The 517,425-nt window shown below is 42.7% G+C and overlaps 1 protein-coding gene across 2 annotated transcripts; it reads left to right on the forward strand.

Moving 5' to 3' along the window:
* The first annotated feature begins 1,430 nt into the window (after window positions 1-1,430).
* Window positions 1,431-426,449, forward strand: ARHGAP42 (Rho GTPase activating protein 42). 2 transcript variants are annotated; one of them, XM_030200225.1, is made up of 24 exons: window positions 1,431-1,749; window positions 131,493-131,588; window positions 191,870-191,931; window positions 249,084-249,155; window positions 286,257-286,358; window positions 297,414-297,524; window positions 323,487-323,591; window positions 331,000-331,129; window positions 349,405-349,505; window positions 352,351-352,460; window positions 360,405-360,483; window positions 363,943-363,982; window positions 379,040-379,102; window positions 385,546-385,620; window positions 387,731-387,815; window positions 391,106-391,164; window positions 394,928-395,033; window positions 397,617-397,776; window positions 401,388-401,532; window positions 409,513-409,893; window positions 412,192-412,348; window positions 420,052-420,114; window positions 425,622-425,701; window positions 425,886-426,449. In XM_030200225.1, the coding sequence occupies exons 1-24, from the start codon at window positions 1,596-1,598 to the stop codon at window positions 425,972-425,974; spliced, it is 2,625 nt and encodes an 874-aa protein (XP_030056085.1). In that variant the 5' UTR covers window positions 1,431-1,595; the 3' UTR covers window positions 425,975-426,449. The 2 variants fall into 2 exon arrangements, with proteins under 2 accessions (XP_030056085.1, XP_030056086.1); XM_030200226.1 differs by lacking the exons at window positions 1,431-1,749; window positions 131,493-131,588; window positions 191,870-191,931; window positions 249,084-249,155 and adding an exon at window positions 282,567-283,527.
* The last annotated feature ends 90,976 nt before the right edge of the window (window positions 426,450-517,425 follow it).

The raw sequence follows: 517,425 nt of genomic DNA on the forward strand, positions 1-517,425 counted from the left end.
TGAAATTAGCCCCCCTGGTATTTAGTGCCGGCGCCTGGACATAGCCTGTTGCTGAATATCGGGAGCTAATTTAGCTGGCGGAGATCAATGTTAAAAAAATGCTGACTGCTGAATAATAGGGGAAATATGTTTACTTTATCACCCCCTACCACACAAACATACAGAAGAAGCAAATTGTAGAATCGCTGTCGTACAATGGATCCCATGGCTAAGCTGCTCCACCACCTTCCTGTTCTGCTTGGATACACATCTATTTTACTACAGGTGAAAACCTGGACCCCCCCCCCCCCCCCTTGCTTATAGCTTCCAGGGCTGAAAAAAAGCAGATCACTGTTACTGCCAGCTCCTAGAGGTGAAAACCCAGATTAGTTTTGGTTCCTGCTGGTAGAGGTGAAACCACAGATCCCCCTTGCTCTCAGATCCCTCCTCAGTAAAACACTAATCTTCATGCCCTCCCCCCCCCCCCCCCCCCCATGCTATCCTCCTTGCCCATGTTATTTTTTTTTTTTAGTTGATGATAAGCCTAATCAGCACAGAATCCATCTTTTTGCCACTTTTTTATTGTGGGGTTTAATTTCATTTTATTATCATTCCAAAGCCTGAAACTTGTGGAAACTGTCACATTTAAGTCAGGATTCTTTCCTGCTTTTTATTAGTATTAGTCAAACAGGATATGTTGCGTCTTGGGTGAAGAATTGGAGACCATTTTTTGGCGTCATTAGAGATATTGTTTCTAAGCAGCATCCCCCTTCTCCCTGCTCCCTCCTGTACAGTGAAAAAGTAAAACAAGGATCTTCATTGCCCCTCCTCCCATGCTTCCCCCCACCGCTTCTCCAATATTATTCTGTTAGATGGTGATAAGCCCTTGCAGCAGCAGCAGCAGCACAAGCAGCACAAGCACAGAATCTACATTTTAGCCACCTTTTTACTTTATGGATTTGTTTAATTTTATGTTATTATCAATCCAAAGCCTGGAACTCCTGAAAAATGTCACATTTAACTCAGGAGGATAGTGATAAAAGGGAAAGTAAAACTAAAACGCGTCTGTCTCATGGTTTTATATTTCCTTTTGTTAGCTAAACCGGGCTACGCTGTAGAAGGGAGAGGGTTTTTTTTTTGTGTGTGTGGAATTCTGGTGATATTGTCTCTATTTTCATATTCCCTCTGCCAGCAAATTGATACAGCCTTAGCTTTGTCATTCACCCAGACAGACCGAGCAGCAAATTGTTGTTGCTCAGCTTTACCCGTGAGCAAACAGAAAGGTGCTCAGCGGTAAAGTCCTACATGGCCACAGATGTTTTGGTTTGTTTTCCCTGCCGGGTGCTGCAGTGCTGTGACTGAGAAGAAGCCAAGGGGGCGGGTGCAGGAAAAACTGCACAGAGGAAGTCAATGCCGGGACTCCATCGCAACGTAACGTGAGAGGGGGCGGATCCAGCCAGTGAAAGACAGAACACTTCATGGCTCCCAGCAGACCGAAAGCAGCAGCAGCCCCCAGTCAAAACATTAGAGTACTCCGGGTTTAAAGCAGGGCAGAGGAGATCTGGGTGATCCAGGAGGATCTGGGAATCTGTGTTCCATCAGGACCCGCTCCCGCCATGGGGCTGCCTACCCTGGAGTTCAGCGACTCGTTCCTGGACAGCCCCGATTTCCGAGAGCGGCTGAAGTGCCACGAGATCGAGCTGGACAGAACTAATAAATTCATTAAAGAGCTCATCAAAGACGGCAACATGCTGATCGGGGCACTGAGAAGTGAGTGACCAGGGAGGATCCTTTTGTTTGAAAGAGTTTGGGGAGGGGGGAATGGCTCCCCTGCTGAGCCTAAAAAGTTGATCAAAAGTTATTTACCTACACATCGATTCACGTGGGGGGGAGAGGGGGAGGCAGTTAGGCATTTAGCAGGATTGGGATCGAGAGAGTTTGATATTATTTGTGCTCGCTGCGCTTTGATTTGATATGAAGGTAGAAGCGATTCCGGTGTGTGTGTAGTAAGCAAATGTAATTCATAATAGGAAAAAAAGTGGATAGTTTTGCTTGCAGACCACGAAGTACTTGATATTTAAACCAGATGTATCTTTAGAGGTTCTGTGAGTAATCTGCCATCACTTCAGATTTAACTTTGATTTGTGAGTGAAGTTTTTGGATAGATACTATACTTCTGCACTATGAGATGTTTCCCTTAGTTCCTCCCTACCCCGTATAAACTCAGAACTTGATATCCCGAAAAAAGCCACAATTAATGATCAATGTGCTAGATGAATTTAAAATAAGAAAAATAACTTTAGTTTTAAAAAATTAAAAAGTGCCGATTCCTAAACTAATTTGCTCTGAGAGTGGAACCAGATGAACTTTGTTTTCCTTTTTGATGTAGTTTGCTGGTTTTTTTTAAAAATCTTTGTTTTATTAGATGGTAGGGGAAATCAGCTATAATCTTTTCTGTGATGCTCATAAATAAGAGAAATTAAATGCAAATTTTATTGACTTTAACTGGTTCTAATATTTACTTCATTGGGCCTTTTTTTGGAAGGTAACATTCTAGGTGCATAATCAGTGTAAAATATATGTACATTTTTAAAATTCAGTTTTCATTAATTTCTTGATTTGCCTGATTGCTAGTTGTTTGCATCTGCTCAAGGATGGGTGAGGAGTTAGAAGTTTGAGCTATGTTAGATTAGATGAGAGATTATATTAAAAAGGAGGGTGGCACACTGGCTGGGACCCAGCTCGGAAAGAGACCTACAGGTTAGATCAAAAGCTATCTGATCAGCTAAGTTGCATACTGAAGTCTGCCCCCACCCCGGTCCAGTGGAAAATATGTTTTGATGTATGTGATGTCATATATATTTCTGTGCTTTTTCATTTGATAAAATCTTCTGCCCCTTTGACCCGGTATGATAAACCTTGCATAGTTGCATTAGAACTGTGTGCTAAAGCTCAATGCACAGTTTTGTAATGCATGAATAGAGAAATATTTTGCACCCCAATGCAATAATTGAATAGTTTTACAATAAGTTGCGTGCAAAACACACCAGAAGCAACTACACACAGGTCTGCACCAAGCTTCAAATATGATTACTGAAACTGTACTTTAAATCTGCTTTTCCACTTAAAATTATTAAAAGGATTTTTTTTTAAATGTTGGATCTATGAGGATTCTGGTAACGAAATGAATTATTGAGCCCACCACCTGATGATCCAACTGGATTATAAGTGTTTTATGGTGAAAGTTTGAATGGTCAAGTCGTATTTACTTTTTCCCATTGAAATTGTAGTGTTTACCACATATGGAATGTTATTCGCATAAATATGCAATCGGGTGCTCTACTGTTCATAGCTGCAGCACCTCCCACTCAGCACTCATCCCCTACCCTCTTTTGTTTTTCCATCCATGCACTTCAACAAATTTAAAGAAACCTTGCAAGTCTTTCATGCTGTCCGTAGGAAGAAGAAACAGACATGAAATCCCCATTAATGCTAGCCAAAGTATGAGGTAACTTCTTATTCCTCCACAGACCTGGCTTTTAAAACCCCGGCATCAGAAAATCCTGCACTCAGCCTTTGGTTCCTTAGCAAACTTCTTTGCCTCTGGATTTAATAGCTAATATCTTCATTACCATGGGATTCAAATGAGCTGTGCGCTGGTGTTCGTACGCAGAACTCATTTTAGCATTGGGCAGTCATAGAAGTACAGAAAAATTCACAGAGAAGTTGTACTTTTTTATGTTGACCTCTCTCTGTACATATGCATTCATGGAAAGAGAAATTACCAAGCCCCCCCCCCCTTTCCTGGTGCACTTGAAGCCTCATTTTGCATAGTTTGTCTAGATCAGAATAGGGAGTGTGACAATGTCCAGCCCATTTTACAAAAAGCTCACTGAATGTGGAGCCTTCTATAAAAATATGTATAGTGTCATGCCCCTCGAAATTCAAAACCATTTAACCACCCAGGAATGGCACCTGGTCAGTTACATGGTACTTAGCCAGCTGTCTTGGCTGAATATTAGTGCTTACCCCCCCCCCCCCATTCTATATAGCGTGCCTAGAGACCCATGCCAAAATCGTTTGTGGATTCTACAACAACACGCGTAACTTAATCGGCTTAACACAATCAACGTTGATAACAGCTCTTAACAAGCAATAATGAGGCCTAATTGGCACTGATTAGAATTTACAACTCGCTAAGTGTATTCTGTAACGAAGTGCACTAAACTCGTAAAGCATGCAGGAAAGAAGGGGACTTAGTTATGGGCAGGGAAATGGGCATTTTGTGAGCATTCCGAAATTTACGCGTGTAGTTATAGAATATGGCCCACTGCGCCTAAATCTACATGCTGGGGTTTATGCCACATTTTCATTGGTGCAAAAGGATGCATGTAGCTTTAGGCACTGAGATATCATCAACTAATTATATAATACGCTTAGTTGGCACTGATTTCAGCTCTGATATTTTTTAGGCTCTATATATAGAATCTCCTCAGTGGCCAGCTGAATGACTGGTTATGTTGCGTGACATAGCCAGTCAGTGCCAATATTCAGGATCTGGCCGGCTATGTTTGCTGGCCAAACATGGCTGCGTCAGTAGGTGGAATATCTTTGTCCTGTTCCAACTTACCCGGCCAGCGCCGATTATTGACTTGGCTGGCCAAGTTCAAACCGACCAAAAATAAACCGGATATTCAATGCCAGTCAGTGGAAATGGCCTGGCACTGAAGAACTGGGCTCAGTGCCGACCGCAGGAGTTAGCAATCGACATGTGTAAGTACCAGCCATATTTTAGAAAACTAAGTGTAGCAGATGCCAATTAAGAAGTCAAGCTTCTAAAATCATATTCTTACATATTCATGTGGAAACCTTTTGAATGTCAGCAGACATGGCCTGTGTACTTGAATTTCTTCTCACCTGGGCATCAGCAAGTGAAAGAAGAGATTTGTTGGAATGGCAGTGAAGGTGGGGGTGTTTGTTTATATATTATATGATAAATCTATATAATAAATCTGGTTGACCTTCCAGCAAGAAACATGTCTGTATCCTCACGAAAGTACCTCAACCTGCACTACCCCAGCTGTAAAGGTCTCAAGTACAAAACTTATTATGGATCCAATTTCTCCTTCCTGGGCAGCTGTCTATGGAACTCTCTCCATAGACCTATCAGAGCAATCCATGACCACCTACCATTCAGAAAAGCACTAAAAACCCATCTATTCAAACAAGCCTACCCAAAAGACCCAGATTAATCTCATGATCTACCTTACATATACTGAAGAGAAAACGACATTGACCCAGAATCTATCTCCCACCTTACCCTCCTCTCATCACCTGTCTCTACCTACTTACCCATCCATCCTTCTATTATGTTATACTTAATTTCCTACTTTACATAACAAAATTCTGTGTTACCTATTACTATGTAAGCCGCATTGAGCCTGCTTTTAGTGGGAAAGTGCGGGATACAAATATAATAAATAAATATATATATTATGAAGGCTTAATCCTCCTTCCTGGGCCACTGTCATAATGTTTTATTCCCCTTCCAAGGGATGATTCCTCCTGTTACTCCTGATCTCAGTCTTTAATATATGCCTTGGGTCTTATGTTTGATTTTACTCAAAAAGGGCTGAAAAAGAGTTGATTGGATTCTAGACCTTCTCTGCCTTGTACATGCACTTTGAGCATCCAGAGCCTCCCTCCCCAACAGCTGCTTTACAGTATTTTCTTCCATGGCTTGGGGCTCTTTAGTTGCTCTCTTGCTAAAAACATTTTTCTAACTATTGGAATTCACTTTCTTTAAAGGAAGTAATCAGATGTCACTCCTGTTCATGTACTGCAATTATGACTACATATAATTACAGAAAACACTGTGAGCCTTACTTGTAGTAGCTTCCTATGTCAAGGTTGACTGAGCTGCAGTGCAGTTTGCTAATGTGCAAAGATAGATATAGATATATTTAATTCCTGTAGAGGCCAGTAGCAATATGTGGGGCTATATGGTAGGGATCATTTTAATGTGGAGTCATTGGGTTGACTAACTGAGGGGGAGTTCTCCCCTTGGATGTTGCAGATGACTTTAGGGAAGGTGAGGGTATTGCTATGATGGCTAGGCTAATGGAGTTGGAAGGGGATGGAAAAATATGGGGGGGGGGGGGGGGGGGTCAAATTCACCTTTAAAACCTTTCAGCTGTCCAAGCAACTTTTATTAAAGGCAAGTGTCTTCAATTATGAAACTAAAAATATTGTTGTCCTGGTCCGCTGCTAAATTTAATACAAGTATGGCTATAAAAATAAAATGCATTTACAGTACTTTAATTTCTTATATACCACATGCAAACCTGAAAGGTATTGAAGTGGTGCACATTCAGGTATAGTAGGTGTTTTTCTGTCCCTCCTCTACAGCGATGACGGGGGAACATCCCTTATGCATGAGTCACAAGTGCTCAGAGGCCTCAACATAACCATCTTCCTACTCTCAATTACATTCAGGCAAGCACTTGTACACTCAGACTCCAGCTACACATATGTGTACATCTTTCACCCCCTTAAACACACTGCACTTAAGTCACTCAGTCCACCTACCCATACAGTTTCGCATGCACACACCCAGTCCACTCACTTAGTAAATGGCACTTATCCACATGAGAACTCTGAGATACTCACGTGGGCTTACAAGTTGGAGGTGTAGACCTTCAGTTCCCTTACTCACAGCCTACTCTCAAACTGTTTCCTTATTCTTTCTTTTTGTGTTCTTAACACATCTTTATCCCGGACTCATCTCCTCCCCAAGATACACCTGTTCCTCCCCTTTCTCTCCACCGATGCTCACCCCCCCCCCTCATTTTCTCCTCTTCCCTCCATTTTTTTCTCCCCACCCTCTGCCGACACCACCATGGCTGTATTTTAGCTGGACCGGCAGCAGCAGTAAAATGGACACTTTGGCACAAGTCACTTCAGCAGCGGCCTCTGCCTCAGGCCACTGCTGCGTCTCATACCGTATGACTCATATTTCTGTTTTTGAGGGGCTGGGATGCAGCAAGTGAATTGATGACAAAGGCCTTGTTGTTAGTGCTGACACGTCTGTTTTTCTGCTGCTGTGAGCCTGGTGCAATAAAGCAGTTGCAGAATGGGGGGGGGGGGGGGGGGTAGGGGGACTCCCACATTCATTAGTTTACTGGCAGATGAAGTGCCACTCAATGGAAAAATATGCTACATGGGAATATTGAGAGAAGACAACCTTAGAACATTATGCAGTTATAGCAAGAATCTTTAAATTATACCGATAAATAGTAACATAGTAAATGACGGCAGAAAAAGACCTGCATGGTCCATCCAGTCTGCCCAACTAGACAAACTCATATGTGCTACTTTTTGTGTATACCCTACTTTGATTTGTACCTGTCCTCTTCATGGGGAAAATGACCCCCTACTGGGAAAAAGACTTGACGTGCTGCTATCCAAAGATTCTTCTGTATTATGATTTCTTGTGAGGGTTTCAAAATAGCTGCATAATGATATTAGTTTGTGTAAGGCGACAGAAGGAACATCGAGTTTGCTTTGCAGTTCTAGGCAGTGGTGAGAGGTAAATATGAAAATATCGTAAACGTTTTTGAGAAAGGCAGAGCTAAAAGATTTTGTTGACAGGCTGCCAAAGATCTAAAACTAAGTAATATAAAGATGAGAAGTGTAAGTATTGATCGTTGAACTATTTTGTGTCAGGATGAAAGAGATTCACCTGAGTTAGCGCTCTTGTTTTAAAGAAGGTAGAGCCTGACCAAACTCAGGATCGTCAGTTCCTGCCAAAACTGAATCTGCGACCGAAATTGGTTGCTTGGTTTTGGTATAAACCAAAACCATAAACAAAACTGCCCCCTCCCAGTGATGCCCTCTCTCCCCCCCTTGCAATCACTCTCCCACACCCAGTGAGTCCTCTGCCTGTGGTGGGTCCAGTCAGAAAACGACTGCTGAGACTTTCCGTGGTAGTCTTGGCAGCCATTTGGACTGGAGCAGCAAACGGGGCAGGAATGAACGGGGTCCATTCCTGTCCCCGAAGAGGCCACTAGACCACCAGGGCCACTTTGAAGGAGCAGCAGCACGGGGCAGGAATGATTTGGGTTCATTTCTGCCCCTGAAGAAACCACTAGACCACCAAGGCTTCACTAAAGTAGGCCGGCCTGGGGAGGGCCTACAGGTGTTCAATTGGGAAAGGGGTGGGGGAAGAGGTTCAGTTTCAACCAAAAATACACAGGCATTTTTGGCTGAAACCCCAAACCCAGATTTCAGGTCCATTTCGGTGCCGAAACTGAAATTTGGTTGGCCTCTAAAGGAAAGGGTGTGATTTATAAGTGATAGATCATTGTTGCTGCATTAAATCACTGAAAACACTATGGTGCTATGTCATCACTTATCAACTTTTCTATGGTCACGACCCATTATCGACCCCCAGAGGTGTGGGCCAATGTATCTTTGGATAGTCTACCTAGCTCCTGACCCCAAATGGCAGGTTTTGTAATCCCATTTTGGAAGCCCTGTGTTAATCTAAGTAAGAGGAGGTAAGAAAACAACATGGCTCACCAAATATGAAAATAGACTGTGTAAATGGACAGGTACTAAACTGTAACAAGAAATAGGAATTAAAAGTAATGCTCTTCAAAAAAGGAGACCTGATACATCTTGCCATTAAGACAAATTGATGATGCAAGACAAAAAGCAGTATTAAGAAAATGTTGGCAATTGATAGCTGCTAAGTGTTTGTTTTAGATGCGTAAGGCAAGTGAAACTGTTGAGAGACAGCTGAGAAGTGGCTGCTGTTAACGAATGGTAAAATTTGCTTTGAGAATACATCAGAAATACCTTGAAGAGACTGGGAATTATAGCAGCATTCTTCAATACATGGCCCAGGGACCGGTGACGGCCTCCATTGACCCTGTGTGGTTCCCTGTACCACGCATCTCTTGGTGAGTTATGTGCGGCCCAAGATACCACTCTGTTCTCACAAGACTGACAGCACCAAGCTGTTCAAACTGACTGCAAGATATGTGGTGCTGGAAGGAATCAGAAAAGCTGTTCAAAAAGTGACTCCACAAACAGCTGTACAGGGAAAGTATAGGGGAGATGAGAAAGGGAGAATCAGCTTGAAGGGGATGGGGGTAGAGACAGGATGGTGGAGATTGACACGGTTTTGCTGGTTTTTTTTTTTCCAGTGATGATCTTGCCTCTCACGCTGAACTTTATTTTTGACAAACTGGCCCCCTGCTTGAAAAATAGCAAAGATCTCCAATTATGGACTGAGTGCTGTGAACAAATCACAAGGCAAGCTTGACCTGAACCTTTAGAAATTCCAGGGCAGGGCTTGAATGATGCATGATTATAATGAGACACAGGATGCAAACAGGAGAACACAAGGGAAAGTCAGAAATGCCAGTACTGTGCAAGCTGGAATGACAAAGGAAATAGAATGGACAAACACACACACAAGAATGAGACTTTTTTACTCTGTTAAAAAAAAAAAAACAACCAAGGGTATGAGGAAAAGAAAAATACACAAAGGATACTCTGAATGTGGATGATCAAGTTCGTTTGAAGTATTAGGTTGAGAATATTAAAGAATTTTAACAACTAAAATTTAAACATAACTGGAATCTGGCACTGGAGACCCATAGACAGCAAGTAAGTAAGGGAACAAGGTGGGGGAGATAGAGGGGAGATCAGAAGGATGAATATATGAATGCAATAAATATGCAACCTGTGGGAGAAATTTGTGTTATTCAGAGAACACTAAGGACTCAATTCTTTAAATGGTGCCCAAATTTGGGTGCCGATGAACATTAGTGGTAAATGTTGTTCTATAAATGGCGCTCAGAGTTGGGCGCCATTTATAGAACAGTGTTTGGCATCAGGATCTGCACCCAATTTTGGGCATGAGGATATACACTAGCTGAAACCTGGTGTAAATTTTCATGCTTAAATTAGGGGCAGACCTCCCTTAACCTGTAACATTTCACAAATTCAAGGAATGCCCATGATCCTCCCATGGCCACACCCATAAAATTTAGGCACGAATCCCAGCACCTAAAGATGCACACACAAATTTAAATTAATGCCAATGAGCACTGATAATTATTAGCGCCTAAAGATCAGCTTGAAGTGGCTCATTTTGTTATTTAAATTGAGCGCACAAATTGGGTATATATTTTATTAATATTATTAATATTATTTGTATTTGGGATCTCATATATGCCCGTATAGACATTCTAATAGGAGGCAAAAATATCTCCAGGGAGGCTCAACTGAGAGATTTCAAGAGAGATCACAAAATGAAAAATTGTGAGTAGTCAAAAAGAACTTGAAAAGTTCTCGCTTTAATTGGGGTGTATTACCTTTCAAGACTATCTAAAAATAAGGAGAGAAACAGCAAAAATATCAGAAAATCAAATCATTTGTACGACTGTTTTTCATGCAGACATATGAAGGGTTTGCTAGTGGTAGCCCATGGACATATTTTAAACAGAGTGGAGAATAAAAGACCTCAAAGAATAAACTCAAATTCTCCATAAAGAGTGAGCAATGTATTATCATAGGCCAGAAAAAAAAAACACACTCAAAAGTACTTATGTAAATATTCATTTAATCCAAAAATGCTTTCACATTAACAAAGTCCTTCATACAAAACCAAAACAGTTCTAAAGCATTGCTGTGGATTTCAAACATTCAAAAGTACTTAACTCAGTTGCATCCACTCCCTGTTGTCCAGTTTTTCACCAAAGTGAAATTTGTACATCCACTACCCAGAGATTCAGCACACTATTTCCCGACAGGGATACCTTGTTCCACCATTCTTCTATGAGCTACAACTAATAAAATGGCTTCATAGTGAGTCTACAGTCCAAATATTACATAGACAATTGACCACAAAGCTTGAACTTTGGAGACGAACTAGGCAGGGAAGCCCTCTCTCACCATTGTTGTTAATGGATGAGTCAATCTAGAGGGAACTACTAAAATAGCTACTGATCTTTGTCGAAAAAGCTAATGGTATTTTTCTGTCCCTGGAGGGCTCACAATTTAAAAAAATAAATCAAAAAGAAGAACTGAAGTGGGATTTGAACCTGGGTCCCTTGGGTCTCAGGCTACGCCTCAATTCTCCATAGAAGCCTGTTGAGCAGTTAATTTAAAAAGATGTAGTACCATGAACATCTTTAATTGAAGTTGTCATGGAGCCCAGTATCTCTTGCTAGTTTCATATTTGGGGGAGGGAGGACGACAGCAACCACTGGGGGTTAAAAGTGGTGGCTTACCTTAATCATTCCATTGGAGAGCTGCTCAATCAGATCACCTTTCTATCACCTGGATGTGCTAAGTACTGGGTCTAAATAGCAATGTCTATCTTTTTGGACATAGACCTCAATTCCCCTTGTGAAGTCAGAGTTGGTCATCCGTATTTGGCCATTCTCTAGTCCCACCCAAAGCATGCCAAGACCGTGCCCCTTTGCTATAAGGATATACTGTACAGCACGGCTTATTCTGGCCTTGTAATATCAGGATTTGGACGTCCATACAATATGAATGTCTAAATGCTGTTTTTTCAGATATCCAAAACATGAATAGAGCTTGTAAAATAAGGGCCATAGGCTCCTATGTGCCTTTATAAAATAGACTAAAAGTAGGTGCTTAGATGACATTCATTCATAGGTGACCTGTTATAGAATCAGTTCTGCAATGCTTGTGTGTGTTGGGCCAATTTCTATAAGCAACTGCTTTAGCACATAAAGGGCCAGATTCTATACAAGGGGCCTGAAAAATCCACATGGAAAACATTTCTGCCTAAGCGTATTCTATAAGTGGTGCATAGATTTAGGCACAGTATATAGAATACACTTAGTTGGTATCCTAACGCCTAAAACTACACATTTCCATTTACACCAATGAAAACATGGCGTAAGTCCCGGCACAGAGGGCCAGATTCTATAACAGGGCATTTAAATTTTAGAATGTCTACGAAACACCCATTTCCCTGCCCATAATCATGCCCCTTTTTGTCTGCGCGTATTAAAATTTAGGCGGAGCGCATTACAGAATACGCCTAGTGAGTTATGCACGTAAATTCTTGCCAATTAGTGCTCATTATTGCTGGTTAAGTGCTATTAACAGTGCTGATCGGCTTATTAAGCCAATGAAGTTACATTTGCTGTTATAGAATATGCTTGGATATTGGCATGGAACACTAGACACGCTATATAGAATCTGGGGGAATGCTTTCCCTCAAGTTGCTTATGAAACTACTCTATAGCTTATTGTTTCTGGAGAATGTGGGGCACTAATAGACCAGAAATGAGGTGAGATCAAAAACATAATATAAAATTTTTGATCAGCAAGGATCACTGGTGCAATAGTGGAAGTGGCTGATGCATGAAGTAGCTTCTTTAAAGGTCATTTTAGGAAGGATTTCCAATGTGCTCTAGTGTACCAAGGGTGGAGACGGTCCACCCCGGGTGCAAGTAGTGAGGGGGTGCACGGAGCAGTCGTGCGGCTGTCGGCTCCACTGGTTCCCTGCCCCCTCTGACATTACTTCCTCTTCTGGGGCAGGTCACACAACTGCTCCGTGCACCCTCAGGTGGTGAGGATGAATCACTTCAGGGGGAAGTGGGTGATGTGCCGAGGGGGTGATGAGTCAGAGGGCAACCCGCCCCGGGTGGCTGCCAACATAGGTAAGTATGCCACTGCCCATGTGTAATCCTCTTTCACTTGTAGGAAAAAAGGCTTCTTAAAATTGTTTTTAGCTACATGCACTGACAATAATATGCCTACCTAAATGCATTCCTAGGGATAGAGTTGCAGTGTCCGCATGCATTCAAAAATGTGCATGTCCACACAATGAATACCTGCACACAGTCACACCTGCTGTGGAGTAGGTGTAAAGGTGAGCATTTGAGAGTGTTCTGGGTGCGCCTTTTTATAATTTGAAAGTGCCAAACAGCTCCGAGAGAAATTACATTGGCTTCCTGTCAAGGATCGAATCACCTTTAAAATCTGCTGCCTAGTTCACAAAATTCTATATGGTGAAGTCCCTGACTGCATGATTAATCTAATCATTCTACCTCCCAGGAATGCATTAAGACTATTCCGTTCATATCTAAACCTTCATTACCCAAACTGCAGCGGACTTAAGTACAAATCAACACATGCTTCATCCTTCTCCTTCATCAGCTCGCAAATATGGAATTCTTTACCAAAAACTATAAAAAACATCCACAACCATCTAAATTTCAGGAAATCACTTAAGACCATGTTATTTGGAAAAGCTTATCCCAAGGACTCAGCATGTGTCTCCTCTGCTTGATACACATCAATCTAGTGACAATTTTGGACACATCCACCCTTCCCTCCTCTCTACTGGTTTCCCTGCTCCTCCGTCCTTACCCCATCCTCCCCATTATTATGTAGGTTTTCTGTTGTATTAGTTTAATTTTGCTGCATTGGTGTCTGCCTCTGCGGTGCGCTGTAAGCCACATTGAGCCTGACGCTGTTGGGAAAATGTGGGGTACAAATGAGATAATAAATAAAGGCACATAGGCATCTGCTGTCATTTGAAAATAATTCTTACAACCAAAACCCTGTTTAATAGGATTATTTGGACCTCAGTGGTGTCTCTTCTTAAATAAACTTTTATCAGGGAAACATACACCCCACAATCCTCACTGGTGTCACAGTCCTACCGTGACTTCCTTTCTGTGTCATTCGAGTGCTCCGTCATTTCCCCCATGCTGGTGATGCCGCTCTTTAGGCACAAGCCTGTGCCCCAACCTTTACCTATCTGGACTGCAGTGGGAACCATGCAGGGCGCAGTGAAGTTGACATCACATCTCTGAGACTTTAACCATACCAGAGACCCATTCCAGTGCCTTGGCTTCTTCGGCACGATACTACTGTTGTTCCTGAGAGTGTCCCTGAGACAACACATCGCCTGTTTCTGAGAGTACCTATGAGATGCTACAGCTACTACCCTTGTTCCTAAGACTGTCCATGAGACAATACAGCACCTGTTCCCAAGAGTACCTCTGAGATGTTACAGCACCAGATCCTGGCATGTTACTTCTTCTGTTCCTGAGAGTGTCCCTGAGATGGTACAGTGCCTGTTCCCGAGAGAGTTCCTGAGACACTACATCGCCTGTGCCTGAGAGGATTCTTAAAACATTTCTGCTCCCATTCCTAGCATGCTACTTGCCCTTGTTACCTGTGCTAGGCAGTGACTTGTTATCCGCAGCTGGGCATCTCCACTGTGGTCCAAGGCTCACCTACGAGACATGACAACTGTCCCATTGATCTTCACTTCAAATCTTCAATTTTATTAAATTAAATTTTTTCCAATCTAGTGTTGCACTTAAACCCAGCGGGATAACTGAATTCAAAAGGAAGATTTAGTGTCGTTCCTTGTAATTTAGTATAGGTTGATAGTCCCCTTCCTCCCACCCTTCTAAAACTTGATCAGTCACTCTCCATCATAAATCTTGAATTTCATGATTGTTCTCCAACCAATGTTGTACTATAGGAGCTTGTAGATTTTCTGTAATTATATGAGATTTGTGTTCATTAAATCTAAGCTTCACTGGACAACTACTATGACCAATATAACGCATCTTGCAAGGGCAAATTATCAAGTAAAACCATATTTCTGCTATTATATGTTGCATTACGTTTCAATTTTATTTAGTTTAGTCCTCTCTGCTACCCACGAGCCACCCGATATTGTAAAAGAACACACTGACACCTTTCACATGGAGTATGTTGGAAATCTTCAGTTGTAATGTCTTTCTGAATGTATTGTTGGAAGTAGTTTTTCCTCTTCTATATGCTGTCATTGGAAAATCCGTAAAAATCAGACAAAGTAGGAGAATATGCCAATTCTCTCTTATAGAGCTTACAAAATGTGGGACTAGCAATGAAAACGGCAAAACACAGCTTACATTTTCTTCTATTGTCATTGGAGTTTCTTGTAATAATAAATTCCTCTGGGCAAACCTCGCTCTTAAATAAGCTTGTTTTATAGCCCCATGAGCGAAATCCGAACAGATTGTCTCTTAAACTCCATTAGATGAGTGTAAATTATCTGTAGAAAAATGTATTTAAAAAGCTTTGCGGTAATAAAATTGAAGTTTTGAAGTGAAAATCTATGGGGCTGGTGAGAATTATGGTGTAGAAATCTCCCTGATTCAAGTTTATTTAAGGAGTGACACTACTGAGGTTCAAATAATCCTTTTAAACAGGGTTTTGGATATAAGAATTATTGTTACTGTTCCCCTTGTATATTATATTTTGAAAGAAATGCATGTATTTAAGATCATTATAAAATAAGCATAAACTAGCTACAGGTTTCAAAAGTATTCTAGGTGCCCTGCTAGAAAATGCCCCTCTTTCTTCCAAAGAAAAGAGTTGGTGGGGTTGTTTACAATCAGCTGCAGTACCAGTCTGAGCAAAGGCACCCAGAGAATAAACAAGTACTACTGTTCAATGTCACATGAATGTTGCTGATAGTGAAGGTTTTAAGGGTGTCAACTGAATGGTACTTCAAAATCAGTTTATTATATGAGGAGAGAAGCCTTCTTTTAGGTTGTGTTGAGGGTTTTGTGACATAACTGCTTTTCTGATTCTTTTTCACTGATGTGATGGGAATTTATAATGAGTCTCTCTTCATATCAATAATAAAAAAAAAAATTAGATAAAGTTCTACCTTTTGACCCTCCAAGTGCCCTTTCACCCTATGTTGAAAAGCATTTAAAAGAGAGACACAGCTACGCAGCTGTCAAATGTTTGAACTGGTTCCAGGGCGTTTTGAGGTCTGTGCATGGCGAGGCAGGTGCCCTGGCAGGATCTTTTGCTTTTCCCTAATTTATTTACCAGAGGTGTATAGTCACTAATTGAGAAATCCAGTACTTAGAAGCAGTCACTGGGTAAGGAGGTTTCAAATCTTGTTCTGTCCACCTATAAATAAAATGAGTTGATTGGCACTGCAGGTTGAGTGAGGTAATTCTCAGCTGTGGATCTGTTTATGTTGGCTTTGGGAACTTTGGCCAGAAGTCTGATTTCTGAATACCATAATCTATAAACAGGATTACCTTTACAGTGATTACTGTAATTTTCTCTTCTATTTCAGATGTTCCTCTGTAATGGTTTTCACCATTATAACGAGACACCTTTTACTTGGTTAGAGTTGGGTTACTGTTAATTATCAATACTAAAATCTCGCTTTGTAGAGTCTTGCAGCCTCTTCTACCTGTGTGTTCTGTTCATATCATGTAAGCAGATGGGGATCTGAAGACAACATGGAAACTTCTTTTAAAAAGTTACCGTATATGCTAGTCTATAAATCAATGTTATGTGTAAGTTGAGAGCAGTTTTGGGATTAAAAATGGCCAAAAATGTTGTGACCCATGTATAAACACATACACACGTCTTCCCCCCCCCCCCCCCCCCCATGTACCTTCAAATCTCTCTCCCATAGAGCACTGGTAGTGCAGCAGTACACCTAGACCACCTGCGGTCTGCTCTGGAGTGCTCCTGCTGACCTGCCCCGCCCCGCCCATGAATAAGCAGTGCTCCAGAGCAGACCGCAAGTGGCCTGGGTGTACTTCTGCACTACCAGTGCTCTATGGGAGAGAGAGATTTGAAGGTATATAGCAGGAGGTGGAGGGGATTGAGATGCTGAACTGCATTTGGTGGAGGGAGGAGAGGGAGAGATTCCAGGTCATGCCGCTGACGGGGAGCAGCGGGGATTAATTTCTTAGCAACTCTGTTGTTTCTGATGCATTTTACAGCATAATTTTCTTGATTTATAGATGAGTATATATGGTAATTAGAAAGAGGGCCTTTCTGAATATCCCCAAGTGTTTTTGTTCCCTTTAGAGGAGCAAGGATGCACTCTTAATTTTATCTTTCAGTTTTGAAGAGGGGTAACTATAGGGAAGAACAGAAAACACTGTGCACTACAGAGGAAAGGATGTAAGATGCCTGAAAATGAGCACTGTGATAAACAACTTGAAATGAACACTGAACTACCAAACGAGACCCTAAGATGGGAAGATACTATAGTATGTTAGGGAATAATGGATTGTATAGGCCAAAATGTGTGTTAAATGGCAAAACTTTATGTTTATCCTTAATGTATGTTTTATTTAGCATAACACTTAGTAAATGAGATACAAATGCATATAAAAGAAGTAAAGAACTCATTACTGTGCACAGTGAATAACGTGGCTTATATTTTAACTTTCAGGCTGCGTTATTGATGGAGAGATAACAGCAGCTGTGAGCTGACATTGGTTGTCTAAAGCTGCTGTGAGCAGAAAGCATATGTGTCACTTGAGGCTCCCAGGGAACCCCTTTTTAAAAGGGCTGGCCACAGGCACAAATATCTTTCACAGCTTTAGCAAATCTCCCCCCCCCCCCCCCCCACCTCCCCTCCACTCCTATGGGGTATACTAGTGCTTTTCCTGATGGTTAGGGCAGGAACCAGTCCCAATTGGTTCCTTGGTTCAAAATGGTGCCATTTGAACCCCCAGTGGTAGTCTTGTGGTACAGCTATTAGGGTTGTGATTACCAAATATGTTGCTGCAACCTGGAACTTCACATGCTCTTAAAATGGCATCTATTCTGCAAGTTATGAACCTGCACAGTTTATTAGCTATTCCCAAGAAACTAATGCAGAATGATAGCCAGCCAGCGAAGGCTAAACACAGCTTTTGCTAGACTCTTATGAATTTTTCATGAGCAAGGTTACAGATTTTGTTAAAATGCAATTCCCATTTCAGCTGAAAGTTTACAACAGAATGAACCATCTATATGTTTTGCGGTCTTTCTGTTTTGGCTTCAAGCTAGGTCTTTTAATTGATGGATATGGTACTGTTTGTTAACTCTTTAGTGCCTGTGTATTCAGTGCTGCACAGATACTTATAACAGGCAGTCCCTGTTTTATGTAGTATACAGTCTGGTCAAAAAAGCAAGAGGTTCCAGGAAAAGTATTACAATAAACACTGTTAACATTTGGCAACAATGATTTCAGGAAGAGCCAGGATTTAAAGGTAGAAAATGTAAAAAAAAAAAAACCACTGTAGGTGTTTAGTCAGAAATTAGATATGTCTAAGTCAGAAATGGATATAACCAGGGGCGTAGCCAGACAACAAATTTTGGGTGGGCACCAAGTGTTCTCCCCCCTCCCAACCACCACCCAAAAAAAATATTTCAGCTGGCGGGAAAATGCTTCTTTCCACCTTGGCAGTATGCAGCAGGCATGCACTGAAAACGGAGCGTGTGCAGGTGCCAGTATTGTGGAGAGTAGCGTTTTTGTTACCATCAGGGGGAAGTCTTCAGCTAGCCGAGCTTGAGATCCCCACCAGCTATCACTAAATATATGCTACTGTTGGGTGGGCCTGAGCACTAAATGGGTGGGCCCCGGCCCACCCAGGCCCACCTGTGGCTACACCACTGGATATAACAGACCACCTTAAGGAGGCTGTTTTAGCCATGCAGTGATGCAAAGTGGAAAGCACTTTTAAGAGTTAGCAATAAGGAGAAGAACGCAGATGACAGCAGCTTATTTGACTAGCTGGACCTCACAGAGGGATTGTATGGGCCAAAATCTCTCCCTCACCCCCCCCCCCAAAAAAAAAAAAAAAAAATTCAACGGAGTCCATTTAGTGACATATTTGTTATGGCACTGCAGGAAGGGATGTTGCATTAGAATAAACTGTACTGAAGAGAGGTGGTTCAGTTGGACATATGTAAGAAATATTTGGGTTTATTTTACTTACGGTGGGTGATGTTTAAAAAAAAAAGAAATGCTGATTGCCATGTAATCAGTATGAGAGGAGTGGGGGTGGGGGGGATGTGCACAGAGAATGAGTGAGGAGTTGAAATCATCTATGAGTTTCAGGCTGAGGGGACCAGGGAGTTTCATGGAGATAAAAGGGAAATATGTAAAGTGAAAAAGATGACCCAGTATAGAACCCTGAGACGTACCAACTGGTAATGGAAAAGCACTGAAGAAGGATCTATGAGGGGACATGCTAAAAGTATGATGGGAGAACTTTAAGAAAGGAAGTCACGGAATTCAACTGAAACTAGAATGCTTTTTTTACTGCATAAGTTTATTATTTATTTATTATTACATTTGTACCCCGCGCTTTCCCACTCAGAGCAGGTTCAATGCGGCTTACATAGTAACAGAGATTACAGAGTATTGATGAAGAAAAAAATAAGTATATCAGAATAATAAAAGAAATAAGTAGGTAGAGATGGGCAAGAGTGAAGGGAGTAGGAGAGGTATGAGCAAGGGTAGGTGAGCATTTGAGGAGGGGTAGATGAGGTGGAAGGGGGATGGAACATGGGATAAGCATAGGGAAATTAGGTGGGAGAAGTGGTCTAGGTCGTCGTTGTCTCCTGGATATGTGACGGGTAAATGGGTTCATAGGATTAGTTGCGCATTGGCCCCTAATGCAGCTTGGTTAAAGGGCCCCTTCATTTTAGCATGTAAGAAAAAAAAAAGGCCTCCCAATCAGGAAAATGAAGTAGTGGGTGGGGAGTGGAGGTGTACACTCCTCAGTAAGTGGCGTGATAAAGTAGGTGGGATGCAAGACGGGGTCTAGGGAAGGGTTTTTGAGGAGTCTTATTTGAAGACAGTAGGAATGATGGCTGACGAAAGCAATGGATTGAGTATGTGATGGATGGAGATGACCACAGGGAAGATGAAAAACTATGTCTACCCAGCAACTCTGTTCTGAAGAGCAAGTGAATTCAGAAGAGAGAATATGGGCAGTGTTAATAATACATGCACTCCACTGGTCATGAAGGCTTTGTACAGTTTTTGAAAAATAAATGGGGTCCACAGGTACAGGGATTTTCACTTGATATGATACTAGAAAACATGTTTGCTGTACAATTTCGTATGTATGCACTGCACTAAAGAAGGCTGATACCGAGGCAGGATTCATCTTGTTGTTGCTGTTTTACTTTGGCTGAAATAATGTTTTGGTAAACATTCTTAAATAGGGCAGAGCATTTATGTTCTCCTAGGAGGCAGTGAGGCATGGTGTGGCATTAGCTGTGCGAGTCTGTTCTTTGTTTAGTACAATTGAGTGTATCATTAATCTGGGAGTAAATATTATGATGCAGATGTAGTTTTCTCTGCACCTACAAGTATCAGTCTAACTCGGTCACTGGTTTCACTAAACCTGCGGATGGCTAATTTTGATCCAGGACTTTGAACTAGAGACTTGCACGGGAACAGGGTTTGCGTGAATGTCGCGGAACCTGTGGGGACGGAAGCAGTTCCTGCGGGGTTCCCATGGGGACGGAAGCTGTTCCTGCGGGGTTCCCGTGGGGACAGAAGCTGTGCCTGTGGGGACAGAAGTCATTCTTGCGGGGTTCATGTAGGTAGTGTACGCTGCACTTGCGCCAGCCTCTCACTTGCCGAGTACCAAGTTCTATGAGAGGTGTTTCCTCCTTCTCCTTGCTTTAACAGCATAGATGCAGAAAATCTCCATTAAGGAGGTGGTAGAGACAGAAATGGTGACGGAATTGAAAAAGGCATATGAACACGGAAGGTCTCTAATTAGAAAATGGAACTTAAATGACTGCATGTGTGTGGATGTGCTGAGTGACGCTTAGATGGTTACTCCAGCTGTGATGGTCTGTGTCTCATATATGGCAGTCTGGTTTAGGATGGGCTGGAAAGGGCTTAGACGGCTACTTTAGTGGCTGGAACATGAGGACAGTGCTGGACAGCCTTTTACGGTCTATTTCCTGCAAATGAGAAGATAAATAGGCTGGAGTGGGCTTCGACGACAATTCAGCAGTTGGAACATAAGGATAGGGCCAGGCGAACTTCTATGCTCTATGTCCCAGAAATGCCAAAGAAAGACCAGAATCAAGGATATAATATCACATTCATTGTTGATTTAATTATGAATTAGTAATGAGCATGACTATTGGGCAGACTGGACCATTCAGGTTTTTATCTGCTGTCACTTACTATGTTACAAATAATCCTCTCTGCTCCCGGGCTGATGCACAGACCTCAGCTCTGACACAGGCACAAGCATCAGATGTCACCTGACCTACTGGCATGTGCATTTGGCAACCTCTCAACACGTTGCCTGTGAATCAGAGACAAGTCTTAAATGTGCGCACCAGAGGGTTCCAAGTTACAACTTTTGTTCCTTCCTTGCCTGCAGTGCTGCGGCTCGAACCCAGATAGAGACTGTGAGAGCCGACCGGAATTTTTTAAAATGTACCATTAAATTCTTGCGGGGACGGGTGGGGACAAGTTAAGTTCTTGCAGGGACGGGTGGGGATGGGTAAGATTCTAGCAGGGATGGGCGAGGATGAGTAAGATTTCTGTCCCCTTGCAACTCTCTACTCTGAACTGGCAGTGATCAGAATAATTAGCAAAGCAGGTAGCATTGTGATTCTTGTTCTCTTGAGATGTTTAGTCACCCAGCCATTACTTTTTATGCATACATTATTTGTTTCTTATAGACCGCTTGCAGGCTAAAAAGCTAGAGAAGTGGTGAGCAGTAGATATTTTTCTGTCCTTAGAGGGGGGGGGGGGGGGGGGGGGGGGCTCACAAACTGAATTGGGTATGCCCAGTTCTTGTTTTGCTAAACTGCTCCCAGCTCTAGTGTAGACATTAGCAGTATAAAAGAATTGTAATATAATTGGTACTTGAGGGTTATATGATCACAAGGAGCTGTCATAGGAATTGAACGGGGATCCCTAGTTCTCAGCCTACTGCTAATATCATTCTGTACTCCACAGTCTCAAGGTTATGTTTATTATGGGATCTTCATTTTTTTTGTGTGTTCATATTCAGAACAGATCATTTCTGCAAATACTTCCATTTGGGCTGGGTTCCTTAAGATGAAGAGGCTTGCAACTGTGCTATTATCTGCCATTATCCTGCTCTTTCTGGACATTTGCCCGTGGTTGGTTAGCTGTTAATGATCAGCAGTGTATATGCTTGTAGAAAATGACTGCTAATAATAGAAGCATTAGCATAGCCAAACCTCAATTTTTGGGTGGACTGGGAGAGCATGACCCACATATTTCCTCTCTGTCTACTCCCTCCATAAAAGATGCCTTGGCTGTTGGGGATCTCCAGCCGAAGAGTCTTCTGGAGTTCCTGGAGACTTGAGAAGTCTCACTCTCTGTCTACTCCCTCCATAAAAGATGCCTTGGCTGTTGGGGATCTCCAGGCCCCTCCAGCCGAAGAGTCTTCTGGAGTTCCTGGAGACTTGAGAAGTCTCATCTCAGCGCCAGTCACCATCGCGTATCCAGCTGCTGACAATGGCATTGCCTCCCCACCCCCATTCTCAGTTCACCCAGCATCTCCTTGCACATATACACGCTGGTGCCAACTGAACCGAGCATGCGCAAGAAGTGTGTGTGTGTGGGGGGGGGGGGGGGCAGTGTAAGTGGCTAGAAGCACACTGTTGCCTGCTACAGGGTTGAGACTACTCAGGGAACGCCAGGCAGAAAGGACTCTTCAGCTGGTGAGACCCAGGGATCTCTGCCAGCTGCATCAAAGGTGTGCATCGCCACTGGTTAGGCCCCTGCCCACTCATGGCCACACCACTGAAAAGAAGTGTTCATTTTATTTAAATATTTAGCTTACGCCTTTTCCAAGGTGACCCACGTTTAGGCACAGTAGGTAAAATTCCTGTCCCTAGAGGGTTCACAGTCTGTTTGTACCTGTGCCTTCAGAATGGAGCAAGGCATTGCATAGTTGATGTAGAAACTACAGGCCTTGTTCTAGAACCACTTTTTCCACCAGGAAATGCCTGCTGCATCTGCATTATTGAGGTTTCTATAATACCCCCCAACTCCTATTATTTTGTATATACCTTCTCAAGACCTTGTTACTAATAATATCAATGACAAAACAGGCATTTATTCTTTTATTTGTCTGTGTTTGTATGTATTTGACAGATGATATATTCATTTCATTGATCTGGATCATTTATGGTGCATACTAGTACTTTTAAATCTACCCTATCAAAAAAAGAAAGAAAGAAGAGGACACAGTATGAAATAAATAATTTCTATGTTATGATTATACCTGCTCAATTGTGATATTAATTTCTCAAATATTGACATCTCACAGAGCAGTATTACCAAAGAATCAGCCATATTAACATTGGGGCTGAATTGCTGTACCTACAAGGGCAGTGGTTCCCAAACCTGACCTGGGGAATCCCCAGCTAGTCAGGTTTTCAGGATATCCATAGTGAATATTCATGCAAGAGACTTGCCTGCAGCAGAGACAGCGCATGTAAATCTCATGAATATTTATTGTGGATATCCTGAAAACCTGACTGGCCGGGGAGCCCCAGGACAGTCTTGGGAACCACTGTACTAGGGACAAAAATGCTAGAAATACAAAAATTATCATTCTGTCACTTTCCCTGGCTTTGTGCAGCAGGATCCCTGGCTGTTTCCCCCTCCACCCCCGCTGTGTCTCATCAGGGTGCCCATGCTGCATGAGCTTCTGGTATGGCAATACAGGATTATGGAACAAGAAGGCAAAAAAGAAGGACACATCACCTCACAAAGAAAATCGAGAGCAACAAATGCAGTGAGGAGATGCAGTCACTTTCAGAACTAAACAGTCTTTATTCCAACCAGCATAAAAGAGCTTATGTGAGATGACCCGACATAGCTATGTTTTTATGAATTGCACCACGTTGCATTTCAGTGGATTTCCACAGCGCTTTTGGCATTAACAATTGCTACAGCCAGTTGACTGAGTATTTGCAACTGGTGGTTTTGCTTTCTCACACCAATAATCCACATTGTGAGAGTTTACTGTCCCCTGACGCAGGCATCAATTTTGACTGAAACACGGCTGTGTCGGGTCATCTCACATGAGCTATTTAATGAAGATTGGAATACAGGATTATGGATCATGATCAAAAATAGCTGCAAATTATTTTAGTTGCTCCAGTTTTTACCTTCTGGTTGATGCTTGGTTTCTGTCGTACCCATATAACTGTATTTCAGCTCTCATTTTGCTATTTATAGTTTTTTTTTTTCCAGTTCATTTCTCCTCTTTTTAGCCTTACTTTCTTGGTTGCAGAATAAAACAACCTCAAATCGAGAAAGTTACATGCAGGCATATTTTCAAAGCACTTAGTCCAGTGGTTCCCAAACCTGGTCCTGGAGGCACCCCAGCCAAGTCAGGTTTTCAGGATATTCATAATGAATATTCATGAGAGAGATTTGCATGCATTTTCTCCACTGCATGCAAATCTATCTCATGAATAGTCATTGTGGATAAACTGAAAACCTGACTGGCTGGGGTGCTTCCAGGACCAGGTTTGGGAACCACTTACTTTAGACTATGGAACTTTGTAAGTCTAAGTGCTTGAAAATGAGCCTCAAAGCCTACCAGGATGAAAGAAAAACAATACTAATGTCAGACTTGTGAGTTCTTGTATCAAGTAGAGCTCTACTGAGCCTGGTACTCAGACCAGGTTGTGCTTGGCGGCTGGACAATCCCGGGATTCACCTGCGCCGCCCGCCGTTCCCCAGAGGTTGAGCCCCTAGGTGCGGGCGGCCTGTAGGACTTACGGGACGGAGCTGGAAACGGGATGATGAATGTAACGGCCAGGCAGCAGGTCAAGAGAGTAATCCAGGTACAAGCGGCAGGCAGCAGGCATGAGAGTAGTCCAGGTACAGGCAAGTCAGTAGGCAGGTGGCAGGCAGAAGGGTAATCCAGGTACAGGCGAAAGTCAGTAGGCAGGCAGAAGGGTAATCCAGGTACAGACAAAGTCAGCAACGAGGGACCAGTAGATAAGAAGCAGACTACAGAGTTAGAAACACCTACCAAAGTAGAAGCCGAAGCAAGAGTCCAGGGAGAGCTCAGCTGATAAAGTGCTGGCGTCTGACATCAGCAGGGAGAAGGGGCACAGCCATAGGACAAGAGCAGGGGAAGGAGGAACCAGAAGACCAATAGGAGAGAAGCAAGGGAAGCCAGGCAGAGGAAGAGCAGACCCAGGTGGGTGGAAGCAAAGCAATCAAGGAGCCTGGAAGCCAGGCAGAGAGAGAGCAGAAGCAGGCGCATGGAAGCAGAGCAATTAAGGAGTCTACAACCATCGCTTTCTGAACAAACCCAGAGAGGACTACATACACATGGCTCAGGCAGTGCCAGTCAAGTGTGTGTGTTCATGGGACCCCGCACAGCTCGAGGACGCCACTTGCATTGAGGTAGGGGGACATGACTACTAAAAAGAACCATGGTGCTTTACAATGCCTCCTAAAATTCAAAATCCTTTATTTGCCTATTTCTTGGGTACTATGCATAATTTCCTAAAGAAACACAGAGAAGGTTGATTTGGTTCTGTATTGGTGGTGCTGGGGTGATGATGTTGGTTTAAACAGTAAACGCCACTTGGGCCTTGGAATTTCAATAGACTGCACAAAAACATGGGGTTTCCTGAAGGCTTTCTTTGTTCTCACAGCTGATTAAATTATTAGTTGTTTGAAGAAATAGCTGTAGTTTTACTTCCACTTTGAAGGTGCATTAACACAAAGTTGACTCAGTCTTTTCTTGAAATTGCTCCCTGCAGGCATAGCATGGTTAAAAATAAACCAGCTGCCAAAAATAGTGAAATCTTGGGTGACCTCAGAAGGCTAAACCGTGTTTTCAGTAAAAGGTTATCTTCTCTGTAGTTCAACACTTTTTGCAGCTGGCACTGATCTGGCCGTTCCATAATGCTCCCATTAAACCAGCCGTGGAGCCAAGGAAGATGCGCTTTGGTCTTTTTGTCAGGTTGAGTAAGGACAAAGTGGTCTAATGAAGGGCTTTCCGAGCCTGGTTTGAAGACATTACGGCCAGTCTGGGCTTTAGGGTAGTTCTAGTGAAGAAGCAAGAGATTAGTCAGAACACACTGAAGACCTAGTACATGCAAATATGGCTCATATGTATATACATTATGATAGGAGGTCCAACAAAGAGGTCAAAATGTACAGGTAATAGTGAAACAACAACCTGGTCTGGAGAAACCAGGAACATACACCAAAATACCAGTGCTGACCTGGGCTTTTGCTGTCATGTTAAGATTACAGGTCAAAGCTGCTAATGAATTATTGCAGTTTGAGATGATATAGTCCCCTGATGCAAGCATCTGCAAAAACGTGGCCACATCAGGACTGGACTGGTGGTTGATTCTTGTGCTATACTAATGGTGTTTTCTGTTACCCTCGTATTGGTGTGCTTTCCCGGTTTCTCTAGACTGAGTTGCTTGACTATTACCTCTTCATTGTAGATGTCCTAAAAGCCCCAGGTGTCTAGTGATTAGAAAAATATACTGATAACTGGATTTATAGACTTTGGATAAGCCACTTTATCTCTTTATTACCTCTTAGTCTTTAGGCTCTCTTAGAGGGGCTCATTGTTCTTGTGCAATTTGTGAAGTTTGTTGGCTTAATTAACATTTATATAGCAAGTGATATGGATCCAGAATGAGCTTCAGTGGAGTCTCTTTCTGATGTGCTTGCTTTCATTCTTTTTCCTATTTAATTTTATTCCTCTTTTGGGTTATATGAGGAAGCAGCAATTGTCAGTGGTTCATGAGCCAATAAATAGCATCTTTCAGCTAGATGGCTTTATTGGAAGGTCCATTGCACATGTTAGTATCTCCCAAGATGGGAGGAGGCCTCATGGTGTCGCCTAAGCCTGGAGACCTGATGCCCCTTAGGAAGACCGCAGTGAGAGGTTGCTGTGAGAGTTTCTGCGGAGATTTCAGATCTGCTGGTTGGTGCTTCTGTGCTGATGCTGCCTATGGAGATGAGGCAGCCCATGTGGTAGAGGAAACCTATGGAGGTGTGCCTCAGCCTGGATTCAGTAGGCAGATGTTACTACTGGGATTGCATCCTAACAGCACGTTTAATGGTTCATCAGAGTTTCATTGGGATCTACAGTTATTAAATCGACACTGGTGAAACCTATGTTTTTTTTAACTTTGAGATGATATGAGAAGGTCTACCTCCTGTCAACAGTTGCTTACTGCCCAGTTACATGCTGTTGGTTCCAGGTTGGATGAGACAGCTCAGAAGGTGATGGCTCAGGAACAGGAGATGGATTCCTCCAGGCCAGTGTTTCCCCAAGTTCAGTCCTGGAATACCCCTTGCCAGTCAGATTTTCAGGATATCCACAATGAATATGCATGAAAGAGATTTGCATATAATGGAAGCAGTGTATGCAAATCAAGTTCATGTATATTCATTGTGGATATCCTGAAAGCCTGACTGGCAAGGGGTGCTCCAGGACTGGACTTGGGAAACACTGCCTTCTGCAAAGGGTCTCACAGTGAGAAGATAAATATTTTGTGCTCATCAGGTTGAACCTCTTTACCCTTATCTTTGTTAATCATCCAGTGGTAATTCATATAATCTTTTGGAGCATTTGCTTTGGCAGAGAAATTTTTGTCTTCTGAAATTTCCCTACTGTTGCTGAAGAAATGTCTAAAACTAGGTTATATCAGTTCTGAAAATACCTGCTGAGTCTGCCCCACCACTTGCATGAGTTTTCTGTATCCCCTCAGCTAAGAAAAAAGTTTGAAGGGTAAGAGTGACCTTCTCATTTATCTTTTGACAGCTTGGATCTAACGCGACAGCTTGGATCTAACGCCCTTTTTAAGAAAGAACTGATACAGAGCCAGCTGGGACCACTACGATACACATCACTGTTGCATTTGAACCAGATTGTGACTAGTTAGCCCTAATAGAGATTTTGAACAGACACCACCTTTCATGAACTTCAGAATCAGACTGTTCCCAGATGTTTGACCATTCAAAAAGGAAGATGATTTTTGTTATTGAAATCTGGAGTTATGCAGTTGAAGGAAAAAATATTCCCCTCCCCCTTATTTCCTGTAAATATTTTAGGAGGGATTATGTACAATTTTCTTTCAGCCAAAACAGTTGACCTCTTTACTCATTGCCAAATCTGCTGTTCCATAGGGTGAAAACATTCCTGATCCTTTTGCTAGCCCACAGGCCTCTCAGGCCCACAGCTATCTCAGGGAAAAGTAGATTCTTTCATTTTTCTTTATATTAGTGTTGTACTATGATTTGAGTCTTGTCGCCCTATCATTACGGATTAATAAGATCATACCTAAACCTACACTACCCAAATTGCAAAGGACTGAAATACAAAACATAAGCACACAACTATGGAGTGGGCTCCCAAAAGCTGTGAAAACAATCCATGACCACTTGAACTTCAGGAAATCACTAAAAACCAACCTCTTCAAAAAGGCCTACCCCAACGACCCTACGTAAACCTCTTCACCCAAAACACAGCATGCCTAATGATCGTACTGGACAACACACAATCTTCATCCCTTCCGACCCTCCACATATACCTCATTCGATCACTATACATTTGTTATCAACCGACTGGGCAAACACCTTAACGGTACTATGTAAGCCACATTGAGCCTGCAAATAGGTGGGGAAATGTGGGATGCAAATGCAACCAATAAAATAAATACACTTTGCAGTATTTTAATTTTCCTGGTGGCCATCTTGTTTAGCTTGAGGTTTTTTTTTCCTGAAGCAAATGCCACTCCTTGTGTATTGAATTTAAAAAGTTGCATAAATATTATAACCAGCATTTTTGTTAATAAGCAAGCATTGAAGTGTCCATGTTGGCTTGGTTTTGAACATTGTATCCAGGAGGCAACATAAAAATGTTCTATTCTTTCAAAACGCCAGGCTGGTATAATCTGCAGTGAAACTGAAAACCCCATGGGTAAAGTTTCAGATTGATACCTGATTGTGATCATTGGAAGCCAAGCAATTGAAACGGAGTAGTTACTAATCCTGTCTGACCAAAAGATTTGAAAAGAATCCTGAGTGTTTCCAGTCAGCTTTTCATGGCAACCACACCAGCCATGGAAGTACTATATTTATTTTGAGTGCCTCCAGATTGTTTCCTTTCTTTCAGTGACTGAAATTAGAGCTCACCTTTATATCCAGAATTGCTCTAGAATTGGGCAAGTACAGTAATTGGAAGTTGCCGAGTGAAATTTGATTTTTGTGCCCTGATTAACTTAAGACTCATGACCCATGTCCTGCACTTGGAGATTGGAATTGCTTAGTGTGAAAACCCAGAAGGGGCTTAAAAGTAATAGTATTCTCCCTCCCCCTCCTTCTCAGTTCTTCTAAATTGCCAGCGCTTAGGGTTTGATTATCCACATTTGCAACAGAAGTTAGCATTAAAAACTGTAGAAAACTTTTTCCAAGATATGTAAGTGAACCCCATTTATTGAGGTATCATTATATTTTTGGTTTACAAGAGCAACAGTCAGGCAGTCAGTCTCCTGGTATAAAAAGGATCCGGCACTGAGTGGCAGAAAAGCCATAACTTGACTTTTCCACAAAGGTCATATGATTCTGCTGTTGATGAATAACCAGTGATGATTTATGTCATGCAGTTGGAACTGAAACTGAAAAGGCCCCAGTTCAATGACACATCTTGCATCTTTCAATGTAGGAAGCACCATCAATACTCCTTTGCTAGACTGCAGAGTCATTCTAGCGGTATACCGTTCAATTTTTTTTGTGAAAGTAGAGATCCCTGATCGATAATGCATGAAACATTATAGTTAAAAACTTAAAACAGGAAACTAGTGTATTTGCGCTAGTACTGGTTGGCAGAAGTCTGGAATAGGTTGTTTGAAATGTGGAATTTCAGTATTGTTGGCATTCATTTCATTTTCAATTTTAAAATTTGTGCTTATTTAGTGGTGATCTTTGTGGCTTCCTGCATAATGATTCTGTAATGCTTTGTCAGTTATAAATTCATGTTACATTTGTGAAACAGTGTGTAAAACACAAGTACTGATCTATACATTGGAATTTCAGTATGGCTCAGCAGCTATTCAGGTGTTTTGGCCTTTCACCTCTAGGCCTTCACTTTCTAGTGTGAAGGATTTAAGTTAATCATTGCCATCTGAAAGCTTCATGATGGCCTTTTGTGAATTAAGCTAGAGATATTTTCCATTTCCACTTTCCTATGTTTCTCAGTCAGTAGGTCACCGTTGCTAATACTGCTTTGTAATTAGCACTAATTGAAACCCTAGTTTGTCAGGTTAACAGGAACTCTAAAATTTGCACATAGCTATTAACTCTACTCTCACATGTGGGAGCGGTGCTTCCACAACAAAGATGTGGTACATTGGGTGAGGTGGAAATACTGGTACTGCTGCTGTCCCTGCCTTGAATGTGGCTAAACAGAAAAAAACCAGAGTTGTTAGTTCATCAGAGTTTGTATACAGTAAATCGGAAGTACTTTAAGAAAGACCATTGAAGAGCATCATTTTGCAGTGTTGGGCATGTCAAACACTGAAGGGTGAGACCCTGTTTCTCACATAGGAGCCCTAGGTGATGGAGATGAAAATGGTAACGGAATTCAAACATGCGTGGGATAAACATAAAGGAATCCTGTTCGGAAGGAATGGATCCTCAGAAGCTTAGCCGAGATTGGGTGGCAGAGCTGGTGGTTGGGAGGCGGGGCTAGTGCTGGGCAGACTTCTACGGTCTGTGCCCTGAAAATGGCAGATACAAATCAAGGAAAACAGAACCCAATGATCTGCAACTTTACTTTGGCAAAAAAAAACACCAATAAATGTGGAGAAAAACGGGCTATAAGGCATGAGCCCGGCGCAGCATCATATGGCCCCCGAAAAAAACTCCACACACATCAATGTCCAAAAATATCAAAATATACATATAACTATTCCAGATAGACAAGCAGCAGATCATTGCCTGTTTCCAAAGACGAGATACAGAGAATATCCGTCTCAAAAAAAAAAATATACTGCTTTACAGTATGTTGCTGTGCTGTGCTGAGTTACTGGTTACTTACCTTGACTGCCAACACAATGGTGTCTCTTGCTCAATCAGTAGCTCAATCAATAGGGGTTCAGATTGAGCTATTGATTGAGCTACTGATTGAGCAAGAGACACCATTGTAGATGTGCCCTGTGTGGGAAATTAGCATGTGGCCATTAAAGAAAAATATGGAAGTGCAGCATTTTATGGGAAACCCACGTGTTGACAACAGCGCCGGCCACTTTTAGTGTAGCATAGTAAAAGGGCCCCATACTGTCTTATTCAAGAAAATATCAAAGGTTGTTCATGCTTTTGTAATAAGTTATATTGCGTATTATAATGTGGCTTTATTAAAATAAATAAATAAATAAATAAATAACCAGCCGTCTAGATTGCAGCACATCTTATGGCGGCTAGAGTCTTATCAGGTTTTATCAGCTATGTTTTTTGACTGAGCTGGGTGTGCTACATTGACTCTCTGTGGTTTATGGTATACATTTTAAGGTGTTTCTAGAAGCTCCAATCACTTTTGAACTTGCTGTTGAGGAGGTATTGGCCCACACAGATGCTTTGGTCTTTCCAGAATTTTTTTCCCCTGCAAGTACTGCAAGGTGAGGTACTCAGATACCTAGGAGGCTTTTTCTTGTTTTACTCCAGAACTATATAGAATCCATTTCCTCTGGAGCTTTGTGTAGGGCTTAGTAGCTCTGTTTTTTGCAAGGCCTGTAAGATCTTGTTTTTCAGGAAGCATTTCAATATACAGTGGGGGAAATAAGTATTTGATCCCTTGCTGATTTTGTAAGTTTGCCCACTGACAAAGACATGAGCAGCCCATAATTGAAGGGTAGGTTATTGGTAACAGTGAGAGATAGCACATCACAAATTAAATCCGGAAAATCACATTGTGGAAAGTATATGAATTTATTTGCATTCTGCAGAGGGAAATAAGTATTTAATCCCTCTGGCAAACAAGACCTAATACTTGGTGGCAAAACCCTTGTTGGCAAGCACAGCGGTCAGACGTCTTCTGTAGTTGATGATGAGGTTTGCACACATGTCAGGAGGAATTTGGTCCACTCCTCTTTGCAGATCATCTCTAAATCATTAAGAGTTCTGGGCTGTCGCTTGGCAACTCGCAGCTTCAGCTCCCTCCATAAGTTTTCAATGGGATTAAGGTCTGGTGACTGGCTAGGCCACTCCATGACCCTAATGTGCTTCTTCCTGAGCCACTCCTTTGTTGCCTTGGCTGTATGTTTTGGGTCATTGTCGTGCTGGAAGACCCAGCCACGACCCATTTTTAAGGCCCTTGCGGAGGGAAGGAGGTTGTCACTCAGAATTGTACGGTACATGGCCCCATCCATTCTCCCATTGATGCGGTGAAGTAGTCCTGTGCCCTTAGCAGAGAAACACCCCCAAAACATAACATTTCCACCTCCATGCTTGACAGTGGGGACGGTGTTCTTTGGGTCATAGGCAGCATTTCTCTTCCTCCAAACACGGCGAGTTGAGTTCATGCCAAAGAGCTCAATTTTTGTCTCATCTGACCACAGCACCTTCTCCCAATCACTCTCGGCATCATCCAGGTGTTCACTGGCAAACTTCAGACGGGCCGTCACATGTGCCTTCCGGAGCAGGGGGACCTTGCGGGCACTGCAGGATTGCAATCCGTTATGTCGTAATGTGTTACCAATGGTTTTCGTGGTGACAGTGGTCCCAGCTGCCTTGAGATCATTGACAAGTTCCCCCCTTGTAGTTGTAGGCTGATTTCTAACCTTCCTCATGATCAAGGATACCCCACGAGGTGAGATTTTGCGTGGAGCCCCAGATCTTTGTCGATTGACAGTCATTTTGTACTTCTTCCATTTTCTTACTATGGCACCAACAGTTGTCTCCTTCTCGCCCAGCGTCTTACTGATGGTTTTGTGGCCCATTCCAGCCTTGTGCAGGTGTATGATCTTGTCCCTGACATCCTTAGACAGCTCCTTGCTCTTGGCCATTTTGTAGAGGTTAGTGTCTGACTGATTCACTGAGTCTGTGGACAGGTGTCTTTCATACAGGTGACCATTGCCGACAGCTGTCTGTCATGCAGGTAACGAGTTGATTTGGAGCATCTACCTGGTCTGTAGGGGCCAGATCTCTTACTGGTTGGTGGGGGATCAAATACTTATTTCCCTCTGCAGAATGCAAATAAATTCATATACTTTCCACAATGTGATTTTCCGGATTTAATTTGTGATGTGCTATCTCTCACTGTTACCAATAACCTACCCTTCAATTATGGGCTGCTCATGTCTTTGTCAGTGGGCAAACTTACAAAATCAGCAAGGGATCAAATACTTATTTCCCCCACTGTATGTATTGTGCTTTACTGTAGGCTGATTAGACTATAGGGGCTAATTTTCAAAGCACTTAGACTTACAAAGTTCCGTGGGTTATCATGCAACGTTGTAAGCCTGTTTTGAAAATATGCCTCATATGTACTTTTGTAAGTTGTTTGGAGCTTTTTTTGGACAAATGTCTCAAATGGATACTGAAAAAAAACCCTGTAAATAAAACCTAATAAATTGTATACTTTTGGGGGCTAAAATTACCCCAGTGATTATGCAGTACGTGCAGTGATAAGAACCATGTGAAGGCATGTTCTGGTGTGGGTCCTGGGTAAGGTTGCAGTGTATATGTGTAGTTTTGAAATATGCACACATGTTCATACTTTATATGAAAACGGTTATTGTCGCGTTTCTCGCGCCTGCCGCGCTCTCGAGGACCTTGGCATACTTTCAGGCTTCTTCCCCGGGAGCACGGGGTTTGTGAGTCCATAGGCCACTACCGTGGAGCGGCAGCGGCAGGCAAGATCACCTTCCAGGTGGAGATGAGACAAGACTGGACCGGAACCCCGGACTGGAGTTCTACACAGGAACACTCGGAACTGGAACGCACCGGAAGGGTGCGCACTGGAGTGGGGCCCGCTGGACTGGACACACTGGAGTGGCCCCACTGGACTGGAACATACAGGAGTGAAACCCGCTGGACTGGAACACACTGGAGAGGAACCCGCGGAACTGGAACACCCTGGACCTAGGCTTCACCTACACTTGACCGCCTTTCCCCGAGGGTTGAGCCCTCAGGTTCTGGCAGCCGGTAGGACAGGAAAACCCGGAACTGGCACTTGCAAGCAGGAACAGCAGGAATGAAGATCCAGGAGTGCCCCCTGGCACCTAGGTGAAGACAAGGCAGACAGGCAGGGACTGTCCGGGTTCCGGCAGTCGGCAGGTTTAACACAATGACTAGTAAACTGTACCCATGCTAATAGGAACGCTATACCCAGGCAAACCAGTCATATACAAGAAACATACACGGAGCAAACTCAGGAGACTTGTAAGGCTATACACCAGCTAACAACTAAGCTGTGCCCAAGCTAACAAGTCATGCACTGGAAACAAACACAGAACACTAACAAAGCTTTACACAGGCTACAAGCCACACGGTGCCTAAGCTGGCTAGTCAAGTATTAGGAACAAACACAGGGAACTAGCAAAGCTATACACAGGCTAACAAGCCACACGGTGCCTAAGCTGGCTAGTCTAATACTGGGAACAAACACAGAGAACTAGCAGAGCTATGCACAGGCTAACAAGCCACACGGTGCCTAAGCTGGCTAGTCTAACCCTAGGAACAAACACAGAGAACTAGCAGAGCTATGCACAGGCTAACAAGCCACACGGTGCCTAAGCTGGCTAGTCTAACCCTAGGAACAAACACAGAGAACTGGCAGAGCTATACACAGGCTAACAAGCCAGACGGTGCCTAAGCTAGCTAGTCTAAACAAACACAGAGCACTAGCAAAGCTATACACAGGCTACAAGCCAGACGGTGCCTAAGCTAGCTAGTCTAAACAAACACAGAGCACTAGCAAAGCTATACACAGGCTACAAGCCAGACGGTGCCTAAGCTAGCTAATCTAAACAAACCCAGAGCACTAGCAAAGCTATACACAGGCTACAAGCCAGACGGAGCCTAAGCTAGTCTAAACAAACATAGAAACTCACACAGAGCAAACACTGAAACCGTGTACAGAGCACTCTATACACCAGGACCTTTAGATGAGATGCAAAGGCCAGGACTGTAGTCTCCAAGTGATTAAAAAAGCCCTTCAACACCAGAGCCACAGCTGCAGCAATCACCTTGCAACCAAACAGAGGCTTGACACACAGAGCAGTCAGCCCATAGGAAGGAACAGCGGGAGCCATCTTGGATACTGGGAAAGAGGAGGAGGCGGCAGCCATCTTGGAAGAGGCATAGCCCACACAGGTGAGGTTCAGTAGGGCAATCAGCACACAGAGCCAGAGAGAACCTAAGACAGACACAGACACAGAGACAAGCAGAAGCCAGCACAGACACTGACTCCCAGAAACAGGGTAAGTCTGAGGGTTGTCACGGCCACGGATGTGACAGTTATGGTTGCTTCCAAGGAGGCATACGGGTTCATAGCTTCAGTCTAGCTGCAGTTTCTACTGGTTTTTCCTTCATATTTTATAAATAAATACTGGCTCCTATGTACCTTTTTATGAATTAGACTAAAGGAGGCACTTTTTCAACTGCCAACCCTAGGTGGCCTGTCATAAAGCTACTCTTTGTCTTCAAAAATGATATGACAAACTTGCTTCTCTTGTGCCTAGCCAACCTATCCTTATTCAAGGACAGTAGATGGTATAGATGGGCAGATTAGGCCATATGGCCTCTATCTGTCATTTGTTTTCTCTGTTTCTGTGTGTCTAGTTAGAAATGTGCACCCAGCCTCAGGGCCAGTCTTAGGAGTGGGCAAACAGGCCCCCAAACCTGCCTAAAGTTGAAAGAGGGACAATCTTCAAGCAAGCTGTGGGGCCCCCTCCCTAGTGTCTGTCCTGAGCGCCATCACGTCTAGTATGACCGGCCCTGCCTAACCTATCTATTTCATTTTTGGTACAGATCTCAGAATAGATGACTCTTTTTCCTACTGAGATGTGTTGATCAATAAATTAGGTAAGGCCTTGTGTATTTAGAAATGTGAGTGAGGTAAGACGTAGAATTATGCAAGTTAATGAGCCTGTGAGCGTCACTGGACTCGTACAAGACTTTAGATAAAGATGATGGGATGAGTGAACTTTTGTGACCACATGCTTCACTAGTGGTCTGTAAAGCCAGTATGCCTGCTAGAGCTCTTCATTTAAAATAATTAAATGAGATTTGACATTTGTTCCTCTCCTTAATGTAATAGAATGTGACACTGGTTTTCCAGTGTATACAGAAAACATTTATAGGAACAAACAGTGTCTTGTGGTGATAAAATATGAGCTTCAGCTTTGTGCTTGGACCTGTGTTGTGGGAGACAGTGACATCAAGTATATCACAAGTAATTTATATAGCAGACTGTTTCTGAGACAACATGTTTTTCATCATTCATTTAAATCTATAAACTGGTAAGAATATCTTATGTGAGTTAGACAGTCAAAAGGTTAAAATGTGTCTCATGTTGCATGCCAGATTGTAAAATGAAGTCTTTGTCTGACTGGTAGTGCTTTCACTGTTATTTTGACTTGCAGTTGCACACCGTCTTTCTCAGGATTTCTGTGCTCTCCTCTCTGCTTCAGTCGTCAAATCTTTTCAGGAGTAGCTCAAAAATTATAGTTAGCTAGAAGCAGGATTACCAACTCTGTGGTTTTCCCGCAGAGTTGGATGGGTTTTTTCTGCTGTGCCTGAGCACTTTCCGACACTCACAGGTTGCAACCTTTTTGAACCAGTTTGGGTTTTTTGGGGGGGCGGCTGCTGCTGGTTCCTCCAATAGGAAGGCGAGATGTGTGATGATGTCATCAGCTGATGATGACTTATAACGTTCTGGTCTGGAGGAGGAGGAGTGAGGGCAGAGCATAAAAACATAAGTGTTGCCGTATTGGGACAGACCAAAGGTCCCTCAAGCCCAGCTTCCTGTTTCCAATAGTGGCCAATCCAGGGTACAAGTACCTGGCAAGATCCCAGAACAGTACAATTAATTTTTTGCTGCTTATCCTAGAAATAAGAAGTTAATTTTCCTCGTCCATCTTAATGGCTTATGGACTTTTCTTTTAGGAAGATATCCAAATCTTTTTTAAACCCCGCTAAGCTAACTGCTTTATCGGTATTGCTATATGGGAATCGCTAGCGCGGTTTGGTAAAAGAAGCCTTTAGTATCCAGTGAACAATGAAGGCTGAATGGCTACATTCTTACTGCTGCCCAGTTGGGGGGAAAGGACGTTATATCAAATTATTTAATAAACTTGGTGTCCCATTTTTTTGGGAGGGGGGAGGGAAGCTAACTGTCCCTTTATTTTAGGGCCAGTTAGCATGCAGAAATATGAGACACAGAGCATCCTTGCCTTTAATTGTCATGCTTGCTTTAACATAAACCTTTGAGTATGCCTTCTCTGTAAATCATCACAAACTTTTTGTTTTGTTTATTTTTATTTAATTTCTTATATACCCTCTGCAAGCCTGAAAGCTATGAAAGCAATGTGCATTCAGCTACCATGCTGGGGAGGGGGGGGCAGTGTTATCTTGTGTTCGAATTTCTAGTTTTCTTTAGTGCCTAGGTCATATAGGTTTTTAAGAAGATACTTTAATATGAGTAAACCATGGCATATCTTAGGCTCACTGTCTGATATTGTCTGATATTGGACAGTGCTAGTATTTGATGAAACAGCTTGAAATATTTTTCTTGAAAAGCTGCCTCTACTATTTTTTAGGCTGTGGAGCTTTTTGACTCTTCAGTTTGTTAATTTTGGCATGACTGTAAAGTTCGCCCAAAACACACACAATCCTGTAGTCTTTTTGCACAAAGCGGTTTGTATGCTAAATTACAAAATTTTTGTTGCAGATTGTTGTGTCTGTACAATGAATGAAATTCTAGATTTGTAACTGTCACTACTTCAGTAGGAACTGGCAGTGGAGTTAACAGAAGATATGGCCAGGTATTGGAGAAGAACCACAGTGGGCTTGGGTAGATAAAGAAAAACAGAATGTCTCCAGATACCCCACAGCTGTTTTGACATGTTTACTCTGATATGCAAGTTCTGATTGGCTATTCATGTGCGGTGCGCTCGGTGGACTTGTGACTTTGTGAAGATGCGTAGAGCTAATGAAAGGCCTGTATTGGCCACTGTTGGAAACAGGATGCTGGGCTTGATGGACCTTTGGTCTGTCCCACTATGGCAATACTTATGTACTAGATCCTTAAAATAAAATGTGGAGTCAGAGTGTATGCTTTTATGTCTGTTTGAAGGTATTACCTTTTCCCTCATTACCTTGACTGTAGAAAAAGGATGTAAAAACCAGGTCATTTTAATTGCATTTATTCTTAGACGGGGTTTGTTTTATTTATTTTAACTTTTGCTGGATTTTATTATTTAATGTAATTCATCTCAATCATGGGTCTTAGGCATCATAACGTTACCCCCTCTTGGGGATCTAGTTTTTTGGAAAAAGGTTGACATAAGTGCAACAATGGCATAATTATGGCAAAACAGTTTGGAGCTTTCCCCATGCCAGATATTACGATGCCCTGTACATTTATGATGTCAAGGAGATTGGAAGTTATTCAATTGTAATGCTTTGATTTGGATCTTTGTTTTTCATTTGTGTGTTGGTATTTAAGCCATAGCTAAATGAAGAGCTGAAATGATCTCATCCTCGAAGTAGATGAACGCAATCACTTCTGTGCAGTTTTCTGTTTACATATTCCTGAGGTTCAGTCATTGTTGTTCTCCAGAGGGTCCTCATTTCCTGTTTGATTCTAATCATTATTTGTGTTTAATGATCTGAAAGACTTTTCTGTTACTAATGTTCTTATAGTATAATACTTGAATATCAGGAGAGGAGATGTAAAAATCAGGATGACCACTTATTCCTTGGGCTTCCTTCCACAGGTTTGGGAACCACTGCCTTAACTGATTAGTGTTGGGCACGCCTACTCTCCGCCCCCAAACACACCCCAGCACTTAAAAATATTTTCAATTTTTTAGCACACGGGTAGTGTGCGCCAAACACAAAACTACCACGGGATGCCTGAGCACACCCCGCAGTAGTGCATTTTAGTGCAGTGCATTCAGTAGTGGAGGAGTGGCCTAGTGGTTAGAGCACCGGTCTTGCAATCCAGAGGTGGCCGGTTCAAATCCTGCTGCTGCTCCTTGTGATCTTGGGCAAGTCACTTAACCCTCCATTGTCCTCAGGTACAAACTTAGATTGTGAGCCCTCCTGAGACAGAGAAATATCCAGAGTACCTGAATGTAACTCACCTTGAGCTACTACTAAAAAAGGTGTGAGCAAAATCCAAATAAATAAATGTGCAGTACACACATTAGTGCTTACTGCAGCGTAGTAAAAAGGACCCCTTAATGTGTGCCTTTATATTGCTTTATTGTCTGTTGATTGCTTATATGTGTTGATACCTACTAAGAACATGGTGGATTAAGCGGGATATAAATGCACTAAATGAATAAATCTACCCTGTGCTGTGTTTTTCCTACTGTGGTAGGAGAAGCTGGGGTCAAAGTTCCGAAGGACAAGTTAGATAGCTCCTAGGAAGCAAGTTTAAAATCCCTCATGTCTCACTTTCTCTTTGTAGTGTAGTGTTTCCAGCCATGGTTTGGAGATATTATGACTACTAACATTTATTTGGGACGGCTTTGATGAAATCCCAACTCCAAACACATGCCAAGTCATTCACACCAGAAGTGTATGTGGGTTGCTGAAGTAGAAAATTTGTAAAGCACACTATCTAGATACAATCTGCTATGCAAATCTATATTGGAATTGATTACAGCAGCAAAAGCAGCCCATTTCCCAACTCAGAAAGCACACCACACAAAACCTAAAGTTAGTGGGAAAGAACCCTATGTATAATCCAAACAGCAAACCGAAACGTAGGGGTGAACCAAGAAATCTTCACAGCCAGGGATCAGTAAAAACAACTTTTATTCGGCACCACACTAGTGGATGACCTGACTCAGAAAGAAATGTATTTGATAGCACACTTTTTTTTTTTTAACATAAAAGATTCCCAGATGGCCCCTGTGTTGGAAGAGCCTGCTTTTTCACTCTACAAAAACAACATTTCCAGCTAATGGCAATTCTGTTCTGATAACATTTAAGTTTTTCTGTTTGTACAAATTCCTCAAAGAATCAAAATGTACTAAGCATCTTCCCCAAAGACAAAGCATGTGAAAACCCCTCCTATTTGGCGCAAAGAATGTAAACTAAGTCCATTAACAGGCAAGATTCAGAATTCTTAATTATTGATTTATTTTGCAATGCTTGGTAAATGAATAAAAGTCAGAAGTTGAGAAGTGAATCAAGAAGGTAGTGAAGACAAGTACAGCCCAAAAGGAGAGGGATCCAGTTAAAGAATAAATGCCAGGCAGATCTTCAAAAACACTCAAGTCAGTGGCTTAGCCTACGGCAAATCATCACACAAGAGCTGGGAGTGAACAGGATTGGATTCAAGTTAAGGAATTAACTGGGGTTCTGTTTTTCACTTCAGTTGGTTTGATTTAAATAAAAATTGTTGCCTTAAAGAGTAGAATTTCAACCTTTAACAACTGCATAGAGGAACTTGAAGAGGCAGACTCTCTGCTTTGGGGTCCCCTGTGCCCCCTCCCATCTTCTCTGGAAACCCCCCAAATGATTTGAAACAGACTTTGGTTTTGCGATATATTAAACTAGCAACACAGTTCTACCAGAACAGATCAGACACTGAAATATGAACAATTTTTTTCAGTCCATGAATTCAAGTGATCAAAAAACAAACAAACCTCCACTTAGGTATAAAATATCAATGTGCTAAAGTGGCAGGTTTATTTGGTGTCTGATTGCCAATTTGTTATAAAATAATTTAATGTCCTTACTTTGAATTAACATTACATCTGGGGCATCAAGGCGGTCTTTTACTAAGCTGCGGTAGCGTTTTTAGCTCACGGTATAAATCAGCTGGCGGTAAACGCTGAGATGCCCATTATATTCCTAAGGGTGACTCAGCATTTACCGCCAAATTACTACTACTATTACTTGACATTTCTAAAGCGCTACTAGGGTTACGCAGCGCTGTACAATTTAACATAGAAGGATAGTCCCTGCTCAAGGAGCTTACAATCTAAAGGACAAATGTACAGTCAGTCAAATAGGGGCAGTCAAATTGGGGCAGTCTAGATTTCCTGAAAGGTATAAAGGTTAGGTGCCGAAAGCAACATTGAAGAGGTGGGCTTTGAGCAAAGATTTGAAGATGGGTAGGGAGGGGGCTTGGCGTGAGGGCTCAGGAAGTTTATTCCAAGCATAGGGTGAGGCGAGGCAGAATGAGCGGAGCCTGGAGTTGGCGGTGGTGGAGAAGGGTATTGAGAGGAGGGGATTTGTCCTGTGAGCGGAGGTTACGGGCGGGAACGTAAGGGGAAATGAGGGTAGAGAGGTAATGAGGGGCTGCAGACTGAGTGCATTTGTAGGTAAGAAGGAGAAGCTTGAACTGTATGCGGTATCTGATTGGAAGCCAGTGAAGTGACTTGAGGAGAGGGGTGATATGAGTATATCGGTTCAGGTGGAATATAAGACGTGCAGCAGAGTTCTGAACGGATTGAAGGGGGGATAGATGGCTAAGTGGGAGGCCAGTGAGGAGTAGGTTGCAGTAGTCAAGGCGAGAGGTAATGAGAGCGTGGACGAGAGTACGGGTGGTGTGCTCAGAGAGGAAAGGGTGAATTTTGCTGATGTTAAAGAGAAAGAAGCGACAGGTCTTGGCTATCTGCTGGATATGCGCAGAGAAGGAGAGGGAGGAGTCGAAGATGACTCCGAGGTTGCGGGCAGATGAGACGGGGAGGATGAGGGTGCCATCAACTGAGATAGAGAGTGGAGGAAGAGGAGACTTGCTACTGCGAGCTAAAAGTGCTACCATGACTTAGTAAAAGACCCCCCCAAAGTGAAGTAGTTAGGCCATACAAAGGTATAATTTTATACAAGTAGCGATGTTATCTTCTTTATGTGAATGCTTAGGGAATTTCCCAATGCTGCTCACAGTTCAAGTACCTGTCAAAGAGTAAATATTATAGTTCTGCTGAAAAAGGAAAAAAAATCTGTTGCCATGGCACTGTATAAACAGTTACTGTGTGGCCTCAGAAAGAAAACTCAGAGCTGGAAGATCATCTCCCCACAGCTTCGGAGAAAAGGATATTTAGTGAAGGACCATAGACTACTGCAACTATACTACTGTTAGCTCAGTGGGAGTTGTGGAAATTGCAATTAGTACAAAATATTGAGACAAGGGTGATCAGAGATGAAGTATAGGGACCATGTGCCTCCAGTGTTGGAGGTGTAGGCGCAATGCCAGCGATGGGTACTTATGCTGATTTTTAGGCACCTCTCTCTTCAAGATCATTTACCTACAGATGCTTGCAAGCTTTACCTTTTACTTGAAATGCAGAGAACATTTATTTATTTAAGATTTGCTCACACCTTTTTCAGTAGAATCTCAAGGTGAGTTACATTCAGGTACTCTGGATATTTCTCTGTCCCAGGAGTGCTCACAATCTAAGTTTGTACCTGAGGCAATGGAGGGTTAAGTGACTTGCCCAAGATCACAAGGAGCAGCAGCGGGATTTGAACCGGCCACCACTGGATTGCAAGACTGGTGCTCTAACCACTAGGCCACTGGCATCCAGGTTCTGAAACAATCTGTCATTTGGAAATAAAAGGCTATTGGATGTTTTTCTTCCACTCAGAAAATCTGGAAAAGCAGATTTGCAAGGTTTCTGATGGAAGTAAGAACAGTAGCTGTGGATTGGGTGGCATTTATCAGAGGCAGCCTGAGGCCTCAGGCGGCACTCTTCAGGGTGCAGCATCTCCCCACTCTTCAGGAAGTGGCATCTTCCCCTTGCTTCCTCCACACCGTTTGCGGCGTTTACCTGTTTCATCACATTCCAAATCCGGCAGCAGCAATGATTCCCATATGCTGCCCTGCTGCCGGCACCCACCTATTCCCTTTACTATGTCTACCTCTCTGATTCATCAGAAGCTCAGACAGCTGTAGTAAAGGGAAGAGACGGGTGCTGGCAGCAGGGCAGCATATGGGAATTGCTGCCGGGTTTGGAACATGATGAAACAGGAAAACACTGCAAATGGGCTGGAAATAGGAAGGAGGGGCAGGATCTTGGCATGGGGTGGGGAGCGGCATCTCGGCCTGGGGGGGGGGGGGGTGGCATCTTAGATCCACCTTAGGCGGCATCTTGCCTTGGGCCAGCAATGGCATTTATTAATTTTTGTGGTTTTAAGTTGCAATTGTACTTATTCTGCCCAATATTCAGCGCTATTTAACTGGCCAGAAATGGTTTCTGGCCGGTTAAATTGCCTTAAGCTGGCTAAGTGCTAATATTCTGTTTGAGATAGTCAGCTCCTCAGCTGAATATTAGGACTTAGCCTATGACTGGGCTAGCTGCTATGTTGCACAACATAGTTGGTTAACGCCAATATTCATTGGCTGACTGGCTAAGCTTAGTGGCCAGATAGACCCACATAAATAGTAGGTCTATCTTTGGCCATTATAACTTAGCTGATCAGCCTATGTGCCAAACCGAGTGGCCAATTTCGGTCACAGATTAAGTTTCAGCAGAAATGGGCTCTAGCTGTACGTTATGCCAAAACGAAAATAGCTTAATCAGTATAAGGAAAAATATTTGCTTGCATGATTGTTTGAAGTTATTCACAGCTAAACAAAAAAAAAGATTAAAGATGCCTCAACACTCTTAACTTACAAAATGTTGATTCTACAGTTTTCTTTTGCTGTTTCAAAGTGAGCCATCCATCTAGAACCACACCCAAACATCTATCTAACCTCCGGTTTCACTGAGATCTGCAGATATGGAGTATTCCTAGGAGAAATTAAGACTTCTGTTTTTCTTCTGATTTTTTGCTAATTCTCAAATAACCAAACAATCCTTGCCTCACAACACACAACAATTGATGTACTATTAATTCCTTTGCCGATACAAAATGGAATGCACAACATAAATGAATACAAATGATCATATAATGCCAAAAGACCTAAATGTCGTATTATGGCTGAAGACAAATCATCAACAGTAGGGCTGATAAACAGAAACCAAAGATGATTGCTTCACACAAACCCTCACTTGTTGTTTCCTGCCTGTAGAGAGATGAATGTCAAGGTGGTTAGAGCTTTGCTTCTTAAGTTTTTCTAATGTAGCAATTCATTGCTAGCATAGTTCATAACCTTTTTATTATTTTTTCTTATGACAGGAACAGATTTGGGGTATTTAATGAGTTAGTCATTGTCCCAACAAGGCTGCATTCTTCCTCTAATTTGAAATCAGCACAGGTTCTCAGTCCTTTCCCTGGAAACACATCTAATTGGTATGGTTTTCTGGCTATTCATAAGAAATATTGGGTCTTCATTGTGTATAAATCTATCTGGTTCATGTTCCTTGTGACTATCCTGAAAGCCAATCTGGTTAGGGCCTCTAGGACACGATTGACCACCACCACTGCCTTAAATGTGGGGGTATGTGTACAGGACTATATATGTAATCTGAATACTTTGTTAGATAATCACAGGAAAACTAAATCTTATCTTTATTTCATCTGTTGAGCCAAGGATAGCTTGCATTTTGCAAAACTTTACAAAGACCTGATTTCATTACAATTTAGAAGGAAAATATTTCATATTCTTCAAGAGTCTTAAATCTCCTCTGCTATTCCATAAACTCCTTCAGTTGGAAGGAGTATCGCTTTTCTAGTAGTGACATGGAAATCGATTGTGCTGAGTAACACATAGGAACAAGAAACTTGATATGCAGTTGTCTCCTATTGTTAGGTACCTATATTGTTGATCACTGAATGCTGTCAGCTATATTGTATATAGTTTGTCCTCATTTTTTTCTTTCCTTTGCAACCTGCACATCAGGTTATCAGACCTAAGTCAATATGGGGGTCTTTTACCAACGCTTAGCTCGAGTTATCTGCAGCAGAGCCCATAGGAATAGAATGGGCCCTGCTGCAGATAACTCAAGATGGCTTTAGTCAAAGACCCCTTATGTCTGTACACATTGAAGGCTGCTTCTCTCAGGTTACAATGAGGCCATCTTCAGTAGATGGAGCGTCATTACATAATGCAGCAGTTTGAGTTCCCCCAAAACCAGGTTGCTTTGCATAAAATTCAACCTAATTGGGTGGACTGGGGGTAGGGGAAAAATCAAATGATTTACCCAAATTTTCAGTGTATATTTGAAATCCTTACTTTTTTGGTTCCCAGTCTCTTGTTCTCACCACTAGGTCACCCTTGCTCTCTTGACAGCAGGGGCTTTCTTCTAGATGAATTGAGTGCCTGGAATTTGGGAGTGGGATGAATACAAAAGTGAAGTTTTTAGGAGCACACCAGGAGGAGATGGGAAGCTAAGATAATAAACAATTGACAAGACTGCAAAGCCAGAGATGAATTGCATCCCAGATTTCTCAAGGAAGCAGCGAGGGACATGAGGCAGTCTTCGGTAGAAGTTTTTGCATGGCTCATTTAAGGCAAGGGAAATACCAGAAGTTTAAAAGTTATATAACATAGTTCCTGTAGAGTCTGCTGAAGAACATGAAGGGTCAGTGCAAATCCTTGTGTTTACCTTTTGAAGGAGTAACCCAATTTTGATGCTGTAGAGGAAGTGAGTTGATGTATGAGAGAGCAAAGACTGAAATGGGAATACACATTTATTTATTTATTTATTTGTTACTTATATCCCACATTTTCCCACACATGCAGGCGCAATGTGGCTTACAGAGAATTACATAAGAGTACAAACTTAACAGCTTAGGCAAGCATAAAGAAGTAAACATGGGGGAAGAAACTAACAAAGTGAACTAAGTAGGGTAAGGGACAAGGGATGTTTTAATCAACATGGTAAATTGAGGGATAAGTCTTAGCAAAGAGGAATGTCTTTAACAACTTCTTAAAAAGGGCATGGTCCACTTGAGTTTTAAGGTGGCGAGGTAACGTGTTCCAGTATTTGGGACTCCAGTAACGGAAAGACGAGGCGAAGATTTTCTTATACTTGACTCCCTTACAATTCGGGAAATGGAGGTGAAGATAGGACCGAGCAGCAGGGTTGGCATTTCTAGGCGGAAGGTCAATCAAGGGGAACATGTATTCCGGGGCAACCCCATAGATGATTTTATGTGTTAGGGAGCAGATCTTAAAAGCAATGCGCTCCTGTACAGGTAGCCAATGAAGTTTAAAGCGTAGGGGGTCAGCGTGTGCAAAACGCCGCTCGTTTAGGATGAGCCTCGCCGCGGTGTTCTGAGCCGTTTGGAAAGTTTTCAGTAAGGAGGCCTGGCAACCCACATAGATACCACTACAATAGTCCAGGTGGGATAGGACAAGCCAGTGGACAAGGGTACGGAACAAGTCTCTGGGAAGGAGGTATCTGATACGTCGAAGCCTCCACATGGCCTGGAACATTTTTTTGGAGACCAAGTGTACATGATCAACCAGCTGGAGATGTGAATCCAGGTGCACTCCCAAAAGTCTCAGGCTGTTGTCAATCGGGAGGGCAGAGCCCAGAACTGGAAGCATTGTGTCTGTTACATGTGCGTGCTTGGACGAGAGGATGAGACAATGACATTCAAGAGTCTGAATAGAACTGTTTCCAGGTATTCAGAGTAATATCTAATTAGAATGCCACATTTTATGCATGTGCCTATATGGTTGTGGAAAAATAAAAATTTTCCCTAACAGCTTTTTTTTGTTTGTTTTGGATATCTCCTTCAAGGCACTTATAAATGTCAGCAAACAGCTATATCAGCCAGGTATTTGAGAAGGCGATTGTGTATAACTGTCTGACCATTAAAAGGAAGGAAACATGTAAAAATATGACTTTAAGAGCTTGGCTTCTTAACTCCATGCATAGCAGAGGCCAGTTATCTGAAATATGGTACTTGCATGAGTAGGTTGCTGAGTGATGTTCTTTATGTATTTTTATTAAAAAATGGTTGTTTCTGCTGTGTGTTTAGCGAACTACAAAAAGCTGATATGGATTTTTTTTAATGACATGTACTTCTGATTCTGCGTGAAAATACCTGTCTGTTTTTAATTGCCCCCTTTAAAATCTGCCCTATGATGATATCCACCTAATCTTATATCGACTGAAAACAGCCAAATACCGTTTAAAAAAAGTGTTTTTTAGTGTAAGACTGTGAACCTCAGGCGTGCCACTCTACGTATCCATTCAACGGCTGTCTTATGCACTCATATCATCATTGATTCAACCGCCTCCACCTTACTCATATATTAAATTTCTGTTGCTTGGTTTAAATTACCATATAAACTTTTATATATCATTTTATGATATAGAAAATGATATATAATATTTAAACAATACTCATCTGTTCCCTTCTCCACTACTGCCAACTCCAGACTTCGCGCCTTCTGTCTCGCTGCACCCTACGCCTGGAATAAACTTCCTGAGCCCCTACGTCTTGCCCCATCCTTGGCCACCTTTAAATCTAGACTGAAAGCCCACCTCTTTAACATTGCTTTTGACTTGTAACCACTTGTAACCACTCGCCTCCACCTACCCTCCTCTCTTCCTTCCCGTTCACATTAATTGATTTGATTTGCTTACTTTATTTATATTTTGTCTATTAGATTGTAAGCTCTTTGAGCAGGGACTGTCTTTCTTCTATGTTTGTGCAGCGCTGCGTATGCCTTGTAGCGCTATAGAAATGCTAAATAGTAGTAGTAGTAGTCATCTTAAATGAGACTTCATATATAGTCAGCAATAGGGACACAATGCTCCGACACAGCACGTGTTTTGCAAATGCTTTATCAAGCAGGTCCGTTAAAAAAGATAAGGGTAAAAGTATTAAACCAACCCCTTTTCATATTTTAACCAACTACAATTATCATCATATAACTTGACCTAACAGTCATCTTTTCCAACCTGCCGACATAATGCCCCACGGTCAGAATGGCGGCGGTGTCTTAATTCAAAGCTTCTTTATATACTCCTGACTCATTTGACCGTGGGGCATTATGTCGGCAGGTTGGAAAAAGATCATCTGGTAGGGGGACACAACCCGTTGATTTAGACTGGTCTGTTAGGACTCAAGGAAAGAAAATTAACAGATATGAATAAATGTCACCGCCTCTGCAGTGTCCCTAGTGTGCTCTTTTAGCATTAATTGATTTTCCTTTGATCAGTGTCTTTTACAGTTGGCTGCAGCTGATTCCTGAAAGTGAATTTTCATGCTTTTCTTTTTTCAACATCAGATCTGCAATCAATAATAATCTATTAAGTTTCTAGTGCATGCTGGTCTGCAATTATGGCTGATTCTTACACTGTAAGGGCATTGATTTGTTTATTTTAAAGGCCTACAGTTAAAATAATTGACGTTAACTTAGTTCTAGTCCTCCTTGTATTGTTTTTACAAAGTGAAAATAGTTTCTCCAGTATTTTAACAGTTGGCAGCAACGGTATCAAAAGAATCATTAATGGTTAAGGAATGCCACCTTTTTTTCCCCAACAGTTATCTTAAAAAAAAAATATATATATATATGGAAAATCTTCATTGAATCACAACCAAGAAAATAAAGCAACAAGACATTATCCAAGCATACAATTGATTTTGAAGGCTATAATTCAAACAGCATTAATAAGCACTTTATACTTCCATTAAGATAAACATTTTACCCCCCCCCCCCCAATATCACTATAGTAACAGATATTAAATGACAGCAGATAAAGACCTGTAAGGTCCATCCAGTCTGACCAATAAGATAAACTCATTTTACATGGTATGTGATACTTTATATGTATACCCGAGTTTGATTTGTCCTTGCCATTCTCAGGGCACAGACCGTAGAAGTCTGCCCAGCACTGTTCTTGTACTAAGTTCTGAAGCTAACGTTGAAGCTTCTTAAAATTTACACTCCAACACATCCATATCTATTCAGTCACGATCAGGGCGTAGACAGTAGAAGTCTGCCTAGCACCGCTTTTGCTTCCCAATCACCGGCGTCGCCACCTAATCTCTGCTAAGATTCCGTGGATCCATTCCTTCTAAACAGAATTCCTTTGTGTTTGTCCCATGCATGTTTGAATTTTGTTACTATTTTCATCTCCACCACCTCCCGCGGGAGGGCATTCCACATATCCACCACCCTCTCTGTGAAAAATACTTCCTGACATTACTCCTGAGTCTGCCCCCCTTCAACCTCAATTCATGTCCTCTAGTTCTACCACCTTCCCATCTCCGGAAAAGGTTTGTTTGTGGATTAATACGTTTCATCTGTATTATGTCACCCCTGTTTCTCCTTTCCTCCAAGTTATACATGTTCAAGTCAGCAAGTCTCTCGTACAGTTTGCAACGCAAATCCCAGCTTTTGTTTTGTATCGCTTCCAGTCTTCGTACATCTTTAGGAAGATACGGCCTCCAAAACTGAACACAGTACTCCAAGTGGGGCCTCACCAATGACTTGTAGAGGGGCATCAACGCCTCCTTTCTTCTGCTGGTTATACCCCTTTCTATGCAGCCTAGCATCCTTGTGGCCACGGCCGTCGCCTTGTTGCATTGTTTCTTCACCTTTAGATCCTCAGACACCAATGCCCTAAGGTCTCTCTCCTGAGTCGAGCTTACTAATCTCTCCCCTCCTATCCGGTATCTCTTTTGGGGTTCTGCACCCCAAGTGCATCACTCTACACTTCTTGGCATTAAATTTTAACTGCCAGACCCTCGACCATTCTTCTAATGTTCGGAGATCCCTTCTCATCGTTTCTACTCCCTCCGGGGTATCCATAGTATTGGCTATTTTCGTGTCATCTGCAAAGAGGCGAACCTTTCCTTCCAGCCCTTCAGCAATATTTCCCACAAATATATTGAACAGAATAGACCCCAGCACCGACCCCTGAGGAACTCCACTGCTCACCTTCTTTTCCTCCGAGAGGATTCCATTTAACACCACCCTCTGCCACCTGTCGGTCAACCAGTTTCCTATCCAGTTCACCACTTTCGGTCCTAAGTTCAACTCTTTGAACTTATTCACGAGTCTTCTGTGGGGGACCTTATCAAAGCCTTTGCTGAAATCCAAGTAGATTATATCTAGCGCACATCCTTCATCCAGTTCTTTGGCCACCCAGTCAAAGAAGTCAATAAGATTCGTTTGGCAGGATTTTCCTCTGGTAAAGCCATGTTGCCTCGGGTTCTGTAACCCGTCGGCTTCTAGAAAGTTAACTATCCTTTCTTTCAGCAGCGACTCCATTATTTTTTCCTACCACCGACGTGAGACTTACCGGTCTGTAGTTTACCACTTCTTCCCTGTCTCCACTTTTGTGAAGAGGGACCACATTTCCCTGTCTCCACTTTTGTGAAGAGGGACCACATCCGCTAATCTCCAATCTCACGGAACCTCTCCTGTCTCTAAAGATCTTTTAAATAAATCTTTAAGAGGTCCTGCACGCTAATACTGGAGACACCCATAGGAATGTATGGGTGTCTCTAGCATTAGTGCGCGCTAAAGATCCTAGTGCATTTTAGTAAATGGAGCCCTATATTTGTACTTGAAGAAATGGAGATTAAGTGACTTGCCCAGGATCACAAGGAGCAGCAGTGGGAATTGAACCATGCACCTTTAAGATGTCAAGACCGGTGCACTAACCACTTTGGCCACTCCTCCACTTCACTGTTATTGCCTGTTGCTTGTTACAGGGCCCATTTTGCCTAATAGGCTCTGCAGCTCATTGGACTAGATTCTGTATATGACACCTGAAACATCGGCACCAAAACAATTTCTACCTCGGTGTGCTCTATAAACCGTGTCTAGATTTAAGCGTGGCTTATAGAATACGCCTAGTGGCTATGCCTGCGCCTAACTCTAGGCGTGTCCATTTATGCCAAGTGAAACTTGGTGTAAATACTGGTGCCTACGTTAGGCGTGGAGCAGGTGTAGCGCTAATTGGCTTGTCACGTAATTAAGTTGTGCACACATCCAGAATACGACCGGATTTGTTTGTGCAATTTCGGTTGTGTTATATAGAGTCTGGGGGTTATACCTAATAAGTGGTAGCACACTCTGGGGCCCATGTAAAAAACTTCACAGTGGAGCCCACACTGTACTGTTAAATTATAGTGTGCAGTGCTTTTTTTTTAATGCTAATGAATGAGCATGATTACTGCCATAGCTCATTGCTAAATAGCAGCTTTTCTGTCAGTGCCTGGGTGATGATTTGCCTCAGGCACTGACACACAGACACACACACAGTATTTGCATTTCCACCCTCTTCCAACATGATGCCCTGACAAACCTCCCTTCAATCTGACACCTGTTCCCGCTCTCCCTCCCTCCCTCTAAGAAAAACCAGGTGTCTATAGAACCCCTTTCAGGACATGACCAATCCCCCTTCCCTGGTAGTCTAGTGGGAGGCTTTGTACCTTAAAAGAGGCAGAAGCTCTGTCCCCTGTAAACTGAGTGGGCATTGCTGCCTGTGGGGGGGGGGGGGGGAGGGAGGTGGGTTGGTGCTTCAATAGGAACAGGCAGGTTCTCTGGAGTCCTGCAGAACCTCTCTCTCTCTCTCTCTCTCTCTTCACACACACACACAATTGAAAATGTGATAGAGAAACAGCACCCCCCCCCCCCTCCCACTGGCAAGACTGTTGGTGGAGGACTCCTGCGTGCTTGTCTGACATTGCTGTCTGGATGTCTCAACGCCACCTGAAATTAAATATGACCAAAACCGAGCTTCTCATTTTCCCCCCCAAACCCACCTCCCCGCTCCCCCCGTTTTCTATTTCTGTTGATGGCTCTCTCATTCTCCCTGTCTCCTCAGCTCGAAACCTTGGGGTCATCTTTGACTCTTCTCTGCTCATATCCAGCAGATTGCCAAGACCTGTCGTTTCTTTCTTTACAACATCCGTAAAATCCGCCCCTTTCTTTCCGAGCACTTTACCAAAACCCTCATCCACACCCTTGTCACCTCTCGTTTAGACTACTGCAATCTGCTTCTTGCTGGCCTCCCACTTAGTCACCTCTCCCCTCTCCAGTCGGTTCAAAACTCTGCTGCCCGTCTCGTCTTCCGCCAGGGTCGCTTTACTCATACTACCCCTCTCCTCAAGACCCTTCACTGGCTCCCTATCTGTTTTCGCATCCTATTCAAACTTCTTCTACTAACCTATAAATGTACTCACTCTGCTGCTCCCCAGTATCTCTCCACACTCGTCCTTCCCTACACCCCTTCCCGTGCACTCTGCTCCATGGATAAATCCTTCTTATCTGTTCCCTTCTCCACTACTGCCAACTCCAGACTTCGCGCCTTCTGTCTCGCTGCACCCTACGCCTGGAATAAACTTCCTGAGCCCCTACGTCTTGCCCCATCCTTGGCCACCTTTAAATCTAGACTGAAAGCCCACCTCTTTAACATTGCTTTTGACTCGTAACCACTTGTAACCACTCGCCTCCACCTACCCTCCTCTCTTCCTTCCCGTTCACATTAATTGATTTGATTTGCTTACTTTTTTATTTTTTTTTTTGTCTATTAGATTGTAAGCTCTTTGAGCAGGGACTGTTTCTTCTATGTTTGTGCAGCGCTGCGTACGCCTTGTAGCGCTATAGAAATGCTAAATAGTAGTAGTAACAATAGACAGGAATGATGCCTGCTTGCTCCTTCCTCCAAAGATGTCATCTGGAAAATGACAGTGTCCTGTCCCAGGTGATAAATCCCTAAGATTTTTCCCTTATATAGCAATTCCACTTCACTTGGGGCAGGGCGCTGCAGATGACTGTGCTTTAAGCAGAAGCAAGTGGGCAGAGCTCCTGCCCTCTTTAAGGTAGGGTGCTAGGAGAGGGCCTAGGCAGCAGATCATGGGGTGAGTGAGTGGGGGCCTAGGCAGCAGATCATGGGGTGAGTGAGTGGGGAGGGAAGGGGGCTGCTAGAACCCCAGTTTTTTTATATATAGTGTAGGTAAGGGGGGGACTATTAGACTACCAGGGTAAGTTTAATAATGGAGGAAGGCGGGGTTAGGTCAGGAGGGTGGCCACTGTAGAAAGCATTCTGAGGCAAGATGGACTGGAGTGAGAGAGAAGGGGTGTCACTAGACACCTGCTTCTCTCAGCCAACCCTTTTGCCCTGCCCCGGACCTGGTGAAATGTTTTCTATACACAGTACATACACAGTGTGCGTCAGAAGCTTTTTTTTGTGTGTGTGTAATTGCATGACTGCGGAATACTTAATGACTTCATTAACATGCATTTTAACGCGATAGTGGTTTCTGTGCCAATTAACACCCATGCTGAAAACATTTCTGTCTTTTTCAATAAGTAAAACTCGCAGTAAAAACAGGTTGATCCTGCAGTTATGCTTTCTGCATGGGCCTCTCTGTTAGCAAATGGTCTCCAAAAAATGTCTGTGTATGCATATGTATTCATATGTCTTTCAACACATATGTGCATAAATAGTGGGCCTATCTAAATGGAGGACTTGGAGATGTAGTCAGCTGACATTTCTGGCAGGATCTTTCATTTTATTTTATTTTTTAATGATTACTTGAAGTGTGGTAAGTAAAAACACACCTAAGTGTCAGTCTGGATTTATACAATAAATGAGTGAAGCTGTGGGGTTGTTTTTTTTTTGTTTAATTTTTCCTCTAGCATGTATATCTATGATTATAACAGAAAAAGGAAAGCTGACATAGGAAGAAAACCCAGAACAGAGCCAAGAAACCATGCATATATAACCATGCTTAACACAGGTTCTTTAACCACACAATACGGATTTTCAAAAGATTTAGTTAGGACAAAAGAACCTAATATTCTAGATATTTGTACCAATTAATAGCACTACCTCCAGAAGAGTTTTCCACACACAACTGAACTTTTCCTGTCAGACTCTACACAAAGACGCACTATTATGTACTCTTCCAATGCAACTGAAAGACCTTATTATTCCCTTTTTGTTCTACATGTCTTCTTTCAGTTACAAAAAGAGCAAGAACTACTTCTGTAGTATCCCTACCAATGTGTCATCCAGTGCTCAAGTCCACTGTGCCTCCTTTCCACTTTCCCCAATCCAGGTAGAATTTTTATATCTTTTGGTGAGGCCACATCCCTTATTTTTAGCTTTCTACAGTTTGCCTTTGAGTTCCTTCTACTGTCAGTGGGATATCAGCGTGGAGCTCTGAAGGGTAACCCAACAACGGCCCTGATCTTCAATTCATTGTGGTGGCAGTGGTCAAACTGAAGGAAGTTGAAAGAATTTTTAACATCTCCTGCGGAACAAAGTGTAAATCAGATCAAAACCTGGTTACTTTTGTGGCTTTTTCTTATTTGAATGACCATGTGAAGTAAAGGTATTTATTGAACTTCTGAACTATATTCTTGGCCTCAAAGAGGTTGCCGAAAGTGAAGTGGTTTATATATACAGTAAGGAAACAATATTTGTTGAAAAGCTGGAGCTAGTACTGTTTTAAACACTCGTGAGAGATTTCTTATGCTCAGTGCACCTTTTGTTTTACAATTAATAGCAAAATTACCTCTGAAATTTATTGTAAATCTTACTCGGATATAAGACCTGAAAGTTCTAATCAGCACTATGTTTAAAATGCAGTTTCTCATTGTCACATCAGCTAATTACAGTGTTCCCTTGGGTAATGTTACTCTTTCTATTTTTGCTCTTTTTCCCCCAGGAGCATCTTTTATTCGGTAATTAGCGAACACTTGCATATTTAGTGTGTCATCTCATAAATCTTTTTATTAGATGGTGTGCATTTTGCGAGTTCTCCGTGTGTATACGGACTAACCAGTTCTCTCGGTTTTTAGCATCTTGTATGTGAGGCGTGAATCTTCCCCCAAGATTTGTGTGCCAAAGGGCAACTTTGGTAAAGATAGATATTCACAGATGTGTGGGTTGTTAGAGACACAGCCTTCCAAATATGTTTAACAAGATATTCAGGTTACAAAGCAGGTGCAGCCATTGTACATTTTCCACCCTTGAATTAGCCATACAAGAGTAAGTCAGCTCTCTTACAGTACATACCTTTTTTCTTATTTGCCTTCCAGATCCTTAGGTTTAGAAGTTTATAAAATCATAAATGTTGAAAAGGTTTAGAGGCCCACTATTCAAAGGATTTATATACCTGAGAGTTATACTCCCAAATTAGTTTCTTTGAAAATTTAATAGTGCTGAGTGCATAATTTTATACTCAAAATTTCACAACTGTTAAATTTAGATGTATAAAACGTAGGTGACAACAAGGGTGGATTTAGGTCAGGACTGATTTTTGATACTAGGCTTATAAATCTAGGCAGATGAATGACAGTCCTAGCATAACTTTTGAGCTTCTAAATTAAGATTACTTTCCCACTGAAAACTTAGGGGTTCTTTTACTAAGCCATGCTAATAAGTGGCCGGCGCTGCTGTCAATGCGTGGGTTTTCTCGCACGCTGTGGCCACTTTTAGCGTGTGGCCATTACCGCTAGGATAGGTGGTGGTAAGGGCTGCTACACTAATTGGATAGCGTGCAGTAATGTGCCCATGCTATCGATTAACGTAGTCACTCCTATTCTCCGGCCCCAGACACGCCTCACACACTCCTCACCTGGCTTGATTTCAATGTAGTAATTTCATTCATTCATTCATTGAACTTTTTATGCCACCTGTAGTGCCAATGCATATTTAAGCAGTGTACAATATAACAAACTAAAACACCAAGTTAAAAGAACTCCATTAATCCAGACATTGGTCTGGCAAACCCCTCCCCTTTCTTCCTCAACCCCCTTCCCCAAGTCCTTCATTTTATGTTTTCCAAAAGTTGTTGTTTATAGTGATTCCCATATGCTGCCCTGCTGTCGGCACCAGTTTCTTCTCTGTACTGTGGCCTGCCTCAGGGAAGAGATGCGGGCCGCAGTACAGAGAAGCTAGTGGCAGGGCAGCATATGGAAGCTTCTGCCACTGCTGACTTTTGGAAAACAAAAAAAGAAGGTAGACAGACGGGGGAGAAGCTGGACTGTGGTCAGTTATGGGGGCGGAAAGCCCGAGAGGAAGAAGAGACGCAAGAAGTTAGGCCAGCAGGCTGGCTGGCGGCAGTGGCAAGATGCCGCTCCATGAAGAGTTCCACTTAGGCCCCCACCTCAGTTGGCCTAATGGTAGGGCTGCCACTGAGTTACCCTCAGCTAGGGGCTACAGACTCCAGTTTTCTCTCTCTAGAACCCACTAATGTGGATCCTAAGTCTAGTTACTAGGAGTTCCTGTTCAACAATGGCTGATACTCCTTTTCTCAAAGGTCTATGAAAGTTGCCTCTGTAGGATCCCCAACCCTTGCTATCCTAGGGAGACGGAACTTAGCCTGGGAAAGAAACATATTTTCTGCATGGAAGGGTATGGCAGTGTCTCTGCTGCTGGACTACTAGGCCAGCCCCACATTATATTGCTAATTATGTTGTGTTGAGGCTGTCAGTCTTGTGTGAGAGGTAAAGAAAAAAACAAACGAGCAACTCCAAATTGGATGAGAAATGGTAGAGTCAGCTTGGCCATTCTGTTTCTGTGAGTCTGATGTCCTGCACATAGGAACGTGTAGGACGTCAGACTCACAAACAGAATCCTTGCACTGCAGATCAGCAACGCGGCAGTGTCGGAGAACGGCGCTGAAGAGGACTTCGGCTGGTGGGGGTTGGGGACCCCCGGCAGCAAAGGTACCCGATGGAGGCGGCAGCGGGGGCGGGAGGGGGGTCGAAAGGGGGGTCGAAAGGGTCGTTGGTGGGGGGAGGGGGGTCAAAGTTTGTGGTGGTGGCAGTAGCGGTGCCACCGGGGGGGGGGGGGGGGCTAAAATGTGCCCCCTCACCTTGGGCTCTGGACCCCCTCCTGCTGAAGTCGGGCTACGCCTCTGTAACAAAGTACTAGGGGAAGTGAAGGTTTTCTGCCATTAATCCTATTTTATTTTCTTGGATTTTTAAGGTGTAGATATAATAGTCCTACAGAAGCTTTCATAGGCACATAGTATACTCATGGCTATGGGTGGTTTGTTAACACTTCTGCTCAACTGCAGCTCTATTTTCAACATAGTCTTGTCAGACCTCATGAATACTATTATCCAGCTGCTCTCCAGAGAACTGCCACCCTATACTCCCAAATCTTTTTAGTTCTCGGTAGGTTCTCGTTCAACTTGTTTTATCACCATAGGAATGTTTGCAACCATAATTAGCTCTGGTTTGCCTGCTTCTTTTCCAAGAGTAAAATGTTCAGCTTGGGATAAGTTCATTAATTATGCTTCTTGGTTTCACATTGCAGGTATTATGGACTTGAATCTGAGTCATAGAACCTTACTTTTGACTGGCTATTGTGCGTCAGTTGTTGAAGAAATCTTTAGGGTAGTTGGGAATAACCTCTGAGCAGTCAACTGATAACTGTTCTGAAAATATGCTGTGCTTTCAGTAAAAGCTGCTTTTACCCTGTCACCTCCCTATCACCCTTGCCATTTGAAAGGCATGTACTTCCTGTAGTAAGCAAACAGAATATTCTTTGAAACCACATTTGTAATTTGCTACTTAGAATAAGGAGCATAATCTCGTTCCTAGATCTTTTTGTCAGGAAGTGTCTGGTAACTGAAATAAACATGTTGATGCAACTTAGTGGCTCTGCACAAATGTGTATGTTTAATGTTTCTTGATTAAAACATTCACATCTGTCAGTTCTCTCTCTATAATGCTACAAGCAGTTTTCAACCTTTTGGGTCCAGCAGTTCCTTTCTCTTTTGTGCTTGCTTCTCAGTTGAAACCAGTTTTGTGCTGAGGTTACAATGCTAAGAACCTTTATTTGCTCCTGTGATTGTTTTTCCCTCTTGTGAACCTTGGCTAAAGGTCACTGCTCTCTGCAGAATCTTTGAATGCACCCTGATTTTGGCCAATAGATATTGCTTTAGGCAGCTCTGAGGAGCTGTGAATATTTTATCTGCTGCATCTTTATCCCTGGGAGGCCTGAAGAACAGTCGGGCTCAGAAATTATATCCATGTCTCCTGCTGCTGGGCCGGACTGGAGCAGTCACTGTTCTATGAATCCTGTGGTGTGTTTGGTTAATTACATCATTCCCAAACTACCTATGTAACCTTAACTTTGGCATTCATACTACCAGTTCTGAAGTTACAATTCAGCAAACATAACAACTAGGTATGTGGCAGTAATCGGCTGCAGCTTTATTGACATTTTTTAACATACAAGAATCATATTCCTCATATTCTAGATGCTGGTTAGTTGGAAATCTGGCAGTATTATGTCCAGCACAAGCATAATGCTTGTTCAAAATTTGAAGTCCATATCTTTGTTTGCATGGAAGTTGTTGCGGTCTGAATATTGGTCCAAATATGTTCCGATGAGTCGCGACCAATTTTGATGCACACTTGAGTCAACTTGTTAAAATGTATTTCATTGGAATTAGCATCAAAAACTGTACAGGATTTGAATTTTTTAGCCATTCTTATAAATGTGTTTGGATTTTATTAGACCCCAAAAATGGCATTTTGGTAAATGTCGCACACTCATGGACTGACAACCTTTCAGAAAAGGGGGTCTAGATCTGCAACTATTGCAGTTATAGACCTCAAATTTTGGGAAACTTCATTTAACACCTGACTCGCGCAACAGATACAATTTGAACAAAATTGGAGATATGATAGTGGGAAGGTTTAGACCACTTGGCATGGAATGACCCATTTGTACATAGATAGGATAGGCTATAAGGTTTTTTCTTTGCTCTTAATTTCTCTGTTTATCTGTAAATGTTAATTTAATATGGTTGTGCATTGTAGTTCATGAAATAAAAGTTTTGCACTTTGAGGTTATAGCCCATATTTGCATCCTAAATACGTGTCTGCTCCTAAGGGTTGAGGTTGAGGGTTTTTCTCCCTCTATCTGATGTATTGGCTTTACATGTTCTTATCTCATTTCAGAGATGCAGGTGTTTTTGTAGCCTAATGGTTGATTGTTCATTATGAATAAAATTCTTATATAGCAATGAAAAAGCTCACACCATAGCTATGCTTCATAAAGGGGCTAAGAACGGACACTCTTTGTTTTGAGGAGGGTGGTTATATTAGAATTTGATTGTAAAATATTGTGTGCCGTTTTCTAGGGGGGGCTAAGACTGGTTGAGTGGTTGCAAAAGGTTCATTTTAAATAGGTGCAAGTGTGCATGATATGCCTTTGAAGTGGTGGCAGAATAGTTAGTATCTTGAGAGCAGAACCCCTAGTTTAGCCCCTACCATCTCTGGTGTCAAGGAGTTATTAGTAACTAGTAAGAAATGCCCGTTTCTGGCAAAAATGAAACGGGCGCTAGCAGGGTAATCCCCCCCCCCCATCCTCCCTCCCTCCCGAGTTGCAGACACCCCCTCCGTGCCTCCGTTCCGAGTTGCACACCTCTCCTCTTCGTCCCTTCGTCCCTCAGTGACGTGGTTGCGAGGGCCACCCCGCCCTCAACGTTATCGTGTTTTCACGCGAGGGCCGCCCCGCCCTCAACATCATCGCGTTTTGACGCGAGGGCGGAGCTACAGTGACTGGAGCCTGCAGGCCAAACCGGATATCTCGGGCGCCTCAAGTTTCCGGCTTGAGGCTTCAAAGTGCTTTTTATATATATAGATTATACAGCAGCAGTGGAAACTGCTGTAATGTCTCAAGCTTGAAATCTGGTGTGAGACTTGTCCTTTGATTATCTCCCTATGTAGGAGATAGGAGAGTTGAACTAGGGTGTTCAGAAAAATCGTGATGGTGGAGGAGATGGTTTTTCACTGTGTCGTACAAGTGTGTCAGAAAATTTGGAAGTAGTTTACTGCTCATGACTCAAAAGTAAATGTACAGTGCAATGATGATCCATGTATGGAGCATCTTGTTTTCCTAATAACAGTTAAACATGATGTAACTCGTTTTCTATTTTAAGATTGATTTTAAAATTGATTATAAACCATTCAGATGGCATTGTCGATGGGTGGTATATCAAGTTAGAAATAAATGTGAAATTATATCCTTGAACAGTTACTTTCATTCAAATGCGTTGCCTTTCAGTACAAATTGCTAGGAGTTTAGGTGAATTGCTTGTTCTTTTGAAGGAAAGTGGTGGTTATATAATGCTCTATATCTTATGCAGGTTGCACAACGTGAATAGATTAAAATACAAAAAGGATGCATGTTAAAATTCATAGCGTGTATGTTAAAATGATCAATAACTATGCATGCATGTAGTAAAAAGACTGATGTTATTTCTGGTGGGTTATATTAGTTTCCTTGGTAGCATTAGAATCAACATCCATCAGTGCATTAATATTTTATTGCAAAGTTCTTTCCTGTTACACAGTTCTGTGCAGTGCTCATTCATTTCTCTGAGCGAGATGCACCCTTCAGTGAATGTTAGTCAAATAAAATGTACACAAACAACCCAGTTCTAATCTTCAATTACTTATTCTTAATGCATATAATCCAGTATGTGGTAGATGGACAGAAGCCTCGGAGGCGACTCTTTTCGCACTAGGAACACAGCCTACTGCCCCGTTCAAATCATCATCAGCTTCTATATATGTCCAAGTGTCAAAACATACCAGTTTTTTTCAAATCATACTTGCACCTTCATAAAACAGCACTTATCTCTTAAACCAGATCATTAGGTAAACAGGACCCTCAACATGAGGGATGGGGGAAGGGAGGAAGTGAAAGAGGCCGGTGGCGGATTTGGCAGAGTGATGATTGAGAAGAGGGTGGAAATCAAGATAGGAAGGTGTTAAAAGAGGCATTCAGACTGGGTGAGGATAAGAAACAGGAGAAAGGATCTGGTGAAAGAGTGAGCCAGATTAAAATAGATAAGGGCTGGGGTGAGCATGAGCACAGAGGTGGGCATGTGATAATGGGTAAAAGCTGAAAGAAGATAAGAGGCTGATGAAGGAGTGAAACAGAAAATGGGAGTGCTAAGGAATTAGTAAGAATGGGAAAATTGTCTGGGAAAGAGATAAAAGAAGGAGATGGAAAGTTGATACGTAATTTAAAATGTAAAAGAGGGAGATTGAGGTACGGAGAGTGAGAGTGAATTTTGAGTGGATAGAGAAGCTGAAAAGTGAGACTGGAAGATAAAATTGAAAAGAATGATCACTCATGGCAAATAGCATACCCTAGAAAGAGAACTAGACATACTCAGACAGAAGAAAGAGATTGGACGAAAGCAATTGGGGAAAATTTACTGGAATCTGTGCATTTCTGAAGCAGCTTTGGAATATAAAGCAGCCGAAAGGGAAAAATGTACAGAGGCTGATGCTCTGGCCAGGGAGCTCCAGTGTATCCAGCATGAACACCTGCTGCTTCTTTCTGTAACCGAGGAAAAAAATGGACATGTTGCATTCTGTCACATCATCATCATGAGGTAAAAAATGGAAGTTCACCACCATTCCACTACCAAGTGAAAAGCTACAGGAAGAGTTCCCATTTTTCTGGATCCAACTGATGTCTGCTTTCTGAGTCTGCCTGAACATTGTCCATGCAGTATGCACAGCTGAGAGAACCAAAATATGATCTTTTACTGAAGCACAAAGCTCATCAATCTTCAAGGACTCTAGTGCACTCCTTGTTTTCCCTCCTCCATTTGTTCACATATGCTACTGCTGTGGTCTGATATAACTTGTACTGCTCTCCCCTCTAGCAGGGCAAGAGGGGAGAGTAATGCATTACCCCCCCCCCCCCCCCCCCCAAATTGCAGAGCTGGCTATAGCTGGGGGGGGGGAGGGGGGGCAATGCATTACTCTCTCCAGGAAAAAACTATTAAATGATCCCAGGTTCCAATCTAATTCATGTTTAATGTGGGATAAAATGCCATAAATAAGTAAATAAATATAAACTTTTAATGTTGAGCACCTGATTCTCAAGGTGAACATATTCCAAACACTATAATGAAAATAAAATGAGTTTTTTTCTACCTTTGTTGTCTGGTGACTGTTTTTCTGCTCATGCTGGCCCAGTGTCCGATTCTGCTGCTATCTGTCCTCTTAACTCCGTTTCCAGGGCTTCCTTTCCATTTATTTCTTTCCTCCTTTCTTCTTCATTTCTGGTCCTCAGCTTCTGCCTATTTTCTCCATCCATTTGCAGTTATTCTCCTCTCTTCCTTTTCCCTCTTCTCATCTTTCCCTCACTCTTCCCTTCCCTCCACCCATATCCAGCATTTCTTCTCTCTCCCTTCCCTCTCCTCCACCCATGTCCAGCAACCCTCCTCTCCCCTCCATCCACCAATGTCCAGCAACCCTCCTCTTCCCTGCCCTCCATCCACCCATGTCCAGCAACCCTCCTCTCCCCTCCATGCAACCATGTCTAGTAACCCTCCTCTCCCCTCCATCCACCAATGTCCAGCGACCCTCCTCTCCCCCTGCCCTCCATCCACCCATGCCCAGCAACCCTCCTCTCCCCTGCCCTCCATCCACCCATGTCCAGCATTTCTTCTCTCTCCCTTCCCTCTCCTCCACCCATGTCCAGCAACCCTCCTCTCCCCTGCCCTCCATGCACCCATGTCCAGCAACCCTCCTCTCCCCTCCATCCACCAATGTCCAGCGACCCTCCTCTCCCCTCCATGCACCCATGTCCAGCAACCCTCCTCTCCCCTCCATCCACCAATGTCCAGCGACCCTCCTCTCCCCCCTGCCCTCCATGCACACATGTCCAGCAACCCTCCTCTCCCCTCCATGCACCCATGTCCAGCAACCCTCCTCTCCCCTCCATGCAACCATGTCCAGCAACCCTCCTCTCCCCTCCATGCAACCATGTCCAGCAACTCTCCTCTCCCCTCCATCCACCAATGTCCAGCAACCCTCCTCTTCCCTGCCCTCCATCCACCCACCCATGTCCAGCAACCCTCCTCTCCCCTCCATGCAACCATGTCCAGCAACCCTCCTCTCCCCTCCATCCACCAATGTCCAGCGACCCTCCTCTCCCCCCTGCCCTCCATGCACCCATGTCCAGCAACCCTCCTCTCCCCTCCATGCACCCATGTCCAGCAACCCTCCTCTCCCCTCCATCCACCCATGTCCAGCGACCCTCCTCTCCCCCTGCCCTCCATGCACACATGTCCAGCAACCCTCCTCTCCCCTCCATGCACCCATGTCCAGCAACCCTCCTCTTCCCTGCCCTCCATCCACCCACCCACCCATATCCAGCAACCCTCCTCTCCCCTCCATGCAACCATGTCCAGTAACCCTCCTCTCCCCTCCATCCACCAATGTCCAGCAACCCTCCTCTTCCCTGCCCTCCATCCACCCACCCATGTCCAGCAATCCTCGTCTCCCCCCTGCCCTCCTCTCCGCCATCTTCCAGCCCTCTTTGCTCCCCTGGTCGTCCATCTTCCGTCTGCCCTCTGCTCCCCGATAGTAGCCCTGCTGGTTTCCTTTCTGCGCTGCCGCCGCCGTCCTGCCTTTAAAAAATTAATTTTCCCTCGAGGCGGCTAGCGTTGAAGCGAAGGCAGCAGGCTCAGCTCGTTCTCCAAAGACAAGCAGGCTGATATTCTCACAAGCGGGTGACGCCACGTCGGCCCCGGAGGATTTTAAAGCAAAATCTCTTTACGGCGTTCTGTCGCGCGAGCGATCGTACTGCGCATGTGCGCACACCTCTTCCCGCTTGCCGTGCGGACACGCCCCTCAGTTTTTCTTTTTCCGCGTCTGAGGAGACACGGAGTTCGTTAGGGCTTCGTGTTTTCTTCAGGTCTTCGGAGTTAAATCTCTTTTTTATTTTTTCATTTGTACTTTTTATGGCAGGCTCATTGTGGCTTATATATACAGGTATTTTTTTGTACCTGAGGCAAGAAAAAAATTTAAGTAATTGCCAGAGTCACAAGGGGCTGTGCCTGAACAAAGCATTTAAGCTTCTCTTTTCTTTTTTCTTGAAAGTGCTGGTATATTGTTATCTGTGGGCTCTCTCTAGCCAGCAAACTAAACAAGCCCACATTTTTATGATCCATTTATTAAAACTTTTCAAACGGCTCTCTAGAGCTGTGACAGCCTGCTCCAGCACACCACTGTATTTAAGCCCCACAAGTGATAAAAGGTATATGTCACAGGAAAAACCAGGAACCTAAGCAGGTGCATCCCTGGTCAGCCACTGAATGGGCAACCTGGTGACACAATATCAGTGGTGTAACCTTTGAAGTGAGTCTCCACCTGCCTCGGCGCCTCCTGCTCTGCAGGTCATTCGGGCGCGTCGGAGGATGTGTCTTGGGCCGGATCATCTCCCTGTGAAGCGCAAGTAGTGTCTCAAAGAAACGAGACGTATTCTACTCTGCCAGGGATGCCCAAAGGAGATCATTCTGGAGTCCGACAGAGACCGATGCACGCTGGGTATAGTTATGCATCGAATAAGTCTCCACCTGCCTCGGCGCCTCCTGCTTGGCAGGTCATTCGGGCGCATCGGCGGATGTGTCTTGGGCCGGATCATCTCCCTGTGAAGCGCAAGTAGTGTCTCAAAGTAACGAGACGTATTCTACTCTGCCAGGGATGCCCAAAGGAGATGCCCAGAGCTTTGCTCCCTCGGTTATGGAGGTATCCGGGCTTCAGACATCAGTCGGTGCCGAGAGCGTTGCTCCCTCTGTTATGCAGGTATCCTGGCATTGGACGTCGATGCACCGGTACGTCGGTACCAGGTATCATCGGTACCATGGGTCCCGTCGGCACCGGGTATCATCGGTACCATGGGTGCCGTCGATGCCGAGTGTCATCAGTGCCATGGGTGCTGTCGGTACCGGGTATCATCGGTGCCATGAGTGCCGTCGGTACCGAGTATCATCGGTGCCATGGGTACTGTCGGTACCGAATATCATCGCTACATTGGTACCATGGTCGGTGTCATGGGTCCCGTCGGTACCGGGTATCATCGGTACCATGGGTCCCGTCGGCACCGGGTATCATCGGTACCATGGGTGCCGTCGGCACCGGGTATCATCGGTACCATGGGTGCCGTCGATGCCGAGTGTCATCGGTGCCATGGGTGCTGTCGGTACCGGGTATCATCGGTGCCATGAGTGCCGTCGGTACCGAGTATCATCGGTGCCATGGGTACTGTCGGTACCGAATATCATCGGTGCGTCGGTACCGAGGAGTATCGATGCCAACTACATTGGTACCATGGTCGGTGTCATGGGTCCCGTCGGTACCGGGTATCATCGGTACCATGGGTCCCGTCGGCACCGGGTATCATCGGTACCATGGGTGCCGTTGATGCCGAGTGTCATCGGTGCCATGGGTGCTGTCGGTACCGGGAATCATGGGCACCATCGGCACCAGGTATCATGGGCACCATCGACTATCGGTACCAAGTATCATCGCCCATCGGTACCGAGTATCATGACTGCCATCGGTACCATACTATCAGGTATCGTCGGTACCGTGGATACATGGGTATCAGGTATCATGGATGCCGTCGGCACATGAGTACCATCGATACCAGATATCATGACCAGGTACCATCGGTGCCATGGGTGCTGCCTCTGGTATGGGTGTTCGCACCCTACTGGGGCAACTTCTCGACCCATAGTAGCCTCCATATCGGACGTGTTTGGATCTGAGCTGCTCTGTTTGAGTAGTTAGTTCAGTTCAATGATGGTCATTTGACATTACAGTGGAGATTGTGAATCCCAATGCCCAGACTGCACTCAGAACAGATAGGAGTTCTAAGAACTTACTTGGCGCCCCCAGGGCCAGAGCATACATCCTTAGCCTCTTTTGGAGAATGGCGTACCAGGCTGGCATGATCGCATCCCAAATCAAGTCTTGTCAGATCTTTACGAGCATTCCCACCGGAATAGGCTAGACCTTTTCACCAAGTGGTCAGGTAGCACACGGTGTGTCGCAGGTTCCTGTCCAAGGGCATTTTCGACACTTGTAATGTAACACCTAGATTTCTGCTCTAGGTACAGTGATGCGCAGACTCTCATGACTGTGTGCCTCTCTCCTGGAGGAGGAGACTCAGCAGAAAACTATAGATATGCTGTACATACACTTCCTCATCTTGGAAGTTCTTTAGAGAGAGGAGTAGTTTTCCTTGTGCCTTAAGGGGTCGTACCTATACTCCTACTTCTCGACAGCCGGTTCGGGCTATGCCTCAGCACGCTCGTTCTAGTCAGCGGCGTGCACCTAATCAGGCCTCTGCAACTATTCCCCAGGAAACAGAGGGGTTTTTGACTGGCTCCAATTCAGTATAGCCACTAAAAAAAAAAAAAAAAAAAAATGTCCGTACCGGCCATTCTGCCTGTCGGGGGGGGGGGGGAAGTTTACATTTTCTCCACCAAAGGTGACTTCTTTATCCTCCAACCGGTGGGGTTTTTCAACTAGTCCGGTTAGGATACATTCTCAATCTGGAATCAAACCTTCCACATTGTTCATTGGAAGCTTAAACCTTTAGCTTCCATCAAAAGTGAGTACTTGCAGAGGAACTCTCTGCTTTTCTCAGCGCCAATGCAGTCGAGCCCGTTCCACCAGGGCAAGAAGGGTTAAGATTCTATTCCAGGTCTTTCTTTGTGGGTTGCGTCCCATCATAGACATAAGGGGCCTAAACGGATTTGGTTCAGGATGCTTTCCCTGGGCATCCTTCTTCCCATACTTCAGGAAAACGATTGGTTATGCTCTCTGGATTTACAGGATACTTATACTCTCTTTGCATCCAGAGCATGTTTTTTTCCTAGTGCCTGGCTGTTGTTGCAGCGTATCTTCATGGACTGGGAGTGCATGTGTTCCCTTAACACGATGATTGCCCGTCTCAACAGATTACAGCACAGTACATATTGAGACTTCTAGACACATGGCTTCCGCAGTTCATGTAACTCCCATGGCACTTTTGCACATGACATCCGCTCAGTGCATCCTAGCTTCCCAGTGGTATCAAGTTTAGGGTATCTAGAGGATGTAACCCGACTGTTCGCCAGTCTTCGGTATTCCTCTCAGAGGTGGTTAATTCTCTCTATTTTGATTCTGAGGCATCTTACTCAGTCAAAAGCTGCTGACGAAGGTTGCATCCCTCCTGGCTATCCAACCAAATTATTTTAATTCAACCAAACAATCGGGTTGTGATGTACTCGATAACAAAGGAATACTGGATCTTGCCCTCTGAGTTAGGATGCCATGCAGATGTAGCGGTGGGCCCGCAATGCGGCAGTTTTTCTCCAAGCCACTTATCTAATTGGCGTAAACAGCAGTCTGGCCGACAGGCTGAGCAGGATAATGCTACAGTTGAGCATGCCTATAGTTCGAAAGACCCCTCAGTGGATCTTTTTGCTACTTAGTCCAATCGCAAAGTCCCTCAGTTCTGTTCCAGGCTGCACGTTCACGGCAGGCTACCATCGGATGCCTTTCTCCTTCTTTGAGAGACAGGTTTCCGTATGCGTATCCTCCCATACATCTGGTGGAAAAGACTTTGCTGTTTCTCAAGCAAAATTGTGGAGCCATGATTCTGATTGCTCTTTTCTAGCTGCGTCAGATAGGATTCCCTCTTCTTCTGGAGTTGGAATGTTTTCCAGCTCTCATTACGCAGAACGAGGGGGCACTTCTACATCCCAACCTCAAATCTCTGGCTCACACGGTCTGGATGTTGAGAGTGGGGTTTCGTTGAGTTTTCCAGAGTGTCTCCCGACTCTTGCTTGCTTTCAGAAAAGATTTCACAAAGAGGTGTTATTCTTTTTCATGGAAGAGGTTTGCCGTCTAGTGTGACAGCAAGGCCCTAGATCCTGCATCTTGTCTTATACAGACCTTGCTTGAGTTCTTTCTACTCCTGTCTGAGTCTGGTCTCAAGACCAACTCTATCAGTATTCATCTTTGTGCAATAGAGCTTATCATCAACGTGTGAAAGGTCAGCCTTTAGCTGTCCACTTCACGAGAGGTTTATCTCTCCCCCAATATTGAGAGAATTCCTTGTATGTGTCTAGGGGAGATTATTTCTGTTGGGCTTACCACCCACAATAATTTTGACAGTTGACTCTTATGCTTCGGTCAGAGTTCCTATCACTCCTTATCCAGTATCTTGGGGTCCCAATGTCGTTTTCATCCAGCTGCTGCAAGCTCAATTTGGGCCACTGGATTCCTGCCATCTGAAGTATTGGACCTGGAAGGTCGTTTTCCTTAGTGGCTGTTCCTTCAACTCGTAAGGTCGGTGAGCTTCGGTCTCTAGTAGCTCAAGCGCCTTACCTTACTTCTCATCTTAACAGAGTAGTTCTCTGCATGCAGACAAAGTTCTTACTGGCGCTGGTATCAGAGTACCAGCTGACCCAGTCAGTTGTCTTGCCAACATTCTTTCTCCCTCATCTTACAAGCCCTGGCGAAAGCAAGCTCCGCACTTTTTTGCGTGGAGCAGACGAGCTCCCTCGGACGGTCCGCCCAGTTGTTTATTTCTTTTAATGCCAGTTGCTGTCGGAAACTGCATAATTTCTTCTTGGATAGCAGAGTGCATCTCCTTCATTTTTGTCCAAGCTGGACTGACTCTAGAAGGCCATGTCACGGCTCACAAAATTAGAGCCATGGCTAAGTCGAGTGGCTCTTCTAAGATCAGTCACTATTGAAGAGATCTGCAAAGCTGCGGTGTGGTCATCAGTCCACACATTTTCATCTTACTACTGCCTTCAGCAATAGCCGACTCGTCAGTCGGTTTGGGCAGTCGGGGCTGCAGAACTTCTTTGGGGTTTAGAATCCAACTCCAACCCTCCTAAGCCCATTTTGTTCTGTTCCAGGCTACACTCATTTAGATATTTCTTCTTTTCAGGTCAATTTTATTCTGGCCTCGCCGTTGCGAGACTCAATTGACCACTGTTTGTTGTGTAAGCCTGGAAGCTAGGGATACCCCACTTGTGAGAATATCAGCCTGCTTGTCTTTGGAGAAAGAGTAGTTACTTACCTGTAACAGGTGTTCTCCGAAGACAGCAGGCTGCATATTCTCACAAACCCTCCCACCTTCCCCTTTTGGAGTTGTCTCCTCCATCTTTTGGATTTAACTGAGGGGCGTGTCCGCACGGCGAGCGGGAAGAGGTGTGCGCACATGCGCAGTACGATCGCTCGTGCGACGGAACGCCGTAAAGAGATTTTGAGATTTTGCTTTAAAATCCTCCGGGGCCGACGTGGCGTCACCCGCTTGTGAGAATATGCAGCCTGCTGTCTTCGGAGAACACCTGTTACAGGTAAGTAACTACTCTGTTCCTGCCTTTGTTCCGTTCCTTCGCATCATGGCGCCGCCCTTGCGCAAACAGGAAATACGTCAGGCAAGGGCGGAGCCATGATGCGAAGGAACGGAACGAAGGCAGGAACCGAGCTGAGCCTGCTGCCTTTGCTTCAACGCTGGCGCGCCTTGAGGGAAAATTAAATTTTTAAAGACAGGACGGCGGCGGCAGCGCAGAAAGGAAACCAGCAGGGCTACTATGGGGAGCAGAGGGCAGACGGAAGATGGATTTGCGGGGCGGGGGAGCGGAGGCGAGCTGGCTCGCACGGTTCAACAACTGGCTCGCAAGATGCCAGAAAATTTAACAAATGGCTCTTGCGAGCCGGTGCGAGCTGGCTCCAGCACACCACTGAGTACAGGGATTCCACAGGGATGCCCCTCAGTAGATAATGTGGAATACTCCACCAAGCTACCTGTGAACTGAGATAAGCCAAAAGTTGAAGACAAACTCCAAACTTCTTTTTTTTTTTAATAATCTTTTTATGGTAACAAGCAGAGCAAACAAAAAAGAAAAACACAACCAATATTCAAATTAACATTCTATCAAGAACAATGCATAAACAATCAGCATAACAGAATCGTGAATATCAGCATACCTTGAGCACCCAGCTTAGCTCTAAGCTGTCACTTGTATTTTCCTTTTCAGATCCCCCCTTCCCCCTACCCCTTACCCCTCCCTCCCTTTGTCCAGGACCTACACAAAAGAAGAGAGTCAGCAGCAGAAATACTGGCCATGAGTGTAGTAGGCAGGCACTCCAAACACCGCTTCCATAAGCTATTATATTCTCTAGAGGCTCTCCAAACCAAAACATCAGACCTCCGGCCCTCCAAATCTGCCATCTGACGCATGTTTCCATACCATTGCTCTATAGGCGGGGTAAGCTGACTCATCCAATGCTGCAAAATTACCTTCTTGGCCAAAAGCAGCGCTAGCAGGACATATTTGCACTGGTTACTACTGAGCCCCTGATCTTGCAACTCCCCATCAGAACCCTTCAGCATGATTCCATAGGACCATTCATAGGAACCTGCTAGAACCTTCTCTAGGATAGCCAAACCTTTGGGCCAATAATCCCTAAGCATAGTACATTCAAGGAAGTGATGAACTAAGGACCCTCTGCCTACATTGCATCTATCACAAACATCTGTCTCCCACAATCCCATTGACTTCCCCTTACTTTTAGTGATGTAAGCGTTATGCAATATTCTAAATTGGATCTCATGAAGCCCCACATTAGGTGTGACCCAAAAAGCTGACTCATAACACCGTGACAGCTCTTGCTCCAAAACTTCTCTCCCCAAATGTGCACTCCACTCCACCTGCTGCTCTGAAAAAAAGGGGAAGGCCTACGCTCTCGCTCCATTTTATACCAGAGGGAGAGCGAGTTCTGAGCAGCGGGCACCTGCAAGAAACAATTATCTAGTGCTGTGAAGGAGGCAAGGCCGCCACCCTTCCCCTTCAAGGAGGCCAAATAATGCCGAAGTTGTAAAAATGAGTAAAAGTGTCTTTGTGGGATATTCCATACAGCCTGACATTCAGAGAAAGTAAGGCAATTCCCCCACTCCAACTCCACCACTTGTCCAGCATATCTGCAGCCCCTTTCAACCATCCCCCAAAAGGAGATCCCGGTTGGCTAGCAGCAAAGTCAGGCTTTCACAAGATCTCAAAAAAAGGGGACACTCCCTGTGCTCCCCCTATCCTGGTTCTCCACCTTTCCCAAGCCTTCTTCAATGGGTGCGCAATTGGAGAGATCCTAGTCCTCCTACCTCTACAGTAAAAGGCATTAAACACAGATACGGCTGCATCCTTGCATTCCCATACCCCCTCAGGTGCAAATTTAAAGTGTCCCGAACTTCATTTATCCACCGCATGATCGCAGCCACATTATACAAACGAAGATCCGGCAGACCCCCCCCCCCCCCCCCCCGCTAGTTCCCTAACCAATTTGTTATAATCTATTCTCGTCCTGCGTCCCCCCATACAAAGGAAGAAATGATTCCCCTGTACTGTGATTCGTGCCTCTGCAGGACCCACAACGGCATCATATGCAATGGGTAAAGTATCTTTGGCAGAAGAACCATTTTTACCAATGCCACTCGGCCTAAGAAGGAAAGGGGGAGATCCCACCAGCGGTGACACAAACCCTTAATGCTTTCTAGCTTCTCTTGTACATTTTTCTTATACATTATATTCATGTCCAGGTGAAGGTAAATCCGCCAGACTTCTGAGAATAAGGGGACCACCTTGATAGTAAAGTGTATTGGAATGACCTCATGTGTGCCTTTGACCGCAGTGCTATGTCCACTATCATCACTATAGAACCCAGAAGCTAAAGATAATCTCAAACTCTTGGTATCTGCTCTGCAAGAAAGCACTTAATTAATCTAGAATCTTGTATAATCTCTTGACTGAAAAATACCACTCCTATTCAAGTGTCAGATGTCCCCCACCAAAGATACTTGGAAGGGAATTATATGACTGTTAACAAAGTTCACAACCCAACCAAGCTGTTGAAAAAAAAAAAGGACTTGACTGTGGCTATTTGTTAAGTGTTTTTGTGGTCTGTGCATTTTTTCTTTTTGGTCCCTTTTTGAAAAAAAAAAAGTATCCAAGTAAAAAATGCACAAAATCAAGCCATTGGGATGTGGGAGGAGTCAGCATTCTTAGTAGACTGGCCACACAGACATCTCAGGAGAGAAAAACGATTAAAAATCGTTTTTGAAAATACCGATTTGGACGTTTTTGTGAGAAAAACTTGCAAATCCAGATTTATGCCATTTTTTGGACATTTTTCTCTTTTGAAAATGAGCCCCTCAGTCCCCTCTCACCCTCCACAGTGTTAACCTCAGACTTCCTCCAAAAAATCGATTCTGGCTACACCACTGAAGTGAACCATATCAAATTGATAATGGATTTATTTATATTTTTTATAAAAGGAACCCTTATTTTGAAGATCTAACCCCAGAACAATTATTCGAAGGTATGTTTAGGTTAAACAACAGCAGACCCACAAAAAATATATATATCGTTTTCTTTATTGTGGGTCTGCCATAGTTTAGTTTAATACTAAATAATTGGCCGATTCAATTAGTGATTGGACTAGTCAGAATATATCTCAACAGTTAACTAAGCCAGTCCACAATACATATATATTTCTTTAAATATTGTTCACAGAATCTTCAGCAATCAATGTTATCTTATAATACTACTATATTTTTATAGAGTGCCTCAGTGATGTGTGTCGTCCACCACCCTTGCAGGCTTTATGTGGCGACCAATCTTAACATCAACCTCTTCATTAGCCCAATTTTTTCTGCTATAGGCTGCTTAAACTATAATTTATAATTTATATAGATACTTAAGCACTTATCTTATCTGTTGGACTCGGGGGTATCACTGCCCGACATGCATGTTTCGCTTGCACCGGCAAGCTGTCTCAAGGACCTACCCCCGGTAGTCTTCCTAGCGCCAGCTCCACCATAGTATTTCTTAGTAATTCCACTAAGTATTTACTAAGAAATACTATGGTGGAGCTGGCGCTAGGAAGACTACCGGGGGTAGGTCCTTGAGACAGCTTGCCGGTGCAAGCGAAACATGCATGTCGGGCAGTGATACCCCCGAGTCCGACAGATAAGATAAGTGCTAAAGTATCTATATAAATTATAAATTATAGTTTAAGCAGCCTATAACAGAAAAAATTGGGCTAATGAAGAGGTTGATGTTAAGATTGGTCGCCACATAAAGCCTGCAAGGGTGGTGGACGACACACATCACTGAAGCACTCTATAAAAATATAGTAGTATTATAAGATAACATTGATTGCTGAAGATTCTGTGAACAATATTTAAAGAAATATATATGTATTGTGGACTGACTTAGTTAACTGTTGAGATAGTTTAGTTTAAGCCATTAGTGCCCAAGGTAGCTTATTATGGGAACATTGGGCACTAATGGGTTAAATAGGCCTTCAAATAAATAACTGTTCTGGCTCTGTTTCAATATAGGTTTGGTACAGTATTTGACTCAACTTCAGTCTGGCTCCCTAGTTTTAAAGGTTCTCTGTTTTCCAGTAGCCAAGATTTTAAGACTAAATAGGAAAGGATGTTTGCTGGTATTCTAAATGCGGCCATTTTATGGAACACCAGTACAGTTAGATCATAACTTTATCACCAATGTTGTTTGCTGATTTGTGTGATTAAGGTCCAAATAGTAAAATTATGCATATTTTCACTAGCGATACTGTACTCGTGATTAAGATACTTGTTCTGCATTGACAGGGTAGAGTCAACTTTTTGTCTATGGTTGAATTTGTTTTTAAAATTAAAATAAGGCAGTTGATTAAATATATTTGGATGTAGGGCTGGTATCTGATTGGTAGTTATAATTACTTATAAATTACTTTAAGCATTTTGCTGTTGAATAATTGGAGGGATTATAGAAAGACTGGACTCCCTTCCTTTCTAGCATAACTGTGCTGCACCATATAAAACAATTCACTGCCTTTTGTACAGACATAGCTGTCTGATTAAAATAAGAGAATGAATCATTAGCAATGCTTAATATCCGATTTGTCTGTCTCTGAGAAGCTGTTTACAGTTTCCATGAGTGTTTATGATCCTGAGAGGTAAATTGACCTATTTGTAAATGGGATCATCTCCCCACCCTGGGTTTGGTTTAGTGAGTGGGTGGTTAGCTGTATCACATGGGAATCTACACAGTTGCAAGAGACAATGAGAAGCTTCATGACTGCTGAACTTGTGGCGTTTATTTTAAGGAAAACACGCAGAGTTTCAAATACTAGTGTACTAGAAACGTGCCCTTCCTAATTACTGTGGACCACATTTTTTTTCTAATAGGCACAGAATGCAAAGAGGGGTAGGATTTTTGATGTATTGCACTATCCAGCTTATTTTTGAAAGAGAAAGACACCCATATTTTGACCCAAATCGGGAGATGGGCGTCTTTCTCCCGTGGGCGCCCAAATCAGTATAATCGAAAGCCGATTTTGGGCGTCTTCAACTGCAATCTGTCGCGGAACGGACAAATTTGACGGGGGCGTGTCGGAGGCATGGTGAAGGCGGGACTGGGGCGTGTTTATTGGCCGAGGAGAGATGGGCGCCGTCGGCTGATAATCGAAAAAAGAAAGGCGTTTTTAGCGCGAATTTGGGTCGCTTTTTTGGACCCTTTTTTCACGAACAAGTCCCAAAAAAGTGCCCTAAATGACCAGATGACCACCGGAGGGAATTGGGGATGACCACCTCTGACTCCCCCAGTGGTCACTAACCCCCTCCCACCAAAAAAAAAAACAACTTTAACAACTTTTTTTTCCAGCCTGTATGCCAGCCTCAAATGCCATACCCAACTCCATCACAGCAGTATGCAGGTCCCTGGAGCAGTTGTTAGTGGGTGCTGTGGACGTCAGCCAGGTGGACCCAGGCCCATCCCCCCTACCCGTTACACTTGTGGTGGTGAATGGGAGCGCTGCAAACCGCCCCCAAAACCCACTGTACCCACATCTAGGTGCCCCCCCTTACTACTACTACTACTACTATTTAGCATTTCTATAGCGCTACAAGGCATACGCAGCGCTGCACAAACATAGAAGAAAGACAGTCCCTGCTCAAAGAGCTTACAATCTAATACAAAAAATAAATAAAGTAAGCAAATCAAATCAGTTAATGTGAACGGAAAGGAAGAGAGGAGGGTAGGTGGAGGCGAGTGGTTACAAGTGGTTATGAGTCAAAAGCAATGTTAAAGAGGTGGGCTTTCAGTCTAGATTTAAAAGTGGCCAAGGATGGGGCAAGACGTAGGGGCTCAGGAAGTTTATTCCAGGCGTAGGGTGCAGCGAGACAGAAGGCGCGAAGTCTGGAGTTGGCAGTAGTGGAGAAGGGAACAGATAAGAAGGATTTATCCATGGAGCGGAGTGCACGGGAAGGGGTGTAGGGAAGGATGAGTGTGGAGAGATACTGGGGAGCAGCAGAGTGAATACATTTATAGGTTAGTAGAAGAAGTTTGACCAGGATGCGAAAACGGATAGGGAGCCAGTGAAGGGTCTTGAGGAGAGGGGTAGTATGAGTAAAGCGACCCTGGCGGAAGACGAGACGGGCAGCAGAGTTTTGAACCGACTGGAGAGGGGAGAGGTGACTAAGTGGGAGGCCAGCAAGAAGCAGATTGCAGTAGTCTAAACGAGAGGTGACAAGGGTGTGGATGAGGGTTTTGGTAGAGTGCTCGGAAGGAAAGGGGCGGATTTTACGGATGTTGTAAAGAAAGAAACGACAGGTCTTGGCGGTCTGCTGGATATGAGCAGAGAAGGAGAGAGAAGAGTCAAAGATGACCCCAAGGTTTCGAGCTGAGGAGACAGGGAGAATGAGAGAGCCATCAACAGAAATAGAAAACGGGGGGAGCGGGGAGGTGGGTTTGGGGGGGAAAATGAGAAGCTCGGTTTTGGTCATATTTAATTTCAGGTGGCATTGAGACATCCAGGCAGCAATGTCAGACAAGCACGCTGAAACTTTGGTTTGGATGCAAGGTGAGATATCAGGGGTAGAAAGGTAGATTTGGGAGTCATCAGCATAGAGATGGTAGGAAAAGCCATGGGATGAGATTAATGAACCAAGGGAAGAAGTGTAGATAGAAAAGAGGAGGGGACCAAGAACAGAACCCTGAGGTACGCCGACAGGCAGAGGGATAGAAGTAGAAGAGGATCCACCAGAGTGAACACTAAAGGTGCGGAGGGAGAGGTAGGAAGAGAACCAGGAAAGGACAGAGCCCTGGAATCCAAGTGAGGACAGGGTATCGAGAAGTATGCTGTGATCGACAGTGTCAAAAGCAGCAGAAAGATCAAGAAGAATGAGGATGGACTATTGACCTCTGGATTTAGCCAGTAATAGGTCATTGGAGACTTTAGTAAGCGCAGTTTCGGTTGAGTGGAGAGGGCAAAAACCAGATTGTAATGGGTCAAGAATAGCATGTGTGGAGAGAAAATCAAGGCAGCGGCGGTGAACAGCACGCTCAAGTAATTTGGAGAGAAAAGGAAGGAGGGAGATGGGTCGGTAATTAGAGGGACAAGTAGGGTCAAGTCAAGGCTTCTTAAGGAGAGGTGTGACCACAGCATGTTTAAAGGCAGCACTTATGGCTGAAGCCCCCCTTCAGCCATAAGTGCTATGGTAATGGTGTAGAGTTGTGGGGAGTGGGTTTTGGGGGGGATTTGGGGGACTCAGTGCCCAAGGGAAGGGAGCGATGGACTTGGGAGGTATTTGACTTTTTAAAAAAAATTGTTACAAGTGCCCCCTAGGGTGCCCGGTTGCTGTCCTGGCATGTGAGGGGGATCAGTGCACTACGAATCCTGGCCCCTCCCATGACCAAATGCTGGGCGCCTTCGGTTTCCATTATCGCTGAAAAATGAAACCACCCAGCTCAAATCTGCACAAATCCGATGCATTTGCCCGGCACAAACCCTATTATCGAAAAAAAAGATGAATGCCCATTTTTTTCAAAAATACAGTCTGTCTCGCCCCTTCACGTACCCGTTCTCGGAGATAGACGCCCATAGAGATGGGCGTTCGTGTTCGATTATGCCCCTCCATGTATAGTAACATGCGTAATAAAGACTAATTAGCACATCTAGTTTTTTTTTCAGTTCTTTTTGTCTGTACAGGTATATCTCAGCTGTAGAAGCTTCACTGTTTGTAGAATATTCAAATCAGTATTTCTGTTCCCTTTTGGTTTTCTACTGCCCTGGGTGGATGAGCATACAAGCTTCTATGCTTAATCCATCACCCAGCAACATCGAGGTGCTAGTGATTTACAGCTATGGTCTGGGAACCAGGGAAATCAGAGTTCAAATCCTTTTTCTCTCACTGACACTACTTGTGACCTTGAGCAAGTCACTTTGGTGTCTGTACTGAAGTGCATTAAGTATTCATTTTGACATAGAAACAAAGAAAATTGATGGCAGATAAAGTCTATATGGTCCATCCAGTCTCCCCATCTGTACTGTCTACTATCTGTTCCTTTGCCTATGCTTTCTTGAATTCAGATACATTCTTCCTGTTGCTGACGCCTTAAAGAGAATTCTTGCTTTCTCTTACTATATTCCATTCCATAGTTATTCTGTGCCCGTTAAACCTTGAACAGGGCTTCTGCTATACACTCATCTTCACACTTTCTGAAGTCCAGGATACTGGTCATAGTATTATTTCAATATTAGCATCAAGCCAGAACCACAGTCTTGTTTATGATGATCATCAAACTCTAAATTTTCTGGTGACATGAATTCAGTGATGCGGTCTTCATTTTTTAGTAGATTAGCACCAAGCTTCCCTCTCCTCATGGTTCTTGCCTAGTTCTGCTCCCTTCAGGATGGTGTTCCCTGTAAGAATGATTTGCCCTTTTCTTGTACTATAGTATTTGATATGAAGGATCTCAAATTTAATCACTGCTCTTGGTGTCCTCAGTAGTTGCCTCTACACCAAAATATAGTGATGAATATGAGCTACAATATTCAGAGAAACTTTATTGAAGCTTCACTGTTGCGCCATCTGCATGCTACTCTGATGACTGAAGATGGGCATCTGTGGGGAAGCATCTGTGATCAGCTTTTCCCCCTGGCTTAAGGCTAAATATGTGCCCTTACTTGGTAAATTTCTGTGCTACAAGCAGTACTAAATTACATATTTCAGAGTGGTTCCTTGAACCCAGGTTAGTTCATCCCTTAGTCTAGCAACGTCCTTCAGTCCTCAGAGTTGTCTGCAGATGGAACAACAGTGAACGTTTCAGAAAGTTAGCTATGGTAGAGTATACTGAAAGTGATCCATCTACACCAGCCTCCTTATAGTATTTTAGAAATATTGTTTTGTTGGTCTGCTAACTGGGAGGCACAAACCCACACATCTGCACTGGTTTGGTTGGGTTAAAGGAAAGAAAATTAGCAGGTAAGCCCAAGTCTCACAATATGCCAAAAACATTATTTATTGTACATGAAAGTAAAAGATGTTAATTGCTGAATACATCCAACCATAGGGATGGAATTTAGTGGTTTCATATATTATAAATAATTTTGCAGTGTGTGACAATTTCATATTGTAGTTTAGCTTCTTTCACATTTTATGGCATTTCTTCATATCTAGTCTGTCAAAATAGAAAAGAATAAGTACTACATATTAGGCTGTTCAATTGAAATACAAGAGCTGGGGAGTTTAGTATATGATTGGTAGAATGGAATCCAAGGTATCTTCAGGAACTGCTTAGGCAAAAACAAATGTAGAGCAGTCTTAACATTTTGATAGCTTTATTTCCAAGTACTTGAAAACTTCTCATAAACTCTAGCCCATAGATTGTGTCTGATTGTAGAATTACAGGATGCCTTTGATTTAGGAGAAACATATGCTTACATTTATTTCTCTACTTGTTGTATGCATGCATCTATATTATGAGGAAGTGGTGATGTGTTGACTTTGTGAAAAGCACAGCACTGTGGAATTAACTTAAACTTTAAAACCAAGATGTCTTAAACTGTTTTGATCTTTCAGAAAGAAAGGTTTCCTGTCCCCCATCCGCAAACTTTCATCTTTTGCTTATGTGCAGTTTCTGGTCAGTAACCAAGGATGGCTTTGAAGGTTGTTTTTTTTTTTTTTCCCCCTTCCATAACCATGGAATTTCTGATGCTGAAGTGTGTGTTTATACTCCAGAAATGGACTTTGCTGCTCTACATTTATTCAGGGTGTGCAGGGTGACACTGAGGCTCTATATAATGCTGTTTACTAAATGTACTGTACACCATTTTATTAAAGATAGCACATATTCTGTAATGCAGTGATTCTGAAACCTATCCTGAGGGAACCGCAGCCCAGGTAGGTTTTCAGGAAATCTATTAATGCATATCATGAGATCAATTTGCATACACTGCCTCCTTGGTATGCAAATTTATCTCATGCATATTCATTTTGGATATCCTGAAAACCTGACTGCAGTGGCGTAGGAAGGGGGGGGGGCGGTAGGTTGGTCCGCCCGGGTGCATGCCGTGGGGGGGGGGGGGGGGGGGGTCGGCTCCGCTGGTTCACTGCTTTCTCTGCCCCGGAACAAGTTACTTCCTGTTCCGGAGCAGAGAGAGCAGGGAACCAGCGGAGCCGACGCAGCTCCCAGCGACGTGCACTCGGGGCGGAGCAGCCCTGTTGCCCACCCTTTTTGGTAAGAATGCGCTCTGGGGGGGTGTGCGCACGCGCCGAGGGGGGGTGTGCCGTGCTGCACCCGGGGGGGGGTGCGCAGCGGCGAACCGCCCCGGGTGTCAGCCGCCCTCACTACGGCACTGCCTGACTGGCTGGGGTTCTCCCATGTCAGGTTTGTGAATCACTGCTGTAAGGATATAGTTGGACAAATATTGTCAAAATTCAGATCAAAGTTCAAATTCAGGGTATTCAGACTTTGAAAGTATTAAATGGAATTAATATACTTCATTTTAACATATTAACAGATTTCTGGCTGGCCGGGAAGTTTAATACTTTGAAGACAGGGAGAGCAGGAACTGCTGTAATGTAATTTCCAGTCTGAAGTTCCTGGTGTTGGTTACACTTCAGAGGCAGTAGTACACATGTGTTATGTCTACTAGGATTCCATAAAAGAGGACTTAAGGAGCAAATTTCCCTTGTGATTTAAATCCTTCCTGTGCTCTTGACTGCAGAAATGCTTTTCACCCCCCCTTTTTTTCTAACAGTGTTTCTCAACATCAAGTCCCCCCTCTATCATACACATTTTAGCCGAGTTCCTCTGAGTTCCGATCAGCAGAGATTTTGAAATGAACTTTCCAAAAACTGACATATTCTAAGTGGAAATAAAAACAAAATTACTTTGAGGCTTATTTTCAAAGCACTTAGCCTTCCAAAGTTCCATAGAAACCTATGGAACTTTGGAAGGCTAAGTGCTTTGAAAATATGCCTCTTTGTCTACCTTTGTTTTCTGTTTTTTTTAAACATTTTTCTAATTATGTTGGTCCGAGCTCTGGATTCTGATTTCCTTCCATCTTCAAACATTTGCCATTTTTCTCTCTCCTCCTTTTCCTTTCAGCTTTTTTCAATTTATTTTTCTGCCTCTCTGTCCAGATTTAATTCATTCTTATTCTCCAGTCCTCAATTTTCCTCTTTTTACTGCATCTACCTACAGTTGTCTATCTCTTTCCCTCATCCCCGCTTTCCTAATCCCCTTCCTCTTATTCCTTAGACTTTCACTCTCTGTCTATCCTCTTCTCCCCCTTTATCTGGCTTCTCCCCTCTCTCTCCCCTCCTGGGTCACTGCTGCTGCTTTTCCAGATGAGCAGCAGCAAAACAACCTAAAGCAGTCCTCTCCTGCTTTGATGTCACCTTCCTGTTTCAGGGCAGGGGACTGGTAGAGCTGATAGCTCATGTATGAAGAATGCAGCCCTGGGACTGTTTTTCTGCCATCATTGCTGGTCTGGAGAAGCTTCTGCAGCTGGGGTGACAGCTGGAGGGAGGTGAGGAAAGTTCTCTCCAGAGGAAGGCAACAAGAATGATATGGGGCTTGTGCCAAAAGACATATGAGAAGAGACTAGAAGACCTGAATATGTATACCCTAGAGGAGAGGAGGGGAGATATGATATAGACGTTTAAATGCTTGAAAAATATTAATTTAGAAACAAATATTTTCTAGAGAAGGAAAACTGGTAAAACTAGAGGACATAAATTGAGGGTGCAGGGTGGCAGACTTAGGAGTAACATCAGAAAAGTCTTTTTCAAGGAGAGGGTGGTTGATGAGTGGAATACCCTCCCAAGGGAGGTGGTGAAGAAAAAAACTGTGGCGGAATTCAGCATGGGATGACCACAGAGGATCTCTAATTGGGAAATGAATGGTATTAAAAACATAAGGGTTGCATATGTGTTTGCATGTCAAATGGTGCGTAGATGGTAACTCTGGCTGTATCGACCAAGACCGGTATTGGGCTGGCTTGTATGGTCTGAGTCCTGCATATAGCAATCCGGTTGTAGGATGGGTTGGAGAGAGCTTCGATGGAAACTCCAGTAATTTGAAACGTGAGGACAGTACTGGGAAGACCTTACGTTCTATGTCCTTCAAATGACAAAATTGATTTGGATAGGCTGGAATGAGCTTTGATGACAACACCAGTAGTTGGAACATAAGAACGGAGCCGGGCATTTTTCTTCTGTCTAAGTCCCAGAAACACCAAAGACAGACCATGATCCAAGTATATAATATCACGTTCATTCTTAATTTAATCTTGAATTGATAATGAATGTGACTGTTGGGCAGACTGGATGGATCACTGCATCTCAGAAAAAATAGGAATTTTTATTTCTTGTTTTGCCTGGCCTATATGGAAAGTCTTGAACAAAATCCCAGTAAGGGCGATGGTCAAATTGATTACTTAAGTACCACAAGTCCTTCTTCTTCTTCTTTTTTTTTAAACAGTCTGGATATGTCCCTTGTACTTAAAGGATGCTTTACACCCAAACCCAGGAAGCATTCTATACAGCTGGGGTTCCTCCTGTTGAAACCTCACATCAAGCCATGCTGAGGTCCTAACTAATGAAAGCTCCCAGAGAGTTAAAGTACTTGACCTGAAAGATCATAATTTTTGTTGGCATTTGCTTCTGCAAGTAGAGTTTGTGAGCTCCAGCCTTGCTGAGTTTCTGCCCTGTTCAGAGTTTTCCATAAGATGATTTTGCAGATGCATCCGGACTTCTTGTTAAGGCAGTGCTGGAAGTCCATCTAAACCAGTCAGTTTTCTTTCCGCATTTTTCCTCGTTCCACATCCATAAAGGTGAACAAGTCTTACACATTTTGGGATTGCAAAACAGTTTTTGCCGATTACGTAAGTGGACCCAGAATATTAATGCCACTCAACTTAGTTTCTTTTGATCCCAGAAGACTTGACATTGGTGTCGCTAAGCATACAGAAGGTAATTTTCATGTGAAAAATGCTAATTTACTTGTGTAAATGGGTTTTTACAAAATACTGACTGGTGTAAAAGTATGTACCATGACGTGATGGCACATAGCTACTGGCGAAGTTATGTACAGGTGCAGAGTTTGGGTGGAGCATTGGCACAGAGTTTTCAAATATGCACATAGATGATAAAATATGCTGATCTGCATGTGCACTTACATAATCCTGTTCTCAAGCAGGTATTAGTGTCTGTGCCTGCAAGGTAGGTGCCATTTCTGGTGCCTGTGTCTTTATAAAATAGCACCCAGGTGTCCCATTATAAAATTATCCTCAAAGTGTCCAATGAATAACAGATTGCCCAGGCATAACACAAAGAGGTAAACTTGAAGATTGGAGGCATGTCGAGGCTGATAGATTCATTGAAACATCGTTATCCCATGTAAGTTCAGTCTTCATGGAAGAGGTCTGCAAGACTCCAATGTAGAGTTCTTCCACACATTCACAGTCAAAACTAATTTAGGGAGTCAAAACTGGGAGTCAAAACTAATTTAGGGAGTCAAAACTAGGGGTCAAAACTAATTTTACGGAGTCAAAACTAATTTAGGGATTCAAAACTAGGGGTCAAATCTAATTTGGGGAGTCAAAACTAATTTAGGGTGTCAATACTAGGGTCAAAACTAATTTAGGGAGTCAAAACAGGAGTCAAAAATAATTTAGGGAGTCAAAACTAGTAGTCAAAACTAACTTAGGGAGTCAAAACTAGGGGTCAAAACTAATTTAGGGAGTCAAAACTGGTAGTCAAAACTAATTTAGGTAGTCAGAACTAATTTAGGGAGTCAAAACTGGGAGTCAAAACTATTTTAGTGAGTAAAAACTAATTTAGGGAGTCAAAACTAATTTGAGGAGTCAAAACTAGGAATCAAAACTAATTTAGAGAGTCAAAACTAATTTAGGGAGTCAAAACTAGGGGTCAAAACTAATTTGGGGAGTCAAAACTAATTTAGGTAGTCAGAACTAATTTAGGGAGTCAAAATGGAATCAAAACTGGGAGCCAAAACTAATTTAGGGAGTCAAAACTAATTTGGGGAGTCAAAACTAATTTAGAGCGTCAAGACTGGGAGTCAAAACTAATTTAGGGAGTCAAAACTAGGGGTCAAAACTAATTTGGGGAGTCAGAACTAATTTAGGGAGTCAAAACTAATTTAGGGAGTCAAAACTGGGAATCTAAACTAATTTAGGGAGTCAAAACTGGGAGTCAAAACTAATTTAAGGAGTCAAAACTAGTAGTCAAAACTAACTTAGGGAGTCAAAACTGGGAGTCAAAACTAATTTAGGTAGTCAGAACTAATTTAGGGAGTCAAAACGGAGTCAAAACTGGGAGCCAAAACTAATTTAGGGAGTCAAAACTAATTTGGGGAGTCAAAACTAATTTAGAGCGTCAAGACTGGGAGTCAAAACTAATTTAGGGAGTCAAAACTAGGGGTCAAAACTAATTTGGGGAGTCAAAACTAATTTAGATAGAACTAATTTAGGGAGTCAAAACTGGGAGTCAAAACTAATTTAGGGAGTCAAAACCAAGAGTCAAAACTAATTTATGGAGTCACAACAGGGAGTCAAATCTAATTTAGGAATTCAAAACTAATTTAGGGAGTCAAAACTAGGAATCAAAACTAATTTAGGGTGTCAAAACTTTGGAGTCAAAACTAATTTAGGGTGTCAATACTAGGGGTCAAAACTAATTTTACAGAGTCAAAACTAATTTGAGGAGTCAAAACTAGTAGTCAAAACTAACTTAGGGAGTCAAAACTAGGGGTCAAAACTAATTTAGGGAGGCAAAACTGGGAGTCTAATTTAGGGAGTCAAAACTAATTTGAGGAGTCAAAACTAGTAGTCAAAACTAACTTAGGGAGTCAAAACTAGGGGTCAAAACTAATTTGGGGAGTCAAACCTAATTTAGGGAGTCAAAACTGGGAATCAAAACTAATTTAGGGAGTCAAATCTAATTTAGGGAGTCTAAACTGGGAGTCAAAACTAATTTGAGGAGTCAAAACTAGTAGTCAAATCTAATTTAGGGAGTCAAAAGTAGGGGTCAAAACTAATTTAGGTAGTCAAAACTAATTTAGGGAGTCAAAACGGAGTCAAATCTAATTTACAGAGTCAAAACTAGGAATCAAAACTAATTTAGGGAGTCAAAACTAGGGGTCAAAACTAATTTAGGGAGTCAAAACTGGGAGTCGAATCTAATTTAGGATTTCAAAACTAATTTAGGGAGTCAAAACTAATTTATGGAGTCACAACTGGGAGTCGAATCTAATTTAGGAATTCAAAACTAATTTAGGGAGTCAAAACTGGGAGTCAAAACTAATTTAGGGAATTAAATCTAATTTACGGAGTCAAAACTGGGAGTCAAAACTAATTTAGGGAGTCACAACTAGGAGTCAAATCTAATTTAGGGAGTCAAAACTAGGGGTCAAAACTAATTTGGGGAGTCAAAACTAATTTAGGTAGTCAGAACTAATTTAGGGAGTCAAAACTGGGAGTCAAAACTAATTTAGGGAGTCACAACTGGGAGTCAAATCTAATTTAGGAATTCAAAACTACCGTATTTTTCGGACTATAAGATGCACTTTTTCCCCCAAAATTATAGTCCGAAGGTAGCGAGTTTTGGATCGAGATTCTCGGCGGCCATTTTGAATCTTGCCGAGACCGTCAGGAAGCAGTTAGGAGCACAGAGAGCAGCGCGATGGGCAGGAAAGAGGGGGCTCTTTCCTGCCCCGACGTCACTAGACCACCAGGGAACATGGCATCGCGTAAGTAGGGGACGGCGATCCAAAACTCGGACAAGACGCACCGGAGCACCTAGGTTTTAGAGGAGGGAAAAAGGAAAATGTTTTTTTTCCTATTTCCCTCCTCTAAAACCTAGGTGTGTCTTATAGTCCGAAAAATACGGTAATTTAGGGAGTCAAAACTAGGAATCAAAACTAATTTAGGGAGTCAAAACTGGGAGTCAAAACTAATTTGAGGAGTCAAAACTAGGGGTCAAAACTAATTTTACGGAGTCAAAACTAGGGGTCAAAACTAATTTGGGGAGTCAAAACTAATTTAGGTAGTCAGAACTAATTTAGGGAGTCAAAACGGAGTCAAAACTAATTTAGGGAGTCAAAACTGGGAGTCAAAACTAATTTAGGGAGTCAAATCTAATTTAGGGAGTCAAAACGGAGTCAGAACTAATTTAGGGAGTCAAAACTAACTTAGGGAGTCAAAACTGGGAGTCAAAACTAATTTGGGGAGTCAAAACTAATTTAGGTAGTCAGAACTAATTTAAGGAGTCAAAACTGGGGTTTCAAAACTATTTTGGTGAGTAAAAACTAATTTAGAGAGTCAAAACTAGGGGTCAAAGCTAATTTGGGGAGTCAAAACTAATTTAGGTAGTCAGAACTAATTTAGGGAGTCAAAATGGAGTCAAAACTAATTTAGGGAGTCAAAGCTAGTAGTCAAAACTAACTTAGGGAGTCAAAACTGGGAGTCAAAACTCATTTAGGGAGTTAAAACTAATTTAGGGAGTCACAACTAGGGGTCAAACTAATTTAGGGAGTCAAAACTAATTTAGGTAGTCAGAACTAATTTAGGGAGTCAAAACTATTTTAGTGAGTAAAAACTAATTTAGGGAGTCAAAACTGGGAGTCAAATCTAATTTGAGGAGTCAAAACTAGTAGTCAAAACTAATTTAGGGAGTCAAAACTAGGGGTCAAAACTAATTTATGGAGTCACAACTGGGAGTCAAATCTAATTTAGGAATTCAAAACTAATTTAGGGAGTCAAAACTGGGAGTCAAAACTAATTTAGGGAGTCAAAACTAATTTACGGAGTCAAAACTGGGAGTCAAAACTAATTTATGGAGTCTAAACTAGTAGTCAAAACTAATTTAGGGAGTCAAAACTAGGAATCAAAACTAATTTAGGGAATTAAATCTAATTTACGGAGTCAAAACGGAGTCAAAACTAATTTATTGAGTCTAAACTAGTAGTCAAAACTAATTTAGGGAGTCAAAACTAGGGGTCAAAACTAATGTAGGGAGTCAAAACTAATTTAGGGAGTCACAACTGGGAGTCAAAACTAATTTAGGGAGTGAAAACTAATTTAGGGTGTCAATACTAGGGGTCAAAACTAATTTTACAGAGTCAAAACTAATTTTGGGAGTCAAAACTACTGTTTAGATATGGACTCCAAGGAGTCCCTGTTTGGCACTATTATACTTTCTCCTTTTTATTTATTTAAAGGCAACCTGTCATTAAGATATGCATACTGTGATAAACACAGTGGTTGCCCTACCCTGAGGAGGCTGCTAGATAGCGATCTCTTACTAGAAACATGAAAATGCCCTGATCTGGCCACTAGAGGGAGCCAAAGAGGATAGACCATTGTAGTGACCAGAAGGGACGGCTAGGGGGTGCTCGTGGTATAGGACCTGTCCTTCCCTGGAGAGGCCACCAGGAGGAACTCTCTGAGTAGAAGCTGGAAAGTCGGAGAGAGTTCTAGGTGCGGACCTTTCTGGAAGCAGGGGGAGAGGCCTGAAGAGATGGGGTGGATTATTGGTCACCCTATAAAAAGCACCCTCTAAGCCAAGAGAGGGGAGAAGATGGGGGAACCTAGAGAGCCTGAAGCCTGCTGGAGGAGAATGCCGGGAGGAGGAGATGTAGGGACCCGGACTGACTGAAGCCCGAGGACAGCAAAAATCTAGGAAGGTACTTACCAGGCCCTGTGGGGGATGGACTTGTGAACCAGGCCATGTGTTGATGAACTTATGACTTATTTAAAATGAAGTAACAGCCGTTGGGTGGAGGATAGGACTTTAAGGTCAATGCGAGTGAAGAAGTCCTATCCAGGGGTGGTGGCTGTTTTACACTGAGACCCTGGTCTCTCAAAGTCAAGGGGCTCAGTCAGTGTATTTGCGAGTGAAGGATACTTAGAAGGAAGTTGTGCCCCCACAAGACTGAATCCAAGTCCTAATAAAGTGAATTTGCATTTTGGACTGCCTCGTTTGCATATATGTGAAAGCTGGAGAATCCTAGTTGAAGTTCCAGGAAAGTGCAGTGGGTCACTGTCCATGAACCAGAGGAGTGACCAGGGCACGGTGGACATAACAGGGAAGGATATCCAGCAGGAGGAAGGCATGTCAGAGCAGTCACCCTGAGTAAGGCAGGAGTCCCAGATATAGAGGTGGGTGCTTGCGAGGGACTGGGAGAAGACCAGCCGGAGGCCTGCTCAGGAGCCCGGGGCCAGTGAGACCAGGTAGAAAGCAGGAAGGGCACGTGTCTTTACAGACTGTCCTGAAGCCAAGTGCCAGGAAGTCTCAAGAGGGCTTAGTTGAAGAATATCCTGAGGAGGGGAAGATAAAGGAAATCTCTTTTGTTTTGAACTGTTTGCTTCTGTGCTGTTTTGCTAGAATTACCATGGATCTACCACAAGTTGTTTTGAACTGCTTTGGTGGGAACTGCCTGTGGCTGAGCAGTTTGCCTGGTCAAGTGCAATACGTAGCTTGGCTTGGGAGCCAAGGGAACTCTGAGGAGACTGGCAAGTGAGACCCCAGCCAGCAGAGGGCTGCATCACAGAATCACCCAGTGGCCAGGAGCTTCACAATACGTAAGGACAGAATACACTGCTTAACTTTGGAGAAAGCAGTTCTGAGGCCACAAGGATATTTGTCCTCGTAGAACCCTCCCACCTCCACAAGGATTTGGCTTTTCCAATGTACACCAGCTTCATACTGATGTGATAGTGTGGTCTATCAAAATCCTCTAAATGTACATCTTAAATATTGAACTAGGGTGATTTGTGAAAAGATAGTGAGATGGGATGACCAACAAATGCTTAGCTGAGCAGGTTAGAAAGCTCTAGTAGCCTTTTAGTCACTTCTCAGAACAAGGTTCTGTTGAATGACATCTCATATAAGGACTGATACCTTTCTGTCCTTGAACACCTGTTACATAGGCAAATAACTTTGTTCTTGGTAGTGGGTGGGCCTGGGCTGGTTGTTTTTTTTTTTTTTTTTTTCAATATGAAAACAAACGACAGAAAAGCAGACAAATACAAACAAAATAAATCCCATTTTCTTTTCATTTCCAGGGGAAACAACAAAAGTGCATATTTACTAAAGGACGTTAAGCCCTTAACGTGCACTAACGGGTACAACATGAAGTTAAAGTCTTCTATGGTAATATACCTGTTAGCACATATATTAGGGAATTTTTCTGGGAGAAGGCATGACATGGGCATGGAAACATTATCATACTAGCTCACTTACTAACAGATTGAGTTAACGCTGGATCACTTAGCGCCTCTTATATAGGAGTTGCTAAGTGCTCTCAGCAGTTATCCTTATGCTGATGACTACATTGGCACAAGATTTGTTTAAGAAATATTGTCAAAATGAACAGCATTAGATTTGCAGTTAACAGCTCTAACTTCCATGTCAACTCCAAATCCTAACTCCCTTTAGTAAACATGCCCCTTATTTTGCTTGAAACAAATTCAATTCAAAATAGGTCTTATATACTGCTAAAATCCCCTTTTCAGGGCTCAGTTAGGTTTACAAAATTAGATCAGATTAGTTAGAACATATCATGAATGGAGCCAGGCAAAACAACATATGAAGATGTACTTCCATAATGAAAAGATGGATGTGGAAATACCAACGCAATATAGCAAAAACACTCAGAACTCCACAAAAGATGAAACTCCAGTATAACAATCTTATATAGCAAAGCTGGGAAGGAAAAGCCTCAAAGTAGCTTGAACCACAGTTTTACAGAGCTTTGGTGGTCAAAAAAAAGACCTTGGTTCATCATTGGCAAAAACCTTCCCACAAATAGAATAACTTCGTCCAAAAATGCAACTATACAACATATCAATGCTCGAAGAAAAATCACTTATCTCATGGCTGAAATAAAGTACTCAAAGCGCATCTGGTGGGGATTTAAAGATGCAGAAATGCCCCCGGGCCAACGTTGGGAGTACAGGCTTGGATGCTCTTTTGAATGCATTTTTGTGGATTTTTTTGCCTTCTGGGACCCTGACGCAGTTTTCACGAAACATTGGACAACGTTGGCCCAGGGGCATTTCTGCATCTTTAAATCCCCACCAGATGTGCTTTGAGTACTTCATTCCAGCCATGAGATAAGTGATTTTTCTTCGAGCATTGATATGTTGTGTAGTTTGCATTTTTGGATGAAGTTACTCTATTTGTGGGAAGGTTTTTGCCAATGATGAAGCAAGGTCTTTTTTTTCACTGCCATAGCTCTGTAAAGCTGTGGTTCAAGCTACTTTGAGGCTTTTCCTTCCCAGCTTTGCTACATAAGATTGTTATACTGGAGTTTCATCTTTTATGGAGTACTGAGGATTATTATTTTATTTACTTATTTATTTATTTATTAGTTTTTAACAAACATATTAATTTATGATTGATAACACACAAATTACACAATATTTCAAGAAGGAAACAAAAAAACAAGCTTAATTACACCACAACACTAAGGAACGGATCCAAGAAATAAGAAACTTTCTCTACTTACTATTAAGCATTTAAATCAAAAAAGCTGTATCATTCCCAAGTGGTTTACTCCAGCCTGTCATACAGTGTTACATAAGTGACTAAACTTGTACATTTACTTCTTCTCTACTTACTAAAAAATCCTCCAACTGTTTCGGGTCAAAGAATTGATATTGTTTAAGTTGAAATTTTATTCTGCAAATGCAGGGAAATTTCAGAAGAAAATCAGCCCCAATGGCTACCACCCTAGGCCGTAGCAATAAAAAGGCCTTACGTCTCCTCTGTGTTTCCCTGGATAAGTCAGGGAAAACTCTAATCTTTGAACCCAAAAACATGGTATCCAAGTGTCTTAGGGAAAGTCTGAGTACTGCGTCCCTATCCATTTCCAATGCAAAAGTTACAAGCAATGTAATTCTTTGTGTTATAACTTCAAGGGATGATTCTAGGAATGTAGTGAGATCCATTGCTCCCTGAGTTTGTAAATTTTCTGATTGTTTAGAATCAGGTTGAAGGTAAAAAGCTCGAGTTATGGGTGGCAATGAGTTCTCCGGCATTCCCAGGATCTCAACCAAATATTTCTTCGTCATTTGAATTGGGGAAACCAAAGGCGATCTAGGAAAATTTATGAAACGCAAAGTCAGTCTACTCGATTGATTTTCCAAGTATTCCAGACGTCTTGAAGTAAAATTCTTTTCCTTAACTAAAGTTTGTACCACAAGTTCCATTTTTTCAGTTTTTTCGGTCAGTCTTTTAACTTCAGATGCCTGGAATTCATTAATATGCATTTGTTACAATGTAGACTCAGATAAAACTTTAATTGTCTCCACATATTTACAAATTAAAGTTTGTAGAGCTGAGTGAATTGTAGAAGTTTGGTCCCAGAGTGACTCTAAAGTCACTACGGCTGGTTTCACCATTTTCCCCACTGAAAAAACCGGTAGAGGGGCCTTGATAGTTTTTTCCAGAATACTCACTGTTTGAGTAACAATGTGAGCAGATGAAATTTCTGGCGTTTCCAAGCCATCCGTGATGTTCCCCGTCGTATGCAGGCTCCCTCCCTGCTCGCACTGCTCTCCACTTCGGGCTGAGGCGTCAGGGCTTGCATAGAAACTACTGAGGATTATTGTACTTCCACCAACAGTTAAATACAGGGGAAAATGAGTTTGCAGTTTCTCTGTCTGCAAGTCTTGCTACGTATTATATCCTTAATTCCTAGGTCTCCTCATCTGGAGGCATGCTTCTTTCTCCAGTTTTCATTTTTGCTGTTTTTTTTAATTAACTTTCAGAAGTACTTTAGGTCTTTGAAGAATTGGCTATAAAAATGTTGCAAGTTGTTTAAGATATCTGCTTTTCTAGTAGGGTTTTGGACTTCTGTGTTGGATGGGGCCCTCTGCAGCTGGCCCAGTGTTTTGATTTGAGGAAAAAAAATGTGAAAACTCTGAAATCATAATTACTTCTGTCTTATGCTATTCAAAATGTCACTACTTGCATTACTATAAACATTAAGAAAATTGTAGTGTTTTATTGTATTGCATTGGAGAAAGCGTTGAGGTAGATAATGATTTGATGTAGTCTGAGTATTTTCTGACCCACATAAACATTTGATGACAAGTTTTATTTTCTCTGTTTGTTTTTTTGCAGGCTTTTGCATGCTGTTTGTTTCACATTTCCATAGTCTGACTTTTCTGTGTGCATGAGGAGAATTCTTTCTCAAATAAGTTTGACAGGAAGTGGAGTGAGCAACGCTTCTGTTTCCCATGACCCTTCCTCTTATGTTCTTCCAAGGGTTCACTACTTGGGAATGCCTTGATTAAATGCTTTAGTTTCTCATGTCAGTGACAGTGATTTGACCCATGTATCCAGCAGCGTTTTTATTAGGACTACAGTGTTTTATCAGACCTGCCATAATAAGTGGCTATAGACAAAGACAAGTTGTTGAGATCAAACTAAACGACTGACATATTTTTCCTTGCCTAAACGTTTTTGTTATTTTTGTAAAGGTACTGTTTGATTGAAACACACAAAATCAAGAGCTCACATGAATCACAATTGTTTGGGCTGCATTTGTGAGGGTGATCATCTTACAGTTGTTCTGCTACGCTACATCTTATGGACAGCACTGGGTTGCTTTGACTTATATTGATTTCACTAGCTTTTCTGTCTCATTGGAGTGCAGACTTATTGTACGCTGTGGCATGATATTAGGAATGAAATCATGCTTATTAACTTGAATCTACAAGGAATATTAGTTTGTGGCTGGCTGTATTCCCAGGCAGCTCAAGATGGATTCCAGTTACAATTGATCATTTGTAATATATAACATAAAATGTTATGGTCACAATCAATTTACAATTAATCTAATAAGACTAACGTGTGTTGGCAGTGAGCAAGGGTACAGGAAGAGAGCTGCAAGGGGGAAAGCTTTTGACTGTTGTCAGGAAAATATCATAATTGGATAATGTAATGCTAAGGTCCTCTTTGTAGCAAACAGATTAAATTCAACTAGTATTTGCAGTAGAGGCCTAATTAATGTAAATATTTGACTGCTGTGAAGGGGAATTTTCGATATGAAGTCCAAATGGTGAAAAACATTTATTGGAAAACATGCAAAAAAACGTCCATAATCGAAGAGGAAAATAAACGTTTTCCGATATTCAAAAATACTCTAAAAAAAAAGGTTTAATAAAAAGACTCACTGCAAATGTTATAGGCATTTTGAGATAAATGTTTCTGCCAATTGGAAATATACTACACAAACTGTGCAACGGTGGTATTGGGCCTTACGTCGAGAAAATGTCTGCAGCAACAGCAGGATGTTTCCTCCATGTGCAAAACGTGCATATATACCTTTTCATGTGGAAGAATATTCCTCAGTGTGCACAGCAATGTCTCTGCACAGGGAGCCAAACTTCTCTGTTCAGAGTCTGAGCTCCTGGTCCTCCTGTGCCTCAAGCACAGGAGAGAAATTTTCAAGCACCACCACCACCACCACCACCTACCACCATACAATGTCTCCATGATGGCATGGATATCCATAAGGAGCAGCCTGGAAATGTGAGTGTGAAGCAGTGCCTCCCCCATCCCTCAGGGTCACAGCACCATTCATATGCAATCATCATACACAGGCAGGGTGAGATACAGTGAGTTCCTTTTGTTGTTGCAATACATTTTATTCATTTTTAATTATAAAGAATAACAAAACATTGCTGAAATCAGAATGCCCAGAATATCCAATGACAAGCAATTATGGGGCATCCTCCACTAATCATTACATACTGAAATGAGGGGCTGCACATATCTGGACCCTGTAATTCTCTCCAGCCCCAGCATGCTGCCCCTCATCTACATACTAATAGGATTGTTGGGCAATGGCTCACAGAAGTACTTGCAGCCACCCATAGACACACCTTCTTTACCCCACTACCCATCTCTACCTCCCATCAGCTCACAAAGCACCCCCCACTCAAATCAGGCGGTAGCCGTCTGTCACAGGCTATGTGAGCAGCACAACATGTCATGAAAAGTTATATATGTGATGTCAAGAAGCCCCATCACCTGACCCTGTCTCCTCCAACTTATGCTTTGCAGACAGTTCGGCATTCACTGTTACCTTAAAGTGCTCAGGCGCTGGTACAGGTGGATACGCCAGGAAGACCCAGGCCTCATCCAGTATATGAGGGAGCGCCTAGGGCCTGACATAAGTAATTCTCCCCAGCCCCAGCATGCTGCCCCACATCTACATACTAATAGGACATTGCACCCCCTGTAACAGCTGTGTCCTGGATCAAGGCCTGATTATGCAGCTATTCTCATTACAGTGTGCCCACAACCCCCATATCTACTAGAATGTGTTGCAGCCAACACCAAACCTATGAGATGAAATGGAAAAAAAAGGGGCAGGGGGAAGGGATTTGGACAACACCTTCCTATAACCAATGGAAAAGTGGCCAGCATGTTACACGCACCTACCTAGCACATTGCAGCAGCTATGGCACAGTAAATAAAACAGTAACCAAAAACACCAACAGTGGGAATCAAACCCATATACTCTGCATTAAAGGACCACAGCCCTAACCTCTACACCACACATGTACCTAATAAAGGGCTGTTCAAGGAGGACGGTACATTGACCATAGAGAGCTGTGAGACACAAGTTGCCACCCAAATGGATGGCCTCTCCTGGCCCAGAGCCCACACTCATTGTATATACCATTGTGAGGTCCATCATTAGGTATGCTGCCCTGTAAAACATCCCTCAAGGCCAAAGCTGGTGGCCCTTGAAACCTCTACCTGACAGTGAGACAGAAACCCTTCCTTAGGGAAACTACCACCAATAATATTCCTCCCCCCCCCCCCCCCCCCCCCCCCACAACCAGGATCATCACCATGAGTCATGGGGTGATCTACAGCCAATGGCATCAGTGAGGGCCTCAAGCCAGCTAGCATTGCATCACAGAAAGATGCCCCCACACCTAAGATTCCCACCTTGCAATGTGTAAAGTGCCTTTATCATGTGGGTCCCAGCAGAGGTCAGAAGGATGGGAGGATCAAAGAGGGTCTCCTGCAATGTCCCAGTCAGCTGTAGGCCACATAGGCATGGGGACCCACATCCCTGACAAAAGCTGTAACAGTGGCCTTATCCATGCAACAGCACAGTGGCATGCAACCTCCCAGCCAGTGCCTGCTCACCCATGGCCCTCCAACAGGGCCAGGACTCATCTTGCATGGCCATAGAGAGACAACCCTGTTAGGGGACAAACAGCTATCATATCATTGGCTCCAGGGTTCCCTGTGGTGCCACAGTTCATAGATGTTCTCCAGGTAAAAACCAACAGTCCCCAGCTGTCCCTGTCCTTGCCTACCAATAGCCAGCTTCACCACTATGGAAGCCATGAAGAATGTGTTGATCTCATTTGTTATTGGCCCTGGTCAGTGGGAGGTGCCCCTCATCCCACAACAGGACTACACCCAGCATCATCTGGAAACAGAGGAAGAGCCCTGGAGGGACACTCCCCCCACTGGAGGGGGAAGAAGGGGCACAGGAAGAGCCCCCCAGGAGGCCCTGAAACAGCTTCCACACCTGCTGGTGAGCCCCCCCCCCCCCCCTCCCTGACAGCCACCCTAGTTCTGCTTCTGCTGCAAATCACAGGCATGCGCAGAGAAGTTTAGCAGGAGGTGGGAATCCTATGCCACATTCAGGAGCAAATAGTGATAGAGCTCAGGATGCTTCATGAGGAACAGAAGCAGCCAAAATGAAGGCAATGGACCAAAATGTTTGTAAATAAATAATTCCAAGTTTTATTTTTGTTACAAATACAATGTTTACAGATATAAACATACAAAAGGTCTGAGCCTTGACTCTCTAAAATATGTGTTGATTCCCTCGTATGCAAGGCTGACAACTGCTGGGGTTTAAACACTGCTAGACAAGCTCTGGGAAGGGGAGACTGTAAAACAAGGGGGGGGGGGGGGGGGTTAGAGTAGGCTCTCAGTTTTCATAATCAAAGCAGCTCCTCCTTAATGTCAAGGGCTCAACCAGAGGGCTTGCCTAATGGAGAGGGATCTTATGTGCTTTGCATCACAAGAATCCCCAATGGGACTCAAACCTGCCCCCCCCCCCCAAGAGCCCAGGCCACACCCCAAGCCATTATGCCATGCCTCCAGTAGCTAGTAAAGAGGTGACAGAGAATGTGTTATGGCCTACCACAGCCAGCATTGGCCTTTGAACCTAGGTTGCTCACTCCAGCACCTGACACAGGTGTAAGGTATGTGGAAGCTGCTGCCAGTTTTCACAGTTGGAGGGGGGGGCACACATGACTGCAGTATCCCTTTCCAGACGCTTCTGCCAGCTCATGGCTGTAGGACATACGTGAGTGAGGCCTTTTGTGGGACGAGACATTAGGACACACATTCCCTTGCCAGGTCCTGGGGTCACTGCGGCCCATCAGGTGGTGTGGAGATGTCCAAGGAATCTTTCTGAGAGAGTTGTGCAGGCAATCTGTTATGTTACAGCATTCTAATAATAAACAACGTTATATTAAAAGGGAAACATTCAAACCAATATAACAGGCTGTAAAAGCCATACTAACATAGTTACTAATCTAAAAATCAATTAAGTAATTTAAACACCGTTCAGATATGATAAAAACATAGTCAGTTAAATTGTTTTGAATCAAGGGAATAATCAAATACAGGCTAGAAGATCAAGTTCTTTGTTTAATCCCTCTGGTTCAACAGTCCTAAACTAAAAGATAATTTAAACCTTGGAGCTGGGACCCGTTCTACCAGGCATGTCCCCACATCCCCCCCCCCCCCCCCCCCCCCGTACGCTTTCACTCAATAACTCTCTGCACACAATTGTGGAATAACCATAGGCCGCAGCTTGATTTATTAACATTTAAACTTCCAATTAACATCTGTATAGGATAACCCCCACCCCCGAGCTACAGTTGTCATAACAAAAGCACCCACAGTTGCCCCCTCCGCCGCTCGCCATGATAGCAAAGCAGCAACTTCCACTTCCGGCTGGCACCGCAACTCTTCACCCTTTCGACTCCGCCTTCACAGCAAGAGGCCTGGCCCGTGTGGACCTCCACACATTATTCCGGGTCACCTGACCCATCTTAATGACCTGGCTCAGCCCCCCCATGAGCCATTGCTTCTGTAGCTCGGGTTTTTTGCTGCTGCGACAAACTCCGATGCCATTCCTGAAAAACAACATCTACAACACCACACAGATAAGCCTCCTCACATCCAGTACATGAGAGGGTGGGAGGGAGGGCAAAACTGCCTCCGAGGATCAGACGACGCCCTGAGCCCCGGAGGAAGCAGAGCCCCTATTCCCTTCCCACAGCCCCGCCCCCCAGCAACCTATCCTCCAATCAGCTGCCTGTGTTGCTTCTGTGCTTTCAGCTTCTGTTGATCTGACCAATCCCAGCTGCCCACGTGCTCACCAGCCGAACACGACCCCCCCCCCCCCATAACCACATGCTCTTCACCCCACTGCCCTCAGAGCCTTCTCGAACGGGCCCAGCCCTCGTTTAACTGGGCCCGTCGAGACAAGCTCTTGGGCCTTTCATTCTGTTCAGTTTTAATGAGTATGCTATCTGTATCACCACATCTCCAAGGTATTCTAGCAGAGTTGTCAAGTGGGCTGAACTTCTGAGCAGGAGATTTAGGGCCACTCATAACTCCACTCCACTTGTCTGATAGCTCTGCCCGTACCTCCGCCCCTGGCACAAACCAGTTCGCTACCAGGTGCACCAGAAGTAGCCGCCCTTTCCAGCGGCAGGAGGAGATGATGTTTTATGAAAGCTGCTGTCACTGAAAAGGGAGGCTGTTCAGTGAGAGATCCCATTTTCCTGGAGATGACCGCAAAAGCGGGAGTCTGATTCAAGGTTTAAATAGCACAAAAAAAATCTGTAATCCTCAACTTATTTAATTGATTTTTAGATCAGTAACTATTTTAGTATGGCTTTTACAACTTGTTATAATGGTTTGAATGTTGTAACATAACCTTCAATATGTTTTTATGCGCACTTTTAACATTTGCTTGTTTTGGGGCATGATGGTCATATTTGTACTTTAGAACCACATTTTAGATGCAATTTATCTGCTCATAGGAGATACTTCCTAGTTTTACTGATGTTTTTGAGCCCTCTGATTGACTTGAAGGCAGGCCAGGAAGTGATGTAAAGAACTCTCCCACGATGCTTCTTTTCTTTCTGTGGCTTTAGCTGGAAAACTTCACGTTGATGCAAGGGCCGCCGAGAGACTGAGCCCCGGGCCCAGTTCAGGGCTGCCGCCATTGCCCCCCCCCCCCCAACTGCCGCTAGTGCTCCCCTTGGACCGCCACGTAACCAGACTATTAAAATTGGGGGGGGGGCACATTTTGCCCCACCTCCCTGCCACCCGCCGCAACTCCACATAGCTCGGCAGGCGAGAGTCCTCAAGCCCCGCCAGAAAAAAGCCTTCCTCCAGCGCTGTTCTCTGCCGCATTGCCTGCCCTGTGGCTGCTTTTCCCTTGCATGACGTGAGGTGGTGCTAAGGGCTCCCGCGCTAACCCGGTGGTAACTGGGCTGCATGTGGCACTGCCCGATTACTGCCAGGTAAACCCCAGCACTACAAAAATAAAAAATATTTTTGTAGTGTCAGAAATTGCGCTTGCTGGGGGTGGGACATACTGCCGGGCTGCTGCGGTAGCCTGGCGGTACTTCTGGTTTAGCGAGCAGTAAGCCTGCGTTGGGCTTACCACCGCTTAGTAAAAGACCCCCTTACTTTTTACATTTTTTTTAAAGAAGGTGGCACTTAGTTGTGTCTTTTTATTAGAATTAAGTGTTCATTGATTTCCTTTAGGACTGCTGAACATTTTTATGACATTGGTGTCATTTTACTTATAGGCTTTTAACTGCTGTTTTAATTTTATGTTAAAAGTAAATGTTCCCTGGTTTTTTAGGACACCTTGGAGGTGTGAATTTTATTAACCTCCTAACTAGGCATGTAATTTGGACTAATTCAGGTTCTTATTATGTACTGGTTAGTGGTCTGTGGATATATACACTACAGATAATATGCACCCTTTACAGTTAGTTTTTTTACATGCTGTTTGAACACAGCTTACCACGTATGCCAGTGGCGTAGCCAGACAGGCAATTTAGGGCGGGCCTGAGAACAAAATGGGTGGGCCAAACATTTCATCATTGCCCCTCCCCCAACTAACGCAAAACCCTGAGGATCTCGAATTCTTGATTCGAATTTCGATTTTCCCAAATTCCCACATTTCAGGCCAGGGCAGGCAAAGGCTCGCACTAACCCTGCGTGCCGTGCAGCTATGCCCGCCCGTCAGACGCCAGTTGAGATACCACGAGCGAGCAGACGGAGCTGAGGCCGAGCGGAGTGAGAGCAAGGGTGAGCACGGCCACCGCCGCGCACAGCCACGTCCGTCCGCGTAGGATGGAAAACAATGACGCACTGATGATGCGACCTGCAGGCTGCAACTGGAGAGATGATAGATCAGCTGAGCGGCAGTTAGCGGGTGCCCGTGACGGCGCGATGTGTAGTACACTAGGCTGCTGCAGTCAGTGAGTGTGTGCGCTTGGGTGGTGGTGGTGGGCGGGCCTGAGAAATCGGGCTGGAAGGAACCTGGAGAGAGGAGAGCAGAGCGCGAGTGGGTGCCCGGTGTCGTGCGTCTCTGCCGTGGTACGCGCTGCTGCTGCTGCTGCAGTATGTGTGCGCTTGGGTGGGCGGGCCTGGGCCGAAATTGGGCGGGCCTGGGCCCACCCAGGCCCACCCGTAGCTACGCCCCTGATGTATGCACAGTGATACATTTTGGAATGGGTACAAGAATGTTGCACATTATTTATTTATTTATGGCATGCGTACCCCACATTATCCCAAACAAGTTTGGGTTCAATGTACCTTACATCAAACTTTTAAAGCAAATTACAATAAGAGAACTATAATGAAAATACAAAACAATAATAGGTAAAAACATCCAAGCAGTAAGTTGACTCATTTTGAAATAACTAAGGGCCCTGTTAACTAAGCTGCGCTAGAGGCATTCTAGTGTTTTTAGCGTGCTAACTGTATAGATGGCCATAATTTTCCTATGGGTGTCTACATGGTTAGCACGTGCAAAAAATGCTAGCATGCCTCTGCAAACAGGTCCCTAAAAGAATAACAATCACCAGCAATGTTACCCTTGCTCATACTTCTCATACTCCCCTCATCCCTTCATTTCTACATTCCTATTTCTTTTATTACTCCGATAATACTCAACTTATTTCTCTCCACCAATACTTTGTAATCCCAATTACTATGTAAGCCGCATTGAACCTGCTTTGAGTGGGAAAGCGCGGGGTACAAATGTAATAAATAAATAATTAAAATGTCGTGGAATTCACTAAATAAGAATGCTTTTGACAATTTACAAAATTTCAAGTAGTCAGTAACATATCTGAATGACTTTGGTAGGGAATTCCATTTCCTAGTAGCTTGGTATATGAAGCTTGCATCATGAATAGATCTGCAATGAAGATTTTTACAACACAGAAAATGGAGGAGATGATCATTATGTCGGATGAGCATTACATAAAGGTAATTTTAACAAGTATTGCATATAATCAGGTAAAAGACCAAATAAAATTTGATAATACACACAGTTTTTAACGGTAACTCTTGCATTTATTGAAAGCCAGTGCAGCTTGATTAAAAGAGGAGCTGACTTGGTGAATCGAGGGGCTTTATATGAGAGACGAGATGCAGTATTTTGAGCTGTTTTGATAAGAGAGACTTTTAGGCCTGAGTAAACAGCATTATGGTAATCAAATTTGCATAGCACTAAAGATTGAACTAAAGAGCAAAAAAGCAAGTTTATAGACTGGCTTTTCAATCTCCACAGAGAATAAAAGACACTAGAAATCGCCACAGAAACGTGAGGTTCAAAAGATAGGTATTGGTCAACAGCTATTCCCAAGATTTTCATGGTGGTAGAAAAAGGGTAGGACACAATGCCAATAGTGAAGTTTTTATTAGTCATTGGGTGGGGATTAGGAACTTGGTTTTATCCTTGTTCATTATACCACACAGATATGCCATTATAAGTTTTCTGATACATGTATGTATACACAAAAGTTTTACATTTATTTGTCTGTCCTTTGTAAGTACATATCATTTGATTACTGGATCCCTTACACTTTGTTTTTATGTATTGTTAGCTTTATAATTTTATTCACAAGTTTATTATTTGCATATTGTTTTAGCACTGGCCCTGAGGCAGCCCACGAGTGGGCAAAATATGGACCACGTCAGGTATTTCAATAAAAGACTATTTTTTTCTCAGGATCTTGTGTGTGATCATCTGTTTTTTGGGGAAATATTTTCCACACTCCACTTGGTTGGGATGAAGAAGTCTGTTTCGTATAGGAACATAACACATAGGTATCTTTATATGGAATATTATATTGAGGTAGAGCATGACTGAGGGCAAAGAATGTTAGATTAATAATTAGAAAATCTCTATCCTTTGGAGGGGTGGGGGAGGGGCCTAATAAAACAAAGGCAGTTTTGTCTCTATGGGAAAGGGATATATATCAATTGAATTCTATTATTGAAAGTCTGAGGGTTATAATCATCTCGGTGCTTAAAATGGATCAGCAAATCTGTTTATAAGTAAGAAAAATGTTTACAAACCTTTAATACCGAATTGTTTTCTTTGGGTGATGTGAGCATTTAATGTAAATAGTTGTACTTTGCAGCTTTTACTATTATAATGTAATATATCTAGGTTTCACTAACAAAGCTCAGGCTCATTTGCAGTTAATGCAAAGATAATTTAGGGGCCCTTTTACTGAGCTGTATTAGGCGCTAATGTGTGTCTTACACAGCTTAAAATGGTGTACCATAAGACACACTCAGGCGTCCTACAGTAAGTTCCATATGTGCGCACGCTAAAAAATTTTCAAAAGTGTCTTTTTTTTTGAGTGGGCATTTCTGCGCTAATTAGCACAGCTACATTTCCATGTTTTAACTAATTAGTACAGGAACAGCATATGTTCCCTTAGTGCCTACAAAATGGGTGGTGGTAAGTACATATATGCTAATATATTTTAATACTTGCGTGCTAATGGCAACCGTAGCACATGGCCATTAATGCAAGAAAAAGAAAAAGGCCATTTTTATGGCTGTGGTAAAAATGGCCTTATTGCACGGGAAAAACCTGTGTAAGGGTACACTAAAGCCTCTTTTTACCGCAGCTTAGTAAAAGAACCCTTAAGTGACTTTCCCACAGTCACAAAAAGCTGTAGTGGGCAGGGCTGCCGAGGGGGGGGCAGGGGGGACAAAATTCCGCGCAGTCCCACCCGCCCTCCGTCGTCGACTGTCACCGGGCCAGGCCCCCTGCAATGAAATCACAGCACCTCTGTGTGAAAGTGCTGCAGGCAGCAGGGCAGCAGATCGCCTCCTTTCGGGCCTCCTTCCCTCCCTGTGTCCCGCCCTCGTCTGACGTAACTTCCGCGAGGGCGGGACACAGGGAGGGAAGAAGGCCCAAAAGGAGGCGATCTGCTGTCCTGCTGCTTGCAGCACTTTCACACGGAGGTGAGAGGCGCTGTGATTTCATGGCAGGGGGCCCGGCCAGGTGGCGGATGGAGAGGGAAGTGGGGGCGGCCTTGCCCCGGGCCCAGCCCAGTCTCTTGGCAGCCCTTGTAGTGGGAATCAAACCTAATTCCCTAAATTCTCAGTCCACCTCACCAAACATTAGGCTCTTTCTCCACTCCTATGCCTGTAAGTTAAGCATTTCCTATTACTTCCAAACATCTCTTCTGCTCTCTTCCACTCCCATTCCCTGTCCTCAGCGTGATCCGGCATCTTTCCCCAACCCATGATTCACCCTCCCCCTGTGCTGGTCTACCTTAAAGATAGTCATCTGTTAGTCCTTGACAGCGGCAGCATTGCACATATGCTGCCTGTGGCCTGGTTTAAAGCTTTTCCTCTGACCTGTTCTGCTCATGCAGAAACAGGAAGTGATGTCAGAGGAGGTGGAATGGGCCACTGCCGTGGACCAACATAAGACCACCTTTAAGATAGATAGGGGTGGAGGACAAGGGATTAAAAGATGGGGGCAGAACTGGAGGGGCCACCGGTAGAAGCTATGGCTCAGGCGGTGAGCTCCAGAATCCACAAGAAGAGCTTGGTGGTGCTCACCACTGAATTTGTGTTGCTGCTCATAGGGATGGAGGGAAGAGAGGGAGGGGGAGGTGCTGGACAATGGGAAGGAGAGAGAGAAGAGAGAGAGAAATAATGGACCTGGCTGACGAGTATCCCCCCCCCCCCCCCCACACACACACACGTTCCAGTTTATCCACAGTAAATATGCATGAGAAAGATCTGCTTTATATGCAGTTCTCTCTCATGTATATTAATTGTGGATATCCCAAAAGTCTGACTGACTTGGAGATGCTCCAGGACCAGCATAAGAAAAATTGTTGTACACTGTAGTCTTACTCTAATATCTATATATGTGAAGTAAAAGTACAGCATAGCTTAGGAGAATTGTATATGTGTTGTTTTAATTTGTTCAAAGTTTGGTTGGTTGGTTGTTGCTTATTTTTTCTTTCCTCTCCGTTTTTTTTAAAAATTCTGCTGCACTTTTATAAAATGAGCATCCTGTAACTTACAGAAAGTAAATGTGATGCTTTTATGGGTTTCGTATACTCTTGGTTATAGGAAAACAACATGTATAAATGTTGTACCATTTTGTAAAACAATGAATACATTAAAAAAAACAACAACCCCTTCTTCCCAGTCTTAAGTCATTGTTGTCCCACTGATACCTATTTAGTTACAGTAAATAGTCAAATCTGCTTTTTGCATATACAAATGATAGTTTGAAGCAAAAAGAAAAATACAGTACAACACCGATTATCCGGCCTATCCTCTGCAGGGGGGGTGGTGGTCCGGATAATCATAAATCTGGATAATTGGAAAAAAACTTTGGAATATTAAAATTGCTCACCAGAAGAATACGGCACTATCTGGAGCTGAATAGAAAGGGGGGGGGGGGGGGGGGGGGGAAGGGAAATGGGACTTGATATACCGCCTTTCTGTGGTTTTTGCAACTATATTCAAATATTCAAAGCAGTTTATATAGTATACACAGGTACTTATTTGTACCTGGGGCAATGGGAGGGTTAAATGACTTGCCCAGAGTCACAAGGGCCTGCAGTGGGAATTGAACCCAGTTCCCCAGGATCAAAGTTCGCTGCACCAATCACTAGGCTACTCCTCGTGAAGCTGTGCTGAGTAGCGTGAGCCTCATATTGATGTGCATGCATGCATATATGATCACGCATGACACGCAGGCACTCGCAATACAGTGGAGCTTCACGGGGGCTTCTTTTTATCTACTTCCGGATGGTTCTGCATCCTTCTGGTGAGCAATTTTAATTTTTCAACTGTCTGTGGGAAATGGAGACCAGGGGTGATGCCGATCCGGATAACTGGACATATGGATGATTGGCGTTCTGATAATCGGCATCCTACTGTAGTGCACAAATTATGGTATAAGGGACTTTGTTCTTACGTTTCGAGTTCAAGATGTGCTTTAAGAGTGAAACTTTGTTACATTAATCTTATGAAGTACTTGGCAGAAAGCTCTTGGTTTCTACCTCTTCTTAAGTGTCTTGAGTGTGCCTGCTTGCTGATCTTTCACTGTATCTTTGTGCTAACCAGTTTTATAAATACTGGACCCCGACATAATAGTCCTGATAAAATAGCCCCGACAATAAAGCCCTGACAAAACAACCTTGTAACAAAATAGCCCCCTAGAAAAAAATGCAGGGCCATGTTCTGGGCAGCCTGATTAGGCCCTTTTGTCAGGGGGCTAATTTGTCAAGGGCTATATTTATTTATTTATGTATTGCATTTGTATCCCACATTTTTCCACCTATTTGCAGGCTGAATGTGGCTTACATAAACCTGTTATGGCATTGCCATTACAGGGTAACAGATCCATTTGGTGTTACAGAGATCAAGGATAACAAAGATACAATTGGTATTACAAAGGATCATGGATAACACAAAGAGTTAATCAGACAATTATATAAAGAAGACTTTCAGGGAAGGTTGGAGTGATGAGGTGTTATAGTTACGCTATGGATTTTCAGGGTAGGCTTTGTTGAAGAGGTATGTTTTCAGAGATTTGCGAAAGTTAGTTTTCTCCGAGGACAAGCAGGCTGCTTGTTCTCACTGATGGGTGACGTCCACGGCAGCCCCTCCAATCGGAAACTTCACTAGCAAAGGCCGTCTTCCTGCCCGAACCGGCTCGTGTTCGTCAGTCTTCTTTTGTCCGCGCTCAGTACGGTCGTGTTTCGTCGTTCGTGCCCCGGAAAGTTGACCTCGTGCGTCGTTTACGACTCGTTTTTTTGAAAAAATTTTAATACAGAGAAAGAGTGTTTCGGGAGGAGACCTTTTGGTTTTTTCCCTTCCCGTACTTCGAGTTTTTTGCCCCGGTAAGTTTTCTTTCGTCGTCGGGGTAGGCCCTAGTTAGGCCTCGGTCGAAGTTTTCTTCTCCCTAATTTTTGTGGTGCCATTTTCGCCATTTCGAGTTTTGATCTCGCCGGCGTGATTTTTCCGCCCATGACATCGAAGTCTCCCAGCGGCTTCAAGAAGTGCACCCAGTGCGCCCGGGTAATCTCGCTCACTGACAGGCACGCATCGTGTCTTCAGTGTCTGGGGGCTGGGCACCGCCCTCAGGCCTGTAGTCTGTGTTCCCTTTTACAAAGCGGACTCAGGTAGCGAGGTTAGCCCAGTGGAACATCTTGTTCTCGGGCTCTTCGTCGGCATCGGCACCGGGGGTATCGAGTGCATCGACGTCGTCAGCGCCCGGACCTTCATCTTCGCCCCCGATTACTTCGAGTGCATCGAGGCATCGGCCCTCTGCATCGGGGCGACATCGGAAGGCTGCGTCGGCGTCGGTGGTGTCGAGACCTCCTCGTCTGCTGATGTCGTCGGACGGTGGTGCTTCGTCTGGAGTGCAGGTGAGGGCTGTCCATTCCCCTGCTGGTGGCGGTGAGCCTTCGGGTGGGTCTCCCCCTACCCTGAGGGCTCCTGCGGTACAGCCCCCCCGAGACCGACCCTCTTCGGTCTTGGCCCCGAGGAAGAGATGGCTGGATTCTACTTCCTCCTCGTCGGTGCCGGGAAGCGCCGTGACGTGCTTCGCTCCAAAAAATCGAAGAAGCATCGACACCGGTCCCCTTCCCGTGTCGGCACCGAGAGCTCTGGGTCGCCGAGGGAGTCGGCACCCAGCAGGCATCGGCACCGAGAGGACCGCTCACCCTCTGTTCAAGAGGTGTCGATGCACTCCACTCTGGACAGCCCGGACCAGCCTCCACGCCCGGAACAGACTCTGACATCGACGCCTGCATCGACTCTATGCCTTTTTCTGCAGCCACTCTGAACGAGAGTCTCCGGGCCGTTCTCCCAGAGATCCTGGGGGAGCTGTTGCGCCCTACCCCTCCGGTACCGGGGGTGCTTGCGCCACCGGTACTGTTGAGTGAGGCGCCGGCTGGTCCATTGCCCGGGGTGAGGTCTCCGGCGTTGGTACCGCGTGCGGTACCGACTGCGGCCGCCTCCCAGGAAGGCTCCCCGACTACGTCGGCGGAGGGAGCTTCGCCGGTGCGGGCGAGGGAGTCTACCTCTCGACGCTCCCACCGTGGCCGTGGTTCTACGGAGTCGAGCCGGGCACGGTTACAGACACAGGTTCGTGAACTTGTGTCTGACACCGATGGTGAGGCCTCGTGGGAAGAAGAGGAAGACATCAGATATTTCTCTGACGAGGAGTCTGAGGGTCTTCCCTCTGATCCCACTCCCTCTCCTGAAAGGCAGCTTTCTCCCCCCGAGAGTCTGTCTTTCGCTTCCTTTGTCTGGGAGATGTCTACAGCCATCCCCTTCCCGGTGGTTGTGGAGGACGAGCCCAGGGCTGAAATGTTTGAGCTCCTGGACTATCCTTCTCCACCTAAGGAAGCGTCCACAGTACCCATGCATCATGTCCTAAAAAAGACATTGCTGGCGAACTGGACCAAGCCATTAACTAATCCCCACATTCCCAAGAAGATCGAGTCCCAGTACCGGATCCATGGGGACCCAGAGCTGATGCGCACCCAGTTGCCTCACGACTTTGGAGTTGTGGATTTGGCCCTAAAGAAGGCCAAGAGTTCTAGGGAGCATGCTTCGGCGCCCCCGGGCAAGGACTCTAGAACCTTGGACTCCTTTGGGAGGAAGGCCTACCATTCTTCTATGCTCGTGGCCAAGATTCAGTCATACCAGCTCTACACGAGCATACACATGCGGAACAATGTGCGGCAGTTGGCGGGCTTGGTGGACAAGCTCCCCCCTGAGCAAGCCAAGCCTTTTCAGGAGGTGGTCAGGCAGCTGAAGGCGTGCAGAAAATTCCTGGCCAGAGGGGTGTATGACACCTTTGATGTTGCGTCCAGGGCCGCTGCTCAAGGTGTGGTGATGCGCAGACTCTCATGGCTGCGTGCCTCCGACCTGGAGAATAGACTCCAGCAGCGGATTGCGGACTCGCCTTGCCGTGCGGACAACATTTTTGGAGAGAAAGTCGAACAGGTGGTAGAGCAGCTCCACCAGCGGGACACCGCATTCGACAAGTTCTCCCGCCGGCAGCCTTCAGCATCTACCTCTACAGGTAGAAGATTTTTCGGGGGAAGGAAGACTGTTCCCTACTCTTCTGGCAAGCGTAGGTACAATCCTCCTTCTCGACAGCCTGCGGCCCAGGCTAAGCCCCAGCGCGCGCGCTCTCGTCAGCAGCGTGCGCCTCAGCAAGGCCCATCGGCAAAAGCAAGGGACAAGCTTTTGACTGGCTCCAGCAGAGCATAGCCGACATCCAAGTGTCAGTGCCGGGCGACATACCAGTTGGGGGGAGGTTGAAAGCTTTTCACCAAAGGTGGCCTCTCATAACCTCTGATCAGTGGGTTCTCCAAATAGTCCGGCAAGGATACACCCTCAATTTGGCCTCAAAACCTCCAAATTGTCCACCGGGAGCTCAATCTTACAGCTTCCAGCACAAGCGGGTACTTGCAGAGGAACTCTCCGCCCTTCTCAGCGCCAATGCGTTCGAGCCCGTGCCATCCGGGCAAGAAGGGCTGGGATTCTATTCCAGGTACTTCCTTGTGGAAAAGAAAACAGGGGGGATGCGTCCCATCCTAGACCTAAGGGCCCTGAACAAATATTTGGTCAAAGAAAAGTTCAGGATGCTTTCCCTGGGCACCCTTCTCCCCATGATTCAGAAAAACGATTGGCTATGCTCTCTGGACTTGAAGGACGCCTACACGCACATCCCGATACTGCCAGCTCACAGACAGTATCTGCGATTTCAGCTGGGCACACGTCACTTCCAGTACTGTGTGCTACCCTTTGGGCTCGCCTCTGCGCCCAGAGTGTTCACGAAGTGCTTGACTGTAGTAGCGGCGGCACTTCGCAGACTGGGAGTACACGTGTTCCCATATCTCGACGATTGGCTGGTGAAGAACACATCCGAGGCAGGAGCCCTGCAGTCCATGCAGATGACTATTCGCCTCCTGGAGCTACTGGGGTTTGGGATAAATTACCCAAAGTCCCATCTTCTCCCAGTGCAGAAACTCGAATTCATAGGAGCTCTGCTGGATTCTCAGACGGCTCGCGCCTATCTCCCAGAAACGAGAGCCAACAAATTGTTGTCCCTCGTCTCGCGGGTGCGAGCGTCCCAGCAGATCACAGCTCGACAGATGTTGAGATTGCTGGGCCACATGGCCTCCACAGTTCATGTGACTCCCATGGCCCGCCTTCACATGAGATCTGCTCAATGGACCCTAGCTTCCCAGTGGTTTCAGGCTGCTGGGGATCTAGAAGATGTGATCCACCTGTCCACGAGTTTTCTCAAATCCCTGTATTGGTGGACGATTTGGTCCAATTTGACTCTGGGACGTCCTTTCCAAATTCCTCTGCCACAAAAAGTGCTGACCACGGATGCGTCTCTCCTGGGGTGGGGAGCTCATGTCGATGGGCTTCACACCCAAGGAAGCGGGTCCCTCCAGGAACGCGATCTGCAGATCAATCTTCTGGAGTTACGAGCGATCTGGAATGCTCTGAAGGCTTTCAGAGATTGGCTGTCCCACCAAATTATCCAAATTCAGACAGACAACCAGGTTGCCATGTATTACGTCAACAAGCAGGGGGGCACCGGATCTCGCCCCCTGTGTCAGGAAGCCGTCAGCATGTGGCTCTGGGCTCGCCGTCACGGCATGGTGCTCCAAGCCACATATCTGTCAGGCGTAAACAACAGTCTGGCCGACAGGTTGAGCAGGATTATGCAACCTCACGAGTGGTCGCTCAATTCCCGTGTAGTGCGCCAGATCTTCCAGGTGTGGGGCACCCCCTTGGTAGATCTCTTCGCATCTCGAGCCAACCACAAGGTCCCTCAGTTCTGTTCCAGGCTTCAGGCCCACGGCAGACTGGCATCGGATGCCTTCCTCCTGGACTGGGGGGAGGGTCTGCTGTATGCTTATCCTCCCATACCTCTGGTGGGGAAGACTTTGTTGAAACTCAAGCAAGACCGAGGCACCATGATTCTGATTGCTCCTTTTTGGCCGCGTCAGATCTGGTTCCCTCTTCTTCTGGAGTTGTCCTCCGAGGAATTGTGGAGATTGGAGTGTTTTCCGACCCTCATCACACAGGACGAAGGGGCGCTTCTGCATCCCAACCTCCGGTCCCTGGCTCTCACGGCCTGGATGTTGAGAGCGTAGACTTTGCCTCTTTGGGTCTGTCAGAGGGTGTCTCCCGCATCTTGCTTGCTTCCAGGAAAGATTCCACTAAGAGGAGTTACTTCTTTCTATGGAGGAGGTTTGCCGTCTGGTGTGACAGCAAGGCCCTAGATCCTCGCTCTTGTCCTACACAGACCCTGCTTGAATACCTTCTGCACCTGTCTGAGTCTGGTCTCAAGACCAACTCTGTAAGGGTTCACCTTAGTGCAATCAGTGCATACCATTACCGTGTGGAAGGTAAGCCGATCTCAGGTCAGCCTTTAGTTGTTCGCTTCATGAGAGGTTTGCTTTTGTCAAAGCCCCCTGTCAAGCCTCCTACAGTGTCATGGGATCTCAATGTCGTTCTCACCCAGCTGATGAAACCTCCTTTTGAGCCACTGAATTCCTGCCATCTGAAGTACTTGACCTGGAAGGTCATTTTCTTGGTGGCAGTTACTTCAGCTCGTAGAGTCAGTGAGCTTCAGGCCCTGGTAACCCAGGCCCCTTACACCAAATTTCATCATAACAGAGTAGTCCTCCGCACTCACCCTAAGTTCTTGCCAAAGGTTGTGTCGGAGTTCCATCTGAACCAGTCAATTGTCTTGCCAACATTCTTTCCCCGTCCTCATTCCTGCCCTGCTGAACGTCAGCTGCACACATTGGACTGCAAGAGAGCATTGGCCTTCTATCTGGAGCGGACACAGCCCAACAGACAGTCCGCCCAATTGTTTGTTTCTTTTGATCCCAACAGGAGGGGAGTGGCTGTAGGAAAACGCACCATATCCAATTGGCTAGCAGATTGCATTTCCTTCACTTACGCCCAGGCTGGGCTGGCTCTTGAGGGTCATGTCACGGCTCATAATGTTAGAGCCATGGCAGCGTCGGTAGCCCACTTGAAGTCAGCCACTATTGAAGAGATTTGCAAAGCTGCGACGTGGTCATCTGTCCACACATTCACATCTCATTACTGCCTGCAGCAGGATACCCGACGCGACAGTCGGTTCGGGCAGTCAGTGCTTCAGAATCTGTTCGGGGTTTAGAATTCAACTCCACCCCCCTAGGCCCATGTTTGTTCTGTTCCAGGCTGCACTCTTAGTTAGTTGGTAAATTTTTTAGGTCAATCTCAGTTATGTCCTCGCCGTTGCGAGGCCCAATTGACCATGGTTGTTGTTTTGAGTGAGCCTGGGGGCTAGGGATACCCCATCAGTGAGAACAAGCAGCCTACTTGTCCTCGGAGAAAGCGAATGCTACATACCTGTAGAAGGTATTCTCAGAGGACAGCAGGCTGATTGTTCTCACAAACCCGCCCGCCTCCCCTTTGGAGTTGTGTCTTCCCTTGCTTTGTCTTGCTACATATGGGACTGACGAACACGAGCCGGTTCGGGCGGGAAGACGGCCGCGCATGCGCGGTGCGCATGGGCGCGCGAGGACTAGCAAAGGCCTTTGCTAGTGAAGTTTCCGATTGGAGGGGCTGCCGTGGACGTCACCCATCAGTGAGAACAATCAGCCTGCTGTCCTCGGAGAATACCTTCTACAGGTATGTAGCATTCGCTATTTCGTTGATTGTGCTCAAGCTAGTTGGTAGTGGGAGGGGCCATTTTGTCAAGGGCTATTTTGTTAGAGGCTATTATGTTGGGAGCTTTTTTTGCTTTGAGCTTTTTTGTCGGGGCTATTTTGACCGGGTACCATAAAGACCAAGTCACGGACATTTTAGACCTACTTCTGCAAAAGTCCAATATTCAGCTTGTAGATCTACAGTTCTTCAGGATCCCCACACCCAGGCTTCCTTACCTGCACTGCTGCCTCTCTCTCATTGGTAGTATGATGTTATATGTAAAACTGTTTTCTGCTGTTGGGCACCACTGCTTTGGAATTCCCTCCCTATCAATATCCATACTGAACCATCGTACAAGAGGGCTCTTGCAGCAAGGTTAAGGTTGACCCAGTGGCATACCAAGGGGGGGCGGTGGGGGCGGTCCGCCCTGGGTGCACGCCACTGGGGGGTGCCGCGGTGCGCACCTGCTCCTCCGAGTTCGCTAAACTTTGTTCGTTCGCTGCAGCTCCCTCTGCACCGGAACAGGTTACTTCCTGTTCCGGGGCAGAGGGAGCTGCAGCGAACGAACAAAGTTTAGCAAACTCGGAGGAGCAGGCGCGCGCCGCGGCACCCCCCCCCCCCAGCGGCGTGCACCCGGGGGGATGTCATTTCGCTGGAGGGGGGAGGTGTCATCTAGCGGGGGGGGGGGGGGGCGCATCGGCGCTCCGCCCCGGGTGCCATCCAGGCCAGGAACACCACTGGGTTGACCCTTTTTCAGTAGCACTCTTTCTGTTATTTTCCTCCAGCCCTCCAGTATTTGACACTCTGTCCCTCTTTCTCCTTGTCCTGCTGTTTCCTACTTTTCCATGTTTCTCTTTTTATTCCTGAATTTGTGATTTATTTCCTATTTTCATGACCAATTTACACACACACACACACACACACACACACACACACACACACACACACACTTTTAAAATGCTTTAAAATTATTCTAATTATTTATTCATGTGTACAATATAACATGAAGTAATAAACTTTTGGTACTGAGTAATATTCAAGCATAATTTCCTGACCATAATGCCTGGCCCTTCTCCACCACATTGCTCTCACCTAGGCTTGATACCCTTTCCCAATCATCTCTTTCCCCAATTTAACTTGCACCCTTCCCCAGACTTCTCATCTCCCTAGCTTACTTTACTACCAATCCCTACCCCACCCTCCAGGCTCAGCGTCCCAGCACTTTGTCTCATCCCATCAGGAAGACATCTATCCTTTCTCCACTATGGCATATTACCAGTCCCCATCTCTTTCTCATTCCCTCTCTGCCAACAAAGGTCCACAGCTCTGTCTCCCCATCAACCTGCCTCCCTCCCCCAATTCAGTATAGTCCACAGCTCTGTTTCCTTCCCTGCCCCTCTATAAGTGCTTGTGCTATCTACTACAGGTCAAAATATTCAGCTTATCCTCTTTTCTTTAACATGATCTTGTTGCTTCTTTCTTGCCAATTCAACTGACATTACTCATGCTTCTCTTTAAGGGGTCTTTTTTACAAAGCCGCAGTAAAAAAGCAGCCTGCGGTAGTGTGGGCGCGTCTTTTAGACGTGAGCTGGACCATTTTTACCGTGGCTGGGAAAAAAAGGCTATTTTTTTAATGGGCCTTCGCTAATATTAAAACTATTTACAGCTTGAGCCCTTACCGCCACCCATTGACCTAGCGGTAAGGGCTCATTCGCTGCCCACATGGTAACCATGCAGCGCGCGCCAGCGTGGGTGTGCTGCCAGTTACCACTGGGAATGCCCCTTGATAGAAAATAGATTTTTTTTTTTTACCGCGGGATTTGGTGCGCACTAAATTTGGAATTACTGCCAGGTGCACGTGCTGTCCTGGCGGTAGTGCCAATCGGGCACATGCTACCCGCCTGTTAGCCCTCCCACGCCTTTGTAAAAGGGACCCTTAATTTGCTAAAGTTGGTTCTCCACTTGACTGCAAAAGAAGCATTTCTGCTGCATTTCTAGGGTGTTTAAACTGCTGCCATTTGTCTTGCTTCGGTCTTGTATGTCTTTTGCAGCTGTCCCTAGTTCCTGATCACCATGCTGAAATCCACGGGAGGAGGATTTTTCATGCATTCAGCATTGCATGGTTGTGCATAATTCCTCCAGGAGTAAATGATTAGAAGCTCTTAACAGAATTAAATGGAAAAGTAGCTAATATCATAGTTCAGTAATTTTTGTCCCTGCTTGGTGTTATTTTATTCCATTATATGTTTTTATTGTATCTCCCCCCCCCCCCCCTCTTTCTGTAAGCCTATGGACTATATGATTAGGATTTAGCAGGATATAAGAGTAGATTGGATTGGCATTTTTGGTAAAGGAGATTATTAAGTTAGCTGGTGTCATTTACACATTTGGAGCAAACAGAGCAGATCACCAAAGTCCATAAAATTGTTTATTCACTTCAATTATCGGATTAAAAAAACCTAAAAGCCTGACATGACCGTGCTTCACCCATGCAAGAGCTGCGTTAGGGGCTCATAAAAAACAAGTGGTATATTCAGGTTGCTCCGCCTACTTGGTAAAAGGCAGCTCTCTCTGAAGTAGCAGCACATATTTACAACATAAGTTTTTTTTTTATCTGAGAGTTGTGGTGAATACTTTTATGGACTTTCTGCGGTGATCTGCTCTTTGTTTTTTCCATATTGGATCTTGCAGATCATCTGCCTTCTTGTTTCTTGGGATTTACATGTAGGGAAAGAGTGAGTGTGGATCACTAGTGTCATGGCATAGAGCTTCCCCTTGACCTTGGAGGTGGAGGTCAGCCGACATTGAGGCACAAAGTGTTTACTTTCAGAGAGGAGAGGGCATTAATTATGAAGTCCCTTCTACAACTTGGGAGAGTAGGGAACAGTTTGTGCCTCAAGCCTTGTGTATGGGAGAGAAATCAGGAGCGAGACATCAACAACCATATCAACCTGCTGCTGATGCATTCAACAAATGTTAACTATCTCGTTTGAGATGTAATTAACCTTCCTGGCTTACCACAAATGGCAGAGGCTTAACTCAATTTGTGATGATCTCTTTTGATACTAACCAGCTGCTTTATGGCATGCAACTCATTAAAATATTTTCAGCGTAAACTTTTTTGCATTTGTAGCAATGCAAGCGCACCCATTACCATTAACACTTGTTGGCAATGTTTGTTTTAATGTTGGACCTTGAACGTGCCTTGAACATGTGCCAAATCATTATATATAATTTAGTAAATAGGCCCTTTGACACTGATATGGCTCACAAAATAAACAGTAGGGCCTGTCTACATGGGCATAAAAATTAGTGTGCCTATTTATACACAGAGTGGTGTTTAGCAGGTACTGGAGTCTTTGTCGGTTCTGTTATTTTCTACTACCCATGAAAATAAATAGTGTGGTACATGGATTTTCAGCACCATGTAAAGTTTGGAGCTCACCCAACAAACCCTGCAGGCTGATGCTGCCCCCCCCCCCCACACCCCAGGTGATACATTTTTGTCTTGGCAATTTGCCCATTAAAAAAACAATCCAGCCAGAAAAAGGCAAAGGTTTCACGTTGATCACCATTGGCTGGTTAAAGTTGTCAGGTAGCTTACAGTTAACTGAATAATCAGGATGAATAGCCTGATTAAATTAACTGGATAGAGTTGGCCAGTTAACTTTGCTGAGACACAGGTGGCTGACTATTGGCCTCATAGGGACCTTCATTAGATGAAGTATAACATGTGTTTTTGTGATTATGTATATTTGGTGTGTTTTTCTCAAACAGTGAAACTCAGATTGATTGCTCTGTTTACTTATCTTGTAAGTTAAATAGAGGAACATCTTTTTTACTGTTAAAATATTTATCTATAGCCTACAGAAACTCCATTATAAGTACTCTTGTTTCCACATTCCCCTCTTGCCCTAGCTTGCTTTTTGCCAAATTCTTTTAATGCCTTTATCATCCATTTTCTGAAATCCTTGAGTTTTTGCAGTAGGGGTTCGACCAAGGGCTGATGCTGAACTCTCTGAAGGGCCAGCTATCAGCTCTCTCCTGTTTTTGTGGCAAGATTCTTGGTCTGTCTCTCGTCGCTCATGGGGACATTGCCTGATTTTTGAAGGGGGTCGCTCATTTGTGCCCTCCTGTCGGTGCATATTTTCTCTCATCGGATTTAACATAGTAGATGACAGCAGATAAAGACCTGTACGGTCCATCCAGTCTACCCAACAAGATAAACTCATAGCATAAGGTATGATGCAATACTACATATGCATACTTGATCTTGATTTTTTTCTTGTCATTTTCAAGGCACAGACCTTGTTCTCCAACTACTGGTGGTGTCATCGAAGCCCCACTCCAGCCCATCCAAATCTGTAGAAGTCTTTCTGGTTCTGGCTTTGCTTTCCAATTACTGAAGTTGCCATATAAGCATCTCTGAGTTTTGTTCGGTTCCATTCTTTCCGTACAGGATTCCATTGAGTTTATCCAATGCATTTTTTAATTCTACTACTATTTTCATCCCCACTACCTCCTATGGGAGGGCACTCCAGCTGTCTACCACCCTCTCCATGAAAAAGTACTTCCTGACGTTATTCCTGAGTCAGCCCCACTGCTACCTAAATTCATGTCCTCTAGTTCCACCATCTTCTATGTATATGAATTATGATATACTCCATCTCTGAAAAAGATTTGTATGTATATTAATCTTTCAAGTATTTGAATGTCTGTATCATATCATATCCCTGTCTCTCCTTTCCTTCAGGGTATACATCTTCAGGTCATCAAGTTTCTCCTCATATGTCTTGTGGCTCAACCCCATTACCGTTTTTGTCACTTTTCTCTGGACTACTTCAAGTTTTTTTTTTTACATCCTTAGCAAGATACGGCTTCCAAAACTGAACACAACACTCCATATGGAGCCTCATGAACAACATGTACAGGGCATCAACACCTCCTTTTTTTCTTCTGGCTATACCCTTCTTTGTGCAGCCTAGCATCCTTCTGGCAGTGACCACCACCTTGTCACATTATTTTGTCACCTTGAGATCCTATATCACCCCAAGGTCTGTTTCCTGAACTGATAAGCATCAATCTCTCACCTATCTGCACTTCTTCACATTAATTGCCAGACCTTTGACCATTATTCTAATTTATGGAGATATATTCTCATGGTTTCTACTCCCTCTGGGGTATCCACTCTGTTGGCAATCTTTGTGTCATCCACAAAAAGGCAAATCTTTTCTAACCCTTGAGCAACGTCTCTCACAAATATATTAAACAGAGGGTGGTGGTAAATTGAATTATCTCAGAGGAATGGAAGGTGAGTAGTGGAGTGCCTCGGGGGTCAGTACTGGGACCAATTCTGTCACCTGTCAGTCAACCAGTTTCGAGTCCAGTTCATCATTTTGGGTCCTATGTTCAGCCCTCTCATCTTATTCTGTGAGGAACCATATCAAAATCTTTACTGAAATCCAAGTGAATTACATCTAGCACATGTCTTTTATCCAGTTCTTTGGCCACCCAGTCAAAGAAATCAGTCAAATTTATTTGGCTGGATTTTCCTTTGGTAAAACCATGTTGCCTTGGATCCTGAAACATGTTAGATTCTAGAAAGTTAACTATCTCTTCCTTCAGCAGTGACTCCATTATTTTTCCTAAACAATGACGTGAAGGCACAGGCAGCTCCCCGTGAATCTGGACAAGTCACTTAACCCTCCATTGCCCCAGGTACAAATAAGTACCTGTATATGTAAGCTGCATTGAGCCTGCCATGAGTGGGAAAGCGCGGGGTACAAATGTAACAACAACAAAAAGTTTACTGGCCTGTAGTTTCCCACTTTTTACCTGTCCCCGCTTTTCTGAAGAGGGACCACATCTGCTCATCTCCAATCCTGTGGAACCTTTCCTATCTGTAAAGATCTATTAAATAAATCTGTAAAAGGTCCTGCCAGGATTTCTCTGAGTTCCCTCAATATTCTGGGATATATCCCATCTGGCCCTGTAGCTATGTCACGTTCAGATTTTCAAGTTGTGTTTAAACGCTTTCTTTTGTGAATGGTGCAATATCCACTCCATTCCAAAATATACCCTCTGCAGCTGACTATGGTCCTTTCCCAGGATTTTGCTCCTTAACTACCGAGGAGAAGTATTTGTTTAGCACGTTTGCTTTATCCTCATGACTCTCTACATCTTTCATTTTTACAATTCCATTCCTAGCCTTTCTCCTTTCCTCAATATATCTGAAAAAGGACTTGTCACTTCTCTTTCCATCTTTGGCTATATTTTTCTTCTGCCTGTGCTATTGCTAGCCACATTTCCCTCTTCTCTTCTTTGAGTTTAGTCTGGTAATATTTTCTGTAATCCTCTTGTAGCGATCTTCTGTATTTCTTGAATTTAGCTTCTTTGGCCCTTATTTTTTCAGTCACTTGTTTGGAGAACCATATAGGTTTCCTGTTTCTCTTGGTTTTTGTTTATTTTCCTTGTATAAAGATCTGTTGTCATATTTATAGCAACTTTCAGCTTGGACCACTATGCCTACCCATGCCATCAGCTCCTTCAAGTATTCCCCCATTTTACCAAAATCAGCATGTCTGAAATCCATCACGTTGAGTTTTGTGTGTCTGCAGTCTGCTTTTGTTCTTATATCAAACTATATTGTGCAATGGTCATTTTTGCCTAGATGTACAACCACCCGGACATTGGAAGCACTTCTTCTATTTGTGAACACTAGATCTAGCATCACCCTTTCCTCCGTGGGTTCCCTCACCTGGAGCTAAACACTTTGACAGGCATCAACAATCTCTCTGCTTTTTTCTGATTCTGCCAATGGGACATTCCAGTCCACATTGGGCAAGTTGAAATCTCCTAGCAATAGCACCTCCCCTTTCATTCCAAGCTTATAGATATCTTTGAACAGATCCTTGGCCAGCTTCTCCATTTTGTGCCGGCAGTCTGTAGATGACAACCCTGTAGATACAGGTTCCATCTTCTCTTTCCAGGATAATCCATATCGCTTCTTCTTTTCTCCAGGTTCCCTGCATTTCAGCTGCTCTGATATTGTTTTTCACATATAGTGCCACTCCTCTACCTCTTTGGCCCTCCCTATCCTTCCTAAAAAGATTATAGCCTGATATTGTTGCATCCCATTCATGGGAATCTGATTTGAATTTGCAGCAAGACTGTTCTCTCTGTGCCACCCTTTGAACATCTGAAGTCTGCCTCAATTAAGGACCTCACTTTTATGGTTTTCCTAGTAGTGATGGCTTTGTACAGGATGCTGTTGGAACTTCAGGATCTCTCTTTTTGGGACCCCTTTCTCTCGGTGTCCATGTGCACTGTTCCCGCTTTTCTTCCCAAGGTGATCCCATCCTTCCATGTGAACCAGGTGGCGTGTCTGCCCTTCTTTGTGGATGGAAGGTTAGATGCTTTTGATCAGGAGCTTCACAAACTGGACATCCACAGAGTTTTGATCACGTATTTACTTGAGACGAATGAGTTTCACTTCTCGGATGAACTTTGTATTCTCTTCCATGGTCCTTGGAAGGACCAGTTGATGTCCAAGGCTTCCATTGCATGTCGGATCTAAGCAGTCATTGAGGCTACTTTCATCAAAAAAGGGAACTTGCTGGTTTAGCAGCAGCATACTGGAGATTTCCAGTGAGTACCAGCAGGGTATTCCAGTGATATCATCAGTTTCTCTACCTCCTATCTTCTGGCAGGAAGGGATAACACCTGCTTGTTAAGGGTGGTATGGCCTGACTAATGGAAATGAAATTAGCAGGTTTGACTAAATTTTCACTTTAGTTGGATTACGTTATGGCTATACCTTGCTCATGTTATTTATGGACTAGCCTCAAACCCTTGCCCCAGGAGTAGCTGATCAGCTTCCAGCCAGCCTGCTTGTGTTTGTTATAATCCTAGTTATTGTATTCTGATAGGCCCAGTGGGGACTAGGCCAAGTTTAGCTTGGGTATTTCTGACCCATCTGTGGGTATGTTCCTCACTGGGTCATTGTTCCTGCCTTGTGTACCCTGCCTTAAGTTCTCCAGATTTCTTGTTGTTTGTGTCTTACTTGTGTTCCTGCCTTGGTTTTGCTTCAAGATTCCTCAGTGTGTTCTTGTCCTTGTCTTGTTGATGATGCTCCTCTTTTGCATAGCTTCTTGATACCTCAGGGTTCTAGTACCTTATCCTGTTCCTTGGATCTTGTTCCCTGTTTGTTCACTTATGTTGGAATCGCTTAATGAAGGTAAGGTGTCACCAAAGTTACTTTGTACAGTTCCTGTTTTCTTGCCTAGACCTTGCTAATATTCAAGTCTTAGAAGTACTTACTTCAGTAGCTGCCTACTTCTTGACCAGGGACTTGGCATCAGCTCATTTTTGTTTTGTTTCCTAGGTATGTGGTATCTCTTGGCTAGCAGCAAGGTATATTCAAAAACAAATATTTATATATGAACTTTTCACTTTGCAACTAAAGATGTTTCAGAATAGGGGTACAGAGTTTAGAAATTTCCTCCAGATCCTGGGAGTGTGGCCTCCAGTAACCTAGAAATCACTGGGGATAATTTTAGAGTGGGAGACTCGCCCAGAGGCAGTTGTGACCTAGTCGGTGGGAGGAGGGTGCTAGTGTAGAGCACAAATAGCAGATGCAGGCTGACCTGAGCTGTGCTGGGGATAGACCCTCTAAGTGGCAGCAGGGTTAACCCAGGCGGGTGGCTAGACGTTTCATGACAGATATCATATAGGATTGCACAACCAAAGAGCCTGCCTTCATATTTTCACGCTGTTCCTTTATTCCCAAGGAGCCATATATATTAAATTTACCCTCTCTGACTCATTTTGAAACCATTTTTCACAGTAAAGTACAGTGGAGAGATGAACCTTCTTGTATCTTCCCTTTTCTTTAACACAGCAGTCTACATGAAACTGTCTTTTTTCAGACACAGTTGTACTTAAGGCCAAACAAACACTGAATCGTGTGGGCAGAAACCATGCTTAGATGAAACCGAGCTCTTAAATCAAAAGTAGCAATACTATATACAGCTGGGTAAAAAGCTTTAGAACTTGCTGGCATACTCTTACTATGCACCGGAGTTCAGTTTCTGCCCCATCACCTGAATATCTTTGATAAATGATACCTAGAGCCTAAGGTAGCCAGATTTCACTGTCTTTTTATATTTTACATTTTAAACTTTAATACTTTATAAAGCTTAATCACATTACCAGATGCTATATTCACAGTGTACTGGGTGGAAAACTTCCCACTGTGACATGTTCTACTTAGAATCAAATTGAGTGTAACAAATAGAGCAGCTGTTGAAGCTCAGCATTTCTCAGTGGGACACTATTGATCATGCAGCATGTTTTGGGCTTTGGATAATTTTGCTGCTTGTGATGCTTTTTTATGGAAAATAACAAAGAAAATATAATACTCAGCTTGCCTTCATTTAATAGGAGGCTATAACCATCTTAAAGATAAGAGCTTCCTTTCATTGAACTCTTAGGAAAAGTTGCAATATGTTCACAATTTTTCAACATGCATTTCAGATACTACCTGTTTAGTAAGGTGGATGAGATCAAGGAAAAGATGATGGGGGGGAATGCAGCTGCGATATGAAAATTGGAAAGAAGAGAAAAAGGTTACATTGGCAGGAACCTATCGAACAAAGGCCAAGAGGAAGACCACAAAAAAAGCCATGAATCATGGACTCAACTGTGCTTCTCTGGACCACATGATATAGGGCAGGAGTGGTCAACCATTGTCATCGAGGGCCACAACCCAGTCGGGCTTTCAAGATTTCTACAATGAATATGTATGAGATTGATTTCATGCATCTTTGATGAAACTCTGGAGTACTGAGGGGTCCTTTTACTACGGTGCGCTAATGGATTTAGTGCGTGCTAACATTTAGAGTGCGCTAAATGATATGATGCTTATTATAATCTTGTGGGCATCTTATCATTTAGCGTGTGGTACTCGTTAGTGTGCATTAAATCTATTAGTACACTATAATAAAAGGACCCTTAAATTTGCTGCAAGGTTAAATAGTTTATTTCTCATCATTCTCAGTTCTTTCATATCTTATTTTGCTCCCCACCTCCCAAAAGAGAGATCTGTTTTTTTGAAAGCTCCATAGAATTGTTACCAGTTTGTAAGAGGAATTGGCCATATGAGTGGCAATAGTATCAAAATAAGCAACAAGAATAAACCCAAATAATTCTTGGAGACCAAATAAATGAATTTTTATTTTGTAGAATTTTGTTTTGTTCAGAAAGGCTGTATATAAAATTTTAATGACTAAATTTACAAAACAAGTAAGATCAAAGCTTGTATTTGTATAGAAATTTAGACATTTGCATTCACTGGATATCTTAGGAGAAATCTGCAACCATGAAGTAAAATTTTGCTATTTATCTTTTGTAAGCATTTTTCTGGCTTTTGGTCAATGGCTTCCTGTAGATCAGTGCTTCTTAACCCTCTCCTGGAGACAAGCCTAGCTGGTGGGGTTTTCAGGATTACCATAAGGAATATGCATGAGATAGATTTACATATGATGGATCTTGACTATAAGCAACTGTATCTCACACATATACATTTTGTTGATCCTGAAAACCTGATTGGCAAAATGTGCCTCCAGGAGATGTTTCAGAAACACTGTGGTAGATCATTGGGGAGAAGAAGGTTGGTTATTGTGTGTCCAAGCACAGATCATATTGTGTGTATGCTTGGACAGAGTATCTATAACTTGCACCAAGGATTTGTTGTAGCTTTGCAAGGAGGTGTCTCAGTTTTGGTGTAACAAAAGAGTAACAAGAGCTTGGCCTTGTATTGGTGCACACGTACAGGAGCTCTAGACTAGGGCATCCAAACTGTGGGTTGCGATGGGGTTGTGACGTGAAGGCCCTCCAAAAGATGACATAATCCTGTACCACCAGTGACTCATGCTTTCTGTCACAGTTTGAGTGAAGTTGCAGTCACAGAAACTTTGATAAGCACTATTCTAGAGAGTTCTGAGCGGTTACAGCAAATATTTATTTTGCTCTTTTGCAGCAATCAGTCTTCCATTTTTGTCAACAAGTTGGCATGAGTTATTTTCAGCCTGTAGAACAGTGTCTAGGATCTTGTTCCATGATCTGAATTCAATGCATAGTTAAGCAGAACTAAACCAGCTGCCACAGAAGGCAATACCTCAACTGTGGCTTTAAATCACATGGTTTCATTTTCATGATATTTGTATACAGAAGTCAAATCATATGGAGGCAAGTAGGTATGTAGCTGTTTAAATTATATAGTACTTGGACAGTAATTACACGTACTATGACTTTAATTTATAGTTTCTTTTCATGGGCCAAAGGTTTCTGCATTGTTACTGTGGGTATTGTAGAGAAAATGAACTTTGATCTCTTTTGGAAAAGCACTTTTGCTATAGATGCAAAATGATTTGAGAGGAGAGAGAGAGAGATGCATATAATGGAGGTGACAGGCATACAGATCTGTCTTGTTCATATTCATTGATATCCTGAACACCAAACTGGCTTGTGGTCCCTCAGGACAGGTATGAGAAGCATTTATTTAGAGAGCCATATGCAGTTTCTCTGAAGGCACTGGTGACCTCCTCTGTCTCCCATGCACATAGAAACAGAGACAAATATAGGCACATAAAGACCATATGGCCTATCTAGTCTGTCTGTCCATCCATGCCATCTACTCTCCCTATCACTCCCTTAGAGATCCTATGTACTTGTCCAAAGTTCTGTTGAATTCAGATACTGTTTTCGTCTCTACCATTTCCACCAGGATGCCGTTCCATGAATTCACCACCCTTTCCATGAAGAAGTATTTTCTCAGGTTACTTCTGAGTTTATCCCCTTTCACCTTCATCCTTTGACTCGCCCCCTCGTTCCAGAGCTTCCTTTCAGTTGAAAGATACTCACCTCCTGTGCATTTATGCCACATAGGTTAAATGTCTCTATCATATCTCCCTTCTCCTGACTTTCTTCCAAAGTATACATTTTGAAATCTTTGTCTGTCCCCATATGCTTTATGACAAAGACCACTGACCGTTTTAGTAGCTGCCCTCTGGACCGACTCCATCCTGTTCATATCTTTTTCAAGGTGCATTCTTCAGAATTGTCTTATTGACGAGGTTACTAGGCCCTTTCTATGCTTCAGACTTTGGCAGTGGACCCTGTTGAGGGAGATCCACTGCTGGAGACACTTGCTGGGCATCCTAAGCATTTTCCTCTTCACAAGGCTCTTACCCCACTCCTCCATGAAGAACATTGGCTTCCTGTTTCATCATGCGTCAAATTCAAGATCCTTGTGTTGATATACAAATCAAGATTCCCGTCTGCTCCTGCCTACCTTAACAACCTCCTCATTTCCTACACTCCAAGTTTCCAAGTATATTAAGCGTTTAATATCCCGCACATCATAAGAAATATCTGAGCAGCTAACAAAACTAAAATGTAGAAGGAGAAGAGGAAATATAAATAGAGGAGGAAGGAAGGGGAAGGTAAGCAGTGCTCAGTTTGGCAAAGGAGTATATCAAGCAGAGCTTTTTTTTTGAGGGGGTACTTGGGGGTACTGAGTACCAGCACCTTTTCCATTGTCTGCTAAAATTAACCCACAGACCCCAAGTTTTAATGATAGAGCTCAGGCTCTACACACTAGATCTGTCTTGCAATAGATTCTGTGACTAATTGCAGGGGGCCTGGCTTTTATACAGTGGGTCCCTCGGTGATCACCCCACTCCTGAAGGGTGACCTAGCATTTGAGTATTGGCATCTTTTTTGCTAGAAAAAACACACTGATATCAAGTACCAATAAACTAAATCCCACATTCCAAATAGTTCAGTCAGCCAAACTAAGTTGCTCCTCTACTACCAAATATCATCTTTGAGTCCAAAAATGATTGACGATATTCCGGTGTGAAAAAATAACATATTTCGTACTCAAATATTGAATTATTCATTTGCATGGATAAGCTAACAAATAGGAGGCCCCCAGGGATCTAACTTCCTCTCTCAATAATAAAAATTGCTTACTTCTATCGTAAGTAGATTTTGTAACATCAGGAAACATCAATAATTTTTGACCACAATACAGAAGCTGTGAATTTCTAAAGATAAAGTTTCATTACTGCATTGAGATCTTGTTCAAATACAAATGGAACCAGTAGAGTAGCTCTTGTAGAAACTTCTGATAATGAGTCTTCTAGAATTGCTGACATATCCTGAAGAACATTCTCTCCTTCCAAATTTTGTAATTGGCCTTCTGGAGAGACCCCTAAATTCTTAGTAGGCTTCAGAGGAGGGCGGACACAGGAAGAAAAAGGAGAGATCGGAGGAGACAGAAGAGCTCAAGAGTAGCTGATCCATCCTGTGCAGCGCCTTCAAACATAGGTGAGAGGCGCTGCACCGGCCATTATGGTGGAGGGGGGGTCCGGTGGTGGTGGGGAGCGGCGGGGACGAAATCGGGGGGGGGCGGGGCACGGAGGTGGAGGAGGGCAGGAGGCGGAGCATTGCCGACTAAAGAAGAGAGGCACAGGAAGGGAGGGGGAGCCCAGCAACTGCAAAGGTTTCATTTTTAAAAGCTTTTATTTCACAAATGGAGCAGCGGGGAGCAGCGGGGACTTCGGGGGGGGGGGGGGAGGCAAGGACGCTGCTGATGAGCGCCTTTGCCCCCTCCCGATCCTTTAATGTTTGTGGAGACATGCAAGGGAAAGTGGGGAGCCACGTGTTTGTGTTTTCTTTTTTTTTCTTACGTTTCTGGCATGCGCAGAGCAGCCAGCATAACGCTTGGCTGCTTTGCGCATGCTTTACGAGCCGATTACCGACGGGGATTAGTGCATCGTTCTTTACAATACCGCACCAAACTTTTTGGGGCTGTGTTTTTGGAGCATGCTTCGTTATTTGAGATTCGGTAAAGGTTTTTACGTTTCTGATTTTTTTACGTTTGCTTGATACATCTACCCCTCATAACCAAAGCTTGTTGTACCATCCCAACCTAACTGGGCAAATAAAGTTGGTTCTTCTTTTATGAAGGTAGGCACTGGAAAGCCATAAGGGTTTATGGTTTTGAAACAGGGATTGCTTGCAGGCAGATTTCTGAGTGTAACAGAGGACATTACGGAGTGTGTGTTATGGCTTATTGTCGATTTGCCTCCTGCATGCCCTAAATAAGTTGCTTAGCTGTTTTGAAAATTGTTCTTGCCAGTCCGAGTAGCTCCCAGTGAACCCCTTTAATGAAAGTTGCTATTTGAGAAAAGCCATATATCTTGAGATATTGTATGTGTTTTTCAAAGCAATGAAGGATTTTACAGGACATCATTTGAGGTACTTTTCAGGTTGTATCATAGTTCTATTACATTGTGTTCACATTATGATGCTGATTTACTTCACAGGCAAATAGATTGACTAATCCATGGCATTTAAGGGAAACTGCTCTTATGGGAACAACTTACCAAATCAGATATTTGTAAACACTTTCCATGTCTGCCTTGTAAAGTTATTAATTGAACAGCTTTTATAGCATTCCAGTAGTGCTGTGTAGACACAGGATTTCCTTCATTATGTTTTGAAATGTTGCACTATTTCTTATTTCTGAGAAGTTATTCAGAGCTGTATCTGATTCACAATGGTCGTCATGCTCTTGATTGTTTTCTTAACCCAAAGCACCATGACGTTCTAATTAGGAACTGTGAAAAGAATTTTCTTGCAGTGAATGATTATATGTACTGTCCTATTTTATGTGGAGGCGTATTTTCAAAGCACTTAGACTTACAAAGTTACATAGAGGGGCATTTTTGATAGTGCGTCTAAGTCGGACTTTGGACGTTTTGCATTAAATGTACCAAATCCGAATAGGAAATATGCACGTCAATCTTTTTTTTCAAAAATACTGTTTTGAACAAGATTTTGTGCTTTATGCATTTATCTTTTTAAGACATTTTTGAAAAAAAAAATCCACATGTTGTTATGTGTAAATCATTTTTATTGGCAAAGAGAAAAACCAATACAATAAAAATTACATACAAACAATCCACTGCATCTGCCTCTTATATTTTCTAATATTAACTCCCCCCAATAACCCCCCACCCCTCAGCCACCCCTTCCAACATTGCACACCTATCATATCCATACTATCATACTGAGATATTAATCTAATATATAAAACAAACTAATGTTGAATATTTAGGCACTTGCACAACAAATTGGCATCCTCTCTCAATTAGAAAACTAGCAATTCCAAATAGGTAAGACAGTATGCAACATCAACCCAAAGAGAAAAAAAAACCAACCCCTTCCTCCACAACCCCTTAACCCCCCCCCCCCCCAAAGATCCCCTCCCCTAAAATCACACCCCTCCCTTTCCCCTGCACTGCTAGAAGTTTAAGATTCTACTGCTCGCCACTGCCGTCAAGGAATCCCAAAAGGGAGACCACATACGGCAAAATTCATCCTCCCTGAGAGAGGCCAAGTCACCCACCTCTCTACGTTCCAGAGAACAGAGGAAAATCATCCTAGATCGCCACTGGGAGAAAGCCGGGCAGTCAGAAGTTATTCATGAATGAAGAATGGTTTTCTTCCCTACTATGACTGCCTTCCTTAAAAAGAGCTTTAACCCCTTTGGCGGGGGCTGAGAAAATTGGAATTTATCAAACAACAAAATCAGCCTTCTGCACCAAGTAAGTCCCCAGAGGTTAGACACAAAACAACAGAGCTGCCTCCAAAATTCTATTACTCTTGGACAGCTCCAGAACATATGCCCCAGGTCTGCTAGTGCATGGCCGCATTTCAAGCATTTGTCATCTCCCCTCATGGCTGCTCTCCATGCTCTGTGTGGGGAAATGAATAGCCGTGTAAAAATCTTGTAGGCAGTTTCCCTCAACGTCACACTTTCCGATATTTTGGGAATGTTCAAGATGCATGCCTTCAGATGATCAGGCTGAAAGGACACTGCCAATTCCTTACTCCATTGTTGTGTCAATCTGCCATAATCATTTTCCCCAAGATGTTCTCTAAGTACCATATGAAAATGTTTCAGGGGGACTGCCAACTGAGCATCTAATGCCAAGATCAATAAAAGTCGCTCCCAGACTTCTACACTCAAGGAGGCGGGAGGAAGGGACCGCAAGTAATGACGTAATTGAAATAAGGCAAAGAAGTCCCCTCTAGTTACCCCATATTCTGATGCGAGGTCCTCAAAGGACATCAGCGTTCCTTCTTTGGAATATAACTGGTGCAAATACTGTACCCCATGAGAAGTCCAATTCACGAAAGTTGCAGAAGTCATGCCAGGGGGAAAGTGGGTGTTACCTCGTATAGGTAGTAATGGAGAGCTTTCCGCAGAGAGACCATAGTAACGGCATAACCACTGCCGAAGTCTTCTTCAATGATGTGAGAATCGGTGCAAAATCCAGGGGAGTACATAACTCTCGCGCTGATACATGTAGCCAAAAACTAAAATGGCAAGGAGATGTCAAGTTCACTTCCACCTCCGTACAAGTAAAATGATTCGTGGCTCTGAACCAGTCCAAGAGATAATGCATATTACTTGCCACCGACAAAAGTTTTAGATTCAGGAGACCTAGGCCACCCTGTGTCCTGGGTAAATAAAGTTTTGTTGCGGCCATCCTGGGTCATTTATCACACCAAACATAACGCGTAACCACTTGCGTCAACAACCTTTCATCTTTACGAGTAAGTAATATCGGTAACATCTGGAAAGCTTATATCCACTTGGGCACTAACACCATGTTATAAAGCGCTATTCGGCCCATGATAGACAACGGGTATGACCTCCACGCTCTCAAAAGCATTTTAGTGTGGATGACCAATGGGGACACATTCAAATCATATATAGAGTCCAAAGTAGCTGGTATCCACACCCCTCCTACATCCCAATGGCTTGATTTTGTGCATTTTTTACATGTGGATTTTTTTCTGCTGCCCTGGAGAGAGGAAAAAATCCACCTGTTAAAAATGCACAAAATCAAGCCATTGGGATGTAGGAGGGGCCTGCATTTTTAGCAGACTGGTCCACCAGACATCCCAGGAGAGCAATGGGGCACCCTAGGGGGCACTGATGTGGACTTCATAGAAATGCAGGTACACATCTCACTGCTGCTCCTTTATCTTGCCTGCTGAGCCCTCCAAAACTCACCTAAAACCCACTGTCCCCAACTGTACACCACTACAATTGCCCTTATGGGTGAAGGGGGCACCTCTATGTGATACAATGGGTTTCTGGTGAGTTTTGGAGGGCTCACAGTTTCCGCCACAAGTGTAACACATAGGAAGAGGTATGGGCCTGGGTCCAGCTGGCTACAGTGCACTGCACCCACCAATACTCCAGGGACCTGCATGCTGCTCTAATTGACCTGGCTGTAACATCTGAGGTTGTCATAGAGGCTGGTGAGTACTATTTTTATTCACATTTTTGGAGGGTGGGAAGGGGTCATTGACCACTGGGGAGTAAGGGGGGGGGGTCATTTCTGAATTCCTCCACTAGTCATCTGGTCATTTAGGGCACCTTTTTGTGTTTTATTTGTTAGAAAAACAGGTCTAGACTAAACATTGAAGTTTTTGTCGTAGACACTTTGGTTTTGTTCCATTATGGCTGTAAAATATTAGTTAGGCACGCCCTAATCCTGCCGTCAAAACAGCCCCAATATACCCCTTGTGATTTGGATGCACTGCAGATGAAATGCATAGATAGATGTTTAGAAAACAGGATTCAAAAATACCGATTTGGACAGTTTGAGAAGAAATCCATCCAAACGGTGCTTTACGACAGTTTTTTGACATTTTTCTCTTCGAAAATGAACTCCATAGTAACCTATGGAACATTGTAAGTCTAAGTGCTTTGAAAATGAGTTTCTATTATTTATTGGGATATATTAATCGCCTTTATGAAGAGATTCACCCAAGGTGGTGTACAGCAGGTGCAATTTAACATAAAACTTACAATTTTCTTAACAGCATAGCAATAGTAAAATGATCAAACATAAATAAAATAAATGAGGTATACTTTGAAACAGAAAATTGAAACCTAATAATTGGACTACCATGAAATAGTAGTGTGCTGGAGTTAATCCCATATGAATGGATGTAGCTAACTGCATTTTGCTATCTGCTATTGCTTTTGGGACAGCTGATATCCCATGGAGCAAGTGCCAAGGCTGTAAATCTCTCTGCTCTTGTTTGCTAATGGAGTCTGAACTAGAAGTTGGATGATGCATGAGAAGCATAGGATGGAAAGTTCATTCCATCTGAAAAGCACTATGATCTTTAGCTAGGAAATTAAATAACTTTTGTGCTGCATGTTGGATCTACAGCATTAATCATATGGTTTACTTCTCGTCACATGCCTTGAATTTAGAAGTTGTGGACGAACAAATTTCTATATTATAGTTCTCAAATGTGACTTTATTTAATGGCAATGTGGCTTTAAAGTAAAGACCAAATTTGATGTTTGAGGAACACAAATGTTGGTTGTATCTGTAATAATCTGTTACAGGTTGGAAACCCCTGTTAGGCCTGCCTCCTGAAGACATATAAAAACAGAGTTTGTGTTGTTCTGCTGCTTTCCTGCTGAATCTCTTGCTAAGCTTCCTCTACTTGTACTTGCTGATCAAGGCTGTGGGGTTAGGGATGGAGTTGCAGTCAGACTTGAAGGTTTGATGTACAGATTCCACATCCCTGTTGCTGATACCACAAACGATTTCAGAATTCATGGGTTGGTTCTACCTAGCTGTGTTGGTCTTGATGCATGAGATTAGCATAGCTAGGAACATAAGAATTGCCATAGTTGGTCAGACTGAAGGTCTATCTAGCCCAGTATCCTGCTTCCATTAGTGGCTAATCTAGGTCACAAGTATCTGGCAGAATCCCAAAGAGTAGCAAGATTCCATGCAACTGATCCCAGGGATAAGTAGTGGCTTTCTGTTTCCAGGAACACGTCCAAACATTTTAAAACCCAGATACACTAAATGATGTTACGACATCCTCTGGCAATGAGTTCAAGAGCTTAATTATTTGTTGAGTGAAAAAAATTAATTTAAAAAGTATTACCATGTAACTTTATAGAGTGCACCCTCATTTCTGTACGTTTTGAGAGTAAACAATCAATTCACATGTACCCGTTCTACTGCATTCATCATATCCCCCTCCCCCCATCACTCATCTGTTTTGCACGCTGAAGAGCCCTAACCACTTTAGTGTTTTCTCATATGAGAGGAGTTCTAGCCCTTTAATAGTTTTGGTTTTCCTTCTTTGAATGTTTTCTAATTCTGCTATAATATATATATATATATATATATATATATATATATATATATATATATATATATATACACTAGCCATTAAGCCCGTAAAAACGGGCGATTATTGCAGCCCTCCTCTCTCCCCTGGCCTCACCCCATCCACCGATCCTTCCCCCCATATCCAGCAACCCTCCTCTTTCCCTTGGCCTCCCCCACCCCCATGTCCAGCAACCCTGCTCTCTGCCCTGCTCTCACCCCATGTCCAGCAACGGTGCCCTCTCCCCCCTGCCCTCCCCTCATGTCCAGCTACCATGCCCTCTCCCCCTGCCCCTCCCCCCATGTCCAGCTACCCTCCTCGCCGCCGCTCCCTCCCCCCCTCCGTGCCGGGCCCCCTGCACTGACCTGACAGCGCCTCTCACCTCCGTGTGAAAGCGCTACAGGCAGCAGCAGCTCTGCTGCTGCCTGCAGCTCTTCCACACGGAGGTGAGAGGCGCTGTCAGGTCAGTGCAGGGGGGCCGATACGGAGGGGACGGGAGCGGCGGCGGGGATGGGGTAGAGGGTGGAGGTTGGTTCGCGCGATGTTCTTTTCCAGGCGGAAGCGTCAGCGTCCGAGAGTCCGACTCTGTTTCCTTCTCTGTTCCGCCCTCTGACGTCTTGATGCGAGGGCGGGACAGAGAAGGAAGTCTGCACTGTGCATTTGCAGGTGAGTCGGTGAGAGATGACCCCATTAAATAATTCATGCAAAACAGGTATAGAGTTTACTGTTGAATTTTTGTTGAATAATTAACTACCTTGGTGTGAAAAAGTATGTGAACCTTCATTCATTAACTGGTAGAACCTCCATGAACAGCTGTAATTTCAGCTAAACATTTCCTGTATTTGTTAAGCAGTCTATTATAACATCCTGAATGGACTTTGGCCCATTCTTCCATACAGAAGAGATCTGTTGAATAAATAATCAGAATTTTATTTTCTTTTTGTCTTGAGTTATTTACCCGGTGAGTTATCTTATCTGGATTTAGATTAAAATAATCAGGTTTTGAATATATATTGTGATAAAATAGGTCATCCTTTAGTGTTCACAGACTTTTTCTCAGCATGATAGCAATTCTTGCATGCTCCCGATTCTTAGGAGACCTTCCCCAGCCTTGAGTTACATAAGTTAAACCATTTACAAGACTTTGTATGTTACCTGAGGAGTAAATCTGAGACTTCCTGCTGTATAAGGAAGGTGACCTGCCTCCTTTTATATACCTGTTAGTGCCCCAAAGCTTACTAAGGTTCCATACTAGTTGATTGTTATCTTTCTTTTATGACTTCTGCTGATCTATACTCATCTTTTGTGCCCTTCCCTCTGATTGATCTGAAGACACCTAAGCTGCTACCGGCCATAACTAACTGAAGAATGCAGTCCACATTCTTTTTTCCCCCCCTCTTCCTTCCCTGTACTTTGTGATTTCGGGTAGTTGATGGTAAGAACTTGTTAAATAGCTTACGATCTAAATGAGTTAAGGCCCCTGTTGTTCAACATAAGATGGGCTAAAGTAGTTTGTGTTAGCTGTTCTTCCAATAATGCTATAACAAGTTCAGTGGCATTGTCTTTAACTTTAAAAAGATGAAGATACTTTGAATGTTGTCTGCTATGAATTTAGAGTTGCTGAATAAGCCTGCTTTAAAAGTTGCTGTGACACCATATTAGATGGGGTTGAATTCATGATTTTTTTTTGAGTGTGATTAGATAAGCCATTGCTTGTATACTATGGATATCCCACATTGTACTACACATCTGTACTGTAACTGTTGAAACATCTGTTCTTCTTCCAGATCTATCTATGGCAGTGCAGAAATTTTCACAGTCGCTTCAAGATTTTCAGTTTGAGTGCATTGGAGATGCCGAAACAGATGATGAAATTAACATTGGTAAGTGTTCTAATTTACAGTATTGTAACTGGGATTTCCAGTAGTTGTCCAGTATGCCTACTATTATGAATGCTGTCATGTATACGGCAGTGGGGTAGCCAAGGGTGGGCCTGGGTGGGCCTAGGCCTGCCCACTTTGGACTCAGGCCCACCCAGTAGTAGCACATCTATGATGTGGTGGGCAGGGATTCTGAAGCCCCACTAGCTGAAAGCTCCCAACAACTGTCCCTCCTGCATACCTTGTAAATAACAGATCTTCACCTGCAGCAAGCAGCGACTGATACATACTGCTCACACCAGCCCCATAGCCTTCCCCCTGACGTATTCCCGTCTATGTGGAAACAGGAAGTTGCAGCAGTGGGAAGGCTGTAGGGCCAACATGACCAGTGTGTATTAGTTGCTTCTCACTGCCAGTGGAAATCTGCTATTTAAAAGGTATGCGGGAGAGGGGGGATGTTTGAGACCATATGGCATGCAGGCAAGAGAAGGAGAGACCAAATCACCTGTAGGACTGGGTGGGGTTCTTCTGCCCACCCATCTTGGGCCCAGGCTCACCCAAAATTGGTTGTCTGGCTACTCCCCTGGTATACTGGCATTGCAGAAAGTGCAAAATTCTGCTGCCCGTTTGTTATATGGTTTATCAAAATTTGAGCATGTATCCCTCTTTGTTGCAGTGTCTGCGTTGGCTCCCAGTTGCTCAAAGGATTAAATTAAAACTGCTGTTAGTACATCTGGGATTGCATCAGGACTCTTATTATTTACGGAATGTATAGTGAAACCTCGGTTTTCGTTGACGTCGGTTTTTGTCGATTTCAGATTTCGTTGGTTTTTTCCACTAGAAATTTGTCTCGGTTTTCGTCGGTTGCCTCGGATTTCATCGAAAAAGAAGGACGTCCATCTCCTAATTTGTATTGGAAGATGGACATCCTTCTCCCGATTTTGGGCGTCCTCGTTAATTGCCTCGGTTTTCATCGGTTTTGGATTTTGCCGATTGTTTTCAGATGGATTATTGATGAAAACCGAGGTTTCACTGTATTACAACGATATATTAAGGGTGCTGAGATCAGCCAGTGCTTGTGTACTTTTTATACCGAATCTTAACCTGCTGCGCTTGAATATCACAAGAACCAGTACCTTTTCTGTAGCTGGTCCATTGGAGTGGAATAAGCTGCCTTTAGCACTGAAGTCATAGCATAGTCTTACATCTTTTAAAGTGATGCTGAAGAGTTATCTGTTGGGTTTAACCAGCAGCTTACAATGATTTGCCTTTCTTTCACTGACTTGACTACCCCACTGTATTTGTATTTGTTGGTTGTGTGTTGATTTGATTTGATTTGATTTTGAATTGTGTATGTTGTTTAGTTACTAGCCTTAGGTAAAGGTGGGCCATAAATATTGAAAACATAAATATTGCTCCTCTATAACAGCACTGCCCTAGATCAAGGCCTGAGTGTGCAGGTACCCTCATGACAGTGTGGCCACAACCCCCATATCCATTACAGTGCGTTGCAGCCAAACCAAAACCAGAAGGTGACATGGAAAGGAGGGGGAAGGGATGTTTGACAGCACCCTCCAGTGACCCAAACAAAAGTGGTCAGCATGTCACACACACGTCCTCAGCACGCAGGATAAATAAGACAGTGACCAGAAAGACCCACAGTGGGACTGAAACCCACATCCCTTGCATTGAAAGTACACACACACACACACACACACACACACACACAAACACAAGATTTGTGATAACGTTTGCATTTAAAATTTTTTTCACAAATAGTGTTCACAGTTGTTTACATACAAAGGTCTCTTCCTCCACTCTTAAAAATATGTGTACATTCCCTGATCTGCAAGGTTGACAACTGCTGTGGTTTAAACACTTCTAGGCAATCCCTGGGAAAGGGAGACTTTAGAATGAGGGAGACAGAGGTGTCCAAAGGACCCTCAGAGCAGCTTGTCCTTAATGTCAAGTGCTCTTCCAGAGAGGGCCAATTGAGAGGGACCCAATGTGCTCTGCATCATCAGAAGGCCCAGGGAGACTTGAACCTGTCACCCCCAGGATCCCACAGCACACCTCAAACCATAATACCATGCATCCAGTAAAAAGAGGTGACAGGGAATGTGTTATGGGCTGCCAAAGCCAGCAATAGCATTTGAACCTAGGTTGCCTGCTCTAGCATCTGCACAGGCGTAAGGTATATGGAAGCTGCTACCAGGTTCCATTGGGGGGGGGGGGGGGGGGGGGAAGCAAACATGACTGCATTCTCCCTTTCCATTCCCTTCTCCCAGCTCATGGCTATAGAGCATCTGTGAGTGGGGGCCTTTCCTGAGACGAGAACTTGGGCCAAATATTCCCTTGCCAGGTCCTGGGGGCACCCTAGCCCCTCAGGTGGTGAGGAGATTCCCAATGAATCTGTCTGATAGAGATGTGCAGGCAGTTTTGCCAGTGCCAGTTCAGAGAAACAGCATTGTGAGTCACAGGACAGGGCTGACTGCCCATCTACAAACTAAGGCCTTGTCTAGTACACTACTCCCCCCAGCAAGCGCATGACCTTCCCCCTGGAACCAGTGAGGCCTCCAGAGGCCACTGCCACCACAAATGACAGGTGTCAACCAAGCAGGTCCTATGTGGCCCCAAGAGCAGCTTCAGGAAATCATAAAGCTAGGACAGGGGGCCTGACCTGAGGTCTACTGAACATGATGGCTAGGACAGGAATGGAGGTACATGACACTGGACATTGTAAACCTGAATGCTGGGAATAGATGGTCATATGCCCCAAGTTTAGTGGAGTTTATTATACAAATGGAGTTGTTGAGGACTGGCCAAAAAAAAAAAAAAGAGGCAGCTGAAGAGGGATGTGAAGGTCAATGCCAGAGAGAATCCACCAGATGTGGCCTCTATGAATCTCAGTTCTGAGGAGCACATGGTGCACAGACCCATTCCCAGGGACTTCAGCCCCCACCCAGCTTCTCATGAAGGCAGGCACAAAAGGGTCTGTCCACTGGGGTACAATTTGCACATATCCCCCCAGTTACTTTGTTTCAGCATTAAAACGATAGTCCACCGATGTCCCATGTGTTGCTACTGACTAGTGCCTGTGCTGTATCTTGTCCAGCAGCAAGATCCTGCAAAAAGCAAGGAGTCCTTTGTTAGCAGAAGCATGGGTAGACCAGATCTCAGGTCATATCCCTACCAGAAGGGGAAGGCTAGGTTCAGAGGTCTCTATTTGTCTCAAGACAGTGGCAAATGGGGACTCCAGCTGGTTCATGGCTCCTATGCTGTGGGGACAGAACAGAGAGCATAAGACTCACAGGTGTTGAGGATATCTAGGCTGATGAATGGGACTTGATATACTGCCTTTTCTGTGGGCCACAAAGCACATCAGTCACAATTTAATTCATTTTCCCCATTCAGAGCCACTCTCACCTCACTCATCCATTCCAGTTCACCTGCACTCAAGCTTGGGAGTGAGTCTATGGTCCAGAATAGTGATCCAGGGGTTTGGGAGGCACTTGCACTCTGGTGCTAAGAGATACACTGTGGTCACAGTTTATGGAAACGCAAACAGTTTATTTCTTCTAAATCTGCAACAGGCAGTACTTCAAACCTTTATTAAGCAGTCCAAACAGCATATAAATTCCAACTTAGAGCCAATCCTTCTGGTGTTCCTCAGAGGAACTCCTATACCACTTCTCATCTCAGGCATATTTACAGGGATACCTCGTACATATGTGCATATATATAGTTCACCTGTCCATGCCTATTCTGTAGGGCAGTACTTCCTCCTCTCAGCACAAATCCAATCTCTGCGGGCTCAGACCCTCCTCTGGTCTGACCCAGTGACCCCCCCTCTAGATCTACCCTGGTCCTGGGACTGAGCTCTCCCTAGCTCCAATACCCTGCTCACGGCCTGGGTCTCTCCTCTACCCACCTGTAGCACACACAGTATCCTGGTTGCAACTTTCAGGAGCCCAAACCCTCCTTTACAGCCAGTGATCCCACTCCTCAGAATTCTCATTTCCTTCTCCTGGTCTCTTGGCAGCGGACCATCAGGCAACCAAATGTAACCCTATGGGTTAAATTTTAAAAGATTACCTGGCTCCTTCTAGATCTGGTGTAGAGATAGTGAGCAGTGCAGTGAAACTGAGTGGTCTGTGTGCATGCGCTGAGTGTTCCACATGCTGATGGAACTCTCAGGAGCGTGACAAACAGCTCAGGCTGGCAGTTGGAAGGGAGCTGTATTGGTGAGAACATGTTACTAGGAAAAGACTGGAAGAAAGTTGATGCTGGAGATCATCACCTGAAAGAAAAGGCGCCCACCATTCAAGAGAGCCAGAGAGAGAAAACAAAGAGAGCAGCTAAGTGACTGAAACTATTTTAAAAAAGTGCACATAAGAGAAAATAGTAAAGGAAACCTGAACAATAAGTGAGAGATAACTAAAAGAGGAAAAAAAGAGTAGAGGAAAACTTACAGGTTGAGATCCTTGAAGGTCTCTGGAAATCTGAAAGACAGGCGAAAAGAAAGTTTAAAGAATCTAGTGTTTTGTAAAATTGAATGTGCTTAAATGATTTATGTACCTAATATTTATACTTTATCTGAAAATGCTCCCAATGTTTCTAAACTGATTTTTGTTGCAAACCTGTAATTGAATTACATATGTTAAATTTGCAAGTTGGTAAAATTTCATTAACATTTAAATATAATTCAACTAATAAAAAAAATATTTTCTTTTTATTGTTAAACTCCCTGGTTGGTGTTGAGTCATTTTGGGGAAACACTGTGACATATTTGGTACCATCATTGTAATACCTTGCTCTGCCACCAGGGGGTTTACACAAAGACTACTCTATGGGTTTAATTCCAACCTTTATCCCCTTTGCAGCTCCTCACCCTTTGTCATTCTTTACAAGGGCAACTCTTTTCTCCTGCATTCTACTACTCCTATCCCTCCAGCCCTCTTCCCTCCACCCCTCCCCCCCCCCCCCCCCCCCCCCCCGGATTCTGGAGAAATCTTATCACTTTTAGTAGTGCCTATTCCCATGGGGTATCATATTATGTGTAGGTACTTTTTTTTGTATCTGGGGCAATGGAGGTTAAGTGAATTATCCAGAGTTACAGGGAGCTGCAGTGGGAATTGAACTCAGTTGTCCAAGTTCTTAGGCCACTGTTGCACTAACCACTAGGCTACTGCTTCACTGAATATAAGCCTCCTTCCCCCTGGCAACATTTAGGCAATGTTGAGGGTCGAGAATGGTGTCTAAATTGCCTGAGTCAGGTGTCATTCTCACCAAAACATTTTCATATGTGAATCTCTGATTTGTCAAGTCCTATAGTAGTTCCCAATTCAAGAACTGATTTAGTTTTCTTTCTTACTCAGCAAGCTGCAGTCATTTCAAAGGGAACAGTCTAAACAACCAGCAGCACTTCTTTCGAACTTTCTCCTTGTTTCCTCAATAACGCATACTGTTTCCCCCCCTCCCTAATCCCCTTTTGCTGAGAGTTTTTAACTGCAGCCTGGACGTCCTTCCTTCCTTCCTTGAGCTGATTTTGGAAAGTGGTTATTCTTTATCTCCTGTTGAACTCTTGGAGCACAGATGCCTCAGGGACACAGACTGCTGCGAAGAAAGTGAGAAAGATAGTTTCAGAGGTCTGGAAAAAGGTACAGGCAAAAACAGTATGAAAAATGTGCTTTATGTGAGTTAGGACAGCTTTAGATTCCATTTTTGTAATAGTTTTTAGTGTTCTAAGTGTAGTGATTGATTTTGGTCCTATGTTAGTGCTTTACATTCACTTTAACCCGTGGTTTTAATTTTTTTTTTATTATTATTTCATTTTTCGTTTTGAGGGGGGACTGTTGTGTACACTGTATTTTTTTTGTTTTTGCTTCTTTCAACTGTGCCTGGTTACCCTCAGGAATTGAAGAGGGCCTGTTTCTAATAAGTCTGAACCTCTTTCCAAACCTCCCCAGGCCCAAACATCCCTCATTTCTCCTAGAAGGAGCAGAGATGTTTAATTCCTGTAGTCCTACCCACAGGTTCGCTAAGAGACAAATCCAGGCCTGGAGCAAAAATGTTTAAGGAGCCCCCGCCTCTTTTCTTTTCCCCTTTCCCTTCCGCACTCTCCCCCTCCTGTGGTCCAGCACTTTTCACTCTAGCTCCAGCACCCCCCCCCCCCTGATTGCATTAGAAGGCAGGACCCAGCAGAGGGAATGCCCTGGAGCAGGCCTGTGGAGATTGTTGTCGGTGGCTCGGTACAGATACTGCAACAGGAGGGATGGGGGCGGTAGACACGGAGATGCCGGACCCGTGGGAGCATTAATTACATTTTTTAAAATGTTCCTGCGGGGCGGTAAAACAGTTTTCTCCCACACCCGCAGTAAATGTACCACATTTTTTTTTCTGTTACCACGGGTCCTGGTGCTGAGCCTCCCTTGGAGACCAGGCCAGGGGGAATCTTACCTCCCCGTACCCCACTCGGCGGTCCTGCTCATTCATACTAGGTAAATGATTCTGGATCAGTCCTATTTCACCAATTTACCCAAATGAAATCAAAATGTTAGCACCATTTGGACACTGTTTGACAAGATAGCAGGAAGCAATTACTTTGTTAACTACAGAGAAATGTGGAAGATCAAGGAGGTCTCAAACAGTTGGGTGGTCTTCCAGATGCTCTTGGTAATGACCTCATTTTTGCTGGCAATTTATTACCATTTATTACAACAAGAACAAGAATGGGAGAAAATCAGAGCACAAGGTTTGACTCAATTGTTTTTATAGGTAAATATCAAATACCCCCCCTCCCCACCCTATATTAACCAGATCACTATAGGATGGAAACAGACCTCAAAAATAAAAGTAAACACTCTGAGCTAGATTCGGTAAATGGCGCTCAAAACATTGGCACAAAAAAAATTGGCGCTCAATGCTAATCTATAATAGCCTGTCAAAAATGAGCACCAATTATAGAAAATCATTGCTGAAACCAGGTGTAATTCCAAGCACCCAATTTGGGCACACACCTCCAGTATTCTATATTTATTTATTTATTTATTTATTTTATTTTTGTGCATTTTTACCCCACATTTTCTCACAAGAGCAGGCACAATGTGGCTTACATTAATACAAGAGTAAACTATACAATGCATGGAGGACACAGTTACAGAGTGAGACAGGCAGGGAATGGAATAGGAGACTACACGGGATGAGAGAAAGGGCAAAGCAACCGACAGATAATCATATATAGGCAGCAAAGGTGAGGGGTTAAACAGAGGCGTTGCCTGTGGAATATGCTTTGGCGAATAAGAATGTTTTTAAAGACTTTTTGAACAGTTGGTGGTCAGCCAGTTCTTTCAGTCGTCTTGGCAGAACGTTCCAGAATTTTGGGCAGATGTAGGGGAAGGACGAAGCAAAAAGGGTCTTATAGCACTTCACACACAGTTTAGGAACTCCCCGATCTGCTTGTGCACCTCCCATGGCCATGCCCCCTTTTGGGTTGTGCACTATAGGATTTGGATGTGCGTGCAAATCCAAATTGGTGCCGATGCAGTAATTGGCTCATTAGCTGATTTAGTTGAGTGCACATCTTTGATTGGCGCCTAAATATCAGCACCCAGTTTTGGGGACCATGTATAGAATCAGGAGGTCTATGCATACTATGAGTTAATAAAACATTGTTGCTGATTCTTAAATGATAACATCTTTCTTTGAATCAATAGTTTACGTAAATGTACTAAAACTATGAACACACAAGCATCTGCACTAAATGGACAGATCTTTTTTTTTTAATCTTTATATTTATAAATTTTTGTGCCAGTGTACACAGCAATAATACATTAGTTTTGGTAGTCATATTATAGCCTGGTTAAAGATTTGCTTATCACAGGATTCATACAGTTTGTTTTGGGTAGGTCTTTTTTAACAGACTGTTTTCTTGGCAAGATACTATACAGCTTTTTCTATTTTGTATCAAGAAAAAGTAAGAAAAAAAACTTAGTGCACAGGCAGCCTTTGCTTTCTTTAAAGCGGTGGTCACTTCTTGAGAGCCAGAGCCAGTGCTGCATGAGACAGATGGTGCCCAGAGCCCTGGCTGATAGGTGGGTCTCTCTCTAATGATGTAGCTGTAGCCGCACAGAGACATTCAGAGCAATGTCTGTAAATACAAAAACAGTTTATTCTCCAGACTCTGTTTCTCAGTCCATTTCATCTTTCCCAACCCACATTTCTCTTAACTCACTCGGACTCCCCACAACATACACTCTCCTCCAACCCTACTTCAGTCATTCTCAACTCCCACCAACCTCTCCTCCCAGTCCTCTCCAAGTTGGGTCTTCCCCTAATTTGTTAATGCCTCTTGACCTTTCTCAGAACCTTGCGGTAGTCACCGTCTCTGGGACAGCTGTTCTGTTTTCTTCCAGCTCTCACTGAGCTTGATTCGTGTGGTGTCCAAACCTCACTGTTTGCAAGGTCTTGCAAGAATAATGTAGGAGTTTGAGTGCTGTATAAATCAAACTCCTTGAGAACCATACAGTCTTGAAGGAAAACAAAGCAGTTGTGTTGGAGGCAGTGCAAGCAGCAAACCTCTGGAGCGCCATGTAGTGAGAAGAGTTAGAGAGCCACACCTGAAGACATTGGGACCACCACTGCCCCTACCCCCCCCCCCCCCCATGCTTTGCAATGAAGAACACTGACATAGGTCTTGTAAACTCTTTCCATGGACTTAATGGGCTTCAGTATAATTTTCCAAAAAATCTTGCTTGTAAAGGCTATCAGCAACTTTTAAAAACAAAAACTTAGAAGGATTTTTTTTTCTCCTGAAGTCTTGGATGTGGATACATTTTGGGAGATATTCATACCCATTTTATAAGCCATTTTGTAGGTTATGTTCTATTCAGAAAGGCGTTGGGGTCCTTTTAGTAAGCTGCGGTAAAAAGTGGCCTTAGCTTGTCCTTATGCGAGTTTTTCCTGTGTGCTAAGGCTGTTCTTGCCACAACAGGAAAATGACCGATTTTCTATTTTACACATCAAAAGCCCTGCACTAATGTTAATCCAAAATATATATTTTTGCTAAACACAGTGGGAAATCTGCACAGGTGCCACTAAGCAACTGGGACAATCCTTCATGAGGAGTCCGTATCGTTGGTCTTCGAAAGCACTGAAAAAAGAGCAGGGCGGAAAAAACTCTAATAGAGAAAAACCAACTGCTCCAAAAAACAGTGCATCAAATACTATTCAAAAATATCTAGTACCAGCCACAATGTCTCACAATGCAACAATAAACTATGTGCCCTACAAATAAAGTGTGCACAGTAAGGGTAAAGTTACCATTAGCATGCAGCCATTACCAAAAATTAGCACATGAGCTCTTTCTGCTACCTGTTTTGTAGGTGGTAAGGGCTCACATGCCCCAGACACGTTCCCTTCGAGAAAAATGAAGAAAAATATTTTTAGCATGTGGTCTGCATGCACACATTGGGTTTTTACTGCAGGATGCCTCAGCATATTCTGTGGTAAGCTGTTTTAAGCTGCGGTAAGCACGTACTAGCACTTAACACAGCTTACTGTTGTCTTCTATGAGCTTTCTGAATTGCTGGACTGCAGATGTGGAACTTATCACTGGAGGAACTAGGCCGGGGAAAGGATTTTGTCATGTTAGGAAGAAGATGAAACAACAAACTTCTCATCATGAACAACAAAAGTCTATTGTCGTTCGTGATGAAAAGTGAATTTTAGAGCGCTAATATTTGAATTTCTTGACATATATTGGATCATGCCAGTATAAATATATGTGACAGTCGCATCTTTTTTTTTTAGCTTACACACACAACCTTTAGGAGACTCTTGATGCAGGCCAGAAAGGGCGAAACACGGCTGTGTGGAGTCTTTATTGTTGGACAGTAAATTGTTAGAACGGTTGAAGCATCGTCTATGTATCATTTGAGTCACCTTCGTTGTTTCTTGTGTGTCTTCACATATGCGAAGGATTTGGTTCTTCTGTGTTAGCATGGGAAGAAGATGAAAACATATTATTGTCAGTAGCATATGCTTGATTTTAATATCCGATTTTATTATTTTGTTTTGATTTTAATCTTAATATACCAATGAAACTCACATAGAAATGTAACAAATGAGACAAATGATTTTAATGAATGAATGAATGAATGAAGCAGCTGAGCCAGGTGGAATACTCAGGATGTGAGAAGCAGCATGGCTTGAGTTGGTATGGTGACATTTTCAGAATTCAAGGGTAGTGATGCTGTTGCTCTCTGGAGAAGGCATTACCATGTACCTATGGATTTCACTTTCTAGTTCAGTGTGCTTTTCTTTTGAAGCCAGAAAGGGGAAAAAGATGCAGATTTACTCTTGAAATGTATCAGTTGAGGCCACACTTTTTGCGGAGAGTTAAACAGCACAGTGACTTTCCAGAATGATACATCATTGTGAAAGCTTCAGGTTACGAGTGATAATTTTCCACTTGTTTGACAGCTTTTCATGAAAACTTTAGAAACAATCTGCCAGTGTCTTTTGCTTACTAATTGGCAACAAAGCCCCCCCCCCCCCCCCCCCCCACGGATCTTTTGAATTGTGCTTTTGTGAGAAAGTTCTGCAATTAGTATTATTAAGAAAGCTATAGACCTCAGTACTGGAGAAAGCCGCGCTTCTTACAGAACAGCAGGCTTTCAATTTCTTCTATGCATCATATAAGGCCAGATTCTGTAAATGGCATCTAAAATTTAGATGTGTCTGATTAAAGTGCCTAGCGCTATTCTATATAATGCGCCTAAAGTTAGCTATGGTATATAGAATAGTGCATAGGGCTGGGGAACGCGCCTACATTTAGGTGTGGCCATTTACGCCTCTGAAAACCTGGTGTAATTACCCATACCTAAATGTAGACTTATTCCCCCCGAATTCTTTAACAAAAATTTGAATAATGTCCCTAATACGCCCACACCTCCCATGGCCGTGACCCCTTTTCTGCTACATGTTTTAGAATTTACGCATGCCTGTTTTTAGAATATGCCTAAAAAGAACTGCACATAAATTCAATTTATTGCAAATTAGTGGTGATGATTGGTTATTAGCCAGTTATCACTGGCTTGCTACTCAATTGAGTAGCTCGCATAAATTGGTAGCACGCACAATTTAATATATGCTACTTGCCTCACCTTATATAGAATCCAGGGGATAGTGGTTGAAGTGTTTCAGGCATAAAAACCAAGTTTTATGTGAAAGCTTTACAAAACTTCTTAGAGAACCTTGTGTTCTCAGCTTATTGTTTTTGCTACTGTTGAACTGATCATGATCGAAAATGTGTTGACACACCATGGTTTTTGCACACATTCCCCAGGCTTCTATAAATCGCACCTAGCATTCCACACCAAAATCCAAGTGTATTTTATAACAATGCATGTAACTTAATTGGCTTAACAAGCCAATCAGCGTTTTTAACAGCACTTAATAAGCAATAATGAGCACTAATTGGCAATAACTCTCTAAGCATACTCTGTAACACACAATGCCTAAATTCTAATATGTGGAGACAAAAAGGGGCATGGTTATGGGTGGGGAAATAGGCGTTTCATGGGCGTTCCAAAATGTACACGCGTTATTATATAATATGCCCCTATGCACCTAAATCTACATGCCACTGGATTCTTTTGTGTAAATGGATGAACGTAGTTCTAGGCGCTGGGATATCAACTAAGCGTATTCTATATACAGAGCTTGCATTTACTTTTGAGCATCGGGGCCTAGGTGACACTCTTTTGACCTTAGGCAGGTCACCTTTCCTTCCTTTTCCTTACATTGAGGAAGGGAAATACCCACTGCACATGAATGTAACCTGCCTTGAGCTACAACTTTAAAAGGTGGGAGTTGAATATAAATAACTACAAATAACTTCAAGAGGTTTTTTTTTTTTTCTGGAATGCTTAAAAATTGCACTAAAATCAGCTGGGAATGTCTTTAAATCACCTGTTTTTCGAACATGTTACAGGAATGTGTAATAGCTGGGCAGAGCAAGACAAAGAAAGCAATGTATTTTTTCATGTAGTCTTCAATTCTGTATGAACTTTGTACAGTGTGAAGCTGAGTCACTTATTCATTGCAGTTGCATCATTTCAGGAAAATGCGTAGCTATTTCAAAATGCTACTAAAGTGAGGTACAATTTTGGCTGTTTACTGATTGTACAAACTCTAATTTTGCCAGAATGCAGTGCAGACTTCTCCATAACCACATAGAAAAAAAAATGAAAAGAAACTCATTAACTTTGGGTGATTTATTTGTCTCTGGTAAGTATTAAAAGTCAAGGAATCAACCGCATTTCCAGTAAACCTCAATTTCATGTGGTTGGTAAGGGAAACCTGCTTCTCTTCTGAATATTTCTTGGTCAGGTTGATTGAAACTGATAAAGATTTGCAGCTGGACAGAAGACTTTTATAAACTACCACACAGGACCATCAACAAAACCCTGTTGCTGCTCTGAAAAGCATAGGACATGGACAGAATCACATACTGTATTAGGCTTTCTCTCCCTTGCCATTCTTTCATGTGATATTTCTTCTGTGCCAGAATCAAGGAGTCTCCTGGGAGGTGTTGAGTTGGACTGGAGGTTTGCTTCAGCCTATTCTCACTTACAGATTGCAAAGCAGGGGGCGGTCCTTGAAACACAATGCATTGTACGGCCAGCGCTTCAGCTTGCCTTTGCTTTGAGTGGCAGTTGGGGCCTTGAAATTCTACATCACTTGCTCTGGTGCTGCTCTCACTTTAGACCACTGGTTGCTAAACTCCCCAGTGAAAGGAAAATGCTGAACTCTAGGGTCAGCCTCAAGGCAAGGGTGCTGCCAACTTCATCATCCTGGGCGGGTGGGGGGAGGGAGAACCTCTGCAAGCCATAGAGAGAGCCAGTTTCTGGTGTGCACAACCTGTGTAGTGTTACAGGGTGCTTCTGCTAGGAAGAGACACTGCCAACTGCAGCATTGAGAGGTGGGGGCTAAGCCATACAGTTTCTGGTGCTTTCGACCTATGTGATCGCCAAGGCACCACAACTTTGAATGGATACTGCCAACTGCATTACACTGGGATGGGGGGATCTCTGCAGCCATAGAAGGTACTGTTTCTGGCACCACTGCTTTGAAGGAATGTCAGCCGCAGTGCTATGGAGTGGGCAAAGATGCCTAGGCCTGGACTGTGCTTGCCTTGAAAGAGGATCTTTCTGGTTTTTGTACAGTGCACTAAAATTAGCCTTGTTCATCCCATTTTCTCCAGCCTGTCTTGCTCACTCCATCTGTCCTTAGCCCTGAGCTTCAATGGTCCACTTTTGGGCTCATTTTTGAAAGAGAAGGACATCCATCTTTCAACATAAATCGGAAGATGGACGTCTTTCTCCCAGGGACATCCAAATCGGTATAATCGAAACCCAATTTAGGACGTCTCCAACTGCACTCCGTCGCAAGAACGGCCAAAGTTCAGGGGGCGTGTCCAGGGGCTTCTCTCAGTACCCTTCTCCACCACTGCCAACTCCAGGCTCCGCTCATTCTGCCTTGCTTCACCCTATGCCTGGAACAATCTTCCTTTACCCATACGCCATGCCCCCTCCCTACCCATCTTCAAATCTCTGCTTAAAACTCACCTCTTCTATGCTGCCTTCGGCGCCTAACCGCTCTAGATAGACAGAATGCCCCTATCTATCCACTCTATCAGATTAACTGTTCACTCGTCCTCTAGATTGTTCACTTGTCTTTAGATTGTTCTCTTGTCTTTTAGATTGTAAGCTCTTTGAGCAGGGACCGTCCTTCTATGTCTAAATTGTACAGCGCTGCGTAACCCTAGTAGCGCTTTAGAAATGCTAGTTAGTAGTAGTAGTAGTGTAGCAAAGTGAGACTTGGGCGTGCCTAACACTCGGACGTCTTTGACCCATAATCGAAAAAAACAAGGACCTCCCTGATGAACACTTGACATATTCACCCGGACCTGTTTTTCTTACGACTAAGGCACAAAAAGGTGCCGAAATGACCAGATGACCACTGGAGAGAATCGGGGATGACCTCCCGTTACTCCCCCAGTGGTCACTAACCCCCTCCCATCCTCAAAAACATCTTTCAAAATATGTCGTGCCAGCCTCTATGCCAGCCTCAGATGTCATACTCATGTCCATGACAGCACATGCAGGTCCCTGGAGCAATTTTAGAGGGTATTGCAGTGCACTTCAGACAGGCGGACCCAGGCCCATACTCCCCCTACCTGTTACATTTGTGGAGGGAACAGCGAGCTCTCCAAACCCACCACAAGCCCACTGTACCCATATAAAGGTGCCCCCCTTCACCCGTAAGGGCTATGGTAGTGGTGTACAGTTGTGGGTAGTGGGTTTTGGGGAGCTCAGCACACAAGGTAAGGGAGCTATGTTCCTGGGAGTAATTTATGAAGTCCACTGCGGTGCCCCCTAGGGTGCACGGTTGGTGTCCTGGCATGTCAGAGGGACCAGTGCACTACAAATGCTGGCTCCTCCCATGACCAAATGTCTTGCATTTGGTTTCAAAAATTGCCGAAAGTCAGAAACGTCCATGTCTATGGATGTCCAAATCTAGGGAAGTCCAAATATAAGGATTTGGACGTCTCTGACGGTATTTTTGAAACAAAAGATGGATGTCCATCTTGTTTCGAAAATACGGATTTCCCCACCCCTGGATTTCGCCGTTTTCCAAGGACGTCCAAAGCGCAACTTGGATGTCCCTTTCGAAAATGCCCCTCCACGTCACTCCCTTGCCTGAGCCCCATTTAATCTTCTAACCTCACATGTATTTGCTGAGGTTCTGTCCAACTGCCACTGACTCTTGACTGGGTCTTAGGTGTTTTGAGCTGATATTCACATGAGTTTGGCCATATGCCTTTGGGTATTGTCTGGCCTGAAGTCTCTCAGAATCCACACTGCCATGAAACTACCCAGGGTCCTCTTAGCCAGAGCAGGGAAGAATCCAGGTTGGGGTCCTGACCGTGATCCGTAGTTAGGTTACTGCTTGAAGTGCTTTAGTTGGCCTAAATTTATGGTGAAAATTGGGTTTTACCTTTCCAAAAATCCTGGATTTTAAGGGTGACAATCTTTGTGTTTATAGGTTGCACTGATAATATCCAGGCATCCTACAACATACAACAATGTTTACATAAGTATAAATCTAAAGAAGACCTACAGCCCCTAATCTCCAGAGCAGTGGCGTAGCCAGACAGCCAATTTTGGGTGGGCACAAAATTTTCTCTGCCCCGCCCTACTCCCATCTGAAAACTTTCCCTGAAGGTGGCCAGAATTCCCTTTTACCAAGCTTGGCAGGCAGCAGCAATGTCCCTAAGCCACTGATGCCCGCAACTGCACACACTTTAGTTGTCAGTGGCTCAAGGATACTGTAATCGACTCAGAACTTGGGAGCAGTGAGTTCTTGGCCGTCTTTGGATGAATTCCACAGCCTGGGATGCTTGGGAATCCCCATCAGCTATACAGCAAGGGTTATGTACAGCGCTGCGTAACACTAGTAGTGCTCTATAAATGTCAAGTAGTAGTAGTAGTAGTAGGACCCACGTTAGCTGATCTGGAGCCCATGTCAGAAAATAAAGGAGGGCCCCCTTCTCTGAATCCCTCTCCTCTCTGCCTCCCCTCCAATTTTTGTTTAATTTTTAAAGACAACGAGGCATCACATATTGAATCTCCCATAGCACATAACTATTCTAGATCCAAAGCTCTCCAGTTATCTTTTGCATCCTGTGTCTTATTTTAGCTTTTACATAAAAATGCACTTCTGCAACAAACTTAAAAAAAAAAAAAAGACAAAACAGCGACCAGCTCACTTATCTGAAAATGCAGATTACAGAACTGTAGAGACTTGATCAACACACCAACAGACCCTTACCAAATACAGAACAAGAGATCACAAATTAGAAATAAAATTATTTAGACAAAAATTGAGCTGGGAACACCAAGAAGTTAAACTTAGCATGTACTGCAACACAGGAGAAAGGAAAAACAGCAATGCATTTCCTTCTCTACTGAACACAATAAAAAGATATTTACTATGCACATTTCCCAAAGCTAACATATTCCATTTAAAGCATTCAAAATAAAATTCTTTTTTTCTACCTTTGTAGTCTGGACATTTTATTTTTCCATCATGTTGGTTCTAGTTTCTCTTTTCTGCTTTCCTGTCTGTCGTCTTCTAATTCTCCTTCAAGTGGCTGCTGTCTATATGTCTTTTCTCCTCTCTCCTGTCTATTCTTGCACTACACCTCCTTTGATATATTGATCGTTCTTTTTAGCTCTTTTCTCTTTTTTTTTTTCTTTTCTGCTGTCAGCTCAGATTTCACCCTCTATCACCCTTCTCCTCCTTTTTACTTTTCAGCCACCTATCAAATTTCCATCTTCTCTCACACACTAGCTCTCCCATTACCCATCTCAAACCTTCCCCAGCCCTCCATTCTCTTTCATCTTCATTGTAACCCCCATTTCTACTCTCTGTAATCACTATCTTTTCATTCATTTACTTGCCATCCCATCCTGGCCTCTACCACATGGTTTCACCATCCCCTCCATCCTTCTAGCCCAACAGTTGCTCCCTCTTTCTCCCCTCTCGTAACCTGACATCTCCCTGTGCTTTCTCTCTTCCTTCCTGCTCGCTCCCCCATTTCTCCATCATTTCTCCCTCTCTTTTCTCTCACTTCCACTGTCCGGAATCTCTCCATCAATCCCTTCTGCTCCTCTTTCTCCCCTCTCCACCCCTTGTGTATCTCTCCCTCCCTTTCATCTACCCCATGTCCAAAATTTATTTTTATTTTTGTTACATTTGTACCCCGCGCTTTCCCACTCATGGTAGGCTCAATGCGGCTTACATATTGTATACAGGTACTTATTTGTACCTGGGGCAATGGAGGGTTAAGTGACTTGCCAAGAGTCACAAGGAGCTGCCTGTGCCTGAAGTGGGAATCGAACTCAGTTCCTCAGTTCCCCAGGACCAAAGTCCACCACCCTAACCACTAGGCCACTCCTCTCTCTTTCTCTCCTCTCTTTGTTCTCTCTCTCTCTCTCTTCTATTGTCCTCCATCTCTCTCTTTTCCTCCCTTGTGCCCCAAATCTCTTTTCCCCCTCCCCCATGCAGCATTTTCTCCCTTCCTCCTGTGCACTACCTTGTCCAACATTTCTCCCCGTGCACCATATCTCCCTCCCCTCCACCCTTATGTCCAACATTTCTTCATTTTACACCCCTCACCCTCCCCCTCCCCCTCCCCTCCACCCCTATGTCCAACATTTCTCCCTCTCTCACTTCTCTCATCCTCCATGCAGCATTTCCCCCTCCCCACCACTCTTATGTCCAACATTCCTCCCTCTTTCTCACCCTCCATGCAGCGTCTCATCCTCTCCTTCACTCTTATGTTCAATTGTTATCCCTCTCTTACACTCCATCCTTATGTCCAGCATTTCTCCTTCTCTCATCCCTCTCACGCTCTATGCAGCATCTCTCCCTCCGCACCACCCTTTTATCCTACAATTCTCCTCTCCCTCCCCATCCCTTCCCATGTCCAACAATTCTCCCTTTCTCATCCCTCTCATCCTCAATGCAGCATATCTTCCTCCCCTCTCACGCTTATGTCCAACATTTCTCCATCTCTCACATCCCTCTCACCATCCATGCAACATCTCTCCCTCTCCTCCACCCTTATGTCCAGCAATCAGTAATTCTCCCCTCGCATCCCACCCCATCCCATGTCCAACAATTTTCTCTTATCACCTCCATCCCATGCCCAACCATTCTCTATCACCCCCCCCCCCCCCCCCATGCAGCATCTCTCCTTCCCCACCTTACCTCACAATTCTCCTACTGTGAACTTGTCCCTGGCGGCAGCAGCAGCAGCGTGGAGGGGAGCAGGCTGGGATCTCGTAGTCCTGCATCTCTGTCCATTGCACTTGCTTGAACAGGTCCCTTTCAGTGGCAGCGATTCCCACATGCTGCCTGCTGCTAAGCCGGAAGCCTCCTTTCTTCTGCGTCGTGCCGGTCTAGTCAGAAACAGTAAGTTGCGACAGATGGAGGTGGGACGCGGCAGAAAGGAAGCTTCTGGCTTAGCAGGCAGCATGTGGGAATCGCTGGCACTACCGCTGCTGGGGAATCTGTTCATGCAAGAGCAATGCTTAAGGGAGGGAGACGCAGGACTGTAGGAGCCTAGCCTGTCTCCCTCCACTCCAGCGATGTTAAAGGTGCACCACTACTGGGTGATCCTGAGCCCAAACTGGGTGGGCCCATGTTGCACACAGTTAACTCATGTACAAAACGTCTAACACAGGGCATCAACAAAATTGTGCACAAAAGCTAAGCTAAGATATGCACAAAGCCTGGCACACTTTATTACGCTGGCCCTATGGCTTTCTAATCAATGAATAAAAAGGGCAGGTCAGTAGCGGACCTAGAGGACACGTGTTCTTCAAAGATCAGCACACAGCTCATTTAAATCCCGTGGTGATGAAGGCATTAGCTATTAAAGGCAAATGCAGAGAAGAGTACATAAGACCAAAATACCAAGTGCACGGTTTTCCAAAATTGAGACTTCTACCCCAAATCTAAGGGGGAATAAAAGTTAGCTTGTTCTTCTGTAGTCAGCTTTAGTGAGGATTTCATGTCTGTTACTTCTATTCACTGTGAGCATACAGGACCCACTACATTTTCTTTCTGCTTCCCTTCAAGGAGATGAGTCCAAAAAACCTTCCTCCCAAAACTGGCAGGCATGGAGATCTGAGAGAGAAATGTGCTGGAGCAGAGTAAAGTGTTGGAGCTTGAGAAATGTGCAGAAGAATAATGATGTGTATACATGAAACAGCAACAGCATGCCAGCAGATGCCAATGCCAATAATCTATTCACATGCAACTCTCTGTATGCTCATAATTAATGTTGGTACTGTAGAAACTGTATGCACAGAATTGCATTCCAGCACATGTATAGGTGTATGAGCATGCAGCTTTGAGTGCGCTTACAACTTTTATGTGTGCAAAATATAGCTGCTTCTAGTGCAGACTGGTGGTGTGTACATATCTGGTGAGTTCTTCCGTGTTAATGCATATGTTTTCACACAGATTATTCAACAAAGGGTAAGACAAATAGTCCCACAAAGTCAGCAAGACCAAAACTGAAGAGTAGTATTGACCAGGGTGATGAGACAGGAAATTCTGTTCAAATCTTTATTGCAGGCATCCACAAGCAATGACATAATCAGGACTTTAGACAACCATTCACTGTTGCAAGGACTCCACAGAATCCATGTTTCGGCTTGTGCCTTCATCAGGAGTCCAGGCAAACAACACAAGCCAGCAATTAGCAATAGCAACACAAGCCAGCATTTGACATACTGCGACTGGCTGGATTCGGCATCACTCGGCACTACTATTTTTAGATCCCGTGTTTGACTCACCTACTGCTAATTGCTGCTTGAGTAGTTTGCCTGGACTTTTAATAACTCCTGATGTGGCAGTTAAATGCTGCTTTATGCCATTTTTAAAATGTTTTTCTTTTTCGAAAATGAACCCCATAGAGGCATATTTTCAAAGCACTTTGGGAGGCTAAGTTCCATAGGTTTCTATGGAACTTTGGGAGGCTAAGTGCTTTGAAAATGAGCTTGATAGTAACCTATGGAACTTTGTAAGTCTAACGTGTTTGAAAATATGCCTCTTAGTGTAGCAGAAGATATGCATATAGCAGTGAGATGCATGTCCAACACAGTGAAGGTAACCAAAAAAAAAGGGGCAACTAGATGATGTCCAAAATAAAAGGAGTTTATTAAGGCATCCAAAGACTCGACATGAGTCGTGTTTCGGTCACACTGGTCTAACTCAGGAGTCTTCAGTAGGATGTCTCTAACAACGCGTTCTAACAGGATGTTTTAATAAACTCCTTTTATTTTGGGCATCATCTAGCTGTCCCTTTTTTTGTTACTTTTGCTGTGTTGGACCCATTTTGTGATTTTAATTTTTGTAAATTTTGTTTAAAGCTTTGTTTTGTGAAGGATGCTGTTCTGTGTGTTTGCAGTGAGATGTGTACCTGGGAGCTTTTATGTGAATTGTAGTCTAATGCAGTGCCCCCTAGGGTGCCCCACTGCTCTGCTGGGATGGCTGTGTAGCTAATGCTGACTCCTCCTACATCCTAATGGCTTGATTTTGTGCGTTTCTTACTTGAATGCTTTTTTGTTTCAAAAATGGACCAAAAAGATAAACTCACAGAGCACAAAAACATCTCAAGTGGCCATTTTCATGAAAAAAAGAATATAGATGTTTCGCTGTTTGAAAATGGCTATGGGGACCTTTTACTAAGCCGTGGTAAAAAATGGCCTGCGATAGTGTAGGCATCAGTTATGGGCGCGGGCAGAATTATTTTCCAGCGCGCCTGTAAAAAAAATACCTCTTTTTGTTTTTTTCCCCTGAAAATGGAGGTCCAGCATCCAGTTTGGGTCTGAGACCTTACCGCCAGCCATAGACCTAGCGGTAATGACCTATGCGCATCAGATGCCACTTGGAGTGCGTCCGCTACATGTGCCACAAAATTAAAAAATATTTTTCAGATGCGCGTAGCGGATGTGCACCAAAAAAGAAATTACCGCAAGAGCCACGTGGTAAAGTCGGGTGGTAAGTCCATTTATATGCTTACGTGTCTTAGTAAAAGGGGCCCTTTATTTGCCGCTTGGATTCTGGACGTTTTGAGCAAAACGTCCAAAATCAGACTTAGATATCATATCAAAATTGCATTGAAAATGCTCCTTTATATATCTTTGTAAGTCGAAGTGCTTTGAAAATGAGCCCCTAAGTTGCTTATCAACATGAGATGCAGTTTCTTATCTGAAATTATTCTTTGTATGTTGTTACATTTCATTGAAATAAAATAGTTAATGCATATTTAATTTAATAATTGACATATAAAAACATATTTGCGATTGACTGGAATGGTTTGGGCTGGTAAGGGGAAACTCCCTGCAGTTTTCCTTCTAGTTCATAAGGTGAAGAAACATTTGAGAACAATGGGTTACTGTTGTAGTGCCATATTAAGGGGAATAAATGGATAATCATGATGGGAAGTCATTTGCTGCTGAGTGAAGAACAGACACCTGTTTGTGGAAGCAGCTAAATAGAGAGTAAGATTTTTCTGAAAACCATCTTTAGAATAATAAACTCTGGTTTGTGTGGCTGCCAGTTTTTGGAAAATATTTTGAAAATTTGGGTGACAGCCAAGAAATTTAGGAACAAGGGTGATTTTTTTTTTTCATTTTAACCTTTCTTTCTTTCTTTCTGTCTTTCTTTCTTTTCTTTTTTTATTTTGTTTAATCAATACTTGTGTCTATTTTTGAGCTTTGCTTTTTTGCACTTCCTTGTTTTGTCTATTTCAATTTTGCTCACTTAGGGGCCCTTTTACTATGCTGAAGAAGTGGCCTGCACTAGTTTTTTTTGAAATTAGTATGCACTGTGCCATTGTTTACTGTGGCAAATAAAAAAAAAAGCCTTTTTTAATGTGGCGGTAAATTGCAGTGCGCTAATATTAAAAGTAGCACGTGGCTATTATTGCCTGAGCCCTTAACACAACCTATTTAATTGGAGGTAAGGGTTCATGTGCTACTCCTGTGGTAATCAGACCGCATATTAATGTGGCCGCACTGCCGATTACTACCAGGAACTCCCCCCGCGGTAGAACATTATTTTCTAGCATGGGAAACAGTGCATGCTAACTTGAAAACTACCGCAGGATGCCCGCACTACCCCAGTGCTATTGTCGATTTAGCGCACGCTAAGCTCATGTTAGCTCTACCGCAGCTTAGTAAAAGAGGCCCCTCAGTGTCTTGTTTTTCTTTTGCAAATGTTGTTAATAGTTTTTTGATGGGGGTACTTTTTTGTCTTGATTTTATTCCTGTTTTGTTTTCTCTTTGCTCTGTTGTATGCCTGGTTTCTAGCCTCTCTTATGAGTGGACAGGAAGCAGCACCAAGCTGTGACAGCTTCCTTCGGGTCTGCCATAACAATGGTGGCCCTGATGGATCAGGCCTGCTGCAGTGAAGGCAGCTTTTAAGGACTGGACCTACCTCAGTGGCAGTGATTCTTTTAGCCAGCTACCCTGAGACAGCTCTCTTTGGTTCATAAAAGTTAACAAAAAGCTAACTAAAAAGTTAATATATAATTTTAAAATGATGGATCAATGAAGATTTGTACATCGTTGCTTTTGAAGCTTTGGATAGCGACGTTAATGCTGTTAATTCTGGTGATCCTTATATTAACAATATGACCATGTTTGAAAATATTTTGAAAAAAACTTTTGAAACATTTATGAAAGTATTTGTAAGTGTTTGCAAATATTTTGAAAAATCCATGAATATATCTGAAAGTGTGTGGTAAAGATTGTCATGGTGTTTTGTTATCTTTGTCAAATTACATATGGCTATAGAGTTATGGCCAACATTTGTCAGTATGGTCTATTGATAGATTTGGAATTACAGAAGAAGGAACGAGCAATGCCGTTGGAGTGGGTTTTTTTTTAAACTCTTGTAACGTTTCAATTTTATTTACTCTTATTAAAAACTAGTAAAAAAAGGCCCGTTTCTGATGCAAATGAAACGGGCACTAGCAAGGTTTTTATCAGAGTGTGCACATTTGAGAGAGAGTGAATGTGGGAGTATGTGTGTGACAGAGAGTGAGAGTCTCCCCCTCCCCTCTGCCCTCTCTCCCCTCCCTCCCTCCCCCCTCCCAGTTTCGGAGAGCAGTGTTTGGTAATTATACAGGATTCCTGCTGTGTTTTCCTTCACTGTTTATATTTGTCAGGACTCAGGAGCTGTGTTACAGAGAAAGCGAGGGCGGGGCAGACACTCATGGGGAAACTGGATATCTACACTGCTTCACACTTCCGGCTGGAGGCTTCATTTAGAACATTGGTGGTGCCTTTTATATATAGAGATACTGTCCCCATTATCTTGTTTAAAATCTGTTTGCATTAAAAGCTCATTGATACATTGATGACAGCTACTTTGCATTGAAATTATATGCCACCATACATATTCTTTGTAGAAAGCAAGGGGAAATCAGTCTTATTCATGTCCACTAGGCAGGCTTGTCCCATAAAAGGCTAACACATTTTAAAATGAATAAAATGATTAGTTACATCGAGGCCTGAGAAGAGCTAAGAAAATAACAGAGCCAGTGTTTCAAACTTATTTTCGTTAATGGTTGTCATGCAATCCACCCACTGGTTGCCCTTTTCAGATGTACAAAAGCTGGATGCCATTGAGAATGAGGTAGTTGTGTGCCAAAACATCTTGCATTCAGTTGTAGAAGATTTATGGAGTACTGTGAGGGATCAAAAGCAAGGGGATAACTAATTTTGTAAGTTCAGTTACGTAGTAGATTTAAATGTATTATGTCATTCAGAATCTCAGTTGGCCTCCTGTATGAAATAATTTGAATCTGTAGCAATCCAGTGCTTGTCAAAAGATTGTTAATTTGGTTGAATGGGTCTTTTCACCCCAGTACTGGAAACATGGAGTGAGTGGCCCAATGGTTAGCGTGGTGGACTTTGGTCCTGGGGAACTGGGTTCGATTCCCACTTCAGGCACAGGCAGCTCCTTGTGACTCTGGCAAGTCACTTAACCCTCCATTCCATATCATCAAGCTGATCAATCCATAGACTGGTGGGTTGTGTCCATCTACCAGCAGGTGGAGATAGAGAGCAAACTTTTGCCTCCCTATATGTGGTCATGTGCTGCCGGAAACTCCTCAGTATGTTCTCTATCTCAGCAGGTGGTGGTCACACACAGCAGCAGCTCTGGCTAGGCCTCCAAGCCTAATTTTTAGGTTTTGTTGAGTGCCTGGGGTTGAGGGCTCTTTTGAGCAAGTGCAAACCTGGTGGTGCCAGGTCCCTCCTTTTCTCCCCCCTCCCGCTGGCTCCGTTAAAAAAAAAAAAAAAAAAAAAAAAAAAAAAAAAAAATTTTAAACGTCTTTAAAGGCGTTTATTTCGACGTTTATTTAAGCGTCTATTGCAGCTACTCACTGGGACACCAGGTCGTTACAACTCGGAGCGGACAGCAGGTAATTTTTACCTTTTTATAGCGGGCGGGGGTTCCCCGATTCTTCTCCTCGTGGCACATGGCGTCGGAGGGCGAGGGCGCAAAGGGTCGCTCCCCGGGTCGCTTGAGCGCTTCTAGAGGGGATGCGGGGGTCTTAAAGCCTGATTCGCCCTTGTTGGGTGACAGTTTCGTGACCGATGAATGTCCCGGTCCTTCCTCAGGCGTGGCGGTTTTTCCCGCCATAAACGCCCATCCCCCGCTCCTCGCCTCCGCCATCTTGGCCGGCCACGCGGCTCGGACGGCTTCTTCTTGGGCCGCCCTTGAGGTTGGAGACATTAATGCCATGAACGCCCTTAATTTGGGCGACGGCACAGAAGCGGCTAAAGTTAAGAGCCGTTCTTCCCGCGCGGCTCCTTCGCGGAGTTTCGCGCCGGACGCCATTTTGGATGCGCAGCATGTCTCTCCCCCGCTGTTGCGAGCGCCGGTTGAGAGCGCGCCTAGGGCTGTTGCCCAGGCTGCGGGAGTGCACAGTCTGGGGGGTTTCTCCCCCGAGTTTGTTTTGCTGCTGCATCAGGCCTTCCTCATGCACAACGCTGCCCCCGCTCCCTCGTCTGGTAAAGAGGTTGAGGTTCCCAGAGGTAAACGCCCTCGGGTTGATTCCCAGGCCTTGGAGGAATTAGTCTCCTCCGATGTAGATGAGGGCAGCGTGTCTGAGGTCTCCCAACGGTCCTTTGCGGATTCCTTGGAGGAGACGGATCCCCGCTCGGATGGAGCGGATGACCCCTCTGCAGCGCGGCTTTTTCGCCCAGAGGATTTGCCCAACCTGTTGTTACAGGCCATGGACACTTTGAAGATATCCTCTCCGGAGGACGTCTCTCCCTCAGCCCCTGTTGGCTCTGCCATTATGCTGGGGACGAAGCGCCCGCCTAGAACCTTCCACGTGCATGATGCCATGCACACCTTAATTTCGGCTCAATGGGATGTCCCAGAAGCGAGCCTTAAAGTGGCTAGGGCTATGTCCCGCCTCTATCCTTTGGCTGTGAGTGAACGTGAGGCCTATCTGTGGCCTACCGTGGATTCTTTAATCACTGCGGTGACTAAGAAAACGGCATTGCCGGTGGAAGGTGGCACGGCCCTAAAGGACGCCCAAGACAGGAGATTGGAGGCGGCCTTAAGGTCGTCCTTTGAGGCGGCTGCTTTAAGTTTGCAGGCCTCAGTTTGCGGCTCCTATGTGGCCAGGGCGTGCCTGACTATGGTGCAGCGGGCTTCCCCCTCGGATCATTCCTTGAGGGCTGATTGGCCAGCCCTGGAATCGGGCTTAGCCTATTTGGCAGACTTGCTGTATGATGTCTTGAGAGCCTCAGCTAAAGGCATGGCTCAGACAGTCTCTGCGCGGCGGTGGCTTTGGCTGAAACATTGGTCTGCTGACCACGCCTCTAAATCCCGCCTGGCTAGATTGCCTTTTAAAGGCAAGCTGCTCTTTGGGGTCGAGCTGGACAGAATCGTGACCGATCTCGGCACGTCTAAGGGCAAGAAGTTACCAGAGGTCAGGGCTCAGGCTAGTGCTCGTCCCGGTACCTCCAGAGGACGTTTTCAGGAAGCCCGTCGGTACCGCCCGGGCAGGTCGGGTTCTTCTGCCCCCTCTTCCTTTAAGAGGAATTTCTCCCCCAAGCAGCATTCCTTTCGCAGAGACCGCCGTCCCGGAGGTGCTCCCTCCGGTCCTCCCCCAGGGTCTCGTACCCAATGACGGGGTCTTGGTCCACGCCCCAGTGCAGATTGGAGGACGGCTGTCCTCGTTTCTGGGCGAGTGGACCACAATAACTTCAGACGCTTGGGTGCTGGAAGTCATCAGAGACGGCTACAAGCTAGAGTTCTGCCGACCCTTAAGAGACGGGTTTGTACTCTCTCCCTGCAAGTCTCCGGTCAAAGCTGTGGCAGTGCAGCAGACTTTGGACAATATGATCCGCCTGGGTGCGGTCGTTCCGGTGCCAGAAAGTCAGCTTGGCAAGGGGCGTTACTCCATTTACTTTGTGGTACCAAAGAAAGGAGGTTCTGTCTGGCCTATCCTCGACCTCAAAGGGGTCAATCGGGCCTTGAAAGTGCGGCACTTTCGCATGGAGACTCTCCGCTCTGTTATAGCGGCAGTGAAGGCAGGGGAGTACCTGGCATCCTTGGACATCAAGGAAGCGTACCTGCATATTCCCATCTGGCCTCCTCATCAACGCTTTCTGCGTTTTGCAGTCCTGGGCCGACACTTCCAGTTCAGAGCCCTCCCGTTCGGGTTGGCTACTGCTCCGCGGACCTTTTCCAAAGTAATGGTGGTCATAGCGGCCTTCCTGCGAAAGGAAGGAGTACAAGTCCATCCTTATCTGGACGACTGGTTGATCCGAGCCCCCTCTTATGCAGAGTGCGGCAAAGCTGTGGACCGGGTAGTTGCTCTTTTGAGCTCCCTGGGATGGATCATCAACTGGGAGAAGAGCCAGCTGCGCCCGACTCAGTCCCTGGAGTATCTGGGAGTTCGATTCGACACCCAAGTGGGCAGAGTGTTCCTGCCAGACAATCGGATTGTCAAACTTCAGGCTCAGGTGGACCAGTTCCTAGTAGCCTCTCCTCTTCGGGCTTGGGACTATGTGCAGCTGTTGGGCTCTATGACGGCCACGATGGAAGTAGTGCCCTGGGCCAGGGCTCATATGAGACCACTACAACACTCCCTGCTGCAGCGCTGGACTCCGATGTCGGAGGATTATGCTGTGCGCCTTCCCTTGGATCCAGCAGTGCGCAAGGCGCTGAGCTGGTGGATGCAGACAGACAAGTTGTCTGCGGGAATGCCTCTGGTGACCCCAGAGTGGATTGTCGTCACGACGGACGCCTCGTTGTCGGGCTGGGGAGCCCACTGCTTGGGAAGGACAGCGCAGGGGCTCTGGTCTCCTGCAGCAGCAAAGTGGTCTATCAACCTCCTGGAACTCAGAGCCATTCGGTTGGCGCTTTTGGAGTTCATCCCGGTACTGGTGTTGAAGCCTGTACGGGCCCTGTCGGACAATGCCACGGCTGTGGCCTATGTCAACCGCCAGGGAGGTACCAAGAGCGCCCCTCTAGCCAAGGAGGCTATGAATCTTTGCCAGTGGGCGGAAGCGAACCTGGAGCAGCTTTCAGCGGCCCACATTGCCGGAGTCATGAATGTCAAGGCGGACTTTCTCAGTCGCCATACCTTGGAGCCCGGAGAGTGGCAGCTATCTGCTCAGGCGTTCTTGGACATCACGAAGCGCTGGGGCCAGCCGAGCCTAGATCTGATGGCGTCATCGGCCAATTGCCAAGTGCCGCGCTTTTTCAGCAGAGGACGGGACCCTCGATCCCTGGGAGTAGATGCTCTCCTCCAACAGTGGCCGACGCAAGAGCTCCTCTATGTGTTCCCGCCCTGGCCCATGTTGGGCAGGGTGCTAGACCGGGTGGCAAGGCATCCCGGCAGAGTAATCCTGGTGGGTCCGGATTGGCCCAGACGTCCCTGGTATGCGGACTTGATCAGGCTCTCAATCGACGATCCTCTGCGGCTGACAGTGGAGCAGGGCCTGTTACATCAGGGTCCCGTGGTGATGGAGGATCCCTCCCCCTTTGGTCTTACGGCCTGGCTATTGAGCGGCAGCGTCTGAGGAAGAAGGGCTTCTCAGACAAGGTTATCGCCACTATGCTAAGAGCGAGGAAGCGCTCTACTTCTACTGCTTACGCCAGGGTTTGGCGTATCTTTGCAGCGTGGTGTGAAGCAGGCTCTCTTTCTCCCTTCACGGCTCCAATTTCTTCAGTGTTGGCGTTCCTGCAAGAAGGTCTGGAGAAAGGCCTGTCGCTCAGTTCCCTTAAAGTCCAGGTAGCGGCTCTGGCTTGCTTCAGGGGCCGCCTGAAGGGTGCTTCCCTGGCTTCGCAGCCAGATGTGGTGCGCTTTCTCAAGGGAGTTAATCACCTGCGCCCTCCTCTGCACTCAGTGGTGCCTGCGTGGAATCTCAACCTGGTGCTAAGAGCATTGCAGAAGCCGCCGTTTGAACCCTTGTCGAGGGCATCTCTGAAAGACCTGACGTTGAAAGCAGTCTTTTTGGTGGCTATCACTTCAGCCAGAAGAGTTTCCGAGCTCCAGGCGCTCTCATGTCGAGAGCCTTTTCTGCAGTTCACTGAGGCAGGAGTGACTATTCGCACAGTGCCTTCCTTTCTGCCCAAGATTGTTTCTCGCTTCCATGTGAATCAGCAGCTCTGTCTCCCTTCCTTTCGTAGGGAGGACTACCCAGAGGAGTACTCTGCTCTTAAATATCTGGATGTGAGACGAGTCATCATCAGATACTTGGAAGTGACCAATGATTTCCGGAAGTCGGATCATCTGTTTGTCCTGTTTGCAGGTCCTCGTAAGGGTCTGCAGGCTGCTAAGCCTACAGTGGCAAGATGGGTCAAGGAAGCCATTGCAGCGGCTTATGTGGCCGCGGGGAAGGTGCCGCCTATCCAGCTGAAGGCTCACTCCACAAGAGCTCAGGCGGCCTCGATGGCAGAGGCCGGTTCCGTCTCCTTGGAAGAGATATGCAAGGCGGCAACTTGGGCTTCGGCCCATACATTCTCCAAGCATTACCGCTTGACTGTGGCTGCTCGGGCGGAGGCCCGGTTTGGAGCTTCAGTGTTGCGGTCAGGGATTTCTAGGTCCCGCCCTGGGTGAGTACTGCTTCGGTACATCCCACCAGTCTATGGATTGATCAGCTTGATGATATGGAAGGTAAAATTATGTATAATCATACCTGATAATTTTCTTTCCATTAATCATAGCTGATCAATCCATAGCCCCTCCCAGATATCTGTACTGTTTTTATTCTGGTTGCATTTCAGGTTCAAGTTTAGTCTTCAGTTACTTCAGAAAGACTTCGTGTTCAAGTTTTTTCACTTGGATTCTTCAAGAGTTAAGACGAGTTTGTGTTACAGTGAGCTGCTGCATTCCTCTCCCCTCCGTTTACGGGGCTGGATTGAGACTTAAATTCTGCCGGCACTCCCTCCCGCTTCGTGCGGCTGTAGGGCAGCTTTGTACCCCTCCCGCTTCGGCGGTGTTAGGGTCAGTCAGCTCCTCCCGCGGTTGCGGTTGCAGGATAAGCCAGATCCCCCCGCATCGGCGGGTGTGGTGTCCCTCCCCCGCTCCGCGGGGATGAGCTGGACGGATTCCCCTCCCCCACTTGTGTGGGGATGAGCTGGGTTAATTCCCCTCCCCCGTTTCGGCGGTGGTGAGCTGGGCAGAGTGTCCCTTCGTGGGTGTAATTCTCTAAGTGCTGAGTCCTGCGGATGGAGCTTTGATATCGACATACTGAGGAGTTTCCGGCAGCACATGACCACATATAGGGAGGCAAAAGTTTGCTCTCTATCTCCACCTGCTGGTAGATGGACACAACCCACCAGTCTATGGATTGATCAGCTATGATTAATGGAAAGAAAATTATCAGGTATGATTATACATAATTTTACCTTGCCCCAGGTACAAATAAGTACCTGTATATGTAAGCCGCATTGAGCCTGCCATGAGTGGGAAAGCGCGGGGTACAAATGTAATAGAAATAAAATAAATACACACGTGGAGGCTCATTTTCAAAGCACATAGACTTACAAGCACCTTAGTACTTGAACATGGGTGATACCTAATTTAGTAGTAGCATACTTCAAAACCTAATTACAACATTATTTGTCAACTTTCCAGGTTGTATAAACCCATGATTTTAATTAAAAAAAAAAAAAGTCACAACCTTAATTGTTTGTTTACGTCTGCTAAACTGGCAGTTCTTTCACAGAATATTATTTTCTCAAATATTATGGAAATTGAAATAGTGCAAATAGTTGAATAATGGTAAAACTGTGCAAAATAACACAGGAACGAGCGCAAGACTCCAAAAAATAAGAGGTTAAGGGGTATTACAAATAGGTCAGGTATTTAGTAGGGATGAAATAAATGCTGTTTGCTGATAAAAGTGTGCACTATTTGCATACAGCATGCACTTTCCTTAAACAGTTTCCATATAGTGTGTGCATGTGTAATGGTTCATACATATGTGCACTATTGGGAAAGAGAGTTCACTAGGTGCATATTACACACATTGTGTAAGGAAAGTGCACGCTATTGGATAGATTCTATAAATGGTGCTCAGAAATGGGCTCTGGAAAAAATCGGTGCCAAGCACGATTCTATAAAGGGTGTACACCCTTTTATAGACTAGAGCTTAAGGCTGATTCCTGCGCCTTAACTCCAGACTTATGCCTGCTGAAATCTGGTGTAAATGCTGATGCCCATGGTGGGTGCACTGACCCGTTATTCTATAACTCTGCGCCCAACTTTTAGGAATGTCCCTGATCTGCCCATATAACCCTCCCATGTCATTGCCCCCTTTTGAGATGCGCCCTATGGGAGTTGGGCGCCCAGTATTATAGAATAGTGTGCAGCCAGATGAGCACACAAATTCTAATTGGTGTCAAATTCTAATTGGTGGAGGAGTGGCCTAGTGGTTAGAGCACCAGTCTTGCAATCCAGAGGTGGCCGGTTTAAATCCCGCTGCTGCTGCTGCTCCTGCTCCTTGTGATCTTGGGCAAGTCACTTAACCCTCCATTGCCTCAGGTACAAACTTAGATTGTGAGCCCTCCTGGGACAGAGAAATATCCACCATACCTGAATGTAACTCACCTTGAGCTACTACTGAAAAAGATGTGAGCAAAATCTAAATAAATAAAATTAGCATCAATAATTTGGTTGTTAGCATCCAATTATTAACATTGATTGGCTTGTTATCTAATTGAGTTGTGTGCGCCTCTCGAGAACACGTGCAACTTCAGGCGCCGTATATAGAATCTGGAGGTATATGCAAATATCATGCACTTGTTTATTTATTAGGATTTATTTACTGCCTTTTTGAAGGAATTCATTCAAGGCTGTGTACAGTAAAAATAGATCAAACATGAGCAATAGGCAATTAAGGCTGTAAAAATATTCAAATAACAATACAAAGTATGGCATGGTATACTATTTGCAATGACAACACAATACATAATAGAACATTATAATTGGTAGTGAAGGGTAAGGCAAAGATGTAACATATAGATGAGTAAGAAAGTAGGAAGAATTAGAAAGTAAGGTGACTGATTTAAAGAAAGTCGCACATTCGATTTGAAATGAAATAAAGATTAAAAAAAAACTAAAATATTCTGGCTGTCCAAACCTAGTTTTGCTGTTTCTTGGAAAGCTTTACACAACTCCTCATAGACACAGGAGAATAAACAACAGACTTTATTGACAGGAAGGAGCTATAGGAAACGTGAGTGTTCCTGTGAGATAGACACAAAGCAACATAGAAGCAACTCCATAGCACTGTAGGAAGATGAAGGGGGTGGGGCTACAAAAGCCTTTAATTAGTTGTTGCGAAAAATAGTGTGTTTTAAGCCTGTAAAATATATTGGATATTTTCCTGCCTAAATTAGGGGGTCTTTTACTAAGGCGCACTAGCGTTTTTAGCGTGCACTAAACACTCGAGACACCCATAGGAATACATTGGTGTCTGTAGCATTTAGCGCACACCAAAAATGCTAGCGCGCGTTAGTAAAAGACCCCCCTTAATTCTGAAGAGTATTTCTCTAGCATCCAGCAGATGGTGCATGTTTATGTTACAGAGGACTGACTTCTCTTACTTTTAGTTGGCACAGGGATAATAGGAAGTCCTGGTGATGTAATCAGTTTTTATTTGAAACTTCACTGTTCTGGGCTTTGATTGGCCTGCAGTTTGAAATTACCCAGCAGATGCTGGCTGTTGCTTCAGTTTCACCCCAGGAGGAGAGAGAGAGAGTGGCAGATCTCTTGCTGAGGCTCTGTGAACAGTTATATATCCTGACCTTCCCAGGTACTGTTTAGACAGTATATAGATGTTTAGTTAGTGTTATAATTGATCCATTTTTCAGTTACCTGTTATTGTTTGCCGATTGCACATTTTTTTTTGTTCATTGTTCCAGTGTGAAAATATTTGTTTGTTCATTCTGCCTGTCTGGACTGATAAGGAATCTGGTAGTTTGTGTGTTGGGTCTGTGAGTGCTTTCTGGGAATTGTGGGACCACTAGGATTGCAGTAGTCAATACCCTGGAGAGTAAATACCCATCTGGTGCGGTTATTTTCCTGTGCTCCCCCCCCCCCCCCCCCCAAGCACACACAGACTCAATAATATGGCGGTCTGCTGTATTTCATGTTTCCTGATTTTTTTTTTTCTTTCTTTCTTTTTAGTATTTTGACTAGTTCTGATCTCCTGTATTCCTGTGTTGCTTGGATTTTAATTTCTAAGTAAAATTAAAATTAAAAAAAAACCCCAAACAAACCTAAATCATACATGTTGGGTGCAGAAATTCAAAAGCCAAATATATATTTTAGAAGTGAAGAAATAGTCGCCAAAAGTTAAGCGACCTGGAATCAGCATCTCTGACCTTCAGATAACCAGTGACAGATGAGCAGGGAATGCTAATAGTGTGCTTGGGTCCATAAAGAGAGAGAGAGGTTACTAATGGACAGGTGAAAATAGCTCCTTTCTACAGGTCTGTGGTGATTCCCTGCCTTAAGAACTGTGTTTACCTCTGGAGACCACATCTGTCTACAAAAGGACCTTGAAAATCATAATGGTCTTCATTAAAAGCCATACGGCAACTGAAGAAGCTAAAGATGTGCTTTGTAAAGGATGGAAGGAAGTGAAACATGATACAGTACATTCAAATATCAAACAGGATTCAATATAGTATCATATGTTAAGATTTTTCATGGAACGAAAAATAGGTTCAGTTACAAGGAGCTGAGTGAAACTTAATGGAGGGAGGCCCTTAGTAGCAGCACAGCGGCAGATGTCCTCACTCAAGATTAGAAGATACCTAGAAGCATTTTCATGCGCTTCTCCAGCACTTTAGAACAGTGTTCCAAAGCAAAAAAATGTTTTGCCCCTAATCTATTTTTAGACAACTGTTGAAGTTGTGGCTTTTTACCTGGGGATTTGTCTGGAAGATGGTGTTGTTACAGGCTAGTTATCTAGAGAGATGTTGTATTTAGTTTTAAGGCAAGATATATATGTAAATACCTAGATAATTTTATATCCTATTATATAAATGAAGAGTGATTGACGTGCCACGTCACAAATCTGTTCCAACTTTGTTAGAGGAGACAGGAACAGATACGGGTGACCGGCGAGCACCGGGCGGGGATCATCCGACAGCAGCTCCGAGGCACACTCTGACAGGTCCGATGAGCTGCTGCCGCTGTGACCCGGGCGCTTTCCTCTGCCACCATCCCCTGGGGCGACTTTCCTGGGTGGGGGCTCGGCTGGACCCGCCGGGGCTCCGACTGCTTTCTTGCCCATTTTAATGGGCTCAACGGCTTGTATATTAATAATTCAGAGAGAAGGGAGGAAAATATGTGGTGTATTCATGGGAGCTTTTATGTAGTTAAGATGAATATATTCATTTGTGGGTCTGTGAAATGTTTACGTATGTAGATGTTACATACAGTGCTTGTAATTTTATACTGCATTTAGGGCCCCTTTTACCATGTTGCGGGTTTGGCACGTGCCAAGGCCTCTTTTTACTTCAGCGGTTAAAAAGTGTGTTCTCCTTTAAAAAGGGAAATGGCCGTGTGGTTAGTGAAACACTTCCCGTGTGGCATTTCCTGGGGGAGCCCTTACCGTCTCTTATTTAGAAGGTAATGAGGCTTCTGCGCTTACCCGGTAGTAACCGGGCAGTGCCCGGCACTGCCCAATTACCGCCAGGTAAGCCCCCGGCATTAAAACAAAAAAAAATCTGTGACATCCCGGAAGTGATGCACATTAGGGGCAGACACTACCACTGGGCTTCTGTGGTAGTGCCGGATTGACGCACGCCATCGCCATGGTAGCTCTAGCGCAGCATTGTAAAAGGGGGGCTCTTAATGATTTAATTGTAATCCGGAGATTTACAGTGAGATTTTATTTTTAACTTGATATGAGCTGCCACTGAAATAGTGAGAGAAGTACCTATTCTCATGTTTCAACCTGCAGTGGTGCCAGTGGCTATGCAGAGAAGAGAGCACAGCAGTAAGAACAAAACAGGCTGTTGGAGTTCTGAGCTTGTGAGGCAGGCTTTTGGTGCCTTTGATCTTTTGTGCCCTAAGCCAGTACCTCACTTGGCTCATGCATTGAGCTGGCTCTGTTGGAAACCCTATTTAATAACTTTTTGATGTTTAATGTCAGGCGTACTTTCCTGCATAACCTTTTTTGGAAAAAATATGCCACAAATAATCTTTTCTGTTACAGGATTCTGCGCAGTATGTTGGCTATGATATAACTTGTATTTAGCTCATGTCTTTTCAGTAGTAGCTGAAGGTGGGTTGTAATCAGATATAGTTGATATTTCCTGTCCCCAGAGAACTTACAATCTGTACCTGAGATCAGGGCCGCCGAGAGCCAGAGCCGGGCCAGGCATAAGGCCGCCCCCGGGCCCCACCCCACCACCCAAGGTCGTTGTCGCCACCGGGCCCCCCACCCGAGGTCGCCGGCCCCCCCCCCCACCGGGCCAGGCCCTGCACTAACCTTAAACGCCTCCTTTCAGCACATTTGCAGCAAGCAGCAGCAGGACAGACCTCTCTTTCCTTCCGTGCCCCGCCCTCGTGGACGTTACGTCAGGCAAGGGCGGGACACGGAAGGAAGGAAGGAGTGGCCTGCCCTGCTGCTGCTTGCTGCTAACGTGGTGAGAGGAGGCATTTAAGGTTAGTGCTGGGAGCGACGGAGGGAGGGCGGGGTCGGACTGCGGTGTCCCCCCTGTTCCTCCCTCTCGGTGGCCCTGCCTGAGATCATGAAGGGTTAAATAACTTTTACACAAGAACATGAGGAGTGTCAGTGGGATTTGAACCCTGTCTTCCTGATTTTCAGCCTGCTATAGGCGACTCCTCCACTCCAGTACTGATGCATTAATACTTTAGCTTGTTTTTTTGCTGTTTTCCTATTGTATTTCTATCTTTTGAAGTTTGAAAAGAGGCTTAACTGATGAGTTCCAGCTGCAGTTACATTTTTTTCTCCTTTTTTTGCCTTGACCATCCCATGCTTTGGCAGTCATAGAGGGGCATAATCGACCAGAAACGCCTATCTCCATGGGCGTTAATCTCCGAGAACGGGTCCGTGAAGGGGCGGAGTGAACCGTATTTTTTAAAAAAAATAGACGCCCATGCTTTATTCGCCAAGGTGTGAGCTGGGCGTTTTTGCTTTTCACCGATAATGGAAAATGAAATCGCCCAGCTCAAAAACGAATAAATGCAAGGCATTTGTTCGTGGGAGGGGCCAGGATTCATAGTGCACTGGTCCCCCTCACATGCCAGGACACCAACCGGGCACCCTAGGGGGCACTTTTACAAAAACAAAAAAAAAGGTAAAAGAGCTCCCAGGTGCATAGCACCCTTCCCTTGGGTGTTGAGCCCCCCAAATCCCCCTCAAAACCCACTGCCCACAAGTCTACACCAGTACTATAGCCCTAAGCGGTGAAGGGGGGCACCTACATGTGGGTACAGGGGGTTTGGGGGGGGGTTGGACGACTAGTAGCATTAAGCAGCACAATTGTAACAGGTAGGGGGGGGATGGGCCTGGGTCCACCTGCCTGACGTCCACTGCACCCCCTAACAACTGTTCCAGGGACCTGCATACTGCTGCTTGGGAGGAGGGTATGACATTTGAGGGTGAAAGTAAAAAGTTGTGAAACATCATTTGTTGTGGTGGGAGGGGGTTAGTGACCACTGGGGGAGTCAGGGGAGGTCATCCCCGACTCCCTCTGGGGGTCATCTGGTCATTTAGGGCACTTTTTGGGGCCTTATTCGTCAAAAAACAGGGTCCAGGAAAAGTGCCCTAAATTCTAGCTACAAACGCATCCATTATCGGCGAAGGGCGCCCATCTCTGTTCGGGTGATAACCACGCCCCAGTTCCGCCTTCACCACGCCTCCGACACTCCCCCGTCAACTTTGTCCGCATCCGCGACGGAGTGCAGTTGAAAGCGTCCAAAGTTCGGCTTTCGATTATGCCGCTTTATTTGTTTTTGTGAGAAGAACGCCCATCTCCCGATTTAGGTCGGAACTTGGGCGTTATTCTCGTTCGATTATAAGCAGGATATTGAGTCATCCACATGTGGAGCTTACACAGCTGTACAGACTGAAATGTCAGGTGCTTTCCTTCATTTTTCTCTTGTTTTCAAGCACTCAGTTTATGATCTGTCAGACTTTAAAAGTTAAATGCAGCCTAGCACATTTTTTTATTTTGCAGTGAAAAGGGTGACATTTCCTTTGTAGCTGACATTTCCCATTACGTAGACTGTATTCCAGTTTTCATGAACTTTCTTTAAGCAAATTTATGGAGATGATTTAAACCAGTGGTTCCCAACACTTTTAGGTGTGCAGCCCTCTTATTAACCTACAAATGGTTTGAGGCATGGGCGTAGTTTGACTGTTTCATTTGGAGGGGGGGGGGGGGGGGGCAAAAGGGTGGAACTTGGTGTATTAATTCATTCATTTGCATGCACACATCTTATACATATTCATTATGATTATTCCAAAGGGGGAAAAACAGGCTAAGACTGAATGTAAAGCCAGTATATGAATATGAAGGCAGCATATCAAATTAGTGAAGATTTCTTTTTAACTGAAATGAGCCAGCACCATGGGAAATTTCTCTCCTAAACTACCTCTTGCATTCACATGAATTAGCAAGGAGAGAGCACGCTTTCCCTCTCCCCTTTCCCTAGGCCTGACACCCTCCTCTTTTCTCATTTTCCAAAGCCCAACTCTTTCTCCCTTCCTCTCCCCCTCTTTATCTCCCTCCTTAGCCAGCACTTCCCCATTTCCCCATAGCATGCCATATGGATAGAAAAAGAGGCCTCCCCCCCCCCCTCCCCACTGCCACCTCTATAAGGAAGCACCTCATCCTATCTCCACCCCTAAAGGAATACTTTTTTCCCCAGCCCTCCTCCCCCAGAGGCAGCACTTACCCCCCAGGCATAACGTTTCCTCTTGGCAACTCTACTGACAACTGAAAGCATTTACCCCCAAGGAAGGCTCAAGGCAGTCTGCTTCCTGATTTGAGGGATGATGACACCCTGCTCCCAAGGCACCCAAAAGAGAAGGCCCCCTGAAAACTGGTTAGGAAGGAGGCTGAAGAGGTCCCCTTACTCTGAACACTAGTTAGGTAGTTGTCCCAAGGAAAAAATTAATGCAGTTTATATTCCCAAGCTTTACAAAATTGAAAAATAAATAAATAAACTTTGACAACAAAAATTGAGTTAAATTATGTTGCCTGGAACTATAATATAAAAAAAAATACAGACCCCTAGCTCTGCATTGTCAGTATTAAATGTAGACATATATTCTGCATCCACAGAAGTCTTTCTCGCATGCAATATGTGTAGAGCAGAACTAGGGCATGTTCCTATAGAATTCAGTATACAAATAAATAAATAAATCTGTTCCTAGTTTCATCTCAGTAGCAGCAACATAACCCCACTCCAGCAGCAGACCTATTATGAATGATTAAAAAACCCTACAAAAGTCAAATCTACTATTCCATATCAGCACCGAAAAAGACCTTCCTAGGAAAAGGCAGCATCATAAATACCACCGTCAGCTCTATTGAGAAAACTGGACAAGGTGGAATACTATATCAGAATAACTGACCTCCGTCACACAGGCAAAACAGAAATACTCTCTCCAAATATAGAATGTGATCACAAACTAAAAGTACAAATATGTAGATGAAATTAACCTGAAACATCAAAAAGCCAGATTCTGCATGCAGCACAACACCAGAGAACTAGAAAGAGATGCATTTGCTCCCATAATATGCAAAATATAAAGATAGCAGATGTCAATTCTCAAAACTGACACATTCCAATCAATAAATGGAAAATTAAAATTATTTTTTCTGCTTGTTTTTTGTCTGGTGATTTTATTTTTCTAATCACATTGGTCCTAGTTTCTGCTTCTTCTTTCTTCTTAGTGTGCTGTCCAGTGCCTCTTATCCATTTTATAAATCATATACCTGCTGGACTACTAAACAATTTATCTCACAGTCACCATAAACAGGTAAATATCTTAAATAAAGGAGACCTCAAAGCTTCCTAGTGAGACAATTCTACAATAAATATCTGCCCCCTTAATGGGTGCATCTCAACTATATTTGGAGCAGAGTACTATTATTGGTCTCTATAATCTATGAAGAGGGAAAAAAAATCAACAAACCCCAAAAACTCTTTTTGCAGAGAAAAACTATTTGTTCCTAAAAAAAAATCCTCCCCCTCTTTTCTCAATAATTAACAAAGTAAGGGCCTGTTTACTAAAGCGCATTAGCATTTTTAACTTGCCTACAATTAGCGTGCACTAACCATGTAGGCGCCTATAGGGATATTTTAGGCGCGTACATGATTAATGCACGTTAAAAATGCTAACACACCTATAATGCAGCTTAGTAAACAGGGCCCTTAGACTGTGAGAGAATGTGCCCAGTTACTCAAAAATATGCAATCTAGCAATCAAAAATAATCAGCAGATTTAGATAACCATATCCCCCCCCCCCCCCCCAAAGTGGTGCACCAATCAGTACTTATCCAGACAAAGGATATACAAATCCGAATCCCCTTCAACAACTTTGCCATGGTGTCACCATCCACTCACTGTTGCTGAATCAAAAGCCACAAGCAAACATTTGTCACTTCTTTTCAGTCTTCCTATCTTCTTCCATTTCCACATTGATTTTTCACACTCAGCTTTCTCCAGTTTATTTTCTTCCTCTCAAATTTCATGTCTGCTTTTCATCCTCTGGTCTTCCAAGCTCCCTCTTTTTACTGTTTCTGTCTAGCTCTCTATCTGTCCCCCACCCTTGTCAAACATTTCTCCTCTCTTCCTTTCTTCTCCATCCATATCAGTCATCTCTCCTGTTTTCCCTTCCCTTATATCCAGTTATCTTTCCCTGATCTTCCCTGCCACCTTCCTCTATGTTCAGTACGTCCTCATATCTCCATTTCTACTATGTCCAGCATGCCCCCATGATCTTCCTTTCTACCTTCCTTCCTGCCTAGCAAGACCCCTGATTTTCTATCTTCTTCCATTTCCAGCATGTCCCCCCTGATCTTGCCTCCCACCTTTCTCTATATCCAGTACATCCTCCCATCTACTTTTCCACCATGTCTAGTGTCTCCCCCTGATCCCTCCTTCCACCTGGCCTCCTCTCCTGTGTCTTCTCCTGATCTCTTATTTCACACAGCCTCCTCTCTGGCATCTTCCACCAATCTCTACTTCTACCCATCTCCTTCAGCATCTTCTGCCAATCTCTCCTTCCACCCGCCTCCTGTCTAGCACCCACCTTCCTTCTCTTGAGTGTATTTCCCCAATCTCTCCTTTCACATGCCCTCCTTTCCACAGTCTGTGGGAGCGGAGAGAGAAAGATCTCTTCACTGAGACCCTGTGAGCAGTTATATTCTGTAACCTGTGAATAGCTATATTTCCTGTACTCCCCAGACACTATCTAGGTAGTGTCTAAATATTTAGATAGTTTTAATATTGGTCCATATTCAGTTACCTGTTATGTGCTGTTTTTGTTCCATCTGTTTTTATGGTCCACTGTTCAATATTTTTATGACAATAAACCTTTTTTATGACGACTCTGCTTGTCTGGACTGACTAAGAATCCTGGTGGTTTCTGTGTTGGGTCTGTGAGTGCTTTCTAGGAACTGTGGGACCATTGGGAGTGTGGACCTAGTAACCTAGAAATCACTGGGGATAACTTGAGAGCGGGAGACTTGCCCAGAGGTGGTTGGGACCCAGTTGGTGGGGTGGAGGGTGCTAGTATAGATCACATGTGGCAGGTGCAGGCAGACCTGAGCTGTGTTGGTGGTAGACCCTCTGAATGGCTGCTGGGTTAGCCACAGGCGGGTGGCTAGGCGTTTCATGACAGGGCCCTTGATCTTTTGCTATTATAGTATGTATCTTTGAAATTTATAAACAGTCATATTGCCAAAGCTTCAACCCATCTTCCTGTCCATATAACCTTGCATAGTAAATGATTACTGAAACATATATTTCTTTTCCAGTCTCCCCAGCAATAATTTGGCTTTCCTTGGGTAGACAGACATAGACATACCTTTATGGAACTCAATACTCACTGTCACTGTCCTTTCCCACATCACTCATTCAGTCTTTCAGTGTGGTGCTTCTGCCATTTAGGGTTATAAGTTCCACTCCATGCAGGTTTACTCCGGTGCTGTTTTGTATATCTGTTGTTAGCATAGCATGGCTGTTTTGAGCAGTAACTGCTGCCTGTGTGAGTTATCCCAGTGCTTCATTTACATATTGTGGCCTCTAGGGGATATTCTTAGGTTGTTTTTTTTTAATAGTTCTTTGACTTGACCATCTGATTCTTTAGTCTACTTCATTGATGCTTCATATTATGACTCCTAGCTTTAGTTCTTGCTTGCTACCACAGAAGATTTGCTTCTTGTGCATTAATACCTTTCAAATAATGAATGTCTATCTACTCGCCCTTCCCCATTTCTCTTCTCCTATTATTTTTCATTCAGACCATTTTGTTGCCTTTTTCTGGCCTGTCTGCAGTCTCTGTCCTTTCTAAGATATGGCCTCTAGACCTGACGACAGTACTTTAGATTTTATCTCATGACGACTTGTTAATGCTTTGCCATTTTTATCACTTCCTTTTTTTTTCTGCTACTGATTATGCCTCTCTGCACCTTAGCATCCTTCTGGCTCTGACCAGTCTTACTGCGTTGTTTTCTTTCTTTGAGATCATCACTACTACTACTTTTCATTTCTATAGTGCTACCAGACGTACACAGCCATTGGGGCCGACTCTGTGGGTGCTTGAGCACCCCCAATATTGAGAAAATTCCTTGTATGTGTTTAGGGAGGGATCATTTCCATTGGGCTTAGCACCCCCAATAATTTTGAAAAGTTGACTCCTATGTACGCAGCGCTGTACACTTGAACATGACGAGACAGTCCCTGCTCGACAGAGCTTACAATCTAATTAGGACAGACAAATAGGACAGTCTAATTAGGACAGACAAACCCCATCTCTCATTCCAGGTCACTAGACATCAGCTCTTGATCACTTTTGGCAGCTGTTTCTGTAGCACTGGATCACTCCTTAAACTGGCTATTCTTTTAGGGGCATCTACTCTAAAGATCCTGAAGCCAACAAACAAGCTTTTCACTCTAGCACCTTTGCTGTGCCTCTTACAAAGATATTGAACAGAATATGTCAAGGAATGATCTGAGGCACTCTACTCCTCACCTTTGAGTGAATTCCATTTCCAGGTCTTCTCAGTTGTAGAAGAATGACATAGGGATGGGGACATGTGGGTAACTGCGGTAAACTCACGGTAATAGCAAATTGTTAAAAATAATTACCACAGTTGCAGAAATTAAAGTTATTACTGCCCCGTGGGAATGGTAAAAACCTTGTTCCCATGGTTAAAAAAAACCTTTATACCGTAGATTTTACTTTGATGACGCATTCCCTCTGGTTCTGCTGCTGGCCGTACCTTCTCCCAGTGCGACTCCAATGGACCGCATCTCTTCTTGACGCTGACCTATAACTGCTCCTGTTCCCCGCCTGCTGGCTGCACCTCCTCATGGTGCGACTCCATTGGACCACATCACCTCCCAGTGCTACTCCAATGGACCGCATCCCTTCTTGACACTGGCCTATGACTTCCCCTGCTCCCTGCCTTCCAAGAATGACATCATCTGGCTCACTGCCCGCCACTGTCGCCACACAGTTAACTAGCATACAGTGAAGATGCGCCATTTTGTGGTGGCAGTGGCAAGCAAGTAGTGTGCGTGTGCACTTTGTGGCAGAGTTGGTAGTGAGCGAGAAAATTGCCTTCCGACCGAGCTGGGAGCCGGAGGAACACAGATAGTGTGAATGAGACCCGTTCCGACAGACTACAGGAGGTGTCAGATAAGTTCTCCCCCAGCAAGGCTGCTTGCACTAACTTCCATCCCCTTCTCCCCAAGACAGCAGCACGTGCAACTATTAAAGTGCTTATTAAAGTACACCATGGTGAATCAACAGTATACTCGAGTCACCTTTTTTTTAAATATCATTGCTTTTGCATGCTTGTGAAATGGTTGTCCAGCAGACATTGGCATAGAGGCTCTTTCTAATTATTTTTAGTTTATTCCGTATAGGAGTTTGTAAAACCCAAAACAGTGAAAAACATGTGGTTTATCATGTATATTCACCTTACATGTCTAAAGATCTTTTTCTAAACAAGGTAGGAAAACTGCTTAACTAGCTGGAATAAGATGTTTTATTTGCTCATCTTCCCACCAGGATTTTTAAAATTGTCTGCTAAATGCTAGGGTGGAGGGAATTCAAATGTACAGAGCTGGGCTCTGTTCCCCAAGAGCTCTCTTCTGGGCCTACAAACTATTTGTATTTAATGTTTTATGAATTGGAAATAGAATAAGCATTATGATTAAAAAGTCATAACAGTGCTTCTTAAGGCATATTTCTCCTCTGTTAGGGCATAGAGAGCAGGTTGTATTTGTAGTCCTGGAAATTTTAACAGGATGGATTAGGATTTGTTGGGGTTGGAAGGGTAGAGAGTGGCAGGAGTTGTTATTTCAGCAGCTTGTTGTTGTTTTCTATTTGTGATTTATAAACAGTTGTACAGAATATTGTTCCTTGTTGTACTTTAATAAAAACATTTAAATATAATCATGTGTTCAAGGCTTGTGCAGACAGGGACAAACTTTGTCTTCATGTCATTCTCCAAACAGGTTGTCTGCCTTTCAACCTGTTTTTATCCAGTCCACTATCTTAGGACCTGTACTAGGATTTCTTACTTTATTAATTACCCTATTATTGAGGTCAGTATCAAGTGCAAGACGCATCCATTGCAATCAAAGAAATCACAGGTTTGTTCAAGATCATGTCAAACCCATGCTACCCTGGATACTGTTACCTTGGATACAGGTCAGTTTCTGCTCTTTCAGTAGGGCCTTCATAAGTTTGTCATAACTGAGGGTAAGGCTAATTGGATTTTAATTGCCAACTTTTTCTCTGTTACTGCCTTTATGAAGAGGGATCACATCCATCCTCATCTAGTCTTGTGAAACTATGCCTGTCTCGAAATATCTACCAAAAAAAACCTTCAGTGGACTTGCCAGAACCTTTTTCAGCTGCCATAGTATCCTGTGATGTATTCCATCCAGCTTCATGCAACATGCAGAACTTGCAAATTGCTCCAACTTAGTTTTAAGCAGTACTCTTTTTCTAGGAAAAAAGGTTCCAGTACTTGTGCAGAGCTAACCTTAGGGGGTGGCAGTATGGTGTACACGGCCATGTAACCCAGAATAGCTGTACGTGGACAGTGGCTTCCTCTGAATCTGAGGCTCACACGTTCGAGGCTGGCTGATGCACCAATGGGTGAAAAAAAGATGCAGGCTGGGAGATTTTGAGTGAGAAATGTAATGGGATGGGATATAGCATTTTTGGAGGGCAGGAAAAATGTGCCCGTAGTCTGTACTGGTGCATACTGGCAGGAAAAAAAAAACATTTTGTAAATTGTTAGCCTTCTACATAGTTCACTACTGTTTTTGGCAAGGGTATGAGCATTTTTCCTTAGACATCTCCTAGAAATGCCTGATATCAGTAACAGATACAAGGGAGCAAAAATATTTTATGATAGTAGTCCTGCCTATGCAGGAGATGTGTTGCCTCAACTGCTGAGTCTGTGTTTTGGACGTTAGGTGGTTTTTGCAAAGTTCAGTTAAATCCTTGAAGCCAGTTCATAATCTGAGCTCTTTCAAGCTATATAGTACTGAATTGCAGTGGCGTAGCCACAGGTGGGCTGGGGTGGGCCAGGGCCCACCTACATAGGGCTCAGGCCCACCCAACAGTAATACACATTTAGCAGTAGCTGGTGGGGATCTCAATCTCTGCTAGCTGAAGACTTCCCCCTGATGGTAATGAAAACGCTGCTCTCCATGATACCGGCACCTGCACATTCTCAGTTTTCAGCGCCTGCCTGCTGCAGACTGCCAAGGTGGAGAGAAGCACTTTTCCACCAGCTGAGATATTGTTTTGGTGGGGTGGAGAACACTTGGTGCCCACCCACTTCTTGCCTAGGCCCACCCAAAATCTGCTGTCTGGCTACGCCCCTGCGAATTGTTCAACTTGGCAATAGAAAGAACATTATTAGCAATTTTATTTCCCCCTGGCATTTTTGTTTTCAGGCATGCATGTATGCCTACTGTTACCTATGGGGTCCTTTTACTAAGCTGCAATAAAAGGGAGCCTGCGCTAGCGTCAGCGCGTTTTTGATGTGTGCTGAGGCCTCCTTTTACTGCAGCAGGTTTTTTTTTTCTGGGAAAGAAATGACTGTGTGTAAGTGAAATATGTATGAAAATATTTTTGCAGCCCTGGAAATGGCATGCGCTGGGGAGTGGGAACTACCGCCGGGCTCCTGTAGTAGCCTGGTGGTTGTTCCATATTGGTGTGCGGCAAGCTTGTTGCCGCGTGCCAACCCTTTAGTAAAAGGGGCCCCTCTGTGCAACGGTTGGTGACCTTATCTCTCTATATAAAAGGCAACCCCAACGTTCTAATGAAGCCTCCATGGAAGTTGAGGCGCCCGAGATATCCGGTGTGCCCCTGAGTGTCTGCACCGCCCTCGTGTCAAAACATGATGACGTCGAGGGCGGAGCAATGACACTCGAGGGCCGAAACGGCACAGGCACGGAGGCGCAGCAAAAAAAAAAAACCCTCCCCACACAGAGCGAACCACGAACAACGTCCGACGGTCACACGGAGGCAGGCAAGCAGCTTGGAGGGATGGAGGGAGGGGGACCCTACCATTATAGAACCTTGCTAGCACCCGTTTCATTGCGCTGAGAAACGGGCCTTTTTTCCTAGTTCTAAATATAAAACCTAGCAACCAAGTAGTCCTTAGTTTGGTCATGGCTTACTCAGAAAATTCTTTGGAGTAAACGAACTGTAGTTGTTTTGAGCATGTATTACTGAAGCAGTATAGTTTCTTGAAATGTGGTTGTGTGTTAGATTTTTCTGTCCTTGATCCATGATAATATAGAAAAGGAGCATATTGAAAAGGCTTCTTCCATCAAAATCTAATTGTTGGTTTATCAGAAGAGTGATTCCACATTTCTGAAAAGGGATAGTAAAGCTCATTCATGTTGTAATGACGCCTCTAATATATGATTCTGAGGCTAAAACACATTCTGTCCAGTTTGAAGAAGTTTTAGTTCTTTAAGCCAGTTCTTTAAAGATAGGGGATGACATTTTTATTCGTCAAAGTTGATGATTAATTTTCTGACATATCTGGGTGAAATGAGCCATGCGTGTTTAAAGTTTTGAAATATCTGGTATTTAGTAACCATAAATAAACTGGGAAGACTACCAAATAATTTAAAGTCAGACTTTCTCGCCAGTAACTTGCCAGCAAACAGTGGTCTTTAGCTTTATTACATCCCTTTTCTTTTATCAGGAAATGCACAATTGGGTTACTGAAAAAGCTTATCTAGCGCACAAGCCACAAACCAGTGGCAAAACTCTGAAGCAAAGTTGTGGCTCCAATAAAATGTAAAAAAAAAAGAAAGTTACCAAGCAGAGGTTTGTGGCTACATGTCAAATTATGAATTATGGGATTGCACATTCTTTTATATAAAAGAGCATGTGCAAAGACATTTGTTACTGAAAAAGCTGAAGATATAAATTCCTAGCTTTATATTTATTAGAATTTTTTTTTAAACATTTTGTCGGCTTGTAAGTTTGAAAACCATAACAATTACTTTTTACTGTTGCTTTTTGCTGAGCATCTCACATATGGATTTCATTGAAAACTGAGAAAAAAAACTTGCTTTTTCTAGAGACATAAGATAGTCTCAGGAGGTCAGGCCTGAACCTCTTCCTCCTGTGCAGACATACAACCATTTCAAATGTCTTCCTGTAAAAGTAGATCAGTTGGATGATGTGGCTGCTTGCGCTTAGAAATCGGGCCAATTTTTTTTTTTTTTTTTACTATTTTAAATATAATCCAGGAAGGACATAAAGAAGTAGGCTTGACAGGGTCTAGCTTTTAATGGCATGCAAGGAAAAACTACCATAGAAGAGAAAGCCAGGTTACTGACATTTAATCTGATGATATTCTCAAGGCACTTCCTTCTCTAAAATCCATATAAATAAATCGGGTGCTTTTGTCAAATGACAAAAAGCTTAAGGTATGTCAGAATGTAAATGGAAGAAACAGCAGGCATACACAATTGAAAGCAAAGGATGAATGCATACTGCATGTGTTTATATACTATTCAAATGATGGATATATTTATATGTGCAATTATCTGCTAACACATTTACATGTATTAACATGAAAGGGAAATTTACAATTAGACTAGCAATATACTAAAACCTATTTGCCTAGTCACATGTGATAAATTTTCAAAATATAACTGCCTAACTTGTGGCTAGATTTATTAATAACATATACCAACATTGTGGTATGCTTGTTGCATATAGTTTACTGTGGCTTCCATTATATGTAGTGGGTTCTCTTTAGCAGTAAAATATGCTAATACAGGGCGTCTGTAATGTTTAGCGTGTCGTTATTTTTAACACACACAAAAAACGCTAACGTGCCTTTGTAAAAAGACCTCAGAGTTAGCATGGTAGTAAATGTGGCACATAAGGGAGTTTGACTCAACCTCCTGATTTGCCCCTGTTGAATGGTAAAACATAAGCACCTTTTTGTCACTAAGCAGTCATATTTAGTTCAAAATGCAGGTGTTCCTGGGAAAATGGTTTAGTCAGGGTGGGCTGTGTAGTGTAAATTTTCAACACTAGACACCTAAGTTAAGCCAGTGATGGCTGATTTGTTGATTATGCAGTTTTAGACAACTCAGGAAAATTATTCTTGCTTCAGATTTAGGTTTTGCACCGACAACAAGGTGGATCTGTGTTTTTCAGTTTACTTATGAGTCCTTTTACTAAGCTGCGGTAAAAATAGGCTTTAGCATGCCATTATGGGGGAGATTCTATATATATATATAACACCTAAAAAATCAGCATGGAAATCAATGCTGACTAAGTGTATTTTATAAGCGGCATCTAGATTTAGGTGCAGTATATAGAATACTAGTAAAAAAGGCCCGTTTCTGACACAAATGAAACGGGCGCTAGCAAGGTTTTCGTCGGAGTGTGTATGTGAGAGTGACTGTTTGAGAGTCAGAGTGAAAGTGTGAGAGAGAGTGTGTGTGTGTGGGCGAGAGAGAGAGTGTGTGTGACACAGATTCTCTGTGAGAGTGAGTGTATGAGACCAAGCGAGTGTGTGAGTGACTGTGTGGCACATAGAGAGTGAATGTGATACAGTGTGAGACAGAGTGTGTGAGAGTGAGAGTCAGAAAGACATTGTATATGAGAGAGAGAGTGTGAGCCCTGCCCTCCCAATCCATGCCCCTCTGGCCCCTGCCCCCTCCATTCATCCTTTTCCAGCAATTCCCCTCTCTCCCTGAGCCCTGCCCTCCCAATCCATGCCCATCGATGCTCCTCTGTCACCTGTCCCCTCCATTCATCCCTATCCAGCAATTCCCCTCTCTCCCTGAGGCCTGCCCTGCAATCCATATCCATCCATGCCCATCTGTCCCCTCCATTCATCCCTATCCAGCAATTCCCCTCTCTCCCTGAGCCCTGCCCTCCGAATCCATGCCCATCCATGCTCCTCTGTCCCCTGCCCCCTCCATTCATCCCTTTCCAGCAATTCCCCTCTCTCCCTGAGCCCTGCCCTCCCAATCCATGCCCATCCATGTTCCTCTGTCACCTGCCCCCTCCATTCATCCCTATCCAGCAATTCCCCTCTCTCCCTGAGCCCTGCCCTGCAATCCATATCCATCCATGCCCATCTGTCCCCTCCATTCATCCCTATCCAGCAATTCCCCTCTCCCTGAGTCCTGCCCTTCCAATCCATGCCCATCCATGCTCCTCTGTCACCTGGCCCCTCCATTCATCCCTTTCCAGCAATTCCCCTCTCTCCCTGAGGCCTGCCCTGCAATCCATATCCATCCATGCCCATCTGTCCCCTCCATTCATCCCTATCCAGCAATTCCCCTCTCTCCCTGAGTCCTGCCCTCCCAATCCATGCCCATCCATGCACCTCTGTCCCCTGCCCCCTCCATTCATCCCTTTCCAGCAATTCCCCTCTCTCCCTTCCATGACCCCCCCCTCGCATCCATGCTCCTCTCTCTCCCATGTCCCAGCCTGGCCTGTCCTCTTCTCCCCCCCCTTCGCATCCATGCCCCCCCCTTCGCATCCATGCTGTCGTTTTTCCCCTGCCCTCCCGCTCCCATTGTTCTACTTTACTGGCCACCCTCTTCTCTCCCCCCAACATCCCTTTTTGTTTTTTTTATTCTTTTTAAATTTACCTCCGTGGCGGTTCCGGCAGCGAAGCGTCAGGGAAGGAGGCGGTGCTTCCGACGTCTAGCTTTCCCTTCGCTTTGTTCCGCCTTCTTTTGACGTCATCCTTGACGTCAGAAGAAGGCGGAACACAGCGAAGGGAAGGCTAGACGTCGGGAGCGCCGCCTCCTTCCCTGACGCTTCGCTGCCGGATTTGTTTGGGGTTTTTTTTCCGCCCTCGACGTCATGACGTTTGACGCGAGGGCGGGGCAGAGACGGCTGGCTGGCTTGAAGGCTTCACACCACGAATCCACGAACCCTTCAGCCTGGGAGTGACGTCAGATGGCTTCAGAACGTTGTCCTCAGAACGTTGAGGGTGCGTTTTATTATATTAGATGCTTAGTTGATATATCAGTGCCTTAAACTACGTGCCTTCATTTATACCAATGAAAACGTGGCATAAATCCCAGTGCATAGATTTAGGTGACTGGCCCATATTCTATAACTACGAGTGTAAATATTGGAATACCCACTAAACACCCATTTCCCCACGCATAACTACGTCCCTTTTTGGCTGCATTCGTTAGAACCTAGGCACACTGCATTACAGAATGCTCTAAGGGGTCCTTAGATGCGCTGAAAAATTGGCTGTGCTAATGTAGGTGCATGTTTTGGACGCACGTAGATCGATTTTCAGCGCGCCTATAAAAAAAAAAAGCCTTTTAGAAAATTTTGCCGAAAATGGACGTTCAGCAAAATCAAAAAGGTGCGTGTCCATTTTGGGTCTGAGACCTTACCGCCACCCATTCACTTAGTGGTAAGCTGTCACGTGTTAACCAGGTGGTAATGGTCAATGTGCATACAATTCCAATTACTGCCTGGTTTTCACCGCACGCTGGAAAATAAAATATATTTTCTGATGCACGTAGTGGACGTGCGTAAAAAATGAAATTACCACCCGGGCCACAGGGTAGCCGGGCAGTAACTCAGAATTGACGCGCGTTGGGTGTGTGTAGGTGCCTATGCAGCTTAGTGAAAGGGCCCCTTAGTGAGTTGTGTGCGTAAATTCTAATTATTTCCAATTAATGCTCATAATTGCTTGTTAAGTGTTATCAACGCTGATTAGCTTGTTAAGCCAATTAAGTTACATGCATTGTTATAGAATACTCTTCAATTTCAGTGCGGATCTCTAGGTGTGCTATCTAAAATCCGGGGGTATGTGGGTATTTCCTGTACACTAAGTCCATTTTTACCATGGCTGTAAAAACCCCATTTTTTTCTCCTTTTACATTAATGGCCATGCACTAATGTTACTATTAGCATGTACTCATTTTTAACTATGGGACCCATTTTGTATGGGCTCCTGAGATATTCATGCACTAACCAGTTAGTGCGCTGTAATGTAAATGCCCTAACTGCCTGATGGTCCCATCAGGAAAAGGAATTTATGCCCCAGAAAAGGTTGAGTAGGTTGCATTCAGTTTCTCTGGTATGTTTCTGACGTATCATTAAGGACTGTGTGTTGGATAAAATCATGAAGGATGTATTTACTGTCTACCTAAGATCAGTTCTACATGAGGCATCTGCCATAAATTATTTTGAGTAAAAACTGAAGATGTCTTTAAGTCACAAAGGGCCCTATTTACTAAGCAGCGCTAAGGGCACATTAGCATTTTTAGCACACGCTAATGATTAGCATGCACTAAATGCTAAGTCACCTATAGGAACATATGGGCGACTCTAGCGTTTAGCGTAAGCTAATTTTAGCATGTGCTAAAAACGCTAGCGCAGTTTAGTAAACTGTCAGACCCGTGAGTTCTTGTACCAAATAGAGTGCTGCCGAGCCCGGTACTCGGACCAGGTTTTGCTTGGCGGCCGGACAACCCTGGGTTTCACCTGCGCTGACCGCCATTCCCCAGAGGTTGAGTCCCTATGAGCGGGCGGCCTGCAGGGCTTATGAGATGGAGCAGGAAGCGGGGTGATGAACGTGACAGGCAGCAGGTAAGAGAGTGATCCAGGTACAGGCAGAGTCAGTAGGCAGGCAGCAGGTCAGGAGAGTAATCCAGGTACAGGCAGAGTCAGTAGGCAGGCAGCAGACATGAGAGTAATCCAGGTACAGGCAAGGTCAGTAGGCAGGCAGCAGACAAAAGAGTAATCTAGGTACAGGCAGAGTCAGTAGGCAGGTAGCAGACACGAGAGTAATCCAGGTACAGGCAGAGTCAGCAGGCAGGCAGCAGACACGAGAGTAATCCAGGTACAGGCAGAGTTAGCAATGAAGAACAAAGTAGAGGAGAAGCACACTACTGAGCAAGTAACACCTACCAAAGTAGAAGCTGAAGCAAGGAGTCTAGGTTGAGCTCAGCTGATAAAATGCTGGCATCTGACATCAGCTGGGAGAAGGGGCACAGCCATAGGACAAGAGCAGGGGAAGGAGGAACCGGAAGACAATAGGAGAAAAGCAAGGGAAGCCAGGCAGAGAAAGAGCAGACCCAGGTGGGTGGAAGCAAAGCAATCAAGGAGCCTGGAAGCCAGGCAGAGAGAGAGAGAGAGAGCAGAAACAGGTGCATGGAAGCAAAGCAATCAAGGAGCCTGCAGCCAGAGAAGAACTACACACACATGGCTCAGGGCTGTGCCAGTCGTGTGTGTGTGTCGATGGGACCCTGCGCAGCCCGAGGACGCCGCCGCTTGCGTTGCGGTAGGGGACATGACATAAACAGGGCCCAAACATTACTATTGGGCATCATTAACATTGGGTACTAGGATGTATGATAATCAAAATAAGTGTCTCTTTTACTCAGTAGAGTGTTTAGAATGATGGATAAACATTTTTAGTAATTCTAAAATCTGCGTAATATGTAGTTGTAATAGTATAGATGTTAAACTAGGTAGCAAAGCTAATACTTTGCAACAACACTAAGGGGCCCTTTTACAAACTAACTAACTACTAACTACTAACATTTCTAAAGCGCTACTAGGGTTACGCAGCGCTGTACAATTTAAACATAGAAGGACGGTCCCTGCTCAAAGAGCTTACAATCTGAAAGACAAGAGAACAATCTAAAGACAAGTGTACAATCTAGAGGATGAGTGAACAGTTAATCTGATAGGGTGGATAGATTGGGGCATTCTATATTTCTCAAGCGGTTAGGCGCCGAAGGCAGCATTGAAGAGGTGAGTTTTAAGCAGAGATTTGAAGATGGGTAGGGAGGGGGCATGGCGTATGGGTAAAGGAAGATTGTTCCAGGCATAGGGTGAGGCAAGGCAGAATGAGCGGAGCCTGGAGTTGGCAGTGGTGGAGAAGGGTACTGAGAGAAGGGCTTTGTCCTGTGAGCGGAGGTTACGGGCGGGAACATAGGGGGAGATGAGGGTGGAAAGGTAGCGAGGAGCCGCAGACTGAGTGCATTTGTAGGTAAGGAGGAGGAGCTTGAATTGTATGCGATATCTGATCGGAAGCCAATGAAGTGATTTGAGGAGAGGGGTGATATGAGTATATCGGTTGTGGCGGAATATAAGACATGCGGCAGCGTTCTGAAAGGATTGAAGGGGGGATAGATGGCTGAGTGGGAGGCCGGTGAAGAGTAAGTTGCAGTAATCAAGGCGAGAGGTAATAAGAGCGTGGACGAGAGTTCTGGTGGTGTGCTCAGAGAGGAAAGGGCGAATTTTGCTGATGTTGAAGAGGAAGAAGTGACAGGTCTTGGCAGTCTGTTGGATATGCGCAGAGAAGGAGAGGGAGGAGTCGAAGATGACTCAGAGGTTGCGGGTAGATGGGACGGGGAGGATGAGGGTGTTATCAACTGAGATAGAGAGTGGAGGAAGAGGAGAAGTGGGTTTAGGAGGAAAGACGAGGAGCTCGGTCTTGGACATGTTCAGTTTAAGGTGACGGTTGGACATCCATGCTGCAATGTCGGATAAACAGGCCGATACCTTGGCCTGGGTCTCCGCGGTGATGTCAGGTGTGGAGAGGTATAGCTGAGTGTCATCAGCATAAAGATGATACTGAAAACCATGAGACGAGATCAGCAAAGTGGCGGTAAGCTTACCGCTCGCAAAAAAGGAAGTACCGCTGGGCTACCGCAGCAGCCTGGCAATAATTCCCACTCCCAGAGTGCTGTCCTATCTGGTGCTAGAAAAATATTGTTATTTTTGTAGCGCTGGTATGTTCAGGCAGTGCCATGCGGAGGTCCCCTTTTGCCGCAGCTTGGTAAAAGATTTCCTAAGGCACGCTGTAGGTGTGCTAACTTTTTAGCGCTCGCTATGGGTGTCTCTAGCGTTAGTATGTGCTAATTTGTAGCGTGTGCTGAAAAGTTACTGTGCCTACAGTGAGGCTTAGTAAATAGGGCCCTTAACATTTAATTGAAAAGAACAGTGACGGTGTAGGATGCATGTAGTTTGACAAAGTGTGGTTTGAGAAAAAATGTGAGAGCTGCAAACCAAGAGGTAAAAAAAAAATTAAAATGAGAGAAAACGTTTGTATCATGGAGGTTCGTGAGTCATGAAGAGTGCCTCTTGTAAAGAATATTGAATTTCCAAATAGTATCTTACTGTAACAATTTGATGACATGGAAATAGTTCTTAACACATTATCTGGTGCAGAAGAATGATTTTCCAGAGCACTTTGGGTTCTTAAGTATGCCTCAGATATCCTGCAGAAAACTTGGAAGCCAGTAATATGCACCGATATTTCATAAAAATCTAAAACACATTTTACAGAACATCAGTCATATAAACTCAGTCATTATGGTACTCAGAATTGTGATGGATTTTTAGCTATGAGCCATAACTGCTGTGCATTACATGTGGAGAGGTGTTTTCGTAGTCCGACTTTGGACATTTTGCTCAAAACATCTAGAATCTGAATAGCAAATATAACCATTTTTGAAACAGCAAAACGTCTATTTTTTTATTCGAAAATGGCCACATGCTAGATGCTTTAGTGCTCTGTGCGTTCATCTTTTTGGTTCATTTTGGAAAAAAAAGTTCAAGTGCAATATGCACAAAATCAAGCCACTGCGATGTAGGAGGAGTCAGCATTCTTAGCAGACTGGCCATACAGACACCCAGGAGAGCAATGGGGCACCCTAGGAGGCACTGCTATGAACTTCATATAAAAGTTCCCAGGTACATATCTCACCATTGCTCCCTTCTTGTTTGCTGAGCCCTCCAAAAAGCACCCAAAGCTCGCCACCCCCAACTGTACACCATTACAATAGCACCTACGGGTGAAGGAGTCACCTATATGTGGCTACAGTAAGATTTTGGTGAGTTGTAGAGGGCTGACATGTTCCACCACAAGTGTAACAGAGTGGGATATGGGCCTAGGTCAGGCTACTTCAGAGACCTGCTTGCTGATCTAATAGGATTGGCTATAACATCTGAGGCTGTCATAGAGGCTGGTATGTACTGTTTCATTTACACCTTTGGGAGGTGGGAGGGGGTCAGTAACCACTGGGGAAGTAAAGGGTCATCTGGTCATTTAAGGCACTTTTTGTGACTTAGTTATTAAAACAGGTCTAGCTCAAAATATCTTAGTTTTATTCCTGGACGTTTTTGTTTTGTTCCATTGTGTCCGAAAAATGTCCAGTCTTAGAAATGCCTAAATCCTGCCCTTAACACACCTCCTTGAGATTTGGATGCACTGCAGATGAACAGCATAGAACAAGTCTGGAAAATGGGGTTTTGAAAATACTGATTTGAACGTTTTAGAGAGAAAAATGCCCAAATACAGCTTTATGCCACTTTTTATACATTTTTCTCTTTCGAAAATGAGCCCCAAGGTATTGCAGTTGAAACAAGAAGTCCTTAAGAGGACAACTTCAAAGGAATTTATCTGAATACTATACATAGACATTTAGAGTCAGTGTTTCTAGAGGTCTGATTGTCAGGGGAGGAAAATAACACGAGGGGGTTGTAAGTTTTTCTTTGAAAATGGATACAAAGAGAATGAGTACCTGCACTTTCTAGCAAACCATGAGTTTAAAAATTGCCTGTTAAATGTTGCCCATTCTTTCAGGATCCCTTCTATGGTGTGTGTGTATGTGTGTGTTTGGGGGGTGGGGGGAGAGTTAGTAATGTCAAAATGTCCAACATCAAAACAAAAACGAGTCCTCCATATACAGTATTACTAATATTACTAATGCCTGTTCCATTTCATGGACATTTTTTTCTTTGCTTCAAAGGCATGACAGCATAGCTTCATTCATAATACTAATAATAAATGTCATTTTTAAGCTTATCCTCTAGATTTTCCTATGTATTTGATTCAAAATATAACTGGTGAGTACATTCAGTTTTAATGTTAAAAAAATTAAAGGTAGATAAATATAAAATTTCAAACCTCCATTGCAGAAGTGTAGCCAGGTTGTCATGTCAGGGGGGAGCAGACCTTTTGTAAGGTTGAAGGGCCAATCTGCATTGGCACCATTTCATTCAAAATCTGTTTTGGGGAACAGCTGTTCCCCTTGCACCCCACTTAGCTACACCTCTGCTCCATTACCCAAGGTACAAAGATTTAGGTGCCCTTTTACAAAGTGGCAGTAGGGCTACTGTGTATTTAGCGCATGCCAAATCGACACTACAGCCCGGTTAGTATGTCCACCTGGCAGTAATTTCGAAGTTGGCATACGCCGTTTCCTGTGGGAGCGTTCCTGTTGGTAATCAGCAGCACGGCCACATTGGCGTGTGCTGCATGAGTACCGTGCGCATAGGAGCCAACTTTTCAAAATTATTGGGGGTGCTAAGCCCAATGGAAATTACCCCTCCCTGGACACATACAATGAATTTTCTCAAAATTGGGGGTGCTGAAGCACCCACAGCACCCATAGAGTCGGTTCCAATGCTGTGCGTATAGCACGTAAGCCTTTACCACTAAAAGAGAACACCACCTCCCAGTCAGAATCATCTTGGATATTTGAGAGAAACACTTCTGAGATCAACTCCCCACCCAGCAGTTTTGACTTCTAGGACACGGTAGTGGTGTACATCAGTAGGCATGGTGGGACCCGGAGTCAGATGGTGGTCCTGGAGGTGGTGAGCCTCTTCCACTGGTTGGAAGTGCATCTGCAAGATCTTTCAGTGGTCCACATTGCGGGCATGGACATTGTGCAAGCGGACTTTCTCAGACAATCCTTTCAGGATCAGGGACAGTGGGAACTGGGGCAGCAAGCCTTTCAGCTCATAGTGGACCACTGGCGGCCTCTTCAGTTCAACTTGATGGCTTCATGAGCCAATGTGAAGGCAGACATTTCTTCAGTCGATGGAGGGACAAGGCTTCTTAGGGGATAGATGCCCTGGTTCCATGTAATTTTTTTAAGTGTCTCCTGGTCTTTGTATTTTTCTGAAAGAGTGAAAAATCGTTTCACTGGTACCCATTCTACACTCCTCAGGATTTTATAGACCTCAATCATATCCCCCCTCAGCTGTCTGTTTTCCAAGTTGAAGATCCCTAACCTATTTAGCCTTTCCTCATATGAGAGGAGTTCCATCCCCTTTATTGTTTTGGTTGCTCTTCTTTGAAACTTTTCTAATTTTGCTACATCTTTTTTGAGATATGGTGACCAGAACTGAACACAATACTCAAGGTGAGGTTGTAGCATGGAGCGATAAAGAGGCATTAAAATATTCTTGGTCTTATTTTATATCCCTTTGCTAATAATTCCTAGCATCCTATTTGCTTTTTTTGCTGCTGCCGCACACTGGGCAGAAGATTTCAACTTATTGTCTACAATGACACCTAGATCTTTTTCTGTAACTTGTTATGTCTGGTACAGCTGATAAGGAGAATACTCAGAGGCTCAGCATGTGTTACTTCCTGGGAAACTAAATTAGGGAGATTTCTCCCTGTAACAAAACATGCAGCAGCTAGAGTGGAAAAAATATCTCTTTATAAATTACATAGCTAGAGGAGCAAAAATATGGAGTTTTTATATGTGGTTTAAAGAAACAATGCCTCAGCAATTAAATATACCTCAGAAGCATGATTCTTACCCCAAAAATTGCTTTCCAGCCTACATCATGTGTCCATTGAACTGCATATGGCAAAATACCTTCCGTGAGTACTGCCATGCATCTCTGTTCAGAGAACTGAAAATCACTCTGCCTGTCAATATATATCATGACTATGATAGAAATGGTAGCCGGATGGAAGACAGAGCTCTTTCATTATGACTAGGGATCCAAAGTACATGATACTATGATGGAACCCTTATGTGAAGCATGTGAGGCTTCATAGTTCATTATCCCTTGCCTTAGCATACACAGAAGATGTTAAAGAGATTGAGAGACTATGTCAGCAATTCAGGGTTTGGTTGAGGATGTGTGACTATCATCCTCTGAATGCTGTCCCTTCAGGCAGAAGGACATGTATAAAAAAAAGAGGGAGCATAAAATTTGTGTAGATGAGTGAAAGGATATTTTGAAAAATTGCCCTGTAGTTTGCTAATGACAAGTATTTAAGAAGAAATAAACATTTTTTGGTGAGAGAGTAAATACTGTTGATATGTAACCATTTTGTACCACTGTGGAAAGAAATCTCTTTGATTTCTAATTTTAATCAACGGACACCACTGAATAAGTACTTTCCCATAGCAGAGTATCAAAACCATATTTTACTGTTTGCTCTTTAGAATCTGTTTAGTGTGTTAGCCAATAGCATATGCATTTCTCAATGTGGCAAACTGTTTCTTGTTAGCCACAGTGGTTGCCCCCTATGGGATTTGACGCTTCATGTGTCTTTTGCAAGATTCTAATCGTGTGCAAAATTTTTGATGTTGGACCTCATTTACTTTTTGCTTCTGCTTTGACTGGAGGGTGGGGGAAGAGGTCTTTATTTATTTAGTTGGATTTATTATCCACTTTTATGAACAGGCTCACCCAAGGCGGTGTACAGTAGGTCCAGTTTAACATAAAACTTACAATTTTGTTAACATCTTAGCAATAGTAAAGTGACCAAATATAAGCATAAATGCAATAAATGAGGTAAACTTGGAAATAAGATGTCAGTACAATACAATCAATACTATAATATATATCCTGGAAGAATATTCAAATAACTTAGATATATTTAAATCTATTTTATTGATGACAAATAATACAACCATCGTCAGACAACAAATTACACAAATACAGAATACTAGCCAGGAAGCCATAGAGGGGCATAATTGAAAGGGGCACCCAATTTTTCCTGAGGGCGTCCTCGCAGGACATCCCCGTGAAGGGGCGGGAAAACCCGTATTATCGAAACAAGATGGGCGTCCATCTTTCGTTTTGATAATACGGTCAGGGATGCCCAAATCTCAACATTTAGTTCGACCTTAGAGATGGTCGACCTAAATGTTGAGATGGTCGACCTTAGAGATGGTCGTCCCCGGTTTTCGGTGATAATGGAAACTGAGGACGCCCATCTCAAAAATGATCAAATCCAACTTGGTCATGGAAGGAGCCAGCATTCGTAGTGCACTGATCCCCCTGACATGCCAGGACACCAACCAGGCACCCTAGGGGGGGATTGACCACTGTTAGGAACAGGATTCTGGACTTGATGGACCTTCAGTCTGTTCCAGTGTGGCAATGCTTATATTCTTATGTTCTTATCCTGGAAAAAAAAACAGCTCTTCCTAGGCTTTGGGGCCAGATGGATCCCAGCTTCACATTGAAGCTGAGCTGTTTTTATCTGTTCCAGCTATTTTGAGATCATTATGCTGTAAGACAGACGTTTCAAAATTTAGTTTGAGATCCACTTAAAAACATAGACTATCTAAGACAAATGTAACAGTATTAAAATCATATCTTCTATAAATAGTGGAAACAAATGTTTCAGATTTTAGGCAACTGCCACAAGAAGAGATGTTCGTTCTCTACATGTTATAAAGTTTTGGCCAACACTAGAACTTAAACAAGCAGAAAGATGGTTCAATTTGCAACTTTTGTTGCAGTTATATTACTTAGGCTGGGTAAGTACTATTTAAATCTTACTCACAAAGGCTAGCTCTTTCACTACGCTATGAGGAAGAGTGTTTAATGCTTCCTTTTATCTATGGTAAAATAATATATCAGTAGGGTTCTATTCCACTGTGTGAAGGAACAAGGGAGGGGAGTATTTATTTCTTCTACCCCTCCCCCCACCTCACCTGGGGGCCCTTTTACAAAGGCGCACCAAAATGTGGCCTGTGGTAGTGTGGGTTTGTGTATTGGACGCTCACTGGACCATTTCTCCACCGCATCTGATAAAAAGGGGGGTTGGGCTGGGAAATGGACGTACGACAAAATGAAAACCAGCACACGTCTATGGCCTGAGCCCATAAGGCCACACATTGACTTAGCGATTAAGGGCTCATGCGTTATCCACACGGTAACTGTCCAACGTGCGCCAACTGGCAATTACCACCAGGAATGCCCCTGTGGTAGAAAATAGAAAATTATTTTCGACCGCGTGTTTTTGGCACACGACAAATTTAGAATTACCGCTCAGGGCACGCTGTAGGCAGGCGGTAATGCCAATTTGGCCTTTATGCGCCTTGGTAAAAGGGCCCCCTGGATTCTGAAATCAGATTTTCTGCCTGGAAGTTCTACTACCAGATAAAGAACAACACAGGTAGTGTCACTGAACGGGAAGCCACGTTAGACTGATCCTTGTTTTAATCCATGCTTCTCCTCTGTTACCAAATGTGTATTGTCAATCTTCTGACGTTTTCTTGATTCCTTTCTATTCTCTGTATTGAATTTAATAGGGCTTTTGATTAACATTCTCTTAGTCTCCATCTTTCCTGATATTATACACAGTACTTCTTGTTTAGTTTTCAGGTCACTTAAATTGGTTCCCCTAGCTCTCCCAGCCCTTCCCTTTAGCTTGCTTTGTACCTGAGCTACCAATTTAAACTGTTTTCCTTTGCATTATCCATTTTTCAGTTCATCTCTCTCATGAATTGATATTCTCATTACAGCTCATACCCCATTCTTTTGTTCTGTCTTCACTCTGAACTTGTTCCTATCAGTTTCTTTTCACTGCTTGATGCCTATTTTCTGCTTTGCATTGTTTGTGTTTCAGCTAAACCTGCCCTTTATGTCCGTCTTCCCTCTCTAACTTTGTTCTTGCTCATTTTAATTTTTTTTCCTTGCTCTTTTGGTCTCTAGTCTTAGTGTCTCTTGCTTTTCCTGGCCATGCACGCTCTCTAATCATTTGACTTCTGACACTTCTTCCATTCTGATTGAATTTTATCGTTCTTCGTTTGTAGTCTTTGGTATTTTAGACAGGTATATTATTTAAGACATTAAGGGGGTCTTTTACTAAGCCACTAGTGTTTTTAGCTCATGGTAGAAACGCTGACATTAAACGCTGAGATGCCTGTAGGAATATAATGGGCATTTACTGCCAGCTGATTTCTACCGCAAGCTAAAAACTCAACTGCAGCTTGGTAAAAGCCCCCTAAGAGAAAAGACAGATGCTGTTTCTTGTATAACCCTGTCCAAAAATGTAGCAATGCCTTCTGCAATTCAGGAAAAGCTAAAATAAACATTTTTTTTCTAGGAACAGTATTTTGTGGTTTACTTAAGGCAATGATGTGCAACTTATTCCCAGAGAAAAGTATAAACATGAGCTTAAAGATCTTTTTCATATGCATTATTTTTCTTTATTCCTCCATGTGATGGTGATTTTTTTTTCTTCCTGTTTATGATGTACAGTGGTTATAAAATGGCATGCTAACACTGGTCCCCTAAATATCTAATATGCAAATATCTAATATGCTGGATAAAATTAAGGTTAAAAAAATCCTGAACCCAATTTTATTTTCTTTTAGCTCAGTCTCTAAAAGAGTTTGCTCGGCTCCTGATTGCTGTAGAGGAGGAAAGAAGACGGATGGTAAGTTATCTGTATGATGCTTCTTGGGTTTTTGGACCCTGAAAATATTTATTATTATTTGACTGTAATAATTGTTTTTTGAATATGCAGTCTGCTAAAACTTGGTTCATCAGATATGAGAAATGTTAACAGTTATTGGGGACAAAAGGACATCAGATAATTTCCATCAGTCACTGCAGGAAACCAGATTAGCAGGTAATATGCATGTGCAAGAATAGACCCTATTGGATAGAATAAGGTACACTTTAAATAACTCACAATAAGTTTACTGTACCTGTATGAACAAGCTTTTCTTTTGTTCTCTAAGGGGCCCAGCCGCGTAGGTGCCTGGGTGCACAGAACACGTGTCAATCTGGAACTACTGCCCAGCTACCACATGGCCCAGGCGATAATTCCAATTTTAACATGCATCCGCTGCGTGCAGCAGAAAATATTTTTTATTTTCAAATGTGTGGCACTAACAGGGCGGTAATCAGCAGTGTACGTGCATTGACAATTACTGCCTGGTTAATGCATGAGACCTTACCACTAAGTGAATGGGTAGCAGTAAGGTCTCAAGACACAAAATGGACGCGCACCAATTTTTATTTTGCCACGTGTCCATTTTCGGCTCCCCCCCCCCCCCCCCCAAAAAAAAGGCCTTTTTTATAGGTGTGCTGAAAAATGGATGTGCACGTGTCCAAAACACGCCATTTTTCAGTGCCCTAAGGCAGTGGTCCATGTGGGCCATCTGACTAGTCTCTTCCAGAATATTCACCATGAATATGCAGGTGAACAATTTTCATACAGTGGGGAGAGATCCATTATGAATATTTCAAAACTTAGACTGACCAGGGTGGTCCCAGAGGACTGGGGTAAGGAACACTGCCTTAAGATCTCTGAGCACTGAAAAGCCAAGCTTAAGTTGAAGTGAATGAATTCACTTTAAAAGGAAATATATATCAAACACTGAGCCTGAAGTCATGGTTTAGACGATTTTTCTGTACCAAAGAGGGTTTATACAAAGTGGAGGACGAGTTTATTCCCTCCAGGAGGATGAGTTCATTCCCTCCTTTTTTGAGTTCATGCCCTTGTTAAGGGGCCATCGTTCGCTGTGAGGAAAGTTCATGTTATTCCCACTGCGGTTTGCCATACTGCTTTGGAAGCTTCAAATACTGAAGAGGCAGTGGAACTAGCTGGCCATGAGGCACTGTGAAAAGTTGAGTGCTCTCTATCGCCCCCTGCTGGTTGATGGACATAACCCATACGTAATGGCTTCATCTGCTATGACTAAAGGAAAGAAAATTACCAAGGTAAGAACCTAATTTTCCCATAAACTGTTTATAACAATTTTATAAACTTTTATGTCTTTATAAAATGGGCAAGAAACATGTGCCTTCTTGCCCTATTAACCCAGACATCATGAAATAAAATGTCCCTCTAAATGTGAAATTGATTGTATTTTTGGTTCCAGTGTTGTATGAACTAACTACAGATGTTTCTTGGGAATATTTTTGATAAGCGATTTTAAGGCAACTCCTTGCCAGCAAATATCTTTCAAATACATTTGCAAAATATATTTGGCCATTTTTCATGGTTAGTAGATTGTCCTGCTTCACACGTAAAGGATGTGCACTTGGTTGCCAACATTTCCTTTGAGCTGCTTATCTGCAGCCCTAATTCAGCAAGGGATCTCAGCAAATGAATCTCAGACGAATTGAGCTGGAAAAAATGTTCCAGATCATATGTGATGTGCTGCTTTTAGCAAATATAAGGCCTCTTTTACTAAACTGCGCTAGTGATTCCCGTGCAGCAAATGCGACGCAGCCCATTCATGAATGGGCTGTGGTGCATTTGCCACAGCGGGAATCACTAGCATGGTTTAGTACAAGAGGCCCATAATACAGAGTTATTTGTTACTTTGGGGTCCTTTTACTAAGCTGCAGGGGAAAAGGGCCCTGCAGTAGTGGTGGGGACAGTTTTTCCTTACCGCAGTGGGTAAAAAAAAAAAACCTTTAAAAAGGGCCCTGCAGTAGTAGTGGGGACAGTTTTTCCTACTTATCAGGGCCCTTTTTACCGCAGTGGGTAAAAAAAAAAAAAACTTTTAAAAATGGCCATGCGGTAAGATAACTCTTACCTTGTGGCCGTGATGCAAGGAACACTTACAGCCACCCATTGAGGTGGTAGTAAGGGTTCCCATGGTAACCTGGCGGTAACCAGGCAGCGCACGGCGATGCCCGATTACCACCAGGCTAGCGCCATGCTACAAAAATGTTTTTTACAGCGTGCCAGAAATGGAGCGTGCTCAATCTAGAAACGTGTTAGGCCAGTTGTAGTTCCGGGATAGCATGCGGTAAGCCCTTCGTGGTCTTACTGACACTTTGTAAACGGGCCCCTATTTTTCTTGCAAGATATATGACATACAGCATTCTGTTTGTGTGAGCAATTGTTTGCTGGTTTAATTTGTGGAAGATGTGTTGCAGATGTAGGAAACGAGAGCTTTTGCAAACCATGCACATGGTTGCATAGATTCTCAAAGATTTTGCAAATTCCTTGGCAGTGCACGGTCTGGAACCTAATGAATTACAGATGCATGAAATTAGGCTGAAATTCAAAAACTGTCTTGACACTGAAGCTGTTTTATAAATATTAAACAATTTGATTTTTTAAAGAGAAAAATCTATATATAGGATGCATGGTATAACATGCAAAGGGATTGAACTTGCACACATTTGAAATATTTGATCAGCAGGGCCTAATCAAGGCTAGGGCTTAAATCTTGATGAACAGTAACTGCTGTTTAATAGATTTCAGACTTGCACAAATTGAGGGGCCCTTTTACTAAGGCGTGCCGAAAAATGGCCTGTGCTGGTGTAGGCGTGCCCTCCTGGCAGTAATTTCAGATTTGGCGTGCACTCATAATGCGTGGATGAATTATTTATTTTCTCCTATGTGATCCAGTTCCAGCGGTAATCATGCATGTGAGTATTTACCGCTAGATCAGTGGGTGGTGTTAAGGGCTCAGGCTGGTTTTGGGCACGCGCTGGTTTCATTTTTACCACTGGCCCTTTTCCCGTCCCATTAAAAAAAGCCCTTTTTTGTAGGTGCGCTAAAAAGTGGCCTTGCGAACGCTCAGCACACGTGCCTATACTACCACAGGGTACTTTTTTACCACTGCTTAGTAAAAGGGCCCCCAAAATATGGCAATAATTTGTATGGGGAAAGAGTAGCCACAGTTTTATTGAACAGAGGAAACAGAAAAGGGAGGGTGGATATGTATCAACCTACCATCTAAGCTAGTCTTGATTTTTCTGTGTATGCTGTGCCAACTACCATACCCATACAAGCTAAGTCAAAATTCTCAGAGACAGTCTGCCACACTATGCTAAGCTAGGCTCCTCAGTGTTCATCCTGTCATGCTGTTCATTCCTGTGGGTCAGCTTATGCTGTTTTTTTGGCCAAGTAAGCTGCTGCCTTTTGGGGAAAGAGTGCTGTACCGCAAGGTTCGGTTCTTGGGTTGGTTCTTTTTGTTGGATTATTTGTAGTAAATAATTAGCAGATTTTAGTACACACAGCTTCAGCTTTAGAAATGTTAATTTCTTTCTTCATCTCTCTCTCATTCACCCCTGAATAATTCACTGCTGAGTCACTTTAAAGTTGAAGTAACAAAACATCTGTTTACTCACAGTTTGTAGTTAGATTATAATCAGACAGGCTTATATATACATATTACTATACATTTGTATTATCAGCTCCTTCCATGTGCTTAGATGGTAATGGATGCTCACACCACCATAGATCCTCTCAGGTTAGGAGAGATCATGAGCTCCATGTGCTCCATGTGCTGCATCTGCTGCATCTAACCCCCACAGGAAGTTGCATAGCTATGTGACCTCTCTAAGTAATTCACATCAGAGGTCACAGAGTAATCACAGAGAAATAATAGGTGACAGGCAATGCATGTAAAATACAATACATTCCAACAAACCCCTTCTCATGCATAACTGTCATGCAATTATTTATTCATACAAAGTCCAAGCTTTATACGCAGATTCACAAAATGTTCTCTGGGTAACGGTTTGGTCATGATGTCAGCTGTCATCTCACTGGTGTGACAATAGTGTAGACTGATGACCCCTTCTTTCGCCAACTCTCGCACGTTGTGGTATTTCGTTGCGATGTGCTTGGTGCGTGACTGAACCTTGTCATTCTGTGACAGTCGGATGCAGCTCTGATTATCTTCCATTATCTGGATTGGTCTCTTTTCAGCTATTCCAAAATCCAGCAAAAGTTTTTCAATCCACATCAGTTCTCTGCACGCTTCCGATACGGCCACATATTCAGCTTCTGTAGAAGACAAACTCACAATACTTTGTTTATGACTGGCCCATGAAATTTGTACATTTCCATACATAAACACATATCCACTTGTGGACTTATAATCAGAATGATCCCCTGCCCAATCTGAATCACAGTAACATATTAGTTTTGGATTACTATTGGCTGAAATCTTTAATTTACAATCAATGGTACCCTTTAAATACCTTACCATCCTTTTAACTGCAGTCCAATCTGATTTGGTAGGTGAGCTGACCCTTCTGCTCAAAATTCCTACTGCATTTGCTATATCAGCCCTGTATGTGGTAGCTAGATATAAAAGCTTACCTATGGCTGATCTATATTGGATGTTATCTGGTAAAGGTTCTCTTACTGTTTCATCCTTCAGAAAATCAGTGATCATGGGAGTGCTTACAACTTGGGCATCTTGCATACCTAAACTTTCAATAAGCTCATTTATTTTCTGCTTCTGGCTTAGAAGATAAGAACCATCATTTTGTTTCTCAATTTCTATACCAAGATAGTATGACACATTTCCAAGTTCTTTTATCTCAACATTGAGGTTTAAATATTTTACAATGTCCTTGTACTCTTGCTCACTTTCGCTTGCAATGAGCAGATCATCAACAAAAGCTAAAATGTATGCATATTGTCCATTTGTGCACCTAGTGTACAAACATTTATCTGCTTCACCTTGCTTAAATCCTAAATTTGTCAATATTTCATGCAATTTTTCATTCCAACATTTTGCACTTTGCTTTAATCCATAAAGACCTTTGTTTAATTTACACACTAGCTGTCTTTGTTTTGTATTTATGAAACCTGTTGGTTGTTCCATGTACAAGTCTTCAGTTATATCTCCGTGAAGAAATGCTGTTTTCACATCAATGTGGTTGACTTGCATGCCTTTTGAGACTGCAATGCTCAGAAGTGTTCTGATTGTCGTGTGTTTCACTACAGGTGCAAACACTTCATCAAAATCTTCTCCATATTTTGAAGATATCCCTTTGCCACTAATCTGGCTTTATACCTTTCCACTTTTCCTTGTGCATTCCTTTTTAACTTGAATACCCATTTGCATCCTATAGCTTTCTTGCCAGGAGGTAATTTTGTAAGAATCCAAGTATTATTTTTATCCAATGCATCAATTTCTTCTTGTGCAGCTTTATGCCATTCAGCAGCTTCTTCTGCTGGCATTTTCTCAATCTCATCCCATGTTAAGGGCTCTTGAGCTTCTGCTGACTTTGTTAGGTAAGACAGTCTTGGGGGTGGAACACCTTTGTTTTCCCTGGATGAGCGTCTGACAACAGGTTGGTCTGACCTTTCCGCATCCTCTAAATCTGAGAGTTCTTCTCCAATTGATTCCCCTTCTCCAACTGTACTGTCTTCTTCAATGATCCTTTCTGTGTCTGCTTCCTCTGCCTGTTCCTCGTTAGATACAGGTGAGTTGCTTTCAGACATCTGCCTTGGTATGGCATTTATATACACTGGCATGTCTATTATGGTTCTAGTTTCATATTCTGGATGATCAGGCTCATCTGGGATAATCCAGCCTTTATCAACCCTTTTGTTTTCATCAAAATATGTAACATGTCTTATGCCAACAATGCCAGTTTTCAGATTCAAAATTCTATATCCTTTGTGTCCTGGAGCATAGCCAACTAAAATGCCCCTTTCTGTTGTGGAATCCAGCTTATGCCTTCTTTGCTTTGGTATATGAGCATATGCTGTACTTCCAAATGTTCTTATATGTGACAGGTTTGGCTTCCTACCATGCCATGTCTCATGTGGTGTGCGCTCAGCGCCTTTAGTTGGCATTCTGTTTTGTAGGTACACTGCTGTGAGAATGGCTTCCCCCCATAGTCTTTTAGGGAGATTGCTATCTGACAGCATACACCTGGTCATTTCCACAAGTGACCTAAATTTTCTCTCTGCAACAGAATTTTGCTCTGGTGTATAAGCTACTGTTGTGATATGCTGAATGCCTTCTTGTTCTAGAAATGTGCGCATGCTTTGTGAAGTGAACTCACCACCATTGTCGGTCTGAAGAACCTTTGGTTTTCTTTCAAATTTATTGCTCACCATGGCTACGTATTTCTTCAGCATGTCTGTGACTTGACTTTTTTCTTTCAGCAAATAGGCCGCACAATATCTAGAGAAATCATCCAAGAATATTAGCACAAATCTGTTATTTCCCAATGATGGGATATTAAACGGTCCACATAAGTCACTGTGTATTAAGTCCAGCACTTTATTACTCCTATTTCCTGTGTATGCAGGAAATGAGGGTCTCACACCTTTTTGAGTAACACAGTCTATGCATTTCTCCATATTACCAGCATCTGCACTTATCTGAATGCCGGTGGCCAGTTGCTTACTGTAAAGATCCTGGATCACCTTAGAATCACGATGTCCCAGGCGGCGGTGCCAGATTTCCAGACTACATTTACCATCATTCTTCCTTACTTGCGCCATATGTGAGGCTTCACCTGAAATGTTCAGCTTATAAACATCATTATGCATAAAAGCTTCAGCATACACTTCATCATTTTTAGAGATTGTGCACTTACTGTTTTCAAAATGAATCACAAATCCCTTCTTATCTAATGTAGATACACTAAGCATATTGCAAACTGCTTGGGGAATATACAAGACATCACTTACAGGAATTTCTTTAACTTCATTAGACACTTTGCATTTTAAGAATCCAATTCCTTTTGCTTGGATCTTAGCAGTCCCTGCGTTTGCAGTTTTAAGAATACCTTCCTCTGGACACATTTCCTGAAAGAAATTCTTACAATTGGTTAAATGGCATGTGCTCCCTGAATCCAAAATCCAAGTACTTTCATTTGAATTATTATTTACCATAGTCAAAGATTTTTCTGCCATTAGAAAGCCCTTGTGTTTATCTTTGTCCTTCATACATTTCCTGGTTTGAAAATTCTTTAGTTCCATTGGCTTAGGTGAGCTAGGGGGAGTGTTTTGTGTTTCCTTACACCATTTAGATACATGTCCCTCCTTTCCACATGAGTAGCAAATCAGCTTGCCCTTGGGTGGAGTTTTCCCATAGCTCCGCCTTCCTCTATTCTTTGCCAAGAAATTTGTTTCATTTCTCTCTGACTTGCTTTGAGAACACATCTCCTCAGAATCATTTATTATGCATTCCTGCCTTAGTTTTGATGTTGTCTGTTCAAAAGATTGCCCTTCAATGGCCTCATTTACAGACCTAAAAACATCAAACTTCTTTGATAGTGAGGTAAAAAGAAATGCTCTTTTCAATGCATCACACATGGGAATTCCTGAAAGTTCTAACTTTTGAAATGAAGACATAAGATACATAATGTGATCATTACATTTACTTTTATCCCTTAATTTGGTTTCATTCAACTCTGCCAACCAAATTGGTTGCTGCTTTGCATATGTAGTTGCATACATAGTTCTCAGTTTATATAAAATGTCCTTTGGTGTATCTTTTCCCTCCACTAATATGGCTTGTTTCTCTGAGAGAGCTTCCAAAAGCATGCACTTCACATAATAGTTTGCATTGTCCCATTCAGCCATATTTTCAGCTGTTCTGTCTTGGTCTAAGCATATATATAATCCTTTTGCTCGAAGGAGACATATGAATCTTAATTCCCATTGCTGATAATTAAACTCAGTTAATTTAGGCACCTTGAGAGAATAGAACAATGGTGAATTTCTTCCCTCAGCCATTTTCTTAGCCTTCTGTCTGCTGTGTGGGGGGAGAGAGAGACAGACTGAATCTTTCCTTTAAAACTTAAGAGAAAAATGTGGCCTTTTTTTTTTTTCTGCCTGGTAATATTTCTCTTCTTTTTCAATTCCTGGACCCTGGGCCCATAACCCTTTTGTTGGATTATTTGTAGTAAATAATTAGCAGATTTTAGTACACACAGCTTCAGCTTTAGAAATGTTAATTTCTTTCTTCATCTCTCTCTCATTCACCCCTGAATAATTCACTGCTGAGTCACTTTAAAGTTGAAGTAACAAAACATCTGTTTACTCACAGTTTGTAGTTAGATTATAATCAGACAGGCTTATATTTACATATTACTATACATTTGTATTATCAGCTCCTTCCATGTGCTTAGATGGTAATGGATGCTCACACCACCATAGATCCTCTCAGGTTAGGAGAGATCATGAGCTCCATGTGCTCCATGTGCTGCATGTGCTGCATCTAACCCCCACAGGAAGTTGCATAGCTGTGTGACCTCTCTAAGTAATTCACATCAGAGGTCACAGAGTAATCACAGAGAAATAATAGGTGACAGGCAATGCATGTAAAATACAATTACATTCCAACACTTTTAACAGTTTTGTAAGTGATATTGCTGAAGAGCTGTACTGTTCTAGGCAAGTATAGTGTAGCCTAAACCAGGGGCGTAGCCAGACACCCAATTTTGGGTGGGCCTGGGCCCAAGGGTGGGCAGAAGAACCCCACCCAGTCCTTCAGGTGATTTGGTCTCTCCTTCTCTTGCCTGCATGCCATATGATCTCAAACATCCCCCCTCTCCTGCATACCTTTTAAATAGCAGATTTTCACTGGCAGTAAGAAGCAACTAATACACACTGGTCATGTTGGCCCTAAAGCCTTCCCACTGCTGCAACTTCCTGTTTCCACATAGGTGGGAATACATCAGAGGGAAGGCTATGGGGCCGGTATGAGCAGTATGTATCAGTCGCTGCTGCTGCAGGTGAAGATCTGTTGTTTACAAGGTATGCAGGAGGGACAGTAGTTGGGAGCTTTCAGCTAGTGGGGCTTCAGAATCCCTGCCCACCACATCATAGATGTGCTACTACTGGGTGGGCCTGAGTCCAAAGTGGGTGGGCCTAGGCCCACCCAGGCCCACCCTTGGCTACGCCACTGGCCTAAACAGACACCATAAAGCATCCCCAAGTAGAAGCTTTACCAATAGGCTCTCAATTCTTAAGCAAATCTTCTTTATTGTAGTACTCAGAATAAACAAAGAAAATCCAATTTACTGTTTAGTTGCTTGTAAAAAAATGTCGGCCTTCTGCAATAGAGTCTGTATCTAGCCACCCCAGAGTCAGGGAGATGGCCAGAACCTCAGCCCTGCTGGGAGGTAAAGCTGTAACACTCAAAAGAAATAAGGGGGGGGGGGGGGGGAGTAACTCAGGGAACATGAAAGGGTAATGACTTGGGAGATGGTGAAAAATCTTGATAGAATTACAGTGAATTAAGGAGGGATCAGCCCCTAGAACAGCTGCTAATCACCAAAGCATGCAAGGAAGACTGGGTCACTCACACAGCCCACAGGGGCAGAGAGGGAGGTCTGGTCCTCGCTCAGAGCTAACAGCCAATAAAGAAAGCACACAAGGAGTCAATCACAGGAACTGCAAACCATAGGAAAAGAAGTCATAATACACAGTGCTAACTATACACAGACAATGCAGTTGAATACAATACTCATATTAAATATACATAATAATACACCCTGCCTCCATGAATATAGGGGCAGAATAAGGGCTATCCTTTAAAGTTTGCCTCTTTTTGGATGATACCAAAATTTGCAATAGGATAGACATTCCTGATTCTGTGGATAACATTAGGAAGGACCTAGCAGTTAGGTTCTTTGTGCTCGATATACATTTGGATATCAAGATGGTATGAGATGCAAGTTTTTTTAAAATTTATTGATAGGACTTGTTTGATGTATTTATTTGTTTATGATTATGTATATACTCTTTGCAACCCATTCTGGGCGTTATCGGTGGAGCAGGCTAAATACAAGAATAAATAAATCAATAATAAAATGTTGCAACAAAATAACCTTCTTGTGCCTCCAGACTCTTCTCAAACATTATTTCCAAGTTTTCAGGGTTGCAATATAATGCTTTCAGTGATCCTCCCAATTGTCCTTTAGGAGTTCATCAATCCATCTCATGTGAGACTCGTCTATTGCTCTCACAGGCCATTCATTTTGTTTTTTTATCACACAAATCAGTCCTTCTCTGTCCACAATCTTTACATTTTTTGGTCCAGCGATGCACTGTACTCACATCAGCACAGTCATTACCATACACAACCTGCATGCGTAGGTGAATTTCAATTGGAGGGATTCCTTCCACATTCAGAAATTCTGTCATGGCATGTTGCTTAAATCACACTGACAAGAATACTCACTGCATGCTTCCATTTCACAAGGCAAAAATATTGCCAACAGGATACAACAAGCAAAACCTCTGAAGGGAAAATTCAGCTATGTCCATGCAATACAGTCACACTGAGAAAAAATGTTCAAATGTGTCCAAACATTATGGGGTCCTTTTACTAAGGTGAGCTGAAAAATGGCCTGCGGTAGTGTAGGCGCGGGATTTGGGTGCGCGCAGAATCATTTTTCAGCGAACCTGCAAAAAAGGTCTTTTTACATTTTTTGCCGAAAACGGACATGCGGCAAAAATGAAAATTGCTGTACTTGCATTAGGGATCTCAGACCTTACCACCAGGCATTGACCTAGCGGTAAAGTCTCACGCGGTAACCGGGTGATAATGGTCTATGCACGTCAAATGCCATGCGCCAGAAAATAAAAAAAATATTCTTCAGACACGCAGAGCGGACAAGCCCCAAAATTGAAATTACTGAAAGGGCCACGTGGTAACCGGGTGGCAACTCCAATTTGGCGCGCATTGGGCATGCGTAGGCGCCTACTCGGCTTAGTAAAAGGGGCCCCTATGTGAAAAAAAACAGTTTTACGTTTTTAAATTTGTGCTCATATGTTCCAGCAAGACAGATATTCTGAAATTTCTGCATCAAATGTTTTAATAATCGCACATTTTTTTTAAACATTGTAAATCCAAAAAAATTCAATGTAAAATTCTGTTTAACTTATCTTTAACAATTGTCATGAGCCATGTTTCACATTCTGCTGCCTCAAGGTCCCCAATGTTATGAAGTTTTAAAGTGTTAAAATGGTTCCGTTAGAAGCAATGAGAGAGACCATCACAGAATATGTTCTGTGATGGTCTCTCTCATTGCTTCTAACGGAACCATTTTACAAGGAACAGCAAAACAGCCTCTTCACATAGACACTTCTCACCAACTGAGGTGAAGGAAGAGATTTCAGAGAACAAGCGAACATGTATCGCACATCAGTTATGCCATCTGTTGATGAATTATGGAGGTGGAAGCATTACTTTTCAGTTAACTACTACTACTTAACATTTCTAAAGCGCTACTAGGGTTACACAGCGCTGTACAGTTTAACAGATAAGGACATTCCCTGCTCAATGAGCTTACAATCTAAAGGACAAATGTACAGTCGGACAAATAGGGCAGTCAAATTGGGGCAGTCTAGATTACCTGAATAGAGGTATGAAGGTTAGGTGCCGAAGGCGACATTGAAGAGTTAACCCTCATATAAACTTTCTCCACTTATATAATAAATGAATGGGAAGAGGGGTGACACAAAGGTGACTCTGCCTGGCCTGCTACTATGTTAAGGACTACCTAGTGAGCATTCTGGCTCATGGCATCATCTTACTTTTAGATATTTTAAGTGCACATGTTTGAGAGACGCTATACAGCATTCCTGTATGAACAGTCACTAAGCAGAAACAGAGGTTCAAAAACGTCTTCTGAGACCTCCCATAGCATCTGGATTGTTTTAGTTTTCCCATTTCTATTCCATTACTGCTTCTTCATGCAACATAATAGTTAACAATCTTATTTTTCCACCACATGGTCACAAGTAGCAGGCCTGTGAAGATTACTCAGAAATGCTATCGTTTGTTATGTGTATATGGCAACACTGTTAATGAAAAATTACTCCATAGAAGCCAAGTAGCAATATATTTGTACTGAGTTAATTGGAAAGATTAATTTTTGTTGCAATTGATTAGCTTTGAGTATAACCAGTAGTTATGTTTTTCACATTGTTTAATTCGTGGACAATTCTCTTCCACTAATTATGTACATGTTTTACTTTATTTACTTCAATTTCTAATTAAGCATGTATTGAAGACAAATATCATACAAAATAGTCTGCGCTTAGAGGACTTTAATTTATTCAGAATTTTTTTCTCATTCTCTGCTTATAAGGCAGCCCACATTTTATATGACCCACTGCTAGTTGCGGGGCGTGCCAACCCTAAGACCTTTCTGACCTAGAGTAGAGTCTAGGTCAACATAGTCATCTTCAGAATGCTGTCTGGGCTTGTCTTGTGGCTTTTCAGTGGGTCACGGTCTGTGGACTGAGTTCCCAGCTATACACTGGTCATAGCAAATGATAGAATGTGGGATCCATAATTACAGGGTTCCAGCTGAGTACCGTTCACTGGTCTTGGGGGCCCTTTTACTAAGCCGCGTAAGCGTCTACGCATGCCCAACACAAGCCAAAATGAAGTTACCGCCCGAATACCATGTGGCTCTTGCGGTAATTTCATTTTTGGCACGCATCCAATATGCACAACCGAAAACTAATTTTTATTTTTGGACGCGCATATTGGACATGCACCAACTGGCATTTACTACTACTACTACTAATTTCTATAGCGCTACTAGACGTATGCAGCGCTGTACACTTGAACATGAAGAGACAGTCCCTGCTCGACAGAGCTTACAATCTAATTAGGACAGACAAGTAGGACAAACAAGAGATAAGGGAATATTAAAGTGAGGATGATAAAATAAGGGTTCTGAACATGGATAGGTCATTACCGCCTGGTTACTGCATGAGACTTTACCGCTAGGTCAATGGGTGGCGGTAAAATTGCAGACCCAAAATGGACATGTGGCAATTTTGATTTTACTGCACGTCCATTTTCGGCAAAAATTTAAGAAAAGGCCTTTTTTACAGGTTTGCTGAAAAATGGATCATCCTGCACCCAAAATCCACGCCTACACTACCGCAAGCCATTTTTTAGCGCATCTTTAGTAAAAGGACCCCTAAATGAGTTTGTTTGTCTGTATTTGTAAAGTAACACCATCTAACCCCACCCCACTCCACCATTATATAGAGCATAGTGCCACCTGTCTAGAGCTAATATTTTCAAATTTTCTGTGATTTATTGACGACAAATCACAGAAAATTTGTAGATATTAGCTCTCCACAGATGGCACAAAATATATAGGGCCCCTTTTACAACGCCGCGATAGAGCTACTGCAGAATTGGCACACATCAATCTGGCACTACGTCCAGGCTAAATACCATAAACTCATTTCAGCGATATCACTATGTAAGACTCTATAACAAGCTGAAGAACCACTATTGACAATCCCCCTGCAATAATTTATCAAATAATATTATTTTATCTTATTTTATTTTATTTTATTGCTGGGAGGAAAAGACCTCAAATGTCCTTAGCTGGCAGCAAGCAAGCAAGCAAGCAAGCTTAATGTCAGCTCATCTTGGACTGTGGTCATATCATTGGTCATATCCTCCTTTAATCCCCCTGCAGATTTTCTAATTTTCTCTTTTGTTGTTTCGTTTTGTGCTCTTTTTAATTTTTGAAGTTTTTATAGTAAATTTTTATTCAAATGTTTTACTCAAAATACCAGCACTTGACTCTATTTAGCTTAAGACTCTTGTCCCTAACAGGGGACTAAGTGCCTGTAACAAAATAGACTGATCAGCTTCTTTGCTGGTTTCAAACAAGAGTCTTAAACTAAATGCCATAATATAATTTAAGGAATAATGCACCAAATGTCTGATCTGAAATAGAGGCAAGTGCTGGTATTTTGAGTAAAACATTTGAGTAAAAATTTACTATAAAAACTTCAAAAATTAAAAAGAACACAAAAAGAAACAACAAAAGAGAAAATTAGAAAATCTGCAGGAGGATTGAAGGAGGTTATGACCAATGATATGACCACAGTCCAAGATGAGCTGACATTAAGCTTGCTTGATTGCCGCCAGCTAAGGATATTTGATGTCTTTTCCTCCCAGCAATAAAATAAAATAAGATAAAATAATATTATTTCACAGATTATTGCAGGGGGGTTGTCAATAGTGGTTCTTCAGCTTGCTATACAGATTACCTCCAGGCTACCACAGGAGCCCGGCGGTAGTGCCTGCCCCCCAGCACATGCCGTTTCCGATGCATCACTGATTTTTTTTTTAATGCTGGGGGCTTACCCAGCGGTAGTCAGACAGCATTGCCAGGTAAGTGTGGGAGCCCTTACCTTCCCTCCCCCCCCCCCCCCCCCCGGAAATGGCCATGTGGCAAGTATTTCACTTACCGCACGGCCATTTCTTTTTTTAAAGGAGAACATGCCTTTTACCCATTGTGGTAAAAGGGGGCCTCAGTACACGCCAAATCTGTGCAAGCCCTCTTTTAATGCAGCATGGTAAAAGGGGCTCATAGTGTGTTTGTGTGTGGGGGGGGGGGGGAGTGGTGTTAGGATATTCTTTTATCTCTACTACCTCTAGTATATTTGATTGATACACCACACTTTGAACGTAACAATGATCAAGGCAGTTTGCAGTATAAGCAAGTTGTACTTGTCATAAGAAAGGGAGTTTTATGGAGGTAGGGTAAAGGGAGCTTACCCTAGCAAAGAAGAGGAGGAAGAGACAGGGAGGAGAGAGAAAGCAGGAAAGCATGAGGAAAACATTACCTCTCTGCCCTGGTGTTTTTGTCAAGAGAGTTCAAACAACCAGGTTTTTAAGGCTGACTTCAGTTTCTAAAAGTGGGTTTCCCAAGGGACAGTCCTAGACAGGAAACACAAAATAAGGGGGAAAAAAAAATCCCTGGTAGTTGCAAATGAAGGTTCATGGCCCTTAATCCTAGTCCAATTTCTGATTGATCTGGAAGCAAAAAAAATGGAGCAGGAGGACTCTGCCAGTCTCAAAGACCACTCTTCAAATAGGCTGTTAGAGTAATCCAATGATACAGTGTATTTTTGTGTATAGAGGAACTTAAAAGTTTAAACGCAGATCCTGAGGAGCATAACCCAAATTCTTGCTATTCCTTTATTTAATAATATATGAATTGCTTCATATAGGGCTCCTTCACATTCAAGGTGCCACTAATGGTAGCACACCTTTTGTAGAAGGAGCCCATTGACATTTAACCGTTTGCCACACAAGTTTATGGCACATAGTTTTGTGCTAGAAAGAGGAGTGTGGTAGCCGTGTTAGTCCACTCTTAAGGTTATCAATAGAAATCAAACAAAATAAAACATGGAAAAGAAAATAAGATGATACCTTTTTTTATTGGACATAACTTAAGCTAATCAGAAGTAAACTTCCATCACAGACTGAAAAGGAACAGAAGGGCACACTTCCCTGTAATTTATCCAGTTGCAAACTATGCCAAGATATTTCACAGGACCCCAAAGTCATCCACAAAGGAAAGATATTCAACATAAAGGGATCTTTCACTTGCTCATCTTCCAATGTGGTATATATCATTCAGTGTAAAAAAATGTAACGAAGGATGCTATATTGGAGAAACAGGCCAGATGCTTAAGACAAGATTCAGTTTACATAGACATCACATGAACAATACTGGTGCCAGCAGGGTTCCCACGCCTGTTGGTCAACATTTTACAGGACCAGGACACTGTACCAGTGACTTCACAGTGAGAATCCTGAAAGGTAACTTTAAAACCATACAAGAACGTAAGACCTTTGAAGTCAGAATGATTGAATATTTTAACACCCAACAGAAAGGACTTAACAAGGATCTGGGGTTCCTAGCCCATTATAAACCATAAAGCTGTATTTCTCTCCACCCCTCACCTATCCACACCCATCCTGTTAGAATATCAATGATATGCTTTGATGTCCCCATGCATACCTCCTACCCACCCCCATCCTCCCACCCTGTCAGACTGTCATAGTAATGCTTGAATGTTTTCACTTATATACACTGTCAGCTAGCACATTTGCTTATTTCCGATCTGAGGAAGAAGGGCGACCTTCGAAAGTTAATCAAGAAATGTATTAAGTTATGTCCAATAAAAAAGGTATCATCTTATTTTCTTTTCCGTGCTAGAAAGAAAATGTGAGTTTCTATTGATTGGCTGACAGCTAGGTTAATGGGTTTTCTGAATTGACTGGGACAGGTAATAGTTTGGGGTGAACTGTTAGCTCTTAAAAGTAATCAAAAGAGACAAATTGCTGTTTGCAGGGAAAAAAAACCCTAAATTATGGGAATAGTACCTGGAAAGTACAATGTTTACTGCTCACAACTTTACAAATATCAACAATGAAATAAAAAAAAAATGTTTTTCTTGGATGTTTAGCAGAAGTGTTGCCTGATTGCTTTAGAATGTTACAGCTGAAAACATGATTGCTGCATAGTTCATTCATACATCAGAAAGAAGGTTTCTTTGTTGGTTTTGAAACTTCTAAAGGGATGCTGTTTGAACAGGCAGTGAATGTGCTGCTAACACATGTGAAAACAAATGACAGTTTTAAACCGTCCTGCATAGACATGGCCATGGTTATTAGACCTCCCAAAAGGTACAAATTAAAAAAGAAATAGCAGGTGCTTCACAGTAGGATTTTCTAAAAATAAAAAGTATTCTCATGAAAATGTTTTGGCTTTTTCTAACATGGTGTTAGATGAGGCACTGGATTATAGAGAATTCTCTGAAAAAAAGTAATCCATGCATATTTCACTTATCAGGGAAAAGGATGGGTCTACTAGAAATTGCCGTTCTTGTCTTAGTATATAAACATAAGCTGTAATTGTTCCAGTTTGCTGAAAATTTTTTACCTTGACTGTTCCAAATGCTGTTCCCATTTCCCTTTGAACATTCTGTATCTAATCTTGTGGCTCCCAAATCTGTCCTATAAAAACCCTACAGCTACTCATGTTTTCAGAATGTCTCCAATGAATATGCATGAAATAAATTTGCATGTGCCAGGTCTTTAATATAAATCAAAACAGGCACATCCTTCTTTATTCCAGCAATTACTTTATTGTGCAAATGAGAATATAAATCATTGTGAGAACCCTAATATATGGCCTCTCAGTGAAGTTTCTAATATATGCATTGCTATAATCAGATAAAGTTTCTAATATAATGCATTGCTATAATCAGATAAATCCCTCAGGTGGCCCATATGCAAAGTAAAATTCTCCAAATGTACTTAACAGTTTTGTTTATGTAAGTAATTAGTACTAATCTGTTAACCATGTGAAAAGTAGTGGAAACAGCTTGATACTGGGGAATTTTTCAGTTTATCTTTCTCTATCTTTCAACAGTCTTGGAGGTCAATGCTGGAGATTACAAAGACCCATCTTGCTGTTACCTTGTGTTTCTCAAGCACTCAGTCAGGCACTGGTTAGGGTTACTTGCCTTTGGTTGCAATGGTGTTGCCAGAAGGCAATTTTTGGGTGGGCCAATAGGTTGGATGGGTAAGCACTAGGGTTGTCAACTTTTTGAAAGAGAAAAAACCCACCAACTGATGCATTCATGCCCTGCCCTACCCTACCCTGTGCTCCACCCCTACCCCACTTCCAATAACTTCAATGAGCTTAGTAGTGCAGGCTTCAGTGGCTGCAGCCTGCACTAAGGCTAGGGGAACTCCAAGAGAGTAAACACTTCAGTCCCCATTGAGCCATGGGCCCCCCCAACACATATAAACTTCCCTTATATCAGTGATCATAAATTATTTTAGTGGGTACAACCCCATAATAGTGACCAAATAGAATTATGTGACCCCTGGAGGTACAGAATAATGGTGCACCTATAGAGGGCCCACTCAAGTTTTGACCCCAGATGTAGGTTTTGTGAAGCTCTGATGTATATGGTATAGAAATCAAATACATTCTGCATCAACAGAACCCCCAGCACTCCCCCAACAGTGGATGCAGAGCTAGAACATTTCCCCATAAAACTCACCATACAAATAAATATTTGTTTCTAGTGTAATCTCAATAACAGGCATGGTAATACCAGCCATTCAGAACCTAGATAAAATCTATTATGCCAGCACTAACTTCCAAAACAAGGGTCCTACCTATGATATTGTAGGGCCCTGAATATTGCAGTGAGGCCCTAAATATATCAATACATCTATTAGGAAAACTGAACAAGCCAAATTACTACTGAATGCTACATAGAAAATTCATACAAACAGAATGCTGAATACAAATCGGGACCAAAAATATAAACATAAATTAAACCAAAATTCCAAGAAGCCAGACCTTGCATGTAGTACAACACCAGAGAAATAAAAAGAGATACATTTCCTCCTATGCTGTGCAAAAAAAGAAAGATGGCATTCCCCAGGGATGCTGTTAGAGGAGTGCAACTAGGGCAACTGCCCTTGGCTCCCTTGCCAGAGAGAGACCCAAACTTGCTGGAAGCTGAGAAAGGCACAACCTGGTAGTGGGTTTTGGGATCCCTCCTAAATTTCTGCACTGGGCTCAAGCCATATCTTAGACCATAAGAATAGCCATGCTGGGTCAGACCAATGGTCCATCCAGCCCAGTGTCCTGTTTCCAACAGTTGCTAATCCAGGTCACAAGTACCTGGCAGAAACCCAGTTAGTAGCAACATTCCATGCTATCAATCCCAGGGCAAGCTATGGCTTCCCCATGACAATCTCAATAGCAGACTATGGACTTTTCCTTCAGGAACATGTCCAAACCTTTTTAAACATAGATACGCTGACCATTGTTACCACATCCTCTGCCAGTGAGTTCTAGAGCTTAACTATTTGTTGAATGAAAAATTATTTCCTCCTATTTGTTTTAAAACTATTTCCATGTAACTTCATTGAGTGTCCCCTGGTCTTTGTACTTTTTGAAAGAGTAAAAAATTGATTTCACTTTTACCCATTCTACACTGCTCAGGATTTTGTAGACTTCAATCATATCTTCCCTAAACCATCTCTTTTCTGAGCTGAAAAGCCGTAACCTCTTTGACCTTTCCTCATATGAGAGACGTCCATCCCCTTTATCATTTGGTCGCTCTTCTTTGAACCTTTTCTAATTGTGCTATATCTTTTTTGTGATAAGGCGACCAGAATTGAATGCAGTACTGAAGGTGAGGTTGCACCATGGAGCGATAAAGATGCATTATAATAATCTTGTTGGTCTTGTTTACCATCCCTTTCCTAATAATTCCTATCATCCTGTTTGCTTTTTTGGGCACCACCACATACTGGGCAGAATATTTACTACTACTACTACTACTATTTATCATTTCTATAGCGCTACAAGGCATACACAGTGCTGTACACCAGACACAAAAAGACAGTCCCTGCTCAAAGAGCTTACAATCTACAATCTTTGCCCTATCAAATGGGTTGAATCAAGAGGCTACTTGTTAACCCACTCATTTTATATCACAGCACTTACATTTAAATGCCACTTGCATGCTTAAATTTATAGAATGCTGGCACTTCCACGTGTGAATGTACACTTAGGTGCTTAATTGCTAGCAGAGTGCTCAGTGCCATTCTATAATTTTATCACATAAATTGTTTGATGCTTAAATGCAAAATGACATTCATAGGGGAGGGGAATGGGCGGTTTTAGTATTTACATGCACAACTTATAGAATACTGTAAGTTACATGCACCAGTGGTGCATTTAGGTGTGCCCACTTACATCATTCTTAGACCTGACAGAAGTGGGTGGCTTAAATGTAGGCGCATTGATATCAACTTGCGTATCCATAAGGGCTCTGATAGAATAGGGTCACATCCCAAAGAGTGGTGCCTAAATTGTGTAGCCAAGTTACAGAATTGCCCTCTAAACCCCAGATGCTAGGGTCCACCTTGGGGGTTAGCAACCAAGAAAAAAGATCTAGTTGTCATTGTAGATAATACGCTGAAATCCTCTGATCAATGTGTGGCAGCGGCCAAAAAAACAAACAGAATGCTAGGAATTATTAAGAAAGGGATGGTAAGTAAGACCGAGAATACTATAATGCCTCTGTATCACTACATGGTGTGATCTCACCTTGAGTACTGCGTTCAGTTCTCAAAAAAGGTATAGTGGAATTATAAAAGGTTCAAAGAAGAGCAAGCAAAATGATAAAGGGGATGGAATGCCTCTTGTATGAGGAAAGGCTAAAGAGGTTAGGGCTCTTCAGCTTTGAAAAGAGACGGATGAGGCAAGATATGTTTGAGGTTTACAAAATCCTGAGTGGTGTAGAACAAATTGAATTGATACTTTACTCATTCCAAAAGTACACTCAATGAAGTTACATGGAAATACTTTTAAAACAAATAGGAGGAAATATTTTTTCACTCAACGAATAGTTAAGTTCTGGAACTCTTTGCTGGAGGATGTAGTAACAGTAGTTAGCGTATCTGGGTTTTAAAAAGGTTTGGACATATTCCTTGAGGAAAAGTCTATGTTCTGCTATTGAGACAGACATGGGGAACCAACTGCATTCCCTGGGATTGGTAGCATCGAGTGTTGCCATGATTTGGTTTTCTGCCAGGTACTTGTAACCTGGATTGGCCACTGTTGGAAACAGGATACTGGGCTAGATGGAACCATTGGTCTGACTCAGTATCACTACTCTTATGTTGTTATGTAACCCAAAAGGGAACATGGCTATGGGAGGAGCGTAGGCGGGACAGGGGCATTCCAAACAGTTGGGCCTGGTGTTATAGAATAATGGGTCTCCACGCCATCTTACGTGCTGGGATTTACACCAGGTTTGGGCGCTAGAATCGGCACTAAGCACTGTTTTATAAAAGGCCACCTGGCGTGGTGTTCAGTGTCTTCTCATTCAATGCAGTAAGTAATTTAGTACGCCAGAGCAAACAACTGCACGCCAAGACTCAGCCAGGTTATTTCCAGGACTTCATGAACTAAATATTCCAAATGTGTTTGTATATATGATCTTCCATTTTTAATCTTGAGTATGATTTTTTTTTTTTAATTACATAAAAGATCCAAAATCTTTCAGACTTGTAGGGCTATGATGTATAAAAAAACATACAGGGGCATAATCGAAAGGGGTGCCCAAGTTTTCCTGAGGACGTCCTCGCAGGACGTCCTGGCGAAGGGGCAGGGAAACACGTATTATTGAAACAATATGGGTGCCCGTCTTTTGTTTCAATAATACGGTTGGGGACGCCCAAATCTCAACATTTAGGTCGATCTTAGAGATGGTCGTCCCCGATTTTCCGCCTTAATGGAAACCGAGGACGCCCATCTCAGAAACAACCAAATCCAAGCCATTTGGTCATGGGAGGAGCCAGCATTCGTAGTGCACTGGTCCCCCTGACATGCCAAGACACCAACCGAGGGGGCACTGCAGTGGACTTCAGAAATTGCTCCCAGGTGCATAGCTCCCTTACCTTGTGTGCTGAGCCCCCCAAAACCCACTCCCCACAACTGTACACCACTACCATAGCACTAAGGGGTGAAGGGGGCACCTACATGTGGGTACAGTGGGTTTCTGGTGGGTTTTGAAGAGCTCACATTTACCATCACCACCACAAGTGTAACAGGTAGGGGGGATGGCCCTGGGTCCGCCTGCCTGAAGTACACTGCAGTACCCACTAAAACTGCTCCAGGGACCTGCATACTGCTGTGATGGAGCTGGGTATGACATTTGAGGCTGGCAAAAATATTTAAAGTTTTTTTTAGGGTGGGAGGGGGTTGGTGACCACTGGGGGAGTAAGGGGAGGTCATCCCCGATTCCCTCCAGTGGTTATCTGGTCAGTTCAGGCACCTTTTTGAAGCTTGGTCGTAAAATAAAATGGACCAAGTAAAGTCAGCCAAGTGCTCATCAGGGACGCCCTTCTTTTTCCCATTATCAATCGAGGACACCCATGTGTTAAGCAAGCCCCAGTCCCGCCTTCGCTATGCTTCCGACCCCCCCCCCCCCCCCCCCCGTGAACTTTGGTCGTCCCTGGGATGGAAAGTAGTTGAGGACGCCCAAAATTGGCTTTTGATTATGCCGATTTGGGTTACCCTGTGAGAAGGACGCCCATCTCCCGATTTGTGTCGAAAGATGGCCCCCTTCTCTTTTGAAAATAAGTCTGATAGTATGACTATTATTAATCTAATGCACGATTGCCCTCTGTGTAAAAGATTTTATAGCATTTCATGATTTATTTTGTAGAGTTTTGCTGTTTTGATCTAATTTATTTGATACTAAGTTCTCATTTTTAACTTCAAAATAGGTATTACTGGCAGGATTTTATTTTCTAGTGTTACAGCTACTTAATAGTGCCTTACCTTCAGTTTACAAGGATTGAGTCTGCATGTTGTTACCTGACCTGCTTTTATCTCTTGATGCACAGTGCATAGTAGTAGTAGCTTAATGCTCTAATTTTTATTGAGATTCTTGAACAAGCATCACCCTGACCCAGATAAAATTATAGTACAGAAGCAGAACGGAATATTAGGACAAGTAGCTGTTTCAAGGGAATACTATAATTGAAAGTCATACTTTTAACAACAGAGTTCTCATGAATGAACATGTCCAGGCATCAAGCCAAAATCAGCTTAGCTGTTTGTAATGGTATTATACCCGGAAGCTTTTTAACTCTTAGATTCAAAGCCTGGAATATGTTCCATCTATTTTATGAGAAGCAAACATATAGCCTCGGAAATAAAACTGAGTGAAAGAATATGCAGGTAATCCAGGCAATTCTAATATGATATTGATATTGATTCAAACGTAATGGATACCTGACTGCGTCAAAGAAATGCTGAATGTGACACCTGCTCTTATGTTCTTGTTCAGCATGTGATCTAACAGGTGATACGCTTAAGATTCCTTCTAGGTCCAGCACAAACAATACAGAATAGTTAACATAAATTACACATTCAAATTTTGACAGATTCTACAGTATGATGGGGAGCTTATCTTAATTCTTTCTCTTATAAACCCCAGCTCTTTTTCCACCTCAGTACAATTTACTAAGCAGGACTACACATTTTATTATGTGTTTACGGACTATCATATAGAGATTTGGTTTACATGTATTTGTTATAAACCTGCCTCTACCATGAGAACTGCCAAGAATAATGAAAAGTACTGTAGCAGCAACAAACCAAACAGTAGTAGCTTAAAAAAAAAAAGCTACTAAGGTCTATGTAAGGAAATTTATTTTACTCAGGAAATGAAACAAAATGGCTTGAACTCTGCAAAAGACAAACAAAAAAGTTGTAAAACTACTTTTAGAGCTGCTTGACATACACAGTATTTTACAGTTAACACATAAGACAGTCTCTTCTCACTAGAGCTTAAAGCCTAATCGAAAGAAAGAACATCAAATATTGGAAATTCATTTTTCAAGCAGTGGTAAAAACATGTAGAGCATGGCACATGGAATTCTAACCAACCAAATAGTGGTTTATAGAATTGTATTCAACCCATTACTGGCTTAAGGAGCTGTAACCAATCTTTTAGTGTGTATATATATATTTGTACTGTGTCTGAATCACCAGCAGATAGCGGAAAAAAATGAAAATGGACATAAATGCGAAGTCCATCATGAGGATAAAAGGAGTAGAGATGGCTGGATGAGAGGAAGAAATCTTTGACGCTCAAGGAAAGTGGATAAGCCAGAACACAGAATGGTTAGTGAGGTGAGAAAATATAGGGGACCCTTTTACTAAGCCACATAGATGCCTATGTTCGTCCAACATGCATCAGTTCAGAGTTACCGCCCGGCTACATGCGCCAGAAAATCTGGTGGTAACTCCGACTTGACGTGCATAGGTGATTACTGCACAGTTAACGCAAGAGACCTTACCGCTAAGTCAATGGGTGGCAGTAAGGTCTCAGACCCAAAATGGACACACGCCATTTTTTATTTTTCTGCATGTCCATTTTTGGCAAAAATAAAAAAGGCCTTTTTTATAGGTGCGCTGAAAAATGGATCTGCGCGCGTCCATAACACGCGCTACAATACCGCAGTCAATTTTTCAGCACGCCTTTGTAAAAGGACCCCATAGAAACTTGGTACAGTGGACTTGATTTTGGTAGTGATTTGCCATAGAGAATTAGATTAGGAAGGATAAGCATCAGAAGAGAAGATCCAACTGAGTCACATAAATTAAAGATGGTAAAATCTACTAACCTGAAGTAAACCAAGGAGCATACCTCCTGATCACCTGGTGGAAGACTAGATCGTGGCCTCTGGAATGTACGACTAACCAGGCCCACCCAGAAATAGTGCAGAATGGCCATCCAGGATTTGGCTTCCCTAGCTGATTCACTCCCTTCTCTCCAATCCCATCCCTGTCCCATGGGTCCAGCACCTCTCTGTTTTTTCCCCTACCTTGCTTCTGCTGCAGTGCTTCCAACTTACAGTACTGGCACTACCCGGCAGCGATTCACACAGGTCGGATGTGGGGCCTTCCCTTTGCCATGTCCTACCCTCAACAAAAGTTGCAAAAGAGAGGGCAGGATGCAGCAAAGGGAAGGCCTTGGAGCCAGCCTGTGTGAATCACTGCTGGGCAGCGCCCAATACTGTAAGTTGGAAGCACTGTTACAGAAGCAACGGAAGGAAAAAGAAAGTGGTGCTGGACCCATTGGGGGTGGGGGCTTTGGAGGGAAGGGAGAGAGGTGCTGGATACACGGGGAGATGGAGGAAAGGGAGAGAGGTCCTGAATACATGGAGGGGCTGGAGGGAAAGGAGAGAGGTGCTAGACTCATTGGAGGGGAGCTAGAGGGAAAGGAGAGAGGTCAGGGACCCATGGGGGAGATGGAAGGAAGGGAGAAAGATGCTGGACCCATTGGAGGTTAACTGGAGGGAAGGCCGAGAGGTACAGGACCCGTAAGGGGGAGATTGGTTGGCTGATTGGGAGTGGTGTGTCATGGTGGGACTGGAGGGAAGAGAGAGAGGAGTGGGACCTGTGGGAGGGGAGGGGAGGGGAGGGAATGGAAAGAGATGCTGAACCAAGGGAATATAGGAACAGGGAGTCAAATACTTAATCCACAGTGGAAGTGAGAAAAGGAGGGAGGGCAGGCAAGCCCAGATGCTGGGGGGAGAGGGAAGAGAGAGGGAGAGAAGCTGGATGAGGTGGGTCAGAGAAAAGAGACACATTGGTGTGGGGGAGGAAGAGAGGGGAGAAGCTGGACACAGTGAGACAGAAAGAGAGGGGAGATTATAGGTAAATATCGGGACATAGATGATGAACATTGAGAAAGATAAGACACAGAGATGGAAGATGGATGGTGGTCATGGAGAGAGAAGACATTTCAAATGGACAGGAGAACCTAGTGACTGAGGGGAGGGCAGGGGAGAGGAAAATTGCTGGACATGGATGGAGGGGAGGGCAGGGGGATAGGGGGAGAGAAGAGATCACTGGACATGGATGGATGGAGGGGAGGGCAGGAGAGAGAGGAGAATTGCTGGCCATGGATGGATGGATGGAGGGGAGGGAAGGGGGGAGAGAGGAGACATGCTGGACATGGATGGAGGGGAGGGAAGAGAGAAAGGAGATGCACATGGATGGGAGGGCAGGGAAGAGAGGGGAAATGCTGGACATGGATGGAGGAGAGGAGAGAGGAGAAGTGCTGGACATGGATGGAGGGGAGGAAAAAAAAAAGAAGATGCACATGGATGGAGATGAGGGAAAGGGAAGAGAGGAGAAAAACTGCACATGGATGGAGAAAATAGGCAAAAGCTGGATCCACGTTATACCTCCTCCAGTCAGTTCCACGGAGGAGGACCAGCTTTTACTTATGAATGTATGGCAAGAAATGAAGAAGAAATGAGGAAAGTAAAGAAATAAATGGAAAGGAAGCCCTGGAAACAGAGTTAAGGAAACAGATAGAGAGCAGCAGAATCAGAGACTGGGACCAATATGGATAGAAAAACAAAGTCACCAGACAACAAAGGTAGAAAAAAATCATTTTATTTTCATTTAGTGTTTGAAATATGTCCAGTTTGAGAATTTACATCTGCTATCTTATTTTGCACTGGGTATACTGGAGCTGTAACCATAGGCGGTCGGTGGCCCAACTGTTTGGGGAGGCTAAAGGGGGTGGGGTTAGGGGTGGGACCAGGGGCGGGGATAGGGGCAGAACTGTGGGTGGGTTAGGGGCGGGGCTGGGTGGGGCTTACATCCATAATTGTCTGACAACACACAGAAAAAAATAAGTAAAAATAAAAGTTACAATTAACACCTTTTATTAAATGTAACATAACATAGTAACATAGTAGATGACGGCAGAGAAAGACCTGTACAGTCCATCCAGTATAGATATTACATATGTATCATATGTCAAAAAAAGTGGTTTCTCAAAGTCAAAGCATATACTAACCAATGTGTATACTATTCAAAAGTGTTATCAATTATTCAACACTGCTATTTCTATCAATGGAAAATCCCAAAATGAAATGGTCACATTAGTGAAGTAACATCCGGCGACTAGACTGGTGCTATGACAAACTAAAATTAAATTAAAGTGTTGATGTTTGTCACCTCAATAAGGCCAACAATCCCAACTGTAAAAACACTACACACTATGTACAAACTTGTATACTCAGAACCTCCATAAATATTACACTGGGCAGACCCTAATACACCAATATACCACCCAAACGGACAACATCACAGACCGTCAACAATATGAAACAAGGGATCATATCACAATTCTCATGTACAGCCACAAAACATCCTTTTAGGGTGGATAGTATTCACAATGAGCTCCTTTTATTAACAACCAGATAGAGATACAGTGGTGGAAATAAGTATTTGATCCCTTGCTGATTTTGTAAGTTTGCCCACTGACAAAGACATGAGCAGCCCATAATTGAAGGGTAGGTTATTGGTAACAGTGAGAGATAGCACATCACAAATTAAATCCGGAAAATCACATTGTGGAAAGTATATGAATTTATTTGCATTCTGCAGAGGGAAATAAGTATTTAATCCCTCTGGCAAACAAGACCTAATACTTGGTGGCAAAACCCTTGTTGGCAAGCACAGCGGTCAGACGTCTTCTGTAGTTGATGATGAGGTTTGCACACATGTCAGGAGGAATTTTGGTCCACTCCTCTTTGCAGATCATCTCTAAATCATTAAGAGTTCTGGGCTGTCGCTTGGCAACTCGCAGCTTCAGCTCCCTCCATAAGTTTTCAATGGGATTAAGGTCTGGTGACTGGCTAGGCCACTCCATGACCCTAATGTGCTTCTTCCTGAGCCACTCCTTTGTTGCCTTGGCTGTATGTTTTGGGTCATTGTCATGCTGGAAGACCCAGCCACGACCCATTTTTAAGGCCCTGGCGGAGGGAAGGAGGTTGTCACTCAGAATTGTACGGTACATGGCCCCATCCATTCTCCCATTGATGCGGTGAAGTAGTCCTGTGCCCTTAGCAGAGAAACACCCCCAAAACATAACATTTCCACCTCCATGCTTGACAGTGGGGACGGTGTTCTTTGGGTCATAGGCAGCATTTCTCTTCCTCCAAACACGGCGAGTTGAGTTCATGCCAAAGAGCTCAATTTTTGTCTCATCTGACCACAGCACCTTCTCCCAATCACTCTCGGCATCATCCAGGTGTTCACTGGCAAACTTCAGACGGGCCGTCACATGTGCCTTCCGGAGCAGGGGGACCTTGCGGGCACTGCAGGATTGCAATCCGTTATGTCGTAATGTGTTACCAATGGTTTTCGTGGTGACAGTGGTCCCAGCTGCCTTGAGATCATTGACAAGTTCCCCCCTTGTAGTTGTAGGCTGATTTCTAACCTTCCTCATGATCAAGGATACCCCACGAGGTGAGATTTTGCGTGGAGCCCCAGATCTTTGTCGATTGACAGTCATTTTGTACTTCTTCCATTTTCTTACTATGGCACCAACAGTTGTCTCCTTCTCGCCCAGCGTCTTACTGATGGTTTTGTAGCCCATTCCAGCCTTGTGCAGGTGTATGATCTTGTCCCTGACATCCTTAGACAGCTCCTTGCTCTTGGCCATTTTGTAGAGGTTAGAGTCTGACTGATTCACTGAGTCTGTGGACAGGTGTCTTTCATACAGGTGACCATTGCCGACAGCTGTCTGTCATGCAGGTAACGAGTTGATTTGGAGCATCTACCTGGTCTGTAGGGGCCAGATCTCTTACTGGTTGGTGGGGGATCAAATACTTATTTCCCTCTGCAGAATGCAAATAAATTCATATACTTTCCACAATGTGATTTTCCGGATTTAATTTGTGATGTGCTATCTCTCACTGTTACCAATAACCTACCCTTCAATTATGGGCTGCTCATGTCTTTGTCAGTGGGCAAACTTACAAAATCAGCAAGGGATCAAATACTTATTTCCACCACTGTAAGAGTTTTCAAATTTCAATTTTGGCACAGTATAAGTCATCTTTATGATGCACTCAAGCTTGCAAGTAATTAATTTGAAACTCCAAAGCCACAGTCTCACACTACTTGTGTATAAAACAGGATACAGGAACAAGTTATCATAATCACCCACAGTTAAATGTGAATCTTCTTTCAGCATATAGAGTGGAGAAAAAAGGGGGGTTCAGTAATACCACCCAGCCAGCCCAATATGATCGGACTATATAAGGCGTAGTAGGCCCGGCGCAACATCATCTAGCCCCCCCAAAAAGCTCCACACTATTAAATGGCCAAAATTAATATAAAAAATGGACTTGAAATGTCCTGAGGGTTAATAATGGACAACAGTGGCGTAGGAAGGGGGGGCGGTCCGCCCCAGGTGCACGCCGCTGGGGGGGTGTCGGCTCCGCTGGTTCCCTGCTCCCTCTGCCCCGGAACAGGTTACTTCTTGTTCCAGGGCAGAGAGAGCAGGGAACCAGCGGAGCCGATGCAGCCCGCCCCTTGCCGCTCCGCCACCTCCCTATGTAAGTACGCACTCCGGAGGGAGGAGGGTGCTCACCGAGGGGGGAAGATCACACATTACAGTCTAAGTCAAGTCATCATCACAAACAATATAGGAAACAGCATTTGGGGCTTATAGCCCATTTAGTTATGTTTAAACAAAAGAGATGGGCAAAAATACAGTGGATCCAGTGGGCGCCTATGAAGGTGAGATTCAGGAAGATCTAAACTAAAAGAGATGTGCATCATTGCATGAAACAAAGCATTTATTTTTATTTTGACTACTTGTTTTAAAACCCAGAGTCAGTCAACTCAGCACCTACCTCTGTCTCTTCTCTCCTGAAATCCAGCCTGTGCCTAGGTGCCAATTTTTTTCTGGCAGGAAGTGGGAGGGATCCGAGGGAACAATCCTCTCTTCTTGTTCTTCTTACCAGCCAGGCCAGCCTTGAGCCTGCAGTGCCTTTGCTACCTGAGGCGCCCCTCCCGCGCGTTCCGGGAGCGAGCAGCGAGGAGGCTGACTGACTGGCTGCCTGAGGGCGAGGGGGCGAGGCACAGGACCGCGGCGCGCCGGTGAGAGCCTGAGCAGGCAAAACTACTGCGATGATCAGCTGATCGCATTGTCGGTGAGCCCCCCGGGCGGGCTGAACTGGGTCGCGTGTTTAAGCATCGTCGCAGGGGGGCGTGCCGCGTAAAAGTAGTGATGTCATCAGGCTCCGCCTCCGATCGTTCGGCTGGGGGAGGCTTAGCCTCCCCAAGCCTCTTATACCGGGCGCCTATGGCTGTAACAGCTTACAGAAATTTATTTATAATGAAAAAAAAATTCACGTTATTTTTTCTACTATACTAGTATAATATTTTCATTGATGTCTGTTTATATGTGCTATGGCTGTTATAAGGGGTGTAGCTAATGTGGGTGTGGCTATCAAAGGGATGGGGCCATATGTGGTGACCCCGCCCATAATGAGCACCGGCACCTTTTTTTCTACAAAAAAAGCACTGAATATAGGGCTCCTTTTACTAAGCTGCAGTAGTGATTTGCAGCGCAGCAAATGTGATAAAGCCCATTCAAATCCTATGGGCTTAATTGCATTTGCCACATGGGAATCACTATGATGGCTTAGTAAAAGGAGCCCATAGTGAATGATGGTAATTGAAGACCAAAAGGGCCCATCTAATTTGCCCAGCAGCTAATTTATTCTCTTTGATAGATGTATATTAAAGCTCTTACATGCAACCCAACACTGACTCCCTAATCTCATGCGTTTTACCTGACCTCTTAACCCTTTTCTTATATTGCCCAGTGTTGCCAGCTGGAAAAAATTTGTCACGCCCAAAGCCAGCCCCAAACCGCACAAAGTCAATTTGCATGTGAATGACATCATTAATAAATGTTAATGAGGTCATTTGCATACAAATGACGTCATTAAGCCCGCCTCCGTGGGGCTTCTGGCCGCGGCCGTGGAAAAACTAGCCAACCCGTGGCCGATGGCCGTGGGAAAGAAACCGCAGCGGGCGAAAAAACTACCGGCGGGGCAACAAGAAGCCGCCCAAAATCCCGCAACCTGCACGCGGCATGAAAAAGCTGCAGCAGGTCGCGGAGAGGAGCCCAATTGGGCGGGAAAACCGCCCATCTGGCAACACTGCCCTCTATCTGACTCTAGCATGAAGAGATAGGGAGGGCAGTGCAGTTAGCCAAATGTAATATTTGTTTAGAGTTTTACAATTTAGGTGTCAGTTATTTCATTGTTTTTTCTATAAACCAGGCTAAAAGAAATGGTGTTCATTAGTTGGTGGTCAAGTAGAGCATTTGTTTTTTTCTTCCGTTGAGTGGACTTCAAGGGCTTGAGCGAAATTAGCAGAAAATGTAGAACAAAAATATGCGATTCGCTTATTTACACACCTCCTAACCCTCTACTCCTAAAGCACATCTGACTTCTAATATGTTTGTGGTGTATTTTCCCCTCCTTTCTAGCACCCTATGTTAAGCCCATCTAAATGATGAGTTTAACAGTTTGGAACTACAGAAGTTTATTTTGTTGAGTTTAAACTCAGCTTAAAGGTGAATAATTATCAACAACTGGTAATAGATGCACTATGATTAGTAAAGTGGGCCCAAGATTATACTTGAGGCTGTGTCAGATGAAGAGGTGAAATAACTAAGCTGTAATAAAATATCACATTTTACCACAGTGAAATTACCATGCAAATTACTAATGTGGTGCCTTGATACTGCAGGGTAGTGTTCATGTTGTAAATTTCATCACATATTCTGGCTACAATACAAAGATAGTGGACCTGAACTTGGGCCAGCTATCTTTTACAGGGGCTAATGACAGAATCAATTAACCCCCCCACCCCCCCACCTCCACCGGACAGCCCCTTTTCCCAGAAGCCCCCATGTTAGTCTGCACTCCCATAGACCTACTGGTGTCATGAGCAGGAGCAATCCCTAGTCACTCCTGCTGTGTTTGCTTTTGGGTTCAAAATGGTCCTAAATCCATCTAATGGAAATCTAGAGACATTACAGCTAGGACTCAAGCTGATTAAATAAGAGAGCACTCCTGTATTTGACAGCTGATCTCTAGCTTTGTACCATGAGATTATCACTCAGGGTATTCTAATGTTTCACTTCCATAATTCTAATATTGGGCTCCTTTTACAAAGTGACACTACTGATTAGCGTGCGCTGAATATGAAGAAGTTCATAGAAATTGAATGGTCTTCTTTGCATTCAGTGTACTGTTAATCAGTAGCGCCAATTTCTGAAAGGATCCCATTATCTTTTGCTCATTCTGACTTGGGGAAGATAGTTCTGGCTTTCGAAGGCTAGTCTAAAATGAACTTTTAGTCCAATAAATAAGGTGGTATCTTATTTGTAACTTTTTTTTTTTTTTTTAGTTTCTGTTAACTCAAAGCTGGCATTATCTTTCCATGAATAAAGCAGATTGCATGTTTTGTATCGTATTACTTGTATTGCGCTAAAGCCCATGCTTTAAGGGCAAAAACTCATGATACTGCAGTTGCAAAATAAATAAATAATTAAAATGCAATAGTGGGAGAAACCTGGTTACTCTAACCACTATTTTGCTTCTCCATTTCAAATCTGAAGACACAACTATAAAGTATAAATATGAAATTTTAATTCTAGGACATTTAAAAATCAACAAAAGGTATAAGCCATTTTCCGCATTCTTTTTTATTTTTTTTGTCACCATGAAACATTTTTGAGATTTCTACATGTTTTTTAAATCCTTAGAATAGCACTTGGCATTCGCTTTAGGTCATCTGTGGCATAAATATAAAGGACTTTAGCCCTTTAAAAAAAAACAAGGAGAGAAGAAAAAATAAAAAAAATAAAAAGCAATGGGAATGTTTTGCAGCTGTTATTCTTCAAATGACCTTTTTGCTCAGAATAGCTTCAGTTTGTGCTAAGCCAGTTTTAGACCTCTTTTGAGTTCCAGCCTTGAGCTCCCGTGCTACCCAGCTTGCCATCAACATATGATATAGTGACAGCTTTGGCAAATATCACTAGCTCCAGAAAGTATTTGAAAAAGGTAGTATTTACACATGAAAAATCATGTTTTAAATCAACTGCTGTGGTGAAACAGAGACAGCTGGCTACGTGTGCATAATGCAAGGGGTCCTTCCTTTCTGTGCTCAAATACTGCTTTATTCTGTTTTTTTTGTTGTTGTTGTTTTGATTTTTCATCTGTGGCCAATACAAGCTTCGGGATTTCTAGTTTCCTTGTTTCCTTCAGATACCAGACCTGACACACTGAACCATTAAGGGTTCATTGCTCTTTTGTGTAAACGTTTGTTGACATCTGTGCAGCATACAGAGCTGGCCTGGCCTGGAAAATGGACAATCCGACCCAAGTTTGGGAAGGAGCAGGCAACAGAGTAATAGCATATGGAACTTATTTTGAGCAGTTCTTAGTAAGGACTAAGCGCCAGCACTCAAATGCCTGGGAAAGTTCAGAACAAAGACCTTGGAAAATAAATCATATTTCTTGTTTGCTAAATTGCAGGATTTAGGAGGAATTGGATAATTATAGATTTTTAAGTTAGCTATTAAGTAAATCAGCATTAGTTTTTTTTTCTTCCCCTTTGTTGTCTTAATCTCCCTAGGGTGCAATTTTTTGCAAGTAGATTTTATATAAGATAATCAGTTTATAAGGTGGTGAAATGTTACTATAGAATTGCATGCATATAGTACCCTATTCTTACTGAAATAGGCACGGTGGGGTAGTTTAGAATACAGGTGCTGTGTTCATTAGACCAGTATTCCCATTAAGACGCTTCCTGTGTTTATGCAGTAGATGGAGTTCGCATAGTACTTTTTGTAAACAATCATGTAGTATACTTTTTTGCGTTTAACAGTCAGAATATTTGTGCCTCAGCTCTTTAGTGGGAACTTTCTTGACTCCTCCTTTATTCCCTTCTCAAGCCCTTTTAATCTGTTTTTGTTCCCATTCTAAGTGTTTGGATCTTAAAGGTTACATGTATCCATCGAGGACAAGCAAGATACAAATCCTTGCAACGTGGATGCTGTCATCTGACGGAGCCCAGCGTGGGAACTTTATTCCAGTACTGACAGAACTTTTGAGCTAGTTGAATCATGCATGTGCATCATTTGGATTGCTTATGTTTTTGACGCAGCTGTTAAGACCCATTTTTTTTTCTTTTGTGTTCTCTTCAATGCATTTCCTTCATTTTACTGAATTTTGGGTACAAAGGTCCTTCAAGTTGAGTATCCTGTTTCCAGCAGTGGCCAATCTAGGTCACATGTACTGACAGGATCGCAAAAGAGTAAATAGTTTCCATGCTGCTTATCTTAGGAATAAGCAATGGATTTCTCCCAAGTCTGCCTTAACTGTTTATGAACTTATCTTCCAGGAATTGTCCAAATTTTTTTTAAAACCCTACCACACTAGTGGCTTTTACCACATTCTCTGGCAACAAATTCCAGACCTTCTGTATATATTTGATCTAGAATGTACCTTGCGAGTTGTTTTGTATTTTCAGATGACAAATGTGCATAGACTATGGACTCTCACATTCCCCCAGGAAATGGGATACAATAGATACCTTTTAATGTGATGTCAGCAGAACAATCAGCTCACACAGCTCCTGGTTACAGATGGACTGTATTCATGGAAGTCTCTAACCTCCCATGCATGGGGAGGGGACAATGAAAGGTCTGGCCTGCAGAGACTTGTGGCTATATCTTCACAGTAACAGAGATGGACTATCAGAGCAAAAAGCCAAAGAAAAGAAAGAAAAAATCTCCTTTTACAAGTTCCCCTTAAAAAATACCAGTGCATAGTGCAGTTATACTCCTGCTCTGCCCGGCCCAGGGGGGCAGGACCTGACCTTGATGACTAATCAAATATGTACATGTGAACAGGGCCTGGCCAGGGAAATAATGATGTTTTTCTCCTTGATTTACCAACTGATAAGGGAGGGTGAAGGTCTGTGTCTGTGGCAGGGGGATTCAGAGCAGTGGCGTAGCCAGACTGCCAATTTTGGGTGGGCCTGAACCCAAAGTGGGTGGGCATAAAATTTTCTCTCTACCCCCCCCCCCCCCCCCCCCCCCCAGCAAAATGTAGTCACACTCAGATGCATTTGTCACACAGGGTAAAGTGCTGTTCAGTGCATCAGATTTCAGACAATTTATTTAATAGCCTAATCCTTTTCAGTGAGCTTTCAGAGGCCAAAACCTCCTGCCTCAGGTCAGTATAATGCTGTTACGGTATCCTCTCCTGACCTAAGGAAGGAAGTATTGGTCTCTGAAACTTTATTAACACCATATTACTTTATCCTAAATTAAAAATAAAATTATTTTCTTTACCTTTGTTGTATGGCCATTTACTTTTTCTCATTGTGTTGCTCCCAGTCTCTAGATTCTGCTTTCCTTCGTTTCGCTTAACTCTTCTGCCAGGGTTTCCTGGCCATTTGTCATTTTTCTCTCCTTTTTCTTTGCTTTCTTCAATATTTTTCTGCCTCTCTCTGTGTCCAGATTTAATTCATTCTTACTATCCATTCTTTAATTTCCTTCATCTACTTATGGCTTTTCATCTTTTTCTCACCCTTGTTCTCCCCATGCCCCTTCCTCTTATTCTCCAATCTTTCACTACTCCCCCTTTCCTTGCAGCCTCTCCTCTTTCTCTCCCCATCCTTCCAGTGTCTCCCCTCTCTCTCCCCATCCTTCCAATAGTCTCCCCTCTTTCTTTCTGCATCCTTCCATCCAGTGTCACCTCTTTCTCCCTACCCTTCCATCCAGCATCTTCCCTCTTTCTCTGCCATCCTCCCATCTGTTTTCCCTCTTTCTCTCCCCATCCTGCCATCTGTTTTCCCTCTTTCTCTCCCCATCCTTCCGTTTCCCCTCTTTCTCTGCCATCCTCCCATCTATTTTCCCTCTTTCTCTCGCCATCCTTCCATTTTCCCTCTTCTCCCCATCCTGCCATCTGTTTTTCCCTCTTTCTCTGCCATCATTCCATCTGTTTTTCCCTCTTTCCCCATCCTTCCATCCATTTTCCCTCTTTCCCCATCCTTCCATCTGTTTCCTTCTCTCTGCCATCCTTCCATCTGCTTTCCCTCTCTCTCCCCATCCTTCCATCCGTTTTCCCTCTTTCTCTGCCATCCTCCCATCTGTATTCCCTCTTTCTCTCCCCATCCTTCTGTTTTCCCTCTTTCTCTGCCATCCTCCCATCTGTTTTCCCTCTTTCTCTCCCCATCCTGCCATCTGTTTTCCCTCTTTCTCTCCCCATCCTTCCGTTTCCCCTCTTTCTCTGCCATCCTCCCATCTATTTTCCCTCTTTCTCTCGCCATGCTTCCATTTTCCCTCTTTCTCCCCATCCTGCCATCTGTTTTCCCTCTTTCTCTGCCATCATTCCATCTGTTTTCCCTCTTTCCCCATCCTTCCATCCATTTTCCCTCTTTCCCCATCCTTCCATCCATTTTCCCTCTTTCCCCATCCTTCCATCTGTTTTCCTTCTCTCTGCCATCCTTCCATCTGTTTTCCCTCTCTCTCCCCATCCTTCCATCCGTTTTCCCTCTTTCTCTGCCATCCTCCCATCTGTTTTCCCTCTTTCTCTCCCCATCCTTCCATTTTCCCTCTTTCTCCCCATCCTGCCATCCATTTTCCCTCTCCCATTCAGGCCCACCAGCCCCAGCTCCCATTGCCGGCCACTGCTGCTTTTCCTGATGAGCAGCAGGGCCGGCGCTAAAAAAGAAGAAGCGCTCAGCTGACTGAGCTGAGCGCCAACGCGTCGCTAACCCCCGACGAGAAAAAATGTTTTAAAAAAAACGCGGCACTGCAGGCAGCTTCGAAGCATTGGCTGCTGGCTCTGCAGGCTCCTTCCGTCTCTTACGTCACTGCCCCTGCTTCGCTACAGGGCAGTGATGTAAGAGACGGGAGGAGCCTGCACAGAGCCAGCAGCCAATGCTTCGAGGCTGCCTGCAGTGCCGCATTTTTTTAAAAACATTTTTTCCTCTTCCTTAGCGACGCGTTGGCGCTCAGCTCAGTCAGCTGAGCGCTTCTTCTTTTTGTAGCGCCGGCCACTGCTGCTCATCAGGAAAAGCAGCAGTGGCCGGCAATGGGAGCTGGCGCTGGGCGGGCCTGGACTGAAATTGGGTGGGCCTGGGCCCACCCAGGCCCACCCGTAGCTACGCCCTGATTCAGAGACAAAGCAGTATAAACATGGGTATGTCAGGTAAGAAAAACAGATGTGAGGCTGAAGGTAAGGCCTTGGATACCTAGGGGAGAGGCCTCTAAAAAGTCCAATTCACAGATATATGGGCCCGATTTCCACTGAAAAAGACAGGTTTGTACCATTCTGCATCATTTGAAAAGAAATATTTTCTTCAGTTTGTTTTATAGAAAAAGTGTTTTGTTATAAGTTTAACACCATTTATCAATTCAACATTGTAATAAGAACACAATCTAGTCAGAAATGGAATTTGTACTTCTACAGTTACCCAGGATTTCCCTATCCCCTCGTTGTCTAAACATTATTCTTCAATTTCTTTGTAATTCATAAAAGTTCTTTATGCACTTTATCCTGTTTAACATGGACATCCCTGCACCTTTTTATATGCCAAAAGTATTTAAAAGCACATTTTGAAGTCTCCTGGTTAATGAGCCTGAAAGTATGCATAAACCAATTTATTACCTCTTCCCTAGCTTGCAACGAAGACAAGTGTTCCATTTGCAATAAGACATACATTTTGTTTCCAGTTTTTTAAATATACTACTTAGTAACTTCATTGTGTGTCCCCTAGTCCTTGTACTTTTGTAATGAGTAAACAAGTGATTCTTGTGTACCGGTTCCATTCCACTCATTATTTATAGACCTCTCTCATATCTCCCCTCAGCTATCTCTTCTCCAACCTCTCTAGTTTTTCCTCATAGAGGAATCATTCCACTCCTTTATCGCCTTGGTTGCCCTTCTCTGTACATTTTTTTAAATTCAGCTATAATCTGTTTTGGGATACGATGACCAGATTTGTACAGAATAATTAAGGTGCATTATAGAGGCATTATAGTATTCTGTTTTATTCTCAGTTCCTATACTAATAATTCCTAATGTTCTTGGACACTAGAATCATAAAAAATATAATATCTGTCATCCCTCCTGTCCTAGTGGACAAAACATTTCAATCAGGCAAAAGAAACTATCTTTCAAATTCCACAAATCTATAATTTCCCAGACGCATCCAGCCTTGGCTGGGGAGATTATATAAGTGGGCTTCACACTTAGGGCTTGTGACCTGCTCAGAAACAACTTCATTGAATAAATTTCCTGTAGTGCTCTAAAACCTTTCAGAGGTTCGTTGATAACGAACTTATCCTAATTCAGAGAGACAATGACTGTAGCATTGTACTTCATTAATAAGCAGAGAGGAACAAGATCTTAACTCCTGTGTTAGGAGACTGTTAGAATGTGGAGCTAGGCCATTTCTTATAGAACAACTCTCAAAGCCACATATCTTGGCAGGCATAGACAACTATTTTTGGGCAACTTTATCAGCCCACTAGGACTTTATGGTCAGGTTACCTTCCATCTTTTCATCTTATCCAACTTGAAACTAGGAGGAAATTTATGTTTAGAATTATGGGACCCAAACTATGGAATGAATAGCCTGTGTCTTTCTGTCATATCACTTCTTTTTTGCAGTTCAAAAAAGAACTTAAAACATGGCTGTTTCAAGAGGCCTATAGTATTGAGACTCATTAGCTAGTGTATTTATTGTGACTATTATGCGATTTAAAAAAAACTGTTTTTGTTGTATGCTGTTGCATGTGATAGTTGTGTTAGTTATTATGTATGTCTTTTGTAACCCACCCAGAACTTTGGAGCAGGGTATAAAGTTGTTAAATAAATCTAGCAGACAGACTAAGTCAAATCCTGCTTCTCCATGAATGGCCACCTGCAAGATTTTTGAAAAGTGGACACCCTTTGATAGATTTTTTTGCCACTGCATTCTACACGAAGGTTCCTCAATTCAGTTCCAGGCTAGGGACGGACACATGGCAAAGTAGCCTCAGATACCTTTTTTCCTTCATTGAAGACAGTGTCTTCTGTATGCATATCCTTCAATACCTCTAATAGCAAAAATTCTTCTGATAACTTTGTTTGGTTGAAGCAAGTTTGGTTCCCTCTTTTGGAGTTTTTCTGGAATGAAACTGGAATATCTTCCAACCTTGATCACACAAGATCAAGGAACCATGTTGCATCAAAAGAGACCCTACCCTTCACAGTTTAGGTGTTAAAGGCTTAACATTGACTTTCTTGAGCTAACCTAATGGTGTTTCTCACGTGTTGACCTCTAGAAGGGACTCTACTGGAGGTTGTACAATTTTAATTGCAAGAGATTTGTTGTGTGGTCAGACAGGAAGTCCCTGTCCCACACAAACACTGCTTGAATACCTTCTACATCTGAGTCCAATCTCAAGACCAGCTTTATTTAGGTACACCATCATGGGCTTATCTCCATCATGTAGAAGGTAAACCCATCTCTGTTCAGCCATTATTTGTTTGCTTCATATGGAGCTTGCTTCTATTGAAACCACCTGCAGCATCATAGGATCTCAGTGTGGTATTAAGACAATGCAAACTCAATTTGAGCTACTTACTATGTTCCATCTGTAGTACCTTGTTTTCAGTGTTGATTGTTTCAGCTTGCAGTGTAAGTGAGCACCAGGATCTAGTAATGAATCCATTTTACATTAAATTTTTCAACAGTAGAGTGATTCTATATATCCATTCAAAGTTCCTTGCCAAGATAGTGTTGGAGTTCCATCTTAACCAGTCAGTAGCTCTTTCTCAGACCTCATGCCCACAAAGGTGAAAGTGCACTGTATATTTCAGACTGCAAGAGGGCATTGACATTCTGTTTTTTTAAAGCCCATAGGAAGTCTACCCAGCTTTGTTTCTTTTGACCCTAAGAAGATTGGAGCTGCCATCATCAAACACACACATTCGAATTCTCTAGCAGACTTTGCTTCCTTTCCTTATCCCCAGACAAGCGTATCCCTAGAGACTGGATTTGCAGGGCTGCAACATGAACCTTTCTGCATACTTTCATAATATACAGCATTTATTCATAAAAACTTGTATACCATTTTTATGAAAAGTAGTCATTCAAATTCAAATGAAACAATGAAATGAGCAAATAGTCTTCAAAACTTTTCTGAATAAAGTCAGAGACAAATACACCCTTAAACCAAAGGTAAATTATTCCAGAGATCTGGACCCATAACCCTGAACTTTTGTTTTCTCAATTTCTCATATTTTGGAATCTTATCGAGGACCAGTTGTAAATTTCTGATTTTAGAATATAGAGGTCTGCTAGGGCTATAGAGCATAATCAGTTCCTTCAGATATTGTGGACAAGAGTCAGGAGAAACTTTAAACTATAATGTTAACAATTTAAAGTGACAGCTCTTACAGGGAGCCAATGAAGCTAAAAGAATAAAAGATGGGCACTATTCCATTTATCCTTCCCAAAAAGAAGTCTAGCAGCCATATTTATTTTTACTCATAATAGCTGACATTCCGATACACAGCAAATTGCAGTAATCAAGTAGGCATACGAATAATGTTTTCGTTGATATTCTCAAAATGTTCTTATCCAAATATGACTGTAGTTGGTAAATAGCCTTCAATTAAGTTTTTGAGTTACAAAATTGAAATGTTCTTTGTTAGAAGACCTGTTTATACCTTATTAGGCATTACCTGAATACCCTCTTAATGCTATGCTTTATGAGAGGTGCTTGGGAATGAAATATGGCTTTTATTTACCTCAATGTAATAGTTACACAGATTAATTAACAATTTTAATTAAGTTCTGATTAAAGAAATATGTGGAAACTTACAATCACTGTATCTCAGTAAGATGTTAAGTTTAATATTTCCACACAGAGTCAATACCTCTTATTCACTCTAGCTTACCCCAAGATTGGTGAATGGTCTTAAACTTTGCTAGTTGCTGTCAGGCCAGTACTGTTCCAAAGAGAATCTGATTTAAAACAGAAATGTTACTGTAGCAACACTTAAGATGTTAACTCAGTTTGAATAGAGATTTCTCATTTCTGCCCAGGGCAGAGGCACATTTTTCCAGTTCCCCTGCTGGGCTGGAGTCCACCTTTTTTCACATACTCCAACTCATTCACTCTCCCATTCTTACTCTCACACTCCCCTTCTCTGATTCTATCAAATATCCAGGAAATCCAGTATTAAAGTATTTAGGATTTGTCTCCATAGCCATTAATGGTGTGTCCTGTCATTGGCTATCAACAGACTAACATGAAAGTAATTGAACTTTGCATTTTATGATTGGTCCACCTTAATGAGGATTATGTAATGATGGTTGGTCCTATGAATCAAAGGCCTAGTCAGCTTAAGCATATACAACCCATTTTCTGATAGGTCCATCAAAGGGGAATCTCTGCAGACCTACCCTCTGACCACCTTCATGGGTGGGCATAATTGGGCTTGGGTTGTCATGTCCTCAGGCCACCTAATGCATCACTGTTCTTCTGTCCCATGATCTCACCTACAGTATGCAATCCAACTCCTCCAGCTCCATGTTGCACTGCTCTTTGGTACACCAGCTTGGAATAATAATGCTGATGGCTTAATTCTCCTAAAAATACAGTTCATGCCTGGTCTGAACAGCTAGGAAGCAAAGCCTAATTTGACGTAACTTCCCTATAACCTACAAGCCCAAAGCCACCCCAGAACTAACCATAACATCTTGCCCTGCTCCACCTTTACCAAGCATCACCCTCAGACAGTGTATCACAGACACCATAGAATATCTATATGGTCAAATTTTGAAACCATAATCCATTCGGTATGCTGTATTCCTCCAATTCCCAGATAGGGAGTCTTTGAAAAGTTGCTAACTACTAAGCCTGATTCATCAAAACAATTCTTTAACTGAAGAAGAAAACAGTTAAGGGTAGTAACCTGCTGTATGCTATTATGAGTTATTGGAACCAAAAATCTGAATGTCATCTGCATACAAAAATGTGTGGAACCTGAATTCACAAACCAACTAAATTATAGGTTGCAAATAAATCTTAAAAAGTAACTGAGACAATGGGGACCACTGTAGGACCCCACATTCCCAGGCACACATCTGGAACCGTATGCTACTTATTTTGACTTGAAATTTACGACTCAAAAGAGGAGTGTAACTGTTTTAAAGACTTTATCTTTCAAACATAATAGAACATCTGGTAAGCCTAATCAAAGGTGGCGATAAGGTTCAAGGAAAGCAGAAGACGCTTAGGTTCTGTTATAGAATATGCTCCTCCTGCCTGCCCTAGGGGTGACTAAATGGAGGTGCCTAGTTATGGAATTGTTCCCAAATGTTTAAATACTTCTGTCAGGTTCTCAGGTTCAGAGCCCGCAGGGCAGGGCTCTGGAGCAAACGTGAGCCCTTGGGCTGCTGACGAGGAGCGACAGCAGCAGGCAAAACCCACCAACCAACGCTGGGCAAGCACACTGGCACTGGCAGGGACTGCAGGCACCGGCCAGCGAGCCGGAACACACAGACTGGAATCCCCCGCATTGGAGGACACAAGACTGGAACACTGGACTGCAATCCCCCGGACTGGAGGACACAGGACCGGAACACACACCGGACCGGAACACACTAGACTGGAGTGCACCAGACTGGAACACACACCGGACCGGAACACACTGGACTGGAGCACACTGGACTGGTCCGTACAGCTTCACCTGCGCTTGGCCACTACCCCCCCCCCCCAAGGGTTGAGCCCTTGGGTTTGAGTGGCCGGCAGGACTTACCGGATACCGGATGACACAGGGACCAGGACTGGAAACAGAAGTACTCCTAAACCTAAACTGACCTAAGTGCTCCCAAGCCCTAAACCAGCAGAAGTGTTCCTAACAGTAAACTGACAAAAGGACTTCCTAAACCCTATACTAAACAGGAGCTCCTAAGCCCTGCGTAACAAAGGGACTTCCTAAGCCCTAAACTAACAGAGCAGAGAACTAAACACAAAGCTAACACAGGTGCTACTAAGCACCAAGCTACAAGCAGTGCTCTACAACTCTAAACTAACTAAGGTGCTCCTCTGCACCAAACAACCAGAAGAGCTCCTAGCACTAAAAGGGAAGACAGGGGAGCCACAAGGAAAAAGCAGGGAAGCTAACACATAAGCCAAAAGTGCTTCCAAAGCACCAGACCCAACTGTGCTTCTAAAGCACCAAACACAAACAGCAAAGACTGCAATGCTCCCAATAGCACAAACACCAGAAGCATTTCTAACAGCAAAATCTGTAGTGTTCCTAACAAAGCCAAACCCTGAAGTACTTCTAACAGCAACAGAGCTTCCAAAGCCCTACACACAGCAATGCTTCCAAAACCAAGAGGGAAAAGCAGGGGAACCACAAGGGAAAAGCAGGAAAGCAAACACACAGTCACAAGTGCACACTGCACTCACACTAACCTGGACCTTTAGCAAAAGCAAGCAGGGAAACTAGACACAAAGTCAGAAGTGCACACTGCACCACCCTACCTAAAGCAAACGGAACCGTTGCAAAGGCACTGAAGGAAAGAACACCACTTCCTTATCAAGGCCCTCCCAGATGATGTCACACTCCCTAGACCCAGGCAATAGCACACTGACCCAGAGAGGCCCAACCCAAACCAATGCAGTCCCGTGAAGCACTTGAAGCCAGTACACCCAAAAAGGAAGCAGAGCAACTCAGGCAACACCCACAACTGCAGTAAAGTGAGACAGTTAGAGTCATGCTGCTGGAAGCTGCCAGCACAGAGAGAGAGAGAGCCAGCTCAGAAAGGACAGACAAAAGAAACAGAAGCCAGCTAAGCTGACCACCAGGAAAAAAGTAAGTTTGAGAGGGGTTATGACCACAATCATAACAACTTCACATGTATTCAGAACTGCTGCTTTTTTGCTGCCCTAACTTAAACCATGTAACTACACAGATACTGCTGCGGACAATGTTTTAGCAGAGCATCTTAAAGTTCTTCTCTTTGAACCAACCTGCTAACCCTTGCTTTTAGTAAATTCAAAGTGAGTTTAGTCCTATGGCAGCATCTGGTTTTTGAACGGGAGGGTCTAGTGCTCCCCTTTCATGTCCTTTTTACAAGCTCTTTATAATTTGAGATCACTGATCAGAACATTTTAAAGCCTTTTTTTTTCTTGTTGTAATGTTTTCACAAGTAGTACTTTCAATAAAATATTTGTATGTAATGGAATAAAATATATAAAATAATATTTTTCCAGAATGTACCACCAAATCATCATACTTGTTACAAAATACCACTTTGTGGTGTTGTTATTTTTTTGGCATAAATCTCGAAATAAACAATTATCACACTTTCTGCAATTCCTTGTTTATTTCTTTTATAAACCTCAGTATTTCATCTTAAGCATTAGACAGTTGGAGGACTGAACAAAATGTCATATTTTCCCATAAACCTAACTAGTGTACTGTCCTATGCCTTCCTAAATAGCTCTACTGTAGAATGGACTTTAATAATACCATAGTTTTACTTATACCTTATTTATACCTTAGCACTGTTATGGCTTGACACTTCTTGCAAGCTGTTCTATTGCCAACAAAGTGATAATCAGGTATATGCTTTCTGCCTCCAGGGCATTTAGTTACAAGTAACTGAACAAGTATGGTAACATACATGGGAGTTCTGAAACAACATAATATTTCAAATGCTAGTGGAAGAGAAGCATACAGATTTTATATTATAACTGGACTAGAAAAGCCACTGTGTATTAAAACTAGAATGAGATCATCCTATATAATAATTCTCACCACCCACGTTCTAATCAGGAACTGCCTGTGTCTGTGCCTCCTTCTTGAACTAGGCTCCGTAGCCAGGCTGACGTCACTAACAGGTGATTCCAAGTGGTAGGGAGCGGAGCATCAAACAACGACCCTCCTCTCTCTCTGCCCCCCCTGCAGCCACCCATGTCCAGTGACCCTCCTACCCCCTGCCCCCCCTCCAGCCACCCATGTCCAGTGACCCTGCTCTCTCACCTGCCCCTCCTTCATCCATCCATGTTGTGTAACGAATTCTTCGGGGCAGGCAGGAAAGATCCCTGGTCCTGCCTGCCCGCTGCTGGCGCTGATGCTCCCTCGCTGCTGGATCACTGTTCAAAATGGCCGCCGATACTTACAAGGGCGGCCTCCAAGACTTCAGCAGAAGTCTAGCGAGTCCGCCATTGGAAGTCTCGGCGGCCAGTTTGAATAGCAACCTGGCAGCGGGGGAGCACCAGCAGTGGGCAGGCAGGGGATCTTTCCTGCCTGCCCCGAAGATTTCGTTACACAACCTGGGTGGATGAAGGAGGGGCAGGTGAGAGAGCAGGGTCGGTGGACATGGGTGGCTGCAGGGGGCCAGGGTGAGAGGAGGGTTGCCGCTGGACATGGGTGGCTGCAAGGGGGGCAGGGGGAGAGGAGGGTCGCAGGACATGGGTGGATGCAAGGGGGGCAGGGGGAGAGGAAGGTCGGTGGACATGGGTGGCTGCAGGGGGCGAGGAAGTTCGCTGGACAGGGGTGGCTGGAGGGAGGGGGTGAGGGGGTCCTAAGACCAGAAGAAAGGTGGGGGTGGAAAGGGGACCTCAGAACATAAAGGGAGGGGAGGGGGGCGCACACTCACACTCACTCTCTGTCTATCACATACACTGTCTCTGACACACTCTTTGTCTATCACATACAATGTCTCTACACACTCTCTGTCTAACACCCTCTCCATCTTTCACACACACACTCTCTCTCTCTCAAACATACACTCCGAGGAAAACCTTGCTAGCGCCCGTTTCATTTCTGACAGAAAAGGGCCTTTTTTACTAGAATGAACATAGCTTGCAAGATTCATTCACAAACAAACCCATTTCAAGACCATGACTTGAGAATATAAAACCAAGAAGATGAACCAGATGTTTTCCCTGTAAATGTTTGAACCAGCAGTGACTATGCTACTTGCTTGTAAATTGAAATGAACAGTATTGAACATGGAAGAAGTTCTTAATTTCCTCCTTAAAATGGAATAAGGGATACCCTTTCGTAGGAGAGAATATCTGATCTGTACATCTTATGAGAGTTTTTGGAGTGTTGTTGTGCTGTTCCCCAATGAGAAAAAGCAGTACTGCAAGAGTGCAGCTGATGTTGTCTGTATAAATGGTGTGAAGACATAAAAAGATAATTCTGAGTCGTACCTTTGAGTAGTCTGTGCTTAAGGTGGGAAAAGAGAGGGTTGTTGAAAATGATGCATGTCTCAACTCAGCACACAGACAGTATAATGCTTATTTTTTAAAGCATTCTTTTTCGCTTGATCCTATAATGACTTCTCTAAGCTTGCTGCAGCCTTGTTTCAACTAGTAGTCATGGAGAACACAAGTTCCGACAGCATTTGATAGCTCTAGAATTAAAACTTAGTCCCTTTAAAGAAAATATAGCCTTCCTGTATTATAAAAACATTTCCATTGATGATTTATGAGCTCTCCCTTGTGGCAATTTATTTGAACTAGTTGAAATAGCAAAAGAACTAATGACAGGAAATATAATATTTTGCTGGCTTTTAAAAACAGATACAAACATGTCCTGGTGTGGTTTGTATATTAAAAAGTTTAACCCACAGTTAAAAATGTTAATTGAATAAACAAAGCATAAATCATATTGCTGTTTGTTTTCTGCTTGTGAAATTTTGTTTAACATATTGCAGATACCATTTAACTGTGTAAATAGAGAATGAATGTTTGACATTGCTAATTTTGCTTTAATTGCATTTTGACTTTCACATATGATAATATGTATTATTTGATAGAGTGTATTGTGAGAACTCTATATTACTACATTTAAGGAGCCCTTTTTCTAAAGCTTACTTAGACGATTAGCTGGACCAATATAAGCCTGTATTAATATGAAGCAATTCATGGAATTTTATGCAAAAAATTGCCCCATGTAGTCATACGCAAATGCTTTCAAGCCTCTTTCTTGATGGCAAAATATAAACAGACCAGAGGATGGGAAGGGTGGTGAATATTGCAACATTTTAGGCCCTGTTTACTAAGCTGCGCTGTAGGTGCGCTAACTTTTTAGCACGTGCTAAAATTAGAGACATCCATAGGAATATATGGGTGTCTAGCATTAGCATGCACTAAAAAGATAGCATGCCTACAGTGCGGTGTAGTAAACAGGGCTGTTTAAGATACATTCATTTTTGCAGTCAAGAAGAGTGGAGGAGAAGTGGCCCTGTTGAAATCATTCTGGCCTTGATTTGTCCTTTAAATTTAATTTTGAAGGAAAAAGGGGTTTGCTTTAAGCTGACCTCCCATGTAGGACTTTTGTCTTTAGTGCAAACCATCTGGTCCCATTACTCTGCATCACTTGAAGAAAAGACCACAGGAATCCTGAAAGCTTTCATTAGTAAACACTGTTTGACCCTACAAAGATATCATCTCTTCCCTACTACTTTGTTGGTTTTCTTTTAACTCCTTTTATTTCAAAGCACTTTTAAACATTTGCCTCACAAAGTTCCCGTTCAGCCCCAGGTGTTAACCATTGATGGCGGCCAATATTCTCTTCCTAAAATAGTTAAAAGGAGACCCTTTGAAAAATTCTAGAATGCAGTGCCCTAAGTCAGAGCATCAAATCTGCTGATGAAATCAGTAGCTAAAAATTGTGACGTGTTTTCCTACTCCTTTAACTGATATTGGAATGCTGCTTATGTGCTTTGATATAAGAAATGGTCTCATGTTTGTCTAGCTAAAAGAGTCTTTGATTCCAGGATTTCCTAGTTTATCTTGTATTGGCTTTTTGGTCTTGTATTTTTATTTTTTTTTTTTATTTTAGTGTTTGCAGAATGTCTAAATAAAATTATTTTTCAAGGCAATACCCTGTCTTGTTTACTGTAAAGTATGAGCGCTAGTGTCTGTTGTCCGGGCTTCAGCCATGGCTCCATACGCACTTCTTTCATAAACATTTATAATTTATCTTGCTACCATTCATGTGTCATACGTCTGTTACACCTGCACACATTTTCTGTGCTATTACAAAATAACAGGGTCCTTTTACCAAACGGTAGTAAAATGTGGCCCACAGTGGTGTGAGTGCACTTGATTGCCATGCGCGGAGACCATCTTTTACCACCTTGGGTAAAAGGTCATTTTCTTTAAAGTGCCAGTAAATAGCCATGCACTAACGAAACACATTTGGCATGCGACCATTTTCTGGGGGAGTCCTTACCGCCTCCTATTTAGGAGGCGGTGAGGGCTCTGGCAATAACGTGGCAGTAACTGGGCAGCACACAATGCTGTCCAATTACTGCCAGGCACACTGTCAGCACTAGAAAAACAAACAAAAAAACCCCTCCAATTTCTTAGCACTGGAAACAGCGTGTGCCAAAAGCTGGAACTACCAGTAGTAGATTCCCGAGCGAGCCCAGTAGTAGGGCCGATTTCCCATGCGCAAAATCGGCGTTAGCCCTACCACTGGGTAGTAGAAGGGCCCCAGCAGAATCCCAACTTTTTTTTTTGTAGAGTGGAGTGCAGATGAGAAGATGAGTCATAGAAGCACTTAGTCCCCTGAAGAAGCTCCATAGTGAGTGAAACGGAGAGCCCCGTTGGGCAGAGTGAAAGCTAAGTGACTTCAGAATTATTTGTCATGATATAGTCTTTGTAATTACTGAAGATTAAGATGAAGAAAACAAAAGAAAAATTACAAAAATTTTAATAATTCTAGAAAAAAAAGTTAAAAATTAAGCCAGTGAATTTGGATGAAAATATGTGGAAGTTTTTTGACCTATGATAATACCGGAGTCTGTTATGTGCTGGTACTAAGATATTACACTTGCTGCTGTGCCTAGACGTTTAAGGTCTCTTCCTCCATTAAATCATTAAACACTGGGTTGATCTTAAATATCACGGTGTGAATGATAAAGTATAGAGCCTAGATAGGCATTTTTTCAGCTTGGGATTCTGTTTGTGCAAGCATTTTTTGCTGAGATTTTTGTCCAGACATTTTTGAACATTAGTAAAAGGGCCCCAATATGTTATATTAAGCCAGTACAGGAGGCATGTAAATGTACTGGACAATAACATTTTTAAAATGTGGGTGTCTGCTGCAAGTACTGTAGTTAATTACTGCCAGACAAATTTCTGTTAAGTACTTTACAAGTGGTTATTAAAGAGATGTTAGTAAGATTGTCTTGTCTTTATTTACAGATGATACTAGGATCTGAAAAAAGGGTGACTACTCTGGTTGGGATAGACAAAATGAGGGCTGAGCTAAGAAATATTGGGGACTGGCCAAATAACTTGGTAGGCAAGTCACTTATGCCATTGCAATGGCAAGTATAAGGGAGCGTACCTGGATGTGTGCAAATAATGTTTGGTTTTGTTTGGGGTTTTTTTTGTGAAAATATCTTTATTAGTGAACTAAAGCTGTACACGTCAACAAGCATAAAAACAATGTGAACAATACCGAAATGAGGCGTAGGGTTCCAAATGGTATCCAGTAGAACATTAAATCCCCATTAAAGCAATTCAATAAGGAATAAGTTGGGGAGTGTCAGTAGGTGGAATACTTAGGGGACCTTTTACTAAGGCGTGCCTAAACGTGTAGGTGCTGCGCTGGTGTAGGCGTGTGTTTTGGATGCATGCTGGTCCATTTCCTCAGTGCACCTGGAAAAAAAGGCAAAATTAAAAACAACGCATGTCTATTTTCAGCCTGAGACCTTACCGCCACCCATTGACTTAGTAGTAAGGTCTCACGCGCTAACCGGGCAATAAGGGTTCAACGTGCGTAAACTGCCGATTACCGCCAGGTAAGCGCCACACGGTAGAAAATAGGAAATATTTTCTATCACGTGTTTGGGCGTGCACCAAAAATGCAATTACTGCCCGGGGCATGCAGTAGCTGGGTGGTAGTGCCAAGTTGACACATGTTGGATTCACGTAGGCACCCATGCGCCTTAATAAAAGGGCCCCTAAGACTTTTTTTTTTTGCAAATGCAACCTGGAACCATGTGTTTGGGATGCAGAAAACCAAGGCCTCCTTTTACTACAAGAAGTACTTCTGGGCTACCGCATCAGCCCGGCGGTACTTCCCACCCCTAGTGCGCTGTAATTTCCGGCACTGCAAAAATGTATTTTTGTAGCACCAGAGTGTACTTGGCAGTAGTCAGGCAGTGCCGCACGCTGCCCAGTTATTGCTGGGTTAACATGGGAGCCTTTACCACCATCTAAATGGGTGAAGGTAAGGACTCCACCCCCCAAATGGCCGCGCAGCAATTGCTTTACTTGCCGCCTGGCCATTTGCTGTAGGAAGACGAGACTTCCCTTTTACCAGCTACGGTAAAATGGGGCCTCAGCGCGTGTTAATCATACACCGATACCAGTGCTTGGCCCCCTTTTGCGGCAGCTTGGTAAAAGGGGGCCCCAAAGGAGCAATACACAGTGGTTATTTGCTAAGGTGGAGGGAAGTGATATGAGCCTTAAGGTTGGGAATCCAACAGTGTTCTTCTGGAGCATTCCATTGAAATGCTGTGTGATTCATTTTGCTACGCCAGCGTTTTGTAAGTTAGATGCCATGGATAAAAAGTTTAATAACTAAGCGGTGGGAAGAAGCTGAAAGTGGGTATCAATGGAACAATTTACAGATAATGGGACTAGCAGATTGCTTTAAAGGTGCAAACCCCTGAATTCTATAAAAGTCACTAAATATTGGCGCACAGATTTGGTCATGTGCCCAATTTTTGCATGCAATTTAATTTAATAAGGAGCCAATTAGTGCCAATAATTTAGAGCAATTATTGGTGCTAATTGGATTTAAATAAAATTTACACGTGGATCCAAAAAGGGAGCACAGCCATAAGAGGGTCATGAACGGATCAGTGTACCTTTAATTTAGGCACTTTGTTATAGAGTAAAGGGGATCCTTGCCTAATTTAGGCATGGGGATTTACACCAAAGTTTTATTCATGTAAATGGCCGAGCCTAAATGTGATGGTGATTCCCGGCACTTAGTGCAATTCTTTAAATGCTGCCTAACTTTAAGTGCCGTTTATAGAATAGCCCTAAGTGCTGTTTTTTATTTTTCGGTGCTATTTATAGAATTTAGTCCAAAGTATGTAGTTCATGCAAAACTGGGTTCTAAACTTGCAGGGCATAGACATTAAAAATATCTGTATTAAATTGGATGAGGCACGTCAAACCCTAGTACAAGAGCTGATAGGTCTTCTTTTCTTTATAGAGCTGAAAAAAAGCACACCAAAGCTTTGTCAGCATCCAGCAGCTATTGAAGGCATGATATAATAAAATATACTTCACTGTATGCAGCCAAGGTGCAAAATGGGCAGAGATGGGTAGTAACAAAGTACTTGTTCTTCATTACAATACTTAAGTACAATTTTCAGTACTTTTATTTGTAACGAGTTAAATATTTTCTTTTTGCAATACTTTTTACTTGTAACTCATTACAAATAAGCAGTACTTTAGTACTTAGTAACGAAGTACAAGGTACAAAAAGTATTTTTAAAAAAAGTATTTTCCCTGCCTCTGCTTGAACCCAGTTGGATACCACAGGAATGAGGACTGTGGTATCCAGTCAGGTTGAAGTAGAGGAAGGGACAATAAAAGGAAGGCTGTCTGCTGCGTGCACTCCCGGGCCTCAGTTTGCTCTTCTAGAACCTACCTTTTGTACCCTGGTGGTCTAGTGGCCTCTTCAGGGCAGGAAGGAAGCCCACTCTTTGCCTGCTACCGCAGCTCTCTGCGATACAGCCACATATTCAAAATGGCTGCGAAGACTTCAAGCGGCAGTCTCAGGCTAAGACTTTAAGTGGTGGCCTCACAAGACTGCTGCTTCAAGTCTCAGCAGCCATTTTGAATATGTGGTGGTAACAGAGGGGCATTATCGAACATCGTCGGCCAAATAGATCGCCGGCGATCTATGTTGGCGGTGGCGCTACAGCTGGTCGGAACCGTATTATCGAAAAAGATGGCCGGCCATCTCTTTTTTTCGATAATACGGTTTAGCCCGGCCAAATGCGGTGGAGTTCGCCGGGTTTGAGATGGCCGGGTTTGTATTTCAGTGATAATGGAAAGTTTTGTTGGCCATCTCAAACCCCGGCCAAATTCAAGGCATTTGGCCGTGGGAGGACCCAGCATTTTTAGTGCACTGGCCCCCCTGACATGCCAGGACACCAACCAGCCACCCTAGGGGTCACTGCGCTGGACTTCAGAAAAGCTCCCACGTGCATAGCTCCCTTACTTTGGGAGCTGAGCCCCCCAAACCCACTACCCACAAATGTACTGCACCCACTAAAATTGTTCCAGGGACATGCATACAGCCTCTAGGACTTATTGCTGCTGTATAACTTTGGCATACCAGTTCACACCTGAAGACTAATCTCTCTAAACAAGTCCTTTCTTGAAATAAGCACGTTTACTCAGTTAACTGCAGATCAGAGGTTGTGCCCCACTGGCAAAGAGTCTCCTGGTAGTAAGATTAGCAGTAGGTCAGAGCTGGCACAATGGAGTACAATGCCCTCTTTCAGCACCATGCAAGGTAAGAACTATGTTCTCTAACGTGGGTAACACAGGAAAGGGATCTAAAAGTGGCTTACAAAAATGGCCACTACCGCATGGACTACAACAGGAAACAAAACAGGGCACACTCTGACCCAGTTAGCAGGGGGGGAAAAGCACCATGGGAGTAGAGCCCAATACCCTACACCCACCACAATACATTGCTATTGTGACTCTGCAGGGCACCTAACAGAAAAGGTGTCACACTCACCCGAGAGCCACATCGCAACCAGGGAAAGGCTGTCGGAGGATACAACACATTCTGCTGTCATGGAGGTGGGTACGGCATTTGAGGCTGGCAAAAACGGTTTTTAGTTTTATTTTTTTAGTTTGGAAGGGGATTGGTGACCACTGGGGGAGTATGGGGAGGTCATCCCCCATTCCCTCCAGTGGTCATCTGGTCAGTTGGGGCACCTTTTTGAGGCTTGGTCGTGAAAATAAAAGGACCAAGTAAAGCCTGCGAAATACTGCTTTAACGCTGCTTTGTTTTTTCCATTATCGGCAAAAAACGTCCATCTGGTAGTCACGCCCATGCCCGCCCATGTCCCACCTTCGCTAATCTACCGACACGCCCCCTTGAACTTTCGCCGCCGAAGCAACGGGAAAGCGGCGATGCAGTCAAAAATGCCGCTTTCGATTATACCGATCTCGCCGCTTTTAAAAAATCGTCGGCCATCTCCCGATTTGTGTCGGAAGATGGCCCGCGATCACTTTCGATTATAAGCTGGATAGTAACATAGTAGATGACGGCAGAAAAAGACCTGCATGGTCCATCTAGTCTGCCCAACAAGATAAACTCATATGTGCTACTTCTTGTGTATATCTTACCTTGGTTGGTATCTGCCATTTTCAGGACACAGACCATAGAAGTCTTGCCCAGAACTAGCCCCACCACCCAAACACCAGCCCCGCCTCCCAATCTCGGCTAAGCTTCTGAGGATCCATTCCTTCTGCACAGGATTCCTTTATGTTTATCACATGCATGCTTGAATTCCGCTACCGTTTTCATCTCCACCACCTCCCGCGGGAGGGCATTCCATGTATCTACCACTCTCTATCGCGGAGAACAGCAGTAGTGGGCAGAAAGGAATGGGCTTCCTTCCTGCTCTGAAGAGGCAAGCCAGCTATGCAGAGCTGGTGAAGGGGGGCTATAAAAAAAAAAGGGGAGCCAACCAAGCCCAGCTGGTGAGGGGGGGGGGGTTGTAAAATAGGGGAGCCTGAGGCCAGCCAGCTAGCCAAGCCAGCCAAGTCCAGCCAGCCTGCCCAAGCCCAAGCCAGCCAAACTCATCTGGTTATTGGAGTGGGGTTGGGGTGAGGTGCGGGGGCTGTAGAAAAAAAGTGAGGCACAGGGACAGCCAGCCAAACTGCCCAGTGCGTGTGTGTGTGTGAAAAAACCCGGGTATTCTGTTAGCATCAAGTGTTTATGTAGGACTGATCTTTACTAATTTAGGGCTTCTTTTACCAGCGGCGATCCTAGCCGGCATGACACCCGGGGCGGATCACCGATACCCCCCCCCCCCCCGGTGAAATGACACCCCCCCCCCGGGTGCACGCCGCTGGGGGGGGGGGGGTGCCGCGGCGCGCGCCTGTCAGCTGAGTTCGCTAAGTTCGCTGCAGCTCCCTCTGCCCCGGCCAGAACAGGAAGTAACCTGTTCCGGGGCAGAGGGAGCTGCAGCGAAGTTAGCGAAGTCAGCGAACTCAGCTGACAGGCACGCGCCGTGGCACCCCCCCCAGCGGCGTGCACCCGGGGCGGACCACCCCCACCGCCCCCCCCTTGGTACGCCACTGTCTTTTACAAAGCAATGGTACAGATTTCTACTCAGCAAAAGTGGCAAAACCCATTCAGTTCCTATGGGATTTGTTGCATGTACCATGGTTTTGTAAAAGGAGCCCTCAGCTTGTTTTGTTTTCCATAGGTGTATTAATGTTCTTCAGCCCACTGCAATGTTCAGGGTGTTTTTTTTTTCCTAGGGAGGACCTAGTGTGACCTCTTGGAAGTTAGTTTGTAAACATACTAGATTCTGTGGCTCAACTTGTTAAGAATACTTTTTACTTTGTAGTAAAAACGTAGCTTTAAGAGCTGTACTTTTATTACTTTTACTTGTGTATTTTTTAGAAGACTTTATACTTTTATTTCACTACTTTGGAAGCCAGTACTTTTACTTTTTTACTTGAGTACTTTTAAAAAGTAAGAAACCCATCTCTGAAAATGGGTATGTTGAAGAATTGTGACTGCAACATTTTTTTTGGTCTGGAGATTGCCTGATGTGGAGGCAGCCAGACAGCACTGGGGATGATAGTGGTAAATGACTTGTTAATATGTGTGAGTGCATAGTAATTTATATTAGTATATTTAGCCCTGAGAGTTGTGTAGAATATGAAGCACTGATAGGGCTGCAAGCTAGGATGGCAGTTGAATGTTATTTAAGCATCACCAACAGTGCAGTTTTTCTAGCAAAAAAAGGTGCTGGTACTCAAATGCTAGGCCATCCTTCAGGGGCGAGGTAATCACTGAGGGACCCACCCCACAACAGCCAGAACCCTGCAACCAGTCACAGAATCTATGACAAGGCAGAATTGATGTGTAGAGCCTGGGGGTCCATGGGTCAATTTTAGCAATGGAAAAGGTGCTGGTACTCAGTACCCCCAGGTACCCCCTCAAAAAAAGCTCTGATCCCAAGGAGAATATACCCTTAACTCTGCTGGTCAATAATACTTGCATATTAGCCTGTACCTTTTTTTGGCCTTTATATATAACTAGTGGCCAAAGAGTTTGGGCTGTATAAGAACATAAATATTGCTATACTGGGCAGACCGAAGGTGTATCAAGCCTAGCATCCTGTTTCCAACAGTGGCCAATCCAGGTTACAAGTACCTGCCAAGATCCCAAAACAGTACAATACATTTTATTCTACTTATCCTAGAAGAAAGCAGTGGATTTTCCCCAAGTCCATTTTAATAATGGCTTATGGGCTTCTTTTTTTTTTTTTTTAGGGTGCTATCCAAACCTTTTTAAAACCACATTAAGCTAATTGCTTTTACTGCATTCTCTGGCAATGAATTCCAGAGTTTAATAACATGTTGAGTGAAGAAATAATTTCTCCAATTTGTTTTAAATTTACTACTTTGTAGCTTCATTGCTTGCCCCCTAGTTCTAATATTTTTGGAAAAAGTTAACAAGTGATTCACGTTTACCCGTTCCGCTCCGCTCCTTATTTCATGGACCTCTATCATATCTTCCCTCAGCCGTCTTTTCTCCTAGCTGAAGAGCCCTAGCCACTATACGAGGAGGGTGAAAGTCATTTGAAGAGTTGGAAGGGAATGTCAGATTAGAACCCCCGACAAAGCTCAAAGATTTGCTTTGTCACCAAGTCACAGTACCTAAAATCGATCACTCTTGTACGGTGATTTGTTGGACAGTGTATGCACCACATCAGTGGCACTCATCATGCTAAAATGGAATGAAGATTTACAATTAAAGCTCAAAGTGAACTTCAACGGGATATGTACAAGGCCCATAAGGTGTCAGTTTTCTGCAGCTATGTTGAGATGCTCATTAGGTTTCTGCATTGTATTACATTGACGTCTAATATTTTTCAGTAGGTCTAATCCTTTTCATCGTCTGTGTCAGTGGAACTGTGGGGCATGGAGTACACACATTAATATGTGGTAGCACTGTTGTGTGGTTTCCCGGTTGTGGGAAAGGATGGGGGGGGGGGGGGCAAAGATAGAAAATATCTTTAAAATTCTGGTTGCTTTTTCCTTACAGTTGTGCCTGTTTGAGAATATGTAATGGCAGTGCCTTCTCTAAGGGAACTGTTAAACTATTCAGTTGATAAATGTGGCATTGTTGACCTGTTGCTCAGTTTTGGAAAACTAAGCCATAGATTGAAACATGGAAACATTGTGTTAATGTCATTGCTAAGGTAGCAAAGGCTCAAACATGCATTGACATATAAAAAAACACACACCTATATTAAGATATTGGAACCATGCTGGGCATACTGTAATGCTTAATTATCTTGAGATTCAGCATTACAGTGATTTGTTGATTAGCAAGTCTTAGGTTAATAAATTTCTGAATAAATTGTAATGTGAGAATTGGAAAGTAATGAATTTGCTATGATGAACCTGGTGGTTGTCTTAATTAAAAAAAGTTTAAAAAAAATTACAGAATACTGAATATCAGAAGTCAAATGTAAAATTGCTTTGCTCTAGTATTTTGGTTAGGTGTACACTTTTTGTACCAGACTGGTACTACATTTCCAGTTCTTGATGTACAAGATCTTTATATTTGTAGATTTTCTGGTAGCCTGATACCTTTGCTCTAAAATTATCTCCTCCATTATTTGAACTAATGGGATTAAAAGTACAGATGCTCATTGCTGTTCTCTTAAACTGTGCATCATTGTCTTCACTTGGGTATTTGACATGAGCAGCTTTATCATCTTCATTTAAGTATAAATTCTTTAAATTTGGCCTAATATGGGTTGATATTTTTCAGTTAACATTAGGATATAAAGAACATATGAATGAAATAAAGAAAAAATATTGACTTAGAATACAGAGAGAGGACCCTGGGTGCTTAGGTTTATACCTTAAATAAAAGCTTTAATTTAATCTTTTCTTTTTGATAAATGGCAGTGTGGAACAGGAGTGGGCAACCTCAGTCCTCGAGGGCTACAATCCGGTCAGGTTTCCAGGATTTCCCCAATGAATATGCATGAGATCTATTTGCATACAATGGAGGCAATGCATGCAAATAGATCTCATGCATATTCATAGGGGAAATCCTGAAAACATGACTGGGTTGCGGCCCTCAAGGACCAAGATTTGACCACCCTTGGTGTAGAAATACAGATCCAAACTGAAAATGCATCGCAGCTTACCAGTGGTTCTTAGTAATCAAACAAAATTCAGTGGTATGCTTTTGTTTTATAGATGTGTACGCAAAGCAAAAAAAAAAAAAATGCACCCATTTCACGATATTCTGTTTTCTTTTTCAGATACAGAATGCGAATGATGTTCTAATAGCACCACTTGAGAAGTTTCGCAAAGAGCAAATAGGAGCTGCAAAAGTAAGCAATGCATTTTCATGAATAGTTTGTACTTTAATGGGCTCAGCAGTTTTCTTTTACTACTCTAGATATCATGCTCACTTGGGATTTGTTCTAGACGTTTCCATGTATAATACCTGCATGCATATTTTCAAAGCACTTAGCCTTCCAAAGTTCCATATAAACCTATGGAACTTTGGAAGGCTAAATGCTTTGAAAATATGCCTCCTGGGGTCCTAAGTCCCTTCAATTAAGCACATCTACTGTGGTGACAATGCTTTTGCGAGAGTCCACAGAATTGGGATCTGTACTCCTACCCTGAGTTTCAGTAATGTCCAGTTTCCTATACTATACATAAAAAATACCAATGATTTCTTAATGTATTCAATACTGTGTAACTGTTGCACAGTGGCTGGGACTAACCTTCCCCATGTGAACATAGCTATAGATACTGAAATCCTAGCCATGCAGCTTATTTTATTTGCATTTTTAAAATTTTTCAATCTTTATTAAGCATCTTAATTTATAAAAGAGATCAACAAGCAAACCGACATTATCCATTAATACTGTATAAACAAAACACCACCCATTCCCTCTCTCCCCACCCCCCTAAAAAAAAGCTGAATGCTCAACCCAAGAAGACACCCATCCAGGATTCTTCAGCGGGCCCCCACCATTCAAAAATAGAATAAAAGTCCCCTCCCCTCCCTCTCACCCCAACCCTCGAGATACTTCACCTCCCCAACAAGAACTTAAAGGGTGAAAAGCATAAAAAACAGCTGAGTCCATTCCTCCTGGTCAGAATAGAATCCACAGTGGCAACGATCTATTGATTGCTCCACGTCTCTGGCCGCACAAATAGGTGTGGCTCAAGTCACTGAAGTAGGACCGCTAGATTGTTTGCATTCAGCTGCAATATCCCACTTAGCTGCTACAAGACAAATACATTTGATGAGTGTCTGCCACCGCCGTCCTCGCCAATTATCCAAGCCTAGTAAGCAAAGCTTGGCTCCTACTACTACTACTATTTAGCATTTCTATAGCGCCACAAGGCGTACGCAGCGCTGCACAAACATAGAAGAAAGACAGTCCCTGCTCAAAGAGCTTACAATCTAATAGACAAAAAATAAATAAAGTAAGCAAATCAAATCAGTTAATGTGAACGGGAAGGAAGAGAGGAGGGTGGGTGGAGGCGAGTGGTTACAAGTGGTTATGAGTCAAAAGCAATGTTAAAGAGGTGGGCTTTCAGTCTAGATTTAAAGGTGGCCAAGGATGGGGCAAGACGTAGGGGCTCAGAAAGTTTATTCCAGGCGTAGGGTGCAGCAAGACAGAAGGCGCGAAGTCTGGAGTTGGCAGTAGTGGAGAAGGGAACAGATAAGAAGGATTTATCCATGGAGCGGAGTGCACGGGAAGGGGTGTAGGGAAGGACGAGTGTGGAGAGATACTGGGGAGCAGCAGAGTGAATACATTTATAGGTTAGTAGAAGAAGTTTGAACAGGATGTGAAAACGGATAGGGAGCCAGTGAAGGGTCTTGAGGAGAGGGGTAGTATGAGTAAAGCGACCCTGGCGGAAGACGAGATGGGCAGCAGAGTTTTGAACCGACTAGAGGGGGGAGAGGTGACTAAGTGGGAGGCCAGCAAGAAGCAGATTGCAGTAGTCTAAACGAGAGGTGACAAGGGTGTGGATGAGGGTTTTGGTAGAGTGCTCGGAAAGAAAGGGGTGGATTTTACAGATGTTGTAAAGAAAGAAACGACAGGTCTTGGCAATCTGCTGGATATGAGCAGAGAAGGAGAGAGAAGAGTCAAAGATGACCCCAAGGTTTCGAGCTGAGGAGACAGGGAGAATGAGAGAGCCATCAACAGAAATAGAAAACAGGGGGAGCGAGGAGGTGGGTTTGGGGGGAAAATGAGAAGCTCGGTTTTGGTCATATTTAATTTCAGGTGGCGTTGAGACATCCAGACAGCAATGTCAGACAAGCACGCTGAAACTTTGGTTTGGATGCAAGGTGAGATATCAGGGGTAGAAAGGTAGATTTGGGAGTCATCAGCATAGAGATGGTAGGAAAAGCCATGGGATGAGATTAATGAACCAAGGGAAGAAGTGTAGATAGAAAAGAGGAGGGGACCAAGAACAGAACCCTGAGGTACGCCGACAGGCAGAGGGATAGAAGTAGAAGAGGATCCACCAGAGTGAACACTAAAGGTGCGGAGGGAGAGGTAGGAAGAGAACCAGGAAAGGACAGAGCCCTGGAATCCAAGTGAGGACAGGGTATTGAGAAGTATGCTGTGATCAACAGTGTCAAAAGCAGCAGAAAGATCAAGAAGAATGAGGATGGAATATTGACCTCTGGATTTAACCAGTAATAGGTCATTGGAGACTTTAGTAAGCGCAGTTTCGGTTGAGTGGAGAGGGCGAAAACCAGATTGTAGTGGGTCAAGAATAGCACGTGAGGAGAGAAAATCAAGGCAGCGGCGGTGAACAGGACGCTCAAGTAATTTGGAGAGAAAAGGAAGGAGGGAGATGGGTCGGTAATTAGAGGGACAAGTAGGGTCGAGTGGACAAGTAGGGTCCATAAGGAAACACAGTTCCCAGCGCCTGAGAAATCAAGCTGGTGACCTCAGTCCAAAAATCAGACACACCAGAACAAGTCCACTAAATGTTTAAAAAAGCCCTGTGAGCAGACCCACAATTCTAGCAAAGATCAGAAGCTGTGGAGAGGTACATCTGAAATAGCCTCTTCATGGTATAATACCATCTTGTATCAACTTTATATGCGCTTTCTTTAAACAAAACACAAATAGAAGCTTTTTTGACTTCATTAAATACCCTTTTCCAAGTGCTCAATTCAAGTTCCACACCCAGATCTCGCTCCCAATCCAACATAAATTTATATTTTTTAAAACTTTTCCCAATCAAAAACCTATAGAAGATCGAAATAGGTCCCTTCAATTTACTCAGTGCCCAATTTTTCAGATGTTCCATATCCTCAGGATCTACTCACAACCAGTTCTGAGAGATCATAAAATGCTTAACATGCAAATAAGCAAAAAGGTCACAGGATGGCAAATGGTTTGATTCATGAAGATCCGGAAACTGGACAATTTCTCCCAAGTCCAACAGTTGTCGAAAGCACACTAATCCCACCCGCTCCCACCCAGAAAACGTGCAATTCCTCTGCCCCATCGCAAATATTGGCTCATACTACAGAGGAGCTAGGGAAGAAATCCTAACCCCTCCACCATACCGCCTATGCACCTTCCGCCTGATATCCAAGAGGTGCTTCATAAAGGGATTAGTCACAGGAGTGTTAATAAGTTGACTCCCATTAGAGACCCACAGCAAATGATGCAGGGGAAAATCCAGGAAAAAAGCTTGTTCCAGAAGTATTGCTGCTTTATATGTGCTAATATTCCATTTGAGCAATTGACCGCCCAATAATACAATAGCAAGTTAGGCGCAGCATGCCCCCGCCCCCAGCTCCACCTTCTGCTCAAGGCAGGTGGCTAGGTGTTTTGTGACACCAACGTTTTGTAAAGTGTTCCAAAGGAAGGGCCAACTATCCTAGTCAAAAGCTTTCTCTGCATCTATGGCCAAAAGCCACCCGAAAAAAACAGATATAAGACCTCAAAAGTAAACAAACCACTGAACGGAGCCCCCCCCCCCCCCCCCCCCAGGAAGAATAACATCTCAAGGAAAAGAGTTTAAAAATAGGTTTGTTACAAAATCAAACTTCAGTATACCAATCCAAAATAGATCCAAGAGGAATCACACAAGCCTCGATTAGGCAGAAAAAGAAAACAAATACCTAAGAGGCGTTTTCTGACATTTGTGTCCATATAATCTATTCTAACTATTCTGTTAATTTGTTTGCTACTATCCTCACCCTGGTACAGTTGCTTCTATAATGCTGTACTTAATTGACACACCAAATAGCTTAATTAAGCAGGTACATGTAAAGTGATGCTTATCCCTAGGGCCTTTTTCAGTAGCTACATTCCCTGGAGAGCAGGACAGAGTTTGTATTTATTATTAATTTGTTACATTTGTATCCTACATTTCCCCACCTATTTGCAGGCTCAATGTGGCTTACATAGCACCGGAGAGGCGTTTGCTGACTCCGGTGTGAACAAATACAATGTGATGTTGTGGTAAGATAAAGTTCGTGTGGCTCATTAGGGAATCGTACAGCGATAGAGTTGTATCAGGTTCATTACGTACTTTGGTTTGTTGTGTTGCCGAGATCAGGCATTTAAGTTGGATCGGTAGGGTATGCCTTTTTAAACAGGTTAGTGTTTAAGAGCTTTTCGGAAGTTTAGGTGGTCGTACATCGTTTTTAAGGTTTTTGGTAATGCATTCCACATGTGTGTGGTGATGTAGGAAAATCAAAATTGGCGCGTGTCCATTTTGGGTCTGAGACCTTACCGCCAGCCATTAACCTAGCGGTAAAGTCTCACATGGTAACCAGGTGGTAATGACCTTCACGCATCAAAGGCCACTTGGTGCACGCCGAATACGCATGTCCAAAAAAAAAAATAATTTTTGGGCGCGCGGATCAGATGCGCGCCAAAAATGAAATTACCGCAAAAGGCACATGGTAGCCGGGCGGTAACTCCATTTTGGCATACGTTGGGCATGCGTAGTCGCTTACACGGCTTAGTAAAAGGGCCCCTTAAAGAGGTACAGGAACAAAAGTTAAGAACCCCTTGTGTACAGGATACCTGAGCTCTCACATCTTTCCATTTTTTTATAAATTTGACTCCACATTGTCAGTGGTCTAATATGGTGCTTAAAGTTGAGAAACACAGCTGTTTCCACCAAAATCCACTTCCCTGTAAAACTGGGCTAGCAAGTCTTTCTGTCCTTCTCGAGTCCCTTGTCAGTAGTCATCAGAGCCTCAGTGACCCATCTGTTGCTGGCCACTATGAGCAACAGTACATTCGTGAAAATTGAAGGTCCCTGTAGTGTGCTCAGTATCCCTGGAATCTTATCTTGTACTGTTCTGTGGCCCCTTTTCTTAATGCATCAGGGAAACGTGGGGCATGGATGTTTTTCATTCAGTCAGCATGCAGGTGTGCTCTAAATGTGTTAATTATCTTGTGAGAAGTAAATGATGGGTAATTGACCTCTATATTTGAGTGAAATCTTAAATATTGTATTTTAACTTTTATACTGTTGGTACTTATTAGAGAAGCTTGCTTCGTATACTTTTCAATGAAGTTTGATTGTAGTCCACCAAGCACAGTGACTTTATTGCTCAAAACTGTTTTATGAACTCTGTATTTAGTATGTGGTATCTGACTGAAAAACATCATCTCTATTTCTTAATTTTAATTTCTTATGGAAATTGAGCTCTGTGACCTTTAGGGATCTTTATTAAATAAACTTTTCATTTTTCTTCTACTATTCCCAATGATCACTTCGAAAGTACATCTACAGTATATTTACTTAAATAATGCAGTGCGTTGGTCTTCATTTCAGGTTACAAATTAAAGGTCTAATTTATTATTTGCAAATAAGCTCTCTCTTAATGAAACTAAAATTTATCTTGCATGAGACGGGTCAAGTTCAAGGCAAACAATTATTTTCAACAACTTTATGTAGCATTAATTTGGAAAATATCACTAAATCTTGCCATTTGAATTTAGAATTTATGGAAGTTTAACTCAGATGAATTTTTATATTATACTAATGCTAATGTTTCATAACTAATGTAATTACATATTCAGTAATAAACTTTTGGCAGTGACACACTAACAATACAGCACTGAGGTAACTCTGTTCATTTTACTCTTTTCCTCGACTTTGGTGTTTTTAAGAGCCATTTTGTTCCTCTGATGTAGCTTTGGCTAATGAATGTTTTTGGAAAACCAGAAGATTAATGATTTCTGCTGATATCGATTTGTTTTTTTGGGGTCAGGCTTTGCCTCTGTCAATTTACAGTTAAAAACTCCAAATTTAAAACTGCATACAGACAGGGGACACAATCAAGACATACAACTAATAATCCTTAAGACAGGCCACTTAAATAAGGATGTTAAATCAATTAAAACACTTAGGACAGGAAACAATTAATAAAGCAAGAACAGCTTCCTTCTGTTGCTGCACCAGTGTATCTAAATCATCCAGAAACCACCTTGAAGAAGAAAAAAAAATGTTGCTCTTGTTTTGATTTCTTATAAGGTGTTCCAGTGAGAAGGAAGAGAGGACGCGAATTCCACAAGGATGGGGCTAAAAAGAAAGCTGAATACCTAGTGAATTCAAGTTGAGATCAGAATGTTGAAGGAATAACCAAACACAAGCAGAAAGCATGTCAGGGGTGTAGGTCAGTGATTTGTCCTTACTATTTTCAGGGCACAGACCATAGAAGTCTGCCCAGCACTGGGCTTGCTCTCCAACTTCTGAAGTTGTCATTGAAGCCCCACTCCAGCCCATCTAAATCTGTCCAATGACGATCAGGACAGAGACCGTAGAAATCTGTCTGGCAGTGGCCTATCTGTCCAGGCAGATCAGGGCACAGACTGTAGAAGTCTGTCCAGAACTGTCTTTGCTTCCCAATTACTGGTGTTGCCATCTAATCACCACCAATCTTGTTTAGTTCAATGTCTTCTATACAGGATTCTTTTGTGTTTATCCATGTGCTTTGAATTCCGTTACTGTATTCATCTCCACCACCTCCCACGGGAGGGCATTCCAGGTGTAGTCCTAGTATAATCCCCCATTATAACGGAGATTACTAAAGTTAGGTATGTGGAACTCTCCAGAGTCACTGGGGGGGGGGGGGGGGGAGAGTTTGTTATGAGAGGTGTGAGGAGCCAGCCCAGCGGGAGGTGGGTTTTGGGATAACTTGCAGAGGAAAAATGCTATTGAGTAATTATTGATAATTGAGTAGGAGTTAGTTAATAAAATGGATTACAATGGGGAATCCAAGGTCTTTGGTTGCCTACATCCTCGCTGGGTCCCTTGGTTGAGAGGGGGGTCCTGGAGTGGCGAAGTAAACTACGGCTGAATTCAAGAGTAGTTGCTGCCCTTAACCGTGGCAACAGTGAAGGAGTGTGGAGCTTTGGGTAGGTAAGGGGAACCCAGCCCAAGAGCAGGAACCAGAGCAGGGGAAGCCTGTTCAAAGCCAAGGTGCAGCTCAAGAAGTGCATCGCTGGAAGGAGGACAGCCAAGAGGGTCTTTGCCTGAAGGAGTTGGATTGTAATCAGGGGAATCAGGAGCAGCCTTGGATTATTATAAGTCCCCCCTCCCCCTAGGATGGGTAAAGGACAGATAGAACTGTATATATGTGAATACAGGAGAAATACAGTGTGAAACGAAATGAAGAGAGACAGATTGTAATTCACAATCTTAAAGGAACTGGAGAATTGGTCAGAGACAAGCTAAAAGTTCACTTAGATGGATTTGTTAATGGCTCAGTTGACTCTTGTGGATGGTTCATTAAAGTCAGTGTGGCCTTTGGTGTGAAAGCGAGGATGCTTGTTCACTGGACTGATAAAGTGCCACTGGAAAGGCCAACTTGAATTTCCCAATACCCAGGATATCTACTCCGAACCATTGATCCATTCCCAGGCTTGAAAAGTGGAAGCAGTGACTATGTGAGTTGGAGACTTAAGTGGAGAGAGAGAGGAAAACAAGGCAGAATGGCATTGTGACCTGGATCTCGAGAAGGGGTAAGTTCTATTCCTGACCCCAGGGAGTGAGCTACTGCTGGTGAGACCTGGGTTACACTAGCAAGGAAGATAAACAATGAGGCAAACCTCATTTCAGGTTCTCTTGGCACGTTGCTGCATTTCATATCCTGCAGTGATACTTACTGTTGGAAATTCATGTTTTGAAACTGTACTGCAGTTTGACAAACAACTAAATATAGACCTGCACAGGCATGATAAGGGAATACATATTTTAAACCAGCTCTGTGAGCACACCAATAATTACTTCAATATTTTCAGCTCTGTATATAGAATTTCATGAACTACTGTCTGCATAGACTCAGGAATGTACTTTATTAAAGAGAAACTATTCAAGATCTCCAGTTTTCATAATTTAACTTCCCCAGACATATGCCAGACTTGAAGTATGAATGTCTCATGTCACTGCATGAAATTTTCAGATGGATTACATTTTAAAAATCTAAAAATGTGTTGAATTTTTAAATTTTCAGCTGAGAAGAGTAGTTAGTAAGCTGTGGTAAAATTGACAAACCCTTATTTGGTGGCATGAACCCCAGTGGTAGTGCCACAAAGCTACCGTTAGGTGTCAGTAGAGGTCATTTTGAATTTAGAATCCTACAAAGCAGCAGTGACTAGGGATAACTCCTGCCCCCCCCCCCCCCAAGTAGATAGAGAAAATCCTAGTAGGTATTGGGGAGGGGCAGGAAAATGAAAGGGTGGGTGATTTTATTCAAGGGGATATCTTATAGGGCATGAATCTTGATGGGGATTTGTTTGGGGGAAAATCAGGGGATGGGCCTCCAGGAGCATTGGAGGAAAGATCATGCCAAAATTCAGCACAAGCTGCATTATTCAATATGCATAATAATGAGGTGATTTGCATTTCTTTATGTAGCTTGCATTGTGCTACCAGAATATGCATTATGAGCAAATAACTAGCAATTTTACCATTTAATCCATGTCATTTGGCAAAATTCATGTGTTATTCCCATAATATACATTAGCAACTACCGTTTAAGCTGGAAGGTTGCATCACATCATTTAAATTGAACTTTACTCATCCAGGAACCAGATTTTAGGCCTGTCTTGAATTTCTGCCACCCTAATGATTCAACATGGGACCTGGAACACTGATTTTAGTGGGTGGAAACAGGAACTATGAATCCAAAACTACTGTGTGATGTAATGTAATATGAGTCTTATAGCCCACCATCTCCCAAATAAAGGTTCCAAGTGGGTTACAGTATTCTAAAAAATAAAGAAAACTGAAAACATAATAACAGAACTAACTATAGGCTTTTTGGAAAAGATAGGTCTTCAAACGTTTACCTAAAGACCAATATGAAGGAATCTTTCAAAGAGAAACAAGAAAAGAACACCACAATTTAACTGCCTGATAAGGGAAAGATAATTATTTAGAGATTTCTTATATTTAACCCCACTAATGCTGGAAAATAGAGAAGACGAAATGTCCCTGCTCTAGAAGATGAGGACCGAGAGAATGAAAACAAATTTACCAAATATTCTGTACAAGAGCCATCAAATATTTTATAATTCAGGCATGCAAGTTTAAAAGAAATCCATGCAGACAATGGAAGCCAACACAATTTCATAAGATGTGGAGGGGCATTTTCAATAGTGCATCTAAGTTGGATTTTGGACGTTTTGCGCTAAACGTACCAAATCTGGATGGGAAATATATATACCCATTTTTGAAAATAGAAAAATGTCTATTTTTTTTTTAGAAGATACCATTTCGAACAAGGTTTTGTGCATTTATCTTTTTAGGCCATTTTTGAAAAAAAAAAAAAAAAAACAGCACAAGCTAAAAGTGCGCAAAGTCAAGCCATCGGGATGTAGGATGGGCCAGCATTTTTAGCACACTGGTCCCCCTGACAGCCCAGGAGAGCAGTGGGACACCCTAGGGAACACTGCTGTGGGCTTCATATAAATCCTTCTGGGTGCACATCTCACCATTTCTCCCTTATCTTGACTGCTGAGCCTTCCAAAGCCCACCCAAAATCTACTACCCCCCAACTATATACCACTGCAATAGCCCTTATGAGTGAAGGGGGGCACCTATATGTGAGTACAGTGGGGTTTTGGGGAGTTTGGAAGGGATCACAGTTTCCACCACAAGTGTAACAGATAGGGGGAGGTATGGACCTGGGTCCACCTGTCTATAGTCCACCACACCCACCACTAGACTAGTCTAGAAACCTGCATGCTGCTCTAATGGACATGGCTATAACATCTGAGGCTGCTATACAGGCTGGTGAGTACTATTTTTATTCACATTTTTTGGGGGTGGGAGGGGGTCATCCCTGAATCCCTCCAGTGGTCATCTAGTCATTTAGGGCACCTTTTTGTTTCTTATTCATTAGAAACACAGGTCTAGATCAAAAAGTTGAAGATTTCACCCTAGTCATTTTGGGTTTGTTCCATTATGGCTTTAAAACATCCAACTGTTAGGCACGCCCTAATCCTGCCTTCAAAATGCACAGATAGACATCCGCAAAACAGGTTTCGAAAATACTGATTTGGAGATTTTGCGAAGAAGTCTATCCAGATGGTGCTTTATGACACTTTTTGATGTTTTTCTCTTTTGAAAATGAGCCCTGTAGGGTAGCATGATAAGATCTTTAAAAAAAATTAGCAGCAGCAGCATTTCGTAGGACTTGTAGTCTGGACAAAGGAGTAGATGACAATAAATAATATTTATCAGTATATATATATATATATATATATATATATATATATATATATATTACAGTAGTCTAAATGAGACAGAGTTAATGACCAAACCAAAACTGCAAAATGTTTTTCAGATAAAAAAAAGCATGAACATTTCTCAGTTGTTGAAGCTTAAAAACGTGTAATCACAGAATTAATCTGAGGAGCAAGAATAATGAAGTATCCAAATATACTCCTAAAACTTTGGACACCCTGTCTAGCTCAAAAGTCAAACCATTTCCCACCAAAAGATTTGAAGAGAGAATGTACTACAACAATTTAACCGTAACAGTTTCATTTTTTTCCTTTATTGAGCTTGAAGCTCATGTGCGATACTTAGGGACAATTTTTCTCAATACATACTGTAACATTAGGTAAAACAGACCCAATATCCTTCTCAACTGGAAGTAGTAAAAACATATCAGCATAAGAAAAATAAACTTGGCATGAAAAGAAAGAAAACATGGCAAATGAGGGACATATAAACATTAAAACAGGGTCGGGGAGAGAGGAGAACCCTGTGGAACTCCATTGTTATCCATCCTGACTTTATAGTGTCATAGTACATAAGTACATAAGTAATGCCATACTTGGAAAAGACCAAAGGTCCATCAAGTCCAGCATCCTGTCCCCGACAGCGCCAATCCAGGTCAAGGGCACCTGGCAAGCTACCCAAACGTACAAACATTTTATACAAGCTATTCCCGAAATTGTGGATTTTTTCCAAGTCTATTTAGTAGCGGTCTATGGACTTGTCCTTTAGGAAACCGTCCAACCCCTTTTTAAACTCTGCCAAGTTAACTGCCTTGGGCCAAGAATTCCTTAAAGCAATCTAAAACCCTGCCTGTAATACCTAGCAGACTCAACTTATACAATATGATGTTGTGGTCCACCATGTAACAGTAAGATCAAATTGCAACAATTTTGCAGCTTTGACCTGGGCAAATAGTAATTTAACTTCTGATATATTTGCTAACAGGATGGCCTCAGTTGAATGAAATGGTCTAAAATCAAACTGCAGGGGATGTATTAATCATATTTAATCAGAAAATCTGAAAGTAATTCTGTGACATAGGCTTCCAGTAATTTTGCAAGGAGAGGAATACTGGCAACAGGTCAATAAATGGGTGGCTGGGTAGCATCCATCCAGGGCCGTGCCGATGCGGTAAGCGAGGTAAGCGCCGCAGGGGGGCGCCCACCTCTGGAGGGCGCCGCCGCGGTGCTTACTCTCGCCCCGGCGCCCCAGCCCAATCGTGGACTTCCCTGCTGCCCTCACAAGCGTAGCGCTTTTGCGAGGCAGCTCGGGCTCTCCCTCCTTCCTTCCTTGGTTCCCGCTCTGGCTCCCCGATCAGCAGCCCCCCCCCCCCCGCGTGTTTTAACCTTTACGCGATGTCAATCAATGAAGAACGCACAACAGACTCGTTTTCAGCTTCTCTCTTCACACAGTGTCCCGCCTTCAGCGTCAGCGATGATGCATTTCCTGTTCCCGCGAGGGCAGGACACTGTGTGAAGAGAGAAGCTGGAAGCGAGTCTGTTGTACGTTCTTCATTGATTACTCTCCGACGTGGCAGCGATGTCAAAGGTTAAAACACGCGGGGGGGGGGGGCTGCTGATCGGGGAGCCAGAGCGGGAACCAAGGAAGGAAGGAGGGAGAGGCAGAGCTGCCTCGCAAAAACGCTGCAGCCTGCCACATGTAGGGGGGAGGGCAGGGGAGAGGAGAATTGTTGGCCATGTATGGATGCAGGGCAGGGAGAGAGAAAAAATCACTGGACAGGAGGGGAGAGGGCAGAGCAGGGGAGAGAATTGCTGACATGGATGGAGGGGAGGGCAGGGAAGAGAGGAGAATTGCTGGGCATAGATCGAGGGGACAGGGGAGAGAGGAAATTATCTGGAGATAGATGGAGGAGAGGGCAGGGGAGAACGGAGAGTTCCTGGACATGGATGGATGGATGGAGGGGAGGGCAAGGGAGAGAGGAGAATTCTGGACATGGATGATGGGAGATGGGAAGATGGGATCCGGAGATGGGAAGGCGGTAGAACAAGAGGACATGAAATGAGATTGAAGGGGGGCAGACTCAAAAAAGATGTCAGGAAGTATTTTTTCACGGAGAGGGTGGTGGATGCTTGGAATGCCCTCCCGCGGGAGGTGGTGGAGATGAAAACGGTAACGGAATTCAAACATGCGTGGGATATGCATAAAGGAATCCTGTGCAGCAGGAATGGATCCTCAGAAGCTTAGCTGAAATTGGGTGGCGGAGCAGGTGGGGGGAAGAAGGGTTGGTGGTTGGGAGGATAGGGGAGGGCAGACTTATACGGTCTGTACCAGAGCCGGTGATGGGAGACGGGACTGGTGGTTGGGAGGCGGGAAATACTGCTGGGCAGACTTATACGGTCTGTGCCCTGAAAAAGACAGGTACAAATTCAAGATAAACTCATATCTTGGGCAGACTGGATGGACCATGCAGGTCTTTTTCTGCCGTCATCTACTATGTTACTATGGATGGATGAATGGGGACAGGGGAGAGAGGAAATTTTCTGGAGATGGATGGAGGAGAGGGCAGGGGAGAACGGAGAGTTCCTGGACATGGATGGATGGATGGAGGGGAGGGCAAGGGAGAGAGGAGAATTCTGGACATGGATGGATGAATGGGGACAGGGGAGAGAGAAAATTTGCAGGATATGGGTGGATGGATGGAGGAGAGGGAAGGGGAGAATGGAGAGTTGTTGGACATGGATGGATGGAGGGGAGGGACGTCAGGAAGGAGATGCACATGGATGGAGGGGAGGGAAGAGAGGAGAAATGCTGGACATGGATGGAGTGGAGGGCAGGGAAGAGAGGAGAAATGTTGGACAAGGATGGGGGGGAAGGAAAGATAAAGGAAGGAGATGCACACAGATGGAGTGGAAGGGAGAGAGGAGAAATGCTGGACATGGATGGAGGGGAGAGAAGACAAAGGTTGTAGATGCACATGGATGGAGGGGAGGGGAGTGAGGAGAAATGCTTTATATGGATGGAGGGGAAATTGCTGAATTTAAAGGCTGGATTGGAACACTTTGAGGGCAGATGTTGAAACTGGAGAAAGGATAGGGTGGTAGACAGGACGCATAAGGACACAGAAAGATGGTGGACATGGTGAGAGAAAAAAATATCAAATGGAAAGAAGACCAAAAGCTAATAGACCAAAGCTAATAGAAAAACTAAATGCTCTGACAGCAAAGGTAGAAAACATTTTTTATTCAAAATTTATTAATTGGAATATGTCAGCTTTTGGAAATGTACATCTGTAATATTTTGCATGTAAGTTTCAATGTTTCTAGTATTGCTGCATGCTGAGTCTGACTTCTTGTATTTTGCCTTCATATCTGTTAAGCCATGTGTTTTTCATGTGTGATCAAGATGCAGTATTCTGCTAGCGTGAAGTATTTGCAGCCCTTTTTGTTTTATTTTGGTTTCACTAGGTTGTGTACTGGTGTTTTAGAGCCCGGTGTAATTATAGTGCTGCCTTTCCACACATAAAGGTTGTAGCTCGTCGTGTCCTTGGAATTAGTGCTGTTATGGTTTGGTAAGGCTATGAGTGTGTTTTGCACAAGTTTGTATATAGTGTTTTGCAGTGGAGAGATTGTGTGTTGGCCTTACTGAGGTGGCACCAAAACACCAGAAAGGGTGTACAGCGTAAATCATGACACACTACCTCTTGAAGGATCTACATATGGTCGTTAATAAAAGGAGCTCATTGTGAACACTAGCCACCCTAAAAGGGTGTTTTTTGGCTCTACACGTATCATGATATTATGATCCCTTGTTTCATATTGTTGACGGTCTGCATGTTCCGTATGGTGGTATATTGGTGTATTAGGGTCTTCCCAGTGTAATATTTATGGTACAGTAAGGTTCTGAGTGTGTTTTTGCACAAAGTTGTGCATAGTGTTTTGCAGTTGAGCGATTGTGTTTAGTATATAGGCTTTGAGCAACCACTTTATTCTTTGACATATGATACATATCTAATATCTAAATTTAATAAAAGGTATTAACTGTGACTTTTATTTTTACTTATTTTTTTTCTGTGTGTTGTCAAACACTTATGGAGGTAAGCTCCGCCCCTGGCCCACCCCTAACCCCGCCCCCTTTAGCCTCCCCAAACAGTTGGGCCACCGACCGCCTATGGCAGGCATGGATGGGAGGGAAGAGAGACAGGCATGGATGGGAGGGCATGGATGGGAGGGCAGAGAGGCATGGATGGGAGGGCAGCAGCAGGGCCCAGGGAGAGGACAAATTGCTGGAAGGGGAGGGGAGAGAGGAGGATTGCTAGCTATGGATGCAGCAGGGAAGGGCAGAGAGAAACAAGGATGGACATGGGGGCCCAGGGAGAGTACAATTTGCTGGAAATGGAGAGGAGGGGAGAGAGGAGGATTGCTGGCTATGGATGCAGGAGGGAAGGGCAGAGAGGGACAAGGATGGACATGGGGGCCCAGGGAGAGGACAAATTGCTGGAAATGGAGAGGAGGGGACAGAGGAGGATTGCTGGCTATGGATGGAGGAGGGAAGGGCAGAGAGGGACAAGAATGGACATGGATGGGAGGGCAGAACCCAGGGAGAGAGAAGAAATTGCTGGAAATGGATATAGAGCAAGAAATGAAGAAGAAAGGAGGAAAGTAAAGAAATAAATGGAAAGGAAGCCCTGGAAATGGAGTTAAGAGGACAGATAGCAGCAGACTCAGATACTGGGCCAGCATGATCGGAAAAAGAAAGTCACCAGACAACAAAGGTAGAAAAAAATCATTTTATTTTCATTTTAGCGTTTGGAATATGTCCACTTTGAGAATTTACATCTGCTATCTTATTTTGCAATGTATAGCAATTTGTTTCTAAGAATATTGCTGACAATTCCTGTCAGTGTGGCAAGTGGTGAGCGATCATTTTCACCGGGGGGGGGGGCGCCAACTGATAGTCTGCAGGGGGGCGCCAGAGACCCTAGGCACGGCCCTGCATCCATCCTCAAATTTTTTAACATCGGAGTTAAAATCATGCCACCCAAGGCCAAAGGAAAAGACCTTTTACGTAAAAAAAAATCACCCAAATGGTTAGGCATATGTGACATAAGATAGGATGTAAGAAGGACTTTGGGGCATTTTTACTAAGCCACGTAGGCAAGTACGCACGTCCTACACACATCAGTTTTGAACTGCTGCCCGGTTACCAGGTGGCCGATGCGGTAATTTCATTTTCTACGCGCCCTGGGAAAATTTTGGCATGTGGCACTAACCGAGCAGTAATCAGCATGATTACCACCCGGTTAGTGCCGCACACCAAAAGTTTGGCGTCTACACCAGCGCAGGCCACTTTTCGGTGCACCTTAGTTTTTAAAAGGTCCCCTCAGAGCTGGAAAAACTGACCAAATGCTATCTCCTGAATAACTTACATCATCAGTAGAGAACAATTACTGTTCAAATTATTTCATCCTGGATCTTGGGTAACTTGGCAGCTCTGTTTATAGTAAGTGGCACATTGATTTAAGTTTATTGGTTAAATTCTGCAAAAAGTTCCAATTTGTATAAATTTATGACCAGATTTCAGAAAGGGAGATTCAAACAAAATATATTATCTGCCATCCCTGGAATGGAAATGGAGGTTGAAGATTAAAGATATTTTCTTTTCAAGTATGATAAAGTAAAAGCTGGAAAGAATGAAAATATGTGTGTCCTACTGCTTTTCAACAAGCAATATATTACTTCCATGGACAAGCTTTCCAAAATTGGTCTTTTTTATTGTTTGTGATGGAGGCACTTAAACTACATTTTATGTCTCTCTCCCTCCCCTGACCCCGCAAAAAAAATTTTTTTAAACAAACAAACAAGATGTGCTTAGGAGATTGGATCCAGTTTTGGAAAGAAAATTTGTGTCTTCCCATTTTTGTATGGATCTGAAATGAACTTTTAGACTGCCAGGGAAATTCCTTAGCTGCGTGCTAAGTTTTGGAATATTTTTATAAATAAATTCCATTACACTACAATGAAAGATGTGCTTATATTTCTAGTTCTTAGCAGGCAGGTTTGTTTCCTGTTCCTAGGTTGTGTGAGAGCACAGCATTCAAAAACTAATAGAATATATAGATATTTTTTTCTACTAAAAAACATTCCTCTTAAAGCTGAGTTTAGAAAGGGTATAATGCAACATACGAAAAAGAGAATTAGAAGCCCTTTTACTAAGCTGCATTGGGTGCTAACACGAGCGAACCACAAGACATACTGAGATGTCCTGCAGATTAATCTCATGAACCCATCTACCTTACATATACTGAAGAGAAAACGACATTGACCCAGAATCTATCTCCCACCTTACCCTCCTCTCTCTATCACCTGTCTCTGCCTACCTACCCATCCTATTATTACCCATCCATCCTTCTATTATGTTATACTTAATTTCCTACTTTACATAACAAAATTCTGTTACCTATTACTATGTAAGCTGCATTGAGCCTGCTTTTAGTGGGAAAGTGCAGGATACAAATATAATAAATAAATAAGTGCAACGTGTATGCTAACTGCTTGCTAACAATTTTTCCTCTTTTTTTGAGGGGGGGGGGGGGCGTGCTTGGGGGATGTAGAGTGGGTGTTCCTGCACTAAACAGCGCAGCTACATTACCGCACACTAACTGGTTAGCACAGGAATAGCACATGATCCCTTATCCCCGGATTCTATATAGCACACATAGAGATCCGTGCCAAAATCCAGGTGTATTCTATAACACGCGTAACTTAATTGGTTTAACAAGCTGATCAGCTTTGATATCAGCACTCAACAAGCAATAATAAGCACTAGTTGGTAATAATTAGAATTTGCAGGCACAACTCACTAAGCGTATTCTGTAATGAACTACATCTAAATTCTAATATGTGCAGTTGAAAAGGGGTGTGGCTAGGGGCAGGGACATGGGTGTTTTGTGGGCGTTCCAAAATTTACTTGCGTAGTTATAGAATATGGCCCTAGTGCTCGTAAATCTACGTGCGAGGATTTATGTCACGTTTTCATTGGTGTAAATGGAGGCGCGTAGTTTTAGCAGCTGGGAAATCAACTTAAGTGCATTCTGTATACTGCATCTAAATCTAGGCACTGCTTATAGAATACGCTTAGACAGGAAAGTTTACCACACGGATGATTTTAACGACAGGTTACAGGGCTGAACAACAGATCAGCAATTTGGCATTTGAATTATTTCAGAAGCCTGGTGTTTATGCCATTCGGTGCAGGTGATTTATCACTCTTTAATTTGTCAGTTTGGCTCGGTATGTCTTCCAGGCTCAACGAGATTTCTTTCAGTTCTTCCACATCATCATCATTCTTGAAAACCTTTTCCAGTACAGGAAGGTCTCTTACATCTTTTTTCCATAAAGACCAAAGCAAAGATTTCATTCAATCTTTTCTCTGTGGCCTTGTCCTCCCTGAGTTCCCCTTTTGTTCCTTCATGATCTAACATTCCTGCGGATTCCCCTATTGGCTTTCTGGTTCTAATGTAATTTCTGCACTAACTGCTTCACTTCTTTGGAGGAGCATAGGAAACACTCATGCCATTCTGCACTATCACATGCAAAAAAAACAGATACTGGTTCACAGCCCAAGCTACAGCAATGCATCTGTTTCTAAAGTGCTTTTCTTTTCCAGATAGTTTCAGAACTCAGGTCAGGGAAAACAGATATTTTCCAGTTATTGTATAGCACTGTCCATACTTTTCTGGCCTCTAGTATGACATACTGTTTCGCCTGGTGTTGCAACAACTTATTTCCTAGGGACCAGTCCAGAGCACATTATTCATAGTTTGGAACATGTTTCCTGATTTTCCTGGTTTTCTGCTTTCTCTCTTGAGTCATTGTACCTCCTCCCATAATTCATACATGATGGTTGAGTCCTTCATACGTGTCCTCCAGCACCTTGACCTACTCCTTTATCTTCAATAGTATCTACTTGAACACTCAGTTTCTCTTCAATACATTCCCTATAAATTATTTCAACCTTCAACTCCTGTATCTCTTGGAGAAGCTTTCTTCTATCTATTTCCACCACTTCCTTTCCTTTGGTAGCAGTCTCCACTGTTTGTGATGATCCAGCTGCAATCTTGGGACACTCTGCTATAGGAAATACATGCTTCATGATTGCTTTTGATGTGTAACGTTCTTTAATGGATTGTGGAGGAGTGGCCTAGTGGTTAGGGTGGTGGACTTTGGTCCTGGGGAACTGAGGAACTGAGTTCGATTCCTGGCACAGGCAGCTCCTTGTGACTCTGGACAAGTCACTTAACCCTCCATTGCCCGCCGCATTGAGCCTGCCATGAGTGGGAAAGCGTGGGGTACAAATGTAACAAAAATAAAAAAAAAAATAAAAAAATAATGGATCTTCCCCTTTCACACGGCAGCATTCCAGTAACAGAGCTCACGAGTTGTACACCTGCACACATATCCAACAAAACCAGAAACCCCTAACCTGATCCTTGACAATAACAAAGATTACCCCTAAGAACACCCCATCCCACCTCGTACCACCTCTAACATCAGGAGTAGCCACATGCCATAGCCCCAGTGTTTCAGATGCTGTGAGGTGGTTGTCCACTAAACAGCCATTTATGACATCATAGCCCTTGCACCTCTACCTAGAATGGGACTGTTACCTTTGAGGTAGTCCTCACCGCACCACCCCCTAGTTGTATTCTTTACTGCAACTACACACCTCATTGCGGTTGCTCGTTCCTTAACGTCATCACTATGCAAAGTATTAGGCTCAGGTTTCACTGCTGTGTTAAACGAGAATTGAGAAACATATGGAATTGGGAGGACAGAAGCAAATGTTTTGGTTGCTTAATGCATGAAGTATTACCATATTTTTGGGGTTATAAGTCACTGCTGAGTATTGGTCGCAGGAAGAGAAAATGAGAGCAAAACAGGTAAAATTAGTACATAAGTTGCGGCTGAATACAAGTTGCATGTGTGTCTGAAACCGAAATTGAATGCACCACCCCTCTGTCTCTTTCCCCCCACCATCCAGTATTAGCCCATCTCTCTCTGATCCTCACCACTACTATCATTTAACATTGACCCATATCTCCCCACTCCTCATATACTTTATTGACCCATCTGTCTCCCTTTCCACTCCATTTCCCACTCATTCACTGACTGACTTCTGCTCCTGCAGGTCTGCATGGAGACTGCAACAGCAATAGGAAGCAGAAGCCAGGCATGGGGACGTCCACTTGTGCATTCCGCTAGTAGCTCGTTCAGTCCAAGATATAGTGGAATTAGAAAAGATTCAAAGAAGAGCAACCAGAATGATAAAGGGGGTGGAGCTCCGCTTCTATGAGGAATAGCTAAAGAGGTTAGGGCTCTTCAGCTTGGAAAAGAGATGGATGAGGGGAGATATGATTGAGGTCTACAAAATCCTGAGTGGAGTAAAACGAGTAGAAGTAAATCAGTTTTTTGCTTGTTCCAAAAGTACAGTGATTAGGGGACACTCGAAGAAGTTACATGAAAATACTTTTAAAGCAAATAGGAGGAAATATTTGTTCGCTCAACGAATAGTTAAGCTCTGGAACTCTTTGCTGAAGGATGTAGTAACAAAACCTTAAGAAAGGTTTGGACAAATTCCTGGAGGAAAAGTCTATAGTCTGCTATTGAGACAGACATGGGATTTGTAGTATGGAGTGTTGCCACAATTTGGGTTTCTGCCAGGAACTTGTGACCTGGCATGGCCACTGTTTGCATAACAGAAAACTGGGCTAGATGGACCATTGGTCTGACTCAGTATGACTACTCTTATGTAAGTTTACAAACTCTGATGTAACTTCCTGTTTCGGACCGACTGGGCAAGTGGCGGTGTTCAAAAGGGAATGTCCCCATATCTGCCACCTTCTTGCTACTGCTGATGCCCACCCCTTCCCTTCTCTCCTTTCCCCCCACCTCCACCCTGAACCTCACCAGCCATGTCCTGGTTCCATAACTTTTAAATCAGGGGCATATAAAGTGCAGCCTGTGGGTCAAATATAGCCCACCTGACTTAAGCATCCCGCTTGAGATTTCTAGCAAAAAAAAAATTAACTACCTAGCACACATGACTTTGAAGAACTACTGAGCTCTTTGGTGGATATGAAGTCACAGTTTTAGAAGAGTTTAACAGATTTTGATTAGTGTGAAATGCTATAATTGTCTAAAATTCATGTGGCTTGTATACCTATAGATTTCCAGTCATTTGGCCTAGTATAAAAAGTTTTTGCAGCCTCTATAGATGGATTGTATTTATTTATTTATTTATTTGTTACATTTGTACCCCGCACTTCCCCACTCATAGCAGGTTCAATGCAGCTTACATAGTAGTAAGATTAAAAAGTATAATGGAGAGAATACAGTCTAAGCTTAACAGAGTAAAGGAGATGTGTAGATAGGTAACATTATAAGGGAGGCCATTTTGTAATATATGGGCCATTGTTGAAAAACCTAGATCACTCCCCCTCCCCAATTTTAAATAAAATATTGCCATGATAGGTCCTGCTACCCTCCCCTCACTTCCCTAGGAACACAAGATAGAAGAAAGAGGGGTTGTCAGATCCATATATGTAGACCAGGCTTCCCAGCCTCATAATTACTTTTGGAAGATTTATATCATTTTTATTTCACCTTGAAAGTATAGTGTATGTTGTGTAGATTATGCACTGAAGGAGTTCATTTCACTATTGAATACTTCTTTTAAAGACAACAGAATATAAAAAAATGTACACGGGTGAGCAAGAGTTTTATAAGGCACTGTACTTTAGAAGTGTACCACAGAAACGTATCTATAGCTTTCTTCTTACATTTTCTTTTGGATTGGTCAGGGCTTCCTAAATCTTCCCTGGTGATCACAGCCAGTGGGATTTTCAGGATATCCACAGTGAACATAAATGAGATAAATGTGTGCATATCATGTATATGCGGGAGGCGGGGCTGGTGGTTGGGAGGCAGGGATAGTGCTGGGCAGACTTATACGGTCTGTGCCAGAGCCGGTGGTTGGGAGGCGGGGCTGGTGGTTGGGAGGCAGGGATAGTGCTGGGCAGACTTATACGGTCTGTGCCGGAGCCGGTGGTGGGAGGCGGGGATAGTGCTGGGCAGACTTATACAGTCTGTGCCAGAGCCGGTGGTTGAGAGGCGGGGCTGGTGGTTGGGAGGCGGGGATAGTGCTGGGCAGACTTATACGGCCTGTGCCCTGAAGAGGACAGGTACAAATCAAAGTAGGGTATACTCAAAAAGTAGCACATATGAGTTGTCTTGTTGGGCAGACTGGATGGACCGTGCAGGTCTTTTTCTGCCGTCATCTACTATGTTACTATGAGGCATATTTTCAAAGCACTTTGGGAGGCTAAGTTCCATAGGTTTCTATGGAACTTTGGGAGGCTAAGTGCTTTGAAAATGAGCCTCTATGTATTCATTGTTGGATATCCTGAGACTCCCAATGGAATTCCTGAGGCAGACAATATTTTATTAGTAAGAACTTTTGTAGTATCTAATCTTTTTTTCTGCATCTTGAGCATTTGGTAGTAATATTACATTAAAACTGAATGCTCTCTTGTGACCATCCAAAATGGACCAGTATTGGGAATTACAGCTGCAAAGTTTAGAAAAATGACCCCTGCAAGAATTGTAAAAATACCAGGAAAAAGCTGCATGACCTAATTGAGCAAAGATTTAAAGCATGAATCAACTTGCCTTATTTGGTAAATATGGTTTTTCTTCTCCCCAGCTGGTAAGGTTGACAAGATCATTATGTGACGTATCCTGTGCTCTCATGTTACTCTTTATGCATTACAACTGTAGCAATAATTTCAAATGGTCATTGACCTGTACTATAGCCCAAATCAAATCATAGAAACCAGAAGAAAACTTTAATCATGTTGTATGGTTTTTTTTTTAATTCCTTTAAAAATACAGCATGCAAATCTTTGCCTTTAGTTTATATCTTGATTGTAGGAATTCAACTGACTTGGGAAACAAATCAGCATGTGCAGCTGAGTTGGTTCACAGCTGCTTACTCTTTCTGTAAAAGTGTCTTGCATTATTCTTGTAATATTATGTGATACTGCAAAAAAAAAGAAAAGAAAAAAAAAGAGGCCAAATGTAACAGTGGATAAGAACAAAGCAAGCAGGAGACTTCTATAATTATGTAGCTCCTTTATAAAAGGAATTTGTCTGTTCTTCATGGATTTCCTAAAGGAGGGGGGCAGCTTTGATCCTGGGAGGTCCTAAACCAATAACACTCAAACAATTCTACCTCTTACACAATAAGTTTGAGGGCACTCTGGCAGGCACACCATAAAAAAGTGGAGAAAAAAAGACTTCAGAACAATCGGTTCCACCTCGTTTTTAAAGGACACACCTTAGATATAACGAGGGAGCCATTTACAATCATGTGTCTTCACAAAAAAAAACTCCACATAAACTTTCAAAGGAGCACTGTCATGTGCCACCACAAACCTTGTAGGAGACTCAATTCACTTATCCAAGCTTGGAAAATGTACTTAGCTCAATATGCTGATGTCCTCGCCATTCATCATTCAATCCATTTGTGTGTTATTGATATTTTATTCCAGCTATTCCGGATAATTGCAGGTCCTAAACCAACCAAGTTTTCATAATAGCCCTTAATAACGTAATCCTGGAGTTCTTTTGGAAGCTCCATGTTTGGCATCTTTGAACATTTGCTTCAAATTCACTTCATACAACAGAAACAGCGTGATTCTTCATCCAGGAGTATTCAGATCACCTCAGTTACTGTGATTGGACATAGGTAGGCTCTGTTTCACTTTTATAGGTCTTGTTAAGGTTTTAGAAATAGAACTAAAGTGGTCAAGACTTGGTTTCTTGTGTTGTGTAGATCAGTAAAACAAACTCTTACTTCAATGCATTTTGAAAAGTATTTTTTTTTTAGACAGTAGAATGTGAAAAATATGCATAGATGTGATGACATTTGCAAGGCACTTCTACGTGCTCCATAATATTCCTTGGGATAGAGAGGCCATCTCATCTCATCTCTGGATCAAGCTGCTACCTTCGAATCAAATCTCATGTCTTCCAACTTGGTTTTGCAGATGCCTAATCCCTGAGGTTTCTTGTGGTATAGTGTAGGTTTGTCCAAGTTCAATTCTTGAGGGCTGCAAGCAGACCAGGTTTTCAGATTATCCCTAATGATTATGCACAAGAGAGATGTGCATACAATGGATGCATATTCATTAGTGATACCCTGAAAACCTGACCTGCTTGTAGCCCTCATGGACAAACTTTTAGAGCTGGGACTATTTACCCCACTCCCTTCACCCCTTTCCTCCTTCCATTCTTAATAACCTGTTCACATACAATATGTTCACAAGTCTGATTAGTTTAAGAATTGTTTATGGTAAAATTGTTACACTTAATAAACAAAACTGTGGCCTATATTTAATACCAAACTTTCACTTAAGCTACAATAATATAAACATTGACAACATATCTTAACCTTACCTTCCCGCCATGACAGCTGGAGCAATGTTAGTGGCATAGGTCTCCATGCCTTTCTTTACTGGATCACCTGACTCTCCAACCCACCAATTCATAGCCTCAAGTAAGCACTCATTACCCGATAAGCTGAAGCCCCGTAGCTCGGGTGTCTGCCCATTGCAACACACCAGCCACCTCAAACCCCCAGCAAACTCCCTGCACTCAACCCAGCCAAATTTTGGCCAACAGTTCGCCGGGAGCATGGATGGGTAAGCTGCCCCTGAGGAGCAGAAAGAAGACCTTGTGACCCAGAGATGGCTCCCTTAAGTAAACTTTTCTTGGGGTGCTCTCAAATCCGCAGCAGGGGCCTCAGCTGGAAAAGCTGCTTATATATACATTATATATACACTAGCCGTAAAACCCTTACCAGTGGGCTAGTTTTTTGTTTTCCTATGGCCTCTCCCCCCCCCGGTCCACCAACCCTGCTCTCTCCCCTGCCCTCCCTCCCAGCGTCTGTTTCCTTCAGTTCCGCCCCCTCCTTCCCTCCCTGCTCCCTCCTCCTCCGATTTCCACACCCATGTCCAAGCCCTCCTCCCTATTGGGCTGTACTGCTGGTGGAGGCGGGGCTTAGATTTCTACACTCTCAGCGTTCCGACTCTACTGCGCATTTGCAGGTGAGTCGGTCACTTGCCTTTTATATGTTTGATTAACCAATCCCTCGAGGCCCCTAACACATTCCCCCTTTTATTTTCCTTCCTCCCCCTCCCAAAACCATCCCTAAACTGTCCCTAAACCGTGTTTCCAGCTGTTCCAAGGGCTGCAGGGGAAATCCAGCCAAAAGTTAAACTTGCCCTGTGAGACGGGGCTCTTGGGCTTAGGTGAGCTTGGACAAGCCTGTTCTAGTGCATCTGTTACTGATTACATTTATGTTAGGTAGTTGGGGGGGGGAGGGGGAGGTACCATGTAAGGATGTTAAAAAAGAAATAATGTGGTAGATCAGCCGGCATGGAGTCTACCTAAGTTAAACGCTGGCTCCAGCATTTAACTGTGCATTTAAGAAGTGACCCTGAATTTCCAAAATACGAAACCCTTACGAGAGAAGCTGCACTGGCTCCCACTTAAGGAACGCATTACTTTTAAGGTATGCACATTAGTCCACAAAATTATTCACGGTGAAGCTCCAGCCTACATGTCCGACTTAATAGACCTACCACCCAGGAACGCTAAAAGATCATCTCAAACTTTTCTTAACCTCCTTGTATTTTATGCCTTTGCAATTGCAAAGGCATAAAATACAAGGCGCTGCATGCATCAACCTTTTCTTACATAAACACGCAATTCTGGAATATACTACCACGCAACTTGAAAACAATCCACGAACTAACCAACTTCCGCAAACTACTGAAGACTCATCTCTTCGATAAAATTTAATGTAAGGAGCAATACACATGAAGTCCATACTCACTATTCCAGAAATACACCAATACATTCTTTTTGAACTCTCATCCCCCGTAATCTCATCACACTTAAACCTTCACTCACAGAAAATGTTATACCGAATTGTTCTTTTGCTAAGGTTCTATCACCCTACCAATTTCCCGTTGTCTCTTTCCATTGTTCTTTTTCTTGTCCTATTCCCAACGATACCTTGACTTTGTCTCGCTTAACTTCTCACAATGTAATCCATAACTGATTATAACAAATTGTATTTCCATTATTTACAATGTATTGTAAGCCACACTGAGCCCGCAAATAGGTGGGAAAATGTGGGATACAAATGCAATAAAATAAATAAATAAATAAATACAGTAACTGCTTCAGCACTATCCATTTAGTTTAGGCTTTCTACTCACAAGGTCTGATTAGCTTGTTAAGACAATTAAATTATGCACATTGCTGTGGAAAACTAGGCGTAGGCGTTCTATATAGAATCCGGCAACATATGCAGGTACTTTCTCTGTCCATAGAGGGCTCACAATCTAAGGGGCCCTTTTACTAAGCTGTGGTAGGCTCTATGCGCGTGCAGCATGCGCCCAAATGAGACTATTGCCAGGCCAGTGCGCCTTTCCTGGCGGCAGTTTCAGATTTGGCGCATGCCCGTAATGAATGGATGAAATATTTATTTATTTCTTCCTATGCGCGATGGTTTAGATGGTAATCGGCACTTGGCATGCGCCAACTGGTCACCGCGCGTGTAGCACGTGAGCCTTTACTGCTAGATCAGTTGGGTGATGTTAGGGGCTCAGGCCAATTTTGGGCACGTGCTGGTTTCATTTTTACCACAGGTCCTTTTCCCATCTCATTAAAAAAAAAAAAACTTTTTGTAGATGCGGTAAAAAGTGGCCTGGCGCATGCCCAATATATGCACCTACACTACCACAGGCCAGTTTTTACTGCAGCTTAATAAAAGGGCCCCTAAGTTCTTGTTTCTGGGGCAATGAAGGGTTAAGGAGTCCTTTTACTAAATCGTGGTAAAAAGTGGCTTGTGGTAGTGTATGCACATGTTTTGGATGTGTGGCGGGCCAGTTTTGTACCGCGTCTGCAAAAAACAAAGAGCTTTTTTTAATGGAACGGGAAAAGGGCATATAGCAAAACAAACCAGTGTGCGCCTAAAACTGGTGTGAGCCCTTAACGCCACCCATTGATCTTGCAGTACGGGCTCACATGCTACACGTGCGGTAACCGGTTAGCACGCAACAAATACCGATAACTGCCGGAAACATTGCATGTGGGAGGAAATAAATAAATCATCCAGGCATTACAGGCACACATCAAATCTGAAATTACTACCAGGGGGCACGGTAGCCTGGCGGTAGTCTCATTTTGGCGCACGCTGCATGCACATAGAGTGTAGCATGCCTTTTTAAAATGCCCCTAATTGACTTCTTCAAGGTCACAAGAAGCTGCAGTTGGAATCAAACCCAGGTCACCAGAATCAAAGTCCACTGCACTAACCATTACTCCTCCTCCTCCTATGTCTGGTGTAACTATGGAGGTATATTAAATGTAAGGTGTACCAATACTTGGTTATGCTAGTATTCTATAATGGAATCTGGCTGTCCAGATGCATTACAGAATGGGCTTTCACTGTGCAGCATCATGGCAACTAAATGAAGATGCTCACTTATAGAATTGTCCCCATTGTGAATTTGCGTGTTAAATATTTTCCAGTTGTCAGGAAAAGTTCAGCAAACATTATTTCAGTAGTTGCATAGGAGTTTTCATTAAAATGCTTGAGTCATAACATTGTGATATGTTCGGCCTTGGAAATGTACTGATGCATCTAGCATATTTTGGGACAAGTGGCAATGTCATTTCTTTCACGTAAGAGGGGCAAGTGCCGAATAAGAAGGGGGCTTTTCTATTATGCAGCATTAAGCATCTCCTAGAGCAGTGATGGGCAACCTTTTGAGCTTGGTGTGTCAAAATTTGCCAAAAAACCGAGCATAACTCGGGTGGTGTGTCACTTCGAGAAAAAAAAACATAATTTCGCGATATTTATAGTTTAAATAACAAAAATGTATAATTGTAACATATAACTGTATTTAATAAACCAAAAACTAATTATTTAACTTACCTGCTTAGTGACTTCTTTGTTCATCTGTCAGTCGGTTTCTTTTGTTGGTCTTGATATTATTTAACTTGTGTGGGGTGCCGTGAACTAAGATAAGTGAGGGGGAGGGGGAATTCTTTAACTAATCTGCCTATTAGTGACTTTTTTGTTGTTGAATTTCATTGGCTAAATCTTCAATTGATATTTCTACTGAGTGGTAACTCAGATATTCTCTTAATAATTGCATCTTTATTCTGCATATCGTGAAATAGAACTGGTGCACATCTTAGGAGAGTTTCTTTAATAAATTCTCCCTCACTGAGTGCTTTTCCATGCTGAGCTATGGAGTGAGCAATGCTCAAACTTGCAGATGTTAAATTTGTAGAACCTTTTACAAATTTAAGGATGGAATTAGATTGGCTCTTATAAAAGTGTAGCTGCCTGGAAATGTATTCCTTCCTTTCATCCTCACTTTTTTTCAAGAGCTGGGAATGATTAGTTTCAAAATGTCTATTTATATTCCACGTTCTGCTTACTACCGTTTCAGTACATAGAACGCAAAATGATCTGCCATTTTTTTCTATAATGCCATACATCTCGGTCCATGTCTCTTGAAAGGGTCGGCTACTGCTACTACCACTTCCTTTACTTAACCTTGTTTTTTTATTTTTTGGGTTCTCCATCAGGGGGGCAGTGACAGAAGATAGAATTATAGATAGCCTGTTAGCCCTGCAGGCAATTAGGGGTTAACTAGCCTAACTGACCACCTTATGTAAATTAAGATGGCTGCCGCTATTTCTAATGGCGGGAAACAGCACCCATAGCACATGCCCTCGCCTCTCCCAGCCTCCCCCTCACCTATCTCAGTAATGATGATCAATTAGAAATCCACGACACCCCAGAACAGTAGATTGGATGATGGTTGCTGTGGTTATGTGGTAATGGCGATCACAGGGCCCCCAGAGATGCGTCCCCCACGGCATTCCACTGCTCTCTGCTCCGCCGGCCGGAAGTGAGGTCAAAGATCCCCTAACGGCCGTGCAGGAGCCGGGGCAGAGGGAGCAGCAGGGAGGGAACAAGTGGAGGACTCGGAGGGAGCCAATAGGCGCGCACACGGCAGCCCCCCCAGCGGGTAAACATGCACCGGGGGGGCTGATTTCGCCGGGGGGGGAGGTCGCGCTGCACCTGGGGGGGGGCTCATCGGCGATCCGCCCCGGGGAACGCCGCTGCTTCTCTGTATGCGGCCACATGCGGCCGCGTGTCACCGAAAATGGCTACGCGTGTCAGTACTGACACGCGTGTCATAGGTTCGCCATCAGGGTCCTAGAGTGTATTAAAGTATTATGGCTCTTTAATTTAGAAGATTGAAGGTTTCTTGTTTCAATCTTTTAAAACACAAATCAGCAAAAACGAAAACAAATGAAAACTACAGGAATCCTCTCAGTTAACCCCCAACGTAGAACAGTTCAATTCCCACCTATTAGCTTTCCTCTTACTAGTGAAGCTTCACAGTTCCTTCATGCCTTCTAAATAAACAAACTCAATTTATTACCTTCTAAAAATGTTTAGGAAAAATTCAGATGTTGTGACATGGTTAAAATACTTTAAGAGGCATCATAAATGAGTAACAAATTCCTCTGAGTCCACCTTTGAAAGTCCAATTATTACTATTCTGATACTCAAATGAATTGGGTTTAGTATTGCTATTTATATTATAAAATGTGCACATACATGTTGCACGTCTGTCTCCATTTTATCCAAGATATAGTAACATAGTAGATGATGGCAGATAAAGACCTGTACGGTCCATCCAGTCTGCCCAACAAGATAAACTCATTGTATGTATACCTGACCTTGATTTGTCCTTGCCATTTCCAGGGCACAGACTGTAGAAGTCTGCCCAGCTCGAGCTTTGCTTCCCAATTACCGGTGTTGCCACCCAATCTCTGCTAAACTTCTGTGGATCCATTCCTTCTGAGCAGGATTCCTTTGTGTTTATCCCACACATTTTTGAATTCCGTTACTGTTTTCATCTCCGGCATTCCAAGTATCCCCCCCCCCCCCCCCCCCGCCAAGATCCTTCTCCCTGTCTGCGCATAACATGCTTTCACTGCCTAACACATACATCTCCCATGGATTTCTACTCCCTTGCCTCCAGTTAGCTGGGAATGATGCCTCCTGTTCCCCTTGCCTCGAATGTTCTTGTGGCAGTTGCCCCCACTCCCAGCCTGACGGGCATCAGGCCTTGGCAACCGTGCCGTATGGGTATGCCGCATGCAGTCTTGTTGGTCCATGTACTTATATGCTCTTACATGGCTTTGCAAAAGCCCTTTCTCTCCCTCTAAATATATAATCTGTTCCTTTTTACATGATCCTTTTATTCATGCAGTATCTTGTTTAGTTCAGGAAACCACAATAAAGAAATGTAATCCTTGCAGAAAGTTAAGCTGCAGTGTTGACAGCTAAAAAATATGTGTGGGAATCTGTGTCCAATTTTTGATAGACATGTGAATTACAAGGTTAGCGGTGGATAAAGCAATGACATCTCTTCTGGGTGCCCATGAGAATCAGAAGCTTAATAACTGCATGGTATGAAAGGAATACATAAGAAATATTTGTAACATGTGGAGCCTAATTTTAGAAAGAATATGAAAAGGGGATTTAAGATATTCAGGTCAGGATGTCCACAGTGTTTTACACTCCTGTCAGCATTCATTCTTCCCACCTTCTGATACCCCTCCCCACTCCTCTCCATGGCTTCCCAGGAGATCCACCTCAAATCCTTATTGCATCCTCAGCTCTTAACCGGGGGGATCTGGCAGTCTAGTGCAGGAGTTCTCATCCCAGTCCTCAAGATATACACCCTCCCAGTCAGGTTTCCAGGACAGCCACAATACATATGCATGAAGGAGATTTGTATACAGTGACGGAAATGCATACGAACTTATCTCATACATATTCATTGGATATAACACTTATCATAACTATAAAATTTTCACAACTGTAACTAAAAATGTATTTATTTTTGTAGCGCCGGAGTGTACCCGGCAGTAATTGGGGAATGCTGCGTGCTGCCCAGTTAAAACTACCTCAGTGGGTGGCGGTAAAGGCTCCCTCCGAAATGGCTGTGCGGCAAGTGCTTTACTTGCCGCACAGCCGTTTCCTGTAGGAAAGTGAGACTTCCCTTTTACCAGCTGCGATAAAAGGAGGCTTTGGCGCAGGTGTAAAACACGCGCTGACACCAGCGCCAGCCCCCTTTTGCGGCAGCTTGGTAAAAGGGAGCCTTGTTCTTACAACCCGACATGGTCCATGTTTCGCTATGGCGTCTTCAGGGGTTGAGACTACTAATTAAAACACACTGTTTAGATATAGAGAACTAAATGTCCCAATAGTAATGCTCTGCAGCATGAAGTTGGCTACAAAAAATGCCAGTGCATGTATATAAAAGCGCCAGTATTTTCCAGTTCTCTTTTACTCCTGTGTCGGCATTTTTTGTAGCCAACTTCGGAACAGGAAGTAACAACAGAGGGAGCAGGGAACCAGCGGACCTGACAGCCATGCGGCTGCTCCCTGCATCCCTCCTGCAGTGTGCACCCAGGGTGGACCACCCCCACCGCCCCGCCCTTGGCACCCCACTGTTTATGCTTGCCATGTGGCAGATATAAATTCTGACATCTACTTATTTTTTTAATGTCACCATTCCCTCCTGTGAAGTGGAAGAACTATATTGATATTGTAGGCCCACCTAATCCTCTACCTCTCCATGACCTTACTGCTTCTCTTCGATTTCTAAATTTGCTTTTTCATGTGTATTGTGATTTGTTGTTAAGGCCCCTTATGTATCTTTTTGGGGTGGAGGGTGCTGTGGTGCTCAGCTAAGATTGCAGCATGAGATCTGTACTCCTTTTCTGATCACTGGAAATTTCCTGCCTGCTCCCATACCTTGGTGATTTTTGATTACAGTCATGACTCCAACAATTGGGCTACAATGTCTGCTAAGCTGAACAAAATTGAATCATCTCTTTCAACTTTGGCCACTAAATGACCTATACAGGTATACCTGACACTGTTAAAGATGATGCCAGTGGAATATGCAAAGGAGCTACTGACTCCAACAATGTTAAAGCTGCTCTATATAAACGTTACTTAAAAGTACAAGTGATGTGATGCAGGAGATTGAGAACTCCATTTTCAAGATGCAGTTCACAGATCTTGCAGATACACAACTGGACTGAAGGAAATGTATGAATTACCTAGATGTAGCAGATGGGAAGACTCATAAAGATTTTGCAGTGCTTTCACATGAGGTTGAGGATCTAATCAGCTCCATTTGGCAAAGAACAGTTGTGAATAAATTTCTAAATATTGAAAACTATTTCCAAACCTTACTGGTAAAAAAAAAATGTACTTATATAAGAGACTTTATGGATAGGGTGGCCAGTTTTTCAGAAAATCTTATAACCTTTGAGAATTAATAGATGGTAACCTTGCAATGACAAATATTTTTTTCAATACAGTTAATGCTTTTTTCCCAACAAATTTCAGGTGTGGCTTTGGGTGCCACAATGACACCATCAGTAATTAATTTATTTGTAGCTTTTTAATGAACAGAATACCATTATATCTTCAATGTTGTATCCTTCTATTAAATTGTGGATGACATTTATTGAATGACATTTTGTTCATATGGAATGGAGTGGAACACGAGTTACTCTTATTTTATGAATGGTTAAATCAGAGCCATCATAAATTTAAAATTTACACTTTCATCAGCAAGAAATATTATTATTTTTAGATGTCTTGGTCACCAAGGGGATAGAAGGTTTTCTAACTACAGTCTATTGAAAAGAGGCTGATAGAAACACTCAGCTTCAATATGATAGCTGTCACCCTAGCTCTTTGAAGGACTGTCTTCTAGTCTCATAATTTTTAACATATCGTAGAATATATTCGAGAGAGAATATAATAAGCAAGCCACAGTTTTGAAACAGTGATTAATGAATAGAGGATTTCCTGTGTCAATTGTCAATAAAGGCTATAAAAGACTTAGATTTAATAGTTGACATTTATTATTATAACCTGTATTAACACAATATAAGAATGACACATTGACTTGTGTTTTCAGATATACAGCAGCAGCAAATTCTATAAATAAAATTGTTCGGCACCATTGGAAAGTGGTGTTAGTGTTGCCTTGTTTTGCAGAAAGTTCAATTTAGGTTGTGTGTGGTAGAGGACATAACTTCAAAGAACTGCTATATGTCTATTTGATGTCTCTGGGAGACATTTTGATATATCTGACATTAAGCACAATATTCAAGGATATTTTGCATGTGGAGGTTGTTTAATCTGCAGTATTACACTGGAGATTGGTAACTTTGAAAATCCTTCTAATGGAAAGATATATTTGTCAAAATTTCACACAACCTGTATCACAGAATTTGTAATTTATTGTATAATGTGTCCCTGTCAGAAGCTGTATGTGAGACAAACCTCAGGGAAGTTCTGGATGAGAATGTTGGAACACAAAAGCACTGTCTTTACATAAAAAGACAATTCCCCTTTAGCTCAATACTGTTCGTCTAATAGTCGTGGTTTTTCATCTCTCCAATGTTTTGTACTAGATTGAATTTCCCCACTTAATTGGGAGGGGGGAGGGATAGACAGAAATTACTGCTATAATATGAACAATGGTGGATTTTCAATCTTGACATTATCAAGACAAAATGTTTGAATGATAAAATAGAACGGCAGCATTTTTTCTAATGTCCTGGTGATTGGTTTTTCAAAAATGAAAGTAGACGCTTGATTGGAAAATAAGTCTATTGGCATCCTTCTCCAATAGCCACCATATTTTTGTGAGCCATAGGACGTTGGTTGCTGCACCATTGAAGTTGTGAGTTATTGCAAGTCTAAATATTTCTTTGAGGGACTTTCATTTGGGCTGTGAGCTAATTTTATTTTTTGTTCTATAGTGGTCCATGGTTCCCTGAAACAGTAAAGTGAAACGCTGGCCACCGTTGGACATGGACAATCTATAATAATAAAAAAGCAAAGCTACCAAATGGATTTGGAGATAAGTGAACAATCTCTGTTTTAATTTTATGAGTAAGAATAAAAATTAGACTAGTTCTTGAAAACATTGTGATAAGCTAATAGGAGTTTTTGTATGCTCATAAGAAAACCAGAGCTAACATTGACAAATGCTGTCTAAGCTCGATGAGGCTTTTCCCTCCTAGAATGTGCTTTAACAGTAAGGTTTGGAAATAGTTCTAATATTTGGAAATTTATTCACAACTGTTCTTTGCTATGTGGAGCTGATTGTACTTATATATAATAGCATTATCTGTACTCCACATTGCTTCCAGTGTTTAGTGAAAAAATGAGATTGAGGATCCCAGAAACTGAGCAGCCATTTCATCTTCTTAGCTTCACTTAGATATTTTTATGACAGCTCGCTGGCTGAACAATCCCGCCCCCCCCCCCCCCAAAAAAAAAAAAAAAAAATTAGAGATACTGTTTGTCAGATTTGGACGCTTCCTTTACTGAAAGTGCTATTATCATCTGCTTACTCTATGTTCCAAATGGACACCCCTAAACCTCTCTTGGTGGAGCAGACTGGAAACAGTAAAAATGACTATAGCTTCCATGATCCTGTATGCTCTGAATACGCTTCCAGTTTTATTACCCCTCCCCATGCCCTTTCCCCCAAACCAATAATAAGAAAGTGGATTCCATTCTAATTTAACTTCTGTGGTGATATAAATGCCTTTGGATTGCTTTTCAGAAGCTTAGGCTTCCTATTGATAAGAGGGGTCATCTTTCAAGAGTTTGACAACTACCATTGTGCCTTCGTTCTGAGTCGGTAGCATTTGGCTAGTAGCTTCAAAGGACTTCATACTCCCACCTGAGCTGTAGGTAGAGCAGAGTTTGATGAGTCCATTGCCATTGGTATGTATTCCAGGGCTAATTTGCCACCTTTACCTATCATGGATTAGCTGTATTAGACAATGTTGCTCAGACTACAATGATCCCATTCTAAACCTCTTCCTCTATTATAACTCATGCTTTTGTATTGATAACAAATCTATTTACTAATCCAAGTGAGCCTGGGAAGAGATAACTAATCTGGAACATATTATCAGGGAGATAGTCTAATGACATTTCAAAAGACGTAAACACAATATTTAGCGTTTTTCACAGTTTTAAGTGGATCCAGTTAGCCACTGTATTATGTCGTAGATTAATACAATTAGTAAGCTTGATGGTGTATCTAACATTGAGCTTGTGCAAGTATGTACTTGTGTTTGATCACAAGTAGGATATATACATCATTGGCTGTGAGTCATCAAGGGAATTGTGTTACCTGCAAGGGATTTGTGAGCAGGAATTGAGGTTTTCATGCTTGGAGGTGGAATGAACAGTATTTTGCATACTATGGTTAGATGCTTACTGTCTTTGTCGATTACCCAATCTATACAAATATAAGATAGTCTTGTAACCCACATGTACAGCAAGGATCAATGACGATAACAGTATAGAAGAAGCTGAACAATCATTGGGAATTACAAAACATACTAGTAACAAACCAGAATGTATTTTTCTAGTTCACAGGTCCTTGTGAATGCCTAATACATTGCGTTAAATGAATTCTGTGAACTCTCAGCCATGCTGGTTTTGCAACAGGAGCCCTAGCACACTTGATTGTATTCTGTATTATTGTGATAAAATTTAATTGTTCTGGAGGTTATTTTGGGAGGTTATTGCTGTGATTGGAAACCTCCAACTCTGCTGTCCAATTGTTATTTGGAAGGTATTATGTTTAGAGAATGATCTGGCCAAAAATGAGCAGACTCATTGTTGATAGCCTGTTGTTGATAGCCTGTCAGAATATATTATTCTCTTGGAAAGACTGCTTATCTCTTAATGCCACCTTCTAGTGGCATTTGGTGTGTTCTGTAGTGAATTTTTAAACCACAGTAGCTGAGAACATGATTTACAATATGGAAAACAGTTATGAGCACTGCTACAAAGATACCGGAACACTTGTTTGAAACTTTACTGCGTCTAACTGTGATCCTCAGTCTTCTCCCTCTGTGTATGATTTGTAGGGTTGATGTTATTTTTTTTTCTGTTTCTCTGTGTTTGGTTATAATTTTGACTGTGGCTATTTCTCAACAATAGCTGATTGATACTTTAAACTTCAATAAATAGCTTGAATTCAAAAAATGTAACCAATTTTCAAAAAATAAAAAAATCCCAGCTCTTAAACTTATGCTCCAAAGTTAGCTCTTAAATTTATACCCTATCTTCAGCCAAAAATAAGAGCATGGAGGGGCATTTCTGATAAAACGTCTAAGTCCGATTTTGGATGTTTTGCTAGAAATGTCCATAAATTGAGTGGTGAACATAGCCATTTTCAAACCTGAAAATTTTCTATCTTTTGGGTTCGAAAATCACCTTTGCCCTAGATATTGTGTGCTCAGTGTGTTTTTCTTTTGGGACCATTTTGAAAAATAAAACATCCAAGAGAAAAACACCCAAAAACCAGCCATTGAGATGTCTGGGGGGGGGGGGGCCATCATTATTAGTAGATAGACTGGCTTTACAGACATCTCAACATAGTAGTAGGCACCCTGGGGGGCACTACAGCAGACTTCACATAAAAGGTCCCAGGTACACATCTTACCATAACCCCTTTATATTGTATGGTGAGCCCTCTAGGAGCAAAGAAACCCTACTGTACCTCACTGTACCCCACTACAATAGCTCTCAAGCTTACAGGTGTCACCTATATGTAGGCACAGTAGATATTTAGTGGCAGGGGGTTAATGACCACTGGGGATGTTATTCCTTTATTCCTGCAGTGGTCATCTGGTCATTTAGGGCACTTTTTGTAGCTTATTTGTTAATAAAACAGATCTACAGCAAAATGTTCAGTTTATAGTCCTGGATGTTTTTTGTTTTGCTTCATTATGACAGAAAAATGTCCAAGTGGAAATGCAGAGTATCACTATGGAATCGCCTCTGACATGATGCCCCCTTGTGATTTGAACGCACTTCTGATGGATTTCATTTAAAAAAAACGTCTAAAAATTGGTTTCGAAAATACCAATTTGGATGTTTGTGAGAAAAACATCCAAATGCAGAATTTATGCCATGTTTTGGACGTCTTTCTCTTTTGAAAATGAGCCCATAGTAATCTGTTGCACTTTGTAAGTCTATGTGCTTTGAAAATGAGCCTCACAAATTTTGTCTCTATAACAAGTTTTCTCTATCTGACCTTGATGAATATCTGTGTTTTCTCTACCTAACAGATATAAACATTCAAATTTGTTACATTGTTGCTTATTAATTCTTTGCTCTCTAGCATTTGTCTGAGAGTTTTCCTGGCTCTTGTAAATACATTGTTTCTATTAGTTATCAGGAAGGACAAGGCCAGCGTAGGGTACTCTTTGTTATTAAAGAAAAAAATGAAGTGTAAATGTTAATCTTAAGGACTTACGCTTTCCCTAAATTGCTTTTGCATGGATACATTTTTCAAAATATGCATGTTTCTTTTGACTTGCAAGGCTTTTTAGTTGTGCAGTGTTGGTTTGAGTAACTGCTTTATATTTAATAATAAGAGTCTGTTTCCCTGATATCTGCCATAATAATCCCTTTATTTTTCACTCTTCCAGGAAGGGAAGAAGAAGTTTGACAAAGAGAGTGAAAAATACTATTCAATTTTAGAAAAGCACTTAAACTTGTCATCAAAGAAAAAAGAGACTCACTTGCAAGAAGTAAGTGTTTTCTCCCTAATTTACAATTTTAAACTCTTACCTCCCTGGTTTGTGATAGCAGCTTTCGCTACGGTAATGCTGACACAGTCCATTCACCTTGAATGGGCTCTGTCGGCATTGCCATGTAGGTTTGTAAGCGGGGGGGGGGGGGGGGGGGGGGGGGTTAGGTTTTCTCCCTTTACTTTCTGTTTAGCTTCAATATCAAGTTTCTGATCAAATGATAGTTTTATTTATTTATTTGTTGCATTTGTATCCCACATTTTCCCACCAATTTGCAGGCTCAATGTGGCTTACATTATGCCATAATGGCGATCACCATTTCCGGATAGAGAATTACAAGTGGTATTGCATTAAGACAGATAAATGGTACAATAGAACACAAAGAGGTATTGCATTGAAGTTGCTGAATGATAGAGTGAATTATAAAATAAGTTAGATAATCAAATATAGAAAGTTCATTTTCCGGCATGAGAAATAAAGTTCATTTCGGCATGAGAGATAAAGTGGTAGTGTGTATTGTGCAACTTTCATTAGTGGCAGCGAAGGTTATCAATGTAATGTAAAGATTTAAAACCAAGTGGCTTGATTGGCTATGTCATTTACACATGAGTATGTCATTTACACAATGAGTATGACAGAATAAACCTAACCCCTGTAAAAATGGTAGACCCTGAAAACGGCTACAGTCTGAATTCTGTAGAAGACCGTTTTCACACAAGTTGACATTCTGATAGCACTATAATATTTCAGTGTTGTTTTTTTTTATTGTGACAGTTAAGTTGGTTACATATTTTAGATCAATCTTTTTCAAGCTGAAGTACCCTGTATTCTTTCTGAGTTTCAGGATATCCACCATGAATAGGCATGAAAAGATTTACATGCGCTGCCTTCAGTGCATGCAGATCTATCTCTTGCCTATTCATTGTATACATCCTAAAAGCCAGCCTGGCCAGAGGATACCTAATCATCAGTCATCCTTCAATTTCCCAACCCACCTGAGGCATTTAAATTATTTCAGTGATTTCTTTGCTGTCCTTATTGAAATCCACTGCAACACATAAAGGGGCCCTCTTACTAAGATGTGCCGAAAAATGGCCTTTGCATGATTAGGCGCATGTTTCAGATGCACGCAGGTCCATTTTTCAGCAGGCCTGCAAAAAAGGCCTTTTTATGTGGCCAAAAATGGACATTGTAACATAGTAGATAAGGTCCATCCAGTCTGCCCAACAAGATAAACTCATTTTACATGGTATGTGATACTTTATACCTGAGTTTGATTTGTCCTTACCATTCTCAGGGCACAGACCGTAGAAGTCTGCCCAGCACTGTTCCTGTACTAAGCTCTTAAAATTTACACTCCAGCCTATCCATATCTGTACATAAGTATTGCCATACTGGGAAAGACCAAAGGTCCATTGAGCCCAGCATCCTGTTTCCAACCGTGGACAATCCGGGTCACAAATCCCTGGCAAGATCCCAAAAATCCAGTCATGTTAAAACCAGTGCACATCCATTTTCGGCATGAGACCTTTACCGTCAACCATTGACTTGGCAGTAAGGTCTCACATGTTAACTGGGAGGTAATTGTCAGCCACGTGTACACTGTCGATTACCGCCGGTTAAGTGCCACACGGTAGAACATTTCTACCGATTATTTTGGATGCACGTCAAAAATGTAATTACCGCCCGGGGCATGTGGTAGCCGGGTGGTAGTTCCAACTTGACGTGCATTGTATGCGCGTAGACGCCTACGTGCCTTAGTAAAATGGCCCCAAAATGAGTTAAAATACACTGTGAACTCAAACATTATGGAATTGTGAGTTGTAGTTACACTGCAAGAATCAGTCAAATGTACAAAACATATTTAGTGGCTGTCTTCAGAAAAATGTCTTTTTCTCTCTTCTACTGCTTAGCTTTATAGTATTGTTCTTTTTGAACTTAGCTTTGTTTATTTCATTGTGTTGTAAAATGTTTGTTGTAGCTTTAAAATTTAATTAAAATATTTTTCAAAAATGTCTTTGCTGTTTGGCAAAGCATGCCAGAGTTGTCCACTCTGCCTATAGATTCTACACTACAGACAAGGAGCATGTGAGAAATTAATGTAGAAGAATGTGCATCCTAATGCACTTTGTCAAACCTAGCACGTTTGTTGATGACCTGCAATAACTGGGAATATTATATTCAAAGAAACAATGATCATTTTTAAATAGAAAACCTGCTTTTCTCCAGAAGTGATACAGTATACCAAAAATGACAAGAGCATTGAATAAAGTACAAACTTGGTTCTGGCGCTTACTGGAAGAAATTTGATCGTGTGAAAACTTTTCATTAAAATCATTGTGTCAGATCACGTACTAGGAGTTGTGTTCATTTAATTGCATGAAATTTTAATTATACAGAGGGACCATGCTGGTTTTTTTTTTACAGCCCTTTATGGTCATTAGGAGACCCCAATAGTGATATGATGTATTTTTGTACTCCCTGTCGTGAAAGGTATTTATCAGAGCTAGTAAAATACTGAAACTGAAATAACAAATAAACTGAGACAGTTAATATACTGAGGACTCTTTTTACTAGCTTTGATAAGTACTAGCTTGCTGTGGGACTCACTGAGGCATCCTGTGGTAAAAGCCCAACGTGTGCGTTCAAGCCATATGCTTGTTTGGAGGGTAGGGCTAAAGATACCCGTAGGAATATATGGGTGTCTCTAGCATTTAGTGTGCACTGAAAATGCTAGTGTGTCTTAGTAGACAGAGCTCTAAAAAAAACAGCTGTGACTAAAAGAAATCATTTTATTAAACATAATAATGGCAGGTGGTAATTATATTAGAGGCTTATTTCAAGTATGCAGTTGGACTTTGTCCCTCATTATTTATCAGCAATAATAAGGGTTTATGTTTCACAACGAGCGCTAAGATCTGAATAAGACCTGCGGGTGGAAATTCTTTCTGTCAAAAGTTATAAATTGTCATCCACTAGGAATCAAACATTGAAAAGATTAGTTGCTAAAATCTGGAATAGATTTCTGAAGAAAGAAATTATTTAAAAGTCTGCAAAATGATTAAAACCTGGCTATTTGAACAATGTTTACATCATGTTGGTTAATTTAAATATTAGACTTTTCTCCATTATTGTTTGCTAGGACTTTCCATTGCAAGAACTGTCCATCAGGTTGTTATTATTTAGTTAAGAGATAGTTGCATAAAGGAAGAAATGTATGTTGTGCGGTTAGTGGAAATTATTTTAGTTAGGAGATTTTTGTGTTGGGACCCTTTTACTAATCCACAGCAAAATGTTTCCTGCGGCAGTGTGAGCGTGTCTTTTGGATGTGCTCTGAGCCAGTTTTTACTGAGTCATGAAAAATGGACCTTTTTTAAAGGGGCTGGAAAATGTACGTGCAGCAAAATAAAAACCAGCACCCATCCATTTTTGGCTTGAGACCTTACTGCCACCCATTGACTTATTTATTTATTTAGGTTTTGCTCACACCTTTTTCAGTAGTAGCTCAAGGTGAGTTACACCTTTTTCAGTAGTAGCTCAAGGTGAGTTACATTCAGGTGCACTGGATATTTCTCTGTCCCAGGAGGACTCACAATCTAAGTTTGTACCTGAGGCAATGGGGGGTTAAGTGATCACAAGGAGCAGCAGCGGGATTTGAACCGGCCACCTCTGGATTGCAAGACCTGTGCTCTAACCACTAGGCCACACCTCCACTCCACTTAGCAGTGAGGTCTCATGAGCTACTTGAGCGGTAGGCATGCAACACACGCCCACTTCCATTTACTGCTGGGTAAGCAGCACGCAGTAGAAAATAGAAAATATTTTCTACCACGTGTTTTCACCACGTTCCAAATTCATAATTACTGCCCGGGGCACGCAATAGCCGGGCGGTAATGCTGATTTGACGTGTACTGGATGTGTGTGTAGGCCCTTACACGCTTTGGTAAAAGGGCCCCTTAGTGAGCTAATTTTTATGACACTCAATTTTATAACCTACCTCAAACCCCTTTGAAACAGAAAAAAGTGAAGTCAGATAAAAAGACCATATGGCCTATCCAGCCGACCCATCCATGCCATCTACTATCCCTTTCTCTCCTTTATTTATTTATTTATTTAGTTTATTTATTCAGAACATTTATACCCCGCTTTATACCACTGAAAGCAGCCTCAAAGCGGCTTACAAAGAACTGAAGAAACAATTACAATATCAGTAGAGAAAAAGGCACAGAGGGAGAAGGGAGGGGAAGAAACAGAAAAAATAGAGATAAAGATGGTCCGCAAATAAGATGACTGCAGGCGTTATGATGAAGCTCAGGAATAGGCTGAATCTCTGAGTCTGCCTGTACAAACTCCGACGATGAGAAGGCCACGACTCTTCGAGTGAGTGACGAGAGCTGTCGAGTCAAAGCAGCAGGCTGCAGAAGGAGAAGACAAAAGTTGCTCATCAATCAACCACACCAGCTCCCGAGACGTCGGACACAGCAACCAGGAGACGCAGGTCCAAAAGGCCCAACGGCCCAGCCGCAGCGATCAAAGATCGAAGAGCGGATCAATGGATCGCACTCAAAGAAGGCGGGGCCCAGGATGCCAACGGGCCCAGCAACAACACCGCCCATGTTGCCCGGAGCAGAGGCTGCCGTCTCCCCACAGCAACCGGAACCAGCAAGGCAAGCCGGGACAGCCCCGTTGAACAGGGATGCCGGTGATCCCCGGCTGAGTCGATGCGGAGAAGGTGCCTAACTTACCACCATCCCCACCATCTCCTTAAGGCACTTAGGGGCCCTTTTACTACGCCGAGGGAAAACGTGGCCTGCGCTAGTTTTGGCATGTGACATTGGTGTGCAATCGGTGGGTGGAGCAGTAAATAGCCATGTGCTAATATTAAAATTAGTGTGCGGCTATTTACTGCCTGAGCCCTTACCGCTTTAGAAGGCTGTAAGAGATCATTCGCTACTACTGCAGGAAACTTTGCACGCTAACTTCGGAACTATCGCCAAGCGCCCGGGCTACCCTGGTGGTAGGGTCAATTTGGCGTACATTATCTGTGCGGTAGCCCTACTGCGGCTTAGTAAAAGGGCCCCTTAAATTTAGGTGCTTGGAGCGATAATTATTTTTCATTTTTTCATCATGATCACATTCATTTTATTTTCCATCTTGATTATTTTCCATCTTGATTACGTCACTAGTAGATTCCCTACACACACATATAATCACTTTCATTTCAGCACTTCCTTCACTTAGCCAATCGTAATAATACATTTCATTGTCCTTAACACAAGCGTGATCATGTAAACTTCAGTTTCACTTCATTCTCTTAATTCAATCAGCTGTTTCTAATTGAAAATTATACGTTTACTTTTTCCCTCCAATTTTTGAAAAACGTCATTTCCTCCACTTTATCCACTTAAAGAGAAGCGGATACCACCGCCATTTTTCAATACATTTTACAATTGTAGACATCTCTTTGGAGAGGAGGTAAGCATCAAGATCTAGAACTGTTTCTGCGCTCCTTGGTATTAAACCATCACGCATGAGATTTTCCAATTTGGTTAACAGATCATTGTTATTTTAAAACTAGTAAAAAAAGGCCCGTTTCTGACTGAAATGAAACGGGCGCTAGCAAGGTTTTCCTCGGAGTGTTTATGTTTGGGAGAGTGTATGTGAGAGTGACAGAGTCAGAGTGAAAGTGTGAGTGTGTGAGAGAGAGAGTGAGTCTGGGTGTGAGTGTGTTTGTGAGAGAGAGTGTGTGTGTGAGAATAAGAGTGTGTGCAAGTGTGTATGTGAGACACAGTGTGAGAGAGAGTGTGTGTGTGTGGGCGAGAGAGAGAGTGTGTGTGAGACACAGATTCTCTGTGAGAGTGAGTGTATGAGACCAAGCGAGTGTGTGAGTGACTGTGTGGCACATAGAGAGTGAATGTGATACAGTGTGAGACAGAGTGTGTGAGAGTGAGAGTCAGAAAGAAATTGTATATGAGAGAGAGAGTGTGAGCCGTGGCCTCCCAATCCATGGCCATCTGTCCCCTGCCCCCTCCATTCATCCTTTTCCAGCAATTCCCCTCTCTCCCTGAGCCCTGCCCTCCCAATCCATGGCTATCCATGTTTCTCTGTCACCTGCCCCCTCCATTCATCCCTATCCAGCATTTCCCCTCTCTGCCTGAGGCCTGCCCTGCAATCCATATCCATCCATGCCCATCTGTCCCCTCCATTCATCCCTATCCAGCAATTCCCCTCTCCCTGAGTCCTGCCCTTCCAATCCATGCCCATCCATGCTCCTCTGTCACCTGGCCCCTCCATTTTTCCCTATCCAGCATTTTCCCTCTCTGCCTGAGGCCTGCCCTGCAATCCTTATCCATCCATGCCCATCTGTCCCCTCCATTCATCCCTATCCAGCAATTCCCCTCTCCCTGAGTCCTGCCCTCCCAATCCATGGCCATCCATGCTCCTCTGTCCCCTGCCCCCTCCATTCATCCCTTTCCAGCAATTCCCCTCTCTCCCTGAGCCCTGCCCTCCCAATGCATGCACATCCATGCTCTTCTGTCCCCTGCCCCCTCCATTTATCCTTTTCCAGCAAGTCCCCTCTCTCCCTTCCATGTAGGGTTACCATATGGCTGCAGAAAAAGGAGGACGGATTGAGCCAGCCGGGTTTTGCTTCCATTGCTTTCAATGGAAGTAAAACCCGGCTGGCTCAATCCGTCCTCCTTTTTCTGGAGCCATATGGTAACCCTACTTCCATGACCCCCCCTCGCATCCATGCTCCTCTCTCTCCCATGTTCCAGCCTGGGCCGCCCTCTTCCCCCCCCCCCCCCCCCCCTTCGCATCCATGCTATCGTTTCTCCCCTGCCCTTACTACTACTACTACTGGCCACCCTCTTCTCTCCCCCCAACATCCGTTTTTGTTTTTTTTCTTCATTTTAAATTTACCTCCGTGGCGGTTCCGGCAGCGAAGCGTCAGGGAAGGAGGCGGCGCTCCCGACGTCTAGCTTTCCCTTCGCTCTGTTCCGCCTTCTTTTGACGTCATCCTTGACGTCAGAAGAAGGCGGAACACAGCGAAAGGAAGGCTAGAGGTCGGGAGCGCCGCCTCCTTCCCTGACGCTTCGCTGCTGTTTTTTTTTTCCGCCCTCGACGTCATGACGTTTGACGCGAGGGCGGGGCAGCGAGTCTTCGTCAGTGGCTTCACCACCACGAACTTACGAACCGTTCTGAGAGAGAGTCTGAGTGACTTCAGAACGTTGTCCTCAGAACGTTGAGGGAGCGTTTTATTATATTAGATAAGTACAACCCCTTAAAGATTTAGAACTCATATATCCACATCGCAGCACTCATTAAACAAACGCTTTAAAATATTTCTACTGAAGATTATTTTGGTTCATAGACCCCCGATTTTTTCTTCATAGATTCCCGATAATTTGACATAGGCAACTTTGCATATATTTATTATATGCTTTAGATATTTATGGTTGTTAATATATAAAAATAACATAATAGCATTGACTTAGTTTATGTCACAATAGAGATCTCAGCGCCCTTAATATATACATAACATCAGCATAATCGAGTCTATAGACGTTAGAACAGAGATTTTCGTCCCTATCACATTATGTTTATTAACCAATTCATCAAATTAAGTCACTCTATTCATTTTATCATAAGCTTATGTCTTTTTCTCGCATTATAACCAGTTTTTGCTCCTTCACGTAGTATTATAGGTTCGTCTCATCTTTTTGTCTCTTTTGCAGTATTGCAAGTCCGTTCCGTTTTTAATATATATTTTATATATATCTGTTTGAAGAGAGGAGGTAAGTCACCCCAAGCCATTATATGTTTGATCAAATATAACAGTAGTAAGTTCATACACACAATTTCCTTTTCATATACAGAAATTCAATCGCATTTAGTTTTCAATAGAGTCTATAACTTTCATTGTCACCCATTTAATATCTCTTAATTCAGTGCTTAGCTCTTCCAGTTCAACACTTTGCTCTATATCCGTGTTGTTTCACATTTGTGCCTCTTCAGGAATATGTCATCACAATACACACTTCTTTTATTGTTACATTTGACATCATCTTATCTGTTTTAATTGTTTTTATACACATAGACCTGAGAGGATTGTGTTCCGTTATTCTCCTGGAGTACACATTCCATGTTACATCTTCTGAGGTACTTTATAATTCATTCATTTCATTTAAAATTTTGGTTAGGATTTACTCATTATATTCACGTTAGATTTTGATATGAAGATTAATATATGTTCATTATAAATTGATAATTTCTGCAAATACATATATCTACATACCATTTTATACAATTTTAATTTTATTATCAGTATATAATTACAATGTTTATTTGTACAACTTGATGCATTTAAATTGTTTATCCATGTGTTTAATATCTATAACATACTATTTCAGATCGATTTTCTTATTATTTGCATATAAACATAATGTCCTATTTTATAATTTGATGTATTAAAATTATTATTCACGTGTCTAAATACTCACAATGTATTATTCCATATAATTTTAATCATAAATTTCAGCATTCGCATATAAACACAATGATGTATTGTTCAAAGTATTATCCATGTGTTCTTAATAATTGTTTTAAAGCAATCTTTTATAATTCACAGTAATAACCTCCAATTATACAAAAAAATTTTTTTAAAACTTTACATATATGTTTTATTTTTATCATCTAATTGGAATATTATTCGAATGAGTTACTGATAATTTTCTGGTTGTTTGTTTATTTATGCTATATTTTCAGCCAATGTCTGTTGTTACATTTACCATATTTATGTTTATGATATATCTGTAACAATATTCTTTATTTGTTTCATTGTCTAACTTAGGTTACAAAGACCCCTGAGGCAGGCCATTGGGCCGAAACATGGCCGTGTCGGGTCATTTTTATGTACATTGTCATCTTTTAATTTTTTAATCTTTTATTTTACAAGTAAATAAATACATTATTGTTGGTATCCACTCTCCTCACTTTTTGTTTTATATCCCACGGTTTCGTGAGGGTTTTTACCTCCTTTTTTGTTTTTTGTTTTGTTTGGTGCTTGGAGCTGACCATTTAAAAAAATTTTTAATTATTACTAAGGTGTGCTATGGGCATCTTATCATTTAGCACATGCTAATCGTTAGCACGCACTAAGAGGCATATTTTCAAAGCACTTAGCCTCCAAAGTTCCATAGGTTTCTATGGAACTTTGGAAGGCTAAGTGCTTTGAAAATATGCTTTAAATCTATTAGTGCAACGAAGATGAAAATGATAATAAAAAGATAAAAAGTATATCAAAATAACAAATATGGAGTGGAGGAGTGGCCTAGTGGTTAGGGTGGTGGACTTTGGTCCTGGGGAACTGAGGAAGTGAGTTTGATTCCCACTTCAGGCACAGCTCCTTGTGACTCTGGCAAGTCACCTAACCCTCCATTGCCCCATGTAAGCCGCATTGAGCCTGCCATGAGTGGGAAAGCGCGGGGTACAAATGTAACAACAACAAAAAATATCAATGTACTCAAGCCCACTAAAATATAAGCAAGAGTATCGAGGCTCATATCCATTTCATTCAAGAAAATGGAGACAGGCTGATAATTAACCTCCCTGTTTACAAAGCCACGCTATCAGCTGCCGGTGTGGTAATGCTGACACAGCCCATTCACTTTCAATGGGCTGTGCTGGCATTGCCACGTGGCAGCCAAACAGGGGGTTAATAAAAGGTCAGATTTCTTCTTAAGGAACCCCATTCCTGGCAACCAAAGGAGGCAATGAAGCCTCTGCTATTATTGGACAGTTTGCAGACAAAAAAGATGAAAAGTGCGCTGCCTGCTTACCGCTGGATTACCTCAGGAGCTCTCCACCGCATGGCCACGTGGTAATAGTTATCTTACCGCATGACCATTTTATTTATGGGCTTTTTACCCGCTGCGGTAAAAAAGGACCCTAGCGCATGGGAAAACAGCCCCCACCGCTTCCTCAGGGCCCTTTTTCCTACAGCTTAGTAAAAGGAGCCCTAAGTTAGGCACCTCAACTTTTCGAAAATTGGGCTATATGTGTGTTAGTTTATATAAAGTTGATTTAATATCTGTAAAGGTTTAAATAAAGTAAGGAATATGTATGAGACTAAAGTTTAATTTTTGTTTTTTTCTGCTGTACCATGTCTTGAAAAGGAAAAAGTGTAAATGATAAATGATATCCTATATAATAAAACGCATCTCCAACATTCTGAAGCTGACTGCATGGCTGAGGCATTCCTGCTCTCTGTATCCATCTCCTGAATTGACATCACGTACTTCCGGGTTGGTCACAAGCAGAAGTGACTAACCACACGAGGTTTCTCGGCTTCAGAATGTTGGAGGTGCATTCTATTAAATAGGATTGGTCAGTTCCTTGAAGCACAGCCAGAGCTCAGCGTCCTGCACAGTAACGCTCAGACACCAGAGAGAGGGGGGCCTGACACCAGAGAGAGGGAGGGAGGGGGGTCCTGACACCAAGGAGGGGGGGAGGTATCTCTGTCACACACACACTCTCTCTCTCTCTCTCTCTCTCTCTCACACTCTCTCTCTCACACACTCTCTCTCACAGTCAATGTCTTTCTCTCTCACACACACTGTCTCACACTGTATCACATTCACTCTCTGTGTCACACAGTCACTCACACACTCTCTTGGTCTTATAAACTCAGTCTCACAGAGAGTCTGTGTCTCACACACACTCTCTCTCTTGCACACACTGTATCTGTGTGAAACACAATCTCTCTCTCTCTCTCTCTCTCACACTGTGTCTCACATACGCACTTGCACACACTCTTTCTCACGCACACACTCTCTCTCTCACAGACACACACACACACACACACACACACACTCACACATTCACTCTCTCTCTCACACACAGTCACTCTCACATACACTCTCTCAAACATATACACTCCGAGGAAAACCTTGCTAGCGCCCGTTTCATTTGTATCAGAAACGGGCCTTTTTTTTACTAGTATTAGATAAAATAGTCTTCTGCAGTAGTTTTCATAATATGCACTTTTTGTTTTAGGCGGATATCCAGATTGATAAAGAACACCAGAATTTCTATGATGCGTCTCTGGAATATGTTTTTAAAGTTCAAGTAGTACAAGAAAAAAAGAAGTTTGAATTTGTTGAGCCGGTAAGATTTTTCCCATTTGTTGCAAAGTTCAGCTACTTATTGCTTTTTATTTTATTGTGTGTATGGAAGGGGGAATGATCATTTTAAACTCAGGGGTCTTTTTACTAAATGGTAGTAGGGCTACTGTACGGGTAGCACGCGCCAAACTGCATCACCACAGGGTACACTGAGGTGTCCCATGGTATTGCTGTAATCAGCGTGCATCAATTTCTGTGGTAGCAAATAACTTGGGGGGGGGTTGAGAATAGGCATACCTAGCGCTAATCGGGAACTCTGGTTGCATTATTGCACACTACCTGATTAGCACAGGAGTAGCATGAAAGCCCTTACCACTTCCTTAATAAGTGATGGTAAGGGCTCCCAGCGGAAATGGCTATGTTCTAATCGGGAAATTAGCATGTAGACATTAAAAAACCCAAACATGTCCTTTTTCAGCCACACTAGAAAGTGGTCGGAGCACACAGCAAACCCACATGCAAATCGCAGCACCGGCCACTTTCTAGTGCAGCTTGGAGAAAGGACCCAATAGAGGGGCATTTTCAAACGGGGACGACCATCTCTGAGGGCGCTCAACTATAAGGACGGTGCCGCGAAAGGGCGGGGCAACGTGTATTATCGAAACAAGATGGACGTCCATCTTTTGTTTCATAATACGGTCGGGAACGCCCAAATCTTGACATGTAGGTAGACCTTAGAGATGGTCGTCCTCAGTTTTCGGCGATAATGGAAACCAAAGACGTCTATCTCAAAAACGTCCAAATCCAACCCCTTTGGTCGTGGGAGGAGCCAGCATTTGTAGTGCACTGGTCCCCCTCACACGCCAGGACACCAACCGGGCACCCTAGGGGGTACTGCAGTAGACTTCACAAATTGCTCCCAGGTGCATAGCTCCCTTACCTTGGGTGCTGAGCCCCCCAACCCCCAGGTCCGCCTGCCTGAAGTACACTGCACCCACTACAACTGCTCCAGGGACCAGTATACTGCTGCGATGGACCTGAGTATGGCATTTGAGGCTGGCAAAAATGTATTTTTAAACTTGTTTTTTATGGTGGGAGGGGGTTAGTGACCACTGGGGGAGTAAGGGGAGGTCATCCCCGATTCCCTCCGGTGGTCATCTGCTCAGTTGGGGCACTTTTTTGAGACTTGGTCCTAAAAATAAATGGACCAAGTGAAGCCAGCGAAATGCTCCTCAGAGCCGGCCTTCTTTTTTCCATTATCGGCTGAAGCCGGCCATCTCGTAACCACACCCCTGTCCCGCCTTCCATACCCTGCCGAAACGCCCCCTTGAACTTTGGCCGGCCCTGCGATGGAAAGCAGTTGAAGCCGGCGAAAATCAGCTTTCGATTATACCGATTTCACCGGCTTCAGGAGATGGCCGGCCATCTCCCGATTTGTGACGGAAGATGGCCGGCCTCGTTCGAAAATAAGCTTGATAGTAACATAGTAGATGACGGCAGAGAAAGACCTGTACAGCCATATGTATGTGTATACCTGTGTACCACAGCTGATACAGGAGCCGACGAGAGAAGGAAAAATTTTAGACCTAGTCCTAGTGGAGCGCATGATCTGGTGCAGGAGGTAATGGTGCTGGGGCCACTTGATAACAGTGATCATAATATGATTGGATTTGATATTAGCTTTGAAGTAAGTATATATAGGAAATCAAATACGTTAGCGTTTAACTTTAAAAAAGGAGACTATGATAAAATGAGAAGAACAGTGAAAAAAGAACCTTAGAGGAGCGACTGCAAGGGTCAGAATTTTACATCAGGCATGGATGCTGTTCAGAAACACCATCCTGGAAGCCCAGGCCAAATGTATTCCGCATATTAAAAAAGGAGGACAGAAGACCAAACGACAGCCGGCGTTTTTAAAAAGTGAGGTGAAGGAAGCTATTAGAGCTAAAAGAAAATCCTTCAGAAAATGGAAGAAGGAACCGACTGAAAATAAAAAATACAGCATAAGGAATATCAAGTCAAATGGAAAGCGCTGATAAGGAAGGCTAAGAGGGACTTCTAAAAAAAGATTGCGTTGGAGGCAAAAACACATAGTAAAAATTTTTTTTTTGGTATATTAAAAGCAGGAAGCCGGCAGAAGAATCGGTTGGACCGCTAGATGACCGAGGAGTAAAAGGGGTGATCAGGGAATGCAAAGCCATAGCGGAGAGATTAATTGAATTCTTTGCTTCGGTCTTCATCGAGGAAGAGTTGGGTGGGACACCGTTGCCGGAAATGGTATTCGATGCTGATGAGTCGGAGAAACTTAATGAATTCTCTAAACCTGGAGGGTGTAATGGGGCAGTTCTACAAACTGAAGAGTAGCAAATCTCCTGGACCGGATGGTATTCATCCCAGAGTACTGATAGAACTGAAAAATGAGCTTGCGGAGCTATTGTTAGAAATTTGTAATTTATCCTTAAAATCGAGCATGGTACCGGAAGATTGGACGGTGGCCAATGTAGCGCTGATTTTTTTAAAAAGGTTCCAAAGGAGATCCGGGAAATTATAGACCGGTGAGTCTGACATCGGTGCCGGGCAAAATGGTAGAGACTATTATTAAGAACAAAATTACAGAGCATATTCAAAAGCATGGATTAATGAGACAAAGTCAACATGGATTTATTGAAGGGAAATCTTGCCTCACCAATCTACTACATTTCTTTGAAGGGGTGAACAAAAATGTGGATAAAGGTGAGCCGGTTGATATTGTTTATCTAGATTTTCAGAAGGCGTTTGACAAAGTACCTCATGAAAGACTCCAGAGTAAATTGGAGAGTCATGGGATAGGAGGTAGTGTTCTGCTGTGGATTAAAAACTGGCTAAAAGATGGAAAACAGAGAGTAGGGTTAAATGGTCAGTATTCTCAATGGAGAAGGGTGGTTAGTGGGGTTCCCCAAGGGTCTGTGCTGGGATAGCTGCTTTTTAACATATTTATAAATGACCTAGAGATGGGAGTAACTAGTGAGGTAATTAAATTTGCTGATGACACAAAGTTATTCAAAGTCGTTAAATCGCGGGAGGATTGTGAAAAATTACAAGAGGACCTTACGAGACTGGGAGACCGGGCGTCTGAATGGCAGATGACGTTTAATGTGAGCAAGTGCAAAGTGATGCATGTGGGAAAGAGGAACCCGAATTATAGCTACGTCATGCAAGGTTCCACCTTAGGAGTCACGGACCAAGAAAGAGATCTAGGTGTCGTTGTTGATGATACATACGTTGAAACCTTCTGCTCAGTGTGCTGCTGCGGCTAAGAAAGCAAATAGAATGTTAAGTATTATTAGGAAAGGAATGGAAAACAAAAATGAGGATGTTATAATGCCTTTGTATCGCTCCATGGTGCGACCGCACCTTGAATATTGTGTTCAATTTTGGTCGCCGCATCTCAAAAAAGATATATTTGAATTAGAAAAAGTGCAGAGAAGGGCAACGAAAATGATAAAGGGGATGGGACGACTTCCCTATTCGGAAAGGCTAAAGCGGCTAGGGCTATTAAGCTTGGAGAAAAGGTGGCTAAGGGGAGATATGATAGAGGTCTATAATATAATGAGTGGAGTTGAACGGGTAGACGTGAAGCGTCTGTTTACGCTTTCCAAAAATACTAGGACTAGGGGGCATGCGATGAAGCTACAATGTAGTAAATTTAAAACGAATTGGAGAAAAATAATTTTCTTCACTCAAAGTGTAATTAAACTCTGGAATTCGTTGTTAGAGAATGTGGTAAAGGCGGTTAGCTTAGCAGAGTTTAAAAAAGGTTTGGACGGCTTCCTAAAGGAAAAGTCCATAGACTGTTATTGAATGGACTTGGGGGAAATCCACTATTTCTGGGATAAGCAGTATAAAATGTTTTGTACTTTTTTGGGATCTTGCCAGGTATATTGTGACCTGGATTGGCCACTGTTGGAAATAGGATGCTGGGCTTGATGGACCTTTGGTCTTTCCCAGTATGGCAATACTTATGTACTTACTGTATGTATCTTTCATTTTCAGGGCACAGACCATAGAAGTCTGCCTAGCCCTAGCCTCGCCTCCCACCACCGGCGCTGCCACCCAATCTCCGCTAAGCTTCTGAGGATCCATTCCTTCTGAACAGAATTCCTTTATGTTTATCCCACGCATTTTTGAATTCCGTTACCGTTTTCATCTCTTCCACCTCCCGTGTGAAGGATCTGAGTAAAGTGAACTTTCGGATGTAGTTTAGTCTCTAAAATGATTGGTTTCGTGGTACCCATTACTTTTTACTAATCATTAATGTGTCTCGTGCCACTAGCTATTGTGAGTTATTTTATATTCAATAATCCTATATCACCATGTTCCCTTGGAGTCTGTCTTATCTCTGTGGGAAGACAAGGTTTTTTCCCCAACCACAGATAAGTCTGAATAATTCTATACAAACTATAGGTATAATTAGGGAACTGGTTTCCTACTAATTCAATACATATAAATATAGAAATACAGTCACAAGTATGTAAGCATAAGAGTATCGTTTCTGGGGGAAAACGCCTCTAGAAGCACCTCTCCCGTATTTATAACAGGGTGAGGGCTAGGGCTTCATCATCATCGGCGGCTAAAAACCTCCTTATTTTTTAATTATTTTTCAGTTTCTAAATAAATGCATCGCACTGCTGTGCAGTCCTAGAAAATTACTTAACTTAGGCAAACGAACAGCCTTCTTCAAACAAGACTGTGATCAGACCGAGGCGTTTTCCTCCAGAAAGGATACTCTTATGCTTACATACTTGTGACTGTGTTTCTATATTTATAATTCTATACAAAGTCATTTCCTCTCTATGATGTAGGGACAGCAATTGAAAAATATACAGTCAATGAGGTGCTAAGATCATGTTAAATAGGTGAATCTGGCCCCTTAATGACAACGGATATGATCTCCAGAGATGCAATTTCACCCTAGTATCTTCCAACATAGGGTATACATTTTTGCAGTACAAAGTGGACAGATCCATGGATATACGCCTAAATACCTTAAAGTATCATCTGAAAGGAAAGTTCTTTTCCAGGAAGTGCACACAGAATGCAGAACTGGAAGAGCTTTGTATTACTCAGATTGAGAGAGAACCCGTAAAAGGTCCCAAATTCCTGCACCAACCACAATAGATGGGGTAAGGCCACCTAGGGATGAGTAAGAAACACCAGAAGTTCATCAGCATATGCTAATGCCTTCACAGAATGACCCAAAAAGGTTGAAACCGGTAACTGACGGCATATGGTTAATAAGTCACAAAATCAGTTCTAGAAAATGTTGCAAATAGTAAAGAGGATAATGCGCATCCCTGACTAGTGCCTCTCAAGATTGGAAAAGGGAGCAGTATGATCTCCATTAATCAAAAGTTGTGCCTGTGGGGAATGATATAATGCCTGAATGGCCCAACCACTAATGACTACTCAATCTAGCGCAGCAAACAGATGGATCCAATGCACTTTATCAAACATTTTTTGGCATCTAGACTGAGCACCAGTGCTGGCAGTTTCTCAGCTTGACTGTGAGACATGCTCAAGATAATCTTATGGACGTTCAAGACCGATTGACGAGACTTAACAAACCCAACGTGCTATTCATTCACCAGATTTGGGAAATGCACAGCCAATCCATTAGCAAGAAGTTTGGCCAAGATCTTAATATCTACATTTAATAAAGATATTGGGCTATAAGAATCTGCATCTTCTCTTGGTTTATTAGGTTTGGGAACCAGCTTGATCAGCACTATGTTATTAAGTAGAGGAAACATCCCATCTTCCACTACTGCCAAATGATAGGCTAAGAGAGATCCTATGATCTGGGGTTGTAAGATCTTAAAAAAACTCCCCCAAGAGCCCATCTGCCCCAGGGGCCGAATGCAGTTTCAGTGCCTTAATAGCTCCTTGCAATTCTGTTGCTTGGAGTGGTGCATTGCAAGAGCCTGTAAGGCCTTTGCGGATAGTGGAGGAAGTCAGGCCCTGTCTATTTTATTTATATTTAGATTTTGCTCACAACTTTTTCTGTAGTAGCTCAAGGCAGTGGCGTAGGTACGTGGGGCCTGAGGGGGCCCGGGCCCCCGTAGATATGGCCCTAGCCCCCTGCCCCATGATCCCCTTCAACCCCCCTCCCACCACCAACTCTCCCCCGCCGTTGCCGCCCGCCCTGTCGCCGCAAATGATACCTTTTTTGAAGAGAGACTTCTTTCCGCGCTCGAGTAGCGCCTTTCTTCAACGAAGTTCCGGCGATCAGCTGTTTCGACGCCGGCGACGCTGATCACCGGAACTTCGTTGAAGAAAGGTGCTACTCGAGCACGGAAGGAAGTCTCTCTTCAAAAAAGGTATCATTTGCGGCGACGGGGTGGGCGGCGACGGCGGGGGAGAGTTGGTGGCGGGAGGGGGGTTGAAGGGGATTGTGGGCAGGCCGGCAGGGGGGGTCCGATGCAGCGGCAGCTCGGGGGGGGGGGGGCGGGTAAACTGTGCCCCCCACCTCGGGCTCTGGCCCCCCCTCCTGGCGAGGTCTGGCTACGCCCCTGGCTCAAGGTGAGTTACATTCAGATACTCTGGATATTTCTCTGTCCCAGGAGGGCTCACAATCTAAGTTTGTACCTGAGGCAATGAAGGGTTAAGTGACTTGCCCACGATCACAAGGAGCAGCAGTGGGATTTGAACCGGCCATCTCTGGATTGCAAGACCAGTGCTCTAACCACTAGGCCACTCCTCCTCTAGAAATGTCTGTTTGAGTAGAAGATCTCCTGGAGCACCTGAAGCATATATTGTTTGAAAAGGCTGGAAGAAAAATGAGTGTCTCAATTATTTATACTTCCCGAGGGGGTCTCATAGTGATGGGATTACCTGAGAGCTCCCGTCCCCCTTGTCTTAATTACCCTAGCCAATAGTCGGCCAGGTTTGTTACCAAATTTACTAAATTTATATTTTCTTTAAATCAAGCTGTGAGTGGCACGCTCATGGAACAGGGTGTCACCTGGGTGGACAAATAAATATCCTTATGCTCTTGCGTTGGGGACCTTACATAGGCCTGGCAAGTCTCCCAAAACTTTAAGTGGGAATTCAGAATAGGGAAGCAGCTTTTTGAGAAGTGCAGGATAAAATGATTTGTCAAATGGAGTGGGACCATAGACCACCAATAACAGCAACTCTGTACCCAGACTTCTAACATTAAGTATCTGCCGCTATCATCCTTAAAACAGTTCTGTCACCTTATAACTCAGATGTTTATGAAAAATCGCTGCAACTCAGAAATCTAAATGTTTATATATCCCAAAGTGATAGGGAAGCTGACAGGAAGGGAAGGGGAGAGATTTTGGATTTAGCTCATGGCTTTTTTCAGTTTTAACTCAACAAAAGTTACATTCAGGTACAATAGGTAGCTTCCTGTCACTGGAGGACATACAATCTAAGTTTATACCTGAGGCAGTGAAGGATTAAGTGAGATGCTGCTGTAGGACTTGAACCAGGCTTCCCTGGTTCTCAGTCTGCTGCTCTAACCATTACCGTACTCCTAATAGGAATCTAGATAGAATAGACAAATTGGTCTTATCTGCTCTTATTTACTGTTATTGGGATTATCATTTTGGACAGCCTTAGGAGCCATTTTTCTCAAGAAGCTTGTAAGTCTGTGGTATGTTTGCTGAGAAAAGTTAACACAGATTCAAACAGAAATTCATCAGTTTGCTAGAATAAGATACAAAATCCTCATCCTCCCATCCCTCACGGATAAATTGAGCGACATAAATGACTGTCTACAGCTGCAAAATCTGTCCATCTCTAGTGCTCTGGAACCTCTCCTGACTCTAAAGAAGCATTGAAGAGGTCAGACAGCAGAGCCGCCAGGATTTCCATTGCTGTCATCAATACTCTATGATGTATCCGACCAGCAACAATGCTTTATCCACTTTTAGTTAAACAAGCTTCTTCTAAAAATATTTTCAGGTCTACCTCACTTCCAGTCCTATTTGGATCATAGTTCTGTGATCCTACTCTGGACCCTGCTCAATGAACACTGAAAGGAAATATTTATTAATCAATTCTTATATATCAACCACTACTTATCCCTCCCCCCCAAAAAACAGTTCCCTTCGTGAGTCTTACTACTTATTTACATGATTTATAGGCTTTTTTTTTCTCCTATCTTAAAAACAAAAAAAAAGCTTTGTCCTTTTTGGATTCTTCACCCTCCTGGCTACTTTCCCAAGTAGATCTATTATATTAAACTGCTCCATTGTGGTTATATTGTACTCATTTGCTTTTTTTTTTAATCACTTTTAGATTTTACATAAGTTTCTTGACAAAGTGGTTTAATGAACAATATCATGATACAAAGATAACTATTGCTGGTTGCATGATTCTCCACCGTACATTGGGTTTCGTGCAAATACACAACAAAACGTTTGCATTCCAGGCAGAGGGAGTGTTGTTTAAATAGTTTTCATTGTTCTGAGAGTATGGGAAATTGGATATTGACTTTATAAGAACATATACTGAAGGGCAATACTCAAAATGAACCAGAAGAGAGCTGCATCCACTTTTCTTGCTGTCGTGAGGTGGTTATAGGGTTCTGTATTTGTGGGATTGAATTTATAAGAAAATAGAGAATGTTGGAGGTTGTGAGTGTAATATTTTTCTGCTGACCTTGGGTCAGATAAAAGCATAAAACAAAATACAAGATAAGCCTTTCAAACAGCAGCTACAAATTTTAAGGAGGATTTTGTCCTGTTTAAATGGCTTTCGACAAAGGCATTTTAAAAATGATAGGGCAGTGCAATAGAAAGAAAATTCTACTAAAGTGAATTTCTTTTTAATGCTACCTACATAAAATGGATTCTGTCTTCAAATCCTGGATAATAGTAATATAAGATAAAGTAGCAAAACTGTTTCTAACTCATGTAGTTCAAATATTTCTTTTTCCTTGTTGCGTATTACAGAACTTTAGGTTGGATATTGTAGTATTTTACCATTTGTGGTACTCACCTTTTTGACACTTTATACAGAAAAAAATGAAACCAGTGAGGCATTGACTCAACAGACCAAAGAATAAGCTCCAACCCTTTCCAAAACCTGATTACTATTTCTTTCTATGAGAAATAAATGTCCAGGAGATCTCAAGGTCACCAACAGTATAGAAAATAAACAAAAATCCCATATCACTTTCTATTCAGTTTTGAGCTTCAGTCAAGCCCTTACATAATCAGAGGCCAATAAGTGTAAATCTCAACATATCGATCTGACATAAATGCCGAAAGTGATGTTATACTAGCAGAAAACAGGGTTGCTCAATATGGCTAGATATTTTTATTAGCATCCATATTCTGGAAATGTCAACTAAATATCATCCACCAACCTTTCTCCTCTCCTTTTGAGCATTCCCGTGGGGTCATAGAGTTCTCCGCATCTGCAGATTTCTGTTGGAACTAAATATCATCCACATGTTTGAACATCTTATCTGTAGAAACAGAATAGGTGGACAAAAGGGAGGAGAAGTGTTAAACAAAAATGCAGCTAGCAAAAAACTCTCTGTGGAACACATGATCAAATTTGCATCCATTCACAATTACATTGAAGCCCCTCCATTCTTAACTCTATCAACACTTGAAGGTTTGTATGACTGGAACCATCGTAGAATGACACCATGAAAACTTAGTACCTGCAAACAGTTCACAAGGCCCAAATGATCAATAATGTCAAATGTGGAAGAAGCGTCAAGAAGGATCAATATTTTGGATTTATGCCTATCCAGACTGCAGCTCAAACAATCTAACAGAGACACCATAATAGTTTCTGTATTAATGACTGTGGTGAAAATGGCTTTGACACTCATTCAGCAATCGATTGATCATTGATACAGTTCACATTTCTGAACACTTTTGCTTAATGTTGACAAATATAGGATGGCAGTTTATACAATTGGAGGTGTACACAGCCCTGATTTCTTCAGCAAAGTGCAAACCACAGCCTGTTTTAAATATTGAGGTAACATACCAGAAATCACTGAGGGACTTTATTACTAAGCTGCGTAAGTGTCTACCCATGCCTAACATGCGCCAAAATGGAGTCAGTGCCCGGCTACCGCATGGCTCTTGTGATAATTTCATTTTTGGTGCGCGGCTGAAAAATTTTTATTTTCAGATGTGCGCCAAGTGGCATTTGATACACGTAGTTCATTACCGTCTGGTTACTGTTTGAGACTTTATCGCTTGGTCAACGGCTGGCGATAAGGTCTCAGACCCAAAATGGATGCACGGCAATTTTCATTTTGCCGCACGTCCATTTTCAGCAAAAAATTAAAAAAGGCATTTCTTGCAGGTGCGCTGAAAATGATTCTGCGTGCACCCTAAACACACGCCTACACTACCACAGGCCATTTTTCAGCGCACCTTAGTAAAAGGACCCCTGAAATATTAACAATTCTAGATACCACAAGATGCAGTGAGTTCCTTCTGTTCTTATAGAAGCCAAAACAGACAAGGATCAAGTGGACTAACTTTCATATTTAAGCATAAATCACTACATTACATTGCATCATCATAATTATTTCCAAAATCTTGACAGCCTGGCAAAATGTTAGCATTTGCAGAATGCAGAAAGTGAAATTGTTTTGATAAGTTTATTCACTTGGATTATTTTGTCAGGTAAATCTGATATTAGGTCAAATCTTTCTTAGATCGGTTTCCCTAAACAAACCCTTGTGAAAGCAGATACAGTATACTGTATATTTTAATATCCTCAAGAGAAATTGCAGACAGAAACCATAGCATCTTGCTTGATAAAGGAAAAGGCCTCTAACACAAAATCAGAGAAAAGTGGAAGCCACTCAAAATGCATTCACTAGAGGAAAGAAGGACTGAGACAGATGATGGAGACTTTGAAATATTTGATGTGCATCAATAATGTAAGTTAGGTGAAATTGTACCTGGAAAAAGATATTCAGTGACAAGAGATGATGATATGAAGGAAGGAAGAACAGAAGGTAAAAGGTTGGAATAGATGACCAGAAGAAGAAAAAGAACCTACTAAGATCATGATAGTGGTATGTGCTTATGGGGGGAGGGGGGGCAGGTAAAATTCATAAAGAAGGGAGCTTGAGGTTTTAGAGAGACAAACAGGGGAAATAAGTCAGTTGGCAGATTAGGGGGCTATGGTAAGGGGCTCATTTTCAAAAAAGAAAACACGGCCAAAAAGTGTCATAAAGCACCATTTGGACGGATTTCTTCTCGATGTCCAAACTGATATTTTTTAAACCTGTTTTGCAGGCGTCTATCTGTGCTTTTCATCTGCAGTCCATCCAAATCACAAGGGGGTGTGTTGGAGGTGTTTCAAAGGTGGGATTAGGGCTTGCCTAACACTTGGACATTTTACAGCCATAATGAAACAAAACCAAGACATCTAGGGCCACAACTTCAACATTTTGGTTTAGACCTGTTTTTCTAACAGATAAGACACAAAATGTGCCGTAAATGATCAGATGACCATTACTCTCACAGTGGTCACTGACCCCCTCCCACCCCCAAAACATGTGAATAAAAGTAGTACTCACCAGCCTCTATGACAGCCTCAGACATTATAGCCAGGTCCATTAGAGCAGCATTGTCAGGTTCTCAGGTTCAGAGCCCGCGGGGCCGGGCTCTGGAGCAAACGTGATCCCTTGGGCTGCTGCCGAGGAGCGACAGCAGCAGGCAAAACCCACCAACCAACACTGGGTAAGCACACCAGCAGGGACTGCAGGCACTGCCCAGCGAACCGGAACACATGGACTGGAATCCCCCGGACTGGAGGACACAGGACTGGAACACACACCGGACCGGAACACACTGGACTGGAGCACACCAGACTGGAACACACACCGGACCGGAACACACTGGACTGGAGCACACTGGACTGGTCCGCACAGCTTCACCTGTGCTTAGCTACTAAGCCCCCCAGGAGTTGAGCTTCTGGGTTTGAGTAGCCGACAGGACTTACTGGATACCGGGTGACATAGGGACCAGGACTGGAAACAGAAGTGCTCCTAACCCTAAACTGATCTACGTGCTCCCAAGCCCTAAACCAGCAGGAGTGTTCCTAACAGTAAACTGACAAAAGGACTTCCTAAGCCCTATACTAAACAGGAGCTCCTAAGCCCTGCTCAAGAAAGGGACTTCCTAAGCCCTAAACTAACAGAGCAGGGAACTAAACACAAAGCTAACACAGGTGCTACTAAGCACCAAGCTACAAGCAGAGCTTTACACTAATAAGCTAAACATAGAACTAACCAGCTACCTAAGCACTGCTCTAGCAAGCTAGATACAACTAACAAGGTGCTTCCTAAGCACTACTCTGGCAAGCAACCAGAAGAGCTCCTAGCACTAAAAGGGAAGACAGGGGAGCCACCAGGAAAAAACAGGGAAGCTAACACATAAGCCAAAAGTGCTTCTAAAGCACCAAACACCAACAGCAAAGACTGCAATAGCACAAACACCAGAAGTACTTCTAACAGCAAACTCTGCAGTGTTCCTAACAACACCAAACCCTGAAGTACTTCTATCAGCAACAGAGCTTCCAAAGCCCTACACATTGCAATGCTTCCAAAACCAAGAGGGAACAGAAGGGAACCAAAAGGGAAAAGCAGGAAAGCTAAACACACAGTCACCAGTGCACACTGCACTAACACTAACCTGGCCCTTAGCAAAAGCAAGCAGGGAAACTAGACACAACGTCAGAAGTGCACACTGCACCACCCTACCTAAAGCAAACACCACTGTTGCAAAGGCCCTGAAGGAAAGAACCCACTTCCTTATCAAGGCCCTCCCTGATGATGTCACACTCCCTAGACCTAGGCAAAAGCACACTGACCCAGAGAGGCCCAACCCACACCAATGCAAAACCGTGAAACACTTGAAGCCAGTACACCCAAAGAGAGTTAGAGCAACTCAGACTACCCACACAGGTGCAGTATAGTGAAACAATTAGAGCCCTGCTGCTGGAAGCTGCCAGCACAGAGAGACAGAGCCAGCTCAGAAAGGACAGAGAAAGAAACAGAAGCCAGCTAAGAAGCTGACTCCCAGGAAAGAGGTAAGTTTGAGAGGGGTTCAGACCCCAATCATAACAGCACCTCCCCCTCAAGGCTCCCGTGTCCCCACGGGAGCCCCAGGTCTCAAAAGACAATTTAGGTCTCCATGGGTAGCTGTGATGAAATCTCCCAATGGGTTTCACAACATAAATCTGAGCGGCTGGGCAGGACGTGACAAGTACATCTGGAACTAGGAAACCAGAATGGCTTTGGCCGCCACGAGGCTCTTTAGAACGGCTGCTAGGCAGGATCAGAGTCTTGGATGCAACAAGCGGAGTTCTATTCAACAGGAACCATCTCCTGAAGGAGTCCACAACTTCCTTGACTTCTTGGCACTCCACTGTAGCAGCCAGAACTGGGCTAGAGCCAACACCCATCCTGGAATCTGAAGCCAGACAGGAACTCGAACTGGACTTCAGACTAGACCTTGCCCCTTGGCTGGAGCTGGAACTCAGAAGGAGTTCAACATCTTGGCTGAAATGGGAACTCGGAGTAGACTCAGCATCTTGCCTGAGACTGCAACCTGGTCCGGCCTCAGCATCTTGGCCGGAACTGCCACTCAACTCGGATTCAGCATCTTGGCTGGACTTGGTACTCAGCATAGACTCAGCATCTCGGCTGGCACTGGAACTCGCTCCGGACTCAGCATCTTGGCCGGAACTGCAACTTGACCCGGACTCAGCCTCTTGACCGGGACTGCAACTTGACCCAGACTCAGCATCTTGCCTGGGACTGGAACTCCAACTTGACCCGGATTCAGCATCTTGCCTGGGACTGGAACTCCAACTTGACCCAGACTCAGCATCTTGGCTGGGACTGCAACTTGACCCAGACTCAGCATCTTGCCTGGGACTGGAACTCCAACTTGACCCGGACTCAGCATCTTGCCTGGGACTGGAACTCCAACTTGACCCAGACTCAGCATCTTGGCTGGGACTGCAACTTGACCCGGACTCAGCATCTTGCCTGGAACTGGAACTCCAACTCTCACCGGACTCGGCATCTTGGCCGGGAATGCAACTTGACCCAGACTCAGCATCTTGCCTGGGACTGGAACTCCAACTTGACCCGGACTCAGCGTCTTGGCCGGGACAGCAACTCTCACTGGACTCTGCATCTTGCCCGGGACTGTAACTCAATTCTGATTCGGCATCTCGGCTAAACTCTGCACTCGGTGCAGACTCAGCACTCATTGTGGACTCATTGTCTCGGCTGGACTCTGTACTCGGTGCAGACTCAGCACTCATCGTGGACTCATTGTCTCGGCTGGACTCTGTACTCAGTGCAGACCCAGCATCTTGACTGGAACTGCAACTCGATCCAGACTCAGCATCTTGACTGGAACTACAACTCGATCCAGACTCAGCTTGGCTGGACGTGCTGCTCGGACTGGATTCAGAGGCTTGTCTGGGCGCGCTGCTTGAACGGGACTGGACCCCTGCTGGGCCCAGAGCGTGGAATTCCCAAGACGTCTCCTCTCAGCGACAGCTTCAGGAGAATCCCACAAAGCTGGATTCAAGACCAGGCTGCGGCGATATTCAGCGAGCGTGATAAAAGGGTCCATATCTGAAACTGGGTTTTCAGCGATTCCAAGCCACCGGACACGTTTTCTCTCAGCTGCCGCTTCAGGGGTCTTCTTCAAAACAGGATGAGACAAATGTTTCCCACGATACTGACGAAGAGTCATAGAAGGATCAAGAACAACGATGGAGCTGGACCCCAGCTGGGTCAGCTGGGCGGGGGTTCTTGCCGGGCTCATGGCCTTTGCAATCTGTCAGGTTCTCAGGTTCAGAGCCCGCGGGGCCGGGCTCTGGAGCAAACGTGAGCCCTTGAGCTGCTGCCGAGGAGCGACAGCAGCAGGCAAAACCCACCAACCAACACTGGGTAAGCACACCAGCAGGGACTGCAGGCACTGCCCAGCGAACCGGAACACATGGACTGGAATCCCCCGGACTGGAGGACACAGGACTGGAACACACACCGGACCGGAACACACTGGACTGGAGCACACCAGACTGGAACACACACCGGACCGGAACACACTGGACTGGTCCGCACAGCTTCACCTGTGCTTAGCTACTAAGCCCCCCAGGAGTTGAGCTTCTGGGTTCGAGTAGCCGATAGGACTTACTGGATACCGGGTGACATAGGGACCAGGACTGGAAACAGAAGTGCTCCTAACCCTAAACTGATCTACGTGCTCCCAAGCCCTAAACCAGCAGGAGTGTTCCTAACAGTAAACTGACAAAAGGACTTCCTAAGCCCTATACTAAACAGGAGCTCCTAAGCCCTGCTCAAGAAAGGGACTTCCTAAGCCCTAAACTAACAGAGCAGGGAACTAAACACAAAGCTAACACAGGTGCTACTAAGCACCAAGCTACAAGCAGAGCTTTACACTAATAAGCTAAACACAGAACTAACCAGCTACCTAAGCACTGCTCTAGCAAGCTAGATACAACTAACAAGGTGCTTCCTAAGCACTACTCTGGCAAGCAACCAGAAGAGCTCCTAGCACTAAAAGGGAAGACAGGGGAGCCACCAGGAAAAAACAGGGAAGCTAACACATAAGCCAAAAGTGCTTCTAAAGCACCAAACACCAACAGCAAAGACTGCAATAGCACAAACACCAGAAGTACTTCTAACAGCAAACTCTGCAGTGTTCCTAACAACACCAAACCCTGAAGTACTTCTATCAGCAACAGAGCTTCCAAAGCCCTACACATTGCAATGCTTCCAAAACCAAGAGGGAACAGAAGGGAACCAAAAGGGGAAAGCAGGAAAGCTAAACACACAGTCACCAGTGCACACTGCACTAACACTAACCTGGCCCTTAGCAAAAGCAAGCAGGGAAACTAGACACAACGTCAGAAGTGCACACTGCATCACCCTACCTAAAGCAAACACCACTGTTGCAAAGGCCCTGAAGGAAAGAACCCACTTCCTTATCAAGGCCCTCCCTGATGATGTCACACTCCCTAGACCTAGACAAAAGCACACTGACCCAGAGAGGCCCAACCCACACCAATGCAAAACCGTGAAACACTTGAAGCCAGTACACCCAAAGAGAGTTAGAGCAACTCAGACTACCCACACAGGTGCAGTATAGTGAAACAATTAGAGCCCTGCTGCTGGAAGCTGCCAGCACAGAGAGACAGAGCCAGCTCAGAAAGGACAGAGAAAGAAACAGAAGCCAGCTAAGAAGCTGACTCCCAGGAAAGAGGTAAGTTTGAGAGGGGTTCAGACCCCAATCATAACAAGCATGCAGGTCCCTGGAGTAGTCTAATGGTGGGTTCAGTGCACTGTAGATAGGTTGACCCTGGCCCATACCTCCTCCTACCAGTTACACTTGTGGTGGAAACAGTGAGCCCTTCAAAACTCATCAGAAACCCACTGTACCCACATATAGGTGACCCCATTCATCTAAAAAGGCTATAGTAGTGGTGTACAGTTGGGAATGGTTGGTTTTGGAGGGATCGGTAGACAAGTTAAGAGAGCAATGTTGAGATATGTACCTGGGAGCATTTATAAGACATCCATAGCCGTGCCTCATTGTTCTCTTGGGATGTCTGGTGGACCAGTCTACTAAAAATGCTGGCCCTTCCTACATAGGTCAATAAGAGGAGTTTGAACTGTATGCGGAAATGGATAGGAAGCCAGTGAAGTGACTTGAAGAGAGGGCTAATATGAGCATAATGACACTGGCGAAATATTAGTTGTGCAGCAGAATTTTGAACAGATTGAAGAGGAGGGAGATGGCTAAGTGGGAGACCTGTAAGAAGCAAGTTGCAATAGTCAAAGCGAGAGGTGATAAGAGTGTGGATGAGGGTTCTGGTAGTGTGCTGAGAAAGGAAAGGGCGAATTTTGGTGATATTATAGAGAAAGAAACGACAGGTTTTAGCAGTCTGCTGAATATGTGCAGAGAAGGAGAGGGAAGAGTCGAAGATGACCCCAAGGTTACGAGCTGATGAGACAGGAAGAATGGGAGTGTTATCCACAGAAATAGAGAATGGGGGAGGAGGAGAGATTGGTTTAGGGGGGAGGAGGAGGGGTTGGTTTAGGGGGAAAGATGAGAAGCTCAGTCTTGGTCATGTTTAGTTTCAGATGGCGCTGAGACATCCAGGCAGCAATGTCTGACAGGCAGGCTGATACTCTGGCCTGGATTCCTGCTGAGATTTCTGGTGTGGAGAGGTAGATCTGGGAGTCATCAGCGTAAAGATGATACTGAAAACCATGGGATGAGATCAGAGTACCAAGGGAAGAAGTATAGATGGAGAAAAGAAGAGGTCCCAGGACAGATTCCTGAGGTACACCAACTGACAGTGGGGTAGAAGTAGAGGAGGATCCACTAGAGTATACACTAAAGGTACACTGGGAGAGATAAGATAAGATAACCTAACTTCATACCTCTTTCAGAATTCACAGGGCCCTCGCTGCCCCCATCCTTTAAGGTTTATGTGGGCTAATACTGCTGATACTGCTTATGTCCTCATAGAAGGATGTGGAGTGTGGCTTTTTTGAGAGGCTGCTGGTTCTCATAATATGGATCATCCTAGCTGGATGCACAGAAGCCAAACTGCTTATACCAACCTGTACCTGTCTTTTCAGAGATCATGCATGTGGTTTTGAAGATTGATATTAGCCTCCAACTATTTTGCATTTGAAACATCGAACATCTTATTTTCCTACCAAAGAGGGTGTAATTTGAATGACTTGTTTAGCTCTAATGCTGTATGGACTTGTAAGAACCTGGATGGGACCAATGGTTACCACAGACAATGTGGCCATTGTTCAGTGTGCCACATCATGTTAGAAGCCAATTGTTATATGAAGAATGGGAAAAAGTGTATATTGAAAATGCAAACTGACTGTGAATCATCGGGGGTGATATATCTGATTCAGTGCCACTGTGCTTATGCTTATATCGAGCAAACAACGAGACCCTTGAAAAACAGATTGATGGAGCAGCACTCGTGTTTGAAAACTCAGAAGATGGAAGCCCCAATGGTAACCCACTGTGACCAACTTGGACATGGCTTTGATAATTTGAGATGCATTGTGCTGTACAAACTGGAGCAGTCACAGAGGCGGGGGGACTTCAAGCAGTTGTTGAGACAATTGGAGCAAAAATGGATATTCTTTTATAATACAGTCAAACCAGAGGGATTAAATGTCTGGGTGGAATGGTCCGCCTTCTTTTGAAGGCGTGGGTCCCTGATGTCATTGCTATGCTATTCAGCGATGATTGGCTATTTTCAACCAGTGGCTTAAGCCAGTTAGATATTTAATAAGGTCTGTTTTTGGTGTTCGGTTACCCATTGATAGTTTTTGAGTGGCCATGACACAGGTTTGGGATTCCTAGCGCTACCCCTGACGCAGCTCTTAACATAACAGGGGCTCCCTGTTGGGCACCTGGGAGTGTTATATACGGCAGAGGGCTTTTTGGAAGAACACGAAGGTTTGAAACATTACCGCTGAGCGTTTGACTTTACTGCCCTGACCGCCTTCTGACTTTCCTGTGAGTTCAAGTGGGCTTCGTTGACATTGGGACAAGCACTTAGAACATTCCTACACTATGGTAAGTGGAGTTTTTTCCTATGATGGTAAGCCGTGCCCATACCTTAAAAGTGTTGCAGGTTGGGTGGCTTTACTGAGGTTTTTTTCTCCACTGAAAGGTGTGTGGTGAACTGTTGTGGCACCCCGGTGCCTTGAAACTCAATAATATATTTTGTGAATACTTGAGATTTTCTTGCATTTAAGTTTTGTGCTTGAGTGTTTTGTTGTCATTATCAAGATAGTGCCAGGGCAGAATGTGGGCATTCCATCTAGTTACGCGGAGAGGCATAAATGTTGAGTCTGCACTCCTGATAACTTTAGGACAGCAAAACAGTTATCCTAAAGTAATCCAGATAAGAATCTGGATAGTAGACTGAATATCTCTGCCATCCGGATAGCAGCAGCTGATGCCGCTCTGTGCGTATACTCAGCGCCACCTGCTGTCCAGATTGTGGCACTGCATATATATGCATAATTTAAGAGCCGAGGCTAAGGCCCTCAGATGTTTATTTTCCAGCTATTTAAGGGTTCTTTGAGAGTACAAGAAATTGGTTTTAGGTGCCATTGCTGGCTACTTCTTCTAGTTTAAACAAACATTTGTGCAGCTGAGGAGTCTTCTGAGTGGAAAAGACACAAATACCATGGAGAATCCAAGGCAATACTAGGAGAAGTAGGTTTTTTTGCACCAGGAGTGTTTATCAGTTAAAATCTAAAAGCCCTAGTTACAGGGGCGTAGCCAGATAGCAGATTTTGGGTGGGCTTAGGCAAGAAGTGGATGGGCACCAAGTGTCCCCCCCCCCCCCCCCCCCCCACACCTAGAAAAGTATCTCAGCTGGCGGGCAAACGCTTCTTTCCACCTTGGCAGTCTGCAGCAGGCATGCACTGAAAACTGAGAATGCTCAGTTGCCGGTATTGTGGAGAGTAATGTTTTCATTACTATCAGGGGGAAGTCTTCAGCTGGCGGAACTTGGGATCCCCACCAGTTACTACTAAATGTGTGCTACTGTTGGGTGGGCCTGAGCCCCAGGCCCACCTGTAGCTGCGCCACTGCCTAGTTATAATAAATTTGTCCATTTAGCTCATGCATAAACCTATCAGATAACATCAATCATAAAAAAAGTTGCAAATTTAACCAAAAGTGGACACATGAAGAAGAATCAAATCTGAATCCTCATGTTTCTACATTTAACTACTAGATATTAAGGTTTTGCTTCTGAACCCTTTTAATGCTTGCCTTTCTTATACATAAACCATGTTAGTATAATGAACACCCAAAATGAAATGAATTATAAGAGGACATCATGTAGTATATGAGCATGACTCAGACGTTTGCTGGTAGCTAAAGTGACACAAGTCTGATTCGTTTTTGTATTTCTAATGCTTGAAAACCCTTGCAATATTATATGCTCTCCTTTGCTGCCATCTAGTGCTGCTTTTATTTCTGTTCAACTTCGTCTTAATGTGAGTGCGTACCAAAATGTGTTTATGAAATGTATTAATCAAAATAAGCTCACCTGTTCAGCCATTTTATGAAAGCATTGATCAGAGAGCTATGCATTAAAACACACCGACTCAAATATCGAATTAAAATGTGTAGCTAGCACTGTAGGTGAGCATACCCATTCAATATGTTTTTCTTAAGAGAGATCTGGGGACTCGGAGCACAGCTGAAAAGTCAGCATCTGCAAGAAAAGTTTGTTAAAAAGTAGAGGGAGGAAGGAAGGAGAGAAGAGTTATCTTCTGCTGGACTATAAGTTAAATATAAAGATTTCATCTAATTTGATTTTTCCGGTCTCCTTGCCCCTGCACACCTTTCTCATCTTCCCCCATTTTCTTCTTAATTTGATTGTAAACATCAATGTTGCACATTGGTGCTAATGGTGGTATATTAAATATATGTGATAAATAAATAAGGTATTGCTTTAGGTAATAAAAGCCAGATTTTGCAAGCAATTTCTACCATTTTGTGCTGGGGAAAAATCTCAAGTATAAAGTCCTGGATCACGAGTAAGGTTTGTGCAAGCTCCTTCATAAGAACATAAGAATAGCCATACTGGGTCAGATCAATGGTCCATCTAGCCCAGTATCCTGCATCCAACAGTGGCCAATCCAGGTCACAAGTACCTGGCAGAAACCCAATTAGTAGCAATATTCCAGGCTACCAATCCCAGGGTAAGCAGTGGTTTCCTCCATGTCCATCTCAATAACAGATTATGGACTTTTCCTCCAGAAACTTGTCCAAACCTTTTTTAAACCTAGATATGCTGAGCGCTGGTACCACATCCTCTGCAAGTGAATTCCAGAGTTAACTAGTCTTTGAGTGAAAAAAATATTTCCTCATATTTGTTTTAAAAGTATTTCCAATGCAATTTTATTGAGTGTCCCCTGGTCTTTGTACTTTTTGAAAAAGTGAAAAATCGATTCACTTTTACTTGTTCTACACCTCTCAGGATTTTACAGACCTCAATCATATCCTCCCTTAGCCTCCTTAGACTTTCATCATATTCCATCTCCTTTTTTGTTTTGGTTGCTCTTCTCTGAACCTTTTTCTAATTCCGCTATATCTTTTTTGAGATATGGTGACCAGAATTGAACGCAATACTCAAGGTGAGGTCACACCATGGAGCAATACAGAGGAATTATAATATTCAAGGTCTTATTTTGCATCCTTTTCCTAATAATTACTAGCATCCTGTTTGCTTTTTTGGCCACCGCCACACACTGGGCAGAAGATTTCAGCGTATTTTCTACAATGACACCTAGATCTTTTTCTTGAGTGTTGACTCCTAAGGTAGACCCAATGTGTATTTTTTTTATACTCTGCGCTTTTTCCACTCTTGGCAGGCTCAATGCGGCTTAGGTACTTATTTGTACCTGGGGCAAGGGAGGGTTAAGTGACTTGCCCAGAGTCACAAGGAGCTGCCTGTGCCTGCAGTGGGAATCGAACCCAGTTCCCCGGGACCAAAGTCCACCACTCTATCACTGCATTTGTCCACATTTAATTTAATCTGCCATTTGGATGCCCAGTCTTCCCAGTTTCCTAAGGTCTTCCTGCAATTTTTCACAATCCGCATGTGTTCACAACTTTGAATAGTGTTGTGTCATCTGCAAATTTAATCACCACAATCGCTGTTCTGATTTCCAGGTCATTTATAAATATGTTAAATAGCACTGGTCCAAGTATAGATCCCTGCGGCATTATACTATTTACCCTCCTATATTGAGAAAATTTTTAACAGGCTCTTTCTCCGGACGTAGACTGCTCTGCAGTTGGAAGGGCCAGGGGTGGCCGGGGGGGAGGGAGAAACACTTGCCTCTCTCTCCTCCCTCCCTTCATGCGGGCACGCTAGGCATACCTTTGGTGGCAGCCAATAAATGGACTGCCACCACTCCCAACGTCTTGCTTTGAGCAGCATGCTGGAACTTCTCTCACATGCTTGAGAAGTCCCAGCCTGCTGCCCAGAGCTAGAAACATGGAGCGGGGAGCAGCAGTAGTCTATTTACTTGGCTGGCAGGGCTCAGCATCCCCACCAGCAAAGTAAAAGATAATTCAGCAGGGGGCCCAAGCACACATTTTGGGAGCCAGTTGTTAAGTAGCCATGGAGTGCCCTACTTTAACAGCCGGCTCCCAAAATTCTTAAAAACTTAACCGGCTCTTGCGATCCTGTGAGAGCCTGCTCCAGCACACCACTGCCCTACTCTCTGTTTTCTGTCCTATAACCAATCCACAACTTTGGATGTTGCAAAGGACATCGTGTATTTGATTTTTAAAAATCTGTTCTAGTTCTGTTAGACATGTGTCAGGCTTCTGGTCCCTAGGTCAGCCAAGGCTGGGGATTGGATTGAGTTTGAATTTTAGGCTTGATTTATTTGCCTTGTCAAAATTTCAGTTATATATAAGGTAATGCAGATAGTGTTCATTATCTCCGGGGTTGCAGGGACAGTGTTGACCATTGCCCAACAGCAACACCTGTTGACCATACGTAGAGGCCCTTTTACTAAGCCGTGTAGGCGCATATGCGCATTCTACACGTGTCAATTTTGAACTACCGCGAGGCCCGGGTGGTAATTTCATTTTGTGCACGCGTCCGCTAGATGCACTGGAAAATTTCCAGTGTGCGGCGCTAACCAGGTAGTAATTGGCATTGTATGCGCATAGACCATTACCGCCCAGTTAATGCGTGAGACTTTACCGCTAGGTCAATGGGTGGTGGTAAGGTCTCAGGCCCAAAATGGACGCGTGCCAATTTTTATTTTGCCGCACACCCATTTTTGGCCCCCCCAAAAAGGCCTTTTTTGCAGGCGCGCTGAAAAATGGACCTGCGCGCGTCCAATACACGCGTCTACACCAGTGCAGGCCATTGTTCAGTTCACCTTACTAAAAAGGACCCCTTAAGGTTTCCAACATGAATTGTGGTCTGACTCCTGCCAAGTGCTCTTGTGATGATTGGACAGAGGGAAATAGAACATGGGAGAAGGTGAGGTGAGGGAACTAGTAAAATCCACCTACTCATTTGTTTGAGTGATTTAATAGAGCTGTTACAATTTTAGTGGACATAGTTTCGTGTAGTTTGAGAATACACCATCTGTTTCTCAAAAAAGATTGCTATGTAAATATTTAGTTTTGATTTAGCAATTTCCTAACTCATCCCAGTGAAAGTTTTCCCTATTGAAGACTTTGTCCCACATGTCAATGTTGTCTAGTGTGATTATAACAGACTATACCTTAGATAATTATTGTAAACTGCAGATGGTATGTGGTGAAAATCTATACGAAAAGCATGCCTAGATTTGTGTTTGCTATTGTAATCATTCTAAACACATCTGTTAGATGCTTGTTGTGCATATTTCAGAATGTGTGGCTGAGCATGCAAAGTAATTATAATAGGACAGTTTGAAGATTATATTGGACGTTTTTCTGGAATTGGAGTTAATCATCAGTTTGCTACAGTGGGTTAATACCTGTGCTTCGCTGAGCAGTGAAAAGGTCATTTAAACAGTGGTTCTCAAACCTGTCCTTGGGGACCACTAGCCAGTTGGGTTTTCAGGGTATGTATGAGAGAGATTTGCATATGATGGAGGTGACAGGTCTTCAAATCTGACTCCTGCACATTTATTAGGGATATCCTGAAAACCTGACTGGCTGGTGGTCTCCCAGGACGGGTTTGAGAACCACTAATTTAAACAAGGCTCACCATTCAAACATTGGATGACAGAGCAAATGGACCAGGATTTACCATGCAAGCTTAAAAAGGGATCCGTGTTCTAACAGCACATTAACAGTAATGCATTATGATGTCTGGAAACGCGATTGTTAATGTACTGCTTACAAATGCTGTGGTTCAAAATAAAATTGATGCTGTTTCACACAGATGCAGGCGCTTTAAATTTGAACATGCCTGCATGTGCCAAATGTGTGCTTTGCATGATAATGACCTCATTAGTCATTAGTCCACTATCAGGCTCATTTTCGAAAGAGAAGGACGCCCATCTTTCGTCACAAATCGGAAGATGGGCGTCCTTCTCACAGAGTCGTCCAAATCAGTGTAATCGAGAGACGATTTTGGACGTCCCCAACTGCTTTCCGTCACAGGGATGGCCAAAGTTCAAGGGGGCGTATGGGAGGCATAGTGAAGGCGGGACTTGGGCGTGCCTAACACATGGACGTCCTCAACCCATAATGGAAAAAAAGGGTGTCCCTGACAAGCACTTAGACGACTTTACGTGGTCCTGTTTTTCTTACGACCAAGGCACAAAAAGTTGGCTGAAATGACTAGATGACCACAGGAGAGAATTGGGGATGACCTCCCCTTATTTATTTATTTTTATTTATGTTACATTTGTACCCTGCGCTTTCCCACTCATAGCAGATTCAATGTGGCTTCCATATTATATACAGGTACTTATTTCTACCTGGGGCAATGGAGGGTTAAGTGACTTGCCCAGAGTCACAAGGAGCTGCCTGTGCCTGCAGTGGGAATTGAACCCAGTTCCCCAGGACCAAAGTCCACACGCTAACCACTAGGCCACCCCTCCACTCCATGCCTTACTCCTCCAGTGGTCACGAACCCACTCCCACCCTCAAAAAACAGCTTTAAAAATATTTTTTGCCAGCCTCAGATGTCATACTCAGGTCCATGTTAACAAAATGGCATATATAATTAAGAATAAAGAAGGGAGCTTTTAGTCAATATCTTCAAACGTTGCTCTTCTTCAAATCATTCAAGATAAAATACCATACAGAGTTTTATAGGCTTATCTTTATATATATGGGGTCATCAGATTAGCATGTGTGCTTCCGTTTTGGCTAACTGAGCCATGCAGATTTCAAGGGGCACCACCACAATCCTCATCGAACCTCATATCTTTTTTCTTTTTTTATCAAATTCAATTTCACTTTTAGATTCTTAATTTCATTTCACATGCTCAATATTGAGATAATTCTTTACAAAAGTACTTAGCTTTCCAGGTCCATGACAGCAGTATGCAGGTCCCTGGAGCAGTTTTAGTGGATGCAGTGCACTTCAGGCAGGCGGACCCAGACCCATCCCCCTCCCTACCTATTACGTTTGTGGAGGAAACAGCAAGCCCTCCAAAACCCACGAGAAACCCACTGTACCCACATCTAGGTACCCCCTTTCACCCATAAGGGCTATGATAGTGGTGTACAGTTGTGGGTTTTAGGGGGGGGGGGGTTGGGGGGCTCAGCACAGGTCACTGGGTGGCGGTAAAGTCTCAGGCCCAAAATGAACGTGTGCCAATTTTTATTTTGCCGCATGTCCATTTTCAGCCCCCCCAAAAAGGCCTGTTTGCAGGTGCGCTGAAAAATGGACCTGCATGCGTCCATTATATGCGTCTACACCAGTGCAGGCCATTTTTTGGCACACCTTAGTAAAAGGACCCCTAAGTGAGTAATCCAGGGTCACAGATAGAGCTAGTGGAAGATGAGAATTTTGAGACTGTGTCCCAAGACTTCTGTTGTCTCGTAGTTCATCATCTCTCCCTTTAAAGACAAGAAAAAAAAAGTAAAATATTTTTATTAAGATAAAAACATTCCTTTTTGTGTTGTCAGAGAAGAGCTATGAGAATTCATAGGTGAACCAACAGCAAGGTTTCATGAACACATGCCAGTAATATTATGGGCCTCGGTAACTTACAATGTCTTTATTTGTATAATCTTTCTTATTACCAATCACAGAGGCTTTGCAAATAAATGAAGTATAATATTTAACAGAACTCTTGGCTTTTCCATTGCTGCCTTTATCCGTTGCAGATGGTTAACACCTGAAGTTTGATTCAGTCCCTGTGTATATTGATGTTTATACAATGAAGTATTTAATACTAAATTTCCTTTTTATTCCAAATTCACAGCTTTTGGCGTTTCTTCAGGGGCTGTTTACCTTTTACCATGAAGGCTATGAACTGGCACAAGAATTTACTCCGTACAAGCAGCAGCTTCAGTTCAATTTACAAAATGTAAGCTTAAACAGAATTACTTCAGTTACTTAACCTTGTGATTTAACTTCCGAAGCATATACCTGAAAAGCTTATTGCACCTTTCAGTTGTAAAATCCTTAGAGACAAATGTATCAGTTAATAAGGAATAAGGACTCACAGCACTCTTTCCCATCATCAAAACTCAATGTTGAAATTGTTTATATAACCTGTTTTTTTTTTCTTTTTTTGAACTGCAGGTAAGTTGTTTTTTTTTTTTTTTTTCTGAGTAGCTTTTGCCTCAGTACATATATTCATTTATAAAATTCCACAAGCCTCCGTATTTCATTCTACAAAATAAACATGCTAAGAACATATAAAATGACTTTGATTGTAGCTGAATTGGTAGACTCTTCCCTTTGAGTGTTTGCTTAAAGCCATTTGTAAATATTAAACAGTACTAGCTGTTTTTAAATTAGTTTAACATTGGTACAATATAGTGTTCACTGGGTAGAACTGGTAATTTTAGTGAACACACCAGGCTAATATTATAAAATCCATATTTTTATTTATTTAAAGATATATATAAACCTTTTTTTTACGAGCCTTCTAGAGCACGGGTCCCCAAACTACATCCCATATGCCAAAACTGGCCCACATATCTGTTTTCTATCTGTCTGTGTGATGGCCCCCATGCTGGACTGCTTCCATCCTGCACCACCCCTGGCTCTCTCCTCAGTCCCCCCACCTCACCAAAATGTAGTACAACTACTCAACTTGCCTTTATCGCCAGAGGTCACAGCAACAATATACAAACCACCTCTCGCCAGCCCCAGAACCTTCCTTCTGCCACGTTCCATACCAGTCAGAAACAGGAACTCAAGTGGAGGAGGATAAGGCAAGTTGCATTATGATGGGAGAGAAGAAGGGAGAGGTGCTGGACTGTGGTGGAGGGGGGCTGGGGAAACAGCGTTGATGCAGGACCATGGGGGATGGAGGGGAGTGAAAAAGAGATGCTGAACCTATAGAAAGGAGAAGGGGGAAAGAGAGAGGGAGAGATGCTAGACCACAGGGGGAGGGGGAGAGAGAAGAGAGGGAAGATTCAGGATGGGGGTAGGAGGAAAGAGAAAGGAAGAGATGCTACACCATCTGGGTGGGGGGCAGATGCAAAACTATTGCCATCTATCCCAAACTATTGCCTCAGCAATATGGGGCTGTAGCGCAGGAGATGAAGGAGAAGGTTTTTTTTGGGGGGGGGGACACCCTATTCATTCACTCACATCCTTCAGCCCAAATTTTTGGGGTTCCCTTGCTCTAGGGAAAAAAAGAAAAATCTACTCAAAGGGTTTCACTGGACTTCTTTAGATGTAGCATGAAAAATGTAATCAGCAGGGTTCAACAATGTTTTCTGATTATGTTTCCATGACTTTGGATAATTTCCTAAAATAAAAGCCCATAAGCCATTAGCACTTGGGGAAAATCCGCTGCTTATTCCTAATATACGCAGCATAAAATCTGGATTGGCCACTGTTGGAAATAGGATACTAGACTTGATGGACCTATGGTCTGTCCCAGTATGGCAATACTTATGAACACACTGCAGGCTAATATTATAAAATCCATATTTTTATTTATTTAAATATATATAACCTTTTTTTACAATGAGCTTTCTAGAGCACGGGTCCCCAAACTACAGCCCATGTAGTATTAATTTCCCAATAACTTTGCTAACAATTAGTTGCGCTATATAAAACTGGTGATGTCAGTTCACACATATTTATTTATATAGGCATAATTTACTATGGTCTTGTTAGACGTGATGGGTCTTCAGAGTGGTGAAACCAGTCTAGTTTGTTTGTTGATAAATCATTGATCACTTTTATCAGTCTACAATCATTTTTAGGAAGTTCTAAACTTCCCAAAGCTGTAACTTCTGTTGATGTATATGAGAGAGTCAGAATTAGCATTACAGGTGAATCCTTATTAAGTGAAAAATTCCACAGTAGGACTTTTGAGTTTAGTTCTCGTGTAACAGATTACTGTAGAGCTCTACAACAGGGTGTCCAGAAGGAGTGCAGTAAGAGTCAATTTAGTAAACGAATGTAGGTGCGTACTTTCCTTTACTAAATAATAATTTAACCAAATATTAATGTGCCTAACATTGAGTATAAGTGTGAACACCTAAATGCATCCCTTGTATGGTAGTTAGATACCAGGTAGGGCATCTCCATTTTGATGACGCACCCATCAATAGGAGGGAGTAGGGCTCCTTCCCTCCTCCTCCTTCAAAGTAGGCCACAGTCTTCGGGACAAGACAGGGTGAGGCAGAGGTTCCTGGTCAGTGGATGCACTGGACCACCAGGGTTTTACTTTTTCAAGGGGGGGGTCTAGGGTCCACCGGACCACCTGGGCTGAAAACCTTGGGGGGAGGGTCTGGGGTCCACCAGACCACCAGGGCTGAAAGCCTTTGAGGGTGGTGGGTCTGGGGTCCACTGGCTGCTACACAAAACCTAATGCCAGCTCTGAGCTGGCATTGGGTTTGCAATGGGAGGAGCCACCCTTCTTTGGCGCACTACCCACTCAGCATTGGAGAGGAATAGCAAATGAGCTCATCAGCATGAATTTGCATGCTCATTGTGTTACAAGAAATGATTTATTTTGAGGGAAAGAGCTCTAGAGCACTCGCTACTGTTTATAATTTAAGAGCAGGCGCTGTATTTATAAGTTTTAGGATATTAATTTCTCCACCAATCACCAAAGGTGATAATTGCAATATTGCAATAAATTAAGTATATCTCTATTGAAATGCAGTATTCTGTACTGCAAGATTTGAAAGCATGTACTCAGAGCATGGCACTAAGTTTAAAGGTGTCCATGCACTATCAGTATAACTTTAAAAGATACCATATACTCAGAACACAAAGAGACCGTATTTTTAGCTTCAAAAAGGTTGATTTAATATACAAATCATGTAAATAATATTGCAAACCAAACGAGAGGTAGGTCTTACAGATCTTTACAGATAATCTGTGCCTAAGTAAAGTAGCAGGTCTAGATCAAAAGTTATGTTACTTACAAGTCCTTGTTACATAGTATGAACAGCATGAGGTAAGCACATGTTTGCAGAAGAGGTCCTCATAGCAGGCAGGTGGGCTACAGGTCCCAGGAAGAGAAGAATCTGTGTTGCAGTTGAAGGGAAGCATCTGCTTGTCTGGAACAGCTTCTATCTTTTATACTCTTGCAAGCTGCAGGAAGACATGCCATGTGAATCTTTGTCTTGGTTTTCTGGTTTGCACACGACCCTTGGGCATTTGCAAAGCATTGTGGTATCTTGGTCTCATTTCTTATGACATCACAAGGCTTGCTGTCTGGATTTTGCTGACAAATGGTTTATTGTAGTGCAAGGTTTTCCCTGCTTGAATTTCTGTGATAGATATTCTGATAAGATTTGTCTGGGGCGGCCAGCAGGTGTCCTTTGTTTTTAGTAGCTGTATTTCACACCTTTCCCACCTGCTTGTCTCCTTGCCTCTACTGGTTACCTTTGATGTTTGTTGTGTTGATCAGGCAGGCTTTTTTGATCAGAGGAATAGAGTCAATTTAGCCTTGAGGCAGTCTCTTACTTGAGAAGTCTTTTGTTAAAGGGGGAGGTGAGGTCCTTGCAGTAGTACCTTTCTTTTAAATGTTCCCAAAGGGAGGGGGAAGAGGGCTTTGGAATGAAAGCCAGTTGCATCTTCAAATATATATATTTTTACAGCTGTATTTTGTATTGCTATATATGTATTTGTATCTAATTCAGCACAATCTGCTCAATAATTCTGACACCATGTTACAATTGCGCTATTCCTTCCCATTCTCTGGGCCTCTCTACATCCTGCGCTGGTAAACGCAGGGGCTAGTCTGACACTAATGGCCTCTAGAACCCGCGTTTACTTTTGAGCATCAAGGCATGAGTTGTCATGTTTGAACATTACGAACATCTTAAAATTGTGACCGTCTCTGAGAAACATGACTAAAGTCACAAAAAACAAAATATGAGGTTGTAATGAATTCTAGTAGAACAATCTGTAATACAACAGTTCTCTTATATACATCAACAGAAATTACAGCTTTGGGAAGCTACAAAGTAGTAAATTTAAAACAAATCAGAGGAAATGTTTCTTCACTCAACATGTAATTAAACTCTGGAATTCGTTGCTAGAGAATGTAGTAAAAGCAGTTAGCTTAGCAGGGTTTTAAAAAGGTGTGGATGGCTTCCCAAAGGAAAAGTCCATAGACCACTGTTAGAAACAGGATGCTGGGCTTGATGGACCATCAGTCTGTCCCAGTATGGCAATACTTATGTACTAAAACCTCATCCTTTTATGTGAAGAAATACTCTGTAGAAATTTAAAACTTGTGATTGCTTAAATAATAATTTTTGACAAACTGAGCATTAAAATTTCAGAATGGATCCACAACTTTAGTCATATTTTCCCAGAGACAGTGAAGATTGTTCTTAATTTCTGACCAGATTCACCCAAGTCTCATAAGGGGTCTTTTACAAAGGCGCTCTAGAATTTTTAGTGCACGGTAATGATTAGCACGTGCTAAACGCTAGAGATGCCCATAGAGTCTCTAGAGTTTAGCGCATGCTTATTTTTAGCGTGTGCTAAAAAATGCTAGTGTGCCTTTGTAAAATGACCATATACTGGGGGAAGCAAGATTGTCTGCTCCCACTTGGAGCACAAACAACAACACGTGGATAAAAGTGAGCTGGTTGATATCATGTATCTGGATTTTCAAAAGACATGTGACAAAGTACCTCATGAAAGACTCCAGAGGAAATTGGAAAGTCAAGGGATAGAAGGTAATGTTCTATTGTGGATTAAAAACAGGTTAAAAGATAGAAAATAGAGAGTAGGGTTAAATGGTCAGTATTCTCAATGGAGAAGGGTTGATAGTGGGGTTCTGCAGGGGTCTGTGCTGGGACCACTGCTTTTTAACATGTTTATAAATGATATAGATATGGGAATAACTAGTGAGGTAATTTGCTGATGGCACAACGTTATTCAAAGTTGTTAAATGGCAAAAGGAATGTGAAAAATTGCAAGAGGACCTTACAAAACTGGGCATTCAAATGGCAGATGACATTTAATGTATGTGAGCAAGTGCAAAGTGATGCATTTGGGAAAGAGGAACCCAAACTATAGCTATGTGATATAAGGTTCCACATTAGGAGTCACCAACCAGGAAAAGGATCTAGGTGTCGTCATTGTCACCCTCTGTTCTGTGTGCAGTGGTAGCGAAGAAAGCAAATAGAATGTTAGGTATTATTAGGAAATGAATGGAAAATAAAAACAAGGATGTTATAATGCCTTTGTATCGGTCTGTGGTGCGTCCACACCTTGAATGCTGTGTGCAATTCTGGTCACCGCATCTCAAAAAAGGTACAGTGGAATTCGAAAATGGACAGAGAAGGATGACGAAAATGATAAAGGGGATGGGATGACTTCCCTATGAGGAAAGGCTGAAGCAGCTAGGGCTCTTCATCTTGGAGAAAAGATGGCTGAGGGGAGATATGATAGAGGTCTATAAAATAATGAGTGGAGTGGAACCAGGTAGATGTGAATCGCTTGTTTACTTTTTCCAAAAATACTAGGTCTAGGGGGCATACAATGAAGCTACAAAGTAGTAAATTTAAAACAAATTGGAGGAAATATTTCTTCACTAAACATGTAAATAAACTCTGGAATTTGTTGCCAAAGAATGTGGTAAAAGCAGTTAGCTTAGCGGGATTTAAAAAGGTTTGGACATGTTCCTAAAAGAAAAGTCCATAAGCTATTATTAAAATGGACTTGGGGAAAATCCACTGCTTATTCCTAGGTTAAGCAGCATAGAATGTAATGTGCTGTTTTGGAATCTTGCCAGGTACTTGTGACCTGGATTGGCCACTGTTGGAAACAGGGTACTGGGCTTGATGGACCTTTGGTCTGTCCCAGTATGGCAACACTGTCCCAGTATGTTCTTAATGGCATAATTAAACTATGAATGCTGAAGTGGTCTGCTTTTAAATTTTTATTGGTGCTTTTATTCCTATTTATACCTGGTTGTGCTGTTTTTGTGGGGGTAATAATATTTTTCATGCTAGACACTGAAAAAAAACATGTAAATTATGTTATTTATTTATAACCTGCCTTCTCCCAGTAAAATCCAAAGCAACGTCACAAATCAAGAATCTAGTGAAGATATACTATTACAATTTTGAGATTATTTATGAACAATATATGTCTTCAATTGACTTTGAAACAGATAATAAGAAGGTATTAACTGGATAATAGGAAGAAGCGAGTTCCAAATTTTAGCAGACTAAAAACAGAATGACTTTTCTAAAAATCATTTTATTATTAGACCGGAGTGGAGGAGTGGCCTGGTGGTTAGAGTGGTGGACTTTGGTCCTGGGGAACTGAGGAACTGAGTTCGATTCCCACTTCAGGCACAGGCAGCTCCTTGTGACTCTGGGCAAGTCACTTAACCCTCCATTGCCCCATGTAAGCCACATTGAGCCTGCCATGAGTGGTAAAGCACAGGGTACAAATGTAACAAAAATAAAATAGATACTATTGGAGATTCTACATGGAATGTTGCTATTCCACTAGCAACATTCCATGTAGAAGGCTGCGCAGGACGTCAGACTCACAGAAGCAGAAGCCTGCGCGGCCACATTGGTGATCTGCAAGGGCCGACTTCTACATGGAATGTTGCTAGTGGAATAGCAACATTCCATGTAGAATCTCAAATAGTAGCAACAGTGGAGGAGTGGCCTAGTGGTTAGGGTGGTGGACTTTGGTCCTGGGGAACTGAGGAACTGAGTTCGATGCCAACTTCAGGCACAGGCAGCTCCTTGTGACTCTGGGCAAGTCACTTAACCCTCCATTGCCCCATGTAAGCTGCATTGAGCCTGCCATGAGTGGGAAAGCGCGGGGTACAAATGTAACAAATAAACTGATGGAAGATAGAGAAGATCTTGATTCATTGTGTGGCTTGCTCGATCTACTGGAAAAATCCCTAAAGCAATAATAGAACTTTTAAAAGTCTGCCCAGATAGTATTTTATAAACTAAGCAAGATATTTTAAAAATGATTTTGGACCTCCACAGTTAACTAATGAAGCTGGATTAATAAAGGGGATGCATGATCACATTTTTTCATTTTAAAATTAATCGAGCTGCAGTATTCTGTAACAACTGAAATCGCTCTCAGGTTTTTTGTGAGATTCCTACATAAAGAGAGTTGCAGTAGTCCATCTGGGTCAAAATTAGTGATTGTATCACTAAGGCAAAAAGATTCCTGTAAAAAGAGTGAATTCATCTAAGTTGTCTAAGTTTATCTAAACTCTCTTTGCTATGGTGAAATTATTCTGCAAGTGATGTGTGTTTTTTCTTCTTCTTCGCCCCCCTCCCCCCATCCCTTAGACAAGAAATAATTTTGAAAGTACTAGACAAGAGGTAGAACGATTGATGCAGAGGATGAAAGCTGCAGGCCAAGACTACAGGCCACCAAGTCAGTGGACAATGGAAGGATATCTCTATGTTCAAGAGAAAAGTAAGTATAGAAAGCAAAAGTCACACCGTGGAATAACTGGAATGCTTAGTGTCTAATGTTTACAAGAAGAAAAAACTAAAGGCTCCTTTTACATAGGAACTGAATGGACTTCGTTGCATTTGCCATGCGGGAATCAGTAGACGGCATCCAAGAGGGGGGGGGTACTTGTACCAAGGTGTGCTAAAAATGGCCTGCGGAAGTGTAGGCACGGGTTTTGGGTGCGCAGAATCATTTTTCAGCGCACCTGTAACAGGCCTTTTTTAAAATTTTTGCCGAAAATGGATGTGCGGCAAAATCAAAATTGCCACGCGCCCATGTGGGATCTGAGACCTTACCGCCAGCCATTGACCTAGCAGTAAAGTCTCATGCGGTCACCAGGCGGTAATGACCTACACATGCCAAATGCCACTTGGCACACGTCCGATACTTGTGGCAGAAAATAAAAATTATTTTTTGACCGCGTATCGGATGCGCACCAAAAATGAAATTAGTGCAAGAGCCACGTGGTAGCTGTGGTAACTCCATTTTGGCGCACTTTGGGTGTGCGTAGAAGCTTAGTAAAAGGGCCCCTAGGTTGGCTAAGAATAAAATAATGTTTATTCTGCACTAGAAACTAATACTTATCTTTAGGGAAGAAGATGTTTCTCTTTAGCCAAAACAATCATTATTTAAAAAGTATATATCTAGGGTTACCAAAGAACCAAGGGTAGGAATACACATGTCTTATCTTTAGAGACATTTGTGGTTTGGACCATGAGCATTAAACCTGGCCAAGCACACAGGTATTTTGGGGATTAATTTTGTTTGCTGATTGCTTGTTGCTGGGAGGGGAAGGTGGAAGGGATTGGAGGGTATCATCAACTGGCTGGCTTTGGCACAAGAGGAGTTGGAATTTGGGATTATGTACAAAATGGGGAGGGATTTTGTCTGTATGATGGATTTTTTTTCTGAAGGGAATGGTGTGGAGGGCTTCGGACCATTATCCCCCCTCCCCTCCTGGGGGGGTATGGATATGGCGCAAAGGGTGGGAAGGTTGTTGAGGATAAGGTTACAGCTTAACGCGAATGAAGCGGATATGGAATCACTGGGCGTTTTGGTTATGTCATGAAATTGAATTTTGGATCCTTGAGGGTGTCACCACTTTGAGGGAAAGGAGTTTTTGGGGCTCGGCATCACTACAGGCCCCTGGGGGTACTGGGAACTTTCACAGCTAGTTTGATACCGTCTAGCTGAATGGGAAACTAAAAAGTTACTATTTTGTTTTTTTTAATTTGTGCCTTTTGGGGTATTTGCAGAATTGAAGAAAGCAACAGAGTAAGCAAATCCATAAAATCCAAACCGGTGCTGCAAAGAGCAGATCACAATACATGAATAAAACGTTTGAAAGAATCTTCTCTGTTGTGATCTGCTCATTGTACACCGATTTGCAGAGTTTGCCATTATATATATATATTGTTATGAAACTGTTTTTTCAATAAAACTGTGGCCAATGTTTTACCATTTTAACTGTGACATATGGTAATAAAAGAGGTGGATACTTTGCCAGAGTTTAAGTTATATTCTACTATCTCCTATTCTAATAGAGCATAAAAATATATTTTACTAATACCCTTTAAATACAATAGAGAATTTTTGCTGAAGGTATCAAGTCGAGCCGGTTATTCCTGCTAATAGCACATAACTGTTCAGTATGTTTTGAGACCTCTGAGGAACAGTACCACCTGGAAATCCTGAGCGTTTGCTATATTCAGTTTTTTTATTTTATTTCCTATATACCACCTGCAAGACCAAAATCTGACCAAATGATATACATTCAGGTACAGTAGGTATTTTTCTGTCTTTAGAAGGCTCACAGTCTGAGTTTGTAGCTGAGGCAATAGAGGGTTAAGGGGATCTTTTACTAAGACGCAGTAGTGTTTTTAGCTCGCGATAGAAATCAGCTGGAGGTAAACATCGAGATGCCCTCATCTCTCCCTGCATTCCTCCCCAGGAACTCCGTTCACTGGGTAAATCTCTCTTATCTGCACCCTTCTCCTCCAGTGCTAACTCCAGACTCTGTTCCTTTTATCTTTCTGCACCATATGCCTGGAATAGACTTCCTGAGCCGGTACATCAAGCTCCATCTCTGGCCGTCTTCAAATCTAAGCTAAAAGCCCAACTTTTTGATGCTGCTTTTAACTCCTAACCCTTATTCACTTGTTCAGAACCCTTATTTTATCATCCTCACTTTAATATTCCCTTATCTCTTGTTTGTTCTGTCTGTCTGTCCTAATTAGATTGTAAGCTCTGTCGAGCAGGGACTGTCTCTTCATCTTCAAGTGTACAGTGCTGCGTGCGTCTAGTAGCGCTTTAGAAATTATAAGTAGTAGTAATGCCCATAGGAATATAATGAGCATTTCTTTGTTTACCATCAGCTCATTTCTACCAGGAGCTAAAAACACTACTGCAGCTTAGTAAAAGACCCCCTAACTGACTTGCCCAAGATCACAAAGTGCTGCAGCGATATTTGAACTGGGCTCCCCTGGTTCTCCGCCTGCTGTTTTAACCATTAGTCTACTCCTCCACTCCACTCTAAATTATGTATTTATTTATTTGTTGCATTTGTATCCCCCATTTTCCCACCTATTTCCAGGCTCAATGTGGCTTACAATATGCCGTAATGGCGATAATTATGTTAGTATTTAGAATAGAAAGAGGTCAGCAGTGGGCCTTTTTTATCTTTATTATTAATTTTTCAACAAGGTTTTATATCTCATCTTATAGAGTCATCCAAAAACAATAAACATAATATCTAATATGTATTTATTCATGACATAACCTACTTACCAATGTCAGATTATTATCTTATCATAACCTTTGTGCTGGGACTTTAACCGATTCTAGAAATCATTCCACTCAGTTGTTCTGTTTAAAACACATTGAGGCTTAAAGGGTGAATTTTAAAACTTTCCAAAAATTTAACAGAATGGGATATCATAGTTCGCGTACCTTGGCTTAAGTGTGACATTCATTACTGTCATGATAATGCACTAAACAAACCTTTTTGGAGACACTGCCCTGAGAGGAAAATTGGGTTGATATTTTTTGGTAAAATACTAGCATATCAATTTTTTCAGATCCAATGAAAAATATCTTTAGAATGCTCTATAGATTTGTATCTATAGTTTAAATAAACTATCTATCTTAAAGAAATCTCAGTGCCACAGCAGCAGGACGTGAGATAGCAGTATTCTGGGAAAATATGTGTTTGCCTTCTTTGAGCTGAGAATCTGAAATATTTATTTAGGGCTTCTTTTAGAAAGCCACGCTACCGATTCTCGGTGCGGCAAATGAGAGAAAGCCCATTCAGTTCCTATGGGCTTCCTCTCATTTGCCGTGTGGGAATCGCTAGCTCGGCTTAGTTCAATATATTAACAGCTATTTCATTATTGAGATACTCTCCACCTGATGTAGGCCCATAAATCATAAATATATATGAACAATGTTTTTGATTGGTATACTACTATATAGCAAATGTTCTATGCATAAAACACCTCCTTAGGCACTCAGTATGAATGTACTAGGATACAGAGGGAGTAATTTCATAACAAGACTCCTATGTGAAATATCCTGAAAAGCTCCTATTTTATGAAGGCAACATAAGTGTCTGTGTGTTGAAGCTGTCCCTAAAAACGCACACTTTTCCTTTCATAGAGTTATGCGTGCTCCTGTTTAAATGTGTACTCATACTCCGAGGGCATAAAGGACTAGATTCTATATATCACGCCTAAAAAAAATCAGTGCTGGAAAAAATACGACTAGGCGTATTCTATAAAGTATGCCTAAATTTAGGCTCGATTTGTAGAATTTGCCTAGCGCCCATCTGCGCAACTAAATTTAGCCATGGGCAGTTATGCCAAGTAAAGTTTGGTTTAATGTTGACACCTAAATTAGGCATGGACAGGGTATATTCTATAACACTGCGCATAGTTTATATAAACGTCCATGACCCGCATGTTCCACGCCCATGGCCATGCCTATTTCCAACTTTGTGCCTTAGAATTTATGTGAATTACTTTAGAGAATACACTTACCCCCCCTTTTACAAAGCTACGCTAGCAGCTACTGGTGCGGTAATGCCGACACAGACCATTCAAAGTGAATAGGCTGTGTAGACATTACCATGCGGCAGCCGCTAGTGCAGCTTTATTTAAAAAAAGGGGGGTTAGACAGTTGTGCATGTAAATTCTAATTAATGCCAATTAGTGTCAATTGCTTGTTAAGTGGCAATTATTGGAACCGATTGACGCGTTATCTAATTAAGTTGTGTGCGTAAATCCAGAATACGACTGGATTTACATGCACAATTAAAGTCACACTAAATAGAATCCAGGAGATAATAGGTGTCTTATCACTTAGTGCACAGTAATCAATAGAGCGTGTTAAATCCATTAGTGCAACTTAGTAAAAGGACCCCTGTGTATGCTATTTTGTCAGCTGCCTAGAATTGCTAAGAATGGGTTATAAATGGTAAAAATAACATAATTAAGGGCTCCTTTAACTAAGCGGCAGTATTCTCAATGAGTGTCAGATTTGTGAGTTCTTGTACCAAGTAGAGCACTACTGAGCCCGGTACTCGGACCTGGTTCTGCTTGGTGACTGGACAACCCCGGGATTCACCTTCACTGATCACTGTTCCCCAGAGGTTGAGCACCTAGGTGTGGGCGGCCTGCAGGATTTACGGGACGGAGCTGGAAACAGGGTGATAAATGAATCGGCCGGGCAGGCAGCAGGTCAAGAGAGTAATCCAGGTACAAGCGGCAGTCAGTAGGCAGGCAAGAGAGTAATCCAGGTACAGGCAAGTCAGTAGGCAGGCGGCAGTCAGAAGGTTAATCCAGGTACAGGCAAAAGTCAATAGGCTGGTGGCAGGCAAGAGAGTAATCCAGGTACAGACGAAGGTCAGCAGGCAGGTGGCAAGCAAGAGAGTAATGCAGATGCAGGCAAGTCAGTAGGCAGGCAGAAGGGTAATCCAGGTACAGGCAAAGTCAGCAACGAGGGACCAGTAGATAAAAAGCAGACTACAAAGTTAGAAACACCTACCAAAGCAGAAGCCGAAGCATGGAGTTCAGGGAGAGCTCAGCTGATAAAGTGCTGGCATCTGACATCAGCAGGGAGAAGGGGCACAGCCATAGGACAAAAGCAGGGGAAGGAGGAACCGGAAGACCAATAGGAGAGAAGCAAGGGAAGCCAGGCAGAGGAAGAGCACCCAGGTGGGTGGAAGCAAAGCAATCAAGGAGCGTGGTAGCCAGGCAGAGAGAGAGAGAGCAGAAACAGGTGCATGAAAGCAAAGCAATTAAGGAGCCTACACCACCACAGAGGACTACACACACATGGCTCAGGCAGTGCCAGTCAAGTGTGCATGTCGATGGGACCCCGTGCAGCCCGAGGGACATGACAATGAGGGCTTACTACTTACTATACAGGAAGTACCGCCCGGCTACCGCAGCAGCCAGGCAGCACTTAACACTCCTAGCGCACCGTCATTTCCAGTGCTACAAAAATGTATTTATTTTTGTAGCGCCGGAGTGTACCGGTGGTAATCTGACAGTGCTGTGGGCTACCGGGTTAACACGGAAGCACTTACCCACCACCTCAGTAGCCATGCAGCAAGTGTTTTACTTCCCGTAGGAAAGCGAGACTTCCCTTTTACCAGCTGTGGTAAAAAGGGGCCTTGGCGTGCGTGTAAAACAAGCGCCAACAGACGTGCCAGCCCCCTTTTTCCGCAGCTTGGTAAAAGGGGCCCTAAATACTCTGATAAGGGAACATTCACTTGTGTTGCGTGTAGCAGTCGCAGTCATTTTGAAAAGTTGACTCTTGTGATAACCTGGACCTGTCTCCTTGGAGGCTGCACAGCTGTAGGAAGATAAAGGGTCATGCCTGAGGACCCTGGAGAACTGAGAATAGATTGAGAGCATTTTACTACTGGCCCCTGAGAAAAAACAAAATTTGTTTTTTTTTGCTTTTGGGTCCTTTATAGATAGCACGCTAATTAGAAACATATGTAGTTCTTTGACCATCAGCACTGATTTACTAAGACACAGCGAAGCCTTAGTGAAACAGGTCCATGCTGCTCCCAAAACCCTGGTGCCTTACTCCTGTGTAAAAAAAAAAAGCCCCCAGCATAAATGGCCATGCGGTAATAGAACTCTTACCACATGTCCATGCAACAGGGAGCCCTTACCACCACCCATTGAGGTGGCTATAAGGGGTCTCACAGTAACCAGATGGTAACTGGGCAGTGCGCAACGATGCCCGATTACCGCCAGGTTACCACTGTGCAAGCCATTTCCAGGGGGTTTTCTTTTTCCCCCAGAAATGGCATACTCTCGGGGCAGGACTACCACCAGCGGCTGCGTTAGGCCAACAGCAGTCCCGAAAGCGAGTGGTAAACCCACTTTGGGCTACCGGTGCTCTGTAAAAGGAAATTGGTTATTTAGCTAATCAACGCTGTTAATTGGATGTTAACAAGCAATTATCAGTACTAATTGGCATTAAGAGTTATGTGCTCAACTAGCTACCCCTGGATTCTATATAGCATGCCTAGAGATCCAAGATGAAATTAGCGTGGATTCTATAACAATGTTTGTACCTTAACAAGCTAATGAGCGCTGATAACAGCACTTAACAAGCAATAATGAACACAAATTGGCACTAATTAGAATTTAGGTGCATAAGTCACTAAGCATATTCTGTAATGATGTATGCTGAACTTCTGACGCATGAAGGCAAAAGGGGGTGTGGTTATGGGCAGGGAAATGGGCATTTCATGGGCGTTCTGAAATGTACACACCTAGTTATAGAATATGGCCCAGTGTGCCTAAATCACATGCTGAGATTTACGCCACATTTTCGTTGGTGTAAATGGATGCGCGGAAATTTAGGTGCTGAAATATCAACTAAGCAAATTCTATAATTGGTACCCAAATCTAGGCACTGATTATGGAATACGCTTAGTCGGCACTGATTTCAGCGCCAAAGTTTTAGGCACCATATATAGAATCTCCCCCTAAATGTTTTTCTGTAACGTGGTGCACTTAAATTGTAAGTTGCATAGTTGAAAAGGGCGTGACCAAATCTATACACTTTGTTATGGAATACACCCGCTCCGTGCCTAATTTAGGCATCAGGATTTACGCCAAGTAAAACATAGCGTAAATGGCTGTGACTAAATTCAGTCACATGGAGAGGCACTTGGCGTATTCTATATACTACGCAGAAATCTAAGCCTATTCTATATAATATAGGTATGCTTTAGAGAATACGCCTAGGCGTATTATTTTTCCACATGGAATTTCAGGTACCATATATAGAATGTAGCCCTATATGTATTACTCAGTGGTTCCCAAACCCGGTCCTGGAGGCACCCCAGCCGGCTTTTGGGATATCCACAATGAATATTTATAAGAGAGATTTGCGTGCAGTGGAAGCAGTGCATGCAAATATCTCTCATGAATATTCATTGTGGATATCACAAAAACCTGCCTGGCTGGGGTGCCTCCAGGACCAGGTTTGTGAACCACTGGTATAACTAATCAAAAGGACATTCTGAAAAACATCCAGTTGCATCTGTCCAAGAACAGTTTGTTCATGAGGGTTCTTAGTACAGATTTCAGAGATAAGCCAAGGAATTACATCTAGCATATAAATGAAATGGTACATTAGAGAAACAAGCAGATGTTCCATAAACTCATGACTGTTTTTGTAGAACCATTTTTTAACATCACTGAGGTCTTCTACCTGGCAAAACCTTACAAAAAAAAATGGCTTGATTTTCCTTTTGTAAAACTCTAATCTCAGACTGATATTCAGTTGATATAGAATGCTCAAACATAACAAGTACTACAGTAGCACACAGGAAGCTTTGTTGTGTTCATCATTTCTTGAAGAAAAATGTGGAAGCTCTGAAAATGTAAATGTAACTTCAGCTTCTCATTTCACACCCTAAATTTACACAGCTAGCCTCCCAGTCTTAAGGACAGGGTGATGTATTTTTTTAAATTTTCTTCTTCTATATGCAGAAAATGTATGATGATGTTGATGTAGTTATCACTGAGGAAGGAGGTGCAGTTAGTCTATAAACCTTTTTGATTTCCATGAGCTCTGTAGATATTCTTATAATATGTGTGTGTGTGTGTGTGTGTGTGAGAGAGAGAGAGAGAGAGAGAGAGAGAGGTGTGTGTGTTTGTTTGTTTGTTTTTACTTTAGGTGATATTTAACTTGTTTGATTTTATTCTTATGTAAGCTTTTGATTTTTAAAGTCAGGGCACAAACACAGATGGATGTTTCTAAGGGAGAGTTCCTTTTATTTTTCATCTGGATTCCTAGCCTGCATCATTCTGCAAAAACAAAAATAGAGAGGTAGAAGGGGGATGCAGCTAAAGGTAGAGTGTTTCCGAACTGTATTGCTCCTAGGCGCCCAAAGCCCTTGGAGATGTAATAGGAGATAAAATAAAATCTGATGACTAACTTAAAAGTTAGGTCTTCAGATCAACCGTAAAGTGAGCACATGGAGGTCCCCTTTTACAAAGCTGCGGTAGGCCCAACGCGGGCTTACCGCTTGCTAAGAGGGAAGTAAACCCCAGCACGCCATCATACCCGGTGGTAATCGGGCAGTGCCGCATGCTGCCCAGTTACAGCTGGCTTAGCTCAGGAGCCCTTGCTGCCACCTCAATGGGTGGTGATAAGGACTCCCCCCAAAATGGCCATGCAGCAATTGCTTTGCTTGCTGCATGGCCATTTCTTATAAAAAAAAAAGAAAGACCTACCTTCTACCCACTGTGGTAAAAGGGGGCCTCGGCGCGTGTCAAAAACAGGCGCTAATGCCAGTGCAGGCCCCCTTTTGCCGCAGCTTAGTAAAAGTGGCCCAGAGTTTCTTATCTTAGATCATAAGGCAGTTTGTTCCAGAGGATCAGGGCTGTGTTCCAAAAAGCAGTACAGTGAGAAATTTTCAATCTAAATTGTAGTATGATGTGGTGTAACTGGAAAGTTATCCTGAGTTGACTTAATAATTGATCATTAAACTAAATTTAAAAACCAGAAAGGCCACAAGAAAATGCAGTGCGTTATTAATAAGGGAATTAGATGCTTGAACTCTTTGCCATGATGGTAGATCCAACTTGACTGCAGTGTTTTGTATTATTTGGAGGCACTGAATTAGGGCAACATGACTTTTGTAGTAAGGCATTAAAATAATGTAATTTGTTAATGACTAGCAAGAGAATGAGTGTGTACAATTTGTTTCAACCGATAAGTGTGGATATATCTGAATAAATTTACCCCCAAATTCTATAAAAGTTGCTAGAAATTGTGATCACAAATTTGGGCGCACTCCCAATTTGTGCACACAATTTAATTAGGTAGTGAGTCAATTTGCGCCGATGACTTCTCTGTAAGCAATTATTGATGCTAATTGGATTTAATTAAAGTTTGCACATGTAAATTTTGGTGCGTGATCCACGTATACATTTTACGTGCAGGTCCGAAAAGAGGGCATGGCCATGGGAAGGTCAATGGCGGATCAGGAGTATTGTAGAATAATGGGAATCTGCACTTAATTTAGATGCAGGGATTCACACCAAGGTTGTGTTGTTGTAAATGGCCATGCCTGAATGTAGTCATGATTCCCAGCACTAAGCTCTATTCTATAAATGGCGCCTGACTTTAAGCACCATTCATACAATAGCGCTAAGCAGTGTTTTTTGGCACCGATTTTTTAGGCATCATTTATAGAATTTAGTCCTTAATATGTAGAAATATTTATTTTCACAAGAGCAAAAATCTGCTGAATGTGTGTAAAAATGGTTACAAAATGATGGAAGTGGGCTATTATGGAGATGTGGATCAATTGGTCCCATTAGGATATGGCCTACCAAGATAAACTGTTTACATTACATTACATTTGTTACATTTGTACCCCGCGCTTTCCCACTCATGGCAGGCTCAATGCGACTTACATGGGGCAATGGAGGGTTAAGTGACTTGCCCAGAGTCACAAGGAGCTGCCTGTGCCTGAAGTGGGAATCGAACTCAGTTCCTCAGTTCCCCAGTTCCCCAGGACCAAAGTCCACCACCCTAACCACTAGGCCACTCCTCCACTAAGAGAGATAGTTATAGCAAGAACACATTAAGAGCATCTTTTTGACTAAATAATAAAATAACTGAAAAGCAGGGGGCATGGGGAAAGTGGAAGTGCTGTAGGCAGTTTTGGAAAGAGGAGATAGCACGTCCATCCACACTGGTATAGTCTACAGACCTCCAGTTCATATGAAAAAGCTGAGTTTATACACAAGTTCCCTAAATAGCAAAAGGATAGAAACAAGTGTTGAGTGCTACACCTTAAGACAGCAGTGACATTTCTTTATATACTTCATAAGTACATAAGTGTTGTCATACTGGAACAGACCGAAGGTCCATCAAGCCCAGTATCTCGTTTACAACAGTGGCCAATTCAGGTCACAAGTACCTGACAAGATCCCAAAACAGTATAAGTTGGCGTGGGAAGGATAACCTACATGGAATGGCAATTCCAGCCCTAACCACCTTACTGGACAGGTATTTTGGTCTTTATCTGCCATTTGTTATATTTGACAGTGGATGGATTGTGACCAAAAGATTCAAAAGTGGTTTTATCCCCTGTCTAGATGTATAAGCATCAGTCTTTCATAGGCCCTGCTCTAAACAAGCTGTTCATGCTATCAATCCCTCAGAAGGGCCTGAGTTGAAACAGTCTGTACGGAAGAATGGGCCAAAATTTCTCCAGGGCTATATGAAAGACTGGTTGACAGTCGCAAGAAATAATAAATTGAAGTTATTGTTCAGGGAGGTGCCACTTTTTTTCTGAATAAAGAATTCACATACTTTCTCACACAAGAATACTTATGGTTGAATATTCCTGTTGAATTATTGATCAAAATATAACTGAAGACAAAACAAAAAGATGTTTATCCATTGGGGGTATTCTTCTGTTTCATATGAGAATCTAATCATTTTGAATATAAATCGTGTTAAAATACAATCTTTCCTAAGGGGTTCATAAACTTTCTTAGCACTCTATCTATATAAATAATTCTCACCTCAAACATTCTGAAGCTCACTCTGTGGTAGGGAAACACTGAAGCTCTGCACTGTTGGTAGGCTAGGCTGTCAGCACCACTCACTGTCACTCATGCACCACTCACTGTCACTCATAGACCCTCCCTCAGCCACGCCCCTTCCGCACATAATTCACAACCCCAACGTTCTAATGAAGCTGCAACTTCCGAGGTGGCATAGATCGGAATTTTTCCCCATGAGTGTCTGCCCCGCCCTCGCGTCACAACGTGATGACGTCGAGGGCGGGGCTATGACACTCAGTGAATCGCACTGCCGCACCCACTACTCAACCCTCCAGCACACATCACTGCCACTCCCCCCTCCCTCCATCCGACGTCAGCTGTTTTGTTTTTCAACAAACATGGGGAGGGGTTGTTTTCCTTCCTCTGGCGGACGGCCGTTAAACGGAAACTGCAACTATTTGCAGGACCAGATGAGATTGGGTGCTGTGAGAACTCACGCTCCCCCACCCCCCTTTCTATTTTTCTTTTGCTTGCGTTTGGGGCTCATACAGCAACAAAAAGGCCGACAACATCTGAGCCCTATGATGTCGCCGACACACCGAGCCAGCCCGTAGCGAGGACTCATCCCTCAGTCAAAGGGCACAAATTCTCTAGCCTGCCCTGAACATTACCTGCCAGGACCAGCGCCGAAAACCTTGCTAGTGCCCGTTTCATTTCTGTCTGAAACGGGCCTTTTGTACTAGTATAAATATATTTGCATAATGGTATCCAAACACACATTGGTTTTCTTATGAATTTAGTGTTTGTAAAGTATAATCTACTGGCTCATTGGAAACCCAAGTTTTTCATTTATTCACAGGACAAATAAAGCATGCGCAACAGTAGGGAATTGGATAGTGAAGACATTTGTGAAATTTGCCATTTTGACACCTGCCACACACGAAACCTTGCACAATGAGGAGAGAAGGAATAATGTAATAGCTATGATTCTCCAATTGTAGTTCAGTAAACTGTAACGTAATATAAAAAGCATTATTTTCCCAGGGGTGCACACACAGCCAATGGCAAAAACTATTTGAACTAGCTTCCAAGGGTTCTTTATATTGTATGTCAATGCTTTCTTTAACCAGTAGAGCTGGTTTCCTCCCAATATCCATTCTCCAAAACAAATGCGGATAAAGGCATGAAATTCAACAAAGTCTTGAATTTTTTTTAATGGATTTTGTATAATGGAGTGGAGGAGTGGCCTAGTGGTTAGGGTGGTGGACTTTGGTCCTGAGGAACTGAGTTTGATTCCCACTTCAGGCACAGGCAGCTCCTTGTGACTCTGGGCAAGTCACTTAACCCTCCATTGCCCCATGTAAGCCGCATTGAGCCTGCCATGAATGGGAAAGCGCGGGGTACAAATGTAACAAAAAACAAAAAATATTAGGCCAGTTTTTAGGGGTGTGAGAAGCCTAAGTCCGGATCTTATACTGGCCACTGTGAAAGTTGACTGACTGCCTATATTTAGGATTTCAGCTTCACCAGACTCTTAAATTTAGGAGGCTAAGACATGGGTAATTATGGGTGGTAGATTTAGGGAAGAGAAACATTTTGGGGCTGAGCACAGATGTTTAGCACTGGACTGCTAAGGAAAGATCCAACATCTACACAATTGCATAGAATGTATATGTTTAGGCTCATTGCTTGGGCTGAAAATAGGTGCCTAAGCTTACCCCTCTTTTACTAAAACGCACTCCTGCACTTTCTTGGAGGTAATTTGGAAGCATGCGGCGCTGGCTGATTACCACCGAGTAAACCCCTGTGAAAATATTTATCCAATATTTCCGCTAGCACCAGAAATGCCATGTGCTGGGCTGGAACTACCACCAGCGCAGTGTCGTAGCCAGAAGGCAGTTTTTGGGTGAGCCAACAGGTTGGATGGGTGGGCACTAGAACTTGTTTGAAAGAGAAAAAACAGCAACCTGATGCACCCATGCTCTGTCCCTACCGTGCTACCCATAACTTCAATGAGGGTAGCAGTGAAGGCTTCAGTGGCTGCAGGCCAATTCAGAGCTAAGGGCAGAGACTGCACGTCAGCCCCATTGAGCCATGGTCCTCCAACACACATATGGTATTGAAGCCAAACACATTCTGTATCCAGAGAACCTTCTGGCCCTCCACCAACAATGGATACAGAGCACAGCAAGGACATTTCCCCATAAAACTCATCATACAAAGAAATTTTGGTTTCTAGTGTAATCTCAATCACAGACATATTATAAATTAATTTTTAAAAATCTATAAAACAAAAGTCACTCAGAACCCACAGCAAATCTACAATGCCAACACTAACTTCCAAAAACAAGGATCCTACCTATGAAAAGGAAGTGCCTTAAATATTATTGTGGGGCCCTAAAATACAAATACCTTTATCAGGAAAGCTGAACAAGCCAAATTACTACAGAATGCTACATAGTAACTTCATGCTAACAGAATACCTCACTCACACACAGAGAACACAAATGTCAAATACAGAATAAGTGACCACAAACTTTAGAAATATAAATTAAACCGAAACCTCAAGAAACCAGACCTTGCATGTAATACAACACCACAGAAACATGAAAGAAAGGCATTTCTTCCTGTGCAAAATATAAAGACAGCACGTGTCAGGAATGGTGTTAGGGGTTGCAACTAGGGCAATTGTGCCTGGTTCCCTGGCCAGAGAAAGCCCGCCTGCTGAAAGCTGAAGGCCCAGCCTGGTAATGGACTTCGGGGTCCTTTCCTAGATTTCTTCTGTCCTGGACCCCAGCTATGTTTAAAATCAACTCTGGCAAGATGTACATTCCAAGTCCAACATATTATATTCACAACATTAAAAATAAAATAATTTTTTGTACCTTTTTGTTGTCTGGTAATTTTATTTTTCAGATCATATTGATCCCAGTCTCTGGTTTCTGCTTCCCTCTGTCTTCTCTTAACTCTTAATAGGGTCTCCTGTCTATTTAACATTTCTTCTTTATCCATGTCCATCATCCATCTCTGTTTTCCTATATTTCCTTGTCCAGTATCTTCCCTGTGTTCATATCCCCTAATCTTATCATCATTCCTCTGTGCACCTATGCACCCCATGCCCAGCATATCCCTTCTGTGTTCCTATTCTCTCCCTTGTCTGGTATCTCTCCCCCCTCTCTTTGTCCATATACCCACCTCTCTAGTTTCCAGCATTGTATTCTATTCCATATCCCCCCCTTGTCAGGCATTGCCCCTCTGTGCCCATATGCCATTGCCATCCCCATACAGCATCTCACATTTGTGTGCCTGTCCCCATGCTCCCACCAAATGCCCATCATGTCCCTCTCCATCTGTACACCTCCCTATGTCCCCTTTATCCCTCCTCCACAACAATGTGTCCCTCTCCTCTCTGATCCCACACCAACCATCTTCTCTTCCTCTCTCTCTTTCCTTCCCCTTATGCATCTGGCTCTTTCTCCCACTGTAGGTTCAGCATTTGACTCCCTCTTCCTTTATCCCCTTGTCCAGCATCTCTCTCCCTTCCCTATAACCCCTCCCATAGGACTAGCACCTTTCTCTCTTTGCTCCAGCCCTCCTTGCAGGTCCACATCTCTCTCCTTTCCCTTCAGCCATCCCCTGCATATCCAGCACCTCTCCTCCAGCCCCCCCCTACATGTCCAGCACCTCTCTCCCTTTCATCCTGTCTCCTCCTGCACCTCACAGACTCTGTCTCCCACCCCCGTGGCAGCGCTTGCAATTTGCTACCAGTGCTGCCTGACATCAACTGACAGACGCGGCGCCGACGACCTGCTCTGGGACCTTCCCTCTGCCGTGTGCGCTCCGCCGTGCGTCAACAGGAAGTTGAATCAGCGCGGCAGAGGGAAGGCCCCAGAGCAGGATGTCGTGCCGCATTTGTCAGCTGTCAGGCAGCGCCAGTAGCAAATTACAAGCGCTGCCGCAGGGGTGGGAGATGGAGACTGTGAGGTACAGGGGGAGGCAACGCCGATAGCATTAAATGCAGGTGCTACGGTGGGGGTGGGAGAGGGCGAGGAGACACGGTGACGTAGGTGTGGGACTCTTCAATCTGGATGGGCCTGAGACAAAACTGGGCGTGCCTGTGCCCATCCAGGCCCTCCCATAGCTACGCCCCTGTGACCAGCGCCTGCATTGGCCAGCAGTAGTTCCGGGTTGCCATGTGGCAACCCTTTAGTAAAACAGCCCCATAATGAATAACTTATAATATAAATCCACAATTGGTTCAGTACAGGTGCCATTTTAGCAAAATATAGGGGAAAGAGAATGAGACTTGAGATACCACCTTTTTGTGGATTTTTGCAGCTACATTCAAAGCAGTTTACATAATATATACAGGTACTTATTTGTACCTGGGTCATTGGAGGGTTAAGTGACTTGCCCAGAGTAGCAAGGAGCTGCAGTGGGAATCAAACCCAGTTCCCCAGGATCAAAGTCCACTTTCACTAACCACTAGGAAAATCATAGCTAGAAGAAAACACTCTAGGGTGAAATAATAGAGAAACCGATATTAAAACAAAAGCGAAACTGCCCGTCTCGTCTTCCGCCAGGGTCGCTTTACTCATACTACCCCTCTCCTCAAGACCCTTCACTGGCTCCCTATCCGTTTTTGCATCCTGTTCAAACTTCTTCTACTAACCTATAAATGTACTCACTCTGCTGCTCCCCAGTATCTCTCCACACTCGTCCTTCCCTACACCCCTTCCAGTGCACTCCGCTCCATGGATAAATCCTTCTTATCTGTTCCCTTCTCCACTACTGCCAACTCCAGACTTCGCGCCTTCTGTCTCGCTGCACCCTACGCCTGGAATAAACTTCCTGAGCCCGTACATCTTGCCCCATCCTTGGCCACCTTTAAATCTAGACTGAAAGCCCACCTCTTTAACATTGCTTTTGACTCGTAACACTCGCCTCCACCTACCCTCCTCTCTTCCTTCCCGTTCACATTAATTGATTTGCTTACTTTATTTATTTTTTGTCTATTAGATTGTAAGCTCTTTGAGCAGGGACTGTCTTTCTTCTATGTTTGTGCAGCGCTGCGTACGCCTTGTAGCGCTATAGAAATGCTAAATAGTAGTAGTAGTAGTAGTAGTACTAAACTCTAAAATTTTGGAAACTAACACCCCTGTTTACTAAGCTGAGGTTACGGCTGCCGAGCGTTAATGCCAACACAGAGACTTCCCTTTTACTCACTGCGGTAAAAGGGGGTCTTGGCGTGCGTGAGAACACACACAGCAACACCAGCGCAGGCCCTCTTTTGCTGCAGCTTGGTAAAAGGGGCTCTAAGTTTGGATAAAAATAAGTGAAAATAAGTGACAAATTTAGGAGCTGAGCTTTTTTTTTTAATATCAGGCCTATAAGCATAATGCATATAAAACATCTTTTTAATCCTAATCTTTCATTTCCATTCCATTCAGTTCCTCGCCATTGCTAAGCTTGGTTTAGGCTGCTACTTATGAACTCTCAGACATTTCTTAATTTGGGGACCCTTTTACTAAGCCCCCCTGCGCTAGCGATGGGGGCTGTTTTTGCTACACGCTGAGGCCCTTTTCACCGTAGTGGGTAAAAAGTCTGAAAAAAGACCATGGACTTTCGGGAAGATTGCTCTTACCATGTGTTCACGCAGGGGTGAGCACTTACCGCTGCCCAATTACTGCCAGATAACCCCCTGTGGAATATTTCCGCTAGCGCCAGAATGTTGTGTGCTGGGCGTGGAACTACAGCCGGCACCTGTGTTGGGCCAGCGGTAGCTCCAGATTGGTACGTGGCAAGCCCACAGTGAGGCTACCGCCGCTTAGTAAAGGTCCCCTTAGTGAATGAAAGCAAAGTCAGACAGATCATGCAATATATTTCTAGTGCTATCTCTCAAAAAAGAATACTTTAGGTCTGAAGTGACAGTAAGTAAAACTGATTAGGCATGCCACAGATGAAAGGATAACCTGAAGGAGGTTTATTGAGAAGCTATAATTGAAACTTACCAAATCATAGCCCCGTTCTATGATCTGATAAGAAAGAATGGACATAAGTCTTATAGGGGCACTTTTACTAAGCTGCATAAGCATCTATGCGCACTCAACGCACACCAAAATGGAGTTACCGCCCGGCTACCGCATGGCTCTTGTGATAATTTCATTTTTGACGCACGTCCGAAAAATACCAGACGTGCGTATCGGACACTCGCAGGTCATTACCACCCGGTTACCACGTGAGACTTTACCGCTAGGTCGATGGCTGGCAGTAAAGTCTCAGACCCAAAATGGACGCGCGGCAATTTTCATTTTGTCGCACGTCCATTTTTGGCAAAAAAAGGCATTTTGTTTTACAGGTGCACTGCAAAATGATCCTGCACATTCCCAAAATACGAGTCTGCACTACTGCAGGCCATTTTTCAGCGCTTCTTTGTAAAAGGGCCCCATAATTTTTTCCTTGGTGGAGGAATATTCTACAGCAGGAGTTCTCAACACCTACCCAGTCAGGTTTTCAGGATAATCACGCTGAATATGCATGAGATACATTTGCGTGCAGGACCTCTGTTGTGGGTATCTTGAAAACCTGACTGGCCAGGTGTGTCCCAAGGATGGGGTTAAGAACAACTGATCCGGAGCAGTGCTTCTCAATGCCCATCTGGAGGCACAGCTTGTCAAATTGCCAGGATTACCACAACGAATATGTATGCAAGAGATATGCATCTATTGGAGACCTGTTATATGGAAATCTACAAGCTTGCCTAACGTTTAGAAGGCGGGCTCAGAATCAGTAAAGTTAGGGTTCAAATCCCACTTCGCCCATGGATTCTTCTTGTGATTTTGGACAAGTTACTTCACTTTCCATTGCCTCAGATACAAATTGAGACCATAAGCCCTCTGGCACAAAGGGAAATGCCCACTGTTTCTGAGCAGTTTAATTTAAAAGCCAGACGTCTGCCTTCAGATGCTAACAGTTTGTTCTTGAAATCTAATTACAGTTCTTTTTTGTTGTAATATTTTTTTTTGAAGCAGCAAAAACAGTGTTACAGTGCATGAGTTTTTGGTGCTTCTATTAAACTTCTACTGGAGGAGCAGAAATGTCTAGAGTTGCACTGTGTTTTTGGAAATGATAAACTGGATATTTTCTGTCTATAGTATGGTATAACAGTACCTGTTTTTCTAGGACCCCTGGGATTCACATGGATAAGACATTACTGTACTTACGATAAAGGAAATAAAACGTTCACAATGAGTGTTTCTGAAACAAAATCAGGTGGGAAAGTGGTGAGTATCAGTGATCCTTATTTTTTACAGGTTAGTTTACCTAGTGCGATTGTGTGCATAATATTAAGTATGAGAAACAGAGCATAGTGCTGACCACAGTGATTCGCAAATTTGTTCTGGGGGAACCCCAGTCACTTAGGTTTTCAAATATCTACAGTGAATATGCATGGGATCGATTTGCATTCACTTCCTTCTTGGTATGCAAATGAATCTCATGCATATTCATTGCAAATATTCTGAAAACCTCACTGGCTGGGGTTCCCTCAGGACAGATTAGAGAATCCCCAAATTCTCATTGCCTAATCACTGCACAGAATATAACGTTCCATTACAGAGTTCTGTGCAGTCATTTTGAGTTTTGAATGAATCAGCAGCTGGGTTGGGAAAACAGTATTGCATTTAAATGGTTAAGTATGGAAAAATGCCACATAGATGAAGATGAGTGTCTTCAATCTGAAAACCTTTTATTACTGTAAGAGTATGTGGAGTACAAATTAACATTGGAAAACTGACCAGGAGAATGAGTCTCCTGAAAACATTGTTTTAACTCCCCATGTTCAGTAATATATTAATGGGAACTTTGGAGCAGTGTTAACATATTATTTTTGATTGCATATTAGCATTTTGTGTCCAAGCAGTTCATTGTCATTTCAAAGTAAAGAGAACTTGGCAAAAGCCTAGCATGATAACAATGGGCAAGTCAATATTTAAACTCTGCAGCTGGCAATTTTAACTGCTTGCCGTGGTGTTTAAATATATTCCCAATTATTCAGCGCCGGCTGATAACCAGGTAGCATTTCTGAGTATTCGGGTATGCCTCAGACCACCACAGTACAACTTTCTTTTAACACAGGGCAACATTTTTTCTATAGGTTATCAGGATAGCAGAACTAAATATTACTATTGTGGTGGTCTGTAATGATTTTCAGGGACATTATCCAGATAATGTCACTGAAAATAGATGGATGGCCCCAGTTCATGGCATTCGTGCAGGTGGCAGGTACTACTTGACTGGATAATTGCTTTTGAATATTAGGTGGAGGGTATCTTTATTGATCAGTAATCAGTGACGATGCAGTCCATAATTACTTAACCCGCTGGTTTCCAAATGTGGTCCTGGAGGTATCCCAGCCAATAAGATTTTCGAGATGTCTACAATGAGAGATTGTTGCATGCATTACCTCCACCGCATTCAAATCTCTCTCATGCATATTTATTGTGGATATCCTGAAAACATAACTGGCTGGGTTGCCTCCTGGACCAGGTTTGGGAACCACTGACTTAACCTTTGTGGAATAATCAGTTTCTTAGCCCCTCTAGGTCTAATTCGTGCCCGTACACTTAGATAGCAGATGTAAGCTGCCACCTGCCAGTAATGGGACCTTATGTTATTTGCAGGTCTTCGTACCTGAATATCTTCCATCCCAAAGTGAACAGTACCAGTTTTTACTCAGCTAGTGTCAAAATATTTTTGTCTTGTCTATACAGAAAGGGAATAATGTTGATACAGTTACTGCTGAGGAAGGAGAAGCAATAGCCTGAGTAGAATTGTTTGATTTCATTGAGATCTTGTAGTTATTTCTTATAGCACAGTACACTCGATGGGTTTTTCTGATGGACATTTGGGCTCATTTTCGAAAGAGAAGGACGTCCATCTTTCGACGTAAATCGCAAGATGGACATCCTTCTCCCAGGGACGTCCAAATCTGTATAATCGAAACCTGATTTTGGATGTCTCCAACTGCAGTCCGTCGCAAGGACATCCAAAGTTCAAGGGGGCGTGTCGGAGGCATAGCAAAGGCGGGACTTGGGCGTACCTAACACATGGACGTCTTTAACCCATAATCGAAAAAAACAAGGATGTCCCTGATGAACACTTGGACTTTTTCACCCGAAACGTGTTTTTATTACGAATAAGGCACAAAAAGGTGCCCAAAATGACCACCGGAGAGAATCGGGGATGACCTCCCATTACTCCCCCAGTGGTCACTATCCCTCCTTCCACCCTCAAAAAACATCTTTAAAAATATGTCGTGCCAGCCTCTGTGCTAGCCTCAGATATCATACTAAGGTCCATTGAACAGCATGCAGGTCCCAGGAGCAATTTGAGTGGGTACTGCAGTGCACTTCAGACAGGCGGACCCAGGCCCATACCCCCCCTACCCGTTACATTTGTGGAGGAAATAGCGAGCTCTCACAAATCCACCATATGCCCACTGTACTCAAATATAGGTGCCCCCCTTCACCGGTAAGGGCTATGGTAGTGGTGTACAGTTGTGGGTAGTGGGTTTTTGGGGGGCTCAGCACACAAGGTAAGGGAGCTACGTTCCTGGGAGCATTTTTTGAAGTTCACTGCAGTGCCCCCTAGGGTGCCCGGTAGGTGTCCTGGCATGTCAGGGGGACCAGTGCACTAGAAATGCTGGCTCCTCCCACACCCAAATGGCTTGCATTTGGACGTTTTTGACATGGAAGTCTTTTGATTCGAAAATCGCCGAAAGTCAGAAACGTCCATGTCTAGGGACTTCCAAATTTAAGGATTTGGACGTCTCTGTTGGTATTTTCGAAATGAAAGATGGACGTCCATCTTGTTTTGAAAATACAGGTTTCCCCGCCCCTGCATTTCGCCATTTTGCAAGGACGTCCAAATCTCAATTTGGACGTTTCTTTCAAAAATGCCCCTCATTGTAATTTATGTTATATTCTGTACATTATTGTGTTTTATTCACTTTATTGTTTGTTTGTAAGCCACATTGAACTTGAGTGTATTGCGGGCTAATGTGGGGTATAAATGTAATGAATGAATAAATGAACACATAAATAAAGCTCTCTTTCATTTTCTTAATAGAATGGTTTGGTCACAAGCCCACCTGAGATGTTCAAGTTAAAAACCTGTATCCGGAGGAAAACGGACTCGATCGACAAACGCTTCTGTTTTGATATAGAAGTGCTTGAAAGGTTTGATGTCTTTGTTTCTTTTTCTATGTTAAACGCATTGAGTCAGAATTGAGATCCAGGGTAAACACCAAGCAAAAATATGAAATTCAGAAAGAGCGCATAATTATCCCAAGGGTTTAATTCCCTGCAACTACTGTATAGGAAAATGACATCCTAGACAACAAATTATATCAGAAGACTCATATAGAAACACCATGGAATGTGTGCTCGACTCTTAAATTTAGCGTCTTTGGGCAAGGATCCCACAGTGCATTTTGTAGCTATTTTTGTTGGCTTAACTTTGCTGTGGGATTAATACAAAGTTTTGCAGTAAGACATGGAGGAGGGAGGGTTACATACATATGGTATTGAAGTGAACTAACCAGGAGGATGACAAAAAAACGGAATAGGAGTGGCCTAGTGGTTAGGGTGGTGGACTTTGGTCCTGGGGAACTGAGGAACTGAGATTGATTCCCACTTCAGGCACAGGCAGCTCCTTGTGACTCTGGGCAAGTCACTTAACCCTCCATTGCCCCATGTAAGCTGCATTGAGCCTGCCATGAGTGGGAAAGTGCGGGGTACAAATGTAACAAAAAAAATGATATCCTATAAACAGGTAGGTTCTATGGCAGGCAGGTAAAGTGGAAGAACTGGGCAGACTGGATAGGCTATGTGGTCATTTGCTATCACTTGTTGACTCATCCTACGTACTCTGAATGGTATACAAAGTTTTGAATCAATATTTAAAATTGTAAGAACACTAGACCCAGAGTATTTGCATAGTTGCCAGATTACCATATTTTCCCCCATATTTTATTTTTGTTACATTTGTACCCCGCGCTTTCCCACTCATGGCAGGCTCAATGCGGCTTACATGGGGCAATGGAAAGTTAAGTGACTTGCCCAGAGTCACAAGGAGATGCCTGTGCCTGAAGTGGGAATCGAACTCAGTTCCTCAGTTCCCCAGGACCAAAGCCAACCACCCTGACCACTAGGCCACTCCTCCACTGCAATGAGTCAATAACTTAGGCTTAAAGCTTCTACCACCTTTTCAAAATAAAATTAACTAGCTTGAGGAACTGGATACTATTTTACATTTGTCATCTCATTGGGACCATATGCGGATTTTCAATAGCATCATCTGGATAATGCCACTGAAAATCTTCTCTGACTACCCTGGCACTTTTCGTATAATAGCTGTCGGTACCTGGTCAAATTAGCCCCTACAAAAAAGGCTCAAACACAAAATAGCCCCGACAAAAAAAACAAAACAAACAATAAAACCCCAGTCAAAAAAAAACCCTGGCACATCAGCCCCTGACAAAAGGGCTTGCCCACAATTTGGCTCCTGACAAAAGAGCCCGTCCTTGAGTATTTTACCTGCTCCTGCTGCTGCAACTGTGCGTCTTTCCGAGTCCTGTTGCTGTTTTGAGCTGAGGCAGGTCTCCCCTTTGCCCCAGGAGTGTTCTGCCTCATCTGATGCAACTTTCTATGTCCATGTAGGCAGGACAGAAAGGGGGCCAGCCAAAGCAGCTTGTTGACACTTCCAGTGGACTACAAGAATGTTGGAGGATTGTCAGGGAACAAAGATACCTGACCATGGAGGGGAGGCAGGAGGAAGTGGGAGACATAATGTTGGACTATGGGAGGTGTGGATAGAGGGGAAGAAGATATGCAGGACCCTCAGAGGGAGGGAGGGAGGCAGATACTTCTTATTTTTGTGAAGGGCTATGGGCTATTTTGTTACAAGGGCTATTTTGTGAAGAGAATATTATGAGCCATTTTGTCAAGGGCTATTTTGTTACAGGGCTATTTTGTCCAGGTTATTATGTCAGGGTGCCATAGCTGTCCTATCGTGCCAAGATGTTTATCCAAGGACCCGCTTTGGATATCTGCAGTACCTGGATAATTTCCACCAGTCAGTCAATACCCAGATATTCAGCAATGAATGCCACTATTTACATGTGTATATATGCTAAAATGACTAAATCTGCTATGTTTATTTCTTTAGTATTCTTTCCAACCCAATTTAGACATTCTCAATCCATTTTGTATAATTCTTTCTGTTGTGTCTGGGGGTACTAGGAAGTTTCTCAATAAAACATATAGCGTGCCTAGAGATCTGCGCCGAAACCCAGATGTATTCTATAACAACGCGCGTAACTTAATTGGCTTAACAAGCTAATTAGTGTTGATAACAGTACTTAACAAGTAATAACCACTAATTGATAATAATTAAAATTTAAGTACACAACTTACTAAGCATATTCTGTAATGAACTGTGCCTAAATTCTAATGCTCACAGTTGAAAAGGGGCGTGGCAATGGGTGGGCAAATGTCCGCTTCATGTGCATTACAAAATTTACTTGCATAGGGATTTACGCCATGTTTTCATTGGTGGAAATAGAGGTGCATAGTTTTAGGTGCTGGGATATCAACTAAGCATATTCTATATACCGCATCTAAATCTAGGCAGAGCTTATGGAATACATTTAGGTGGAAATGATTTTCGTGCGGAATTTGTAGGTGCCATATATAGCATCTGGCCCATAATGTTCCAAATGATTACATGGTAGGTTTCTTGTCTCAAAAATGTTCTTCTGTAGACACAGAATAGAACAAACCCTTGTCAAAATAAGAATTTCTCAAGCTTGCGGCTAATGGTCTTAACTACTGTTTGAGCAGCATGGCAGAAGGCTCAGCTCATATGTACTGGTTTTGTCCAGTGTTTCCTAAATTCTGATTAGAGAAGATCACATCTAGGATTCTAGTATTTACAGCAGAGGTTTGTCTTTTAGGCTTACCATTGAAAAGTATATATCTTCTTAAGATAAACTAATTGCCCATAGGTTATTGACTGTAAAAATAGCAATACCTGTTAAACAGAGAGGAGCATTGATACTTAATTTGAATGACTGGTTTATTAGTATTTGAGACTTTTTTTTCCATGGAGAAATTTACCTTAGAAAACTACAAAATTGAATGTACATACAGAACTCTGAATGCCAGTCTTGAATTTCTTGGAAGAGAGTATGAGGTACTTACAAGTTATACCAGACTAGTTGCCTCTTGGGCTATCAAAACCTATTAAAGTAACCCTGATAAGGTTCTTTGCTATAGAAAGGTGTTGTACTGAAGTGGCATGTCACAGTATAAGGTACCCTGGCCTTCGGCTGGATGGATAAGAGTATATTATATCAGAAATAAACATGCTGCCAAAAGGCATGCACTGTCATCAGATATATGCAGCTGACATTATTAAAAACTCATTACAAATTTTCAACACTATGGCCATAGATCCGTTCAGCAATAAAACTAAGCATTAACACAACAGGAGCAGGCCACCTGCGCATATTTTTCCTAATAGAAAATATCTGATTTTATTAGAGGTTTTATGTTAAATTGTAACAGCTCCTGTACCTTATTGAAACAAGTGACCTTTGATAACATTGTGTTTTTAGTCACTCAGCTTAAAATTTTAGAGTACAGCTCAAGTCGTTCTATTTTAAACAGATTTAGGAATGCAAATAGAATTGTAACCGAACCCTTCCAGGAATTAGTTGCATTAAAGGCAATAAGAACATGTACTGGAAATCCAGAGAATATTCCATTTTATAATCTGTACAGTTGTACAGTTGACCTGACCTGTGATGTCAGGGCTCTCTGGAATTGTCTGGCTCATGTGTCTTGCAAAGTTGCACTATAGTTTGTAATTTGATTGTTTTTATTCACAGCACTTTGCACAAGTATCCGGAGGGAACGGCTTATACATTTTATAAATAAAATAAATTGCAACTACAGGTTCTCTTCTCTTTAATGGCTCAAAATTTTAACTCTTCCTCTATACGATTCCCTAATATGTCTGTTCCACATGATCCTCTACCACAACATCACTGTGTAACTGTTTATACCGGAATTGGCGAACGCCTTTACGGTACTATGTAAGCCACATTGAGCCTGCAAATAGGTGGGAAAATGTGGGATACAAATGTAACAAATAAATATATACAGACACAGTGCAATCTGCGTAAGTGTAAGGGTCTGGGACCAAAGAAATGCATGCAGTTAACCGGAGCGTGCACTTAACCGTTGTGACCCAAAGAAGCTTGACATCTGATAAACATATATACGGTACTGTTTATTATTATACATACAGTATACAGTCTCCGTTAACTGATGTTAGGCTTACTTGAAATAATCAGTTATAGTCCTCTGTACACTATTGGGTCTGTGAGTTCCATAGACTATGTCTGCCAGATGGTGAAAACTGTCATAGCACTGACATCCAGTGGCCTCCAGATAGGCCCGCACGGTGTTGAGACTCTCCAGCGCTCTTGCAAAAGTGACAGGAGGAGGTTGTTGAATTTTGTCAGCATGTGCCTCGCTGCTCATTTCATCCTCTGTTTCATCATCAGCCATTGTTGCCTGCGTGTAGGTGCAAATTTCGACATCAGTGCTGTCGTCAGCTGTTTGTAGATCGTAATCAACAGCTACGTAGTGATAAAACTCCTCTTCAGTAACACCGGCTGGGATGTCAATAGCCTGTTCATCTGACGCGTTTGCAACAGCTGCATCTGTTTTGTCCTTCTCCACATCCCTAACAAAGCTTGCCCACTTGTAGCAGTTCACAATGGTTGCCTGTGTAACATGATTCCAGGCTTTTTTCTGCATATGTAGGAAATCCAACAGTGATAGATTATGAGCCAGTTCAACAGCACGTTTATCCTTGCCAGTCTGGTCATCCATAACGCTCATCAGACGACGTAGCACAAGAGCTCGATAATGTTGTTTGAAATTGGCTATTATGCCCTGATCCATAGGTTGGATCAGAGAGGTAGTGTTTGGTGGCAGGAAGACCACCTTGACGTTAGACAGCCTGACATCATCCCTGTGTGCAGCACAATTATCACAAAGCAACAAAATCTGACGCTTTTGTGCCCACATTCTAGTGTCTAACTTCTTTAGCCACTGCTTCCAAATTTCTCCGGTCATCCATGAATTTGTGTTAGCCTCATATGACACAGGAAGTCGCTTAACTTTCTTGAAGTAACGGGGCTGTTTGCTCTTTCCAATGTGAAGGGGTTCCAACTTCTCACTCCCATCCATATTGCAGCAAAGGAGGATTGTTAGTCGGTCCTTCGACGTTTTACCTCCAGTAGTTTCAGCATGTTTGAATGCAAGTGTTCCATCAGGAATCGCTCGCCAGTAGAGACCGTTTTCATCTCTGATTGGCTTGTTGAGCCAATTAAGATACACGCCTAGTTTTAGAATGCACCTGGATTTCAGCATGCAAATCTAGGCACCGTATATAGAGTCTCTCCTCCCCCCCCCCCCCCCCCCCCCTCCAAATGCTTAAGGAGCAGCTTATTCCTTTCTCAAAGGCTTCAGTGGCTTAAAAGTTATTTTGTAATAGTTTGGTTGAGTAATATTGCTGCATATAAATGTATTTCATTTCATACAGCCTTTATGGGAAATGTAAATCTACAACTGTATGTGGCAGTGCTATTTCTGGTAAAGACAAAATAAAGGTCATTTGTTAGATGCTTCTGCTAATAGTCTCAGGTAATTAAAACATAAAGCTTGTATCCCACATTCAAGGGGAGGGAATGTATATGGCAGATTTACATCTACTTCTTACAAATGCAGGGTTTTTTTTAGTAATACCCTTCGGGGATTGAGTTCCTTGACTAGATGTGATTTTTAAAGCCGGTGAATACACATTTTCCAGTTTATGCAGGCATTTTCTTTTTTCTTTTATGCTTATCCATTAGATTATCTAACCTCTTCTAGTGAATGAAGACTGCTCCTAAATAGACTTTCTGTGACTTTGTGCTTGTAGGTATTCTTATATAAATAAGGGAAAAGACAGTCCATCCTGATGTGTACCACATGCATCTGAAAATTATTTTCTTCACTGTTACACGTATCCATAGGTCTGTTTCACCATTGTCAAGCTCATTCTTGGTTGTACTTATGTAGTAAGCAGCCTTATTTATTTATTTACAGGCATATCTACTAAGCTATGTTAAAATAGACAAATGGAGGTTTATTTTATAACAGAACACACAGGTGTATTTGATGCATCAGTAATAAAGACAGTCATCCTGATATTTAGCGCTCTTTAACTGGCCAGAAACTTCTTATTCACTTAACCTGCTATCTGTGAATATTTAGCGGGAAATAACCAGTTATCTCCCACTGAATATTCTTGGTCAGCTCTTACCCCTGGATTCTATAATTATTTATTAGGGTTTATTTACCGCCTTTATGAAGGAATTCACTCAAGGCGTTGTACTGTAAGAATAAATCAAACATGAGCAATCGGCAATTACAGCAGTAAAAATATTCAAATAACAATACAAAGTATGGTGAGGAGGGACATTTTCGAAAGGTCGTCCAAGTATGAATTAGTGCGTCCTTGCGAAGTCGGCCAAAATGAGGTGGGTATAATCGAAAAATAGTATGGACGTCCTTAGACATTCCATTATCGCAGTGCGAAACACCCAAAGTATAGTAAAAAGGATGCCCATCTTCCAGAACCACGAAAGGACATCCCTAAAACATTCACTGTACTTGCAAATTTGTCATATCAACGTTCTTCGCCGGTTCTACGAGAAAGACGTCCTTATTACTATACTTTGGGCTTCTGTGATGTACCTGGTTGTTCCGCAAGTACAGTAGTGCATGTAGTTGCGGACATCCAGGTACGGGAAATATAAGGAGCATTCGTAAGTGTAAAGTACAGTAACAAGGACGTGTTTTGCGCAGAACTGTCAAATGACGTCCATCTTACTAGGCCCACCGAAGGACGACGGGCCTGTAAGAGGGACATTCTTCGGCAGTTCTGTGAGAAACACATTGTTGTTACTGTACTTTACACTTATGAATGTTCCTTATATTTCCCGTACCTGGATGTCCGCAACTACATGCACTGTACTTGCGGAACATGCAGCTATGGGAAATATAAGGAACATACATATTTTATTGTGTATATATGAAGAGATTCGCACACTTGATAATGATCTATATAAGGAAGGTTCAGCACATATGAACACGTACTCATCCAAATAAGGCCCCGCACGCGTGATGACGGTCCATGCGTCATGGTCGTCCACATGCCGACCCATCATATATGGGGCAGGACGTCCACGTGCTGACTCGTCCATATATGGGATGGTCATCCATATATGGAACTGTGCACGTAAGGACATCCATCACGCATATGCGTCCATATAAGGTGATGCACACTTTCCCACGATTATTCCTTGACAAACATGTCTTTATGGCGAGAGCCCAATTTCAGCGATGCTGAAAACTTGTACCTGGTGTACAATTGCCTCAAACACCGGCAAATTCTTTTTATGTACCACCGCCACCTTCCCCCCAGGACTGTCTCCGTCCAAGCCTGGAGTCAAATAAGGGACAGGTTGGAAAGGTAAGGGTCCGCCTGCCTGAAGTGCACTGCACCCACTAAAACTGCTCCAGGGACCTGCATACTGCTGTCATGGAGCTGGGTATGAAAAAATGGACCAAGTAAAGTCGCCCAAGTGCTCGTCAGGGTTGCCCTTCTTTTTTCCATTATCGGTCGAGGACGCCCATGTGTTAGGCACGCCCCAGTCCTGCCTTCGCTATGCTTCCGACTTTGGTCGTCCCCGTGACGGAAAGCAGTTGAGGACGCCCAAAATCAGCTTTCGATTATGCTGATTTGGGCGACCCTGGCAGAAGGGCGCCTATCTCCCGATTTGTGTCGAAAGATGGGCGCCCTTCTCTTTCAAAAATAAGCCTGATAGTCTAGAAAAAGATTTAGGTAATATTTTCTACATTACACTTTATCAAATAGACTAATCTTAAAAATCATATCTGCTTTCTTTATTATAGCTGGGTATGCAAAGCTTTCAGAAACTAAAGACAGGTTGGTTGAAAGTATAAAAAAACATTTTAATTATATATTATTTCTTTTATAAGACAGGGGATCATTACACTGCAGGCTTTGTCTGATGCAAACAGGAAACTTTGGCTGGAAGCCATGGACGGAAAAGAACCGGTACGGAAATTTAAGTGTATATTTTATCTTTCTTGCATTTTAATGTAAATGTTATATTATTTAAAGAGATATTTTAAAATGTGTGTATTTTAAAGAAATGATACGTTAATAGTTCACTAACGAACAGCCTAGTGGGCTAAAAGCGCTAGTAATCATTGGCCAAAAAAACTCCACCAATCTATTCAAAACCTTGCTTGTGTGTATAAACCATTAGAAGTACAAATAAGATCCCCAAAAGTTTCAACTCCCAACGTTTTATTTACACGAGCAATGTGTTTTGTTTTGAACATATCTCTCTTATCTGTCCTCTTCTCCTCTACTGCTAATTCCAGACTCCGTTCCTTTTATCTTGCTGCACCTCACGCATGGAATAGACTACCCAAGCCTGTATGTCTAGCCCCATCTTTGGCCGTTTTCAAGTCCAAACTTAAAGCCCACCTCTTTACCACTGCTTTTGACTCCTAACCACTACTCACTTGCCCTGTCCTTTTATCCTCACCTCTTTATTCCCTTACCCTTATTGTTCTGTCTGTTTACCTGTCTTATCTAGATTGTAAGATCTTTGAGCAGGGACTGTCTTTTTGTGTATGGTGTACAGCGCTGCGTATGCCTTGTAGCGCTATAGAAATGATGAATAGTAATAGTAACATATATTGATTGAGTTTTTTGGCCAATGATTATGATTTTGATGCCAGTTTTTGAAAGAGTGCTGAAGTCTGGTACTACAAGTGCATATAAGGTCATTTTCTCCTCTGTTTCTTTATAATTCAAACAACAAAGTTAATGAGATAAATCTGTTATTCACAGCAGTGGTATTTATTTGTTTGGTGATGTGTTTGTTGCTGTTTTCACATATAGATTTTATTTAATCCAATATTTATAGGAAAAATATTTCATCAGGACATGCTAGGTAGGTTAAAATTCTAGATGTTATAAATGAGTGTTTCATGGTGTCTCTGGTTCTGGAAACAATAAGAAAAGAAGCTACTTTAGATCTAGTCTTTGCTGGAATGCAGGACCTTGTTCAAGATATAACTGTTGGATCCACTTGGCGATAGTCATGATAGTTTTATCAAGTTTGTCGTAATCAGTGGATGGAAAACACTAAGGTCCCTGTTTACTAACCACACTAGAGTCACATTATCATTTTTAGTAAGCGCTAAGCATTACCATGTGCTAACTGTGTAGATGCTTATAATATTCCTAATGGCGTCTACACAGTTAGCGCGTGCTAATTTTTAGCATGCACTAAGTTCCCTATTTACTAAGCTGTGCTAGAGGAGCGTTAGGATTTTTAGCGCTTGCTAACCATTAGCGTGTGCTAACTGCGTAGGTTCCCACAATATGCCTATGGGTGCTTACACAGTTAGCATGCGCCAATTTTGTGCACGTGCTAAAAATGCATAGCGCACCTTAGTAAACAGGACCCTAAAAACGCTAGCACACCTTACTAAACAGGGCCCTAAGGTAAAAATCTGCTACAACATTTAATTTTAAAAAGGTAGACTTTGATAAAATGAGGAAATTAAGGAAAATAAAACCTAAAAGGTTACCAGGGTCAAAAATATGCATGAGGCTTGAATACCCAGATGAAATTTAATATGGACAAGCGTAAAATGAGGCACTTAAGGGAAAATAGTCCCAACTTTAAGTACGTAATTCTGGGTTCTAAGTTAGAAGTCGCCAGCCAAGAAAAAGACATTGGAGTCATTGGGAAAAATAAGTTGACATGTTTAGCCCACTGTGCCACGGCTGCTATAAAAGCAAATAGAATGTTAGGGATTATTCGAAAGATGATGAAGAATAAAGCGGAGAAAATCATTGTGCTTTTGTATATGTCCCTAGTGCAAGCACACCTTGAACATTGTGTGCATTTCTGGTTGCCCCATCTGAGAAAGGATATAACAGAACTTAAAAAGGTACATAGAAGGGTAATAAAAATTATAGAGGAGATAGAATACGTCCCTTAAGAAAGGCTAAGCAGGTCAGGGCTTCTCAGCTTGGAGAAAATATGACAGTGAATATGATAGAAATTTATAAAATGATGAGTTGAGTGCATGGCTACACAGAAGAACGGTTGTTTAACTTTTCAAACATTGCAAAAACAAGCGCACACTCCTTGAAACTAATGACCACCCTTGCTCTTTGTAGGGGTGTAAGAAGGAATATTTTTGTTACTTAATATTCCTATTTTTATTTTCTATATTTGATTCATATATATGTGATTGTATTTAATTACTTCATATGTTGTTACTTTCCGATTTTCCTGAACAAGTGCAGACTTGTATATTGTACTTTTTTTTGGAATTTTTGAAAATTAAATGATAAAAAAAATAAATTAGAAAGGCATATGTTAAAACCATATACAATGAAACCATAAAAGCTGTGAACAATGATAATAATAAAACAAATAATAAAAAGCTAGTAATATAATAAACAATAGAATAAATAATACAAACCTTGATTATAGAGTATGGTGTGAAATCTTGTATAAGATCATCTAGAAATGTGTATATATAACATATATGTATAAAAATTATGTTTATTAAAAGACTTGATATACTGCCGTCTCAAAAAAAGGTTGCAACTGTTTACAAAATAATATTTAAAAACATAAAATAGGAAAAGAACTCCAATATAAGAGAAGCAAACATATCACAGCATAAACAAAGCAGACTCAGAAACAATCAAACAGTATAATATAGTCAAAACACAACGAGTACTACTATCTGCAGTAGTAACGAGTTGACCTGTGCTGAGGCCCAGCAAATGATGCTAGCCAAAAATGTTCCAGAATAAGTCAGGTTGAACCAAAAGCTAATTCAAAAAAATAGGTCTTAAGGAGCATCTTAAACTTTGGGACTAGTTCTGATTTTGATGCAAGCTTTCAGAGAAGGAGGAAACTGTTTACTGTAGCTCTTGATTCATCCAATTATGTAATTACAATTTCCAGTGTAAATACTACAAGATACGTTGATCCATATCAGCTGAAAATGCATGATCACTATGGGGTCCTTTTACTAAAGTGCGCTGAAAAATGGTTTGCGGTAGTGTAGATGTGGGTTATGGGCATGCGCCGATCCATTTTTCAGCGCACCTGTAAAAAGGGCCTTTGTTTTTGCTGAAAATGGACGTGCAGCAAAATCAAAACTGCCACGCGTCCATTTTGGGTCTGCGACCTTACCGTCAGCCATTGACCTAGCGGTAAAGTCTCACACAGTAACCGGGTGGTAATGACCTACGTGCGCCAAATGCCACTTGGCATGCGTCCGATACGTGCGCCAGAAAATAAAAATTATTTTTCAGCCGCATGCCAAAAATGAAATTACTGCAGTAGCCAGGCAGTAACTCTATTTTGGCGCGCATAGAGCCTTACGCGGCTTAGTAAAAGGACCCCTAAATGAGAGTTCCTGATCACTTGAGGCTATAAGCTAACCCAAGTAATTCTTTTCTTTTCAGATTTATACACTGCCAGCGATAATCAGCAAGAAAGAAGAAAGTAAGATATTTTAATACATTGTGCAGAATTATGTGGGTTTTGGAAGGGGGGGATCTAAAGTGTTATTACTAAAAGTAATCACTATTTTTCCAAACTTTGACACCATGCTTTTACTATTGGTGGTTTATTTATCAAAAGTTTGGTGAATCTGACAGTTCTTTTTCTTCCTAGTGTTTTCTCTTATACTGAGAACCAAAGAGTTTTTTAGCACACAGTTTTGATACAAAAATCAGTTTTTGCTAGATCATCATTCTTCTCTATGACTGATACCATGAAGATTTCTTTCTGTGCATGATTTTTGTACACCTTTGAATTTTGCTGTCTTGTTTATTTATTTATTTGTAGCATTTGTCTCCCACATTTTCCCAACAATTTGCAGGCTCAATGTGGCCTACATTTGCTGTAATGGCGGTTGCCATTTCAAGGTAACAGAATTACAAATGGTAATGTGTTAAGTTGCATACTTACATGTAACATAACATACGTGAACAGATCATGGAATAGATATATATCATGTGCATATATATGTTAAGGAAGAATAAATTATGGTAATACATGAAAGTTCCTGAGTAAGAAATTGGAAAAATAAATTATACTAATACTTGAACGTTCCTGAGTACGAAATAGGGTTGTATCATTCTTTAGGTCATCGACTATGGAGAGACCATATTCGACATAGATATTGAAGTGGTTATGCTTATTCATAATAATGCTGATATGTAGGTACACAAATAGAAATCAATGCTTAGGGGCTTTCTATTTTGTACCAGACTTTTAAGTGTTAGAGATGCTTAAATTACCCAATAGTATTGAATGGTTCCATCTTCCAAAACAGAAAGGACATCATTTAAAATGCAAAATATGTTCACATTGAGTGGCATAATCAAACGCGGACGCCCATCTCCATGGGCGACTCTCTCCGAGGACGGGTCCGCGAAGAGGCGGGACAGACCGTATTTTCGAAAAAGATGGGCGCCCATCTTTTGTTTCGATAATACGGTTGGTGCCGGGCAAATGCATCGGATTTGGGCAGATTTGAGATGGGCGGTATCGATTTTCAGCGAAAATGGAAACTGAAGCTGCCCAGCTCAAAAACGAACAACTCCAAGGCATTTAGTCGTGGGAGGGGCCAGGATTCGTAGTGCACTGGTCCCCCTCACATGCCAGGACACCAACCGGGCACCCTAGGGGGCACTTGTAAAAGGTAAAAAAAAAAATTAAAATACCTCCCAAGTCCATAGCTCCCTTACCTTGGGTGCTGAGCCCCCCCAAATCCCCCCCAAAACCCACTCCCCACAACTCTACACCAATACCATAGCACTTATGGGTGAAGGGGGGCACCTAGATGTGGGTACAGTGGGTTTTGGGGGCAGTTTGAGGGCTCCCATTTACCAGCACAAGTGTAACATGTAGGGGGGGGATGGGCCTGGGTTCACCTGCCTGAAGTCCACTGCACCCACTAACAACTGCTCCTGCCTGAAGTCCACCACCGCCAACTCCAGGCTCCGCTCATTCTGCCTCGCCTCACCCTATGCTTGGAATAAACTTCCTGAGCCCTTACGCCAAGCCCCTCCCTACCCATCTTCAAATCTTTGCTCAAAGCCCACCTCTTCAATGTTGCTTTCGGCACCTAACCTTTATACCTTTCAGGAAATCTAGACTGCCCCAATTTGACTGACTGTACATTTGTCCTTTAGATTGTAAGCTCCTTTGAGCAGGGACTGTCCTTCTATGTTAAATTGTACAGTGCTGCGTAACCCTAGTAGCACTTTAGAAATGTCAAGTAGTAGTAGTCCAGGGACCTGCATACTGCTGTCATGGAGCTGGGTATGACATTTGAGGCTGGCATACAGGCTGGCAAAAAAAAAAAAAATTAAGTTCTTTTTTTTTGGTGGGAGGGGGTTAGTGACCACTGGGGGAGTCAGGGGAGGTCATCCCCAATTCCCTCCGGTGGTCATCTGGGCAGTTGGGGCACTTTTGGGGGACTTGTTCGTGAAAAAAAGGGTCCAAAAAAAGCGGCCCAAATTCTCGCTACTGCCACCCTTCTTTTTTCCATTATCGGCCGAGGGCGCTCATCTCTCCTCGGCCGATAAACACGCCCCAGTCCCGCCTTCACCATGCCTCCGACACGCCCCCGTCAACTTTGTTCGTTCCTGCGACAGACTGCATTTGGAGGCACCCAAAATCGGCTTTCGATTATACCGATTTGGGCGCCCATGAGAGAAGGGTGCCCATCTCCTGATTTGGGTCGAAATATGGGCGTCTTTCTCTTTCGAAAATAAGCCTGATAGTGTTTTTACCAAATTTTTGAGCAGAAACAAAATCTCAAGGCAGGGGTAACAAAAGAACTATAACACAACCCAATGCCCAAATCAAGTACTCCTTAAGCTATGACTCCTCAGCAGGCAACTCATGAACCTCAACTCATGGCTCACCAAGCCTCCTCATTTGGTTAAAATAATATTTTTGATTTAACTGCTAATAACATACTATTCTTATATAGCATTTTAATGAAAAATCAAAAAGCACTTAGTGACCGACATTGGCCATGTTTCACTAATGCATCAGGGGCGGTCTAACAAACGTGTTCACACCAATTGAAATCTTCACAAAGCATGCAAATAAGTTGCCTGCTGAGGAGTCTTAGGGGCCCTTTACTAAGCCTTGGCAAAAAGTGACCTGCGGCAGTGTGTGTGCATCTTTTGTGCGCACGCTGGGCCATTTTTTGGCCACATCCTTGAAAAAGGGCCTTTTTTAAGGGGCCAGAAAATGGACGTGCGGCAAAATAAAAACCAGTGCACATCCATTTTCAGCCTGAGACCTTACAGCCACCCATTCACAGCAATAAGGTCTCATGTGCTACCTGGGCAGTAGGCATGCAGCGTGCGCACACTGCTAGTTACCGCTGTGTAAGCACCACGTGCGCCAAATTCAGAATTATCACCAGGGGCATGCAGTAGCCGAGCGGTAATGCTGATTTGGCGCATGCTGGACACAGGCCCTTATGCGCCTTTGTAAATGAGCCCCATAGCTTTTGGGGTACATGATTTGGGCGTTGAGTTGTGTTATAGTCAAATTGTGTTTTTGACATAGGCTGAAAATAGTGGGACAAGACTTAGAGCAACATTTATTGTAAGAAGATAGAAAAAGAGGCACTTTCACCTGCATGTATTTTAAAATTCATTATTAGATGTAATTTTATATTGGCTGGTGTTTTACATTCTAAAATTGTTTCTAGTACTTATTATACTGCACTAATGTTAGGAGACATTCCAAATACAGAAATTATTAAGCAGCCAGAAATTAGTTTGCAATAGACTGACCCTCTGAAGCTTTTTTTTTTTTTTTTGTGAATCAGGCTTTCATCTCAAACAGGCACTAGGTAACTAATTTAGAGTGAATTTCAGCTTAATCATAAATCTTCCAGAGACACAGCCTGGAGAAGGAATACACAGCAGAGAACATAATTTTCACTGTACTCTGACCCCATTGTTTCATCACAACATATTCATCAGCTTTTGATTTATTTTCTTGGTGCTTGTACAGCAAGCGGCTCTTTTGACTTCAGTGGAGCTGGAGCAGATTGCTACAGCAACTCCATGGAGTGATTGAAGATTACCAGCAGTTTTACACCGACAGCACTTTATATATCTTTTAATCAAACATCTGTTATATACAGTATAGATTAAGGCAGAAAACAATGCCCAGAGCCAAGCACAGCAAACCAGCACAACCAAAATAGGAGATGAGGGAGATGAAGGGATAACTCTAAGAAAGTGTTCAGTGAAATGTGGCAGAGCGAAAATTGACTAGTAGTTGATTTAGAGAAATGCTTGGTGTTCAAATTTTAATGATGTGACAACAAATAGAAGAGAGAAAGTAGCAAACTGGTGAGTTTTAAGAGTGAAGAGCATGGATTGGGCATAGGGAAAGATTAAAGAATCCTTTTACAAGAGCGCGCTGAAAAATGGCCTGCACTAGTGTAGGCGCGTGTTTTGGTTGCGCGCAGATTCATTAAAATTGGCATGCATCCATTTTGAGTCTGAGACCTTACTGCCACCCAGGTGCAAAGCTCCCTTCCCTTGGGTGCTGAGCCCCCCAAAACCCACTCCCCACAGCTCTAGACCACTACCATAGCCCTAAGAGGTGAAGGGGGCACCTACATGTGGGTATAGTGGGTTTTGGGGGGGGGGGGGGTTGGAGGGCTCCCATTTACCACCACAAGTGTAACAGGTAGGGGGGGATGGGCCTGGGTCCACCTGCCTGAAGTGCACTGCACCCACAAAAAACTGCTCCAGGTACCTGCATACTGCTGTCAGGGAGCTGAGCATGACATTTGAGGCTGGCAAATTTTTTATTTTGTGGGTGGGAGGGGGTTGGTGACCACTGGGGGAGTAAGGGGAGTTTATCCCCGATTCCCTCTGGTGGTCAGTTGGGGCATCTTTTTAAAGTTCGGTCCTGAAAAAAAGTGACCAAGTGAAGCCAGCGAAATGCTCATCAGAGCCAGCCATATTTTTTCCATTATCGGGTGAAGCCGGCCATCTCGCAACCACGCTCCCGTCCCACCTTCTGTACCCTGCCGAAACACCCCCTTGAAGTTTCGCCAGCTCCGCAACGGAAAGCAGTTGGCACCAGCCAAAATCGGCTTTTGATTATACCGATTTGGCCGGGTTCAGGTGATGGCCGACCATCTCCCGATTTGTGTCGGAAGATGGCTGGTGATCTCTTTCGAAAATAAGCTGGATAGGCGCCTATGTGGCTTAGTAAAAGGGCCCCTAAATGCTGAGACAGCTGTAAAGGACTGTGAAACTCAGGAGCAATAGCGAAGTCCAAAAACAATAGAGAATGAGGTATGAATATATACTGTAGGTGAGTAAAGTAACTGGTAACTAAGCATCTGAAAAGTTAAATTGAGTGCTTTAATGGCGAATGCTGAAGAGTGAAATTTTAAAAGTATGTTGATTTAGTGGACATTAAATATATGTTTGCCTGTTTTATTATAACTTTATATAATTTATTATAATTTTTATATAAAAAAATGTTGAGAGAAGAAAACAGGAAAAGACAAAGCCCTTCAATAGCAAAGGGAAAGGATAGAAGTGAAACAGAAAGCATACCAGGCACCAAAAGCAGTATCAGTCAAGGTCAAAGGCCAAGAGAAGAAATAGGTCTTCAAGCCAGCTTTTTAGATTATACTACTGAGTTTTCTATTCTGAGATATTGCAGTAATGAATTCCATAGGAGGGAGCTAAAATGTAAAAGACTGTAGTCTCAAGATGGGCCTTGCTGTGTGGGGGGGAGAGCAATAAATAGTTGGTTGTTGGCTTGAGATTGTATAGTGATGGTAAGACTATATGAAATTAAGGTGTAGAAAGTCATTGGTTAAAAGGAAAGCAGAGTGAAAGGATTGCTAGGAATGAATCAGGACAAGGAAGTAAAAATCACAAATTTATTTATTTTATTTAAGGGGATTTATTAACTGCCTTTATGAACAGATTCACCAAAGGTAGTGTACAGCAGGTACAGTTTAACATATAAAACTTACAATTTTGTTAACAGCATAACAATAATAAAATAACCAAGAATAAACTAAATGCAATAAATGAGGTAAACGTGAAAACAGTAAATTGAAACCTAATAATAGAACTACCGTGAAATAAAAAATATACACATTTAACAGCACTGGAATTCAAATACCAGAGATATAATAAAATGTTAGCATAATACTAATGATACACCTAATAAGCATGCATTAGAACATTCAACTATGATGCTAAAGATTTTCTACAATATGGCTTACCATATAACTGTGAGACCTAGAGCAGATATAAGATGGGAAACAAGATGCGTGGTATCAGAGTGAGTGATGATGAGTCTAGCAGTATCCCAAGATTCCTGACCTGTAATTTTAGGGGGAGTTCATACTTCCCAAAAGGTATTTTGAAGTCTGGCATTTCTCCACTTGTGTTTAGTATCCAAAGAATCCCTGTTTTATTTGGGTTCAGGCAAATTTTAAGTTATAGGGCCTGAGTTCAAGATCCATAAAAGCATAGATTTATGTTCAGGCAGGAAAGGAATAATTAAAAGTATGAAGTTGCAAAATTGGAACAAACAGTCCTAGAGAGCAGTGGCTGGGAACCTGCCTTGGATTCACCAGAGATCCATATCCAAAGAACACCAAGGTTACATAGCCTTGGTAGCCAGGGAGTGAGAATGCCTTTGGAATGCCTCAGTAACCCAGCAAGGAATATGGCCTAATTGGAAACACCATATTAAAAGAGCAGTGAAGACACACCAGTTCTTGAACAGCAGAAATCTGGGGTACATCCACTGGAAATCTCAGTTCATCTGGCCTTCCTGCTGTTCATTGGTCCATGCTCTATACCCAACTCTCCAAACTAGCTCCTTGGCTCCAGTTCCATGCCAGTCCATAGGTATTCTTTCTCTATCAGAGTAGTGACGATAGAAGAAGGAAAAACATAAAAATAAGACGAAGAGTGAAGAGAAGAGGAAAGAACAACTCAATTTTGTTCAAATTTAGATGGTCGATGATTGAGTAAGTGTGAGGAAGTACTCATTGGAACAAGAATAATAAAGACGTGAGTGATATTCACAGGAAATGAAGAACTCAACCAAGATCATGAAAGCCAAATGGTATATATACAGAGTTAAGCATAAACAAACAAGCACTAAATTTTGAGTTTTTTGAGAATTTAAGTAACATCAATTTTTATTCAGAAGAATTTGGTTTTGTGACAGTAGCAGTGGGGTTTTTGAACTAACCATAATACAGAGGGGGGTTTACTGGATATATTAAATAATTTATAACTGCAAGGAGAAAGGGATTGTGACCTGTCATTGGTTACCCTAGATTTCTCTTCACTTTTGATATTACAGTAGATCGTGGTATATTGGGCAGACTGAAGGACGCTGGTATTAATTTGAAAGTCCATTAGCGATTTACATCATTTTAGACTAGGAGGACTATACAGTGGAATAGAAATTATAACTGGGGTACTTCAAGGATTGATTTTGTCATTCCTCTTTTTTAATATTTATATTGTATTGTTGGTGGTATGGTCAGTAGTTGTAGAATTTGTCACCTGTTTGTCAATAATGTTCAGTTGTATTCAGGTTCACATGAGGGTTATAAGGAATCTATCCAGAAGTTTGTTTGGAAAGGATGAGTGCCTGCTTATGTGAACATGATTTCTTGCTAAATCTCAGAAAAACATTTACTGTGGATTTCAAGGAAGAAGTGGGGATTACTGTGAGAGAGTAGGTGATACATGGCTAGTTTCCCATAGGATCATTCCCTCAATGGGACTGAGAGTGAGCCACCTTAGGGCAGTTGGAGTTATACCTGCTGTGTCAGAGGGGCAGGGCTCAGGCAGGGAGGTGGTAGAATGGATTAGAAAGGCCCAGCGTCAAGAAGCTTTCAAGGGGGAGTCCCCAAGGCAAGAGGTCCCCAAGGGGATGGCATATGAGGCTACAGTACCCAAGAGAAGTGCGAGGGAAAAGAAATAACCAAGGCCTAGTAGTCACCCTGGGGTGGATTCTCAGCTACAAAAAAAATGAGAGCAATGTAGTATGTCCTTTCAAAATGTTGAAAAAAATGCTGCTGTGACAGAGAGGCTCTGAGCCTTGGCAGTGTTTTTTCAACATTTTGAAAGGACAAGCTAGATTGCTGTCACTTTTTTTCTGTGATGGTATTGCCTGTTGACACAGAAAGAACAGAGGACACTACCTAGACTGTGTTACCGAGATTCATGTCCCCTGATGCAGGTGTTCCACCAAAACATGGCCTATGTCCGGACCCTCAATAAAATTTGGCTATAAACCCACTCTTGGAAGTCCATTGTGTTTTTGTTGTTTGAAATAGCATATTATGCCATACTATGTACTGTTTTTTAATATTTTTACTGCTGTTGTCTATTGCCTATATCCAGTTTGTTCTTGTTATACGCTGCCTTGTATGAATTTCTTCAAAAATGCAGTAAATAAAGCAAAATAAATAGCTCTCTTGGACCTATCCCCAATTTTCCTGAATAACTAAAAGCTGACACAGCAGTGGCAGCTAGCCTGAAGGAGAGCAAAGCTTTAGCTGTCAGACCGCTGCCCCCTTACACTATGACCTTCCTAAAGAACAAAAGGAGTGAACAACGGACAAATGTTGGTAAGCCAAAAGAGTAAATTTATTAGAGTGAGCCCAACATGAAACATGTTTTGGCACTGCCTGCATTAGGAGTCTGTCACATCTATAAACAAATAGTAACATTTAAACACATTTTAAATTGACTAAAGTCAAAATATCACGTTAAATCACTTACATATTGGAACAAATAAAACAAAGAAAAATAAAATGTAGAAATATATTCAATCTGCAGCAGCAGCCAAAAAAGCAAACAGAATGCTAGGAATTATTAGGAAAGGGATAGAAAATAAGATAAAGAATACTATAATGTCTCTTTATCACTCAATGGTGCGACCCTACCACGAGTACTGTATGCAAATCTGGTCGCCATATCTCAAAAATAATATAGCAGAATTAGAAAAGGTTCAAAGAAGGGCAACCAAGATGATTAAGGGAATGCGATTCCTCTCATATGAGGAAAGGCTTGAGAGGTTAGGGTTCTTCAGCATAGAAAACAGATGATGGGGGGAGGGGGAGTATGATAGAGGTCTACAGAATCCTCAGTGGTGAAGAATGGGCAATGTGAATCGATTTGTTTATATTTCAAAAAGTACTAAGACTAGGGAACACTCAGTCAAGTTACATGGTAATACTTTTAAAACAAATAGGAGGAAGTATTTTTTCACTCAACGAATAGTTAAGCTTTGGAACTTTTTACCAGAGGATGTGGTAACAACAGTTAGCGTATTTGGGTTTAAAAAAGAAGTTTGAACAAGGTCCTGGAGGTAAAATCCATAGTCTACTATTGAGATAAAAATGGGGAAAGCCACTGCTGTCCCTTGGATTGGTAGCATGGAGTCTTGCTACCATTTGGGATTATGACCTGGATTGGCCACTGCTGGATTTAGGATATTGGGCTAGACTGACCATCAGACTGCCCCATATGGCTATTCTTATTTTCTTATGTTTTAGTGAGTCATAAAATACAGATATAATGTATATCATAAAATCATCTTTTGGTCCCTCAGCTATGTGGTAAGCCATATTGTAGAAACTATTTAGCATCATATCTAAGTTAGCTGAATGCTCTAATGCATGTTTATTAGATGTATCGTTAGTATTATGGTTGTATTATATCTTGGTATTTGAATTCCACTGCTGTTAAATGTGTATATTGTTTATGCTTTTTCATGGTAATTCTATTATTAGGTTTCAGTTTACTGTTTTCAAGTTTACCTGTGGAGGAGAGTAGCCTAGTGGTTAGTGCAGCGGACTTTGATCCTGGGGAACTGGGTTCAATTCCCACTGCAGCTCCTTGTGACTCTGGGCAAATCACTTAATCCTCCATTACCCCAGGTACAAATAAGTACTTGTATATACTATGTAAACCGCTTTGAATGTAATTGCAAAAAAAAAAAGATCCACAGAAAGGCAGTATATCAAGTCCCATTCCCCTTCCTCTTTCCCTATCTTATTAATTGTAGTTATGTTTATTCTTGGTTATTTTACTATTGCTATACTGTTAACAAAATTGTAAGTTTTATGTTAAACTGTACCTGCTGTACACACCTTGGGCAAATCTCTTCATAAAGGTGGTTAATAAATCCCAATAAATAAAATCAAAACCAAAGAAATATTATATAAATATCTTTTAAACATATTTCAGAGCTATGGGTCAAAACTTTGTCATCATATTTCCCAGTATGTAGTAGGTGCAATACACAGGACAATCAAGAGAGGCAAACTCTGTAACCTTGTTTTAAAAAAATAAGCTGAAGCACTATAAAAACATAAAAGCATTAGAGCAATATTTACTATATCTTGAGAAAATTATTTTGATCTCAAAGCAATCAAGAAAGGTGCAGACTAACCTTTTTTGAAGTTGAAGCACCTATAAAACAATAAAAGTATTAAGGCAATATCTATATGTTGGGCACATTATTCTTGATGGCATTAATGAAGCTATAAGTCTAGTAACACATTCGTTTTTGAAAAAGTCAAAATAAAATGTAACTTTATCAAATGGAGATGTAACCTTATCAAATGGAAATATATTTTATAGATGTTGTATAGTAAGAGACTCTCACTATACAACATCTATAAAATATATCTACAAAATTATGGGTCCCTTTTACTAAGCCGCGTAGGCGCCTATGCACCCCCAACACGCGCCAATTCGGAACTACCGCCCAGTTACCACGTGGCCTGGGTGGTAATTTCATTTTTTATGTTAGTCCAGCACGCTGCCGGAAAATTTCTGGCGCGCGGCAATGACTGGGCGGTAATCGGCAATGTACGTGTGCTGACGATTGCTGCCCGGTTAACGCGTGAAACCTTAACGCTAACTCAGTGGGTGGCAGTAAGGTCTCAGGCCTAAAATGGATGTGTGGCAATTTTTATTTTGGTGCACGTCCATTTTCGCCCCCCTCCCCCAAGAAAAGGCCTTTTACGCAGGTTTGCTGAAAAATGGACCTTCGCGCGTCCAATACACCTGTCTATACCAGCGCAGGCCATTTTTCAGCACACCTTAGTAAAAGGGCCCTTATGTAAAAGAGATTGGCAGTACTGATCGCATAGCAACCAGCAACAAAGACTTGTTCACACTGTTCTCTCTAAGCTGGGTGAGAGTTCTCCAACTGCGTTGTTGCCAGTGTGGGGTGGTGCTTCTATATTGTGTTTTCAATTGCTAGAGACAGGCAGGTTCCCTGGAGCCCTGCAGAACTTGCCATTTTTCTCGCTATCGAAAATGTGATCATGAAGCAGTGCCCCACTCTGGTAGCACTGTATGTGGAGGACTTCTGGTCAGCTTAGAGGGAATAGTGCTTATTCATGACACTTGCTAAACATGCAATTAATAGATACTGCTGGGAGTATTTTTAATCCCAAAAATATAAAATTATAAAAGGAACTGTCTTTCAAAAATATATTATTTCTAGTGAGCCCGGTCCAGAAAAATGAATCAGGCATAATAGTCAGAAGCTGGCTTCAAGCATGGTAACAGGCTTGAAAACAAGAAGATACCATCCTTGTAATAATCACCCGTCTTATATCCCATTAAATGAAGCTAAAGGAAAATAAACAACAAAAACTAGAATGCATCAAAAATTTAATTTAGTAGATCAAGGGACTCATTTTCAAACGAGAAAAATGTCCAAAAAAGGTCATAAGACATAAGCATCGCCACACTGGGACAGACCAAAGGTCCATCTAGCCCAGCACCCTGTCTCCGACAGTGGTCATTCCAAGTCACAATCACCCGACAAGATCCATGGAACAAAGCATTTTTGTACTGCTTGTCCCAGGAATAATGCATTTTTCCCTACGTCCATTTAATAACATTCTATGGCCTTTTCCTTCAGGAGGCCATCCAAACCTTTCTTAAACTCTGCTAAGCTAACCGCCTTAACAATATTCTCCTGCAACGAATTCCAGAGTCGAATTACGCGCTGAGTAAAGAAAAATGTTCTCTTATTTGTTTTAAACTTACTGCACTCCAGCTTCATTGCATGCCCCCTTGTTATAAAGTGGCAGAAGGATTTTTTTCCTCTCAAAATGTCCAGATTGCAATTTTTGACACCCCGATTTTAGACATTTTGCTCCACAGTTCATCCAAATTTCAAGAGAGAGTATTGGGGGTGGGGGTTGGGAGGCACCAAAAGATTGATGATTTTCTGCAATAATGAAACAAAATGAAAATGTCTAGGACCAAAATGAAGACGTTTTTGGCAATCACTACTAAGAGATTCAAAGGTGCCCTAAATGATCAAGTCACTGACCCCCTCCCGCCCCCCAAAGTTGTAAAAGAAACAGTACATACCAGCCTCTATGACAGCATCAGATGTTGTGGCCAGTCCTATTAGAGGAACAGGGAGTTCCTTGGAGTGTGATACCGATGCCCTGAAGCAGCCATGCGAAACGCTGGCCATTGTCGGCTCGGCACATTAAAGACTGAAAGAGGAACGCAGCACGCTACGCTGTTCGAGATAAACACCCACCATAAAGATAAGTGGGGATTCCATTGATTTAAAGTAAAATCTGCTAAGATCCTATGAAGTTGTAGATACTTTTTTTCATCAGCAGATTTATCTAGTAGCAGGTGTTTTTGAGGCCAATGATGAAAGTAGGGTCTAAGGACCCGTTATAGCTTCGACAGATCAATTCAGGACCTGGAAGCTCTTTGAGGCCATTTTTTCCTGTTTGATGATATACAGGTTGAACTGGAGGTATACTAAATATTGATCAATACAGTTTGATCTGTAGGTAAATTACATGTCATTTACTGACAACAGATCTTTTTGTTTGTGTATTTATTTATATTGTCGATCTGGAACTGAACACATTTTGTTACAGGTTAGTTGTTCCTTGGAGTAGCCTAGTGGTCGGTGCAGTACACTGTAGAGAAGGGGACCCAGGCCCATATCTCACTCTTAACTGGTACACTTGTGGTGGAATATATGAGCCCCCAAAAACCTACTGTACCTATATATAGGTAACACCTGCAGGCGTTACCTATATTTAGGTACAGTAGGTATAAGGGCTACTGTGGTGGGGTACATTTAGGTACAATAGGTTTTTTGTGAGTTTTGGAGGACTCACTGTACAATATAAGGGGGTAACAGTGAGAAGTGTACATGGGACCTTTTGTGTGAGGTCTACAGCAGAACTCTCAAATAAAAGCAATGTACTGCTGGTTGCTATGACGACAAACTACATTGACTTCTGTCAGTCATTCGACAACATCTTCTGTAATTTTGACTGAGAAATTTCACTAAACTGGAAAGCTGCATTCAACCCTTTTAGAAGTTAAACTGCTTGTGTTGCTGAGTTGCCCATGTGCTGGACTTGAATGAATTATTGCCAAGAGAATTTTCAGAGGCAGGGCTCTATTAGCTCTCAGTGCCAATACACCAGTTTAAGGTCCCTGTTTACTAAGTCACGTTATAGGGTCGTTAGCGTTTTTAATGCACATTAACCATGTACACATGTTAACTGTGTACGTGCTTACAATATCCCTTTAGGTGCCTACACAGCACACACATTAATTGTAGGTGTGTTAAAAACGCTAACGCGCCTTAGTAAACAGAGCCCTAAGTCAGTTGGTTCCATCTGGATACCAGGTCGCTCATTTACTTTTGTGCACACCAACTAATTTAGGGGCCCTTTTACTACGCTGTGGTAAAAGGGATCCTGCTGTGTCCTCAGCTCATGGATTTGTTGCACGCGAAGGTCCCTTTTACAGCAGTATACACTTGCTGTGCGGCCATTTCCCCTCGGAAAAAAATGACGCATGGTGGGGGCGGCAGTTGGTGAGCCAGCGGTAGTGCCGGATTGGTGCACAACAAAGCGGTGGCAGCTCTACTGCCAATTTGTAAAAGGGCCCCTTAAAAGGTTGATTTTTTTTCAAAGGAATTTGCTTACCTTAAGTTTAAACATCAGGAAGATTTTTATTTCCATCCTAAGGTGCATACACCTTATAACTGTTATTACTGAAGTAAATGCATTATTTGCAAAGGCTATGTTTCATTACCATGTGCCCTATGTAACATAGTATTTTGCTTTTTGTAATACCCTTTCTATTTTATGTATCATTCACCTTGTTATTTATGGCATTTTAAAGTAGCAACTGTTTAGTAAAGTTTCAGTTTGTTGGTGAAGTGTCTGCAGGGATGTGGTTATGGCACTTGATTGGGAGGATGGAAAGGTGAGGCATTCTGTGGTTAGATGGGGTGGGGGAGGGAGGGAGGAGATAGAACCTAGGCTAGGAAGAAAGCCATGGGCACTATAGCTTCCTTCTGTTACCAGAAATAATTTAAATGTTCTTAATATCCATTAAAAATGTTACAAAATTGTCACAGTCCTAATATGATATTTAAGAACAAAGAGCAGGGGAATATTTTAAGAGCACTCGCTAAAATTTCTCCACCACTTACCCACAAGGTAAGAACGATTCAAGAAATAAAAGGAATTAAGTGTACTTATTGGATTGCATTAACCAGCATTACCAGGTCTAAAGGACAAGAACACTATATATTTAGATTCAAAAGGTTTATTATTTTACAATATGATTAATGCAATCATATAAATAAGGTTACAAACGAGAGATAGCTTTTAAAAGGATCTTAGAACAGAGAATTTGTGCATAAAATAGAACAAAGTAACAGGTAGGTTAACTTACAGTCCTTGTTACAAGCATGCTGTGGTCCAGCTGATTGATGAGCACGTGGTCAGGAGCAAGGCATCAGCAGACCCCAAAGAGAGTAGCAGGTCCCAAGAGGAGGCAGGTCCCAAGAGAGAGAGCTGGGCTGTTTCCAGGCCTTTTATAATGTTCTCTGAGTCCTGGGTATTGTAGTTTGCAGGGGATCTTGGGTATCGTAGTTTGCAGGGAAGCATGGTCACATGTTTCCTGGATATCTGCTGGCAAATGGCTTTTCTGTAGCTTGAGGGTTTCAGTCTGCTGTGATAGGTGGAGTTTCTTTTGTCATTTGAGTCATAGGAGTCTCTCTCTCTGCTTCAGTTTTTTGTTCTCTAGAGATGTCTTGGTGACCCTCCCAGCCAGCTTTTGTCTCTGTTAAGTGTTTGTAATTGACTAGCCCTGCTATCAAAAGTCCCCAAGAAAAAGGGAGGGGGAGAGAAGGGCTTGAAATGAAACTATTTTCTCTGCTGTAGTTTAAAACTGTATTTTTAAAGCTGTATGTTTGTATTGCTATATATGATCCAGCAAAATATCATGCTACATATTTCAATAATAAACAGATACCATTACACTTCCAGTACCCACAGGACTCAGATATGGATGGAGGTTACTTCATATGTAAATTTGATTCTCTTATGGTAGTTTTACAGAGATTTTAGCAATGTTCTTTTTTCCAAAAATGTCAATCAGCATCGAGTAATGTAGTGTAATATTGTCTTTTTTTTTACAGTGTTCTTAAATGAAGCAGGTTTTAACTTTGTGCGGAAGTGCATTCATGCTGTAGAAACCAGAGGTATGTGTGCAGTTTCTTATATTATTGTATGTTATATGTGTGTATTGAGGCTAATCCAATAAAAAAAGTTATCTTTTGTGGGTAATTTTTTTGAGGTTGTGTCCGGAAGTGACTTACTATAATAAAGATTTTCACTACTGTTACTCTAATGTGCTCAAGGTAATAATGCCATTGTTTTTAACTGGAAAAGCCGCTACAGGTCAATGAACCTTTAGTACAATAGGGAATCTGATTTCTTAGGAATGACTCAAAAACCCCAAAAAGGATTTACAGGCTAAATAGGACTAAATCACCAGTACCAGATGGTATTCACCCCAGAGTTCTGAAAGGTAGCCTTAATTTTATCCGGATAGCTATCTGGTTAGCAGTCTCAATATTACTACTAATCAGATAGCACTAATGGCAGCACTAATTTTGGATTTTCAACACTGCTTGATATTGGAATACCAGCACTGAATATCTGGACTTTTTTCTGTCCGTGGCAGCTGGCATTAACGTTTTTTTTTTTAAAGCCGACAAACATGGGCTGAATATTGCTACTTCATAGGATAAAAGGTAAAAGTCCTATTGTGGATTCTTAAAAAAAAAAAAGGAGAAAAAGTAGGTCTAAATCAGAGGCCTTCACTTCCTTCTGAATGATAGCCACTTGGTTTCAGTGGGCATAGAGTAAAACTGAGAAAATCTTTTTGCACGGGGCTGCAGGCCATTGACACCTTGTCTCTACCATTTGCTAGCTCTCTCATGGTCAGATGATCAGAAGCACTAGAGGCTATTGGCACCATACTAGCACCTACGTTTGCTACCGCCCCATGATCAGAGCACCCGAGCGCGTGAAACAATGCGCTCGCAGGCTCTGAATGCAACTAGCATGTAAATGCATGTTAAACTGGTCTCCGTATCTCAAAAAAGATATAGTAGAATTGGAAAAGGTACAGCGAAGGGCGACGAAAATGATAGTGGGGATGGGACAACTTTCCTATGAAGAGAGGCTGAGAAGGCTAGGGCTTTTCAGCTTGGAGAAGAGACGGCTGAGGGGAGATATGATAGAAGTGTATAAAATAATGAGTGGAATGGATCGGGTGGATGTGAAGCGACTGTTCACGCTATCCAAAAATACTAGGACTAGAGGGCATGAGTTGAAGCTACAGTGTGGTAAATTTAAAACGAATCGGAGAAAATTTTTCTTCACCCAACGTGTAATTAGACTCTGGAATTCATTGCCGGAGAACGTGGTACGGGCGGTTAGCTTGACGGAGTTTAAAAAGGGGTTAGATAGATTCCTAAAGGACAAGTCCATAGACCGCTATTAAATGGACTGGAAAAATTCCTCATTTTTAGGTATAACTTGTCTGGAATGTTTTTACGTTTGGGGAGCGTGCCAGGTGCCCTTGACCTGGATTGGCCACTGTCGGTGACAGGATGCTGGGCTAGATGGACCTTTGGTCTTTCCCAGTATGGCACTACTTATGTACTTATGTACTTATGTACTTATCTAGTGCAAGTAGTATGCAAATACATGCTAAGCACATTCCTCCCCAATGATCAGCGAGCAGCGCACCAAATCCTATGCCAGCTCAGATTTGGCATGAGGGTTTGCAGACTTTTGGGGAGGAATGGTGAGCCCTGTCCAGCATTCATTTGCATGCTAGAAGGCCCCCCTTTTCCCCAATATAACTTCACCTGCAGAAGCAGAACTCCGACACCCAGCCAGCGACACGGGGGCTGGAGATCCAGCGGACCTCAGGTCCCCCTGACCCCCCCCCCCTCGACACAAGTTTGGGGGGCTGGAGATCCGGTGGGTCTTCAGCCCCTCTAGCCCCCCCTCACATCCCCCCAAAAAAGCCCTGGTGGCCCAGTGGGCTGCAAATCAAACCCTCCCAAACCTGGTGGTCCAGTGGCCCTCTTTTTCACCTCTTCCAGAAATGCTGCCCTGAAAATGGTCCCTTATATGGTATGGAGCTTCACCCAGTGCATCCCAGGATGCATTGGGCTGGCTGGGCACCACCATTTTCAAGGCAGCGCTGCTGGAAGAGGGGGAGGTGTACCTCCCTCCTCCAACAAAGCTATGAGGGGGTGGGAAATAGGGCTGCTAGACCACCAGGTTGGGGGGGCTGATTTGCAGCCCACTGGGCCACCAGGGCATTGTTGGGGGGATGCAAGGGAGGGTTTGGGGGGCTGGAGACCCTCCGGATCTCCAGCCCCTGTGTCGCTGGCTGGGGTGGGGGTTCGGTGGGTGCACAGGGTTATGCTGTTTGGGATCTCGTGTTTAACAGGTCTGGGCTTTTGACAGCCCAGACTTGTCAAATAAGTGCAGTCAGGCACAGTCCTCTCGCACTTTACCCTATGTTCAGAGATAATAAAGTCACATAAATTTGCATGCTATTATCTCTGATCATAGAGGCAGTAAAGCCCCTCCCTGTTCCAGCACTATTATTAGAGAGCTGTTTGGAACAGCGCGGGGCTTTCGATCATCTGGGCATCAGTCCCCCTAACCTGTCCTACTATTCGTTCTGAACTTCATCCCCCTACACACCTCCCACAGTTGATTTAAAACTTGCCAATCCTATACAATACCAAAGATCCTCATATTTTGAAGTGACCAGGGAGGGGGCAGGAAGGAAGATTGAGAGTTCATAGCTCTCTCTCTCCTCAAAGAAGGTGCCAATGACTATACACTCTCTCAAGTTCCCATTCCTACAAGTCTCTTTGTAATTTTGAAGCCTGTTTTTGTTGTTGTCGTTGTTCATTTAATAAGTACCACAAGGTAATTTTCATATACTGCCACCAGATCTTAAAAGCACACGATTGCACTTAGCACAAATGTATTCACATTATTGCACATAAACACCACAGGAGTGAGCTACCCTATGAATGAGGTAAAATATTCCACCCGTTAGTGGTCTAAGTAGACTATCACGTGGGTATACAGTTTTCTGAGGGTGCTCCTCTTTTAGGATTTAATATAGATTGTAGCAGGTATATTGTCCTGGTTTTTACTAGTGGTGAGTCACACTGACACCAACTGGTATGGTGTCAAAAGTTCGTCCCAGCAAATCTCTGAGGCCCAGGCAGGCTGGTGACGGAACCTCAAACAAGCAACTCCGCAGCTACAAGTTCAAGATCAATGGACTGTTCTATTTGGATCTGCCAGGTACTTCTGCATTACTTGGACTGGCTGATATTGGATACAGGATGCTGAGCTTAATCAACACTTGCTTGACACAGCAAAGCATGTTTGAAGCTATTTAAATTGACAATAGGTTTGTTTTATATTCCATTTAAGTACTTGAAACTGAGCAGAGAAATTATTTGGGTTATATCTAAAAATGATAAATAATACAAACAGTTTTAAAAATTGCTAGCATGAAAGGGAACAGAGTTGGTTAGGATTTAATTAATCTCTCCCCAGTTATTGAAATTGCATTTAAAATGCAGCTATGTTCTTGTTTTCCTGTGCACTCTGTGGAGTTAAATATCTGTTGTGATAAATTGTTTTCTTGTGTATGGCTGTTCTGTGACTTAGATCTACTCAGTCTACTGATTAAAATCCATACCCCATTATTGCTTAGTCAGATTGGGTTATGAAATGCAGTGAAGGTAAATGCTAGCAGACAAATAACATTGGACAACAGAAGTTAATATTATCTGATAGAATGGATTCTTTCTGTAGGGTAATATCAGTCTGTTGTGTCTTGTTTGCTTTTGACATTATGTGCATGTACAACAGTTCAAAACATTGAGTCAAATTTGCAGAGCCGCACACAGGCAATCCAAAGACCATATTTTTGAATGGCAATTATTATTACCAGAGTTATACTTCAATAGACTCATAGGTCCAATTGTGAATCTTCTCTGATAATCCCAAAGGCACCTTGGGGCCCTTTTTCTAAGCCACGTAATCGTGTACTTGCGCCCAACACGTTCCAAAATGGAGTTACCACACGACTACTGCGTGGCTTTTGCGGTAATTTCATTTTTGGCACGCGTCTGATACGCACGTCTGAAAAATATTTTTTATTTTCGGACGTTTGGAATAGATGCGCGCCAAGTGGCATTTGGCACACATAGGTCATTATCACCCGGTTACCGCATGAGTCTTTACCACTAGGTCAATGGCTGGCAGTAAGGTCTCAGACCCAAAATGGACGTGCGGCAATTTTCATTTTGCTGCACGTCCATTTTCGGCAAAAATTTTAAAACGGCCTTTTATACAGACGCGCTGAAAAATGGATTGGCACACGCCCAAAACCTGCGCCTACACTACCACAAGACATTTTTCAGTGCGCCTTTGTAAAAGGATACCATTGTTAATTAACTGTTCTGTTCCTACACTTGAAGTTTTCACTATAAGATGAATCTTGTGTTTTATATCAGTACACTGTGATGCAAATAGACAACCAGCCTGCAAGAGTTTTTACTCAAGATGAAGAGTTTTTGGTAAAGGCTAAAATAGCCCTAGTGTTATTACATAAAACTCAAACAAATATGAATGACTCCAAATTACCTGTATCATTGCAAAGCAGCATGTGAATACAAACGTTATTGTAAACAATTACATTTATTTTTTATGTGAATGTCAGAAGTCTAAAAATAATATTGGGGAATTGGAATGTATGGCTCTAAAAGAACGTATAGATATAAACGGGTAACAAATTGGACCGTGTGATACCACGGTACAAGTTGTTTTGACATGATTAGAGTCCATCAAATTGATGCAGGGCTGGCTCTGTATGATAGTGATGACAAAGTCAAGGAACATGAAAGTCCTGCAAAACACACTGCTCTGTGGAATCTGTTATATTTGTGCATTACTATTTTTAGACATGATCCAACCCAAATCAATTCACAATAGTCTAAAAAAAAAACATTATGAGAGAATGAATGATGCTAAATCATTTGATTTAAATGGAATGGCGCTGACAGATATGCCTTATATATGAATGTATTCTGAACAACTGAACATACTAGATTTTCCGTTGATAGCTGTGCATCTCAATTCCATGCATGATAAGGAAGAGTATCATAGTAAGTGTATTTTACCATCCACTTGGCCAGGGTGAAATACTAGCAACTTGTATAAACTTGGCAACACAACAATAAGAAATTTCAAATGCCTCGTGTGACTGCTTCATTGACAAGTGTGGCTCTGTATTGATGATAAAAGGAGGGAGGGGCTCCTATAGATCTAATCCAAAGGAGAGCGCAGGATCTGGTGCTAGGGCTTTATCTGTGAGGATGGGATAGTACGTGAAGCACTGGTATTGGCTCTCTCTGGACTTTCCAGGGCCAGATAATCTGACAGTTAAGATAGGGGTAGGGCTCTCAGCAGGCCAGTGGTGTTTTTGGACAGAGGTATTGGGGGGGGGGGGGGGGGGGGAGACAATTCAAATTGACATTTCTGTACATCATGCCCACCACCACCTTGCAATCCCTCCCTCACTTTTAAATTAGGTGTAAAAGTTAGCACAAGAAAATGTCCAAATGGTCTTTGTGCATTAAGAAAAAAAAAGTCATTATCAGCCATCCAGTAAAACTACCATTATAATTGACAGCATCATTCAACTAACATGGATAATTACACATAAGTTACTACTACTACTACTATTTAGCATTTCTATAGCGCTACAAGGCATACGCAGCGCTGCACAAACAAGTTGTAAAATTTATGACCAAATTAAAAGTCAAAATTCCAGGATACTACCTATGTGCAAATCTTTCTGCAAGTCCAGCATTTCCCTTCCCTACCCATCCACACTGGGTCCAACATCTCCATCCTCTCCCTAATCTCCCCTCCCCCCACCAGTGTCCATTGTCTTATCTTCCATGCCCACACCTGGTCCTACGGCCAGCCTCTTCTGCCCATGCCTATCCCCATGTGGTCACCAACTTTCTGTCTTCTTCCTCCACTCCAAAAGTGGGACCTTCCTATACAGGCCTGCACTCAAGTGTACTGCCACACCTTGCCCTCTGTCCAATAGAAAATGCATCACGGAAACTCTGGAAAGAGGGCATGCTCCTTTGGGTGCTCCCATGATGCATTTCCTCTCAGGGAGCATGTGGGACATGGCAGAATGCTTGAGCACAGGCCTGTGCAGGAAGGCCCTGTACCGTACACACCACCTTTGGAGCACTAAAAAACGATATGAGGGGGCAGCAGCCATATGAGGAAGAAAAGGGGAAACGATGCTGGCTGAGGGACCAGGAGATGAGACTGGACCCTATGTAGTTCTGTAACACATACACTCTATTTTCCTCAGCAATAGCTAAAAAAAAATATGTAAAAAGTAAGACATCTGAATCATTTGTTCTGCAGTCAAGTCACTGCACATGTTTCTATGTATATGATTAACTTTGCCTTTGAACTGTTGAGTGAGCTCATTTTACCCTTGGTATGCTTTGTCTTGCACTAGTTTATTTTGACTTGTTTTGTCTTCTTTTATTAGGTATCACCATCTTGGGTCTGTACAGAATAGGAGGAGTAAACTCCAAAGTGCAGAAGTTCATGAATACTATATTTTGTAAGTTCATAAACGCATGGAGAGTGAAATGATGTTTATACTCAGTCCCCAAGATTCTATATATGGTGCCTTAATTTCCACGTGGAAATCAAAGCGTATTCTATAACAATGTACGTAACTTAATTGTTTAACTAGCTAATCAGCACGTTTAAGTGGATGCCAACAAGCAATTATCAGCACTAATTGGCAGTAATTAAACTTTACACGCACAACTCGCTAAGCATGATGCACGTAAATTCTAAGTCACATAGTTGAAAAGTGGGCATGGTTGCGGGAGTGGAATGAGAGAGTTGTGGGCATTTCTAAGATCTATGTGCATTATTACAGGATACACCCGCTCCACGCCTAATTTATGCATCAGGATTTACACCAGGTTTTAGTTGGCATAATTGACCATGACTACATTTAGTCACGTGGAGCAGCATTCGGCATACTTTATAGAATGCGCTTTGATTTCCATGAGGAAATCAAGGCGCAATATATAGAATCTATCCCAGTTTATTTGAGGTTCAAGTTCTTGTGTTAAAGAAGTTTCTAAATGCATTTTCTCTGCATACTGAATTCAGTTATATTTTTTTTTATTTAGTATTAAAGCTCCCTCAATTCTTGGTTTGTTGCTCTTCTTTGGATGGCACCCAAGGAATCAAAAGAAAGCTTAGAGCTAAAAATTAAATCATTGGAAACTTATATTACTGATATGACGCTACAGTATGCCTCACTAAGCATTAAATCAATGGACAGAGTCACCATATTTTGTTAATATACAATTGAAATTATGACAGGTTTACTGCTGTTCCTTGGACAGATCCTCTTACCTTTACACTTCTCAGGATTTAGATGTATACCCTAAACCTATGGACAAAGCATTTCTGAGAAGCACTACTCTATATTTTTATGTATGTATTTTTGTCGTTTATATGATACCATAAACCAAAGTGCACTAGAACAAATTGTATACAACTACAATGAATTCCTCTCCAAAGGATCTGAGATTGTTATGGGAACAGGAGTTAGTGACTTGGGGTCCTGTTTGCTAAGCGTAGGCGTCTCTCTATCGTTAGCGTGCACTAAAATGTTTGCGCGCCCACAGTAAGGGTTAGTAAACAGGGCCCTTAGTGTTTCTTCTACTTGAACTGTTGTCTGCTGGTTTTTCTAACAACTAGGCTTTCCCCTCTCCCAGGTATAATTATGTAAGTAGTTAGTAGTTCAGCTATGTAAGTGCTAGCATCTGCCATACTTCACAGGAAAAGTTAATGTTGGGGGGGGGGGGGGCAGTAACACTCTCTGAAGGCTGCAGTTCTACAGAAAACAGAGACACCTGCAAGCTCATTTTCAAAAGGAAATGCCAACCAGCATGCACCCAGTGGGTACAACATATGCTCCAAAGAATACACAAAATGAAATAATTCAGGGCGATTAGCAATAAAATAAAAGCAAGAAAGCTAAGGGGGTCTTTTACTAAACCGCGGTAGTGTTTTTAGCTTACGATAGAAATCAGCTGGTGGTAAATGCCGAGACGCCCATTATATTCCTGTGGGCATTTCGGTGTTTACTACCAGCTGATACCTACCATGAGCTAAAAATGGTACCGTGCCTTTGAAAAAGACCCCCTAAAATGATAATAATAATAATCATAATACATTAATAGAAGAAAAGAGCAAGAGAATAAAAATGTGAAAAACTATTCAGATTTATCAGGACCGTATTTTACCCACCAAACATAATTAAATCTACTCCTGTACAGACCAGGAGTAGTATTTCCAAGGGTTTAGGCAAGCTTTTAAAAGCTTTCTAAAACATTTTCCTCAGTATACCGAGTTACAGTAATGTGGGCAGTATGGAAAATTGCCCTATAGCTATAAACAGCATTGTTTGTTTATTTGGATTTTGCTCACACCTTTTTCAGTAGTAGCTCAAGGTGAGTTACATTCAGGTACACTGGGTATTTGTACAGGTTTAACTGTGGTTCAGTTTAGTGGAATCTTGGATAGGCTGTGTTGATGTTTGTCTTTAACTAGGTAGGTATCTCAGGTTTGCCTGGTGAATAAAGTCAGTTTTTTCTGTTCAGCCTTAAATTCCATTTTTTTTAAAGTGATTGCTTTGTTTACAGCTCCCAAGTCTCCACCTGATATGGATATCGATATGGAACTATGGGACAATAAAACTATAACAAGTGGATTAAAAAACTACCTCAGGTGTGTATTGTGAAGTATTAAAGATCCAGACATGCATATAATCTAGACTGTGGGCTCCTTTTACAAAGCTTGGGAATTGAATAGGCTTCATCGCATTCAGTGCACCATTATTTATTTATTTATTGCATTTGTATCCCACATTAACCGGTAGTGCTGCTTTGTGAAAAGAGCCTTATATGTATCAGGCTGAACTGAAATCTTTTTGATCTGGGTTGCTCTGTTTCTGTAATCCATTCTGAAAAAGTGTCCAGTCCCAGTTAATCGATTCCATGTGTAACAACAAACAGGAAATAGTCTGCATTGTGTGACCGGAAACTGGGCAGATGAAATAAAAATTTGAGCCATAAATAAATGGCTACATCTCCCACATTTAGGGGTCCTTTTACAAAGCCGCGGTAAAAAGTGGCCTGTGGTAGTGTGGGGAGCGCGTCTTTTTGGCATGCACTGGGCCACTTTTTACCAGGTCTGGGAAAAGGCTATTTTTTTTAATGTGATGGAAATGGGTGTGTGCAAAACTTAAAAATAGTGTGTGCCTATTTATGGCCTGAGCCCTTTCCTCCAGCCGTTGACCTAGCAGTAAGGGCTCACACACTACCCTCACAGTAATGATGCAGCTTGTGCCAACATGGCCGGGCTGACAATAACCACCCGGGAACACCCTCTGTGGGAGAAAATAGAAAAATATTTTCTACTTTGGGATTTGGTGCGTGCCAAACTCGGGAATACCGCCGGGCACACACACTTCCCTGGCAGTAGTGCCAAATTGGCACACACTACCCGCTTGTTAGCCCTCCTGTGGCTTTGTAAAAGGGCCCTTTAATAGTTACAGTGGGGGAAATAAGTATTTGATCCCTTGCTGATTTTGTAAGTTTGCCCACTGACAAAGACATGAGCAGCCCATAATTGAAGGGTAGGTTATTGGTAACAGTGAGAGATAGCACATCACAAATTAAATCCGGAAAATCACATTGTGGAAAGTATATGAATTTATTTGCATTCTGCAGAGGGAAATAAGTATTTCAAGATTTGGGCTTCCCCGACCATATTATCAAAACAAAAGATGGACGCTCATCTTGTTTTGATAATATGGGTTTCCCCGCCCCTTCGCCGGGACGTCCTGCAAGGACGCCCTCAGGAAAACATGGGCGCCCTTTTCGATTATGCCCCTCTTGGTCTACACCATATATGTGTGAATTGTTTAAAATCTTGATTAAACTATTAAATAATACTGTCTCTTGATTTCAATTTACAATTAAACTTTAGATTTAAAACCCTTTATGCGGTTAGTTTTACAAATCTTGGACTATGCACATTTTTCTTGTACTATGGATCAGTTTTCTTAACGGAGATGCATTTTCAAAGCCCACTGAAGTAGGTTTGAAAGCTTGGGAATTTTAGTCATTTATCCTGTGCCAGATTTTCAGTTACAGCTAACTGGCCAGGTTTGAGACTGAAAATGTGCCTAAATTTAGACAAACAAAATGCATTAATCTAGATTTAGCCCTGAAAATGTATGCTCATTGGCTAAGTTGTAAACTCACTCCAAGGGCCCCTCTGATCTTGCCCCTTTTTTGGCAGACGGAATTTATGCATGTTCTGATTTTGTGCACGTGGATTTAACCAATGAGAGGATGGGAATTTGATCCAGTGAAATTTATTCAACAAATATTCAAAGTTAGCCATAAACACTTAAAATGTGTCTACCCCTTATTCTGGAAGCAGTGTTTTGACTTCAGTGTATCTGTAGCAGTATTATCATCAGTATGCAGTAAAATTTAAATATTGGTAGCGCTATAGAAATGATTTGTAGTAGTAGTAGAAGTCATTATGAGAACTATTCTGTAAAGGGAAACCTATTTGGAGCCTTTTCTATAAAGGAAGTAGGCACCTACTTTCCAATATAGAATGCTAGTGTAACCACGTATGTGTTTAGGTGTGGAGGAATAGCCTAATGGTTAGCTAAGAACCATGGGAACCAAGTTCAATTCCAACTGCAGCTCCTTGTGACCCTGGCCAAGTCACTTAGGGGCCCTTTTACTAAGCTGTTCTACGCACGCCAAAATGGAGTTGCTGCCCGACTACCGTGTGGCTCTTGCGGTAATTTCATTTTTGGTGCGCGTCCGATACACGCATCTGAAAAATATTTTTTTATCTTTGGGTGCACGTAACAGATGCAAGCCAAGTGGCATTTGTTGCACATAGGTCATTACTGCCCAGTTACTGCGTGAGTCTTTACCACTAGGTCAATGGCTGGTGGTAAGGTCTGAGACCAAAAATGGACGCGTGGCAATTTTCATCTTGGCAAAAAAAAGCATTTTTTACAGGCGCACTAAAAAATGGATTGGCACGCGCCCAAAACCCATGCGTACATTACTGCAAGCCATTTTTCAGCGTGCCTTTGTAAAAGGACCTCTTAACTCTCCATTGCCCCAGGTACAAAATAAGTACCTGTATATAATATGTAAACCACTTTGATTGTAACCATAGAAAAGCAGTATATCAAATCCCATCTCCTTTCCCTTTGATGGCAGCCTTAGCTAAAGTTACCTATCCGTAAAAGTTATACGTATAGCTTATAGTATTCTATATTATGTGCATTAGTACACCTGCCCATGCTTTACCCATACTCAGCCCATGTGACTGTCCGCATCTAAAGTAAGCACTATGGGAGATATGTGGGTATCTCCCATATTGCTTACTTTAGAGGTAAGTCAGATTATCATTTACACATATATGTGTACACATGTGCTGCCTAAATCTACATGGCTCCTTATAGAATCTCCCCAATATGACTAAAAATCATTCAAACAGTTTGCTTTCAAGAAAATCTTGTTTAGCTAATGTCAATGAAATTTATTGTAATGCCAGAGAGGACCTCCAAGTCCTGAAACTGGGTTTCGACTTCTGACATATCTTCTCTATGGGGTGGCCTGGCAGTTGTATATATGTCTTTTTGTTTGTGCAGCGCTGCGTATGCCTTGTAGCACTATAGAAATGCTAAATAGTAGTAGTAGTAAAACCTGGGATCTGGTGTCATGATTATTTTTGGACTTGAAAGAATGTTATCATTGTATGTCATGATTTTTTTTATAATCAAAAAGATATCCATCCAATTATCTTATATTGTGGTATATTGTGATATTCCATTAGCTCTGAGTTGGTGTTTAGATTTACTATGATTTTTTTATAGCCAGTAAAACCTGCCTTTTTAGTAGAAAAAGCAGCAGTGAGAGGGCTAAATAACTGACAAGGTCATCTTAACTTTTCTTGCTTTTGTTCGTTACGAGCAGATGTCTTTCAGAACCACTGACGACATTCAAGTTGCACAAAGATTTCATCCTTGCAGTTAGTAAGTAAGAAATTAGGAAATGTTTTATGTCCATCAACTTGTAATACAAAAAAAGAGAAATATATATTTTTGATTATTAAGGATACTTATCCATGGGGGAAAAAGTGTCATGTTCTCATGTTAATGTACAAATAATTCTACCTTACATTGCATTCTGAATGGTTAAATAATACTAGCCAGTTTTGCTTAGCTTTTAAAATGCAAAACAAACCATTCCCTCTTCTGCATACACATGTGTGTTCAAGGGACAACCTATAAATAATCAAAGCTCAGATTTGTCTATTCCCTCACCCTTCCTGCTTGAGAAAAAAAAAAACTTTGGAATGTTATTCTAATCAAAAGACCAGACAAGTAAGTAGAAATGGCAGTGCTTGAGAGTTGTACTTCTTACATTAAAACTTGCCCTTTATATCAGTAACCAGAAAGCGATGAGCATAGAAGTCTGAATGCTAAGACTTAGAAATTTCTAGATGACTTCTTGATGGTACAAAGCCCACCTGAAATGCATAGGAGCCAGCTCTGTGGGCGCTGTGGGTGTTTGAGCACACCCAATATTGAACAAATTCCTTGACTGTGTCCAGGAAGCGGTAATTTCCATTAGCACCCCCAATAATTTTGAAAAGATAGATCCTTTTCCCGAGTGCATTAGTAGTTCCACACTAATGAAGTAAACTGTCTCATTGAAGCTTCTTTGTGCCTTTCTCTAATTATTCAGTGCAAGTATACAGAGTATGGTGAGAATTGTAGACAGTCACAGAAGAGAGGGAAAACAGCATACAAATACAACCAGGCAAACAAAAAAAGCAAACACTGGGCCTTCAGGATGAGAAAAATGTAGTCCTTTAATATGACAAAGACCCGACACGGGCCATGTTTTGGCGTACAACCGCCTGCATCAGGGGTCTGACATAAAGACACAAAAAAATAAACATCAATTAAAAACAATAAATTGTTAAATTAGTAAAACAATATCAATAGAACATAATTTCAGTCATATGTACATGATTATCACAACTTAAAACCATTATACATATACACATATATACATACACTAAAATACATATACACCATGCACAGATATATATATATAAACGTATATTTGTAGATGGTACCTATATATGCCCACCAATACATACATCTGTAAGCACACATATCCACATACACACACACACATATATATATATATATATATATATATATATATATATATATATATATATATATATATATATATATATTCGTAAATAAACCCTTACGTATACATACATATAAATTCACACACACAGTCATACCGTATTCCAAATATCTTTAACACATATTTCTAAATAAAACATAACCAAAGCATACTAAACACTATAAAATACTAAACACTATAAAATCACAAATGTTGGATGACCATGTCTTACCAATAAACTCCTATTGGTCAACTTGCGGACTATTGCACAAGAGGTAAGTAAAACAATCAGGGTAGAACTCCTAATGTAAGAGAGCAAAGATAGGGTGTTCATAATCAATCACCTAATGATGGCCACATAATAAACAATAAATACTTCAAGTAATGAAGATGACACCCCTTATTTCATAAAAGAACCCCCTTATTTCATAAACAATATATTAGCTAAAATTCATTATAGTAAGGCCATATTCAGCATCTCTATATTAAAAAAACAAACGAATGAAAGAAAATCATTACCAGAGCCCTGAAAGCTTTCAAAATACAAATGCTTATATGCAGCCGCTGATTAAACGATATTCTCTATATTGAACCCCAGTAGAGACTGCTTTACCTCCCCTCGAAGCCATTTAATGCATGTGACTACAAAGGACATGCACCAAAATCATATAACTGACTCCCGTAGATAGAATTATAAACAAAACTCCAAGATTCGTCTTTAGAAACCAAAAGGTCCTAATGACAAAATGTTACATAAGGAAAACTTCTTCCATCTCAGTACAGCCCACAATTTGAAAAAAGGGGGGGTCCAAACTTTATAAAGTGAGCCTCATTCCCAAACAATATGATTAGTGAAGAGAAACGTTGCTTACCCGTTGTGTTAACAGCTCGTCTGTATTCAGAAAGACGCCTCCAATAATGAAAACCGCCAAGAGTAGGAGCATGCACACAAAAGTGTTTAAACTTATACTTCCTACAGTGACGTAACGGGGCGGATCCCGACATTTAAGGTGGTACTTAGAGAAACTCCGCAATAGCCTACTATAGGCTCTAAGCCAAGACTCCCAAGACTAGGGGCGTGCGCACAGGATTGTTTTAGCCTATATTCTCTACAGTGACATCATAGGACAGATCCCAGCATTTAAGGTGATTCTAAGAGAAACCCCGCAATAGCCTACTATAGGCTCCAAGGCAGGACTCGCTCCCAGATCGTTGGAGCAAAGTACTCCATTCATATCCATTCATCCAGTTGTACATTCTTTAAAATAAAATCATCATAGACCTCCAACGGGTGAATATAAAACAAAGAAGCCTCCAAAATAATGAAAGTATATACATACATTCATATTCATAGGGTCACACAACGGTCATGAGGTAATAAAAAGGAACATCACTATTCCATATCTCAATGTATGTTTACAATTATAACATTCAAAACCCAATTCGTCCATCTTATCATATGTATTGTTTATAAACGGGACATCATATAAATATAATGTCAATAAAAATGAAAAAGATAATTAAAATAAAAATAGAATTGAAATAATCACACTTTAATCTAGTATGTTGTTTTTTTATTTTAAATATTAACAATATAAATGTATGTGTGAATTGGCAGTATTTTGTTTTATACTGTTATTTCAATTCTATTTTTATTTTCATTATCTTTTTCATTTTTATTGACATTATATTTATATGACGTCCCGTTTATAAACAATACATATGATAAGATGGACGTATTGTGTTTTGAATGTTATAATTGTAAACATACATTGAGATATGGATTAGTGATATGTTCCTTTTTATTACATCATGACCGTTGTGTGACCCTATGAATATGAATGTATGTATATACTTTCATTATTTTGGAGGCTTCTTTGTTTTATATTCACCCGTTGGAGGTGTATGATGTTTTTATTTTAAAGAATGTACAACTGGATGAATGGATATGAATGGAGTACTTTGCTCCAACGATCTGGGAGCGAGTCCTGGCTTGGAGCCTATAGTAGGCTATTGCGGGGTTTCCAAAATCGGGTTTCCATTATACCGATTTGGACGTCTGTGTGAGATGGACGGCTAAGTGCCGATTTATGTCACTTTTTGGACGTCCGTCTCTTTCGAAAATGAGCCTGTTGGTCATGGAGGAAGCAAGTTCTTAGGAGATCAGAATTCTACAGCTAGGGGCTCCTCTATTTGCTTAAATTTTCCTTGCAAATGTATTATAAAGTGCTGTAGCAAGATGTATAATTTTTTTTTATCCTACCCAGCTTATGTACTGTGGTTGCCCAGAAGTCACAGGCACTGTAAACCCCAAGAAGTGCTAGTCCCACCAACATCAACATTTGCTAGTAAGAGAGAGGACAGGACAGTTAAGTGTGGAATTAGGTGTGATCTAATAAAGGTTTCTTTGAACAGAGGTTTGATTTATTCTTCGGTTCTTTGTAATTTTTTGCTTTTTGAATGTACAATTTGCTGTTTTCTTCTTGGAATAATTTTAAAACATTGAATAAATATATAAAGAGAATAAAATCTTCAATCTCTGTAAAGCTTAACTCTACAGTTTTGACATGTTTTGTTGTTGTGTTGCAGAGTCTGATGACCAAAACTACAGGGTTCAGGCAGTCCATGCACTGGTTCACAAGTTACCAGAGAAGAACAGAGAGATGCTGGACATCTTAATCAAGCATTTGGTCAAGTAATTTCTCCATTGCTGGATTTTGTTTTTGTTCTTCGATCCATTTGGGGCAATTGCTAGAACCTCAACCGAAAAATATTATATCTTGTTAATATTACTACTTTTATTACTGCTCTTTGTTTGGTAGATTGTTGTATGAGGCTTCCATTTTTCTAAATGTTTGATGTATGTTTTATCCGTTAAAAACAAAGTTTCTTTCCTCTGTATGTATCCACAATAAACTAGAATACAACCATATGAAATGCCACTAAAGGAGAACACGTCTGTCCCAGCAAGCCATACATGTAAAAAAGTAGGCTATTTAAAGCCTCACAAAGGGGCCCTTTTACGAAGTGGCAGTAAGCCCAATAGGCCCGCTCATTCCCTTCTGCACCCAATTCCTCCTATGTTCAATTTACTTATCCATTAACTCCATTAATATTCGTTTACCACAAATTGTGTATTCTTCTTATGACTTTGTAATTCTCTATATTGTTACTATGTAAGCCGCATTGAGCCTGCCATGTGCTTGGAAAGCGCAGGGTACAAATGTAATAAATAAATAAAAGAAAAGTACTGCCAGGCTACTGCAGCAGCCCAGCAGGTATTCCCACCTCCCAGTGCATGCCATTCTGGCGCTGCAAAAATATTTCAGTTTTTGTAGCGCCGGGTGTGTACCTGGCAGTAATTGGGCAGTATAGCATATAAAACTGCACTCTGAGATTCATGAAAAGTATACCACTTTTAGTTTATTAATGCGTAAACATATATCAATATCATATAGTACTATACAATACAATACAATGCAGCTCTTTGGGATGCCAGATACCCCTCCCCTTTACCTTTCACAAACGCTCCAGCAAGCACTCATACACACCCTTCTAGTACGTCTGTAAACCCATAATACATAAATATAACATAAACACACATAGCAACTAGTTCCACTTAGTGGAATCTAAAAAATAGTCCACCTTTTGTTGTCAATCCACCATGAGGATATGTCTTCACAGCAACCAACCACGCTGCGACGTGTGCACAGTGTAAATATCGTTAACAACTTATCATACTGTTCAAGTCGTGCTGAAAATTTGCATAGGGTTACAAACACCACAATCCCTTGTTAGTTCAATCTTTAACCATGCTGGGCTCTGTGCCAAGATTATAGCCTGTTCTTTAAATACTAGACTATGGAGCTCATTTCCAAAGCACTTAGACATAACCTATGGGACTTTGTGTGTCAAATTGCTTTGAAAATGAGCCCCTTGGTCACTGGCTTTGCTTTTGGCATGTACTGAGTTGTATGAGTTTAATAATCTCGCCGTATTACTTTATGGAGCCAAGGACTGTTTTGTGTGCACTTTTGCTCACAGTGGGAACCTGAAAAAGAACATACTAATTGAAGAAGGATAATACTACTACTACTTACTACTACTTAACATTTCTAAAGCGCTACTAGGATTACGCAGCGCTGTACAATTCAACATGGAAGGACAGTCCCTGCTCAAGGAGCTTACAATCTAAAAGACAGGTGTACAATCTAAAGACAAGTGTACAATCTAAAAGACAGGTGTACAATCTAGAGACAAGTGTACAATCTAAAAGACAAGTGTAGAGTCAATCTGATAGGGCATACTATATTTCTCGAAAGGTTAGGTGCCGAAAGCAGCATTGAAGAGGTGAGTTTTAAGCAGAGATTTGAAGATGGGTAGGGAGGGGGCTTGGCGTAGGGGTTGAGGAAGATTGTTCCAGGCATAGGGTGAGGCAAGGCAGAATGATTGGAGCCTGGAGTTGGTAGTGGTGGAGAAGGGTACTGAAAGGAGGGATTTGTCCTGTGAGCGGAGGTTAGGGGCGGGAACATAGGGGGAGATGAGGGTAGAGAGGTAGTGAGGAGCTGCAGACCAGGTGCATTTGTAGGTAAGGAGTGGAAGCTTGAATTGTATGCGGTATCTGATTGGAAGCCAGTGAAGTAAATTGAGGAGAGGGGTGATATGAGTATATCAGTTCTGGCAGAATATAAGATGTGCGGCAGCGTTCTGAACGGATTGAAGGGGGGATAGATGGCTAAGTGGGAGGCCGGTGAGGAGTAAGTTGCAGTAGTCAAGGCGAGAGGTAATGAGAGCGTGGACGAGAGTTCGTGTGGTGTGCTCAGAGAGGAAAGGGCGAATTTTGCTGATGTTGAAGAGGAAGAAACGACAGGTCTTGGCAGTCTGTTGGATATGCGCCGAGAAGAAGAGGGAGGAGTCGAAGATGACTCCGAGGTTGCGGGCAGATGGGACGGGGAGGATGAGGGTGTTATCAACTGAGATAGAGAGTGGAGGAAGAGGAGAAGTGGGTTTAGGTGGAAAGACGAGTCCTTTCACCTGCTGGAGAAAATTCCAAAACTGTGACCCCAAAATGGCAGCATTTCACTTTTGCTTTCTTGGGATTCTCTGAGACTATAGTAATTTAATTGAAAGTAAACTCACAGAGCTTTGCACAGCATTAACTGTAATTTGAGCAAGAACAAGGGCTTAAACTTCAATAATATATACACCATTTATTATAGTTTTAAATCTAATGTTTACTTTAATGATCAGATTCCTTTCTTTTGTGTTTACTGTGCAGGGTGTCATTACACAGTCAGCAGAATCTAATGACTGTCTCCAATCTTGGCGTGATCTTTGGACCAACTCTTATGAGAGCACAGGAAGAAACCGTGGCCGCCATGATGAATATTAAGTTTCAGAATATTGTAGTTGAAATTCTGATAGAACATTATGAAAAGGTATAAGTAATTTGATCAGCTCTATGTGTTTTGAGGTAAAGTGACTTCAGGCTGGGCCTGTTCTTATTTTCATCTCTTTTCTCAGATTCATCTAATATTGAATAATATTGTTAAATATCAAACCTTTGCAGCTAATGTTTAGACAAAACTTGATTTTTAAGGAGTAATATTAGGCAAGTTCACCAGGGAAATATTCATTTTGTAGTAATGAGTTTTGATCATTTCCCGTTTCTTCCTCTAGGCATTGTATTCAACTGGTGTACAATGAGGAAATGTTTAATACACTTTGTCTTCAGCAAGTGCCTCAAAAGTACTCTGAAAGATTATGCCAGTGTATTGTATATGGTGATTTTTTTTTCTAAATATGAAATACATCCCTTCAAGAGGTTACCTCCACATTTTTACTATAGTTCTTTGTAAGAAGTATAAGTCAAATATCCATTTTTTCCTTTTAATTTTTATGCCATATTCTCTGCTAAAATATGAGTGGGTCAGCGTTAATACACCTTGCCGGTTCAAGTGTTGGAGATGTGCTTCATCTACTTGTTTTTTGGCAGGAGTCACAAGAGTAGCATCAACCGTCTTCCTTTTTTCCATGGGCTTGGGCATGTGACCTATAGAAAAAAGCATATATAACGAATAAAATTAGAATAACTCACTGAAATGACTTTCTAGGTTTCATATTTATTGCATTAAAAGTAGTGACAATAGGTGACATCCATTGCATTCTTATAGAAAAAATGGTATGAAGGAGTGTATAAGAGGCCCTCAGTCTTCCTTAAATACGTTCTCCCTGTGGGCTTCCTTAAGGAGTTGGAGAAACAGCCTAGCCAGGAGGGCGGGGTTCCAACCAGGAAGTATGAGAAATCTGGTGTTAGGGAAAGTCAGGGAGGCCCAGAGGGAATAGGAGGAAGTGTCCAGGATGGACCCCAGGATTACTAAGGCCTTCCAAAAGAAGTTTGAAGCTTCTTAGCTGACAGGCCTCTTTATAGGGTACCAGAGACTACTTAGAGAACCTTTTTAAGACTGACATGTTGATCTGTTAAGGAAGCAGACCTCTTTTGTGTTTACACTGAGTAATCTTTGTTGAACCAGAATTAACAGGCTGAGAAGGAAGACAGGCTTATTTCTCTTTTTGAACCCAAACTGTACTAAGAAGGAATTATGTTGCTTATCTACAGGCTCTGGGCTCAAATGCTCAGCCCCGTACCACATATGGTGGAAACAGTGAAGTCAGTGTCTCCCTACTAAAGACAATGGACTCACTATTGCTGCAAGAGCTCTGGGCCTCACTATAATAGGGAACACAATTATAGGGCTAAAGGGAATAGGCCTACCCCTTCAGAGAGGGACCAGAAGAAGTGTAGTTAGAATCAAACAGGCAAGATTGTTTTTCTTTTTTTTCCCCCTAATAATGCTGCAGTGCTGCGGGTGTAACCCAGGCACCAAGTAGATCCTGTTCAACAGTACATAAGTGATTTGGCAAAATACTCAAAAGGATCTTAGGTGTGAACATAGTAAATTATGTTGTTTGGCTTCAATACAGGCAAAAAAGGAAGCCAGAGAGGCTTCTATGTAACACCGTAGGCAAACCTTCAGCCATGTGCCCTTCCTCACCTCTGTGGGTGGCTCAAGGCGATACACAACCTCCCCCACCCCAGTGTCCAGTATAGTCTCTTCCCCTCCCAACCTTCTCCCTAATTACTCACACTGGCTTGAGCATCTTCCCTTCCTTTTGCTATCTCTGCTGGATCTAGCATCTCATCTCCCACTCCTTCCCTACCCATCCTATGTCCATCTTCTTTTTTTCTTCCTTTCCCCAGGCTGCTGCTGTCGACCTACCTCTTCCAGGGCTACTCTAAAATGACTCTGCACAGGTGTGGGGTCTTCCAGTAGAGCTTCACATTGAAGTGCTATGTTCCAACCTTCCCTGATGCATTTCCTGTCAGGGGAGGGCATGATGCAGCAGTGCTTGAACATGGACCTCTACTGGAAAGCCCCACATCAGTGCAGAGCACTTTTAGAGCAGCTCCAGAAGAGGAAGATTGATAGCAGCAGCATGGGGAAGAGAAAGAGGAGAAGATGCTGACCATAGGACTGGGGGAAGGAACAGGAGAGAAGATGCTCTCCTGCTATGCCACCCCCTCCCTTAATGCTGCCACCCTAGGCAAATGCCTAATCTACGCAGAGACAGCGACAGGTTCAGTACAACTAGTCCGCAGTCACGGGGTCCTCTGATTAGAAAACAGTGTGCGGATCCCATTGCCATTATCTGATTGGCAGACCCTATGTGAAGAGGTGATCTATCTTTGGACATAGAAGAGGAAATGTGAATTGCCACAACCTCAGCTAGTAGAGTTGGGAAGGTTTGGTCCAGAACAGCCATTTGAACCTGAAGCCATTATATAACCTGATGAAAGACCAGATATTGGACATTTAGCAGGCCAGAAGAACAATAAACACCAAGGTGTAAAGGTGGATCCAGGCCTTTGTCAAGGGGCAGAAGGAACTGCACAGAATCTGGTTAGAAGGGCAACAACAGTTGTAGAACACTGCGAGTCGCAGCATCAAACAAAAATCTTCAGAAGCAGACGGATTAGGATCAACTTAGTAAAGGTAAAACAAAGGCAGATAAGTACATAAGTACTACCATACTGGGACAGACCGAAGGTCTATCAAGCCCAGCATCCTGTTTCTAACAGTGGCCAATCCAGGTCACAATCAAGATCGCATCTCAAAACAGTACAATACATTTTATGCTGCTTATCCTAAAAATAAGAAGTGGATTTTCCCCCAAGTCCATTTTAGTAATGCTCTATGGACTTTTCCTTTAGGAAGCCATCCAAACCTTTTTTTTTAAACCCCGCTAAGCTAACTGCTTTTACTACATTCTCTGGCAACGAATTCCAGAGTTTAATTACACGTTGAGTGAAGAAATATTTTCTCTGATTCCTTTTAATTTTACTACTTTCTAGCTTCATTGTGTGCCCCCTAGTCATAGTATTTTTGGACTAAATCAACTAAAATCCACAAAGCCTACAAATTTTGGCTTTTAAAAATTGAAATCCTAAGTCATCTGATACCCAACCCACATAGACTGGCTTTGGCATAGTCTCTCTATGGACTTAGACAGCTGAAAGCTTGGCTGTTGTCTATCAGTAGATGCTTCTGTTTAGATTATGATCGTAGTAGAGTGGGATTGTTTTTATGGGTGGGGGTTATTTGTATATTTTGATAAATGTTTAACTTAAGTTTGTAAAAGAATTGCTGAAATGAAAGGATAGGTTCCACTTTATTTTCTCTGTTCCTCCACATTATCATTTCACTTATTCGTTACCCGATATTTCCCTCATTTTGAATTTGTTTCTTTACTTTTGCGAATGTCTGTCTCAACCACAGCTTCTCTTTCTCTCAGTGCTGCCTCTTCTGTTTTAACCAGTACTCCTGGCTTGCTCTCACCTCCTGGCTTCACAGTCTTGCTGCTCAGCTTCTGGCTTTCTGCACCTTCTCCCCACACCCATCTTCCCTCTAAGGTGCTTAACAGATTTTTTTTTGTTTCCGTTTCAATGAAGATATAAGTTATTTATTTGGACTGTTTTACTCTCACTCAGATATTCCACACTGCACCAGATCCAAATGTTCCACTTCCTCAGGCCCAGACCCGTTCAATTTCTAGAAGAACAAGAGCCATTTGCCTATCAACAGGATCAAGGAAACCCAAAGGACGATACACCCCGTGTTTGGCAGATCCAGACAGTAAGTATTATTCCTGTTGTGCCTATTTTTAATCATTTACTACCCTTTATAATCACATTCCCATACTACTTTACCGAGAAATTGATGGATGTCTGGAATACTCAACAAGCAGGGTTGGTAGTAACCAAAACCATTAAAAAATTCAGGCATGTTTTGGACAGATATGCAAGGCAGTGCTAAAAACTAAAGAGGGGGAAGATGCCAAGGTAAAAGATGTAACATCCTGGGTGGTGGTACCAGTATGGAAGTCATATGACTTATCTATCCAGAATGGTATCGCCTGGGGGTTCTCAATCTGTCCTCGAGACATACAAAGCCAGTCAGGTTGTCATGATATCCACAATGAATATGCAAGAGAGAAATTTGCATGCACTGCCTCCATTGGATGCAAGTTCTATCACATCTAGATTCATTGTGGGAATCCTGAAAACTTGACTGGCTGGGTGTGACCTCAGCACTGTGAGGACCCCTGGTATAGCCTAAAGGAGGGAGAAGCCAAGGCTTGCTTGTCCAGAGTGCTTGTGTGTGGGCATCCTAGCGTGAGGTAGCAAATGTGAGTCTTCACAGAAAAGATATCTCTTCAAGTACAATTGGGACGGAATGGCCAGGTTGCCTGTTATGTCAGAGAGCCAAACTGGAAATATGAACTCGGCCATACTAGTTATTTGTTGCTTGTACTGCTGTTAATTTGTCCTTGCTAGATATTTGTATGAATAAATTAGATCTCATCCACTTTGGCTTAAAGGGGTTTATACACCTTTATAAAAATGTTCCTTCATCTCTGACTAGTTCTCTGTCTCTGTAGGATGAATACTACTTTTAGCTCTTTTCTCAGCCAGCAGAAAAGGTGGGGGGTTTTCTTTCATCTTTATAAAGAGAGCATTATTTTTTACATTAAGGGCCCTGTTTACTAAGGTGCGGTAGTATTTTTAGTGCGTTCTAACCTTGTAGATGTCCATAGGAATATTATGGGCATCTACATGGTTAGCGCGCACTAATGCTTAGCTCGTGCTAAGAACACTAGTGTGGCTTAGTAAACAGGGCCCTAAATATTGATTTTGAAAGTACCCACAGTTTGGATATTTTTTTCAACTACATATTTTGTAACTCCTTTTCCTGGTATTGTGTTAATGGTCACTCCATTACCATAGACATATTATTATTTATTTATTTTCAGTATTTACATACCTCTTAGGTCTAAGTGGTTTACAATTTTCTTTTTTTAGGTACTGGTACTGTCCCTTATTTATTTATCACATTTGTACCCCACATTTCCCCACCTATTTGCAGGCTCAATGTGGCTTACATAGTACCGTAAAGGCGGTCGCCAGTCTGGTAGATATACAAATACAAAATAGTGTAGCGGTCAAATGAGGATCATGTGTTTCAAGCACAAAGGGGTTAGAGGTAGGGAGGGTAAAAGTGTCCAATAAGGTCCTTGGTTTTGCTGTGTTGCAGAATGTAGGCACTTAAGTTGGATCCATGGGGTATGCCCTTCCGAATAAGTTGGTTTTTAGTGATTTCCTGAAGCTGAGATGATTGTCGATTGTTTTCACAGCTTTTGGCAGTTCATTCCATAGTTCTGTATGCTACCTCACCAACCCACACAATTATGAATGCCCACCTTCTATAACTACCCTAACAACTCTCCTCCTTCTTCCCTCTTCCCTTCCTTAATCACTACACATTACTAACTGTATCTGATATCCTGATATGACAATGTTAACAAATCTATGTAAGCTACATTGAGCCTGCAAATAGGTGGGGGAATGTGGGATACAAATGCAATAAAATAAATACAAAATAAATATAGGAGAAGGTGGATGCATAGGTTGATTTGTATTTAAGACCATTGCAGTTTGGGTAGTGGAGATTTAATTATGTTCGGGTTAATCTGGTTCTATTTCTGGATGGTAGATTTATTAGGTTTGTCATGTACTACTACTTAGCATTTCTATAGTACTGCCAGGGTTACGCAGGTCATGTATCCTGGGACTTTGCCGTAAATAATTTTGTGGACCAGGGTACAGATTTTGAAGGTAATACGTTCCTTGATTGGGAGCCAATGCAGTTTCCCTCGGAGGGGTTTGGCTCACAATCTAGTATTATATTGTAGCTGTGTCAGGTGACTTGGCCAGGGTTACACAGAGCTGCAGAAGGAGTTGGACCCAGTTTTGCAGGATCTCAACCCACTGCTGACCATTATGCAGTAGCAGGAATCAAACCAGGTTTCAGGTCCACATCATACTGCACTTAGGGGTCCTTTTACTAAGGTGCGATGAAAAATGGCCTGCGGTAGTGTGGACACGGGTTTTGGGCACGCGCAGATCCATTTTTCAGCGTACCTGTAAAAAAGGCCTTTTTAAAATTTTTGCCCTAAATGGATGTGCAGCAAAATCAAAATTGGCACATGTCCTTTTTGGGTCTGAGACCTTAACCGCCAGCCGTTGATCTAGTGGTAAAGTCTCACGTGGTAACTGGGCGGTAATGACCTAGGTGCGTCAAATGCCACTTGGCATACGTCCAATATGTGCACCCCAAAAATGAAATTACCGCAAGAGCTGCATGGTAGCTGGGCAGTAACTCCATTTTGGCACGTGTTGGACGAGCGTAGATGCTTACTTACACAGTTTAGTAAAAGGGCCCCTTAACCATTAGGCCAGTCCTCCATTAGAAACTTTGTTTAGTCTCGTATCCTGTGATTTCTTTTAATCACTATCAGTCAGTGTTTTTTTTCCCTCCATCAGATATTGCTTATGGCACATGGAAACTGCTTATGATTTGATTTTGTTTTGGTTTTTTATAACTGAATGTCAATTCTTATTATTGTCTTGGCATTTTTAATTTGTAAAGGAAAACATAACAGGTTTTTCTCATTACTATGAAAGTATTCTGTCTCTGAAAACATGAAGGATTTTCTTTTTTTGTGTGTTTCTGTAATTAGGCAGAGATGGACACTGTCCATAAAAAGCCCATTAAAGCAGTATATTTAAAGGTGCTGTGAACAAGATATGCAAATGTTAAGATAATCTTTTGTAATTATGTCCCAACAATTTTTATTTCATAATTATTTAAACTGCAAATCAAATAACGTTTATGCCGTTTTTACTTTTGCAATTATTGTTCTCCCACTGTGCTGCTTTTTAAATTAGGTTTCATCCTAAGCAAAGCTCAATAAATTGTATCAAGTTAAATAAACAGAGCTCCCAATGGCTCATTTTGTGCTACAGAACAAAGACAACGCTTAAAGATGCGACTGAATTAAATGTGTTGCTGATGAATACATAATTTTGCTGTCTGGTACTAACCACTATAATTAAGCTTAGCAAGATATTTACAGTAAACAAATGTTGGTTAGGAAGAAGTTAGTATTAATACTTTGTCCTTTGATATGGTCATGGTTTCCATGATTTGTGCAGACTTCAGTTTTCTCTTATACGTTTAGACCAGTGAGCTCATAAACCCACAGATTCTATATAGCGCACCTAGAGATCCACGCCAAAATCCAAGCGGATTCTATAATAACGTGCATATCTTAAAAAGCTTAACAAGCAGTAATTTTCTTTTTGTTACATTTGTACCCCGTGCTTTCCCACACATGGCAGGCTCAATGCAGTCTACATGGGGCAATGGAGGGTTAAGTGACTTGCCCAGAGTCACAAGGAGCTGCCTGTGCCTGAAGTGGGAATTGAACTCAGTTCCTCAGTTCCCCAGGACCAAAGTCCACCACCCTAACCACTAGGCCACTCCTCCACCGGCACTAATTAGAATTTATGTGCACAACTCGCTAAGTGTATTCTGTAATGACTAGTAAAAAAGGCCCGTTTCTGAAAGAAATGAAACGGGCGCTAGCAAGGTTGGCCTCTAATGCCTAACACAGAAGGCAAAAGTAGAGACTAATAGACGATTCACCACTGGAGACGTGAGTCCAACAGTCTTTATTATATCAAATATAACGACCCGACACGGGTCGTGTTTCGACGCTAAAAAAGCGTCTGCATCAGGAGTCAATAAATACACCAAGTAGTGAATGCAAAACGAGGAGTCCTACTTGTATGTGTGTTGTCAACTCACTAAACACATAGCACTAAACAGAAAATGCTGGACACAAACTATCAGAGCAAAAGTCATAATGCCTGCCAGCTGCCACTGTCTGGCTTTCCTAAAGGAGACCCGTGGGCATGAAATGCTTTCCCTAGGGGGAGTGTGTGCCAGTATGAATACCTGTTGCATTGCTTGTCTGGTCGGTGGGTGACTGTGAGCATAGCGCCATGCGAACGTGCGTGCATGTTTGTGGAGGGTCCCCGTTCTTCCCTAGCCCCACCACTGTGGGAGGGAGGTAGCGTCATTGCTCCTGGACCATGGAACAGGACTGGAAGGCGGGGTCACAGACACTGGGACAGTAGCAGGAACGTGCACGGAGCGATGAGTTGGTGAATAGCTGCAGCGAGCGCCACCGCCTCCTCCCCTTTAACTTTTGCACAAAGTGTTTGGGCTGGGAAAGAAAAACTGGTCTAGCGGCAGTTGGTCAGGCATTGATTTCGCAATAGTGTGGGGTGGAGTGGAGCAGGGATGCCTGGGTCTCCAGCTTTTTCGGGGCGAGATGGAGCAACGTTGTCAGAGCGCCGCGCCCTCGATGTTGTTGGTGTGAGACAGAGGCGGTGTGTTGTGGGAGGGGAGCGTGGAGGCGTCCACAGCTTTGGCGGCTTTAGAGTAGCCGTTTTGGGAGAGAGAGGGGGCGATCCATAGCGGAGGGTCCGATGTCAGTGGTTGTCGGTATTTGTTCTGGGGCCGGGGCTGCAGGGTTTGGCGACAGCTGTTTGGGGGTGGAGCCAGAGTGGAGAGAGAAGCCCTGGAAAGCATGGGAGAAGTCAAGGGGCCTGATTGGCTGGTGTCGGGATCACGTCATAATGCGGCCAGTGACGTCAGTCTGATCTACGGAGCCTAGCAGACCACCTCCGAGGAAGCCACGGTCCCAGGCAAGACAGAAAGTTGGAGGTGAGAATTATTATACAGGAAGTGTGCCGAACTTCTAACACACGCAGGCAAAAAAGGTGTGGTTATGGGTGGGGAAATGGGCATTTCATGGACATTCTGATATTTATGTGCATAGTTATATAATATGGCCCAGTGCATGTAACTCTACGTGCTGGGATTTACACCATTTACATCTGCCACTGAAGATCTGGTCCCTGGCGATGGTGGCTACAGCTCATGCTGTGGCCCTTCTGTACCATTTTGTCACCGAGAGAGGCTTCTCTTTTTAGTTTTTATTTTTTTCCTGCAGAAGGTTGGGTTCCCACAGCACCATCTTCACTCCTGCTGGCAAGGCTTGACTTCCCCTCCATCCTGTTGTTTTGCTCCTCCTTTTAGAGCATATACAAACCTATGCACACAGATGGACAAACACAAATGGGCCTCTTCATTCTAATAGACAGACAGATGGATGGACGCTCCACAAAACAGGCGCTATTTCACAAGCAAAACTCACCTAAAAATGTTTATATGTGCCATTCACCAATACATTGTCCTCTCTCCTAAGCAGCTTTTAAATATAGATAGATATAAGCCTTTCCAACAGCAAAACTGAAAAGCAAAAAATAAAACAAAGAATGCCCAGGTTCACTATCTTTTCCTGCTCACTGAAACATGAAATATGCAGGGACCAAATACTGCTCCCTGTCCTCTATAAATTAAAAATAAAAAATAAAACATTCCTTTCTTTTTCTCATTCCGCTATAAACAAAATGCAGCGGGATTCTTTCTGTTCTCCACTCTGCAACTCTGGATTCTAGTAGTTTTCCGTCACCCACCCTTCTCCCACTGTGAAAGAACCACACCTTGTCACTAGATATCTATTTTACAGATCATTCAGCAGATCTGCCAGAACTTTAGAGTTTCTTTAATGTTCTAGGATATACCATATTCCACTCAGCTTTTAGCTTTGTTCACTTTCATTTTGCTAAGTCTGCTTTGTAACTATATTCACCTCCACAAATATTCAGCAGTATCACATTGACAAAGGATGTGATGGAATCTGTTAATATAACTGATCTTTAAAAAGGTTAGTGCAAGTTCCCGAAGGAAAAATCCATAAACCATTATGTATTACCCAACTAGTCCCTGTCTAAATATCTGCACTTGGCACCTGGCTGCACAGTAAGATGTGTCATTGTATTGTAGGAACATCATTAGCATCATATCTGTTATTTGATTGTTCTAATGCGTTCTTATTAGGTGTTTCATTGATATTGTGCTGACATCATATTATATCTGTTGTTTGAATATTGTTCCATGCTGTCTGTTATGATATTGTCTTGTACTGACATTTATCGTATTTCTGTTATATGATTGTTCTGCAGTACTGTTCAATGTGTATATTTCTGATACAGTTTCATGGTAGACCTATTACTAGGTTTCAATTTGCAGTTTCCAAGTTTACCTCACTGATTTGTATTTATGTCTCTGTTAGTCATTTTACTATTGTTATGCTGTTAAAATTCTAAGGGGCCCTTTTACTAAGCCGTGTAGGCACCTACGCGTGCCAATTTAGAGTTACCGCATGGCCCTAGCGGTAATTTCATTTTTGGCGCGCGTCCGAAAGATACTTTTTGTTTTCTGGCGCGCGCCAGCTACGCGTATCAAGTGGTATTTGACGCACGTAGGTCATTATCGCACGGTTACCACATGAGACCTTACCACTAAGTCAATGGCTGGCGGTAAGGTCTCAGACCCAAAATGGACGCGCATCAATTTTTATTTTGTCGCACATCCATTTTCGACAAAAATTTATAAAAGGCCTTTTTTACAGGCATACTGAAAAATGGACCTGTGTGTGCCCAAATCCTATCCCTACACTATCACAGGCCATTTTTCAGTGCACCTTGGTAAAAAGGACCCCCCAAGTTTTATGTTAAACTGTACCTGCAGTATATTGCCTTGTGTGAATCTCTTCATAAAGGTGGTTAATAATTCCCAATAAATAAATTATTAAGGTGGACTTGGAGAAATCTACTAGTTAATCCCTGGAGATAAGCTAGTTTTGGGGGTCCTGCCAGCATCTGCTACCTGGATAAGTGCTGCTGACTGGGGCCATTCATTGATTTTCAACTTCATTAGCTGGCTAATTAAGCTGAAAACCATTGCAGACCACCTTGAGATTATTTAAATAGTGCCAGAGTAGTCTATGGGTAGAGTGAAGGCACTCTCTGGAGTTATCCGTACTCAATCTCTACTAACTGGGTAACTATCCAGATAAAGTTAACAGCAACAAGATATCCTAACTATCTAGTTAGCTATCCTGATACTGGACTGAACATTGCCACCATCTGGATAGTGCTGGTACTGACTCTCTATCCAGATATTCATTGCTATTCACTATCCAGATACCAGTGCTAAATATCCAGATATATTTCAGCTGTGACAGCCAGCTTTTAGAAAAAAGCACTTCATCTGGCTAAACAGTGACCCACAGGTCTTCAGGATAAACCTAGTGAACATGCATGATTGAGATCTACCTGAATACCTGTCTCTGTTTGCAAATCTTTCTTACTACTACTACTAATCGTTTCTATAGTGCTACTATATGTATGCAGCGCTGTACACATCATATGCAGGTACTTTCTCTGTCCCTAGAGGGCTCACAATCTAAGTTTTTGTACCTGGGGCAATGGAGGGCTAAGTGACTTGCCCAGGGTCACAAGGAGCTACAGTGGAAATTGAGCCCAGGTTGCCAGGATCAAAGCCTGCTGCACTAACCATTAGGCCACTCCTCCCTATATTTAGTAGGGGCATGTTGAAAAAGATTATTTGTTTATGACCCTTGAAGTGTAAAGTTGTGTCTACCTTTTGCAAGATCTTTCCTTAATCTCATATCAACAACAGAAGCACAATACTATACCTATAGTGAATGAGTGAATCTAGCTCACATGCAGAACTTTGATCAACATCTACATTAATTGATGTGTTTTTTTTATTTAGGTGATTCCTACAGCAGTAGCCCAACGAGCACCCCTATGGGTAGTATAGAGTCTCTTTCATCCCATTCATCAGAACAAAATAGCACAACAAAATCAGTGTCACCTCTACATCGAGAGAAAGCAGGAGGGATTTCATGGATTGTTCCACCAGCCTCTTCCAATGGACAGAAGAGTTCTGGTCTCTGGACTACAAGTCCTGAAACGAGTTCTAAAGAAGATGCAGCAAAAACGGATGTTGAGTCAGATTGTCAGAGTGTTTCTTCTGTCACTAGTCCTGGCAATTTATCTCCACCTATAGACCTTACCAAGAAAGGACCATATGGACTATCTGGGCTAAAACGATCTGCAGCTTCATCGCTTCGCTCAATACCTTCAGTTGAAGGTAAGCAAAACCCTCTTTATTTGGGGGGAAAGGGAGCTGCCAGACAGTTTGGTTCTGGTTTGACTTGTAGTTCTATTTAAAAGGTTTATTAAGTATTTTTAAAGCTTGTTTGGCATCTTCACTATGGAAGGGTGCAATGATTGAAATCTGCTATTTCAGTCAGAGACTGGAGCGGGTTTGAGATTCTGAGCACCTTCATGTAATTCTTTAATCGTATTAGAAAATAAAAAGAAGGAAGTTTTTCTCCTTCATTATTCCTTTGAGCACAAAGTAGAGGTGTGGTTACCAGCACTGGGGGAGGGGGCAGGTAAACAAAGATGGTACATTTTATATCCCCCTCTTCACTCACCTAACACAGGGGCCCTTTTACTAAAACACGTAGACGCCTATGCACCTCAATTTGGAACTACCGTCCGGATACCATGTGCTCCAGGCGGTAATTCCATTTTTTATATGTGTCCGATACATGTAGCAGGAAATTAATTTTTATTTTCTACTGCGTGGGGCTAACCGAGCAGTGATCGGCAGTGTACGCGCGCTGACGATTACTGCCTGGTTAACACATGAGACCTTACTGCTAAGTCAATGGGTGGTGGTAAGGTCTCGGGCCAAAATGGAAATGCGCCAATATTTTGCCGCACATCCATTTTCAGACCCCCCCCCTTTCAAAAAAAATGCCTTTTTTGCAGGCGCGCTGAAAAATGGACCTGCGTGTGTCCAATACATGCGCCTACAACAGCGCAGGCCATTTTTCGGCACACCTTAGTAAAAGGACCCCTCAGCCATTACAGTCAGCTAGGAGCCATAGATCACTGCTGCTTCCATAGTGTCAATACTGAGTCAAGCAGCCATGTAGCACTAGTGAGCAATTACTATGAAGCATCCTCAGCTCCATTCACTCCAATCCTAGTCCAAGACCCAGATCCCTTTGCATAGCAGCACATGCTACTGCCATCAGGCTAGCCCCAGAAGTATTTCTTTGCTGAATTGATATTGCAGGATAATAAAGGAGCTATAGCAAAAGAACCTTAGCACCAAATTTCATATTGGGGCAAAAGTATAGCAAAGCAGTACATAATGTGCAGGAAATAAACGTATTCATCAAAAACTGCACAACTTCAAATTAGTGCAAGGAAATAAGTCAATAAAGAAAAATATAATATGGCAGCCGCACTACTAGGTGAAAAAACAGAGATGCAGTTGCACAATTAGTAGTAACATTCCATTCTACCAATCCCAGGGCTAGAAGTTGCTTCCCCCATGTCCATCTCAATGCAGACTATGGACTTTTCCTCCAGGAATTTGTCCAAATGTTTTAAACCCATATACGCTAACTGCTATTACTGCTTCCTCCCGAAATGAGTTGCAGAGCTTATTCATTGAGTGAAAAAAAATATTTCCTCTTATTTGTTTTAAAAGTATTTCCATGTAATTTTATTGTGTCCCCTTGTCTTTGTACTTTTTGAATGAGTGAAAAATCAATTCACCTCCACCCGCTCCACACCACTCAAGATTTTGTAGACTTCATTCATATCCCTCCTCAGCCTTCTCTTTTCCAAGCTGAAGAACCCTAACCTCTTTATGGGTCCTTTTACTAAGGTGCGCTGAAAAATGGCTTGCGGTAGTGTAGGCACGGGTTTTAGGCGCACGCCAACCCATTTTTCAGCACACCTGAAAAAAAGGCCTTTTAAAAATGTTGCCGAAAATTGCCGCGCGTCCATTTTGGGTCTGAGACGTTACTGCCAGCCATTGACCTAGCGGGTAAAGTCTCACGCGGTAACCGGGCGGTAATGACCTACATGCACCAGAAAATAAAAAATATTTTTCAGGCGTGCGTAACGGACACACACCAAAAATGAAATTACCGCAAGAGCCACGCGGTAGCCCTGCGGTAACTTCATTTTGGCGCGCGTTGGGCGCTCGTATATGCTTATGCGGTTTAGTAAAAGGGCCCCTTAGTCTTTCCTCTTATGGGAGGTGTTCCATCCCTTTTATCATTTTGGTAGCTGTTCTTTGAACCTTTTCTAATTGTACTGTATCTTTTTTGAGATATGGGGACCAGAATTGAATGCAATACTCAAGCAATACAGAGGCATTATAATATTTTTGATCTCTTTGGTTCTGGAAATGAGCTCCATCTCCTCACTGCTTTGTTTTATTGGTCACTTATGCACATAGATAACGAAGATGCCAGCAATCGTGTCTGTTCTTAAAACCTTAATCTAGTCAGAGACATATACACTCATACATATTTTGTGTTGCATGTTCACTCTTACAGTTTTTTTTTTTTATCCTCAGGTAACAAAAGTTGCAGTGGTTCAGTTCATAGCTTAACGTCCATAGACCTCAAAGACACTCTGAAAATTCCAGATAATCCTGATTTGCCTCCAAAAATGTCCAGAAGGCATAGATTAGACACATTGTCTAGTAACGGCTATCAGAGACCTGGATCAGTGTAAGCTATTAAAATTAAATACGGATGTGTTGTTGTAACTGTTCCTAACACAACGCTATGGTTGATTGTTTCTCTTCGCTTTAAGCATTTGTATGGAAAGACAGGTTAAAATTAAAAGTAAATTTAAAAAAAATGTAAAGATTTTCAATGTCTTCAAATATTGAAAAGCCATTGCAAAAATGTGGGCCTCCCTCCCATCCCCCCCCCCCCCCCCCTTTTAATCAGGAAAAAAATGAAATCCATGAGGAGGAGGAGGATTTTTTTCAAAAATGTTTTGTGCAGGTAAACCAGTATTTAGGGGGAGTAGTTATCAAGATGCGGTAAAAGGTGGACTTTGTACTGCACCTTGCTTTACCACCAGAGTCACTGACCTGCAGTGTCGCAGTACCGCAGGTTGCTGACTGTCTTGTAAAAAGAATAATACTGATTGCGAGCCACCTTGCAAGTAACATTATACATTGGCCCAGGAGCATTGAGCCTCAAAGCCACGGCCTAGGTCTGACCTTAAAGGAGCTGGCAACTGTAATAAATAGATGAGGACAGGGTACCCTCCTCCCAAGCACAAACTTCACCTCCCTGACCTGAAAGTGCTTCCTGGTGTAGAAACCTCCCTCCCTAGAAAGATTCCCCCACACTCAGTGAAAGACCTAATACCCATCCCAAAGGCCCCCCCCCCCCCCGATCTACCTTTATAAAATCTCTGGTCTCTAGTGGTCCAGGTAGGGACGATCCGCAGTCGCTCCTGCCCTTTTTGGTGCTGTTTTCTGAAATGGTGCAGGCGACCCCTAGTGGAACACCAGAGTTCATATTTTCATATAAGGGATTCTTTGCCATTACATGGAAAGCACAACCCATAGAGTTAGTACCACAACACTAGCGCTAGGGGTCACCATTAACATTTTGGATGATGGTGCCAGGAAGGGCAGGAGTGACTGGAGATTGTTCATGCTTGGACCACTAAGGAGAAGGAAGTTTATAAAGGTAGGCCCTGGGGCCTGGGGAGGATGGTAATTTAGAGGGTGGCTCTGGAAGTACTTGAATTGGGAGTGGGATTCTAGAAGGGGGTCTGTGCTTGGCAGGGGAGTGCTCTGGCTTCACCAATTTATTATGGTTGCCGACCATCTAAGATATTCCAAGAAACGTTAGGCCATAACTTGGTAACCCAATGCTCCTGGGTGGTAAAATAACCCCAGGGTTATTTTACCAGCAATAATGCAGCTGGCAGTGGGCACCTAGTGTTCATCACAAGCTGAGTTATAATATTTACATAGTAATGAGCTCTACATATGTTTGCATGTTTTGCATCTCATTAATATATACTATAGAATAACCTAATTAACGGTGCTTTAGGGCACCAAAACCAGTATTTGAGCACTTTAACACATACTAAGGGCTAAATACGCAGGTTTGTCCTTTAATGCAGCTTTATAATTCCCCACTTTAGCTTAGAAAGCTTGTGTGGAAATTGTCTCTCCCCCCCCCCCCCCTACTACTGTAGGTAAAAAGAATACATGCTGTGAACAATATGGCAATCTCTCTATATAAAACGCACCTCCAACGTTCTAATGAAGCCTCTGTTAGCCAACATTCTAAGTGAAGGGGGTGAGATCCCATTGTGTCTGCCCCGCCCACGCGTCAAACGTGATGACGTCGAGGGCGGAGCAATGACACTCAACCAATCGCATCGCTCGGCAGCGAAGCGTCAGGGAAGAAGGCGGCGCTCTCGACGTCTAGCCTTCCCTTCGCTGTGTTCCGCCTTCTTCTGACGTCAAGGATGACGTCAAAAGAAGGCGGAACACAGCGAAGGGACAGCTACACGTCGGGAGCGCCGCCTACTTCCCTGACGCTTCGCTGCCGGAACCGCCATGGAGGTACATTTTAAAAGAAGAAAAACAAAAAAAACGGATGCGAAGGGGGGGGGGGGGAACATGGATGCGAAGGGGGGGGCCATGGATGCGAAGAGGGGGGGAACATGGATGCGAAGGGGGGGGGATGGAAGGGAGAGAGGGGACTTGCTGGAAAAGGATGAATGGAGGGGGCAGGGGACAGAGGAGCATGGATGGCCATGGATTGGGAGGGCAGGGCTCAGGGAGAGAGGGAAATTGCTGGAAAAGGATGAATGGAGGGGGCAGGGGACAGAGGAGCATGGATGGCCATGGATTGGAAGGGCAGGGCTCAGGGAGAGAGGGGAATTGCTGCAAAGGGATGAATGGAGGGGGCAGGGGACAGAGGAGCATGGATGGCCATGGATTGGGAGGGCAGGACTCAGGGACACAGGGAAATTGCTGGATAGGGATGAATACAGGGCACAGATGGGCATGGATGGATATGGATTGCAGGACAGGCCTCAGGCAGAGAGGGGAAATGCTGGATAGGGAAAAAAGGAGGAGCCAGGTGACAGAGGACCATGGATGGGCATGGATTGGAAGGGCAGGACTCAGGGAGAGGGGAATTGCTGGATAGGGATGAATGGAGGGGACAGATGGGCATGGATGGATATGGATTGCAGGGAAGGCCTCAGGCAGAGAGGGGAAATGCTGGATAGGGAAAAATGGAGGGGCCAGGTGACAGAGGAGCATGGATGGGCATGGATTGGAAGGGCAGGACTCAGGGACAGGGGAATTGCTGGATAGGGATGAATGGAGGGGACAGATGGGCATGGATGGATATGGATTGCAGGGCAGGCCTCAGGCACAGAGGGGAAATGCTGGATAGGGAAAAATGGAGGGGCCAGGTTACAGAGTAACATGGATGGCCATGGATTGGGAGGGCACGGGTCACACTCTCTCTCTCATATACAATGTCTTTCTGACTCTCTCTCGCCCACACACACACACACTCTCACTCACACTGTCTCTCACATACACACTTGCACACACTCTCATTCTCACACACACACTCTCTCACAAACACACTGACACCCAGACTCACTCTCTCACACAATCACACTTTCACTCTGACTCTCAAACAGTCACTCTCACATACACTCTCCCAACATACACACTCCGAGGAAAACCTTGCTAGCGCCCGTTTCATTTGTGTCAGAAACGGGCCTTTTTTACTAGTCACTAATAAATTCAACCCAGCGCTACAAATTACTTCAGTATTTCAGTACTTGAACGTGGCAGGGTATTCTACCCATAAACAGTGGGTAAGAAGCCTCAGAGGCAACTCTTTTCACACTAGGAAACACAGCCTAGTGCTTCGCTCAAATCATCATCGGCTTCCACATTAAACCCAGTCTTTTTACTTATATTCAAACTTTTAATCCATACATTTATACGTTTAGTAGTTTTTAAATAAATGATCATTTATCTAAAGAAAAACATTTTCCAGGACCCCCAACCTGAGTCATGTTTTGCACGGCTGCATCAGGTTAAGGTCCTGCCAGATCAAAAATTGTAGTATCAACCCACTATATTCAAAAATGCCACTCAAAACCTTATCTTAAAACAATATAATTACAGTATTAAAACACATACCCATGCCAGCACACCATAACATTTCCATATCCATGCCAGCACAACATAACATGTCGCTAAAGTTTACTCAAAATGGTGCCTATTGTCACAGCACCACCCTTATACAAACACCCATGACCCAGCATTCAATAGAACCCCCCCCCCCCCCCCCAGAGAAATGGACCAATCACAGCTCACATTAAATAAACCTAGTCAAGTTAAAGATTCATCCCCCCTTCCCCGTTGTACATATGAATCCATCGCTGTTCTTTGAAATTCACTAATTGATTAACAACACCCTATTCCCACCCTAGATGTACTTGCTCCAGCACTCTCCATCGGATATCAGAGTGAACATGTCCCTTATCCATCTAATGCACCACTGTAGGAGCTTGTCTATGTCCTCAACTAATGCGGGATTTATTTTCTGTCAGTCTGAGTTTAATTGGCCTCGATGTACAGCCGACATAATGAACAGGGACACACAATCACATAGGTAACGTTATTAGACCCACAACTAGTGTTGTCTCAGTATCGCCCTAGAATATCCTGGAGGTTTCTAGGATGGTTCAGCAATTGCTGAGCTACATCATTGACAGTCCCCATGAATGCCATGACCAACCACAGGATCTTGAACAATATGGCATCAGATCGAATTTTTTCAAATTGAGGGGGTCTTTTACTAAGGCGAGCTGGTGTTTTTAGTGCGCACTAAACGCTAAAGATGCCTATGTATTCCTATGGGCATCTTTAGCATTTAGCATGCACCTATTTTTAACACACGCTAAAAACACCAGTGTGCCTAAGTAAAAGACCCCCTGAAATAGGGATACATAGGTGTCACCACAACTTAACTGGCTTAAGTAAGTAAAAATGATCTCTCCCCCCCCCCCCACCCCGACTCCCATCCTTTTACTCTATGTCATCATATAACTATCAAACATTAATGATATAAACCTACCTACAATTTACTGGTATAATGAAATCATCATCTTCATCTCATTCTGTGGTCACTTGAATGAGGCATAGCTTCATTCAAGTGTATCACCACAACTTAATTGGCTTAAAGAAGCAAAAATTATCTCTCTCCCCCTACCCCATCCTTTCACTTTATGGCATCATATAACTTTCAGGCACGAATGGTATAAACCAACCTACAATTTGTTGATATAATTTTTTGGCTCATTCTGTACTCACCTGATGAATGACGCAAAGCTTCTAAGTGAACTAAAGGATATCAAATTAACTGCTTTACAGTATGAAAACCTAGTTGTTTGTAACTGAAATGTCAGATTCACCTTATATATTAGAAATGTGAATCTAACATTTCAGTTATAAACAACCAGGTTTACATACTATAGGCTAGTTAATTTGAAATGTTTTACCTTATTTAGATATAAAAGGCAGCAAATTCTGTGTTCTGCCTTTCTGTTGGTCTAATTTTAATATGTATGACTAGTTTTCAGGAGCTTTACGACATTCATCAAGTGAGTACAGAATGAGCCAAAGATTATTTCATTATACCAGGAACCTGCAGGTTGGTTTATACCGTTAGAGTCTGAAAGTTGCATGTTTATATAAAATAAAAGGATGGGGGGATCATTTTGCTTATTTAAACCAGTTTAGGGGCTCTGTTTACTAAGCCACGCTGTAGGCACACTAATTTTTAAGTGCACGCTAAAAATTAGCATGTGCTAATGCTAAAGACACCCATAGCAATATATGGGTGTCTCTAGCATTAGGGAGCACCAATTTTTAGCGTGGGTTAAAAGTTAGTGCGCCTACAACATGGCTTAGTAAACAGGGCCCTAGGGGGCTCTTTTACTAAGTCACGTAGGTGCCTACGCTTGCCCAATGTGCGTCAATTTTTGAGTTACCGCCTGGCTACCATGTGGCCTTTGCGGTAATTTCATTTTTGACGCGTGTCTGAAAATATTTTTTATTTTCTGGTGCGTGGGCAGTAATCGAGCTGTAATTGGCATTTTGCCTGTGTAGACCATAACCACATGGTTACCATGTGAGACCCTACTGCTAGGTCAGTGGCTGGCGGTAAGGTCTCAGACCCAAAATGGACGCTCGGCAGTTTTCATTTTGACGTACATCCATTTTCGGGAAAAATTTTTAAAAGCCATTTTTTACAGGTGCACTGAAAAGTGATTCTGCGCACACCCAAAACGTGTGTCTACACTACCGCAGGCCATTTTTCAGCGCGCATTTGTAAAAGGGCCCCCTTGGTGCGGTGAAGGTCACTCAAAGGTATTGGCTACCTTCCTTTTAGAGGTAGACCACACTAGAAGCTGTTAACAAACATAATTGAATAACATACCTGTAACTAAAAAATAAAAATACATATGAATAATTATAGGGATATGAAAGAAATGAAAAATCATAAGTAAGGCTTGTAAGGAAGATTTTAGGGTTTGTTCACACTTAAGCCATGAGCTCAGCACTAGAGTAGGTATGTCTCAGTGAAATCCACTGATATGGTAAGAGGAGAAAAACACTGAAAAGCAGCTCAGAAATGTATTCGGCTAGTCCAAGAAAAAGTGTTGGCTGCAAATTTGTTTGAACCAGTGGCGTAGCCACAGGTGGGCCTGGGTAGGCCGGGGCCCACCCACTTAGGGCTCAGGCCCACCCAACATTAGCACACGTTTAGCGGTGGCCAGTGGGGATCCCAAGCTCCACCAGCTGAAGACTTCCCCCTGATGGTAACGAAAATGCTACTGTCCACAATACCGGCACCCGCGCATGCTCAGCTTTCAGCGCATGCCTGCTACAGACTGCTAAGGTGGAAAGGAGCATTTTTTCACCAGCTGAGATAATTTTTTTTGGTGGGGGGGGAGGTGAAGGGAACACTTGGTGCCCACCCACTTCTTGCCTAGGCCCACCCAAAATCTGTTGTCTGGCTACGCCTCTGGTTTGAACGTTTGAACTCTGTTTTCTATATCTAAGTAGACTGACAGGGCAGCCACACGAGTATATCTAAATATGTTGAAAGTTCAATTCACAGTAAATGTCCGCACGGATCAATTTCACTGTTCACTAGTACTGATGAATATCAAAAACCACACACAGTGAAAAGTGACTGGTCAATAAGGGGAAAATGTCTCATCAATCTGTGGCAAGGATCAATTGTTCAATGCACACAGTACAAAAAGTGATCATAGACAACCCCCCCCCCCCCCCCCACACACACACACACAAGATTGTTTTTTAATTTTTTTTCATATGAATTTAAGCCAAAAACAAGAAAAAATATATACATAAAAAAATCAACTTCTCTGTTTAATATTCTTTATATAACAACATACTTCAAGTGAAGGAAAATTTTTGGACTTAGACTCGTTTGTCCAGTTATGTGCAGAGTGGTAGGTTCCAGCTTGTAAAACGGTCAAAGTGCAGTCCCAACGGTCCAGTTTCGCACTGCTTCTTCAGGGAACCACACCGCAAAACCTTGAAGTTCTAAAGCACTGGAGAGCAAGCTTCCTACTGCCCCACTCACAAAACTTAACTGTTTTACAAGCTGGAACCTACCACTATACACATAACTGGACAAACGAGTCTAAGATAAGTCCAAAAATTGCCCTTCACTTGAAGTACGTTGTTATATAAAGAATATTAAACAGAGAAGTTGATTTTTTCATGTATATATTTTTTCTTGTGTTTGGCTTAAATTCATATGAAAAAAATAAAAAAAACAATTTTGGTTTTTTTTTGTCTATGATTACTTTTTGTAGTATGTGCATTAAACAATTGATCCTTGCAACAGATTGATGAGACATTTTCCCCTTATTGACCAGTCACACTTCACTGTGTGTGGTTTTTGATATTCGAAGGTACAATTCATACATTTATTTAGGTAGTCATAGATTGCCAGTAGATACTTATAAACTCTAAATCCCTTCCTACTTAATGAAAACAACCTCCCTTGGGTATAAATAGCCCCAACATTGAGTTTTACTAAGCTCGAAATTGTGCTGAAATGCATTCATCCCATTGCACGTAATTCTTGCAACCGTTAAAACAAAATGTTACGAGCTGGTACAAGTAATAAGCAGCAAACTGTTCTCATCTTGAAAGTGTAAAATGTAATGCTCTTATGTTTCTGGATTGTAAAAACAATTATTCTAGCATTTTTTCTCTGTTCCTTTCACAATCTTTGTCATTCACACTTTGATCTTTGAAATGTAATAAAAGTGTTGCTAGAAAACGGGATCAGAATCTTCTCTGCTTCATTTTCAGGGTTGCAGCCAGGGCCCAGTTGTTCGAGAATGCCAGTTCCTGTAAGCTGGATTCCCCTGGGCGGTAGGTTTTCATATTAATGTGACTTCCATTGATCTTCATAGCTATTTCCTTTAAAGCAAGTTTTGCTGGAATGTGCAAAGCTGTCTGTTTTGTAGTCATTCCGCCATGGGGCATATATAATGTGAATCTAGGCTGCTCACATTTATGATTAAAGGGGACCAATATTATGGTGCTCCGAATTGTTGTTATAATATAGATATATAGATATATATAGATATATACAGAGAAAGAGAGAGAGAGATGTACAGTGCACTCCATTTAAGTGCACGTTGGATAAGCGCATGCTCTGTTTAACTGCATGCCGTACTTCAGTCCCGTTTTTGGCGCCATCAGTTTTTATGGGGACAAACTTTGGTTTAACGCACCACTGATAAGTGCGAGATTCGCTTATTTGCATGGTTTAAGACCGCTCCGCTGCAGGAAAGACTGTTTTTTCCACAATCATATAGGATGAACTGTATTGACCCCTGATGCAGGTGCTGTGCGCTGATACACGGCCCATGTCAGGTCATTAAAGAAAGATTGGTGTTTCAGTTATATGATTAAAGGATCTATGTCCCAATTTTATAGGCTCCTAGTGCTTTTTCTTTACTACTACTACTACTACTTAACATTTCTAGAGCGCTACTAGGGTTACGCAGCGCTGTACAATTTAACAAAGAGAGACAGTCCCTGCTCAAAGAGCTTACAATCTAATAGACAAGTGAACGGTCGGTCCGATAGGGGCAGTCAAATTGGAGCAGTCTGGATTCACTGTTAGGACTGTTAGGACCTTTTAGCACACAACATCCTCACTTTAATTCAGTTAAAAACTAGGACCTGACATATTAAAGCATGGAGGTATAGCCCAGATTCTGTCACGAATAAAGTGACCATCATTACTACTAATCTTTAAAACCCAGGTATTGGAAAGTTTATCTGTGGGGAGGTTGTTCAGTACATCTGGCCCTGAGTCAAGCAATTGCTGGAAAATGTCAGCTAACTGTGTGGCCTGGTCAAGAGGGCATGACCTGACCTCTATACAGGAAACCATTCCTCTGTTTTGTAACTGAGCCTGTAAATAATTAACCTCAGCCTTCGCAGAGCATGTATGCAACTCACAGGTGACATGTCTGCATTTGACCTTTACAGGTCAATTGTATAAAGAAAACCAAGTGCCTGTTTTTCTTTATAAAATACTAGTGTAAGTTCCCTAACATATGCCTACATTGCAAATGTCCGTGTTAGTTTTGCAAGTTTGCATTTAAATTACAGCATAATCTGTGCATGTACTTGTATGCACTGCCCAAACTCCATCCCTGTGCTGTGCACTGGTAAAGTACACACACACTACTGCTTGTGCTTATTTCTGTAGCGTAACTAGCTATAAACAAACACATAAGAGAGAGTCCCTGTTAAACAGAGCTTGCCAGTGGCATAGCCAAGGGTGGGCCCAGGCCCACCCAGTAACAGCACAACTATGATGTGGCTGGCAGGGATTCCCAAGCCTTACCAGCTGAAAACTCCCAACAACTCTCTCTCCTGCATACCTTGTAAATAGCAGATCTTCGCCTGCAGCGAGCAGCAATTGATACATGCCGTGGGGCCAACATGAGCAGTGTGTATTAGTTGCTGCTCACTGACACTGAAAATCTGCTATTTATAAGGTATGCAAGGGGGGAGGATGTTTGAGAGACCATCTAGTATGCAGGCGAGAGAGGAAGAGACCAAATCACTTGTGGGACAAGGCGGAGTTCTGCCCACCCATTTTGGGCCTAGGCCCACCCAAAATTGGATGTCTGGCTACGCCCCTGGAGCTTACAATCTGTCCGTGCCAAAGTGCATAATTTTTATGCAGTCATATTACAAAGCATGCTAATCTGGAGCTACCGACGACCCAACGTGGATGCTGCTGGTGGTTCCAGCCTCAGCGTGTGCCATTTCCCACACTAGGGAAAATCGGCCCGTATTTTTTAGCACAATGCTAACCTTGAGGTAATCGGGCAGCACCGCGCACTACCTGGTTACCACCAGGTTAGCATGGGAGCCCATACTGTCACCTCAGCAGGTGGCAGTAAGTGCTCCCTCTCGCATGGCCATGCGGTAAGAGCAATCTTTACTGCAAGACCATGACTATTTTCAGCCTTTTTTACCCGCTGTGTAAAAAGGGCCTCAGGCATGACAAAAACAGCTCCCACTGCTAGTGCAGGGCCCTTTTTTACTGCAGCTTTGTAAAAGGACCCCTCAATTAAGCGTATGTCATCACATATGTGCAGGAATAACTTTATAAAATTACCTTCTTAGTGTTTTTTTGTGGGGCTCATTTTCAAAACAGAAAAATGTCCAAAAAGTGGCACAAAGTGGCAGATGAACATTTTTTGCCAAAACTTCCAAATCACCATTTTTGAAACCCGTTTTTAACATGGGTTATGCAGTTCATATGCAGTGCATCCAAATCACAAGGGGACGTGTTAGGGGTGGGATTTAGGCGTTCCCGTAACTTGGATATTTTTCTGCTTTAATAGAACAAAGTAAAAACGTCTGGAGCTAAAAATTTAGATGTTTTGGTGTAGACCTGTTTCAGTCACGACTAAATCACAAAAAGGTGCCCTAAATGACCACAGGAGGGATTAAGGCATGATCCCCTCCCACCTCCCAAAAATGTGAAAGTAACAGTATGTACCAGGCTCTTTGATAACTTCAGATGTTATGGCCAGTCCTATTAGAGCAGCAAGCAGGTCTGACTCAATTTCAGAAATAGTTCTCACCCCTGTGCGTAAATCATTTGGCACCGATTTCATAATTGTTATTGATAACTATAGACCTGTAGCAGTCATTCTCTGGATATCAAAATTGATGGAGTTTAATTTACCAAAAGTTACTAGATTTTATATTTTCCAATGACTTACTACACCCTTCTCAACATAGCTTTTGTTCATTACATAATATGGAATCTCTTTCATTGCTTATGACAACAGAGATTAGAGACATTTTGAGTAGAGGTGGGGAAGGTGGTGCTCCTGCAGTTCGACATAGCAGCAGTCTTTGATGCCATAGATCACTCATTCATGCTTTATAGGTTGAGTGAGTTGGGCATTATGGGTAAAGAGGAGGGATTCTATATATGGCACCTAAAAAAATCCACGCGGAAAACATTTCCGACTAAGCGTATTCTATAAGTGGCTCCTAAATTTAGGCGTGGTATATAGAATATGCTTAGGGTCCCTTTTACTAAGCCGCGTAGCGGAAGCTCACCAAAATAAACTTACTGCCCGACTACCGCATGCCTCTTGCGGTAATTTCATTTTTGGTGCGCGTTTGGAAAATATTTTTTATTTTCAGACGCGCGTAGCGGATTCGGGCCAAGTGGCATCTGACGTGCCTAGGTCGTTACCGTGCAGATTCCTTACTGCTAGGCCTATGGCTGGCGGTAAGGTCAGACACCCACAATGGACGCGCGGCAATTTTGATTTTTCTGCACGTCCATTTTTGGCAAAAAATATTTAAAGGCATTTTTGGTACGTGCGCTGAAAAGTTTTTCTGCGTGCGCCCAAAACCCGCGCCTACAATATTGCAAGCCACTTTTTACCGCGGCTTAGTAAAAGGAGTCCTTAGTTAGTATCCTAGCGCCTAAAACTACGTGTGTCTATTTATACCAGTGAAAAGGTGTAAATCCTGGCACGTAGATTTAGGCACACTGGGCCATATTCTATAACTATGTGCATACATTTTGGAATGACCACAAAATGCTCATTTCCCTGCCTATAACCTAATATTTACATGCAGTGTTATAGAATATACAGTGGTGGAAATAAGTATTTGATCCCTTGCTGATTTTGTAAGTTTGCCCACTGACAAAGACATGAGCAGCCCATAATTGAAGGGTAGGTTATTGGTAACAGTGAGAGATAGCACATCACAAATTAAATCCGGAAAATCACATTGTGGAAAGTATATGAATTTATTTGCATTCTGCAGAGGGAAATAAGTATTTAATCCCTCTGGCAAACAAGACCTAATACTTGGTGGCAAAACCCTTGTTGGCAAGCACAGCGGTCAGACGTCTTCTGTAGTTGATGATGAGGTTTGCACACATGTCAGGAGGAATTTTGGTCCACTCCTCTTTGCAGATCATCTCTAAATCATTAAGAGTTCTGGGCTGTCGCTTGGCAACTCGCAGCTTCAGCTCCCTCCATAAGTTTTCAATGGGATTAAGGTCTGGTGACTGGCTAGGCCACTCCATGACCCTAATGTGCTTCTTCCTGAGCCACTCCTTTGTTGCCTTGGCTGTATGTTTTGGGTCATTGTCGTGCTGGAAGACCCAGCCACGACCCATTTTTAAGGCCCTGGCGGAGGGAAGGAGGTTGTCACTCAGAATTGTACGGTACATGGCCCCATCCATTCTCCCATTGATGCGGTGAAGTAGTCCTGTGCCCTTAGCAGAGAAACACCCCCAAAACATAACATTTCCACCTCCATGCTTGACAGTGGGGACGGTGTTCTTTGGGTCCTAGGCAGCATTTCTCTTCCTCCAAACACGGCGAGTTGAGTTCATGCCAAAGAGCTCAATTTTTGTCTCATCTGACCACAGCACCTTCTCCCAATCACTCTCGGCATCATCCAGGTGTTCACTGGCAAACTTCAGATGGGCCGTCACATGTGCCTTCCGGAGCAGGGGGACCTTGCGGGCATTGCAGGATTGCAATCCGTTATGTCGTAATGTGTTACCAATGGTTTTCGTGGTGACAGTGGTCCCAGCTGCCTTGAGATCATTGACAAGTTCCCCCCTTGTAGTTGTAGGCTGATTTCTAACCTTCCTCATGATCAAGGATACCCCACGAGGTGAGATTTTGCGTGGAGCCCCAGATCTTTGTCGATTGACAGTCATTTTGTACTTCTTACATTTTCTTACTATGGCACCAACAGTTGTCTCCTTCTCGCCCAGCGTCTTACTGATGGTTTTGTAGCCCATTCCAGCCTTGTGCAGGTGTATGATCTTGTCCCTGACATCCTTAGACAGCTCCTTGCTGTTGGCCATTTTGTAGAGGTTAGAGTCTGACTGATTCACTGAGTCTGTGGACAGGTGTCTTTCATACAGGTGACCATTGCCGACAGCTGTCTGTCATGCAGGTAACGAGTTGATTTGGAGCATCTACCTGGTCTGTAGGGGCCAGATCTCTTACTGGTTGGTGGGGGATCAAATACTTATTTCCCTCTGCAGAATGCAAATAAATTCATATACTTTCCACAATGTGATTTTCCGGATTTAATTTGTGATGTGCTATCTCTCACTGTTACCAATAACCTACCCTTCAATTATGGGCTGCTCATGTCTTTGTCAGTGGGCAAACTTACAAAATCAGCAAGGGATCAAATACTTATTTCCACCACTGTATCTGCTCCATGCCTAACTTAGGCGTAGGCATTTACAAGTGTTAGGCGGCATATATTTTAAGTAATTGAGTACTAATTCCATCTCTGCTTTTTTTCTATTCCCTCATATCATGCTTTTATCTTGATTCTTTTAGCCATGCCAAAGCCATGTATTCCTGTAAAGCTGGACACAGCCATGAGCTTTCCTTCCCCCAAGGAGCAGTATTCATGAACGGTAAGCTGAATACAACATTTCCCATTCACAAAAAAATTATAAAGATTTGCTGTAATGAGGACTGCAGTGTCATTTCTTTCTCTGTTAGCTAGTACTCTGTCATCTTATCTTATATGTTCTAATTAGTATAATGCATTCACTTTTATTATGTACGTTGATTCTAACATCTTAATATTTTGTACAGTGTACCCTTCTGTGGAACCAGGCTGGCTGAAAGCAACTTATGAAGGCAAAACAGGATTAGTTCCAGAAAATTATGTTGTCTTCCTCTAATAACATTTATTGGACAGCTGTATCTTCATGGTATCCATGGAAACAAATATTAAGCCCTGATTTTATCTGACACAGATATGGGGATCAGCCGGTTAATTGACAGTGGTAGATTTCCATTGACTTCTGCAATTACGGACTATGCACCTCTGTATAACCAAAATTTCTTAGTGACCTACAGGATATGGTATTTTATGTTTTATAGTTACCAATGTCAATACTGATGTTTAATTTGCTTTTCAAAGCTGAACCATGTTTGTTCAACATTATCAATATAAATTTATTCAGAGAATACATCTCGTGTACACCAACAGGACCATACGTTGCTGCCTGTGTACAAGATGTACGATAGTCTTATGGTACGTTCAAAAGGCATTGGAGTAATGAAGACGGTACTCTGGGACTCTCACTCTGATTTTAAGCATCAGATTTTTTGTAACAAGTTATTTTTAATATATTATTTTAAAAACAAATGTTTCAGAAATGATTCTAAAACGGGCAACACAGTCGGTCAGAGACGGTGTTGTAATAACTGCCCAGACCTCTTGTCAAGTGCCTTATTTAACCCCACTTGTGTGAGTAAACTTCAGGCAAATGCCATCTGTGAAGGATCTCTTTGCTTTTATATGTAGGAGTTATTAATTTTAAAACAAATATATATTTTAATATTTAAGTTATATTTTTCTGGTTGTCATCTGACTTTTATGAAATGGCGTATTAGGTTTCTGTTTTCCCGTGTTTATTTTTCAAAGAAGACGCAGCGTAACAGAATGTTGTACTTCTTGTTATAATAACTTGCAGAATCGAGTGAGCATGAATATAAACAGAATGCTCAAAGTCATACAAGATGCTGAGAAAGACCACATGAATTGGAAATGAATTTCCCTTTGAAACATTAATCAAAGGGGCCCTTTTACTAAGACGCATGAGTGTCTATGCGCACCCAACGCGCACCAAAATGGAGTTACCACGCGGCTACTATGTGGCTCTTGCGGTAATTTCATTTTTGGCGTGCATCCAATACACACGGCTGAAAAATAATTTTTATTATCAGACGCGCGCCAAGTGGCATTTGGCGCTTGTAGGTCATTACTGCCCGGTTACCACCTGAGACGTTACAGCTAGGTCAATGGCTGACGGTAAGGTCGCCGACCGAAAATGGACGCGTGGCAATTTTGATTTTGCCGCACGTCCATTTTCGGCAAAAATTTTAAAAAAGACCTTTTTTACAGGCACGCTGAAAAATGGATTGGCGCGCACCCAAAACCCGCGCCTACACTACCGCAAGCCATTTTTCAGCGCACCTTAGTAAAAGAACCCCTTAATGTTGTCGGGGTGTATCATCCTGAATTAGTGTATGTACAGTACATACAATTCAAACACATTTAGGGGTCCTTTTAGTAAGCTGCAGCAAACGGGGGCCTGCGCTGGCATCAGCATGTGTTTTTGACGTGCGCCGAGACCCCCTTTTACCACAGTGGATAACAGGCTGGGTTTAAAAAAAAAAAAGAAATGGCCAAGCGGCAAGTGAAGCACTTGCCGTGCGGCCATTTCAGGGAGGGAGCACTTAACGCCACCCATTGAGGTGGCGGTAAGGGCTCCCACGTGAACCCAGCGGTAACTGGGCAGCGCCGTAAATGGCATTCGCTGGGGGTGGGAGCTACCACCGAGCTGTTGTGGTACTTCCAGTTCAGCGAATAGTAAGCCTGCATTGGGCTTACTGCCACTTAGTAAAAAAAAACAAAACAAAAACCCTAAATTACCCAGTGTGACATAACTTTAAAATTAAATCCTCCAAAATATGTGACTTAGATTAATTTCTTATGTTTGTTTCCTTCTAGCCAAGTACAAATTTAAATTCATTCTGCCCTAGTTCACTGATTAAATCCATTGGTTGATCAATGCTATTAAAATTTAGGACTTGAGTTTTCATCCGGCTGCCTAGGAGGGCATTTTCATTGTTATAAGTAAAATACTAGATGACTGCAGACCAATTTGGTCCATTGGTTCTGCTCGGTAGTACATTTCTTGTTTTCTTGGGTTCTCTTCTATTCTGGGTAGATGAACATAGAAGTTCCCATTCGTAATCCAACACTCAGACCCTGCCACTCATCATGTCTCACCAACAAGCTTTGTGATCATCTAAACTACCAGCAAAACTGGCAAGACCGTTGCCCTAAAATCTTGCCCTGTATATCTCTCTTTTGCTAAAGGACACCTGCCTACCACCAACCTGCCAGTATCAGTGCACTGAGGAATTCAAGAGGTGAATTCCAAAACCTGTTAAGTATGAAAAGCTGTTCTCTAGACAAATGCAATTTTATTTTCAAGAATTCTATCACTGAATGTCGTATGACCCAATTATTATTTAAATGCTTTATTAATTGAACTGGAAGCCACATTGAACTTGAATCTGCTCGGGATAATGTGGGATATAAATGTCAAATAAATAAAATATTCCTTTCAAATACGTACCTTTTTGTGCAAATTTCATATATCCTACGTCTATTAAAAAATTAGTATACTTCCATTATGAACTCGTTCTTGAAAAAAAAAAAATGTACCTAACTGGTTTTGGAGCTCACCTCTTCTATTGCAACCTGCTGTGGCCTGTGGTAGCTCATGCTTCCTTATCACTTCTTCCCTTCCTTCGTATGTGAGGGTGTGAAGAGGAGATGGCTTATAATGTTGCATCCTTCAAGCCTCTAGCACAGTCCCCCAGAATGTTTGAATTCTGTCTTGGCTTCAGTTGCCACTACCTCTGTCAGAAGGCTATTCCTGACATGTATCACCTTCTCTGTATAGAAATATTTTCCCAAGTTTACATTGTACCTTTTTCATTCACATTGATATAACGCTACTTAGTCAGGTGACATGAACATATTAACACTTTCCACCATTCCAGTGGATTCCTTGACTCAACGTTTGTTTAATATACAGATGTTGTACATTTTTTGGAAGCGAGAGGACTAATGTATAGTACATATTGCAGTCAACTGTGAATTTAGTACCGTGGGAAAGGATATAGATATATCTATTTCTGTTGATTAATGTTGCATAGTTATGAAGGATATTCATTAATACTGTTCACTTGCTAACAGAGATTTGTCCATTGCACGACATACTTGAAATGTCTATTATGAGTTTGTTTGCAGAATTATTTTGTCCTTTATGTAGTGCATGACCCTGGAAGCTGTCCAGTGTACCCCGCCCCAAAGGACTTTCAATCTAAGTGGTACCTGAAGCAATAGGAGAAAATTACCTGCCCCAAAATATGGCAGGTTTATTGAAGAATCAAGGTCACATGTTCTCCCTTTCTCACACATAAGCAACGTCTGTAGTCTGTTTTCCCATGGTCCATGTTGCTGATGATAAATTATACTCCTATATGGTTCGAAGGATGATCTCTAGAAGTTATGTTTGGATGCAAGAAGAAGAAATGCATGTCAGTGTTGCACGTTAGATGTGGCATTTTATGATATCCCCTTTTTTAATCCTCAGCAGCTTCAAGGGGTAGTGGGCTGTTGTCAAAATTTGTATGTCCTGTATTACATAATATGTACCCATTCTAAATTGAGGCATGTTAATATTATTTGTATACTTTGAAATCTAATCTGTAAAGCCAATAAAAAAAATAATATTTTGTTTTGTCACATTTAACCTATACAGATGTAGCACTAAAAGTCAAATAACCACTATTTGGCAAAGACCAACTGTATAAAACTTGACACTTGTGTAGCATATTTGTCATTAAAACATGTATGTACATACCGTAAATGTTATATGTACAAATTTTTTTATATGGATTGTGTCACTTCAAACATATAGAGGTTGATTCGCTACAGCGACATTAAGTTCAGTGGAGACGACTGCCTAACCAGGAACACATGCCATTGATGGCGCGGGTTACCACACGTTCGTAAATTAGCACCATAATATCTCAAAGAAAACTGAGGGGGGGGGGGTCTTTTACTAAGACACGCTCACGTTTTTAGCACACACTAAAATTGGGTGTGTGCTAAATGTTAGAGACGCCCATAGGAATGCATAGGTGTCTCTAACGTTTAGCGCGTGCCTATTTTAGCGCGCACTAAAACCATGAGTGTGTCTTAATAAAAGACCCCCTTAGTGTTTTTAAACAGTGCAGAGTTTAAAATTGTGTATGGAATTACAGTTTAACAGTTTTGGGAGCCCTTTTATTAAGCAGCAGTATGCACTAATGCCTGCGTACTGCACGCTGAAAGGCACTACCGCAGGACGCACTCAGTCATCCCTCAGTAGTTCTGGGATTGATGTGCACCAATTCCACGCTAAAAAACATAAAATATTTTGTAGCATGGGGGGAGGTGTTTGGGGGCAGAGAGTAAGCGTGCCCTGCGCTAATCGGCAAATCTCCATGCACTGCTGATTAGCGTGAGTTTAGCACACAAGCCCTATCGCCTAGTAAATAGGTGGCAGTAAGGGCTCATGTGCTAATTAGGAAATTAGTGCATGGCCATTAAGGGGAAAATTGAAATTGCAGCCATTTTACTGCCACACTAAAGTGGCCTCAGCATGTGGGAAACCCATGTGCTAAAAATAGTGCAGTCCACTTTTTAGCTCACTTTAGTTAAAGGGCCCCTTAGTGTTAAAATATTGCCTTGTTGCTACCATTATGAGTACTAGAAAACTAATTTGACATATTGGGCTAGATTCTATATATGGTGCCTAAAAAAAAATCCGCACAGTAAAAAAAATAGTCCTAAGCATATTCTCTAAAGTATGCCTACATTTTATAGAATAGGCTTAAAGTTCCACGCAGTTTATAGAATACGACGAGCAGCTCTCCATGTGACCATAGTTAGTTGCATCTTTTTAGGCCATATTTTACTTGGTGTAAATCTCGGTGCCTAAATTAGGCACAGAGCGGGTGTACTCTCTGTAGCCAGCTAAGAGTCTTTCTTTTCATACTTGTGAAATTTTTTTCCTCACTATGCCTCGCAGAATCATTCCAACTGAGAAAAATAGCATTTGGTCTTCTGGGGACTTTGAAGGTCTTTACAAACCCTTTATCTGTATTTCCTGTAACTCTGGTTGATTTTGAAGCATGTTCTGGATTGTGCTGAAATATCTCACCTATTTTAAGCTTAGTTTTCTCCACATCCCTATCTAGCTGGGCCGTCCCTCACCCTTTTTTCTCCCACATGCACCTAACAATTTGACAGAAGCATCATTTGTTTTGGATGTGAACATCATAGCAGCTTTGTTTGCATATAAATATTTTCAGCCATTTTCTCAACTAGGGCTTCAGCCAAGATTTCAGTTGTTTTACCAGCAAAACCTGTACAACATTTGCAGCAGCTTGAAATCACTGCCTTATTGCTGGGAAGTACATTGCTAACCTACTGTAGGCTGTGAAATGGTCCAGATCTTGCAGAAACGTTCTCGAATCGAACTTTGCACAGCAGGATGGCATCGATTTTTCCTATTTTTCTATGAAGAATAGCTCAAGCTCTTTCAAGTTGGCTGAGGATCATCTGTGGACTGCAGTCTTCAGTCTTGCCACAGCTATTCTGATGCATTCTGGGGTTCAACTGGGCCACTTAAGGACTTTCACTTTTCTCTTGTTATGTTACGCCAATGTTGCTTTTCCTTTATGTTCGGGATCATTGTCCTGCCAAAAGTGGATTTTCTCCTCAGACCTTGAACAGGTTTTCCCTCCAGGATCTGCCTGTATTTTTGCACAATACATCCATGCAGACAACCCTTTGATCTTCACAAGCCACCTACTGCTGCAAGCCATCCTCATAATATAATGCTGCAACCATTATACTTTACTGGAAGGATGGTGCTAGCAGAATGATGTGTTTTATTTGTTTTATGCCACGCACTGCTTAGAATTGAGACCAAAAAAATTCCAATTTGGTTTCATCAGACAAAATAATTCTTCTCTTCCGTGTGTATAATGTATCTTACATGGTTCTTTGCAAACAATGGGCTCCTTTTACTAAACAGCGGTAAGCCCAGCGTGGTCTTATCACTCGCTATACAGGAAGTACCGCTGGGCTACCGCAGCAGTCCGGTGGTACTGCCCACCCCTAGCGCACCATCATTTCCAACGCTACAAATATGTATTTATTTTTGTAGCACTGGAGTGTACCCAGCAGTAATCACTGCCTGGATACTGCCGGGTTAACGTGGGAGCCCTTACCGTCACCTCAATGGGTGGCGGTAAAGGCTCCCCCCCCCCCCCCCCGAAATGGCCACGCGGAAAGTGCTTGCTGTACTGCCATTTCCTTTAGGAAAGCGAGACTTCCCTTTTACCAGCTGCGGTAAAAGGGGGCCTCAGCGTGCGTGCAAAACATGCAGCGACGCCAGTGCCTGCCCCCTTTTGCAGCAGCTTTGTATAAGGGGCCCACTATGCAGAACATCAAGGGGTGAATTCTATAAATGCCGTTGAAAGATCAGCGCTGAAAAATATAGCGCTTAGAGCTATTCTATAAACGGTGCTCAAAGTTAGGTGCTGTTTATAGAATAAACTTTAGCACTGGAACCCACGACTACTTTTAGGTGCAAACATTTACACCAACTGAACCCTGGTATAAATCCTTACACCTAAATTAGGCACGGATCCCCCTTATTCTATAACACACACAAATTGTAGAATGCCCCTTATCTGCCCATGACCCTCCCATAGCCATGCACCCTTTTGGTCCATGCATAAATTTACATGCACAGAATTAATGCCAATTAGCACCAATAATTGGGCACAATTATTGATGCCAATTGGCTTCTTATTCAATTAAATTGCACACAAATGTGGTTTCCTTCTTTTGCCCTTCTTTTCCCAGTCTTCACCAGAGACATCAGTAATTTTAAACTAATCTTATACGTCACAGTGACCTTCCTCAGCAGTTTCACAAACTTAGAATGGCAGCCTAATCAATGGAGTCTCTTGGTAGTGTCAAAATGTTTCCACTTTACCATGATAGACCTGTTAGAGCTCCAGAGGTTATTGAAAAACACTACAAAAATTATAACCTTTTCTTTATATTTTTGAATGATTTTGTCTCTGAGTTCTTTTGCTAATTCCATGTCTGTGCTGTGAAGCATGTTCAAAATCATTGCTTTAAATTCACTTTATACAACAGAAACAGTTTGAATTTTTTTTCCTCCAGGAATATTCAGATCAGCTCATTTGGACTTTTGTGGGTTCTATGTAACTACTTACGGGCCTTGCTAATGCAGTTTTTTGGAACTGGAGCTAATTTGGGTTTGCTGCGGGTATCGTGTATGAAGAGACAGACCATCAAGACTTTGTTTTCTTAATTACTTTTTGAATGTTGTCGAATATGCAGAGTATGTTGTGTAGATCAGTGAAACACAATGATATCATTTTGAGTTGTGTTTTTGGACAGAAGAATGTGCAAATGTACAGGGCTGTGATGACTTCAAAGTGCTGGAGCAAGTAAGTCCCCCCCCCCCCCCCCCCCCAAAAAAAAAAGAATCCTGCAAGGATGCAGAATTTGGATTTTCCCACTTCATATTAAGATATTTACAGTGCCAGCCCTTGAAAGCCGTTGGCAAACTATCCTCATACTGTAGAGTTTCATGGCAAGCCACCAGCATTCTCAGTTTTTAACAATAACATTGCAGCTTCCTGCAGAAGCCTGTGGGTTACCACGAGTTTCATGGTGATTTGATTAATTTGTGTGTTTCGTGTTGACTGACAACGATGCCTAGTGCAAACGGACCCAAGAAAATTTGAAAGCTCTCTTTAAAAAATGTAAATATCTATTTAAAGCTGTTTATTTTTCTCGTGCCTTTCCTTCTTCCAGTCAGTGTTAATGCTTTGTGCCTGACCCTTTATCAAGGATATCACAGGACAGAGTCCTTGTTTCAAGAGGCCAGTCTGTTCCCACCCTTCTGTCCTCCCCTTGTTTCCCTGCCTCTTTTTTTTAAGAATTGTACTCCTTTCCTTATGGCTTTCACCCTGTCACTGTACTAGTCTTATATTTGTTGTGGGTAGTTCTTTGGTGAATGTTTTATTATTTAATCCCCCCCCCCCCTTATGCTGTCTGCTTAGATTGTAATTATATTTGCGGTATATCAAATAAAATGAACCTGAACCACTCTGATCAAATCAGTGTCTGCCTTTCCTACCCCCTCTCCCTACATTCATTTTTGCATTCTGTGTTCTATATCTGACAAACTCTATTCATAGTGAAAAATCTCCAAATTTTCAGCAGGATTTATTATTACAAACTAGTTATGATATGGCAACATTCACTCCTTTACGACGAACTGTATAATATGCTGCGATATATTTATGAGCACATATATTGTTGGTCCATTTGGCAAGGCTTAGATTTTCTTAGCAGGCTCTGACTATTTGCTCCTTTTCATCTCGTTGATTGTATTTGACATGCTAGGAAATGAAAGACCCATTGTACCACTGCAGGTTTTGTTTGGCACAAAAGCAAAGTACTCCCGAAGTAGGCTAGATGGTACAAAAAGCAAAGAAGCCATGCTCTTCAGGTTTTAATAGCCCTGCCTTTTAGTCCTACAATGTAGGCACAGAGTGTGGTGAAGTAGGTAGTTCAGCAAGGAATGTACATCTGAGAAGAATTTTCAGCTGACATTCAACAGAAATGTATCCAACTCCAAAATGTTTGGCCAACTTGGGTGCTTATTCTGTAAATGCCAACTCATCTTTTAATTTACACCAGGATGCACTCAGCTAGTCTGGTTTTCAAGATATCCTCAATGAATATGCATGAGACAGATTTACATACAATGGAGGCAGTGCATGCAAATTTATCTCATGCATATTCATTATGGGAATCTTAAAAACCTAGCTGGTTAGGTGTGTTTCAAGGACTGGGTTGAAAACCTCTGATTTACATATAGGGCTAGATTTGCATTAATGTGTGTTATTTACCATTGGTCTCATTATTTAAAACAGGACCTATTTACTAATGTGGTGGTGCATTTTAGTAAATCTAGCCCATTTTATAATTTTGTACATCTCATTGGCAAATGATACCTAAACTGGTAATAACGTTTATAATCTACCCCTCATTTCACTCTATGCTGTTTCAGTGGGTTTTAAGTAAAACAACACAACTAAATACATGGAATACTAGGAGCCAATAACCAATGCAACTTTGTGATTTCAAATCAATAGTCCAAGTTTACCATTCTGAGTAGTAGGAGAAGTAGTGAGGCGACAAGAAAACCAGGAGTTGATGAATACACAAGAAGCTTTTAATACACTGAAAGTCCAAATGTTATGTGACGTTATAACACAGCTTCTTACCCATCATATATGGTAACAGTTCAAGACGGGTTACAAAATGAACAAAACCAAAAACAACCATTCTGGGATTTACAATGAATCATTACAATATTAAATATCCATTAAATCAAGACTCCAAACATGGAAACAGAAATGTGTTCAAATTCTTTCTAAACAGTGTGTAGTATGAATAGCATCGCAAAACTAAGGGAAGTGAATTTCATAATGAAGCCGTCTGGTAATGAAGTGACGTGAAAAAGTGTCTAATTGACTTTAAAACAGTAGTGCTGGGAAACTGTAAGCAGAATTCATTACGGGCCCTTTTACTAAGCCGCGTAGGCACCTACATGCATCCAACGTGTGCCAGATGTGGAGTTGCTGCCCAGTTACTGCATGGCCCTTGTAGTAATTTCAGTTTTGGCGTGTGTCCGCTATACACGTCTGAAAAATATTTTTTTATTTTCTGACGCACAGCAGCTATGCACATCAAGTGGAATTTGGCGCGCATAGACCATTAACACCCGGTTACCGTGTGAGACTTTACCACTAGGTTATTAACACCCGGTTACCATGTGAGACTTTACCACTGGGTCAATGGCTTGCGGTAAGGTCTCAGACCCAAAGTGGACGCGTGGCAATTTTCATGTGCAGCACATCCATTTTTGGCAAAAATACAAAAAAGGCATTTTGTGTAGGTACCCTAAAAAATAATTCTGCGCACATCCGAAACACGCGTCTACACTACCACAGGCCATTTTTCAGCTCACCTTGGTAAAAGGACCCTTACATGTCTGAAATCTATGAGGGAGGTTTACTAAATCCAACATATACAGAGGAGCTACTTCTGACAAGAACTTTAAGATCATTGTACACGCTTTGAAACAAATTAATTCTTTAATAGGTAGCCAATGTATTTTCAAATAGTATTCCTTCACTGAATCATAGCACTTTAAGCCATAGATCAAGTACCATATTCTGCATGACTTGCACTTGTGGTCTAATAATTTCATGGATTAATGCCAAATTGGAATACTACTACTACTACTACTACTTAGCATTTCTATAGCGCTGCTAGGGTTACGCAGCGCTGTACAATTTTAAACAAGGGGAAGGACAGTCTCTGCTCAAGAGAGCTTACAATCTAAAGGGAATAATCAAATCTGGTCAATATATGTGCCTGTAAGAGCAGTCTGAATGTATCTGTTTCAAAATACCTCTTAACAGATCTGGGTTTTCTCAGGATGATAAGGTTTTTCTCAGAATCATTGAGACATTAGTTTGTATTGTTATATTATCCAGTTTGACCCCTAAAATTATAAACTGAAGGTCTAGTGTAAACTCATTCCCCTCAATTACAAGCTTAGATATAAATCTTTCATCTTGATCTGAGCCTACCTAGAGAAAGTTAAACAAAGTTTTTTTTTCTATGTTCAGTTTTAGGTGATGGTTGGAAATCCAAGAATCAAGTAAGGAAATACAATGTATACTAGAGAGTGTTTCCATCCAAGATGCGGAACATGACAGGAAAACTAATATCATCTGCATAGATGTAATGCAAAAATTGAAATTTATCTAATAATGTACCCAATGATCTCATTAGTAAATTAAACAATATTGGAGAGTGTGATGATTCCTGAGGGACCCCACTTATTGCCCTCCATTTTACAGATAGGACATTGTTCTTTCTAACCATATAGCATCTTGTCATCAGAAAACCCTGTAACCAAGGAAAGGCTCTGTTGACGAAAGAGGCAACGTGTCGTTCCACGAGATTTGAGCTTCACGATTTTTGAGGTCTTTTTTGAGACCAAAAACATTGGATATTCCTGTGTTAGACTTCTCTGTGTATTACGCAGGACAGACAATCTTTCAAACAGCATTTTTTTACTGTCAAAGACTCCTGAGGCAGGCCTGTGGCCGAAACACAGTACTGTGTCGAGTCTACAATAAAGTTTACTCTTTGAATATCATTTCAGTCTCTACGTCCTGAAGTCATTGGTCCACTTCCCACTTTGTTTTTCTGAGCCCTCCAAAACTCACCAGAAACCCACTGTAGCCACATATAGGTGCCTCCTTCACCCATAAGGGCTATGGTATTGGTGTACAGTTGGGGGTAGTGGGTTTTGCTGGCTCAATAGACAAGATAAGGGCACAATGGTGAGATGTGTACCTGAGTGCAATTTATGAAGTCCATTGCAGTGCTGTCAGGCTTTCAGGGCAGAAACTAGGTTCGTGAGCCCTTGGGCCACTGCCGTGGAGCAGCAGTTGCAGGCAAAACCACCCCACACCAGAGACAAGGCAGAACTCTGACAGAAACAGCAAGACTTCACCTGCGCTTGACCGCCCTTCCTCAGGAGTTGAGCCCCTGGGTGCAGGCGGCCGGCAGCACTTACCGGACAGGGCAGGCACTGGATACCAACTAGGATCAGAGGAGAAAGGAATATACATGGGCAGCAAGGCAGGAGACTGGGCTAGGACTCACAGACAGACAATACCACACAAAGCAGGAAATGGACAAGCTAAAAGACAGGAACTGAAAGCTGCCACGCAGCCACTGAAACAGGGTACAAATACAGACAGACAAGAGACAGGACTGAAAGCTGCAGAGCAGCCACTAAAACAGGGTACAAATACTGACAGACAAGAGACAGGACTGAAAGCTGTAGAGGGACATAGACAAACAGAAACTAGACAAGGAATACAGACCAGAAACAAGACTAGGGAAATAAGCAAATAAACCTAAGCTAAACTATACACAGACTAACTAGAATCAGACAAGAAACCAGACTAGGCAGAAGTGCAACAAAGCACCAACAAACCAGAGACCTTAAATGATGCAAAGGCAAGCTCAGAAGGTTTCCAGGTGGTTAATAAACCCATCAGCAGCTGAACTCAGCTGCAGGAATCATGAGGCAGCTATGGGTGAGGTTAGCTGCCAAACTTCAAACCAAGTCTGGAGGGCTGGAATATCTGGACCGAACCGGACCAGAAAGAAAGTCTGGAATGTCTATGGCAGCCACCGGTTCTGGCCACCAGAGGGCGAGAGGAACACAAACCAAGACACAGGCAGAAAGCATACTGAAGCACAGAGAGGCTTAACACACACAGGTGCAGTATAGTAGAGTAATCAGAGCCATGCTGGAAGCAGCCAGCACACAGAGACAGAACTAACTCAGGAAGAACAGACAGAAGCCAGCTCAGAAGCTGACCACCGGAAATAAGGTGAGTTTAGATGGGTCACGACCACAGTCGTGACAAGTGCCCCCTAGGGTGCCCTATTGCTTTCCTGGGATGTCTGGTGGACCAGTCTACTAAAAATGCTGGCTCCTCCTACATCCCAATGGCTTGATTTTGTGCGTTTTGCACTTGGATGTTCTTTGTTTGAAAATGGACCAAAAAACAAAATGTCCAAATCACAAAACCTTGTTGAAAACAGTATTTTCGGAAACAAAAGATAGACATTTTGTTAGTAATATGTAATTTATCTTTAAAATCAAGCAAGGTACTGGAATATTGGAGGGTGGCCAATGTAACGCCAATTTTTAAAAAGGGTTCCAGAGGTGATTTGGGAAATTACAGACTGGTGAGCCTGACATCTGTGCCGGGCAAAATGGTAGAGACTATTATAAAGAACAAAATTACAGCGCATATACATCAGCATAAATTAATGAGACAAAGCCAACATGGATTTAGTGAAGGGAAATCTTGCCTCACCAATCTACTACATTTCTTTGAAGGGGTGACCAAACATGTGGATAAAGGTGAGCCAGTCAATACTGTGTACCTGGATTTCCAAAAGGCATTTGACAAATTACCTCATGAAAGATTCCAGAGGAAACTGGAGAATCATGGGATTGGAGGTAGTGTTCTATTGTGGATTAAAAACTGGTTAAAAGACAGAAAACAGAAATTAGGGTTAAATGGTCAGTATTCTCAATGGAGAAGGGTAGATAGTGGGTTTCCACAGGAGTTTGTACTGGGACCACTGCTTTTTAACATATTCATATATGATCTAGATTTGAGAATAACTAGTGAAGTAATTAAATTTGTTGAAAACACAAACGGGGCATTTTCGAAAGAGAAGGATGCCCATCTTTCGACACAAAGTGGGAGATGGGTGTCCTTCTTTCAGGGTAACCCAAATCGGCATAATCGAAACCTGATTTTGGGCATCCTCAACTGCAGTCCGTTGTGGGGATGACCAAAGTTCACGGGGGGTGTCGGCACCGTAGCGAAGGCGGGACTGGGACGTGCTTAAGAGATGGGCGTCCTCGGCCGATAATGGAAAAAATAAGGGCGTCCCTGGCAAGCATTTGGTCAACTTGGTCCATTTGTTTTCACGACCAAGCCTCAAAAAGGTGCCCACACTGACCAGATGACCACCGGAGGGAATCGGGGATGACCTCCCCTTACTCCCCCAGTGGTCACCAACCTCCTCCCACTCTAAAAAAAAATTTTTTTTAATTTTTTGCCAGCCTCTATGCTAGCCTCAAATGTCATACCCAGCTCCATGACAGTAGTATGCAGGTCCCTGGAGCAGTTTTAGTGGGTGCAGTGCACTTCAGGCAGAGGGACCAAGGCCCATCCCCCCCTACCTGTTACACTGGTGCTGGTAAATGTGAGCCCTTCAAAACCCACCAGAAACCCACTGTACCCACATGTAGGAGCCCCCCTTCACCCCTTAGGGCTATGGTAGTGGTGTACAGTTGTGGGGAGTGGGTTTTGGGGGGCTCAGCACACAAGGTAAGGGAGCTATGCACCTGGGAGCAATTTGTGAAGTCCACTGCAGTGCCCCCTAGGGTGCCCGGTTGGTGTCCTGGCATGTGAGGGGGACCAGTGCACTATGAATGCTGGCTCCTCCCACGACCAAATATCTTTGATTTGGTCGTTTTTGAGATGGGCATCCTCGGGTTACATTATCGCCGAAAACTGGGGACGAACATCTGTAAGGTCGACCTAAATTTCATGATTTGGGCGTCCCTGTCCGTATTATCAAAACGAAAGATGGATGTCCATCTTGTTTCGATAATATGGGTTGCCCCGCCCCTTTACGGGGCCATCCTGCGAGGACGCCCTCATGAAAACTTGGGTGCCCCATTCGATTATGCCCCTCCACGTTATTCAAAGTTGTTAAATCACAAGAGGATTGTGAAAAATTGCAAGAGGACCTTATGAGACTGGGAGACTGGGCATTCAAATGGCAGACGACCTTTAATGTGAGCAAGTGCAAAGTGATGCATGTGGGAAAGAGGAACCTGACCTATAGCTATGTGATGCAAAGATCCACTTTAGGAGTCATCGACCAGGAAAGGGATTTAGGTGCCATTGTGATGACATATTGAAACCCTCTGCTCAGTGTGCAGCAGCAACGAAGAAAGCAAATAGAATGTTAGGAATTATTAGGAAAGGAATGGAAAACAAAACTGAGGATGTTATAATGCCCTTGTATCGCTTTATGGTGCAACAGCACCTCAAATACTGTTTGCAATTCTGGTCACCTCATCTCAAAAAAAAGATTTAGTGGAATTACATCTAGTGGAGTAATCAGTGAGGTAATTAAATGTGCTGATGACACAAAGTTATTCAAAGTCCTTAAATCGCGGAAGGACAAGAGGACCTTACGAGACTGGGAGACTGGGCGTCTAGATGGCAGATGACGTTTAATGTGAGCAAGTGCAAAGTTATGCATGTGGGAAAGAGGAACCCGAATTATAGCTATGTCATGCAAGGTTCCACGTTAAGAGTCACTGACCAAGAAAGGGATCTAGGTGTCGTTGCTGATATGTTGAAACCTTCTGCTCAGTGTGCTGCTGCGGCTAAGAAAGCAAATAGAATGTTAGGTATTATTAGAAAAGGAATGGAAAAGAAAACTGAGGATGTTATAATACCTTTGTACCGCACCTCGAATATTGTGTTCAGTTCTGGTTGCCACATCTCAGTAAAGATATAGTGGAATTAGAAAAGGTGCAGAGAAGCGTAACAAAAATGATAAAGAGGATGGGACGACTTCCCTATGAGGAAAGGCTGAAGTGGCTAGGGCTCTTCAGCTTAGAGAAAAGACTGCTGAGGGGAGATATGATAGAGGTCTATAAAATAAAGAGTGGAATGGAACGGGTAGACGTGAAGCATCTGTTTATGCTTTCCAAAAATACTAGGGGGCATGCAATGAAACTACAAAGTAGTAAATTTAAAACGAATCAGAGTAAATATTTCTTCACTCAACATGTAATTAAACTCTGGAATTTTTTGCCAGAGAATTTGGTAAAAAGCGTTTAGTTTAGTGGGAGTTAAAAAAAGGTATGGATATCTTCCTAAAACAAAAGTCCAGAAGCCATTAACCTTCACTAATAAGACAAATATAAAATCTGTCTTACCTGAGGACCAAGACTCAAATTCACATAATATCTAGCAAATCATAATTTCCGTGAGTTGCTGCACAAAGGTGTATGCCTTCAGCTTGTGCTGATGGCGTGCTGCTAGTGCCCCTTAAATGAGGAGAGCGTCTGATGGAGTGGAGGAGTAGCCTAGTGCTTCATGCAGCAGACTCTGATCCTGGGGAACTGGGTTCAATTCCCACTGCAGCTCCTTGTGACACTGGGCAAGTCACTTAACCCTCCATTGCCCCAGGTGCGAATAAGTACCTGTATATACTGTGTAAACCACTTTGACTGTAGTTACAAAAACCACAGAGAGGCAGTATATCAAGCCCCATTCCCCCCTCCCCCAAGTAAAAAAAAAATGTCACTGGTGGGTGGAGCTAGCTCCCACACCTAGGATGGGTAGCCAGAAGATGACAGCAACATCAAAGCTGATATTAGCTGTAATGGCTAGAGAGACTTTTAACAACTGCATTTTTCCAGTAAAAAAATCTCAGGAGTGTAACTCCCACTGTTCCTCTTCAATGAGGAGGGAATCTGGCATCACTGTGGTAGGCAGAGCTTGTTCCCAAGCCCATGATCACAGGCTAGAACATGACAGCAACAGCAAACGTGATATTAGCGGTAGTGGCTAGACAGATTTTTAATAACAGTTTTTCTAGAAAATAAAGTTCGAGAGCAACTTCCACTCTACTGCTGTGTGTGTGTACACATCACTTCAGCAACAGATGTTCACTTTTGATTTCTCTGCATAAAATTTTGTTCCACTGTTCATAAGTTAGAAGGACTCCTGATGCAGGTACATACACCAATACACATCTGTGTAGAGTCACCTCTATGTATGTCTTCTTTTATTTGGACTTTGAGTATATTAAAAGCTTCTTGCACATTCATCGAATCCTGCTTTTCTTGTCACCTCACTACTTCTCCTGCTGTTGCATATCCATGAGGCTTGGACCTCCTTTTGTTGCTGTGCTTGACTTCTTACCATTCTGAGTAGACATTTGCAGAAGTCCTTCAAACAGTGAGAGTTCATATCGAAAATGCAGATTTAAGTAGAAAATTGACTTTGGTGCAGCCTGCAAGGTAACAATGACAGCAGTAGTTTCAGGCTTTTATGTTTGTTTTGGTTTTGTATTTTTTTTTCTTTTTGTGTTTTTTTTTTATTGCCATTGTTACGGACACATGATTAAGCCTGTTTTCAAAAAGTAAATTATTTCAAGAAGTACAACTTTTAAAATACTTCGGTTATAATGGATTCCATTTTGCACAGTAGCCAAGTATCAAGGGGGCGAAACAATTGCTGTCTTTAATACTTATTAAATCCCTTCTTCTCAAAATAAAAATTGAATGGGAACAGAAACCCAATGGTTGGTGATGATGATGGTGGTGGTGGTGGTGGTGGTGGTGGTGGTGGTGGGGGGGGGGGTTGTATTAAGTTTGGATAAACATGAAAGTAAAATAAGGGGGAAATACAATAAGCTTTCATTATTCATCCAGTGCCTGACCAAACATTCTTGACCCTACTTATCTATCCTTAAACTAATAGTAATCAATGGTGTAGCCATGGGTGGCCTGGGGTCCAGGCCCTCCCAAAACTGGAGCTCCCTTAGGGGGCCCTTTTACTAAGGTGCGCTGAAAAATGGCCTGCACTGGTGTAGACATGTGTATTGGATGCGCTCAGGTCCATTTTTCAGCGTACCTGTATAAAAGGTCTCTCTTTTTTTTTTTTTTTTGCTGAAAATGGATGTGCAGCAAAATAAAAATCAACACGCATCCATTTTGGGCCTGAGACCTTACCGCCACCCATTGACTTAGCGGTAAGGTCTCGTGCATTAATCTGGCGGTAATCATCAGCATGCGTACACTGCCGATTACCACCCGGTTAGCGCCACGTGGTAGAAAATAGAAATTTTCTGCTATGCGTTTTAGATATGCGTAGAAATTAAAATTACTGCCATTGGGCACGTGGTAGCCGGGCGGCAGTTCTAATTTGATGCGCTTTGTACGCGTGTAGGTGCCTACGCATCTTAGTAAAAGGGTCCCTAAGTGTGGCTAACAGGTATCCCCAAGCAACAACTGCTGAAGACAACCTCCTGGCCAGAACAATTGTGACCTGGGCCGTCAGTGACAGTGACCCTGAGCTGCTGCCAACAGCCCCCCTGCCCTTGCTCTGTTTTCGCACTTACATGAACTGAGTATGAATTGGGGCCAGCGGTGATTCTAGGGCACTGTTGCTGGCTGCCCAGGTTCAAAATGTTCCAGCTGGTAGGAGGTCTTCAGCTGGCCGGGATTTGTAGATCTCACCAGCTCAGATATTTTTACTTTTAGTTTTGAGGGGGTGCTGGGGGAAGCAAGAAGGGCAGAGACAGATATGAAATATAGGCTTGGGTTCAGGCCTATCCTAAATCAGCCATCTAGCTACGCTACTGATAATAAAGAAAATCTTGAGCCAATAACCTTGAATTCTGTTTTATTTTTTAAAGAGGCATGACTTGCTGCTAATCATGTAGCTGTGGCACAGGTGACCCAAGTTCAAATTTCCTTTTGAGAGTTTCCAGGAGTCAGACATGTATAGCAGACCATGTGCTTGGGACAAGTAAGATAGCAGACAGCACTGGGTAGACCCCTGCTGGGCAAAATAGAATCATTGGGTTGGATCCTTTACTGCTGAAGAAGGTATGAGCTGCCTGAATGTTTCATCTGTGGTTGGGGAAAGGGGTTGTGAGGAGGGAGGGGGAGGGGACTAGGATTTAAATGACAGAGAAAAGCAACATTTTCACCATGGATTTTTAATTTACCATTATCCAACTGCAAGTTGATGGTCTGAATTGTACAAATTTTTCATTGCTGACAGTAAAGCTGACAAAAAATTCCTTGAATGAATCTTGAGTCCAAAAATAATACGTTTCTTGTACTGAGAGTTCACTAGTAAGTGAGAGAACATTATCAGCAGACATTACTGTTATATATCTTTTTTCCCAGGAAATTACCTTGAACATTTTCATTAGAACAAAAAATTTGATACAAAGGTTTCCATGAACAGCATCAATGGAAAAGAGAGAGATGACCTCTTTGTAGAAAAGGAATAACCTTCACATTAACCATGGCAGAAGGAGATAATACAATAACAGGTCATCTGAATGCTGACTTCCCCCTCCCCCAACATACTCTCAAACCAATTTTACCTAATACTTTTATAGACAGCCCTTGAGAGCATAGAAGATGCTTTTCTCAGCTTCTAAGCTGGGTTTTATTCCTGTTCAAAGCAGATAAATGATGATGTGCAGTTTGTATTTGGTCCCGATGCATATGATAATACATGAACAGATTTTAATGCATCTCATCTGCCCTGAGCAGGAATAAATCCCAGTTTAGAAGCTGAAAAAAAGTCTCTCTCTCCCTGTATGAATTCCTATTCCTGCCTACCACGGTCATGCGGGACCCCCTCAGTCCTTTATTTTCCTTGGAGCCAAATGGATATGTTTTACATTGTGCTTGACTATCTGCATTTTATCAAATGATCAGAATAATTTTTTTCTGTGTAAATCCTGTCGCTATCGTGTGGTCTCTTTTTTCCCGTTAGACATTCCTAGGTAAACTTTGCTCCTAGTCTTCTGTGGTTTTTTCATCATTAGTTTTAGGCCTCAAGCTCCTGTCCAGATAATTTTTAATCATTGAGTTGTTTGATTTCACAGCAGTGGCGTAGCCAAGGGTGGGCCTGGGTGGGCCCAGGCCCACCTACTTTGGGCTCAGGCCCACCCAGCAGCAGCACACCTATGAAGTGTCTGGCAGGGATTCCCAAGTCCCACCAGCTGAAAATTCCTGTCCTTCCTGCATACCAGCCTTCCCTCTGATGCCTATGTGGAAACAGGAAGTTGCATCAGAGGGAAGGCTGTGAAGACAACATGAGCAGTATGTATTATTTGCTGCTTGCTGCCAGTGAAAATCTGCTATTTAAAAGGTATGGAGGGAGGGGGATTTTGAGAGACCATATGGCATGCAAGAGAGAGAGAGACTAAATCACTTGTGGGACAGGGCAGAGTTCTTCTGCCAACCCATCTTGGGCCCAGGTCCACCCAAAATTGGGTGTCTGGCTACACCCCTGTTTCACAGCATTAATTTTCTGGACCTGTCTAAGAAGACCCTCAATCCAACAGGATCATACCATAATAGATACTTACTGTTTGTACCTGCAATGCCTGGGACTGGACTATGATCTATTTTATTGTATTTTGTGTTCACAGATGTCAAAGAGAGGACATCTGTGAGGAAAAGCTTTCTAGTGCTGATAAGACCATTCCAGAGACATAAATATTGAAAACAATGATCTCTTTGGGTCACGGAGCTGCATCAAACACTGGGGATGCACTGACATCAAGCATTGACAGATGCTACTGGGATTAGTCATTATCTGATTTTCTGCCTATGAAAGAAGAAAGATTCATCCTTGTCATTGGTGCTGAGGGAGCAGGATGCTGGTCACCTCAACATCACCCTTCATTTAAGCATGGCACCAAGAACATTGAGGCTTCAAGGTCACTGGTGTCCTCCAATCTCACATCCTCTGTTACTTCACAGAGTGTACAACAGCCTCCAAGGGCTCAAAACCCTGGTTCTGATATACCACAGGTGACTCATGTCACTGTGGCCACTCATCCTGTAATGCCCACACTTTTGTCAATTAGAGCCTCTGAGGAACAGCTCATGCAGAACATTTAGGCGAGGACAGAGTGTTTTTTTTGCATGACATGATCCTGAAACTTTAAGATCATCAGTGTTGAGACCAAGAGTGATCCAGCCAATCCCTGAGTGATCCAGACATTCACAGCCTGCAGTTGGACACCTGGGCACTAAGGGCTCCTTTTACTAAGTGACGGTAAGCCCAATGTGGGCTTACCGTTTGCTATACAGGAAGTACTGCCGGGCTACCGCAGCAGCCCGGTGGTACTTCCCATCCCTAGCATGCCATCATTTCCGGCACTACAAAAATAAATACATTACCAGAGCATACCCAGCGGTAATTGGACAGTGCCACGTGCTGCCCAGTTACCACCAGGTTAATGAGGGAGTCCTTACCACCACCCCAAAATGGCCACACGACAAGTGCTTTACTTGCCACCCAGCAATTCCTTGCGGGAAGGTGAGACTTCCCTTTTACCAGCTGCAGTAAAAGAGGGTCTCAGCATGCATGTAAAATACATGCTGATGCTAGTGCCGGCCTCCTTTTGCTGCAGCTTGGTAAAAGGGGCCCTTAGACCTCAATGGGGCTCAGGGTTGATGTCAACTACACCAGTGTTGATTTCCAGTCCGTGCCAGACCAACCATTAAGCAAGAGTGAGAGCAGCAAAGAGCAACTGCAGTGAAAGCAATAGTAATAGTCCTAGCAGACAAACACACAAAAAAAAAAACTATCAGCTTTAATTTTATGCAAAGAGAAAGTGGGAAATTTTTATTCAGGTAAATAGCTTTTGAGGAAATTGCCCTCATTAGGTATACATGAAATAAAGTTTAATAGTTAAATGTATGATGTCCAATGATGTGTTTTTACAGAATTGTTATGGGTGGTATGGTTTCGAGGTGACCATGATGACTGAGTTAATCAAAATCTGAAGGGGTGCCTAGGGGGTCTCGTAGTTAATTGATATGAGGGGAGCATGGCTGAAGATTTGCCTCGGGCACTTAATGCTCTTGCACCAGTCTTGTTTCTAGTGCATTGAAGGAGGAAGCTTCCCTGAGACATCTAGAAATATAGATGTCTCAGTGCACCTATACTACTACTACTACTACTACTACTATTTAACATTTCTAAAGTGCTACTAGGGTTATGCAGCGCTGCACAATTTAACATAGAAGGACAGTCCCTGCTCAAAGAGCTTACAATCTAATGGACAAATGTACAGTCAGTCAAGTAGGGGCAGTCAAAATGGGGCAGTCTAGATTTCCTGAAAGGTAAAAGGTTAGGTGCCGAAAGCAATATTGAAGAGGTGGGCATTTGTAGGTAAGAAGGAGAAGCTTGAACTGTATGCGGTATCTGATCGGAAGCCAGTGAAGTGACCTGAGGAGACGGGTGATATGAGTATATCAGTTCAGGTGGAATATAAGACGTGCAGCAGAGTTCTGAATGGATTGAAGGGGGGATAGATGGTTAAGTGCGAGGCCAGTGAGGAGTAGGTTGCAGTAGTCAAGGCGAGAGGTAATTAGAGCGTGGATGAGAGTTCGGGTGGTGTGCTCAGAAAGGAAAGGGCGAATTTTGCTGATGTTAAAGATGAAGAAGCGACAGGTCTTGGCTGTTTGCTGGATATGCACAGAGAAGGAGAGGGAGGAGTCGAAGATGACTCCGAGGTTGCGCGCAGATGAGACGGGGAGGATGAGGGTGTTATCAACTGAGATCGAGAGCGCAGGAAGAGGAGAAGTGGGTTTTGGTGGAAAGACGATAAGCTCAGTCTTGGCCATGTTCAGTTTCAGGTGGCGGTTGGACATCCATGCAGCAATGTTGGATAAGCAGGCCGATACCTTGGCCTGGGTCTCCACGGTGATGTCTGGTGTAGAGAGATACAGCTAGGTGTCATCAGCATAAAGCTGATACTGGAAACCATGAGATGAGATCAGTGAGCCCAGGGAAGAGGTGTAGATTGAAAAAAGAAGGGGTCCAAGAACAGATCCCTGGGGAACTCCAACAGAGAGCGGGATAGGGGTGGAGGAAGATCCATGAGAGTGTACTCTGAAGGTGCGGTGGGAGAGATAGGAGAACCAGGAGAGGTCAGAGCCCTGGAACCCAAATGAGGACAGTGTGGCAAGAAGTAAATCAAGATTAACAGTGTCAAAAGCGGTGGATAAATCGAGGAGGATAAGGATGACGTAGTGGCCTCTGGATTTGGCAAGGAACAGATCATTACAGACTTTAGAGAGTGCTGTTTTTGTCGAGTGTAGAGGGCGAAAACCGGATTGAAGTGGATCGAGGATGGCCTGAGAGGAGAGGAAATCAAGGCAGCGGCTGTGAACGGTGCGCTCAAGTAATTTGGAGAGGAAGGGTAGGAGGGAAATGAGGCAGTAGTTGGAGGGACAAGTAGGGTAAAGTGATGGTTTTTTGAGGAGAGGTGTGACTACAACGTGTTTGAAAGTGTCAGGGACAGTTGCAGTGGAGAGAGAGAGGTTGAGGATATGACAGATGGAGGGGGTGACAGTATGAGAGATGGTGTTAAGTAAGTTGGTGGGGATGGGATCAGATCACAATAATACATACATAATCAATGAAACAACAAAATACTGACTTAAATATTTGAATAGGAATGGCATAACAGACAACAGGAACTGTCCAGATCACTACAAAGCTTGAGTAAGTAAATATTCCTTCAACTGCTTCTTAAATGCAGTCACTATCGGAATAATTCTGTAGGCACTTTATACCATTCCTGAGCACCCATCATGGAGAAGGATCCTAGCCATTTATCAGAGAAGCAAGATTTATATCTGGTTGACATCATCAGATGCTGTGAACCTTGGGATCATTTAGCTCTGGGAGGTTGATAGACATTTAACACCTACAACAAATAGTATGGTGCCTTTTTCTGCAGAGTTTTGAATATTAACAAAAACATTTTAAACCATATCCTAAAATAAACAGGCAACCAATGCAAGCTTGACAATATGGGTGATTTATATTCATTCTTAGCAATCCCTGTGACAAGCCTAGATGCTGCATTTGTGCAAGCTGGAGACGTTTACATTGGTTTTGAAAACATCCCAAATATAAGATGTTTGGTAATCAAGGACAGATAAAACTAAGGGCTATAAAACAGTCTGAAAATCTGAAGCATTCAACATAGCTTTAAGCTTATTAAACAAGTGCAGCTGATTTTAAAAAAATGTATTAATCACCTTTTTCATCTACAGTCCCATAGTAAGTCTTGAACTAAATGTTACATCCAGACGTACAACTTGTCTGGATAAAATAATTGTGGTATGCCTCAAAATCATTCTTGAAGGAATGCCGGGCAATGTAGTTTGACCCAACACAATAAATTTGACTTAAGAATGCTATGATGTAAACATACATGCATCAGAAAAACTAGGGAAAGGGGGAAAACTGATTATCATCTGCATACAATCTATAGAATACATCCATTTTTTTAAACTGTTGGCATAAAGGAGCCAACTAAAAGTTGAAAAGCATTGGACTAAGATCAGAGCCCTGAGGTATCCCAATAGACAGTAAATGAAAAGTAGCATATATTGATCCTATTCTTACAACTGATTTTCAGATAAATATTTATTTATTTATTTATTTATTTATTTATTTGAAACTTTCTATACCGCACAAATCTGACTAGTAGGGCAATGTGGTTTACAAACTAAAACTAAAATCAAATAATACACAGAAAAGGAACTCCATATTATCAATAGAAAATACATTCATCCAAGACCATTCAGGCACAAAATAGTAAAAAAAAATAAATAGAGGTGTTGAAGGCAAGTTGAGGACTGAGTAGGATAGGCCTGTTGAAAAAGGCAAGTCTTGATATATGATTTGAAACACTTAACAGACAATTCACTGCAAATTGTTAAGGGTAGACTATTCCAAAGGGCATATTTAGGACTAGGGAGCACCAGACAATGATCATTTCTAGATCTCAACAGATGGGTCAGCATACAGGGAATGTTAAGAGAATTTAAATACCGAGGGGTCCCTATTCTGAAAGCCTTACAGGTGAGAAGTAAGAGTTTAAACCTAACACAGAATTCGATGGGAAGTCAATGATATTGTCTGAGAAGTGGGGTAACGTGGGCTTAAGCTCGTACATGACACAGTAAACCAGCAGCAGCTAATCTTATTAGCAAAATCACACAAATAAGGGTACTGAAAGTAATGGAAATATTCAGAAGTACCATTAAATATTGTTTGCCTTCATCAAAACCACATTTCATCACATCCACTGTTGATAATAGCAAAGTCTCTATATTATGCACATTCTGGAATCCATTTTGATAGGGATCCAACAGTTGCTGCCCCTCGTTAATCTGTTAACTGTTTCAGCACCAGTTTCTCAATCATTTTGCTAAAGCAGGTAAGGTAGAAATTGGATGATAATAGCTTATAACTTCTGAATCCAATAAGGGATGGAGGAGGAGCCCAGGGCAGAAACATTGTATATCCTCCAATTCCTTGAGCCACCCACAGTGTCATGGGACCTCGGTATTTTTACCCAGCTAATGAAAGATCCTTTTGCGCCATTGGATATCTGCCATCTGAAGTAGTTGACCTGGAAGGTCTTATTTTTGGTAGTGGTTACTTTCAGCTCATAGTGTTGGTAAGCTCTATGCTTTAACGATGGATCCACCTTACACAGAGTTTTTCAGCAACAGACTGATTCTGCACACCCATCCAAAGTTCCTTCATAAGGTAGTGTTAGATTTCAATCTCAACCAGTAGCCCTTCCAACCCTCTTTTTCCTAGACCTCATGCCCATAAAGGGGAAAGGGCACTGCATACTTTGGACTGTAATAGAATCTTGGCCTTTTGTTTGGAGTGGACTAAAGTTCATAGAAAGTCCACCCAGCTTTTTGTTTATTTTGACCCTAATAGACTGGGGGCTGCCGTCAGCAAAAGCATACTCTTTCAGTTGGTTAGTGAACTGCAATCCTTCCACTTATGTAGGCAGCTCTAACTTGAGTGTCATATCACCAATCACAATGTCAGTAGCCCATTTGAAGTCAGTCTCCATAGAGCATCCACTACAATCTGGTTTTTGTCCTCAACATTCAACAGAAACTGCCCCTGCCAAAGTATCTAGTGACCTGTTCTCTGGCCAGCCTACTCCTTAATATGCTGTATTTTCACTTGGATTTTGGGCCTCTGTTCTGTCCTGCTTTTCTTCACATTTCTCACATCACACTTTTAGTGTATGCTCTGGTGTATGCTCCACTGCTATCCCAATCTCAATCAATGTACCTCAGGGCTCTGTCTTGGGACCTCCTCTTCTCTCTCTATACTTCTTCCCTTGGTGCTCTGATCTCCTTCCAAGGTTTTCAGTATCATTTTTATGCTGATGACTTCCAGATCTACCTCTCTACACCAGAAATTTCAGCAGTAACATTTCAACCTGCTTGTCTGACATTGCTGCTTGGATGTCTCATCACCATCAGAAACTGAACATGGCCAAAACTGAATTACATATTTCCCTCTAAACCCACCACTCCTGTTCCCCCATTCTCTTGTTTCTGTGGCTAACACTCTCACATCCCTCCCCCTATCATTAGATTGTAACCTTGGGATCATCTTTGACTTCTTTCTTTATATGTGCAGAAAAGTGAGGAAGAAATGTCTGTCTATCTATCGGTCAAAGAACCTTATGCTTTCAAAACAACCTTTAATAGTTCCAACAGGGAATAATAAACAATGTTCTCATTCAACTACAAGTAATGGTGGCACAAGGATAGGTGTTGATATGGCCATGTGTTGGATGTAATGCCTGTGTCAGGTGTCATACAATCCAATGGTTATGCCACACAAATTTAGTAGTGAGCTTCTATCTGTAGTAACCCAAACCACAAAAAAACATTAAAGAATATGTTGGATGGGAATCTTTGCTGATAGTTCATGAACAGTCAAGTAAGAAAAAAATGATGATCATCTACATAATTTCTATAATAAACATTCAGCAATTTCAGACGCCAGCAAAAAGGTGTCATTTAGATGTTAAACAAAACTGCTGGCAACAATGATGCTTGAGGTACATCACTGCCAAGCATCCTAGGGTTGAAAAATCTATCACCAATACACACTTCCTGAGTTTTTCCCAATAGAAATGATCAAAACTTGACGTCCTTTCCTCCTGGGCCCACCCCGTCTGACGTAAGTAACCTATGTAGGTTACTTACATCAGACGGGGGTGGGCCCAGGAGGAAAGGAGGGACGCCCGAAGACTCCGCGAAGAGGCATCAACTGTTCTTCTTGCCCGTGCAGCGCCTTCACACAGAGGTGAGAGGCGCTGTGCGTTCCCGGTGAGAGGGAGGGGGCCCCGGTGGAGAGGGGAGCGGCGGCAACGACCTCAGGGGGGGCGGCGGGGGCGGGGCATGGGGCAGAGGATGGTGGGAGGCAGATCTGGGGGGAGATAGAGAAAGGAAGAGAGGAAGGGAGGGGGGCCGGGGCTGCTAAAATTTTGATTTTTCATGCAGGGGGAAGCGGGGAGCAGCGGGGATCTCGGGAGAGGGGGGCAAGGCCATCCATACAGGACGCTCCTGATGAGCGCCTTTGCCCCCTCCTGATCCTTTTTTTTCTTTTATTTTAATGCAGGGGGAGCAGGGAGCAGCGGCGACCTTGGGTGTCAATAAAGGACGCTCCATACGCGCGTTTTTGCCCCCTTCGCAATTTTTTTTTGTTTTTACATTTAACTTTTTAGCCGGGCAGCCTCAACGAGAGGTACAACCTCTTGTTAAATTTTCCAGCGATTTCCACCGTTAAGGCAATTGGAAAAGGTTAGTGCATCTCATTACAATAGGGTTTCTGCAGAATTTGCTCATCTGCATTCCATGAACTATTAATCCTATCTGCATCCTGCAGTGGGAATAGGAATTGACCAAGTTATTGATTGGAGATTTATAGAAGTTTGAACTGCTTATTTGGCCAACCTTGGTCCCATAATTAATAAATTCATTTGTTTACCCGGTTCCCACACCAAGGGACTTTTCTCTAGGCAGATGCTTGGGTTCATTTACCAACTTGCAGGTACATATCTTAATCCCTTTTACCTTGTCCTTCTGCTACACCTTCAGGGTATAAGTGCATGGGAAGGTGGACATCTCTTACCTGTGAGAAGCAGAGCTTTTTTTGAGGGGGTACTTGGGGGTACTGAGTACTGGCACCTTTTCCATTGTCTGCTAAAATTGACCCATGGTCCCCAAGTTTTAATGAAAGAGCTCAGGCTCTACACACAAATTCTGCCTTGTCATAGATTCTGTGACTGGTTGCGGGGGGTCTGGCTGTTGGGGTGGGTCTCTCAGTGATCACCCCACTCTTGAAGGGTGGCCAAGCATTTGAGTACCGGCACCTTTTTCACTAGAAAAAAATGCACTGGTAAGAAGGCTCTAGCATGAAGGTCATATGTTGAGAGTGGAAGGAAGGAAGGAAACTCAAGCAATATAAGAAAATATTTCTTCACAGATAGAGCAGTGGATTCATTGAACTGTCTCCCAGTGAAGTTGAAAAAGACCATGACAGTATTCAAATTTAAATGCAAAGCATATGACAAACCTAGGTAATTTATGTAGAGCTGGGTAATTTTTTTGGATGGGTTGACTGGATATTTTAAGCTAGAAGTCCACTATTATTTGTCCCCACCTTTCAGCATATTTGCTCTATTACAGATGTTAACATCCCTTCCAAACAAGCATTGTTCACCTCAAGTTCAACAGTGCTGCTAATAGAGATATTGAAAAGAAGTTTAATCATATTTTACATTTTATTGTAACATGGTTTGTCTGTAAACAGGTAAGAAATAAAATGTAAATGAATAAACATCCTAATTCTGGGCCCTGAGAAACCACACTGCTAACTTTACCTCTCTGGTGGAGCGCTCTGCATTTAACAACAACACTCTCATATCCTGCACTCAGTTCCATACCCAGTTTATAGCTTTTTGGCTTACTTCCATCCCCTTCAGCTTATTTACCAGTCTTCTCCATGAACAGTGTCCAAAGGCCAAACTTAAAACCAAATAGAAAAGTGCAAACAACACCTTTGTGATACGCTGCTTTTCTCCCTTTATTTGACAGAATTTTCCCTTTATGAAACAGTATTGTCTGGTGTTTCTCATTCCATCTGTTTGAAGTTACAACACTATCTTGATTTTGCTCACTACATTAGATTAATGGGTTTCAAGCTCTCCACTTCCTCTTTCTTCCCATGTCTGTACAGGAGACATTCCCTTTCCGTACAGTCCCTCCTTGTTTTCAAGGGCAAGTTGACTAGAGCTGCAAGCACTGTAGTCCGCATATTCTTGAGGTCATTTAGGGGGAATACAGCATTTGGTGCCATGGCTTTATCCGTTTCTCTAAATTGGTTTATAATAATTTCACATTTATCAGTGCCATTTCTCATCTCAAATCCATTATTATCCTATTCTGTAAATAATGAGCAATGAACTTGTTTAAGATTTAAGTTCTTCCTCTTTGCAAATCCCACTCTTTCCAGTTATCTTGCAAACTTTCCTTTTGTTTTTTTTGTCTCTGTTTTATGTGCCCTGGGCCACTATGCAGTAGAGTATGACACTCATTTTTACCTATGTTGTTTTCAAGCAAGAGTACCACTTGCCTTTTCCTAGTGTGATATAACAAGAGAGAAGCTAATCAGGTCAAAAAAAACATAGAAGTGTTTTTATAGGAAAACTTGCCTCCTTTCTGCCATGCTTCCAAAAGGGAAATACAGACAGGGGTAGACTGACAATGATCTGGGAATCCAATAGGTGGAATTTTGGCATATACGTGTAATAACTAGAAGTAAAACAAAACAAAACAAAACAGAAAAGAAAATAAGATGAAATCTTTTTTTATTGGACTAACTTGATACATGCTAAATCAAAATCCAAAATCCAGTACCGGGCATATTGTGAAGTAATAACCTTACAAATGTCACTTGAGAACTGTAAAGCAATTCTACCATATCATAATAGCACTAACTTCCTGTAGTCAAAAACAAGGGTCTGTCTAAGAAAAGGTAGCACTGTAAACATAGCAGTAGGTAGTAGAACATCAATATACATCTTGTAGGTCCCAGTTGATGGTTTCTGCTTTTCTCTATCTTCTCTTAACTTTCCTGCCACTGTTTTCTGTCATTTTCTCTGTTCTCCTGTCTTCTCTTACTCCACTAACATTGATCTTTACCTTTTAGATTTCTTCCATTTGTTTTTCTCTCTCTTTTTAGATTTCATCCATTCTTATTTCCCTCTTTGTACTTAGCCAAGCTTTCTATCTTTTTCCATCACATTGGCCCTCCTGTTCTCCAGTCTTCAACTATCCTCTCCCTCTTCTATTCAGCATCTCCTCTCTGTACATTTCTCTTCCCCTTCCATCCAGTATCTCTTCTCCCACCTCCCCTAGCAACTGCTGCCTCCTGGAGCCAGTAGTGGCAAGGAGTCAAAAACATGTCTTTTTACTTTTCATTTGTAAGACTCAGCTTCCTCAGGAGCTATGTACTCAGCGGTGGACTGGCCATTTGGGCATCTGGGAAGTACCCAAGAGCCCAGATCAATAGGGACCATGTGCCTTCCTCCATGTAATCTGGCATCTCCTCATCTGTCTCCTCTCTGCCACAGGTGCCCAGTATAAAATGCTTTGTACTTTTTTTGGGATCTTGCCAGGTATTTGTGACCTGGATTGGCCACTGTTGGAAACAGGATGCTGGGCTTGATGGACCTTTGGGCTTTCCCAGTATGGCAATACTTATGTACTTATGACCAGTATGACCATGAGCTTCCCCACATCTGTCTCACTGTCATTCCTGCTGCTGCTGCTGCTGCTCTGTTTCTCAAGACCAGTAGTAGCAACAGTGGCAAAACAAAGAAAACAGTTGTGGGGCCGTGGTCTCTCTGCATGTCCCTGTTAGCTCTGTTGGTCATGCCTCTCCAAAACAGGAAATCGGTGTTGATGTTATTTCTATAAATTTTAGGAAAGTTAAAGGCTTCCCAAAATACATTTATGTCATGTGCATTTGCCACCGTCCTCAACATATGCAGACTTTTATGGAAATATGCAAAATACCAGAAGCATTGTTGACAGCTGCAGCAATTGAAAATGGGATTTGATCCTATTCAATGTTAGGGTGGAATGTAGCAAAATATTGGCCCAGCTTGGAGGATTTGTTTCTTAGGAGTCCACCTTTTCATCTTACTGACAGGAAGTCTGCACCAAAGGAGAGGCGGGAACATGTTGTAGCACTTCTGAGGCCCCCTGCTTGTTTTTTTCTGGTGGCAGCCCAGCTGGTTTCAAATCCGGCAGCACTGAGCTCACAGGGGCAAGCCTTAGCGGTCCTTTTACTAAACCGCGTAAGCGTCTACGTGAGCCTAATGTGTGCCAAAATGGAGTTAACGTTAGGCTACCGCATGGCTCTTGTGGTAATTTCATTTTTGGCGTGCGTCAAAAAAATGTTTTCTGTCAATGGCTGATGGTAAGGTCTCAAACTCAAAATGGACGTGCAGCAATTTTCATTTTGCCGCATGTCCATTTTCGGCAAACATTTTCAAAAAGGCATTTAAAATTTAAGAAAAATGATTCTGCGAGCACCCAAAGCACTACCACAGGCCATGTTTTCTCACACCTTAGTAAAAGGACCCTTTAAATGTCCAATAGGGCAAGCATCCCCTGTTCAGCATATTTTTGTACCTTAGACTTTCTAATAAAAATCCATTGATTTAGAAACCCTTTTGCTTTTATCATTGACTAAATGCCTGACATAATACACTGCCTGCATTTGAGAAGAAAATAATCAATTTTTCTCTTGTAGCTATGTTCTTTAAAATTTGTATTTAATGGATGACACTAACTAATGATCCTATTCAGTAAAAATGAGAACATAATTTAGGTCACAGTGACCAATCCTCTTTGTGCTGATTCAGTTCTTGATAAAGTAAGTTTTGGGAAAGATAAGTGCTTGCGGAATGCTGAGGCTGAGTCGGTTTTCATCCTTCTGGTCTGTAGTCCTTTCCTTTGTCACTTCTAGACTAACAGTGACCAGGATCTGCAGTGGTTGTCCCTGAAGTTGCCACCTAACTGGGAATCCCATGACATCTGGTCAAATACATTCATTCAATGAATATATACATGAGTTAAGGATAAACACAATGCTGCTTGGAAGCCCCCAAGGATTTATTTTATGGAAGCAAGTGATTTACAGGCAGATGCATCAAAGTCCCTTTAAAACATCGTCTGCTATTTCCAACTCAGTAAAAATTACCGAGTTGGAAATAACGAAGGCTACTGAAAACAAACGGGATGCAAATGAGTGGCTTACAAAAACAGCGAGCAGCTCAGTAAGAGGGGAACCAATCGGTCTGTCGAGCATGCTCAGAACAGCCAATCGCTAAACGTGGCTGCTCTGCACATGCTACAAACATTTTTCATACACGCATACAAGTTGCGTGTGTGAGAGCAGTTTGTAGCCTTTTTATGTTTTCCACAATTTATGACCCACAAGGAGCTTGGTTAGAGGTTGAGGACTTGGCAGCACGCTGCTGTGATCTGTTCTCCCCGTAGGCCTGGCTCCCACTCCAGCTGGAAGACTTCTGGGCTGATCTGTCATATATGGCACTATTAGCTACAGAGAACAGGCAGGCCCAGTAATGCTTTGCAACTTCACTTCTGCTGGATGGTCCGCAGCTCTCAGCTCTTCTCAGCCAGCCAAGCAGTACTGACATCTCTTGATCAGCTGTTAAAAATTCATCATAAGGTAGACGGTCCTTTCTGTGTATCACTAGGAAAATGGCTGTGCATTACTCGGAATACACATTTGAATGGTAAGTAGCCCTCTTTACTAAGGTGCATTAGGTTTTTCAGTGCGCCTACACTTAGCGCATGTGCTAACCATGTAGCCATCTATAGGCATATTGTAGGCATGTACATAGTTAATGCGAGTACATGGTTAACACGCGTTACAAATATTAACATGCCTATAACACTGCTTAATAAACAGAGACCTTACCATGCAATTATCGTTAGCTGCTACCGTGGCAGGACAAGAACCCGCAGAACCCCTTTGTGCATGTCTCACTGAAATTTGTGCTCGCATAACCAGCTAAAACCAGTGTAAAAACCATGTTGCTAGCTCATTAATTTTTGTGCATCTGGGCCTTATTTCCCCTGATCAATTTAAGGATTTCTATTGTGATATACTTGTTTCATGAAGCCAATATTTAGCTCTATAAACACACAGAAAAGAGAATCTAGCATAAGCCAAAGATATATAAGTAACAGTAATTCTCGGAACCATACATTTGAAGATGCTTTTTCACATATTCCATGTCAAGCAGTTCTTTCCTCAAGTGGCTAGATTACAGACAGGTATAAACAGGATGCAGTACTCAGAGAAAGAAAATAATATACTCAGCCAGATGTATTAAGTATATTTCCTGGACAAAGCTCTTCAGTACTCCTGGCCTTTCCTGGACAAAACTCTTCAATACTCCAGACCTTAAGTGACAAAGTTTAGAAATCTTTCTACTTTACTTTTTGGAGAGGATGTGGGAGGTGAGAGAAAGGATGAAGGAGCCATTCAAAGAGCAGCATGGCAAACTAAATGTGTGGTTTTTTTTTAAACAGAGTCTATAAAAATTGAAAGTTAAATGGGGGTAATTACTTCAATGAAATGTATATTATTTCATATCAAAAACGTAAATAGGAAAGAAAAGAGGGAATCCAGAGTACAAAAACCAAACCAAATTTAAAAAAAAAAGCACAGTGAGCCTTCAGGAATGGGTTGGCATCACAGTGATGTTTATGGGGTGACCTTGGTCTGTGCTTCAATGGAGCACCTGTGTCAGGGGTCTTGATTGCTCTAAAATATATCTCTTAGTAGAGATCCAATGGGAAAATATCTGATGGTGGGACACACAAGATCTGTGTATTTCACAGCATTTTGGCAAGATGGTTTGGCATTTCAGCAACGGAAATAGCTCTCAGCATTATGCATGATTTGCATACTTGACAGCAGTATAGTAAGCTGGTTTGGTGTCCCACTATCAGATATTTTCCCATTGGATCTCTACTAAGAGAAATATTTTATACCAATCAAGACGCCTGACGCAGGTGCTCTGCCGAAACATGGACCATGTTGGGTTACCCAGTAAACATCATTGTGATGCCAACCCATTCCTGAAGACTCACTGTGCTTTTTGGTTTTCATTTTAGTTTTGTCAGGATCTCAAAGGATTCCATCTTGTTTCAAGTGGTTTATGCTTGGATCATTTCCTTCTGACCTAAATTCAAGTCTTAATGTGTTAGAATTCTAATAATGTAAAACCTAACAAGTAAAGAGATATGCAACAGTTATTAAAAATTGAGGAGCAGCTGAGGCTACAGGTTGATGTCAGTGAGACCCCTTGTAGAAGTCAAGCGTACAAGATGCCATATTGTACAAAGACAAAAATCGAAAAATTCCTGTAATGATGGAAATGGTATGCACTGGGGGTGGGAACTATCACTGGGCTCCGACAGTAGCCCATCAGTAATTCTGGATTGGCATGCTGGAAGCCCATTGCTGTGCACCAACCCTTTAGTAAAAGGTCCCCTAAGGGAGAAGAAGGGATTGTAGAGCTAGCAGTTGGTATGGATAGGCAGATTGGATAGGCCGGTGATGGCGAACCTATGGCACGCATGCCAGAGAGGGCACGCGCGCCGCCGGTCGCCTCACCCAAGACTTTCAGCCCTCCCACCCACCTGGTGTCAAGCATTCCTTCCTCCCTCCCGCCCACCCGGCGTCAAGCATTCCTCCCTCCCTCCCACCCAGCACCAGCCCACCATCCCTCCCTCCCTCCGAACCCGAAGAAATTTAAAAGTCTTCCCTTGTCCGAGTAGGCGGCGTCAGCATCAGCAGTAGCAGCAAAAAACGTGCTGCTGGTTCGGCGCGTCTTCAGCCTTCCGTCTCTCAAGCTCTCTGGTCCCGCCCTCATTTCCTGTTAGGGCGGGACCAGAGAGCTTGAGAGGCGGAAGGCTGAAAACGCGCCGAACCAGCAGCACGCTTTTCGCTGCTACTGCTGATGCTGACGCCGCCTACTCGGACAAGGGAAGACTTTTAAATTTCTTCGGGTTCGGAGGGAGGGAGGGATGGCGGGCTGGTGCCGGATGGGAAGGAGGGAAGAATGCTTGACGCCGGGTGGGAGGGAGGGAGGGTGCCCTGGTGCACGCTGGGTGGGAGGGAGGGAGCGAGGCCTGGTGCTTGGGTGGGAGTGCTAGGTGGGTGGGAGGGTGGGAGGGAGGAAGGCCTGCCTGGTGCTTGGGTGTGTGGCCTGCCTGCCTGGTGCTTGGGTGGGTGGGTAGGTGTCCTGGTGCTTGGGTGGGAGTGCTGGGTGGGTGGATGGCCTGGTGCTGGGTGGGAGGGAGGGAGGTTTGGGTGGCCTGGTGCTTGGGTGGGAGGCCTGGTGCTTGGGTGGGAGTGCTGGGTGGGTGCATGGCCTGGTGCTTGGGTGGGAGGGAGGCCTGGTGCTGGGTAGGTGGCAGGCCTGGTGCTGGGTGGGTGGCCTGGTGCTGGGTGGGAGGGAGGGAGGCTTGGGTGCTTGGGTGGGAGTGCTGGGTGGGTGCATGGCCTGGTGCTTGGGTGGGAGGGAGGGAGGGAGGCCTGGTGCTGGGTGGGTGGCAGGCCTGGTGCTGGGTGGGTGGCCTGGTGCTGGGTGAGAGGGAGGCCTGCTGCTGGGAGGGCAGGGGGGAGAAGGGTGGCTGGAGGGGAGGGCAGGGGGAGAGGAGGGTGGCTGGAGGGGAGGGTAGGGAGAGAGGAGGGTGGCTGGACATGGGCGGCTAGAGGGGAGAGGAGGGTGGCTGGACATGGGTGGCTGGAGGGGAGAGGAGGGTGGCTGGACATTTGTGGCTGGAGGGGAGAGGAGAGTTGCTGGACATGGATGGAGGGCAAGAAATGAAGAAGAAAGGAGGAAAGTAAAGAAATAAATGGAAAGGAAGCCCTGGAAACGGAGTTAAGAGAACAGATAGAGAGCAGCAGAATCAGCAACTAGGACCAATATGGATAGAAAAACAAAATCACCGGACAACAAAGGTAGAAAAAAATCATTTTATTTTCATTTTAGTGTTTGGAATATGTCCAATTTGAGAATTTACATCTGCTGTCTTATTTTGCACTGGGTATACTGGAGCTGTAATAACTTACAGAAATGATTTATAATGAAAGAAAATCATGTTATTTTTTTCTCCTATACTAGTATAATATTTTCAATGATGTCTGTTTATATGCGCCATGGCTGGTGTAAGAGGGTGTGGTTATCATAGGGGTGGAGTCATATGTGGTGACCCCGCCCATAATGAGTACCGGCACTTCGCGATGAGTAATTAGATTTTGGGTTGCTGTTTGGGCACTCGGTCTCTGAAAGGTTCGCCACCACTGGGATAGGCCATATGGTCTTTTTTATTTTCTATATATTTTTTGGTTTCTCCTTTATCAATATTTTATTTCTCTTGCTTTTAAATACCAATCATAAGTTGCCCCAAACTAGGGCTTTGCCATTCAAAATGATTTAAAGTTTTTGTGACCGGAACTACCATTGTGATTGAACAAGTCATCTTGTCTGATTGGTTGTCTCCTAGAGGACCCACTATTCAACAATGGTGTAAACAAATGATACATTTACTACGTATGGAATGCACGGAAATACAAGATATCTCCTCCCCCGCAGGAATGTAGTTTAAATAATGTTGGGCTCTGTTCTGGAATACCATGTCCTCAGTAGCCCGGAGTCAGTTACTCAATCTGTGACTGAAATAATTGCAGCGATATAGATGGGTGGGATAGATGGGTATAAAGGGGTGGGGGGAGGAAGGATGGGTTTGTTTAATGTTATTAATAATGCTTGATCAGATTGTTGACTGTTGTCTATGTATTGTGGTTTAATAAAAAAATTGAAACATAACTATGCTAATTCCAAATTCTTGAAAGATTATTTATTTTCATTTGTACATTTATATCAGGGGTGGGCATCCAGGTTCTCGAGGGCCACAATCCTGTTGGGTTTTCAAGATTTCCACAATGAATATGCATAAGATCAATTTGCACACAATGGAAGCAGCATATGCAAAACAATCTCAAGACTTGGTTATGACCCTTGAGGACTGCAGTTGCCTACTCCTGACCTATATAATCTCAAAATCAATTTGTATGACTAAGCATTTTTCATTCATATTAGTTTGTATTGTGCTAGAGCTAGACAAAGCATAGGTTAATATTGGTTTTGTTTTGTTGTTTTATCTACTCCCTTTGGTTTGGCAGTTTATCCTTTCTGCCTTTTCTTTCAATTGAAATGAAAAATAGGGCTGGAATGGTGGCACCTTCTGTTGCAACTACCGAGGAATTCCCTCCCTCCACCCCCATTATGATAGACCCCCTGTTAGGAGTCATGTAAATAGATTCCTTCTGGAATGCTATCGTGGTCTCTAAATCCAACAACCAGGTGTCACCCTTAATAATGATCATAACTCTTGCCCAAAGCAGTAGCTTCTGATTTGAGGAAGGCCCAGTCATGAAATTGAATTGGGAACCCTTCATATATTAATGCCCAAAATTGCCCCTGGGCTGGCTCCTTGTTAGCACTGTTAATTTTCCTGAATTAACATTTGAATGATAGCATAAAACTTTACATGTACCTGTTAATTTGATGGAAGAAATTTGAGAAGATTATTACATATAAAAGCCTGTAAAAAATAACACGAGTTGATATATATTAAAAATAAAAGGTTAATAGGGAAATTCTATAAAGTGGTACATAGAGGTGGGTGCCACTTATACAAGTCAACGGTGCCATCAAATTGACAGGTACCTATGAGGCCCTTTTACTAAGACACGTGTAGGCGCCTACACGCTTCCAATGCACGCCAAATTGGAACTACCACCTGACTACCGCATACCCTGGGAGATAATTTCATTTTTGACATGGCAGTTACGCGATGGTAATTGGCAGTTTATATGTGCTGGCTGCTTACCGCCCATGAGACCTTACCACTAGGTCAATGGGTGGCGGTAAGGTCTCAGGCTGAAAATGGAGGTGTGCTGGTTTTAATTTTGCCACACATCCATTTTTAGCCACAAAAAATGCCTTTTTTCCAGGTGCGCTGAAAAATTGACCTGTCTGCATCCAAAACATGCACCTACATTAGCGCAGGCCACTTTTAGGCGTGCCTTAGTAAAAGAACCCCTATGTGTTCTAAAAGGTAGCGCCAAAGTGCCATAGTACCTAACTGTAAGGGGGGCATACGTGTAGCATGGGGGGCATAGGTGTGCCACTCAATTATGTGCATAGTTTATAGAATACTATACCAATATCACTCGGTGCAGCTAGGCTTCTCAAACATATGCCTGCCATTGCCATAGTGTAAGAGGGCATGCCTACAGCTGAGCTGACCTTAAACTAGTATTTGCTGTCATAGAATTGGCTCTAAGTGGGCAATTTTGGGGTACCTAGACTGAGGTGCCATTTTCTAGAGTTGTCCTTAAAGGCAAAAGTGTCTAGGGGTGATTCAAACTGAAATATGCAAGGCTTAAGTCCACACATTGCAAGTCTTGACTAAGAAGTAATAGGGAGCATGAACAAAAAAATGAGGCAGCTGTCTAGAATAGCAATGAGATACAGGGGTGCATTATTTCTCATATGCAGTACTTACTACAGATATATATTTTTTTTACCTTTGAAAACCCTCAAAGAAAAGTTCCACCCTATTTACAGCAACAAATGAAAATGAAAATCTAGTCCAGACCTGATGCCTTTGCCAAGATTATGGTGTGCTTTTGAATATAAACATGCAAGGTTTCATGGAAATGTTTAGTGACCTTCATGACCAGTACAGAAAAGACTCTCTTGATTCATCCCAATGCACTTTGGTAATTAGAATATAATCTTTTCCTTGCAGAAATGAAACAGTGATTTGTTAGGATTGCTAGGTGATTCAGCCTTATATGGACAGCAGTAGAGAAACTGATCTGTCTCCTGCTGTCAATCAAGAAGGATCTTGGAAAGTTTAGAATTGTAATCAGAAAAAAGAAACTTCTATTTTCATAAAAAAAGAAATATAAATCTAGGCAATAAATGTTATTGAAATACGTTTTAGCCACTGAATCTTGCTAGATTTGTGTTTCCAGTTTACTAGTTTATGGATTAGTCTCTGATAAATTAAAAACCATAGGTAAATATAACAGGAGAAATGCAACAAATTCATTTGTTATATTGTGATATGCCATGAAGAAATTACTTCTTGACTTTTGAGATGTCATTCTTGCATGCTACCTCCTTCCATAGAGGGGTTTTAATGTCACCAATTTTCATTTTATCTTCAGGAAGAGAAAACACCTCATAATATTAGCCTAAAAATGAAAGAAAATAGACATTTTCAAACTGTATATAAGACAAGAAAATTAACAAGTATGCAAAAGTGCACATTTGACACACTTTTTGTACCGTGTATTTTCCACTGATTATTGGGATATGTATACTTGCAAACTTTTCATTCTAATCCCCCACCCACTGTCAAATTTCATTTTATGTCAATTTTTTTTTTCTTTTAATGAGTTGAAAAATGTAATGGGTTGTTGACAGTGGTGGACTCTTTCCCCAGTCCAGGCTAGGACAGGATGCAGCAGCAGATTCTTTCACTGGACCGGGCTGGTGGTACGAATGAATTCAGTGTTTAGATGTTTGGGAGCACACATTCTGTGCCAAGGAGGGGGATTTGTACAGGAAAATAGGAAATTGCTACCTTCTGCTTCACTTGAGCTCATGATGATACCTTCCTGGAAAGCTGTAACTTTATCACAGACTTTCATAAACTGGTTTTGACTTTTCCAATTTTTATGTTCCCTCCTTGTCCAAATGTACCGTTCTTGTGCTGACTGCTTTTCACATAATTTTCAGGTAGTAAATGAATCACCATTAGAATCTTTCCTGGTTATGACCAGGGCTTTTTTTGAGTACCGGCACCTTTTCCATTGTCTGCTAAAATTGACCCATGATCCCCAAGTTTTAATGAAAGAGCTCAGGCGCTACACAACAATTCTGCCTTGTCATAGATTCTGTGACTGGTTGCAGGGGGCCTGGCTATTGTGGGGTGGGTCCCTCAGTGATCACCCCATCCCTGAAGGGCGGCCAGGCATTTGCGTACTTGCACATTTTTCACTAGAAAAAAATGCACTGGTTATGACCCAGGTTGTTTAATTTCAGTTCTACACAAGCTTTTAGCCCTCCTATTTTTGATGCTGACTTCTTTAGTATTGTTTTTTTTTTTCTTTCATGTCTGTCTTTACATTATATGCAACTTACTTATGTGACCTTGGGTTGGGATTGACGGATAGTGGGACAAGGAGAGGTTTGTTACAGCAACCCAGGTCTGAAGAGAACTTGCGGTGTGCCAGCTTTTATAGCAGTGACCACATGTCACGCCAGTGAGTTACATACTATTGTATTGAGAATTGAATTGTATCATAGTATAAATGGCCCCAGCCTCCGAGGTGATGTGGCTCATGGGTTACCCTAAAGATAGGCATCTATAGGCAGCTGACAGATAGGTTGCAATTGTTAGGTAGTGTAAAGTTTTATATATGTTATGGTCATTGAATTAAATTATTATTTGTGAATTAAGCTAATGTTATGTATGAGTGCTCTGGCCATTATAATAAATTCCCTATTTCGGAAGATATGATTGTCCGGTTGTTATTGCTATTGTCTACATAGGGTGGTAGAGGAGCTGGCAAGGAGGGTGGGAAGGGGAGGGCGATCAGGCAAAACAGTAACCAGTCACCAGCTACCCCAGCTGAGATACTACTACACCTGCAGATGAGAGAGAAAGCAATTCCTATAACGGCTAAGGTGTACTGGTGCCAACAGAAATAATAATAATAACAAAAATTAATAGTTTCTGAACCATACTTTGACTTCTTGTATCAAATATTTACAAAAGATACTGATCATAGCCTTGACACCCCCCAGGACAGCAATTTTCCAACTGGCAGGCACTGGCTTAATTCTGGAAAGCTTTGTAGTGGGTCTCATTAAAAATGTAGCAAAGGAAAAATCGTGCAGCAGGGCCCGCAACATGTTTCACAGCAGTTGCCTTTAGTTCAGCTGATTGTTTGATTTTTTTTTTTACTCTTGGTATCGGGATTTTCTGATTTATACCATGCATTAATGTTAGCAGTAGGTGGCCGGAATCCTACAGCCTCCAATCTTAACAGATGTACATTCAAGCTGTGAGAACAGTTGCCAAGAAATAGCAAAGAAAAGAGTTGTTAATAATTGTGGAAGGCCAGTGGAGCAAGAATATCTCCAGCGATGTTCTTCAGCCATCAACTCAGTGCCTCAAATACACTATAACAGGGAAATGATGGACAGCTTAAGATATGCAATGGAGTGGTGAATAAGAGCAGCAGTTCTCAACCAAATAGTTGTGACGCACTAATGTGTCGTACAAAGCTGGGAGCTGTGTTACAGAAAATCTCTCCTGCAGAGCTGCCAATTCTCTCTTGCCCCTCTGAGCCTGAGAGTGAGGGAACAGATTGGTTTTCCCTGCTTTGCTGGGGAGGAAAGAAAAGTAGAAAAACAGCAACAGCATGCAACATATGATCTGTGGCATGAAGATGCAGGGAATCAAGAGTTGACATAGGTGGTGACAATTGCTGTCCGTGGGACCAGGCAGTGCTGCAGGAAGCTGCAGGATGAGTGTTACCTTGTGGAGGAGGTTGATTTGGCTGAGAGGGGATATGATAGAGCTCTATAAAATCCTGTGTTGAGTGGAACTGATAAACATGAATTGGTTGTTTAACCTTTCAAAAAGTAAGACTAGGAGACACATCATGAACATAACAAAACATAATCTTCTATATATATATAAAACTCACCCTCAACGTTCTATTTGCACTGACGTCACTGAAGCCAGGTTTGTAAGTTCGAAGCTCTGAAGCCACACAAAAATCACAGTCTGTGGGCCCTGCCCTCGCGTCAAACGTTATGACGTTGAGGGCGGAGCACATTCTCAGCTCCAACGTTGTACTGCACTGTAGCTCTCGCACGGAGGCTGCAGGGGGGCCGGCGACACACGGAGACACAAAGGGACGGAGGGGAGCCTTGCTAGCGCCCGTTTCATCGCGATTTGAAACGGGCCTTCGTTACTAGTAATTTATATTTATATTCCGCAAAACCTTGCAGTTCAATGCGGATTACAAAATAGGAAACTGGACAAGCCAGGACACACAATTTAAAAAAACACAAATCAGCGAAAAAATAAAGTACAATTAAATCCCTATAAATTAGTAAGCAGAACATGTAAAAGAAATAGAGGAAATATTTTTTCACTCAATGCATAATTATGTTCTGGAATTTGTTTCCAGAAGATGCGATAAGTGCAGTTAGCATAGCGAATTAAAAAAAAAAGTTTCGACAAATTCCTAGAGGAAAAGTCCATAAACTACTATTAAAGTAGACGTGGGTAAGCAGTGTGGAATCTTGCTATTTTTGGATCTTGCCTGGTATTTGTGATCTGGATTGACCACTGTTGGAAACAGGATATTGGACTTGATGGACCTTTGACCTGACCAAATATGGCAATTCTTATGCACTTATGTACTTCTATATTAGATTGAGGGTGTATTCTCATATTAAGCACTCAATTTTCCCTTTCAATAATTCTTATGTTGGGTTTACTTGATTTTGATTGTGGAGAGAGGCTCTGTTTCAAAAAGTCTAGCCCCCCTCCCCACCCTATATTCAAAACCATTCAACCAGCTAGGATTGGCACCTGGCTAGTTAAATGGCACTTAACGGGTTATCCGGTGATATTCAGCAGGGAATAGATGGTTATCCCCTGCTGAATATTCCTGGTTAGCACGTAGGCGATAACCAGATATATCAAAAAATATATTTATTTATTTACTTATTGGTATATATTTATCGTCTTTTTGAAGGTGGTGTACAGCAAAAATAAGTCAAATATAAGCAATAGACACTTACTACTACTCCTACTACTTATCACTTCTACAGTGCTACAAGGCATATGCAGCGCTGTACACCATACTCGAAAAGAAAGTCCCTGCTCAAAGATCTCTCAATCTAAATAAGACAGGTAAACAGACAGAACAACTAAGAGGTAAGGGAATAAAGAGGTGGGGATACAAGGACACTTACAGCAGTAAAATATTCAAACAACAATACAGAGTATGGCATACTATGCTGCATTATAATGGGGCTCATTTTCAAAAGAGAAAAACATCCAAAAAGTGGCAAATCTGTATTTGGACATTTTTCTCACAAAACCATCCAAATTGCTGTTTTCAAACCAGGTTTTAGACATTTTTCTATGAAGTCCATAAAGGAGCGAGTCAGGGGCATGTTAAAGGCAGGACTTGGATATTTTTCTGCCATAATGGAACAAAACAAAAACATTCAGGGCTAAAAGTTGGATGTTTTGGTATAGACCTGTTATATTATTTATTTATTTGTTTTTTACATTTGTATCCCACATTTTCCCACCTATTTGCAGGCTCAATGAGGCTTACATAGTACCGAAAAGGCATTTGCCAAGTCCGGTAGGGGACAAGTACAAAAGATGTTATGGTAGAATAGGGAAGATAAGATTCAGGCACGTGGGGTTAAAGGTAAGGAGGGTTTGATAATGTTCAATACGATCTTTGGTAATGAAGTGTTACAGAGTTGAGGCATTTAAGTTGGGTCAGTCGGGTATGCCTTTCCGAATAGATGAGTCTTTAATGATTTTCTGAATTTTAGGTGATTGTAGATTGTTTTCACAGCTTGTGGCAGTGCGTTCCACAGTCGTGTGCTTATGTAAGAGAAGATGGACGCATGGGTGTCTTGTATTTAAGACCTTTGCAATTTGGGTAGTGGAGATTCAGGTAAGTCCGTGATGAACTGGTACTATTTCTAGTTGGGAGATTGATCAGGTCAATCATGTAACCTGGGACTTCACCGTAGATAATCTTATGGACCAGGGTGCAGGTCTTGAAAGTGATGCGTTATCTGATTGGAAGCCAGTGCAGTTTTTCACGGAGTGGTGTGGCGCTTTGGAATCGTGTACCAAAAGTGCCCTAAATGACCAGATGACCACTGGAGGGAATCAGAGATGACCTCCCCTTTCTCCTCCAGTGGTCACTAACCCCCTCCCACCCCATAAAAATGTGATTTAAAACATTACTTACCAGCCTGTATGCCAGCCTCAGATGTTATACTCAGGTCCATTAGAGTAGTATGCAGGTCCCTGGAGTAGTCTAGTGGTGGGTACAGTGCACTACAGACAGGTGAACCCAGGCCTATACCCCCCTTTCCTGTTACACTTGTGGTGGAAACAAAGCCCTCCAAAACTCACCAGAAACCCACTGTACCCATATATAGGTGCCCCTTTCATCTATATGCTGTATACATTATCTTAGCTAGGGTAGGAGTGGATACACATGTCCTGCTATAGTATGTGCAGCCAGTGTCATTTATTTCTTCCGTTAAAGGCTTGGTTGATATAGCTGGCGATCCCAGGATATTCAATCCATATCTGGCTATTCTAAGCAGTCACATAGGACCGCTTAAATAGATGGTATATCTTTAGCTGGTTTAAAGTTCACTGATTATCTTCGAATATCGACATAGCCAGTTATGTTTAAAGCGCCTGAAAATAAACCGTATATTCAATGCCAATCACCGGAAATGGCCCAGCATTGAATATCAGGGTTGACCGCCGACCACGGGAGTTAGCCAGGCTCCCTCCTGTGGTCTGAATATCAGCCCATAGGTGCCTAACCATAAGAGCAAAGTATCTACATTTTTAATATAAATTTTGCTGGCTTTGGGGGCAGGTCTCTAAACTGAGGTGACTTAAAATGGAGTGGAACCAGGGAAACAAGTGCGCTGCAGTACTTATATGCCTTAACTTAGGAAAACTATTACAGGTAGAACTTTAGACACCTCTGTGTAAAGTGCATAAAGTTAAATGTAAGGCCTCTAAATTCAGAATCTTTTTAGGCACCTTTATTTTTTGAATATAGGCACCTAAATGTAGGAACTTCTAATGAAGTGCTTTTTGAATCAGGGTCAAACTTTCAAGAGGTTTAGGAACTCTGCTAACATATCACTACAAAGAAATCCATGTGTATGTATGCATTTTCTAGTGTGTTTCATTATAACCTTATAACATCATGCTGAGATAATTTTCAAGAGATTAAATTCAGGTCTACAGTGGAGGAGTGGTCTAGTGGTTAGGGTGGTGGACTTTGGTCCTGGGGAACTGAGGAGCTGAGCTCAATTCCCAGCACAGGCAGCTCCTTGTGACTCTGGGAAAGTCACTTAACCCTCCATTGCCCGCTGCATTGAGCCTGCCATGAGTGGGAAAGCATGGGGTACAAATGTAACAAAAAAAAACATCTCCTCATATCAAGCCATTTTGATGAAAATTGTCATACCTCCGGCCAGGTGCTTTTCCACTCACGCGTTACAAAGCACTAAAATTACCCCTAAATTGAGATTGAAGCATGGAATCACAAGATGAGATCGCAAAAGATTATTTTATGTCTAGTGAACTAATGTGGCTATCTGATTATTTGAAGACATTTATTTAATTTAAATCTATATAGTTAGTTTCGAGTTGATCATGGATAAAAATGTAAAGGTCCTGACAGCTATATGCATATTGCCACACTAGTATACAAAACAGATATATATATATATATATATATATATATATATATATATATATATATATATATATATATATATAGCTTTAAATTTAGGGGTTCAGAGACCCCCAAGAAGGCTGGAGTGACCTTAAATCTGACTCCATCTTTAAATAGCACTAGTACTGGCGTAATCAAGGAGTTGTGAAGTTCTAAAAGGAATTGCCACTAAGAGAGATGTTAGGTCTAAGGAAAAGATACCAGCCTTATGACAAACTGGATTTAGGTCACAGGTTATACAATGCAGCGAAAGATAGCCTGATACAGCAAAAGCATTTATACTTACAGCCTTTCATCATTAAGTGAAGCTCACAGAACATCATTTGGGATGAGGAGTTTATTTGCCAAGATACAAGTCAAATCAGTGATTGACAACAGGCATGTACAATCAATTAGTTATAGGAATATAATAATCCAGCTGCAAACAGGTATTAATTAGTTCCTAATCTTTTATAATTTCTTTTACCAATTAGAGGTTTTACAAGGGAAAGCAATTAGGTAATTTGTCAATTCTGCTGGACACATTGGTTTCCCTTGGAGAGAGAGAGTGCCAACCCTTCTCTCTAACTTAAACCAGGAAATACCCTGATTTTATAGGTGCCCTCAGGATATGGATAATATGACTGTAGATAAACCTGATTGGATCTATGCTAATGTCATGGTTGTCACTGATTGGCTCATGCTAATGAGTAGCTTCTATCTTGCTAACATGGTTTTGTCTTTAGCTCGCTTGACCACAAATCTTAAGCAAGACCCTGCATCCAGCTACACCTTTCCTTTCTTACACCATGGCTGACCACAATCCTGCTCATAGGAAAGTCTCCCTCCCCTCTTGGACAGCTAGTTCCCTATTTTCTTTGCACCTGGCATGACTCACTCATTTCTCAACTTGTTTTTCTAACTTACATTAGAGAAAATTCCACTTTGTAACAGATACGGCTTCCATTTTGTGCTGAAATCCTCCATTTTGTTTCCATATCTATTGACCTAACTTTTCCTAATTTAGCTTATTTAGGCCTCAATCCGGGCTACAACTAGGCCATACTTTTCCAGTAAGCTCCCAGTTATGTCAGCCATCAGATTTCTGACTCAGCCAAGGTCTGTAATGGTCTGAGCTCTATGACTGGGCCCGCCACTATTCCAGTGGGGGAGTCTCTGGCTGTACCATAACTATACAATATATATATATATATACTTAAGAATTAGGGTTTCAGGTTGCTGCAGTTGCTTTTTTCACTTGGAGTTCCGCATGAGCAGAATTGACTGCTTGGTAATATGATAGAAGCAGGTACTGAAGTGGAAAGTAAATAGTGCTTTGAAGATGTGACATTAAAAGCACATTGCAGAAAAGGGCCATTAAAAAAAGGATTTGGAAGGGAAAATGGACATTCTGTTTTACAGTGGAACTGCAGATTAATTTAGGTTTAAAAATGTAAGATTTGCAATCTTCAACTCGTAGATGAAGAAACAGATATTTTGGAAATATTATTTTCAGGTTTTCTTTAGAAACAACATTTTACAGTACATACGATCATTTTTAAGCTCTGGAGTAGATTTAAAGATAAAGATTGATACCAAAGGGAAAGAGAAAGTGGATGGTACTTGATGTACTGCCTTTCTGTGGTTACAATCAAAGCAGTTTATATATTATATATAGGTGCTTATTTTGTACCTGGAGCAATGGAGGGTTAAGTGACTTGCTCAGTCACTAGGCGCTACAGTAGGAATCAAACCCAGTTCCTCAGGTTTTCAGGCCACTGTACTAACCATTAGGCTACTCCTCCACTCTACCACAGTAACAGAAACCAAAATCAAAAGATTTTTTTTTTTAATTACTAAGGGGCCTTTTACTAATGAGTGGCAAAACAAATCGCGGGCTTGCTGCACAGCAATCCCACTGCACACCACTTTCAGCGTGCTGGAAATTTGTTAGGGGGGGAGGGTTAGCGTGGGAGCCCTGACTGCCTCCTAAACAGGTGGCGATAAGGGCTCCCCTGAGAAATGGCCGCACGACAAGTGGTTAACTTACTGCACGGCAGTGGCGTACCTAGGGTATTTGATACCCGGGACCAGTCATTCTTTAACACCTCCCTCCAAAATCCAGTACTAGGCATACTGAGAATAAAAAATGCTCAGGACCTATAGAGCAATACTACCATACCATAAGCAGTAATTTCTACGAGTCACACAAGGAAAAGGAAAGCAACTTAAACACTACAGTGAGCACTAGAACATCAATTCACCTATTGTAAAACGAAACCAGACAGAATAGTACAGCTCGTCGATCCTGCACAGTCAATACTAACTGAAAGCCGTGTGTTTTTCACAAACACAGATACACCCTAACCCACTATAGAATAAATAATCATAAACTTTCTATTTAGACAAAAATTGAACTTAACCCCCAAGATGCCAGACACTGCATACAATGCAACACCACAGAAACAGAAAATGTCCCCTAGTACTGTGCAAAATATAAAGACAGCAGATGTAAATGTGAAAAAACTAACAAATACCAATCACCACTTTACAAATTAACAAATAGAAATAAAACAAATATAGAAAATAAAATAATACCATTTTATTGGACTAATACATTTAGCTTTCAGAGGCCAAAACCTCCTTCCTCAGGTCAATACAGTGTAGTGCTGTTACAATATCCTGTCCTGACCTGAGGAAGGGGGTTTTGTTCTCCAAAAGTTAGTCAAAATGTATTAAAATTAGTCCAATAAAAAGATTACCTTATTTACATGTTCTATTATAAACATTTATTAACACAGCTACAATACTACTTTATCCTAAGGCAAAAATATGTATATATTTTATTTACAGTTTGTTGTCTCTGGTTTCTGCTTTCCTCCTCTTCTTTTCACTGTCTCTCTTCCATCCACATCTGCCCTCTATCTCTGCCCCTTCCATCCACCATCTGCCCGTCTGCCCTCTCTGTCTCCTCCTTCTATCCACTGTCTGCCCTTTCTCTCTGCCCCTTCAATCTACCATTTCTCCTCCCTCTCCTATCCATCCAGGGTCTGCCCTCCCTCTTGCTCCCCCATCCATCCAGGGTCTGTCCCCCCTCTCTCTCTGCTCCCTGGTAGGCAGGTAGGGACTGGGGCGCCAGCGGAGCCAAAGTTGTTGAGGTGATATCTGCTCTTCTGATAAGTATGCTTGGGCTCAGACTCGGTCAAACTCAAATCCAGAAGTTTTTGAAAAGTAGATTGTCTACTGTTGTACTGTACTATAAATCAGTCACTGTTTGATGTGTATTCTTTCAATAAAAGCCATTTCCACATTTCCTATGACTAAATATTTCTTTAGCAAAGGCAGCAACTATTTTTATTTTTTGTCTCCTCTTTTTTGTCTCCGCAAATATGGTAACCCTAGACAGGCAGACACTGAGACACAAACAGAAGTACTGCCGCAATACCTTTCTGCCCCAAGTGCTGCCGATTTCTATATAAAATACCCTTTTCCAAGCCACACCTGTGTGTTGTATTATTGTGCTACAATAACCCCCTGCCCCTGAGAAGTGGACCAGGGACCAAGGAAAGGAACCCAGAACCAGATAAAATCCAAAGCTCACATATAACATCTGGGGATCATAGCTGACATCTGGGAACTCGCCTCAGTTTTTTAGAGGATCTCCAGCTGGGAAAGTACATTTTAATTTTTTGTGTACTAGGTAGATTGTTTGCTGCACAGACAGGGTGAGATTATATAATCAAGAGTCCATGTACAGCTTGGAGGAGTAGTGCAGTGGACTTTGATCCTGGGGAACTGAGTTTGATTCCCACTGCAGCTCCTTGTGACTCTGGGCAAGTCATGCAACCCTCCATTGTCCCTGGTACAAAATAAGTACCTGAATATATGTGAACCGCTTTGAATGTAGTTGCAAAAACCTAAGAAATGCAGTATATCAAGTCCCATTTCCCTTTCCCCTTTGTACATATGGATTACAGACAAGGTAAGGCAGAAAAATCAAAAGACATTATGAACCTCTTAAAAAGTTGGTTATAGGCTGGATGACACGTAATCTGGTGAAAAAGCTCTGTAGTCAGACAGAATGACACTAGGTAGTGAAAAGCTCTAGTGATACCTTTGCAATGTGGGTTTAGACAAGGTGAGATTCTCATAGTCAAAAGGCTCTGAAATAATCCTTGCTTTTTTCACCTTCTGACATTACATAGGGTGGTTTGCATCTTCTGATATGTATTTATAGTCTTGTTAGAGTGAATTAAAAGTCACAATAATTTTGTCCAGTGTTTGAGCTACTAAGAAAAGATTAACAGATATTCCAATTTCATTTTAGAAGTGGTACTAAGCAGTGGCGTAGCCAGAAGGTAATTTTTCGGTGGGCCAACAGGTTGGATGGGTGGGCACTAGAGTTGCCAACTTTTTTGAAAGAGAAAAAACAGAAACCTGATGCACCCATGCTCTGTCCCTACCCCACTCCCCATAACTTCAATTAGGGTTGTAGTGCAGGCTTCAGTGGCTGCAGACCAATTGAGAGCTAAGGGAAGTACAATAGACTGCACTATTCAGCCCCATTGAGCCACACATTCTGCATCCAGAGAACCTCCTGGCTCTCCACCAACAATGGATACAGAGCACAGCAAGGACAATTCTCCATAAAACTCATCATACAAAGAAATTTTGTTTTCTAGTGTAATCTCAATTACAGACATATTATAAATTAACTTTAAAAAAATCTATAAAACAAAAGTCACTCAGAACCTAGAGCAAATCTACCATGCCAACACTAACTTCCAAAAACAAAGATCCTAACTATGAAAAAGAAGTGCCTTAAATATTATAGTAGGGCCCTAAAATACAAATACATTTATCAGGAAAGCTGAACAAGCCAAAATACTACAGAATGCTACATGGAAACTTCATGCTAACAGAATACCTCAGTCACACACACAAGACACAAATGCCAAATACAGAATAAGTGACCACAAACTCTAGAAATATAAATTAAAGGAAACCCCAAGAAACTAGACCTTACATGTAGTACAACACCAGAGCAACAAAAAAGAAAGGCATTTGCTTCTGTGCAAAATATAAAGATGGCACATGCCAGGGATGGTGTTAGGAGATGGAACTAGGGCAATTGTGCTTGGTTCCTTGGCCAAAGAAAGCCTGCATGCTGGAAGCTGAAGGCGCAGCCTGGTAATGGACTTTGGGGTCCTTTCCTAGATTTCTGTCCTGGACCCCAGCCATGTTTAACATCAACTTTGGCAAGATGTACATTTCAAATCCAACATGTTATATTCACGACATTGAAAATAAAATATTTTTATACCTTTTTGTTGTCTGGTCATTTTTTCTCAAATCATATTGGTCCCAGTCTCTGGTTTCTGCTTCCCTCTGTCTTCTCTTAACTCACTTGCCAGTGTCTCCTATTTGACATTTCTTCTTTCTTCATGTCCATCATCCATCTCCCTTCTCTGTTTTCCTATATTTCCTTGTCCAGTATCTCCCCTGTGTTCATATCCCCTCATCCATCATCATTCCTCTGTGCACCTATGCACCCCATGCCCAGCATATCCCTTCTGTATTCCTATTCTCCCCCTTGTCTGGTATCTCTCCCCCCCCCCCCCCCTGTGTCCATATACCCCCCTCTCCAGTGTCCAGCATTTTATCTCTATTCCATATCCCCGTCCCCCCCCCCTTGTCAGGCATTACCCCTCTGTGCCCATGTGCCATCCCCATACAGCATCTCACATTTGTGTCCTTGTCCCCATGCTCCCACCTAATGCCCATCATCTCCCTTCTGTATACTTCCCTATGTCCCCTTTCTCCCTCCTCCACACCAATGTGTCCCTCTCCTCTCTGATCCCACCCCCCAACCAGCTTCTCTTCCTCTCTTTCCTTCCCCTTATGCATCTGGCTCTTTCTCCCTGCACCTCGCTCCCTTCCCTCTAACCCCTCCCATAGGTCCAGCACCTTTCTCCCTTCGCTCCAGCCCTCCTTGCAGGTCCACATCTGTCTGCTTTCCTTTCAGCCATCATTTGCATATCCAGCACCTCTCCTTCAGCCCTCCCCCCCACATGTCCAGCACCTCTCCCCTTCACTTCAACCCTCTGTGTATCCAACACATCCCTTTCCCTCCACCCCCCCTGCATATCCAGCACCTCTCCCCTTCCCTCCAACCTCCCCTCTGCAAATCCCAAACCTCTCCCCTTCCTTCCAACCTCCCCTCTGCAAATCCCAACCCTCTCCCATTCCTTCCAACCTCCTCTGTGCAAATCCCAACCCTCTCCCCTTCCCTCCAACCTCCCCTCTGCAAATCCCAACCCTCTCCCCTTCCTTCCAACCTACCCTCTGCAAATCCCAAACCTCTCTCCTTTCCCTCCAACCCTCTGCCCCTGGCAAGTCCAGCACCCTTCACCCTTCTGTTCCCTTCCCTCCCTTCCCCTTCCTGGGCCAGCACCCTGACTTCTCCCACCCCTGCAGCGCTTCTTTTAATGCTGTCGGCTGCTGTGCACAGTCTCCCACCCCCGCGGCGGCGCTTACACTTCCCTATGGCGCTGCCCGCCTGCAGCAACTCTACAGATGCGTCACCGACGTCCGACGTCCTGCTCCGGGACCTTCCCTCTGACGCGCTGATGTAACTTCCTGTTTACGGAGGCTGGACGCGGAAGGCCCCGGAACAGGACGTCGGACATCGGTGACGCATCTGTAGAGTTGCTGGCAGGCAGCGCCATAGCGAAATGTAAGCGCCGCCGCGGGGGTGGGAAACAGTGCACAGCAGCGCCGACAGCATTAAAAGAAGCGCTGCGGAAGGGGTGGCAGAGGGTACGGATCTTCTTTTGGGCGGGCCCGAGGCTAAACTGGGTGGGCCTGGGCCCACCCAGGCCCACCCGTAGCTACGCCCCTGGTACTAAGTGAAACAGTCTCTCATTTAATACACCACATATGTTTCTCTGGTAACACCTTAACTTTTTCTAACTTTGCTCTTTATTTCTCTTTTTCCTGTTAGTATATGTCTTGGTGAATGCCAGCTCTGGTTCTGCGGGAACTGAAAACTGGCAACTTTAATTTTTGAACACCTGCCTTGTTTACTACATATTCATTCTAAGCTTCCACCCTGTTAAAGGTGGTACCCTATTTGCTCAAGGTGTATGTCCTGGGAGTGGCCTTTATGCCAGTACCCTTGCTGAACACACTTAACCTCCATGTTTCTGCCTATCTCTCCAGTCTCTCTTCTTCATAAAAGGTACCATTTCTAAATCCAAGGTTGTAACTAAGTGAGCCAGGCCCCTGTGCCAATTACAGTGTTTTCTGATGCCTCAAATATGGATGCATTTGATTGTAAAGAATTGAAAGAAATTGTGCGGACATACTGTAAGAAAAAAGGTGGCCCCTATGCTAGTGAGTTCCTAGATGGCTCATGATGTGACATCTAAAAACAAATGGTAAGCCATTACCAAGAATTCAAAAAGAAAGCAAATAAAAAAATGTCTTTTCATCCAAGGCATGTGTAGGGGGCTCATTAATATGAAACAGGAAAATATTGAACTACCATAGCCCTTACAGGTAAAGGGGGGCACCTAGATATGGGTACAGTGGGTTTGTGGTGGGTTTTGAAGGGCTCACATTTACCACCACAAGTGTAACAGGTAGGAGGGTTGGGCTTGGGTCCGCCTAACCTGAAGTGCACTGCACCCACTAAAACTGCTCCAGGGACCTGCATACTGCTATGATGGACCTGAGTATGACATTTGAGGCTGGCGTAGAGGCTGGCACAAAATATTTTGAAAGATTTTTTTAGGGTTGTAGGGGGTTAGTGACCACTGGGAGGTCATCCCCGATTCTCTCCGGTGGTCATCTGGTCAGTTCAGGCACCTTTTTGTGCCTTGGTCGTAAGAAAAACAGGACCAGGTAAAGTCATCCAAGTGCTCGTCAGGGACGCCCTTTTTTTTCCATTATGAGTTGAGGACATCCATGTGTTAGGCATGCCCGAGTCCTGCCTTCGCTACGTCTCCGACATGCCCCCGTGAACTTTGGTCATCCCTGCAAAGGAAAGCAGTTGGGGACGCCCAAAATCGGCTTTCAATTATACTGATTTGGGCGACCCTGTGAGAAGGACGCCCATCTTCCGATTTGTGTTGAAAGATGGGCATCCTTCTCTTTCGAAGATGAGCCTGCTAGTGTTCCAATCTGTTCACCTATGGTCAGGACAACACACTATTATTTACCCTGTTGTTAATATTAGTGTGCAATTTAATAATATGCTAATATATCCTTTGGACCATCTTACTTGGCTGCAGCCACTGGATTTTAATTGGATTTCGTTCAAGCCTATGGATCCCAGTTTGTGTGAGCAGACACCCTTTCATTTCCAGTGTGAACCTCATCAATATAAAGAGGCTGACAGCTCTTGCTGGAACAATTCTTTCTCTTGCTCTCTGTCTGCCAAGCTCTCATATTCACCCACTATATCACACATTTTGTACTACCTCAGAACTGAACATTTTTGTTTTTATCTGTTCTTGCCCCAAATATTTCTTTTTCTATTGCTTTCCGAGTACATGACATCAGTCTTCCTAAGAACATTTGCTGTACAGTTTGACCTACTTATTTAATAATACCCCATGCAGTCATTCACTGCTGCTCTCAATCACCATTAATGGGACAACATATTCCAAGCTTCTGGTTATCAATGACTCTATTGACATTCCAGACTTTATACCACATGGTGTGCCTCCATTACCTTTTGGCATGGGGGAAAGAAACTCTACATAAACTACTGAACTTTAAAGAACTGTATGCCTATATCGATCACCTTAAGACAGCCTCTAAAGAAGTGAATCATACCATTACTTATTAGAAAGGACAAATTCGACAAACTGTTGACAATTTGCTACAAGATGCTCATGTCTCTGTATGGGAACTGTTATTTGGGTATTCACCTACTGCTGATCATGTCTTCAATGTTCTTGTTCACCCTATCATTATTTTAACTGTTGTACAAATTTTGCTGTGCATTGTCATGATTGTCCTGTGCTGTAAAATGAAAGATATGTACATCTCCTTGCAGCACATGTCCTACAAAATACCATCAACATTTTAAGGTATTTACATATAATATTTTTCTCCAGCATCTACGTCTGAAACCAGTTTAATTTGGCTTGCTACTTTGACTTTTTCTACTGCACACCAGGGTCAGCTGTAGTATATTGTTGCTTCCCACATTATCATACCCTCATTCATGGCATCCTGATACCATTAGGCCTTAACCTCCTCTGCAATTCCTCCATCCCTCATGCACTGTTCATTCTCTTTGTGACAGTCACTGAGGAGGCCTATTAGGTTTCCCTGCCCAGTAGTGGCTGCCCTACCTAAGACATGAGGTTTGGACTCATAATGGGACTTGTTTATCTTAACAGCTATGGAGATAATACAGTGCAGGACAGGGGACCTGCTGAAACCAGCAGGAGAGGTACTATTGGAGGTATATGAGGCATAAGAGTATGGCAAGCTGATCACTGCTGAGTATAAAGCAGTGGTGGGTGTGAATGCTATATCAGCGCCAAAACAAAAAAATGCCTAGGTGTATTCTATAAAGCATGCCTAAATTTAGGTGTATTTTATAGAATACACCGAGCGCTCAACCACTTGATTAAATTTAGTCACGGGCAATTACGCCAAGTAAAACTTGGTGCAAATACTGACGCCTAAATAAGGCACAGATCAGGTTTATTCAATAACAATGCACATAGATTTTAGAAACACCCACGACCCGTCCATTCTACTCCCATGGCCACACACCCTTTTCAACTATGCGATTTAGAATGTATGCGCTATTGAGCCTTGGACAAATATGGCTGTCTGATCCAACTGCTCTTCCCTTTAAGATTAACTGCGACCTTGATTAGAAAATTAATTTAAAATCAGCTAATTAACTATAGAATCCTTTTGTTACTCATACATGATGTCAACAGCAAAAGTGGCAAAATCTGACCCACAAAGTTCATCATATTTCAAAAGAATTAAGCTTGATCCGCCAACTCCAGAAAAAATGTTGCCGAGTAAGTGTTCTGTTACGGCATTGAATCCAATTATGGAGGAACTTCATGCTTTGCGCAAACTTTCATCTCGGCATTTTGAAACTACTTGTGAACTCAAGAATGAAGTAGCAGCAATCTCTGCTTCTCTAACTGCTTTCCAGTTGTGGGTTGAAGATCTGGAACATCAAGCTGACCAAACAGCCCTCCTCATCTTGCTGCACCAAGATGCTACATTCAAGCATTTCAAAAAGCTTGAGTTAGAGATAGAAGAGCTCTCTAACAGATCACGACATAATAACATACGAATCTTAGGTTTAAGAGAAAGTTTAACAAAATGGATACCAGCCTTACTAAACATCACTTTCGATCATTCTCTGGAGTTTGAGCGCTCACATTGTGCTCCATCGCACATTCGTCCAAGCTAAACATAGCCAAGACCAGTGATTGCTAAGTTACTGCAGTTTCAACACGTCTCTAAATATTAATTGCAGCATGATCCAATCCAGCACTTCAGTTAGAAGGAAAAATATTTGAATTGTTGCTGCTTTAGCAAAAACAACAGCAAGAAAGAGGAAATCCTTCCTAGAAATGCGTGCGCATCTCAAAGCTGTGGGTGCACGATTTGGTCTTCAGTACCCTGCACGCTTGACGGTGACTTTAAATAATACCACTTAAGTCTTTGATTCACCTGAGCAACTTCAATTGCACCTGGATTCCCTTCTGTAGCAAGGAATGTAATAAAGAGTGAGGGTTTTCTTGTTGTCTCTGTTTTGCATGCTTGAGATTGCCTCTCATCAACTGTTCTTATTAAGACCTCTCAGAAGTATATTGTTAACTGCTTGAATATTTCTCTGTTTATACATACGGACTGTAGTTTGACTTGCGTTAGACTCATGTTGTCTTCATTTTCTTGGTACAATTGCAACCCTGCACATTGAGTTGGCCATGCTTCACGGTTTTGTTTTGTATGACAACATTTTTGCATACTTGAGAATGCCTCTCATTGCATGAATTGTTTGTTTTAGCAAGTACTCTCAGGAGCATTGAGTCCTACTGTTTTAATATATTATTGTTTATACTAAAAAACTGTCGTTAGGCTCACGTTATCTTCTTTTTTATTTTTTGCATGATCCTAAGCCTGCATGTTGGAGCTTGTATTGCATGACTACAAACCTTTTATTACATAAATTGTTCTATTTTCTTAGCACGTACTTTTAGAAGCATTAAATCTTGCTAATTGTTTGAAATGTTTACTGTTTATACTTGCAGACTGAAATTAGACTCATGTTATCTTCATTTTTTTTTTAACTTGTCATTTACCACAATCATTTTGTGTCTTTGACTGATTTATAGCTCGTCTTCACAACCATTTAAATTTTGTTAATTGTTTTACTTCATAGTTAATTCTTACAGGTCACATTTAAACTTAAATTATCTTTTATTTTTTATATAGCTACAATCCTGCATGTTTGAGGCTGATTCTTACTGTATATATATCATTTGTATATTTAGCTGATTCTTAACTAATTCTTTCAAATACACTTCCATTTTGGGTCTGAGACCTTACTGCCAGCCATAGACCTAGCAGTAAAGAATTTGGGCGGTAATGACCTACGCGCGTCAGATGCCACTTGGTGCGAATCCGCTACGTGTCTGAAAATAAAAAAAGATTTTTCAGATGCATATAGCAGATGCATGCCAAAAATGAAATTACCGCAAGAGCTATGTGGTAGTTGGGCGGTAACTCCATTTTGGCGCACGTTGGGCATACGTAGACATTTACGTGGCTTAGTAAAAGGACCCCTCATTTGCCTAGTGTGTCAGCCTATATCTCTAACTATATATGGATTTCCAAATCAATTGACTCGCCATCAGTAGGAAGAAAACAAAGTGTCTCAATACTATTCCATAGGGACTTTCAATTTCAAATTTTGGACCAAAAAATAGATCCAGAAGGTAGATGGGTAATCCTTAAGCTAGAAATATTATCTACGCAATTTTTACTATTAACCTATATGCCCCAAATGCAGATTCATCAGAATTCTTTCTCACTTTATTTCAAAATCTTTTTGAATATGGACCTCTCCCCCTATACTACTCCATCCTCATCCTCCTCGACCTATCCACCGCTTTTGACACTGTCAATCACAATTTACTTCTTGCCACACTGTCTTCATTTGGGTTCCAGGGCTCTGTCCTCTCCTGGTTCTCTTCTTATCTCTCCCACCGTACCTTCAGAGTACACTCTCATGGTTCTTCCTCCACCCCCATCCCGCTCTCTGTTGGAGTTCCTCAGGGATCTGTCCTTGAACCCCTTCTTTTTTCAATCTACACCTCCGCCCTTTCTGCCTCGCCTCACCCCATGCTTGGAATAAACTCCCTGAGCCCATAAGCCAGGCCCCCTCCCTGCCCATCTTCAAATCCTTGCTCAAAGCCCACCTTTTCAATGTCGCCTTCGGCACCTAACCACTACACCTCTATTCAGGAAATCTTGACTGCCCCAACTTGACATTTTGTCCTTTAGATTGTAAGCTCCTTCAAGCAGGGACTGTCCTTCTTTGTTAAACTGTACAGCGCTGCGTAACCCTAGTAGCACTCTAGAAATGTTAAGTAGTAGTAGTAGTATATATAGTAGAAGATTTTAATGTACCACTGGATCTCTGGCTATAGAGGCATTCCGCTAGTAAAATGAATGCGTCTAAAGCCGATGCCACTTTACATTCCCTAATAAAGCATTTTAATCTTATAGAACCTTGGAGGACACTACATCATGAGGATAGAGATTTCATCCAGTATTCTGCTCCTCACTCCAGCTTTTCATGCATAGACTAATTTTTACTCTCTGCATCATCCCTTTCCAACATATTTAATGCCAAAATACATACTATGGTTATATCAGATTATGCCCCCATTACCATCTCATTAAATGGTCTCATATCTGGCCCACCAAAGTCACCATTATGGAGATTAAATATTAGTTTATTAACAGATGACAAAATACAGAAATGTATAGATAATTTTATAACAGAATGTTTTTCAATTTAATAATAACCCAGAATTAGATCCTCTAATTATATGGGAAGCCTTTAAAGAGATTTTAAGAGGGGACTTCTAGCACTATAGAAATGATAAATAGTAGTAGTAGTAGTAACTAATATCTATAGCAACTCAGTTAAATAAGGAAAAAAATGTCATTTTACAAGAACTAGAGCAGCAAATAAAATGTATTGAACAGAAACTTCTTACCGAGATAAACCCAATTTACATACTCTTTATCAGTTAAAATATTCTTATAATAAGTTTGCGAGTGATAGAGCTCATCAAGACCTGCTAATTACCTTAAAATTACCTAAAAATTCTAGGAGTCACCATTGATCGACACCTAACACTTGAGAATCATGCTACAAACATAACCAAGAAGATGTTCCCAAGGTCTGTCTTCCGCAATCTGGTACAATCACTAGTACTCAGTCACCTGGACTACTGTAATTCATTATACGCTGGTTGCAAAGAGCAAATACTTAAAAAAACTCCAGACAGCCCAGAACACAGCGGCCAGATTAATATTTGGCAAACCAAAATATGAATGCGTGACACCACTACGAGAAAAACTACACTGGCTCCCACTTAAGGAACACATCACTTTCAAACTTTGTACCCTGGTCCACAAGATCATCCATGGAGACGCCCCAGCCTACATGTCAGACCTAATAGAACTACCTCACAGGAACGCAATAAAATCTTCTCGCACTTTCCTCAATCTTCATCCTCCCAATTGTAAAGGTCTGAAATACAAAGTGTTGCATGCGTCTACATTTTCCTATATGGGCATGCAGCTATGGAACGCACTACCACGCAACCTGAAAACGGTCCATGATCTGGCCAACTTCCGCAAACTACTGAAAACTTATCTCTTCGAAAAAATATATCACAAAGATCATCACATGTAACTGTACAATCTTTATTATAGATAGTAATGTACAATCTTTATTATAGATAGTAATGTCTTATAACGTCTTTTGTTGTAATACAACCATGTACTTCACCACCATATAACCCAAACCTTCTAGAAACCAAATGTACATTTTCTACTTTCTATTTCCAATATTCACAATGAATTGTAAGCCACATTGAGCCTGCAAAGAGGTGGGGTAATGTGGGATACAAATGCAATAAATAAATAAATAAATAAAAAGGAAAAGGAAAAGAACTAAGGTACAAATTCCAGTACTTAAAATTTTAAATAAAGAAGTTAAGTCATCTCTAAAAGATATTTCAAATTTATTTCATCATTTTTATATAGTTATATCGATCTGAATTTCAAGATACATATACAGAAATAGATAACTTTCTACTTCCATTACAGAAAGCAGAATGGTCTACTGCAGATAATCAGATTTTAACCCAAAAAATTAGTAATGAAAACCTTATTCAGGCCATCAGAAAAATCACCAGGCCCAGATGGTTACCCACCTGAATTTTTTTTTTAATTTTAAAAATACTCTATTTCCTCACATCACTCATCTATTTAATTCCCTGTACCCTACATCTATAAACAAAAGTCACTTTACAGATGCAGTAATATCAGTTATCCCCAAACCTAATAAAGATTGCAAATTAATACTGTCAAGTACTGAGCATGATGTAACTAGGAACAAATATAGTTTGAAATGTCTATATGCAAATGCCAGGAGCCTAAGAAATAAGATGGGAGAGTTAGAATATATTGCACTCAATGCAAAATTAGATATAATAGGCATCTCTGAACCTGGTGGAAGGAGGATAACCAGTGGGACACTGTCATACTGGGATACAAATTATATCGTAGTGATAGGGTGGATCGAATTGGTGTGGGGTAGCATTCTATATTAAGGAAAAAAAACTTAGAGGAGCAGCTGCGAGGGTCAAAAATTTACATCAGGCGTGGATGCTGTTCAAAAACACAATCCTGGAAGCCCAGGCCAAAAATATTCCACGTATTAAAAAAGGAGGATGGAAGACCAAACGACAGCCAGCATGGTTAAAAAGTGAGGTGAAGGAAGCTATTAGAGCTAAAAGAAAATCCTTCAGAAAATGGAAGAAGGAACCGACTGAAAATAATAAGAAACAGCATAAGGAATGTCAAGTCAAATGCAAAGCGCTGATAAGGAAGGCTAAGAGGGACTTCGAAAAAAAAGATTGCGTTGGAGGCCAAAACACATAGTAAAAGTTTTTTAGGTATATTAAAAGCAGGACACCGGCAAAAGAATCGGTTGGACCGCTAGATGATCGAGGAGTAAAAGGGGTGATCAGGGAAGACAAAGCCATAGCGGAGAGATTAAATGAATTCTTTGCTTCGGTCTTCACCGAGGAAGATTTGGGTGGGATACCAGTGCCAGAAATGGTATTCGAAGCTGACGAGTCAGAGAAACTTAATGAATTCTCTGTAAACCTGGAGGATGTAAAGGGGCAGTTCTATAAACCGAAGAGCAGCAAATCTCCTGGACAGGATGATATTCATCCCAGATTACTGACAGAACTGAAAAATGAACTTGCAGAGCTATTGTTAGTAATATGTAATTTATCCTTAAAATCGAGCATGGTACTGGAAGATTGGAGGGTGGCCAATGTAACGCCAATTTTTAAAAAAGGTGAGTCTGACATCGGTGCCGGGCAAATGCTGCGTACGTCAAGTAGCACTACAGAAATGATAAGTAGTAGTAGTGGTAGAGACCATTATAAAGAACAAAATTACAGAGCACATTCAAAAGCATGGATTAATGTGACAAAGAGGGGCATAATCAAACGTTGCTGGCGAAATAGATCGCCGGCGATCTATTTTGGCGGCGGTGCAACAGCTGGCCGGAACCGTATTATCGAAAAAGATGGCCTGCCATTTTTTTTTTGATAATACGGTTTAGCCCTGCCAAATGCCAGAGTTCGCCGGGTTTGAGATCGCTGTTTTTTTCAGCGATAATGGAAAAAAATGCCGGCCATCTCAAACCCAGCGAAATCCAAGGCATTTGGTCATGGAAGGAACCAGCATTTGTAGTGCACTGGTCCCCCTGACATGCCAGGACACCAACCGGGCACCCTAGGGGGCACTTCTAAAAATGTTTTAAAATACACAAATAGCTCCCAGGTGCATAGCTCCCTTACCTTGGGTGCTGACTGCTGAGCCCCCCAAATCCCCCCCAAACTCACTCCCCACAACTCTACACCAGTACCATAGCCCTTATGGATGAAGGGGGGCACCTACATGTGGGTACAGTGGGTTTTGGGGGGGGTTGGAGGGCTCAACACTTAGCACCACAAGTGTAACAGGTAGGGGGGGTGGACCTGGGTCTGCCTGCCTGAAGTGCACTGCACCCATTAAAAACTGCTCCAGGGACTTGCATACTGCTGTCAGGGAGCTGGGTATGACATTTGAGGCTGGCATACAGGCTGGTAAAAAAAGGTTTTAATTTTTTTAGTGTGGCAGGGGGTTGGTGACCACTGGGGGACTACGGGGAGGTCATCCCACATTCCCTTCGGTGGTCATCTGGTAAGTTGGGGCACCTTTTTGAGGCTTGGTCGTGAAAATAAAAGGACCAAGTAAACCCAGCGAAATACTGCTTAACGTCGCTTTTTTTTCCATTATCTGCGAAAGCCGGCCATCTGGTAGCCACGCCCATGCCCGCCCATGTCCCGCCTTCGCTACGCTGCCGACACGCCCCCTTGAACTTTCGATGGTGCGGCGACGGGAAAGCGGTGATGGTGTCAAAAAAGCCGCTTTCGATTATACCAGGGGCGTATCTGGCCTCCGGCGGTATGGGGGGCCAGAGCCAGAGGGAGGGGCACATTTTACCCCCCCCCTGCTGCCACCGACCCCCCTCCACCATTACCGGACCCCCCCCACCGCCACCAATGACTCTCTCCACCCCCCCTCCCGCCGCCAGCCCTCCCCTGCTGCCGTTTCTTACTTTTGCGTCCGCTTCCTCCTGCGCCTTTAAAAATATTTCTTCAGCTGGCGGGGGACCCCCAACCCCCGCCAGCCAACCCGAGATGACAACTTACAGGTTCTTCCTCCGCCGTGGCCAACATGCTGGAGTTGAGCGTCTGAATCCGGTTCAGAGTCTGATGTCGCAGCAGGTGCTGCGACGTCAGACTCCGAACTGGATTCAGACGCTTTCAACTCCAGCATGTTGGCCACGGCGGAGGAAGAACCTGCAAGTTGTCATCTCGGGTTGGCTGGCGGAGGTTGGGGTCCCCCGCCAGCTGAAGAAATATTTTTAAAGGCACAGGAGGAAGCGGACGCAAAAGTAAGAAACGGCAGCGGGGGAGGGCTGGCGGCGGGAGGGGGGCCAGGGCGAAATCTGCGGGGGCCCAGGCCCCTGTGGCCCCACGCAGATCCTGTGGCCCCACGCAGATACGCCCCTGGATTATACCGATTTCGCCACTTTTGAGAGATCGCCGGCCATCTCCCGGTTTATGTTGGAAGATCGCCGGCGATCACTTTCGAAAATAAGCCTGAAAGTCAACATGGATTTTGTGAAGGGAAATCTTGCTTCACCAATCTACTACATTTCTTTGAAGAGGTGAACAAACACGTGGATAAAGGTGAGCCGGTTGAAACTGTGTATCTGGATTTTCAGAAGGCGTTTGACAAACTACCTCATGGAAGACTCCAGAGGAAATTGGAGAGGCATGAGATAGGAGCTAGTGTTCTATTGTGGATTAAAAACTGGTTAAAAGATAGAAAACAGAGAGTAGGGTTAAATGGCCAGTATTCTCAATGGAGAAGGGTAGTTAGTGGGGTTCCCAAGAGGTCTGTGCTGGAACCGCTGCTTTTTAACATATTTATAAATGACCTAGAGATGGGAGTTACTAGTAAGGTAATTAAATTTGCTGATGACACAAATTTATTCAAAGTCGTTAAATCGCGGGAGGATTGTGAAAAATTACAAGAGGACTTTACGAGACTGGGAGACTGGGCGTCTAAATGGCAGATGATGTTTAATGTAAGCAAGTGATGCATGTGTGGAAAAGGAACCTGAATTATAGCTACGTCATGCAAGGTTCCACGTTAGGAGTCACGGACCAAGAAAGGGATCTAGGTGTCATCGTTGATGATCTGTTGAAACCTTCAGCTCAGTGTGCTGCTGCGGCTAAGAAAGCAAATAGAATGTTAGGTATTATTAGGAAAGGAATGGAAAACAAAAATGAGGATGTTATAATGCCTTTGTATCGCTCTATGGTGTGACCGCACCTCAAATATTGTGTTCAATTCTGGACGCCGCATCTCAAAAAAGATATAGTGGAATTAGAAAAGGTACAGAGAAGGGCGATAAAAATGATAAAGAGGATGGGACGACTTCCCTATGAGGAAAGGCTAAAGCGGCTAGGGCTCTTCTGCTTGGAGAAAAGGCGGCTGAGGGGAGATATGGTAGAGGTCTATAAAATGAGTGGAGTTGAACGAGTAGATGTGAAGCATCTGTTCATGCTTTCCAAAAATACTAGGACTAGGGGGCATGCGATGAAGCTACAATGTAGTAAATTTAAAACGAATCGGAGAAAGTATTTCTTCACTCAACGTGTAATTAAACTCTGGAATTTGTTGCCAGAGAATGTGGTAAAGGCGGTTAGCTTAGCGGAGTTTAAAAAAAGGTTTGGCTGGCTTCCTAAAGGAAACGTCCATAGACCATTATGAAATGGGCTTGGTGAAAATCCAATATTTCTGGGATAAGCAGTATAGAATGTTTTGTACTTTATGGGGATCTTGCCAGTAGTTGTGACCAGGATTGGCCACTGTTGGAAACAGGATGCTGGGCTTGATGGACCTTTGGTCTTTCCCAGTATGGCAATACTTACGTATTTATGTACTTATGTAGTAGTACAAAATTATAGACCCACATCTCTTCTAAATGTTGACTACAAACTCTATGCTAAAATATTAGCTAATCATCTGTAAAACGTAATTGCTAATGTAATATCATCAAATCAAGCGGGTTTTATGCCAGGACGGCTCATAACTGATAATGCCAGACTTTTTATTCATGTGACAGATTTGGCAAAAAGGTCACCTCACCTTGTAATAGCACTGTCACTAGGAGGTTCTTTAACCAAGCTGCAGGAAAAAGGGCTCTGTGCTAGCAGCAGGGGCTATTTCCCCATGTGCAAGGGCCCTTTTTACTGCAGCGGGGAAAAAAGCCCACAGCACACATGGCCATGCAGTAAGAGAACTCTTACAGCATGGCCATGAGGCAGGAAGCCCTTACCACCACTCATTGAGGTGGCAATAAGGGCTCAAGCGCTAACCCAGCGGTAACCAGGCAGCAAATGGCGATGCCCAATTACTGCTGGGTTATCACTACTTAAGTTATATCCAGGGGTTTTCTTTTTCCCCTGGAAATGGCACGTGCTCAGGGTGGGACTACTGCTGGTGGCTGCGTTGGGCTGGTAGTAGTCCCAGAACAGCGAGCGGTAAGCCCATGCTGCGCTTACCGACGCTTTGTAAAAGGTTCTATAGATATTAAGAAAGATTTTGACAGAGTGGGGTGGCCTTAAATCTTTCATATTTTGGGCAGGTATGGAGCTCACTCTGATTTTATTGATAAAATTAAATTATTATACCTGAATCTAACTGCACGTATCATTCTAACAATCATCTATTGGACATTGTACATTTAAAAAGAGGAACACTTCAAGGGTGTCCTCTCTCCCCATATTTATTTAATTTAGTGCTATAACCCCTTCTAATTGCCATTAAGACTCACCCTCAAATACTTGGTCTTTCCCATCAGACTTCCAGCACCTTACCCACTCAAGGATCTTATAAAGTAACAGCTTATGCAGATGACATATTACTGTACATTAGTACTACTACTACTTACCATTTCTATAGCGCTACACTAGACGTACGCAGCTCTGTACACTTGAGTTGGCGCTGGACTTCTGCATATTCATCTATGTCACTGCATGACTAGCTACATTCTTAAGTCACCACAACAATGTATTCAGGTTTCAGATAAGATTAGACTGTAGAAGCTAACATTTACTACTAATACTACTACTTATCATTTCTAAAGCGCTACTAGACGTAAGCAGCGCTGTACACTTGAACATGAATGCACAGTCCCTGCTCGACAGAGCTTACAATCTAATTAGGACAGACAAACAGGACAAATAGATACGGGAATTACCAAGGTGGGGATGGTAAAATAAGAGGCGGGGCTGGTGGTTGGGAGGCGGGGTTAGTACTGGGCAGACTTATACGGTCTGTGCCCTGAAAAAGACAGATACAAATCAAGGGGCTGGTGGTTGGGAGGCAGGGCTAGTGCTGGGCAGACGGTCTGTGCCCTGAAAAAGACAGATACAAATCAAGGAGCTGGTGGTTGGGAGGCGGGGCTAGTGCTGGGCAGACTTATACGGTCTGTGCCCTGAAAAAGACAGATACAAATCAAGGTAAGATATACACAAAAAGTAGCACATATGAGTTATCTTGTTGGGCAGACTGGATGGACCATGCAGGTCTTTTTCTGCCGTCATCTACTATGTTACTATGTTACTATGAACAAGTGAGTAAGGGTTAGGAGTTAAAAGCAGCATCAACAAGGTGGACTTTTAGCCTAGATTTGAAGACGGCCAGAGATGGAGCTTGACGTACCAGTTCAGGAAGTCTATTCCAGGCATATGGTGCAGCAAGATAAAAGGAACGGAGTCTGGAGTTAGCGGTGGAGGAGAAGGGTGCAGATAAGAGAGATTTACCCAGTGAACGGAGTTCCTGGGCAGGAGTGTAGGGAGAGATGAGAGTGGAGAGGTACTGAGGAGCTGCAGAGTGAATTAGAGATCTGTCATGATCTTTCCCACACCTCTTCAGCACAATTCACTCATTTTCATTTTTTTAAGGATATAAAATACATCAATCCAAAACTGAAGCTCTGCCTCTGAACATTTATACTCACTCTGACATAATTATGCCTTTTGGTCTTCTATGGACCCCTACAAAATCCAGATACCTTGGTGTAAATTTATATCCCACCTTGTCAGAAATAGTGCAGTCTAACAGTGATTCTATTCTTTATCATTTAAAATCATTGACTTCCCAATGGCATCCTCTCCATCGTTCATGGTGGGGAAGGGTGGAAACTATCAAAATGATGATTTCCCCCCAAGGTAAATGTTGTGCTTAGTATGATCCCAACCTTATTCTCTAATAATTTCTATAAACAAATTGAGAAAATCCAAACCTGCTAGAATATCTTTGTCCAAACTGAAAACATCCAAAGAATATTTTAGTGTAATCTTTCCAGATTTCTGATCGTATCACAAATCCTTTATACTACAACAAGGATGCAAATGGTTATCTTTTGATAACTCTGAATACATCCCTATATGGTTACAGCTAAAGCAATCCAGTGTTGAGCCCATGCCTATCTATTTACTTCTCACTACAGTTTTCTCTGGTATGAATAAGGATAACGTTATACTATCAAACAAACATATCTGCTTATTAGAATTGGACCAATTATTGGATCATCCCTTTGCACAATCGCTATATGCTTCTCTATGGTTCTAATTTAAAATTTAACAAATACGTCTGCTATTGGAAAAATTGGGCTGCCAAAGGTATACGGTCAATAAAAGATGTGTGCTACATCTCCACAAAGTGTATTATGCCTTTCAATCTTTAGCAAACTAAATTCTCACTGATACCTTCAAGCTGCTTTTGTTGGCTACAACTAAATCACTGAACAAATCTAATATACTTAAAAATGTTCATAATGAAGAGTCATCATTACTTTCATTAGTACAATCTCTTCTGGCTAAGGGACATGTAGCCTTAACTATATACAGTATAAACTGTTGTTGAATGCTACCTATAAAAAAAATCACTCCACTCATTTATGGGAATCAGAACTTAATTATCAATTAGATGAAGATCTATGTAATAAATTCCCATTAACAGCTATAAGATTGCTTTCTTCAGCAAGCATAATGTAATCCATGTTCTTCCTCTACCACTGACCTTTATGGACACTAAGGGGCCCTTTTACTAAGCCGTATAGGCGCCTATGCATGCCGAACGCACACCAAATTGGAGTTACACCAAATTGGAGTTACCGCCCTGTTACCACGTGAGCCTTGCGGTAATTTCAATTTTGGCGTGCGTTCACTACATGCGTCTAAAATATTTTTTATTTTCTGGCGCACGGCAGGAATAGTATGGAATAGGATTAAACTTGGAATGTGGGAAAAATGGTAAAAAAGGCACATTGCATTTCAAATGGGTCAAATTGGACCACATGTTAGAACCAGTAGAGTGGTACAAAACCTGCACTACCTGCCTAACACAGGGAGAGGAGCAAGACATGACATGGCAGGTCAGAAAAGTGGCTAGCCATGACATTTGGTATTGCATACTAGCTGTTATGACTGCTGATAGTTCAACTACACTTACTACCACTTAAGAGGAGGTGGTAAGTGCAGTCATGCTACTGGAAGTCCAGTAGTGTGGTCACAGATGCAAGTCCTTGGCATCCCAGGTTGCCATTCTCCTGACATATTATTCCCCATGGACAACCCCAATGTGATCACCCAATCCCCTTAGCAGATCCCCCTTCTGATAGCCCAACCCTCCCACAAATCCAAACTCTACCTACACATTCTCCTCCCCTCACCCCTTCCTGTGGCTTTCCCGGAGGTGATCCCTCATAGGCCAGTGGACCAGAGTAGGAATGGCCTTTCTCTGCTCCTGACATTTCCAGCTCTGTAAAGCAAAATGGCTGGCATGACCCCTAATATTAGCTGTTGAAGACAGAATGCTGGGCTTAATGGACCACTGGTCAAATATAGCATGGCACTTTTGTTAGTGCACAATATTTATTATTGGACTGCTTCATATATATGGACTATTCTAAGTTTGAGGTCAAGGAGAGTTATACTCGCTTATGGTAGGCATTTTCCCATTCCTGAGAGTTTCCTGAGGCACTAGAGAGTGAAATGATTTGTCCAAGTTCACAAAGGGCAACAGTGGGAGACTACCCCTACTACTGTTCCCTCTAAGCTGAGTGGGAGTCCTCCACCTACAGTCCTGCCAGTGGGGGGTGCTGTTTCACTATCACATTTTCAATAGTGAGGGACAAGCAAGATCTGCAGGACTCCAGGGAACCTGCCTGTTCCTAAAGATTGAAAACACAATGTTGAAGCACCGCCCCCTACTGGTAGCAGTGCAGTTGGATAACTCATGTTCAGCTTAGAGGGAACAGTACCTCCCACCCCTGCTACTATAGCTCTAAGATGTAATAAAGTGAAAGGGAAAGGGGACTTGATATACCTCCTTTCTGTGTTTTTTTGCAACTACATTCAAAGCAGTTTACATATATGCAGGTACTTATTTGTACCAGGGGCAATGGAGGGTTAAGTGACTTGCCCAGAGTCACAAGGAGCTGCAGTGGGAATTGAACCCAGTTCCCCAGGATCAAAGTCTACTGCACTAACCACTAGGCTACTCCTCCACTAGCAACATTCCATGTAGAAGCCTGCCCTTGCAGATCAGCAACGCGGCTGCGCAGGCTTCTGTTTCTGTGAGTCTGACGTCCTGCAACATTCTGACATCCTGCAACATTCCATGTAGAATCTCAAATAGGGAAAGGGAAATGGGACTTGATATACTGCCTTTCTGACGTTTTTGCAACTACATTCAAAGTGGTTTAGATATTATATTCAGGTACTTATTTGTACCAGGGGCAATAGAGGATTAAGTGACTTGCCCAGAGTTACAAGGAGCTGCAGTGGGAATTGAATTCAGTTCCCCAGGATCAAAGTCCACTGCACTAACCACTAGGCTACTCCTCCACTCAGAAAACAGGAACTAAGATTTCCCAGACCTGAGAGCTAATGCAGTTAATTCATCAATTAGATATAGCACTCTTTAATCTGGATACTAATCTCTTGACAATTGGCCCTTACTCAAGCTATGGTCAGATCCACAGCAAAGAGAAAAGAAACACAGGTGCAGAATCAAATCCAGCCATTATATAAAGCAATGGATCGGAATAATGGGTATGCTCAGAAATATTTCCGGCTTGAGGTTTTAGTGACATCTTAAATCATTGTTCTACAGCAGTGTACAAGGTCACCAGAACCCCATGATGGAAACATTTTACAGCCTTTCAATATAGTTCATCTAGTATTTTGTATAATCAATTTATAATACTATCTAGCAGGTGGATGAGTGATTCAGATGGTGGTGCATGATGGCAGTTTATTTCTCCATATAAAAAAATGAGTGGGAATAAAATGTGATCTGTGTAAAGTTTTACATACAGATTTATATTCTATTTTCTAATTTTTTTTAATTTGGGGAAAGAGGAAGACCTGAGGTACCAATTCTGACCCACAAACAGCATTCAGCCCTTTTTTTTTTTTATAAAAGTTAAAATTATTAGCCTTCTATTACAAATATAACTTTGGGCTGGGTTAAAGCATTAATCTGAGTTAAGCTTATGGGGCTAGATTCTATACATGATGCCTGAAAAATTAGTGCCAAAAAATACATCTAGATGTATTCTGTAAAGTATGCCTAAATTCAGGCGTACTTTATAGAATAAGCCTACATTTCTGTGTGGATTACAGAATACACTGAACGCCCATCTGCGCAACTAAATTTAGTCACAGGCAGTTATGCCAAGTGAAACTTGGTGTAAATCCCCATGCCTAAATTAGGTATGGAACAGGTGTATTCTATAACAATGCACATAAATTTGAGAAATGCCCGCAACCTGCCCATTCCACACCTATGGCCACAGCTCTTTTCAATTCTGTGGTTATGTGCATCACATTGCAGAACACGCTTAGACAGTTGTGTGCATAAATTCAAATTAATGCCAATGAATGTCAATATTTGCTTGTTAATTGGCAATTACCCACACTGATTGGCTTGTTAACTAATTAGTTTGTGTGTGCAAATCCAGAATATGACCAGATTTGCACGTGCAACTTAAATTGTGCTATATAGAATCCATAGAATGAAGGGCAATTATATAACTGTGTATATACAGTTACATGTGTGATACGTGAGTTCATGTTGAGATAATTAGCACTTATGCACATGTGCCCTATACGCTATATGATAAAATAACATATAAGCGCATTAGCATGTAAATGCATGCAGGGCATACACATGGGAGGGGCATGATATTACCCATGAAACTTATAGAATACTATAAGTTACATATGTATCATGGAACACTTAACCTGGCATAACTGTTTACATCTACTTTTAGGCATGTCAATGCCAGTATAGCATAATGGCATCTTACTGCACAGATGCTATTATAGAATTGGCTCTCAGTGCTCAGCATTGGTGCGCCTTCCTCGATGCATTCAGTTATAGAATTGAACTCATAATTATTAAATTGTATTGAGAATAATGAGACATGATATTCAACCTATGTTAAGTTACATTAACGCATGACAACATGTTAAGGTTTCTATTAGTAAATAGAAAGCTTAGGTGTCCTTTTAGTAAGGTTCACTGAAAAATGGCCTGCGGTAGTGTAGATGCATGTTTTGGGCGCACACAGAATTATTTTTTCGCGTACCTACAAAAATGCCCTTTTTTTCAGCCAAAAACGGACGTGTGGCAAAATGAAAATGCCTTGCGGCCATTTTGGGTCTGAGACCTTACTGCAAGCCATTGACCTAGTGGTAAGGTCTCATGCAGTAACCGGGCAGTAATGGCTTACGCGCGTAGCTGCCACGCACCAGAAAATAAAAAAATATTTTTCAGACGCGAATAGCGGATGCACACCAAAATTGAAATTACCGCAAGGGCCATGCTGTAACCCGGCGGTAACTCCAATTTGGCACGCATTGGGTGCATGTAGGCACCTACACGGCTTAGTAAAAGGGCCCCTTAATTTACAGAAAAGAAGGATGGATCACCAGGGAGAATCTAACTCCTTCCTCCAGTGTAAAACTGTTGCATTCAATAGACTTTTCAATCCAGGGTGGATCTAGGCCGCTGCTACTAATGAGATAGAACAGCTTTTAAACTAAAACCTAGGGGAAACTTCACAGTCATGCAAGAGTTCATGGTTCAGACTAAGGTATCTTTGAAGGATACTCTCAAAATAGGGATGGTAGGACATTCTGATAGAGGAGATGCAATGAAGGGTAAAGGTAGCCCAGGTGCCTTTTTGTGAAGAACAGAGAGTGTTGAAAGATTGCAAATTATTCCTGTCAACTGCTAGGCAGTTTGTAAAACACAAGCAACAAAGCCTACTTTGAAATGTCTGTATGCAAATGCTAGTAGTTAAAAAAATAAGATGAGAGAGTAACAACATATAGCACTGAGTGCAGAGGCCTGGTGGAAGGAGAATAATCAATGGGACATTGTGATACCAGGGAATAAATTATATCACAATGATAGGGTGGATCAAGTAGGTAGTGGTGGTGATGGTGGTGGTGGTGCTATAAAAGAGGGCATTGAGTCAAACAGAAGTTCTTTAGGAAACAGAATGCAGCATGGAATTTTTATAGATAGAAATTCCATGTGAGGGAAAGAGAGTAGTGGTGGGGGTATACTACCATCTCTGTATACACTGAGAACTATTCTACCTTAAGAAGAAAGGATCTCAGAAACCGAGATCAGAATTTTGGGTTGGCAACTCCACAGGGTCTGCAGTATGATCACTGAATCTTTTGGAAACAATGCATTTAAATATGATTCTATGAATATTTTGTATAGTATATATATTTAAAGTACAATTATGAAAAAACATTAGAAAATAAAGGGGGGGGGGTTGGATAAATGAATGAGAAAGGAACCAATTGAGTACAGACTCTATGGAGTTGCCAACTCAAAAATCTGAGCTTGGTTTCTGAGATCCTTTCCCCTTGAAGTAAAACACTTAGAATATTTCTCATTGTATACAGAGATTCTGTTTTTGCTTAGTTTTGTACTTTTTTGATGTCTGTTTTTTCCTGATATATCCTGAGTATTGAGTATTGCACTCAATCTGCAGCCCCCCATTACCTCTCTACCCTCCTCTCCCAGTATGTTCCCACCTGTAACCTCCGCTCTCAGAACAAATCACTCCTATCTGTACCCTTCTCCACCACCGCTAACTCCAGACTCCGCCCCTTCTGCCTCACATCACCTTTTGCCTGGAACAGACTTCCCGAGCCCATACGCCATGCGCCCTCCCTGTCCATTTTCAAGTCCTTACTCAAAGCCCATCTCTTCTCCCTTGCTTTTGGTGCCTAACCACCTTCCCCATTCATGATACCTACACTGACTACATAGTTTGTTACCTTTAGATTGTAAGCTCTCTTGAGCAGGGACCGTCCTTCCCCATGTTTAAACTTGTACAGCGCTGCGTAACCCTGGCAGCGCTATAGAAATGCTAAGTAGTAGTAGTAGTATACTACCATCTGCCTGGCCAGAATGAACTGAAACAATGAAATGTTAACAGAAATTAGGGAACCACAATAATGGTGATTTCAATTATCCTGATATTGACTTGGATAAATGTCACATTAGGACATGGCATGAAGGTAAAATTCCTAGATAAAATAAATGACTATTCATGGAGCAGCTGGTTCAGGATCTGACAAGAAAGGAGCTATTTTAAACCTAGTCCTCACAGTGGTTCCCAGACCTATACTGGGGGAACACCTGCCAGTCAGATTTTCTGGATATCCGCAATGAATATGCATGAAAGAAATTTGCATGCAGTGGAAATCAATCTCATGAATATTCATTGTAGATATCCTGAAAAACATGACTGGCTATAGTTCCCGTAGGGGGAAAAAACCACCACAAGGGTGGAGGTACACTAGGATCCTAAGCGAAGAAATGCCCAAAGCAGGGAGTAGGAAAGGTAGGCTCTTCTAAAACAACCAGAGACAACGTGTATAGGATATCAAATCTTTATTCAGTTGAAAGAACTATGACACACTTGACTCTGACTCGACACAGCTGTGTTTCGGCGTAAACACACGCCTTCATCAGGAGTCTATAAAATGAGATTTAAAATTATAATAAAACATCAATGCAATGATATCACATATACAAAAAAAAAAACAATACAATAATGGTCACATTGATAAAAAGCAATCAATTCTCAAACAAAAGAATTGTTTATATAAAATACCGCATAGTGTCTATATAAATATATATACGTATATTTAAAACACACAAATATATTTGAAAAAATATATACACACATACACATATATGCATACATATACATTAATTCATAAAATGGTGGTGTTTGTAATTAAAAGCAATGCTATCCCATGTATGAAAACATTTTAGTCTATAGCAGAAACAAAAAACATGAATAACCCTCAATGGGTGATGGTAAGTGCTTCCCCTGTACAGCCATGTGGTAAGAGCTAATCTTACCACACGGCCATGCCTTTTTACCTGCTGCGGTAAAAAGGGTCTCAGCACGCAGCAAAACAGCCTCTGAAAGAAATAGTATTTAATGGTGACAGTTCAGAGGTATTGAAGCAAATCTCAGTTCACCTGGAAGATGCAGTAGGAAAAATTAAGAGTAACAAATCACCTGGACTACATGGTATTGTTCTGTCTTCATATTCATGGAGGCAGGGTGCTTGTGGTGTTTTGTGCTCTTTAAGAAGGATAGGACTACAAAGTGATGTAATTGTAGTTCTCTTGTGATAGGCTCTTCCTGAGCACCTGTTCCTGTTCCCTATGCCTTGTGGGTCTTTTTCTATTGGCTGGCTTTGTCCCTGTGTATGTGGGTTGCAGCACACCTCTTTTTTTTCCTTTTTGGGGTTGAGAGTGTGACTGCAGCATGGTTTTCTAAGAACTATAAGCTGACTGCTGTACCTGTTGCATAGTCCAGAAACGGAGCCAGGATGAGCCAGGTTGATGGCACGGGGGAGTGAGAGCGGACATCCGCCGGCACACATTTTCAGTGCAACAGGACGAAAAAAATAGGAGCCGGTGCTGGCAGAACTCTGTTTGGTCACTCCCCTGGTGCCCCACTTAGCTACGCCACTGGCATAGTTCTCCTTCAAGCTACTGTAAATAACCAGGTTTTTACCAGTTTAAAAGTATTGACAGCATTCACTTCCAGCACAGATCTGGAAGTCTCCTAGCCCCTCCATGCATGCTAGAGGATTGGGGGCTAGTTGAGAACAGACTCCCAATCTGTAGGACAGAAACTCTTATGTACCACTACAGAACTGTAAGTTATTTTCCTTTGTTTGAATTTGCATTAAAGAAGATTTGCTTCAAGAGTTCTGAGTCTTCACAGTGATGTTCTATTCTCTGGTTAACTGCATGCTAATCTCCTGAGTAGAGACAGCCTATCAGGAGACAGAGCAGAACAGGTATACAGCCCATATCCTGAAGGAACTCAAAGATGAAATTACAGCACTACTGTTAGGACAGTAATGTGTAACCTATCATTAAAATTGTACCTGAAGATTAGAAGTTGACCAACATGTCAATTTTTAAAAAGGGTCAGGGTGATGTAGGAAACTACAGACCAGTGAGCCTAACATTAGTCCTGGGCAAAATGGTAGAAATTATTATAAAGGGCAAAATTACTGAACACAGACTGGCCGATATTCAAAATGATTTAACAGGCTGAAAACGGCTACCACTCAGTTAAATCACTTGTTTGCAGCTATCCCATCATTTTCAGCAGCACCTAATCAGTTATCTCTGCTGAAAATGGCCAGTTACCACCAAATTAAAAAGAGGCTAACTCATGGACATTTCAAGGGCAGAGTCGGGTAAAGTGCTGATAGTCAGCCCCTCACTACATAATTAAACTGCTTAAATCGGGATGAATAAATAGCACTCCATCTTTAGGCGGTTTGGCTTATGCAGTCAAGGGCTCAATATTGACTTAACCAGCTATGTGATAGTTAAAAAAAAAAAGGATAGTCAATGCCAAAGGTTGGACAGGGCCCGACATAGAATATCCATGAATAACACTGGCAGGAGACAGCAAAACACTCACTGCCGTTGGCTGAATATTGGGTGGAGAGAGGCCTAATTTAATAAGACAAAGTCAACATGAACTTAGCCAAGGGAAGTCTTACAATCTGCTACATTTTTTAAAGGTTTGAGTAAACATGTCAATAAAGGTGAACCAATTATAGAATGTACTGGAATTTTCACAAAATATTTGATAAAGAGCCCCTTTTACAAAGCAGCAGTACAAGTACCACTGCTTTGCTGCACGCCAATCTGGCACTACTGCTGGGCTACCACAGGAGCATGGCAGTAGTGCTGCCGTTTCCAGCACTGAAAAAAATAGTTTTATTTTTCTAGCACTGGGGGCTTACCTGGCAGTAATCAGGTAGTCCTGCACGCTGCCCAGTTACTACTGGGTTAGCACAGGAGCCCTTACCGCCTCCTAAATAGGAGGCGGTAAGGACTCCCCGCCAGAAATGGCGGAGGCAATGTCTTTTTATGGAACTGGTTAAAAGATTTTTTTTAAATAGAGTAAAAACAGGAACCGATGCTTTTTAATGTGCGGTCCATCTACAGAGCAACAAACAGTCAGAACAGCAGATCAAAATATATTTTTTTATTTCTGGGAAATAAATTTAAAAATTAATAAAGAAAAATGACAGAAATATGGAAAAAAAGATTAAAATTTTAAAAAACCTGTTAAAACACACAAAAATATGAAACATTGGGGACAACAGATTTTTGGAGTAATGGACACTGCCTCCCTCATATAGCCACATGATAGCTTGATTAAAAAGAATTTCCAAGTGCAACTGGGTAAGTTGCCTATACATGTTACATCATATAAACTCCAGAAAGAATCACTCTTTGTCACAATGCAAGTACTACAGTGAGTGTTAGCAGTATATTTGAGATCATACTTCACATGCCCTGGCTTAGCAGTGGAGTTTATTCCTGTAATAGTATACACAAAACTAACCCACTTGAAGAGATTGCCCCCAAGAGAAACCACATGAATGGATAAAGAGAGGTGAATTGAGACCTAGTAGTGGCCTAGGAGAGTGGATTACGGATGAGATGGTTTACAGCAAGCATTGAAAAAACTGGTGCAACAGACATCTATAGAATTCTATAAGAAAGAGCTAGAAACAGTTACTCATCTCGTGGCTGGCTATGATGATGGCAGAAAATGTTTATTTGGCAAGGCACAACAAGGTGGTGCGTCTCATTCATTGGAAACTCTCTAAGCATTACAACATCACTGTACCAGAAAAGCACTGGGATCAGGACCCTAAGAGAATTTGGTAAAACAAAGAGGTTTTGATCATCAGGGACATGCCCATCCCAACTGATAAAAAGCTGATGCCAGAAAACCAGATATAGTGGCAAAAGAGAAAAACAGCAGAGTGGCATTGATTACAGAGGTGGACCTTTGGTCTGACTCAGGATGGCCACTCTTATTCTCTATTCTATTCTGGGTATTTATATCTTACTACAATCAATAAAGAATCAGTAAAGAATCTAAGTGGGTTACATCAAGTTCAAAACACACAGTTCAAAACATACTGATAGCCCCACTATATTATTTATCCAAATATTCACTAAAAAGGGAAATGGGACTTGATATACTGCCTTTCTGAGGTTTTTGCAACTACATTCAAAGTGGTCTATATATATTCAGGTTCTTATTTTGTATTAGGGGCAATGGATATGGCTCAGAGTCACACGCAATTGCAGTGGGAATCAAACTCAGTTCCCCAGGATCAAAGTCCACTACACTAACCACTAGGCTACTCCTCCACTCCAATAAAGCTTCAATCCTTTATGAAATTGTAAATAGCCAAAAAGCATTCAAACACATTCTCTTATCCTATTGAACTAGACATAAATGCATCTTCATTTGTTTTCATGATATCACAGTGTAGGGCATAGATAAGAACACCCTCCATTAACACAGCCTGCCATATGCACTTGGGCATGAGCTGACAGGCCTTGTTTTCCTTAATCCTACTTCTTTTCTCCTTTCCTCTACACACTTCAAGCCTTATTTTAACTTTCCCCATTGCCCACTTTTGTGCTGCTCCTTGTTGTACCTTGATGTACCCCCAACTTAGCTTAGTACCCACCATAGGCGTAGACTGGGGGGGGGCGAGGGGGGCAATGCCCCCCCAAACGACGACGAGGCGCTGCCGCGCCATTAGTTAAAAAAAAAACAAAACACATGCACGCACACCATCCGCTTGGCTTCCCTGCTCTCTCTGTCTGCGTCCCGCCTTCCTCAGAGGAAGGCGGGACGCAGACAGAGAGGGCAGGGAAGCCAAGCGGAGTAGCGGACGGAGAGGAGCGTGTCCGTCTACCCCTCTCTCTTCCTCCCTCCCTCCCTCCGCCGCAGGCAGCAGTCTTTTCCAGCGTTCCTGGCAGCGGTAGCGTTGTACACACTGCCTTCGGCTCTGCCCTGAAGCCTTCTCTTCAAGTTCCTGTTCCCGCATAGGTGGGAACAGGAACTTGAAGAGAAGGCTTCCGGGGCAGACCGAAGGCAGCGTGTACATCGCTACCGCTGCCAGGAACACTGAAAAAGCTGAAGACTGTTGCCTGCGCTGGAGGGAGGGAGGGAGGAAGAGAGGGGGTAAACGGAGTCACCATCTTAGACCTCGCGGGGGGAGGGGGAGCAGAGGGAAGATGGATGGTACTGGGAGGGGTGGGGAGCAGAGGGATGGACCAGGAGATGGATGGGATTGGGAGAGGTCAGGCACAGCAGAGGGAAGGAGCAGAAGATGGATGGGACGGAGGGATGGTGAGCAGAGGGAAGGAACAGAAGATGGATGGGACTGGGAGGGGTGGGGAGCAGAGGGAAGGAGCAAGAGATGGATGGGACTGGGAGGGGTGGGAGCAGAAGGAAGGAGCAAGAGATGGATGTGACTGCGAGGGGTGGGGAGCAGAAGGAAGGAGCAAGAGATGGATGGGACTGCGAGGGGTGGGGAGCAGAGGGAAGGAGCAAGAGATGGTTAGGACTGCGAAGGGTGGGGAGCAGAGGGATGGACCAGGAGATGGATGGGATTGGGAGAGGTCAGGCACAGCAGAGGGAAGGAGCAAGAGATGGATGGGACTGGGAGGGGTGGGGAGCAGAAGGAAGGAGCAAGAGATGGATGGGACTGGGAGGGGTGGGGAGCAGAAGGAAGGAGCAAGAGATGGATGGGACTGCGAGGGTGGGGAGCAGAAAGGAAGGAGCAAGAGATGGATGGGACTGCGAGGGGTGGGGAGCAGAGGGAAGGAGCAAGAGATGGATAGGACTGCGAGGGGTGGGGAGCAGAGGGAAGGAGCAAGAGATGGATAGGACTGCGAGGGGTGGGGAGCAGAGGGATGGACCAGGAGATGGATGGGATTGGGAGAGGTCAGGCACAGCAGAGGGAAGGAGCAAGAGATGGATGGGACTGGGAGGGTGGGGAGCAGAGGGAAGCCTACTGGAAAGAAGACACTGCATAAAACAGAAGACACTGGGACCAAAGCGAATAGAAAAACTAAATCATCAGACAACAAAGGTAGATAAAAGTATTTTATTCATAATTTATTAATTGAAATGTGTCAGCTTTTGAAATGTGCATCTGTGATATTTTGCCTGTAAATTTCAATTCCTTCCTCCACATTAGCATATTCATTTGCATATGTATATATGCAAATGATATGCTGATATGCTCCGCCCGTTCTTTGCCCCCCCAAATGAAACAGTCGAACTACGTCTATGGTACCCACTAATTTTTCACTTTGTACACCTCTAAGATAATATTTTCTAATTGTGATATATCAAATTGAACATCGAACATAAGAATTCTCTATACTTTCATTCACACTGTTCAGTTGAATTTTAGAAAGGATGTCCTACTCAGAATATGGATATCCCAGTTAATTAACTTACCTGCCTTTTTTGTACTTACTTGCCAGAACAACATATTTGCCTATTGACAAATCCATTTGAAGAAATCTCTTGAATGAAGGCACAATTAGTTTGATCTCCAGACTCCTGATGCAGATGTGACCACCAAAATATGGCCATGTTGTATCTTCTTGAGCCACCTTAATAAACTGCATTGTGTTTTATCTTGGATTCTTCATTTTATTGAGCCTCACTCTTTTTTGCTAATAATGGGGCAAAACAAAGGGCTTGGATGTCTTTGTGGCAGCATAGGAACATCCAGATCATAAATTGGCTACACAGGTATTCCGGTTGTGGAATAGTCTAACAGAGTAGCTAGCTAAAAACCAGAGCAGAAAGCTGGAGGTAGCAGGTTCAAGTCCCACCGTACCTTTTTTGTAATTTCCTTTTTAATTTGTGAGCCCTCCAGGGACAGAAAAATAGCTACTGTGACTTCCTTTACTTCATCCAGTGAAGAGTTGCTCAATCACAGCAACTTTCTGTAAACTGGATGCACTTTCATACTTACAAGGCTTTGATATCTCACTCAAGGCAGTTTACATGGCTGTTACATACAGTAACTTGTAACCAAATAACATAATAATCTATTCAACCAAATAAACACCATAAATCAGAGTATAAAAATAATACAACTAAATGCCATTTCCTAAGGTCTGTCATATCTCTACAAAGGCTGATGCCAAAAAAATACATTTCAATACCTTTTTTAAAATTTGAAAATTTAATCTTGCTCCTCAGAAATGATGGAAGTACATTCAAAATGTAAATATATTGTCAACGCCTCCTACCTTTTGTCATTCACTCTTTTGTCCTCTAGTCCATACATGTTACCACAGTACTACTTCCTCTGTCTTTTAGGTCCAAAGTATCCCAGCCTTATTACATCTGTCTGATGGCATGGAGGGAAATCTTCTAGTCCTGACTTTGGAGATACGCGCATCTTAGCAACAGCAAATATAACTCACACCAAACAGAGGAATCAAAAATCCTAATAATAAGATCATTATTAGGGTCTTTGATTCCTCTGTTTGCAGAAAACATTTGGGTGTGAGTTATATATATTTGCTGTTGAGATTTGTTGTAGTCCACAGCCTTCCACTTATTTTTACTAGTGTGAGATATTCACATCTTACCGTACAGCCTTTAAAAGTAACTTTAATATAGTTTTGAGGCCAAGGATAGCAATGGTGCCCTGTACAGATGATATGAAGAAATGAAAAGACCATATGGATATGGCTTCTCTGAGAATAGAGAATTAGGAGGGAAATTCCTAAATCTATATAACAAGATAATTCTGTGATCTTTTGGAATTATTAGTCACAGTAAGAGTCTTGTATCTTCTACACTGAGACATGTTACCTCACCTTTTCTTTCCTGCTGGTAGTTGAGTCCTTCCAGTACTGCATACAGACTAATAATTAATTCCTGGTCTGAGGCAAAGTTTTTGGTATCAGTGAGTGTTCAATACGTATCAAGTGGAGGATAATATCCTATGTTATTTTCTTCTAAAGCTTTATTTGCATGTGATGAATCTTCAGTTACATTCATTTACATAATAGCTTTATCATATACAGTACACACCTACCTCTTCTGACCTGGGTGGAAAAAAACTCATTGTTTTAGCGCATGCTAAAAGATCTAAGTATGCATGCAAACCTTTGCTGCATAGGTCCCTTAAGTTTCTTCTGAAGAGTAAAAATGAATTAGTGCAGTAGTTCCCAAACTTGGTCCTGGAGGCACACCAGCCAGTCAGGGTTTCAGGATATCCACAATGAATATTCATGAGAGACATTTGCATGTACTCCTGCACGATAAGGCCATATTTACCAAAATATGGTATACATTACCAAGCGCCTTGAAACCTACGTACGACCACCTAAACTTCCAGAAAAACCTAAAACCTAACCTGTTTAAAAAGGCATACCCTACCAATCCAACATCAATGCTTGATCTCTGCAACACAACAAAACTAAAGTATGTAATGGACATAACACAACTCTTCCGTTGTACGATTCCCTAATGTGGCTGTGCCACATGAACTTTATTTGAGCCTACAAATAGGTGAGAAAATGTGGGATACAAATGTAACAAATAATAATAATAATATTTACTGCCAGGGTAAGATGAATGATTTTTTTATTTTCCCCGTTAATGACCATGCACCAATTTTCCCATTAGTATGTGGCCATTAGTACGTGAGCCCCCTACCACCACCACCCACTATGTAGGCGGTAAGAGTTTATATGCTATGCACGCGATATCAGTGCGTGGCAATGTAGCTGCACTAACTGATTTAGCACACAACATACCCACTGTCCACACCCAGACCTGCAAACATTATCGTGGGACATCTAAACACACCCCACAGTATGGCATTTTTTTGCTGTGGTAAGTATGCGTTAGCGCTTACCAGAGCTGAGTAAAAGGACCCCTAAGTTTTGTATCTGGGGCATTGGAGGTTGACTCACCCAGATTCACAAGCAGTCATAGTGCAAATTGAACCTGGTTTCCCTGGTTCTCGGCCTGCAGCATTAACCAATAGGCTATTTCTGCACAGACAGGACAGTCACTGTTGCTTCTCGCACCCCTGTCTTTTTCAGGTGCATGTGCTTACAGATCCAGACTGACTGAAAAGTGTGATGTAGTACCCTCCCCTCCACTGTAGTCATTGGTCTTGCTAACCATATAAAACAGCCATGTCCAGAGCCAGAGGGGAAAAAAAACGCCTTTTTAGTTCAGGGTAGAACGTCTGTCTGTTATACATTGGAATTCAGTTGAAAATGTACCTACATAGCTATTCCTGTCTTATAGTTGGTTAAGAATGTAGCTGTATACCTTCCATACAAAATGATTACAACAAGAAAGAGTTTAGCTGTTCACTAAGGGGTCCTTTTACTAAGCTGGGGCAAAAGGGGGCCTGTGCTAGCATCAACATGTGTTTTTTGATGTGCGCTGAGGCCCCCTTTTACCACAGTAGGTAATAGGCTGTCTTTTTTGCTTAAAAAGAAATGGCCATGTGATAAGTGAACCACCTTCCACGTGGCCATTTGGGGGGGGGGGGGGAGCAGTTATTGCCATTCATTGAGGTGGCAGTAAGGGCTCCCGCTCTAACCCGGCAGTAACCAGGCAGTGATTTCCGCTGGGTAAGCACCGGCACTACAAAAACAGAACATATTTTTGTAGCAGTGGAAATGGCATGCCCAGGGGTTGGAAAGTACCACCAGGCTCCTGCAGTAGCCTCGTGGTAGTTCATCAATAGTAAGCGGTAAGCCAATGTTGGGCTTATGAGGCTTAGTAAAAGGGCCCCTAGATTCCTTTACAACCCTCAAACAGGTTTGGTTTCCAAGGTAACAAAAAACATGCCAGTTGACCTAATTCCTAGACCTGTGTCTAAATAGCAGCTTTTATGTGTAGATGTGGTGTACAGACTATTTAGAAAGCTGCCATTTATTCTTAGTGATTCACACCACATCTAAATGACAATGGAGTGCGGGAGAAGGAGTGACGAGGGTGGACTGAAAATACCAACATGTGTTCCCATTTCACAAAGGACTGTCACAAAATATAGACGCTAGCATTTGCATCTGCCCCAAGGCAAACATTAAGTGCCTGCTGGAAGGCAGATGTAAATGTTGAGGACAGCTCTGTTATCCAATTGTCCCCCCCACCCCCACCAATCACCTGATGCCTTCTAGCATCAACAACCCTCCTCCTGGCATTGGATCCTCCTAATATAAATAATCCCTGGTAGCCAACACTCCATGATGTCCCCTCCTGTCATACACTCCCTATGCCCATCCCCTAGTTCCCCTACCCCGATCTTATCAGGTCCCTGGCACTCCTGCTTTTCCATGTCTTGGGTTTAAAATAGCACCTGTGACCCTTAGTTGTAATCTCATGATTCTACCACAGAGGGGTCAGGCCACCAAAATAGGAGCATCCAAACTGATCCCCCCTCCAGTATCAGCAACACTTCCCCCATCAGCATTTGCCCTTATTTGGCAACCTGACCCTAGCAGTAGTACTGCAAGATTAGCGCTTGGGGTCATGGGAGCCATTGTAAACCCAGGACATGGAGGACCAAGAGTGATTGGGCATCATTCCCTCTCCCAGTAGACACAAGAGCCAGATTATGGTTATTCAGAGTGGACATGGGCGGGATCTGCCTGGGGGCTATTGAGTGGTGATTGTTGCTGGAAGGGGTCTTTATGCTAAGCGAGATTGAATGCTGGGGGGTGATTAGATGATGGAGGGGCTTGTGGCTGGAGTGTTTGATGTCACAGGGAGGTGATTAGGGTGGTTATGGAAAATGGGAACAGTGATGTTAGAAATCTGCACCCACACACATATGGAATAGTATGTTTTTCCTCCACATACAGTTTTCTAAAATTGCTGTTCATGCCAGATATGGGGAAACATGGAAATGTAACCCTGACCCATATTTTACAAGAGACTCTGTAATAGGCACAGCCTTTGTAAAAATTGTGCAATCCTGACCGCGACGTCTCAATTCCTATTTCCACATCCTTTCTAAAATTGAGCTCCACGTGTTTCTTACGCATGTTGATTCTGGATATCCTATTTGTGGGACCTGAGCACTAGAGCTGAGAACCCTTGATACCTGCACAAATTCAGCCCTGCTTGCTCCAGTGCAATAGATGGGACATTTTTGAATGGCCAATACAAGAGTAATGAAGATATACATGGTTTGTGTCACAGTCATATTGGTAGAGAAAGTGCTTTAAAGTAGGAACACTAGAAAAAAACATAAATTAGGCAATGCAGCTGACAGATCAAAATACCTTGACGTTCACTTTTGTGTATCTCATGTAAAATAATGTGGGTGCCATGTTAGGTGACTTGAATGCACAGGAATAAAAGGTTAACAAACAAAAATATAAGGTGATATGTTTTTATTGGACTAAATTAATACATGTCTTGACTAGCTGTTGGGAGCTGACATTCCCTTCCCTGTGTCCCAAGCATCTCGAGAAAACAGTTTCTGAAAGCACCTTACATTTGGCTTTCCCTTATCAGTAGGAATCTATAAAAATGATGGGGTTTCTCTGTAGGTCCTTATGAGAGCCTTATACAAATATCTCTGTGAGACTTGCAATCTGTGAAAAGCTGTGGACTTTGGGAAGGAAATTTCTAAAAACTGACCATACAGAGAATGATTTTCGAAGCTATTTAAGCATATAAACCGGATTTTTATCTGCATAAATGGCTTGTAATTAAAATTGGTGTTAAAGTAGCAAGACGTTTGCATATATAATACCATTTTGCACATTCCATTACCTGGAGCAAACAGGGGCATTTCTGGGGATGAAGCTTGGGCAGGATTTGGTCTTACCTGTGTACTTTAGGATCTTTAAAAGCAAGCTTCTAAATGTTCTCGAGTATTTTGTGCATGTTGGGTAACAGGTGCAAATGTGTGCAGGTGATTTTGGTGGAATAATTTTGAAAGGGAAAGCATGAGCATACTTCCTTCAGAAAACAGATGCAACTCACACACATATTGGCTACAGGTGTTAAGCAAACTGCTTAAAAAATCACCTCTCTCTCTCTCTCTCTCTCTCTCTCTCTCTCTCTATGTATGTAGATTACATATATGTAAAATCAGTAGAGAAAACAACAGAACCATGCAAGTTGGTATTTAGAAAGATCCATCTAGAATTGTTGGGCCTGATATTCAGCCAACTGCAAGTAGCGTTTTGCAGACCGCAACTGGCATCAAACCTGCAAATTCAATGCCAGGCCATTTGTGGAGCTGGCTAACACACAACCAGTTAAGGGCCTCTTTTACCAAACTGCACTAGCAATTCCTGGGTGGCAATGCCGACGAAGCCCATTCAAAATGAAAGGGCTTTGTTGGCATTGCCACACCGGGAATCACTAGCTCGGTTTAGTTAAAGGGGCCGTAAGTGCGATATTCAGCACTTAACCGACTATGGGTTACGGCATAAAGATTGGACTGACTTTTGTGCGGTCCTATTTATGCAGTTAACCTGTCCAGTTAAGTTCCGAATATCAGCACTTAACTGGCCAAGTGCCAATTCTGCCTCTGGAACACCCCCAAAATAGCCAGTTTTCATAGCATAGCATTCCACGCCTAAATCTAAGCATATTCCATAACAATGCGCGTAACTTAATTGGCTTAACAAGTCAATCAGCATTGTTAACAGCACCTAACAAGCAACAATGAGCACTATCTATATAAATAATTCTCACCTGCAACATTTTGAAGCTCACTCTGTGGGAGGGAAACACTGAATCCCTGCAGTGTTGGTAGGCTAGGCTGTCAGCAACACTCACTCTCACTCATGCACCACTCACTGTCACTCATAGACCCACTCTCAGCCACGCCCCATCCGCACATAATTCACAACCCCAACTTTCTAAATGAAGCCACCACCGGAAGTTGAGGCGTCAAGATATCCGCTTTCCCCATGAGTGTGTGCCCCGCCCTCGCGTCACTACGTGATGACGACGAGGGCGGAGAACTGACACTCAACTAAATGCCATCTCCCCCTGCCCCTCGGCGGCCATTTTTCCGATGGAACCCGCATCACGGAGCGCCAGCAGCGGACAGGGGCCTGGAAGGGGGCTGAGGGACAGCTGGGTCGGTTGCCATGGGTGGCTGCAGGGGGGCCCGAGGAACAGGAGGCTCCAGGACAACAAAACCTTGCTAGGGCCCATTTCATCGCTCACTGAAATGGGCCTTTTTTACTAGTTTGGCAATAATTAGAATTTATGCACGTAACTCGCTAAGTGTATGCTGTAATGAACTGCACCTAAATTCTAAAGTGTGCATTTCAAAAGGGGTGTGGCTTTGAGTGGGGAAATGGGAATTTCGTGGGCGTTCCCAAATTTACATGCATTGTTATAGAACACGATCCAGTCCAAGTAAATCTACATGCAGGGATTAATGCCACATTTTCGTTGGTGTAAATAGATGCGCGTAGTTTTAGGCGCTGGGATATCAACTACATGTATTTTATACATCGCACCTAAAACTTACAGAATACGCTTAGGTGAAAATTATTTCCACGCGGATTTTCCAGGCGCCATATATAAAATCTTTCCCTACCCAGTTAAGTGCAGCTGAAAATTAGCGGTTAGCCACAAATAGGCGATTTAACTGGTCAGGTCTGAAGAGTGACCTTCAAGGTATTTCTGGCTGGTTAAATCCCTTGAATATCGGGCCCATTGTTTTCAAGGATTAAGGATTCGCATTTGTTTGAAACAACATAGGAAATGCCACTGACATATCATGTCATAGGTAAATGAAAATGAGTAGACAACACATGAAATCTCATGTTTTGTTTTGGGGGTTTTTTTTGTTTGCAATCAATAGCACATGCTCTTCTGAGTGTCCACTCTTTCAAAACAGTTGTCACTATATGCAATGAGTGCACACTCTTCTAGAAGAGCACATGCTGATGACAAATAATTAAGGGGCCCTTTTTACTGAGCGTCGGTAAGCCCAACACGGGCTTACCGCTCGCTCCTCCGGGACTACCGCCTGCCCAATGCGGCTGCTGGCGGTAGTCCCGCCCCGAGCGCATGCCACGCGGTAAGATTTCTCTTACCGCATGGCCATGTGTGTCTGGGGGCTTTTTTACCCGCTGCGGTAAAAAGGGCCCTGGTGTGTGGGAAAAATGTCCCTTCCGCTAGCGCAGGGCTCTTTTTCCCTCAGCTTAGTAAAAGGACCCCGTGGAGGGGCATAATCGAACGTGAACGTCCATCTCCATGGGTGTTTATCTCCAAGAACAGGTACGTGAAGGGGCGGGACAGACCATATTTTCGAAAAAGATGGGTGTCCATCTTTTTTTTTGATAATACAAGTTGTGCCTGGCAAATACACCGGATTTGTGTGGATTTGAGCTGGGCGGTATCGTTTTTGAGCGATAATGGAAACCGAAGGCGCCCAGCTCAAAAACGAACACATCCAAGGCATTTGGTCATGGGCGGGGCCAGGATTCGTAGTGCACTGGTCCCCCTCGCATGCCATGACACCAACCGGGCACCTAGGGGGCAATTGTAACAATTAAAAAAAAAAAAAGTAAAATACTTCCCAAGTCCATAGCTCCCTTCCCTTGGGTGCTGAGCCCCCCAAATCCCCCCCAAAACCCACTCCCCACAACTCTACACCATTACCATAGCACTTATGCCTGAAGGGGGCACTTAGATGTGGGTACAGTGGGTTTTGGGGGTGGTTTGGAGCGCTCCCATTTACCAGCACAAGTGTAACAGGTAGGGGGGGATGGGCCTGGGTCCACCTGGGTGAAGTGCACTGCATCCACTAACAACTGCTCCAGGGACCTGCATACTGCTGTGATGGAGATGGGTATGACATTTGAGGCTGGCATATAGGCTGGGAAAAAAAGTTGTTAAATTTTTTTTTTTTTTGGTCGGAGGGGGTTAGTGACCACTGGGAGAGTCAGGGGTGGTCATCCCCGATTCCCTCCGGTGGTTATCTAGTCATTTAGGGCACTTTTTTGGAACTTGTTCGTGAAGAAAAAAGGGTCCAAAAAAGTGGCCTAAATTCGTGCTAAAAACGCCTTTCTTTTTTCCATTATCGGCCGAGGGCGCCCATCTTTCCTCGGCCGATAAACACGCCCCAGTCCTGCCTTCACCACGCCTCCAACACGCCCCCGTCATGTTTGCCCTTTTCCGCGACAGATTACAGTTGAAGACGCCCAAAATCGGCTTTTGATTATACCGATTTGGGCGCCCACGGGAGAAAGACGCCCATCTCCCGATTTGAATCAAAATATGGTCGTCTTTCTCTTTCAAATATAAGCTGGATAGTGAGAATTTTCAAGTGAAAATGATTTGTATGAAGCTCAAATGAAGGTGCAGCCAGAAAACCAAGGTGTTTGCTTCAGGCTATGAAAGTTATTTATCTGAAACTGGATTCATCACAGCCTCTGATGAAGTCATGGAGTGAAACTGATGGCCTCCTTTGGGATCAAATACATGTTATTAGATCAGTAGGGATCATTGTGTAATCAGTACTACAGGAAAGACATTTAGGGGGAAGTTATCAATGTGGGTTATTGTTAAAACAGGTTATTTTACCACATGTCAAGCAATTTTAGCACAGTCCCATTTTATACAACAAAATCCTGTGCTAAAATAGCATTTCTTTTGGTATAATAAGTACATAAGTATTGCCATTCTGGGACAGACCGAAAGTCCATGAAGCCCAGCATCCTGTTTCCAACAGTGGCCAATCCAGGTCACAAGTACCTGGCAAGATCCTAAAACAGTACAATACATTTTATGCTGCTTATCCTTGAAATATACACAACAAACTGTGGATAGAGCGACTATAGCCCAAACAACCATCTATTCTTTGATAAGGGGACGTCTCATACCGTCACACGGGCACTTTGTAGTGTGCTTCTTACAAGCAGTGGCGTACCAAGGGGGGGCGGTGGGGGCGGTCCGCCCCAGGTGCACGCAGCTCAGGGGTGACGCGGCGCGCCTGCTCCGAGTTCGCTAAACTTCTTTGCTTTTTCGCTGCAGCTCCCTCTGCCCCGAAACAGGTTACTTCCTGTTCCGGGGTAGAGGGAACTGTAGCGAATGAGCAAAGAAGTTTAGCGAACTCGGAGCAGGCGCGCGCTGCGCCCCCCCCCCAGCGGCGTGCACCCAGGGGGGGGGGTCATTTCGTCGGAGGGGGGGAAGGTGTAATTTATTGGGGGGGGGGGGGAGGCGCATCAGTGCTCCGCCCCGGGTGCCATCCAAGCAAGGAACGCCACTGCTTACAAGCCTCTGCTTTTGTGACTATTTATAATCATCGACTGCCCCCAACCACCGATAGTGCACCCAACTTGCCTAACGTTAGTGTCCTTTAATATATTTGGTTCTCTGTCTGTACCAGTCGATGTTGAAGTATATACAAGTCTTCCCTTGACAAAGCGATGTGGGACTAGACATATACCGGAGACTTAATTGAACGCTGACATTGAGATCCAGGAAGTGCAGGATGTTTGTAGCCACAGCATGATCTCATGATAACGGAGAAGTTTGTGGCTTTCAGCACGATAAAGATAAGTTAATTTTTTCTGCACCAGATTAAGCTCTTCGTATGAGTGCTGCAGCTTGTTTGTAGCACTGGATGGAAGCGATAGTGCATTGAGAATATATATATATATATATATAAAAAGAAAAAGAATAATTGCTGCACAGAGATATTCAAAAGACATTTGAAGTATCAAATATATTAAAGGACACTAATGTTAGGCAAGTTGGGTGCACTATCGGTGGCTGGGGGCAGTCGATGATTATAAATAGTCACAAAAGCAGAGGCTTGTAAGAAGCACACTACAAAGTGCCTGTGTGACCGTATGAGACGTCCCCTTATCAAAGAATAGATGGTTGTTTGAGCTATAGTCGCTCTATCCACAGTTCGTTGTGTATGTTTCAAGCATTATAAGGTGGAGCATTGCCATTTTGTGCTATTTTTTAATCAGTATCCTAGAAATAAGCAGTGGATTTTCCCCGCCCATTTTAATAATGGTCTATGGACTTTTCCTTTAGGAAGCCATCCAAACCTTTTTTAAAGTCCGCTAAGCTAACTGCTTTTACTACATTCTCTGGCAATGAGTTCCAGAGTTTAATTACACATTGAGTGAAGAAATATTTTCTCTGATTCGTTTTAAATTTACTATGTTATAGCTTCCTTGTGTGCCCCCTAGTCCTAGTATTTTTGGAAACAGTAAACAAGCAGTTCTATCTACCCATTTCACTCTGCTCATTATTTTATAGACCTTTATCATATCTTCTCTCAGCCGTCTTTTCTCCAAGCTGAAGAGCCCTAGCCGTTATAGCCTTTCTTCATAGGGAAGTCATTCCATCCCCTTTATCATTTTTGTCGCCCTTCTCTGTACCTTTTCTAATTCTACCACATATTTTTTGAGATGCGATGACCACAATCGAACACAGTATTCAAGGTGCAGTTGCACTATGGAGCGATACAATGGCATTATAATGTCCTCATTTTTGTTTTCCACTCTTATCCTAATAATACCTAACATTATTTTTGCTTTCTTAGTTGCCACTGCACACTGAGCAGAGGGTTTCAACGTATCATCAACGATAACGCCTAGATCCCTTTCCTGGTCGCTGACTCTTAACGTTGAAAACTTCCTCCCTTAACTTTATATCCTTTTAAAAAGTCCAGTGTAAAGTACAGTTTGAAATAATAAAAAATATAAAAGTACATAAATGTGGAGGTGTTTGATCTAGGAAAGAAAGTGATAGCCAAGCTTCCGAGGTCTCTTTCTCCACAATTATTATTGTTTTGGTTAACTTTGTGTACATTTTTCTTGACTCAGTTTTGTGGATACAATCATTTGAGTTCATGTTTTTTTTTTTGTCTGTGGTTTCAAATGAATGCACATTTCTAATAAAAAAAAAACTCTTAAAAAAACACAATAGCTCTACATGGATTCATTTAAATACCAACTTGCTTGGTTTTACTGTAAAATAGCTTTTTTTTTTTTTTTGTTACATTTGTACCCTGCGCTTTTCCCCACTCATGGCAGGCTCAATGTGGCAATGGAGGGTTAAGTGACTTGCCTAGAGTCACAAGGAGCTGCCTGTGCCTGAGGTGGGAATTGAACTCAGTTCCTCAGGACCAAAGTCCACCACCCTAATCACTAACCACTAGGCCACTCCTTCAATAGGTTATTTTATTCAGCTGTTTGAGCCAATATCCTTTGTTAGACTCTTCCCCCTTTTCACATGTATACCAGAGACCAGAAAAATCTTAGAGGCCTTTTAATTAAGCTGTGTTAACTGTTTAAAGTGGCAATTACCCTGCTCTAAAAGTGTAGGCTCAAGCTAACAGTTAACACAGCATGGTACTAGTCAGTAATAATTCCCACATTCAATAGCTAATACAGAAAATGTCATTTTGGGGAGTGGAATGGACAGAGTGGGTGGGGATTGTGCCTTATAGTTAACTTGCAGGTTGTTAACATGCATTAAATATTATAGTGGTCGATAAGGCAGAGCATTTGACACATCTTGGCAGGTGTAGCTAACTGAATTGCACATTATTTGTCATGATTTTAACATGCAGTTCTGACTTTTTCTCTGCATTAACTGCATGCCAGCCTTTCCAAAAACACTCTCAATGCCCCAACAGTTCATGTCATTTTTAGCTACTGTGCATTAAGGGGCCCTTTTACTAAGCCGTGTGTCTACGCATGCCCAACGCACAGCAAAATGGAGTTACCGCCCGACAACCATGTGGATTTTGCGATAATTTCATTTTTGGTGCACGTCTGATACGCGTCTGAAAATATTTTTTATTTTCAGGCGCGCATAACGGATGCATGCCAAGTGGCATTTGACACACATAAGGTCATTACCACCTGGATTCTTTACCGGTAGGTCTCAGACCCAAAATGGACGAACGGCAATTTTGATTTTGCCGCATTTCCGTTTTCGGCAAAAAAAAAAGGCCTTTTTACAGGCGTGCTAAAAAAATGGATCGGC

The sequence above is a fragment of the Microcaecilia unicolor genome, chromosome 4 (assembly GCF_901765095.1).
Source record: "Microcaecilia unicolor chromosome 4, aMicUni1.1, whole genome shotgun sequence".
Lineage (NCBI taxonomy): Eukaryota > Metazoa > Chordata > Amphibia > Gymnophiona > Siphonopidae > Microcaecilia > Microcaecilia unicolor.

Bases quoted from the DNA above. Each gene is read 5' to 3' on its own strand.
- ARHGAP42 (XM_030200225.1), top strand. From the start codon at position 1,596: ATGGGGCTGCCTACCCTGGAGTTCAGCGACTCGTTCCTGGACAGCCCC. The intron at 401,533-409,512 runs GTAAGTATTATT...TTTTTTATTTAG, and splicing joins GTGTTTGGCAGATCCAGACA to GTGATTCCTACAGCAGTAGC. The intron at 412,349-420,051 runs GTAAGCTATTAA...CTTCATTTTCAG, and splicing joins TATCAGAGACCTGGATCAGT to GGTTGCAGCCAGGGCCCAGT.